This window comes from Megascapheus bottae, chromosome 1, assembly GCF_031878675.1.
Source record: "Megascapheus bottae isolate mThoBot1 chromosome 1, mThoBot2.hap1, whole genome shotgun sequence".
Taxonomy (NCBI): Eukaryota; Metazoa; Chordata; class Mammalia; order Rodentia; family Geomyidae; genus Megascapheus; species Megascapheus bottae.
In genome coordinates, this window is record NC_143509.1 from 57,962,265 (window position 1) to 58,538,980 (window position 576,716).

The window sequence follows — 576,716 nt, forward strand, 5'->3', positions numbered from 1 at the left end:
ACAATTCAGTGGCTTGAGTTCCAGATCTGGTGGTAAGATGAAGCTAAGAACGCCCCTTTCATAAAGATTCTTCAAAAAAATCAAGAAAATAAAATAGTTTAAAAAATACATCTACAAGAGAGACTAAAACATGTTGCAGAATTGGGTAGAACAACAACAAAAAAGTGATTTACTATGGGGTTGGGGGTAGGCAGGGACTTGAGGCATCTCTGTACCAATTCACACCATGGAGAAAATGGAGAAGTTTACTCAGCTTAAAGGCATGGCCCCCTCCACAGCTACACATCTGAGAAGAGAGACCATACCGCCACTTTCCTTAGCTCTACCTTACTACACACACGCAAAGACTGCCTCAACAAAAAAGAACATTCTGAAATCAAAATCTAAACACAAGCCATATGATAAGAATCAACTGATGGGCCTACAAGAGATGCATGAATTCACCAAGGAGGAAATATACTAAAAGTTTTACATACGAATTAAAGAAATCATCATTTACAAGTATATCCAAGCAAAATATATAAAGTAGGATCTCATCCAAACAAATTCATGTGAACACTTGAAATTTCAAAGACACAGAAAGTTCAACCCAGTGAAAAGGGACGGCTTCAGAGAACAACAACAAAAACCCATTCAACTTTATTCAGTCATAACGGCAGAAAACAACAGCACAAAATCTCTAGAGTTTTGAGTTAACATTCTGTACTAGATAAGATGCTGGTTAAGTGTGAAGTCAATGTAAATACTGCCAAGAAGAAAAAAGAAAACAATAACAAGGAAAATATTTCTGTCAAGAAACTCTTTCTAAATAAATTATTTAAAGATGTGTTCTAGAATTTTAAGAAATAACCAAAATTGAAAATCTAACAATGGAGAAATCATGTCTAGAAAAATAATGCTGTCTCAAAGCTAGTTAAAGATATAAAAAGATAAGATTAAACAATTAGTGCAAACCTGTTCAACCCAGAATGCTAAGAAAAGTATTATAAGTAAATTATACATATTATTTTTTTAACAAAACACAAAACATTAGAATATAGCAAATAGTTAACACAAAAAAAGAAAAAGAAACTCAATCTTCAAATTAAAATTATTATAATGTCAGCTATGATAATTTCATCTAGATCTGAACTTTTTTAAGATATAAAGATGTGAAATACATTATATAATTTGAAATTATTACCTAAATGGTATATAAATAAAATAGTATTTATAACATATTAGATATAAAATGAGATATCATAAAAATAAATTTCTATAAATCCCCTTTGTGATAAGTTTAACAGGTGTAGGATCATTTTTAGTTTCTCAGTAATTTGTACACTAATTTTTACTTGTGGTAACATAAGCACTTCTTCATGTTATAAACTTCTTGGCAGGCATTAAACCATGATAATAGTATATCAAGTAGATACTCTAGCAAAATCATCTCCCTAATAGTAAATCTCCTGTTTAGTAAAACTGATTTCCATGTTAGATAATGTATGATTTTTTAGTATTCTAATTACTAGCAATTTTATAATTAGTATATTTTCATATGAGGTACTAATATTCATTTGTTTTCCTTTGCTGTATAACAAATTACCCTAAAACTTAGTTGCCTAAAAGTGCCAATATTTAGGGATTGTTCTTAATATGTTTAGGACATATAAAGAATTTCCAACAGCAGAACTTACTTAAAATGGGACAAGAGTTTGAACAGACATTTCTCCAAAGAAGATATTCTAATAGCCAATACTTGAAAATATGTTACAAAACCACTAGTCCTTAGGGAAATGCAAATTGTAACCACAGCGAACATAAGCAAGATGGCAGAATAGAAAACCCCAGTCCTCCCTTCCTCCCACAGACACCATTCAAGAACAATATATAGAACAATACTCTTAGTGAGAATCCAGCAGCCAGTGAAGAGGCTTCCCCACACTGGGTAAGCACAAAACCAATTACATGAAAGCTATTACGAAATTTTGTCGCTACCACAGTCTCCTCTTGATACTACCCAGCATAATTAGGAAAAAATTCCCAATTCCTGGCTTCTTCCCGAGGAAATTAAAAACTGCACAACAAAACCTAAATGAGAGGTCCCGGAATGTGGCCTAGTGATACAGAGTGATACAGTGCTTGTCTAGCATGCAAGAAGCCTTGGGTTCGATTCCTTGGTACCACATAACCAAAAAAGCTGGAAGCAGTGCTGTGGCTCAAGTGATAGAGTGCTAGCCTTGAGAAAGCTCAAGGACAGTGCCAGGTCATTAGTTCAAGCCCCAGGACTGGTAGAAAAAGAAGAAGGAAGGAAAGAAGGAAGGAAGCAAGGAAAGAGGGAGGGAGGGAGGGAGAAAGAGGGGGAGAGAGAGAGGGAGAGACAGAGACAGATACAGAGATGGAGACAGAGAAACAGAGAGAGACAGAGACAGAGACAGGGGCGGGGGGGGGGGGGTCCTAAACAGACTCATTAGGAGAGTTACATGAGGGACTTGGTTCTGTACAGAACTAATGAGATTTCGCATATGTGTCTGGTGCGGGCCCAGTGATAGGAGGCAAAAAAGAGCTGCCCTAGAGAGCCCTTTGTGTAGTAGGCATGGACAGATACTGTCAGCGGCCTCTCCCTCCAGAAATGGAGAAAACTGGACTGCGCATCCAGCATGACAGCTTTTCCAGGTGGGGAATGCATACCCGAAAAGCTGGTTTCTGAACACACCATACTCCAGATACCTGCAATCACTGAGAAGAAAGAACTAGATGCTATGCCACTCCACAGGACTGTGGCACGGAAGAGGACAATACAACTTGGTGGGTTTTAATATGCAAGTGGAATCATACAAAAGTAGAGCATGTGTCCAACATTCAGCTCTTTAAGGAAGTGCAGTCCAAATGGGGCGCGTGATTAGGCAAAATGTACTCTAAATGAGCAAAGGCTGCTGAGAGAAATTTTAAAAGGACATTTAGCAGAACAGACAGACATCAGAGGGATTATGTTACTCAGGCTTTCTATTGCTGTAACAAATATTGAAGTGAAATAATTTGAAGGGGGGAAGATTTCTTTTGACTCAGTTCCAGAGGTTTTAGTCTAAGATCAACTGGAACCATTGTTTGGGGCCCAGAGTAAGACACAATATCATGGTGACAAGAGCATGTGACAAAGATTGCTCATCTCATGGCCTTTAGAAAAAAAAAAAGATTTACGATTGAGTATTGCTTAGGGTTATAGAGGAAATAATCAAATCAACACTAAAAATGCACAAATTGTCATGCTACGTGCAAGTTGTAAAATCTTAGTTTCTTGTTTGTTTTCTGCACACCTGTGTGCATGGATGTACTGTGCATGCGTGCTCTCTTGTATATTGTTTGGGGTTTTTTTTGCCAGTCCTGGGCTTGAGCTCAGGGCCTGAGCACTGTCCTTGGACTTTCTCAAGGCTAGAGCTCTACCACTTGAGCCTCAGCACCACTTCTGGCTTTTTTTCTATGTATGTGGTACCAAGAAATTGAACCCGGGTCTTCCTGCATGCTAGGCAAGCACTCTACCACTAGACCAAACTCTCGGCCCCTCTCGTATATTGTTTTCATGACAGCAGATTGGCTTATGTGTAAGTGAGCATTCGGTGTAAAGTAAAATGGTTAAATTAGCTCTAATGCTTCTTAGTTCCCTGACAAGTAAATCTTTGACAAACCTTTTAAATTTGCTGGGGTAAGATATTGTTTAAATTGTAACAAAAGTTTGGACCTAGGCTGCTAGCCAATTTACCTGTTAGGTGTTTAAGTTATACAATTCAGTGCTTTCTGTGTTTCAAGTATATCAGCTTTCAGGATTGGTCTGATAATACTGGTTTTCATGGGGAAATCCTTGAAACAACTGCTGAATCAAATGAATTAGGCAAACTTGAGTAAAGTCAGTGTCTAAGTCATGTAATTTAAAGTCGAACAGTTAAATAATAGATATGAGATAAATTCTACAAAAAGGACTATATATGGGCATATTATTAAATATGCCCTGTTGTAGAGCTATTGTTGATATATAGCAAATAATTCAAAATTGCACCTTTCCTGAGTCTTTACTACAAACTGAGGGTACTAGGAATTTGTAATTCTCATTAATCATGCAATTCTATATGCAAAAATATAAAAATATACATTGTGATGTATTTTTAATGAGATAAACCTATAAAGAAGCAATTGAATATATTCTTTTATTGAGAAAAAGTGAGTGACCTTGTCTAAACTAGGGATTTCATTTCTTTATTCCTGTTTTATTTTTATTTTTGAGACATGAACTAACTGTGTAGCCCAGGCTGGTCCTCCTGCATATTAATCTTGTGTATAGATTTCAGATGTGTTCTCTTGGTGACCCTGCTTATTGTGCGACCTGATAATGAAGTCATAATTCCACCAAAAAATGAAATTAAACATTAAAGGTCATTAGACTACTTTATGTAGTATATGGTCCTAGAAAAGTATCAGTTATACATGGCAGGAAGTCAGAGGGGGAAGGGAGACTCAGAATTAGTAAGAGGAAACCACGCAGGTGACATATGTATCCCCTGCTACCTCTCCAAAAAGTTCTTCCTTTCTACTTGGAGGAAGACATAGTGAAAGCAAAACAAGCAGGCTTCCAGAATCTCTGGTCTCACAAGGAGGTAGATGATAAATAAACAAGAAAAAGCCTGGGTGCCAGAAAAAGTGGTACCCAGTTTATTTGGGGGAAAAAACTGTAGAAGTAGCTCCTTGGAATAATAAAGACTTCAAAGTTAAAGGAAATCATAGCTTACCGGAGCTTTGTGTAATCTACCAGAAAATGAATATTCAAATGCGGCTACTTGTAACCCCACTAGAAATGGCAATATAAACCAAAGGCATGCTAGCTAGAGGGGCCTGACCAACAGATTCTACAGTTGTGCAAACCACCCCAGATTTAATTATCTCTTAGTTTTTACAGATTCTTTAACCAAAATAAGCATTCTCTTTCTCTCCATCTCTCCCTCCCTCCCTCCCTCCCTCCCTCCCTCCCTCCCTTCCTTCCTTCCTTCCTTCCTTCCTTCCTTCCTTCCTTCCTTCCTTCCTTCCTTCCTTCCTTCCTGTGCTTTCTGGACTACTCATATTAAGAATGTGGTTAACTGCTAAGTGAAGCAGGCATCTTAAGGGTGGGAGAGGGAGACACTCCTATAACATACCTTCTAAGAGACTTTCCCTTTTGATTTGGATAAAACCTGTCAGAGAACACTGAGCATGCACAGTGGCATTTCTGTTTGCAATTTTAGCCTCCTGAAAATAAGCTTTCTGACCTTGAGCTTATAACATCCCAGCTTATACCTCTCTTCTCTTTGCTTCTTATCCTATGGCTTGAAGTGGAGCTCAGCAATGTACCCATCCCTAAAGCCTTGCTTTGGTAATCACTCCCTTGGTCTCCTTACCTAACGCAAGTACAATTTTTATTGTCAATGTTTGTGTTTGGCTTTGCACTCATTGTGTTCAACTGCTAGTGCAGGAGTTCAAACATTAAATCCTAAAGGAAGGGGGGAAAACAAGATGAGGGGAGGGGGTGGGGGAGGGAAATGGGGACAAAAAAAACATGAGAAGGAGTATCAATGTATGTGAAGTAATGCGCCTTCAATCTGGCAAATATAACTGTAACCCTTCTATTAATTACAATAAAAAAGAACTTAAAAAAAAAACCATGAAATCCTGTAACTCCTTGTCCATCATTGGAGAAATGTGACATGATAATGTAAGCTCCAACAGACTTGAGCATGTATCCTCTCAGCTGAGCCAATGCGACCACTCTCTTGAACGGGCTTTGTTCACTGCCTGAAGCCTTCCTTAGGCACTCTGGGCATGCTCAGAGAAATGTACTGAAAAGAACTCCTGTATTCTTCTTATCTGTAACAAGGTAATAAATCAGTTCCATTTTCCTAGCATCACCAAGGTTCTAGGGTTTCTACTATGTCTTTGGCTTCATTCTCAGAACTTCCTGCATTGCCCTCTCAGGAACTGCCTTCAGGAATCCTAAGGTTCCCACATGTTGCCCGGACTCTTAGGTTTTCCGTTGAAATGTATATAGAAGCTGCCATAGTCTCAAGAACCCTGTCTTCTTTATGCCTGCAAAACCAGTATCACCACATTGTGCCACCTGGTTAAGTAGAAGTCAGGGCCCTTTGAAACATGGCTGCCATAGTTTCTGAGTACCTGGATGGCTAAACATGGGAAACTTTCTATGAGGTAGATAGACCTCTGTAAATGGAGTGTCTGGAAATCCCTCTCTTGAAGCAAAACCTTTGAAATGAGTTAAAAGTCTTTATGCCCTTGAGCTTGTTATGGGTGGGGTCTCTGAGATGCCTTAATGAGTATCTGTCATAGACCTTCCCTATGATCCCACCATACCACTCCTGGGCATCTATCTTGAACATCATAACCCAAGATATGATAAGGACACCTGCTCAGCTATGTTCATCTCTGTACTATTCTCAATAGCCAAGCGATGGAAACAACCCAGATGCCTTACTGCAGATGAATAGATACAAAAAATGTGATATATATATATATATAATGGAATTCTACATAGCCAACAGACAAGATAAAATAATGGCATTCGCAGGGAAGTGGATAAAATCTAGAGCGAATCATGTTGAGTGAGACAAGTCAAGACCAAAGGAACAAAAGGTGCATGGTATCCTTAATATGTGGTTATTAGATCCAAACAGTACAAGAGCGAGGACTCAATATTTGCATACCCAATGCTATGGACATGGTATTGGAAATATAAACACAATTACATAGACATAAAAATTTATGACTCAGTAGACATAATGTTTTATTACATAGATTAATATGTATCTATAACATACAAACCCTCAGCCTAATTTTAATTATGTTCTAAAATCCAAGTGCCAGTGATTGTATATAGAGATGCTCTTCTTGAATACTCGTGTGTTTAATACGTCATTTGTAATATGATGTAAAAATCAATGTTAATAAATTCTTTAATAAAAAAATCTGAAAAAAATTAAGTATTTGTCCTATTATTCCCATGAAAACTACTTGGCTTCTGTTTGTAGGAAGAGTGTATGTGAAAAAGAGTCATTTATTGAAACTTATGTTAATGTAAAAGCACCACTTATTCTACCTAAACATCTGCTTCTTAGGCTTTTTTCATGCTACAATTGTCCCCACATTGAAGCATTAGGAACCCATCTCTTTCTAAAGCAAAATTGCTATTTAGGAAATTTCTAAACAAAGCTCAAAGGTTCTTTTTTGTTAAAATAAAATGGCTAACAGAGTGGTTGAACAAGTTTACACTCCCACCAACAGTATAGTAGCATTCCCTTCTGGGTGTGTCCCCACCAGCATCTGTTGTTATTAGATTTCTTGATAATGGCCATTCTAACTGGAGGTGGAATCTCAAAGTTGTTTTGATTTGCATTTCTTTTATGACCAGAGACATTGAATATTTCTTCATGTGTCTATTGGCCATTCTTATTTCCTCTACAGAGAAATCTCTCTTTAAGTCTTTAGCCCACCTGTTAATAGGATGTTTGTTTCTTTGAGGATTTGTTTTTGAGAGACTCAATTTTTTGAGCTGTAGGTATATTTTAGATATGAGGCCCTTGTCTGGTGTATAGTGAAAATCTTCTCCCACACTGTGGGCTTTCTACTTAACTTGCTAGCTATGTCCTTTACCATGCAGAAGCTCTGCAGTTTAGTGCAGTCCCAGTTGTCCAAACTTTCTTTAATTTGTTGTGTTTTGGGGCCTTCATTAAGAAAGTTTTGGCCTGTGCCAAGGAGTCCTGATGTATCTCCTATTCCTTTCTGTAAAGTTTTCAGGGTCTCTGCTTTTACCTTGAGAGGTCTGATCCATTTAGAATTAATCCTGGTGCAGGGTGACATATGAAGATCCAACTTTAGATTTCTACAGGTGCTTACTTGCCAAGTCTGCCAGCACCATTTGTTGTAGAGGCTGTTTTTCTTCTAGCCAATTTTTTGTCTCCCTTATTGAAGAAGGGTCTGTGGGTTGATTTCTGGGTCTTCTGTTTTATTCCATTGGTCCTCAGTCCTGTTCTTGTGCTAGTACCAATCTGTTTTTCTTTTAAATTACTATAGCTGTGTAATAGAGTCTGACATTTGGTAATGATATTCCTCCAGAACTGTTCTTTCTGCTAAGGATTGTTTTTGCTATATGAAATCTTTTATTATTCCATATGAAATTTTGGATTGCTTCCTCTATTTCATTAAACAGTGATATTGGAATATTGATGGGTATTGCATTGAATTTGTAGTTAATCTTTGGCAGGATTGCCATTTTCACGATGTTAATTCTTCCAATCCAGGAGTATGAGAGGTTTTGCCACTTCCTTAGTTCTGCTTTAATTTCCTTTTTCAGGTTTTTAAAGTTTTCATTAGAGAGGTCCTTTACTTTCTTAGTTAATTCCTAAGTGTTTTATTTTTGAGGGTATATTGCAAAGAGTTTCTTTTCTGATTTCACTCACTCTTCTCATTATTGGCATACAGGAAAGAGTTGGCTTATTTTAAACTGGTATAAGCTCTTCAGAAGCTACCCTTTCCTTGGCCCCTACTTATGTGGACTTTTACTTTTCCTGAGAAAACTGTCAGTTTTTCAAATCTTTTCATTCTACTTTTTTTGTTGTTGCTATTAGTTGTGGGGCTTGAACTCAGGTGTCTGGTACTGTCCCTGACCTCCTTTTGTTCAAGGCTAGTTCTATACCACTTTGAGTCACAGATCCACTTCCAGTTTTCTGGTGGTTAATTGGAGATAAAAGGCTCAAGGACTTTTTTACCCAGGCTGGCTTCAAGTGGCAATTTTCAGATCTCAGCCTCCTGAGTAGCTACGCGAAGCCATCAGGGCCTGGCTTCCACACAACTGTTCACACTTGTTACTGTAAACTAGGCTAAAAGTAATAGCTTTGGGTAGTCCTTTCATTTACAGCCCAGGTGTTGGGCTACTTGAAATCTTCTCTGTCAAATAATTTGATCCTCTTTCAGTTCTAGTACCAGAAAAGAAACAAGAAGCATTATTCCCAATGATGAAGGTTTCATCTTCATAATCTAATCATCTTCTAAATACCTCTATCTCCAAGCATTATCATATTAGCTATTAGGTCTCAATATATGAATTTTGTGAGAACATAAACAGTTTTCAGCAGTTGGCAACTATAACTTTCAGCCTCAGAATGTATACCCTTTATGGTAAGCTTTGGTGTTATTGTCAATCAATTCCTATACAAGTTAGAGTTGTAAAGTGCTGGTACTGGATCATTTGGTTCTGTGATTTTGCAAACCAACAATCTTAGCAGGATGTTAGAACTTCTCAGAACACAATGAAAACCACTGTTCTAGCTAATTATGAAGCACTAAAGTTTTAAGTGGCTGTGTTTAAGGTCATATAGCTAGAGTAAGTTCACTTTGGTTTTGACTAGGCATGGTAAATATTAATATTTTATGTATGGCAAAATTTTAATTCCCAAATAAGCATTCATTACTCAGTTGATGCCAAGAGCTCAATCCTATATTGTTGTCATTTATACTTAAATCATTGAATGATTTTCTGAGTGTTTCTCTCCTTCATAATGTAAAAATAACTCCTTAAAAGCCTTTGGTGGTCAAAAAGCAAGGAAAGACTTAATGTGCTAACTTCAGTGATAAAATGAAAATGCTTTCATTTGTTGAAAGGTAGTATGTCTTCAGTAGAATCTGGGTAGCATTATGGGATAGATCCACAGTATTCACGATAAAGAATATGAAATAAGGTCTGGTTTTTGGTGAGTTATACTAATATATATAACAGACATTTGCAACAGTAATAGAATCCATGAGGTTTCATATTCTAAAGCTCAGAACCTACTATATATCCTCTTTAGATTTTAGAGTCCTAAACTGGACACCCTGAGCATTCATAGTTTTCCCTCAAAGGCCATCTCTTTGGAACCATATACCAAAAATCTATGTCCTTGTTAATAATATTCTGAGATTCCCTCACATCTGAATGTAGAAGGAGGTAAAGGATGCAAGAAAAGAGAAAAGTTACGTATTTCAGGGCTATGATCTATAAAGCAGCAACTCTTTTGCATTGTCAGGATAGGGGATGGCAAAGCAAAGTTAGCAGAGAGTGAGCTGACATAGGAAATGCCATGGAAGGTGCTCTGATTAGGGAATGCCCCAGGGAATGCCCTATTTGGTCACAGATATGTGGGGGCATTCTCTCATTCTGCTCATCCTTTAGCCAGATTTCTCAACTCTGGCTGCATCTTAGAACCACCTGGGAACTTTTTTTCCTTTTTAAGTACACTCTTCTTGGTCTCCCCATAGACTGAACCATCCTCTGTGGGGTGGGCAGGGAGAAGTGGATATTCTGAATCCTATCAAGCTTTGCTTAAACATATATGCATGGAGCTCTTCTTAAGAAAGGAACTTAAACCCTCAGCCTAATTTTGATTATGTTCTAAAATCTAAGTGCCAGTGATTGTATATAGAGATTCCCTTTCCTGAATACCTGCTTGTTAAACATGTCATTTGAAATATGATGTAAAAATCCATGTTAAAAATTCTTTAATTAATTAAAAAAAAAAGAAAGGAACTTAGGTTCAACTAAGTCTGAATCCTGCCAGAGAAGTAAGAAAGAAACATGGTGGGGCGGGGTGGGGGAGGGGGAAGAGATTCCTCTTGTTCCTAGGGCTGAATTCTCCGAGCTCCTGGAAAGAACCAACCTTATCTAAGGTTAGCATTAGTGAGTGGCATGCTTACTGAAAGAATATATATCTACTAGCCATATCGAGCATTGGTCTAAAAGAGGACACAAAGGAGATGGAAACAAGAGCTTTATCTTGTGTGATTGTTGTTCTTAATGTACTATGTCATTTCTCTTGGTTTTTTTTTTTTTTTTGCCCTTATGGTTAATCTCATGTTGTTACTGTACCTGACTTTGTTACCTGGTATATTGTATATTTGTATGTATGTTTATTTGAAATAGGAAAGGGAAAGGGAGGAAACAAGATGACTGGGAGGGGTGGGAGGAGGGATATGGGGACAAAAACATGAGAGGGGTATCACTGTGTGAGAAGTAATGCACCTACTACCTAATGAATGTAACTAACCCCTCTATACCTTATCCCAACAATGAGAGAGAGAGAGGGAGAGAGAGAGGGAGAAAGAGACACAGAGAGAGAGAGACAGAGAGAGAGAGACAGAGAGACAGAGAGACAGAGAGAGACAGAGAGAGACAGAGAGAGAGAGAGAGAGAGAGAGAGAGAGAGAGAGAGAGAGAGAGAGAGAGAGAGAGAGAGAGAGAGAGAGGCCACCCAGGAGCTGAGGTTGACACCTGTAATCCCAGCTACCCAGGAGGGCGAGATCAAAGAATCATGGTTCAAAGACAGTCTGGGCAGGAAAAATCCCTGAGACTCATCTCCAATTATGGACCAAAGCAATGAGAAAAGAAGCTGTGGCTCAAATGGTAGGTCCCTAGTCTTGAGTAAAATAGCTCAGTGACTGTGCCCATGTACTAAGAACCAAAAAAGCATGAATGGCCATTAACTGGGTTATTTGCTTTTGTTTCTTCTTCTTCTTCTTCTTCTTCTTCTTCTTCTTCTTATTATTATTATTATTATTATTATTATTATTAGAATAGTTGGGGTTGAACTCAAGGCCTTGTACTTTATTTTTTGACATTTTTTCCATATATTTTTTATTGTAATTAATAGAAGGGTTACATTGCATTCGCCAGATGGAAGGTGCATTACTTCACATACATTGATACCCTTTCTCATGTCTTGGGTCCCCATTTCTCTCCCCCCACCTTCACCCTCATCTTGTTTTCCCCCCTTTCCTATCCAATTTCAAATAACCAAATAAGCATATATACAATACATCAGATAAAGTGAAATACTATAACAGTATGAGATAACCAAGGGACGGCAAAAAGAGATGAAAGAAAACATAGTACATTAAGGACAACAATCACTCATTATATGGCTTTTGTTTCTATATCCTAGAGGTCCTTTCTTTTAGTGTCATACTATATGGCCTTATGTATCTAGGTTTTGCTCTATTGCAAATCTCTGCTATGAGAGACCAAGGTTTCTACTGATTATGGCAAATGAGGGAAACCATTGAGCCTATGTTCCTTTGAGTCTGGCTTACTTCACTTAATATGATTTTTTCTAAGTCTTTCCATTTCCTAACAAATGGGGCAATGTCATTCTTTCTGACAGCAGCATAGAATTCCATTGTGTACAAATACCACAACTTGTTGATCCACTCATCAACTGAGGGACATCTAGGTTGGTTCCATATCTTTGCTATGGTGAATAGTGCTGCAATGAACATTGTTGTGCTAGTGGATTTAGTATGCCCTTGTTTCTGGATGGTTGGGTAAATGCCAAGTAGTGGAATTGCTGGGTCATAGGGGAGTTCTATGTTTAGCCTTTTGAGGCACTGCCACACTGCTTTCCATAGTGGTTGAACGAGTTTGCACTCCCACCAACAGTGTAGTAGTGATCCCTCCTGGCCACATCCCCTCCAGCGTCTGTTGTTATTAGTTTTCTTGATCCTGGCCATTCTAACTGGAGTGAGGTGGAATCTTAGAGTTGTTTTGATTTGCATTTCTTTTATGACCAGAGATGTTGAGCATTTCTTCATGTGTCTATAGGCCATTCTTATTTCTTCTTCAGAGAAGACTCTCTTTAAGTCTTTGGCCCATCTTTTGATGGGATGGTTGTTTTTTTGGAGATTAGTTTTGGAGTGATTCAATTTTTTGAGCTGTTGATATATTTTAGATATGAGGCCTTTGTCCGTTGTCCCATTCTGTAGGCTTCCTAATTAATTTACTAGCTATGTCCTTTGCCATACAGAAGCTCTGCAGTTTAATGCAGTCCCATTTATCCAGCCTTTCTCTGATTTGTTGTGTTTCTTGGTCCTTATTGAGAAAGTTTCAACCTGTAAGGCCTTGTAGTTTCTGAACAAGCTTTCTAACACTTGAAGCATGTACCCAGTCCTGTTTGCTTTTAGTTAGGTTTTTGAGTAGTGTTCAACATTTCTTTCTTTCTTTCTTTGCCAGTTGTGGGGCTTGAACTCAGGTCCTGAGCACTGTCCTTGGACTTTTTCTCAAGGCTAGAGCTGTACCACTTCATGCATGCTAGGCAAGCACTCTACCTAGCCAAACTCCCAGCCTGAGTGTTTAACATTTTTATCTGGGTCAGCCTTAGACTATGATAGTTCCACCTCTGCTTTCTGAGTAGCTTATTATTGGTGTTTCTCTCCCCCCTCCCCTCTCTCTCTCCTCTACCTCCTCCTCCTCCTCCTCCTCCTCCCTCTCTCCCTCCCTCCCTTCCTTCTTTCCTCCTTCCCCTCTCCCCTTCTCCCCTTGAGTTTTGCTTCCTATTATTTGCTGGCACTGGGGTTTGAACTCAGACCTCATAGTTCCTCAGCTTGCTTGCTGGCTCAGCTAGCACTGTACCATGTGAGTCATGCTTCCAAATCTCTCTCTCTCTCCTCTTTGAACTGCCTGCTGTCTGAGATGAAGACGGCGATCTCTATGCTCTCTGACTTTATTGCTGTCACTTGAGGAATTGGACTTATTCTCTGTGGTTCCAGATCTAGTTTGTTAGGCTTGATGTATTAACTGTAACAAATACCTAAACTAATTTTCAGCTTTTAAAAAGGAAAGATTTTTGACTCACAGTTTTGGAGATTTCAGCCCAGGACTGATGGCCCAATTGCTCTGGGTTTGTGGTGGCACAGATATCAGGAAAGGAGCAGATGACAGAGCAAATCACTTACATACTGGTTGGAGAGAGAAAGCGGAAGCGGCGGGGCTCTGCACCCTCCTTTAGCACACACCCCTGACTGAAGGACTCTATCTTCCCTCATTAAAGCTCACTTCCTAGAGTATCACCACCGCTTCTGATACCTCTACTTGGGGATCAAATCTTTAAAATAGATGAGAAATTTGATGGACAATTAGTATCCAAATTATAGCGCCTCACCTCCCCCACATTTGTTCCTGATTTCTATCTTTCTGAAAAAATGTCGGGGCCTGCTTGCAATGTCAATAGAAAGTTCCTTGCTTCATATGTGGCCTTTGGCAGAATGGGTGGGAGTCTCTATTTAACACGAATGGGTTCCTAGAAGACACAGCTCAGCATGCTCCTTCCCGAGGCAGCATTAGGCCCCATTCAGCAGAGGTAGTAAATAATTAGTCACCAACCCCCTTCGCCTGGTACTATCCCTTGGTGCTGAGCTGTATCCATATAAGGCAGCAAGGTCCCCTACACCTCCTAGGTCCTACAGGTCACCTGAGGGGATGCTCCTTTGACCAGCTGTGACCATATAAAGCAGCAAAATCTCCTAAGTCCCACAGGTTATAAAAGGTACCCAACACAGTAGTTGGCATCCTTCTTCTCTCTTGCAAGGAGAGGTCTTGCTGGTCTCTTTCCTGGAAATAAACCCTTTCTTTGTTCTCTGTATCGGGATGGCTGTGTGGTTTTCTGGCAAAAGCTGCATATTTTCTAACAACATTCCACACCGACACTGTTTCATTTCATTTTGTTTTGGTTGAGATAGGGCCCCACTGTATATAGCCTAGGTGGCCTTGAACTCTGGGTCCTCCAGATCTCCCAACTGCTAGGGCAGGCATTCTCCGCTGTGCCTGGATATGGACATGTCCTAGTTGCACACGGATTCCATTCCTAGCTCTTGCTCTTTTAATGTTCTTAAAAATATTTTAATTGTGATTTATGCCAAAGATATACAATAGTACATAATAGAATGAAGTATCACCCATTTTATACCACTTAACTGAATTTTACACACTGAATATATTTGTTTTTTTTCTTTTTTTTATTGTAATTAGTAAAAGGGTTACATGATATTTGCCAGATAGAAGGTGCATTAATTCACATACATTGATACCCTTTCACATGTCTTGGTACCCATTTCTCTCCCCACCCCCACACCCCCCACCCGTCTTGGTTTTCCCCCCTTCCCTATCAAATTTCAAATATCCAAATACAAATAAATTCAATATATCAGGTAACAAAGTGAGATACTATACCAATATGAGATAACCAAGGGACAGCAAAGGAGATGAGAGACAACATAGTACATTAAGGACAACAATCATTCATTATATGGCTTTTGTTTCAATATCCTGGAGGTCCTTTGAATTAGCTTCACATTATATGGCCTTATGTATCAAGATTTTGCTCTATTGCAAATCTCTGCTATGAGAGACCAAGGTTTCTACTGATTATGACGAATGACGGAAACCATTGAGCCTAAGTTCCTTTGAGTCTGGCTTACTTCACTTAATATGATTTTTTCTAAGTCTTTCCATTTCCTAACAAATGGGGCGATGTCATTCTTTCTGACAGCAGCATAGAATTCCATTGTGTACAAATACCACAACTTGTTGATCCACTCATCAACTGAGGGACATCTAGGTTGGTTCCATATCTTTGCTATGGTGAATAGTGCTGCAATGAACATTGTTGTGCTAGTGGATTTAGTATGCCCTTGTTTCTGGATGGTTGGGTAAATGCCAAGTAGTGGAATTGCTGGGTCATAGGGGAGTTCTATGTTTAGCCTTTTGAGGCACTGCCACACTGCTTTCCATAGTGGTTGAATGAGTCTGCAGTCCCACCAACAGTGTAGTAGTGATCCCTCCTGGCCACATCCCCTCCAGCATCTGTTGTTATTAGTTTTCCTGATCCTGGCCATTCTAACTGGAGTGAGGTGGAATCTTAGAGTTGTTTTGATTTGCATTTCTTTTATGACCAGAGATGTTGAGCATTTCTTCATGTGTCTATAAGCCATTTTTGTTTCTTCTTCAGAGAAGACTCTCTTTAAGTCTTTGGCCCATTTTTTAATGGGATGGTTGTTACTTTGGAGATTAGTTTTGGAGTGATTCAATTTTTTGAGTTGTTGATATATTTTAGATATGAGGCCTTTGTCCGTTGTTTGGTTGGTGAAGATCTTCTCCCACTCTGTAGGCTTCCTAATTAATTTACTAGCTATGTCCTTTGCCATACAAAAGCTCTGCAGTTTAATGCAGTCCCACTTATCCAGCCTTTCTCTGATTTGTTGTGATTCTTGGTCCTTATTAAGAAAGTTTCGACCTGTGCCAAGGAGGCCTAGTGTATCTCCTATTCCATCCTGTAAAGTTTTCAACACACTGAATATATTTGTTTGATAGATTTAAACAAAACTGTTAAAGATTCGGCTAAGCTCTTTTCAACACATTCCTCGTTCTCTCTCCCCCAGGAGTAACAATGATGATTTCACTTCCACTGAATGTTTTCAGACAAGGTCAGCAAGGCAAGGCAGGTGGCAGTCAAGGCTGAATGTAGTATGCCACCTATCACTTCTGTTGTGCTAGACTACGTTAGAGAGCTAGCTGGGGTGATAAAGGGCCTTTTGAAGCCGGATGCTGCGGCTCACGCCTGTAATCCTACCTACTCAGGAGGCTGAGATCTGAAGATCAAGGTTCAAAGCCAGCCTTGGCACTAAAGACAGTGAGACTCATCTCCAATTCACCACTAGAAAACTGGAAGTGGAGCTGTAGCTCTAGCGGTAGGGCGGTAGCCTTGAGCTAAAGAGCTCAGGGACTACTCCCAGGCCCAGAGTTCAAGCTCCACGACAGACCAAAAAAAAAAAAAAAAAAAAAAAAAAAAAAGGTCTTTGACCATTAGGAAAAATCACACCTTCATGCACTAGACAATAGGGAGTCAATCAAGTGTTTTAACTTGAGCCAGAGGCTCCCTGGAATCGAGGTCAGACCTCATGGGCAAGAGATACATGATCTTATCAGGAAAACACTGCCAAGGGAAACTTGGGAGATGCTGTCATTGCTCTTCCCCACAGTTAAAGAGTCTGAAACAAAACAAACAACAACAAAAACTCAACTCTTTGGCCTCTTTCCAAAACCAACTATACCCCTGGCCTCTCTCAATAGGAGGAACAACTGACATTTTCTTGTTGTTGTTATTGTTGAAACTTGTCTGAATGCAGTGAGGGCCAATTCTTCGAGGAGAGGGTTAGCAGTTCTCATAACCAGAGCAGATGTTTGATGATATTGCAGAAGAAGACCACTACCCGACCTTCCCAGCCTGCTGGAGCAGGACTTGTGATTTGGTTCAATTAGCTATCCACTGTACTCTTGAAGCCAGAAATCAGAGTCAGTTTTGAATCCATTCTGTTCTGGTGGTCCACTGTAAACAAAAAAAATGTAGATGAAAAAGTCAGCAGAGGCTTGTTAGTTATACTAGAGACAACATCAAGGAAACAATACAACTGGGTGCCATTTGTTGTTCTAGTTGGAATATGGCATGGGGAAATAGATGGCATGGGGAAAACCTTTTGTCTCCAATAATACTTCCCAGCACAAGGGCTTTACAAGGAAAGACCACTGTGGCAAATGAGCTAACTGAAAACTCAGCAATAGATGACCCTAGTTCGATGCCACATTGGCTTGGAAAATAGAAAGAAGGCATGGTGTCTCTATTTATCTCTTTATCGTTATCTTTAAATGTTTCTGGAGTATTGATTGTGGTTGGTTGCCGTAGTTCTTTTTTAAAAACTAACTGAAACTGCCATCACCAGATACCTGTTATTAAAATAATATCTTCCTATTGGGTACTGCTGAATGGAAAAGTCAATGAATGCTCACTAGATTTCAATAAAAGAGTGCCTTGGCCCATTTCTTTCAGGCTGGCATCCTTATTCCTACATGATACCCCAATATCCCAAGATATTTTCAACATTAGAAAGCACCATCGAAATTTCTGTGATGATAGAAATAGTTCCTGCTTGTGCAGCTCAATCGTCCACTCACTACACTAGTGGCTTTTTCAGTTACAGCGTGAAGGCCAGACATGTGGTTCACGTTTGCAATCTTTGTTCTTCCGGCGGCTGAGATCTAAGGATCTAGGTTCAAAGCCAACCTGGGCAGGAAAGTTGGTGAGACTCTTATCTCCTAATAGCCAGCAAAATGCCAGAAGTGGTTGAAGTGGTAGAGTACCTGGCATTTTTCTTTGGCATTGGCACTCAAGGCTGGAGCTCTACCATGAGAGCCACACCTTCACCTTGGTCTCCTGGCTGGTTAATTAGAGATGGGGGGTGGGGATGGCTTTAAACCTCCATCTTGCATTTCTTAACCACAGGGTTACAGGTGTGAACCAGGAGCACCCAGCTAAGAGACACATATTATTATTACATCCTGGCACTCAGTTATGATGAGACCTACAGTGTTTTGTAAAGTCAGAGGTCAAAACCTTAGGCTTGAGAGGGCTGAGGTGTGTGAGCAGGACTGCTGAGTGGCAATGAAAGATGGGGAGAAAGAATAAAATAATTCCACCATTGACAATGCCTCCCTATGGATGGCAAGAGAGGGATTTGTTGTTCATTGTTTGTTTTTAATTTCCACCACAGTTCTTCTAGAATGAGCATCTGTTACCTTTGCAAATCGTAGGCAGTTAATGTTTCTACTTCACACTCGTTAGCATCTGTTAACTTTCTAAACTGTAGGCAGTTAATGTTTCTAGTTCACACTCCACTTGTTAGAATCATTTCCAGCAAATCCAAACCCGCATTCCGCGTGAACCTCGTTTGTGTGTGTTCAGTAAGGTGGGGTGGATAAAGGATTCCAAGCACATTATGAGGGAACAAAAATACAATGCAAAAAAAAAAACGTTTTGTGGAGTAGGGGGAGTGGGTAAGGGAAAGAGGGAGAGAGGGAGGAGAAGAGAGGGAGGAGAAGAGAGGGAGGAAGGGAGGGAGGACGAGAGAAGGGAGAAGGGAACTTGGAGAGACTGGTAACTGTCCTGGAGCTAGCTTGGGGACCCGCGGGGATGTGGTGTCGGGGCGGGGATGGGGTAGCGGGGCGGAGAAGCCCGGGGCACCGTCACTGGCCGGCCGGGCCGGTGCCCGGGTCCCCGGGGGAGGCGAGGGCGGAGCAGGAAGCCGCGCCCCGCCGCTCAGGGCGCAGGGCGGAGTCGCGGGGAGCGCAGCAGGTGCGCAGGAGCCCGGACGTACCTGCGGGGAGACCCAAGCCGATCTCTCCACGCCCCATAAGGGAAAACCCGGGGACGTACCTGCGGGGAGACCGGAGCCGAACTCTCCACGCCCCTTAAGGGAAAACCCGGGGGTCTCCTTGGAGATGGGCGCCCAGGGGTGGCCATTCATGAAGGCCCACTCCGCGCTCCGGAGCTGAAAGCGGCTGGAGAGGGGTCTCCCCACCCCCGGCATGGGCGCCCAGCTGCCCGCACCTGGGCTGCTGCTCTTCACCTGGCTCCCAGCAGGTGAGCCGTGGGAAATCGCCACCCACCCTGGGCCCAGGAAGACAGGTAGCCATTGTGGCCCGGCCTGGCAGAGCTGGCCACCCGCAGGGCAGCGGAGGCCTGGGCGGTGCTCAGGTGACACCCATGCCAGCAGGCGCAGGGAGGGCGGGGGGGGGGGGTCGGTTTCTCTGCCTGTGGGAACCTGTTGTGTTTCCTCTTCTATTAACCCAGGCCCGTCCACAACGCAGGCGACGGGCAGGAAACTCTCACAATCTTCAGGCAAAGATTTCTAAGGCGGAATGGACAGCAACTGTACTTAAATTTTCCCATTACTTCTTCCTCTAATCGATCCTTTTTCTTTTTTTCCTGCTCTGGGTTATGGCAACAAACATATTGGCTTTTATTTGGCATTTATTTTACAGTCCCCAACATAGGCCAAGTTCAGTGTCAATTTTCTACTTTCTATGCAGGCAGTTGCGTAACTTTACCACTTGCTTAGTAGCTCCCCTTCTGTGCCCACCTCCACCCTTTGAGCCCTCTTCCCCGAGCCCCCGTCTCTATTTTAGAAAGCATGGTTTCGTGTATTTCTTTGGAAATATGTATCTGCGTGAGTGAAACTTTAGCTGGGTGACAGAATGTGCAGATTTGCTCAGCTCTTTCCAAATGAAAGATGTAGGAGTGACTTTGCAAACAAGAATTTTTTATGTTCCCTTGGAAGTTCTGCTGTTTCTTTCCACTTTGGCCCCTCCTCCTCCCTCCACAGGCCAATTTGTGTCTTGTGTGTTTTCTGAGCGAAAAGATGTAATGTGCAAGTAAAGGCAGAATTTCCTTTCTGTAAGTTTAGTGAGAGTTGAGAATTAATCAATAGTAACCAAATCTCAGGCAGTTCTAGCATAACTTGAACTTAATGCTGATAATAAGAGACAGCTTTTTTTTTTTTTTTTTTTTTTGCAGTAAGAACTCTACAAAATTACTACAGCCAAAGCCCTCTGTGGGAAAATTATAAATTGCCCCAAACTAGCAAGACTAGATATCCACAATGCACAAAGACATGGACTAAACTTTTCTAAATTTAAATACTTCAGATCCAGCCAGAACCATCAACAGCTTATACTTTGAATCCTGACTTAGAAAAATCCCACAGCCGGGCCAGAGTTTGGCCTAGTGGTAGAGTGCTTTGCCTAGCATGCACAAAGACCTGGATTCGATTCCTCAGTACCACATATGTAGAAAAAAGCCAGAAGTGGTGCTGAGGCTCAAGTGGTAGAGCTCTAGCCTTGAGAAAGTCCAAGGACAGTGCTCAGAACCTGAGCTCAAGCCCAGGACTGGCCAAAATAAAAAAAGAAAAAAGAAAAATCCCACAGCCTTACATCAGCTTTTCTCCTACCCACTGAGTATAATTTTAAACTGTATGACAGCTAGAGATTTCTGAAGCTGAGCTTTTGTTGTATTAAATAAAGATCTGACCTTCCGTACCACCTCCTTTAAAAAAGGATTTCAGAGGGCCGGGAGTTTGACCTAGTGGTTGAGTGCTTGCCTAGCATGCACAAAGACCTGGGTTCGATTCCTCGGTACCACATACGTAGAAAAAAGCCAGAAGTGGTGCTGAGGCTCAAGTGGTAGCTCTAGCCTTGAGAAAGCTAAGGACAGTGCTCAGGCCCTGAGCTCAAGCCCAGGACTGGCAAAAAAAAAAAAAAAAAAAAAAAAAAAGGATTTCAGAGACAGAGGCCATACGGATAAATAGAGAAAGAAAAGAAGCCTTATAGCTGAAAAGTGCACTAAGGTGTGAATCACAATATTACTGGTAAAAAATTTTATGAAAAAAATATGAATGCTGAGCAGTTTTCAAATACAATGATTGCAACCAAAGTGTATAGTCTTACAGTAAGCAGCTTGAAAGGGGATTTTGGAAACTATGGCTCAAAATCTCTCTGAATCAGTCATATAAAGTTAGTAGTCAGGAACTCCAATTAGGAAGACTGTGTAGATTGTGAGTTTGCTGTGGAAAGCTGCCTGCAGGACATATTTCACAACCAGAATTCTGAGACCTAAAAAGTATTGGGTGATCGTCTAAATTTACCTTCATTTTATAAGTGAGAAACTGATATTTAACTGTTATAATCCAAATCTGAGAGGAAATTACTTGGAAGGGAGAGGCAAGGATTGACCCCTGGTCTTGGAGCGCTCTGGGTGTATATATGACCACTGAGTTATGTCCACAACCCAGAAACCACTACTTTAGCAGATGCTTTCCTTGAAAGTGTGGGAATGTAAACAATACTGCATTTTGGCTGTTTAATGTAGGCATGGATAAACAATGTCTGTGATTCTGGACAATATATTGATCTGTTTAAGGCATTCAGTAAATAAGTATGATAGTAATGTGTATGGGGAAGGCTTAATTAATATCAGCCATGGTGATTTAGAACCAGGTAAGTTTGTTTAAAGCTAACCTTAAATGCACCACCTATTCCTTTCCCGGTGACTAAGACATGGTGAATTTGCAATAAGATAATGGCTTTCCATTACTGTAACAAAATACCTGAGACAACCAGCCTTAGAAACATGGGGGTGGTAGAGGGGATTGGCTCACAAATTTTGCAAGTTTTAGTTCATGGTTGTTTTGAGTTCTACTGACTTTGGGCCTGTGGCAAGGCAGCATATCCAGTTGGAGGTACGTGGAAGATACCATTGCTCGCTTTATGCCAGCCAGGAGGAGAGAGAGAGAGAGAGAGAGAGAGAGAGAGAGAGAGAGAGAGAGAGAGAGAGAGAGAGAGAGAGAGAGAGAGAGAGAGAGAGAGAGGCAGAGAGGCACACAGAGACAGAGAGAGAGACCAGAGACAGAGAGAGACAGAGACAGAGAGAGACAGAGAGAGATAGAGACAGAGACAGAGACAGGAAGGGTCCTTTCAAGGGCAAAATCTCAATGATCTAAAGCCACCCATTTAGTTCCACCTTTTTTCCATCTTTTTATTGTAATTAATAGAAGGGTTACATTATATTCATCAGATAGAAGGTGCATTACTTCACATACATTGATACCCTTTCTCATGTCTTGGTCCCCATTTCCCTCCTCCCACCCCCACCCCTCATTTTGTTTTCCCCCTTCCCTATCTGATTTCAAATAACCAAATACCCATATATCCAATATATCAGATAACCAGGTGAAATACTGTAACAATATGAGATAACCAAGGAACAGCAAAAGAGTCTACCACATCTTAATAGTGCCAAGGTGGGGACAATAGGCCTTTGGGTGATGCTCCAGATCTAGACTACAGCAGTGACTATCAGGTGAGAATTTAGAATCGGCCTCTTAGGAGCCTTGATGTGGGATGAATTGTTTACACTCCTAGAACAGAGGTGCCACCACTACCTTACATATACTCAGCAAGGACAACTTTATGGGGTGTGAATGGTCATCTCTTAGGAAATACTGGGAAAGAGTTCATCTCCACTCCCCCTATCTTCCCCTTTATTTTTAAACCAAACTACTCGACAGATAGATAGATAGATAGATAGATAGATAGATAGATAGATAGATAGATAGATACATAGATACATAGATAGATACATAGATAGATACATAGATACATATATAGAGTTTATATGTATAATATATCTTAATATCAAAGAGAAGATCAGATCCCTTCATTGCCCCTAGTATTTCTCAAAGCAATGCCTTTCAATTTCTGTCAGAACATCCACTAATACAATTTACAAGTGACATATATGCGTCTCTACATCTGTTTATAAACTAGAAACAAAAATCCCATCAAAAGAAATGTTATCACATCAAGGAAGATGATAATTAACATAAAATATTCTTGATGTTTACATGCCCCATTTTAACACTACTCAACAGAAAGTCCAGTAAGCTGATTTTCTGAAGAGCCACTATAGAATGCAGTATACATTTTAGAAAATCCTGTACTTAAATGTGTTCATTTTAGTCTATCACCTTGGTCTCTTATTTTCAAGAAGACCCAACCACTTTCCATGATTAGCATACAAGTCCCACTATTACAAAACATAAGCCAGTAGTAATGGTGAGGCAGGTTTTGTATTTGTTGGTCGATGTGGCTTAGGGCCCCCGCAGAGGATTGTGTGGTAAGGAGGCTTATGATGTTCCCGCAGTCACGCTAACACTGAATAGTCACAAGTGGGGTGTAAGTCTGGGGTTTTTTTCCCTTGCTTTGTTTTGTTTTAATTTTTTTGTTTTAATTCTCAGAATTTTTTTCCTTTAGAAAAATAATTTTTTACCACTCAAATGATACCTGATTGTTTTGCTCCTAAATGTGAACTATTAAGATAAGACTATAAAGTAAGTACTTATAGCTCTTTGCAATATTGGTTTAACTTTAGTTGTTTTTATTCAACCTTGAAGTTTGTTCTTGGAATGAGAACCCCAAAGCCTACAAAAATGTGTATCATTTGTGTTTTGGTGAAAATGTCTTCTTAGCATCATAGCTTTGTTTTCTTACGGAGAGCCACTGGCTGTCAATTTGTATTATCTTTTTTTTTTTTTTGAGAAATCAGAATCCTCAGTGAGAGAGAAAAAAAATATGGAAAGAAAGGGAGTATGAAAGAAAGCAAACCAGTGAATTCCCGTTGATGGGAGGAGTGTAGGTATGGATTGCACTATAGACTTTTGAAGTCCTATGAAGACCTCTGATAGAGCAAGTGTTGAATAGGGACCTTTTGGGTGAGGGAGAATAGCTGATGGACAGGAGACTTCTCATTCCACATCTCCTCTTGAGGGCTCGGGAGTACCTTCCTGAATCCCAGTGTCCTGTTAGTCACAGGGAGAAATCACTCATACGGTCTTCTCCAAGCCATTTTTTACAGATAAGGAAACCTAGTCCTGAGACATCTGGTGTCTCAGGTTAACAGACTGGAATTTGTTTTAGAACTGAAGCAAGAACCTGAAGCAAAAACTTTTGGTCTATTGCTCTTTACCTTATTCCACACAGCTGAGCAGGTTGGTTTGGTTTATTGTATCTGGATATACAGAAACAAACTAGGCAATTTCCTTATCAGTGTCTAACTAAATGTCCATTAGTAAATATCTGGCCACAACAACAATGCCATACAATAAGATATTATCAAGTTTGGTGTACCCAAGTCTCTTTTGGCAAAACATTTTTCAAATTATCTGAAGTCCTTTGGAGGAAAAAAAAAAAAGTCCGTTGCTCATTTTAGTAATTAGAAAGATTCACACCATGTCTTATCTTTCCCCAGTTCCTACTTTACATCACCTAGTTTGCAAATAGGGTAAAGTGGAGTACTATGGGGTCAGAGGTTAGCAGTTTTGATACTTTCCTAATACCACATCCTCAGTTACTTGACAAGGTCTGTTACTTAGCTCCAGTATCTATTCTAAAGGACAGCACTCATTTGGGCCTACTTTGAACACCTAAACTATTTTCTTGCCTCTAGGCATGCTCTATCTATCTGTGTACTTCCAACCATGTTCCACCATTAGGATGATAGGTTAGCCTACTCAGGTGAATCTTTCCCATCATCACTTTAATTCTCTTTACAAGCCTCCCCATAGCTTCTAAGCTCTTTGTTTGTAGTTCGAGATTCATTCATTTCTGGCCTCATTAACTTGGGCAGCTTGTCCCCCTGATGGACATAAAGCTCTAATGGGTCCCATCCCCTCTAACACACACAGTTTTTCCTTAACTTTTGACCATGGTTACAAATGGTTAGCTTTAGCCATATATGTTATGAACTTTGTAAAGAGTACTTAAAACATGTTCCAAGTAATCTTTAGTCTATTGTGCAGAGATTCCTTATTTTGTTCAGCAAATGCTTAATGCATGCTGGGCACTCATAAGGGAAGCCATTGTTTATTCACATAAAAAAACCAGCCATAGCCTTGATGCTATGGTCAAAGCGGGGAGAGGGAATGATACACTGTATCTGTGTTATGGACTGTAAAAGACAGGCTTAAGATTACCACCAGAGCCCATAATGGATGGGCTTTGTCCAATCAGAAGGCCCTCCCTGAAAACAGAATGCTGGAATTAAGAGCTGAGGAATGAGCTTTCCAAACCAAAGGTATAGCCTGTGCAATATCACTCACTGGATAGAAGCCTAGTGAGATAGGGGGAAATATCAGCGTGGGTGAGTAGGGGAGGCCAACCAGACTATGATGCAGACAAAGAATGGTGAGTAGATCCATATGTATGGTATCCTGCCTCATGGTGAGAGGTCCTACGTTTGTCTAAAGGGCAATGCACAGCTGTTAGAATCCATAAAGAATGGGACTGGACTATGTACATATGCCAGTTAAGCTAAGGCACTATGTAGGCCAGAGGTGAGGGTAGCTTGTAGTAAGATGCTGTGGGATGGACAGAAAAAGATTTCAGAAATATTTAGGAGATATATAAACCCAGTCTGATGATAAATTATATGTGAAATCAAAGAAAAAGAACATATCAAAAGTGGTCTCTAGCTTTTGATCTTGTCTATTCTCTAAAATGGGAACATAAAAGAGGTCTAGATTTATGTAGAAGGATAATGATTTCCATTTTTCCCTTGATTTAGAATTTAAGACAACCAGCTATCTGGATGTTGGTGGCTCACGCCTATAATCCTTATTACTCAGATGGTTGAGATCCAAGGATCATGGTTCAAAGCCAGCCCAAGCTTTGAGTCCCTGAGACTCTTGTCTCCAATTAACCACTTAAAAAAAAAACTGCAAGTGGAGCTGTGGCTAAAGTGATAGAGTGTTAGACTTGAGAAATAAAAAAGCTCAGGAAAAGCACTCATGCCCAGAGTTTAAGCCCCCAGTACCTGCACAAAATAAAAAATAAAAAGTAAACAACATGGAGCTCTCTGTCCACTCCCTTACTGTACAGTGATGAGAGCTAATATTCCAAGTTCTAGTGAGTTCTAGTGCTTTCTGAGCAAACTTGTATGGCTCATCTGTGTTATAATTCTGTCTGTGTGTTTGCTTGTTTATTATCAACTCTTCAATTAAGAGTGTAACTTTCAGCAGTTCAGAGACTTTGTCTCTCTTAATTGCTACTGTCACCCTGTCATCTGGGACCTGTCAGGCACAGAGCAGGTACTGAAAAATGAATGCATGTGTGCATTCTGGTGGAACATAAATTTGCATATGTTCTGAGATTAGTGTGCAGGGACATGAGTCACCAACCTGGATGATCAAGTTTGGGAAACTCCAAATATTTGCCCCTCAAAGAGGCAACCAAGGGACTGTCAGATACCACCTGAGTGGCACTTCATTTTTCTCACCTAATAGCTTATCAAGAAAAAATTTTAAAGATGGAAATCTTCCTCTTTTGGAAAGATTATGGAAAGCATGAGACTGTTACATACTGTCCATAGGACTACATACTTCTTTTTTGAAGTGTGTATTAAATAGAAAAAGGTGTATTCCCTTTAACTCAGCAAGCTCACCTTGAAAAAAGATATCCTTAGTAGAAGACTATATGAAGAGATACTTATATAAAAATAAACTTTTGAAAATTAATTCCAGCATTGTTTGAAATAGTGAAAAACCAGAAGAAACCTCAATACTTGTTAGTATGAGAAAGTATATATGTATACTTATATGTATGAGAAAGTATAGTTGACTCATGGATTATATTTTCATGCGGCTGCTATGTCAATTAGATCTGTTTGTACGTACTGATATAGAAAATAGTGTCATTAGATTGAAGAAAACAGAATATTGCAAATCAATGTACATAATATGACTAATTTTAAAGAAGAGTATTAGGAAAAGATGTGCACAAATGTGCAGAAACTGTCAGCAGTGGTCTCTCACAGAGGTGGGAACCGTGGCCCATGACCCGTCTAAGAACGTGATACAAGACGAGACAGACACATGTGCTTCTTGCTGGATTCCTGTGGCATGTCTGCTTGTACTAATAATTTTGTGTGGCTCATTGTGATATTATAAATAGCCAGATAGCCTCTGGCAGAAAGCTCCCTACCCTGCAAACTTTTCTTTGAACATTATCTGTCTGAAGCTCCTTATTTATTTTACATGAACTCCCCCAAAAGGGAGGAAAAAAAAGTACTTTTATATGAAATGGTTAAAATGAATTTGTGAATGTCCCTTATATGTGACTCTGTCTCAAAGGGTTACAGTTCAACCACTTAGACAATTTATCAAGAAGACAAGTTAGCCTAGAGGAAATGGAGGTTTGGGAACTTTAAGAGATCTAAGTTCTTTGTGTTTGGTTTTGTACCAGTACTAGGGGTTAACTCAGGGTCTCTCATTTTCCCTTGGCTTTTTCATTCAAGGCTGGTGCTCTACCACTTGAGCCACAGCTCCACTTCTGGTTTTTTGGTGAATACTTGGAGCTAAGATTCTCATAGACTTTTTTTTTGCCTAGACTGGCTTCAAACCTCAGTCTCTGACTAGCTAGGATTACAGGTGTGAGCCACCAGTGACCAGCAAAGGTTTATGTTTAAATCAAGCTTTACTATTTGCCAGCTGTTCGCCTTGAACAAGTTAGATCATTTCTGAGAGGATTTTCTTCATGATGTAAATGAGAGGAAAAAAAACAAAACTTCTACCTCCTGTGGAAAGGTTGAATAAGGTAATGTATAGCAAGGTACTCAGTATTAAGCCTGATAACATAATCGGTGCTCAGTCTAAACCCTGGGGTCAGTGGTTTAGTGCTCACCTTTTCCTCTCCCAGTCTAGCCCTGTAGAGTGACACACAGCCCTGTAGAATGACAGTCATTGGGTATACAGTACCTGGATGGAATTCCTCCCCTCTCACCTTGCTTTCTTTCCTCATCCCCATTTCTCCTCTCCCACACTTCTGTATCCCTTTCCTCCTGCTCACTACTCATTGCCACTCCCTTTTCCCCTTAATTCCTCTCATATTTGCACTGCTATCTAAGAAAATATAACAAGCACTGATGGTAAATACACTGGAGAAGATAGCTTACACCAACATAAACTCTGATAGGCCTGAACCTGTGTACTTTTGTTAACCTAGAGCCAAGGTACGTATGTATTTGCAAAACACTCTGAAATCGAGAACACTCATCAGTGGTGCACTGGGTCCCTATGTTTCCCAGGAAAGACATGCTCTACCACCCTGTGTTAGTCACTTTTGAGTTACTGTAACAGAATATCTGAGATCATAAGCTTAGAAAAAAGCGAAGGCTTGTTTTGTCTCACAGTTTTGGAAGTAGCAGTGTAGTTGGTTGGCCCTGTTGCTCTGATGCTTATGGTAAGGTAGAAAAGTAGGACAGGTGTGTGTGGTAGAGCCAAGTCATCCATCTCATGGTCTCCAGGAGGCAAAGAAAGAAAGGAAGGGGTTCGTATTTTCTTCTTGTTTGTTTTGTTTTTGTCAGTCATGGTGCTTGAACTCAGGGCCTGGGTGCTGTCTCTGAGCTTTTGTGCTCCAGGCTAGCATGTGAGCCGTAGCACCACTTCTGCTTATTTGATGGCTGATTGGAAAAAAGATTCCCACAGACTTTCTTGCCCAAGCTGGCTTTGGACCATGATCCTTAGATCTCAGCCTCCCAGCAGCTAGGATTATAAGTGTCAGCCGCCAGCATCTGACTTCCACAATTCTCTTTGATGCATAGCTTCAACAGCCTAAAACCTCCATTAGGCACCTCTTGTTTAAAGATTCAACCACCTCCCACTAGGGTCACTGGCTACAGACCAAACCTTAAATACATAGGACTTTGGGGGAACATTGTAGATACAAATTATAGCATACCTGGTATCAATGTAGAATCCTTTGTAAGGGATGGAAGGGATAACACTTTTGAGTCTTCCTCAAAACAATTCTTAATTTGAAAACAAATGAAGTGCCTACATCCTTTTACTATATGGATAATGTTTTCTTGGAATAATAACATCTTGCCTAAGCTGAGACTACACAAGAGAGACAGACTGACTAGAGAAGTGTATCAAGTTACGCCTGGCTTTGGGAATATATGGTACTTAGTTGATGAATTCTGGTGCTTTTGCTTTACTGAAAAATGGTAATCCCCACTTGGCACCGTAGTATAGTCTCAAAAAGTACCTGATGATGAGAAACGGAGAATTCTCTTCCCCATCTTTCCTCCCATGAACTCGCAACATCTTATCTGCAACATTTTCCCTCTCCCTTTATAAGATAGCTCCACTACCAAGTTTCACAAAGAGAAGTCTGTCATGTCTGTTTAGAGGAGGGTATCACTTTAATTCTTCCAAAATGGTTCTTTTTTACAGGCAGACTTCAGTTGATTGCCAAACTCCCCATTTAGATAAAATGAGTAAAACAATGGTTATTTTTTGCTGGTTCTGAGGCTTGAACTCAGGGCTTGAACACTGTCCCTGAGCTTCTTTTCCTCAGTGGTAGCACTCTACCACTTGAACCACAGTGCCACTTCTGGCTTTTTTCTGAATACTTTATTGGAGGTAAGAGTCTCATGGACTTTCCTGCTCATGCTGGCTTCGAAACGTGATCCTTAGCTGTTAGCCTTCTAAATAGCTAGGATAACAGTTGTGAGCCATCAGAACCTTGCTCTAAACAAGAGATTTTTATTATCCTCAATCCAACCCTACAAGGCTGGTATTATCGTCGTCATTCCAGTTTTGCATATAACAATATATTAAAGCTTGACTTACCACATCTTTAACTTGGGGTGAGAAGGCAGGATTGGGATGGAGAGAATCAAGCCCTCTACTTAGTTTTCAAGAGAAAATGATAGAGACAGCTTGAGAGTTACTTGGCAATACACTGGGGAGAAGATAATGGTATGGGATGAAGGGAATTCGAGAATTTAGCAACTTTTGGTGCTGAGTTTGAAAGAGTGAAGGTGCATCAAGGCAGCTGTGATCAGTCCATTTCCTTGCTGAGTTTGCTTATACCATCAAATTCTGCTGGTTTGGGGTCTGTTCTTCAAATCCCTACAGCTGAGTGTTGTAGATTCTCATTGAAAGTAGTTGTATGAAGAGGCCAAAGGTTAAAGGTTAGAGGTTAAAGATTCAAGATGAGACACTTTGCCTTTGAGATGGTCTTCTGCTACTTCCCATGTAGTGGCTGACTTCTTCACTGTTTGGGAAACATTGTGTTGTGGTGTCAGCAAGGTCTGAGTTCAAATCCCGATACCGATGTTTATTATGTATGTGTCGTTGAGCTCATGGAGGCTTGGCTTATTCCCTCTGAACTTTTATCTAGATTTGCAAGCAGAACTGATCCCTACCTAGGAAAGAGAGAATTAGAGGTGTCACCTGCTACACCGTAAATTGAACTGGAGGGCTGGCAACAATAGTAAGAAGAGAGAAGTGCATGTAGGGTAATTAATGCCTTCTTTGGAATTCTTCCCCACTGACTGTGCGTGCATACATCAGGGTAGAGGGAAAGGTGTGATCTGTACAGGATGCAGTGGAGTTGGCAGAGAGGGTGGGAACAAGGGAGCTCAGCATGCTCAGAACATATGAACACCTAGCTCATGCCTTGAAATTCAGGAAAGGATAAAATAGCGAAAGATTTCAGAGTCCCTAGGCAGCAAAAGCCAGCACTGATGTTGGCAAAGATGAATTGGTCACCCCAGGTATAGTTTTCTGACTCCAACCAAAAAGTTCCTCCTCTGAACCTCAGCAAACACCTCCTTTTTCCTCCCAAATGCCCTTTGGGACTCAAAATGATTTGAGTCTTAGAATAAACTGCTCATATCAAATGATTCTTCTATGAAATAAAAAGGATACGTAGACCGCTAGTCATCAGTTATATTTTAAATATTGATTGTGTATCCTGGCCCCAAGCTCCAGTTATTTGTAAACTTATAAATACCAGTTCTTTTTTACTTAAGTAATAGCCAAGCAACACATTCAAGGCCCTTTTCAGGGACAGGGCCTTGAATGACCTAAGAATAAGAATGACCCCAGACAAGTTGCTTAACTTTTGAGGCTTTATTTCCTACCAGGATCACTTTTAGTAATAGAAAGAAAGTACTTGAAGGTGCTATGTGAACTTGAGATTTTGTAGACCCAAATCCAGTGGGTTTTCTATTCCATTTATTCAGTATGTGCCACTGAATAAAGTAAGCTGTGATTGCCAATGACACTTGTTTCATTGTCCAAAATCTTATCTATGGCTGCCTCCTTCATTCGGTTCTAACCTTGATCTGTGAGCACTATTTCAGGCCAGTTCTGAATAGAAGGTAGGAGGGGGTGAGGGAGGAGTATGGATTGAAACAAAATCAGATTGTAAAGTAATCCATGTGAGTAAGGCTTTATGTACTGAGCTTGGCCCTTCCATTTTGCTTGACCTAAGTTCTTAAGAGTCCTATGGTGGATGAAAACAGCAGACATTTTCTCCAAACTCATGAAGGTTAATTTTTACCATCCTGAAAGCACCATTCTCACCCTGTTGTTCTTCAGCAATTATCCAAACCTTGAAGTAGACAATAGAGTGTGATACAGATGCCTCTTCCAGCCCAGCCTTCTACTTGCCTCGGGCAGGCCTTGCCTTATTTACCCTTTGGCCCCTCTTGCAAGTGAGGGCTTTGTTTATGTCTTTTCTTCTTGAAACAGTAAGTTTCCCTGCCATTCTCTGCTTCTCCTGTGTAGTCTGAGGCCAGTCTGAGCCTTGCCATCAATCCATCTTAAATCTCTTCCTCCTTTTCAGTTTTCCTGCTCACTGCTCCCTGTGAACTGTTCAGGGAGTCTCTCTCACACACCTGTCTCTCATGCCACCTGTCCCGGTGGCACGTTCATCATCCCCAGTCCTGGAGACAGGTCAAGTCATCCCTGGAGACTGGAGCAGGTTCTGAACAGCATTCTGCTGTCTCCATAGACATGCAAAAATAATTTAAGAAGGCTGGACCCTGATAGTTCATGCTTAAAATCCTGGCGACTCAGGAGGTTGAGATCTGAGGATTGTGCTTTGAAGCCAGCTCAGGCAGAAAAGCCAATGAAACTCTTTATCTCCAATTAATCACCAAGAAGCTGGATGTAGAGCTGAGGCTCAATGGGTAGAATGCAAAAAAAAAAAAAAAAAACCTAAGAGATTGCTCCTGGAACCTGAGTTCAAGCCCCAGTGCTGGCACCACACCAAAACAAAATTAAGGAAAGTACCCATTATGTGCTTCAGAGAACTGCCTTACAAGGGCTGTGAGCAGAAGTTAAGGCAGGATCGGAGTTATGCTCTTTAAGGAGGGACTCAGTCAAAAATGAATGGGGCCCCGTGCCATTGATGTCACACTAGTAAAGAAAGCTCCAGCTTGAATCCCTTTCTCCTTGGTTCTCATAATAAGGCAAAAAGGGAAAGTGGCCCAGACACTAACTCAGTAGTCATAGTGCATGGCACTATGACAAATACCAGGGGTGGTTTGTCACATTATCTTTTTGCAAGGACCTGGTGAAGTTAGTATGCGCTGAGTCTCTCTTACCCAGAAACATTTCACATCTTTTGGATTCTCAAATTTTGGAATATTTGCAATGATTTTACCACGTGAGTAGCCTTCATCTGAAAATAAAAAATCTGCAAGTTTTCAAGTTCATCTTGATGTGGTTTCTCACCATCTGATTGAGAAACCTTTTTAAGAAGAGACCTGACGGAGGACAAAGAGAATCAAACATGTGTTAACATGGTTTTAGCAATACAACTTCTGTTGCTTTCTTTCATTCTTTCTTTCTTTTTCTCTTACACCAAGGATCTTACTCTTCTATTGTTGTAGGGTGTACTGGGTGTGTGTTCACTGTTGTTGGACAATTGTTAGGTGTGTTAATGAACTAAGAGCTCTTGGTATCCTCTTTCTTCCCTTTACCCTGTCCTCTCCAGGATGCTGAGGCATCTCTCCACCATGCCCTGACCAGCAGGATCTCAGGCTCTGCCTGTGAGAACCAACTAGACCCAAGCAGGAGTACAAGCATGGGTTTTATTCATTTTTTTCATTGCTCATGGGGCTTGGACTCAGTGCCTGGGTGCTCTCCTTGAGCTCTTTTGCTCAAGATTGGTGTTCTACCACTTCTGGTTTTATTACCACAGTGTCACCTTCAACATTACCTCTTGCTCTTATCTTCAGGGTGCCTGTCCTTGCTGGTGACTGTCCAGCACACAGAACGCTATGTCACCCTGTTTGCCTCTGTCACTCTCAAGTGTGATTACACCACCTCTGCTCAGCTCCAGGACGTGGTGGTGACATGGCGTTTCAAGTCCTTCTGCAAAGACCCCATCTTTGACTACTTCTCTGCCTGTGAGTATCCCCCACTTCTTATCCTCTCCAGATCCCAGACATCTCTGTGTTCCACAATTATGGGGGTTTAGGAATTAGTAGTGGTAATAGTAGAAGTAGTGGTGGTGGTAGTAAAGTAGTAGTAGTAGTATTTAGTTGTACAAGGGGGTTTCAATTCAACATATCAAGTTATGAGTATAATACCTCTTGATCAGCATGTCACCCTTGCATCTTTCTCCCTTCCCCCATCGACGCCAATACTACCCATCCCCTCAAGTTACCTGTTTTATCCTCATGAATGTACATGGACTGTATTTACCCATCATTCCCTAGGAGAAATTGTGGCTCACAAACTCTCATAGTCAAGAAGCTACAAAGACCCAATCTCTTCTTTCTCTATTTTATAGAGGAAACTGGTCTACCCATTTCCCTGAAAATGACATTATTCTAGAGAGAGAAAGGACATATGTTTCTCAGATGTAGACACTAGATCTAAATTATAAATCTATTTGTAAACATATATATGGTCATGTGCATATATACACAATCACATATTACTCAAAGTCGGGTATATGCAAAGAAAGATTCCAGTATTATATGCAGGAGAGGATTCCAGCTCGTAGTGTAACTCCTGGAAACTTACTCATTTACAATGAAACCAGATGGATACCAGAAAGCTGAAACATGTGCTGTGGGGATGTGAGGTGAAGGGGATGAGGAATGGATGCCTAGGCAGAGGAAGAGTAGATGAATGCAGTCACAATATTTAATATGAAAATGGAGCCAGGTAGATTGAGGGGATGGGTGGCATTGGGAGAGATGGGGAGAATGATTGAAAGGGGCAACACTGATCAAGATGCATTGCACTCACAACTGCCATTAAACTGAAACCCTTTTGTACACTTACTTAAAGATAATTTTCTTCATGAATACAGAAATGGTCACTTCAAAAAGCTACCAATGGACCTCATTTTAAAGCAGTTTACAAAATGAACAACGTTTTCAAAATGTTGTCATATTCTCCAAAAAGATATACGACAGCTCAGGAAGAGCAAACGAGCAAGGCCCACTTCCTGGTTCCTTCTGGACTGAAGCCAGCTTGTGGAGCTGGTGATGCAAACCTGCCTCTGGGTGTGAATCCTTTGTGGCCTTGGACAGAGCCTCCTGTCACTGGTGTTTGCCCTTCCGTGGTCACCTTTCCTGGTAGATGGTCATTCCTCAACTGACAAAGTGCTCAGTGTCAGGTTGCACCCAGCCCTCAGCCAACCCCATTTGCCATCAGACAGCTCAATGCTATCCAGGCTCCTCTTACGTTCTTTCAAGCCCTGCCTCTCAGTAACAGCTGTCCTGATCATGTCTTCAAGGCTGCCCTGAACCAGAACTCCTTAGCTGCTGTCTCTGCTCTCCTTCTGAGAACAGAGGAGCCCAGAACTGAACAGACAGCTTTAGACAGTGAACCTTTCAGAAATCTTGAGAGTAACACTAGATTTCTATTTGGAGAAAGGAAGTGAGTCCCAAAAATGAGGCAAGAGGATGAGGTATCCACTTGTCCTCTTTTAACCTTTGGGCTAATGTCTCCATGGTAGGATTTGAATCACACGCCCAAATCCATCAGAACATTATTCCGAAAGGACTCCTTCTACATTCCTAGGGATTACTCGGAAAATACATTGGCTAAGGGGGAAGTGGGTAGAGACTAGGATTGTAGGCAAAGTGTACCAGCAGACTGAACATCTCCCAGTCCTTCCACTGTAAGGGTAGATGGATGAACCCTGTAGAAGCAGAGATCAGAGAGCCTGTAACTGAGACAAGAGAAGTTAGCAAAGGAGATGAGGGGACACAGCCAAGAGTGGGAAATGGTTGCAAGTCAAGGAGTCTGGAGTTGCTACTAGTGGAGCTTCTAAGCAGGACTTGTGGCTAAATGGCATCATCTAGGAATTGATTAGGATCCAGAAGGTCCCTTTTCTGGCCAGCAGAATCCAAACATTCTGTGTGACTCAAGTGTGCGCCACCTGTCTCCTCAGCGTACCAAGCAGCCCTGTCCCTGGGCCAAGATCCCTCCAACGACTGCAATGATAACCAGAGGGAAGTTCGCATCGTGGCCCAGCGGCGGGGGCAGAATGAGCCTGTACTGGGGGTGGATTACCGGCAGCGCAAGATCACCATCCAGAACCGTGAGTGTGTGGGAGGCACGGGGAAGGGAGGGTGGAGGAGATGCAGACACAGACCTGGGAGGCTGAATCAGCACGGGGTTTCCCATTTGCTTCTGCTGCCTGATGGTTTCACTTGGTCACTGTCATCGTTTGAGGTAAGTGCCAGATCCTGAGAAAGTGCAGCCATCGGTTGGATGTTACTTCCTTGGAACTTGATTTCAGGGACCAGAAGATATTCTACAGCTTTGGCTAAAGGTCAGGGTGTGAACAGGTTCCTTCCTGGGTTTTCCTGAGACTCCGAGTTAAAATGTGCTCTAGGACCCATGAGCCTTTCTACAAATTGTACTCAGGGCCTACTCAAACTCCAGGTCCTTGAGTTCTGACCTTGGCCATTCTTGTTGCCCAAATGGAAATGGGGATTTGTACCTAGGGGAGCCCTTTGAGATAACTCCATTGTTAGCGGAAAGAGCTGAGAATGAAATGACTATTCACTTAGCTCAGTGAACAGGAAGGAAATTCATTATTTTCCCTGGCTGATGTTTCCTCAGCTGAGAGATAGGCACACTGGTGGCTGTCACCCCACACTGAAGTAGAAAGGTCAAATGCAGAGACTGGGAGCAGTGTCTAAAGCAGTCTGTTCATTAGAAATGGCACAAAGAGCATTAAAATCAATCCCATTTCGCAGTTATAGTCACTCACCAGGAAATGTGAATTTGGCCAGATCCCATCCACTTCTTTGAGCCTTGATTTCTATAAAACTGGACTTTCTGGGCTGGGTATTTAGCCTAGTGGGAGAGTGCTTGCCTAGCATGCAGGAAGACCTGGGTTCGATTCCTTAATACCACATACTTAATAAAAGCCAGCTGTGGTACTGTGGCTCAAGTGGTAGAGCTCTAGGCTTGAGAAAGCCCAAGGACAGTGGTGAAGCCCTGAGTTCAAGCCCCAGGACTGGCAAACAAACAAATAAATACATAAAATAAAACTAGACTTCCCATAGTACTTATCTCACAGAGAGTTGTGGGGGCTCTGGGAGGTAGTGTATAGAAATCACTGGATAAACAATGAGTGTACTGTGAACACTGGTTATGTGTCATGGGATGGGTTAGCCCCTCAAATTCCAGCCAGGATCACTATGATGAGTTAGCTACATAGTTTGGAAACTATTGCAGTGAATTTCACATGCTATGTTGAAAAAAATATACCCAGCGGGCTTCTCGTGGCACTCTGATCTACAGCAGGAGGAAATCAGTGAATATTCTATGACCATTTTTAGGTGGGGCATTTAAAAGACAAACATCCGCCAGACTTCTCACTTTGTAATATTAAAACCCTTTTACATACTCTCTACTTTCCTTATGTCAGCGCATGAATCCTGGCCTAGGGAACAAATGTCTTTTTGGTTCCCAAGTACATCCTCAAAGATTTTAAGGGTCACTTTGTCTAAATCCAGCAGACTTAATTCCAGTCTGACCCTTAAAATGAAATCTTCTTTTAATTGGCAAATGTCCTTTTCTGATTTTAAAGGTTGAAAGCCCTTGTGGATGATTGCTCTTATCTAATTCTGATCTGTACCTTCCATTATCTCCACTCCCACCCAACTATTTTTGGGTAAAACCTTGTCACTTTCTCACTCCTTCAGGAAATCAGCATTTCCCCTTAGAATTTATTTCCACTTTGAGTCTTGTGACTTCCTGAAGCCATTGTTTTCTCATACTTTCATGCATGAGTTGGTGTCATCTGAGACATCCCTGTCCAATCAGATATTAACACACCTGAATATCCACAGTATGTTGACATCCCCAAATGCTCATGAGGCAGATTTATAATACTCATCAAGCTTAATGGGGGACTTTCCCCAAATCATGTTCATCAGTCTTCCAAATCTAGGGTAAGTTTGTTCATGGGAAAGGTGATGGGTTTGGAAAATCATGATAGGAAAAACATCACAAAAATTGACGTAGAGGAGAAAGAAACTGAAGTCAAAGTTTGCTCCAGTGTTGCATGACCTCGCATTTTTGTTTCATTTCCTCAGTAAGTATTTCTTGACAAACAGAAAATAAAGAATTGCAGATATGACCACTGACTAAGCAAGAGCAATTCTATAATGCTAAGGTTCTGAAAAAAACCTGAAGGATTATGCAAAGAATAGTAACAATTGTAATACATTGTCCTTAAAAAAATTGACATATTGAATGACAGCACCTATGTATAACACCATAAAGATAATAGAAAATAAAACTTAAAAATAATCTGGAGATGTCATTTAACATTTACTGAGAGTAAGGTGGTAAATTCTTCCATCACTCGGGAAAATGAGGCTGCCTCTGTTGCCTTTTAAGCCCTTTCTGAACAGAGAAGGTCTTACACCTTTTTAGGTCTTCCTCAGTGTTGGATCCACAAAAGTCAGTTAACAATTGGTAAATGTGAATATATATGTTAAGTGTTCATTCTAGGGTAACAGAGTCTTCAGCACTCATAGGAACTTAATTTTTTTCTTGGGTTATATTTGCTCTTAAAATACTGGCATCTCATCTTTTTAAAATTCATCTCATAATTTACCCCTTTAATAACTAGAAATGTTTGCTTAACTTAGATTGGGAAGAAGTCCAGGCTGTGAAGTTCTCCAGTTTGGGAGATGAGAAGTAGAGCTTAATGTTGAAGAGACATGGGGTTAGGTCTGCCTCTGCTAAACAATTTATGTTATCGGCACAGTTTATTAGCCTCTATGTGTTTAATTTTCCTCACCTGAAATGCAGCTAAATATTCATACTCGCTGTGTCAGTGAGCTTTAAGTTTGATTGTGAGTAAACAAAAGTCCAAAATATTAGTGACTTAATAAGTAAAGAAGTTTGCTCTTGGCCAGAACAGTGGCCTAGTGGTAGAATGCTTGCCTAGCATGCATGAGCCTTAGGTTTGATTCCTCCATACCATATACACAGAAAAAGCTACACGTGGTGCTGTGGCTCAAGTGGCAGAGCACTAGCCTTGAGAAAGCTCACGAACAGTGCTCAGGCCCTGAATTCAAGCCCTAAGACAAGAAGAAGAAGGAGAAGAAGGAAAAGAAAAAGGAAGAGGAGGAGGAGGAGGAGGAGGAGGAGGAGGAAGAAGAGGTGGAGGAAGAGTTCTTCCTTGCATAAAACCAGAGGTAGCATACATTCCAGACCCAGTGTAGCAACCTGATTTCATTAAGTCTTTGGGGACCCAAGAACACTGTAGCCCACCAGAGATGTCCTCTTCTTCCACTGGTTCAAAATGGCAAGAAACTGTCACATTTGCTTTCTATGTATCTTACTTAGTCAATTTTCTGTTGCTTAGCAATTTGTCAAGAAAGAAGTTTGTTCAGCTTATCATTTCAGATGTTGAAAGTCCAACGTGAGATGGCCCATGTTTGGCATCTGGTAAGGGCCCCCTTACTGGGTTACCGCATAGCCAGGTGGCATTATGTCATGAATATGTGCAAGAAGCAAAGATCACATGCTGAGACAGAAAACTAGAGAACATGGAGAGCCAATCTCTTTCTTCTATAATAAGCTACTCTCTCAAGAGTTAACTGGGGAATTATATTGATCCCTTCTGGTATAGTACCTCCAATGACCTCATTATATATTCTAATATCAATCTAATAATTAATAATCATCTAATCGAAGCCCCACTTCTTAAAGGTTTCATGGCCTACCAATATTGCCACACTTTCCAGCATATGAAACTTTGGGGGACACATTAAAACCATAGAACTAAGGGAGAGAGTAGCAGAAATAAGAAAAGGGAAAGAAAAGTATTCACAAGCTAATTTTAAGGAAGTTCCTCGGAGCTATTCCATGACACTTCTGCTGACATTGTTTGTCAAAGTGGATGCACAAGTTCCCAAATTAGTAAGAAAGGAGGTGAAATAGAAACTTTATCTTGTCTTGGTCTATTCGGTCCTGATATAACAGAATACCTGCCACTGGGTGGTTCTTCACAAGCAAAATGCATTGGTAATGCAAAAATGATTTGACTGAGAAGGCTAATGAGGTTTTATTGCTACATCACTCTGTAACAAAAGAAGAGAAAGCAAGAGGGCATGGAACATCCCTTATTTTTTTATATTTTTTATTGTAATTAATAAAAGGGTTACATGATATTTGCCATATAGAAGGTGCATTAATTCACATACATTGATACCCTTTCACATGTCTTGGTACCCTTTACCCTCCCCCCCACCAGCCCCCCATCTTGGTTTTCCCCCCTTCCCTATCAAATTTCAAATAACCAAATACAAATAAATTCAATATATCAGATAACAAAGTGAGGTACTGTAACAATATGAGATAGCCAAGGAACAGCAAAGGAGATGAGAGATAACATAGTACATTAAGGACAACAATCATTCGTTATATGGCTTTTGTTTCAATATCCTGGAGGTCCTTTCAATTAGCTTCATACTATATGGCCTTATGTATCTAGGTTTTGCTCTATTGCAGATCTCTGCTAGTAGAGCCCAAGGTTTCTCCTGATTATGGCAAATGAGGGAAACCATTGAGCCTAAGTTCCTTTGAGTCTGGCTTACTTCACTTAATATGATTTTTTCTAAGTCTTTCCATTTCCTAACAAATGGGTCGATGTCGTTTTTTCTGACAGCAGCATAGAATTCCATTGTGTACAAATACCACAACTTGTTGATCCACTCATCAACTGAGGGACATCTAGGTTGGTTCCATATTTTTGTTATGGTGAATAATGCTGCAATGAACATTGTTGTGTTAGTGGATTTAGTATGCCCTAGATTCTGGCTGGTTGGGTAAATGCCAAGTAGTGGAATTGCTGGGTCATAGGGGAGTTCTATGTTTAGCCTTTTGAGGCACTGCCATACTGCTTTCCATAGTGGTTGAATGAGTTTGCACTCCCACCAACAGTAGTAGTGATCCCTCCTGGCCACATCCCCTCCAGCATCTGTTATTATTTGTTTTCCTGATCCTGGCCATTTGATTTGCATTTCTTTTATGACCAGAGATGTTGAGCATTTCTTCATGTGTCTATAGGCCATTTTTGTTTCTTCTTCAGAGAAGACTCTCTTTAAGTCTTTGGCCCATTTTTTAATGGGATGGTTGTTACTTTGGAGATTAGTTTTGGAGTGATTCAATTTTTTGAGTTGTTGATATATTTTAGATATGAGGCCTCTGTCCGTTGTTTGGTGGAACATCCCTTATGATGTCACCAGTCCCCACCCACAGAGTGGAGTCTTTGTGGTTCAATCATCTTTTAGACGTTCCATCTGTTAGCACTGTTACAGCAGTAACTGAATTTCATTGTGAGTTTTGATATAAACAAACACTTAAATCACAGCAGTTACATACATGGTCAGCAACTCTATGATCATGGAAGACGTGGTTGGAAATGTTACCCGAAAACAACTGTCATTCTGTATCCCACCATTTATAGGGCAGTAATGAGACTTACATGAGGAAATATATTCATAATTCTTATAAAGTACTACATGGGCTTAGATATTTATCCAAAATGTTAGAAGTCAGGATACAGTCAAGACACTTGCACAGCCACGTTTGCTCCTGCCCTATTCACCACAGTCAAGCTGTGGAAACAGTCCCCAGAGACATTACAATGGGCAAATGAATCAAGAAAATGTGAAAATGTGATGTAGATACACACACACACACACACACACACACAGACACACACACACACACACACACACACACACACACACACACACGCTTGCGCGCAGTGGAATTTTACTCATAAATAAAGTACTTGGGCTGCAATGTAGCTCAGTGGCAAAGTAACATCCTGGGTTTGCTCTCCAGTACCAAAACAGAAAATCAAGTGTTTAGTGGAGCTCAGTGAAGAGGTCTGCCATCGTTAAAGTGTTTGAAGAAAGAGGAAAGTCTCAGAAGTAGAAACCTTCTTCCCATTTGCTATGATCCCTCTGAAGATGTGGAAGAATAATGCCAGGGACTTGAGGCAACCTTGGGTCAGAAGCCAATGTCCCGTCCTTTGTCAACAGCCACTTTCTCCTTCCCTCCCTACACAGGAGCTGATCTAGTGATCAACGAAGTGATGTGGTGGGACCATGGAGTGTATTATTGTACCATCGAGGCTCCAGGGGACACATCAGGAGACCCAGATAAGGAGGTGAAACTCATCGTCCTACGTAAGTATGCCTAGAACTTTCTATGTGTTCACCCCACTACTGTAACACTTTTACACAGGGGCGTATCTGTCACTCAATGACAAAAGCAGAAACAGACAAACATATGTTATTGTCCTTGGGCCTTGAATCTCTGAAGTTCTTGTGTAAAAGCCAAATGTCTTTTGCTAGCATGGAGCTTACCTTATTTCTAATCTGTAAGATAAGAGCTGTATTTACTTACCAGACCCTAAAATGTTACAAGTATCTTCTGAGTTGTTTAGTTCACCCCTGCTCAACTTTTCCCTTGCTGCATACAGACTGGCTGACAGTGATGTTCATCATCATGGGAGCCCTCCTCCTCCTGTTGCTGATTGGTGTGTGCTGGTGCCAGTGCTGCCCTCAGTATTGCTGTTGTTACATCCGCTGCCCCTGCTGCCCCACCCGCTGCTGCTGCCCTGAAGCAGGTGAGAGGACAGAACAGCAGTGGGGTGGGCTGGTACAGATGCCCCAGTGCACCAAGCAGATTAGCTCCTTATGCCCTAGGCCCTTCCAAGTGCTCCTCTGAGCCTCTCTTAGCACCAGCTCAGAAGACAGTAGCCTCTGCCCTGCTGCTCAGTGCATGTGTCAAGGAAGCCATAGAGCCACAGGGAAGGCTTTCTCCCTATTCACCTTCCAAGCTGCCTAAAGCCTCTTTCATATAGCCCTGTCTTCTGTGGGCATTTCCTCCATAGCCTGATTTGTGTGTGTGCGTGTTGGTGAAAATAGTTCTTGCTTCTAGCACTGACTTTGCTTGGGTGTAAAGTGGTATGGAAGAGTGATTTGAATGAAGTACTAAGGGAAAGCCATCTGAAAAAAATCACTCAACACTTTTCACACTAAGTATGAGGGGGCTACCCTGCTCCTGGCCTGAGTGAGAGTGAGAGAGGGGGGTGGAAGGGAGAGGGAGAGGGAAAGCGACAGGGAGAGAGAGGGTAGAGAGAGGAAGAGAGAGGAGAGAGAACAAGAAACTAGCAACAAGCCCTCAGGTGGTAGGTTCAGGTCCTACAGGAGAGTCCTCCATGCCAGATGGCAGTGGCAAGCAATAGTTAGTTCCCCTTGCCTCTGACCACTTGGCTATAAACCAGGGAATCCTGTGAAACCCTCCTTGGGCTCCAGTGACTTTCTAAAGTGGCTTATAGAATTTGGGGAAATAAAACGCAATAGTTCCTTTTATATTTATCCATTTGTTTTAAGACATACAAATAGGCCGCTAAATGAAGAGCTACATAAAGGCAAGGTGTATGAGAAGGGCCTTTCATGTCCTCTCCTGGAGCACCATCCGCCGGTACCTATGGACATTCACAAGTCCCTGAATCCAGGCCTTTCAAGATGTTATGGATGCGTCTCTACATGAATGATTGCATCATTCACTTTCGGTCATCAGTTTCAACTGCCAGTCTCTACCTAAAAACCAGTGGGTAGAGCAGAATGTCCAACCCTCCAAGCATGCCTGGGCCTTTCTTTTTCTTTTTCTTTCCTCTCTATTTATATATTTTTTTCATTTTATTTTTTATTGGTAAGGTAATGTAATAGAGGGGTTACAGTTACATTTGCCAGATAGTAGGTGCATTACTTATCACACATTGATACCCCCTCTTATGTTTTTGTCCTCATTTCCCTCATGCCTGGCCCTTTCTCATGATCTGTCTCAATCTTGAAACACTCTATGTCCCCATGTAGTGGTCATCTCTTTTGTACTCATCACTCCAGACATTTCAGTAATTCCTGGAACTATGTCTTAGGAATCGGGAGTAGAAAATAAATATACGTTTCCTATTCTATTACAATATCTTACTAGTCCTTAGAGATGACTTGATAAAACAGAGTAAAAGAGAAAAGTATAAGAACAGGGGAAGGCTTGGTTGAAATAAATTGCTAGGGGCCAGGAGTGTGGCCTAGTGGTAGAATGCTGCTTGGCTGGCAGGCATGAAGCCCTGGGTTCAATTCCTAGGTACCACATACACACAAAAAAAGACAGAAGTGGTGCTATGACTCAAGTGATAGAGTGCTAGTCTTTGGAAAGCTCAAGGACAGTGCCCAGGCCCTGAGTTCAAGGCCCAGGACTAGCAAAAAGAAAATAAATAAAAGAAATTAATTGTGAACCCCAGCTCCAGAGTTTCTGACTCAGTGCAAATGGGGTAAGACTCAAGAATTAGTATTTCTCAAAAGTTTCTATATGATGTGAGGCTGCTCATTTGGGTACCTCATATTTTTTCCCCACTTGTGTTAGGGAAAGGAAAGAGACCAGAAGATATTTCTTTTAATGTGATTTGTCTTTGGACTAAAATCTGATCCTAAAAATTTTGGATACATTAGCAAAGGCTAAATAAATAAATAAAAATGATTCTATAAAGATCTCTTCTTAGTAAATACATGGTGTAGAATGAACTGCTTTTAAATGGAAATTTTTGGTTATTTTTGTTGTTTTTATTATAATATTTCCATTTCCTATTGGCATCATTTAGTACCACATTGTAGGAAAATTTGAGAAATTCAAGGAAATGTAGATCAATCTGAGTACCTAACGACAACTACTCTTCTCATCTTGGGCTATTTGAAAGAAAAACAAAATGTAAAGAAAAAAAATAAGGAATTGACTGTTAAGATAGAAACCAACCCTAAACTACAATTCAAGAAGGTCAGTGGTCTGAGTTGGTTTCAGGCCTGTGTGCTACAGTTGCTGTCTTACAGGAAAAGAGAAATAACTTTTATCAGATGTCTCTTCTGTGTGCGCCCTTTGCATACATTTCCTCAGTGATCCTCACAACTTTCAGAAGGCACACATCACCATCACTTAACAGACAAGGAGGCTGAAGTCAGACGGGTCCCACTGTAGTCAAGTAGCAAGAACAGCAGTGCCATGTTACAAGTCATTCCTCTGACATGTGCGTGAACCACAAAGGGCCTGCCAACTGCCTTCAAGGGTCACTCACTCTGAGATTGGTTGAGATTGCGTGAACTCCCGAAAGAGTAGGAAATGGCATAGGACTCCATAGTAGGCCGTGGGGATCTCTGACTTTAGGGGTCTCGATAGAAGAGTCCAGGAGGAAGTCGCTGTCTGGAAAAGTAATATGTGACATGAGATGAGAAAACCCTGTTAGGATGTCTTCTCAGACTTCTTAGGTCCACAGGACACTAAAAGCAGGCAGGATTAGAGCCAAACTAGGAGAAAAGATACATGCATCCAGACATTTCCCTCCTCTCGCACACTCCTCTGGGACAGTGGTTTCTCTTCTGGGGTTAGAGTTCATTAAAAGAACTGGAAAACAGAGGGAATGTCAGTTACCAAGGAAGATCCTTGGACTTGAACAGCTGTGGTCACTTGCAAGTGAGTGACAGTCTTGAGGAGTCTGATGAGAGGGAGTGTTGTTAAGAAGCTCCCTAATTACCTGGATTTCGTAGACTATGATTGCCCTAAGCATTTTTGTAAGCAGTGAAAGGAAAGGCCAGTAGTGAGGAAATAAAGTGAAGCCTGAACCATCTTTTTTTTTTTTTTTTTTTTTTTTTTTTTTTGCCAGTCCTGGGCTTGAGCTCAGGGCCTGAGCACTGTCCTTGGACTTTCTCAAGGCTAGAGCTCTACCACTTGAGCCTCAGCACCACTTCTGGCTTTTTTCTATGTATGTGGTACCGAGGAATCAAACCTGGGTCTTCATGCATGCTAGGCAAGCACTTTAACCACTAGGCCAAACTCCTGGCCCGAAGCCTGAACTATCTTAAGGGTGGTGATCATTGATATCTAATTGGTGTTCATGGGAGTGACCTCAGCAAAAGATTTAGAAAGAGCTAGGCTCTAGTGGCTCTTGCCTATAATCCTAGCTACTCAGAAAGCTGAGATCTGAGGATTGCTGTCCCAAGCTAGCCCGGGTAGGAAAGTCTGTGAAGATCTTATCTCCAATTAAGCAAGGAAGCAAGGAAGCAAGGAAGGAAAGGAGGGAGGGACCGAGGGAGGGAGAAAGAAAAAGCTAGAACTGGGGTTGTGGCTCAAGTGGGCACTAGCCTTGAGCATAAAAGCTCAAGGACAGTGCTGAGGCCCTGAGTTCAAGCCATAAGACAAAAATTTAAAAAGTGTGAGAGGGAAGGGGAAGAAAGGGGAGAGGAGGGGAGGAGAATGGAGGGGGGAGGGAGGGAAATCAAGGCATCCAGACCTCTGAAGAGAAAGAGGAAGCTACTACTTGTGGAGGAGGAATAAGTACAAGGCAAAAAAGCTCACATCAGCCAGTCTAGATTTCCACAAACCAAAATGCTCGAGCTAGAGTACTTACCTAGTGTACAAAGCCTGAGTTCTATCCCAGCACCATGTACCCCAAATAAATAAAAATACTAGATGCAAGAGGGAACCTGCAGAGGATGCCAGTGACTCAGTCTCCCTCCACTTCCTCTCTAATTTGCTTCTCCCTTCCCCTGAGAGTTAGCAGGGGGGTCAACAGGGAACCAGTGAAAGTGATTCTTATTTTAGTGGCTCTCAGTAATCCACTTAGTCCTGGTAAACAGCACTCAGTATGACTTGTAGATGAAAGTTTGGGGGGTTGGATCTTTTTCTTTCTTCCCTCCTTTCTTTCCCTCCCTCCCTCCCTCCCTCTCTCCCTCCATTCCTTCCTTCCTTCCTTTTCTGTGAGAACTGGACAAATAGCTCTTACTCACTAGTTGGTTATTGGCACTTTTCTCCAGAGCACTCCTGATCACACTCTACAGTGAACCAAGGACCCCACTGAGAATCTCTCTTCCTTCCTCCATACCTCATAGCTGGGAGAAGTAAGGCCTAGAGACAGAACTTGCTGGGTTAGACTTACATCTTTTGCACCATCAACAAAGCTAAGGTCATCAGCTAAAAGTTCATAGAGGAAGACATGGTGATTGCAGGCTACTTAACCTGCTGCTGGAGTAGAGGGAACACTTGTTCACTTGTTCTGTTTGCTCACTGAAAGCCCTATTGGGAATAGAGTTATGTAATGTGGGTTGCTTGATAGGGAGTAGCTACTGATAGTTCCCCAGAGTTTAAAGGGTAGGAGTTGGAAGCAGCCTAGGAAGGAGCCTGAGGAGCTCCTGAAGATGTCACAACTAGCCAATCAAGTCACTGAGAACCTGCCCTTTAGAAAATCTCAGGGACCAAATAACAGTGGGTTAAGAAGAGGGAAAGACACCTTGTGTGTATGTATGTGTGTGCTGGCCTGTAGCTTATCTTTTTTCTTTATAGAAAGCCTATATAATAGTTATTTAGGGTGTTAATGGTAGAGAATTATGTCAGTCAACTACGTATGTATGTATATATGTGCATGTGTGTGTATAATAACTAGTATTTCTTAGCCAAAGGTAACTCTTCTACAGTTGTAAAGTTCCATTATATTCCATTGCCAAAACAGCACTAAGAACTTCATGTAATTATATAAAAAGCAACATATTTTTTAAAGATTTTTAAAGATTTTTTTAAGGATTACGAAGGAGGCATCCTAATTACTGAGTCAACCCTCCAGTTCTATCTGTTCTTTGGCATTTTTTGAGCTAGGGTCTCATTTTTTGCCCAGGCGTGTGCCTGGGCATAAGACACCTACATTAAGCCTACATTAACTAGGATAAGAGGCACTGGGCCCAAGGTCCAATTCTTCCTTGAGAAGGTGTCTTGTAATCCTGACAATCCCAGCCTACCAAACAGCTAGAATTACAAGTGTGAGCCACTGGCTCCTTGACAAAGAATAAACATTGTAAAGTTAACATCAAAGCACAGGGTGGAGGGTGAAGAAGAGGTTTGGTGGGGAGGGGAGAGGCAATGGGAAGAAATGGTAACCAGTCATGAAAAAATAAAGCTAGAGAGATGAGGGGCACGAGGAGAGAGCAGGTACAGGGAAGAAAGGTGTGGTCAGATGTTGGCTGTCACTTTTGTCCCAAAGATAGGGCATGTCTTAAAGAGGATGGCCTGACTTCCTCAGAGGTGAAGATGAATATGCCTTGGAAGGTTTAGCTTTCATGTGTATTTATGTCTCCTGAGTCTAAGAAAGATAATAGAAGAGATTTGTCATAAAAGTCTATTATAGCAGTGAGGGCCACTCTCTGTCATCCATTTGGCATTTTGTATATATTACCTCATTAAATCTAACCCCTAAGCCTTCTGAAAAGGTTGTTATCTCCAGTTTACAGATGAGGAAGAGAATGGGCTCAGAGACTCTGAAAACTCTTGGCCACACAGCTTGTACATGCTAGGGTGAATGTTGAATGAAATCCATTTGAACCTGAGAGCCTATGCTTAAGGAAACCTATCCCTAATGGTCATATTTCTCAGAATGTCATTTAAAATCATCTGCAGTCAGCTGGAAGTCAAATCCTATTGGAAGCAGGGAGCTTGTTGAAGACACTATTTTCTGTCCTTACATTATTCTGAAGGGAAGTCTCTGTGAATGGGATTCAAGGAAGGAGCTAAATGTGGGAATGGAACCAGCTGGAGAAAGCTTGCGTTCAGTTAAAGGGGTCGTTGTGAGCAGAGCTGTTCTAATGGATTCCCCCCAGGCCTTGGGGCAATGCCTGATCTGAAGTGGATTTTAAGTGATGTTGGAGCTGAAGTAGAATTCCAGAGGAAAGTCTTTTGGCTTCATCACAGAGAAGGGAGGAAACGGAGCACATACTTGGATATGACAGAGCATCATGTTCTAGGTTCTGCCTGTCAGTGTGAAACTTTGGTCTGGAAGGCAACCTTTCAAAGTCCAACTTTATGGATTCCCCTTTCCACATTAGAGTATCTTTCAGAGTACTACCTTGTTATATAAAATGTCTGTAGCAAGGAAGGGATTATGTGTGTGACCAGTAGAGGGAGCCAAGGAGCAGCATCTATTAGCAAGCAGAGAAATGGTAAACTTGGTGCCTGTGCATGGATCTTCTGGAGGCTGTAGGTGGGCTTGGAGGTGCAGCAGCTGCAGGAGCTGTTGCAAGTTTGCATCTGATTTCCTATGGGCTGGGCTGTGACTCACCATCAAGACTCGGCTGCAAACATTTCCTGTTGTGCTTGAAGTTTATTTCATGCTTGAGCCACCTGGAAGCTTTCCCACTAACTGGTAGCTTTGCCACTGGCCTCAGTAAACCTCCAGCCCTATGTTCTTGCCTCTGCCACCTCCCAATGTGCCTCAGAGAAGGCTCAGACAGAGCCCTACTGTTTAAGGGGTGGCCACACACAGGCATGGACCAGACAGGGAGAGTCCTGTCATCTTTTGTTTGTAGCCCCAGAGCAACTTGCATGCATGGATAGGCAGGGACCTTGGGAGTCACGTGACCCTCAGCCACAGTCAGCTCAAAATAGAATCTCAAGAGCAAACACAAATACTTTATTTTTGATTTGTACTCATTATAGCTTGTATGCAACAGGCCACCTGCACCTAGAGGAGGGGAGTGGCGTTTTTATAGACTTCTTGTGCTGCTTTTTTATACTATTTTCTTTCCTTTATAAGGGAGTGATATTTCCTTCCTCATTCTCCGCCCTATTTCATCCCTTAGAGAGGATCCCTTACTTAGGGGAATTACTTAACATCTAATAATGTAAGGGACATTTTTTTAAAAAGGAGGGGAACTTCAGCTTTGTACATCTCCTTGCCCGCCTCCCATACTTTCCTCCCACCTAGGGCTGGTGTCTAGCTAGAAACACTCTTCAGCTCTGTGTCCTTGCCCTTTCCTTCCATTCGGAGCAGGTAGCTCTGAACTTGCCTGACTCGAGGTCTCCTGACTCACAGATTCTCTTGAGTCCTTTGGTATTTGGGCCCTATGGGGCCTGAGAGTCCCAAGAAAGGACTCCCTCCACTCCTTGTCAGAGACATAGTTGGTCCCAGGTTCATTCTTTCTCCCATGAAAGAGAGGTGAGAGGGGCCCTGGAGAGAAGCTAGTCTCCTGGGGCGAGACTATCAGGTGGACAGGTGGAAGGTGTGGGGGACTCGCCCTGGCTGAGGGTCTGCATTGTTTGTTTCTTCTTCCCCTATAGCCCTGGCCCGCCATCGCTACATGAAGCAGGCTAAGGCCATAGGTCCTCAGATGATGGAAAAACCCCTGTACTGGGGGGCAGACAGGAGCTCCCAGATTTCATCTTATGCCATGAACCCTCTGCTACAGCAAGGTAAACCTTGCAGAGCCATGGGGGGTGGGGGGGAGGCTAAGGACAGGGATAGGAACTCAGATTGCCTAGGGTCTCTCTGTGCGTGGCCAGGTGGGGCTTCTGTGCTTGAGGATGGGAGGGAGGGCGAGCAGCGCAGCCACGCAGGTGGCACGTCGTGGATCACGTCTGCGCCTTCTGTCCTTGTTTCCACTCAGACCTAGCCTTCCGATCCAGCCTCCCACCCATGTCCACGACCCAGGCTGCAGCTCAGCCTCCGGTGGCCAACGGCGTGCTGGAGTATTTGGAGAAAGAGCTCCGGAATCTCAACCTGGCCCAGCCTCCGGCCCACCCAGCCGCTCCGTGCAGCTTCCTCTCTTCCCTGGGCTCCCAGGTGGTGGAGCGCAGAGTCCTCCACCTGCCCCCGCTCTTCAGAGACCCGGGCTCCTCCAGGACCAGCGTGTCGTCGTCGCACCCGCAGTGGCTCGGCCCGGCTCCCTCCACAGCCTGGGATCCCCGGGAGGGTCGAAGGCCGCCGCGGGAGCTCCACCACTGGGGACCTCAACCCGGGGGCCTGGGGCGCAGGGAGCTGGACCAGCCGTGGAGTGGACGGCACGGCCGCTCCTGGTCAGACAGGGACAGCCTGAGCGAACGGCGCCCCTCGTCCAGCCGGGGGGCTCCCAGGAGCGAGCACCGGCCCCGGGGGAGACCCCGCAGGCCCAGCCCCGGGCAGGACGCGCCGAGGTCGGGGAGACCTGGCCGCCGGCCCCGCAGCGACTCCCCTCCGCAGACCTCGGGCCTCAGCTCCTGGAGCTCCGACGAGGAGAAGGAGGCCACACTCCCAGGCTGGGGACCCCATGGCCGCCACCTCCGGGCCCAGTCCCCCGACCTGCCCGAGGAGAAGCCACCCAGCTACCGCTCGCTCGATGTCACTTCAGGCAAGAATGGCAGGAAAAGAGGGAGTGTGGAGAGGCGCTCGGTGAGCCGGGGCGTCCTGCAGAGGGTCGGGCATGGGCACAAAGGAGTCTCCAGCAGGCCTGGCCACAGGCCGCACGGATGGCCTTCCCCACCAACCCCCCCCCCCCCCTGCCCCCAGGCTGGGCCTCCCCTCTAACAGTGCAGGGCCCCAGGGGGTCGTGTCACCTCAGCACCCCACTAGCCTACCCCAGGGGCTGGTGGGCTCCTGCTGCCTCACAGCTGAGCCACGGAATGGGGCTCAGAATGATGAGGCACCCTGCAAGTGACCAAGCTAGACTTGAATTCAGGTCCTCAGGCCTAAGCTTTCCCGTATATAATCTGTGGCTAATCTTCTTACACAGCCCGACTTAGAACACCACAGCAGCCAGGGCAGTTTTTGATCAGGTCAGCACTCACAGCAGCTGTGGGCATCAGCCTCTCAGACACCCTGGAAAAGGATGAAGCCCAACCTACAGTGGTATCCTAAATACAACGAAAACTGAGAATGCTTGCCATGTATGCAGCCACACAAGCTACCAGCCTGAAAGGGTTGCGGGAGGACTCAGGCCTTTTGGGTCCAAGCCTCTTAATATTTTTAACTATTTTATAATTAACATACCCAAATAATAGAATTTCTTCCATATACTTTGTAGAGGTCTACCTCCATTGCTTATAAAACGTTCACCAACAGCTCTGAGCCAACTTAAAATGACCCAAGACAATCTCTTCTCTTCTGGATTGAAAATCTTTTTCTCTTGCCCTGTTGATGTTCACAGGGAACTGAGAGGCCCTGTGACAGGCAGAGGCCAAGAGAGAAGAGATTTCCCATCTGGAAATGTGGAAGTGTGTTCTGCTGTGATTTTTTTTTCTAATCTTTTGAAAAATCATACAGAGGTAGTTAGTGTGAGCAAGGCCCCACGGGGGCCTTTCTCTTAAGACAAAGCTTGGGGAGAGAGGGATTTTTGAGCAAGACAGTCATTTCTGAAATAAGCGATGGCAGCTATGTCCCATAAAAGACAGAAAGCAGCAGAAGTGAAGGTAATACTCCCTCGAAGGGGATCGGGCTGTGGACATTTCATGTATCTCATCTAATCCACGCAGCAGTCCAGCACTAGAAGGCTGTGTAAAGCATGTATGATTGTCTTCACCTGCCAGCCAATAAACTGTCACTTCTGTGACCCATTCAGAAACTTAAATCCCTCTGAATCCACACACTTTAGTCAAAGCTAGGACAAACTACTTCTACCATTCTAACATTTTCGACATCTGTAATTTCACCAGGAAAAAAAAAAAAACAGACACACAGTAATTTTGAAGAGTTTTTGAGTTGGGAGCTGATAACTCAAGCCTGTAATCTTAGCCATTCAGGAGGCTGAGATCTGGAGGATGAAATTTCCAAGTCAGCTGGGTAGAAGGTGCAAATAGCCAGCACAATGCCCAACTGCTAGCTATAAATGAAAAGAGCTGAGCAGAAGCCCAAAGTCTGGAGAGTAAACCCTGTTGCCAAAACCCCTATTTTCTTCCAAGTTAAGAAAAAAAAACTTGAGCATACTGCTTAAACTCATAACCTTGCCCTCACGAGGCAGGTGGCTTTACCACTTGAGCTCCAGTTCTTTTTGCTTTCGTTATTTTTCAGATGGTCTTGTGGGTTTTGCTGGGGTCAACCTCAGATGGTGATTTTCCTGTCTGTGCCTCCCACATATCTGAGATAACAGGTGTATGTTACCACATCCATTGTTAACATAGCATCTGACTAATTTTTTTTTCCCATGCTGACCTTGACCTGTGAGCCTCCTAATTTCTACGGAGATAGCATGCCAGATGTGAGCCACTGTGCCTGGCACCAAGTTAAAATATTCTTTTCTTTGTTTTAGTTAAATTATGTAGCTTCTTATAAGTGAAAGCAGGGTAAGAAGGCAGCGATCACACTCCAGATGCTGGGCAAACCCTTTCTAGGTACTATTTATGTAATCCACACAACAATTATGTAAGGCTTAGAGAGGTTAGGTAACATGCCTAAAGCTATACAGCCAAGAGAGAGTGAAGCCAAGGTTGAATACAGCCATGTGACTCTCCTTTGCCTCTTCAGTAATTTGTTGCATTCTTAGAGAAGAGAAAATCATTGAGATCAATATTTTTGTAATGACTTTGTCTTCTTAATTTCCCACATATATCATAACTTTTCATTACCAAGACATATATTACATTAGTTCTACAGGGGAACTAAATGAAGATTTTTGTTCAAGATGACTTTAAAAGTCTCCAGTGTCTGGGGATCAGGAGGCTCTTCACATCTATTTCTTGAGACCGTGGTCCTGGTCAATCTTCCACTGGTGTTCTGACAGTGACCAGAGGCTTAGGACCAACGCTTGGTTTGGCAGGTTGGTTGGTGTAAAGGGCACCAGGATTGTTTTATTTATAACTTGAAAGCTGATTGCTCTGTAGTAGGCCAGAAAACTGCAAGGTCAAAGTCTTGCTCTCCCCTTCCCTTGGTGAGGCCAGAGGCCTTCTTGCTCCACATTAAGTTACCCTTCTAGCCTCAAGGTCATCCACATTTGGCTACAAAATTCAAATGGTATAGATACGGTTTGGCCACTAGATGGCGCTCCTCAATTGGGTAACATCTTGACATTTCTATTCATTCCTTGCTTTAATAACATGGATTGTTAAACCAGGCTTTACCAGTGGCAGCTTGACCTAAACCTTTTACAAAATACTTATTTAAAATTCTCAGAGAAATAAGAACCCAAATGAATATTGTTTTGGTTCATGTGGAAACTTCTCTCTCAAGAGTAATGTTTAACAAACATAAACAAGACCTCCTGGGCACATAATTTCATAGGAATCTAAAATAAGTAAGAATAATTCTCTGCAACGTGCTCAGGAGAAAGTGGAAGTTACACTGAGGAATCCTTCACTCAACTCCAGACTCTAGCTGAGCTCTCTATTCAGCCTTTTCATGCCACCAAAATGATAAGCTCGGAAATTTAAGAAGCAGAAACTTCAAACTTTTAGCTCCAGTGACTAGAGACTGAATAGTCCCTGTATTCAAAGGATTATCTTCAAAGGGATTAGCTTTCTTTTTTATCTTACTCCAACAAAAAGGGTTTCCTAAGACATTTTCTAGCTTGTTCCAAAGTTGGCCCATCCTGGTTCTCCCATAGAACACAACTATGTTTATTTTTCTTCTCGGCTAAGTTCAAGCTTTCTGCAAGTAATCTTAGCTTTTTGTTTTCTTTTTGGCCAGATTTTTTTAATTAGGGTATTTAATTCTTCTAAAATATTTACTCTATGTCGAGGTCTTCATTTATCAGGCTCTGGATTTCTTTTTGTTTCCCCCCCCCCCCCCGCCTTTGTATTGTTTTCTGCCGAGTCAGAAAACATTCATCCTAGAAAATTTTTTTTATCATAAAATGCATTCCTTAATAACTTGGAAAGAGATTTTTATAGCAATCTGGATGTTCATACATTATGGTGATTGTAGAACTGTGTGTTCATAGTTTGACATGCACCTCATCCTAGCTTTACTGGAGGGTGAGATTGGTGGAATGGTGGCTCTGAGCCAGCCTGGGCTAAAACATTCACAAAACCCCATGTTAATGAAATAAATGGATGTTATGACATGCATTTGTTATCCCAGCTACTGCAGGAAACAAAAAAAAGCCAGGAGAATCAAAGTCCAAAATGCATACCTAGGTAGGAAGTGAGTTCTCCTCTCAAAAACAGGCACAATAAAAAAGGCTGGAGATGTGATTCAATGGCAGAGCTACTGCCTACCAAGAACAAAGTATAAGCCCAAAAACTGACTCCCCCCCCCCCCAAAAAAAATTGAGGGAACTTATAGGGAGGGAATGAAGGAGAAAGAGATTCCAACAAGAATTGAGACATACTTCAGAGTTCAGATGTTTTGCTGCTGCAGCTACCACTGAAGTAGCATTTGTACTGTATTGTATGCATAGACAACACATTCTGGCTGACTGGAATTTTTTGCTTTCTTCCTCAGGAGAGAGAGAGCTCCCATAGTGGAAGGAGTGTCGTCATTTAGTCACCAGCCACAGGATGAACCCGCTGTGGTAATTCCTTGATTCCTGTTTGTCTCGGCATCACCCAAACATTCAGCTGACTTGAGAAAGACACTGCAACTGTGTACCTGACGTTTCCGGCTTAGATTCTGAGCATCACAGAGCAGACAAGAGCTTTAGCCTGGATTCATGCTCTTTGCATAGTTATATAGTGTTTGACTTGTAATAGAGCCTAACTGGATAAGTGATTAATCTCTCAGGAACTTGATTGTGATAGAGGTGACAGTACTGAAAACCAGAACCATCCTCACAAAGAGAACTCATGAATGTTTAAGAAGAAATCACTCTTGTTCCAGAAACAGGAAATCTACAGAATATCATAAGCAAATTCACAAATATCTTGAGGAGTGTTCTGTTAGGAGTCTGGCCTGCTTCCTGTTTCAGTCCTGAGCATGTCAGAACTGGCATAGAAATCCCACAGCTATGTATCCTTTCGCCCTGTTTATGCTAAGTATAGAAATGACAGGGTAGCGGTTTTACACTGGCCCCTTCCCATCTCTTGTTTTCTTCTTGCTATTTATATTTTCTTATTTATATGTTCATTAGTATCAGTTGAAATGTTTCTGGAGAGTGACACTATATATATTAGAAAAAGACATGACAGGGTGGGCTAAGGATTTTCTTCCAAATAAATATCTGCTTTTCTACATGGGTGTATTTGATTAATTGAAACCTTCTGTCCTACTAAATAAAGCACAGGGGAGAGCCAGGCAAATGTGAGGAGTCCTGGAACAGCCATTCTCCTGGCACTCGTTGGCCTTTCAGAGCTGAGCTGTCTGATGCAGAAGCATCCTGGCAGATCTTGCTACTTCAAGTACCAAGAGGAAAGCATGGTGCCATGTCACCTCCTATGGACTCAGTGGTGGTTTCATGGATCTAGTTACGCTTGATGTAGACACTAGCTCGTACACATGGAAGCAGATGCCCCAAGCAGAGGTCTGTATGTGCATATCTCAACAGTACACTGATTTGTTTGGCTTTGAGCAAAAAAAACAAAACAATACAAAAAAGGGAGCCTGTAGTTTTGGCACACATCATAATTACAAATGGAAAAAATACATTAAATGCCTTCATTGGACAAAGGTTTCTGTGTGTGTGTGTGTGTGTGTGTGTGTGTGTGTGTGTCTGTCTGTCTGTCTGTCTGTCTGTCTGTCTGTCTGTCTGTATATTGGGGCTTGAACTCAGGGCCTGGGCTTTGTCTCTTAGTTCTTTTGCTCAAGGCTGGTACAGTACCACTTAAGCCACAGTTCTACTTTCTCTTTGCAATTTGTTATCCTTATGTAACTGGGTTGAAATTAGCAAAATGGACGGCAACGATGTTGACAGATAATGTGAAATATAAAATTTATTAAATGAGAAAGTCATGACATGCCTTGCTCTGCCACATCCTGCAAAGAAAAACACTGTCAATGTTTGAAATGACATAGAGACAGCCAGACAAAGAAACTGAACTCTCTGAAAGGTACTAAGAAAGTGATGAGAAAGTAGTTTTGAAAACAGCCCAGAGGCAGAGCAACGTGGATTCCTCTGATTGGTAGAGGGTAGTCCAGTGGTTTGCTGCCAAAAGCCCTGATAAAAGCAGTCAACCAGGACAGCCAATCACCTTCACTCCTGGGTTGAGTTTCCTCTTCCCTAAGATATCCAATAGGAGCCAGCAAGAAAGACCCAGTAAAGCAAGTGGCTTAGTCAGGGAAGCCTCCTGACTTAGCAGGTTCAAGACTTTCATCTCTTGCCTAGACACACAAGGATTGACTAATAGAACTATGGGAAGCCCTGTCAGAGCTCACAGCCCTGGAAGGCATTTAGAAAACCAGGAGTCCCTTCTCCTACCCCATCCCAAAGAAGGAAGGCAACTGAGACTGATGGAAACATTATATGCTTGGATTGTGGAAATGGCTGAACAAGTTTGTAAATTTATTAAAAGTTATTAAAGTTATACACTCATAATGGGTGAATTTTCTCATAAATATATATGTAATAGTTTAATAAAAATTAAAATATAAGTTAGATCAACATCTTTCCCAGTATTCTTTTCCACTGCACATAAAGAATGAAAGCAGTAGAACCATTTTCATATGTATCTATATGAGTGCTAATTTTAGTAAAAACAAAAAGGGAAGTGAAACTGGAGAATTGTCAAATTTTCAATCTTCATTTTAAGAAATTTTCCTTTCTCAAAGGATCATGCTTAGATGGTGAAAAAAAGAAGGAAAATAAAAATTAAGGAAAAAAAGAAAATCGCTGAGCATTGGAGTCACTGTGCTGTAAAACCTCAGGTTTCAAATGGACTTTCTGGTGTAAAAATATGAATGCTAGCCCTTTTATAATTCCACTAATATTCTGGCCCCTTACCTCCCAATTTAGTTTTTTTTTCACCAATTTAATTTTGTTGTTAAACAAAAACCTGAAAGAGGTCATTTTTGTTTAAAGATTATTAAAGGTCATTTTCCACTGTCTTCAGAAAGGAAACTGAAAATGTTGACAGTCATCTAAAAGAAAATCTGGTCACAGATTTCACAACTACACTTGTGAAATGTTATGGAGGACAGAATTCATAGAGTTCATTTTAAGTTTAGATGACCAAGACATGAACTGGCCAAGCTCTGCAACTTCTTTTAATTATCTTATGTTTCACAGATTTTGACAAGCAGAATGGTTTGTATTTAAACAAAACCATAAGGCAGTTTGATGACAGAGAGTATTAAGTTCCTCACCTCTTGACTGGAAGGAAAGTGAGCAGAGAAAAAGTACATAAAGACAGATTATAGTCCAGTTTTGTATTACTAGAAACTGTATCTGTGCCTGAATAACTACAGCTTGCTTTACACAGCCAGGCTATAAAGTATACTGTGCTTCCTAGATCTTATATCTAAAGAGTGATTTACAACAGCATCTGAATTTTAAAAATGTATTTTCCTTATGTCATTTATCTTGTTCAGTTTTTTGTTAAGTTGAAATCTTTCCTTCAGAGAAGGTTAAATGTGGTGTGAAATATATTATTCTCTTAACACATATGAGTGTTGTTTTTTTATCAAAGCTGGTTTCACAGTAATGCAACTTCACCGTTCCTGAGGGTTTTGTACAAAAATGTTTCCCTAGAAACATTTTATCTAGGTTTTATTATCAAGGAGCTCTTTCAAAAATCTTTCATCAAGGCAATGTTCTTTGAGTTTCTGCATGTTTATGAAAATTGCCAATGCTCTTAAAATTTCAGACACATCTTGGTATTGTTTTTTCTGTAGAATATAGTAGCAATTACATGATTACCTTTTTTCTGTTTTTATTTTATTTTATTGTCTGGGTTATAGCTACATTCATCAGATAGTGGGTGCATTACTTCTCACACATTGATACCCCTTCTCATGTTTTGTCCCCATTTCCTTTCCCCCACCCCTCCCAATCAACTTGTTTTCTCCCCTTCCCTTCCCTATTTCAAATAAACAAATAAATGTATATACAATATACCAGGTAACAAAATCAGATACAGTAACCACATGAGATTAACCATAAGGGGGAAAAAGAAAAAAGAAATAACATTAAGAAGTACATTAAGAACAACAATCACAAAGATAAATCTCTTGTTTCCATATCCTAGAGTTCATTTTGTTTAGTCTCATCATATATGACCTTATGTGCATAGCTTTTGAGCTATTGTGATCCTCTGCTAGGAAAGTCCTAGATGTGTACTAATTATTGCAAATAAGGGAAACCATTGAGCCTCTGTTCCTTTGGGTCTGGCTTACTTCACTTACTATGATTTCTTCCAAGTCTTTCTATTTCCTTAGGAATGGGGCAATGTCATTCTTTCTGATGGCAGCATACAATTCCATTGTGTATAAGTATTACATCTTCTTGATCCATTCATCTACTGAGGAGCATCTGGGTTGATTCTATATGTTAGCTATGGTAAATAATGCTGCAATGAACATCGTTGTGCTAGTAAGTTTAGTATGCCCTTGTCTCTGGACGGTTGGGTAAATGTCAAGGAGTGGGATTGCTGGGTCATAGGGGAGCTCTGTGTTTAGTCTTTTGAGGAACCTCCATACTGCTTTCCATAGTGGTTGACCGAGTTTACACTCCCACCAACAGTGTAATAGCAATCCCTCCTGGCCACATCTCCACCAGCATCTGTTGTTATTAGATTGTATTCTTTCAATAAAAGAAACATAATAAACTCAATTTTCTCTCATATTACCTAATTCATGCAAAAAATTCCTATTGCCTCATTAGGAATCCACAGACACAGGTAAATTCCCTTTGGAATAAATAAGGATTTTACCACAGGGAAAAAGCTATATGCACATGTAATTGATACACACTAGTATGATATGCACATAGGCATATATACATACACACACATTAATTGGGAGGAATTACAGACACCATCAGACTAAAGCAATTTAAATAAACAAAAAATTATGAAAAGTGAAGTTGAAGCAGATTACCTTATGTAGTAATGCATAAAGGCAAATGTTATTTATTTTGTGATTATCTTTTTATATTGAATGTGCTACGGGGGAAAAAGCTAGGACAGTGTGTAGAGATTCTTTCCTTCCTTCCTTTCCTTCCTTTTTTCTCTCTTTAATCCCCTTCTTCTTTGTATAGCAATGTTTCTTAAAGTCCGGCCAATATCATCTGGGAACTTATTAAAATGCACTTTCCCAAGCCCTACTTTGTAGTGTTTTTTGTTTTGTTTTTGTTTTGCCAATCCTGGGCTTGAGCTCAGGGTCTGAGCACTGTCCTTGGGCTTTCTCAAGGCCAGAGCTCTACCACTTGAGCCTCAGCACCACTTCCAGCTTTTTTCTATGTATGTGGTGCCAAAGAGTCGAACCTGGGTCTTTGTGCATGCAGGCAAGCATTCTACCAATAGGCCAAACTCCTGGCCCTTACTTTGTAGTTTTTAAACTAGGAATTCTAAATATAGTTCCTAGTAACTTATCATCGCAAACCCATTCAGAAGCTTCCTTAACTTGCTAAAATTTGAAACCTAATCAAATATTTACTTTTTCTACCTGAATGTTTGAAGATGTCTTGAAGTTCAATAATCTAGCTCTGGATAAAATTAAGAGCATTCTGCCAAATTTGTGTGGATTTATTATTTCCAAAGGTACATTTTAGCTAGTCAAAGATGTAGAACAAACACGGAAATCACTTTTGACTTAGGACTGAATTACCCAACTGCTTGTGAGAGTTTGAACTTATTTCCTTCATTCTCAGGAGTTTCCTAGTTTTGGTGATAGATTAGATACTCACACTACTTAAGATGGGAGACCAGTGATTTTCAAAATGTCTGTGGCTTGAGACTGGAGTGTGGTTCCTGATAGAGTGTGCACCTAACATGCAATCAAGCATGCTGCCATTAAACCACATTACTAGCCTTCAGGCAAGAGGCCCTGGATTCCAACCTCCACAGGGCAAAAAACAAAAAACAACAACAACAAAAAACCCCACATCTGTAGCTGATTGTGTTAATCAGCTTTCCTCATTCTCATAGAGCATCTAAGTTAAGTTAAGAGAGGTCCATTTGGGCTCAGTTTTAGTTATCAATCCAAGATGAACAAACTCCATCATTCTGAGTCTGAGGCCAGGCAGAATATCAAAATAATGGGAGAAGATGATAGAGGGGGCTATTTGCCTCATAGGAGCAGAGAGAGAGAGAGAGAGAGAGAGAGAGAGAGAGAGAGAGAGAGAGAGAGAGAGAGAGAGAGAGAGAGAGAGAGAGAGAGAGAGAGAGAGAGAGAGACAGAGACAGAGAGAGACAGAGAGAGAGAGAGACAGAGAGAGAGAGAGACAGAGAGAGAGACAGAGAGAGACAGAGAGAGAGAGACAGAGAGACAGAGAGAGGGAGAGACAGAGAGAGAGAGAGAGAGAGAGAGCGCGCCTGAGGACCAGATACAATCTTCAAAGGCAGGCTTCCCCTAACTAGTCTCTATCTCTTAGCCTATCCATCTGTGAGCTGGGTTAATCCACAGGTGAAGTGAACAACTTCAGGATCAGTAACCAGATGGGGGCCCAGCCTTCCACACACAGCTTTTGGAGACATTTTTAATCTAAGCTATACCACAGATCTAGATGTTATCTGGACTCCCTGGAAGATATGGAGGCTATGGAGAATTAGAATAGAGATGCATAGGGTTTGAGATGTACAGATTTTACTGGTTCTCTTCCTTACCCTTTTCCATACATTTGTCTTCCCATTTATTTTTGTCTCTATGACTTTTTCCTCTCACCTAAGCAATGTGCCCTTATGGGCCAGGTCTCCTTTCTTTATGTATTTGTTCCTCTGCACCCTCTGCTGACTCTCCAATGTTTTCTAATTTCATTACAGGCTTCTAACTTTACAACTATATAATATTTGCTTCTACGAAAGTTTCCATGGTGTAAACAGCCACCCCTGGGCCCACAACAACCATATTGAATGTACTACAGCATCACATTGACTCTGTCACTGCGTCTTAATTCAAAACTACAAAGAGAATCCTATGAAGGAATACTACTTGAAACAATGACAATCAGTGGGTGGACCTCCAAAAACAGCAGTGTCATTTAGAACCTAGAAATTCCCCTAGGCTGTGACCTTCTCTAAGAGAAATGCTTGTGTAGGGAGGACCCTGGGAAGAAGGTAAAAGAAATACAATAAGCATAAAGAAATAACAGATTGGTATTTGCCTTTAGGGAACTTAACACTATGTTTAGAGCCTGCTATGCCTCCTTGGAATTCTGGCTCTGTTTGAGTTTCTCTAATGAAATGTATATAATGGCCTTAGCCCAGAGTAGGCTAACAATGAAGTCCTAACTCACTGAAGAGCTGAACTGTCTTCTGTATCCATTAAACTCAATATAGTAGACTATAAAATTTGTGGGATATCTGCTATGTCTCCAATGTTTAACAAATGCCATTTTATTATCTCAGTAACTCTAATAAGGACGTTATTATCTCCCTTTGAGCCAAGGTTTGGAGAAATTAAGGAAGTTTGATAGGTGAGCCATAGTAGTAGACAGATAGTAAAATAGAGATCCAAGCTGTATTTTACAATCGACAGTCCGTGCTCTCTACTAAAATCACAATACTGCCTTCCTGATCAGAGAAATCAAGAGCTTTCCCTTGTTAAGACTAAATCCACTGCATCTTGAGGGCCAGAAGGCATAAGAGCAAGTCAGAAGTGAGCCATAATACAGGTGGAATGGACTGGCTAGCTTAGTTGGTTATGGCCCAACCTAGCAATCAGGCTAAATGTCATTGAAATACAGTCTAGGTATCATTGGACAGGCTCCATAATTTCTCAGACATGGTAAAAGACCCTATAAAATTTCCCCTGCTGTCATATCAAGTGTTAATCTCCTCCCCCTTTAGGATCTTTTCATTATACTTTGTGGAAATAAAAAAAAATAACTATTTAGGAGGCTGTGATCTGAGGATCATGGTTCATTGCCAGCACGGACACAGAAATTCATGAGACTCTTATCTCCAATTAACCACCAAAAAACTGAAAGTGGCACTGCGGCTCAGATGGTAGAACACTAGCCTTGAGCTGAAGAGCTTAGGGAGGCACCCAGAGTTTAAGCCTCACAACTGACAAATAAGTAAATAAATAAAAATAAATTATCATGATAAAATGAAGGAATAAATACTCTGGAAAACTAGGGTTTTTTTTTTTTCTGTTCTGAGACCATAACATAGAAACATTCTGTTGTCTCAGAATATTACCAGTGTCTCTCCTGTAGCTACCAAGAACTCTGCTGTAGTAGCAGAACCAACTGGATGGTTCCTTCACACAGGAGGAATTCTGTACTTTGGGGTTTTGTGGAAAGTTCATTGCAGATTTCATGCTAATAAACAGTGGAGAAATCTAGCAAGGCTTATCTATTCAGATTCTTCTTCATCTTCTTGGGTAGCATTTCTTTCTCAGAGGTATGGGACAGCACCTCTTCCAAAATGAGATTCTTGCTATCTACAATCAGACAAGGTAGAGTTTCTGTGATAAACTTTTTTTTTGGAGGGAGGAATTCTTGTTTCATAGACCTTACCATATGGGAAGGGAGTTATGATCCAGATATCATGTCAGAACTCAACTCTATATAAATATCAAAGAAATAAATTCCCTTTTTAGATATTAGGGCTTGAACTCCAGGCCTGAATACCAGGCCCTCAGTTTTGTTTTGTTTTGTTTTTCTTCACTCAAGGCTAGTGCTCTACCACTTGAGCTGCAGCTTCACTTCAATCTTTCTGGTAGTGAGAGATTAAAGAGTCATGGACTTTTCTGTCTAGATTGCCTTTAAATCAAATCCTCAGATCTCAGCTTCCTGAGTAGCTAGGATTACAGACATGAGTCACTGGTGCCCAATCAGGAGTAAGTTTTTTTTTTTTAATTTAAAATAATCTATTATACTAAGAGTATGAGCAAGGAAAATGAAGCTTGATGGATTTTATTTTATTTTATATTTATTTATTTTTTTGCCAGTCCTGGGCTTGAGCTCAGGGCCTGAGCACTGTCCTTGGACTTTTCTCAAGGCTAGAGCTCTACCACTTGAGCCTCAGCACCACTTCCGGCTTTTTTCTATGTATGTGGTATCGAGGAATCGAACCCGGTCTTCATGCATGCTAGGCAAGCACTTTAACCACTAGGCCAAACTCCTGGCCCCTGGATTTTATTTTTAATGCCCCTGTTAGAATACCTTAGGAATTTTGGTTCTGACTAAGATGCAGTGTGCCAGGCATTCTTGCCCTCCCTGGAGCTAAAATAAAACCCATGGATAGAATATAACAAATACAGGAAGATCTGAAGATGGAAAAATGAAGGTGGACTTTCTGACAATTTTAAGAACTGAAGGTGGTATGATTGGTGACCTCCAGGTTTTCTTTTTGTCTCCTACACAAGGCGGAAGAAGACTGCAGCAAAAGACCACCAAGAGGTACTGACAAAAATGTCCCCGTTTGCATTCTTAACAACCTTTTTTTTGATTTGTTTTTAGACACAATTAAGTTACTTGAGAAAAAAGAGGTGGATCCTTCCAGATCTTACTTGGTAGATCCAGGGAAATGTTCAGTCTAGGACTCAATAGTCCCTACTACTGAGGTACAAACTTCTTTAGTAATGTACTCTACAATTGCTACATTCCCAATCTAATATGCCTAGATGCATTATTCTTTGTCTTGTATGAATTCTAGGCATGGTTTCCTAGTCTGCTGTCAATAGTTCTTTTCATGGTTTGGATACTTCCCTAGAATTCATGCATCTAGTATTCTTCAAACTATTCAAGGATGATCAGATTTCTTGGATTTTTTTTCCCCAGCAGTTCTCCTCATTTTGGAGAACTCTAGCTGCCTTGGTCTTCCTGAACTCCTTCCCTCGGGAAGCTCATTGGATCCTTGAGTTCTCGCTCCTTCTCTTTCATAAGGTAATAAACACAGGCAGTTGTGTGGCTCATTTCACTTTCTCAGAGATGACTTGATTGTCTAGTATCCAGATCCAGTGTCTTTAAAGTTGGGTTTCATAATTATACCACAATGTACAGTAACAAAAGCATCAATGTACCAGCACTAAGACAGACTTGTAAACCAATGGAATAAAATAGAAAAAAAAATTATCTCACTCAGAATAAAATAAGCTTATAGCATCTGATTTCAACAAGGGCACCACAAACATACAGTGGAGAAAAGGTAGCTTTCTTTCACAATGTTGTTAGAAAACAGTCTCAGAATGACTGAGTTCTCTTAGGTAAAATGGAAGTCAGTGGAATTTAAAAAACAAAAACAACAACAATAAAACCACAGGCTGGGAGTTTGGCCTAGTGGCAGACTGCTTGCCCAGCATGCGTGAAGACCCTGGTTCGATTCCTTGGTACCACATACATAGAAAAGCAGGAAGTGGTGCTTTGGCTCAAGCGGTAGAGTGCTAGCCTTGAGGAAAAAGCCCAAGGACAGTGTTCAGGCCCTGAACACTAGGACTGGCAAAACAAACAAACAAACAAAACACAGGTCAAAGAACTGTGAAGCCTTAATGGGTCCTGGGTTTTGACCATGATTGAGAATTACTCCAAAAGTGATGACAGAAATGATTTTTTTTTTCTTTTGCCAGTCCTGACAGGGCCTGAGCACTGTCCTTGGACTTTCTCAAGGCTAGAGCTCTACCGCTTGAGCCTCAGCACCTTTTCTGGCTTTTTTCTATGTATGCGGTACGGAGGAATTGAACCCGGGTCTTTGTGCATGCTAGGCAAGCACTTTAACCACTAGGCCAAACTCCCGACCTGTGTGGAGAGCCAACACAATTTCTTAAGTGGTAGGAAAATTTATTAGGAAAGGAAAACCATTCCAATAATGAGAACACACATTTTGCTGTTTTATTTTGCTTTGGGGCCCTCCCTCTTTCTTCTCCCTCCCTCCCTTCATGCCTCCCTTCCTCTTTTCCTCCCTCCCACCCTTCCTTTCTTCCTTTCTTCCTTCCCTCCTTTTCTTTTCTTCTTTCTTTTCTTTTTAGACAAGCTGATCCTCCTCCCTCCTCCCACCTCCCTCTGTCACAAATGCTCATTTTTCATACATGTCACCACACTGGGCTGGACTACATAATCCATTAAATAAAAATGTGAATATTGAAAAGTTTTAAACTCATTCATAGCAAGAACTCTTTCGTTCAACTTTGTTAGAGCCCATTTGGAACACAGTATTTAGGAAATATTTGTTGACTGAATTGACCCCATTGACCTTCTTTCTTCAGAAATTCATATTCATATTCATTTGCAGGCTATGTTAGACATCATTTCAAATTGAGAGTAGGGAGTGAAAAACTGACCTAAGAACTAGAGACTTGAACAGCCAATTAAAAAGATCAAGATAAAGAACATTCAGGTAGTTAAAGACCCTATTCATGAATAAACATGGTACATCTGAGAAGCAAAGACAGTTAGGACAGATGCTTAATGGGAAAGGAAACAAAGAATGGTGAAAATGAAGTTTGTCAAAAGCCAGACCATTCAAGACCTTAGAGATCAGGTTAAATACCTTAGATTTTGATTGGGATGGGAAATTTTTGTTTGTTTGTCTTGTCAGTCATGGGGCTTGAACTCAGGGTCTGGGCACTGTCCCTGAGCCTTTGTTCAAGGGTAGCACTGTACCACTGTGAAGTCCCAGCACCACTTCCTGGGATGAGAAGTTATAAAAAGTAGAATTTAAGTGATAAGTCAAAATCATGCCTATTTACTTGGATCTGTTATCATATTAATTATCATATTATTAATTACCATGTTTTTAATCTTAACCCTCTCTAGACATCTCCCATTATTACTCTGGACACAAATTAGATTATTTACCACTTCCCAAATTACACACATGGTTTCCTTTCTGTCTCTTAATCTTTGTTTGTGAAATCATTCCAAAGAAGTGATATTTTTTTTGTCTCTTACTTCATGGTCAAATTCTAGTTAACATGAAAATAAAGTCCAATATGCTATCTACTCCATAAATTTTTCCCTAGTTCCAAATGGCCAGTCTCTTCTGTTTGTGAACTTCTACAACATTTAGCACATTGATAGCTCACATTCTATCTTCATTAAGCGGAATTGAAGTTATGCTTGTGAAAAGCAAGCAGCTAACAAATCAAAACTATTCAATTGCTTTTACTTAGGTGGTATTTCAAATTCATATTTTACTTCCTGAAGCCTCTTTATCCCACAATTAGAAAGGTGGAGGAGGAGACGTAGAGGGAGGGAGAGAAAAAGAGAGAGACACTAAAGAGAAGGAGGATGGTTGAGAAAGAAGCACAGAGAGTGGATGAAACAGTTACATTGTAGAGAAAACATGAAATAGGTAAAAACTTGCACAGATAGTAATAAAATCCAGGAACAGTGCTTCTTCCTTGGGGAAGATTATTCTTTCCTATTTGTTTCATCATATTAAAATTAAGAAAGTGTCATTTATATTCAGTCTCATTCAACCTGAGTCACCTGTCTCACTGTCTTTGTTTTGTTCTCCTCTTTCCCTAGAGCTCTAATGTTGAAGGACTTCAGGAGTTTATTCTTTAGCCTAGGAAACCTTATCCAATTTCACAGCTTTAAATGTCATATATATGCAAATCAATCTCAGTGTTATTTTTCTAGCTCTAAACACTAACTTGGAACTTCAGACCCATGTATGAACCTTCCAGCTTATTGTTTCTAGTTGAATACCATTGGCAACTGAAATTCACCCTGCCCAAAATAAAAATGTTAGTTCCTTCACACCCCCAAACCTATTCTTACTCCAGCTTTTCTACTCCCATAAAATTATACTGTGAATCATCCTCATTATTTAAGCAAAAATCTAATAGCATTGAAATCCTTACTTCAAACTTTCTAACCAAATCATATTCAAATAACGTCCTTTCCACCTTAAAGTTTAAAATTTAGCTTAGTTCCAAGTCAAATCATCTCTCCCCAACTCCAATCCTACTCTCTTGGTCATTCTCAGGATCACCTTTTGCGTAGACTGTTGCAAAAATCTCCTAACTATACTTCTTTTCTTCCTACCTGTAGACAGTTCTCCACTCAGCAGCCAGATTGGTCTCAGAGAACCATATTATCTTACACCCATCTTCTAAACCTGCAAGAATGTTGTATCTCCCTTAGAGTAACTTCCAAATATTCTAACATGGTCATAAATCTCCATGTGATCCAATCCCTAGCTTCCTCTAACTGAATCTTCTATCTCTTTGCACCTTACTCTTGTCCTACTGTCATTGCTCTTTGTTACATTCTTACTTCCTCTAGGCTGGTCAACTCCCCAGGGTCTCCAGATAATCAAGATTAGCAAAGCCACCCTGAGGATAGATATGGTAGATTATCTACCTTTTGTTTTGCAACAGCTAACTCAATGGATGACATTTAGTAGAAACCCAAGAGATACTAGGAAGCAAGACTACACTGTGATGCATTTTCTGAAACATCTAATGCCACTTTACCTAATTTAATAGAAGTGCTTTGTTTAGGTGTTAGCTCTTCCAGTCAGACAACTTCTGTCTGGCTCCAAGTATCACTTAGATATATAAGATATAATCTCAATTGCTATACTTCAGCCAAAGGATATATTTTGGAAGAAACAAAGAGCAGAATTTGTGAGGAACTATTATAGGAATTGAGACTCTTTCATTTAATGAATACCAGAAGAATTCATAATACAGAAACACTCTCTCTGAATAGTTAAAATTCTGACACCTGAAAGGGACTCAAGCTCTTTCTACAGAAGAAAGAACTAACAGTAGGAAGTTTCAGAGAGGAAACTTGTAGTACATGTAAGGAAATATTGCCCAATAGTTCTTCGGAAATCTTGTGTTGGGCAAAATATTCCAAGTTCCTTGTGACTTACTATACTCAGTCTTTAATATGCAAATATGATGAAAAGCAGAGAAAGCCTCATTCCCCACACTTACTTGTCCATAGGTACTTTTATTCGTGAACAGTATTAACATCTCTTGAAACAAACTTCATAAAATAGTTTGGGTTAAAAATGAACAGATCATATTTTAAAGGAGTAAGGCCAGGTGAAAACAATGTATCCACAGAAACTCTGTAGTGTTACTACTGCTTGTACACTTTTTGGTCTTTAAACCTTCATCATTAAAAATAAAATATATGAAGCTTAGGGGATGGGAGGGAAGCCAATTCTGTTACCTTTACATTATTAGCAATGTGAGATTTAACAACACTGTCCTAGATTAACAAAGTACAACAAATGGAAATAAGGCTTAACAGTATAGGAAATCTGGGTATTTTTTTTCCCTTAGCAACACACTGCACAATTGTACACAGTTCTGTCCTAATTCCCTCATTACATGCCAAGTACCATCTCCTAACCTTTTTCATTCACACATACAGATATCCCTTAGGCTGTACACATATTTTAATAGGGTCCTAACACAGGATCATGCCACTTTATTGAAAACTACCATTTAGAAACTTAAACCTAGAGCATTAGTAGTAACCTTGTAGAATAAACAAGAAATTTCCAAGTCTAAAGGAAGAAATGGCCTTTTAATACTATGGGAAAAGTAAGCAGGAAAACAATACAAAACAAATCTAGTTTGCAACAAACTGGAAAACTGTACAAAGGAAGCCGAACTCTTGAGAGCATTTTGTATTGAAGAACTGTTGCACTAAGAAAGATAAAAATGTAATAATAATAATAATAATAATAATAAAAGCTGCCTTGGCAATACTGAAAAGGCTGAGTTGCAAAATTATGGTTTCTGTCTTCCAAAGCTGTCCACAAAAGGGTGTACTAGGACAGAAATAGCACAGTTCCTTGCACTGAAGAAAAACAAATGGCTTATCAAGAGTTCTCCAATTTATATTGTTCTTATTCCTGATGACTATGTTTTCGCTCTTTAATTTAGTTTTCAAGATCAGTGTCAAAAGAGGTATTTGGTGAGTAGAAAATAGACTATGTAGGTATTGGGAATGTGGCTTCGCAGTTGAGTGCTTGCCTAGCATGCATGAAACCCTGGGTTCAATTGCTCAGGACCATATAAACAGAAAAGGCCAGAAGTGGTACTGTGGCTCAAGTGGTAGAATGCTAGCCTTGAGCAAAAGAAGCTCAGGGATAGGGCTTAGGACTGGCAAAAATAATAATAATAATAATAATACTGTAGGAATCAGAAGGACATATCTTCTGTGTGTTAATAAAATAGTGTTCTGCCATATACTAAGATCATACCAGACTTAGACTTAGCTGACAAGATATACCGTGGACCAGATCATACCATACATACTATTCTTAAAGTCTTGAGAATAACACAATTATAGTGATAGAAAAGAAACTTGAAATCATGCATCTCTATTATCTTGCCTTTTTGCCTCTAAATCCGTACCTCAAGTGCAATTGTCAGTTCTAAATGGTAAGAACTTGGGCAGTTATCTCCTATAATTTTGCATACTTAATGGCATTTATCTCAATCATGCATTGTGTTTTTGTGGCCATTTGGAGATATCAGGCCAGCTTAGCAACTTTATACAAGGTTTATTGAGTTTATCACTACCCAGGAAAATACAGAATCATGGAGCCTTGTTTAAAGATACACTAGTAAAGCATTTCAGAATTGTCTCTATCATGGAAGAATGATAAAGGCTATCCTACTACCTCTATGCCCTTTCTCCTACTCAGTAGGAGAAAAAATAATGCTTGAAGATAAGTGATAGTTGAGATCAGGGCCAGGAATTGAAGTCAGTCCAGGCAGTCATCAGAGCTTTGTACTTTTGGTCTCTAGGTTGATCAAGTTTCCTTCGCTTTGGGGAATCTGCTTCTCTCCTAGCCCATGAATATCCTCTGACTTTATAGGAATGTAGTAGTAGGCCATGATGGAGAAGATTGAACAGACCACCAGCAGAAGACAAGAAAACAAAACGAATTCAGCCCACTGTAGAGAGAGATAAACACAAGAGAAGATCAGGGAGACACCTGAAACTAAAGAGGTCTTTGAGAATGGGGACTCAGGAATAGGTTGACAGTTCATCTGTGGGGGCACACTTTTCTCACATAAATGTGTGATGATCATTATCACTACCTGTGTATTTTCTGGCTAAGTCTGTGTATCTAGATCCTCCAAGTGTTATTACAACTGAGTTGGGTGAGATGGGAAGCAGAGAGATGAGGAAAGTGAAGAAAAGGAAGTTGGAGGGAACATTTCAAATAGACATGAGCTCAACCTTTGTTTCTCTCAAATCCATACCTGTACCAGACCACTGAACTGTGCCACAACAAGCACAATGATATTCCCGATGGCAACTGTCAACAACCAGGCTGCCTGAAGTACAGACTTCATGCTAGATGGAGCCTAGAAAGAATGCAAGTTTATAAGCAAATAAACCAACTCCCCCCCCACACCACCTCCCCGTGGGTGTTTCCAGGAAACGTCTCTCACAAATTTTTCCAGATTCCAAATTCCACCACTAAATTCAGCTGCCACATTAGTTTAGGTGTTGACAATAATGTTAATGGTAAAAAATGATACAGAGCTCTTAAACAGTTTCATTCACTACACAATGATCACTGTTACAACACTGAGATAGTTCTCCTAGTGTATCTTAAATATAGGAAAAGAAAAGCATTATGAAGACGAAAAACCAGATTTAGAGAAATCATAATTCACTTGCTCAAGGTGACACAGTAGGACATTTGACTCTTAAGTTACACTCCCTTGATAACTATTTGGGGTCATATATAAGGAGGCCCAAATCAATGGAGTACTTTGCCAAAATCACAGGCAATGCAGAATTAAAGCTCACTATTCTTGAAGCAGTGTATAGACTTTTATCTTCTATTTGTAAAATCTTACCTGAGAATAAGAAAACTCAAGTCCTGTGACAGAAAACATGACCTCTGCAGCTGTAACCAGGGCATATTGTGGTAGTTGCCATGCAATGGAAAGTTTATTGGTTGGGAAGTCTTCTGTTTTCCAAACCTCAAAACCCTGACCAGTGACCTTAGTGAGGAAAAGAGAAAATGGACTTCTCAGTAAGTTCCAAGTAAGTACTACTAGCTACAGCATTTCATGATCTCTATCCACTCCTCTTTTCCTTTTCCTTTTTCCCTAACTTTATCTGATTGATCATTTCTACTCATCCCCAGCATTTTTTTTTATAATTTTTTATTTCAATGTATAGAGGGGTTACAGTTATATTCGTCAGATAGAGGGTGCATTACTTCTATCTTACGTTTTTGTCCCCATTCCCCTCCCCCTACCCCCTCCCCTCATTTTTCCACTCCTACTTTAAATAAACAAGTAAACATCTATATAATATACCATGTAATAAAGTGGTATACTGTAACAATATGAGATTAACCAAAGGGTAACACAAGAGAGAAAAGCATAATACATAAAGAATAACAGTCACTTATAATTAAGCTCTTGTTTTTCCATGTCCTGGAAGTCCATTAATTTGGCCTCGTCCTATATGGTCTTATGTATCTAATCTCCAGCATTTCAGAACTGTCTTCGACAACACATGTCACACTGTAGTCAGTTACATTAAAAGTTCCTGAGATTATAATCTTGGTTGTGCAAATACCCTTGATTTTCTCAGTTAAAAGAATTGAAAATAGTGAGGAAAATATCTTACTTTGCTTTAGTTGAAAGGCTTAATAATACCTAATCTGTGTTTTGTCAGCATATGAAAACTATAACCACAGCTTCTAAATCAATCAAGGTCCATACTCCAGTACTGAAAGGCAGGTGACTAAATAAAGCAAAATGGCTGAATGGGAATGATAAGAACTACTAGATAGCACAGGTCCCATCTAAAGGTAAAAAACACTGCAGCACCAGTGACACTGTAACATTTCTTATTGTTTTCTGATTTCAACTCCAAGGTATGCTAATAATCAAAATTCTTTGGCAAATCTCTCTGATTTTAAATACTAGCAGTTGATTCTTTTTATAAATGTTGTCAATGCTACATAAGTCAAACAAGACCAGCCTATGACAGAAATTGAGTTTACAAGCCCCTAATTTATGACTTCTATTCTGGAAGCCTAGTAAATCATGTATTCAGAAGTATCTGTGACCTCTCTCTTAAACGGCTTGTGAGAGATAAAAGAAACTAAAAGTAGAATAATACCAAGGATGCAATTATTATAGATTATAGATTGAATTGTGCCTTTCAAAGTTCATGGATTGACATCCTCACACCCCTTACCTAAGAATGTGGCCTGATTTGGAAGTACAGTTAATATAGATACAACAGTCAAATGAAATGGGATCATTAGGATAAGCCTAATCCAATATGACCGATACGCATATTAAAAAATGGAAAGATCTGGGCCCAGATAAGCTCATAGGGCAAATACCATATCAAGTAAAACCATTCAGCATACTGCATGCCAAGAAATCTTCAATTTCCATCATGGAGGTTTGTGCCTATAATCCCAACTATACAAGCTGTTACTTAGGAGGCTATACAATAATCCCAACTATACAAGCTGTTACTCAGGCTGGCCCTGAGAAAAAACATACAATACCCTATCAAAAAGTATGTCTAAATCCAAAAAGAGCTTGTGGTATGGCTCAAGTGGCAGAGTGCCTTCCAAGCAAGTGAGGCCCTGAATTCAAACCCCAAACTGCATTCCCATCCCATTAAACATCAGAAGCTGAAGAAGATACATAGATCAGATTCTTCCTTATAGCTAGCAGAATGAACTGTCTCTATACATATCTTAATCTCAGACTTCTAGCCTTTTGTAATATAGAATGGATTTATGTTTTGTAAGCCATTCAGTTTATGCTATTTTGTTATACTAACCCTGGAAAATTAGCAAGTTTAGTTTGATTTAATATCTGAAAAACAATTAATGTTATATACCACATCGATAGGATAAAGGACAAAGACACATTTATCTATATAAATGTAGAAAAAGCATTTGATGAAATTCGGTCCTGTTTATCATAAAAACAAACAAGCAACCTAACATTTCAAAATAAACCCAACCTTGGCAAAAAAAAAAACAGAGAGTATCTACACATGTTTTAAAATCCACAGGTCATCTATGTAATGAAAAAGACTGAATATTCCCAGGTGACAGTGGTTCATGCTTGTAATACTAGGTACTCAAGAGCCTGAGACCTGACCTGAGATTGTAATTTGAGGACAGTGGGGCAGAAAATTCATGAAACTCTCATCTCCAATTAATAATTCTTTATCACTTTCAACATTCCCTATAGAGTCAGTGGGATTTCCACAGTCACTATAAACTCTTGTGGTTTGGATATGAATACCAATGCAAGATTCTGAAGAGAGGTTTACAGGAATTTATTGGACTCATAATGGCTCTGACCTACTGAATGGTTTAATCCATTAATAGATTGAAAATCTGAATGAATTATTGGTAAGTGGTAGAAAGTATGAAAAGTGAAGCCTTCCACCGATATGAAGGGTGCGGATTCTGGTGTCCTGTCTTTGAAGGGCATACATTTTCCTCAGCCATTTCCTCTGCTTCTCTTTGTTCCCAACCCACTATGAAGTGAGCAGCTTTCTCCCACCATTCTTTCTACCATGTTGTTTCTGGTTTTAGGTAGAAAAACAATAGAGGCACCTGGATGAACCTCTGTTCACCCCCCAAAATCATGCACCAAAACAAATCTTTCCTCCACTGAAACTGCTTCTCTCAGTACACATAACAATGATAGAAAATCTGACACAAGGCCCTGTCATCTTACTAGAAATGTCTGTGATCTTCTCTTGCCAGTGTCTTCTCTACCTTTGTCATTGTCAAGGGAACCCCACAATGTATATGTGTGTGGGTGTGCATACACACATATGTGTGCATGTGCACACATATGGGATGTGCATATTGTAGTGTGTGTGCATGTGTGAATGTGTGTGTATATGTATGTAAAGAGAAAGAGGAGACAGGTAGAGAGTAAAGGGTAACTGCGAATCACTTACATTTTTAATAACAAAAAGATATGCTGTACCAGGATCCAGAAGACCTAAATCCAGGAAAAAGTCCTTATCTTCTATTTTGCAATGCACTGCAGGGTATCTAGAACAGGATGAGTTTAAGTTAGAATACGCACATGGTTCAGAAAATCACTCCCATCCCCAAAGCATAGTGATCTCAATTCTCTATTGATGGTGAAGAAAGCAATGAAGCCACCATGTTTCCTTAAAGAATTATTTCAAGGCATGAGTCATTTTCATTTCTACCCAGATATGAACTCTTTATCAAGTATTTTTTAAATTCTAAACCTGAATAAAGAAATCTTTCTTTTGTGTGTATGTGAGTCCTGGGGTTTGAACTCAGGGCCCATGTGTTGACCCTGAGCATTTTTGCTCAAGGCTAGCACTCTACCACTTGTGCCACAGCTCCATTTCTGTCTTTTTTTTTTTTAGTAGTTTATTAGTTTTCCTTCCTGGGCTGGTTTCAAACTGCAAACCCCAGATTTGAGCCTCTTGAGTAACAAGGATCCCAGGCAGAAGCCACCAGTACCCAGTTGAATAAAGAAATCTTTATGTGAGTCTTGTGACTAGAGGAACAGCATATAATGGGGAATCTGAAAAGTTAAATTCTAAGTAATGGGGTAGCCAATGGGTGAGACCAAAAGTTAGAATCAATAATAAAATTTGTGAACCTCAGAGAGCTGGGCCAAGTTATCCGCACAGAATGGTCATCACAATTATCATGACCTCAATATATCTGTACAGAAATAAGATGAGACTGAGGGAAGGAAGCCAGAAAATAACCCAGATGTATTTAAATGCTACCCCACAACACACATAGAATAGCATTTGAAAATATGTCAATGGAAGTAAAATATCCGTAGGCAATGGTCTTACTCTCCTCTTGGCACAGTTCTGTAAGCTGACACACCATATTCTTCACCAACAGTGAGAGAAATATCTGTATCCAGGGAGATGTTGACATCTTTATGCAAAGTGTTAATAAACCTGAGGGTAAAGAAAATTATCTACAAGTCAGAAAAACAAAAGGGGGCAAGGAGTATTTTTCTGTGTTATTGTATCTCTAGTGTCTAGTAAAACAATAGTGGCTGCCATGTCAAAGGTACCTGATAAATAGTTAACTGGACAAAGAAGTGAACTTACCTGTACTAAGACATCTGTAGTCTTAGCTTTATTGAACTGAGTTTTTTCTACAGCATTTACTTGTTACCATATCACTAGCTGGGTGGATACCATTATCTGACTTTCTAAACCACCTTAAGCTCATCCAATTTCTTTCCATCTTCATGGTAGACTTAATCAATAAGACTTTACTTTTTTTTTGTCAGTCATGGGGCTTGAATTCTGGGCCTGGATGCTGAGCTTGAGCCCTTCAGCTCAAAGCTACCACCCTAGCCCTGGATCCATAGCCCCACTTCCAGTTTTCTAATGGTTAATTGGAGTTAAGAGTCATGGTCTTTAGTGTGCTGGTCTTTAGTGGGCTGGCTTTGCACCATGATCCTCAGATCTCAGCCTCCTGAGTAGCTAGGATTACAGGGTTGAGCCAGCGCACTCAGCAAGACTTTACTTTTTAAAAAGTAATATGATCATGTATATGTGTAGATATAACTGTATTTACATTAGAATGATAGCTTATTCTTACAAATGAAGTTCAGTTTGACTCATGCAAAAACTAGGTTTCTGGTCCATAGTAGGTTACTACTATTGTTTGAGGATTCAGAAACCTTAGATCATTCCAATCCACTTTTATAGTCTTCTGAATGTCATTATCCCTTCATAATGGGTTTTCTGATACATTTGTGTTTTGACAGTCTATGGCCTAGAGGAGAAGAGGGTAGATTGCTCTAGAGTCCTTTTTTCCTGGGCTTCGGATTATCTCGTACTGACCTAGAAAGATACCTCTTCTGCAGGCCTATGCTTTCCAGCTTTATTCTATTCTGTACTTATCTTGAGCAGTTTGTCTCTTCTGAAGCATGATGCAAATGCAAGTTATTATGGTTATTGTACTCGTCAGCAATTCCAGTACTTTCTGAAAAGTTGTCTTCTAAAATGTTTGTCTCATCAGCAATGGCCTGATGTTTGTGGCTAAGTATAATTATCTGTGTTTTTTTAATATCTGTTTCCTGACACAGAGGGATTTCTTTGGTGCTCCATCTGGGAATATGCCCTTAGCTTTATCTGGACTCAAAATCCAAGTCTTTTAATTCCAAATGTGAACTATGCCATGATGACTCTATAGATTTATAATACAAATTATACTTAGAAGATAGGCATCAACTACCAAGAGAGGAATATTAGATCATTTCTGAATTTCTCTCTGGTAAGAAATATATTCCTGGGAAATATAAGGTCATCTTCAAGCCCTACAGAAGAAATAACACTTATCTAACTCTCACTGTCTTAGAAAATGCCTCCCACATTCTAAGACAGATAATTCCTGTTCAGAGTAAATAGAATGTGAGGCTTCTTTATTTGAAGCCCAAAGATGAGGAAAGACTCAGGATTCAGGGAATAGAGTGGCGTAGGTCTATTTAACATGCCAACCTGATGGCTGTCATCCCATTGGCTGTTGTGTTTGTTATATCCTTTACCTATAAGAAAGAAGTAAAGTATCGATAAGGAGTTGACCAAAAGGAACCAGTAATTAGAATATTTGATCACCAAATCCTAAGACTTTGAGATGAGTACCTGGACTCCTTCAACATACCATCATGCTAGAAATAGTTTTCCCATTTTCATGAATGATCAAAGAATAGCAATTCTTCTCCTCCACAGAAATCTTAGAGTAGACAGACAAATTGTGATATTTCAGGTGGAAGTGGAAATCTTGGCTTTTTGTGTTCAGATGGAGTTTGGAATAATGGGTTGTTTTCTGCAGAAAGAAGAATATGTTATACATACTCACCTTCTATCCTAACTTGAACATCACAATCTTTTAGCATCTCAGGGTAGGTGATCTTAGCAGTTACTAGTAATTTTTTGTCTTCAAATAAATTATAGCAATCTAGGAATTTACCACAGAAAATTGACGTGTGTATACAGATTTATGAGGAAGTATTTTATTATAGGATTGTGTATAATAATTGAAAAATTACGTACCTGTAGAAAATGTATAATATAAAATATTATATACTCATTATCTAAGGACATGGGAAGATGGTTGTAATTAATGTTAAGAAAAAAATTGCAAGATCAGCTCAGCAGGCTTATAACTCACCTGGAAGGGTTTGATGGATTCCATCAATAATGAGTTATTTTTATCTCCTAGCACAGTCACATGTACATCATCTTCTGCCAGGTTCAAGACTTGGAGGAAAACTTCTTGGGAGCCAGGTTGGGGTTGGGTCATTTCCTTAGGACAGATAACATGCATTGGAATCTCCATATATTTACTGGTGATTGTACTCTTCAAGTCCATTGAGAACATATATCTTGGTCCTGTTTCTGACAGGCAGCTCTTCTAGCCAAGAGAACACATCTTCTCTAAGCCAAAAGGACCAGTGCCAGACATCAAACCCCATGCTTTTTGACTGTGTGATGGGCTTTTACTTCATTCCCTTAAGGCAGCCTGTCAATATCAATAGCCAAAAGGAATTTATTTGTGCATTTATAAGACATCATATAAACCTTTGTTTCCTAAAGAGATAACTAAATTCTGGGGCTGGGAGTGTGGCATAGTGGTAGAGTGCTTGCATAGCATCCATGAACACCCCAGTTCGTTTCCTCAGTACCACATATATATATATAGTTCAAGGCCCAGGAATGGTGAGAGAGAGAGGAGAGAGAGAGAGAGAGAGAGAGAGAGAGAGAGAGAGAGAGAGAGAGAGAGAGAGAGAGAGAGAGAGAGAGAGAGAGAGAGAGAGAGAGAGAGAGAGAGAGAACTAAATTCTTTGGATATTGATGCTTGGGAAATCCCTGAAAATAAACTGAATCACTCAGAATCACTTGGATTGCTATTGATTGCTATTCTGTCCTGTATTGCTCACCATTTCCCATGAGTATTTATACTGTGCCTCGTATAAAATGGGTCCTATGCTAGGTCTCAGGAAATAAGATTGAAAATCTCAGAAAAGTAAATAAAATAGATATGGACTTTCCCTCTAGATCTTAACATGTGTTGAACTTACATTTATTTTTATCTCTATAACTGCTGCAACTGCAAATGCCAGGCATGCAAGGATCATACCAACAGCCATTTTCCTCAGTGACCTGTAAAGAAAATGATCCATAGTTACAGCTATCCCTTAGACTCGAAAGCATAAAATCCAGACTTACCATCGAGACCTTTCTTAATTTAGTCTCAGTTATGTTTCAAAGTATTGCAGAGATCTCCCCTTAATGACAACTCCCCCTTGTATATCCTTTTTTCTTCTTTTACTGGAATCATATTGGATAGTCTCTGTAATCTGCTTCCTTTCCCCACTGCTACCTTTGCCTTACACTTAATTTTTTATTGTGATGTGGTTCCAAAAATGGCAGCAATACTACTGGATTTACAAATGGGTGAACATTTATTACCTGGCAGATGCTATGAACATTTGAAATCATTTTCCTATGCAGAAGTTTTGATTGGCTCTAGCAATAGGAAGGACTCTTCTTTCTCTATACTTCTTTGCATTTTAGTCTTCCTCTCCTAGGGCACTTAACATCTGCCACCTGTGTAATGCTTATCTTTGAATGTGTACTAGATCCCTTACCAACTAGTAAACTCCAGGAGACAAATATATGCTTGATTTGCATTGGCACGACACTTAGTCCTGAATCGCCTATTAACTCAACAATGAATGAGTAACTAACAAATGGGTATTTGAATGCAGGAAGTAAAAGTGGCCACCATTTTACCATCACAACTAATTTGCAATTAAATTAAAAAAAGAAAAGAGGTTTGAAATGCTCCCAGGATAGGGAGAATGTAGCAATAGGGAATAATTCTATTCTTAGTCCTCCTGAAGGAGGGGGATCCATTGCCTGTCTTATAGAGAGCAGGAGATTTAAAGGACCAGGACACGGTTTTCATCAAACTGGTATAAGAGCCTAACTAACCATGAAGCTGAGATCAATCTTTTCAGTGTCTTAGATTTAAGAGCACAGCATTGGCTCTGATACTGATTAATCTCCAGGGGTTTTTTTTAATATTAATAGGCATTTAATGTGTAAGAACTTAGTTTTAGATATAGCTTTAAAATAGCCATTTTTTCACTCAACAACTTCCATCATAGCCCTTCCCCAACTCAGGTGATCAGACAGGTTCTGACCTCAGTTGTTAACCCTCCACCGGAAATGTCATGCATATCTAGCCTCAAGCTGCGTCGGCAGAATGCTGTCCATCCAGGCTTGACCACATCTGTTGACCCGTAGCAGCTGCAGAAGTACCCCTACCTCTAATGGCACCAGGATGTGACCTTAGGAAATTGCTTATGATAAGGCTCCTGTCAAATTTCACTTCTGTGAATCAGCTTGCTTTTTGCGAAATTATCTCACTGCCTGAATATGGTTTTTGCATGTAGAAACTTTGCCCTACTAGGGGTCGAGGCTGCTCTTTGTTCTGAGACCCAAAGTCAAGGACAGGACAGTCACTGGCCAGCTAATAAACTCCTTTGTCATCTTTAACTGTGCCTCAGTATACTACTCAGCTGGAAGGTTATTTCAAATCCAGAATTAAAAAAAAAAAAAAGAAAAAGAAAAACAGAAGCAGATAATTGATAAATATAAACCAATCTCCCTTAAACCAAAACAAACAGATATGGACTCTTTATCAAACTGGGCAAAGATTTTTGTCATTTTGCAACAACGTACAGCATATATAGTGCACTTACGAGAAGTTAATTCCACACTTGGAGATCAGACGATAAATGACAAGATCAAACAATGGGATGAAGATAAGAACCAGAAAGGGATTTAGCACCTGTAACACCATAGTAAAAAGAATTAGCTATGTAATCGAGTTTGAAGTTTGATATTGATATTCCTCCAGTGCTATTCTTTTCTTTCCCCAGCACTATTCTTTCTGCTAAGGATTTTTTTTTTTGCATTAGGGATCTTTTATTATTCCATATGAAATTTTGGACTGCTTCCTCTATTTCATTAAAGAATGATGTTGGGGTATTGAAGGATCTTGCATTGAATTTCTAGACTGCCTTGACGGTCTTGCCATTTTGGCGATGTCAGTCCTCCTAATTGGAGCAGGGGAAGTTTTTCCACAAGATGATCAGACAAAAGGCAAAGGCTGAACCAATGTAACAGCCACATTCACAAGACAATATGTTGGAAATGATCCTTACAACTCAGGAGAGGGTGCAAGAGGGAAAGAGCGAGAAAAACATGGGAAGGCGTAACAATGTTTGCTAAGTAATGAATACACTACCTTATGAATGTAACCGTAACACCTCTATACAGCGCCCTCAGTAAAAAATTTTTAAAAAAGAAAAATACCTGTAAATTTAAAAAATAGCAACAAATGTTCTATCACTAATGTCATTTGTTCGCGTGAAATCTCTCTCATATCCATATATACTTTCAAGTACAATGATTTCACATTTCTCCCTCTGTTTTCATGGGACACTAGAACCAGAACTCATTCAAACTCCAAACAGAAAGACAGAAACAAAGCACTTCCCAATCGGCTGGAGATGTGGGCACATAAGTCTACTGTGTAAGATGCATTAGTTAAGGCTTGAGTCCACCTGAGGGGTTCTGTAAGTCTTTATCTCTGCTTATGGTTTTTATTTCATCCATTTGGCATGTTAATCCTCTGTACCTTGTGTCTTTTATGCTTTCAGAGTTTACAAGTTTGAGATTGCCAAACATGAAGTCTCCCTAATTGACACAGATGACTTATGTCCTTTATTTTAGAAGATATTTATTGCTAAAAATCTCATCATTAGGAGATATTTATTTTCCTTTAACAAGGTCTCTTTTTAATCCAAGGATAAGTTTTGTCAGCTGTTTTTCTTGAGCCATTCATCCAACACATATTTATCCAGAGCTCCAGAACATCATTAGTAAAAGAAAACAACATGGTCTGCTCCTGTAGTCTAATGAGGAGTGAGAGACATTCAGTTACCTATGAATACAGTGTTTATTCTTAGCTTCTGTCTCTTAATGTCTCTATGTCAGCCTCTTTTACACTCGAGGCTTCATTTCCCTTGCATAGGACATTAGCTATCCATTATCCCACAGGACTTGCTTCTTTCTTGTTGTTTGTTTGGTTTTTGTTGCTATTTTTGATAATCTATAATCCCTTCTCTTCTATTATAAGAAGGAGAAAAGAAAGAATTTAGGATTTATCAAGGACCTAAAACAAGAACTGGAAGTTACCAGTGAAGAATGATTCTGACTTTATTGCTTGTAGAAGAAATTCTTAAATTTCTTTGATAGTATTTCCATTATAGTACTATGACATAGGAGAATTATATTGTTCATACTTTACCTGTGGGCTCAAACACTGTTCCTAATGTTGGACAGAAGCTATTTATTTAGCAGAGGGTATGATAAAGAGACAGAAGGCTTCAACAGAACGTTTTCACCTGGTCTTTGCCTTCCTTACCATATAAAGAAAAAAAGCATCAGATTTTGCTATTCATCTGAATACTATAGATAGAGTTAAGAAAAAAATATATGTCTCCATGTTTATAGAAAAATCTCCTACCTGCATCTGATCCGGCTGAAGCACAAAAAAACCCTGAAACATTACAATAAATTATAATTAGATCATGGCAGAAGTCAAGGAAAGCCTAGATAAACTAGCTTGATAATTATTAGTATGAAGAACATATAAAAGAAAATTTGCCAGGTGCCAGTAATCCCAGCTACTCAGGAGGCTAAGATCTGAGGGTCCAGGTTCAAAGCCAGCAGGGGCATGAAAATCTGTGAGACTCCTCTGCAACTGGCCACCAGAAAACTGGAAGTGGTTCTGTGGCTCAAAGTGGTAGAGCACTAGCCTTTAACTGAAGATCTCAGGGCCAGTGCCCAGGCCCAGAGTTCAAACCCTATGACCTATCATATGAAGGAAAAAAGAAAAAAAATCCAACAGGCCTTTGGTTTAGGATCTCTCTTTTGCATTAAAGGCATGCGGGCCTGAAATGGTTCTGACTATATTTGCTAAGGACAGATAGACTTGAGAGAAAATACTCTTTTGTATTACAGGCTAAGCATCATTTATTCAAAGTGCTCGAGATTTTGGAACATTTAGATATGTATAATAAGATATCTTGAGGATAAGACCTAAATCTCAATATGAAATTAATTTCTGAATGTATAAGCTATGTGTATGAGATGTATATAAAATGTCATCTTTCTAATAATTTTGTGCAAGAAAAGAGGTTTTGTGCTGTGGATGCCTCTACTTGTAATACTATGTTAATGCACCTCAAAGTTTGAATTTTAGAATGATGAGGATTATAAATTCTCAGTTAAGGGATGATCAACCTATACTACACTTTTCTTGAGAGAGAATGGCTTGGTGTATAGTTATGGGTGGTAATAATGGAAGGGATAAGTCGTCATGGTTGAGGTAAAGACTCCCACTGAAGTATAGTGCTTCCAAAGTTTCTTTTCAAGGGTCAACAAGAGGACCACCATGGCAAGTCCTGAGCAATCAGAGGCAAAAGAAGTTAAATTTGCAGGCTCCAAATACACTAGTTGATATGACTCTGGTATCATTCTGCCCCGTCTTCTTCAAAACCATACTATAATAATCTAGGAAGTAGAACCATTAAGAGCAGAGAGTGGAGCAAAGACTAGAATGAACTGAAAGAAATGAACATTGGGAAAGGAGAGATGAGTGTTTATAGTCTTCTCATTTCTCCATATGTAAAATTAATCCATGTACCAAATATCGCATTTCCCTAAGTCCCTGATTGTGCTCCTGCCTGCCAGACAGGATGAATTATGACGCAGCATCTCCTGGAATGGGCTTAGCTAGAAGATCCCACTGAGGACTGTCTCATATCACTGCACTTTCTATCCTCTCTAGCCCCTTGAGTATATTTAAACATTTCCTATCTACTTATATTCCTATTTTCTAAAGACAATATCCTATTTTTCATTTCTAGCTTTGTTATCTAGCCAGCTTTTGTTATATCTGTGTCTACTCAGTGCTTTTAGATTCTATGTGCAACTTTCTAATAATTTATACTCCATTTTGGGGGGAAAAACCAGAAAGAATGAAGGTTGCCTACTTGCTTGCTTGCTTGCTTGTTTATTTGCTAGCTTGTTCTGGGGCTTGAATTCTGGGCCTGGATGCTTTTATGTTGTAGGGTAGTATTCTACCACTTAAGCCATAGCTTCACTTCTGTTTGTTTGCTTTGTAGCTTTGTGGAGATAGGAGTCTCACAGGGTTTCCTGCTCAGGCTGATTTGAACTGTAATCCTTCCATCTCAGCCTCCTGAGTAGCTTGTATAACAGACATGATCCACTGGTGCCCTGTAGAAATCATTTTTTCTCAACACCAGTGAGGAAGAACATTACAGATTTCTCTGGCAATCTTTTCTACTCACCAAATTCCCATTCATCCTGGTGGCTTGCAAGGTCCATCGTGAGCCCTAGGGTGAACAATAGAGGTGACTATGAAAACTCCCTTCCCTATGAGAGAACAAAGTGGCCAAGGAAAGGTAGATTTCCAAAGACCTAGACTTACCTGTTGATCCAAAAGAGCCCAGAACATGGGTAATGGGATATAAAGAAACAGGACCCTTGTTAGAGCCTTCACATCCATAATGAGCTGTTTCTGCAGGGAAGAAGAGAGATTAGATAAAACTTGCAGCTGTTCCAAATGTGTTTTGTCTTTCTTAAAATAAAAGTGGCCCAAATCAGTAAAACAGAAAAGACCATATGCCCCTGGAGATGATCAGTTTTAATGACTCCATAGAGCTATGAGAAGGTTTGTGGTTTCACTTACTGGGTATTCCTCAGCTGCCCAATCCAGCCAGTGCTGTCGCTTCGGGATGTCCCCAGAACGGTTTTTGAAACGGTTGGAAATAGCAAACTAGTGCAGAACATACACATTAGAGAGAGGTAAAGAGAAAACATCTCCTTGTTTTCTAACTTATTAGAAAGATTTTCTCTAATTCTTCAATATCATGACATTGAATTTCAGAATGTTTAAGATATAATTTTATTTTTCTTATGTCCTGTTATCATCATATGCAATACACTCAGAAGAGGTTTTTTTGGTGTCAGTATTTTGAAAACGATTACATTATTTTTCTACTTCATGATGAAGCAGAAGCATGGAGAATGATCAATGCATTTCAGCTTACCAAAAGACATGCAACTAGAACAGAAATCACTAATAAAATTATGTGCCCAGCTGGGCAATGATGGCTCACACCTACTCAGGAAGCTGGGATGTGAGGATGTGGCTCAAAGCCAGCCTGAGCAGAAAAGTTTGTGAGACTCTTATCTCTAGTTAACCACCAAAAAAAAAAAAAAAGAAAGAAAGAAAGAAAGAAAAAAATTAGCTCAAGTTACAAAGCACTAGCTTTGAGAACAAAACCTCAGAGACAGCACTCAGACTCTGAGTTCAAGCCTCAGGCTTGGCACTGTATATATATATATATACACAATATATATTATGTATATATACATATGTGTATATATACAACTTTATCCATGTTTGAATACTTATACTCAGTATAGTATCTATTTGCTGTTTATTGGAAAAGTAGGTAAACAATTAAAGGACTTACCCAGATACATTTAATAACTTGACTCACTATATTTCCTTCTGGAGGTGGTTTTCTGTACATCTTGCTTCCCATTGCAAACACAGCTGCAAGTGACACAAAAAACAATGCTCTTAGCTCTAAATACATTCAATACATCAGTGCTAAGGCAAACTGTTGATGTGTATGAGAGACTAACAAATCTCATAAAGAAGTACTGATATACTACATGGCTTCATAGGAGTGAAGAAAAGATAAAATGGGCAATTTTAAAGATATATCCATCTCTAATACATGAAGAAATAGAAGATTAAATAAATTAAGCAACTTATACAAAAGTACATGCTAGAAATTGCCATTAACAGTATTTCTGATGTGAAGGTTCTCTGGTTCAGAAATCTATTCTTTTAACCACCAAAGTCTACCTCATTCATATATTTTTCCTCCCCCCTCCCCAATGCTGGGATTCAAATTGAGGGTCTTATGTTCACTTAGCTTCCTTACTTAACTTCTTAGTCAGCTGGTGCTCTTACTTGAGCCATGCATTTAGCCCTGCTTTTTGCTAATCATTTTGGAGATTAAGTCTTACAGACTTCTCTGCCCAGACTGATTTTAAACTATAATCTGGATCTCAGCCTTCTGCATACTGGGATTACAAGCTTGCTTTAAGTTTTAACTGATACTAACATACCATATACTCAAGGTTCAAGATCTGTATCTACAGGTGAAGTACTTCTTGTAAACTCAACCATTAAACTTAGGTAATTCCAGTTTGTATTTGGACTACATTTTGTGAAGACTCCTTGCCATATCTTGTTTTAGATCCAGCTAGTAACTCTTCTGTTCTCTTCTTAGAAATTACAGTACCTGGGGCCAGGAGCATGGCCTAATGGTAAAGTGCTTGTCTAGCATGCACAAAGCCGAAGGTTTGAATCCTCAGTACCACATACATAGAAAAAGTCAGAAGCACTGTGGCTCAAGTGGTAGAGTACTAGTCTTGAGAAAGTCCAAGGACAGTGCTCAGGCCCTGAGTTCAAGCCCCAGGACTGGCAAAAAAAAAATCTGGGCACAGTGGCTCACACCTGTAATCCTAGCTACTCAGGAGGCTAAGATCTGAGGATAGAGGTTCAAGGCCAGCCTGGGCACAAAAGGTCCTGACACTCTTATCTCCAATTATCCTCTAGAAAATGGGAAGTGGGGCTTGGCGCAAGGGTAGGATGGGGCCTTGAGCTGAAAAGCCCAGGGACAACATTTAGGCCCCAGGTAGGGCGGTAGCCTTGAGCTGAAGGGATCAGGGACAGCATCCAGGCAGAGTTCAAACCCTGTGACCCACAAAACACACACACACACACACACACACACACACACACACACACGCACACGCACACCTCACAGTACCTGGAAACTTTGAAGACATGTGTCCAAGCCAAACCACACTCTGATCAACGTGTTGATTTAATCAGGATACACACTTCACCATGAAAGGGACCAATGGTGATGGTCAAAGGGACCAATAACCATACAATTCCACTACCCATCTAATGTCCTATAACTCCCATCTTACAAATGTCTTTAGAAATGCACTTCAGCTGGAAATGAGGCCCAGTGACAGAGTGCCTGTCTAACAAGTACAAAACCCTGAGTTCAATCTTTAGTACTGCCCCCCATCCACAAAAAGGTACTACTCAGATAAGTACTAGTAAGTACTAGTAAGTACTTTCCAAGATAAGTACTAGTGGCTTATAATCTTAGCTATAAATGAAGCTGAGATCTGAAGGGTGTGGTTCAAAGCCAGATTGGGAGAAAGTGAGTATACAAGGCTCTGAGGTCAAGCCCAGGTATCATCACACACACACACACACACACACACACACACACACACACATTCACACCAATTATCCTGTGGCATTTAGTCCTTTTTCTCTGTTGGAACGTGAATCAATGTTGATCTCCTTTCTTACCACTCTCTCACTGAATTATCTCATATTTCATATACTGGCCTAATCCCCCAGATTAAATATTTCTATTGATCCCTAAACCAGTTATTTCCAAATGACTATTTGTTGACTACAATTAGATATTCCAAGAACAACTGTAATGCAACATGTCCAATACAAATATGCCATTTCCCCAACACTGTTTCCCCAACTATCTGAGTTAATGATCCCATTGCAAACCCAGTTGTTCAAATTAGTACCCTGCATTCACTATTGACTTATATGCTCCCTCAATACAAATATTTAAGCATTCCAAAGCTTGTTAATTCTACCCGAGCCAAGACTACGTGAGCTGAGCGAGGTACTCACCTAGAGCATAAAATTGAAGGGAGTGCCAAAATATAGTAATCAAGATAAATATTATCTTTGACTCACCCTAAGCCTTTTGCCATATTGAAGAGACATCATGGAAAAATACAAATGGAATAACTATTTCTCTATTCAAAACTTCTCTACTTTCCTCATGATAAAGTTCTCATCCCTTTAAGGGCCTAAGTTACAATTCATTATCTAATTTCTGATAATGTGTCTTCTTCATCTTTTTCATTTATACCCCAGTTAATCTGAATTTCTTTTAGGCTTTGAACACTTCATATAATCTCTCTCTGTGTCTCACAGCTATCTTGTCTTCTCTTGACAGCACTCACAGTTCCTTCTTTGAGCAATTGTTCCATCCCTTGAAGTCACATGTTAATAGTAGTTTTTGTGGACAAAAACTTCACCAAAGTCTTCATCAGACATCTCTTCTAAGAGTTCCCATAGCTCTATTTGTTCTTTCCATTAAGACATTGGCCTTACTATATTCTAACTTCCTGTTTTGTTTTAGTGTTGCTTTTGTATTTATACTGCTATTATAAATGTGATATACCCAGGAGTTACAGCCACATAAGTCAGGTAAAGAATATACTTATTTTTGGATAATGTCACTTCCTGTTTTTATTTTAGAAATATGTTAGTCAAGAGCATGAACTCTATAGCTTCCTAAACCACCAGTTACTCTGATATCTAGCACAAAACTGATCACATAACAGGCTTTATTACAACTCTAGACATTAAGCAGCTGACTTACAACTAACAGCATTTATTTAACCTTTCATGATGTACATTTTACTTACAGCTCTTTTTAAAGCTTCATATGAACTTTGATTTGTAAATATTATTATTGCTCAATGAACTACAGAAGCAAATATAGCACCAATCAGTAGAAAACCAAGAAAATACTTGAGAAAGTGTCTGCACTCAAAAGGAAGGGAAGCAAAGAGTATATTATCATACCTTTTTTGAAAATATTTCCTTATAATTTAATACTCAGAATATAACTATCAGTCCTTACCCCTTCCCTGGGGAAAATAATCAGACTTAACATGAAGATTCTGGGCCCTTTTCCTCTACTGAGCACTTTCTGGGTTTGGACTGGGTATGTTCCAATGGGGAGGGAATGTCACCTCAGAGGAGAACACGTTTCCAGGCCAATGATTAGAAACAATCACACCCTAGTTTCCCCTTCTTCAACTAAGCAGTCCACACATCCCCCTTCTCTTCCTGGCTAGGGTTCTCAGTTGTAAAAAGACGATGGCACTTGATCTAAATTATATTATTTTCCAACTACTTATCCAGCTCCTCTGTTTCTTCTCTTGTTTTATCTCAAGGGCAAACTTCTTGGGGGTCGTAGAGCAGGATGAAAATAGCTAAACCTAAAAGCTGCTTTTAAAGATAGAGAATTGCAAATGTCTTATATGTTTTGTGCAGGACTGTGGATCTCTACTTGAGTACACATTAGAATCAATGAGATGCTTTAAAAAGTATAGATGCCCAAATGCCTGAACTCCTGATTGGTACTCCATGTGGTTCAAAGATCAGTCACACACAATAGATATAGTATGAGAATAGAAGGGAATAGTCTATCAAAAGTACCTCCAACTTTCCTAATAAAGGCCAGAAACCCAACAAATTAAAGTTTTGGCAAATGGGGCTGCGTTAAACTGCAGAACTTCTGTATGGCAAAGGACATAGCTAGCAAGTTAAATAGAAAGCCCACAGAGTGGGAGAAGATCTTCACTAACCATACAACAGACAAAGGCCTCATATCTAAAAACATACCCATAGCTCAAAAAATTGAATCTCTCATAAACAAACCCTCAAGGAATCAATCATCCCATTAAAATGTGGACTAAAGACTTAGAGACTTCTCTGAAGAGGAAATAACAATGGTCTATAGACACATGAAGAAATGCTCAGCATCTCTGGCCATAAAAGAAATGCAAATTAAAACAACTTCGAGATTCCACCACACTCCAGTTAGAATGGCCCTTATTAAGAAATCTAATAACAACAGATGCTGGTGGGGATGTGGTCAGGAGGGATCACTACTACACTGTTGGTGGGAGTGTAAACTCGTTCAGCTACTATCAAAAACAGTGTGGCAATTCCTCAAAAGACTAAACATAGAGTTCTCCTATGACCTAGCAATTTCACTCTTGGGCATTTACCCAAATGCCCAGAAACAAGGCCATACTAAGGCCACTAGCACAATGATGTTCATTGCAGCATTATTTGCCATAGATAAGATATGGAACCAATCCAGATGCTTCTCAATAGATGAATGGATCAACAAGATGTGGTATTTACACACAATGCCACCATCAGAAAGAATGACATCACCCCATTTGTAAGAAAATGGAAAGACTTGGGAAAAAATCATATTAAGTGAAGTAAGCCAGACCCAAGAAACATAAGCTCCATGCTTTCCCTCATTTGTGCTTAATTACAATTAAGCACACATCTAGGATTCACCTAGCAGAGGATCACAATAGTTCAAAAGCTATGTACATATGGCCATATAGGATGAGACTAAGTGAACTCCAAGATATGGAAACAAGAGTTCTATCACTGTGATTGTTGTTCTTTAATATACTATGTGAAGTTATTTCTTTTCTCCTTTTCCCCTCCTTATGATTGATCTCATGTTGTTACTGTGTCTGATTTTGTTACCTGGTATATTGTGTATACATTTATTTGTTTATTTGAAATAGAGAAGGGAAGGGGAAAAACAAGATGATTGGGAGGGATGGGGGCAGGGAAAAGGGGGACAAAAACATGGTAAGGGTTAACAGTGTTCAAGAGGTAATGTACCTACTACCTGCTGAATGTAACTGTAACCCCTCCATACATTACCCCAACAATAAAATACAAAAACTAAGTACCTCCAGTAAATTTTCCATGAGGCAGGTATCCATGGTTACTAGTTTCCTTTGCACACTCTACTTACCAAGGGCTATTATCATGAGTAATCCTGGAACTCCAAAAGCCAGTGCATAGCAGTCTTCCCCAAAACATTGCACATCACCTGACGAAAATAGGGACATAAAAGAACAACTCTGCATCTATAAGTTCAGAATCTTGATATAAACATAGCCATCATTTTTCTTCTTACCACTAGTCCTTAACCCTTACTTTCATCCAGAAAAAAAAATCAAAACTAAACAAGAAATTTTCACATATTTTCAAACCCTTATAAAAGGAAAAGATGGATTCTAGAGACAACAAACACCACTTTGGCTAGGTAGTATAAGCTTTCTGCCCACAGGCAAGTATCCTAACCTCTTAGCATAGGTGTGATAAAGGTAGAAATCAAACTCCCTGCATTAATGGACAGGTAGAAGACCGAGAAGTATCTGGTCCGTTCTTCTGCCTGAAACAAACAAGATAAATAGATCATCAGTACAATGTGCTTCCTTGTTCCACTTGACTCCATCCCACCTCAAGATACAGAGTCAGACACTGGCTCCATGGTATCTGAATATCATATTAACTATTTAATAAATGTGGAAGGCTGACCCCAAATATTTACTTAAATATGAAACTCCAGTCCAAGCAGATTTAACTTTTCCTGGTAAAATTGATCACATTTTCTCCTCATTGCATATCTATTCTAATGCATTAAATGTTTGTTTCTTTAAATAAGGTGTGACTTCCTTTAGGGTAGAAGTTTTCCTCTTTTCTATAATCCTTAGTACTGAGTACAACATCTGATATATACCAGAAACATAATAAATGTTTACTGACTGTGTCAGTTAAAGGAATGACCACTAAAACATTGTGGAGTGTGTAGTAGGATTAGGACCAGACACAGTATAGTACAGCAAGCTGCTGATCAAGCAGAGGTTTAAACAGTGCTCAAGGGAGATTGCTTGAGAGTACAAAAGGACTGCAGGAGCACTATCTACCATAGCAAAGATACGGAAATGACTCAGATGCCCCTTAGTAGATGATTGGATCACCAAGATGTGGTACTTATACACAACGGAATTCTATGCTGCCATCAGAAAGAAGGACATTACCCCATTTGTAAGGAAATGGAAAGACTTGGAAAAAATCATATTAAGTGAAGTAAGCCAGACCCAAAGGAACATAGGCTCAATGGTTTCCCTCATTTGTAATACTTAGTACAAACCAAGGACTCTCCTAGCAGAGGACTACCATACCTCAAATCCTAGAGATGTAAGGCCATATAGGATGAGGCTGAATGAAAGGATGTTAAGGATGTGGTAACAAGAGCTTTGTATTATGTGATTGTTGTTATCTTCTCTTCTGTTGCCCTTTGGTTAATCTCATATTGTTACAGTATCTGACTTTGTTATGTGTTATATTGTATATATATTTATTTGTTTATTTGAAATAGGAAAGGGAAGGGGGAAAGCAAGATGATTGGGATGTTAGGGGAAGGGAAATGGGGACAAAAACATGAGAGGGGGTGTCAATGTGTGAGAAGTGATGTACCCTCTGTCTGGTGAATGTAACTGTGACCCCTCTATATATTACAATAAAAAATGACTGCAGTGGGCTTAGAAGTACATGACATGAGCTTGGAGGTAGGCTTATCCTATCCATTGAAGCTACTAAATAAAACAACTCTCAAGTAAGGCTTATGTATTGCTCTGCTTCATTCTAATACTTCAGACTTTTTCTTGATACAGCAGAAAATTCCTCCTTCCCCATGTTCAATTTATGATATGCTTTTTTCTTTCTTTTCTGATTACCATTTAAACTTACTCCATTCATCTAATTCACATAGTTCTTGGTACATAGAATCCCCTTGCCAAAAGTAGGTCATTTCAGCAAATAATGATACTTTTAGCCCTTAGACAGAGTACAAGAACAAAATGATCCAAAATGGTCTGAATGGTAAGAGAAAAGAAAGAGACAGAGAGACCGAGACAGAATAGACAGAGTCACCAAGAGATAAACAGAGAGGATGGAGGAGGAAAGTAGGGAGGAGGGACAAAAATACAGAAAGACATGAAGGAAGGGTGAGAAAGAAAGAAAATATGACAATTATAGAGGAAGGAATAGATGCATTAGAACCACAGAGCAAATGAGGAAGGCAGAAGTGTTGGTTAATGTAAAAATAGATACTCCTTTGACTGTGTGATGCTCTTTCTTCATGTGGGTTTAGTTCTACTTTATTCATATTGTTTTATTTTCCCATCAGCAGAGGAAAATAATTGGGAAAGATGGAAAGGATTAAGCCAAGGAAATCTGACAGTAAAAACACAGTTGCTTGTAAAATCTTGCTTCATTCCAACTGGTCATTTTCTCCTTTCACAAAATCTCAAAACTAGGTATGCTTAAATCATCTACATTGATTGATACCACTGATTGATACATCTATACTGATTGATACCTCCTATCCTAAAGTGTTCAGCGCAGTGTCCTCTTGAATATTTCCAAGTAAGCTTACGACTTCCAACTCCAATGAACAACTTACTTCCCATCACTTTTGCTTACTGGCTTCAGGTTTAAACATTGACATATAGGCACTATCTGTAACCAAAATCTCTATTATATAACATTCTCCTTGGTTCCTATTTTGCACAAGCTAAATATCCTCATTTTTAAAAATGCTTCCTCATATGTCATGTCCATCTCCTGCCCTGGTTACTTTCCTTTGAATATGTTCTAGTATTTCTGTTAATATTTAGCTGAGAACAAATCCTGAGATATAATCTCATCTGTGTGTAACTGCAATAGTTGCCTATTTAGTACCCATCTTTGATGCTGGCTCTACATTCTTGGAAATACAGAAATAATAACATTCTTACATGTTTTTCTTCAAATTGGTCTCCACCGAAAGCTGCTACACAAGGTTTGATCCCTCCTGTCCCCAGAGCTATTAGACTCAGTCCGACCAATGACAGAATTCTGAAATAGAGAATGATGCTGACGATGCTGATATTAACACAGATGTAGAGATGGAATACAGGCACATAATAGGGAAAACCTATACAAGAGCAACTGTCCCCTTCTTGTAAAATATGTACAAGAGCAAATCATTCACCATTCACTTCCCTTCTAAGGGATACTCATGGACACATTTATACCCCTTGGAGCCTGAGCTGGAAAGTATACATTGTGACTGGTAGTTCCATTATGTACTTAAATGCAGCAGATAGGAGCAGATACTGAAGGGACTCCAAAGCTATCATATTGGTTCTCAATCTTATTTTAATTAAAGAAACATTTCTGTTGAAGACTCTTATGGTCTCATATCTTTCCTAACCACAAAATAAAATGTTAAGACTCATCATAATCAATAAAATCCATATCAATGATTTTTACGGGATATGAACAAAGAGGTAATACAAGTAGGGTTCATTGAATTTCAAATAAAATTCCTAACTTCTAGGATAATTACATGTATAGGTACATTATAACATAAATACAGATGATTTGTTTTCTAAATAATTATAACCCCATTAACTGAACCAACGGCAGAAGAATCTGTCAATTGTCTCTGACCCCATAAAAATCGATCAATACTTTAAGATGTAACAACCAATGGGAATACACAGAACTACACACAAATGGATGACTTTGGCAAATCCCTGATGAAGTATGGTTGCATGGACATGTGAGGGAATGTGGAAGGCATTAAGGTTTTCCTGGTTTTCCTACACATAAAGAGGATATTGACTAGGCATTCTACCATTTCTCAAACGCTTACTTAATTAAAATGGAACATCTCTGGTAATAAAGTCATCTGTAATGAGTTCCTGAGACATACACCTACGGGATGTAAGCAAAGTAGATCAGTTGGTTCCATGGTTTACTCACGTATGTAACATCTTTCCTCCCAAGATTGGAATGGCACCCAAAGACTTGAACACATGGCCAAGGACATACACCAATGAAAGATAGATGATGGTCCTGTGGAGAGAGTTAAATGAGTCAGCTTATGCGTGCCACAGAAGTTCCTGCTGCTCTCAGTAAACAGAGGAGGAAGAGAAGGGAATGGAGCAAGCAAAGAATTAGCTAAGAAGCACAAAGAGAAACCTGGTGACTGGAATAAATGGATTAGGTAAAAGGTGCAGTTCTTCATTCTGTAGTGTAAACACTTGGAGGGAACAGATATTTCCTTCAAGTGCCCTTCTCATATTTACTCTCACCTCTATTCCACACGTACACAGTGTACCCTTACTTTTCTACAAGATATAACAAGAACTAAGTGGATTTATAGCAAGAATGATATTTTCCATTAGTAGAACCAGTAGAACAAGTTTTTTTTTAACTTGAGCTGGTTTTCTTAAGAAATGATTTCAACAATTTTTAAATGTTATTATTTCGTAGTTGTACAAAGAAGTGGCTATTTAGCAAAGCAATTTATGAATACAGTGCATCGTCATCAAAGTCACCCCAGTCAGCACTTACCCAGTCCACTTTTTCCCTTGCTTTTCTTAATTTGGGGGACATACATTGAGTTCCTGACTGCATTCTTCCCCTATTTCTCCTTTGCTCTAGAAAGCACAAGAAGTCAATGACAAATGCCAAGTAAATAGGTATGGTTAAGAAAAAGGACTTCCTTTGTAAAGAGAATATGTAAAGAGGTGAAAGGCTTCCAGATTCCGCCTGGGTAATTTGGCCATGTGGGTTGTAGTGCCCACTACAGTTTCTTCATGTACAAGTAATGGTAAGAAAAGACCAGGAGCTTGACTGTCCAGAGATTAAAAATCAGGTAATTGATAGACACTTCCTGCTGAGCTATTTCTCCAATGAATTGAGTGGAATGACAAACAGAAAGTAAGAGATTCCAACATGAAACATATATAAAGATATGATTTTTATTGACACACAGCATATCACCACATATTTGCATGTGTAATATGTATTAACACAAACACATCAGCATTCTTTTGGTACATAAGTAGAATGTTAATGCAAAAACAAAACCTTAGAGCCAGGCATGGTGGCTCACACCTATAATCCTAGCTACTTAGGAGGCTGAGATCTGAGGACTGCAGTTCAAAGCCAGCCCAGGTACTAAAATCCATGAGACTCATCTCCAATTAACCACTAGAAAACTGGAAGTGGCACTGTGGTTCAAGCGGTAGGGTGGTAGCCTTGAGCTGAAGAGCTAAGGGACAATGCCCAGGTCCAGAGTTTAAGCCCCACAACCAACCAAAAATAAAAACAAAAAACAAAAAACTCTGGGAATTATAGTGTGCGTATGTGTGTGTGTGTGTGTGTGTGTGTGTGTGTGTGTGTGTGTGTGTGTGTGATTTTATAGTGTTTTGTGTTAATGTGGAATATAAAAATGGAATGAAGTTAGCTTAAGGGTGGGGAAGACCAGAAATCTCAGGTTGTGGATTCTTTATTGTGAATGTCTAATCTTCTCACATTGGCTTTTTAGGAAAGGAGCCTTCAAGGGTAAGGAATAAGAATTGAGTGACTAGTCTAGAAATAATTGCTATCAGGAGAATGGGCGAGCTTTCCCAAAAGGCCTTGTATCATCTTCTAAAGAAAAGTTCTCTTTGTTTGAATGAAAAGAGTAAATAGAGAGGAATAAAAAGAAAAAGTAAAAAAAAAAAAAAGCTATCTGCCTTAAATTCCAAATTACTGGGGAGAAATAAACTAGATTAACGGAGAGAAATAAACTAAATTATCAGAGAGGAATAAGCAAAAGGAGCATGAGCTGGAAAGATTGAGTCTGTGTAGAAATATCAAATCTGTATCCAGTTGCTGGACTGAATGAAAAATAGAAGCATAAAAAGTTAAAGAAGAAACTAGGAACTTCTAGATGAGCAACTCAAAGGGAATAGTGTAGCTATGACAATATAATAACCCAGTAACAGGAATTTTAACAGGAAAAGAAAGAAGTCAGAGGGAAAACACTGCCTTTGAAATAGAATCAGGACTCTTAGCATCCTATCAGCTGTTTTAGGTAGAGCTGAGCTATCTCTCAAATGTACAGATCAAGAAACTGAAATCGTGAGAGGATATATGACATCTTTGTGAGGTGTGTGTGTGTGTGTGTGTGTGTGTGTGTGTGTGTGTGTGTGTCTGTGCATGTGCATGTGCACATGTGCACATATCTATACTGGAGCTTCAGAGTTTTGTTTTGAACTAAGTTCTCTCTTGCCTTTTTCTACTAAAGACTGGCACTCTGCCACTTGAACCACACCTCCACTTCTATCTTTTCACTGGTTAATTTGAGATAGGAGTCTGTCAGACTTACCTGTTAGGATTGGTTTTGAACTGTGATTCTCATCCTCTTATGGGTGTAAATCACAAGTGCCAACATGGCATTCCTTTTTTTTTTTTTTTTGGTATGATATCTTTCAAGTAATCATTTGATTAGTATTGGATTTAGGCTAGAATTTCTTCTCTTTTGCCACTCCTTGGGCTTGAACTCTGGGACTGGGTACTGTCCTTGAGCTTTCTCAAGATTAATGCTCTATCCTTGAACCACAGCACTACTTCTGGCTTTTTCTGTGTAGTACCAAGGATTCAAACCCAGGACCTCATGCATGCTAGGTTAGCACTCTACCACTAGGCCACATTCCTGGCCCTTTTTTCATTTTTTTTGTTGTTGTTGTTTTTTTGTTTTTGATTCTCTTGCCTCAATCTCCTTAGTGCTGAGATTACAGGCATGCACGGTTGTCATCGCTATAATCCAGAAGTCCCCTCCTGGAACTTGTACTTCTATCACAAACAAGTTAATATAAAGGGGAAAAAGTTGCAAAGTTTAGTGGGGTGCAGGGGCTCATGCCTGTAATCTGAGGATCAAGGTTCAGAGCCAGCCCTGGCACAAAAGGACCTGAGACTCTTATCTCCAATTAACCTCTAGAAAATGGGAAGTGGGGCTTGGCTCAAGGGTAGGGTGGTAGCCTTGAGCTGAAGAGCTCAGGGACAATACCCAGGCCCAGGGGTAGGGTGGTAGCCTTGAGCTGAAGAGCTCAGGGACAGCACCCAGGCAGAGTTCAAGCCCCATGACTCACAAAAGCAAACAAACAAACAAACAAAAAGTTACAAAGTGTAGTTCACCATGGTAAACTCAAAAGCTACGGGCATTTTTTTTTTTTATCAAGAGCTTAGGATCTGAGGAACACAAGCAAAGACTAAGATCAGTACATACAGTAATGTTAATGAAAGAGACAGGGCATGAAGGAAAAAGGGTTGGCTCTGATCACACAAGAGGAAAAGCATGGCAAGAACATCAAAAGTATAATAAACACATTCAAGAGAGTGATTCCACATAATGGCCAAAGTCAAGAGCCTAAACTAATAGATAGGCATGTATTGAGACTTTCAAAACAAGGAACTATGACTTAGAAAGTTTTTCCCTCTTAAAAACAACTTAACCCTAAAATAGCATTCTAGCATGTAGCTTGTCTCTCAGTAAATGTTGACAGAAATCACAGCAATCCAATATTCGTGTTAATAATTTGTTTTTCCATTATGTATCTATTAGATAGTCTTTCCTGTGTGTATACAGTCCTATGTGTATGAAGGAAGCCTCATTCTCTCCAGTGTAAAAATTCCCTAGCCAAAGAGTCAGAGATTCCAGGTGCCCATTTCCTCTTAGCATAGCTTTGATTCTGTGAAAGAAAACAGAAAGAGACCTTTTAGCAGTTATTTATGCATTATATATGACTCATACTGTACTACTCTTGGTCTCATTCCTGAAAGCATGTAAAACATTCTTCATAGGTGTTCAGATACCTAAATACCCATGTTTATTACAGCTCTGTTTGCAATAGCCAAATTGCTAAAGTGCTGAGGTGCCGGACAACAAATGAGCGAATTTATATACATGCATACATACATACATGCATGCATACATGCACATGTACATGCATGCATTCATACACACATACATATCACCCACTATGGAGTATTACTCAGCTAGAAAGGAAGACTAAACTACGTCATTTGTAGGAAAATAGATGAAACTGAAGATGATCATTTTGAGCAAGATAAGCCAAGCCCAAATAGCTAAATATCGTATGTTCTCATTCATTTGTAGAATCTAGACCTAAAAGGCTGCTGCTGCTAATGATGATGATGATGATGGGACATGAATGCGAAAAGAGGACTGTCTGGGGACATCACTGGGAAGTGATAGAAAGAAAGGACGAGGAATGAGGGGTAAAGAAGACCAAAATATGATACACACACATGTATTTTATTCTTCAACTGAATAAAAACTGTAGCATATACTTTTTGCTTTCACACAATGCCAATTCTTATCTGGGTGAGCTTGGTGGACTGTTCTTACCTACACAGTGAAAAATATCCCTCGGATGTGACTGGAGCTGGGAGCCCACAGGCCGAGATGCCGCTGCTGCACGATCACGACCGGGAGCATCTGAGTAATACTCATAAAGTCTACAATGAAAAATGGCCTCTAACAAAACTACGTTGCATCATGAAACATAGAGGATGTAGGTAATGGACTCAGCCATTTACTCGTCATTTTCCTCTAAAATCAAGAAACTGTGTGGTACTGTATGTTATCGATAGATTATAGATGTAGGGCTCATTAAACACTTTTAGAGCTCTGTATGTGTGCACTCATGTGAGTGCTAATTCAGACAAATCTATGAGTAACAAACCCACAGAATGGATATCACAGGCTCATCTCTAGCCAGACTATAATGTTATAGAGAATATCTTTTTACATAATACAAATGTATGTGTCTTTTCAAGACACTGAAATGAGATGTGTGTGTGTGTGTGTGTGTGTGTGTGTGTGTGTGTGTGTGTGTGTGTGTGTTCAGTATAGGGGCTTGAAATCGGGGCCTTATGCTCAAGGTTGGTGTTCTACCACTTAAGCCAGACATCCACTTCCTGCTTTTTGCTGGCTAATTGAAAAGAAGAATCTATTTGCCTTTTTTTTTACCTTTGTTGTCTTTGAATCATGATTCTAAGCCTCCTGAGTAGCTAGGATTACAGTGATGGGCCATCAGCACAGGGCTTGCTTGCTTTTCTCTCTTCCTTCCTTCTTTTCTTCCTCCCTTCTTCTCTTTTTTCTTTTTTTTTTCTTTTCTTCCCTGCTCCTTCTTCCCTTCCTTCCTTCCTGTTCTCTTTCTTCTTTTCATCTTTTGGTAGTAGTAATGGGGTTTGAATTCAGGGACTCACTTTCCTGGTCACTTGTTTGCTCACAGCTGGAGCTCTGCCACTTGAGCCATATCTCTAGCCTAGCTTTATTTCTGGGAGATGGTTTCTTTTGGACTTTCTTTGCCAGGCTGGCTTCAAACGATGATCCTTTAGATCTCAGCCTCCTGAGTAGCTAGGATTGCAGGCATGAGCTACCAGTACAAATATTCATTAGATTCTTAAGAATGAAATAACATAGGTTAAGAAGATAAGTAGAGAAAGTAAAATCAGAAAGGAAGAACTCTGGAAAAAAATAGTAAAGAAGTAAGGATGCGTAATTCTGGAGAAGACACAGAGAAAGGATTAAATGAGCACTCAGGTCTTTACAGGTATATATTTTGCCCTAAAGATGCTGGTAGCATCTTTAATATCACTGCTAAAGAAAAGATTTAGTCCACACTACAGACTAGAAGAGTAAAACTAAAGGATAAAAAATAATCCTCTGGCTAGAATAATGTGAAGACATTGGAAAATTGGCAATGGAAGGAAATAAGCTTTCTGGGATGACAGTCTTTGCTGTAAGTCTTAGACTTAGTATGCTCCTTTTTAGTAACAAAAGGTTAGAAGCAATAACTTTCTGCACAATAACTGTGAGGCATCAGAGTACGAGACTTGTCCTTACTTGAATTTTCCCAACCATGAGTCAGCAATGGCTGCTCCAAGGATAGGAGTAAAATAGCAGAGGCTGCTGAAGGCATGGTATACAGATGTGGAGGTGTCTTCATTCCAGTGCAGGAAATACAGGAAGTACAGGGTCAGCACAGCTATGATTTAAAAAAAAATAAACAGATGCATGAATGTCAGGTGATAAAACAAGATGAATGCAGCTATTCATATTATGGAAAGATATATTTAATTTCTGGTCTTTGAAAGGAAATTTGCCCTACAGCACTTTTCAGCAAAGTGCTGGTAACAGTTTGGCAGTAGAGGCAGGGCCTGTGGGAAATATGAGAGTAGGTGGGCCATACTAACAATCAGATCTAATACTCTAACCTTCAGGCTTTGTGTACCATGGCATCATGGGTAACAATGAACTCTCCATGGTGCTTCCAGTACCCGTTTCCTTCCTTCTCAGTAACCATCTAGTGTGGGAATATGAGGAACAAGTGTGAGGAGCAGAGCCTGTATCATGAGAGCTTTCCCACTCACATCCTCACACACCATGTTCTGATTCTGCCAGGCCTTTCTGGTCAGCAGAAGTTCTTAAGTGATGAATTTACTGTCTCAGCCAATGGAAAAGACCAATTTGCACATGGGCAGAAAGAATGGATAGGGAAATAAATAGCATCCAAGGAGACCACAGTACTACAAACGTGGGGGTAGGAGGGCATAGAGAAGACACTAGGACACCCAGTTACCTTTCATGCCATAATAGGAAAAGCGTTCGCAGAATTCATTCACCACAATGAAAGCGATGCTCACTGGGTAGCTGGAGCCGCAGATTTTCTAAGCAACAAAAAGCAGTGATTCAAGCATGAGTTCTTTGGTTGTCACAATCACTCAGAAGCTCCACATGGGAGAATTCATTTAAGTAATCTTTGTCATGTGAGAGGTCTCATTATGCTGCCCAGACTCCAGTTTTTCATTCTCCTGCTTCTGCCTCCCAAGCAACTGGGGTTCCAGGCACACACTACCACACTCAGCTTATTTGTTTGTTTCTTTTAAATATTCAGAACCTTGTACTCACTGGGCAGGTGTTTGACCACTTTTTGCCATACTCTAGCGTCTTTAGGGTCTCTCTCCCCTTCCTCTTCCTCTTTTGGTCCCTCTCTCCCTTCTTCTTTCTCTCCCTCCCTCTCTTCCTCCTTCCCTCCCTCCCTCTCTCCCTCTCTGTCTCTCTGTCTCTTTCTGATCTGGCATTGAACTGCAATCCTCCCAGTGTCTGTCTCATGAATAGCTAGGAGTCCAGGCATGTACCACACCGAGCTCAACTAAAACTCACTTTTTTAAATTCTTTATGGGTAGATGCTAAGGAACTACAGAATCTACTCCTTATGAAACAGTTAATGTGACACTAAAAGGGTTTACATTGCTGATCTAAGAGTAAAAGAAGCTAATCTGCATATTAGGGTGTTCTTCGTTTAACACACAGCTGCTCAGACATTCCTTGATCAGGAACAGCTCATTTGCTCACAAACTTTTAAAGTGAAGCTGGGAGTCCTAAGCAGGAAGATAATAGCACTGGGCTTATTAGAGACAGAAGGGAGAGGTGGCTTATGGGACAATTAGAGATATCCAGGCAATTACAGTAGATTCAGAAATCAGTGTCCTGCTTAGTTCCACAGTAGGGGCTGAGACTTCTTGTCCCCATATGGCTTATTCATCATGCAGGAGACAAGCCCAACAACATTCCTGTACAGAGACTGCTGGAGCAGGCAGAGAGCTCAGGTTGGAGGCAAAAATTCCTAAAGGTAGGTTGACTGAGGATTTTTGGACTTTGGGCAGAGGAGCCCGAAATCCTATAAAATTAAGTGCCCATTTTTTCCTAGTCAAAAGACGCTGTCATATATTAGTGACAATCCTGGATATTAGAAGAACTATACTATTTCATGTATTGCATCAGTCATAAAATAAGGAATGTCACATGTTTTATCTCAAAACTGTGTCCATTACAATGTTGCAACCACCACAGGAGGTGGTTAGAAATAATCTGTCCTTAAGGCAATTAGATCTTATCAGGACATCTGTATTGCCTTTTGATTGTTGTTGGTAGGGGGGCTTGAATTCAGAGTCTGGGCAGTGTTCCTGAACATTTTTGCATAAGGTTAGTGCTCTACCACTCTTAGCCACAACACCACTTCTGGCTTTCTGAGGATAAATTACAGATAAGAGTTTCAGAGACTTGCCTACCCTGGCTGGCTTTGAATTGCAACCCTCAGATCTCAGCCTCCTGAGGAGGTAGGATTATAGGCATGAGCCACTGGTGCCTGGCTATACTGCTTTTTATTTCATAAGCATATGCACCTTTGCAAGCATCCTTAAATTCTCTGAGAGCAGAAGAGGCATCATTAACTAGAGAAATAAATACATTAAATTAAAATGGTCATTCTTTAGCCCACATAGGCATATATATATTAAAAACCTCCTAAAATAAATACATGTTATCATATAATAATTATTTGCCTTAAAGATGTGATGAACTGTGATTCTTACCTTCCCAGCTTACAGCTTGACAAACCATGTAAGCTGCTGTTTAGTTAATATACTGTCCTGAGCTACGTAACAATGTCACTAATGATTAGCCATGTCATTTGGTCTTTGATTGTTAACATAGCCATCTACTCCCATATTTCCCACAAGCCCTGCTTCTACTGCCCAACAGTTACCAGTACTTCACTGAGAAAAGTGCTGGAGGGCAAGTTCCCCCTCAAAGACCTACCTTGATGTCTCAGTTCTATTATTTCAAGGAAATGAGGACAATCATACCTCCAGATCTATGTGAATAACTTAGCAAATATTGGCAATTATTATTCTAACTTCTCACAGGGTTTGGATACGAAGTTTGAATCATAAATTTGGAAGTGCTTTAATTAGTACACACTATAAGTCTTCATTCCTTTTTTTCTCTGTCTCATCTCCTATTCTAAATTGGGGACACTTAGTAACAGAGAATGGATATACTCTGACACCTCCGTTGGTATCCCCAAAGAAGGCTTCATGCACAAGAGCAGAGTTTTCCTAGCAGTAAAGAAGTAACAATCAGACACAGTTCTCCAAACAAGGAATGCTTGCCAAGTTTCCCTGGACATTCAAATTATTCCTCCTGGGAAACTGAGAATCTGCAATCCAATGCAGCAAAGTTGGGAGTCCCATAAAAGAATTTTGATTATCTCTTCCCCACTGCAGCTTCCTCTCCCAAGTAAAAGAAACTTCCATTTCTATTTGATCCTCAGGTGAATTCTAACCTCTCCCCAAAGAATAGTTTTATGGCACATTATAGCTCAGCATGAAGTTCCAGAGGCTGAGGAAAGCCCAAACAACAAGGCTATTACTGTTAGGGATGACCTGAATTTGAGAACTCACCGGAGGTGGCTTCTCTGGAGGACTGGGAGGTCTAGCTGGTGCCTCTTCAGTGCAGACAGGTGAAAAAGAAGTTTGCTTGGATTCATTTTTCTGGAAAGGGTTCATGGCTGACTCCTTTCTCTCTCCTCAAGCATTTGGCTTCAGTAAGCAGTTAGGACAGCTGCCAGCCCACAGTGAAAAGGGGCTGGGGGGAGGAGGGGTTGCTCTAGCAGCTAGGTTTAACCCTGTAGGTTTCAGTTTCAATAGCTGTCTGACTCAGTATACTGGAAGTTGTAGGAAAAGAAAGGGTTGGTGTACTCATTGCAAAGAACTATTGTGTAAAAGGTAAGCCATGGGGGAGTGAGCAGGACACGTGACAAACACGCATGAGTCCCTGAAACACACACACACACACACACACACACACACAATTACGCACACACACACAAATTTCAGCACAGATTTAAAAACTGACTTGATTTCAGGATAACAATAGATATTATTTATTAGTCATCTATTATGTGCCGGGTTAAAATGTACATGAATTACACATATTATATGTATATATAACTTATTTGTAGGGGTGGGGAGGGAAAGTGACAGAAAACCGTGGGAGGGACTAACAATGTTCGAAAAGAAATGTACTCACTACCTTGCTATGCAACTGTAACCTCTCTGTACATCACCCTGGCAATAAAATTAAATAAAAATAAAAAATAATTTGTTTGCTTCTTTTAATTCTTAGTTCAATTTTACAGAAACTAATGTTTCCAAGAGGTTAAGTAATTTATCCAAAGTCACATGGCCAGTAAGTGGACGATCTGGAATTTTTACTATGCTACACAGATAGGAAAGGTAGAGATCGGTTATCAGCACTAAATGTGGCCATTATTCAGGTATGGAAATTCTCTTAAGTGGAAAAGTAGGAATTTCAGGGAAATTGAAGTGCTTCACTAAACTGAATTTGAAAGACAAAACATGCTAATTTGGGGCCAGGAGTTTGGCCTAGTGGTAGAGTGCTTGCCCAGCATGCACAAAGCTCTGGGTTCAATTCCTCTGTACCACATACATAGAAAAAGTCAGAAGTGGTGTTGTGGCTCAAGTGGTAGATGCTAGCCTTGAGAAAGCTCAAGGACAGTGCTCAGGACCTGAATTCAAGCTCCAGGACTAACAAAAAGTAATGTTAATTTTGATTTTCAACATCATGAAGTTCAGCTAGAAAAATCCTATACACAATTTAAAAGTGATGCTAAAGAAAATTGAGAGAAAAGCAGGGCCGTGGTGGCTCACACCTGTAATCCTGGCTATTCAGGAGGTTGAGATCTGAGGGTCTCGCGGTTGAAAGACAGCATGGGCACAAAAGTCTGTGGGGGTGGGAGGGAAATGGAGACAAAAAACATGAGAAGGGGTATCAATGTGTGTGAAGTAATGCTCCTTCTATCTGGTGAATATAACTGTAACTCCTCTATTAATTACGATAAAAACGTTTCTAAAGTCGGTGAGACTCTTATCTCCAATTAAGTACCAGAAAACTGAAAGTGGTCCTGTGGCTCAAAGTGGTGGAGCACTAGCCTTGAGCTGAAGAGCTCAGAGACAGCACCCAGGCCAGAGTTCAAACTCTATGATGAAAGAAAGAAGGAAGGAAGGAAGGAAAGAAAGAAAGAAAGAAAGAAAGAAAGAAAGAAAGAAAGAAAGAAAGAAAGAAAGAAAGAAAGAAAAAATGAGAGAAGAGCTGGTGATGCATATTTGGGAATTATTCATTCTACTTCACTAAAGTCATTCTTTGTGATTTCACTTTAAAAAATCCATTCTTTCATTAAGAATACAATTTAACTCATTCAAAAATGAACCAGTTACTTTCTAGGTACTGCTGCAAACAATATTTTCCTAAATTTTCAATGGAAAGACTGGAAAATATGGTATTTAGTCCTTCTCAAGAGGAGAAAAAAAGAACAAAAATTATTACAATTCATGTGTTTCATACTGTAGTATTTTTAAATTTTTAACTGATGAAAATCAAATATACATAGAATTATGAAATACATGTTTTCATTGCAGTATACAGTTTTTTCTTTTCCTTATATGTATGTGTGTGTATATGTGTGCATACACATGTGCATGTGCTTGCTGGTACTGGGGCTTGAACTCAGAACCTTGAGCTCTTGTTTACTTTGTCCCATCCAGTGGCTGGCACTCTATCACTTCACTGACACTTCCAGCCCAGTTCTTTTGCTGATTTATTGTAAAGTCTCTGCCTGAGATGGCTTTGAAATGCAATCCTCAGATCTCAGCCTTCTGAGGAGCTAGAAATATAAGCATGAGTCATGGATGCCTGGCTCATTGTGACATGTCAATACATGCATATAATGTACTTCGGTTATATTCATTGCCCTCATTCCACTTTCTTATTCCTACTACTGTATCATTTTTGCTTATTAAAAAGGTAAAAGAAGAACAGAAGAGCTTGGTGCCCCACGGTTGTCAGAAGCGAAAGAGGAAAGAATTGTCCAGAACTAAAAAAGAAATTTACTAAGCCAAGAGGTTAATCTATAACAACTGAAGTACAGGAGATCAGGAAATAGCAGAATTTTGTTTTAATTTCAGAACATAAAAGAGTAAATTCTATGGCTCTATTCTTTGCAAAATTTATACATTACCTATTTGAATAACTTAATAAATAAGGACTTTCTTTAAATTTTAACTCAGACTTTGGCCATGTTTTCTCAGTTTCTATTGTATTCTTCACTGGCTCTATCTCACACTATCAACCTTTATCCAAAGAACAATCCAGCTTCATTTCTAACTGTAGCAATAATCATTAATCGGCACTTGTTCTTTTAGAACATTTTGCTTTTCTGAACTAGCTTGGTTAAAACAAATAGTCAAAAGTTACTAGTTAGGAGAAATAGTACAGGTACAGATTCCTCGCAGATCTATGTCAGGGGCTTTCTTGCATTGGCCTTGTACCTCCACAGTGGTATTTGATCTGACAGAGTAGATGGGATAGCACCTATGCACTTACTGTGCACCCACTCACTTGTGCTCACAGGTGCTCAGAAAACAAAACTTTGTGATGTGTATTTTGTTTTCTGGCATTCCTCTGTTTAGATGAAATATGACAGTATTTATATAACCAAATAATATCAGAGATTGAAGAAGGAATCTTTTTTTTATTGTCAGGATAATGTATAGAGGGGTTACAGTTACATTCGTCAGGTAGTAGGTGCAATACTTCTCGCACATTGATACCCCTTCTCTTGTTGGAAGGAATTTTAATTCTAATTCTGTCTTATAGAAACTAATAGAAACTATAGAAATATTTGAAATTTGATAGGGAAGGGGGGAAAACCAAGATGGGTGGGGGGGTGTGGGGGGGGGGATACGGGTACCAAGACATGTGAAAGGGTATCAATGTATGTGAATTAATGCACCTTCTATCTGGCAAATATCATGTAACCCTTTTACTAATTACAATAAAAAAAAGAAATATTTAGGGTAATATTTCTCTTTCTCTCCCTCTCTCCCTTTCTCTCCCTCTATCCCCTCCTCTCTCCCCCCCTTCTCTCTCTCTCTCTCTCTCTCTCTCTCTCTCTCTCTCTCTCTCTCTCTCTCTCTCTCTCTCTCTCTCTCTCTCTCACACACACACACACACACACACACACTGCATTTTTTGTTGTTGGTGGTGGTGGTCATGGGGCTTGAACTCTGGGCCTGGGAGTTGTCACTGAGCTCTTCAGCTCATGGCTAATGCCTACCCCGAAGACACACTGTCATTTCTGATTTTCTAGTGGTTAACTGGAGATGAGTCTCATGGTCTTTTGGTGCCTGGGATGGCTTTGAACTGTGATCCTTGGATCTCAGCCTTCTGAGTAGCTAGGATTACAGGTATGAGCCACTGCACCCAACTTCACATTGCATTTTTTACTTGAAAATTCTGATTTAGTTATCTCACTAGGGACCAAAGAACCTTCATTTGTAACAAGCACGCCTGGTGATTCTTATGCCAGGAGTATGGGGAACACTAGTTTTAGATCTCTCTTTTATTCTATTCTGGAGAGTATTTCATGATTGCTCAAAAGGAACAAAGACTAGAAGAAGCCCGAGCTCCTAAGGCAAAATCTAGAGCCCTTTATCTCATATCAGGATGGCTATTATAAACAATTATTTTTTCTATGTTGTCTTCAGAGGAGGCAAGAGAGAAAAGATCACATCAGGATATAAGCTCTTCAGAAACACAAAAGGATCTAAATCTAAATACTTGAATCAAGTATCCATGAGCAAGAGCTTTGATGATCAGTGATCAAAATAAGGAATATTTATGGTCCCAGTGATTAGGTCAGAGACTTAAGTTTTATGGGCATAAAAGAGATGGACACTCTAAAATGGCAGACACCAATACAGTCAGAAAGAAGGGACAAATAGGAAATTAAAAGAGACTACATATTTAACAATGTCCTTGAATATAAAATCAGCACACATATAAAATTGCACTTAAATATCAGCAAAAAAGAAATAGAAAGGGGAGCTTTAAAATAATACCAGTTCTACTAGCACACTAAATAAACATAATAAAACTTGTATAATATTTAAATGCTAAGAACTGAAAGAAATTAAAAATCTATGCTTATGATTTGGAAGGTTCATTTTGTAAGGAAGTCAATATTCTTAAATCAACCTCTTACAACACATAATTCCAGCAGGTTTTGTGAGCATAGAAAATGTCAATTTTGGAAGTGGCCCTGAGGCTCAAGGGGTAGGTTGATAGCCTTGAGCTGAAGAGCTCAGGAACAAGTCCTAGGCCCAGAGTTCAAGTCTCATGACTGAAAAAAAAATGTCAATGTTCTTTTTAGAAATTCACATGGAAATGCAAAAAGCCAAGAAAAACAAATAATCCTGAAGAACAATTGTAGAGGATTTGCATTATCCAGTCTACAATCCATCATAAAGCTGTAATAATATCAGAATGGAATTGACACTAAAAGAAGATAATCAATAGGACAGAACAGAGATCAGAGTGAGATTCACATATCATCTGTTTATAATACTCAGTGCTGTGGGGAAAAATTATGGTGTTTTCAATAAACAAATATCATCTAAGCATCTACATGGGAAAATTATTTTCCTTCTTATAACACATTTAAAAATCAATTCCCAATAGACTATAAAGTTAAAAAGGTTTTTCAGAATAAAATATAAAAGAATATAACTGTGGAATAAGCCAAAATATCTTAAGATATAAATTAGGGTAACTTAAAAAGAAACAAAACAGTATGTTAGACAATATGAAAAATTTTTGGCCAGGCGCCAGTGGCTCATGTCGCTTATGCTACTCAAGAGGCTGAGATCTGAAGATCTAATTTTGAAACCAGGGCAGGAAAATCTATGAGATGTTCATATCTAGTAAACTGCTCAGAAATGCCAAAAGTGGGGCTGTGGCTCAAGGGATAGTGCCTAGGCCTGAGTTCAAGCCCTCAAACAAACAAACAAAAAAAAGAAACAAGAAAGAATGAAAAGTTATTATACATAGTGAGAGAAACTATTTATACTACATCTATCTGCCAAAGAATTTGATTCCACATTACATTAAAATAATCAATAACCAAGAAGATGGGCAAGCAAATGAAAAATTGTCCAAAGATGTGACTAAATATTTTAGAAAGAGTATTTCAAAACTTTATGATACAAATTTACATCTTTTAAAACTATTCCTCAGTGAATATTCAGGTTTTGCCATTGCTACAGTCAATAGCAGCATGTTAATAATGTTGCATATAGATTAAATATAGTTGTAGGATAAACTCCCCAAGGAGACTGCTGAGCCAAAAGTAAATGCTGTTGTGATTTCTGAAGCTATTTTTCTGACTTGTATCTTTTTCTGTAAATGTGTAACATCGGCTTGATATTATTGATACTAACATTTTTTTTCCAGTGTTGCAAACGCTTCTTATCAATTGTTTGGAAACTTAAAATTACCCATAACTTGTAATACTGTTCATCTTAATGTTACAATTCCATTTATATTTATTGTTTTCACATAACCGCCACCTACATTTTTAAAGCATCAGTACTGGAAGGTCTTTGGAGAATAATAGCCATTACATTCCGATCTGCCATCTTCCAAATAAACACCATTTGGCTTCCAGCCTATAGATTTGTTTTGCTTCTTCTGAATTCCATGTAAATGAATACTGTTTGTATTCCTTGTGTTTGACTTCTATCATACAGTTCTACATGTGTGAAATTCTTTTATGTGTTGTCTGTAAAGGGATTTCCTGTCCCCCATCGCTGGGTAGAATTCACTATCCAAACATGCCACAAATCATTTAACCATTCTACTGTTAATGGGCACAGGCTGTTTCCAGTTTGTGTTGCTATTGTTAAATTAGTCTAAGTTGGAAACTAGGCTTCCAAGATTCACCTTCTCTTGTAACTTTCTAGGCCAGAACTTACATGATAATTTGGAAAGGAGAAATGATATAGCTGGAATTGCTCTGGGTGAGCAAAGATTTTGCAGAATTTGCGTTGACATCTTGACCAGAAAGACTTTATTTACCCTTTGTTGATTAATCCTTATAGACAGTGGAATGTGTTCAAAGATCATGCTGATTTCATGTCTTAGGTTTTATTTTTCATAAGAACCTTTTGAGTGTGATACTTTGATACAACACACACACACACACACACACACACACACACACACACACACACACACACGGTCCCTGGCTTATTTACTCTCATAATCCTTTGTATTTCCTTCCTTCCTTCCTTCCTTCCTTCCTTCCTTCCTTCCTTCCCTCTCTTTCTTTCCCTCCCTCCCCCCATTCCTTCCTTCCTTCCTTTTGCTTTGCTTTTCTTGTTTTCCAGTCCTGGGGCTTGTACTCAGGGCCTGAGCACTGTCCTTTGGTTTTCTCAAGGCTAGACCTCTACCACTTGGGCCACAGCACCACTTCTGGCTTTTTTCTATGTATGTAGTACCCAGGAATTGAACCCTGGTCTTTGTGCATGCTAGGCAAGCACTCTACCACTAGGCCAAACTCCTGGCCCCATCCTTCCTACCTTTCCTCCTCCGTCCTTCCCTTCCTTTCTTTTTGCTTTCCTTTCTGTCCCTTTCCTTTTTTTCTTTCTCTTCTTTCTTTCTCTCTTCTCTTTCTTTCACATGGTAGTGGAGCTTGAACTCAGGGTCTCAGGCTCTTGCTTGTCTTTTTTTTGTTTGTTTAAGCCTAGATCTCTACCACTTCTATTCCTTGTTATTTGAATTTTCTAATATTTTCTTAAGTGCTCAGTAACTTTAGGTCTCAGAAAATAAACCCTTTTGCAATCTCTCCCTCACCCTCACACCTTGTTTCTCATCCACTGCTCTCAAAGCAGACAAGAAAAGTAGGGAAAGTACCCTTTCCCTGCAATACAGAACATAGAAACAAATTTTTTTTGTGAGCTAGACGTTGGTGGCTCATGTCTGAAATACTAACTACTCAAGAGGCTGAGATTTAAGGATCACAATTCATTGAGCCAAGACAGAAAAAAATCCCATGATACTTTTATCTCTAATTAACCACTTATAAACCAAAAGTAGTGCTGTGGCTCAAAACGGTAGAGAACTAGTATTGAGCAAAAGAGCTCAGGGATAGCTCCCACGCCTTGTGTATGTAAGCTGAACACATATGTGCTTTTTTAAAAAATATATATCTTTGAGCAGTTGTACAAAGGAGGTTCCATTTAACAAAGCAGTTTATAAATACAGTGCATCTTGGTCTGTCACCTCCTTCAACATTCTCATCCCCCTTATATGCCTCCTATATCTGGGGCATGTTACTTAATCTCAAGTCTATTTTCTAGTCTATCTAACTTATTGACAGTTACAGGAGGGCAGAATGACAAAAATAATAAATGACAATACTGGTACACAGTAAAAAGAAACACTGAATCAAATTTAATTTCTTTTATCATCAAAAGGTACATAACTTCCCGTCTTAGTTTTTATTCTTAATGCAAATAAATGATCACATGGTTTCTAAACATTCTATTTACAGCTAAATATTGCTTCAGTCATCACTGTCACTTCCTGATTCACTCAGCTGCAAATCATTTCCTAAAATAAAAAATAACAAAACTGCAGCAATTAAATGTGTAAAACATGAAAATATTCATTTTGTACAACATGATATAATGCAAAATGTAATACCTAAGTGATTCTTGTGTAGCTAGCATTTTGCAATAATCAGATGCTTATCTTATAACTCCATAACACATTTAGTAATTAAAATAATAACCCAGAAAGAAAACAACGTAACATCAATTTTCAGAATACTTTCAATATCCCTACCATCTACTTTAGTGTTCTTTCACATACCAGTGTCAATCTTGTGTTTTGTTTTTATACCACTGACTCATTCCAGCAAGAAATGAGAGAATGTACAATTTAGAAGATTAGACTATCAGCCAGGCGCAGTGGCTCACGCTTGTAATTCTAGCTACTCAGGAGGCTGAGATCTGAGTATCAAGGTTCAAAGCCAGCCTGGACACAAAAGGACCTGAGACTCTTATCTCCAATTAACCTCTAGAAAACAGGAAATGGGGCTTGGCTCAACGGTAGGGTGGTAGCATTGAGCTGAAGAGCTCAGGGACAGCGCACAGGCCAAGTTCAAGCCCTATGACCCCCCCACCCCCACCACACACACACAAAAGATCAGACTATAATTCTGGTGAAAAAACTGTTACTTTTTTTTTTTACTTAAAACACAGTTAAAAACATTAAGGAATATATGACAAGAACACCTCATCATTGATTATTTCTGTGCTGATTACTTTAGTAATTCATCTATATACTGACATTATAATGTAAAGACTAAAAAAATATATAACAGAATGCAAAGTAGAGATAAATACTATTAAAAAAAAAGTAGCCAAGGAGACAGTGAGTGGAAAGGACTGTCTTAGTCAGGGTAACTTGTAAGTCTCTCAAAGGACAATAGCTGAACAGAAATCTAAGTGTAGAAAGAAAGTCACTAAAAAATGGGAATGGGATAGAGGATCCAAACTAAGTGCAAATGTGCCAGGGCTGGTTGTGATATACGACTTGCAAGAAGGCCAAACGGACTGAATTGAATGAAGAAGACAATGTTAGGAAATGAGATCAGAAATAAATCCAGAAATGTCACGGTAGAAACTCTGAGTTTTCTTTGAAATATAACAAATATTCATGGAAAAATTTTAAGCAGACAACTGACTTGAACCTGATTGTATATAAATGAATGCACTATAATGGTATGGATAAAACATGGAAGCAAAAAGAAGAGTTTGTTACAGTTTTGATAGACACTAGGGACCAGCAGAGGCTACCATTTCATCTTTGATGCTCTACAGTTAGGCTATGGTGTGTTGAAGTATAGATTTATTCTTATTTATCCAGACTTTTAGCTGGAATAAAGATTTTCTTCAATCTGGAAAATTCTCATGATATTCTATATTTTCCTGTCTATGCTGGAATTCATATCATATAATGTGTCATCTTCTATATCTATTTTCTCTATTGTTGAATGGTACTGTATAACTATCTTTATATCTTGTGCTGTGTTTTGATATAGTTCCTTAGTATTATTTTCCATTTCACTAATTCATTCTTAAAATATTTTTATTCCCACTTGGATGCTCAATCCATTGTAAAACTTGGTAGTAGTTCTTAAGAAAAGTTTCTATCCACTTAGCTTTCCATTCAGTACAACTAAGTTGAGCTGTTAAGGCTCTGTGCTAAAATGAATATACACTGAAAAGATTCAAGCAGGAAAGGTGACAGATTATATTTGATTCATGAAAAAATGTTTGTTCAATGCACATAACAGGTCAAAATGGCCTTGAGTAGATAAGGAGTAAAACAGAAAATCCTGGTGAAGGATTTCTTGCCCTGTAAAGAGAGAGAAAAAACTTATTCAACCCTAGAATGCAATCAGGCTTCTGGTTTGCATAATTTGACAAATGTTGCCTTTCTTTAGGACAAAATATGGTTAGCAAAAGATTAGGAGTTTATGGGGCCAGGAACTTGGCCTAGTGGTTAAAGTGCTTGCCTAGCATGCACGAAGACCCGGGTTCCATTCCTTGGTACCACATATATAGAAAAAGCTGGAAGTGGTGCTGAGGCTCAAGTGGTAGAGCTCTAGCCTTGAGAAAGTCCAAGGACAGTGCTCAGGCCCTGAGCTCAAGCCCAGGACTGGCAAAAAAAAAAAAAAAAAAAAGATTAGGAGTTTATGAAGCTAATTGAAAGGACCTCTAGGATATTGAAACAAAAGCCATATAATGAATGAATGTTGTCCTTAAGGTACTATGTTATCTCTCATCTCTTTTGCTGTCCCTTGGTTATCTCATATTGTTACAGTATCTCACTTTGTTACCTGATATATTGAATATATTTGTATTTGGTTATTTGAAATTTGATAGGGAAGGGGGGAAAACAAGATGGGGGTGGGGGGAGGGTAATGGGGACCAAGACATGTGAAAGGGTATCAATGTATGTGAATTAATGCACCTTCTATCTGGCAAATATCATGTAACCCTCTTATTAATTACAATAAAAATATCAAAAAAGAAAAAAATGAAGATTAGGAGTTTGTTTTAAACAAGGGAATTTCAAATGCCCTTTACTAGCAGATTATAAGGCACATGTAAATATACTTTAAGATTTGCATAAAAGCTATAGATTGGTAAGTGATCTCTATATAAGCACTGATTGCAAGCAAAACATGAAGATTGAGAGAAAAAGGATGAAATAAGAAAAAACAAACCAGTAGCATCTCTTGAGCCACTTGAAGTTTTAAATCTACCAAGGAAAGAGAGGGGAAATACCCAGAGAGATGGGAGAAAAAAAGGCACAGGAAGGCAATGTTATAGAGTCAAAAGAAATGGAAAATTTCAATGAACATGTAAGAGTTAAAACCGTCACATAAATAAAATACAATTAGTTTTTTTTGTGGGTCTCGGCCCGGGCACTGTCCCTGAGCTCTTCACCTCAAGGCTACCACCCTACCCTTGAGCCAAGCCCCACTTCCAGTTTCTTTTTAGAGGTTAGTTCGAGATAAGAGTCTCAGGTCCTTTTGTGTCAGGGCTGGCTTTGAACCTTGACCCTCAGATTTCAGCCTCCTGAGTAGCTAGGATTACAGGGGTGAACTACACACCCTGGCTACAAATCTTTTTCTTTACCCAAATCTTAGATTATAATTAACATGGCTACACTGCAAATTCTAACTTTTCTACTAGTACATGTTTATGTATACTTACGTAAAGTATTCATCAGATGACTACTGTTGTCATAAAATGTATTATGACGAGCATCTATATCAGAAGTCCTGTACTGAGGTATGGTAGACCTGGTAGGATGTTCTGAGATGTAATTCCTTGCATCAGAAGGAGAAGATCTGCCTTCTTCATCTTCAGAATCACTAGAACTATCTTCACTACTTGAAGATGATGAACTTTTGGAATCGGATGAACTATCACAACTACTCATCTGGTCTATTACACTAGCTTCTGCTTTAAGTTCTGAAAACAAAACAGAAATGTATGGGTAGGTTAAATAAATAGTATGAATATATATAATAAAATGGAGATGTACTATTTCTAAGAATCTATCAAAGAATAGATAAGATCAAACACACATATAGTATGGGCCACGGAGTAAGGCCCTATTTCCAAAAACCAAAAACAAGGCAGGCACCAGTGGCTCATTCCTATAATCCTAGCTAGTCAGGAGGTTGAGATCTGAGCATCACTGTCCAAAGCCAACCCAGGCAGGAAAGATGGTTGGATTCTTATCTCCAATTAATCACAAAAAAAAGGTGGAGGTAGTACTGTGGCTCAAGTGGTAGAGAGTTAGCCTTGAGTAAAGGAGCTCAGGGACAATTACCTGTTTTTTTTTTGTAAAAAAAAATATAAATGACTCTTATATCGAAATTGTACATTTATCTACACAATTGTACTTAAATATGCATGTGCCTTAAGTAATTATAAATGAATAATATGAAAAATTAATCAATTTTTGGCAATTGTTTTAATATTCATATTCTCTTAATACATAGAAAGAAAGATGATGTTCATACATATGAATTTCTTCTTTTCCTGGTTGTCCTAAACAATATTTTGCTGATGTGGCCTTATTTAGATTTCTGCCCTATTTCCTGACTGGGGAAAAACTACTTTCTAGTTTATGAAAACCAGATATTGCTATGCTGGTTGTAAATACTTGTAGATAAAAAGAATAATAATGATTGTGTCTTCTTTGGCTTAATGTTTTGCTAATTGTTTTTAAGATTTATAGTCAAAAAGACCTTCAGTTACAATAGATAAACCTCATAATTTTCCCATTGAAGGAACTGAAGTGCAGAAAGAGTAAAAGCTATCATTTTCTTAGAGAATAAAGCCACTTTGTAACTTTCTAGTATATAATGTAAATGTCAGGCAACCGAACAACAATTTTAATCCAAAAACACTGATATTCTTGGTTGCTACATTATCACTTAATATCCTTTTTGTTTGCTTCCTATCTTAAGTGATTGCTTATAGCTTACTTCTCTATTTTCCCAGAGATGGGATATAACAGCATTTTTCTATTGTTGGATTACATCAAATTATCCTAAGATTTTTGCAGTAGGTATTTGCTTTGCTTCATCCCAGATCTTTTTTTTGCTGCTATTTCTTAATACATAATTATATGTACAGTATAACTCAGAGTTATATGAATTTTAGCACGTACATACTTATTCACTTGGCATCAATACCTATTCACATGAATGCTCGCTCACTCTGTGCTTTTCCCCCATCAATACTCACAATGTGACTTCTATTACAAAAATTTTGTCTTGAACTTTATGTACATGGATTCACTCAACATGTACTTTGGTTGTGTGTCTTCTTTGTTTCATCCACAGGTTTTGATAAGCAGCCATTTTTGTACCAATCAAACTCCTTCTTTTCTGCAGTTATGATTCTCCATTATATAAATATAAGTTGGTTGTCCATTTTCTACTTATAGATATTTTGGTTATTTTTCATTATTAGTTATTATAAATAAAGCTATTAACAAAAATTCTTCCCTAAGTTTCTACATGAATATATGAATTCATTTCTCTTGGGCAGAAAGTTAGTAAGTTAAATCTCTGAGTTATAAGGAACCTATAGCTTTCAAAATTCTACTACATTTTTTTAACAGTCACAGATCCTTCATAAAATACTTGGTATAGAAAGCTATTTACCTATAATAATGGCTGTCCAACATCTATAGTTTTCAGTTTTGGTTCTCCTGTAAGTGATGATGTGAAATAGTTTCTCACATGCTCATGGCCACCTGAATATTTTCTTTTGTAGAATATTGCTTCAAACATTCTTCCCTTTTTTAACAATAAAAATTCAGTTGTCTTTTTCTCATTCATTTTTTTTCCCAGTCCTGGGGCTTTAATTCCAGGCCTGAGCACTGTCCTTGGGCTTTCTCAAGGCTAGAGCATTACCTCTTAGGCCACAGCTCCACTTCCAGCTTTTTTTCTATGTATGTGGTACTGAGGAATTGAACCTGGGTCTTTGTGCATGCAAGGCAAGCATTCTACCACTAGGCCAAACTCCCTGCCCTCTCATTTTTAAGCATTATTTACAGCTAGTTCTTATGGCTATGAGTCCTTTGTCAGACATATGCACTGTGAAAACTTTCTTCAAGTTTATTCAAGTCTTTAGAGCTAGGTTTCTACTTAATTTATTAATGACATCTTTGATTAATATTTTATATCTCTGAAAAGATGGCTCTTTCTCAGGTTAGTTGAAATGTAACCTCCTAGAAGGACTCCTTTTCCCCAACCTTCATTGTTCCATTTTCTTTGAGACACTTACTTCATTTGGATATATATTTTCATTTTCACTCTGTGTCTCTCAGCTTCATCCACAATCCCAAATGCAAATAATGTGAGAAGAGAAATTTTATCCTGGTTATGTTATATAACTCTTTCTGTAAAACGTTGGACTGTTACTTTTTCCTTGAAAATTTCTGAGTTTATGTTGATGAGGGATGCTGGACAATATTTTTCTTTTTCTTGTACTTTCTTTATCTAGTTTGTGTATCCAGGCATTGTTAGCCTCATAAATAAGCTTATAATGTTTCCTCCTGCATTAGCTTTCTGCTTCTGTAATAAATACTGAAGTAATCACTTTATGAAATTAAAGGGTTTGTTTTGACTCATAATTTGGCTTATAGTCTATTAGCCATTAATTTTAGACTTCGGGTGGGATAACAGAAAGAAATGGCAGGAAGCCGATGGCTGAGCAAGCTGTTTGCCTCATGGTCTAGGAACTAAAGAGAGGAACAAGAAAGCGGCTGGAAACCTAACATCCTCTTTCAAGGGAAAATCCCCAATGATAGAAAAACCCCACTGAATTCTACCCTTTAAAGATTTTACCCTTCCCTTCAGTGCCATAGTCTGGGCACCAATTTTTTTTTTTTTTTTAACACTCAAGCCTTTGGAAGACACTCATATCTATTTTGCTGTTTTCTAGAAGAGATATGTGTAGAATCAGTAATGATTTTCTTTAAATGTTCAGTAAGCTTTATTAGTAAAACCCATTTAAGCCTGGCTATTTCTTTTTTGGGTGCCTTAAATTGCTAACTTGACTTCATTATGTTTACAGATTTCACATTGTCTACCTCATCTTGATTGCATTTTGGAAGATTTTAGCTTTTGAGAAATTGATTCATTCTTCTAAAATTGTTAAATTTATGAGATTTAATTTTTTTTTGTGGGTCATGGGGCTCATACTCTTGGCCTGGGCACTGTCCCTGAGCTCCTCAGCTCAAGGCTACCGCCCTACCCTTAAGCCAAGTCCCACTTCCGGTGTGAGTCACCGAGCCCGGCTTGAGATTTAAATTATAATCCTTAAATTCAGAATCCTTTTAATGGCTGCTGAGTCCGTAGAGACTTCATTACTCTTCTGATTACTGGACTAGATATTATTCTTTTGATATTAGTGATTTTTATCTTCTGTCATTTTACTTTTTTTTACTAGTAGTTTAGCATTAGCAACAGTATCTTTGTGTGTGTGTGTGTGTGTGTGTGTGTGTGTGTGTCAGTCTTGGAGTTTGAGCTCAGGGCCTGGGCACTATCCCTTAGCTGTTTTGCTCAAGTCTAGCACTCTCCAGTTTGAGCTTCTCTTTCCTGCCCAGGTTGGCTTTAAGACTGATTCTCAAATCTCAGCCTCCTGAGTAGCTAGGGTTACAGGCATAAGCCACTATGCTCAGCCCAAGATCTAATTTTTCTCTTTTCTGAGACTTCAATGCCACTATTGTCACACAAAATTTAGAAAACTATAATCTATTGTATTTAATCTTTCAGTTGTCATTGCTCCTTTCCCAAATTATTCTTTTATTATTCCTTTCCTGTTTGAATAATGCATTCTGTAAGCCAACATTTAGAGGTAGTTACCTAGCAGCAAATTCTAGTTTTGTTTTGTTTCTTTTTCTTCTGGGGAAGGATATTTCCCTTTTATTACTAAAGAATCATTTGAGTAGATATAGAACTCATGGCTGATGCTTCTTTTAGCCTCTGAAAGTATCATACCATCTCCTTCTTTATCCCTTGGATTACAGTTGTGTGTGTGTATAAGTGTGCATATGCACGTCTATGTGCATTGGTAATAGGGTTTCAACTTAGGGCCTTATGCTTTCCCAGCTTTTTCACTCACAACTGGCACTGTAGCATTTGAGCTATGCATTTTCTCTAGTTACATGGTCCAGTGAAATTATCTGTCCAGGCTGGGTTCAAACCTCAATCCTCAGGTTTCAGCCTCATACTGAACTCAGCCTGAACTCAGGGCCTCATACTGGTGAGGCATGTCTTAGGCTGGTGCTCTTCTATTCGAGCCACACCCCCAGTCTAAGGCACAGTGTAGTTTTTTTTAGTTAGTATTTACATGGCATATATGTGTTTTATTCTTTCAACTGAGGCACCTAACTACAGTTGAGAAATTTGATGTTATGTGTAAGGTACTTATCTGTAGGTAATATTTCTCTCTTTCAGAACTTTTGCCTCTGCCTTTAGTTTTCAGAAGCTTGGTTGGATATGTTTTGGCAGTTATTTATATGGATATACCCTATTTTGCATTTGTTAAGCTTTTTGAAATTACATTAAATACAAGATGTTTCTGGGCATTTTTAAAATATTCTTTAATCCTTACTCTCTCTTTTTGGAGACTGCAGTGCTACCAATGTTAAATCTTTGGCCATTCTTCCAAAGATACTTGGAGCTCTGTTCATTTTGTTTCAGTCCACTTTCTGCTTTAGATTGAAGGAATTATATAAATCCTCAAGTTCACTGGTTCTATTTATTTGTAGTAATTGAACCCATCCAGGGAGGTTTTTTTGTTGCTGTGGGAGCTGTTATTTCTAAAATTTCCATTTGAGTCTTATTTTTACTTCTATTTCTTTAATGTGCTTTCTATTTTTACTTGTTTCAAAGAATTTATAATTGTTTTTAAAAGTTGTTTTAAACTTATAAGTCTAGCATCCATAAATCTAAATATTCATTCATGTTGAATTTAGTATCAGTTAACTGATTTTTTTCTCATTCAAATTTTGATTTTCCTAGTTTATGGTTATTATAACTAGTTTCCTGCTATAGCTTAGATAGTTTGGCTTTTTTTTCCCTAATGAAGATCTATTTAAAACGGTGATTTAGCAAGCAGTTTGTTTAGGTTTAGCATGCAGGTCCTTGACTCCTTTGGACTGTGGTTTAACAACGATCTAATTTTCAGTGCTTGTGCCATCCTGCTTTGAATGTCTTAATACGTGTCTAACAGCAAGAGTTCCCAATAGTACCTGCTGCTCAATGGAAGGAATGCAAGTAGGTTACCAGGCAAGAAAAGGGGTGAGAGAGCTCTGGCCTAATTGAATAAAGAGTACTTTTTGTCCAGGTAAAAACCTGTTTACATCCTCTACTAACTACATTTCCTCAGTTCCCTGATGGTTTGCAGGCATCTTAGACATCTTCAGTCTACCTGTACATAAAGAATTTTGAGGAACTGGAAGCAGGGCTCAAGTGGTAGAGTGCCAGCCTTGACTGAAAAAGTCAAGTGAGAGTGCTTATATTAGCACCAAAATAAAAAAAAATTTAATAGGAAGATGTTAGATAAAATTGAATATGAATCATCATGGCTGGCAAAATAAAAAGAAAGCTATTGTTATATACATCTAAATAGTCACTTTTTGTTATATTGAATAAGAAAAATATAAATTTTTACATGATGTAGTCATATTTCTGTAAGACCCTAAATCAAAAGCTATACCTTTGCATTAGAAAAATGTATCAAAAATTATACTGTTACTAAAAGGTTATGATCAGTTTGTCCATTAATTAAAATGAGAACTTTTACTTAGTATATTTCATAGTCATCTCTTATAAAAGGGCATTATACATTTAGACTTTTACCTCTTTCAATGTCATCCATTAGAGATGGTGAGGACACCTTGTCTTCACAGGGAGAATGCTTTACAAGATTGGGAGTTTGAGCTGAATTCCACATTTGCTGCTGCTGCTGCTCTATGCGGTACTGAATTTTACTGCTTCCTTCACCTCTGCAATTAAGAATACCAGAGATCAAAACAAAACAAGCATGATAGCAAGGTAATAATGTCAACTTGCGAAGTTTAACAAACCTGACCATTTATTCTTCTGCTTAGAAATATTGTCAGTGATATTCAAGCATTAAAATGTTAATTTAATAAATTAATAAATAATAAATAGTTACCGCTGCCTTCTAGATGTGTGCCATATACATGGGACTATAGGGGAATATAAATGTGAACCCAAACTAAGCTACTGCTAAAATCAAGCACATAACTTATTCACAAATGACTAGAGTAAAAAGAAAAGGAAAGTACATAAGAATACAGCATAGTCTCAAATTCTTTATTAAAATGAAAGCATTTTCACATTTTACATTCATAATTCCAAGGCAAAATGTTCATAGAGATTCATATACTTTATTTTAGCATCTTTAAGATGCTAAATATTATGCTTGACTTCTGCCATTCCATTCTCAACACCAAATTCTTTCAGTTCTTCCTTCTTAAAGTATTGAGTATCTTTCTTCTCATTTTTTTCTCTTAAAATTCCTGGTTTTCGGGCCGGGAGTTTGGCGTAGTGGTTAAAGTGCTTGCCTAGCATGCACGAAGACCCAGGTTCGATTCCTTGGTACCACATACACACAAAAAAGCCAGAAGTGGTGCTGAGGCTCAATTGGTAGAGCTCTAGCCTTGAGAAAGTCCAAGGACAGTGCTCAGGCCCTGAGCTCAAGCCCAGGACTGGCAAAAAAAAAAAAAAAAAAAAAAATTCCTGGTTTTCACATTTTTCCCATTTCCAACATTGTTTCACTTTATTTCTTTGCTGGATTAATGTTTCAAAAGAAAGATGTAAATGTGCCAATCCCTAGTTAAAAAGATCTTTTAATATGTAACCACTGCAAACAAGGAAATGTCCTAATTTCTTAGTTAATATTCAAGGCATTAACCTTAAGCTACCTTTACAACTTTATTTCGAATTCACTGTTAACATTATCTTCCCCCACCTTTCCAACACTTATATACAAGTTCAAAGAGAAATATCTTCTCTATTCAAATATGCCTTATTCATTAGCCCAGAAAAAAGTCAGATACATTCCTACCTCCAAACCTTGATTATATCCTTGTATCTTTTCTGATCACTTTTAAGTCAGTATTTTCCAAATTTTCCTAGAACCAAAGGAGTTAAGGAGAGAGGAAGGTAATGGGATATTAACAGAGCTTCAAAGTTCCTTCTCTGAGTTAAGGTTGGATTTGGGAATTTCTATTTTTTTGGTATTTTTTATTAAAGAATTTATTAACACTGATTTTTACATCATATTTCAAATGACATGTTTAACAAACAAGTGTTCAAGAAGGGAATCTCTGTATACAATCACTGGCACTTAGTTTTTAGAACATAATCAAAATTAGTCTAAGGGTTTGTATATCATAGATACATATTAATTTATGAAATAAAACATTATGTCTATAGAGTCATAGGTTTTTATGTTTATGTAGTTATGTTTGTATTTCCAATACCACGTCCATGTCAGGAATTTCTATTTTTAACAAATAGTCAAAATAATTTTTAGGAGCTTATCTCTCTAGAAACATCATCAATAAGGCTTCCCTGACTGTTCTATTAAATCATGACTTCTCCCTTGCCTTAATTGCTGCAACAATTTTATGTGCATTATTTGCATAGCTTTTAGAGCATGTAACTTTATATTGCAGAATAAATTAAAAAAATGGTTTAAGATGGCTTGGGTTAAATGATCTTTTAATATGATTTAAAATGTGTCTAGTGGACAGTGTTTATATATATTATATATTTTATTTTTATATATTATTTTGTAGTGCCTTACATTTTTCAGGTGCTCAATAGTATTTAGTAATGAAGATATTTTTGGACAGTATATAATGGCCCCTTTTCAAGTCTATGAAAGAATATATAGTAGTACGAAAGCTATACTTAGACATGTGGAAAGCATTCAGAATCTAAACAAATGTGCACATTATTAGGCAATGTAGTAAGTAAAATCTTTTGGCTAAGGATCTCTACCAAATTTGAAATTTGAAAAAGAGTACAAGATTTTTTTTTTGCCACACACAGAACTAACCTTATATAATAACCTGATTTAATTTGCTAAGTTTCTCCCTGACATTGACTTAAAATAATTTATTTCATTGAAGGACCTACCTTGTTTTTTTTACAGTGATGTTGCTGCTGAGTTTTTCTAGCCGACATTCTCCAGTATCATGATTAATAATCAAAATGCATTCTTTTAAATAAGGTCTCTTTGAACCTTTGAAAACAGTTACTGGTGTAGTTGAACCCTGTTTAAAAAGTTAATTATGATTATCATAGAATTCAGTTGGGATGGACTTTGAATTCTTCTGGTACTGTGCTTCTCAATCCATAGTATACTCCCAAGTAAATTATAAACTACTTAAATTTACTATGAAAAGAGAGTTTAAAAAGGAAAAAAAAGAGGGGCTGAGAGCATGGCCTAGTGGTAGAGTGTTTGCTAGAATGCATAAAGACTTGGGTTTGATTCCTCAGTACCACATACACAGAAAAAGCCATAAGTGGTGCTGTGACTCAAGTAGTAGAGCACTAGCCTTGAGGAATGCCCAAGGACAGTGCTCAGGCCCTGAGTCCAAGCCCCAGAACTGGTAAAAAAAAAAAAAAAGGAGATTTTTTTTTTTTTTAAAGACTGATATCTCCATGCAGCCATCATTGTCTCCATGCAGCCATCATTGTTTAAGGGGAAAAGAGGAAGTTGTGGTGATGGTCTATAATGAGCATTTGGGATTCTATTTAATATAACTAATACATTTGACAGATAAGGAGGAAAAAAACAATGTCTCATATTTCCTTCCACTTCTTTTCATTGTTTTTAAATTTTATTTATTTATTTATATATTCATTCATTTGTTCATTTTTGGTGGTACTAAGGTTTGAACTCAAGGCCTTGAGGCTATCTCTTGAGCCATACATCTTCCCAGGCCTGCTTTTTATTGGTTGTTTTGGAGAAGAAGTCTAAAGGGCTTTTCTTACTGGGTTGGTTTTGAACTGACATCTGTTGGATCTCAGGCTCCTGGTTAGTAAGAATTACTAAGCACAAGCCAACAGTGCTCAGTAAATTTCATTTTTAAACTCTAATATTTTCTTAAAGTGGCTCTTCTCTATGCAGTTTAAGGGGACAAAAAAAATCACTACCAAGGAACACCTGCTACACCAAAGCCTTGATTAATTTTTGTATCACTAAAAGTAAGATAACCAGGGATAATATGCTTTATGGTATGGAATAAGAGAAAGTACACAGGATTGCCCCTACATTATTCCTGTCAACAAACAAAATCCTAAAAGAATAGAACTCTCAGCTGGGTCGTGGTGGTGCACACTTGTAATCCTATCTACTCAAGAGGCTGAGATCTGAGAATCCCATTTCAAAACCAGCTCAGTCAAGAAAGTCTGTGAGCCTCTGATCTCTAATTAACTACCAAAAAGCTGAACTGGAGCTTAACGTGGTAGAGCACTAGCCTTGAGCACAAAAGCTCAAGGGTATAGGTACTGAGCTCAAGCCCCAGGACTGGAAAAGAAAAATCACTCATTAAGCCTTTAGATCTATAATGACCATTTATAGAAATTATGGGTACTACAGAAAACAGTTAAATAGTATAGGACAGAAACTATACTAACCCAGTCTCTCCAATAAAGAGAGACATAATAAGAGTTAAGAAATACAGCTGGGTACTACTGGTGGCTCATGCCAGTAATCCTAGCTACTCAGGAAGCTGAGATCTGAGGATCAAAGTTCAAAGCCAGCACAGGCACTAAAGTCTGAAACTCTTATCATGAATTAATCACCAGAAAAGCAGAAGTGGTGCCGTGGCTCAAGTGGTAAAGTGGTAGCCTTGAGCTGAAGAGCTCTGGAACAGAGTCCAGGCCCAGAGTTCAAGCACCTTAAAAAAAAAAAAAGAGAGAGAGTTAAGAAATACAATCTGCCAAAAAAATTCAAGAATCTTATTTGGATTCTAGTTTCTATTTTAAGGACAAATGTCTATAAAAAGACATTTTATGACTGATGACGTATTTTTACAAATTCTCTTAGGTATGACAATAATGTGGTACTCAAGTAAAATTAAAATATCCTTAAAATATCCTCATATATATAAATATTTATATAAGAAATCACATAATGTCTGGATTATCTTTGAAATAAGCTGAGGAGGCAATGGTAAGGAAAAATTAGTGAGTGATGAGTCATTGTACTATTCTGTCTCTTATAAAACAAGATTAAGGAAACCTAGACCATTTCTAGTAATCTATATCTGCCTATGTGCTCCTCTCTTAAATTTTGTCACTGCTACCCCCATCCAAACCTGAAGGAATTTTAAGTATATCATTCTTTTGCTTTATCCCACCTATATTTACTCTTAAACAGTATATTATGCTTGATTATTTTTGAGCTTTTTAAAATATTAAAATTTTAAAGCATTGGTTATAATTTTTATTAAATACAGTAGTATTAGTCAATCAGGTCAGACATGCTGACTTATTTATTATTATATTTTTATTGCCAGGATAATGTATAGAGGGGTTACAGTTACATTAGTGAGGTAATGGGTGCATTACTTCTTGAACCTTGATACCCCTTCTCATGGTTTAAAAGACTAAAAGTATATCATCTTAAATAAGTTAGCAAAATTAGAGATTTATTGAATGATCAGTAGGAGAAGCATAAGAAAAATTTATTGACTAAGAATGCCATAAAAGGGCAGTGGAGGCTAGGGACTTGTGAAAGATCTGAAGAGGAAATGATGAAAGGGAAAGAAAGATAAGTAAATTTTCCAGGAATCAAGACTGCCCACACACAGATGAAGATGTATGTGATCTGGCTCTAGATGGATCAGATCTGGAGTGCTTAGCAGAAATATATATATATATATATATATGTATATATATATATTTTTTTTTTTTTTTGCCAGTCCTGGGCTTGAGCTCAGGGCCTGAGCACTGTCCTTGGACTTTCTCAAGGCTAGAGCTCTACCACTTGAGCCTCAGCACCACTTCTGGCTTTTTTCTATATATGTGGTACCAGGGAATTGAGTCTTTGTGCATGTTAAACAAGCACTTTACCACTAGGCCAAACTCCCAGCCTAAGTATATTTTTCTTAAAGATTTTTTTAAACTATTGCTTACAGGGAGATATTTTTAAAATTACAATGTATTATTTTATTCTTGAAAGATTGACCCCCCCCCCACCTCCACATACCCTGTTTTCCCAGTGCACACAGATACAGGCAAGCCATCAAGGACTCACCTTCTTTTTCCTAATAATGGAGCTCTTGAAGAACAAGAACTGATCATTATTTTAAAAAAATTCCAGGACTCACAGAGGTACCAAGACTTTCAAATACACAATGAATGTTGAATATGAACAACATAAGCAATTTCTGATTCCACGTCCCAAGTTTTCATAATCTCTACACTTACCTTTTACAATTGAAATGAGTTTTATACATTTAAATGTTGTTCCTTATTAAATTGAGCACTATTTTTACCTTTAAACTTTCTACATATTCCTTTATAGAACATAAGTACTATATAGTAATAAATGCATACATTATCCTTGTTTCTAAGCAATTATTGGAAACATCAAATCACACCTATACTCACTGCTGTTATCCAACTTCAAAACCCTAGATTAACATCATCATCCTTTCTGCTCTCTTTCCAATAGTGTTCCCCATTATGCTGACAGGAAAATGTGGTCACACTTCCATAATTACAATTCCTTATGTATTCAAAATAATTTATGTACTCAGGGAAAAGCTACATTCCATAAATCTGGGTCATGGGTCATTCACAATCTTCTTACCTCTTTTCTCTACCATTCTTAAATTGCCATATACTCTTCCTAAACTATATACAACTACATATGGTTGGTTCTTATATACTATCATTGGATGTGGAACAGCCCAGGTTTTATAGTTAACCTTTTTTTTTTTTTTTGTCCATCATGTGAACTCTGGGCCTTAGTGCTGCCCAAATTTTTTGGGGGAGGGGTGCGGGGGAGTCAGTCCTGGAAATTGAACGCAGGGCCTGGGCACTGTCCTTGAGCTTTCTACCACTTGAGCCACAGCACCACTTCTGTCTTTTTCTATGTATGTGGAACCAAGGAATCGAACTCAGGCCTTTGTGCATATTAGGTAAGCATTCTACCACTAGGCCATGCTCTGGCCCCAAAAAGCCTATATTTTAAAGGTTCCTCTTCCAGAGAGGTCTTATTGGACCTAGTAAAAGGTCTTTAGTAATTGGGGTAAACACGTTAAGGAAGAACTAGAACCTCAGCTTGTGTTTTAGCTCTTTCTCTTTTTCATTCTAGCCACGAGGTGGTTATTTATTTTCTCACCATTTGCAATAGGTGCTGAAAAGCTGCGTTTGCTACTTACTTGGGCCCATGAGTTAACTAAAAACAGGAAAAATGTCTAACATCCTTGCCTCCATTTTGTATTTATTGTGCTCTAAGCCATTCTCTCTGCAACCACTTTGCAATCCCCATGCAATATGAGAAACACTGATTGATAAGATCATTTATGACAAGTGACTGAAACTATCCTTAAGGACAAACAGAGCTTCCTCAGAACCGGATTCTTCCCAGGTGATAATGACTACTTTATCCTGGCTGGTGATGACAATGATAACAAAACTGACTGTAGAATTTTTCCAGCTTGGGCCTTGGTTACATTGTGGTTGTACACATACTCCACCCAAATGTGAGTATATGACCAGAGGCATAAAAAAAATTGGTCAGCATGAGCATGCACTAAAATCTCTGAAACTCTGGCATCAAATAATCTTCTCATAAATCTGATTTGTCAGGGATTTATTACAGTAATAGAAAACTAACTAATAGAAAATTGGCTCTAGAAGTGGGTCATTTCTCTGACTATACCTGACATTGCAGAAAAGCTTTTGGAAATGGTCTATTGGGGTAGTCTAGAAAAGCTTAGATGAAGCTTAATGGTTGACTCTGCTGGGGCTCAGAAGATCAGAATAGTGACAGGAATGTGGACAGTAAATGCATTAATAACTCAGTTTTCAGATGGAAATAAGTAATGATTCCTATAGGGAATTGGACTAGAGACCATTCACATAACGATGCAACAGAGAACTTGGTTACATTTTGTCAATGCCCTGAGAATTTGCATGAGGCTGAGCTTAAAGATGACAGATGAGTTAAGAAAGCTTCAAAGCAGTAGAGTACCTAGATTATGGCATAGGCAGTACTGGCCACTTTTAGTCAAAATTACAATGAGAACTGGAAGCAAAAAGGAGCAGAGCAGAAAGATGCAGAATATTTTCAGTTTGGCTGGAAAAGTAGGGTATTTAAAGGTGCAGTAAAAAACACTGCAGTAAACTCGGCATTGGTGGTTCACACTTGTAATACTAGACATGCAGGAGGCTGAGATCTGTGAAACTCTTATCTCCAATAAACTACTCGGAAAAGGCTGAGAGTGGCACTGTGACTCAAGTAGTAAAGTGATAGCCTTGAGCCAAAGAAGCTCAGGGACTGAGCCCTGGCCCTCAGTTCAAGTCCCATGACTGGCAGAAGAAAAAAATGCAGATAAGAAGGGTGGAAGTCAAAAGTTCTGTACAAGAACAACTGGATGAAGGCTTTGAGGCAACTTAGAAATCCATAGCATAACCATCACAGGCTGAGAAATAAAATAGAAATTTGTTTTGTTTCCAAGACTGTTCAAGTAATCTGTGTGTGTGTGTGTGTGTGTGTGTGTGTGTGTGCGTGTGTGTGTGTGTGTGTGTGTGTGTGTGTGTTGGTCGTGGGGCTTGAACTCAGCCTGTGTGCTATCCCTGAGCTCCTCAGCGTAAGGCGATGACCCTACCCTTGTAGCCACAGCGCTACTTCCAGTTTACTGGTGGTTAATTGGAAATAAGAGTCTCATGGACTTCAGTGCCTAGGCTGGCTTCGAACTGCAATCCTCAGATCTCAGCCTCCTAAGTAGCTAGGATTACAGGTGTGAGCCATCGCGCCCAGCTTGTCCAAGTAATCTTTTAGAAAGAAGGCCCTTGTTGGGACCTCAGACTCACTCAGGACTACCTAAAGTAACAAGGCATTCAAAATTCCCTAGAGTCAAGTAGGCCCAGGTATAGCTTATCCCAGAGGAAGACCTTCGTTTCATCTATGTGAAGCTAGTTTTGCTAACATGCTGAATACAAGGATTATAAGGTCATGTAGGCTTCCACTGAACTTCCAAAGGGAAGCTCAGGAGACCAAGCAGTGCTGTGGCAGGGCCTAAATCCTTGTAAACATCTTAAACAGGGCAATATATGGAGCTAGGAGGATGAAACTGAAGCTATAATGAAGGCACCACCAAGGCAGAGAAGCCATAAACGTGGTAACATCTACCAGCCCAAGAGAGAGACCATATGTACTGAAGCCAACAGGGCTATAAAAGATGGAACCACCTAAGCCCTTGGAAGTCATTATCTTATCACAGTATCATTGGATGCTGGACAAAAATAAAATTTGGTTTTAATTATTTCTTTCTTGCTTTCTATCTTGGGTTTCTGTCTTGCTTTCATCTTATTGGAATTTATCATTTCTCATCTTGTGGGGGCCTGAGGTATAACTGTACTTCCTATGAGACTCTATAGATTCCTGCAGCTGTAACCCAGCTTAGTAGAACCCTAGGTATCCAAGGGATTGTCTACACCACTCATTCTTCACCTCAAGCAGGTCAGAGAACCCGAGTCCACAGAAGAGGCAAAAGAATTGCACTAACTCTAGACAGAGACCTGTACTCTAGTAGGACAGATTTGTGTTTGGCCTGCAAAACTACTAGCTAAGGCACTGGTCCAGATGTAACATAAGATTGTTAGATCCGCTGACTGTGAAACTCAGCTATGATCCAGCGGGGTTCATGTACTGAATTTCCCAATAGTATTTTAACTTGGGTAGCAAAGCATGGCACAAGACATTATTCACCCACCGTAGGACAGAGTAATAAGCACAAACCTGTAACTTCATGCTGGGCTTGTGAGACCCAATACTGGCAGATACTAATGACCCTATCTTCTGGACTGCCTGTGAACAGAGGCTCTAGAATACCCCCAAAGCCAGGAGAAGAAATATAGTCCTAGTCTGTGGCTGATTGAAGTAGACTTAGACTACAATTCCACTTCATCAATAGACTAAACCAGTGTGAACCTTGGTTATGTCTTGTACTGGTGTTTATAATAGAGTGTGGTGTCAGGGTGTGACATAAGCTTGTCAGCATTGGTGTCCACAGGTATAACATAGAAGCCTAGGATTCTTCTATCCACAGTTACTCTTTCCAAAGCCAGCCAGAATCATATAATGTCTGACCACAGATATGACATGTAATGGTAGACAAGTTATCAGGCCTTCTGTAGTCACAGGAAGAGGTATGTGAGGGCAGGTTCGTTTTTCTAGCTACTCTCCGATTTTCTTTCTGAACAATACACATTTGGGACAAATCTAAGCTTATACTACCATCTGAAATAAGGACAGCATATCAATAGCAGATTCTTGGAAATTTGGACTTTGGTGCCATCTAGTGTTAAAATAGTAAAAATGAACACATGCTCACAAAATACTAAACAGCCTGCTTAGAATATCTGGATAAGCATTTTTTTATTTTTTTATTTTTTTGCCAGTCTTGGGCTTGAGCTCAGGGCCTGAGCATTGTCCTTGGACTTTCTCAAGGCTAGAGCACTACCATTTGAGCTACCGCATCACTTCCGGCTTTTTTCTATGTATGTGGTACGGAGGAATGGAACCCGGGTCTTCATGCATGCTAGGCAAGCAGACTACCACTAGGCCAAACTCCAGGCAGGCCCAGCAATTTTTTTTTTTAAAGCCAAATTACAAAGGCTAATAAAAAGGCTTCATACTTCGATTCCCAGATAACATAGCGCACCAACAATCATCTGGCATTTCAGGAGACCCCAATCATTTCTACTACTCAAATTAAGGTGCCAAAAAGTAACGAGACCATCACTAGTATGAGAGAACTCTCAATACAATTTCAAACAGCTGTTTCATGGAAATTCTATGAACTTAAAGAAAGGAGAGAAATGTTCAGATGATAAATTTGAAGTGAAAGACACACACAAAAAATTCATACATAAATCCTTGAACTGAAAAATACATTCAGCAAAACTTAAAATGCTACAAAAGACACAAATGGGATAGATCACATAGAAGAAAGAAATAGTGAAGTCAAAAGTAGATTACACAGTTGGAGGATAAAATAGACAAAAGATTTTTTTAAAGCTATGAAAACTAGGTGGGCAAGTTGGCTTACACCTATAATCCTAGCTACTCAGGAGGCTGAGATCTGAGGACTTCGATTCAAAGCCAGCCTGGGCATTAAAGTCCGTGAGACTTTTATCTCCAATTAATCACCAGAAAACCAGAAATGGCACTGTGGCTCAAGGGGTAGAGTGGTAGCCTTGAGCTGAAGAACTCAGAGATAATGCCCAGGCCCAGAGTTCAAGTCCCACAACAGACAAGATAAAAAAATTTTTTTAAAGAGCTATGAAAAGTTTTGTATAATATTGAAAGAGCACATACTCAGGTTGTTGAGGTGAAAAGGGACTGAGAATCCCATAAAAGTAGGAAATGTATTCAACAAAATAATGAGCTTGACAAGTCTAGAGAAGAGTGCAAATATCCAGATACAGATTTTTTTAAAAAAATCACCGAAGTTAATTCTATTCCAAGATATCTTAGAATCAATTTTCACAAATGAAAGAGATAAGAGAAGGAAAAAATGGAGAAAGATTCTGAGAGCTGCAAAATGATAAGAAACAACAACAAAAAAATATAGATATCCAGGCCAGGTGGCTCACACCTGTAATCCTAGCTATTTGAGATCTGAGGATCGAGGTTCAAAGCCAGCCTGGGCGCAAAAGGACCAGAGACTCTTATCTCCAATTAACCTCCTAGAAAAGGACAAGTGGTGCTCTGCTCAAGGGTAGGGTGGTAGCCTTGAGCTGAAGAGCTCAGGGACAGTGCCCAGACAGAATTCAAGCCCCATGTCCCACAAAACAAACAAACAAGTGGGTTACCCCAACTTGCCCAACAGTAGACTTCTCAGCAGATGCCTTATAAGCAAAAAGAGGATGACATAAGTTTTGCATATTATTGATGGAAGAAAAAAACAACTGTCAACTGAGAATATAGTACCTAGCAAAGCTATACTTTAACCAGGAAGGATAATGACATTCTCAGCAAATAAAATCTGAGAGACTACCTCTCCAGCAGACCTCTTCTACAAGAAATGTTAAAGGAAGTTCTTCAAATTGAAAGTGATGCTAGTAAGTTAAAAAAAAAAGGGGGGGGGAGAGGGAGCACAAACTGGGAAATTTTTTACTAACTATGCATCAAACAATGGCCTCATATCTAAAATATATTTAGAGCTCCAAAAATTAACCCCCACAAAAAATCAAAGAAACAGCAATAGTGGGCTAAAGACTTAAAGAGACACTTCTCAGAAGAATAAGTAAGAATTGCCAATAGACATGTGAAGAAAGGATCAATATCTCTGGCCATAAAAGAAATGCAAATCAAAACATCATTGAGACTTCACCTCACCCCAGTTAGACTAGCCATTATCAAGAAAACTAACAATAACAGATGCTGGCAGGGATGTGGTCCAAAGGAAACTCTATTACACTCGCGGTGGGAATGTAAACTTGTTCAACCACTCCGTATGGAGGTTTCTCTATAGATAAAACATAGAGCTCTATGACTCAGTAATTCCACTTCTGGGCACTTATCTAATAGATCACAAACAAGGCCACACTAAAGCTACCAGCACAACCATGTTCATTGCAGTATTATTTACAATAGCCAAGATATGGAATTAACTCAGATGCCCCTTGGTGGATGAATGGATCAAGAATATTGGGTATATATACACAATGGAACTCTTTGCTTCAATTAGAAAGAATGATATTGTACTATTTATTCATAAGGAAATGGAAGAGGTGACACTGTTCAAAAAGAAATGTACTCATTACCTAACTTATATAACTGTAAACTCTCTGTACATCACCTTTACAATAACAATAAAATAAAATAAAAAAGAAAACAGAAAGATATAAAATTTACTGTTTAATATAATTATACAAACTCAATATGTTCTATTATTATAGGCATGAGAAGTAAACCATTTATATCCTTACTGTGAATACAAAAGGCAAAACAAATTTTAATAATAAGCACACAGAAAAAAAAGGATTAAAAAATGGGTGAAGAGTGTGCCCCAGTGATAGAGTGCTTGCCTAGCATGCACAAAGCCCTGGGTTTGAGTCCTTGGTACCACACACACAGAAAAAGCTGGAAGTGATGCTGTGGCTCAAGTGGTAGATCTCTAGCCTTGAGAAAGTCCAAGGACAGTGCTCAAGCCCAGGACTGGCAAAAAAAAAAAGAAAGAAAGAAAGGAAAGACAGAAAGGAGGAAAGGAAGGAGAAAGGAAAAGACAGGAAAGTAAAGAAGAAAGAAAGGCAAGGAAAAGAAAAGAGAGAAGGAAAGGGGAAGGAAGAAAATGGGAGAGGAAAGGAAAGGGGAAGGGAAGAGAAAAAAGGGAAAGAGGAAGGGAAAAAATGAACAGCAGACAGAGAAGTTCTTACTATCGTTCACTGAGACAAGCCATCCTATTAATTTATGGAAAAGACTGTAGCTGACCTAGCACAAAATCACTTATGCTATAAAATCTAATGTAAGATATTTCAAAAAGCCCACATATTCTTTGTATACTACAGTATAAAGTTATAGCATTACGTTTCCCTGAGAATAGATGAAGTCAGTACTAAAAAAAATGAATGTTAAGAAATTTATAATTCTCATATTGTTATAGTATCTCACTTTGTTATCTGATATATTGAATTTATTTGTATTTGGTTATTTGAAATTTGATAGGGAAGGGGGGAAAACCAAGGCGGTGGGGGGTGTGGGGGGGAGGGTAATGGGTACCAAGACATGGGAAAGGGTATCAATGTATGTGAATTAATGCACCTTCTATGTGGCAAATATCATGTAACCCTTTTACTAATTACAATAAAAAAAAGAAATTTATAATTCTGAGAAAGCCCAGGGACAGTGCTCAGGCCTAGAACTCAATCCCCAGACTGGCAAAAAAACCAAAACCAAAAGAAAACAAAAAACCCAGGAAATTCATAATTCAAGTACTGAGAAAACTAAACCATACAAAAAGTATCTGTATTTTAGTATTTGGTATCTGGTAGTGTAATTTGCTATATCTCAGAACTTTTTTTAAATTGGGAAAACTTTTTTATTATTTTATTTTAGACTTAACATACATTTGTAATATGAGGGGATTTTCATTGTGACATTTCTATACAGTCACATAACAGACAGAAGAAATTCATCCCTTCTACTGTATTTTTTTCTTCCCCTCCTCCATTTTTTCATACAGTATTTAGGGCATTTTATTATGCTGTAGTCATATATGAGTATATAAATTCTGTAGGCATATATATATATTATATGTATATATATATATCACCCTTTGGCATTCTTCACATAAATTAGGAAAACTTTTAATATCTTTCTGACCTACTCATCATCATCATCATCATTATTATTATTATTTGCCAGTCCTGGGCCTTGTGCTCAGGGCCTGAGCACTGTCCTTGGGCTTTCTCAAGGCTAGAGCTCTACCACTTGAGCAACAGCACCACTTCTGACTTTTTTCTATGTATGTGGTACCAAGGAATCAAACCCGGGTGTTTGTGCATGCTAGGCAAGCACTCTACCACTAGGCCAAACTCCTGGCCCAACTCATTATTATTATTTTTTTTTTGCCAGTCCTGGGCTTGAGCTCAGGGCCTGAGCCCTGTCCTTGGACTTTCTCAAGGCTAGAGCTCTACCACTTGAGCCTCAGCACCACTTCCGGCTTTTTTCTATGTATGTGGTACCAAGGAATCGAACCCGGGTCTTCATGCATGCTAGGCAAGCACTTTAACCACTAGGCCAAACTCCCGGCCCCCAACTCATTATTTTTTAACCCATTCCCCAAACTTCAGTTTAAGCATCCCTAAATCAGAAATCCAAAATACCAAATATCCCTAAATGTGACTTTTTGAGCACCAATGTGGTACACAAGTAGAAAATTCTATGCCATGAGACTAGTTTCCTATGTCAAATTATTACAAATTTTGTATAAATATAAGCATAAATATATATGGAAGATAAATTTCAGGTTTTAGAACTGTCTCTAAGACAGATCTATGTTAATATTTTAGTCCTATCTCCAAAATACTTCACTATGTATATATGTATGTATATGCATATATAAACACACACATATATATTCAAACAGCCAAATTAAAATAATTGAAAACTAGGCAAAGAGGTTTAGCCTGTAATCCTAGCTGCTCAAAAGGCAGAGAATGAGAGAATCTCAGTTCCAAGGCCAGCCCAGAAACTCAATTAATGAGACTTTCATCCATCTACTAAGCTGGGAATGGCGGTGTACATCTGTCATCCTAGCTATGGAGGAGTCATGAATAGGAAGACTGTAGTATAGGCAAAAATATGACAGTCTATTAAAAAAAGAATAACTGAAACATACAGGCCTACTGACATGGCTCAAGCATGAGGCTCTGAGTTCCAATCTCAGTATATCAATTTCTCTGCCCCAAATCCAAAAATTTTTAGATAAAAATGCTCAACTAATACTGCTGGAATCCCTCCAAAACCACAAATCTAATCATATTACTTCTCTGCCTAAAATTATAGAAAGAAGTCCAAATTCTAAATTACAAAAAAAATCTTTCATAATCTTATCTTAACCTACATTTCCAGTTTCTATTCCTGCTAATTATTTTCATCATAGTGTGATTTACTACATAAGATCATTTATTCTACACATACCTGTTCTTTTACCATTATAGTCTTTCAAACACTGTTCTGTTTGACTTTTCTATTCTGTCTTTCCTTGTTCTTTAAAGGCTCAGCTCAATTATTTTTTGCTTTCTGAAGCCTTTCAGGATTCTATCAGTGAAGTATTTGGTTCCATTTACATGCTTGCACAGAATTTTGCGTATGCTCTAACTTATAACACTAGACATTTATGTCTGTCTACTATAAAGAATTAGGACTGGATGTCAAGTGACATTCCCTGTTCCAAAATATCATATCTGGTACACAATAGGAATTTAATAAATATTTGGTTAGGCTTCCAACTTCTCAACCATTTGCTAGCCTTTGAAACTATTAAGTTTTTTTGTTTGTTTTGTTGGTCATGGGACTTGAACTCTGGGACTAGGCATTGTCCTTGAGCTCTTCAGTTCAAGTCTAGCGCTCTACAACTTGAGCCACAGTGCTACTTCTGGTTTTCTGGTAATTAATTGAAGATAAGAGTTGTATAGACTTTAGTGCCTGGACTGGCTTTGAACTGTGACCCTCAGATCTCAGCCTCCTGAGAAGCTAGGATTACAGGTGTGAAAATCCAGTGCTCAGCTACTACTATTTTAAAAGTGTTTCTAAAAATAGTTTGAAATAAGATACTTTCATTTTGCTGTACTTTAATCAAACACCACTATGTGAATCATTCAAATATTTTCATATCAACTTAGTGGAAATTCTGCAAAATTACTTTTAATTTTAATATATTGAAATACTTACTTCTATGTTTGGTAGAGTTATAGTCACCTGCTCACCTTTGCCAACCTCCAGATCTCCTTCACAAGAAGTATCAATAGAAGCAGGTTTGAAGTCATCTTCAAAACAAAAAAAAGATACAATTAGTTTCTAAATAAGCCAGAGCATTATTTGCATATTAAAAGCATGAGCATGCTTCTCAGTGACCAAACACTTTCAAAATCTAGCTAGGATTATAGGTGTGAGCCACGGGCACTGGCCAGCCTCTGAATTCTTTTTTGGGGGGCAGGGAGTGCATGTGGGGTTTGAACTCTGAGCCTGGGTGCTGTCCCTGAGCTCTTCAGCTCAAGGCTAGAGCTCTATCCTTGGAGCCACAAGCGCCACTTCTGGTTTTCTAGTAGTTAATTGGAAATAAAAGTCTCACAGAAGTTTGTGCCCAAGCTGGCTTTGAACCTCGACCCTCAGATCTCAGCCTCCTGAGCACCTAGGATTACAAGCATGAGCCACCAGAACCTGGCCAGCCTATTAACTCTTTTTTTTATTCTTTCCAGTCCCGGGGCTTGAACTCAGGGCCTGAGTGCTGTCCTTGGGCTTCCTCAAGGCTAGAGCCACTTGAGCCACAGCACCATCTCCAGCTCTTTTCTATGTATGTGGTACCAGGGAATTGAACCTGTGTATTTGTGCAAGCACTCTACCACTAGGCCAAACTCCCAACCCCCTAGTCTATTAACTCTTAAGAATAAGGAAATGAACCTGTTCTTAGGGATAACTTCACGTTTTATTTAAATAAATCTAAGATGAATCATCATGCTTTCTTCGAAAAGAAAAAAAATAAAAGAATTGAAAATCTTGCACAAGTGTGCATTAAAATCTAGGTTTATTAATTATTGCTATAATTAATGTTTTTATTGTCAATCTTATAAGATTGTCTAATTCTGGGCCTAATGGTAGAGTGCTTGCCTAGCATGCACGAAGACCCAGGTTCGATTCCTCGGTACCACATACATAGAAAAAAGCTGGAAGTGGTGCTGAGGCTCAAGTGGTAGAGCTCTAGCCTTGAGAAAACCCAAGGACAGTTCTCAGGCCCTCAGCTCAAGTCCAAGACTGGCAAAAAGAAAAGATTGTCTAATTCTGACCTTTAAAGATGATTCTGGCATTTTAAGAACTTTCATAGAGCTGGGGATGACACAGTGATTACATATTATGTGTTCAGCCATGGCTTCTATTCTTAGCACCACAAAAGTAAATACATAAATAAAATATAAATAAACCTTTACATGCTAGATGCCAGTGGTTCACCCCTTTAATCTTATCTACTCAGGAGGCTGAGATCTGAGAGGTGGGGTTTGAAGCCAGTGTTGGCAGGAAACTTCTTGAGACTCTTATCTTCATAAACTACTCAAAAAAAAAAAAAGGCAGGAAATGGGACTGTGGCTCAAGTGGTAGAGCGCTGACCTTTAGCAAAAAAGCAGAGAGACAGCACCCAGAAAGCAGGGTGGGGTGAGGGCGGGGAATTCCTTTACTATGAAAAGCTTTTAAGTCTGAAAAGGTACTTTTTGTTGTTGTTTCTAAGTTTAGGTTACCATTTGAAAATTGTATTTAAGAGTATTTATTACAGTGTTTGCCACTGTATTTTACAAGAATCTAATTCTAAAAGGCAAGATACTTTTTTTTTTCTTCGCCATTCCTGGGGCTTGAACTCAGGGCTTGTGCACTGTCCTTGGGCATTCTCAAGGCTCGAGTTCTACCACTTGAGCCACAGCACCACTTCTGGCTTTTTCTGTGTATATGGTACTGAGGAATCAAACCTAGGGCTTCATTCATGCTAGGCAAACACTATACCACTAAGCTATGCTCCTGGCCCCACAAGGTACTTTTTTTTTTTTAAAGAGCTATATTTCATCTATTTAACTTGGAGTTTATGTATGCATTCCTAAGATATAAAATATTATTAAATATATTTTATAATCTTTAAAACTTGAGAAATTAATGCTAAAAAGGCACAGGAAAAGGAGGAGATACTATTTGAGAAAAAAGGCATGGACAAAGCAGATAAGAATGGTGTCTTAATTTTCATAAACAGGACTGAAGAGAAAGATAGTGAAGAGGCTGTGCATCTGTTACTGTCTTATAGTGGTGAGCTTTGGGCGACAGAGAATGGTCATATATGACAAACTAAACAAGAAGAGTTGTTAAAGTTCTCTGGTTGGTACATATCTTCCCCAATTTATTCCACCAAAGATGTTAATTTTGCTTAATAAAATCATTTGCAAGATTTAAATACATCTTTGAGGATTCTAGCTTGGTTATCTACAAGTTAAGTACACTTTTGAAAACTGTGAGTTTTAATTGGATGTTCTGATTGAACCAGAGAGCATTTCAGAAAAAACCATAAAGTCCAATTTGACAGCATATTTCAGAAAGGTGAGATGAGTAGACAGTAAGAAAAGCTGGGCTGAGTTGGAAAAACGGAAGCAAAACTAAAAACCTATTTTAAATATTACCACCAAAAATGAGAGGTTATTGAACAATCTCAAAGTTTCCTTCCTGCTCTAAAATTTTATATAAGCTATTATGCAAAGAAGAACGTCCTACATACAAATTATGTACACTATATGGTTTTCCCTGCCATCTATAACAACCAGCTATTAGTAAAAAAAAAAAAAAGACACTTGTTAATCTGTCTTAGAACTAGTTCCAATGTTCTAAAATCTAAGTGCCAGTGATTGTATACAGAGATTCCCTTCTTGAATACTTGTTTGAAATATGATGTAAAAATCAATGTTAATAAATTCTTTAATTAAAAAAATGCTAGTTCCAGGTAAAATCCAAATGAAAGAAACGCACAGCACCTTTTTCCAATACTTCATTAGTATTCTATGACTGATAGAGAAGGTCGGGGGTCCGTAGGAGATGCAGACTAATTGAAAAAGTTAAGACACTGCAGGAACTTACTAAATAAGAACCTCATGAGCCAAAGGTGAGAGAGACGGTGTCCCATCAGCCTAAGGCATTCCCTTTGCCCTGCGTTTTGACCCTTTATTCTGTCACCCTATCATCTTCATTTCTTCTTCTGTCACCCTGCAGATCTACGCCAAGTTTCCCTTCCCGCCTGCATGTCAGACTTGAGTCTGCCCACAGTTTACCCGCACCTGCTGGGGCGCCGGCTCTTTCTATGGACCCCTAAACCTCCAGCCAGGGGTGGCAGATCACGCTGAACCCCGCATCTTTGGAAGATTGAGAGGGGCTAAGGGACTCGTGGCTCCACATTCCCCCCGCAACTCAGAAGATTCCCTCTTCTTCCCCTCACTCACAGCGCACAGTGTGGAAGGCACAGCGCGGCTGCTTCTCAAAACTCTGGCCTAACTTGAGAACGCGTTCGCGACGGTCCAGGTGAGAAAGTCCGGCCGGTCCATTCATCCTCAGGCTCCAGCTCCGACTTCGCCTTCAGTACCATCTGCCACCTCAGCCTGAAGCAGCTGCACTGGCTAAGGCAGGTGCCCGCCACAGACCCCGCCCCCCCTGTGCCTGACACGCACGCGCGCCAGCTCGCATTCTGATTGGCTGCCTGGAGAAGGACGCTCCGCCCTCTCAGCGCCGAGCTCCCGGCCCCGCCCCTAGGGCTCCTTTCCGCGCGCGTCTCGACGTGCACGCTCCGCGGAGTCCGTCACGCTGAGGTGCGCGGCGGGCGGCAGTGGCGCGGGGGGGGGGGGGGGGGGGGGGGGGGGAGTCTGTGGTGCAAAGGCGAAGGGCAGCTGAGGTAACAGGCCTGTGGTGGTGGCCGCCGGGCAAAGACACCCGGCACCAACTGAAATGGGCCGTGTAGAACCTCTTCACGAGTGACTGGGCCTGCGCCACGCTTTGTCTGTGGAAATGGGAGCGGACACTGAGGCCAGTCCGGGGAACGAGGCCTGAGAGACTTGCTCAAGGCCTGGAAGGCCTCCGAGCCCCGAGCCTCGCCCCTGGACTGGCAGCGCCGTTACCCGGGCAACATCTTTCCGATCTTTGCTTCCTCAATACTAAAGCCAGGCGCTAATGGTGTTGGACTGGCAGAGGGAGGGGAAGGGTGGATGCCCAGCGCATAACCGCGGACAATGAGGATCCGATGTAACCGCGTGGCATTTCATTTCTTTCCATCCTAGTGTGCTTCGCGGAGGCAGTACAGGCCTTGCACAGCCAGGAGAAGTGATTTCCAAAAGATCAAGGCTGAGGCCGGAGCTGGCGACGGGGTAATAGCATTCATAATCTGACGAGTGACTGTCGTCTTTTCTGTCCTTGTTCATGTTAATGAATAGATTGTAAAGGTGAAAAAAAATACTGCATTAGAAGAGAAACTCTCCACAAATTGTTGTTATAAAAGGGGATTGTTTTTAAGGTAATTGTGTATAATCAGACGACTAGAGTGTCTTAACTTGCAAGTCTACACTAGACAAAATTTTCCGTTTATTTTCTATTTTCTTTTTTCTCCCTTGACCTGCTGGTCTTAACTTGTATCCTCCCAAAGTATCATGTGACTATAGTTACAGACTTTCATAGTATTCGTTGGGGTCTAAAGTCCTGCCACCAGGATTTCTGGATCCTGCTTCCTACTTCAATGTAACTGTGCAAATCAATCAAACTATTCAAAAATCACATGTGCTGATTGTTAAAATTGGAGGAAAATGATAACCTTAGAGTTGTGAAAGCAATTAAAAGAGATCAGGTAAAATTAGAACAACTCATAGCAATAGAGCTCTCAATGATTATTGTATTATTACTGTTGGTATCTTTTTTGAGATATTGGGGTCTGAACTTAGGGGTTTCAGCTTTCTAGGCAAGGGCTTTACTTGAGTCATGTCCCCAACCAAGGAACATGAGGATTAAAAATTATCAGGGGCACTGAAGGCACGGCTCAAGATGTAGAATGCCTGCTTTGCAAGCAGAAAATTCAGCTCCCTAAGTTCAAACTCTAATGCACACACACACAAAATTAATGACCAAGGGATATGAACAGAAGATATATTAAACTCAGCACGACTGAGTTCAAACCTCAACACAGGTGTGTCAGCACACACACACATTCACACACACACACACACATTCCAATGAAAATGAAATATGCTTAACATGATTGATACTTAAAGAACCGTAAACCAAAAAATGCTGCCATTATTCATCTAATAAATTAGCAAAATTTAAAAAATTAATGTGTAAGTCAAGGCATAATATATTGAACACTCTAAAATATTATTGGTAGCAAGTTTAAATTAGAACTCTCCAGAGAAAAGTTAGTGCAGTCTAATAAAAAATTGAAATATATATATATAATATATATATATACCCTGTGATTCAGCCATAGTATAATTTATCCTACAGAAATACTCTCGAGCTAATAAGGACTTTGTACATTGATGCCCTTTGCATTATTGCTTATAATAACATACAACTTGAATGATCTCCAGTAAAGGGAATGCTTGAATATATATATATATTTTGAAGCTCTCTTACAAAAGATGCATAGCATAATACAGCCTTTGGAAAGACTAAAATCATATACTCTCTTAGAAAATCTCGTGCCTATTAATGGTAGTTTTAGTGGGTTTTCTTCTAAATATTTTCAGTGAACTTGTCTTTTAATGATTTATATATACTCTGAGAAAGGATGATTTTCATATGACTGTTTTGTAGCCAACTCTTCAACATAAAATATTGCTATACTTATGAAGAATAATAGCTTAAAAATGAGTTAAAAGTAGGCTATTGGGGAATATGTTTTATATACTTACTGTTTTACATGGGGAGAAGTATTAAAAACATTGAAATTTAAAACATCGACTTTATAGCCAACCTGCTCTGATTTGACAGATGTCACCACACATTGGTAGAGCCATTACAAATTTCATAACTTCAAGTTTTGTTTTTCTTACTACAAATGGAGATAATTAGCTAGTGCCCTGTAATCATAGCTACTCAAAGAGGCTAAGATCTGAGGATCAAGGTTCAGAGCCAGCCTGGGCAGGAAAAGTCCTTGAGACTCTTATCCCAGTAACCTACTCAGAAAAATCTGAAGTGATAATGTGGCCCAAGTGGTAGAGTGCTAGCCTTGAGCACAGAAAGAGGCTCACAGACCTGAGTTTAAGCCCCAAGACCAGCAAAAGAAAAATTAAAAAAAAATGGAGATGAATATAGGTACTGCTTCTTCATCTCATTATGGAAATTAAATAGAATACCACATTTAACAATATTTAGAATTTAACTTATAGTATTGATATTATAAGTACTTGTATGATAATTTCATTAAGAAAGATACCTTCTAATGTGATACATTAAATTCAATTTTAATTTTTTATTATTTTTGAGGTTAGGTCTTGTTAATTTGCTGACTCAGAATTCACCCTTAACTCATCTGTAGTTCTAGCACTACAGATGTGCCCGACTTTTGAGTTTCCATTTAAAACTTTTCTTTTTCTGTGTCTGGTAATGGGGTTTTAATACAGAACTTTATGCCTGCTCTGCCACTTGAGGCATGCTGTCAGTTCTTTAGCTTTTAGAGTTGTTTTGTTTTGGAAGGTGAGATTTGAACTCAATGTCTTACTTACTAGGCAGGTACTATACTATTTGAGTCATGCCTTTACCCCTATATTTTTTAGACTGGGTCTTCCATCTTGCTTGATTTCTTGCCCTGGACTACAGCTCAACTACCTACATTGTTCCCTACCATATCTTGGATCACAGGAGTGCCCTGTGTAGGTAGGATTACAAGTATGAGCTGTTATACCAGGCCTCAGATTATTCCTTCCTTCCTTCCTTCCTTCCTTCTTTCCTTTCTTTCTGTCTGTCTGTCTGTCTGTCTGTCTTTCTCTCTCTCTCTCTCTCTCTCTCTCTCTCTCTCTCTCTTTCTTTCTTTCTTTCTTCTGTGTGCTGCTGGGGTTTCAACTCAGGGCCTCAAGCTTTCTAAGCAGGTTCTCTACCCATTGAGCTACTCCTTTTCTGTTTTAGTTGTTTCTTTTCTTTCTTTCTTTTTTTTTTTTTTCCCAGATAAGTTTTCACTCTGTCAGGGCTGTCTTATCATACTCTTCCTACCAATGCCTCTTGCATAGGTGGGATCACAGGCAAGTGCTTGCTTTACTTGTTGGGATGGAGTCTTGCTAGTTTTTCCTCTGGGTTGGCTTGGAGCCATAATCTCTTGATCTCTGCCTCCTAACTAGTTGGGATTACATTTATGAGTCACTGTATACCCAAAACAAAAAAGGCTTAGCAACAAATTTTATTGAGATGTGGACTTTTAAAATTTCAGGATAATTGATTTCATTGGCTATAATATTTATAAATTTATTTTTTAAATAAATTACATAACTTTTTTGTCTATTTCTAAAAGCACATAAGGAAATTTAGGCCTGATTTCCTTGCCTTAAAAAGACATAGGCAGAAAAATTTTAAAGTTTTTTTAAAAAAATTTTATGTAAGGTAACAAGTACATTTCTTTTTGAACATTGTTACCCTCTCCCTTGACATTTTTTTAAAATTTTTTATTGTTGGGGTAATGTATAGAGGGGTTATATTTACATCCGCTAGGTAGTAGGTACATTACTTCTCACACATCGATACCCTTTCTCACGTTTTTGTCTCCTTTCCCTCCCCCCACCCCCCTCCCTTGACATTTTTAAGATTGGTGTGTTTGAAATTCCTAAGACCATACCCACATTCAGTGATTAGCTCATAGGGATCACAGAGTTCCAGATTTGCATAGTCTTATAGCTATGAACTTCCAAACCTAAGAGCTAAATAAACTTATTTTCTTTATGCAGTACTCAGTCTCAGATAATTCATTACAGTAATGGAAATTAGACTAATAAAAGTCATACAAACACCCTCTGCTATGTAAACTAGTATTCTCAGTTTCTGAAAGAAAAGCAGGTGTTCATCATAAACTATTGCTTTTAAAAATAGCTCTTCACATAGAAAATGAAAAGCCTCCTTAAATTCACATTCTGGTTGCTAGCCAAGGGCCAGCTAAGCAGACCTCTGAAAAGATGGCAGTCTTTGGTCTGCCACATTCTTTAGCTCTTTTCTTTCTGCACACACAAGATCTGCTCTGTGACTTCCCTCTTAAACTTGTGTAGACTAAAGCAAGCAAATGTAAAGTTAGTGAGTGTACAATATCTCTTATATCTACCACACAAGGGTATAAGGATCTAGAACTGTTTCAGAACTGCAATTAGAAAAACCAATTTCCTGTAAGTAAAAATTGAAAAAGAAAAAACTTGTCCAAAAAAAAGACAATGAAAGCTCAAATTTTCATTTATTTTGATCTTATATATAAAAATCACTTAGGGAGTTAACATTTTAGAGCCATGTAACCTTTTATTTCTGATTCTTATCACCTAAACTCTAGATAATAAGAAATGAAGCCAACAGGTACAGACCCAAGGATCTTATCTCTAGCTGCTGAAGTTGCAAAAAGTCCTGAACAGAATGTCCCCGTTATACTGTTGAAGTTAAAAGGTAAAAAAAATAATTTTGTGATTTGGTAAGACTTTAATTAAAAAGTTATATATTGGATACAGTTTTAGCAGTTTTTTTATGTTGTGTTTAAAAAAATCTTTACTACAGCAGGGATTTTTTCTTCCTTGATACGTTTTTTCATGATGATTCCATGTATAAAAAATTAGTAGTTTTTGTGTGTTCAGCATAACTATTTTATTTTATTTTCTTTAGAAATAATAAACACACCTTTAGGAAGCTCAGAGTTGAAGAAAGTGAAACAAGACATATATTGTTATGACCTCGTTCAATATTGCCTCTTGGTTCTAAATCAAGATTGTTCTCGAATCCAGGGTGGTTGGACTACAATTTCCCAACTCACACAGATATTAAGGTAAAATGAAGCAACGAGTCAGCTTGTTCTTCAGGACTTTTGTATTTGATTCTCCATTTCAACAACTGATTCATTTTTAGTCATCCTCTTAACACAGTCGGAACTTTTATAATACGGTTTGGCTATACTTTTCTTTCTTACTGTTTGGTATTGTTTTTAACCCAGGGCTGATTTGTTTAAAACTTCCTTCATGCTTCTTTATTTTTCTCTCCACTGAATCTCAAGTTTATTCACACAAAAATATTTGAATAGTGAAAATATTAAGGCATTGACTCTGTATTTAATAACCTTAGAATAGATATTGGATGGCAGTTATGTAAATATATGATACAAGCTAAATGAGACAGGTATCAAAAATAAGCAAAGTACTGTAGAAGAACAGATACATATAAGAGAAACTGTTTTACAGTTTTTAGGGTTCATTTATTGTATCATCCCATGTCAATAAAATTCAGAAACATGTTTACTCCCATGTTTAAAAATAATTTTAAGGTCAAAACCATTTTTAAGGGGAGGCAACAAAAATATTTTTGATGCTGATTCAGTTAAAGCTAAAGTAACCAACAGTGTGCATTTACTAACTTCATTTCTATTTTAGCTTTCTTTCTTTCAACTAGCCTTTTGATTAAAATGAAGTTTCTTTACTACAGGGATCCTAACTTTTTAATCTGCTTTCTGCAGCTCTATTATTAGATAAAGGACAAATTCAAGGTGCATAGTTACAAAGAACACTTAAAAATGTTTATCAATATACTTTCTTAAGAAAGTATATTCTTTTCTTAAGAAGTCCTTATCTTTTTGTTCTAAGTAGATACACTAATGATAGTATTGATTGAGCATAATTCCATTTATGCTACCAAAATAATCTTTAAATAATTGATTTTAGGAATCATACCTGTAATCCTAGCTACTCAGGAGGCTTGAGATCTGAGGATCAATATTCAAAGCCAGCCCAGTCACAAAAGGATCTGAGGCTCTTATCTCCAATTAACCTTTAGAAAATGGGAAGTGGGATTTGGCTCAAGGGTAGGGAGGTAGCCTTGAGCTGAAGAGCTGAGGGATAGTGCCCAGGTCAATTTAAAGTTCAATGACCCACCAAAAAAAAAAAAAGAATCAGAGATAAAATAAAAATTGATTTATGTGAGCATTAGCCAGATAGGCTTTTAGCATGACCAATAAATATATAATTATCAATTGTTCATCAATGTCTGCACATTTTTTAAAAATTCAAGTACTGGTGCTTACTTATTAGACTGCAATCTGTTATTGGGTTGGGGGGCTCTTTGGTATTTATACTTTTGGTATTAGTACACTATATAAATACTTTTAATAAAAAGCGTCTGAATATATTCAACTCATATTTAGGAGTAGCTTTTGTGTTCAAATTCAGAAAGACTTATTTAAATGCTCTTTTCTTTACTGTGTATTATAAGTACTCCTACTAGGGGCTAGGATTTTTGCTATTTTTCTTACTGAATATACAGGCAGATAATTTGCATATGTTTTGTTGTTTATATTCTTCAAGGTTGAGTCTTGCTTTAGGCCCAGGCTGACCTGAGCTGAGCGCTTCCTACTTGTGCTTCTCTGTGTAGCTGAAAATGGCAAGGACATGCACTGCATCCAGCCTTTGTGCTTCCCATGTGACTAACCCCCAGGCACCATGGAGCACAGCTCTTGGTTTGGCTGGAGTCTCTCGAACTTCTTTATATACAGACTGTCTACAAACCATGATTCTCCATCTCTATTTCCAAAGTAGCTGGAATTACAGGCTTGAGTTACCCCAGTAATTTGGATTTGCAGCTCTCAAGAACATCAATTTATTGGGAAGTAGAATTAATACACTAAAAATTAATCTTAGATGTTTTTTCAATTACTAGATGTTTAGTTCATTGGAAACTTGACACATTTCTCCTTACTATGAACCAAAAGTCATTTCCAGCAGGGCTGACATTTGTTTTTTTTAGAACTAAGTATAAAAAAGATCCATACCATAGTTCATTTTTCTAAAAACAGACTAGTTTTCCAAGAAGCTTTTTAATTGGCTTGTCAACGAAACAGTACTGAAGATTCTGATTAAGGCTCAATAGCAATAGAAATGTGAGCATTCAACTGAAAATGTATGATTAACTTGAACTTGTGTTATTATTTCAGCCATTGCTGTGTGGGCTTAGAACCAGGAGAAGATGACGAAGAATTCTACAAGGAATTACTTCCATCAGCTGCAGAAATTTTTCTAGTTTTGGGAAGGCAGTTACAAACATGTTTTATCAATGCAACTAAGGTCAGTGTTTAAGTTTTATTCCCAAATCATTTAATTCTTTTTTTTTTTTTTTTTTGAGATAGGTTCTCACTATGAATCTCAGGCTAGCCTTGAAGTCACTGTTATCTATTGTTTCTTATGTAAATTCAGCTAAATTTAGCTTTCATCCTTATTTCCATTCCTCCCTGTATAATACACTTAAAAAAATCTTTCACTACTTTAAGATATTCTTGTTTTGTTTTTGTTTGTTTTCCGCAGTTTTTCTTGGATCAACCTTTATGTACATTTCATTATGTCTGTATTACTTGGAGTTTGCTGAACTTCTTGTATCAGAATTAATGTATTTTTTTCATAATAAGAACAATTGGAGCTGGGCACCAGTGGCTCACACTAGATACTCATAAGGCTGAGATCTGAGGACTGAGGCTCAAAGTTAGCTCAGGCAGGAAAGTCCATTAGACTCTTACATCCATTTAACCACCAGAAAACTGGAAGTGGCACTGTGGCTCAAAGTAGAAGAGTGCTAGCCTTGAGCAAAAAATGCTCAGGTACAGCACAGGTCTTGAGTTCAAGACCCCTGAAAGACAAAAAAGAAAAGCAAAGAGGAAAATATGGAGCCACTGTTTCTTCAAATATTTTTCCCTATTCTTTTCCATTTGTGACTCCCAAGTTTTTGAGATTATATTCATCTTGTTCTTACTTAGTTCAACTGGATTATTTCTTTTGATCTGTCTTTAAGTTCATGACTGTTTCTTCATGGTTTTACCTAACAATTTTATGGTAGTTTATGTTTTTTCTTGTATTGTTATATGATTTGTTTGCATTTTTAAAAATTGTTTCTTCAGTTTTCATACCCATCTTTTCTTACCATTTCTTTACCAAATTTATGTATTTCTCATTTGTTTGTGGTAAAAACTTTCAAAATCCTTTCTTTGGATATACAGTCAAGCTGGCTGCTTTCATAGAGACAAAAATTGCTGAGAATTACCACCATGTTTTATAATGTTTCATTTTAGGAGCTCAGGACCCGAGCACTATCCCTGAACTTCTTGCTCAAGGGTAGCAGTCTACCACTGGAGCTACAGTGCCATTTCCAGCCTTTTTTATTTATATGATACTGAGAAATAGAACCCAGGACTTCATGCATGCTAGGCAAGCACTCTATCACAAGGCCACATCTCCAGCCCTGATGCATAATTTTTTACTGTTAGCATGCTACAGTAGAAAAACTTAGGATAGGGATATTTCTAATGGTCTGTCTCTACATAAATTCACAAAAGTTACATGGCCAGCAAATGACAGAAAAAGTTGTCAATATACTTTGTGCTTACTTTTCCTTAGCTACATGAATTCTTCACCTTAATTTTCACACAGAAAATAAAAACCAGAAAAAAAATCATCATTTGTTTATGAATGAATATTGATTGAAAATTTGTTGTGGATACTGTTATTTATAGGGATACAGTTATTATGGTTTCTACCCTCATAAAGTCATTGAGAAGTGAATTGAAAGCTCTATTAACAGTGCCTTATATACTGACATCTGTGTTTGCATATTGTAATCCTGACTGCGTAACTTTATGAAAATACAGATGTCTGGTTTTTTCCTCTGTGTATTTGCACTAATACCTGTGTATAGGTATATTTAAAAAGCTATACAGGTGATTCCGATGGATAGACATTGGTGAGAAATCCTAGAGTACTAACTTAACATTCTTATATTATGTATCTTATTTTGTTTTTACCTGGTTAACAACTATATATACTAGATGAAGAGTATTAATAAACATACTGTAGCTATAATCTTCTAGAAAAAGAAACTAAAGGCTCTAAGATCATACACTATTTCATAAATAGCTGCTATATCCTGAACTTGAGTCTTCTGACTTCCCAGAAAAATTCTTTTGAAAAAAATTAGTAAATTACAAAAAAGTAAATTAGATTTGTCTTTTGTATTAAGAGTGAAGAAAAAGGTGAACTACTGCATTTTTTCCAAATTGTGACTGATTCTCTCTTTTGGCTACTGGGAGGCCACGTTCAACTCATACAGAATGGTAAGAAAAATGGTTTTAATGTAACTAGTAGTCATTGTAGAGTCCATTGCTAACAGCTGGATTTTGTTCTTTAAAAATGTCTTATAAATTATATTGATAACTACAGTGAAGTAAAGCTATGTTAAAATAACTTCACAATTTAAAAAATCTATTTGGATATTCCATCTTTAATTAGCATTGACAATATGAGCCTTATTTTAAAGGAAATATTACAAAATAGAACTTTCTTCTTAGATTTTTCTATGTAGTGAATCTGATATAAGTGTTCATAATTTGAACAAGTTAAGACAAATAATTTGTTTCAAAGATTATAACTTGTGTTTCAGATTTCTGTGAAAGTAATCACTGTAGAGTAGATGTCATGCTTATAGCCTAGCCAAATAAGAACAAGCTTTTCTACAGTAATGTACCCTGAACTTTAGGGCTGTTTTTATAAGATATCTGTTTTCAACTTTATAAGTATAGAATAACAATCTCATTGGTCATTATGACACAATTCCTACTTACTTAAAAATTTTATCTCTCTGATTGGATCAAGCAGATGTGGTACTTATACACAATGGAATTCTATGCTGCCATCAAAAAGAATGGCATTGCCCCATTTGTAAGGGAATGGAAAGACTTGGAAAAAATCATATTCAGTGAAGTAAGCAGACCCAAAGGAACATAGGCTCAGTGGTTTCCCTCATTTGTAATGATTAGTTCACATCTAGCAGAGGATCACAATAGCTCAAAACCTAGCTACATAAGGTCTTATAGTATGAGACTAAATGAAAGGATCTCTAGGATATGGAAACAAGAGCTTTATCTTGTGTGATTGTTGTTCTTAATGTACTATGTCATTTCTCTTCTCTTGTTTTGCTCTTTGGTTAATCTCATATTGTTACTGTATCTGACTTTGTTACCTGGTATATTGTATATATGTTTATTTGTTTATTTGAAATAGGAAAGGGAAGGGGAGGAAACAAGATGATTGGGAGGGGGTTGGGGAAGGGAAATGGGGACAAATACATGAGAAAGGGTATCAATGTGTGAGGAATAAGGCACTTACTACCTGGCTAATGTAACTGTAACCCCTTTATACATTACTCCGACAATAAAAAAATATAAAAAATTATCTCACGTATGCAACACTATACTTTTTTCAGGTAATAATACCTGAGCTAAATTTTTAATTCTGTATTTTTCATTCAGAACAATGCATGCACAAAAAAGAGTCAAATATGATAATCTTAGGAAAAATAAAATCCTTGGCCTTCAAGCCATTCATTCCATTTCTCATTTTCCAAAGGCAACTGCTTTTTATTATATCTATATCACTGAGTGACATGCCAAAAACTTTATCTCTAAAGCATTATTTATTAATTTTTTATTTTGTAACATTTTTTAATTAGTTTATTTATTTATTTATTTTTTGTTGGTTGGTCATGGGGCTTGAACTCTGGGCCTGGGCATTGTCCCTGAGCTCTACAGCTCCAACCTACCACCCTACCATTTTGTAACATTTTTATACATTTCTAATTTAAAGAAGTACTTAATAAAAACTGTAAAGCTGTAAGGGCTGTGGATTTAATAGAGCTAGTAAAAGAGAACAAATACTTGAATAATTTTAGAAATATACCATATCCCATTTTGGGAAGAACTAAAACAAATATGATAATATTTTTAGATTTAATCTGTAGGTTTAAGCATTCATAAAATAAATACAAAACCCCAGTTAAGTGATTATAAAATTAATCAGCAAGAAAACAAAAGAACACATTGAAAATGGAATTCCAACAACCTTTTTCTTCCAAAGGGAATTGCTTCCTTGAATAAATGGCTGACTATAAGCCTGGGATAATAAGTACACAAATGTGCTGCTGGGCTCATACTTGGAATCCTTCCTTCTCACGAGGCTGAGATCTGGGGATCCTGGCTTGAAGTCAGCCAGGTAGACAAATTTGCAAGATTCCTGTAGCCAGCAAAAAGACAGGAGTGGGGATGTAGCTCAAGTGGTAGAGCCAATCTTTAATGAAAAAGCCAAGCAAGAGTGTAGTGTCTTGAGTTCAAGTCCCAGTACTGGCACCAAAAAGAAAAAAAATATACAAATAAACCTGAAGTGTCTTAAATAGCAGATATAAAGATAAAAATGTATGATTCTGGAAAAGGACTCAAAATTCAATATAAAGCATCTTCTACTAGTCAAATATAGGAAATTTGAACAGTAATAAGATTAATGATAGCAATAGATTAAAGTATGCTAGGTATCAACAGTGTAGTCAGGAAAATTATTTATTTTGATAATTGTTAAATGAAGAAACCCGTGTTTATCCTGTCTTTTCCTGAATATTGATGAGGGAAAGTTTCTTTATGTGAAAATCTTCTACCTAATCAGGGGAAAAGCTCTTAACTTCTTGTTAACTAACTGGCTTAAGAACTGACCAGTCATGGTAGTCAGCATCTCAAAAGAAGATAAGAAGGCATCAAGTGCCTCCTGATGGAGGCACCATCACAGGTGAAATGTATGGCCAGAACCTCAAACTTGAATAATCTGGATGCTATAGTTCCAACTACCAATTTAGAAAAAGTCATATCACACATTTAAGTAACAAAACTAGACTGTGTGAAATTCAGGACAAATGACACAGTTTCTTCAACAGATAAATTGTAAAGGAAATAAAACAGAAAAATAACTAAAATTGAAAAGAAATTTGAAAGGGAGTCATATTGTATGGATCATATTTAAACCTTTATTGATACGTAAAAGTTCACAAAATAACTATAAGAATTTGATGAACTTAAGAGATAATTTTGTGGCCGGGAGTGTGGCCTAGTGGTAGAGTGCTTGCCTACCATGCGTGAAGCCCTGGATTCGATTCCTTAGTATTATATACATAGAAAAAGCCAGAAGTGGTGCTGTGGCTCAAGTGGCAGAGTACTAGCTTTGAGCAAAAAGTGTACAAAGACAGTGCCCACGCCCTGAATTCAAGCCCCAGCACTGGGGGAAAAAAGAAGTTAATTTTGCTGTGTGAAATAATGCTATATTTTATTATTTAGCAGTTTATATTATGGTAACATATATTGAAATTTTTATGGATAACAAATTCAATGTCTTAGATTTGGTCTATAAAGTGGAAGTGGATTTGGGATATATACAAAATAAATTTGATCTGTGAGTTGATCATTGTTAAGACTGACTAAGTAAATCAAAATACGACTGTTTTTATTATTTAAAAATATTTTAAAAAGGAAATAAGTGAAGAGTTTTTGTTTGGAGGAATGTTGAAGTAAGATAGAATTTACTACTTATAGGACTTAATTGAAAAACAGAATAGGGACTATACATGTAAGTTCTATTTAATGTATCAAGACAGTATAAAAATAAAACAGAATGACTTCAATAAATTAATTTTATATCAATTCTTCTAAGAGGAAAAAAAATTCATACATACAACATCTCATGTTAATTAGTTCAGGTTCATTCCAAATTTATTAATAAGCATTTTTAAGTAGACAGAAGTGGAAAATGACCAGATTCCAGTGGTTCACACTTGGAATTCTAGCTACTTAGGAATAGAGATCTGCAGACAATTAACCAGGAAAAGCCTGGAAGTTGTGATGGCCCAATTGATAGAGTATGATCCATCAGCTAAATAGCTCACCCAGCAAAAGAATAAGAACCTAAGTTTAAGCCTCAGTACCAACATGAATAAAAATGAATGAGAGAGGGAAAAAAAGAAAATATACTTATTCTAGTTAGAGAACTCCTTAATTGAAGTATTAAAAATAACACCAGAAAAGTCAATGAAATAGAATTTTTTTTTCAAATTTGTAAAGACATTTGAAAAAAGAGATGTTATGAAATATGGACTGTGTAAATAGAAATAAAGAACAGGAGCTGGTATGGGAAAGATGTTCTAACAGGAGATAAAATGAGGAAAATAGTAAAGACATTTTACAGAAGTGTGAACAGAGTGTACAGAGCCATCTTGCCAGCATACTTGATGTTACTCTTCTGCTTGGTTGGTAGAAAACAGAATAAGAACTAACATTTACTGGGCACATACTCTTCTAGAACATTGTGGCTCTGTAAAAGCTATTAATTTTGGGGTTCACAGTTGACAGAAATTGAGATTTTTAGATATTAAGCAATTTGAATAAACATCCAATAGCAAGTTTTTATAACTGGCTGCTTGAGGCTAGAGAACTATAAAACAAGACAATGTTTTGTTTTGTTTTAAGTTCAAGACACAGGATTGGCAAAAAAATTTAAAAAAACAAAATCTACTCTGCTTATACCTGAAAGTCTAGCTTCTCAAGAAGTTGAAATTTGAAGGATCTTGGCTCAAAGCCAAAGTAGGCAAAAAATTACATGAGACTTTTTCTCCAAAATAACCAGCAAAAAGCAGGTATAGAGTCATGACTCAGAAGCTGGAGCTCTGGTCAAGCAAGCAAACTGTGTAAGTTCAAGGCCCTGAGTCAAATATCAGAACTGCTAAAGAAAGGCTAAAATCTCACTTGTGTTATTATAGACTATTTGCCTTAATTATTCTTTTTTAATTCTTCTTTTAGTGCTGCAAAGTGATCATTTCTTACCCTTAATGCAAACTGACAATGTTCAAATAGGATCTACAGTCATGAGTCTACTACAGAATATACTACAGATTAACAGGTGACTTAGTTTTAGAAAATATCACTGCTTTTTTATTCTGATAAAAATTTACCAATTTTTTTCAGTTCAAATAATCTGCAAGTGACTTGTCTATGGTAATCACTGTTAAGATTGTTTTAGAAAAAGTTAATGTAAAATACTGTAAAAGATGGGAAACTTGTTATCAAATTGGTATGTCAGAAAGAAGATTGTAGACTAAATCTTGGGCCAAGAAAGGAAAAATTACTATGATATCTTTCAAAAAAAACCAACCAACCAACCAAACACTGAATGTCAGGTGCTGATGGCTCATGCCTCTAATCCTAGCTACTCAGGAGACCAAGATCTGAGCATCTCAGTTCAAAAGCCAGCCTGGGAAAGAAGATCCAAGAGAGTTATCATCTCTAATTAAACAACAAAAACAAAAAAGACAGAAGCTTTTGGTTGTGGCTCAGGTTATAAAGCACTAGCTTTGAACAGAAAAGCTCAGGGACAGCACCCAGTTCAAGTCCCAGTCCTGGCGTGTATACACGTACAAATACCCCATACACACAAACACACATATGGAGATTACAATACAAATGAATAAAATGCTGACTCACATATTTATTTAGCAAACAAATTTAGCACTGTGATAAGTGCTAAGAATATAAAAGGGGCAATATAGTATCCTATCATACAGGCTGTAACATTAAGGCAGAATATATTTTAAAATTCATTATTTTACTTTAGTATGATTTATTAACTACTATGTGTTCAGCAAGAACTGCATCATCATATCTACAAATTTGATTCAAATGTCAACCCGTCTTCAGAGAAATAACAGTAGAGAAAAAGAGACGTATGAACATAAGTATATTATGTTGTTTGGATTGCAGTGTTAAAGTTGTACTCAAGTGCTCCAAAGCCAAACTAACTGGAGGAGGATGTTTCCTAAAGAAAATAATACCTAAAAGGAAACTTTTAAGGATGAGAAATGGACCAGGGAAGGAGGAAAAAGCAGCTAGGAAGAGATAACAACATAGACAAAAGCAGAGAGATTAAAAACTTGATGTTGAGAGTGAAAACGAGAAGCATTCATTGTTGTTGAATTGTAAAGTTTAGTATCAGAGGTAGCTAAGAAGTTCTGCAGAGAAGTCATGAAAAATTGATCTGTGGATAAGAATAGGTGACATTGATTAAGATGCATTTTACTTCCAAACTGACATGGAATTGAAATCCCTTACACAACTATCAAAGGATAATAAATAATACTTTAAAAAGCAAAAAAACAAAAAACAAAAAAAAAAAAAAACAGGGTTGGGAATGTGGCCTAGTGGTAAAGTGCTTGCCTGGCATGCACTAAGCCCTGGGTACCACATACACAAAAAAATGCCAGAAATGACACTGTGGCTCAAGTGACAGATCTCTAGCCTTGAGCAAAGAGTGTCCAAGGACAATGCCCAGGCCCTGAGTTCAAGCTCCAGGACTGACAAAACAAAACAAAACTTTAACTAAGTTAAGGAAAGAAAATTTAACATTATGGTTGACAGTGGTGATTACAGATTTTCTAAGTAGGTGAACATGGTCTGTGTTTCAATTTTTATTATTCTGGTAACTATAGAGTCAGAAATAGACTCACACATATATGGAAAAATGATTTTCAAGAGAAGTGTGAAGATCATTCAGTGAGGAGAGGGGAAACTTTAAATTCTAAAAAGCTGGGTGCTGGTGCTTCGTGCCTGTAAGCCTAGCTATTTCTGAGGCTGAGATCTAAGGATATGGTTCAGAACCAGCCTGGGAAAGAAAGTCTTTGAGATTCTTATCTCCAAATGACAGCAAAAAGCTGTCATTTGTAGAACTATGGCTCAAATGATAGAACATTATCCTTGAGCAAAAAAGCTCAGCGACAGCACCTAGGCCCTGAGTTCGAACCCCAACACTGGCACACACGCACCCAAAATATGATGGGAAAAATTGGCTATCAATAATTAATATGCAAAGACCTACATGTAAAACTTGAACTATAAGTCCACTGTGAAGATACTACATCTGTAATCCTAGTATTCAAGATAATGAGACAGGAAAACCACCTTATGCTATATAATAAGTTCCAGGGCAGCATGGACTAAAGAGTGGGATATCTTGTCTCCCCTACCCCTCCTAAAAGCAACCCAAGAATATAAAACCTATAGTACAAAGCTTGAAGGAAAGTAGAAGAAAATCCTTACAATTTTAAATTGAGCAAAACTTCTCTAAACTCTTGGGTATATCACCCAAAATTAAATTTACAAAGTAATAGCAAGTACAGGGTCATAAATTGAATCCTTAGTGCTGACAAATAAAACCTACAACATAAGAAATTTATTAGATTTTAAACTAGACTTTACCAATTGGTTGCCAGTGAGCCATAGTTGTTATCCTAGCTATTCCATAGTGTCAAATTGCAAACCAGCCAAGGCAGAAAAATCCTTAAGCCTCCATCCTTAAAATAAGCAGCAAATCTTAAACTGGATGTGAGGTTCAGCTGGTAGAGTATACAATTAAATAAGCAAGCTGAGCAAGCACAAGGCTCTGACTTTAAACTCTGGTGAGAGAAAGAGAGAATCATTAACCCATTTTGAAAGTATGTTCTTCACTTATTAAATATTTGTGCCTAAGATATGTAAAGAATTCAAAGTATAATAACAATTTGGAAATGGGAAAAAAGATACTTCATTAAAGGAGATATATGAATTACGTGCACATGAAAAAATGTTTGTTTAGCACCATTAATCAATAAGGAAATACTACACATGAACCTATTAAATAACTAAAATATAACCATTAACCCAAGTGTTGCAAATCATGTGAAAAAAGTGGATCTCTTACTCATTATTTGTGGAATGTAAAGTAGTATAATCAGTGGAAAATAGTTTGGCTATTGATTAGCAAGCTAGAAATTTACATGTCATTTGATCTAGCCTTTCTATAGAGATGGGAGCTAAATAAGAAATATAAGTGGATTAGGAAAATAAGTAGGTTGAAAATTGAATACTGTGAATAAACATTACGGTATATTTTGGGGATGAGAGCCAATGAAAAAAAGCCTGAAAACAAATAGTAAAAAATGTAGGAGTAAAGAGTGAGAAACCCAGGGGAACAATGAAATAATAATATATGGGTTTTTTTTTGTGTGTGTGTGTGAGTCTCATGGAGCTTGAACTTGGCCTGGGGGCTGTCCCTGAGCTCTTCAGCTCAAGGCTAACACCCTACCCTTGAGCCAAGCCCCACTTGTGGTTTTCTAGATTTTAATTGGAGGTAAGAGTCTTTGGTCTGGCTGGCTTTGAACCTTAATACTCAGATCTCAGCCTCCTGAGTAGCTAGGATTATATGCATGAGCCACTGTTGCTGGCATATGTGATTTGATATTTGGCAAATTGTATTGAAGTACACTTTTCAAGTGTACCTTAAAGTGAAGCAAGGAAGAAATTAATGGGAGGTGAAGAAGTAAGATAGGGAAGTTTGGATTAGAAGAAAAGTAGAAAGATGATAGTGACCAGGAAATTAGTCCTTAAAAGTATTTCCAGCTGGGGAGAGAAACGGGGAAAGAACATGAGAAAGGGTATCAATGTGTGAGAAGTAATGCACCTATTATCTGGCAAATGTAACTGAACCCTTCTATACATTACAATTTTTTTTAAGTATTTTCAGCTGGCTGGTGGTAATCCTAGCTACTCAGGAGGCTGAGATCTGAGGATCGAGGTTCAAAGCCAGCTCAGGCACTAAAGTCTATGATGAGACTCTTATCTCCAGTTAATCACTAGAAAATGGGACGTGGGGCTGTGGCTCAAGGGTAGTAGGTAGCCTTGGGCTGAAGAGCTCAGGGACAGCACCCAGGCCCAGGTGTAGGCAGTAGCCTTGAGCTGAAGAGCTCAGAGACAGTGCCCAGGCCAGAGTTCAAACCCCATGACTCAAAAAAAAAATATTTCCACTAATGTATTGCATATGGCATAAACTTTTTATGGGTTATAGAGTTAAGAGGCAATCAGACTGCAGTAGCTTTATCTATAAAGACTTTTTTCCTGCGCTTTTTCTTTTCTTTCTTTCTTTCTTTTTTTTCTATGGGTCATGGGGCTTGAACTCTGGCCCTGGGCTCTGGCCCTGAGCTCTTCAGCTCAAGGCTACTGCCCTACCCCTTGAGCCACAGTCCCATTTCCTGTTTTCTAGTGACTAATTGGAGATTCGAGTCTCACTGTCTTTAGTGCCTGGGCTGGCTTTGAACTGCTATCCTCAGGCTACTCAGCCTCTTGAGTAGCTAGGATTACAGGAGGGAGCCACAGGGCCTGGCTTCTTGAGCTTTTTCATTCGAGGTTAGCACTTTACCACTTTGAGCCACAGTACCACTTCCAGTTTTCTAGTGGTTAATTGGAGGTGAGCCTCACAGACTTTCCTGCCCTGGTTAGCTTCGAACTACAATTTTCAGACCTCAGCCTCCTGAGTAGCTAGGATTACAAGCATGAGCCACCAGCAGCGGACTATAGAGGCCTTTTGAAATGAACTGGTATTTGAATGGTGTATTGAAAAATTATGGAAGGAAAAAGGAAAGAATAGGATAGATAAGAGTCAAGATGGATAAAAACAGGTGTTACCAAGATTCTTCTATATTTTGATTGAATAACCTTTCAAGTCTCTCAATATTGACATTTTTCTGTGTAGACTAGAGTCTCTTTTTTCCCCTTAGAATTTTTTTGGCTTCTGCTAAAATATAATTTTCAAAAAACTAAAATGATGATTAAGAGTAATATAAGATTTAACTGATTGAAAATTTTATTTAACTAATTAGTAAGGAAATTTGTAAGATGTTTGTACAGATTCAAAGAATTTGAGAATGACTTATGGAGTTGGATTTGTCAAAGGAATGTAGAAAATAACTTGCTAAAGTATTGTAATGAATTTACACCAGTAAAATTTTTTCTATTAAGAAAAAAGACCACTGTCTTATAAAATCATAGATAGTAGCTGTTAGAATTGCCTTTTCTATTCAACTAAAATCATTTGCAAGAATGGGAAAGTTTGCATTGCTTTGAAACAAGAATTCTTAGCAGTCTGCTATTTCTACTGTGAAACTTAAAATATCTTACTATTAGTAGTCAAACACAGATATGTACCACTATCTCATATTCCTTAGGGGAGTTAGTAATGTCACTCAATTATTTCTCTTAAGTTTTTCTAAGATTTAGATTATTTGTCATAACATCAAGGTGTATGTTAAAAAAATACTAGGGGAAGAGAATAACTTCACAGTCTCAGTGCATCATTTAGCAATTTTCCCTGCATCATAGTTTTGTTCTTATTGTTGCTTTAAAGCTTTGAATAACACTGACATTTAATATATTACAGAGTTTTCTTTAGTATTTAATTTGATAAGTTCTTTTGAGGAGAGACCTTGCCTGCTTTGCATTTTCTGATGAACCAATCATGGCACAGTAAGAATTGACTTAATATGGGGAGATTGTTGTTGTTGTTGTTAGTTTTGTTGGTTTTTTTTTTTATGTTTTATTTTTCAGAGCTGGGGACCAAAGTCAGGGCCTTGTATTTGCTAAGCAAGTGCTCTTCCACTTAGCTAAATCTCCAATCCTTAATGTATGGTTTTAAAAAGTGGTTATCTTCTAAGATCAGGCTATACAGATATCAAACTACTAAATCTTTTGTCAGTTTTTTGTGCTAACTGCATAAATTGATGGCACTTTTTTATTTTCTTATAGTGGTGATTTACTCAAAATAGGAGGAAAAACACTGCATTCCATTTTGGATGAACTTATTTTCAAGCTTTTATCAACTACTAGTACAGTCATAAGAAGTTCTGCCACAAAGCTCCTACTGTTAATGGCTGAGTCCCATCAGGAAATTTTGATTTTACTGCGACTCAGTTCCTGCCACAAAGGTAGGGCATAACTTTTCTTGGGATTCTCAAAAAGAAAAATTTAGCTGATGGTTTATAAAAAGAAAATACCCGGACTAGGAGTTTGGCCTAGTGGTAGAGTGCTTGCCTAGCATGCACGAAGACCTGGGTTCGATTCCTTGGTACCACATACATAGAAAAAAGCTGGAAATGGTGCTGAGGCTCAAGTAGTAGAGCTGTAGCCTTGAGAAAGTCCAAGGACAGTGCTCAGGCCCTGAGCTGAAGCCCCAGGACTGGCAAAAAAACAAACAACAACAACAAAAAACAACCCACAAATTTCTTTATTTTCAAAAGTTAGTAATAGAACTGAGCAGGTAAATACCCTAGTATAGCAGTTACTATTTCCTAATGTAGTCTTTGTATAATCAAGCTATCTTCGTGTTTCAAAAGATAAACACATATATATTGTTGATAGAATTGTATAAATATTTGTTCCCTCTCTGACAAAAATGCTATATATTGGATATGCCATATAATGTGATAAAGTGATAACCAAAGTGATCAGTGGCCTTATGAAGATGAGCTTTAGTTGAAAGAAATAGAACAGCTTGAGAGACTGATAACCCTTTTGATTTTCATATGTTAATAAATTACTCTTTAGTTCCTTCACTGCATTCACATAAAAACAACAAAATCTTCCTTACCTTCAAAATCAAACACATATACATAAAAAGTTAGAAAATTTCATTCTTTTATGATAGCTTTAATAAAAATGAACATTTACTATATGTAATATACTGTTATTTATACATTACATGATTGTGATATTTATTTGCTATAATAGTCATTCAGGCTACTCTTACATTCATTTTATAGACATAAGAATTAGAGACATTTAAAAATTATTTTTAAAATTATTTTCTGAATATTATTGTATATTATTTACAACTATCAAAGTTGTATTAATTTTATCTTGCCAACCAAAGCCATATGTTTTCAATTCTACAGTTTTCTCTTAGTCCTTTACCCTTATTTGATTAGTATATTTTTTTATTAAGGAATTTATTAACATTGATTTTTACATCATATTTCAAATAATGTGTTTAACAAACAAGTATTCAAGGAGGGAATCTCTATATACAATCACTGGCACTTAGATTTTAGAACATAGTTAAAATTAGGCAGAGGGTTTATATGTCATAGATACTTATTAATCTATGTAATAAAACATTATGTCTATAGAGTCATAAATTTTGATGTTGATGTAGTTGTGTATATGTTTCCAATACCATGTCCATAGCATTGGGTATACAAATATTGAGTCCCCGCTCTTGAACTGTTTGAATCTAATAGCCACATATTAAGGATACCAAAGCTCCTCAATAAAATACTAGCTAACAGAATCTAGAAACAAATTTTAAAATTTATACAGTACGATCAAGTAGGCTTCATCCCACAGATGCAAGGGTGGTTTAACATTTGCAAATAGATTAATGTAATACATCATATCAATAGAGCTAAGGATAAGAGTCATATGATAATTTCTCTGAACACAGAGAAGGCATTTGTCAAAATACAACAACCATTCATATTGAAAACACTAGAAAAAAAGAGGAATAAGAAGTACATTCTTTAAAATAATTAAAGCTATATATGATTGGTATCTTAACATATCCAAGTTCTTGAAGGTATTTTAGTTACCTGCTCTTTTAAACTAAAGATCTTGTTTAGACATCTGGTTGTATCCAATTTCACAAGTGAGCTTGTAAGAATTTTCAAGATAGAGAATTCAATTTGCTAGTCTTCAGGAAAAGAGAACAGAAATATCATGTGATACCAGGTGTGTTATGCAGAAGATCTCTCTTCCAGGGCTAGTTAGGTAGTGAAACCCTGTGTCAAAAACAAAAAAAAAAAAAAGAAAGGAAAGAAAACAACACCATGTGATTGTGAATTTTCAGTTTCAGGCCATAGTTTTTAACTTTAAGTTAAAGCTGATGCGCTAGCAAAATTATATTTTATTAGTAATTGTTGTACATTTTGTTACTCTATTTCAGAACTCAGAAATCTGTTAAACAAACAGGAAAATGGGACAGAATTTAGTCAAGAACTTAGACAGCTCATTGGTCTTTTAAGCCCTAAAGTCTATCAGGAAATAGAAGAGCAGGTATTAAAATTTAAGAATAATTAAATTTTAAAAATTTGTGTTATTTGTTGACTGTCTTGAACCTTAAATATGCTTCGGTTTTGTCTCTTAACACTTTAAGCAAAATTTTTTCAAAGAAAGTAAAAATACTTTTAGATTTTTATTTTCCATTTTACCTATTCATACGCACAATATGTTTCCTTTTTATACCTGTTTATAGATAATTCCACATACATTTTTTCACTCTCCCATGAAATCCTCTAATATTTATCTTCTTTTATCTGTATTAAACATTTGTTTTAGAAGTGTGTCTTTGTGTATGTACTGTATGTGTACACATGCACAAGCACCAATACTAGGACTTGAACTCAAGGCCTCCTGTTCTTTCTTTGAAGTTTTGCTCTAGCTGGTTCATAGAACTTGAGCCACACCTGTACTTATGGCTTTTTTTTTTTTTCAGGTTAATTGGGGTATAAAAGTCTCATAGTTTCCACCCCTCTCCCCCTCAAGGCTAGTGTTCTACCACTTGAGCCACAGTGCCACTTCTGGCTTTTTCTGTTTATGTGACACTGAGGAATTGAACTCAGGGCTTCATGCATGGTAGGCAAACACTCTACCAGTAAGCCACATTCCCAGCCAAGTCTCACATTTTTATCTGCCTGACTTGCTTTGAACCAGGATCCTCAGAACTCAGCCTCTTGACTAGCGAGGATTCTAGGCATGAGATTTTAGTGCTTTTTTCATAGTTTTCTATCAAGAAAAAGCCAAACAAAACCTCTGGTCATAGCAAACTGTATTTATGACCACCTGTAGCTACTTTGTTATTTGATATGTAACTATAATGTATTTCATCTCTATAGAAGAAACTTTTCATTAAAAAAAATTTTTTTGAAGTCTGAGGAAACAAGTTATGGTGGTTTATAGCTCATTCCAATAGAATAATTCTGATTTCCAAGTGACTGGTTAAAGTAAGTGTAGAAAGCAGATGTAAAACAAAAGATGTTTTAGATGTAAAAGGAAATTAATATATTATATATGTAAAAATGCTGAATCCAAAGAAGGTAAAGAAAGCTGGGTGCTGGTGGCATACACCTCTAATCCTAGCAACTCAGGTTTGTGGTCAGCTGGGACAGACAAATCCGAGACTCATATCTCCAATTAACTAGGGGAGAAAAAGCCAGATGTGGAAACATATAGTTCAAGTGTTTGAGTGCCAGCCTGGAGCCAAGTAAAACTATAAGGCCATGAGTTCAAACTTCAGTTTAGCACCCCCCCCCCCAAAAAAAAAGATTAAAAGGTAGGGCTAGGAATGTGGCTTAGTGGTAGTATGCTTGCCTAGGGTGCATGAGGCCCTGGGTTTGATTCCTCAGTACCACATAAACAGAGAAGGCCAGAAGTGGGGCTGTGGCTTAAGTGCTAGCCTAGAGGGCTAGCCTTGAGCAAAAGAATGTCAGGGACAGTTCAAGCCCCAAGATTGGGAAAAAAAAAATTAGTCTCTAAAATGAAACAAGTCCAGTTAAGCAAAAGGATGATGGGGATAACCTAGAAAGAAATAAGCAAAATATCTTCTCAAGTCTTAGACTATGTGTAATATATCAGCATCTTACAGAACTAGACAGTTTCGAACAGTGATCCACAAAAGGTCAGTAGTATATTAACAAGTTTATATTGTTAGCTTAAAACTGATTATGAAGCTAGACAGTAGTATTAAGCCCGAGATGGAAGTGAGATTCAACAGAGAGAAGTTGGAGCTAATTAGATTATCTTTAATATGTTCTAGATATTGCCTAGCAGCCTTACTTCCCTCTTTGGGAGATGAGTTGTAGTATTCCTAGACCTTTCCCATCTTTGGGCTTATGGATTTAATGTTGTCTCCTACATATGTTAAATATGTGAAATCAGAAGATCAAAATGGCTCAAGCCTGTAATTCTACCTACTTTATGGAGGCAGAAATTAGGGGATCATGGTTCAATAAGAACCTAGGCCTGAAGAGACTCCCACTGGGCAGTGGTATGTGTCTCATCCCCTATTAATAAAGGAAAGCAAAAACAGGAGGATTGCAGCACAAGTCAGTCAGGCATAAAGCAAGACCTTACCTTGAAAAATAACCACCACAAAAAGGTCTAGAATCCACCTCATGTGGTAGAGTACCGGCCTAGCAAGGGTAAAACCCTGCTTCAGTACTGTCAAGAGAAAAAAAGTAAAAGAAAGGAGGAATTGCTCTATTTGCTTACACTAATATTTTAAGAGGCATACATTTCCTAGAAATGTCTCTAAATGATTTCTGACATGTAATTTCAGAAAGTACATCAAGCAGCTTGTTTGATTCAAGCTTATTGGAAAGGTTTCCAGACTAGAAAGAGATTAAAGAAGCTTCCATCTGCTGTGGTTGCTTTGCAGAGGAGTTTCAGGTAAAAATAAAAAATTTAAAAATTGGTGCTAGAAATGATGATTGGAGAGTCTTACTAGAGTACAGGTAAGTGGAAAAGTAACTTTTTCTTTTCAGTTTCCTAATACTTTACCTTTATTTCTTGTTTTAATTATGCTTAATATGTTTAAATATGCTTAATATGCTAATGAGTGCCAACAAGCCAGTAGCCAAATGTGTTTTCAAAGAAAAAATACATGTTAAAAGACAAGAATCTGAATTGTTCAAATACACAATCATATTTATTTCAGAATTGTTGTGGGAGCCAATTCATATTATTAAACTCTCAAATCCAATAGTTTCCATAAGTGTTCTTATATATAATTATGATTTAAAAACTGAATATATCAAGATTAAATATGTTGGTCCAATTTTCCTAAATATGACATAAATGGGTAAATGACAATTTGTCATTTATCTATTTCAAGTAGAATGCTATACTTGAGATAGCACTCTCTTTAGGATATGACTAACACATCTGTATTTTTAGAGATTACAGAAAGAACAATGATACTTAGCATTTATGCCAAAAAGCTCTCAAAGGTAATTTCCTCATAGAGCCAAGTTTTACTTTTATAAAATGTAACAGAATAGTAGAGAAGTAAGCTTGTTTAAGAAAACTGAAAATATTCTTTTAGTACTGCCTTATTTCTCAGTTTAAAGCATTTAAAAATATGGCTGGAAGTTTGGCCTAGTGGTAGAGTGTTTGCCTAGCATGCACTAAGACTCAGGTTTGATCCCTCGGTACCACATACATAAAAAAAAGCCAGAAGTGGTGCTGTGGCTCAAGTGGTAGAGTTCTAGCCTTGAGAAAGCCCAGGGATACTGCTCAGGCCCTGAGCTCAAGGCCCAGGATTGGCAAAAAAATAAAAAAATAAAAAAATAGCTATGGGGTTTAAAATAACATTTCTGAAAAATCAATGTCCCAGCAGTATGCTTTTAACGATTACTTATTATTTATTATTACTTATTACTTATTATTGCTTTTAATGTTTCTAATACTAATGACCCATTTGAAGTATCAATAATATAATATTAAACATTAAATTCTATAACCAATTAGAAGTTTGAAACAGGTTGATTTATTTTATTTTATTTTTTATTCTTGGGTTAATGTATAGAGGGTTTACAGTTACATTAGCCAGGTAGTAGGTGCATTACTTCTCACACACTGATACCCCTTCTCATGTTTTTGAAACCATTCCCCTCCCCCAACCCCCTCCCAATCATATTGTTTCCTCCCCTCCCCTTTCCTATTTCAAATAAACATATATACAATATACCAGGTAACAAAGTCAGATACAGTAACAATATGAGATTAACCAAAGGGCAAAACAAGAGAAGAGAAATGACATAGTACATTAAGAACAACAATCACACAAGATAAAGCTCTTGTTTCCATATCCTAGAGATCCTTTCATTTAGTCTCATACTATATGACCTTATGTAGCTAGGTTTTGAGCTATTGTGATCCTCTGCTGGGAGAGTCCTAGATGTGAACTAATCATTACAAATGAGGGAAACCATTGAGCCTATGTTCCTTTGGGTCTGGCTTACTTCACTGAAAATGATTTTTTCCAAGTCTTTCCATTCCCTTACAAATGGGGCAATGCCATTCTTTCTGATGGCAGCATAGAATTCTATTGTGTATAAATACCACATCTTCTTGATCCAATCTTCTACTAAGGGACATCTGAGTTGTTTCTATATCTTTGCTATGTTAGATAGTACTGCAGTGAACATTGTGCTAGTGGCTTTAGTATATCCTTGTTTCTGGATATTTGGGTACATGCCAAGGAGTGGAATTGCTGGGTCATAGGGGAGCTTTATTGAAACAGGTTGATTTGTAAAGTAAATTAGGAAGGATACTCTCATTAAAGCCTGTTCTTCTTTATCTTCCATAAGTAGGTAAAGGACAAAATGTCATAATCTTACATTGCTATATGGCCGAAAAATGATAGTTCTTTAGGAGAAGCAAATCAATGTCAGCTATCATTTGGGAAGGGAAAAGCCCTTACCTACTTCATCTGTAACTTTCTGAAAAAATAATAGATATTTAGAGAAATTCATGTAGTCCTACATCTGTAAAGCTCCTCTTTTGGGGACACATGATACACATAGAAACATACATGCATATATATATATATATATATATACACACACATACACATATAACACATACTTGAAGCCTTTTCTGTAATTGATCAGAGAGATAAGAAAAAATGTCTGAACTGATAAACTCATTTTGGCCTAAATGGAAACCAGAGAAAACTACCATTGTAATTTGCAGAAGTTAAGCAATTATAAGAAGAAAATTACATGTAAAATTTTTCCTTCTCTGCTTCTAAGGTTTCTTTTTAAAGTTATCATTTTCATTAAAATGATTAATCTTGTTACAGCATTTTAAAAGAAATCCCTCTCTAACTATAGCACCCATGAAGCCTGTCTGTTAATACCATCAAGCCAGATACTACAGTTGTCAGTTTCATCTAGGAAAAGGATTTAAAAGATAACATACCTTTAGTTATATAGAACAAGCTGGCCTTGAATTTGCTATGTAGCCCAGGCTATTCTCAAACTCCTGATTTTCCTACCTTTGCCTCCTGAATGCTAGGCTTATAGTCAAGCACCATAACATCCTGCTAAGAGAACTTTTTATTTTTGGATGGTGCTGAAAAGAGAACATTATTCTATAGGTTTTCAAATTCATTGTATAGAAAATAATAATATATTCTGCTTTCCATTTCTTCATATGACCTTGGGATTTTTCCTATGAGTATCTTAAAGTATTTTGAATATATTTACTGTAGACTTGGACTTGTAGTATGGTCTTCTTACATGAAGATGTAGGAAGCAACAATAACTTGGTTGGAATGGGTATGGAGAAATTTTCTAAATAAAAGCAGATTATAGGGACCTGGAGGGTAGCCTAGTGGAGGTTGCTTGCCTAGCATTCACGAAGCCCTGGGTTCAATTCTTCAGAACCACATACACAAAGGCGGGAAGGGGTGCTATGGCTCAACTGGTACAGTACTAGCTTTGAGAAAGTTCAAGGAAAGTACCCAAGCCCTGAGTTCAAGCCCCAGGACTGGCAAGAAAACCCCAGATAAAATAGAGATGATAATAAATAAAGTATAATTTTAAAACAGGTCCTCCTAATAAGAAGATAAAATCAAGTGTAATCACACCATGCAGAAAAAAATCATTATTGAAGTTTTAATTTTTCAAATCATTTGTTTTTCTATGTAAGTGATTGCTATTTTTATTTGTTATTTTCACCTGACAGATTACATAACGTCATTCTTTGAAATATTTATTTTTTCATAGATCATAGAATTCTATCAGATAAGTGAACCAGTATTTATCTAATTCTCTAGTACGAGACATAGTTTGTTTTCAACTTGTTACTATTTTCATACTGTTATTACCAATATTCTTGAACATAAATGTATTTTTCAGACATTTTTCTGGATATTTGTTGCTTGTTTCCAGATATTTCTCCTGGGAAGTTGTAAAACAGAAGCATATGACAATATTTTACCATACTTTTTAAAAACTTTTTGTCTACATTTGTTTGAATCCTTATGAAATCAACAATTTCATCATTTTCTTAGGTGAGCATATGATTTATAGAATTGTCTATTAAGGCACTTACTCTTTCCATTACAGAGCTAAACGAACAAAGATGTTATTAAAAGTGAACAGACAGAAGGAAGAAGAAGACCTCAAATTAAGATCACAGCTTCAAAGACAGAGAGCTATGAGAATTTCCCGAGAATTACGACTGAATATGCTTGAAATAGTTCATCCAGGTGAGTAGCAATATAAACTTTACAAGTTTACATTATAGTTAGTATAAAGTTTATATGGTAATGATAAGAGTACCTTTTACCTGACCTACCTGATCTAACACATACTCTTTCTTTCAAATAAATCTTTTCTTCCTCCTCCTCCTCCTCCTCCTCCTCCTCCTCCTCCTCCTCCTCCTCTCCCTCCTCTTCCTCCTCTCCCTCCTCCTCCTCCTTCTCCTCCTCCTCCTTCTCCTCTTCTTCCTCTTCTTGTTCATTTCTTTCTCTTCTTCCTCCTCTTCCTCCTTTTCTTCCTCTTCCTCCTCCTCCTTCTCCTCCTTCTCTTCCTTCTTTCTTCTCCTCCTCCTCCTTCTCCTCCTCCTCCTCCTTCTCCTCCTTCTTCTCCTCTTCTTCTCCTCCTCTTCTCCTCCTCCTTCTTCTCCTCTCCTCCTCCTCCTCCTCCTCCTCTTCCCTCCTCTCCTTCTCCTTCTTCTTCTTTCTCCTTCTTCTCCTCCTTTCTTCTTCTTCCTCCTCCTTCTCCTCCTCCTCTTCTCTTCTTTCTTCTCCTCCTCCTCTTTCTCCTCCTCCTCCTCCTCCTCCAAGGAGGAGCCTAGCTCAGATTTGTCTGCTTGGAACTGTGATCTTCAGGTCCATTATAAGCATGTGCTATTGGCATCTGGCTTAGATAAACCTTATTGAAGCTTTGATGATAGAACCAGTCTGGTGGCTCACGCCTATAATTCTAGCTACTCAGGAGGCTGAGATCTGAGGATCAAGGTTCAAAGCCAGCCTGGGCACTAAAGTCTATGAGACTCTTATCTCCAAATTAATCTCTAGAAAACGGAAGTGGGGCTGTGGCTCAAGGGTAGGAGGTAACCTTGAGCTGAGGAACTCAGGGACAGTGCCCAGGCCCTGCGGTAGAGCTGAAGAGCTCAGGGACAGCGTCCAGACCAGAGTTCAAGCTCCATGACCCGAAAAAGAAAGAAAGAAGGAAGGAAGGAAGGAAGAAAGGAAGGAAAGCAAGCAAGAAAGCTTCAATAATAGAATGTATCATTACTGATATTTTAACTCCTTTCTAAGAGTATCTGTGTATTTTGAAGTTTATATTTATCTGAAAGGAAAGAAAAACTAATGGAGAAATTGCTTATCATCAACTAGCAAGTCTGAATTCGAAGAAAAACTACTTTTTTTATACTCAAGGGATTTAATAAGTTCTTTCTCTAAAGAAACTTCATAGGGAGCCAAACATGGTGACTCACACCTGTTCTCAGCTATTTGGTAGGGAGTGTACACAGAAAAAGGAGAATTATACTCTAGACCAGACTAAAAGTTAATTGGACTCTACATCCCCAAACAGGCTAAGTGTTGTGGTACATGCTTATCATCCAAAGTATTCTGGAGGCAGAAGTATCAGAGTCCAAAACCAGCCTAGAAAAAAGTACAAGACAGTAAGTCATTACCTGAAAACGAACTAACATAAAAGGAAATAGGGGTATGATGCAGCTGATAAATAGTACTGGTTTTAAATCTCAGTATTTAAAAGAAAAAAAGAAAGAAGCAGCAGCAGTAGTAGCAGCTACATCATCTGGGAGATTTCATTTCTAAATCTTAGAACTATTATTAAACAGTAGAATTGGAAAACTTAGGAACCAATATTAAAAAAAGGGCTGCAAAATTACAGTCTGATTTTAGAACTTAAGCATAACAGTAAGCATGTTATAACATATGTCATATTTTCAGGTCAAGTGGAGAAGTTCTATAAGGAACTTGAAGAGAAGTCAGCACTTATTATCCAGAAACACTGGAGAGGATACAGAGAAAGGAAGAATTTTCACCAACAGAGGCCATCTCTTAGAGAGTATAAAGCAGCTGTTACACTTCAAAGAGCAGTGAGTCTGACGTAGGAGAAAAGTTCTAGATAAGGAAACAAAATCTTGTTCAAATTTGGCTTTACTATTTACTTCACATTGTTTTGGCTAACTCATATCTGCTAAATCTCAAAAAGGATTATAATCCTTTTTTAAGGAAACAAAATCTTGTTCAAATTTGGCCTTACTGTTTACTTCACATTGTTTTGGCTAACTCATATCTGCTAAATCTCAAAAAGGATTATAATCCTTTTTTTTTTTTTTTAGGAGTATGGCCTTGTGGTTCAGTGCTTTCCTAGCATGAACTAAGCCCTGGTACCACATACACAGAAAAAGCTGGAAGTAGTGCTGTGGCTCAAGTGGTAGAGTGCTGGCTTTCAGAAAGCTCAAAGACAGTACCCTGGTCCTGAGTTCAAGCCTCAAGACTGGCAAAAAGAAAAAAGGATTGAGTTTCTTTTGAAGTAAGCACAAGCAAAATATGAGCAAGCAGGGCACAGTGGCACATATCCATAATCCTATCTATCCAGGAGACTAAGCTCTGAAGATTCCAGTTCAAAGTCAGCCCAGGCAGGAAAGTGGGCTACATCCCCAACTACCAAAAAGCCAAAAGTGGAGCTGTGTTACCTAAACAATAGAGGACCAGCCTTGAAATAGGCCTTGAGTTCAAGCCCCAGGACTAGCACACCCACACGTAGACACACCCACACACACACACACACACCAAAGCAAATGTCACAGTGCATCTCACTACTCAACAACAGTGAAGCCAAAGCAAAGCAAAATAGAAAATGAAAATATTACTTTCAAACAAGAAGAAAAACTGGGGGTGAAATTACAATACAAAAGAAAGAAAAAGCATAGAAAACCATAACAGAGCAGTGATCAATAAAGTGAGCACATTTTGCTGTATTTTAAAAATATCATACTGTAGACCTTGTCAAACTCAGTATCTAGTAAGCCTGTGGAGTACATAACATGTAGATAGTCTGAAATGTGTCCAAAGTATAAAATACCTGTTAGATTTTGAATTTTTAGTATTAATATAAAGTACTAGCAGTTACATTGCATGATAAAATGCAGTTTTTGAATGTTAACATAACTGTAGAAATAGTATTTCACAGGATTTTTATTGTTCCTTATGATGCTACTAGAATATAGTGACATTTCTTTTTTTTAAGTTTTTTATTGTAATTAATAGAAGGGTTACAGTAATATTCGCCAGATAGGTGCATTACTTCACATACATTGATACCCCTTCTTTGTTTTTTCCCCATTTCCCTCCTCCTACCCCTTCCCAATCATCTTGTCTTCCCCCTTTCCCTTTCTTATTTCAAATAATCAAATATTGTTCCCTCCCTTACTTTGTAAGATATTTGGTGGTAGTGGGGTTTGAATTCAGGCATTCACACTGGCAAGACTAGCACTTCACTACTTGAGCCACTCCCCTTAGCCCTGTTTGCTTTCAATTGTGTTTTTTTGTTGTTGTTGTTTTGTTGTTGTATTTGTTTTTTTTTTTTTACTGGCTCTGGAACTTTTTTTCCAAAGTACTCTCAGATTTGGACCCTCTTATTACTTTGCTAGGATTACATGCATGAATATAGCTTATTTTGAGATAGGGTTTCACTCATATTTTTGCCTTGGCTTGCCTCTAAGCCATGACCCTCCCCCATCAACACTTCCCACATAGATAGGTTGCAGGCGTGTGTCAGTATGCGCAGCCACATTCTGAATTTCATATGCTTTTATATATCATAATATATTGTTTTAATTTTCTACCCATGTAAAATGTAAAAACACATTTCTACCCCAAAGGCCATATAGAAACTAGCAGCAGGCTATATTTAGTCTGTAGGCCATGATTTATCAACCACTTTTTTTTTTTTTGCCAGTCCTGGGCTTGAGCTCCGGGCCTGAGCACTGTCCTTGGACTTTCTCAAGGCTAGAGCTCTACCACTTGAGCCTCAGCACCACTTCTGGCTTTTTTGTATGTATGTGGTACCAAGGAATCGAACCCGGGTCTTCGTGCATGCTAGGCAAGCACTTTAACCACTAGGCCAAACTCCCGGCCCCAGTTATCAACCACTTTTTAATTTGAATTAAAATAGAGAATGGAGAAGAAAAATGGGAAGAACAGTTTCAAATTGGTTCCAAATAATTACTTTAATACAACTTATTTTACTGGGAGTCTATTCCTAGTGAGTCATATCTCACAATTTTATATTTTCTCACTTATCAGGCTTTTTCTTATTTACTGGCTCTTTGATTTTTACCATCTTACAGGCCGTGTGGAATTAGGATTGCTGTTGTCAATTCATCTAGAAGGTGTCCTATAGAGATCAGGTGACTGGACTTACTCAGAATCAAAAGAATGATACAGAAACTACAACTGAGAATAGAAGTCCATGTTTATTTCCTTTTACTCATCTTCCTTGCTCACTACAGAAATATGTGAATGTAACCTTATGAAAATTAAAGCACTACAGAAGAATATACACATGGTTCCTCCCTTAGCATGATGTGAAAGTGATGTTTCCTTTACCAGAACCCATACTCTACTGTTAGATAATCTATGTGAATTAAACGTATTTGTTACCCAGCAGGATTTTCAACTTAAGAAGTTTTATCAGGACACAGCCTCACCTTAAACTGACGAACACCTGTATAATTTAAAAGTCGTTGTCTATCCTTTACTCATCCCTCTTCAAATAACACACTCAGTGTTAACCACTGATACAGGGATGTCACTAATATATATGATGTAGAGAGAAGATAGCTCTAGTCAGAAGAACATAATCACAAACCTCTACTTTCTTCTCCAGGTTCTTAAATTCCTAGCAAAGCGCCGCAAGAAAAGGAAACTATTTGCTTCCTGGCATAGACTCCAAGAACTTCCTGATGCACGCAGAGTGGAACTAAAGCAACAAGTAGATGACTATGTTAGAAGACATCCAGTATGTAGGCTTCTGTGCCATAATACCCATGTAGCATTTTCCCATTTTATGGTATTCAGCAAAGCAATGCTTCATATGTATATGTGCAGTTATTGTTTGTTCATACAAGGTAATTAGTGGCTTTATCAAGTTTATGGATTTAAAGTCTTTCTCTTTTGTCCAGTCAGGGCCTGGGTGCTGACCCTTAGCATTTTTGCTTAAGGCTAGTGTTCTACAACTTGAACCATAGCTCCACTTTCTTTTTATAGTTATATGGCAAAAGAAGTGTAGTCAGTGGTAAAGGAGGCTTTTCTTCAAATCAGTTATTTCCTATATTATATCAATAGGCATAATCACTGCTCCTTTTACAATAGTACAATATCATTTGGCTACTTTAATGTTCTAAAAAGAGCATTTGTAGTTGAGCTGGAGGTATAGTTCACATGATGGAGTATCACACCATGAACAAGAAAGCCATGTGAGACTTTGAGTTCAACCCTGGTACCAGCACACAAAAAGTGTGTATGTATGTGTGTGGTGTGTGTGTGTGTGTGTGTGTGTACCCAAGTACACTTAAGAACTTATATTTACTAGATTATTCCCAGACCTCAAGGAAACAGTAAGATACAGTATCTTTTGACTTTCTTAGTATAATACTGAAAACACTTTGTTCCTATTGGAAACATGCATATTTCTAACTTCCTGTTACCACAGTACTGAACATCAAGTGGCATTTGCTTCTGTCATGGTTCTTTTTATTGCCAGTTTGGGGACTTGAACTCAGGACCTGGGTGCTGTCCCTGAGCTTCCTTTGCTCAAAGTTAGCACTCTACCACCTGCGCTATAGCTCTACTTCTGGCTTCAATAGTTTATTAAAGATAAGAGTCTCATGGACTTTCCTGCCCAGGCTGTCATTGACCTGCAATCCTCAGATCTTAGCCACTTGAGTAGCTAAGATTACAGGTGTAAGTCTCCAGTGCCTGGCTTTCTCTGTTCTTGACCTTACACACATTCTTATATGCTTGTGAAGACCATTTCTTAAGTGATTTACCAATTCAGTCATTAATTTTAATCGTCTGTACTTTCTTCTTCCAACTTTCACACTTCTTAAATTGGTGTTTTTTGTTTTGTTTTGTTTTTTACCAGTTCTGGGCTTGAGCTCAGGGCCTGGCACTGTCCTTGGACTTTCTCAATGTTAGAGCTCTACCACTTGAGCACCACTTCCGTTTTTTTCCTGTGTATGTGGTACTGAGGAATGAAACCTGGGTCTTCATGCATGCTAGGCAAGCACTCTACCACTAGGCCAAACGCCAGGACCCACACTTCTTAAATTTTATAGTTGCCAGTTTATATACTTCTCACAATCACAATTCTTACCACACTTGAATCAACTATTGTTCATGTATCTTGGTACTATTCATATTTTCCTGTGATTATGATAGATGTTGTTTGTGTCTAAATTACCCCCTTTCCTCCATCCTTTTCTCCCATCTTTCTTCCCTCCTCCACACAGGCATACATACATACATAATTAAAAGTTAAAGACTCTAGATACCTTTTTTTTCCAGGTTTGAACTCAGGGCCTGAGCACGGTCCTTGGGCTCTCTCAAATGTAGAGCTCTACCACTTGAGCCACAGTACCACTTCTGGCTTTTTCTATGTATGTGGTACTGAGGAATTGAACCTGGGTCTTCATGCATGCTAAGCAAGCACTCAACCACTAGACCAAACTCCTGGTCTACTCTAGATGACTAATTTTTGTGGTGTGATATATTTAGATAATCCTGATACTCATCTTTTTATTCATGCAGAACAGCCTCCCCTCCTCTCAGCAAAATAAACAAATAATAGGAGGATTATAAATGTATTAATAGCCCCTTGAAATGAGCAATGATAAAATCTTAATTGGATAGCAAGGTTCAATCCAATGATACAAGTAAGACCTCTTCTTGTATGAAGCTTTATATTTTTCCTCATTACATTCTAAAAGTGAAATGCATTTTATGCAACAAGAACATAAAAACCAGGATGGGAGAAAGAAATATTATATGATTGAAAGTTTTTTACATATTTATATTACTTAGTGTTATATTACTTAAAGGTAAAATAATAAATTAAAAGTGCATACTGAGAACCATAAAGTAACTAATAAAAATTTAAAAAGAAACAGTTATATGTCTAATAATATGCCAAAGGAAATTAAATTGAATCACAAAATATACCTCATTAATCAACTAAATAACTAAAAATAAAAACTAACGAATACACTATATCAAGATGATAGGCAATAAATGTAAATGGTCTGAACATTGCAGACTATATGTTGATTACCAGAAACATTTTAAATATGAAAAAATAAAATGTACAGTGAACTATAATGACTAAGGGGGAATTTAATCAAGAAGACTTAAGAATTCTGCTTATGTATCTAATAATACAAAATATATGCCACCATGGATAAACTTTGAAGACAGGCTAAGTGAAATAAGCCAGACCCAAAGGACAAATATTGTCTGAATTACCTAGAATAATCAAACTGTTAGAAACAAAAAATAGTAGCTTGTCACTCATGGCTCATACTTGTGCTCAGGAAGCTGAGAACCAAAGGATCTCAGTTTGAAGCCAGTCTAGGGACAAAAGTCTTTAAGACTTCATCTCCAAAATCACCAGATAAAAATTTAAGAAAATTATGTCTTCCAAGAGCTAGAAGTTAAGTATCTAATCTAGAAATTAACCCACATATATGACCAATTAATTCTTGGCAGAAGTACATGCGGTTAACGCAGAAAAGAACTAAAGCAATTAGATAGCTATATAATTAAAAAGAAAAATACATGGATCCATATGTCATATCATGTACAAAATTTAACTGAAAACATATCATAAAACTAAATACATATCCTAAAACAATAAAAATTCTGAAAGAAAACATCGGAGAAACATTGTAACTTAAGCAAACATTGTGAATTAGGCAAAGATATAAGTTCCTCTTAAATTAGGTGACTAGTGTAAAGAATATATGATTTTTTAGCTTATTCTGCCCCACTTTCTGTGAAGCAAAAAGCAGTTTTAACATTGTAACTTAGATAGGTTTGGGAGTAGGGATAGATTGCGAAGTAAAGTAGTAATTCAAGTGAGGTCCAGAAAAGAAGGGATGGTCCTTGTTATTACTCTTCCAGTCCAGTATCTTTACCAAACTGTCCCCAGTTTTCGCTATTCCATCCCCTTTATCTCTTCACCTACAATACCACTGCCTAAGTTTCCAAAAGGAAACTTCCTCACCTATGTTTTTATCTAAAGCTGTTTGTAAGAGACAATTTTTTTTTGTTGGTCTTGGGCATTGTCCGTTAGCTCTTCAGCTCAAGGCTACCACCCTACCTACCCTTAAGCCAAGCCCCGCTTCCGTTTTCTAGAGGTTAATTGAATATAAGAGTCTCAGGTCCTTTTGTGCCCAGGCTGGCTTTGAACCTTGATCCTCATATCTCAGCCTCCTGAGTAGCTAGGATTACAGTGGGGAGCCACTGCGCTTGGCTAAGAGACTATTTTTTACTTGCAGTAGAGTATAATATAGATATGTTATCCTAAGATTCTATTGATAAAATGAAGGACTTTTGCTAAGTAGTTGGGTAAAATATACTTAGATATATATGTCCTTCTCATGACAAGTTTTTCTATCTTGTGTTTCCAGGGTTCTCAGATGTCAGATGTGGCCAACAGAGAGCTACATGCTCAAGCTCAAGAACGATTGCAACATTACTTTATGGGTAGAGTTGTGGAAGAAAGATCCCAGCAGCACAGAGATGCTCTCATGGCCCAGATCAGCACCAACATTGAACAGTTGATGAGTACGTGCTCCTTCTTGTTGTCATGAAAGGAAAAGACCAGGCTGGGAGTTTGGCCTAGTGGTAGAGTGCTTGCCTAACACTCACAAAGACCCAGGTCCAATTCCTCAGTACCACATACCTAGAAAAAGCTGGAAGTGGTGCTGCTATGGCTCAAGTGGTAGAGCCCTAGCCTTGAGAAAGCCCAAAGACAGTGCTCAGGCCCCAAGTTCAAGCTCCAGGACTGCCAAAAAAAAGGGAAAAAACCAAGCCAGGTGCTAGTAGATACTCAGGAGACTGAGATGTGAAGATCGCAGTTGGAAGCCAGCCTAGGGAGAAAATTCCCTGTGAGACTCTCATCTCCAATTAATCACTCAAAAACCGGAAGTAGAGCAGTGTCTCCAAGTGGTAGAGTGCTAGCCTTGAGCAAAAAGAAATTAGGGATAGTGCCCAGGCCCTGAGTTCAAGCCCCAAGACCAACAAACAACATAAACATGATATCCAAAATCTTTAGAAAGACTCAGTCATCATCAACGGTCTGTTAGCCCTATCCTCAGAAAGTTTTACATCTAGATTACCCCCAGCACAATATTTTCATCCTTCTAGTAATACATTCATATGTATCAAATCAAATTCTGTAGTTTCTCAGTTGCTGCTTGTTTGGTACAGGACTCTTCCATTCACATTTGTCTTCTGTTTATTACAGAGGCACCAACTCTAAAGGAGGCAGAAGGGAAAGAACCTGAACACTTCCTAAGCAGGTCTGGGCCAGTAGCAGCCAAAGCCAAGCAGGCCCATTTCAACACATTGAAGCACATACAAGCACCCTGGTGGAAGAAGCTTGGGGAAGAACTAGGTGACGAGATTCAACATGATGAGCTTAGTATAGAATTAGGAGCTTTATTCACTGGTGGCACCAAACCCCCTTAGTATTTAACATGAAAACTGACACAAATCCTATATTTCAGGATATTATGCTGATACTACCTCTGATCTGAGGATAGATGAGAATCATCCTAACTCATTTTTTGCCAAAGGATTCTTCCCAAACTAAAGTTGTAGGCACTAAGCAAGGAGTTATCTACCTCTCTTAATGTTCTTTTTATTCCATACACCTATTTCTGGCCTCATAAATAGAATTGTATAGCTTTTCATGTTGGATTAAATTCAGCATAGAATTCTCTTGTTGATGTGAAATGTGAAATTTCTTTGATTCCGTTTTCCAGTTAAAGTTTTTTTTTTCCTAAATATTTTCAACAGTTCTGAAAAGCTTGTCAGGAATATTTCAGCTTTTCACATTTGTTATTAAGAATTCCTGATTGTTGTTATTGTTGTTGGTTGGAGATTGATCCCTAAGTAGGATTTGTTGCCAGATAAATTTCTCCAAATAAGACTATCTTCTTCTTAAAACTATAACCAGCCAGGTGAGTGGCTTCTGCCTGTAATCCTAGCTGAGATCTGAAGGTCAAGGTTCAAAGCCAGCCTGGGCACAAAAGGACCTGAGACTTTTTTCTCCAATTAACCTCTAGAAAACAGGAAGTGGGGCTTGGCTCAAGGGTAGGATGGTAGCCTTGAGCTGAAGAGCTCAGGGACAGTGCCCAGACCAAATTCAAGCCCCATGACCCCCCACCCCCCACACACAAAGAACTATAAAACTATTTGCTTTCTTTTCTATCTCTTTGGGGAATCTCAGAGATAAAGACATTTAATTTTTGTTATGATCATTGGTACTTATGTGATTTGGCTATAATAATTTGTTTTACCTATTTATCCTTAATTGTATTTTAATACCAGAGTCCACCTCAATTTGTTTTTGTAATAGTGTGAAATTTAAGTTAAAACAAGTAAAAAAAAATATGACTACCAAGAACCTAGAATTTTCTCTTTGTGTAAGTGGAAATGCCTGTATTTCTTCATGGGAATACTCAGTCCTATAATGTTATCTATTCTCTGAAAGCTAATTTTAGTAAAATGTCAGTCACTCATAATGAAAAAGAATAAGCAGGTAAGATTTCTGATTTTACTTAGAATATAGAGAAAATTAAAAGTGTTGCCTCAATCTTAAAACAATACCAGGCCAGGAGTTTGGCCTACTGGTAGAGTGCTTGCCTAGAATGCCAAGAAAACCTGAGTTTGTCCTTGGTACCACATACATAGAAAAAGCCGGAAGTGGTTCTGTCTCAAGTGGGAGAGGTTCTAGCCTTGAGAAAACCTAAGGACAGTGTTCATGCCCTGAGTTTAAGCCCCAGGACTGGAAAAAACAAAAAACAAACCAAAAAAATGAAAAAATTAGGCCGGGAGTTTGGCCTAGTGGTTAAAGTGCTTGCCTAGCATGCATGAAGACCCGAGTACCACATATAGAAAAAAGCCGGAAGTGGTGCTAAGGCTTAAGTGGTAGCTCTAGCCTTGAGAAAGTCCAAGGACAGTGCTTAGGCCCTGAGCTCAAGCCCAGGACTGGCAAAAAAAAAAAAAAAAAAAAAAAAATTCTATTAAAAAAATACCAGAAATCTACAGTTTTTTAGTCTATCAGACAACTAAGTCCTCTATCTAGCCAAGTAAACTGAATGACAACTTGGTGTCTGCAAAACAAATTATTTCATCTTTATTAGAGTTCAAGAGAAAAAGGTGACGAGGTAAGAAGGAACCAGCTAAAATTTTTTTTAATTCTTTAAATACCAAATAAGGGCAGCATGATCACTTAAAATATCTGGGATTCCCAGATGTATGCTCACAAAGAAAATTGGGGGCAGGATGTGAAGCGATCTTCCAACCCCCTTTGTGTACACAACTAGACAAACATGGTAGTGTACTGCTGAGTGCCATCCCCAAAGCCCACTTGCCCCCTAGGCCTTTCTCTTAAAAACCATAAACTGCTAAAAGAGAAAAGCACTCTCACCCCTAAGGCAATTGCAGAATTCCATTGCATGTAAGGAAAGGAATGGAGACAGAGAAACACTACCCCTGGACAAAGTCAAATTGATGCATTGTTGCTGAGAAGGTGTATAAGTTTAAAACATTTTTTGATATTGAATGATTTATGAGAAAGTCTAAATACAGTTCAGAATGATTTTGCTTCTTCCTCTCACCTTTCTTTCCTGTCTCCCATTTTTTACTTTTCTTCCCCTTTCCTCCAGAACGCTGTAAATGAAGATTCAGAATTGCCATATGATATATTTGGAAAGGATCCAGCCTCTTTATTAACTGATAATTATCACCATTATCCAGGAACACCTCCTAAAACTTCGTCTTTCTCCCCTTTTCAGTCTCTAGTTTCCCCTTTCAGATTATTTGCACATTTCCCATTATAAACCTGAATCCAGCAGTAATTAACTCTCAACAAGCTCTATTTTGTCAACTTACTCATAAGAATGCACTCTAACTTTTCAATCTATGCCTTTGAAGAAGGCTCAACTTAGCACTGTAACGCCTTCCTTCCATCTTCTTCCTCCATTTTCCTAGAGTTCACTGTAATTCTCACCAAATTCCCAGTCAATGTTCACCCAAGGAAAGAAGGTAGGGCAGACCACCCAACCCACAATAGGCAGACAGTTTTCTAATCTCTTCTTCTATAAGGAAGTACCAGTGTCATAAAACAGAAAGATCAATTCCACAGTTAAGTGTGGAAACAGGTAAGTATACAGAAAGGTAAAGCTTGTGTAAGATAGTGCTCAGTAGGACTCTCAGGTGGTAGTTTGTCTTAAGGGAACATGAGCAGTAAGTATGAGACTGGAACTCTGAGCAAGTTTGAATAAATGTAAGTGAAAGAGCAAGCTGAAGGCCGGGAGTTTGGCCTAGTGGTTAAAGTGCTTGCCTAGCATGCCTGAAGACCCGGGTTCGATTCCTCGGTACCACATAAATAGAAAAAAGTCGGAAGTGGTGCTGAGGCTCAAGTGGTAGAGCTCTATCCTTGAGAAAGTCCAAGGACAGTGCTCAGGCCCTGAGCTCAAGCCCAGGACTGGCAAAAAAAAAAAAAAAAAAAAAAAAAAAAAAAAAAAAGAGCAAGCTGAAGACACACTGGATTTCAGAGGGCCCTGAGAATTTAGTGAGCTTGGAGACTAGTCATCATGACATTGATGCCATAGGTGACACTGACACTGTCCTGATGTCTTCTGCAGCACTCTACATAACAAATGTAATAGTAGAAAAGACTAGTGGTTGGATTTGATCCAGGCTAGGATTTGAAAACATGTCCTGACAAAAGTCCTGCAGCTCTGACATTGCAAAGATACTTGAAATCCTTCCCCTTTAAATCCTTCAGATTTCTATCCCTCATCATCTAACTTCAGCTCCTGAAGTTTATTGTATCACATGTAAAATGAAAATGTTCCTATATACTTTACTGAGTCAACAGATAATAAGCACCCTCCCCTCTTAATATCTATGTGGTTTTGGGACCTGGAGGTATAGCTGAGATCAAGAGACCTATCTAGTGAAGAGAGAGAAAAATAAGATAAATAATTAAATGGTAAAATACTCAGGGGGAGAAAAGAGAAAAAATACGACATAAAGAAGCCTACACTATTTTTTTTTCTCTTTTCAGTCGTGGGGTTTGAACTCAGAGCTTGTTAAGTGTTAATTACCGGAGGGAAATTATGCGGTGTTGAGGAATTGCTAGGGTCTTCGTGCACGCTAAGGCAAGCATTCTACCACTAGGCCAAACTCTAGGTCTGAGAAGTCTGAAAAGACGCAACTGGTATTTGAAGCTCAAAAGATTATGTAATGGGCAAGGATGCATATCTAATGAGCTGACTGAGGGCTTGGTACACAATAGGATTCAATAACTATTAAGCGTCTGAAATGACATAACGGGAGTTGACTGTCGTTCTTTCTTTCCTTGGAAGACCAAAGCGCATCCACGACTTCATTCTCTTGCTCGAGTCCACTGAGTCACACGACCTCCATTATTCACTATTCTCTCACACACACCCGCGACCTCAAGAGACATCACACAGGCACTAGGTTTTCGTCGCTGTTGGTCTTTGGGCAAGACACTTGGTCCGGTTCTGGTTTTTTCATCGCAAAATGAAATGATGGCACCGGGTGGCTTTTTGGCAAAATGCAATGATCTTCCCAGATGACTCACGCTAGGGCTCTATTACAGCTCCACGAGCAAAAACTCCTACAGCCCGCTCCCTTCTCTCAGGTCACTCATCCACGCTTACAGCCGCAACTGCTCACAGTCCGAGGTCTCCAGTCACAGAAAACTCGGCGGAGAAATCGGGGGCAACCGGAACCTACCCCCGCCTCCCCTGGCAAACGCCTGACCCGCCGTGGCACGCCCACCCTCTGCGCATTTCCGGCTTCCTAAAGATGCTCTTCCGGGTCACTCGTTCGCGGGTGATCCCGCCTTTCCATCCGCCTCTCAGAGCCCTTTGGCTGTCTTCGTGAGGAACCGAAGGGCTCGGGGGCCCTGATTGGTTCCCGACATTAGTTACAAACAAGGCGTGTCTGGTCTCCCTGGTAACGCCCCGCAGACGCCGTTGATTGGCTGATGTCATAATCCCACCTTCCGTGCGGACCGCGAGGGGTTGAGTCCCTGGCGGGGTGCGGCGCAGCGGTGGTAGGTGTAGCGCTTGGGATTCCCGAGCTGACGTGGCTTAGATTGGGAAGGGGGCCTCTGGAGCCTCCGGTGGAAGCCGCTTCCAGGTGAGTGGAGGACGCTCCCCGACAGCTCCCTTCCGTGAGGGCGCCAACGGCCGCCCCGCCTCCTCCGCGCTGGCGGGGTCCGCCGGAGCCGCCGCACAGGAGTCGCCCTCCCCGCCCCTCCCGGATCCGGCCCGGGTCCTGTTCTTCTGCCGCCTCCCTTCCCCCTTCAGGCCTCGGTCTCGTCGCCCGCACGCTTGTCTTTCCCGGCCCGAGGGTGCCCCGGCCTCCCTGCTCGGCCTCGGAGCACGTAGGCGCCGTCTGCCTCTGCCCCGGGGCCGTTTCTTCTCCCTCCGAGCGACGTCAAAAGTCGCCCTGGCCCGTCAGTCCCTCTCGCCCGGCCTTGACTCCTGAGCGGCCGACCTGCGTGGAGCCGCCCTCGGTACACAGACAGGGACTCAGGGGAGACCTGTGCTCGGGCCCTAAACAAACTTACTGTCCCAAAGGGTTGGTGGGACCCAAACACATTAAAGGTCCTGAGGGCGGAGATGGAAGGAACACCGGAGATGTTGTTAATGCATACACAGGCCTGTTGATTGATCCGAGTAAATGTTAAATTACGCCTCCTTGCCTCTCCAAATTTCCAACACACAGAAATCTTAGGAATACGAAATGGACACGCAGTTAGGGTATCTTAAAGTGATTTCTAGAGGAAAAAAAATAATTTGGTCTGGTTGTATGGCGTATGTTTACCAAGCATAACAGCCTGTGAGCAAGCGGTTAAGGCCTCTGACCAGTAAGGAATACATTTGTGAGACTTATTTAAAGAGCTCCAGTTGTTCTGTGGAGTCAGGACAATTTTAAGAATCTGGGAGAGAGGTTATTTAAAATCGTGGATAAGTACTTGGACTTTTGGAGATAGTTGGAAGCTCTCCAAGCACTTAAGGAACCTGTTTCTAGTTCCATAGCGCTGGCAGTGATGAGTTCTTTACAAAGGAATGAATTATTAATAAGATTTGGGTGGTTAGCATGACTATGATATATCCTGTTAGATATATTCTGTTAAAAAACGAGAGGATTTGGAATAGGTACAGGAAAAAAATGTACTTTGAAAGAGTACTCAATAATTGCAAAGCCTGGAGATGTAACCCTGTGGTAGAGCCTTGCCTCCTATTCAGAAGGCCTTAGCTTCTATCCCCAACACCACCAGGAAAAACAAAAAAGATATGGTTCATTAACTGCTTCCCAACTTTTACTCCCTCCTCTCTTGCCCTTTGAATGACTGACCTTTTATAAAATTCTTTCGGTTAATTTGTTTGACTATACATACACAGGCTGTTTCATATTGCATATAAAACACAAGTACAAATTTAAAAGAAATAAAAAAAATCTTGTCCATAAAATAGGACACTTCCAACTCAAGATCACATAAAATTGATATTAGAGGATCACGGTTCAAAGCCAGCCAGGGCAGGAAAGTCTGTGAGACTCTTAACTCCAATTAACCTTCTAGAAAACTGCAAGTGGAGCTGTTGGTCAAAGTGGTAGAGCACTAGCCGCAGTGAAAGAGCTCAGGGACAGTGCTAGGCCCTGAGTTCAGTCAGGTCCCATGACCCACCAAAAAAAGAAAGTCACATAAAAGTGCCATCTTGTTTGCTTCAAGAAGGTGTTTGAATCTCTTTAAGAAGAGACAGGGTTGGGGGGATATGGAACCTCCATCTGTGATGACAGCTCTTAGGAAAAATGATCAGATAATTATGATGGGGGTAGGGGAGTTGGAGGTGTGGAACCTCCATTCTTCTGTGATGTAGGCTTTTATGAAAAATGACCAGATTATTTTTTACCTTTATTTAAATCTGTTGGCACTGAGGTTTGAATTCAGGGCCTTCTGCTTTATCTGCTGTTATTGAGATTTGAATTCATGATCTTCTGCTTTATCTACTGGCACTGAAAGAGTCTTCTGCTTTATCTGTTGGCACTGAGGTTTGAATTCAGCGCCTTCTGCTTGCTCAGCTTGCTTGTTTGGAGTGCATCTCCAGCATAGCTTTTATGTATAATTTGGAAATGGAGTCTCCTGGACTTTTCTGCATGAGTTATCTTAGAACCATGATCCTCCAGAGCTACACATCATTGTGTACTAGTCTATTAAGATCTTACATAGAGTGTGTGCTTTTTTTGCAGGGAGGGAGGGGGAGTAGTATATTGGAGATAGGAGGCTTTCAGGTACTTTCCTGCTTGGGTTGGCTTTGAACCTTGATTCCCAGATCTCTCAGCTTCTTGAGATAACAAATGTGAGCCACTAATGCTCACCTTGTATGTGGGGTTTTGTTTTTTTTGTTTTGTTTTGTTTTGTTTTTTGCCAATCCTGGGACTTGAACTGAGGGCCTGGGCACTGTCCTTGGAAACTTTTGCTTAAGGATAGTGCTCTGCCATTTGAGCCAGAGCGCCACTTCCAGCTTTTTATGTGTGTATGGTACTGAGGAATCGAAACCAGGGCTTCCTGCATACTAAGTGAACACTTTACCAACTGGACTACACTCTTGGCCCTGTATGTGCTTTTAGAGAACAGAAAGTTCAATATCAAAGGATAGACTGTTCTTCCATCTCCTGACTTTCTGTTATCTATTTCCCAGAAGTAAGCACTGTAAATAGTTATCCCTAGGAAACGTTCTGGTCACAGGGAAAACATATATAATGTATATATGTGAATAATATACTGCTAATCTTTTTCATGCAGATTGAATTCCTAACAGAAGCTTGAAATGCTCTAAAATTTGAAACTTTCTGACTTCCCACATAATGCCACAGTAGAAAATTCAACACCACAAAACCTTGTTTCATGCAGTATTTTAAAAATTCTATTTTTCTTAAGACTGTGTACAAGGAACATATGAAACATACGTTTGGGCTTGACTTCTGGCCCCAAGACATCTCATTATATCATATGTATTCTTTTATTTTTATACCTCCTACCATAAGAGCAGATTAGTATTTTATAAATAATAATGGTTGATAAGCTTCAAGGCCTTAAAGAAAATCACTTTTCTAAAAATTTAATTCGCAGAGGCACTCTATTTTAACAATGCTAAGATCTTATTGGTAGGATTTGTGGAAGGTGGGGCCAACATGGACTTGGAGAGAAATGTTTTATAGAGGTTTGGCCTTGGTATAAAGCTCACTATTTACTTCATTGCTTTTTACAATTCTGATGCTTTGTAAAATAATAACCATCATTTTATGTAAATGTATTGCTGTGAACATAAACATTTTCATATTTACTGAATTTTATTTGTAGATTTGTCCAGTAATGCTCCTAATAGATTTGGGGGAGGGGAATGCCCATTTTTATTTAAACGTGGCTCTTGGTTCTCATTCCCTTGAGTTCCCAGCCTTTGAACTACTAAAGCTCTTAGCTGTTGGTGAGATGCCTCATAGAATTATGTTAGTAATATTTAGAATGCTCTGTTTTTTAAAAATGATTCTTAATTTTAAAGTGAGAAAATGGACATTCAAGATGTCTCACCTGGTAAAATAAAGCTTCTTTTTGAGCCAGTACAACAAACTCAGTTACCAGGCTCTCTTGGTTTAGTGCTTTTTCCACTGCATTATTCTCATTCCATTAACTTCTCAGATATTTTAATCTTGCCTGATGCCTAGTATCACGTTTTTATTTAAATGCTGTTTTTCCTTAATATATATCCATGTATAATTAATTAAATAGTTGTGAGAAGTGTAATTCACTTTCCACTTAAATAATTTTATGGTTTTCTATTGCTTATTTTTGTTGTTGTTGTTGTTGTGGGTCATGGGGCTTGAACTCAGCCTGTGCACACTGTCCCTGAGCTCTTCAGCTCAAGGCTACTGCCCTACCCCCTTGAGCCAAGCCCCACTTCCCATTTTCCAGAGGTTAATTGGAGATAAGAGTCTCAGGTCCTTTTGTGCCCGGGCTGGCTTTGAACTACTAATACTAAGCTTACAGATGTCAAGATGAGAATGAAATAAATAAATACATTATTAAGGAGATAAAATTATCCAATAATTTTGCCATAATTATTACATTATGCCTCTATGTCTTTTTCATGTGTAAAAATTTTCAGTAGTATGTTGATAGAGACGCACTGTTCTAGGGACTTGTGTTAATGATATGGAGGGAGGAGAGAATATTCAGGATTTTAATTTTATATAAAACTAAGTTTTAATGCAAAAGGAAAAAATAACATTTTCACAAATTACATAAAATATGTTTTATCAGATACTATGATGATATGTAAAAGATTTGATCTAAGCAGTACTAACTTGGGTTAGGTGGTTGTGTGCACACATACTTAGAATATTTTTACATTTCTCTGAAGAGTTTATGGCTTAAAAATAGTCCAGAAATTCTGTCTGAAATATGAGTCCTTTTCTGATTAGACCTAAAAATAGAAGTGGTAGCAATGGGGTCCCGAGCTGCTTAGTATAGAAGGTACATGTGCAAATGTCAGGTTTGCCACAGAAGCGAAGGTTAGCATTAGTTAAGGAATGTGAAGTAAACAAGAGGGAAAGTGACTAACAAGTTAGGGCTACAGTTGGTCTGGGCCTGTGACAAAGCCAGGGGCAACATCTAGAATGAGTGAGCTAATTGTGAATGTGCTAATTATTCTGAGTTGATAGCTACATAGTTAATAACTCCCATACATAAATAAAACATATTAACCTCATAAATTGCATAAATGTTATGTCCATAAAATTTTTAAATTTTTATGAGCACCCTAAATATAATTTCTTAACAACTCTGTTAATTAAAAAGAAAAACCTTACTGTAACACACTATGAGCCTACGGCCAACGACTCATATCTACAAACATAGCTACTTAGGAGGTTGAGATCTGAGAATCACTGTTTGCCATTCCAGCCAGACAGATTACAAGACTCTTATCTCCAGTTAACTTAGGGAAAGCTGGAAGTGAAGGCGTGGCTCAGCACCAGCCATAAGCAAAACTGCCAAGGAAGGGTATGAGAGCCTGAGTTCAAATTCCAATACCAGCACCCAAAGAAACAAACAAACAAAAAAACCCTCTATAAAGTACAGATAGCTTAATGAGTTACTACCAACTTGAACTAGATGCTTGTCATTCCAGAAACCCTCCCATGTGCCTCATCCCACTTACTACCCTGTCCATGTTTCCAAAGACCAACACTTCGTTTTAGTTTCTTTCAGTAGTTTTTAACCCAAATGTGAGTCTTGTCTCCCTCTCCCCCCCACCCTCCACCTATCCTGCACTTGAGCTCAGGGCCTGAGCACTGTCCTTGGACTTTCTCAAGGCTAGAGCTCTACCACTTGGGCCTCAGCACCACTTCCAACTTTTTTCTATGTATGTGGTACTGAGGAGTCAAACCCTGGTCTTTGTGTATGCTAGGCAAGCACTCTACCACTAGGCTAAACTCCTGGCCCCGAATCTTGTCTTTCTAAAACATCGTACAGTAAGTCTTTTTTCTCTCTATTTTGTCTTGAAGATATTAGGCCTTTTCACCTGTGGTGTCAGCCACAGTCTGAAAGTTGAATATTCACTGGGTGGCTCAGCATGTTCTTCTGTCCCTTAGGTTATTTGCAGATGGTAACGGGTTGGAGCTTCATCAGACTGACATTCTATTCCTGTTGGCAAGACTATAGGTAGTAGTATGTTCTTTCATCAGGAAGTTTATGCTGTCTAGCTTGTGCTTTTTATCAGTTATCAGTTGTTGATGCTAGGTGTCTAGATCCCTGAGTTTATTAGAGTTTGCAGCATATCCAAATAGGTGGCTTTATTAGTTAGAATAATTTTGTACGGTGATAAATACCCTTATCTACTCTTTCAGAATGATAAATTTCGAATCTTAAAAGGCCAAGATAATCAAGCCTGGTGGCTCTCACCTGTAATCTTAACTAGTCAGGAAGCTGATACCAGAGGCTAGGTGTGTACCTGTCATTACTGTAATAGGAAAGTTCATTGTCCAGATAGAAAGTTCATAGTCCAAACCTGGGCCTGCAGGGAAAACAAGAGAAAAATGTGAGACCCTATCTCAAAATAACCTGTGCAACAAAGGGCTAGAGTCATGACTCAGTGATTGAGTGCCTGCCTAGCAAGTGTGAACCTCAGAATTCAAACAGTAGTATCACCCCACAGAAAAGACAATTGATTCAGATGGCAACTACTTTTTTATTATAAAGATTATTATATTGAAGTTATATATTATATTGAAGTTATATATTATTATAAAAATTATTATATTGAAGTTAGTGTGTGGGTTTCAGTTGTTGAAATTCTTGTGAACACAGCCTGTAAGGACTTGTTCAGTTTGGCTCCTGCATACTTTTTTTTTTGTTTTGTTTTGCCAGTGTTGAGGTTTGAGATCGGGGCCTGGGCTCTGTCCCTGAGCTCTGTGCTCAAGGTTAGTGCTCTACCATGTGAACCACAGCACCACTCTGGCTTTTTGAGTAGCTTCTTGGAGATAAGAGTTAGACTTTCCTGCCCAGTCTGGCTTAAACCCTGATCTTCAGATCTCAGCCTCCAGAGTAGCTAGGATTAAGATGTGAGCCACTAGCACCTGTCTTCCTGGATACTTTTGGCATGACTTTAGTATTCTTTGATAGCTTCCTTGCTAACTTGTATGACACGATGTTTCAGGCTCATTTTGGACATTTCCTCCTTTAGAAGTAGAATGGCCATTTCTTGAAAAGCCTTCCTGTTATTCCCTCCCTTCCTTCCTGTCTGTCTGTCTGTCTGTCTCCATTTTTTTTTTTTTAAATAATAGGGGAATGGGGCCAGGATCATGGCTGGCCTAGTGCTAGAGTGCTTACCTAGCATGCATGAAGTCCTGGGTTTGATTCCTCGGTGTCACATATGCAGAAAGAGCTGGAAGTAGTGCTGTGGTTCAAGTGGTAGAGCACTAGCCTTGAGGAAAACCCAAGGACAGTGCACAAGTCCTGAGTTCAAGCCCCATGACTGGCAATAATAATAATGATGATGATGATGATGGAATGGTACTTCAAGACCCTGTTTATTGTTAGTAAGCAAGTCTTTTGGGTAGACAGAACTAGTGAAATATGACCAAATATCTTGCAAGCTCATAGTGATATTTTCAATTCAAATTTAAGAACAACTTGAATTTTAGTGTTCTTAATTGCTTCAAAATTACATTTGTATTTTTATACTAGAAATAAGATACAGTTGGTATTACAGTATTCATTTGTTTTTATTCCATATATAATAATTTAGGAATAACAGAGGTAATGCCACCATTGCATTTTATTAGCATATGTTAGTTATGTAGTGAGGGGTCAGCGTGACATTTGCACACTTGTACAGTGTATCCATCAACCTCATCTCCTCTGTCATTCTCCACATCCTATTCCCTATTTTTAAAACAACTTAAACAGGGCTTATTGTTTCATTTTCAAACATATTCATCTTTGATTCTTCTCTTTGTTAAATCTCCCCCCTCTCCCACTCAATTTCTACCCCTTCGTCCATGCCTTATTTTACTTTACTGTTGTTCAGTTTTTACTGTTTTTCCCTTTTCTTTTTTATTATTGTACTGAGTTTTTACTGGTATTTCAGCTGTGCATCCTATGTTTTGCTCAGAATAACTGTCTTTTACCATCACTATTAATTATTAAAAGCAGTTTAAAAGCTTTTTATTTTGTTTATGTTACTTACATTTTCCACAGTTTTTCAGTTTTCTTTTTTCCCCCAGAATATATGCTCTTCCCTTCCCAGTCTTAGTTCCACTATTAATGTAATGTTTGTTCACCAGTCCTTGTAATGATGTTTCTTTTCTTGTTTTAAAGACTTACAACAACCTAAATCTTTGGTTATCTGTGTGCTTTAGGTCTCCACTTAATTTTTGCTAGAAATAAAATTTTTGGCACAGCTTGAACTCAAATCTGTAATTTCTTTTCTGGCAAAAATGTTGCTGTTGAAAAGTCTGATAACCTTGTTTTCATTATCTTACTGGATATATGACCTTTTATCCTTAATCCTAAAGGATTCAAGTCTAGGAGTTTTACTAAGCTGTCTTGTTTGTCATTCTGTTTGATATATTCCCAGGTGGAGTAATAAAGCAGGCATTGAGATGGTTTTACTTCAGACTGGTTCATATTCCACTAATGTCTTTATTAATATTTCTTTTTTCCACTCCAGACACTAATGGAGGATCTCACATTACATTTACCTCATTTTTATCTTCTTTTTTTTTTTTTAACCAGTCCTGGGGCTTGAACTCAGAGCCTGGGCACTGTCCTCGGACACTTTTTGCTCAAGGCTAGTGCTCTGCCACAGCACCACTTGAGCCACAATACTACTTCTGGCTTTTTCTGAGTGTGTGGTACCAAGGAATCAAGACCAGAGCTTCGTGCATGCTAGGCAAGCACTCTGCCATTTGGCTACACTCTCAGCCCCAAGCTTTTATCTTTCTCTTAAAAAAAAGATAATTGTAGTCATGTGCAAAATGTTAAGAATTCAGAGGTCCCTTGTATGCATTGTCTAGTTCCCCCTAGTGGTGACATTTTTTAAGTATTATATAATGATGGCAAACAAGATAGTGAGATAGATACAGCTCCATATAAATTCTATTTTTCTTGGAATTTTGGTAGCATATATGTTTTAAGATTTGCCCCATTTTATCTATTTCAGTGAATTACGGCTGCATGTTTATTTGTGGTGTTTCATTATTTTCTGAATGTGTGTTAGCTAAGTGGTGGTAGGACCGTCCATCCTCTATTCTGTCAATAATTTATGCCTTCTCTGGTTCTTTTTATTCACTAGACTGACTAGACCTTTGTTTTTCCAAAGAGCCACATTTTGCCTTGTTGATTTTATCTTAGTTTTACTGATTTCTTATATTAGCTTCCCCTTTTTCCTGCTTACATTTAATTAAATTTAATAAAATGGCTTTAATTTGCTTTTTCTAATTTCTCATAGAAGAAGCAAAAGTACTAAATTTGGTTCTTTTCCCTCTTCATACATACACAGTTAATACTACAATTTGTGACAAAGATTATATTTAACTTTGTAAGCAAAGCCTTTTGAAAGAATAAAGAGACATATTATGGGGCTGGAATGTGGCCTACTGGTAGATTGCTTGTCTAGCATGCACGAAGTCCTGGGTCTGATTCCTTGGTACCATGTACAATGGAAAAAGCTGCAAGGAGTGCTGTGGCTTAAGCGTCAGAGTGCTAGCTTACATTAAAAGGGACACATAAAAAGAAATTTATTGAATCATATGATCTACAGGCAAGAGTAGCATAAGGAAAAAAGATAGAAAATTCATGTTTAAAGATAATTTGTGCTTAATTCCTGGGTGCTTTTGGCTCTTGCCTGTAATTCTAGCTACTCAGGAGACTGAGATCTGAGGATCGTGATTCAAAGCCAGCCTGGGCAGGAATGTCCATGAGACTTTATCTCCACTTAACAACCAGAAAATTGGAAGTAAAGCTGTCGCTCAAGTGATAGAATGCTAGCCTTAAACAAAAGAGTTCAATGACAGCATCCTGAGTTCAAGCCCCACAACCAACCTCCTCTCCCCCCCAAAAGGTATATACTTAATTATGTACTTATATTTTTAGTATTCTTGTTTTATTTTAAAATGATCTAATCACAATGTGATTACACATTGTGTATTGCCACTTAAGAACAGTGGGCAGCTGTGCTGTACATACTCAGGTAACATCGTCGTCTGCCTACAGTCATGTGCATGATTCCTGTTACTTGCACAGTTTTCTTATAGGTAGTGTAGTTTACCAATATAGGAACCATTTGTGTTCATTTCACTGATTCTTACGTTTTCTTCTCTTTTTCTATAGAAATGCTGAGCCGATTATCAGGATTAGCAAATATTGTTTTACATGAATTATCAGGAGATAACACAGATCACAATATGACTGCTCCTTTAGCTCCTGTGAGTAGTTTTGTTCTGACTTAACAAGATATATATCTGTGTTCTTTAGTGGAAAATAATTTAAGGTAGATGAATGCTAGCAAATTCACTGTACAAAGTAGAGGAAAAGATCAAGAAAAAAATGTTTAAATGTTGTAAATGATTTTAAGACCTACTGAGATGGTTCCTAAGTCCTGAATGAGATTTGAAAGATATTTTTCATTTTTCTCACTGGACCTGTTTAGTATCTGATGGTTTTAAGTCCTCCTCCTTTTCCTAGGTTATACACTATTGACCCATAGGAAAAGGTTAATTGGAAGAAGGGAGAACTTGAGCACCATTTAGGTTTGAGAATATCTATTTGCTCCTGTCTATTCATTTACCATTTCTTACAGCCTGTTTTCTGAGGGTCATAAAGGAATCAAAAGAAGTCTGTTTCCTGAAAGTCAAGCAGTTATGCCTAATGGTTTAAGAGAGTTTTATTTTACTCCCTTACATTTTGGATCCTCCTTCTAAGAGTCTCTGATCTTTATTGCTTTCTTTTATTTTCTCTTTAACAAAATTGGGATAATGCTTTATTTTTTTGGTGGGTCATGGGGCTTGAACTCAGCCTGGGCACGGTTCCTGAGCTCTTCAGCTCAAGGCTACCACCCTACCTTTGACCCAAGCCCTACTTCCCATTTTCTAGAGGTTAATTGGAGATAAGAGTCTCAGTTCCATTTGTGCCTGGACTGGCTTTGAACCTTGATCCTCAGATCTCAGCCTCCTGAGTAGTGGGATAATACTTAAATGAGATGAAATACTCAGTATATAATAATTGAAGCTATGATAACTCTTGATGGCTGAGTTAAAGTCTTCATTTTTCAAATATGAGTTGGGCAAAAAATAAGATACAGTTGTTGGAATGAAGAACTCTTCTGAAGTTATTACCTTTTCCCTTCTCTGTTTAAATACTAGGAACTACCCCAGGAGTCAGACATGGAATTTAATGCTAGAACACAAGAGGATGTTCTGGAGCAGCTGGCTTACACAGAACAGTTGGTGGTGGAACTGAAAAATACTATTAGACAAAAAGATATTGAACTACAGCAAAAGGATGAACTTCTCCAGGTATTATCCCCCCAATTTTTTGCAGAGTATTTGATAAAGACATACACCACTTACTTAGATGTTTTTCTTTACTTAGAGAATCTGATTCTTCTTTCCTCAATACTGTAATATGATGCTTACTGAAAATAAACTTTAGTTATGTGCTAATAACTCAAAATGGTGAATTAAGCATATGTATTTATCATCAGTACTATTCTCTTGCAGGAAGAAAGGAAAGCTGCTGATAACAAAATTAAAAAAATAAAACTTCATGCAAAGGCCAAATTAACTTCTCTAAATAAACACATAGAAGAAATGAAGACACAAGGAGCAACTGCTCTGCCTACAGAGCCTCAGTCAGAGGACTCATTCTCCAAGGTAAAGATATTAAATATTTATCAGAGGTATTTTCTGAATCAAGAAAGGCTCCTAGCATAACAAATCTTTACTAGTTACATACATTTTTGGTGGTATAAATAATACGGCACCAAATGCTGGCCTTTTTTATGGAGCTTGTAGTTTTGCTGAACTTTAGTCCACAGCACAGGGAGGATAAAATAATCTCTTAAGTTTTCTTTATGCTATGAAATTCTTTAATTGATTGACCTAATTCCAAATTTCTATATTATCCTTGGCTACACAGTGGTAGATTTGTGTGTGTGTGTGTGTGTGGATTATATGCTGAGTCATCCAGATTTCCATGGATTTCTTGTAATGGAAGCTTTCTATGTTAATTAATTCCATCACCAAACAGTATCCAGTTAGAAATATAAAGAAGAATACAGAATGCTACCTTTTGAAAGTCGGAGCATTGTTCTGAAACTCTTAATATCTTATTTTGATGATTAAACTCTCATATTCTTTTAAATTTCCCCTTGTATGTTATATTTCCAATAAGCACAACTAGGTTTTCTTACGGATTTAGTAGTTAGAAATTCTGGTTTCTAAGGAATAGTTTCCAGAGGGGAACATTTATGCTATTTAGATATCTGGATTGTCCCTAAGTAGTCTTTTGTAATGTTTTGACTCTTACTTAACATCAGTTGTGATTTTCTGAACTTCTACTTTCAAAGCAGCAAACCTGTGAATAACCTAAAGTTGAATCCTACCTGTCACTGACTGGTTATGTTTCAGACTAAAGCTGTCAGAATGAGACATTTCTTCTAAGTATTGATTTCCCTCCAGTATTGTCCTGCCTTTGGCCACTTTTCAGTGTTTTTACATAGCCATTTGCTATATTATCCAGAGTTTATATCTATTCTCTGTGGGAAGGTAGCTATCACAGGAGCTACTTAGTCATAATAAAACTGGGAGAGCTGGGAGTTTAGCCTAGTGGTAGAGTGATTACCTAGCATTCATGAAGACCTGGGTTTGATTCCTTGGTACCACATACATAGAAAAAAGCCAGAAATGGTACTGTGGCTCTAACCTTGAGAAAGCCCAAGGACAGTGCCCAGGCCCTGAGTTCAAGCCCAGGACTGGCAAAACAAAACAAAACTGGGAAACTTTTTTTGTACTTTTCTTAGTTTTTCCTCATCCCAGCTAAAAATTAAATTTATATATATATACATATATATTAATTCTAGTTCTTTTTTAAATTTTATTGTTGGGATAATGTATACAGGGGTTACAGTTTTATTTGTCAGGTAGTAGGTACATTACTTCTTACACATTGTTACCCCTTCTCATATTTTTGTCCCTGTTTTCCTCCCCTCCCAATCATCTTGTTTTCCCCCCTTCCCTTCCCACTTTCTAATTGTAATTCTTTTAAGCAAGAATCTATTGGTTTATTGCATTTGCAGCATAATAAGAGTTCTCCAGAAGAGGAGATGGAAGTAGAAAAGATAAAACATGACCTTGAGGAGAAGGAGAAACTCATTAGCACTTTGCAAGCCCAACTTACCCACGCACAGTCAGAACAAGTTGCACAGGTAGGAATGCAATATATATGACCAGTGGCTCAATCATTGGTCAGTGATCAATAGATCATTATATGACAAATAGTTTTTTGTAGATATTGCCAAAGATTATCTATCTTTGTATCTGTCTGTCCCTTTTTTGTCATATCTATTCCCTACTAATTCTAAATCTAGTAATTTTATTAGAATATACATTGGTGTTTTTCATTCTTGGTTTGTATTTGTTAATACTGAGTATGTTCTCAGTACTTCTTTTGGTTCTTTCATTTTAGGGTTAGAATAGTTTGAACTCAGGCTTTCTCACTTGCTCAGGTTGCTTACTTGGCCTGGTGCTCCACAACCTGAACCATACCTCCATCCCTGCTATTTTCTGGTTATTTGAGATGGATTCTCATGAACTTTTCTGCATGAGCTGTATACAAACAATGATCTTCCAGAGCTCAGCGTGCAGAGTAGCCATCATTATAGATGTGAGCCACCAATATTTGGCTTTTTAAAAATTTTTATTTTTGGCAGTACTTGAATTTGAACTCAGAATCTTGTACTTGCTAGGCAGACCCTCTTTCAATATATGGTTTACATATTTTTTTTCAGAAGTTTCTTGAGTTATGTAAATGGTATGGTTTTTTTTTAAGTCTTTTCCCTGGCTTTGGTGTTCATCTTTAGGAACATCTTATATTTTTGTATCTCAATCTTGGATTATTGTCAGAATTCATTGTTTTCCTCAGTTGATTTCTTTTTTTTTTGGCCAGTTCTGGACCTGAACTCAGGGGCTGGGCACTGTCCTTGAGCTTTCTCAAGTCTAGCACTCTGCTACTTGAGCCATAGTCCACTTCTGGCTTTTTCTGTGTATGTGGTTCCAAGGAATCGAACCCAGGTCTTCGTCCATGTAAGCCAGCACTCTACCACTAGGTCACACTCCAGGCCCCTCAGTTGATTTTTAATCTTAATTAAATTGTCAAATTTTTTCTTTTTATTTTACTTAAAGCATTCTGTTTTGTGTTACCTTTGTGTTTCTTAGTCTTTATATATAGAATGACTTTTGTTTTGTGTTAAGATCTTATTATGTAGCCCATAGCAACTTATTTTCTGTCTATGCCTTCTGAGTTGCTGGAATTAATAAGTATGCACCAACATTCCCATGCTATACTTTTCTTTCCTTTTCTTCTATATGTATGTGTCTATGTGTGTGTTGGTGGGGGAGGGGTGGAGATGCTAGAGCTGAAACTGAAGGCCTTATGTCCTCAACCATTCTTCATTTTTGTTTTACTCCTGGCAATTTCTTCTGAGTGCATGTCTTTATCCATGCCCTAAAAGAGAGCCCTAATGAATCAGTTTTGAGACATTAGAAAGGCTAGATTGCTTTATTCCCTTTAGTCTTTCTGACAATATTCTTTCAAACAGTATTTCTCAGTATTCTGAATAGGAAAGAACTGATGCTTTCTATTGTTTTCCAGTTGTCCATTCCAACCCATACATTTTGGTAACTTTTGAAATTTCCTATTCTAAAAGCCATTGGCTATTACTCTCTCACTGCCTTCTTCCATAGATTAACAACATGTAAGATCTTAGCCTTCATAGTAGCTAGGATTAGAGGTGTGAGCCACTGGTGCCTGACAATAATGTACTATTACTTGCTTATATGTCAGAATTTGTATGACAATTTCCCCACTTTTATTTGGGTTTGCTGTCTAGTTCTGAATTGGCTCAATTTAAAGAAATTGAAAAAAATTTACATTACTGCTTTAGCCTTCTTTTGACAAATTTTTCTTCAGAATCACAGTAAATCCAATTCCCTTTTGTGGTAAGTGGAAATTAGAAGAAAATATGGTATTTAGGAAAAATGACAAAAAAGTTAAAAACTTTTAAATACTAATCTTTTTACTACAGTAAATATACCTTTTCCTCCTATGCCTTCAGTTTGGTAAGATTGCAGGAGATATGGAAGAATTTGTAATGATGAAGCAGCTGCTCCAGGAGAAGGAGGAACGCATCAGCACTTTGGAAAATCAGCTCAGCCAGACACAGGCAGAGCAAGCTGCACAGGTAGGAGCAAAGGATAATCAAGAAATCCATAGAGTTGATACATGGCAAATCAGCTTAGAGAGTTTTTTTTTTTTTTTAAGCCTAATACATCAAAGCATAGTTTTTTTGTTTTTTTTTTTAAGCCAAATGAGATCAAAGCCAGACTGTTAAAAGTAGAAGTTAAAAGCTAGGATAGTAAATAGAATAAATTAGAAGTGGGAGAGGTATGTATGTTGTGGAACACTAAGAAAGCTTCAGAAAATTTTTATTTGCCATGATATATTTGCCATACCCAAACTGAGTTCTTAATAACATATTAATTCACTGTCTTAGGAATGGGCTCATGCTGAATTCAAAAGATACTGGAAGAGAAACTAAAAGAAATGTAAATAATTAGGACCACTTTCCCACAAATGAAATCTTGATGGAAGATAATTTTGACCAGGTCACCCAGGGATCATCTAATGTAAAAGTGATATCAGGGGCCAGGAGTTTGGCCTAATAGTAGAATGTTTGCCTAGCATGTATGAAGACCCAGGTTCAATTCCTTGGTACCACATGCATAGAAAAAAGCCGGAAGTGGTGCTGAGGCTCAAGTGGTAGAGCTCTGGCCTCGAGAAAGTCCAAGGACAGTGCTCAGGCCCTGAGCTCAAGCCCAAGATTGGCAAAAAAAAAAAAAAAAAGTAATATTAGTTATGTGAGTCCTAGTTAGATAGTACTAATTTGTGTTGCTGTTCATATTTATTTCTACTACCAGAGCTAAACTCAACTCTTTTTCTAAAATTGATGTTAACAACATATCTTTTTTTTGAGAATTCTTTTTGCCTTTTTTTTTTTTTTTGCAAGTCCTAGGGCTTGACCTCAGGGCATAAGCATTGTCCTTGGGCTTTCTCAAGGCTAGAGCTCTACCACTTGAATCACAGCACCACTTCAGCTTTTTATATGTATGTGATACTGACGAATGGAACCCTGTTCTTCATGCAGGCTGGGCAGGCACTCTACCAGTAGGCCAAACGCTCGGCTCCTGAGAATGCTTTTTGATCATGACACATTCTGCCACTGAAGTACCTTTGTAATTATCCATGAAATGTTGTAGTAAGTGGTGCTTTCTGTCATATTAATGGCATATTATTGTGTTTAAAGTTCTATACCCTGAAATCCATAATTTTATCCTATTGGCTTTTATTGTGTCCTTTTTATGTAGCCCAATATGCAATATAAGAGGGAGAAAATGCATATTTTTTAACCTAAAAATTGCTTAAAATATAGAAAAGTTAAGGTTTATAGAAAGGTTTAACAGATCCACCATAACACAAACCACCCCCAAGGAGGTGCCAAAACAAATCATATTAGCTTTTTGTTTGTTTTTTTCAACTCTAAGGCCTGAACTCAGGGCCTTGCACTTGCTTCCACTGAGCTAAATCCCCAGCTCCATAAACCACATTAAAAACAAAGTGGGTTGCTTTGTTTTTTATTTTTATTTTTTTATTGTTGGGATAATGTATAGAGGGGTTACAGTTAAATTCGTCAGGTAGTTAGGTACATTACTTCTCACACACTTATACTCCCTAAAAAACAAAGTGTTTTGAGAGTTGACATACCTCATGGTGACATATGACCAGTAAGGAAGGTAATTGGAGAAGCTGGGATTTAAGTAAAACCATAAGGTATAATAGTAGATAATACTGTAGATGAGCCTGGTGGAAGATATTCTCATTGTGAGGAAGTACATAAGCAAAGTTTCAGAGACGAAAAAGAATATGGTATACTTAAGGGAAAAAGTGTTAGATATATTTGGTTAGGAAAAAGGAGTCCAGTGAGTACGCACACTTAGATGCATGATTCCAAACTTATAGTCAGGTCAGAGTCCAGTTGATCAAAAATGATATGGATTTTTTTTTAATCAACAAGGAAGAGAAACCCAGTCAATTCAAGGTGTCACAAAGTAAGAAATCAGCATTAGCTGAAAATCAGCACAAAATAAGCAAATTAAGAGCTGATAAGTATGTTCTACATAGATCTTAAAGAAATGAATTATCAGATGCCACAATATAAAAACGAAACAAAAAGATTGTACTGACATGATAAATCTATTAAAGGCAATAGTCAATAAACATTTTAAATTAAATAAAACTCATTGTGTCATGCTTTCTATAAATGGCAATTGATCTGTTAAACAAAATATTAAATTTTCATAGTCCCAAGAATGTTCTAGTGATCTGTCATGGGAATAATTTCTGTATGCCATCTTTGTTCTTAATTTAAACAACTTCCATGTTAAATGCAGAATTAAAGATACTTGGTTATATTTTATATTACTTAGGTTGTGCTATTATTCAATGATTCCTGTTACATTACCTGTTTCTTTAAGTTATATAATTAATGGGCATAAGGGTCTGTTAGTACAGAATAAAAAGAATAACCACAAAAAAATGATTGTACCGAACATCTCACCATCCACCCATTTATTTCCATTTCATTCTGCTAAGAACCACTTACAAGGGCATCCTCTAGAAGCCTGCAAGTAGTGACAGCTGAAAATTGATTCCTCGAGAGGTGGTTTGGGTTTGGAAACATATGCAGTTCTTTGGTAAAATTAGCCTTTTGAAAAGAAGACTAGAAATAAAGATTTGTATTTCCATTTGCAGAGAATCTAGAAGCACCCAGGGTTTAACAGAAACATAACATCACTTTGTGTGTTTAATATTCTTAGAAAAAAAGATACCCCTTGTACTTTCTATATTTCTAGTACCACAAAAAAAATAGAATTTGTATTAAAAATTTTAGATGAACTTCTGAATATGAATAGGATTTCTCTTACTTTTGGGAGCTACTGTCAGGCCTGTCTCTCTTCCTTGGCATTCAATTTTGAATTCTCATCCTTGACTTTTAAAATTGAATTCTTAACAAAATAAACGTCTGTTTGTTTTTATCTATCTTTTGGAGAGTAGTCTGTGGAAATTATTTGTGAAATATTCAGAGAATGTAACTTGTATAGTTTTTCTGGTGTGTGTCTTCAGTTGAGTTCCATGCAGCAGGTGGTCCGAGAGAAAGATGCACGCTTTGAAACACAGGTTCGTCTTCATGAAGATGAGCTTCTTCAGTTAGTAACCCAGGCAGATGTGGAGACAGAGTTGCAACAGGTGTGTTGCTCAAATGCAGTAGAATGATTGACATTTTGGTTAACATTTAATCAAGATATCACAGCTATTTTTTAACCAGTACCCTCTTCCACTGTTCTCTACTCATTTTTTTACCATGCTCCTTTTTGGTTTCTTTTTGATGTTGTTGTTTTCTGTTGCATATCATTTTTCTCATCCTTACCTTGCCTCTTACTCTCATCAGGTGTTGGAACTCCATAGCTGAGTTTAACTGGGAATGCATATAGGTGTCTGAAATTTGGTGCTCTTCAGTTTGCTGGTTATAACTACCTTCATGCAATAAGACCCTATCCATATCAATGAAGTCAGTTTTAATCTTTTTAAAAGATTGGCAATGAGAAAAATCATTTTGAATCCATAGTATTTTAAGTCAGTAATGCTTTTTAAAAAATTCATTGAGTAGATTTTGAAAATTGACTTCATTGAGTTCACATGTACTAACACACAGGCATTTGCTTTCACTTAGTATGTCGTGAATAGTGATACTGAAAAGCACTCCATTGGCACTTTGGTATTAGTTTTTGAGTACAAACTTCTTTCAAGTTCTAAGCAGTCCTTCGGAATATACCATGAAGTGGTTTCAGAACACAATACTTCATTTTAAATAGGGTATTGACTGTATGCAGATATGGTTGATTGTTGTATTTGGTGAATGTTTTTCAAGTACCTTACCTATGCATTACAGCAGAAAAAAACTGGCTTTTGCCTGAAAGAGAATGTTCTCATTTATGGGTGAACATATTACCTATATTATTTAGGAACAAGACATGAACTATACAGTTTTCAAAGTGGCTGTATATGGTTTTTCTCTCAATTATTAGAAAGCTTTTTAAGGCAAGACTCACTTACATCTAAGTTTGGTTGTTGTTAGGCATTTTAGAGATTCTTTGTTTCTGCAAGTGGTAAGCATGGCATGCTGGTGTTCATCTTTGGTTCCTTGTTTTCCATATCCCAAAGTTTAACAACATAAATCTACATGACGTTCTGAAAAGTAAGCAAATACTAGTGAGCATTTACTATGCCTGAAACATTTTCTTTCCAGAAATTGAAGGTTCTGCAGAGGAAGCTCGAAGAACATGAAGAAGCCTTGTTAGGCCGGGCTCAGGTTGTGGCCTTGCTGCAACAGGAGCTGACTGTAGCTGAACAGAAAAACCAGGTATTGCCTCTGATCATTCCTGCTTGCTGAAGTGGTCAGTTTATGTAGCAGTGGATTTAAAAGCTATCAAAGAATTGACGTTATTCATTCTTTAAACAAACATCCTGTGCTTATGAGATGGTGATACAGTGAGAACAAATGTAGTTTCTTCTCTCATGGAGCTTATCTTTCCACATCCTAATTGCTTCTGTTTACTGTTGTCATTTTATATCTAGAGTCTGATTTTATTTAGAATATCTTATTTTCTTCTAAGGAGTTGCTTTTTTTAAATATATCATTTTACCTCTCTCTCTTGTTCTTGGGCTTTATATATGATTTTTTTCCCCCCAGTCCTGGGGCGTGAACTTAGGGTGTGAACACTATCCTTGTGCTTTCTCAAGGCTAGAGCTCTACCACTTGAGCCATAGCACAGCACCACTTCCGGCTTTTTCTGTGTATGTGGTACTAAGGAATTGAACCTAGGACTTTGTGCATGCTAGGCAAGCACTCTACCACTAGGCAAAACTCCTGGCCTCCTTTGCCTATTTCTTTCAGTTGACTTCCTGTTGGATTGAAGTAAATCTATTATGTAATATTTCCTTGAATCTAAAGATGAAGAGGGATGTTAATGCTCTAAATATTAAAATTAAAATTCTTCCATTTCTTGATGAAATTGTATGCTGTCATTTCATTTTTCATACAGTCCCAATCTTCATTCTTTTTTAAAAAATGCTAGTACTGGGTGCTGGTACTTGTTTATATGTTTTACTCAAGACTATCACTCTTGAGCTACACTACCACTACTATGATCTTCATTCTTAATCGCTCCTGATCTTCATCGTTCCACTTCATTCCTCTAATTCTTCTGTCTGCATAGACCTGTACTTGACCATGTGAACTCTTCTTACCAGTCCTTGTATTTCCTATCATATCCAAGTAGGTAAATTCTCATGTCCTAGTCCACATTCTCTGGATGTTGTGAGTTGCTAAAGTATGTCAGTTAAGCCTCTTACTTTAAATTTGACTCCTCTTCCTGGTGCAGAATTTCTCTTTAGCATAGTTTCACTTTCTTTCATCCTCACAAAACTCATGACCTACACTCAGGTCCCCTTTCTTGCTTGTCATTAGGTAGTAAGGCTCAAATTCCAGTTGTGTCATTCACTAAGTAGTTACACATAGTTACAGCTCTGTGACTTGGAGAAAATTACCTGTTAGTTATTAGAACTGTGAATCCTCATAACCTTTTACAAAAGATGCAGTTACTATTTCCATTTCCCAGATAAATTTGATGGGTTTCAGATTTTCATCAATAAAATAGGAATAACTATTTAGATCATGTCATGTCATAGAATCACATAAAATAGTATATAAAGAAATATGACCATGTTTGGCATATGCATCACAGTGTGATAGCTAAAATATTGTGACTCCAATATGTTAATGAAAGGCTTCTGAATTTTCAAATATTAGGACATTTTTAAAAAATCTTACTTTACTGGACCTATCTACATTACTTATTTCCTGAAGCTTTCCATTCCCTTGACTACTAGAACATAATACTATGCTGATTCTCGTCCTCCATCTCTGTTTTTTGTTTTTTGCTTTATACTTTAAATTCAGCAAGTGAAAAACAAAACCCATCTTTCCTTATTAAATAAAACTCACTTTTACTTCAAAAAATTATTGCACAATCCCACTAGTAAGTATGTATCTAAAAGAATTGAAATCTTTATGTCAAATAGACATTTGAACTCAAGTTAATGACAGCATTTTTATAGTAGCCAAGATACGTCATCAACATTAAAATCATGGGGTTTTTTTGGAGGGGGAAGGGGTCATGGGGCTTAAACTCTGGCCTGGGCACTGTTACTGAGCTCTTCAGCTCAAGGCTACCACCCTATCCCTGGGCCTGGGTGTTGTCCCTGAGCTCTGCAGCTCAAGGCTACTGCCCTACCCTTGAGCCACAGCCCCACTTCCCATTTTCTAGTGATTAATTGGAGATGACAAGAGTCATCGGCTTTGTATTGCCTGGGCTGGCTTTGAACCTTGATCCTCAGATCTCAGCCTCCTGAGTAGCTAGGATTACAGGTGTGAGCCGCTATGCCCAGCTTTAAAATCATGTTCTGCTGCTTTTACCTTTTAAATAATTTCTTAATCTTCCTTCTCCTCTATATCAAAAGTATTGATACCTTATTCTGACTCAGAACATTATTGCATAGAGAATACTTCCTAATGGGCTTTCTCTGCCTGTCTTCCTCTCACTCCTTAATATATCCTGTATTTAACAAAAGTTAATGTTTTAAAAAATTATACTGTTTCCAATTACTTGAAGGAGCGAATCCCAAATTCCTTAATAATAAAGTACTAAAGATCTTTTCGATTTGGCTTTTGGTTATTTTTCTAGCCTATCTTCTTTTTTTCACTTTCAAAGCTTTACCTCACTGTCAGTTCCAAAGTACATAGGTAACTGTGTTGTCTTCTATGCTTTCTTTACCTGTTTCTCTCCTGAAGTAAAAATTGGCATTAAAATTTGCATATTTACCTGGCTGATTCCTTATTACTGAAACCTCAGATTAGGAAGCTCCCTTTTCAGAAGACCATGCAAATTCCTCCCTTTTCTCTGTTCCTTTGAATACCTTCTGTGTATCCTTCTCATATCTTTCTTCATTGTGTATTATGTGTACTGTGTCACTGAATTCATTAATTTATTCAGTGTTTGTTAAGTATAACTCTGTACTTGAGGAGAAACACAATCTCTTAAGGGATTTATTTCTAATAGGAGAGACAAAAATTGAACATAATGGCACAAATAAATATGTATGAGTACAAAATGACTAAAGCTTCTGTATTTTTGCAATACTAACTGAAGTGAACTTATGGCTTATGAGGTTTAATCTTTTTCATTGTAGATACTTTCTCAGCAGTTAAAGCAGATGGAAGCTGAGCATAATACTTTAAGTAACACTATTGAAGCGGAACGACAGGAGACCAAGATTCTTATGGAAAAGATGGAACTTGAAGTAGCAGAGAGAAAATTATCCTTTCATAATCTACAGGAAGAGATGCATCATCTTTTGGAACAGATTGACCAAGCAGGCCAAACTCAGGCTGAACTGGAGGCTAAGTGCCAGGCTTTAGAACAAAAGCACAAAACAGATATGGAAGAGAAGACCTCTCACATTTTGAGTCTTCAAAAGACTGAAAAAGAGCTATTATCTGCCTGTGAGGTTCTAAAGGATGAAAATTCAAAACATCTGCAAGATAAAAACGAACTGGCAGTTCAGTCAGCCCAGGCCATTCAGCAGCTGGAAGGTCAGTATTGTCGGCTTTTGAAGGCTGTCTCTAGCACCTGACTAGTTCATATTCCTCTTTTCTCTTTTTTTTTAAATTATACTTTTATACTCATTTGATACTATATTGAAAATGAACTATACAACTTGTGGGTGAAGAGGGAAGAGAAAAACTGGTAGAGAGCAAGGGAACAGATGACATTGTCCCAAAGAAATATACTCTATCTAACTTGTAATTGTAACCCCTCTGTTCATCACCCTTATAACAACAACAAAAATTGTTAATTGTATATTTGTTATCTTTAAGTAGTTGTAGTTGTACATTACCATTCAACAAATCAGTTTTTGAATATGATACATTTTTGATCGATATCACCCCTTTCATCATTCTCTCTCCATCTATATCCACTCCTCTACTCAGTTTTCCTAATTTTGTAGGATAAGTATTGAATTTTATGACTATCCCTTCTTCATCCTATTTTCAAGGGTCTATTAAGGATGCCTTTTGAAAAGGGTCTTTTCTGGGTTCTTTGTTATACTTTTATTAATGTTGTATTAAATACTATATATAACTATATAATATATAGTATTATTGATATATTTTTAAATATTATAACTTATAGTTGTAAAACCAGATTACAGATGTGTACCACCATATCTAGCCCTCCTATGGAATATGGATGGAATCATAACACTGAAAGTTAAAAAAAATATATATCCACTCAAGCTATTTCCAAGAGGGAAAGGAAAAAGAAACCTTTTAAAATGCCTAGGCTTGGACTGGGAATGTGGCTTAGTAGTAGAGTTCTTGTCTAACATGCAGAAAGCCCTGGATTCAATTCCTCAGAACCACATAAGCTGTGCCAAAAGTGGCACTGTGGCTCAAGTGAGAGTGCTAGGCTTGAGCAAAAAGTAGCTCAGGGACAGTGCTCATTCCCTGCGTTCAAGCTCCAGGACTGGCAAAAAAATAAGTACATGAAGATAAAATGCCTAGGCTTATTTTTATTGATACATGTAAATTAATATTAATGGGATTCAGTATGATATTTCCAGGCCTGAATACAGCATGCATTGATTATTTCCAGCCATTCTTCCAGTCTTCCTCGTCCCTGTAACATATACCATCATTCATACCCTCTGAGTCTTCACTGGTCATTTGAAAGTAGTTTCAAATGAAACTTCTTCTATCTTAATGAGAGCATATGGTACATGTCTTTCTGTATGTGGCTTATTAACATTGATCTTCAATCCATTTTACTACGAATGAAAAACTTTTCATTTTATTTATGGCAAATAATGCTCTATGTGTTTGTTGTATCTTTGAAGGAAGTCCTTTCTTAGATGCCCTTTAGACCTAGAAAGCACATAACCCATTTTTTAAGTAGTTATCACTGGCATCATGATTTTAAGTACAAAGCTGAACTAGTGTATCCTTGGAATATAATAACCCACTAAGTTTCAGAATTGATAGAGATTCCACTTCTTTTCTTTTCCTTAGATCAACTTCAGCAAAAAGCCAAAGAAATTAGCCAATTTCTAAATAAAACAACCTTGCAAAAATATGAAACAGCATCTCAGACTTCTTTATCAGATGTTAATAATGAGGGCACACAGGTAATTAAATATGAATTTTTTACAAATATGATCTGTCTTTGCTGTGTTCTTGGGGACTCTAAGTAGGACTTATTGGAAAGAGTAGTATAACATTTTTATCTTTTCTTCCTGATAATATGCTTTGTGGAGGGATGATTCTATTTGAAAGGAAATCATGAAAGTCATTCGTGCAGTGTCTCAACAAGAATAATGAGAAAATAATTAAATTTCAAGCACCATGCTATTTGGAGCCTTTCAGTTTTAAGATCTGATTCATTTACTATGAATCATTAGTTTTGCTTATATAATCCATTTCCCCTGTTCAAAAATCAGCTTTGTTTTTAGCAAACTGAGATTTACTGAGGTTTAGTATGCACAAACTTAAAAGCTTATTATCCAAGTCATACTGCTTGCATTAAATGTATACACATTTAATTACCAAATGGCTGCCAGGCTATTTTCTCTTCCCAGTACAGATATTTCTGTAGTGAGACAGACAATAGGCTACTATTCAGCATAAATATTAGAGCAAAAGGAGTTATTTTCACAATCCTACTTGATGAATGCCAGCTGGGATATATGTATGTATCTAATTCTTCCCCAAATGACAGCCTATTAGACAAGAATGTCAAGTTCAAAGGGCCATGCTGTGTACTGATTTAAAAAGAAAAAAAATGTTGTTGGTTTGACTTTATAAGCTTTCCAGTCTCATACTTTTATTTCTAATTTAATTTCATAGTGTCAATAGAATAGTAATGGGTACTTGAAAATTTATCAAAACTTGCCAGATTGTGTTAGCTCACACCTGTAATCCTAGCTACAGAGGAGGCTGAAACTTGAAGATCATGATTTGAGGAAGATCATGATCTGGGCTGAAAAGTTCATGAGATTTTGTTTCAACTGAGAGCTGGCAGGTGGCACATTCCTGTTATCTACAACAGGAAACTTAAAAGAAGTAGATGGGGCCCAGGTATGTCTGGACAGGAAGGAAGACCTTATCTCAAAAGGAACCAGCACGCATGGGACTTGGAGGCACAGCTTGGGGTAGTCTAGGCTATGAGCTCAAATCCTAGTACTGCCCAAAAAAAACCCCTAAATAACAGAAATCCTTGTTTTATGCCTTCTCTTTGATAAACAATTATTAAAAAGATACTCGATGTACTTGACATACAACAATCATACATAAAGTGTGTAATTTGATGGTTTAATATGTATAATCCATGAAGCTATCACCACAAACAAGATGAAAACATCATAAACCATCTCCAGAAGCTTTCTTCTGCCCTCTTTAACTCACACATCTCTCCTTATCCAGAAAACTACTAATCTGATAGCTGTCACAGTTTAACTTTTATTTATTAGAATTTATCCCTTTTTTATATATTGTTCATTCCAGCATACTTATTTTGAGATTCATTCCATTGTATATACCAATAATTCATTCTTCTGTATTTATGGAGTACATTGTACATTAAAAATTTGTTCATTTTCTCATGGATATACAACTAAAATTGTTGCCAGATTTTGCTATTGTAAATAAAGGATCTTTATCTTTTGAGGTGATTCAACAAGTAAGGTACTAATTTTGACCACTATTGCAATTGCCATTTGGGTACTTTTGGGGGGGGAGAAAATCACAGATAAATGGTCACTTATAAATGTTTTAGGTTTCATAAGCCTTATATTTTTTGTTATAACTAGACTAAACAACTCTGCTAATTGTAGTGCCATAGCAGACAGAATAAAAATAAACAAATGGTGAAATACATTTTAGAAGATGTTGTCATTAATTTTTTTTTCTAATTTCTTCCCTGCTTTAGAAACTCTAGTTACAAATAAATGAGGCTACTTGTAGTTCTTCCAGAAGTCACTAATGCTGATTTTAATTTAATTTTTTTTTCCTTTGGTGGTAGTTGTGTTTATGCTGGCCATAGGCTTGAACTGAGAGCCTAGGTGCTTGCTGTCCCTGACCTTTTTTTCTCAAGGCTAGCATTTTTTACCACTTGAGGCACAGATCCACTTCTGGGTTTTTTGGTGCTTAATTGGAGGTAAGAGTTTCACAGACTTTGCTACCTCGCTGGCTTTGAACCACAGTCCTCAGATCTCAGTCTCCTGAGTAGCTGGGATTTTATTTATTTTGTTAGCTTCTCCTTGTTTGCTTTTTTTTCTTTTGTCCATCGTGGGGCTTGAACTCTGGGCCCAGGTGTTGCCCGAGTTCTTCAGCTCAAGGCTACTGCCCTACCCTTTGTGCCACAATGCCACTTCTGATTTTCTAGTGGTTAATTGGAGATAAGAGCCAGGCTGGTCTTGAATCGCAATCCTCAGATCTCAGCCTCCTGAGTAGCTAGGGTTATAGGCCTAGCCACAGGTACCCCCGGCTTTTTGCTCTTTTTAAGTTGAAATCTTTTATTGTACTATGTCTAATCTCTTGTTAGTTGTATTAATGTAGTTTTATCAGCCTCATAATTTTCTTCTCTCATCTTTTTGAGCTTTAAACTTTTCTATGTTTTGACAATATACACGGGTATACATACATATATATAGGCATGCATATATATATGCATATATACATGGTCTTTCTGTATAACCCCCACTGACCTCAAACTCAAAACTGCTCCTACCTTAGCCTCCTAAGTGCTGAGATTAATTGTATGCACCAACCACACCAGCCTTATTTTTTCAATCCTAATGTTTGTCTGATTCAGTTGATTACTTCTCTGAATTCATTGTAGCTTATATTTTTTTCTGAGTTTCATAATCTTTGTTTGCCAAACATCATGGGTATTCAATATCTTTGTATTCATATAATTTTTGTGAAGTTTTGTAAGTATTAAAAATTTTAAATTATTACCTTTAAGTAGTTATACAAAGAAATTGCCATTCGACAAAGCAGTTTATGCAATGTACTTGCTTGTACTCCTGAAGCAAGTTACCTTGCTAAGCATTTTACTTATGCTATATGAAAAACCAGTTTTTCACATTTGGCTATGTAAATTGGTACTTTTTAACCTGGCCTGAATTGTCACCCAGTGTTATGTTCTTTTTTTCATATTTTTTATTGTAATTAATAGAAGGGTTACATTATATTCACCAGATAGAAGGTGCATTACTTCACATGCATTGATACCCTTTCTCATGTCATGGTCCCCATTTCACTCCCCCCCCCCGTGTGGTTTTTTTCCCCCCTTCCCTATCCAATTTCAAATAACCAATCAAGCATATATACAGTATATCAGATAGCAAGGTGAAATACTGTAACAATAGATAACCAAGGGAGAGCAAAAGAGATGAGAGATAACATAGTACATTAAGGACAACAATCACTCATTATATGGCTTTTGTTTCTATGTCCTGGAGATCCTTTTATTTAGCATCACTAAATGGCATTATGTATCTAGGTTTTGTTCTGTTGTAAATCTCTGCTAGGAGAGCCCAAGGTGTTATTTTCTAAGTTCTCCAGATAGTTTGGGTAGTTTAGTTATCCTTGGACGATAGCCTTACATTCCATGCACTGCTCTGTACTGTTAAATACTTGAAGATGTTTCACAGATGTCCTGTGTGGTATTATTCTGTAAACTCCTAGCTTACTCTCCACTGATTCTTAGCTATGGTTTCTCAATTTAGGAAGTTAGACAGGCTCTACTTAGATCCCCCTTAGATCTACTTTCATCCCCCCTTTGGGATGAAACCTATTATACATGGAAAAAACAAAATAGTTTTTCCTGAGTACTATTCTACTCCCCTGGAGCCTTTCTTCATATGCATTCTCCCTCAATAGGGAGCTTGATACTTTGTAGCACCAATCTTATTTACTACAAACTTTGGATTTCCGTTTTTATGATCCAGGCTTCAGTCTTGTATTCAGAAAATAAATGAACTGAAGTTTGTGTGAAATATTTTATTTCTTCTTTTAGCTTCAGATTTAAATTTTTTTCAATGATTATCTGGATGGCATTTTTCAAGTATTCTTATAACTGGATAACTTTTAGAAGACAAAAATGCTAGAGGCCATCGACATTATTAGAATGAGAGGTTTTTCACTAAAGAATCATTAATTTGTTGTCCTTTTACTATTTAGGCAGTCACTGAGGAGAATATTGCCTTTTTGGAGAAGAGAGTGATAGAGCTAGAAAATGAAAAGGAAACCTTGCTCCTTAGTTCTATAGAGCTGGAGAAACTGAGAGCTGAGAATGGTATGTATAAATGGAAAACACAGTTCTGTCTTTTTATCCCTCAAGTACCTCTATTCTTAACACTAAATAATATGCAGATTTTCTGGTTCTCAGATAGTAAAGATATTAATAAAGCAGAAATAGTTATAAAAAATAAGATTAACATACATTAAATAGTAGCATAGTGCGAGTGTTCATGGAAATATAACATTTTGTAACATGAGTTCCATATACTGCAGGATTTCTATGTAATGTGCATTCATCAAAGGTATCTTTTTGAAAGTATGATTGGACTTAGACTTTAATAAGATGATGAATATTTTAATAGGCAAAATGAGAAAAGAAAGCTTTCTTGAGATAACAAATCAAGATAAATAAGTTAAAAGGTAAAATCCATTTTTGTTTTTTTTTCTCATGCTAATAGTTTGCTTGAATCCTTCTGGATTTCCCAGGAGGTTAGCTCTGATCATGGAGTCAATGTGTTTTTGTCCTTCTATAATATTCTTGCATACCTTTAATGTTGATAAAAATGGTCTGTTTATATGTTTGCTCTAGGTTTTGTTTTTTTTTTTTCATTTTATTGTAAAGGTGGTGTACCCAATGAGTAAGGTAAAATGTTCTTTGTTCTTTTTCTTTTTCTTTTTTTTTTGTTTTTAAACTTCCTTTTACCATGAAGAGCACAGTACCAGGCCCTGAGCTCAAGCTACAGGACTGACAAAAAAAAAGTCTCATCTATGATGTTTACTTACAATTTAGCAAAGAGTTCCTATTCTGTTTGTGATGTGGTTTAAAGGGTATTATGTGTGTTCCATTTTCTTTCCTGAAGTGATATTTGGCTGCAAAGTGTTATGGATTGGCTTGTGTCTGATCTCACAGTTTACTTTTGCCTTATTTGTGATTATTCTGTTTGACTCACATTTTTGCATTATTGTTAGTTACTGTGTCCCTTATTCAAATAACTTGTGAGTAAAATGTCTGAACATACTTTACTGTCTTAAATTCATTTGTTTCATGGATATTCTTACCTCCATTCATACAGCAGATATCTTTTGTGTCCTTTCTGTGTTCCAGGCAGTATCCTAGTTGCAGAGAATATAGCTGTAGGGCATCCCCTATTATTGCTATAATGTAAACATACACATTATAAGTAATGTGTATATAAAAACAGAAATTAGGAACAGCTGTTAGGAATCTGAGGCAAGAGGATTAAGAGCTTGATCTAAGTGGGATTTGTCTTTATAGGGATGGGAATGGGGAGAAAAATAAAGTCTTCATTTTAAACATTTTCTATCCCTTGGATAATAGGAAGGCGGTGTTAGAAAGATCTGAGTAGGCCTGTTTGGAAATTTGATACCTAAATAAGGAAAGGAAAATTTGATACCTAAATAAGCTATGCCAATAGGTTAAGAAAAGGCAGGGCAAATGCTTGAAGATAAAAAGAGTTCAGATGTCCTGAGATGTGAGTGAATTTGACTTGTTTGCAGAATAGAATAAAGGCCAGTGTTTGTTTTTAGTAAACAAAGGAGAAGAGGTTAGGTTAGGAAAGTAAATGGAGTCAAAGCATGAGGCTCCTTTTACATCATGCTGAGTAAGACATTTACACATTGTATAAAAACCATACTTTCTTTAGTGTTTTAGTTTAGAAAGAATGTAAGCATTTGGGGGTATTACTATTAGTATTCAATATTTTTATTTTTTGAGCTATTTAGATCTGTTTTAGATATAGACATTGTTAAGTCCTAGCTTGTAATCACAGCTCTCTGGTTGCTAGTTTTATAACCTAGTTATATAATATAATTTTATTTTATTTTCTTTCTTCATTTAGTCATTGAAAAGATTAACTCATTCTTTTAGTGTAATGTTTTTATCAATATGTGAAAGAATATTGAGGATTTTTTTAAATTTTTTATTGTAATTAATAAAAGGGTTACATGATATTTGCCAGATAGAAGGTGCATTAATTCACATACATTGATACCCTTTCACATGTCTTGGTACCCATTACCCTCCCCCCCCCACCCTCCCCACTCTATTGAGGATGTTTTAAATATTATATTCATATAAAGTGTACACTTTGAACACAGTAAAATAATGGATAAGTTTTCTTAGGAGATCCAGATCATGCCACAGAAATAACTGGAATAATCAGGTGCCAAGGAATCTTTCAAGCCTTTCACTGTTCAGTTGTACTACTTTCAGACTCATCATCACCTGCTTCCATTCTATCTTGTCATATCAACTATTTCTTATTTTAACAAAACAAGCTTTTTATGTCTTTCAAACTGCCTATTTCTCTCCTTTAGATTATTTCATGCATTTCAATAGCTTCACATACAATTATGTCGCTCTTCAAATTCTCCACATGTGTTTTCTAAAGATTTTATTTTGTGAATTTCAGAAAAGCTCTCTTCTCGGATTACTCTCCTAGAGGCTCAAAATAGAACTGGAGAAGCAGACAGTGGTGTCTCCGAGGTAAATGATACATTCTTACTTTGATTAGAATGGATGCTAGATTAAGAGGAGGTAGTTTCAAATCTAAGCATCTGTTTAGATTTAAGAGGTCTATTTAAGAATTCGTAATAGTTAGAATTTCTCATTTGGCATTCAAGTGCTATTGTAGCAATTACTTTGTCCATCTCAGGGAAGTTTCTCAATAGAGATTTGATTTAAAAAAAATTTAAATAACTTGTGCTGAACATGGTGGCATATGCTTATAATCTCAGCACTAAGGAGACTGAGGCAGGATGATCACAATTTTGAAGCCAGCCTGGCCTCCCTGTCACTGTCCTCTATTAAATAATACAAGAGCCTTCTGAGCTTCCCACAGCTTATTTGGTACAACTTTACTTAGAATTATATTTTTAAAAAGATCTGTGTAGAAAATGATCCATTTTACAACCTGAAATTTACTAGAAGAAATAAGTGATTGAAGATGACCATCTGTCACTGCCTGCTCATTTCCATGGGCAGCTTCCTTTTGTCTTTCTCTGTGCAATACAATTCTCTTCTGCTAAAAAAAAAAAGAAAGAGAGAGAGAGGAAATATATAGTAGCTTAATAGTCTGTTGACTTAAGTTGGTTGTAGCTGTATTGTGTATAATTAGCTGTGGTATTCGAGACAGTAAATCAGTCGTAGAAACATAAATGATTTTAAGGATGTGTACTTTAAGGAAGTATCTTCTTGTATTACGATTCTCCGAGGATAGAATTGGCTCATGTTGGCCAGTTCAAAATCTACTTGGTAGGCCAGATGATCTGTCTGAAACAGGGAGATTTGAAGTTCCACTCTAAAGTATGAGTCTGCTAAGATTCATTCTTTTTTATTCTTACTGTTTTTTGTCGAGTCCTTCAGATGATTGTATGATACTTGCCAGCATTCAAAAGGATAATCTCATTGTCCTTAATGTATTATGTTATCTGTCATCTCTTTTGCTGTCCCTTGGTTATCTCATATTGTTACAGTATTTCATCTTGTTATCTGATATATTGTATATATGCTTATTTGGTTATTTGAAATAGGATAGGGAAGGGGAGAAAACAAGATGAGGAGTGGGGGTGGGGGAGTGAAATGGGGACCAAGACATGAGAAAGGGTATCAATGTTTGTGAAGTAATGCACCTTCTATCTGGTGAATATAATGTGACCCTTCTATTAATTACAATAAAAATTATGGAAAGGCTGGGAGTTTGGCCTAGTGGTAGAGTGCTTGCCTAGCATGCATGAAGACTTGGGTTCGATTCCTTGGTACCACATACATAGAAAAAAGCTGGGAGTGGTGCTGTGGCTCAAGTGGTAGAGCTCTAGCCTTGAGAAAGTACAAGGACGGTACTCAGGCCCTGAGCTCAAGCCCAGGGCTGGCGGAAAAAACAAAAACAAAACCATGTGTGTATATATATATATATATATATATATATATATACACACACACACACACACACACACACACACACACACACACACACACACATATAGGACTGGCAAAAAATATATATATACATATATGAAAAAAAAAGGATAATCTCCCTTACAGGTGTGATCTAACAGGGCCCAGTTAGAGCAGTAATTTAAATGATTAAACTAGTACTTATGAATAATGATGAGATAACTTTTTATTAGCATCAATTAGTTATACAAAAGGGGTTCATTTTAATGTGTTCTTATGTGCATACAATATACTTAATCAGACACACACACACACACACACAGTCTCATTTGTCTCTGATGTCTCTTCCCCTTGAGATAACCTCTTTTGAGATCATGACTAATTCTAAAACAGTGAGTTTTGTTGTTATTCAATTGGTTATAGAACAACAAGATGAGATGATAGCTAATAGCTATTAAATAATATATGCCATCTGCAAGCAAATGGTAGAACCAAGAAATAAGCCAGTCTGTTTGGTATACAGAATTTGTACTGCCAAGTCATTGAATATTGTTGTGTGGGGCTTTTTTCTTCCCCATCAAGTTAGAATTATTTTTCTGGGGGAAAAAGTACTGGTGTTATTGAACACTGGAAATTTTATTGTGTTTCCTGTTCCCTAATAAATTTAATAAAATGCTGATTGAATTTTTGAGATTCATGATTTTCTTTCCCCAGAAAAAAATTGTAGAGGTAATTTATATTGAGCTTCACACAGTAGTTTTCTAATTATTTGGTTTATATTTGCCAAAGAAGTCTATAATTTCATGCAAATACACCAGTGGCACTCATTTTTGATTATTTGTTGCTGGTAGTTTGTCTGAGTGCATTCATTTGATAATCTACTTGTTTATTAATGGCTAATGATATCTAATATTTGAAACTTTCTTATTTCAGTGACTAAGAAAAAGAATCCCATAAATTCCTTCTTGATATGCTAAAATGAAGGTTTAATTTATTTACTTTTTTTTTTTTTTTTGCCAGTCCTGGGCCTTGATCTCAGGGCCTGAGCATTGTCCTTGGGCTTTTCCTCAAGGCTAGTGCTCTACCACTTGAGCCACAGAACCACTTCTGGCTTTTCTATGTATGTGGTACCACGGAGTTGAATCTGGGTCTTTGTGCATGCTAGGCAGGCACTCTACCACTAGACCAAACTCCCAGCCCTTATTTACTTTTTTAGAGAGGTCAATAATGGGGCTTAAACTCAGGGCCCAGGTCTTGTCTGTGAGTGCTTTCACTCAAGGCTAGTTCTACCACTTTAATCCACAGGGCCACTTCCAGTTTTCTAGCGTTTTACTAGAGATAGGAATCTCATGGACTTTTGTGCTTGGGCTGGCTTTCAACTGTGATTCTCACATCTCAGCCTGCTGAGTAGCTAGAAATACAGGCATAGCCACCAGCACCTGGCTATTTACTAGTTTAGTTATTAGGCAGGTATTTTTGTTTTGTTTTTTGCTGCACTTGGGATGAAACCCAGGCCCTTCTAATGCAAGGCAAGTACTCTACTAGTGAGCTACAGCACCAGCCCTTTCAGCTGTTCTTAGGAGGGAAAAAAATAGCAGTTTTCATATATGGAATATCTACAAAATTAATCCCACATCTCCTTAGATTCTGTGTATTGAAATTGAACTTAGAATGAGATTAACAGAAATTCTGCTAGAAGTTCAGTTTTAGAGATGCAAATAGATTTTTATTTTATAAGAAGAGTTTAATGTTATAAAGAATAATTTTATCAGATAAGTTTCAGGTTTTGGAAAAATGCATGAAATAACAATTTTTAGTTAGGCCTTTTTAATAGTATAAGAAGTGTAACTAAGGCTTTCTTCTTCCTTCTTTTTTTTTTTAATAGATCAGCACAATTGTTTCTACCACACTCAACAAGAACAGCTCTCCTACCAATAACATTGGACAAGATGTAGAATGCACATCTTTTCAGAAACATAAAGAACTATCTGTCTTATTAGTGGAAATGAAAGAAACTCAAGAAGAAATTGCATTTCTTAAATCACAGCTGCAGGGAAAAAGAGCTGAGGAGAACCACGAGAACCTAGACCAGAATGAAATGAAACAGATAGAGAGTGAAGGAATACCTCCAGTACAAATGAAAGTATATCCTGACGATACAACAGTAGATTTTCCCATAATGCAAACTGAAGACAGCAATGTTCCAGCATTTGATAAAGAGGAACAGGAGACCACAAACCACCAACATAGACTGTCCGAGGAAAGACTTCTTAATGACACTAAAAAGAAATTTAGATCAGAGCATGACAGCATTGATAAATCCCCTTCTGCTGTGTTAGATATTGGTCAGTGTAACGAAGATGAATTGCAAAGGCTAAAAAGTCAAATTTTAGAGCTTGAGACAAACTTTCAGAAGTCAGAAGAAATCTATGAGAAAACTTTAGAGGAAAAAGCTAAGGAAATTAGCAGCCTCACCCAGCTGGTTGAGGAATTTAAGAAGAATGCTGAAGACACCAATATTGCATTCACTGCTTTGTCTGAAGAAAGAAACCAGCTTCTTTCTCAGGTGAAGGAACTTAATGTTCTCGCCGAACTAAGGGCCCAGGTAAAAGAACTGGAAATGAACCTTTCAGAAACAGAAAGGCAAAGAAGGATGGACTACGAAAGCCAAACCACTCAGCACAACATGCTCACTGAGCAGGTTCACAGCCTCCACATAGAAGGCAAGTCTAAAGATGTGAAAATCGAGGCCTTACAGAAAGAACTGGATGATGTCCAGCTGCAGTTTTCTGAGCAGGTCACCCTGATGAAAAACCTGCAGTGCCAGCTGCAGACAAAAGAAAATGAAGTGCATGAGGGGGCCAAGCGTGTAAGGGACATCTCAGATAAGGTGGAAGAGCTTTCACAAGTTCTTTCACAGAAGGAATTTGAAATCGCAAAAATGGATCAACTCTTACTAGAGAAAAAGAGAGAAGTAGAGATGCTCCAACAAACAATCGAGGAGAAAGACCAACAAGTGACAGAACTCAGTTTCAGTATGACGGAGAAAATGGTTCAGCTTAATGAAGAGAAGTTTTCTCTTGGGGTTGAAATTAAAACTCTTAAAGAACAGCTGAATTTATTATCTAGGGCTGAAGAAGTGAAAAAAGAACAAGCAGAAGAAGATAATGAAGTTATTTCAGGCCTTAAACACAATTATGAGGAATCAAGCTCAGCAGGGCTGATAAGTAAAGAAGAACTTCAGCATGAATTAGATCGTCTAAAGAAAGAAAGTGAGCAAAGAAAAAGAAAGCTTCAGGCAGCTCTTATTAATAGAAAAGAGCTTCTTCATAGAGTCAGTACATTAGAAGAGGAACTAGCCAAAGTGAGAGATGAATCCAGGAACGAGATTGCACTCAGTGAGAGTGAGAGGAAGAAAACAGAGGAAGATAAAGTAAACAAGGAAGACTCAGAGAAATGTCTGACTACTAAGTGGCAAGAAATAGAAATGTCCTTAAAACAAACGATATCTGAAAAAGAAGCAGAGCTATTACATTTAAGGAAAGATTTGGAAGAAAAGGTGGTAGCAGAAGAACAGTTACAAGTTCTGGTCAAACAGATAAATCAGAACCTGCAAGATAAGACAAATCAAATAGACTTGCTCCAAGCGGAAATTTTTGAAAACCAAGCAGTTATCCAGAAGTTAACCGCAGGTCACAAGGATGCCAGTAATGGAAACTCAGCAGCACTTGTAAAAGAAACAGTAGAGACCAATCCAGCCACTGCTGGTAGTGGAGAGTGCTGGAAAACAGAAATGGAAGAAAAGATACTGAATCTTGAAAAAGAAAAGGAGCAACTTCAAAAAAAACTTCATGAAGCCTTGGCTTCACGTAAGGTGATTCTAAAAAAAGCACAAGAGAGAGAAAGACATCTTAAGGAGGAGCTAAAGCAACAAAAAGATGACTATAATTGCTTGCAAGAACAGTTTGATGAACAAAACAAGGAAAATGAGAACATCGGAGCCCAGCTAAAGCAACTCCAGATTCAGTTAAGGGAGTCCATAGACAGAAAACTCCTAAACACTGACCAACAGGATCCTGGCTCTCCAGCTCAAACTTCAGAAGAGCCTGTATTCAAAAACGCTGAACAGCGTCCTACTCAACTGATGTTAGAGTCAGATGTGTGCCCAGCCTTACCTTCTCATCCTGGAGATGAAAGTGTTCTCCAAGATAATATTTCTGTTGTCCAAATTAAGGCTCTGCTGAAAGAAGTACAGGCTGAGAAGGAAGAATTAGAGCTTAAAGTTAGTTCCACAACAAGTGAGCTTACTAAAAAATCAGAAGAGGTATTTCAGTTACAAGAACAGATAAATAAACAGAATTTAGAAATCCAGAGTCTGAAGGCATCATCCTGTGAAGCTGAGGCCTATGTAGAAAGCCTGAAGCAAAAATTAGAAAGCAGTCAACTAGAAATTGCTAGCATAGAACATCTAAGAACATTGCAGCCTGAGCTAGATAAACTTCAAAAACTCATGAGCCAAAAGGAGGAAGAAGCCAGCTGCCTTTCTGGACAACTTAGTGAGAAAGAAGAAATCCTTAGTAAAGTACAGACAGAAATAACAGAACAAGAGGAGTTGATTAAGGCTCTGCACACACAACTGGAAATGCAAGCCAAAGAGCATGATGAAAAACTGAAGCAGTTGCAGGTGGAACTTTGTGAACTAAAGCAGAAGCCAAAAGAGATTGCAGAAGAAAGTAAAGAAAGTAAACAGATACAGCGGAAACTGCAAGCTGCCCTCATTTCCCGAAAAGAAGCACTCAAAGCAAACAAGAGTCTCCAAGAGGAATTATCTTCAGCCAGAGATACTATTGAACATCTCACCAAGTCTCTGGCCAATGTGGAAAGCCAAGTTTCTGCTCAAAATATAGAAAAGGATGCATTCTTAGGAAGGTTAACTCTTCTTCAGGAGGAAAGAGACAAACTCATTGCAGAAGTGGACAAGTCCTTATTGGAAAATCAAAGTCTTAGTGGCTCTTGTGAAAGTCTGAAACTAGCTCTCGAGGGTCTCACTGAAGACAAGGAAAGCTTAGTAAAGGAAATTGAATCCTTGAGATGTTCAAAGATTGCAGAAAGTACTGAATGGCAAGAGAAGCACAAGGAATTGCAAAAAGAGTATGAAATTCTTTTGCAGTCCTATGAGAATGTTAGTAATGAAGCAGAAAGGATTCAGCATGTGGTAGAAACTGTGAGACAAGAGAAGCAGGAACTATATGGAAAGCTAAGAAGCTCAGAAACAAATAAAAAAGAGACAGAAAAGCAGTTACAGGAAGCTGAACGAGAAATGGATGAAATGAAAGAAAAGATGAGAAAGTTTGCTAAATCTAAGCAACAGAAAATCCTAGAGCTAGAAGAAGAGAATGATCGCCTAAGAGCTGAGGCACACCCCGAGGGAGGTACAGCTCAGGAACGTATTGAAGCACTTCTGTCTTCAAATTCCAGCATGAAGGAAGAACTAGAAAAGGTCACAACAGATTATAAAACCCTTTCAAAGGAATTTGAGGCTTTAGTGGCTGAGAAAGACAGCTTAAGTGAAGAGGTTCGAGATTTAAAGCATCAGGTAGAAAGTAATGTATCCCAACCTGTCAGCTTAGAAGCCAGTGAGCAACCTGATAACCACCTGGATGCTGTTGAAGAAGGTACACAGGTTGTGCCAGATGAGGCTCGAAAGCAAGAATCTTTGAGTGTGAGCACAAAGCCTGATGATGACAATGGTGTTTTGTCGGAGAATAGTGCCAAGCCTGACATGAGTGAGAATTTCAGTTCACATGATGAAATTAATAACTACCTACAGCAGCTCGATCAGCTGAAAGGAAGAATTGCTGACTTAGAAGAGGAGAAGCAGAAAAATAAGGAATTTAGTCAGACTTTAGAAAACGAGAAACAAGCTTTACTGAGTCAAATATCAACAAAGGATAGTGAATTAACAATGCTTCAGGAAGAAGTAACCAAAATAAACCTGTTAAATCAGCAAATGCAAGAAGAACTCTCTAGAGTAACCAAATTAAAAGAGACTGCAGAAGAAGAAAAAGATGATTTAGAAGAGAGGCTGATGAATCAACTAGCAGAACTTAATGGAAGCATTGGGAATTATTATCAGGATGTTACAGATGCCCAAATAAAAAATGAGCAACTTGAATCTGAAATGCAGAACCTTAAAAAGTGTGTGAGTGAATTGGAAGAAGAAAAGCAGCAACTAGTCAAGGAAAAAACCCAGGTGGAATCAGAAATACGAAAAGAATATTTTGAGAAAATACAAGGTGCTCACAAAGAACCGGGCAGTAAAAGCCACGCAAAAGAACTTCAGGAGTTGTTGAAAGAAAAACAACAAGAGGTAAAGCAATTGCAGAAGGACTGCATAAGGTATCAAGAAAAGATTAGTGCTCTGGAAAAAACTGTTAAAGCTCTAGAATTTGTTCAGACCGAATCCCAGAAGGATTTAGAGAAAACCAAAGAAAATTTGGCTCAAGCGATTGAACACCGCAAAAAGGCACAAGCAGAATTAGTTAGTTTTAAAGTAGTACTTGATGACACTCAGAGCGAAGCTGCAAGGGTCTTAGCAGATAATCTTAAACTGAAAAAAGAACTTCAGTCAAATAAAGAATCAGTAAAAAGCCAAATGAAACAAAAGGATGAAGATCTTGAGCGAAGATTGGAACAGGCGGAAGAGAAACACATGAAAGAAAAGAAGAATATGCAAGAGAAACTGGATGCTTTGCATAGAGAAAAGGGCCACTTTGAAGAGATGATGGAAGAGATTCAGGATACCTTGAGCAAGAAAGACAAAGAAATGAAGCAACTGCAGGAGAACTTGGACAGTACTGTGGCCAAGCTTGCAGCCTTCACTAAGAGCATGTCTTCCCTCCAGGATGATCGTGATAGAGTGATAGATGAAGCCAAGAAGTGGGAAAGAAAGTTTGGTGATGCTATTCAAACCAAAGAAGAAGAAATTCGACTCAAAGAAGAGAACTGCAGTGTTTTAAAGGATCAACTTAGACAAATGTCTATCCATGTGGAGGAATTAAAGATCACTATTTCCAGGTAAAGTCATCACTTTTTTTTCTCTTCTAGAGGTAATTGATGGACCCCCCAAAAGAATCTAAACTATTTCCTTTTTCTTTAAGATTATGAGGCTAATTTTGTTTTAAATCCCCTTAGAAGATATATCTTTCCTTTTCTCACTTCTGAGGTCTTTTTTTTCCCAAATAACTTTCAACTTATTGATCTATATATTGATCACATTTAAATATTCTGATCCTTTTTGTTGGTGGTGGTGGTGGTCGTGGGACTTGAACTCTGGACCTGGGTGCTGTACCTCAGCTCTTCAGGTCAAGGCTAGTGCTCTACTACTTGAGCCACAGCACCTCTGGTTTTCTAGTAGTTAATTGGAGATAAGGACTTTCTTGCCCAGGCTGTCTTTGAACCACAATCCTCAAATCACAGCCTTCTGAGTAGCTAGGATTACAGGCTTGAGCTACCGGCACTGGCTATATTCTGTACTTTTTCATCATTATTCTCTTGGGAGATATCTTAGGTTTCCCTTTCTTTTCTTTCCATCCTGAATTTAAGTACCAAACTACCCTTGTTTGGATTCCTACCACAGTTTATTCCCAAAAGATTGTTTTAGTTTCCTAAATGATCTTTTTTCTCTTCTTCATACATCATACTGTATACTGCATATTCCTGTTAGAATTACTTTCCTCAGATTCTAAATTTATAATACCATTTTTAAGCTCAGAAACTAACAAATGATACAAGTATGCTGGTTCATCCCTGTAATCCCCACACATGGAAGGCTGTGGATGATTATGAGTTCAAGATCATTCTGGGATTCCCATAAAGCTCTAGGCCAGCCTGTACTATATAACAACATTCTTCACTTTTCTCTTGGACTTTTTTTTTGGGGGGGTGGGGGTAGCGGGGGAGTTTGAACTCAGAGCATCATACTTTGTCCACTTAAACTATGCCTCAAACCTGCTTTTTTTTTCACTAAAGAATTTATTAACATTGAGTTTTACATCATATTTCAAATGATGTGTTTAAAAAACAAGTATTCAGGAAGGCAATCTTTATATACAATCACTGGCACTTAGATTTTAGAATATAATTAGGCTGAGGGTTTGTATGTCATAGATACATATTAATCTATGTAATAAAACATGTCTATGGAGTCATAAATTTTTATGTCTATGTAGTTGTGTTTATATTTCCAATACTATTTTTGTAACTTTATTGATATCTTCGGTATATAAATAGACATTGTCTTATTACATTTGGTGTGTGTGTCCCATTCAGCTTCTGCTGGCTACAGTTTCTTCTTTTTTTTTAATTAACAATTGTATTTTATTGTCAGGGTAATATATAGAGGGGTTACAGTAACATTCATTAGGTAATGGCTACATTACTTCTTGAACATTGATACTTCTCCCCATGTTTTTCACCCAATTTCCCTCCCCCAACCCCTCCTAATCATCCTGTTTTTCCCTTTTCCTTTCCTATTTCAAATAAACATACATACAATATACCAGGTACCAAAGTCAGATGTAGTAACAACAAAAAAAGGTATAGAATTATGAATATTAATTTATACCTCTTTAAGTACATGTTGTAATTTGTGTTCCTTAGGCATAATGGAATTTTTCTGTGAAATCTATAACTAATGGCTTTTTCTTTTTCCCTTTTTTTCCCCTGCTTTGTTTCATTTTTAGGCTTGAACATGACAAGCAAATTTGGGAGGCCAAGGCCCAGATAGACATCCAGCATCACCAGAAGGTTTGTGATACTCTACAGGGAGAAAACAAAGAACTTTTGTGCCAGCTAGAAGAGACTCGACACCTATACCAAAATTCTCAGAACGAATTGGCTAAATTGGAATCAGAACTTAAGATTCTGAGGGACCAGGCAAATGATTTAAATGATTCTTTAGAAAAATGTAAGGAACATAAAGAAAATCTGGAAGGCATCATAAAGCAGCAAGAGGCTGATATCCAGAATTGTAAATTCAATTGTGAACAACTAGAGACGGATCTCCAGGCCTCCAGAGAGCTCACTGGGAAACTGCATGAAGAACTAAATATGAAAGAGCAGAAGATTATAAGTCTGCTTTCTGACAAGGAAGAAGCAATCCAAATAGCTGTTGCCGAACTCCATCAGCAGCATGATAGAGAAATTAAAGAACTGGAAAACTTGCTATCCCAGGAGGAAGAAGAGAATATTGTCTTAGAAGAGGAAAACAAAAAAGCCTTTGACAGAGTCAATGAGCTTGTGGAAACACTAAGCATGATCAATAAAGAAAACATTCAACTTAAGGGTCAGTTGGATTCTTTTGTTAAGTCTATGTCTTCTCTCCAGGATGACCGAGACCGCATAGTAAGTGACTATCAACAGCTAGAAGAACGACATCTCTCTATAATCCTGGAAAAAGACCAACTCATCCAAGATGCTGCTGCTGAAAATAATAAGCTTAAGGAAGAAATTCGAGGGTTGAGAAGTCACATGGATGATCTCAATTCTGAAAATGCCAAGCTGGATGCAGAACTAATCCAATATAGGGAAGACCTGAACCAAGTAATAGCAATAAAGGACTGTCAGCAAAAGCAACTTCTTGAAGCCCAGCAGCAGCAAAACAAGGAGCTGAAAAATGAATGCATAAAATTAGAAGAAAAGCTGAAGGAGTCTGAGGAAGCAAAGATGGATCTGCAGAGATCTTCAGACATCCTCCAAGAGGAAAAGTTAGGTTTATGTAAAGAGATTGAAAGCTTGAAATCATCCGTGTCCCAAATGAAGAAACAGGTGACAGCCTTGCAAGAAGAAGGTACTTTAGGTGTATACCATGCCCAGTTAAATGTGAAAGAAGAGGAGGTTCAAAGGTTAAATGCAGTACTCTCCTCCTCTCAGAAGAGAATTACAGAACTGGAAGAGGAATTAGTTTCTGTTCAAGAGGAAGCTACCCGGAAGGTAGAGGAAATGGAGGATAAACTGAAGAAGGAATTAAAGCATCTCCATCATGATGCAGGGATAATGAGAAATGAAACGGAAACAGCAGAAGAGAGGGTGGCAGAATTAGCACGAGATCTGGTGGCAGTGGAACAGAAGTTATTCATGGTCACCAATGAAAATAAAGATCTCATGGCCCAAGTTCAGTCTTTTGGAAGGTCTATGGATTCCTTGCAAAACAGTAGAGATCATGCCAATGAAGAACTTGAGGAACTCAAAAGGAAGTATGATGCCAATCTGAAGGAGTTGGCCCAGCTGAGAGAACAAAAGGGGCTCTTAAATACAGAGGGCAATGCCTTTCTTTCTCAGGCTGCCTTTCCCCTGAATACTGCTGAGGACAGCTTTTCTCGTCTTGAGAAACTTAACCAGCAGCTCATATCCAAAGATGAGCAACTGCTTCACTTGTCCTCACAGCTAGAAGATACCTACAACCAAGTGCAGTCCTTTTCCCAGGCCATGGCCAGTCTGCAGAAAGAAAGAGACCATCTATGGAGTGAGCTGGAGAAATTGCGAAAGTCGGAGGATGGGAAACAGAGGTCTGCAGCCCAGCCCACCTCTAGTCCAGCAGAAGTACAGAGTTTGAAGAGAGCTATGTCTTCTCTCCAGAATGACAGAGACCGACTAGTGAGTACCTTTAAAAGGTTCCTCAATCCTAGTCTGTCAAGAGGTTCAATTAAAATGGTATGGCAGTACACACTTGTAATCCCAGCACTTGGTAGGCTTATGTGAGTTCAAGACTAGTCCAGGCTGTACAGGCAGTTCCAGGTCACATTTGAAGCTCTAGAGTCAACTTGGGGCTTTGGGTGCAGTGTATACAGTGGAAAGTACCGGAATGATAACTCCTTGTAGCTTTGATGGAAGCTTTGTAGGTGTCAGTGGACTATTAGCTGCTAATAGTCTGTTGTGGTATCCAACTCACCTAACAGAGGAGCTGCTGATGAATCTAGCTGATTGAAAGAGATGCCATAAATTACTCTTTTACTTTCTGTTTGGTTAAAGCTGAAGGAATTGAAGAATCTGCAGCAGCAGTACTTATTGATTAATCAAGAGATCACTGAGTTACGTCCCTTAAAAACTCAGCTCCAAGAGTATCAAGATAAGATAAAAACATTTCAGATGATGCAAGAAGAGCTCAGGCAGGAAAAGCTCTCTTGGCAGCATGAGCTACATCAGCTCAGGTATGATTATCTCTGTATTTTGACCCTTTTTATTTTCTTTCACTTTTTAAGTTGAAACAATTGTGAATATGTAGATAGGTGTAAAGAATAGTCTGGCCAGTTTCAAGGTATATTTCCTCTAGCTTCTATCAGTAACATCCTACATTACCGTAGTACAGTGTCAAAACTAGGAAATTGGCTGGGTGTGGATGACTCAGGCCTGTAATTCAGAAGACTCATGATCCAAAGGGCTGTGATTGAATTCTAACCTACGCAAAAAATGAGGCCCCATTTCAACAAAAACAAGCTGAGTGTGGTGGTGAACGTCTGTGATCCTAAATATAGGCTGCAAGATAGTGTTCTGAGGCCAGCCTAGGCAAAGCAAGACCTTATATGAAAAATAACCTGAAAGCACAAAGGGCTAAGAGCATGGTTCAAGTTATAGAACACTTGCCTAGCACATGGGAGGCTGAGTTTAAGCCCCAGTACTGCCAAAATACAAAACAGGGAATTTGCGTATTTCCTGTGGAATTTCACAAACTGTACATGCATTTATTTTGTTTGATATGTGTGCATTCATATGTGAAGGACCATGAAGATTTTCACATATATAAATTCTCATCAACACCACTACAACCAAGATACATACCTATTTCATCTTTACAAATCTGTCCCCAGTGCTACATTCTACCTCTACCTACCCCAGCCCATATTCTTCTGGCAGTCACTAGTTACTAATCACTCCTATAGTTTTGTCATTTTGAGACTATTTTATATTTGGAATCTTGAAGTATGTTTTGAAATTAACTTTTTCCCCATGTATATGGTAATGTGTATCAATAATTCATAATGAATACTGTTCCATAGCATGAATGTACCTATTCACTCACTGGAGGACATGTATGTTGTTTCTGATTTTAGATAATAAATAAAGGTGCCATGGACACTTAACACTTAAAGGTTTCTATATGAAAATAACTTTTCTTTTATCTGGGACAGTTGTCCAATAATAATTCCCAATATTAGAATGTAAGTGCTAGAGTGTTTGGTAAATGTATGTTCATCTTTTTTTTTTTGGAAAAGTGTAAAATTGCTAATGGCATTTAATAGTCTCTCCAGCTGTATGAAATTGATCTATTTCTGTACATTCTCACCAGTATTTGGTATTGTAATGTATTTTAGTTGCTTCTACTAGGTATATGATACTATATTGTGTTGTGGTTTTAACTGACAATGTAATGATATTGAACATACTATTTGACATCCTGATATCCTCTTTAATGAAATCTCTGTTCATGTGTTTCGTTCATTTATTAACCTGTGAAGCTTTATTCTTGAATTTTGAGAGTTCTTTTTGTTCCCTGTCACCCCAGTCTCTGGTTTTTTTGAGACAGAAGTTTCACTGTGTTGCCTAAGCTGGCCTCAAATACAAGTTCCTTCTGCCTCTGCTTACTAAGTGCTCAGATTATAGACTTTAAAGAAGATTTATAAGTTATTTCACTTAATATGATTTTTCCTAAGTCTTTCCATTTCCTTACAAATGGGACGATGTCATTCTTTCTGATGGCTGCATAGAATTCCATTGTGTATAAGTACCACATTTTCTTGATCCATTTGTCTACTAAGGGGCATCTGGATTGGTTCCATATCTTTGCTATGGTAAATACTGCTGCAGTGAACATCATTGTGCTAGTGGCTTTAGTATGTTCTTGTTTCTGGACATTTGAGTAAATGCCAAGAAGTAGAATTGCTGGGTCATAGGAGAGCTTTGTGTTTAGTCTTTTGAGGAACCTCCATACAGCATCTGTTACTAGGTTTCTTGAACATGGCCATTCTAATTGGAGTGAAGGTAGAATCTCAAAGTTGTTTTGATTTGCATTTCTTGTATGGTCAGAGATGCCGAGCATTTCTTCATATACCTATAGGCCATTTTTATTTCCTCTTCAGAGAAGTCTCTCTTTAAGTCTTTAGCCCACCTTTTAATGGGATGGCCAGTCCCAAAGGAGCATAGGCTTTATGGCTTCCCTCATTTGTAATAATTAATACACATTTAGGATTCTCCTAACAGAGGACCACAGTAGCTCAAAAGCTGTGTACATAAGGTCATACAGGATGAGACTAAACAGAACGAACTCTAGGTTAATGAGTACATGTGACTTATTATCCCTGCTTGACCAAACCAGAAGTTTATCTTTGTGATTGCTGTTCTTAATGTACTATGTAAAGTTACTCCTTTCTTTTTTTTCTCTTTTATGGTTAATCTCATGAGGTTACTGTATCTGAATTTGTATTCTGGTATACTATATACACACTTACTGGTTTATTTGAAATAGGGAAGGAAAGGGAGAAAACAAGATGACTGAGAAGGAAAGGGGGAGAGAAAGGGAGACAGAAACATGAGAAGGGGTTGGGGTATCAGGTTTTGAGAAGTAATGTACCCACCACCTGACGAATGTAACTGTAACCCCTCTATTCATTATCTCGACAATAAAATACAATAAAAAAGGAAAATGTGGGCCAGGAGATTGGCCTAGTGGTAGAGTGCTTGCCTAACATGCATGCATGAAGACTTGGGTTCAATTCCTCGGTACCACAAACATAAGAGAAAAAAAAAAAACAGAAATGGTGCTGAGGCTCAAGTGGTAGAGCTCTAGCCTTGAGAAAGTCCAAGGACTGTGCTCAGGCCCTGAGCTCAAGCCCAGGACTGGCAAAAAAAAAAAAAAAAGGTTTATGAGTAGGCATACACAGGCTCAATGTCACATACCAGTGATTGTAATGCTCAAGAAGTTGAGGAAAGAGAGTAATTGAGTTTGAGACCTGTCTAGATTACATTGGGAGATGCTGTATTAAAACAGAGAATGTGAGGTGGGTCTAGGCAGACCTCAATTCCTGTACAATTTACAAAGAGTCACTAGCATGGTTACCATCAATTCAGTATGTTCACTGCTATCACATTTGTACAAAGTTTTTAAGGTGCAAATAACAGGTGTACACCTTACTAACAGGATACTGCAAAAAGGTTGCAAAAGTTACAGAGCAAAAAGCTTTTTAGAATTCTGTGATTTTAATTTTAGAGAGTATGATCTAAGTTCATTTTTCTCCATCATCAGTTCTTACATCTCTAAACAGTTTCTTACAACAATTCCAAAATTCACTCATACATTTATATGCCTTTGACTTAGTTTTCCCTGAACTTGAGTACTTTTTCTTTAATGGAAACCTTGCTTATTGTTCAGATTCCAGAGACAATGCCAACTTTGTGAAGTCACTGAATGTCAGGTGTTGTTTCTCTTTCTAATCTTACATCATCATCTTGCTGCATGGTTCTGTTTGTAATATGAATTTTACTCTGATTATGCATTTATTTCTAAGAACTCATAAAATCATTTCAACTTTCAAATTCTTTACTTTGTCTCATAGTATATTTTCATCTGTGCTTATGTCATCTTCTCCCCCCCCCCCCACAGGATGGAGAAGAATTCGTGGGAAATGCATGAGAGGCGAATGAAGGAGCAATACCTTATGGCTATCTCAGATAAAGATCAACAGCTTGCTCATTTGCAGAATCTTATGAGGGAATTGAGGTCTTCTCAGACTCAGACTCTCCAAACACAATACCAAAGACAGGTGAGCAGTGGTCAGTGCCTACAGGTTACCTACAAGTAACCACCCCTCAGAAAGCATCAGCTTCTTAGAAGTTTAGTGCGTATCTGCAAACATTAGGCAAGCCATGTTGTAACTTCTTAAATGGACAGAGCTTCTGTTGGGAAGGAATTAAGTGTAGCAATTATAAGAGGCAATTTTGTCATTGTTTGTATCCTGGCAGGTATCTCCAGACGGTCCACCTTCTTTACCTGGCTCACAGAACCTCGTTTATGAGACAGAACTTCTAAGGACCCAGCTCAATGACAGCTTAAAGGAAATTCACCAAAAAGAATTAAGGATTCAGCAATTAAACAGTAAGGTAAGTGCTTAATGCTAGATTGGAATTCAGTCTCTTCCTTCTATGTCTGGAAATAAGAAAGTAAATAGTTATTCTGCATCATTTTCCACCTATACCATAACTTAGGGTACAAAGGATATACCTTTCTCATAATGTGGGATGCTTATTCCAGAAAACTGGACAAGCCATTTTCTTCTCCTTACTCTTGGAAAATCCCTAAGGAGGATTTAGAGAAATCCATACAGTAAAAATGAAGACATTTTACCTTTGGAAACTGTCTTCCCCTGTGTCAACTCCCTATCCTAAATTGAATCATCATTTTACCCTTTTCTCCCCCCGTCCTGGTTCTTATACTCAGGGCCTGAATGCTGTACCTGATCTTTGTGCTTAAAGCTACTGCTCTACCACTTGAGCCACAGCACCTTTTCTGGCATTTTCTGACTAGTTTATTGGAGATAAGAGTCTCACAGATTTTTTTGCCCAAGCTGGCTTTGAGCCACAAGACTCAGATCTCAGCCTCTCCTGAGTGTTAGGATTATCGGTGTGAGCCACTGGTATCCAGCTTACCCTACTTCTTATTAATCATTATCTTCCTGTTGCTCTTTGACTATTAAAAGTGTCCTCCAGTAATTCCTACCTTAGTCCTCTGCCTTCTTCAAAGAAACCTAGAAGATAGAGCATACTAGAACTAGAAGAGATCCCAGTCAGACTGGGATCCAGAGATGAGCTTTGAGGAGAGTAGTGAATGCCTCACAATTTACACACAGTCATGTGTACATCTATGTATATAAATTTCTCCTCATAAAAACTTACCAGGGATCTATGATCCAAAAATTGTATAAGTCAGTAAGCTGTTTTAAGTGTTAAATAACATGCCTAAGGTATTAGAAGGAGGTCAGTCTGAAGTAAAGCAGTAGTGCTTGCTATTAGATGTTATATTCAACTAATAGACACTAGATATGAAAGGCAAATATTCACTTTGATGGAGAAATTTGGGGTCTTCTAGCAGAGATTTACAATAGAACAAAATCTAGAGACATAAGGCTAAATAGTATGACACTAAATGTAAGGACCTCCAGGATAAGGAAACAAAAGCTATATAATGAGTGATTGTTGTCCTTAATGTACTGTTATCTCATCTCTTTTGCTATCCCTTGGTTATCTCATATTGTTATAATATTTCACCTTGTTATCTGATATATTTTATATGTGCTTAATTAGTTATTTGAAATTGGATATGGAAGGGGGAAATCAAGATGAGCAGGGGGAGAGGGAAAGGAAGTGAGGACCATGTCATGAGAAAGGGTGTCAATGTTTGTGAAGTAATGCACCTTCTATCTGGTGAATATAATGAACTCTTCTATTAATTACAATAAGAAAAGAAAAAAATAACTTAAAAAATGGTCAGATGTAAATTTGTGAAATTTCAGGCCTTTTGCTGGGAAAATTGGGAGTTTTTCAGAGGGACTCAGCAGCTGTTTTCTAGTTCCCCTTTTAGTTAAGTCAGCTGTTTCCAGGAGTTCCACTCTTCATAGCTCAGTAGTCCACCTTTGCTTCCTGTGAGATTCCATCTCATCCCTTGTATTTGTTCTCTGAACATTAGTCTCTGATACCCTCTTAGTACTTGTCTTCCTGAAACAGTGCTTTAAACTGAAATACACAATTATTTGTAAATGATGAAATTATTTTGGTAGACATAAAAACATTACGTTTTATTGAAATAAAACATACAGAAAAATACAAAGAGCCTTCAGTGAGGCATGATCCATTTTCACACAGTGAAAACACTGTCTATAACCAGTGCCTGATCAAACATGCCATGTACCAATCATCCCAGAACTCATTCATTCTTCCTTCTATTCATCCCCATCTTACAATTACCTGTGAACAGAGTCATGTCTTTTCTTTGATGTGGCTTTATTTATTTGGTGAAATTCATCTGTTATTCTGTACTGTATAATTTTTCTACCAGTTTGCTTTATAGTATTGCATTCCAGGCATATTCTATTCTACTGTTGAGGACATTTGGGTTTTCATTTTGGAGTTGTTAAAAATCATACCAACAATGTCTTTTATAAAGATAAAATATATTTTAATATATGTATTACATAGTACAGTATAGATCTTATTGTTCAAATGAATTATATTTATATACTAGGTTGTGGGTCAAAATCACAGCTATAATTTTTTGACAGCTTTATTGAGATAATTCCACTTACACATATGAAAAACACTGCTTAGATCCCTGCTAGGTAAGATATTGTTTTTTCTTTAGAACTTAACTATAAATAAAAAATAGACCTCCTTCCTAATCTCATCCATTCATTACACAAGTAACTATTACTGGCCTTCTGTGAGCCTGGCTACGTGCGTTCTGAGGCTGCATTGGATTCTTTTTTTTTTTTTTCCTAGCTTTCTGTGTGCATCAAATGCCCTTCTCTGAAATGTCTCTAAAAATGCTATGTTCTCTATAAAGCGTAGTTTGATTTAACTTCCTTATTTTCACAGAATTATGAAAAAGACTCTCCAAATAATACTGAGCAAATAATCAGATCTCTCAGTTTCTTCTCACACCTCACCTTGCATGGTATCCAGAGGAGATTTTGGAGAGTCAGCTCTGTGGATATTAATATATCTAGGGGTCAGTCATCACTAAAACTTAAAACTTGACAGCATGCAAGTGAGAAATTAAAAGTCTAGTTCCAAGGGATCCAATTGAAATGGAGGTCAATTTTGCATGCAGCATGAAATAATACTGTTGTGGTTTTTACATGGTGAAAATGGCATGGGTTGCTTTGGCACATAGCACATTGACAGTGACCTTGCTCAAGACAGACTGACTGCTGCTCATGCAACAGAGGGGAGTCCTGCTTCGTGAATGTTTCTGCTCTAGTGCAGTTTCTTACATGTACATTGGAGTAGTCAGATTTATATTCTTCCCACCTAACATGTATTATAATTTTTCATCCCAATGTCTTGGTAATTACGACTCTGTATGGATTCCACACAGATACTGTTATATACAGAATTTTTTTTAGGTGATAGCTCTTTTTCTCTCCAACTGCATGGAACTCTGAGATAACCCATGCCTAGATCTACTTATCATTTACTACTTTGCAGATTTTCAGTTAATTTATTAGGTACCATTTCTGTAGGTTAAAAGTATTCCCTAGTATTCCTCTAGAATTACTTTCCTCTCTTAGCTAAAAAAATGGATATTTTCTCACTTTTGAGAAGGGTGCACATGATGATGCATTAAAAAGTAGGTCCTAAAATCCCCGGACAGTCACAGAGCACTGCTCATAGTGAACTGGTGCTTGGCAGTTAACTTTCCCCTTTGCTTCAGTTCTCTCAGCTACTGGAAGAAAAAAACACCCTGTCCATCCAGCTCTGCAATACCAGCCAGTCTCTCCGGGAAAACCAACAACACTGCAGCAACCTCTTTAACCACTGCACAGCCTTGGAGAAACAGGTGCAGGAGCTGCAGGCGGTGAGTCAGGAGCCAGGAAGAAGATGGGCAAAAGGGCTAGGAAGCATACAGAGAGCAGGGAGGAGGCTTCTGTGAGGGGGTGTAATGGAAGTAGGAGAGAGAGGAGACCATTAATGGAATGAGAAGGACTAAGAACAGTTACAGAGTGAGATATTAAGAGAAGAAAGATCAATGAAATGACAGGAGATAAATCCATGCATGTGGGAAACAGTGATGACAGGTTTTTGAAGCACAGAAACTTGGAAAGTATGGGGTTTGCTTTTTGAAAGAAGACTATAGGAGGATTTGAACCCAAGAGACAAATAGTGCTGTTTTGTGTTTGCCTCTTAGGATGTAGTGTGAGAACTGATGATGATGTCACCAAGGAGGAAAAGGGTGGTTTAGAAGGGATTTTCAAGCAAGGGAAGGAAAAATTCATTCCTCAGTATACTCTGCCCCATGAGGTAAAAATAGTGTCATGGGAAGCTTTCAATTTTTAAGAGGAAAAATTCAACAAAAACATGAGAAGGGGTATTCACGTGTGAGAAGTAATGCATCTACTATCTGATGAATGTAACTGCAACCCCTCTATTACATTATAATAAAAAAAATTTTAAATAAGAGGAAAAATTCCGGCATGAGAATTGAGGGAAAAGCTAATGTAGTCACCTTTGGGTATTCCACGAGAGTAGAGATACTCACTTCTAAATCTGGACTTAAGTCTTTAGTGGAAATTCTCTCCTCTCCATGATTTCTTATTTTCTCTGATGCTAAGCAGATTTATATTTTCTCAGTTTCATCACTGCTGTATTATTAAGCTGCTGCTTCTTTTAGGTGCCACCCGGTATGGATGTTGCTCCAGGAGCTCCCCAGGAAAAGAATGGAGTTTACCGCAAGAATGAGCCCGAGGAAGTGAAAGAACCACAGCAAAGGTAGGAAAACAGGATGCTGCCCAGCATATACCACAGGCTTAGACCGTCAGTGCTTATCTCCAGGGAGCTGAAATGTACCATATGGATTTAATGACTAATTATCTTACTGGCCTCACAAAAGTGAGGGAAGGAAAAATAATAAGCAATAAGTGTGTTTGTGTGTGTGACATATTTGTAAAACAAAAGCCCCAGCACTGGTTGAGAGAATGGCTTAAGTGGAAGAGCACCTCCCTAGCAAGTGCAGGATCCTGGATTCACACTCCAGTACCACTAAAAAATTCATTAGTACTAACACACACGCACACGCCATTAACAAGATATTCAGATGAGAGATACATCTATGCTTTTAAGAAAATACTTGGTCTTTAGGGAAGTGACTTTAAGATTTCCTGCTTTATGACTTTAGGAAGTCTGGTTTTGGTAACTGTGTTCTGCATCTATTGATGCTGTTTGTTTCCCTCTTGAAGCTTTTCTGAAGTCCCACAGCAACTGTGCAATACTAAACAAGAAGTGAATGAATTAAGGAAGCTACTGGAAGAAGAAAGAGACCAAAGAGTGGCTGCTGAGAATGCGCTCTCTGTAGCAGAGGAACAGATCAGGCGGTAAGGCAGGAGGAGGCAACCTCTTCTCAATCTTCTTCACTTCTGAATCTGCTTCGTTTCATCACTTCTGAGTTTACTTCAGGTCTTCATTTCTAATGGAGCTTGTGTATAGATCCATGGTCAAGTCTAGAGTGAAAGGATCTTATTCTATGAGATTGGAGGCTGCAGTGAGTTCAGAGTCCTTGTGTTCATCGCAAAACACACTAGGAAAGCCCATCCTTTCAAAAGCAGTAGTTCTTAGAGATGATGATGGTGATGAAGATGATGTCTGCTGTTCATACAATACAAAATAGAATATGAAAATGCACCCTATTTTATCTAGGCAATAACTATATGAGGTAAGTATTCCGTTCTTTAGAAGACAAGTAAATGATAATCCCACTTCTTATCTGGGAACTGAATCAATGGAAATCCTCAAATTAAATCCTTTGGAAGATTAAAATAGCAGTTTATAACTACACACGCACACATACACAGAGTGAATGATGCCAAGACCTTAAACTTGGGATGTTTCTCCCTTGTTTGGCTTTTTTGTTGGCATTCTACCACTTGCACCATATTTCCACATCCAGCTTTTTTGCTAGTAATTGGAAATTAGTTTTCCAGTTTATCTGCCCAGGTAGGCTCCAAACCTCTCAGTTCTCAGCCTTGTGAGTAGCTAGGATTATAGGTGTGAGCCACCAGCACCAAGGTATAAAGATAATTTTAAAGGAATACAACTTTTGATTTCTTGACAAATATACGTGCTAACATGAACTTCCCTTCCCAGATGCTGCAGTGTTGGGCCAGGAGAATGCCTTACCCTGCAGAAGAGTTGGACTAGGGCAACAGTAATGTTCTTATGGGCAGTTTGCCCTATGTGAGACTTGGAAGGCGAGGGCTACACATCCCCCTTTCCTTATGCCCAGCTCAGCAGTGGAGACAATCACTGTACATGACACAGTAGGGTGGTTACAAGGGCTTCGCTGCTGGGAAGAAATATTAATAGCAGGCACTTCCGTTCCATTTGGGGGAAGCTACCTACATATATTGTCCCTTCCCTCAGAGAATGAATTTCAAGTAGTAACACCTTCTTGTAGAACTTAGGTGACAGGGATGACAGCCCCAGAACGCAGATGGTTTTAGTCATCCCTTCTCCCCTCTATCCAGCATATTTGTTCACACCTTTTTCATCTTCATTGCACATTTGGGTCTTGTACTTTGATGGTGGAGTACAAAATAGCCTGATGATATTTCTTCTTATCCCTGCCAAGCATTTTCAGTTTTCTGCACTTGTGACCAGTTCTGTGCTACTTGCTGTGAATTAGTTTAGACTTGTGAAACCAGGTCCTTGGGGAGCAGAAGTTAATCCCTACAAGTGTCATTAGCCTGGCCTGCACCAGCTGGAGACTGTGAAGGGCAGGGTGACTTAGAGCCTGTGGCTGAGCTGTCTTAAGCCAAGCTTAGCTGCTTCATAATTCTTTCTGGTTGCACAATAGAAATTCCAATAGCTAGCTACTTACGTGCTGTGTACCTTGGCCAGGTACTGTGTTTGCACTGCTCTTGTAGTTTGAATGGAACCAGTACTGTTTGCCTCATCAGTGCCTGCAGACATTTATCTTCCTCAGCCTAACAGATGGGAGCCAAGAGTTTGCCTAGTGGTTGAGTGCTTGCCTAGCATGAACGAAGACCTGGGTTCGATTCCTTGGTATCGCATACATAGAAAAAAAAAGCTGGAAGTGGTGCTAAGGCTCAAGTGGTAGAGCTCTAGCCTTGAGAAAGTCCACGGACAGTGCTCAGGCCCTGAGCTCAAGCCCAGGACTGGCAAAAAAAAAAAAAAAAGCAGCTGTATTATGCAAGCAACCTAGTACTTGAAGGAAAGCTGGTGGGAGAAAGCTAGACTGTGCATGCTCAAGTTCTCTTTCTAGTTTCATGGTCAGATTAAGAGATTCCTTTTCTCCTGGAGAAAAGATAGTGACCAACAAAGAGAAGAAGCCTAGAGATTCAGAGATCCATCCAGGAAGAGTAAATATGAAGAAGAGAGAAGATCTTGGACAGTCCATCCTCTCCACTACAATTAAAAAATACATCCCTGTAGGCAAATACTTGATCAGATATGCCCTTGCCTTATTTCTTATTGTGTTAGAGTCTATTGAAGGAACATTAGAAATGACTGTTTCTTCATTAAATGGAAAGTTTCTAATATGAAATAAGCAAATTAGTAAAAAGTAAAGCATCAGACAACAGGCTGTCAGTTCAGTTTCATTTGAAGAATCCTACAGAAGGGCTGGGAGTGTGGCTTATAGGTAGAGTGCTTGCCTAGCATGCAAGAAGCCCGGGGTTCGATTTCTCAGAGCCACATAAGCACAAAAAAAGCTGGAAATGGTGCTGTGGCTCAAGTGGCAGAGTGCTAGCCTTGAGTAAAAGAACCTTAGGGACAGTCAGTGCCCAGGCGGAGTTCAAGCTCCAGGACAAAAAAAAAAAAATCCTACAGAAACTTTTCTTGTGTGTGTTTTTGCCTATTATCTTCTTTAAAAAAAAAAATAGCACTCAGGTGACTGAGGCATTAGTATCATGGATTTGAGGCCAGCCTAGGCAACAAAAATTTTCTTTCAAAAAACCAGAATAACACTACTATTACTACTAATTAAAATAGTGAATTTCTCTGAGTCATATGTGGTATAGTGGAAAAAAAGATGAGCCATAAAGACAAATGAGATACTAAATTTGGCTCCACTGTTTTCTGATTATACACCCATGCATAAGTCCCTACACCAGCCTCCAAACCTGAAGATTACCTACCTGTGTGTGACACGCCCAAGCCTGTATCTCATAAATACTAGGCAGTTTCTGGCTAAGGCAATGAGTAGATGTCCACTGATCACCACCCCACCCTGCTGGGAACCCATGCTGTGCCTCTCCTCTTTCTCAACACAGGTTGGAGCACGACTGGGACTCTTCCCGAACTCCTCTCATTGGCTCCTGTGGCACTCAGGAGCAGGCACTGTTAATGGATCTGACAAGCAGCAGCTGTCGAAGGGTAAGAGGGGAAAGACACAGAGAAGGTTCTGGGCGTAGAATTAGGTGAAGCATACTACAGAAGCCTGGCCTTAGAGCTGTGATGAATCTTACACTGGGAGGGTGCAGAAGAATGGAAGAACCTGATTGAATTGTGCAGTTGACTCTAGAATCCCCATGAATCCTTTCTTTTACGCTAGTGAAATGAGCTTTGCTTAAATATAGGGTTATCAAGAGGGAAGGGGACACATCCTCATGGGTGAAATGCTGACATCCAGACCTTCCTTTCAGACCCGGAGTGGTGCTGGATGGAAACGAGTCCTGCGTTCTCTCTGCCATTCCCGGACCCGAGTGCCAATGCTGGCGGCCATCTACTTTATAATGGTTCATGTCCTCCTCATTCTGTGTTTCACCGGTCATCTATAAACTTAGCTGTCACCATTTGGACCACACCTCTCAGAACTTGGAATTCCCTTACATCGAATGTCAGAACTGTCGATTCCAGTAGAACAGTCTTCCCATGTACAGGTCATCTTCTCCAGCTTTCCATGGAAAGTGCCTGCAAAAATAAGCTGCTGTGAGGACAGGCTCAAGCTGCCAGGCCTATCAAGTCTGCTGTCTTCTACTGACTGCCCAATCCCTGAACACTTCTGCGAATTTGAGAAGCCTCACAGTTGCTTTGCTGAGCCCAGCATCTGTTCAGATTCTGCAGGTCCTCATCTTTTATGGTCCTGTGTTGGGAGCCAGAGTGGAATCAAACTGTACCTTGACTTGCATCAGACCATGGCTTTATTGTCTTATTGTTTTCTGGCCCTATTCTATGTAAATGACCTGAGAATTACCATATGAATGTAACACCTGGAGGTTCCCGAGGTCTGGAGGACAGACGAAGCGGGAGTGAAAAATAAACGAGGCAGTCTTTGCCTGCACTGCGGACATCCCGGACCCGGTGTGTCTGTCTCTCTTCTTTTTCTTCCTAGTCCTTGTCCCCTATTTCAGGAACCCCAATCTGCGAACCCTGGTTTGCTGCCGGTTGGCCCCATAATAAGTACTCTCCTGCACTAAGGCATGCTCTGAGATAAGAGTCTCACAAACTTTTCTGCTCAGGCAGGCTTTGAGCCACATCCTCACATCCCAGCTTCCTGAATAGATTATAGGTATGAGCCATCATTGCCAAGCTGGGCACATAATTTTATTAGTGATTTCTGTTCTAGTTGCATGTCTTTTGGTAAGCTGAAATGCATTGATCATTGTCCATGCTTCTGCTTCATCATGAAGTGCCGGGGCCAACCGGCAGCAAACCAGGGTTCGCAGATTGGGGTTCCTGAAATAGGGGACAAGGACTAGGAAGAAAAAGAAGAGAGACAGACACACCGGGTCCGGGATGTCCGCAGTGCAGGCAAAGACTGCCGCGTTTATTTTTCACTCCCGCTTCCTCCCTCCTCCAGACCCGGGAACCTCCAGGTGTTACATTCATATGGTAATTCTCAGGTCATTTACATAGAATAGGGCCAGAAAACAATAAGACAATAAAGCCATGGTCTGATGCAAGTCAAGGTACAGTTTGATTCCACTCTGGCTCCCAACAGTCCTGTAAGGTACTGAAACATGTTTCTGCCAAGCCAGGAGGATGGTTCCAATAAATCAACAATCTGAAGTTCAGTATCATTTTGATGAATATACTTTCCTTGCCTCACGGCTTATATTTTCTCCTGCTCCTGAAGGAGGGTAACCAGTTGTGGGGAATGAACACATCACCTCATAGGATGTGTGTCCAGGTTCCTTTCAGAGGATGGGAACTGGATCTCTTTGAGGGTTTAACTGTTGGACCCCAGGGAAGGGTAGAGTGTTGCTTTCTGTTCTTACTGCCCCCAGAGAGTTTTGGGTCTTGGACTGTAAAGACAGGACACCATTGGCATATGCTTTGGACCACAAGGAAGCTAAGTTATTAAGTACCTGGTGCCTGTCCTGTCTCTGAGAAGACAGGAAGAACTAGCTATGGACTGCAGCAGTCAGATTCATGGGTATACCTCCATGTATATTCTGAGTCAGTGACAGAAGCTAGCAGGAGCCAGTCCAGGTGGGGGCATTGACCCTGACTGATCTGATGACCACACTGCAGCTCCTGGCCTGAGGAAGTACTGAGCTACTACACTACTGGCAGTAGTTTATTCTGGCTTCTCACTCCATAGTTCCTACCCTCTGTGGGAGCAGAGGGCTAAGCAAATGGAAGAATTTAGAGAAAACAAATCCAGACCTGAGAGCAAGAGCTGAGAGTAAACTCCACTGTGCCTGTTTTCCATTTCTTCCCCTTGCCAGTTGTTTTTCCATTACACCACCTAAGGATGAGAGAGGACTGGTGGGCTAACTGATCTGCTCTAAATCTTTGGTTTGTGGTGATTAAATCTGTGTTACAGTAACTTTCCTGAACTACTGTAAAATAATAAAGTTATTTTCAGAATGATAAGTTGGGTATATGAATGTGTATAAGTGTGTGATTTTTTTACCTGTGCACAGGTGCTTAAATGTACCTGTGCTTACATAGTGAGGCAAGAGAACGGTTGGGGTTACTGTAGGAGTAGCTGTGAGTAGCCTAGCCTTAGCTGCTGGACCCCCATGGGGATAAAGCATAGTAAAGAAATTCTATCCGGGGGCTGGGAGTTTGGCCTAGTGGTAGAGTACTTCCCTAACATGCACAAAGACCCAGGTTCAATTCCTCAGTACTAAATACATAGAAAAAAACCAGAAGTGGTGCTGATGCTTAAGTGGTAGAGCTCTAGCCTTGAGAAAGTCCAAAGACAGTGCTCAGGCCCTGAGCTCAAGCCCAGGACTGGCAAAAAAAAAAAAAAAAGAAATTCTATCCTAAGGCAGAATTGGTCTTGGGGTACAAAATGAATGCAGGCTTATATATTGCCCTGAGAGAACTTGAGAAAATATTGAGCCCCTAGAGATCCTTTTAGGTAAAAACAGGTTAAAGGAAGTTTAAAAGCATAGAGCAGATTGGGTAAGCATGTCCATATGTTAAAATGTTGCTTGGGAAAAGATAGCCCACATTCTGAAAGCACATGAAGTAACTTTATTGAATCAAATCTATCTGGTTTCAAGCTCTTCACACTGCACTTTACTATCTCAAATAAATGAACTGAGGACACTTGCAAAGGAAAGAGACTTTCTTGGTGTCATCTTTTCAGTTCTGTGATTTCTCCAGAGGACTGCCTTCCTAAATGGTGTGTCACAATATCCATTCTGATGAAATCAGATTTGACACTGTTAGGATTCCCAGTGATCTAAAAGATACTTTCCCCTTTCTGTAAATTTATTGTCCTTTAAAATAGCTTTTGTAGTGTCATGACGATAAATCACTCTAGCCACAGCACCCTTGGGTTTGGAAGTGACCTCAGCCTCTTTCTGTTCCTAATACAGAAGTGTTCTTGTGGTGGGCTGATTCTATCTGGTTCTGCTTGAACCCCTTGAATTTATAACCTGTGAGCAAATGAGTTCAAAATTCTACAGGCAATCAAGATAAGGAGAGACTGAGTCAGATCCAATAACACACATTCTTCCTCTCCCCACAAAACTTCTCATTAGCTAAAACAACAACAGAACATTTTTCAAGGATGCCAAGTCCCTCAAATCATAATTGGAGCCTTTAATTGTAGTAGCATATTTGTCACTTAAGGCTCTAAGCTGCCATTGGAGCCACTGGAGAAGTATAAGGCAGTAAGTCTGCTCACAAAGCTTTCAGTGGTAGGTCATACAGGAGAGAGATGTATTTCACTGACCAAATCGCTTGAGCAAGTTAAAGATGGAAGAGAAGGACAGCAAATTAATAAAGAGCTTACTGGACACCACAAAGAACTATTACTGTCAGCCGATAGCATCTGGTTCTTTCATCATTCTATCTGGAGCCAAATCTTTGCCAGTGAATTCATGGCTCCTAAGCAAGTTAGGAACCTTTCTGCACTTAGAAGTAATGTACAAGTGGTTTTTGTTTTGTTTTTGCTAGTCCTGGGATGAGCTCCTGGCCTGGGCACTGCTCTTGAGCATTCTCAAGGAGAGCTCAGGTTAGCACTTTACCACTTGAGCCACAGCACCATTTCTGGCTTTTTCTGTACGTGGTACCAAGAAATCAAACCCATGGCTTCCTGCATGCTAGGCAAGCACTCTACCACTAAGCCACACTTAGGGCCCAGAAGTGTTTGTTTTTAAGACTTACCTCTCACAGTTATAGGAATCAAGTTTTCCCATCAAGCCTTTTCTTGGTTTTTATAGCCCATAGTAACTGTTCCAAATTCCTTCCTATCACAAATATACACACCTATTTGGGACCTTTGAGTCCCACCCTGGAGCAATCTCTGGGGTGTTTTCTGGTTGGATGTTTGTTGTGATGAAATTACAAACTGAAAGTGATGATTGCCCTAAGACAAAATCTTGCAAAAGACTAGAGCCAAACGCATTTAACCCTTCCGATTTAAGTGCTTGAAGCAGAAGGAACTGACTCAAACTTCCGTAACTGTGAGGAGAGGGTGGCAGGAAATGACAGAAAACCTGAATACGGAACTAAAGCAGCTGCTCAGAGTTTTTTGCTCTGAAGTAACAGCCAGAGAGAGGGTGCTGTTTGTGGACGTGAGGAGCTGAGAACTTCAACGTTCACCTTACCAGAGGTGAGTACTCATGAGTGGGGCAAAATGGGGGACCACCAGGTAAGAGTGGAAGAGGACCTTGTTTGGTGCTTAGTTCTTGAGGGAGGTCATGCTAGTAGGCTCTTTATCTCGTTCAGAAGGCCTGGATGCAGTGGTTGTGAAGGTACTCTAGAGATGGAAAGAGATGGGAAGAACCTGAACCCTGATAGCACAATTAAGTAGCTTCTTGGAACCCGGGCGCAGCAACATGTTACCTGGTTTCTTTTGATAATCCACATGGGCCACCAAGAACTGCTGCTCGTAGGAAGTGGAAGGAGTCCTATAGGAGATGCAGGCCAAGATTTCACTTGACAGTCTAGCAAGGAGACAACCCACAGAGGAAATGTCACAGAGCAGGAAGTAGCCACAAATGCACATGAATGCTGATAACCAAATGCTGATGGGTGAGGGGAGGGTCGGTGCAGCCATGATTGTTTAACTGGGGCTATTTTCTGTGACTGCAATCATAGATCTCAGAGTGTTAGAAATAGAAAGAACTATGGGCTAGTTAACCACTTCATTTAGCATTGAAATCAAAGGCGTGGTGATTTGCCAAATTGTTTCAGTAAAGATTTGTAAACTGACTACAAAGAAGTACACACTCTGCCATTTCCCTTACTGTGATTCCACAGAGTCTTATTAAGTAACAGAGCTGGGTGGTCATGGGGTTTGGGGTGGTTTTTTTTTTTTTTTTCTCCTAGTTTGTGTACTTTACTGGTGCTGTAAGTCAGCCTCATTCTGAGCCCTTGAATGTGCTGGAAACATGCTTCACAGATTATTCTCTAGTTAGCAAAAACTGCCTTCCTGATTTCAAGTCAGTGGAACTTGGCTGTCTCTATGTCAGAAAATGTTCTGCTTATTTTGTTACTAGCTGAGTCAGGGTGAAAGGTGGATGGGAGAGTCAGGTTTGTATCTCAAGGAGGAAAGAAGATAAGGCCATCTTTTTTTAAAGATGAGGCCATTGAGCCTCATTGCTTCCTTATTGCTTGTGAATATATTTTAGACTTCTCCTTCCTGATTTTTCTGTGCAAAGTCCTTTTGCTGTAGAGCAGCTCGGGAGCCAGGACAAGACAGATAGAGGGGCTGTAAGGATACAGACTGCAAGTCTGTTCCTGTCTCAATCCCCTATGCATAGATGTTGCTCAGTGGGAAAGTCAGAGGTGCTCTCATCTGTGGCTTAGTCTGCACCAGGCAAACTTGTTCAATATTTTTGCCAATTTCCCTCTAGCACCCTAGAATTTCCTCTGAGATCATTTTCAATGAATTAGGGAAGAACTGCATTTTCCAAGTAGAAATAGGAACCAGGGATTTAATAGACAATAAATCACCAGGAGTGGTTGTAAAAGAGCCCCTTTGGGAAAAAGGAGCCTAGGGAAATGAGAAAGTAGTACCTGACTCAAGAAATGCAGTGGCACCAGGCAGCTGAGCACTGGTCTGTTATTACCTTCTCACACCAGTGTCCAGGAGCCTACAGAGGCAGAGCAACTGGGCAGCTCTTCCTCGTGCACCCTTGACAGGGCCAGTGGAATCCTGTGTATGCCCCAGAGGAATAACAGCTTGGTACCTTCAAACCAGTTCTCCGAATAGTCCCTTAATGTTTATTTTGTTGATAAAGACAAAATAGTTTCTCATGTACAAAAATAAGGAACAACTCATTTATGCTATTTTTGACTGCTTATCTTCAAGAGAAATGGAGTTGAACTGTTTTTAAGATGCAAGTGATAAATGACTTATTCTCAGCCAATAGTGTGTTCTCGTGAATTGTTACTACAGGAATTTCAGCTAATTGCCCTTGCTGACTGCCATAGGTGCTCACCTTAGAGTGGGTTGTGAGACAGGGCTTCCACTGAGAGTTGAAAGAATTCTCAATATAATTAAACAGATACTAGGTAGGAGAGGAATGTTCATGTTGTCAGGAACTACACCAATAATATGTTTGACAACTTTAAAAATATTCCCATGTAGTCACATGAGTTAAATGCCATCATAATTCTATAGATGTTACAGTATTTCTCACTGACTACACTCAAAAACCATCACCTGGCTTCTGGACACAAGTGTGAGCAGTGTTCTCACCCAAGTCATTTAGCATTACCTCAACCCATGAGGACGTCTCTCCAGACTCAGATAAGAATAGGCCAGATTCATTTTTCTTAAGTGTTAAACTAACTCCTCTTCTAACTGAGCAGAATTAAACATCCTAAACCTATTTGCTCTGTCTCAGCTTCTTTTTTTCTGCCTAGGGAAAAGATAGCAGTAAACTCTAGAATTCATTTCAACTTTCTTACTTTCTTACTACTTGAGTTTGCCGTGTGTGTGTGTCTTCAGTCATTCCTAATGTCTGTCCCTCTCAGATGTGGAAGTCTGTCGTGGGGCATGATGTATCTGTTTCCGTGGAGGCGCAAGGCGATGACTGGGACACAGACCCTGACTTTGTGGTGAGTATGGAAGCAACTGTGTGTAAAGCAAGAAAAGGGCCCACGGAAAGGGCATTTGTCCCTCTCTGTGACCTGTGAAGGGGCTCAATAAAAGACCATAAAGTCTGAGATAGTCATCACGGCAGGATGGGTGCAGAGGACATTTGGAGATCTGAAGTGGGGTATGCATGAGAGCTGGTAATAAAGACCCAGGGGTAGAGGGAACGGGGGTAGATGTGTTTGATAGTATGATTCATGAATGATGAACCATGACAGATTATGCTGAAGTTGAGAAGCTGGTAAACCCTGGATCACCTTTGGCTTATAATCCATGCGTGGGCTGGACAGGTATGACCTAAGTGGACTGAGATGATGCAGACCTGACGGGGTAAGAGGAAAGGCTAAAGAGCAGTGATGGAGATATACAGAGAGAGCTCATCTGTGTAATTCCCACATGGGTTTGGAAGGAGTAAGCATTTAGGACTGAGAGGCATTTGATGCAGGAGTCAGGAAGAATATGCATGCCAATTGTGTGACTCCACCCAATGTGGCATAGCTCTTGCCAACACTTATTGTTGAATGCTGTTTTGGGTTTGTTTGCTTTTTCTCCAGAATGACATCTCTGAGAAGGAGCAGCGATGGGGAGCCAAGACCATTGAAGGTTCTGGGCGTACAGAGCACATCAAGTAGGTCCCAAAAGGCCTAATAGGAGAAAGTGGGTTGAAAACCAAACACAACTCAGGGAGTCAGGAGTATGTGGGAAGAAAAAGGGGTGCTCATATCTGTGCATCTTTGTATTTGTTTCTAAGTGTATTATTATGCATTTCCATTTTATGTGGTACATTCTATCACCTTTTATATCTGACAACTCTATTTCCTCAGGGCAATCTATGTATTATTTCTTTAGTGGGGGGAAGTAGGAATTGAACAGGAAGTGGCTGAGATATTGAGCGTTTCTCTCTCTCTCTCTCTCTCTCTCTCTCTCTCTCTCTCTCTCTCTCTCTCTCTCTCTCTCTCTCTCTCTCTCTGATCTACTCTACCAACTACCTACCTATGATTTACCAATCATCTATATAGTTGTCATTCATCTGTCTCTTCATATATGTATAAACAGATGGACTCACAAGAACTCTTACATAAGTGCTGTAAAGAGGACAAGATCAGCTCCTAATCCCAGATGACTTAAAATATAAATTTTTACTTGGCTAATTGACAGAAGTTGGAAGCTATTATTAAGAAGAAGAAGAGATTTGCAATTTGAACATTTTATTAGTTAAAATATTTTGGAGTTGGGCATCAGTGGTTCATCTCTGTAATGTTGTTAAAGAAGCTGTGAACTGAGGACCATGCTTTGAAGTCAGACTGGGCAAACAAGTCCCTGAGATTCCATCTGCAAAATATCCAGCAAAAGGCAGACTGGAGACATGTCTCAAGTGACAGGCACCACCTGTGCAAACAAGCCCAGAAAGATTATAGCTCAGTATTCATTTTGCCAGAAACCATCTCTCCCTAATACTAGAAGAAAAAACTTGGGGTCATACCCAAGGACCTCTGTGAGAGATATATTTTAATTTTAGGATCTCTTCATCTCTCCTATGGATTATTGAGGATTACCTAATCTTTGCTTTAGACAGTATCATAATGCCAAATATTCATAGCAAAATAAGCACAGCAAATGATATGTAACTAAAGAAACAATTAAAGTATCTATAAACCACATACATGGTGAAATTAATGTTAACAAAACATGTAGCAGAGAACAGCCTTCCTTCTTCTGGGTGATGTTTTACCCAAATGACTGTACTGCACAACTCCACTGTATGTATCACTTTGATGTTCCCTGCCAGTGTATAATGTGGCAGCCCTGCCTATCTTCTTCTTAATCTAACTGGATCTATATCCAGTAAAAATAAATATTGGAGATAAGTGCACAAAAGCTCACTTGGCTCCCATTTACCAAGCCACCAAGGTGTAAAAGCCCGCCTTCTACTGGTTGCAAATCCGGTGACCTTGACAAGTATTCTCTCTGGTCCTCATTGTTTCCATCTGGATCACAAAGATGTTGAGAGGATTTCTAGTGTCTGATCTCTAGTCACCTGGGTTCTCTCCAGCTAGGGCAGATTAAGGTAGCCTTCCTGGTCATGTAGGAATAGTTAAGATGTTGGGAGCAGTGGGGGAAGTTAGAGAAGAGTTGCTGCTGAGCCAAGTTGACTCAAACCGGAATAGGAAGTGACTATGGTTCTCACTAGTCTGACTAGTCTCACTACCTTTTCGACAGCATGGTGCTTCTTTTCAGCTTTGTCACAAATAAATGCAGTGTGGGAGTGACGTGGTGATTCACTGAAGAGCTAAATTGATCTTATTCGTCCCCCCTCAATTGTATAAGGAAATGGTCAAGAGCTGTTGACCCCTCTTCCTCTCTTCTTCTCTACTCCTTCCTACTCATTCTCCCTGGTTTCCTCTCCTGTAACTTATAAAGAGTCCTTATTATTCTCTGACAGTTTTGCTTAAGTTGTCTGTGGAGAAAGACCAGGGTTTGGAGTCATTTTCAACCTATCACACACTACTACTTTCGTAAAATTGAATTGTTGGGAAATACACTTTAACAGGGAAATAGAAAATTTCCCCAGCTTTTATTCTTATTTGATTGCAAGGAGAAACGATGTGGCTCATGGAGTACACTTTTCTTCCCATTGCAGTATTGGCAAGTAAACTCAGGGTCGTGTTCATCCTAGGCAAGAGCTCTGCCACTTTCGTCATGTCCCAGGCCTTCTGTTTCTAGTTTGTTTTTTCAACTAGATTCTCACTTTATTTTTTTCAGATAGCGCGAATTCTGCCAAGACTGGCCTTAGACTAAGATCCTCCCAAATCTCCACTTCCCAAAAGGCTGGAATTATAGACATGAGCCACCAAGACTGTTCCTTGTGGACTAACCTTGGAACAGCACTGTAGTTGATGAAATCTGGCTGGCCTTTTGGTTAGGTTCTCAATGAGTGATAATCATCTGTATCTGTCTTATTTTCTTATACCTTGACAAATGATTTACTACTAAGAGTAATGAAGTCAAACTCTGGAGATCTAGCGACTGGCCCCAGCTCAGGGAACTGAAAACAAATGTCACCACTCAATCTATATGCCTACATTACTAGAAATAATAGAACCAACCCTGTTGGTGGAGCCATGTCTATAACACAAGAACAAAAGCCAATATTTTTTTTTGCCAGTCCTGGGCTTGAGCTCAGGGCCTGAGCACTGTCCTTGGACTTTCTCAAGGCTGGAGCTCTACCACTTGAGCCTCAGCACCATTTCTGGCTTTTTTCTATGTATGTGGTACTGAGGAATCGAACCCGGGTCTTCATGCATGCTAGGCGAGCACTCTACCACTAGGCCAAACTCCCAGCCCAAAAGCCAATATTTAATGTCATGCAATTATCCCTGAATCACAGATAATGTGATAATCTTGATTTCACAGAAATTGAGCAGATATCCACTCTTGATGTTTAACCATTTGTTCGAGGATATATGTGTAATAATTTGAATTCAGCTCAGGCTGCTTCTATGGGTTGAAGTTTTAAGCATTGTATCATTTTGCTTCTGTCTACTAAACATAAACATTTTCATTCTCATGCTGAAATGAAAAGTAAATATTTTCATAAATTAAGATATTAACTATTCCTAAAGCTGCTGTCCTATTTAGGATCAGTAAGTGTCTTATATGGTAGTATTAATAACACACTATATCCATAGCCATAAGCAACAATCTCTGTGAAGGTACATAACTCTTCCCCTTCAATTAATATGTATTATCTTATTTTTAAAAGATCCACATTTTCAAAGTACAATCACTATAAGTAAAAAAATTGAAAGTAATGCCTAGTGAATAATAATACATATGTGTAGCCAGCAACACAATTAAGATATAGATTATTAGATGGATGCTAGTGGTTCATGCCTGTAATTCTTATTATTAGAGAGGCTGATATCTGAGGATTGAAGTTCAAGTCCAGACTGCGAAGGAAAGGCTGTGAGACTCTTGTTTCCAATTAAGCTGGAAGTGGAGCTCTGGCTCAAGTTACTAATGCACTAGCCTTGAGCACTGAAACTCGAGGACAGCAGTCAGGCTCAGGACAGGTGGCACATGGACACACACACACCATACAGAATACTTTCATTGCCAAAGATAGTCTCCTGTTCCTCTTTGTAATTAACAGCCCCCCCTCCATTTTTTGTCAGTCCCATCTCATGGACACACTTTAGTTCATACAATAAGGGCCTTATAGGCAGAGCTACTCACCTTTGCGCTTTTGTATTTATTTATATATTTATTTGTCTGTTAGGGGGCTTGAACTCTGGGCCTGGATGCTGTCCCTGAGCTCTTCAGCTCAAGGCTAGTGCTCTACCATCCTCAGCCACAGCACCACTTCCAGTATTCTAGTGGTTAATTGGAAATAAGAGTCTCACAGAGTTTTCTGGCCAGGCTAGTTTCAAACTGTGATCCACAGATCTCAAGAGTCACCACTGCCTGACACCTTTGTACTTTAATAAAACCCTAACGCCTTGTCCTTCCTTTTAGCTCATCTTCAAGGGACTGGATTTTACTTAATTTACATTAATTGCATTGTTTTATCAATGTAAGTTTAAAGCAGACATTTGGGTTTGGGTGTCAAAGGTTTCTTACATATGACATGTAGCACATTGAACAATTGTGACTTTGGCTTTTCTTCTCTCTTCCATCTGAACACTATCTTCATATTCTATCTTTATTACTGTTGTGTCCTCAGAACTAACACTGTTACACACTCAGAAGTTGTTTTCAATACGTACCAAATACAGGAATCACATATTAAAATTGATTCTGAATGAAATCAACTGTATCCTAAAGAAGTTGGTTGAAATTGGTTTTCTTTACTTTTTCCTTGAAATGATATCAGCCATTAGCATAATACTCTGATGAGCTCTTCTGTCTCAACCACTACGTACACATTCCTGAGAAGCATTTGTCTAATCCTTTCTAAAAGATTCTTTCAAACTCTTAATATTGTTGCAATCCATTTAACACAATGTTGCAAAATTTCCTCAGTTAAAAACAGTTTTTCGCCTATTTTCTTCATTCTGCATCTCCAGCACTGCATTGGGGAAACAGTGGATAGACATTTGTGTGTTCTTAGACCAAGTTGCTTTTGTCACACAGACCATTCTAAAGTGTTGCTGATGTGAACCAGCAACACAGGATCTCTGCTTTCCCAGCTGCCCCAGGGTTCAGAGGAGGGAACAGCGGGTTCTTCCAACACTTAGATTAATTTCACCTGGTTCATAGCCAGTTTTCTAAAATTAACTGTGGCTAAAGCTGAGAAGGCTTTTAAAAAAAGCCAGGCACACACCTGTGGCTGGTGGCGCACACCTGTAATCCTAGCTACTCAGGAGGCTGAAATCTGAGGATCGTAGTTTGAAGCCAGCCTGGGCCAGAAAGTCCATGAGACTCTTCAATAAACTACCCAGAAAAAAACTGGATATGGTGCTGTAGCTCAAGTGGTAGAGTGCTAGCCTTGAGCACAAAGAGGCTCAGGAACAGTGCCAAGGCCTTGAGTTCAAGGTTCAAGCCTCAAGACCAGGAGAGAGAGACAGAGAGAGGTGGGTGGAGGGGGAGAGAGAGGGAGAAAGGAAGGGAGAGAGGGGAAGGGAGAGAGAGAGGCACTTCAGTGGATTATCTTGCAAGGCTGTTAGTAGGATCTGTTCATCCATGAAAGAAGAGAATTGATGCTGTGAGATTGTCTTTCTTACCCATAACCAGTGTGACTGCATGTTCTGCCTAGTGAAGTCCCATGAACATCACTGGTTGTCCTTGCTGCTGAAAAATAAATTTCTGGCCGGGAGTTTGGCCTAGTGGTTAAAGTGCTTGCCTAGCATGCACGAAGGCCTAGGTTTGATTCCTAGTACCACGTACATAGAAAAAAGCCGGAAGTGGTGCTGAGGCTCAAGTGGTAGAGCTTTAGCCTTGAAAAAGTCCAAGGACAGTGCTCAGGCCCTGAGTTCAAGCACAGGACTGGCAAAAAAAAAAAAAGAAAAGAAAATTAAATTTCTTATTTAGGATTCCCTTGCCTGTGTGTGGCTGAGTCCCAAGGGACCCCGTATGTGTCCAAGTATCAGTTCTCACTGTCACTGTTGGCACTGTTGCTGAGCTAGCACTTCATCTCTTCAGCATTGTGGTCACCATGGTAAAGAAGAAAGTAGTCAGACAGTGGTGGCTCCCAGCTGTAATCCTAGCTACATGGAGGGCTGAGAGCAGAGGGATAATTGTTTGAGGCCATCTCTGGCAGAAAAGTGTTTGAAACCTAATCTCAAAAAATAAGCAGCAGCTGGGGACCAGTGGTGAAAGCCTGGAATCCTAGCTATTACGAGGCTGAGATCTGAGTACATGCTGGAAGCCAACCCTAGCAGAAAAGTCCCCATGAGACTCTTATCTTCAATCAACCACTCCCAAACTGTAAGTGGAGCTGTGGATAGCACTGAACAAAAGAGCTCAGGGACAGTATGTGGGCTCTGAGTTCAAGCCCCACAAACCACCCCGCCTCAAAAAAAAAGCAAGAAATAAAGCTGGAGGTATGGCTAAAATCATACAACAGCAGCCCACTAAGTACAAGGCTCTGAGTTCAAACTAGACTAATGAATGAATTAATCAAAAGAAGAAAGGGTAGCAGGGAGAGGATGCCAATTTTGCCTCTTTCGGTGTTGCTTATCTTAGTGATGCGGTGTCCCAAACCAGTTATCTGAACTTAAATTACTATAATACCTAAGGATGAGTGATTTTTTATGACTTTTTTGTTATTGGTTCTCTAAGGCATTATCAGTCTTGGAAGTTAGGGGTCAGAGGATGTTAATTCTTGACTCCCAAAAAAGTACACAAAATTCTCGTAAAGCATGCTGTGCCATCATATGCACCATCACTACCACCGGTACTCTGCAGGGATGGGTAGAGCTGAAAATTGGCCACCAGACCTTAGAATTTACATTCTTCTGGGAGAGTAGTTTCACTGAGCTCCCCGTGCGAGGTGAGATTCAGTCTGTGGTTCCTTCCAGCATCCACCAACTGAGAAGCAAAGTATCTGAGGAGCATGATGTTCTCAAGAAGAAAGAGATGGAATCTGGGCCCAAAGCCTCCCACGGTTATGGAGGTCGGTTTGGAGTAGAAAAAGACAGAATGGATAAGGTTAGTAGAAAGAGAGAAAATAATTGGTTAACTAATTAACTTGGACTGATCTTATGGTTTAAAAGGTGTTCAAAGTACAGTCTTCAGGGTTTGAAATCAGAATGTCCACATGTTTTTTGTATCAGTTTTTTTTTTTCCTGATCTAAACACACAAGATAAAGATGGCAGAAAACAGAATCAAGTAAAAGAAGAGTTGGCTTACTGTTGCCCCGCACATTGACTCCTATAGTAAGGAATCAAGAGCACAAGTGAAGAGGGGGAAAAAAATTAGAATCATTGGGCTGGGAGTTTGGCCTAGTGGTAAGAGTGCTCGCCTAGCATGCACGAAGACCCAGGTTCGATTCCTCAGTACCACATACATAGAAGAAGCTGGAAATGGTGCTGTACAGCTCAAGTGGCTGAGCTCTAGCCTTGAGCAAAAAGGGTCCAAGGACAATGTCTAGGCCCTGAGTTCAAGCCCCAGGACTGGCAAAAAAATCAGAATCATTAGATGTTTTGAAAGATTTTCACACATATGTATACACATAAATGTTATATGTTATATATATGTAGAAAACATTTGTATATTATATATTGTAGAAAAGCTTAGAATTCACTTCTGACATTACATGGCTATAAACAGGACCAAAGATCTAGGAGTAAAACATCTGGCTGACTTAGAGAAAAATTCCCTTCCAATCATGAATCCATCAATCCCCTTTAATTTTTTTGCTATTTTCCGTGACATATGGATACTCCATGCTCTGGTTTGGAATCTCTTTTTGTTTCTGCCCTGTCTGGCCACATTGTTTCTATCCAGGGTGCCAGTGCATTTCTGTGAGAGCTGGAACAGTGGCACCCTAAGAGGATTGTGCTCAGAGGATCAGCAATGAAGGTTCCAGCAAAAGCCATTGTTCTCTTCTACCACATGCTCCTTGGCCATACCTTCAGAGGCTAGAGAGACACAGGATGCGTTTGACTATTTGACAGTCTGTTCCACCCCTGCATCTTTGAGTCTTTTTTTTTTTAACCTTTTGCTTTTCCATCCCTGCTTTTCCTCAGAGCGCCGTGGGCCACGAGTATGTTGCTGAGGTGGAGAAACACTCTTCTCAGACTGATGCTGCCAAAGGCTTTGGGGGCAAATATGGAGTTGAGAGGGACAGAGCAGACAAGGTAAGTGGTGATGTCCCCGCATCATGCTCCTATGTCCTCCCAAGGCTCCTTGGGTGTAAGATGAGGAAGTAGCTGCTGTCAGGACATGCCATATCACCAGGATAGTTGGCATGACTTCCCACAGGACGTTTCTCGTTGGCAGCGCTGGAGACACACAAACAGAGCTCTAAGGCATGGGTGCAGCGTGCAAGGGCTGGGAGATAGTGGACAGTGTGCACAGCCTTGGGTTCATCTGCACTGAAATGAATTCCTTAATTAATTCTAAACAATGAGTTTCATGCACTGTGCTTTTTTTTCTTTTCTTTTTTCTTTGGGTCTGGTACTGGGGCTTGAACTCTGGGTTCTGGCACTGTTGACTTTGTCACTCAAGGTTGATGCTCTACCACTTGAGCCACTGTCCCACTTCCAACTGGTTGCTGGTTAAATGGAGATAAGAGTTTCACTGACTTTTCTGCCTCAGCTAGCTTCAAACCTCAATCCTTAGATCCCAGCCCCTTGAGTAGCTAAGATTACAGGCTTGCCACCATTGGTTTTTATTATAACTTTTTTTCATATATTTTTATTGTAGTTAATAGAAGGGTTACATTCTATTCACTGGATAGAAGGTGCATTACTTCACATACATTGACACCTTTTCTCATGTCTTGGTCCCCATTTCCCTCCCCCCACCCGCCCCTCATTTAGTTATTTGAAATTATTATAACTTTTTGAATGCAGAGCTAAGAGTGATTTTTCCAAAGCTCTCAGTGCACATTTATGAAGTTTTAGCCTAACATTCAAACTTCATAAGTGCCTATGCCTTTTTCAGGAAAACATCATTTTAAATATTGTTATTACTATGGCAATGAAGTCAAATAAAGCAATTAATTAGAGTTACAGTGTTTACAGAAGGTGAATGTTTCTTTTCACAGAAGGTAACAACAATCTCTTGTTATAAAGAATCCTTTGTATGAAAGTAGCTTTGCCTGCATGCTGCTTAACTGAGCACAAGTTCAATCATCTAAACAATCTGGGTGTCATGTAAATCAAGAAAGAGTATACACCAGTTAGCTCTTAAGATGTAAAACATCCACTGGGCTGAGAAACCCACAGTTCCAGGGGCCGGAGTTTGGCCTAGTGGTAGAGTGCTTGCCTAGCATGCACAAAGACCTGGGTTCGATTCCTTGGTACCACATACATAGAAAAAAGCCAGAAGTGGTGTTGAGGCTCAAGTGGTAGAGCTCTGGCCTTGAGAAAGCCCAAGGACAGTGCTTATGCCCTGAGCTCAAGCCCAGGACTGGCAAGCAAAACAACAACAACAACAATAATAACAAAAAAACACAGTTCCTGAGGTGAATGGGATTTGGGCTCCCAGGTAAAGGTGGGTCCCTAACCAGTTAGTTACCTGATCCTGGGATGAGCTGGATTCTCCTTTTGGCTCCAGTCCCATCCAAATCTTCATTTTTGTGCTTTAACTGCTAAATAATGAAATCAAAGAGGCACAGCACAAACAATTTGGAACTAAATTATTTGTATGGAGCCTTCAGTTTATATGGCAATTTTCTACCTGTTATCTTGTTTCAATTTTATGAGAACTATCTGGGAAGGAAAGCACTAATTCACTGAGTGACTCAGTGCTTTGTTCGTTTCATTATTTCTGTTATTTTTCAGTCAGATAGGAAAGGCAACTATGCCTCTCTCCACCTTATATCTGAGGAGACCAGCGCTCAGTAATTTTAAGGAATATGCATAAAGCTCAATAGGAGAGATGGAGGTTTGGAACTAGACTGTCTATGTCCATGCCTATTTCTGGGTAGCACCTGTCAGGATGCTGTTTCCTTATTTCCAGAGCTGGGCTTCTAAATCTACTTCCCGGGCTGAGCTGGGAGTACAGATAAGAGGGGGAGGAGGAACACCCACCATTCTTACTCTGAACTAATTCTCAATCCTCTTTTCTGTAGTCAGCGGTGGGCTTTGATTATAAGGGAGAAGTGGAGAAACACACATCTCAAAAAGGTAAGAACTCTGCCTCAGCCTGAGTATCCTGGCCAACAAACCATTTTTCAGTCCCATAACCCAGCTCCTCACATTTTTGGCATATTCTTTTTTTTTTTTTGTCAGTCCTGGGCTTGCGTCCAGGGCCTGAGCACAATCTTTGGGCTTTCCTTAAGGCTAGAGCTCTAACACTTGAGCCACAGCACCATTTCTGAGTTTTCTGCGTATGTGGTACTGACGAACGGAACCCAAGTCTTCATACATGCTAGGCAAGCACTCTACCACTAGGCCAAATTCCCAGCCCTTCAAGTTTTATTTAATCCCTTAAATTTAATCACTATCTATCTTTTTCTGAACAATATGAGAAATATAGATTTGTTTTTGTTGTTGGGGGCTTGAACTTAGAACCTGGGCACTGTCTCTGAATCTCTTTGTGCTCAAAGCTAACTTGAGCCACAGTGCCCCTACCAGTTTTTGAGTGTTAAATGGAAAACAAAAGTCTCTGGGGGACTTTTCTGGCTGGGCCAGGTTTGAACAGCAATCCTCAGATCTCAGCCCCTTGAGTAGCTAGCATTACAGGTGTGAGCCACCAGCACCTGGCCAGAAATTGAGAAGTTTTAAATTATATTCTTTCTACCTTCCATACTATCACTGGTATTTGGTTATAGTTTAAAACCCTAAAAAAACTAATGAATGTTATCTAATTAATGTTTATTTATATTAACAATTACCAAATACCTAGTTTACCATTGTTTGTTGCAGTTTCTTGATTATTATACTGTATTGTTTATTTTCTTCTTGCTTTGATTTCCTTCTTGCTGACATATATCCTTCGATAATGCGCAGAGTGAGAGTTTATGAAGGAACCCATCATCTTTAAACTATGTGCTTATTTTACAACAATTCTCATATTTTCCTTCAGTCTCATTGAAGATAATTATTTTATTGTTCTCATATTTCTGTTGTCAGTTTAGCACAAAATAAGGATTAAAGGTTTTTGGTCTTTGATATTTTGTGATATTAGGATGCACGTTTTATTATCTGAGACTCACTACTCATCTTCAAACATGATTTTTGTTAGGGAAATTCTTGGGCATTTTCTATCTTGACATTTTTTAATAACATCAGTTAGTTGTACAACTGAGTTACATTTTGGCATGTCCCTATATGGAATTTACCTTGGTTAAATTTATTCCTCCACCCTTGCTCTTTTCACAAACTCATCAAATAGCTTCATTGTTTCATTTCCACATTAAAATATTTTGATGACATTCACCCTCCTGGTTCACCATGGCCACTCCCACTTACTAGCCACCCCCCAACAGGACCTGGTTTACATTCCTGTTATTTTTATTGTATGCTAGTTATTCAGAGGCATTTCAACTGTGGTATTTGACACACACACACACACACACACACACACACACACACACACACACACATATATATATATATGTACTTTAACCAGATTGCCCCATCCTTTCCTCTCCTTTTCCTCAGCCCCATCATCCTCAATTATTCAAGGCTTTCAGTGAGTTTGATTTTGCCATCTTCATTCATGGATATACTATGGTATGTTTACTCTATGAATTTGCTTTTCTTACTCAGACAGTCCCACAATTAAACACTTCTCTATAGGTAATGAATTTCTATATGTTTACATATATGTATATCTTTTTGGTCTAGCTTACACATGAGGGGAAAATGTGACCTTTGTCCTCTGAACCTGCCTTAACTTCATTTCACATGACATTCTCCAGTTCCACTTATTTTTTCCCAAAATGATATAATTTCATTCTTTGTGGCTGAATAATAATCCACTATGTAAGTATACCACATAATTAGTTGATCTAATAATTAGATGTAGGACATTTGGGCTATTTCCATAGGTTGGCTATCGTGAATTGTGCTGCAGTGAACATCAGATTGTCAGTACCTAAGTTAATCCTGACTTACATTCTTCACTATATGTCCAGGAGTCACAGCACTGGATCACATTCTTTTATTACATGTCTAGGAGTCACATCATTGGTCACAGGTAGTTCTTTTTTTTTTTTTTTTGCCAGTCCTGGGCTTGAGCTCAGGGCCTGAGCACTGTCCTTGGACTTTCTCAAGGCTAGAGCTCTACCACTTGAGCCTCAGCACCACTCCCGGCTTTTTTCTATGTATGTGGTACTAAGGAATCGAACCCGGGTCTTCATGCATGCTAGGAAAGCACTTTAACCACTAGGCCAAACTTCCGGCCCCAGATCACAGGTAGTTCTATCTGTAGTTATTTGAGGAGCCTCCTTACTGATTTCCACAGTAGTTACACTGGTTTACATTTCTACCAACAGTGTGTAAGATCTCCCTCCTTCATCATCATCACTATTTGTTGTTTGTGTTCTTGGTGATGGTTAGTATCATTGAAGTAAGGTATCATTTTCATCTGTATTTCCTTTTTGGCCTGGGATACTGTGCTTTCCTTTGTGTATTTATTGACCATTTGTACTTCTTTCAAGAATTGTCTATTTGGTTCATTTGCCCATTTATTATTTGGATTGTCAATTCTTTGAGGGTTGAGGGGTTTTTTTTGTTCCCTGAATATTCTGGTTATTAATCCCTTGCCACATATGTAAGTAGCAAATATTTTATTTCATTCTACAGGCTATCTCTTCAGCCTAGTGATTATTTACTTTGCTAATAGCTTTTCATTTTTGGTGCAATCCTATATTCCAATACACTCTAGTGTTTTTTTCCTATTTTTTCCTATAGTAGTTTCAAACGTTCAGGTCTTCCATTAAGATCTCTGACAGGGCAAGGGACTTCTGCATTGTTTTCCTAGCACCATTTGTTGAAGAAGCTGTCTGTTCTCCTTTGGGCTCCTTTATCAAAAGTCTGATATCTGTAGCTATGATAATTTATATCTTCTGGGTCTTCTATTCTGTTTATTGGTTTGCATTTGTCTGTTTTGTGCTATTACCCAGCTGTTTGTGGTACTATAACTCTGTAGTATAATTTGTGATACTTTTTGCATTTTTTTGTTGTTGTTCAAGATCACTTAATCTATGTGGGTCTTTGTGGTTCCATATGAATTTTAAGGATGAATTTTTAAAAATATTTCTATGAGAAATGACATTTGCACGCTGATGGGGATTGAACGAAATCTGTAGATTACTTTCGGTAATATAGCTGTTTTGAAGACATTGATTCTGCCAAACTTGTGTGCGTGAGCCACAGCAAGATCTTTTGTTTTCTGAAGTAGTCCTCAGGGAATTATGGACAGGGCTGCCTAAATTAAGGGCCAAAGGAGGACCTTCATCAAGATCCTACTCAATTTCTCTCTTTGATGGTAGCCTGCTTCCTTGGCACAGGCTGGGTATCTTAGCCCTTCCATCACCAAACACTGGTTATTTTCCAGCCAGTCCCAAAGCCTGCCTGGACTCAGGCTGCCTGCCAGCAATCAATGCAAACTGATTCCTCTGTAATCAGAACTCCCTACCAGCAGAACCTAGGTCTTCCTTTTCTTAAATAGCTGTGAAACTGTTCTCATTAAATAGAGAAGTGGACTCTCTCTTTCCACATCTACCTCTGAGGACAGTGCATCACTTGGGCCCTGGCAGGGTGCTACAGATGCCACTGATGACCAATTGTTTCTTTGTCTCAGTGCCAGGGCTTGGCTGGCAGAAGGCGATTTGCAAGCAGCTAATGTAATCTAATATTCAGAATCCCTTAGTCTCAAAATGGAAGCCCCTCTCACAAGATGTTGCCTTGCTGCTACTGGCTGACATATGGGGGAATAAAAAGCTGTGTTCTCTCATGCTGACCTATCAAGCTAAGAAGTCACATACCTGTAAATCTTTGTACATAGATTTGATGCTTACAGGATTTATTCCACAGCTATGTCTTCTGGCTAGTCAGAAACAGAGATCACCTGGATTGCCTTGTGATAGGGGTACCTCAAGATCCTCACCCCCTCTAGGTGAGAGAGAATCTAAGCTGCAGAACTAGTCTGCTCGAGTAACTTTTCATGTTTCTGTTTCACCACACTTTTCAGCTGTCTTGTTCCTCCTCTTGTGGTTCTTGATATTCTTTCTCAGCTTTGTTCTTCCAAATATGGTATCTATTTCATTTCTCAGACTCAGCTGTGGAATCTGTCAGAAAAAGCTGTGCTCTGCTATCTGGCAGTTATGCTCATACATACTAGTTTTGATTCTTCTCTTTCTCAAGCTAAGATTTATTTCTTTCATCCTGTCTTCTGATCTTTATTACTTTAAAAAATACATATGTTATAAGCCACAGCTTACAATGGCTCACATCTGTAATTGTAGCTATTCAGGAGGCTGAGATCTGAGAGTCACAGTTCTAAGCCAACCTGAGCAGGAAAGGCTGACAAAACTCTTATCTCCAATTAGAGATACTCAGAAACAGTGGTAGAGTGCTAGCCTTGAGCACAAAGAGGCTCAGGGACAAAGCCTAGGCCCTGAGTTCAAGCCCCAAGAGACCTAGCAAAAAACAAACCTAAAAAGGGGATATATATTAGCTGACATTTCTATGTGTTATCTGGGAGTAGGAAAGGTATACATTTCACATGTATTTGCTGTGTGTGTGTGTGTGTGTGTGTGTGTGTGTGTGTGTGTGTGTGTGTTTGTGTATGTGTGTGTGTGTGTGTGTGAATAATCTTCTCATCTTGAAATGGAAGTGAGGAGGGAGAGGAAAAGAGTGAACAGATTCACCTCTAATAGCCTTTCGCTACTGGCAGGCCCTGTCACTCTGCATCCATTTTTCTGACTCCTCTTTTCAACACTTTCCTGTGGGCAGAGGCTGGGCACTCATGACCACGCTTCTACCATAGATTACTCTCGTGGCTTCGGTGGCCGTTATGGAGTGGAGAAGGATAAACGAGACAAGGCAGCTCTGGGATATGACTACAAGGGAGAGACAGAGAAACATGAGTCTCAGAGAGGTAAGTTGGGGATGGGAGGAAGGTGGTCACAGGGCCCTTCCTTCCTTTCTGGGGGCAACCCAAAGCCCCCCAGAGGGGTATAGAGGTATGTAGTGAATGGGGCAAGGGGAGGTAAGGATAGGGAGTGGGTGGGTGAAAGGAGACAGCAAGGTGGAAACAAGATCAAGATCAGGGCAGGGAAGGGAAGTCAAGCAGATGAGGACATGGAGGAGGGGTAGAAGCAGGCTAGCCATGACCACACAGTGGAGATTGCTAGGACTCTTCCTGTTGCTCTCTCAGTCTCTCTCTCTCCCTGTCTCTGTCTCTTTTAATATTTCTTTTTTTTTACTTCATTTCTTTTGTTTCCCTCTTTCTCTCTTTCCTCCATTTTCTCCTAAATTTTCTCTCCCATTCCTTTCCCTTCCTTCTAATCCATGCCTCTCAGTATCTTTCAACTCTCCCATTTCCTTCTTAATCTCTGAGATCTTCCACATTCCTGTCTTCTGGTCCTACCCACAGCTCCTACTCTCCATTCCTTCCCAGCATTATGATCTCCTGCTTTGACTTCGGGAATTTCCTGTCTTGCAGATTATGCCAAAGGTTTTGGCGGCCAGTATGGAATCCAGAAAGACCGAGTAGATAAGGTAAAAGTAGAAGCTTTGGGAAGTTTCCCTGAGGGCAGTAAAGTGCTCAGGGGATGCTGAGGATGGGACTGAAGCTGGGTCCCATGCCTGTCTTTCTGGGGTCTGCTTATCCCATGGGCTTGTATTCCACAGACAGAGCTTCAACTGAGAGAGGAGAGACACAGAGAAAGAGGGAGGGAGGGGAAAGAGGGAGAGGAAGAAAAAGGAGGAAAAGGACAGAGGAAGAGAAAGGGAGAGGAGGAGGCAGAGGAGGAAGAGGGAAGCTGAAGATGAGGAACAGATTCCCAGGGAAAGGTGATGATAGCCGTGAAATTTCATCAATTGCTTGGTATTGCCTAGCCCTATCTTTAGTCTCCTCCTGGTCCATGTCACCAAGTTCCCATATACTAACTCATCATACCACATTAGCCTGGGTCCCCTTACATTCTACACAGCTGGGTTTAGAGACACATGAAGTACATTGAGATTTCCAAAAGGGAAACTGAGCCCTCAAGTTTCTTTATGCACTTTACTACCACAAAACAATACTGGAGGATACTCTTTGACTGCTGAGCACTAATGTGGTAAGAGTAGCCCCAACCCTAACACTGCTTTCGGGCTCTCTACTTCCTCCCGGCCCACAACTCCACACACCATTTTCCTACCTGCAGAGTGCTGTGGGCTTCAGTGACATGGAGGCTCCAACCTCAGCTTATAAGAAGACGACACCAATAGAGGCTGGTGAGTCTGTTTCACTCTACTGTGATCTTTTGCCTCCTTTCTCTTTTGATTCTTCCTCCTCTATAATTTATGGTCTCCTGAATGACTTTTAACTACTTTGATTATCTGAGAAAGATTTGATCCCTCATGCCCCCAGATGCTAACTCCTGGAAAATGACAAACCCAGTGGAAGAGAGATGGCGTGGCATGGGGGATGGATGTAGAGGAAGAGAGGAAGAAAACACAGGGAGGGAAGGAGAGGAACTACTTGGAAAGGACAGCTGGGAAAGATAGGCAAAGCATGGTGGCAGCTAGAGGCATACAGAGTTATGGATTGTAAACAGAAGGGGACTCTGGTGAGAACACAGCTGATCATTTGAAAAGGACAAAGGCTGCGGTCCTAGGTTTTAGGGCCAAAATGTCTTCCCTATGACATCTCTTGTGCTTCTACTACTACTTCCTTACCTTTCTCTCACATAACCTCCTCACCTCTTTTTCTTCCCTATTTAACAGATTCTTCCGTTTTCCTACACCACCACCCCTCCTCACTTCCTACCACAAACAATCCTATTCTCCTCTCCTATGTCTGCAGCTTCCAGTGGTGCCCGGGGGCTGAAGGCCAAATTTGAGTCCATGGCTGAGGACAAAAGGAAGCGAGAAGAAGACGAGAAGGCCCAACAGATGGCCAGGCAGCAACAGGAACGGAAGGTGGTGGTGAAGATGAGCCGTGAGGCTCAGCAGTTGGAGATGCCTGTGGAAGAACCAGTGGCACCCGCCCCATCGCCCAAGAAAATCTCCTCAGAGGTAAATTCCTGGACCTTCGGGTCCATATCCAGAAATTCTTGTCCAGACAGGAACCTCAGAGACCCAAATGATTGGCAAAGGAGTAACACAAATACCGTCCCTATAGTAAGCAGAGTATGTTGCACCTATTGGAAGAACTATTCAGTCTGTGGGTCTCATAATATCACCAAAAAGACAACATAAAAACAAGGTTAAATGGTGCAACAGATAGGTAGTAGATCAGCAGCCATTATAGCTAGTCAGTGACAGGTTAGGATCTATCCATTTTAGATAGAATTCCATTTTAGATTGACAGAGAGAAAGATGAGGTGTTCCTGGGAGCATAGGAATGAAGATGAGGAGTGTTCACTATAGTGATGCTTTGCCCCTCAGGTCTGGCCCCCAGTCAAGAGTCACCCACTGCCGGAACCTGAGCCTGTCAGAACTAGCAAGGAATGCCCAGTGCCTTCCCTGCCCATCCAGCAGGGGCCCCCAGAGGTGAGTAGAGCTCCAGAAATTCTCCTCCCCCGCCCCACTGCCTCATTCATTCTGAAGCTGGGTGCAGTGACTCACACCTGTAATCCTAGCTACTCAGGAGGCTGAACTCTGAGGATTAAGGTTCAAAGCCAGCCTGGGCACAAAAGAACCGAGACTCTTATCTCCAATTAACATCTAGAAAATGGGAAGTGGGACGTGGCTTAAGGGTGGGGTGGTAACCTTGAGCTGAAGAGCTCAGGGACAGAGCCCAGGCTGAATTCAAGCCCCATGACCCACAAAAAAAAAAAAAAAAAGTTCCGCATTCTGGAAATGCTGCAGTCCTAGAAAAACTAAGGCAGCTTGCTTTCTTAGATGGGGAATGCCCAAAACATACACTAGCTTTGGTATTTTCCTGGTCTTCCACTTCCCTCCCCTCATCCCTATTACAGTTCCCTCGTCATTTCAGGGCGGAAGTGTGTGGGTGGGTTGTAGACTGAACCTGGACACCAGGCGGAGTCTCTGAAGAGTCGATTACCTGGACAGTGGAGTAGGGTGATGAAAAGTGGGGTCGTAGCAGTTTCATCAAGTCTCCTTAAGGAAGTTATCTTGCTCTCCCCTGTCTTTTCTCAGGATACTGAAGAGCCCCCAGCACTGCCCCCCAGGACACCCGAAGTCTTCCAGCTGGAAGAAGAGCCAGTGTATGAAGTAGCACCAGATCTGGAGCCTGAGCCTGAGAATGACTATGAGGATGTGGAGGAGGTACGGAGGCAGGAGCCAGATGATGAAGCAGAGGGTGACTATGAGGACGTGCTGGAACCTGAGAACTTTTCTTTCCCCACTACCCAGGCAGGTGAGTACCAGGAGGGAAGCAGCTCCTGAATTCAGTCAAGTTTAAGGGGATAAAAGAAGAGGAAGATCTCCCACATCCCACCAGGCTCTGTTTGCCTTCGGCATGTACAGAAGACCCTGTTCCTGTTTCTCATTCTGCAGGATCATCAGGCAATCCTGCTGGACCTGGTGTCAGTGGGACTTCAGCTGTGGCCCTTTATGACTACCAAGGAGGTATGTTCGAAACAGACCGAATGAATGGGCCTTGATACACTGGAAAGGGAGCAGGGAGGGCCTGGACTTGGCATCAATGACACCAGGTCTTTTTCCTTCCCTGAGGCTGAGAGTGGGCACAGGGAGGGACAGAGGTATCCTTGTCTGTCCATTCATCCTAATATCCCCTTTCCTTCCTCCCCAGAGGGAAGTGATGAGCTTTCCTTTGATCCGGATGACATCATCACTGACATCGAGATGGTGGACGAGGGCTGGTGGCGGGGACATTGCCGTGGTCACTTTGGACTCTTCCCTGCAAATTATGTCAAGCTTCTCTAGTGTCTGGCTCTCCCTGGCTACCATAACAGTGACTTCTGGACAGGTGACAGTAGCTCAGTCACCATCCCTTCCCATTCCTACTGCAAAAATGGCTTTGGGTGGAGATAGCATGAGGAAGAGGGTGTCTTTCCCCTCAGTGTCTTCTCTACCCAGCATTAGTTCATGGATGTCTATCTGTGGTCTTGCCACTTTCCTTAGGAATCTATCCTCTAACACCCCAAGTCTCTTTTCCTCCCTCATGAGCTCTGGACTCCAATTGTGCTTATCTTGAAAGGTAGGTCTAGATTGTCTGGCTTGCCTACTTGTGCTTTGTCCATTTTTTCTTCCCTGGAGAGATATCTCTGAACTCTATTCAGTCCTAAAATTGAAAATAAAATGGAAGTATGGTTCATCCCTGAGCTGCAGTAAATAATATTTGGTATATAGCCCTTAGAGGCCCTAACTCCTATGTCTTTAAATCTCCTTCTCTCTCCCAGTCTCATGACAAAGTCCTCCTCTTGTCTCCATCCTGGAGTTCTAGTGCTTGAGATGCAGCACTCTCAGAAGGCTCCCACTAATGACTGTCCATCCTTCTGTACCCTTGAGGTTAACACCAAGTTCTTTTCATTAGGCTGAACCGTAAACCTAGTCCACAAACAACATATGAAGCTAGAGATAGTGACCTCTGCTTAGAGGTCTCTGCTGAGGCTTTCTTGTAGCTAGATGGCTGAAATCAATGTCCAGAAAAGAGGGCAAAGCTGCTGTCTGGCCCATAGTTGAGGCAGGGAAGAAAAGAGATGAGGACTTCTGAAAAGCTAGCTATGGGCAAAAGGTGAACCATCAAGCACAATACGGGGATAAGAAGGAACAAGAAATCTAATTGGTGTATCCCAGACCCAGGCTACTATGCTCTGCCTCAGTAATGCCAGGGAGGGTAGATCTTCAGGCACAATTGAAGTACAACTGAGGGACTTGGTGTGAAGTATCTTTGGTTGATAATACACAGTACTGAAGCTGGGTTCACCTTTTAAAGATAAAGCACTGGGATCCAAGACCCGTCATTGCTCCAGAGCTTCATAGATGCGGAGCTGCTCATAGGCACAGAGTGCTGTGTATTGCAGGCTGTTCCTGAGTTTCTCGTGAAGACACACTCTCCTTGACTCAACCATAACTTTTCTATCAGTGAGTCACAAGTCATGTCTTGATCTAATGCACAACATTCACCAAATTAGCTTTTTAGAACAAAGCAGCTTTTATTTCTCCTTATAGAAGAGACATTGGTATTTCTGGGTATTCAGAGTTAAGTTACCATAGCTATTCACACAACCTCCTTCATTTCAGTTTGATCTGACATCCTGCAAAAATTAGGCTTTTATAATTGTGTTCATCTGCAGTTCTCTCCTTGCTTTTCACTTGTAAGACAGAAACTGCCTTTCTAGATCCTTATGCTAAGGCCACGGGCCCTTTCTGCCTTAGTTGTACAAACTTCACCCTCCACACCTGACCGCTTTCGCTGGTGGTGGCACAGGTACTCATCAAGGTCTCTGCTCATGGACATCTCCTATGTGTACAGGCTGTACACTGTGACATAACCCTCCTCACACCCCCTCTTCCACCTGGCAACCTTCCTCTACCAGATGATGCTCTCCGCTTATGCTGCTTACTGCAACTTCCCCCACGAAGCAAATCATCTTCCCAACTCAGAGAAGGCCTGCTGTTGCCCCACCTGACTGTTCCCCAAAAGATGTGCTTGTTTCCAGGGAACAGTGGATACCTGTAGTATTCTAGGTCCTTGCAACATAAGCAATTAGATATCTTAGTGGATGTGTGTAATGGTGTGCATCAACTTCGTACTGTTCTTTTTTTTTTTTTTTTTGCCAGTCACGGGCTTGATCTCAGGGCCTGAGCACTGTCCTTGGACTTTCTCAAGGCTACAGCTCTACCACTTGAGCCTCAGCACCACTTCCGGCTTTTTTCTATGTATGTGGTACCGAGGAATCGAACCCAGGTCTTCATGCATGCTAGGCAAGCACTTTAACCACTAGGCCAAACTCCCGGCCCCAACTTCGTACTGTTCTAAAGGCAGCAATGGGGAGAGAAGAGTCGACTGGAAGAGTGTACCCACAGAGCATATACATCAGGATGTCCTGATTGCTTTCCTAGACTGGGCTGCACCTGCTTGCCCAGTTTGTGCAGGGAAAGCACACTGTCCCTCTCTTATCTCTCTATGGCACCTCATTCTTGATCCATCTCACTAGAATCACTAGTATTGATCTATTGTTCCCTTTTTTCTCACTTTCTAATAAGAAACCCCAAGTGGACTTTGGGAACTCTGTGTGCGAAGGACCAGATTCAAAATACATAGAACGCTCCTCCTTCTTTCCCACTTCTGTTTTTAGTTGTCTTCACTGGAAAAAGCCTTAGATCACACTCTAGTTAGACTTTTAGAAAATGATAACTTATATACAAATGTGAAATATAAGCCAAACAAAAAAAGTTAGGAAAGATAGAATTACGTAACTAAGAAGTACTACTAAGTAGTACTTTATAATGAAAGATGAACAAACTTCTGGTGTGAGACTCACTCTGTTGTCTCCTTGACTGTTCTGAAAGGCACCAACTTAGCCACTCCTAGCTCTGACCTAGCTCCTTGTTTTGTTGGCTGAATTACTTTTGTCATCTGCTTCCCAACGTTGCTTGGTCTCTTTCCTATTTCTTACTTGCTTGGGATCTGCTAAGACTGTTGAAAATGGTACCAATTAAGGTACAAGGATATAAATATAAGACAAATACAAATCTTTTCTGGATTCAGGTGTATCAGAGTTTGCCCACATGTTCTTTGCAATGTGGCCCCAGGAAATGAAGCCACATCAAGTAAACCAGTTTGATCTAGTTCCCAACTTAAAGTCACCATATGTCTAAAACCTATTTAGAAAATTAAGTACTAAATTAAATCACAGCCACTGTAGACAGCCAAATGAGATAAGGTTTTGATGAATTAAAAGACAAGCATGTCCTAACATTATTTCTGGTAAGACAACCTTCAGAATAGTGATTCTCAACCAGGAACTACTTTTCTATATCTGACTCATTTTTGGTTGTTCACTGTTGGTATACTGCTGACATTTCGTGAATAGAGGCCAATGATGCTGCTAAATAACTGTAGCATAGTTCAATAAAACAGAATTATCTAGTTCAAAATATTAACAGTTCCACAGTAAGGAAATCTTGCCTTACAGCATGCCAGTTTCTATTGAGTAATTTTTTTCTTTTATTTCTATTGTTCTAAATATTCATTTTGTTGCCCAGTTACCATTTTTGACAGGCATGACCAGCAATTGGTAGGAACAATTTCAGGGAACCATTATATCCACATGTCTTCCTCTCTAAGACCCCCAGTAGAGTCCCCAAGTGGTATTCAGTGGCAAGTGGTGCCATAGGAATTGCAGTGGGCTTTGTCTAGACTTTGCCAAATGTATAGTCTCCTTGCGCTACCCTATGCTTTATCAGGATTGTAAAAGTACCTTTTGGCCTTTGTCCTTATTTTCTACATGAACATAGTGCCGCCTTTGGATTCTATTTCCTTTCTCACAGCTTTCCTTTCTCTGTTGCCAAGATTCTACACAACACACGCTGCATACACTGTCAGAATTGCCTTACTGAATGTCTGTCATGCTCTGCTAGGGAGCTGGAGTTGGCCTGAGCTGAGGCCACTTGGACTTAGAGGAAGTAGTGATAGAAAGAAGTATTGGACTTGACTTGCAAGAGCAATCCAATTCTAGAACCCTTAAGTTAGGTAATCTCCACCCAGAAGGCCTGGAGAATTAACTTTTATGGATCCTGTTCCAGTATTGCTTTCCTCATGAATCTGAAAATGCTTTGTAAATGAAAAGCCCTGTGTGGAATCATAGTCCTGTATTAGTGATAGAATTTAATCCCCCCTCCTTTTAAGGATATGGGTTCAGTTTTCAAATGGCCTCAAGTTACTTATTTCTCCTCAGACTGATCTATTAAAAAAGGGGCAGGGCAGGGGGAAGGAAGCAGGAAGCGTAGAGGAGAAGGGCAAGGAGAAGAGAGGAATGATGAGGAAGGGAAGGAAGGGAAGCCATTAGTGTCATCCTATAAGCCATAGCTTAGGAAATTCTTAGGGCTAGTTCATCTTCTAGGTTTAAAGGGCATTGCACATTCCTGTACACTAGAGAAGCAGATCTGAGGTTGACAGAGGAGCTCTCAAACCTCACTGCCCTACTTTCAGTAACTCCAAAAAGAAGTTCCGGAGTGGCGACCTGTGGATCTTTAGGTGTGTCTTCCTCGTGGTCTGGCCCTAAAAGTGGATACTAGGCTCTCCCGAGCCTGCTCATGGGGCTGGCACATGCTGGTCAAACGGATCGGGTCAGTCTTATGCTCTATGATGTTGAAAGGACAGGCCTTCAGGTGCTCAGACATGGAGGTGACTTCATTGAACTCCCAGCTCTTGATTTTGGAGAAGAGGCTGCTGAACTGCCAGATCTGTTGGGAAAGAGGGAAAGTGCAAAGATAAACAGTTGGGCCATTCCCCCTAGGTAGCAGGGACTTCAACAGTGTAAGGAAATGACTCTTCCTTCTTTCTTTGCTTAGTTACAAGGGCATTTAGTGGTTGCCACAAGCATTTTTTAGTTTCTTTCCCAGTATTCAAAATCCAGTTCTCCCTCCCAGTTAAGTCTTCCCAGACTGCCTTATAGTTTTGGGGAACGACTGACAACAATCAGTATACAAACATGTGCCCTTTCCAACCCACTATGTCCCTCCCAATAAATGTGTGTTCCATTGGGCCTTTACTCCAAAACTTATGATTGAAATACAGAAAAACAGCTTCTTTTTCTTTCTGAACTTGAATTGGGAAGCTACAGTCCTATCAACTGCCAGTAGCCACTGGAATACCAAACAAGAATCATCTTAGAACACAGCCGGTATTGAAGAATCAGAGCTAAATAAATAGAAAGGGAAAAAGGTTATTTGAGGCATTCTTGAGCTGTTAGATCAACTCTTACTTAAAGTCATTGCCTTTGGACTTTTTACTTTTGTAGGCTAATAAATTGTCTTCCTTGTTTAGGACACTTTAGGTTGGTTTTCTCTTGCTTGAAATTGAAAGTACCCTAATTAATAAAGGTCTCACTAGAATAGGATCTCTAAGGAAGATTATGAGTCTGGTACTTAATAAGGAAATCTTTGGTCTTTTCACCTGGGCTGTAGTAAAAGTCACTAGTTTTAAAATCTGGTTATGAGGCTAGACACACTGATTTCAACATGACAGTTTTGCCCTCTTTTTTTTTCTTCATTTTTTTGTCTTGTTACTGCATAGAAAACCTATTTCCTGGGATTGTGGAATAATTTTTTTCTCTTTGCCCCCCATCTTATCTTCTTCCCTCTCTTTCTCTCTCTCCCCATAAGTAATTTTAATATGAGTATTATTATGCTCCAACTACATCATCATGATGAATGAGAAATCTCATTTCTCAAGAAGTTATAAGCCAATTAAGCCAACATGAACTGATTGAGAAAAAGGAACAAGATTTTACTGAAAGAAAAGATTCTTTGATTTATACAGCAGTGATTTATAAAGTCAATACACATTTGAATCAGGGGTAATTGTTAGAACAAATTCATGTAGACTTTAAAAATGTGTTGACATGAGACTGAGAAAGAATTTCTGGTCTATGTATTATCATACAGAATCCAATGGGAAACCGAAGGCATACTTAAATCAGACAACTGAAGAGAATTTTTAAAATGAATGATTTACAAATATGTACAAGGACAGGGTGTAAAAAGAGCTTGAAGATGTAGTAATAGTATACAGTACACAATCATTTATGGAAGGACATAAACACTTTACAGTGTCATCAACGGAAGGAAATATTTGGGGAAGATTCCAGAAGAATATATCCTTCACCCCCGTTCCTCCTCCTACCTCCTGCTCATACACCCCTCCGTTGGACCAGCCTTACTGGAAACAAAGCTAAAAAAAGCATAAAAGCTAGTTGAGGTAATCTGCACAAATCAGGGCTGGAAAGTAGGAGACGTGAGCAAGCAGAAGACATTCAGGACACAGATAAATGGAGGCAGCTGTCCATATTGCAGGGTATGTGTTTATACTAGATCAGTCTTACTAGATCAATCTGCTGGAGTCAAGTCTTATTACCAACAACTGTTCCAGGACCTAGTGCAGTGTTCACCACATAGGTATCTCTCAGTAAATTTTTGATGACTAAATGAAGGAACATGTACTTGCCTGTCCGTGGACTTTCCAGGAAGTGCCTCCATGGGAATACCTCTTCTTCTTCCATTGCAAGAGGACCATCCCTCTCTCTTGTAATAGAGTGGCACAGATATTCTTCATCAGCACGGAAACCTGGGAGAGCTGGGACAGGCTGATGCTGTCCAAGAACCCCGCAATGTACTGCAAGACCTCCAGAGGCAGGCTTGTTAGAGAATTCTGGTCTTTTCCTCCATGGCCTAAGAGATGGTTATTCCTTCTCTCACTTAGCTCAGGGGCAACCTCTGGCTTGATGGCAAAGGTCTTGAGCTCCTGACTGTAGATAACTTTTGCCTTTTGCCCTGGAGGACGGAAATGGTTTTGAACAAATGTACACCCTAAGTAAGCTAGGGGGCATCGGTGTTGGAACCAGCCATTGAGACACGACTGAATGTCTGTATGGACATTCTTGAAATGCAGGGGAAATTCATCCCTTCGGAAGAACTTACTGCAGGTAAATGTAAAGGCAGAGCTGCTCTTGTTGTGTCTCCTAGTCACACACTCGCTGTGCAGCTCCACGTGGAGTCCCCCGGGGTTGCCAGTGTTTAGAAGGTCAGCCAGTACTGTCCCTGAGGAAAACTGTTCCGGTTCAAAGTTGTATGTCTGGGTGGCAAAATCCATGAACAACCCGTCAATGCTCCTGGACTCAGAAATGACATGGCCTTTGAGTTCTCTTTCCAAAGCACACTGAAGGGTAGTCTTGATGAGATCTGATTTTGGAAGGTCCTCCAGAGGGACCCCTAAATCTGATGTATCCACGGCCTTGTGTTCACTTGGCCTACATTTCAGCATGGCATCTCCAAGGCGGGCTCGCTTTCCACAGTAGCTCACAGGTACCTTGAAGGTGTAAACGGTCTTAACTTCTTGAGCCTCGAGATTGCCATAAACAAAGTCTCTCTCCTTAGGGGTGCACGCAGGCATCTGCCCGAAGTGAATGAGCATCCGACCATTGTGCACCAGGTACATGTTATAGTCTTTTGGGTCTACAGCTGTTTTCAGTCTTTCCAGAACACCATCCTGCCAGGGGGCAAGCCCTGTCATTTCCACGGCTGCAGAAAATTCCTGCTGCCTCTGGTCTTCCTGTGGTGCTGTCTCTCTAGCAGCATACTTTGTAGCATCAGCAGAGTCATCACCACTGGAATGCTGGTCTTTCTGTTCTCCATTCCTTCTCTTGTTTTCACACATCCCTGTTGAGCCTGTTAAAGCAGAGGCTGCGTGCTCTTTGCTGAATATATTTTCCCACTTGCCAAACTTAGCCAGATCCATTCCTTCTTTTGTTTTGGCTAACAACTCCCGTTCTTCTTGACTTAACTCTATCATCTCCCCATTCATTACCGACAGACAGCCATGGGGTACCGAATTGACATCCACTCCCCCCACTGCACCTCCCAGCTCCTCCCAACTGCCTTCACTATTCACGGGTTCCTCCTCAGTGGTGTCTCTAGTTTCTGGGAAAAGTTCTACCATTTGCAAGGATTGGAAGAGAACTTTCTGGTCCTGGAGGGCCAGGGCTGTGTCCAGACACTCCTCGGTGGGGTTTTCTTTCATAATGTTTTCATGAAGGATGGTTTCTGAGTCTATATTTGGCCAGCGGTTCCATTCCATGGAGCAGCAGACCACGCTAGCAGGGCACACTTGCAGATGCTTGGCCAGCTTGTGGCGGGACATGGAGAGAGGGCAGCCATATTCGGAATTGAGACATGGAACCTGCTCTAAAGGGCAGAGGAGCTGGTGCTCTGCCTCTTTACACATGTGGAAGGTAGCACCACAGAGCAGGCGACAACTTATCACGGGGCAGGAGATGCTGGGCTCCACAGGAACATGGCAGTGGCGGTTGACGCATCCTTCGCAATGCCTGTGCTGCCCAGGCGGGGGCCTGTGTGCCCTGCCCTGGACACACCAAGGGCAGGGGCAAAAGAAAACAGAGGAATGCTGGGAGAGAAACTCAGTGCAGCAGGTCTGTGAGTGTTTTCAGGCAACAGATTTCTTGACTCTATGTAATTTTTGTGGGAACTTTGTAATAAAATCAGAGAGAAGAAAGCAAAAGAAAAATCCTTCAATCCATAACTATCAGTACTCCCTTACAGTTTTTCTCAGCTTTTAAAAGTAAATAGCAGTTGTATTTAGAACAGTAAAAAGCTGGGCTTAATGGACTACAGTGCTGAGAATCATTATTTTTGACTTGTGGATTATGGGTGATTTGTACCACAGTTAGCACCAGGAGTACACTTTTGCATCTTGCCTTTTAATTGACTTATATTTTTTAATATTAAGATTGTATATTTATTTAAAAATTATGATTATTTTATGTGGCACTGAAGAATTGAATCCAGGGCCTTATGCATGCTAGGGAAGTCACATTCTCAGCCCGAGATTAGATTTTCAATGTAAGTTTTCTTTGCCTTCTTTCTTTACAGTGGCAGAAAATTCCAGCATATGGGTATACTGTCATTTATTCAACCAGTTACCTCCACAGGGCATACCTGAGGAACAGGGACTGAAGAAAACATGGTTTCTCTCACATTTGAGTCCCGACCATCTTCTGTACTGCTTGGATGTTTATAGGTACTCAACAATCGATGCTGAGTGAGGGGAGGGCTAGCCATTTTAGATAACTGCTGACTTTCTAACATTTTGTTTTCATCCTTAAATTTTTTTCATGCCCATAGTATTTGTACATAGATATGAGGTACAATATGGTTATCCAGCATATGGGTATTACAGCATATAATTATCAAGTCAGGATGATTAACATTTCCATCTCCTCAAACACTGATCATTTCTATATATTGGGAAACTATTTTTAATGAAGGTCCAATAAACACCCGATACTTACCATAGCTTCCCACGTCCTTGTCCTTCTTGTTTCTTAACTCTAGGAGAAATTATGAATTAGCAAGAAAAGCATTATGGTTATTTATATGAACAAAGAGATGACACATACTCTCTCATTTAACTCCTCTCCCCACTTTAAGGTGTTGGCCCACTCCCACCCCCCTGTGACAGTCAAGGAAATGGAAGTATGAAGAAAGTGAGTAATTTGCCTAATGGCTCACATGGCTGCTAAGTGGTGGAGTCAGGATTCCAAGCCAGGTCATGCTAGTCACACTCTTTTCACTGACCCACACTGCCCTCTGAGGGGGCATGGGACCTGTCAACCATGGAAGGGTAACTTCTGCTTCTTCTAACTTTTCTCCATTGTTTGCTGACAATTACCCTGACATTTGTTTACCCTAAATCTGGCCTGTGTTATCCTCCGTCTCTCCCACTGGGGCTGCATATCTGCTGAGAGGTTCAGTCTACTATCTAGCTGGTATAGGACAGGGATTCAGTGCCTGGACCATAACAAACGTGTGCCATGTCTTAGTGTCTACAGCAGCTGGAATGAATAAGAACATATGGCTCCAGAATCAAGCTAACTATAGGCACTATGGCAGGTGGAAGAGATGCTGCTTAGCCTTCCAGGGAGCCAGCTGCCTAGTTCTGGTTGGTTGGTTTCACGGGGGAATGCATTGCCAAATCTTGTTTGTTGCTTTTTACAGATAAAGTGGTGATGAAGATCTCTGTGAGTGGTGGGACTGGTAGATAGCTTAGATCTTCACCCTGGGCACACAGGGGAGTGCTTAGGATACTTAGTTACTTAACCCTTTTGTTTGCCAGTTTCCCCATCTGTAAAGGTGAATGATGACAGTACCTACTCATAGTGTTGCTGTGAAGAATACATGAGCATATAGGTAACAATGCTTGTCTCAGAGGATGGGACTTACATGTTTCCTCTTAGAAAATAAGTACTTTCTTTCTCTCTCTCTCTCTCTCTCTCTCTCTCTCTCTCTCTCTCTCTCTCTCTCTCTCTCTCTCTCTCTCTCTCTCTTTCTATTTGTCAGTTGTGCGGCTTGGACTCTGGGCCTGGGCACTGTCCCTGAGCTCTTCAGCTCAAGGCTACTGGCCTACCCCTGGGCCTGGGCATTGTCCCTGAGCTCTTCAGCTCAAGGCTACTATCCTATCCCTTAAGCCAAAGCACCACTTTTGATTTTCTAGTGGTTAACTGGAGATAAGAGTCTCATGTTCTTTAGTCCTGGGGCTGACTTTGAATGGAGATTCTCAGATCTCAGCCTTCTGAGTAGCTAGGATTACTGGCATAAGCCACCATGCCTGGCTAGCACTTTATATTTCATCATTCTGTAAAATATTTAGTTACATAATAAACATATCAAGATAAAAATCCTCAGAAATCCAAATCTGGCAATCAAGTTAATTTAAAATAACTATAAGCATACAGTGAGTAAAGAAAAGAAAGCTCACAAGTGTAGGCTAGATAGGATCTGGAGGTCACTAGGTGGTATGCCTGGTCTGGACCAGCTGCAGCCTAGTCTCCACACTGTACAGAAGAGAAGGGAATGGGAAGGTTAGCACTCCAAAGTCGGAAGGCTCAGAACGGCATATTTCATGTAAATTTAGTATTTTTCAATCCATTATGGGTAATTTTTCTACTGATTTTTTGGAAAAGTTTCAAATATTTAGGAAAAGTAAAATACATATAATGAACAGCTAAACAGACTACTAGATTCAAATCATTGTTAACATTTTGTTCTTTTGTGCCTGTTGCACCTTTTTCATCCTCCTTTTTCTTCCTTCTTGTCCCTTAACCACCTCTTCTCTTCCTTTCTTCCTTCTTTCTTCCTTTCTTCTTTCTCCTTCCTTTTTTCTTTCTTTTCCCTCTCTCCCTCCCTTCCTTTCTCTGTTCTTTCCTTTTTTCTTTTGTCCTTCTTTCCTTCCTTCCTTTTCTTTCTTCCCTTCCTTTCCCTTTTTTTCTTCTTTTCTTCTCTTTCCCCTTCTGTTTCTCTATTTTTCCCTTCCTCCTTCCTTCCCTCCCTCACATTCTTGACTGAACCACTTAAAAATGTAATTATAATAACATCTTACCCAAGAAAACTAAAAAATAATTTTCCATCATCATGCAACACAATGTTTATTTTCATATTTTCCCAGTTATTCCCAAATTCCCAAAATATCTTCCATAGCCTTTCTATGTTTTTAATTTTTCAAATTTGAACAAAGAGCCTTTCAAGGTCAATTTGTTGCACTTAGATAAGCTATTATATTATCTTTAGTTAAGAATAGTCTCCAGGTTTTCTTTTTTTCAGAAGAGATAGGCTTAAGTGGAAATCTTAATCTAGTTTAATTTTTATTCTTTTGTTTATCTGGTCTTCCATTCTCATCCATCTATTCAGAAAACATTTGTTGATTAGCTATCATGTTCCAGTAAGGAGTACAAGCTACCTAGATTGCTTGGCTAAGTGAGTCTTTTCATTACAATCAACTGTGACTCTAGTTAATCTATAGATCTGTTCTGTTCCATGTAGCAATCAGCTATCTGTGCTATTTAATTAATATTAAATAAAATGAATAATTCAGTTCCTCAGTCATACTAGTCATATTTCTAGTACTCAATTGTCACATCTGGCTATGGTGAAGTGCTTTTGGACAGGTTATTTACCCTCTCCAAGGCTAGTTTATCTCAATATATATTAAGCAATGTATAATAATGTTGGTGTATCTTAATACTTTGGCTTAATGTATACTGGTTTAGTAATTTTTAAATCCTATCTTTTTGTCTGTCATGAGGCTGGAACTCATGACCTGGGTGCTATCCTTGACTTCTTTTGTTCAAGTCTAGTGCTCTAACACTTTGAGCCACAGCACCATGTCTGGTTTTCTGGTGTTTAATTGGCCACTTCTGGTTTCCTGGTGGTTAACTGGAGATAAAAGTCTCAGGGATTTATCTGCCCATGCTGGTTTCTAACTATAATCCTTAGATCTCAGCTGTCTCAACAGCTAGGATTACAGGCTTGATCTACCACTGCCTGGCTTTAAATCCTATTTTTAAAAAACTATTGCCTTTTACCAATTGTCCAGAAACAAGGACATACTAAATTCACTAGCACAACAATGTTCATTGCAGCACTATTTACCATAGCAAAGATATGGAACCAACCCAGATGTCCCTCAGTTGATGAGTGGATCAACAAGATGTGGTATTTATACACAATGGAATTCTATGCTGCCATCAGAAAGAACAACATCTCCCCATTTGTAAGGAAATGGAAAGACTTGTAAAAAATCATATTAAGTGAAGTAACCCAGACCCAAAGGAGCATAGGCTCAATGGTTTCCCTAATTTGTAATAATTAGTATAAAACTTGGACTCTCCTAGTAGAGGATTACAATAAGCTCAAAACCTAAATTCATAAGGCCATATAGGATGAGGCTAAATGAAAGGACCTCCAGGATATGGAAACAAGAGCTATATAATGAGTGAATGCTTTTCTTAATGTTCTATGTCATTTCTCATCTCTTTTGTTGTCCCTTGGTCATTCTCATATTGTTATAGTATCTTACCTTGTTATCTGGTATATTGTTATATACATTTACTTGTTTATTTGAAATAGGAAAGGGAAAATTAGATGAGGGGAGGGGCTTGGGGGTAGGGAAGTAGGGACAAAAACATAAGAAGGGGTATCAATGTTTGTGAAGTAATGCACCTTGTATCTGGCGAATATAACTGTAATCCTTCTATTAATTACAATAAAAAACCCCCAAAACTATTGTCTTACTCTTTAAGAATGAAATACCCTAACTGTCTCCTGTAGAGCTCATCTAATCAAACACAAAACATTCCTTAAGTATTTAGGAATTTAGATAATATGTTCAGCCAGGCACTTTATTTTCACAAATACACACTACCAACAGAAAACCAGATTCTGTTTTAGATGTCACAAAGACAACTTGAAAGCATATTTCTATCCTGGGCTTATGTTTATAATTGTTACTATTTACCTACATGATTTTTTCATTAAGACAAAAAAAACACCATTGAAACTGGGATTTTGTTGTTTCTTTCCATTGGCTGAGTACACAGAACTAGTGGAAGTAGCTGGGGGGAGAGTGAGAGAGGTTCATGTGGGCAGCAATGAAGCAAGCACTGCAACTGGTAACTGCAACCAGGCAGTGAAAAGAGGTTTAAATTGAATATCTCTCTTCCTTAATATATATATAGCAAACCCTGAAAAAGGAAATTAAAGCAGAACTGAGGAAATGGAAAAACCTCCCATGCTCCTGGATTGGAAGAATCAACATTGTGAAAATGACAATCTTGCCAAGGGCTATCTACAAATTCAACGCAATACCCATCAATATCCCAATGGCATTCTTTAAAGAAATAGAAGAGGCAATTCAAAATTTCATATGGAATAATAAAAGACCCCGTATAGCAAAAACACTTCTTAGCAGAAAGAACAGCGCAGGAGGAATTTCAATACCAAACTTTAGACTCTATTACAGAGCTATAATTATCAAAACAGCTTGGTACTGGCACAAGAACAGGCCTGAAGACTAATGGAATAGAACTGAGGACCCAGATATTAAACCCACAGAACTATGGCCTAATCTTTGACCTAATCTTTGACAAGGGAGCCAAAAAAATAGAATGGAAGAAAGACAGCCTCTTCAACAAGTTGTGCTGGCAGAATTGGTTAAGCACCTGCAGAAAACTAAAGGTGGATCCTTCTTTGTCACCCTGCACTAGAATTAACTCCAAATGGATCAAAGACCTGGAGATAAAAGCAGACACACTGACTGGGCAATCTTTTTTAATGCTTAAATGATGTTTTGATGGTACTGGGTTTTAAACTCAGGACCTTAGGCTTGCTAGGCAGGAACTTTTCCATTTTAAGCTATGCATCCAGCTCCAACTGATCACCTATGTGTGTATGTGCTTGTGTGTATATATGTGTATGTGTGTGTATTGGTATCAGAGCTAGGACTTGAACTGCAGTTCAAGCTTTTGTGTGGCTGTTCTGCTCAAGGTTGGCACTTTACCAGTTAAGCCATACTTCTATTTCTTTTTTGCTGGTTAACTGGAGATGAGAGTCTCAAGATTTGTTTACTCAAACTGGCTTCAAACTGTTATCCTCAGATCTCAGAGATTGTGAGTAGGTAGGATTACATGTATAAACTACCAGTGCCTGGCTACCTCTTCATATTTTAAGCTATGAAACAGAAGAGTAACAAAAGAGAAGTAGAATGTCCTGCTTGTGTACCTAGACTCTCTGGTTCTAAACACAGGCTCTTTTCCTACTGAATTGTGATGTTCTATTGAAGCTGCAGGAAATAACTACCCACACTGCTACCTGCACATGAGGTCCCAAAGGTGTGTCAATAGCTGAGCTAGTACCAAGGAGAGAGTAGGGCAGAGTCTGGAGGAATGAAGAGATGATGAGCAACTGTCTCTAGCTAAAATAAAGTCACAATAATACATAAAGCAGGTCTATTTGAAACACACACATACAAAATAAGAATCTCAGTTCAGGCAACAGAGAATGGGATTATAATTTTAACATTTTTTTTTGCCAGTCCTGGGGCTTGAACTCAGAGCCTGAGCACTGTTCTTGGGCTTTCTCAAGGCTAGAGCTCTACCACTTGAGCCACAGCACCATTTCCAGGTTTTTCTACCAATGAGGCACTGAGGAATCAAACCCTGGTGTTCGTGGATGCTAGGCAAGAACTCTATTACTAGGTCAAACTCCCTGCCCAGTTTTAACATTCTTTACTATAATTTTAAAGCTAGTGGCAAACGGGGTCAAGGTATTTTTAGGCCAAGGCCCTCTCAGCACCCCATACATGACGCCAGGGACTAGCTATTCTGCTTCCTCACATGGCTGGCCCTCGCAATAATGGTTTATTTATGAACTTCAGCTTCAGTGAAAGTGACAAGGCTGAACACTAGAGGTCAAAGAATATTCTTTAATATTTAAGCCATTAACCAGCATTTTAAACTACGTACTGTTAACCTGCTTTCCTGTTAGGCAGATATTAAATTTATCATTAAAGTAATCCCTTTTGCCTCTTGAGATATTAGCAGTTGGCTGAGGTGAGTTCTCACATAGTCTCAGGCTTCCAGGCTGTGTTTGTAGGGCATTAGCTACTCCACTGTGCACTCAAATCCAGCTCTCTCGGGATCTATTCACCTCCTCACTCTACTGTTTGCCCTCTACTCTAGATATTACTCTACCTTTTAATCTTTTGCTTAATTAGTTAGCAGTTAATTCTCATACCTCATATTTTATTGCCAGTTTTTTTTTTGCCAGTCCTGGGTTTGAGCTTAGGGCATGAACCCAGTCCTTGGACTTTCTCAAGGCTAGAGCCTCAGCACCACTTCAGGCTTTTTTTTTTTAATGTATGTGGTACCAAGGAATTGAACCCAGGTCTTCGTGCATGCTAGGCAAGCACTCTACCACTAGGCCAAACTCCTGGCCCCTAGTGCCAGTATTTTTAAATTGCTATAGTATTAGCCAAGAATGTAATGAACCTTGGGGTGGCTTTGGGTCAGCCTGCCAGCTTGATTATTTTCAGGCCAACATACTCTAGTCTTGAGAGCACATATTTTAGAGGCTCAATGCCATGGAAACAATAGTAAAATTTCATGAAGCTAGGCAATCATGTAATGAGTTTGATGGTACCCAGCTAACAAGCATAATTATAAATATGCCTGGTAGAGACATGGGCACATCTGCAGGTTAAAGAGGCTGACAAGAGGGGGCCAAAAATTAGAAACTAGAGTGTTTATGCACAGTGTTGTGTCTTCCCTCCCTTCCTCTCCTTCCCCTCCCACTCTGTCACCCTCCCCCCTTTTTGTTGTTGTTGGTCATGGGGCTTGAACTCTGGGCGTAGGCACAGTCTCTGAGTTCTTCAGCTCAAGGCTACTGCCCTACTTCTTGAGCCACAGTACCACTTCTGGTTTTCTGGTGGTTAACTGGAGGTAAGTCTCATAGTCTTTAGTGCCGGGACTGGCTTTGATCTGTGATCCTCAGATTTCAGCCTCCTGAGTAGCTAGGATTACAGGTGTGAGCCACTGCACCTGGCTTCACTCTGTCTCTTTACTGTGCCCTTCTTGGGGCTTAAACATAGGGCCCAGTACCTGCCCTTGTTACTCAAGGCTAGTGCTCTACCACTTGAGCATAGCTCCACTTTTTATTTTATTTTACTTTTTTGGAGATACAAGTTTTATGGACTTTCCTGCCTGGGCTGGTTTTGAACTTGAATCCTCAGATCTCAGCCTCCTGAGCAGCTAGGATGACAGGAGTGAGACACCTGTGTGGGATCTTTTAGGTGTTCTTTTACTTGGCTTTAACCTGACCATTTTGTGTTTCTTTTAGTTACATAGTCCACTTCCCACAATGTCCTTAGTTGAACTTTGAACCACATAAAGCAAATAAACAGCTCTTTGCCAGTCTTATTTTGTTTGTGTATGTGTGTGTGTGTGTGTGTGTATGCAATACTATATACCTGTTCTAGAAAGTATAACTAATCTATATTTTATAACTTTCAATACCTCAATTATCATTACTCAGTTTCTTTTTGTTCTTCAGGATGTGGAGGTTTTCCTGTTCAATTTAGGTGAGGACACCTTGTAAAATAGCTCCACTTGTCCTGTCCATGTATTTTGCTAGGCTGGAACACTGCTACTTGGGCCATCTCTATACCCTCATAGATGCAGTTTGGTTTTAAGAGAGTTGAAGAGAAAAGAGCTGCATTTAGGAAATACTACTGGAGAAAAAGAAGTTTTTAAACTGTAAGAGGAGTTCAGATAATGTGTACAGTTCAGCACAGTTACGTTGCTTTACCCAGAGGTACAGTACAATGGAGAGAATTGAAGTCACACAAGAATGACTTGCAGATATTACAGAAAATGTTAGCAGGAGGAAGGATTGCATTTGGACTTGAGAATTCTGGGTTCTGAGTCTTTCCATTATTTCCTCTCCCCCTGCCTTCTGCACTCTAGTCATCACTCCCCGTGTATATGGTGCAACTTTAAAGGCATCACATAACTACTCAGGTGTATCAGAGGAGAAAGAATGCAAGCTACCAGAAAGCAGCATAGATTCAAGTGCTCTGAACATTTAAGTGTGAAACAAGAGTTCATACATATTCTTTGTCAACATCGCCAAATAGCCCCTATCCCTGTACATACGAGTTGGCTGAATAACCCACATCCTCAGGGCACAAAGGTGGTGCACAGCAAACTTCCATCATACATTCATCACCTGCTCATATTTGAAAAGCTTACCTTTCTGGCACAGGCTGTCCCCATCAGCTGCTCCTGTCCCTTGATGGTGAACAAACTGTTACAGGAAAGTGGCTGTGGACAAATCAACTGCAGCAGTACACAGAGTTCTGCTGGGAACGCAAGAAAAGGGAGAAAACTTCAACCGAAATAGTTCAAGTGTTTTGAGGTTAAAAATAAAACTCTATCACAAGGGGCAATGTGACCAGGCTCAGCTTACGATTTTTCTCTTCTCTACATATGCATCAACGCTTGTCTCTACTGGAGTGGCACTTAGCAGGGGCCAGTGGATAGGAAGTGGGGTTTTATATCAATCAGTGGGTTTTGTCTCCCCAGAGGAAGGAGAAAATCCCTTTGAAGAAGGATCATGACAAGGCTGGAACAGCTTCTGCGTCCCATGTGTGCCGTCAGGTCCAGCTGCACACAGGAGGTGGGAGCAGCACTTAGCTGGGCTGCAGCTCTAATTATAACCTCGCTACTCACCTAAGCCACTGGCTGAAGCAGCAACTTCTGCAAGTGACATGCTGTTTTCTTTCTGCTTCTCCTATTTCTTATTAGGACAAGACAGCCTCTGTCCTATTCTGGCCCTTGCTTTTTCAGAATGGCTAGGAAGGGAGAGTTCATCATTCACAATCCACGCAGAAAGCAGGCAGCACTTGCTCACACCTATAATCCTAGCTAATAAGGAGGCTGAGATCTGAGAATCAGTTTAAAACCAGCCCTGGCAGGAAAATCTCTTATCTCTAATCAGCTACTGTAAAGCCCGAAGCAGAGCTGATTAGAGCACCAGCCTTAAATGAAAGTTAAAAGGCAGCAACTAGGCCCTCAACTCAAGCTGCTCATGCACATACATACATACATACATACATACATACCATAAACATACAAATTGGGCAGAAAGCAAGTCAAGTGGAGAGAATCAAAGGGGACAGGAGGCTTGGCTATCATTTAATCTAATGCCTTTTTATAGATGGGGAGAGAAGAGGGTCAGAGAAAATAAATTACACATCCATGATCACATAAGTCACTATTTGAACAAGAAGAAATGCACAATTCTATTGCCCCCTCTATTATTATTCTTTATGATATCCTTTTCAAATCAAACTATTAATTAATTAATTAATTAATTAATTTGGGATAGTAGTGTTTGAACTCAGAGATTTACACTCAGCTTGCTTATTTGGCTAGGCTGCTCTACCACTTACAGCAATGCCTCCAGCTCTGTTTTTTGCTGGTTATTTTAGATATAGAGTCTTGCAGATTTTTCTGCCCAACGTGCCTTAAAAATACCAGCCTCTGGCAGGAACCCTACTGCACCGCTGGTGGGATTGTAAGCTAGTTCAGCCACTTTGGAAAGCATTGTGGAGGTTTCTTAAAGAACTGAAAATTGACCTTCCCTATGATCCCACTTCTGGGCATCTACCCTGAACATCATAACCAAAGATATGATAAGGACACCTGCTCAGCTATGTTCATCTCTGCACTATTCACAATAGCCAGGAGATGGAAACAATCCAGATGCCCTACTGCAGATGAATGGATACAAAAAAATGTAGTATATATATATATATATATATATATATATATATATACACACACACACACACACACAATGGAATTCTACATAGCCAACAGACAAGATAAAATAATGGTATTTGCAGGGAAGTGGATGAATCTAGAGTGAATCATGTTGAGTGAGACAAGTCAAGACCAAAGGAACAAAAGGTGCATGGCATCCTTCATATGTGGCTATTAGATCCAAACAGTACAAGAGCGAGGACTCAATATTTGCATACCCAATGCTATGGACATGGTATTGCAAATATAAACACAACTACATCAACATCAAAATTTATGACTCTATAGACATAATGTTTTATTACATAGATTTATATGTATCTATGACATCCAAACCCTCAGCCTAATTTTAATTATGTTCTAAAATCTAAGTTCCAGTGATTACATATAGAGATTCCCTTCTTGAATACTTGTTTGTCATTTGAAATATGATGTAAAAATCAATGTTAATAAATTCTCTAATAAAAAAGAAAAAAATTAAAAATATCAAGCCTCTAGATCTTAAGTCTCTTGAGTAGCTAGAAATGTAGACATGAGCTATTGACATCCACTTCTCATTCAGCTACCTTCTAAGGAAAGAAAATAATCCTGGTTTTGCTATTTCTGGGTATGTGGCTTTGATTAAACTACTTAACCACCACTTCCCACCTCAAGTTTGCCACTTGTGAAATGGGGCACATTATTTGGTATCACCATGTGTAAATAACACCTTTCAAGCAAATGAGTAATGTTAAGCACATACAAAATGCTCAACAATGCATTTGAGTATATCTGAATGTATTTTGACTAAAACCATGTGTAATATCTGCTGCAATTAACAGTCACCCTTCTCACTGTATTCTTTCATGCAGGTATGTTCATATATAGTAAGCTGAGACAAGTGCACAAGTAGTGCATGAGAATTCTAAAACAAAAACATGAGAATAGGTATCAATGTGTGAGAAGAAAGGTACCTACTATCCAGCGAATGTAACTATAACTCCCCTTTATACATTACCCCGACAATAAAAAAATAATTCTAAAACAAAATTTTATGTGGATCTTTGTATTCTGAAAGTTTACTGAATTAATTTTGTAGTTTTTTCTGAATTCCTTAGAGTTTAAAAAAAATATAACACCATATGAAATATAAGTTTGGGGGGATTTTTTAGATGGTATTAGAGTTTGAACTGAAGGCTGTATACTTGCTAGGCAGGTACCACTTGTTTTATACTCCCAGTCCTTATTGATTGATTGATACTCCCCAGGCCCCAAACCCCCGTCCTGCTTCATCTTCATTTTTTACTCCCTCTCTTCCTTCCCTTCCTTCCTTTACTCCCTCCCTTCCTTCTTTTCTCTTTCCCTCTCTCTCTCCCTCCTTCCCTCCCTCCCTCCCTTCCTGTATTGGATTAAACCCAGAGGTATATGCTGGCTAGGCAGGCACTCTACTTCTGTGGCACATTTCTAGCCCTTTGATTTTAATTTACAAGCAGAAGTAGTGGTTTTCTTAAAAAGCTATTGTGATCAAGGAAGATTTTCTGCCATGATTCACATTACTTTGTTAACCGGTTCTGAGATCTAGTATATGCTGGTAAAGAATGTATATTCCCTACTGGTTGGATGTAGACATCTACACACTTCCTTTAGATCAAGCTTATTAACTGTAGTTAAAATGTGCTGCCTGTACTCCTGGGCCTGGGCATAAGCCAAGCCCCACTTCCCATTTTCTAGAGGTTAATTGGAGATAAGAGTCCCAGGTCCTTTTGTGCCTGGGCTGGGTTTGAACCTTGATCCTCAGATCTCAGCCTCCCAACTAGGATTAGAGGCATGAGCCACCACGCCTGGTTATACTAAATTTTTTTATCTATTTATCAATTTTGAATGTTGTGTGAAAATTTTCTCTTATGTCAGTGTATCTGTCAGGATTTTTCCAAAAGGAAAAGATAAGGAAGAGAAAGCCCCTAACTGTGAGTTTCCCACACTTTCCTTCCAATGACCTTGGATCTAGAAGATAGACTCCAGGCCTGGACTCTGAGTGGCTGAGCCCTATGAGACACTGCTCTACTCTGCATTTTCTGCAGTTTATTTGGCCCTGGCAGGAAATGGGTCACCTCTCTAATCTTCTTGCTCTGTCTACTCTAGAATCTGGTCCCTCTGCTTTCAGTTTGTCTTACACTGAAAGCAGCTCAGTTTTTACCTAATTCTTTTTCTGGTACTCAATTCTTTTGCCTTATATAACCTCAGGCTGTGGTCAGTGCTTCCTTCTTCTAATTCCTTTTTCATACTTTGTTTCTTAAAAAACAAAACAAACAAAAAAACACTGATGGAAAATGGCTTAAACCTCTCCTCGTGACTGCCATACCTTAGAACTGAGTCATCTCCCCTCCCCTATCCCCTAAAATAAATGCACCCAGTGGTCTTGGAAGAGAGCCTGAGGCCAAGGCCATGTCTGATGCTGACACTGCTGAAGGACACAGATACTATTGAAAGCTTGAAACTTCTTAGTCAAAATAACATTATTCTCCCAGCACACCTCCATCTTACCACACATTCATCTGTCCCACCTGACTTCACTTTTTGCCTAGTATCTGAAAGGACCCTAGTTATAAAGGTGGGGGAGGGATGGGGGGGGTGTATCATTTTCCCTTCAGCTAGGACTTGTGGCTGCCCTTCCTAAGATTTCCTCTAGAATAAAACCAGTTGGACTGTTGAGATCCTCCTTTTTGCACTTTTTCTTTTTTTACCACCACCAACAACAACCTAAGAAGAAGCCTCCAGTCATCATGGACCCAAGGCTAGCATAGTCTTAAATGAGGTTCCTCCTTTCATGTTTTGTTCCTCTCTTTGCTTTTGTAGTCAGAAACTCAGCCTTTCTATTGCTCCCTAGAACTATTCTGGTCAATTCAGTAGCCACTGCTCCAAATCACTATTAGTTATTTGACTCTGAAGCAAGTAACTATGTGGTCAGCTTCACTGATATACTGAATTTCTAACTTTAGTGTATCTTAATTTAAACAATGATACTCAGTCCAGTTATTGGGAAACATTTTAGTATACTTGAGTATTGCATCTACTTTTTCAACTATAAATTTTATGAAACACAGTATTTAGTGCCAGTCCTGGGGCTTGAACTCAGGGCTTGGGTACTTGTTCCTAAGCTCTTTTGTTTAAGGCTAGTATCCTACCTCTGGAGCCACAGTTCTGTTTCTAGCTTTTTGATGGTTAACTGGAGATAGGAATCTTATATATGTTCCTACCTGGGCTGGCTTCTTTATTTTTGGCAGTCCTGGGGACTGAACTCAGGACCTGAGTACTGTCCTTGGGCTTTTCCTCAGGGCTAGTGCTCTACCACTTAAGCCATACCACCACTTCCAGATTTTTTTTTCCCCCATGGATATGGTACCAAGGAATCAAACCCAGGTCTCTGTGCATGCTAGGCAAGCACTCTAACCACTAGGCAAAACTAGGCCCCTGGACTAGCTTTTAACTGTGACTATCAGATCTCAGCTTCCTAGGTAGCCAGGATTACAGGAAATGAGATACCAATGCCGAGTCTGTAACTCATATACTTAAAAAAAAATTGTTTAGTTTTCACTAAAGTAGCCCCGGCTGGCCTTGAGATCCTCTTACTTCAGTCTCCCCAGGGCTGGGATTATAGGCCTGCTCCAGCCTACCATCATGCCTGGGTGAAACCTCAAATTACTATTTTTTTAATTTTAATTTTTTTTTGTGGGTTATTAGGCTTGAACTCTGGGCCTGGGTGCTGCCCCCGAGCTCTTCAGCTCAAGGTTACAGCCCTACCTCTTGAGCCACAGTCCCACTTCCCATTTTCTAGTGATTAACTGGAGATAAGAGTCTCATGTTCTTTAGTGCCTGGGCTGGCTTTGAACCAGGATCCTCAGATCTCAGCCTCCTGAGTAGCTAGGGTTCCAGGCATAAGCCACCATACCCGACTAACTTCAAATAATTTTATGAAAACATTTCTGATGATTTAGCATTTTCTCTAGATTAAGATAGACCCATAAGTGAAGTCTTTGGATTTCAAGCATCAATGTCAACAGAAGAAAATAAACTATCTCATTGGACTACATTTAATTTGTCTCATGAAACTGTTATAGTGCATTACTTTGTTAAATTCAACATTATACATACACGATCTACTTATGTACTAAAATAAAGATAAAATTTCAAAATTTTAATCTATGTTTAAGTAGGATATAAAAGCAAGTTAACTAAACACAAACATCATACAGGATAAAAGGAAGGAAATGATAGATCTTTTGTGTGTGTTCTTGGCTATTTAGATACTTTTGAATATTTCTAGCTTCCTTCTGTGTTCATTTGAAATATCACCCCTTTAAATAAGTCTGTAATAGTGATTTTATACCTAAGTTTTTGTTTGTATCTTGGTGTAAAAAGTCTTTTTCAAGAATTCCTCTTTTTTTGTGTTTCTCAAATGGATTCTGAAGCAGTTGGTTGGTCGTGACTTCTCACTCACTCATCTAGGCAAAGATGAGAGGAAGTGGCATGGCCTCTGGGATTATTAATGGGCGGAGAACCCACAAACACCACAAGTCACACTGGGAACTTTTTCACCACAGGTCACAATGGCAAGTTCAGCCAACTATTCTGAGAAACAGATGAAACTACTAACACTTTGGACTATGACTTATGAATGTGTGCACAGAAACTAGGCAGGCCTAAGATCTGTGCATGTTTGGGACATCTACACATACCAGGATCCTAGGAAAGTAAGAAAGGAAATCTAAGGAGCTATACTAGGGGACAAACCCTGCACCAGGAGACAGGTATTTAAATTCTACTAGAAGGGATCATTGAACACAAAACACAAAAGAAATGGAAGGTTAGGTCAAAGGAGTATTTGAGGAGACAGACCTCTGATTATTTCAAAAAGCAACAAAAAAGGAACTCTAGAGCTGAATATTTTTTTAGCCTACTCTCTTTACCTAGGAACGCACGGAAAGTTCATTTCATTCAAGAATGTACAATAGAAAGAAGAACAGCTATTAAAAGGGAAAAAGGGACGAAAATAAAAGTCCCTCATTCACACAACTGTTAGGCCACAGCACATACAAAAACATTACTCTAAATATCAAAATAAGGTAAGTGAATGAAATTCAGAAAATGACAGAAAGTATTTATAAAACAACATAAGCAAGAGGTGTGTGTGTGCGTGCGCGTGCACACGCATGCGCTCACATGGACATGCACACGCACATGCATACCAGCATTAGGACTTGAACTTAGGGTCAACTGGGTATTTCACTCAAGGCTGGCACTCTACCACTTGAGCCATGCCATCAGTTCTAGCCTTTTGCTTATTAATTAGAGATTAGAGTCTCACAGATTTTTCTTTTTGGACTGACTTTAACTATGATTCTTGGATTTTAATCTCCTGAGTATCTAGAATTATAGGTGTGAGCCACTGGTGCCTGGCTACAAATACAGGAACAAAGAATTATTTGGAGAAAAAGACAATGTTTATGAAATTCTCATTGCAGAGTTCAAAAAAGGAAAATCATTTTGGGAATGACTAAAATGAACTAAATGATTAAACCTAAGTTGATTAAAAATATAAAAAGAAAACAAACAAACAAACAAAAAAAAACAATGAAACCAGGTGTTGGTAGCTCCTGCCTATAATCCTAGCTACTCAGGAGGCTGAGATCTGAGGATCATGGTTCAAAGCCATCCCAGGCACTAAAATCCATGAGACTCATCTCCAATTAACCACCAGAAAAGTGGAAGTGGCACTGTGGCTCAAGTGGTAGAATGCTAGCCTTGAGCTTAAGAGCTCAGAGACAGCACCTAGGCCCAGAGTTCAAGCCTCATGATAAAAAAAAAAAAAACAAAACCCAAAACAAAGCAAAACAAAACAAAAAAAAAAAAACCCACAATGAAACACAGAAATGATGGCTAGACAACAATCACTCATTATATGGCTTTTGTTTCTATATTTTGGACGTCTTTTCATTTAGCATCATACTATATAGCCTTATGTATCTAGGTTTTGCTCTATTGTAAATCTTGGCTAGGAAAGCCCAGGGTTTCTATTCTCATCTCATTTGCTGTCCCTTGGTTATCTCATATTGTTACAGTATTTTACCTTGTTATCTGATATATTGTATATATGCTTATTTGAGTTATTTGAAATAGGATAGGGAAGGGGGAAAACAAGATGAGGGGTGGGGGTGGGGGAGGGAAATGGGGACCAAGACATGAGAAAGGGTATCAATGTTTGTGAAGTAATGCACCTTCTATCTGGTGAATATATGTAACCCTTCTAATAATTACAATAAAAATATATGAAAAAAAGAAATGAGGGCTAGAAAAGGAAAAAGTAGAAGACATCTTCAAATTATAAAGCAATGAAGGAAAGAGAAAGCTCAAAAGAAATTAATAATAAAATCGCCCAGTATACATATGATAAGAAAAAAAGCCAAATCATGGTACAGAATAAAAACTAAAACTTGATTAAGAAATATCTCTTAAAAATATCTTTGAACTACCTATCAATGGAGTTTTGTCTTAGTTTAGACCTTAATAGAGAAATTTAAACCAAAGCACTTTATTTGGGAAGTACACAGGATATTGAGAAGGGAAGCTTGAAGAGGAGACAGCCAATCCTGTTCTTTGTAACATCATTGCCCACCAGAGCTCAGTCCTGCAGGGTGGTTGCAGCACTCCCAGAAAGATAGCTAGAAATATATCCCTGAAATTAATGCAACAAATGTCAATTTAGAATTTTACACTTGGTCCAAATGTGTTTCAAAAACAAAGCCAAACAAAAATGCTTCCAGATGCACAGTTGAAAGAATCCATCCCTAGCAGACCTACTCTGTAGAATGCATTAAAGAATACCCTGCATGCAAAAGATGAATAGCATGTCACTAAAGTTGCCTCTGAACTAGCTAACAGACTCTAAAAACCCAGAAAAAAAAGAAAACATCTCACTTAAAAATAGGCAAAAAAATGGAATAAACATTTCACCAAAGAGTACTATTAATGGATCTGTGGGAGACCTGGGGATTCTGGAATCCTCAGTATATTGTTGGTGGGAATGCAAATGTATAGTAGCCACTTGGGGAAGAATCTGACAGTATTTTTCAAACCTTTGATATAAACTTGACACATGACTCAGCAATTCCACCCTTTGGGATCTCCCCCAAAGAAATGAGCGCATGTATCCATGAAAAGATATGTACACACTATTCATAGCAGCAATACTCAGGAGCCAAAGGAGATGACAATGCACATGCCCTTGCCGTGTAATGGGGACACACAATGCAGTATAGCCATACAATCAAATGTTGCCCAGCAATAAAAGAGACAAATTGCCAATTTTATATCACCAGTGAAACTTTTATAACATGTGAAATGAAAAACATACTTGGTAAGACTAGGCAAAAGACTCAGATTATTTCACTGTTATTGTTTCTGTGTTCTTGATGTATTTTTTTCAGTGATAGTAAAGCAGTTTATTAAGAAAATAACATACTTTTTAAAATAGTGACTTGTTTTTCTTTTTATTTCCAATAGTTCTGTAATAAAATGCTATCATTAGAAACTTTCTTATTTTTTCAAAGACTGGAATACCCGCCCTGAGCTAGAACTGTTAGTAGAAACTTTTTCACCAAACTGTGTGGCTGGAATTTGTGGAGAGAGGCTTTAGCATGCTCGTGTCTCCAGAACTACCAGAATCTACAAAAGAGCAACACAGTCTACAGTTGGGCACACCATGTATAGTCTTAATGTTTCAAACTGATAATTGGATATAGGTGTTTCAAGAAGTGCTTGTTTTTTTTGTTTTAACTAGTGAGTTTTAAAGATGAGGTTAAAAAAATCCAAATTGATTATATCATCATCTCGGAAGGCAAAGATCATGAGAAACATTGCTGGAGGAAGGAATCTACTATACTATACTATACTATACTATACTATACTATACTATAGTATGAGTGAGCCTAGAATGTATATGGGATGCCCTTTCTCACTAAAGTCCTCATTCCATTCCAGTAAAAACCATCTTGACTAAATCAATACACAGCTGGCATATTTTCTTGAACTTTGCAACCACTCTTCCTATAAATGAGACAGGTTATTTAGAAACTCAATTTATTCCTAATGGAAATCTGAACATTATGAATCGAAGGCAATTGCTAAGCCAAAAATGAGTTCTGGGGCCAGGAGTTTGGTCTAGTGGTAGAGTGCTTGCTTAGCATGCACGAAAACCTGGATCTGATTCCTTTGTACCACCTACATAGAAAAATCTGGAAGTGTTGCTGTGGCTTCAGTGGTAGGGCTCTAGCCTTGAAAAAGCCCAAGGACAGTGGTCAGGGCCTGAGCTCAAGCCCAGGACTGGAAAAATAAATAAATAAAGAAAGAAAGAAAGAAAGAAAGAAAGAAAGAAAGAAAGAAAATTTTAAAAAAAGAAAGAAAAAAAGTTCTGCATACAAAAAACAAATACTTAATGGAAAAAACTTAGAAAGTTTTTCTATCAAGGTATACAGATGGCAAAAGCTGTTCTGTATTATAGGTGCTATGCAGCATTATGTACTTGTTAGGGATACCTAACAATGTAATTAAATATAACTGAAAAACAGCAGAATAGCTAGGAGTCAAAGGTGTTCTTACTTACAGAAGATAAGCAAGGTTCATCTTGAACAATTTGCTGAAAGAATGTTACATAACACAGTGCACACAGCTCACATGTGGGCATGGAGTCCATGCCTACAATCCCAGCACTTGGGAATCTCATGCCAAAGGAGTTCAAGTTCCAGACAAGCCAGGCTATAAATCAATACCCTGTTTCAAAAAGAAAAACAAGACATGAAGAAGCCCAGCTCAACGCACTGGGAAAATGTAAGATTAGGATGTATTTGTTGTTGGGCACTGAGATGAGGATTGTAGTTCAGAGGAAAGTCTATGGGACTCTTTATCTTCAGTCATCCATCAAATGGCTTGAAATGGAGCTGTGGTTCAAGTGACAGAACATTAGCTTTGAGAAAGGAAAGAAAGAAAGAGGGAGAAAGGAAGGAAGGAAGGAAGCAGAGAGAGAGGGGGGGAGGAAGAAAAGCTCAGTGTAGTGATAGCATCTAGCCCCTGAGTTCAAGGCTTGGACTGGCTCCACCACCATCACCACCATGAGTTACATTCTGAAAGATCAAATGCACAATAACCCCAAGTAAATAAATATTTGAGAATACATCTAAATGAAATATGCACAATCTATATGAAATAATCTCTAAAACAGAGCTGATGAACAAACATTAACTTATTCTTGAAACAAATGGCTGCATATCAGAAAACTATCTGATTGGACTGAATTCTAACCAACATCTCATCAGAAACTTTTATGGATCTCAATGAGCTGAATAGCATAATTAGGAAGAGAAATTAAGAACAACTGAGAAATTCCTTTCCTCTTCTTTTATAAATTTAAAAATATATTTTGATCTTACACCCATGTGTCTCTGACCTGTGCCTGCTGGTTCTCATATATGAGGTGGCTTGCTTTTCTGGCTATTCTGAGGTTTGAACTAGGCCCATGTGCTCTATCAGGACCTCAACTGTTCCTCCTCTTCCTCTACACACTTCTGCCCTTTTGCTTTTATTTTTCAGATGAAGTCATACATTCTCTCTAGGATACTTTGGGACCCAACATCTCCCATACATGCGTCCCAATAGGTGGGGTCTTCCACTACTCATTTGTTGAGATGGGATCTTGCTAACTCTTCGCTCTGCTCTGGCTGGCGTCCAGTCATTTGCCTCCAGAGTAGCTGGAATTGCAGGAGTGAGCCATTATGCCCAGCCTAGTTTGCTTTAGAGTCTGGGCTAGCCTTTAGCCAGATTCCCCTTCCCTCCTGAGCACTCCCCTCCCCTTCTTTTACTTCCTCCAGGGCTTCATTCATGTTGGGCAAAGTGGTGTTCTACTACTGAGCTATGCCCACATACCCCTTAAAAATTATTTGTCAACCTGAAAAAAGGAAATTAAAGCAGAACTGAGGAAGTGGAAAAAACTCCCATGCTCCTGGACTGAAAGAATTAACATCGTGAAAATGGCAATCTTAGCAAAGGCTACCTACAAATTCAATGCAATATCCATCAATATTCCAATGTCATTCTTTAAGGAAATAGAAGCAGTCCAAAATTTCATATGGACTAATACAAGACCCCCTCTAGCAAAAACAATCCTTAGCAGAAAGAAGAGCGCTGAAGGAATATCAATACTAATCTTCAGACTGTATTACAGAGCTATAGTAACCCAAACAGCTTGGTACTGGCACAAGAACAGGCCTGAGGACTAATGGAATAGAACTGAAGACCCAGAAATCAACCCACTGACCTAGGGCTACCTAATCTTTGATAAGGGCGCCAAAAAAATAGAATAGAAGAAAGACAGCCTCTTCAACAAAGGGTGCCAGCAGAATTGGTTAAGCACCTGAAGAAAACTAAACTTGGATCCTTCTATGTCACCCTGAACCAGGATTAATTCCAAATGGATCAAAGACCTTGAGGTAAGATAACATGAAAAGTTTACAAGAAGGAATAGGAGATATATTAGGTATCCTTGGCACAGGTAGAAACTTTCTTAATAAAGGTCCTGAAACAAATTAAAGAAAGTTTGGACAACTGGGATTGCATTAAACTGCAGACCTTCTGTATGGCAAAGGACATAGCTACCAAGCTAAATAAAAAGCCCACAGAGTGAGAGAAGATCTTCATTAGCCATACAATATCTAAAATTTATCTACAGATAAAAAATTGAATCTCTCCAAAACAAATCTACACAAAAAACCCCAACCATCCCATTAAAAGATGGGCTAAAGACTTAAAGAGAGATTTCTCTGAAGAGGAAATAAGAATGGCCAATAGATACATGAAGAAATGCTCAACATCTCTGGCCATAAAAGAAATGCAAATCAAAACAACTTTGAGATTGCATCTCACTCCAGTCAGAATGGCCATTATCAAGAAATCTAATAACAACAGATGCTGGTGGGGATGTGGCCAGGAGGGATCCCTATTGCACTGTTGGTGGGAGTTTAAACTTGTTCAACCAGTGTGGAAATCAATATGATGACTCCTCAAAAGATTTAACACAGAGCTCTCCTATGACCCAGCAATTCCACTCCTTGGCATTTACTCAAATGTCCAGAAACAAGGACATACTAAATCCACTAGCACAATGATGTTCACTGCAGCACTATTTACCATAGCAAAGATATGGGACCAACCCAGATGCCCCTCAGCAGACGAATGGATCAACAAGATGTGGTACTTATACATAACGGAATTCTATACAGCCATCAGAAAGAATGACATCGCCCCATTTGTAAGGAAATGGAAAGAAGTGGAAAAAAATCATACTAAGTAAGCCAGACCATAGGCTCAATGGTTTCCCTCATTCGTAATTAGCACACATGTAGGATTCTCCTAGCAGAGGATTACAATAGCTCAAAACCTAGGTACATGAGGTCATATAGGATGAGATTAAATGAAATGAACTCTAAGATATGGAAACAAGAGCTTTATCTTGTGTCATTTTTGTTCTTAATGTACTATGCTATTTCTCTTTTTTGCCTGTTGGCTAATCTCATATTGTTACTGTATCTGACTTTGTTACCTGGTATATTGTATATATATTTATTTGAAATAGGAAAGGGAAGGGGGGAAACAAGATGATTGGGAGGGGGAAGGAGAAGGGAAATGGGGACAAAAACATGAGAAGGGGTATTAATGTGTGAGAAGTAATGCACCTACTATCTGGCAAATGTAACTGTAACCCCTCTATACATTACCCCAACAATAAAAAATAAAAAAAATATTTGACAGTTCAAAATCCAGTACTTTCAAAAATATTTAAAACAGTCTATCTTTGGAGGATTTATAAGTGTTTTATTAATTAAACCTTCTACAATGTATTGTGATGTTCTTAATACATCAAGTGAGGTACAGTATATTTGAGTTTAACTTTACTGTGAAAGATGGCAAAAGCAAAGAGAATATGCATTTGAGTTTGGAAATAGAACATACTCCAGCCATTTGATCATCTGGCTGCTGTAATCTTAGAGAACTCATATTTTTATTTATTAGATGTTTGGAAACATGGAAATGTCTGTTCATAGAGACTTAGTTTTTACATTTATAAAATGAAAAAGAAAACACCAAAGCAGCTTTACCTTGTGGAGTTGTTTTGTAGCTCATCCTCTGAGACCTGGTTTTTCTCTTTCTGTCCTCTTTGTCCTACTTTCATGTCAAGCCTTGAGCCAGAGAGAATGACAGCCAAAGTGCCCGATGCCAGCTTCCAGAGGCCCTGTAAGCTCCTGTAATCTCCTGCTGTCTCTCTCGAAACCCAGTCCAGCTGTTGAGGCACAACAGACAAGATAGAGAGGAGCTCACATTCCCCAACCAAAGCTATTTAAACAAGTTCAACAGTCAGCCAATCCTCAAACATGCAGGAGAACCTGACCAAGGCCCAAATGACCCAGCTGGCTGGTTGATTCAGGAATAGAGGATACTTTTTGTCTTAAAACTACTGAGATGTACTAACCAGCAATGGCTGACTGGCAGAGACATTCAATGTTCACCACACATATGCCTGTTCTTGACTTCCTTGTGTTTACTCAGTTCTTGGTATATTCCTCTGGTGGCTAACAGTCCTGTGTTATAACTTCTGAGAGCTTTCTGAAAACTTTCTAGACATGAACATTGTGAGGTGTAGTGCTAAACAGTTTTTTTTTTTCCTTTTAAGTATGTTGCAGTCTTTCACATCTCCTAAGTCTTCCTAGGAAGGGCTTGTCATCTCTTTTTTTTTTTTTTTTTTTTTTTTTTTTGCCAGTCCTGGGCTTGAGCTCAGGGCCTGAGCACTGTCCTTGGACTTTCTCAAGGCTAGAGCTCTACCACTTGAGCCTCAGCACCACTTCCAGCTTTTTTTCTATGTATGTGGTACCGAGGAATCGAACCCGGGTCTTCATGCATGCTAGGCAAGCACTTTAACCACTAGGCCAAACTCCCGGCCCCTTGTCATCTCTTTTTAATAACTATCTGGTGACTAACCACAATATACATGGTACTGTACTAACTTCTACAGCAGATAACAAGATGAGTAAAATAGCATGCTGGGATAGCATCAGGCATCATATTGTCATATTGCTGTACATACTGGTAACTGTGTTTAAGAAAAGAAAATAAAAAGAAGGCTGGTGTGGTACTGCGTGCCTTTATCTTTTTCATTTAAAAACTACCTTCAAATCCTTGCACAATAAGGCTTCAGTTAATATGTATATTTATGTGTGCAATGCATCTTGATCAGTCACTCCTTCCATCATCCCCCACCCCCTCCTGTTTCCTACTTCCATTTCCACACATGTGCATTTTATATTCTGTTTTCATCCACCATTACTTTCCATTTGTCCACAGTCACTCCTTTCCCTCCCTCCCTCAAGATAAGTTTCAAATTCTTGATATTCATTTTGTTAAACTGGTAGTTGTTCAAAGGGGTTACACCAGTCTCACTCCTCTGCATACACCATACTTTAGTCATATATATTCACATAAAAGACATATAAATGTGTATATGTATATGTACACACACACACACACATATGGTTCTGTGTACATTTACCTATGCTTGACTTTTAGGTCTATCATTCACAAGAGAGAAAAACAGGTGTCCCTCTGCTTTTTTAAGCCTGGTTTACTTCACTCAGTATGATTTTTTCCTGGTCATCTATCTGTTTCCCTACACATGATATATTATTCTTCCTGCTAGATGAATAAAAATCTATTATATGTGTGTCTTTATATAGAGTGTATATATATTATATATAATTATTTTCTTGATCCATTAATTCTATATGTTGGCTATGAATAGAATTGTGCAGTATTTGTTCTTTCCTGATGGGTTTCACTTAGCATTATGTCCTAAAGGTTCATCAGTGCTGTTACCAGTGTCAGCAATGTTCTCTTTCCTTTTGTTATCCCTTCATCCACTGGCAAATGCTGGATTTGCCTCCATCTTTTTTCTGCTGTGAGCAGTTCTGCTCTCAACATGGATGTCTAAGTATCTCTGAGACCTTGCTTTACATTTTTTTTTTTTGGTATAATATCAGGAGTGGAACTGCTATGTCATGTGGACATTGTGTTTTCTGGAGAGGAAGTTTTGGGTATCAAGTCCAGGGCTCTATCCTGTTAACCTTCTCTAATCCTAATTATATGCCTATTAGAGGCCGAACCTCTAAATACCATTCAACACCCATGAACTTAGATTCTAAATTTCTAACACATAAATTTGGAAAACATAAAGAAACAATAAAACAGCTTAGGGCCCGAGAGTGTTTTTTAGTGGTAGAGTGCTTACCTAGTAAACATGAGGCCTTAGCATGATTACCAACATTGCAGAAAACCAACAAACCAAATATAAAATGCTGATATTTTAGCCAGGTTGTTACCCCAGCAATGGGAGGTGGAGGCAGGATCCTGTGTTTAGGACAGTCTGGTTTACATAGTAGAACACTGTCTCAAAACAGAATAACCACTAGCTCCCAGAACCCAACAAAACCAAACCACAACAAAAAGAACAGAAATTCCTAAGCAGAAACCCTCTGAAATAGAAGCAGACAGAAAAAAGAGCTTTAGGAAAAAAAAAAAAGGCTGGAAAAGTGAAAGGCAAAAGTTACAAAGGCAGAAAGGCAGAGTTGAGAGAGATGGAGAGAGACAAGAAGATCTAGCAGTAAGAGGGGAAAGCAATGGTGAAATGAGATGAGACTGGAGAAATGAAGAGGTAGTCACAGAATAACAAAGGAAGGGAAAAGATGAAAATCAAGGACTACCCTTCCCCTAAAGCACAAAACTGAAGTCAGACATAAGTAACTTTGTAGTGCTTTCTGCAAAGTTGGTGGATAGGGATGCAGGATTCTGCTGAGTGGGAGAGGTTACAAATTTTGTGCACATGGAATGAGTGTAAATCTGGTGATTTCTTTACTTGTTTCTTTCTATGGTCGTGGGGCTTGAACTCTGGGCCTAAGGCTACCACTCTACCATTTGAGCCACAGTGCCACTTCCTGTTTTCGGTGGTTAATTGGAGATAAAAGTCTCACAGGGGCTGAGAGTTTCGCCTAGTGGTAGAGTGCTTGCCTAGCATGCATTAAGGCCTAGGTTCGATTCCTTGGTACCACATACATAGAAAAAAGCTGGAAATGGTTCTGAGGCTCAAGTGGTAGAGAAAGTCCAAAGTCCAAGGACAGTGTTCAGGCCCTGAGCTCAAATCCAGGACTGCCCCCTCACCCCCCACAAAAAAAGTCTCACAGACTTTAGTGCCTGGGCTGGCTTTGAATCACCATCATCAGATCTCAGCCTCCTGAGTAACTAGGATTATAGGCGTGAGCCACTGATACCCAGCTAAATGTGTTTTTTATTTTTTTTGTTTTTTACTTTATATCAGCCACTTTCTAATCATCTGGCTTGTAAAGTGAAGAAACAGAGCAGTGAGTGGAAAGCTATGGACTCACTCCATCGATCTCTAAGGGAAATTGCTGCAATACTACACAACACATGCTTGAGTTACTTCCTGGTTTCTTTCCCTGCATTTTTCCCTTCCCAGGATGTCCTCTTTGTGCATTTATCTTTTTTCTCTGCATTCAACAGTTACCTTTTAGCTGTTGTTTTCATGACCACAATCTAAGTTAGGATTTCCTTTATTATTCTGATAAATCTATTCATGTCTCTCTGAGCAAGAGTTACGTTTTAAAACTGTTAATTTATTTGTTCAGTATGTTTCCTTTAAGCTCTTTCGCTTTCAGAGCAGGAACAACCTCACTATCATATGCCCCAGTACCTAGTACATAGAAGCTGTTGAGTGAAATAGATACAGAAGGACAAGGGTTTCTTTTCTGGAGTAATGTCGCCATCGGGTGGACATTTCGAGTATTGTCTTTCGTTTCTTTTCCTTTTCATCTTTCAGTGGTCTAGACTAGGTCAAGTCTCTTCAGGCCAGGGACGGGTCACTCACCAGGCTTACTCGGTGAAACGAATTTTGTATTAACAGGCAGGTAGCAATGAAGCCCATAAAGCCCTTTAGCTTCTGACCAAAAGGCAGAGCACAACTGCATCAGCAGGGTCTTGGCTGAGAAGGATCCTTCAGGCAAGGCATCCTTCCTTACAGCTGTCCATAGGGGTCTACAATCCCTGACCTCTCCCACCCATCCCAACTCACCAGTAGTTGGGGGACAGAGGTCGCTCCCGACCTACCATCATCATACACAATTAGGAGCGAAGACAGGGCAAATGAGGCTCCATCGTAACTCTGAAGTTATAATTATTATTTTTTGGTGGGCTGTGGGGCGTGAACTCCGGGCACCCCGCACCTCTCTGGGAGCCAGGCTGCAGCTCTAGCCCGTGACCGCAGCGCCACTTCCCGCTTTCTGAGTGGTTCAGTGGAGAGGAGTCTCCGGGGACTTGTCTGCCCCGGCTGGCTTCGTTCGAACCGCGTCCCGGGAGACGCCGGCGCCCGGCCTGTATCATGTGTTTGCACATACAACCTGGAGGAACTCCTGAAACAAAAGAAACCACGCACTCACCGACAGATTAAGAGCGACTTCGCTCCCCTACCCCTGACGGGTTAGGACAACTTTCCTGTTCGCACCCTACGTGGCTGAACAGGCAGGCTCCCTTTCGGCCGACCGGGCGAGAGGCGCGTTCCGAGGCCCCTTCCACTTACCGCTAACCAGCCCCGGGGGCGGGACGCCGGAAGTCAGGCGGCGGCGCGAGCCGCTCCTCCCCCGGGGAGCAGTGGCTTCCGGTCACTCTGGCCTCCGGGAACTCTGTGGTTCCGGGGCGGGCTGGGAGGACTGGGTTTGAAACCTGTGGCGGGAAGATGGCGGCTACACCTGTCACCCAGCCGGTCTTCTCCGCCCTGGGACGGTGCTGGCACGGCACTGTCGCGTCGTGAACCACGAAGAAGGGCTTGTGTGCCATGGATCCTCCGCGCCGGAGTGGGAAACGGCGGCGTTCCGAATCCAGCTCCGACTCGTGGTCGGCCAGCGGCGGCGACCGCAGTGTCAGCCCTCCGCGTCTGTCCCGCTCGGTGCTGAGTCCGCCCCCCGGCCTGGCGCGCAGCCTGAAGGCCGCGGGCTCCCCAGGTGCGGTGTTGGGGGCCCCGCGGGAGGTCAGGGGGCGCCCCCGGGCGCTTCGGCCGGATCTGCGGCCTGGTGCGGCGGCTGGCGCTCGGGGCGGGCCGGGTAACCTCACCGCGCCGGGTGGGCCGCACCTTCTCCCCCGAACCACCTCCCAGCCGGCCGGAGCCCAGCGCCCACGGGAGCCGCCTCGTGCTGCCCAGCACTCCTCGTGACAGGGCGCGGGGAGGTGTGCAGTACGTGAGCCACAGCTCCACGCGCAGCAGCTTTTTGAAAAGTCCCGTGGACTTTCCTGGCTCCAAGCCTCAGTCCTCAGAGCCCAGTCTCCCAAGTAGCTAGGATTACAGATGTAAACCGCTGGCGCTCTGCTGGAAAGATTCCCGGGCAGGATTGCTGAGTCTGGCCGTTTGCAATTCTTGGATAGAAATTGCAGTGTTTTCTAAGATAAGTTAGGCGTCCCTGTGAATGTTAGCCCAGTTAACGGTGGGTAAACATTTAGTTATACGATAATTCATTGCTCAGTCATCCTGATAGTAACCACAACTTAAATGGAAACCTCCCTAACTTAGCTTTGTAACGCTGATTTACTGTCCAGGAAATTCTCCTCACTCCCTATAATTCTTATACTTCTTATCCATTGTGTATAGCACAAGTTTTTTTTTTTTTTTTTCGGTGTGTATGTGGGGGAATAGGACTTTTTAAGCTTCTGATTATAGTCAATAAATACCAGCTCACGTCTCACCAGCTTCTTAAAGTCTCTTTTGAACAGCTTCTTTCCAACAACACAGGAGAAATATGACAAAAGTTATGCTAGACCTAACTCTTGTTTCTTCTTTCTTTCCTGATAGGGCTATGCAAGCAAACAGTACCTGATGACCAAATAGACAAACTGTTGTTGGCAAATTGGGGGCTTCCTAAAGAAGTTTTGGAGAAATACCACAGTTTTGGTGTAAAAAAGATGTTTGAATGGCAGGCAGAATGCCTTTTGCTTGGACAAGTCTTAGAGGGAAAGAATTTAGTTTATTCAGGTATTCAAATTTATGCAAACTAACTTCTCTACTATTTAAAAGATAATATCAGTGTAAGGGTACTCTAATGGGTGTGATTTATAGGGGTATGATTTTTTTTTCTTAATGTGGATGAGACATTGCTCTATCTGGAGAAAGTCTTAAATATATTTTACAAGAGGAGTCACGTTTGCATACTTACGTTATAGAAGTTCAATTATATGGTGGATGTGTGGAGCAAGAAATATCACAATTTATAGACTCAGGAATTGTTTGTTCTACAAATGTGTGTCCCAGGATGAAAGGGTGATGTGATGGGAGATGCCAGTCTGTTCTTCCTACATGAATAATCTCAGCTGCTTTTCAGGCTGTGGTCATTGCACATTGTATTTTTTCAATGGATCTATTTCTATAGGGTTTGTATGTACACACATCCAACGTAATGTCCCTTATGTGGTTTTTCGGGGCATGTTTCACACATATTGTACAATGTTTAACCTGTGATTATGATACTAATTTAAGAGTCTATTGATTTTATATGATGGCAATTCCTTTGTGTCAGTTTTCTCTGAACTTCTGAGTCAGATTTTTTTCATTATGGCTGTGAATGGAAATTATAGAATTAATTTTTCAATAACTATAAGTTCAGGCCATGTAGTTTGACTTGTTGGTTTTAAAAACTATCGCTTTCTAGCTTTGTGACTTTGTAAAGGAGAGGGAGGAGTTGGGGAAGACTGACTTAACTGTATTTAGAATTAAATTATTTCATTTGTATAAGAGGTTAGGACAATTTTTGACATATAGAAAATCTTCTTAAATGCCAGCTAGAAATAGTAGCAAATTAGCCAAGCTCTATTAACTTAGACATTTCTTGATTCTTACTTCATTGTGCTTATAGGCTCATTGTAATTGTATAATCCTTATGGGTTATACAATACTCTTGTATCCTGTCTCTCTTTTTCTTGGGTTTTGCCTTGTTTCTGCAGCCAAAGCAATCTTTTTTTTTTTTTTTTTTTTTTTTGCCAGTCCTGGGCTTGAGCTCAGGGCCAGAGCACTGTCCTTGGACTTTCTCAAGGCTAGAGCACTACCACTTCAGCCACAGCACCACTTCTGGATTTTTTTCTATGTATATGGTACCGAAGAATCAACCTGAGTCTCCATGCATGCTGGACAAGCACTCTACCACTAGGCCAAACTCCCTGCCCCAGAACAATCTTGTTAAAGGCACAAATATGACCTTGTCATTCTCTTTCTAAGAACTCATCAGTCATTTCTGATTTTGCTTTTAGGATTTTCTAAACTCTTTCCAGGATTGGATCCTATGACTTTTTTGGGGACATGGGGCTTGAACTCTGGGCCTCCGCATTGTTCCTGAGCTCTTCAGCTCAAGGCTGCCACCCTACCCCTGAGCCTGGGTGCTGTCTGGGAGTTCTTCAGCTCAAGGCTACCTCCCTACTCTTGAGCCACAGCCCCACTTCCCATTTTCTAGAGATTAATTGGAGATAAGAGTCTCAAGTCCTTTTGTGCCTGGGCTGGCTTTGAACCTTGATTGTCAGATCTCACCCTCATGAGTTGCTAGGGTTACAGGCATGAACCACTGCGACCGGCCTTATGACTCTTTTTATGTGGCATTTTCATCTGTCTTCTATTCTGAAGGACATTTACTCCAGGCTTACTGAATTACTCACTGTCATTTGAATGCACAGGCTTTCCTCCAGCTCTGTGCATATGCTTTTTATGCTTGGTGTTACTTTTCTTTCTTCTTCCTCATTGTAAATTCCCTCCTTTCCCCTCTCCCTACCCTCCCAATTCTTCCCCTCTCTTCTCCCTCCCTTTTCCCTCTACCTCTAACATAACTCCTGGCACATGAATTACTCATAATCTCTTCCTTAAAGCAATGCTTTCAAGCACTTAAAGGAATAAATCTTTAGGCATTAGTATGCTAGGTTTCATTATTATTTATCACTTTTGCTGATTTAAGTATTATTAAATCTATTAAAGTTAGGCATTTCCGAGTATAAAGATTTCAAATGCTAAATATAAGGTAACCCTTCTATTAATTACAATAAAAATACATGAAAAAGAAAAGATTTCATATGCTAGCTGAGGCCTTAATGACAGGATAGCTGTAGGCTTGGTAATACCGGAGACAGTTTAAAGTATTTATTAATGCATGTACCAGGCATTACTTCTTTTTGTTGTAACTTTGTGGAATAATCATATTTTAGCTCCTACGAGTGCTGGAAAGACCCTTGTTGCTGAATTACTTATTCTGAAGCGGGTTTTGGAAATGCAGAAGAAAGCTTTATTTATCCTTCCCTTTGTTTCTGTGGCTAAAGAGAAGAAATACTATCTTCAGGTAATGTTTTTTGTACTATGCTTGATATTCTGGCAGGTTTGACTTTACTTATTTCAAATAGAATTGTAAAAGCAAGTGAGAACAGTTTCATTTATTGCATTCCATCTAGCTTTTAAAAGTTGATCATTGGACTGAGAGTTGGGCCTAGTGGTAGAGTGCTTGCTTAGCATACACGAAGACCTGGGTTCTATTCCTTGGTACTGCATACACAGGAAAAAGCTGGAAGTGGTACTGTGACTTAAGTGGAAGAGCTCCAGCTTTGAGAAAACCCAAGGACAGTGTTTAGGCCCTGAGTTCCAGCCCCCTGACTGGCAAAAAAAAAAAAGTTGATCATTAAAAGTACTGAAAGTTTAAGAAAGGATTTTTTTCCTTCCTGGCCCAGGAAGGAAATTTTTTTTTTTTTTGCCAGTCCTGGGCTTGAGCTCAGGGCCTGAGCACTGTCCTTGGACTTTTTCAAGGCTAGAGCTCTACCACTTGAGCCTCAGCACCACTTCTGGCTTTTTTTCTATGTATGTGGTACTGAGGAATCGAACCCGGGTCTTCATGCATGCTAGGCAAGCACTTTAACCACTAGGCCAAACTCCCGGCCCCCAGGAAGGAAATTTTTTAAAATGCTGCTATATAAAGGGGAGTGGGCTATCAAATCCATTAGTTTGGTAAGCATCATGTAAAAGTTGGTAAACATTTTCTTAGGAAGTAAACAATTTACTTCAGTTCACATGTAACTGCAAATGAAGAAATAGTGTTTAAGGAATAGGACTAGAGTGAAGTGTGGATGGAAAGAACCTTTAGGGAAGCTTATCCTGTAGTGATTGAGAGCTGCTGGCCACACTTAGGGGATGATGCACAGTATCCATTAGTGCTTAGTAAAACTCCATGTCTGTGATGGTTTTCCTGCAAAAATGAGTAATATTTTACATTGGTATGATACTGGCTAGTTTTTAAGGCATTTTCACGAATAGAATGTTCCATTAAATCAAATAAATGTGCTGGTGCTGGTGTCTTAGCCTCAGGCTGAAATCTGAGCATCATTGTTTGAAGCCAGCACAAGCAGGAAGGTACCTGTGACTCTTCTCTCGAATTAACTACAAAAAAGTTAGGTAGAGGTGTGATTCAGGTGGTAGTATGTGGCAACCTTGAGTGAGAAAGCTCAGGGACAGAGCCCATGTCCCAAATTCAAGCCCCAGTACTGGTACAAAACAGCAACAAAACAACAACACAAAAAAAGAATAACTGTGTCCCTGTGATTTCCAACAACACATTAAAACTGTGGTGTTGGAATAGAAATATCACTGTACAGATAGGCCAAAATAAGTCTAGGTCCTAGTCTTAGTTTTGCTACTATCTCAGCCCAGACACGCACCATGCTGTTCCATAGCTTGCACTGGAAAATGACACTGTTAACATATATTGTTAATCCTTAACTCGGTGGACTAATCCAATAATACTCAGAAGAAATTCACTGAATGAATAGTTCTGAAGTTCTATGGTTCTATGAATCTTTTCAACAGTTGTTTCACAGGCTAAATAGCTAACAAAATTCATCCTACATAGTAATATCCTTTCAACTTAGACCCCAAGTAACAGAATGATGAAGGATCCTTTTTTTGAGGAGGTATGTGAGTTAAAAGTTAAAAAACAAACAAATACTATCAAGGTTCCATTGAATTTAACTTTTCAAAACTTTTCTTCCATTATATAAAAAAAAATCTTTAGTACAATAATAATGTTTTCCTTATGGAGTATAAGTTTGTTCCTTAAAATGTTGATTAAGGCTGGTATGGTAGTACATACCTCTGGTCCTATACTTAGAAGGATAGAAGGGGTAAGAGATTATGAGTTCCATGCCAGCCTAGACTATAAAGAGAGACCCTGTTTTAAAAAAAAAAACAAAAAAGAGAAAAAAACTAAAACATGTGTGGTGCTGGAAGTGACTCATGCCTGTAACCCTAGCTACTCAGGAGGCTAAGATTTGAGGATTGTGGTTTGAAGCCAACCTGGGCAGAAAAGTCTGTGAGACTCTTATCTCCTATAAACAACTCAAAAAAAGATGGAAGTGGCACTGTGGCTCAAGTGGTAGAGCGCTAACCTTGAACACAAAGAGCCTCAGGGACAGCATCTATACCCTAAGTTCAAGTCTCAGGACTGGCAAAAAAAATCCCCTAACAATAACAACAATCTCTCCCAAACATCTTCTCCCAAACAAACACCCCAATGCTCCTTTATTTAACACCAACACATTAGTTTTTAAATTTGGGGTAGTTTTTCTTGTTATTTAAAAAAATGTCAGTTCCTAAGATAAATTTTCTACAGTTGTAATGTCTATAAATAAGACTTAGATGATGAAATAGTATCATGGAAATGGCCAATTAAAGACTGAGTTTTGTCCATTCTAAATTTCTAATTTCTAACAACCAGTGTGTCATGGCCAGAGCAAGTTGATAGTGACCCGATAAAGATCTTTAGATGCTTATGCCCGTGTTCTGGGATAGAAACCATTCATAAGCCATGAACTGTTAACTTTTTCACTGATACTATTTCTTTTTTACTCAATCCAGAGTCTGTTTCAGGAAGTAGGAATAAAAGTAGATGGTTATATGGGCAGCACCTCTCCAACAAGGCATTTCTCTTCCTTGGATATTGCTGTCTGCACAATTGAGAGAGCCAACGGTCTGATTAATCGCCTCATAGAAGAAAATAAGATGGATTTGTTAGGTAAGAAACATTAGAAAATGAGGCAAAGACTTCCTATTGCTGTTTCTGATAGAGTAGAATGGTGCTGTTGAGATTTTCTGTCCTTTGTTCTCTAGTTTTTTATCTACTTCTGGAAGCAAGAATTGTGCATCTGTAATGCTGGGAATTTCCTGTGTGAAAAAGTATAAGTTTTATTCCTGCTGCTGTTGCTCCATCCACTGGTGTGCTTCTACTTTACAAACCATAGAGGTTGTCTTTAAACCTCTGTCATTTCTCCCTGAAATTGTCTAGTTTTTTACCAAAAATAGAAGCCATAGTTGGATCTGCCATCTTCACAATTAGTGTATATGTGTCTACATTGTCATAGTCTATGAAACCTGTACTCAGAAGCTCCTGTTCAGGAGAGAAATGATAGAGAACCCCAGTAACTATCTTTGTATTTGAGATGCTGGGAGGATGTTCTAACTTAATGTGTTTTGTTTAATCACCTAGGTAAAGCTACTATGTTGAGGCAGCAACAGAAATAGAATGGTTATGTCAATGAAAGAAGTGGCAAGAATAGCAGTTTATTGAGAACTAGAACATGGAAGATTGTGGTTCCAGACGTGTCTAGGCAGAAAGGTCCTTGAGATTACAGCTCAAAAACAAAACAAAAAACTAGCAAAAAAGCTGGGCTGGGGACATGGCTCAAGTGATAGTGTCAGCCGAACAAGCTGGCAAGCTGAACAAACACAATGGAGTTCAAACTCTAGTACTGGTGAATGAATGAATGAATGAATGAATGAAGCAAGTATGTAAAAATAAATAATGGAAAGTTTAGTATGATAGAGATGGAGGATGGCAAAGATTAGTAAGACATGGATTCTGCTTTGAAACTTGTGGAAGGAAATCACAGTTTGTATCAGAGTTGTGTTATTGGTTGTGAGTGATATGACACATCTCCTATTTTAGCTATTCAGGAGGCTGAAATAGGAGAATTTCAGTTCAAGTCTGGCTCACACAAAAAGTTAATTGTGTCCCTATCTCAGAAACAAACTGGGTCTGATGGTACATTCCTGTAATCCCAGCACTTGGGAAATGGAGGTAGGAAGATTAGGGTCTGAGGTAGACTAGGCAAAAAATGAGACCTTATCTGAAAAAAGCAAATTAAAGCAAAAAGTATGGGGGGTATAGCTTAAGTGGTAGTGTATTTGCCTAGCTACTGTAGGCCCTATTCGAACTATAGTACCACCAAAAACAAAAGCGTTATCTTATTTCTTGGGACTTATTGTATTTTAGTTATTGTGAGGAGAAGTTTTATTATTACATCCAGTATACCTAGCTTAGTACTTGGCAGTTTTGGATGAATGAATAAATGCTGAAATAACTCATGTAATATGGTTTAGAGGTAATATATGATAAGGAAAAAGAGCATCTTATGTCATTGGGAAATCATCTGATGGTCTTGATTTTAGTAGGACAATTGGTTGAGGGGACTTAGTGAATGTAGAAACATTGGGGTTATAAAGATTTAAAAAAAAAAATAAAGGTATTGGTTGTTATTTTTTCCAGAAATTCTTGAGAGCTGTATTCCAGTTATGCCTAAACTGGAAAAGGATGTTATGTTCATACATAAGTTTTGCAGTAGAGTGACATTAGACTATCATATTTAAAAGAATAATCCCTTAAAATTATCTTTTTTTTTTCTGTTAGTGGTGGGACTTGAACTCTGGGCCTGGGCACTGTCCCTGAGCTCTTCAGCTCAAGGCTACTGCCTTGAGTGCCACTTCTTGTTTACTAGTGGTTAATTAGAGGTAAGAATCTCACTGACTTTAGTGCCTGGGGTGGCTTTGAACCACGATCCTCTAGGATTATAGGCATAAGCCACCACACCCTACAAAATTATCTTTTTTTTGTTGACTCAGGTCTGATTTTTCTAAACAATGTAAGTATGGTTGTTTCCTTATAGAAAAAGTTAACAACTGAAATAATACATTACACATTATATATTATATTCTTTTATGTAATCATTTGTAAATTTGTATCTATAAGATTAATTGGTAATATTTAGAAGTGTCTCAGTAATGAGACACAGTTTTCCTTGGGTTTGATTAAGTCTGAGTAAGCTAATCACTGACTTTTAAGATGCAGAGTACATTGTAGTAGGAAGGAGTGCTTATGATACCTAAAACTTCTTGGAAAAGAATTGAGTGGCATGCAGAGACTCGGTTTTGTTTCATACTTGGTTTATGGTTTGAAATTAGCATCATTTGAAGTATATTGTAAAGCAGCTTCTTATTGTATGATATATGTTACTGAGTCTTAAATTTCTACTTGGAATTGTGATATTCTATAAAACATAGTATCTGGAAAAATTCTTCTAGGAATGGTGGTTGTGGATGAGTTACACATGCTAGGAGACTCTCACCGAGGGTATCTGCTGGAACTTTTGTTGACCAAGATTTGTTACATTACCCAGAAATCAGCGTCATGGTAAGTATCTGAAGCAACTAAATTTCTCAGATTTCAAACCATGTTGAGAAGGTTGCAAAGCTACAAAAGTATATGTTAAGCAAAGAAATGTATTTTTTTCCTATTAGTCGTGGGGCTTGAACTCAGCCTTTGTACTGTCCCTGAACTTTTGTGCTCAAGGCTAGCACTCTGCTACTTTGAGCCACAGTGCTACTTCCAGTTTTTTGATGGTTAATTGGAGAGCAGAGTCTCCTAACTGGCTTTGGACTGAGATCTCAGGTCTCAACCTTCTGAGTAGCGAGGGTTACAGATGTGAGCCACAGGCCTCTCACTGTAGTCCTTACTTAGAACAAATACGTGTACAGCAGTTTGTTATTGCTCAAAGAAGTAATTGAGACTGAAATGTATAAGCTCGTAGTGATGCATGCCTGTATTCCTGTCTACTCTGGAGGCAGAAATCAGAAGGACCTTAGGTTCAAGGCGTCATCTCAACCAATAAAAAATAAACTAGGTGCAGTGGTATGTGTCTGTCATCCCATATTCTTGGCAAGTCTAGGAGGATCATTGTTCTGACTGGCCTGCGCAGAAGCACAAGACCTTACATGAAATATAACTAAAGCAAAAATGTCTGAAGATGTGGTCAAGTGATTGCCTACCTAGCAAGTTCAAGGCCCTGAGTACAAAACCCATTACTTTGTGTGTGTAACAAGGACACTACTGTTATCAGCTCTACTAGTTAGTGTACTCCTTGTCTTTTCATGTGTTTCCATTTGGTCTTCACAGCCAACCACTGTCACCAAGGCCTTTCTCTAATGCTGTACAGATTGTTGGCATGAGTGCTACTCTTCCTAATTTGGAGCTTGTGGCTTCTTGGTTGAATGCTGAACTCTACCATACTGACTTTCGTCCTGTACCACTTTTGGAGTTAGTAAAAATTGGAAATTCTATGTATGATTCATCAATGAAGCTTGTGAGGGAATTTCAACCCATGCTACAAGTGAAGGTAAATCATTATTCTGGCAGCACCACTATTAGTATCCATTTATTTTCTAGCAAGCTGTTATCAGTTTTTTGAAATACATAGGGGTTGCAAAATACTTGTTTGTACATTAGAATTAATATCAAAGTAATAAATTAGTTTCACCTTGAGGAACTAACGGTAGTGAGAGGAAATGTAGTTGTACCTTTAATGTAAATGATACTCATTTTTCTGATATGCTTTTTGAGAGGCAGAGTTTCATAATATAACCACTCAGCACACCACCCAAAGATTTAAATACAACCGATGGCTGGGCAGAGAGCTTCTCCCCATCTACTGAGCTGAGTAAAATACACTGGAAAATTAAACTTTTTAAAAACAAATTTCTTTTGCTTATTTATTTGACTGTACTTGGTCAAAATAATGTGTAATAAATCTGTGAATAAGGTGGACTTGCTGTACTTTAAATATTGTCCTCCTTTTGTTATTTATCTCTTATTGAAATAGAAATATGAGGACTAAACTTTTTTTTGTGCTCTTTTTTTCTCAATCCCCATAAATTGTTTAATGATCAAATTAAAGGAAGAATAAACTGATTGTATTCATTGACATTCTCCCAGTAAGGAGAACTTGCCGACTGCTGCAGGATAGTCATCTGTGGTTTCTGTTCTAAGTGAAAAAGTATCACTTATCATGAAGATATTTTATGCCTTTCCTCCTTCATGCCTCCACTAAATGATTTTCTTGGGAAAACCTTTCAGATCAGTCTCTTAATTTCTGTCAAACATGAAGCCGTAAACCATTGTAAAGCTCTCATTCAATGCATGTTATAGTTGTACTTCACATTTGTTTAGCACTTAGTTGTGTCTCATTGAGACTATAAACCCCTTAAAGATTAGGCACTTCACTTCCATTTGCTTACTACTGTGTCTTCTCTATCTGAGGCCTGGAGCTCCATGGATGTTAGTTGAATACATAGCAAATACCCTCTTCTGACATTACTTCATATGGAGACTTACTTCTTTTCTTGGGTTTTAATTTTTATATTGTTACTGACTGTGTACTTGATTTTCATTGTGTACTTGGGTATTAAAGCCTTCCTCATGAAGCAAAATGAGTGATTTTAAACTTGTGTGAAAATGCTTTGAAAGTATTGCTGATGTAGCCATTTTTTTTTTAGGGCGATGAGGACCATATTGTTAGTTTATGTTATGAGACCATCTGTGATAACCATTCAGTGTTGATTTTTTGTCCATCAAAAAAATGGTGTGAGAAGCTGGCAGATATCATTGCCCGGGAGTTTTATAATCTTCACCGTCAAACTGAAGGTGAGTTACAGGTATAAATTAAAGCCTCCATACTCAGTATATTTGCTTGACAGTAATGTTAAAATTAACAATGAATAATTCTTTTCCATCATTGCTACTGCCTGTCCACTACATACTTTTTTTTTTTTTTTTTTACAAAACTGTTGCTTTTGTGATTCTAATCTTTTCCTGTCTTCACCTACTGGGTATACACAGTCAGACTCATCATCTATAGATTTTTAGGGTACTAGGTTTATATAGTATACTTAGGTTTTTCATTTGGGTTCCACAGCTTTTTAGGGGGGCTCTGGAACCTCCTACATTATATGGAAAAATACTTAGGCACATTTTTCTCTCTTGGAAAAGAGAATATATCTTTTTTATAGTTCTAAAAATGTGACTACACATTATCAAGCACATATATACAGGTATAAATATGTAATACATAGTATATATATATTACACATATACAAATATATGTACATATATATTTTAAAATCAGCTTTCTTGTGAAAAAGGTGTATATAATAAACTATCCATTTTAAGTATATAATTTGATGAATTTTAATGAACATGTGTATTTGCTTAAGCACTACTGTAATTGATGTATAGGATATTTCCATCAGTGCAGTTCTTTTCTGCACTGCTGTGGTCAAGCTCCTCCCTTTGTCCTCAGCTCCACCTCACATGTATGGCTGCTTTCACTCATGTTTTAAGGTCTGTTCAGGTCCAGTTTTGTTCCTTTTTGATTGCTGAATGATGATCTAGTGTACTGCTGTAACCATTAGTATGTGTAGTTTACCAATTAGAATGAAAACTGTTACCTTGGGGTTCAAGATAAATAAGGAAAATAGAGACCATGTTTAGGCTTAGGACATTAGGATATTATATTGCTTCATTATGTCATTGGCATGGAGAGGTGGTAGCCAGCTCAAGCCCTACTCCAGCAAATAAACTTGGCTTGAAGTATGCATTGATAGGACTCTGATGCAGCAGTATATTAACTGGTATAGTTCCTTCTTGTTATTTTCTCTGTAGTCTTATATTCCTTATACTGCACTATGACAACTATACTATTTAATAGCAAGAATAATTTGTTTTTCATGAGACTGTATTATTGTAATTTCTGGCCCAAACACTAGCGTTTGGAGTGGGCTCTGAAGGATCTATGAAAGGTTTCATGTTTAGGCTTTGAGTGACAGTCATCAGCAGTTCTCTCTTAACCTTGGTGGAGAACTTTGTTGCTCTTCCCCGCCCCCCCAAACTAAGGACTTTGTGTCACCTAATGCAGAGTTTCCTAAACTTTGGCAAACATTAGAATTGCCTAGCAAGACATAAAAATTCTTTAGGTCTAGGCCACACCCCTGCTACTAGTTATATCATAGTGTCCAGGGATTGGTATTTCTAAAAGATCCCCAGGTGATGGTAGCATTCTGTTGTGAATTAGGTAGATAATGCTTAAGGAATGAATCATATTGAGGGGTTGGTAATTTCTTTTGTGTGTATGTGTATGTAACAGGATTGGGGAAACCACCTGAATGCCCACCAGTGGTTCTGGAACAAAAGAGTCTCCTGGAAGTGATGGATCAGTTAAAACGCTCCCCTTCAGGACTGGACTCTGTGTTACAAAATACTGTACCATGGGGAGTAGCATTTCATCATGCAGGTATTCTGTCTTCCAAAAACTGTTACAATATTTTTATTTTCGTATGTATATATATATTTATTTCTTCTTAACTACACTTAACAGTCTTAGATTTTAAGAAATGGTATGGTTTATGTAAAAAGAGTAAAACACCCCCCCAAGTATGAGTTATCTATCTGTGTAGTATATAAACATTAGGTAAAGTCTTTTTTGAGACATTGAGGAAGTGAATTCTAAAAACATTCCCATTTCTGTACCTTGTTTCCTAAAAATGTAGAGTTGTACTTGTTATTCTAATTTTAATCCATTTTGAATGTCTTTGTCTTAAGTGATTATTGAAACTCAGATTTATGAAAATTATATTACGTTGGAGAAAACTGTCAAATAAGGGACCAGGAGTTTGGCCTAATGATAGAGTGTTTGCCTAGCATGCAGGAAAACCCAGGTTTGATTCCTTGGTACCACCTACATAGATAAAAGCCAGAAGTGGTGCTGTGGCTCAAGTGGTAGAGCTCTAGCCTTTAGAAAATCCATGGACAGTGCTCAGGTCCCAAGCCCAAGCCCAGAACTGACCAAAAAAAAAAAAGAAAGGAAAAAAATAGTTAAATAAAACATTATGAAAATGGGGCTGGGAGTTTGGCCTAGTGGTAGAGTGCTTGCCTAGCATGCAAGAAGACCCAGGTTTGATTCCTTGGTACCACATACATAGAAAAAAGCTGGAAGTGGTGCTGTGGCTCAAGTGGTAGAGCTCTAGCCTTGATAAAGTCCAAGGATAGTGCTCAGGCCCTGAGTTCAAGCCCACAACTGGCAAAAAAACCAAATCAAACCAAAACATTATGTGTCAAGATCACAACAATGATTGGAAAGAGGGACTTTTTTTTTTTTTTTTCTTCAGGAAGTGACCTTATCCAGTTGTATGTACTAAGGATGTGATGAATATGTTAATATGTTGCTTTTTCTGTGTGTGTGTGGGGGGGGGGTCATGGGCCTCGAACTTGGCCTGAGTCCTGTCCCTGAGCTCTTCAGCTCAGGGCTGCCACCCTACCCCTGGGCCTGGGCATTATCCCTGAGCTCTTCAGCCCAAGGCTACCCTGAAGCCAAGGCCTGCTTTCCATTTTCTAAAGGTTAATTGGAGATAAGGGTCTCTTTTGTGCCTGGGCTAGTTTTGAATCTTGATCCTCAGATCTCAGCCTCCTAAGTAGCTAGGATTACAGACGTGAGCCACCACACCTGGCAAAGATTAAGAATTTAACCCTGTCAACTTATTTTACATTTTGTTATATATATATATATATATATATATATACATTCTCTTTATCATAATGTGTCATAATGTTTTAAAATAAATTAATAAAATGCATGTGAGTTATAAACACAGAATGAGTTAGCAAACAGTAATATACTGGTCAAATTTCACTCCCCGTCTTTTTTTCTAAATGCTGATTTTGTAAATTGTGTCTTATCAGAACATGATCATACCCATTTGTTGTATTTGAAATAGGGACCATCTATTCACATAAAATAATATGTGCATAAATTATAGGAATAGTTTGTTGACACTGCATCTAGATGATGAGATATATTAGAAGTGGAGGTTGTACTCCTGTTTTTCTCTTCCTCTTTTTGGGAATACTGGGATTTGCATTTAGGGCCTCATGATTGCTAACTAGGTGCTCTACCACTGAGCCTTTTTGTAGATGGTTATTTTTAAGCTAGAGTTTCACTTCCTGTTCAGTTGTGGCATGATTCACCTAGTTTCGGCTTCCTGTGATGGCTGGGCTAACAAGTGTGTGCCACAATGCCCAGCTTTTGTCCACTGAGATGGGAATGTCAAACTTCTCTGTCTGTCCTCCCAGTCTCAGCCTCAAGTAGCTGTGATGACAAACATGCATCATCATCACAAGCTGGTGGTTGAGAAAAGGTCTCTGGGGTATTCCTGGGCTGCCTTTGAACTGCAGTCCTATCTCAGCCTCCCAAGCAATTAGGAAAACACTAGCAGCATATTAACTCTTGCCTGGGTAGGCTAGGACTTCTTCGTTTAGAGTTAAAACAATGTAAATACATCTCTAGAAGCTTGAAATATATATCTATTTGTAAGAGATATTTTAATTGTATATTAATAAATACCTGCTTTGAAACCCTGCTATTAATTTTTTTAGGTCTTACTTTTGAGGAAAGGGATATCATTGAAGGAGCCTTCCGCCAAGGTCTCATTCGGGTCTTGGCAGCAACGTCTACTCTTTCTTCTGGGGTTAATTTACCTGCACGTCGTGTGATTATTCGGACTCCAATTTTCAGTGGTCACCCTCTAGATATTCTTACTTACAAGCAGATGGTTGGTCGTGCTGGCAGAAAAGGAGTAGACACAATGGGTGAGTCTGACTTTAATCGCAGCAATGAACATTAGTCCACTTGGAATTTGACTCAACTTAAAATTTGCTTCACTGGCAGCCTGTTTCCTATTATATACCATAGTTCTTTATTTTCCAGTATTCTAATGTTACCCTCTGTGATTATCTTAATATCTGTAGTGTTATGTTATAGTTTTCATTTATTGTTAACCAGTGATTTTCTACCAAGGTAGCACTGATTTTCTTTTTTTCTTTTTTATTTTTTTTGATAATTTTTATTTTATTTTATTTTTTATTGTTGGGGTAATGTATAGAGGGATTACAGTTACATTTGCCAGGTAGTAGGGGCATTACTTCTCACACATTGATACCCCTTCTCATGTTTTTATCCCCATTTTGCTCCCCCTACCCCCTCCCAATTATCTTGTCTTCCCCCCTTTCCTTTCCTATTTCAAATAAATAAACATATATTGATTTTCTTTTGTATTATATATAATAAAATGATTTTGGTGTTATGCAAGTCAAAGATTTTTTAATTTCATTAGCCAAGGGATGGTTTTTAATTTCCATTTGTACTTGTTAATGGTAACTTCTGTGGACATTCTGCTTAGGTGACTGTTCTCTGAAGGAAAAAAGGAATGCTAATTGCTAACTGATTAGCACTCTCACACTTTGGGAGCAGGATCTTATATACCAGTTTTTCCAGTATCAAATTGGTGGCTCTGAAATCACCACTTCACTTTCTTACCTTGCACCAGCAAGTAGATAATACATTACTACCAATCCGAACAAAAATTTTGACTTAAATAATGAAGAATTTGAAATGTTTGAATGTTTGAATTGGATACTGAAACAGATGCTAATATTATTTGCAGTTTTCTCTGTGCGTGTATGCACAAATGTACATATACATATGCTATATCATTATTATTTTTAATTTGTTTCTGTATATGGTTTCTTCCTCTGTTACTGTCTTCCTTTGTGGTCAGATAGTTTTTTATAGCGGTATATCATGCTTACTAGATAGGCACTGTCACTTGAGCCACACTCCAAGCCATTTTTTGCTTTCAGTTTTTTTCACATAGTGTCTGCAGTTTTAGCTTGGGGCTGGCCAGGACCTTGATCTTCCCATTTAGGCCTCTTGTACAACCGAGACCACTAGTGTGCACTAGACACCTAGCTTGTTAGTTGAAATGTGCTCTTGTTCTTTTGCCTGGACTGGGTTTAAATTGACTTCTTGGCCTCTTCCTCCTGATTAGTAAGCATAGAAATAGCTGAATATTGTTTAAACCATTGGGTATAGCAAAATGAATCCCTACTCTTTGTAAAACTGTACTGTACTGGTTGTCTCTTTTCCTGGGCAGGGACCTAGGTGGACTTTGAGAGTCATTCTGAGGCTGGCTTTCCTGGAATCCAGCTAGGTAGAGCTTCTTACCACTTCTGATCTGAGAGTGATGCTATTGGCTGGTTCTTCTGACTGGGCAACAACTGATGGGTACCATACTGAACTTCTACCAAGATCCACATGCTGCCACTGTAAACTCTGCCTCTTTTGTGTGTTCATTTGTTTCTGTTTACTACTACGTGATTTAGCTGTGCTTGTTCCCCTTTATTTGTTATGAGATGAGGCGAGAGTGGGCTTATTGGAAAATGTCTCAGACTACTAAGGAAGTTGGTAATCTGCTTATGGTTCTCCTTTCTCAATTCAGAGACCACCTGCCTGGGGGTTCCTCTTCCTGTGGCACTGTGCAGACTCTGGGGAGAGTAAGGAATAAAAACAAAATGAAGCCATTCTTTAGCTTCTCTGTGGTTTGATTAGGGTTGTTTGTTTGTTTGTTTTTTTGCTTACATGTCTCAGGTTTATTTTCAAATTTTGAGGTTTTCCCAATCTTATCCTGGAAGGAACAGTGGTAGTGAAACAATGAAGCCTGGGAGCTTCTAGTCTAGCAGCTTGTGAACTTCTTTTTACTGACACCTATTTTTTTATAATGATGCTTTGGATAAATGGCCAATAATTATCTGCTGATAGTTCCTTTAGTTTATTGTCTCTTGGTTTTCATTTTAGAAAGAAATTTTAGAAAGGCATCCTCTATACTTTGGGTTGGTCTAGATTCTCCCTCCACTACAACGGGATATATGTATGTATGCATGTGTATATATATCTCCCACACAAATATACTTCATTGTGCTTTTTCATCATCTTACTGAATAATTTCCTTTCCTCTATTATTGGATTCAGTTTTTTTTTGAAAAACTATGATTTTTTTCTAGTCTTAATTGTAGTAATAGTTCTGATTTGTTTAAATTGCATATTTGTATACATTTTTCATTTACAAGTGCTTTCATGCTTTTTTGTTTGATTCTTGCAGTAAGCTAACTTTTTTTTTTTTTTTTTTTTTTTTGCCAGTCTAGGGCTTGAGCTCAGGGCCTGAGCCCTGTCCTTGGGTTTCTCAAGGGTAGAGCTCTACCACTTGAGCCTCAGCACCACTTCTGGCTTTTTTCTATGTATGTGGTACCGAGGAATCCAACCTGGGTTGTCGTGCATGCTAGGCAAGCACTCTACCACTAGGCCAAACTCCCGGCCCCCTAAATATTTATATTTAGTAATAACTGATTCTTTTAAGGTATTTATAAATATTTTAAAATTTATTTTATCTGTAGCTAGCAATTTACAATTCCATTTTACTTTATATATACATATATATTAAATACCTTTGTAAACTACCTACCAATTTATTTAATTACAGTGGTTAATTCCAAAGGGAAAAGAAAAAAGGCTTTTCTACTAGTTTCTTAGGTGTACATTTGAGCTTTCTAAATAAGTTGGTAAAAGACAAGGAAAAAATCATATAAATTTTATTTGAGGATGATATTTAATTTTTCTGTGCATAGAAACCTTCATAGAAAAGAGGGGACACTTCCAAAGCTGTTACATGTAATTTTAACAAAGGTGAATTAATTTCTGAGAGAGACAGTCACAGGTAATTGGTCTTGTAGGAGTAGTAAACCATGAGAAGGTTTATCTGTAGGAGGAGCCAGTGGAAAAGAAGGCTGATTTTAGTAAGTTGGTTTGTTCACACCTTCTGTGCTGACATTGTCTCTCAAGTGATGCTGTTCTCTTATGGGAGAAAGGAGTAGGAAACATCCTTACAAAGGAAAATATATGTCTTGATTTTAGGCAAACAGGGACAATTGACAAAGAGCTCTTGCTGTGTTTGCTGCTTTCTAGTAGCCTTCAGTTCAAAATAATCCCTATGCCAGTGTAACATAATTTTGGTAGTATATTCTGATTTCCTTCTATCCAAACTTCAGAACATTAAAACATTAACTATTTCTATGACTGTAAAACTGCTAGTATTTCTTATCTCTTTTTAAAATAACTGAGACAGAAAATCTTGGCTGTAGCCTGGGAGTTTGACCTAGTGGTAGAGTGCTTGCCTAGCTTGCATGAAGACCTGGGTTCAATTCCTAAGGCTGGAAGTGGGGCTGTCGCTCAAGTAGTAGAGCATTAGCCTTGAGAAAGCCCAAAGACAGTGCCCAGGCCCTGAGATAAAACTTCAGGACTGGCCAAAAAAAAAAAAAAAAAGAAATGTGCTTGGATTTTGAAATTTTTTTTATTTGTAGGTGAGAGTATCTTAGTCTGTAAGAACTCTGAGAAGTCAAAAGGCATAGCTCTACTTCAGGGATCTCTAAAACCGGTTCGTAGCTGTCTGCAAAAAAGAGAAGGAGATGGAGTCACTGCCAGCATGGTACGAGCTATTCTGGAGGTGAGAGAAACTTCAATCAATTGCCATGTCCCCATGTCCCCATGTACCCATGTTAAACTTCAGAATGTCTAGCTGAGTTGGTCTAGATCTTCCCTCCACTACAATGTGTATTTGTATCCTTCCCAAGTCTTCTAAGTCCATACTTTATTGCATGTGTTCCCCCTTCTGTCTTTCTCTTTTCTTTTTACCTTCCCCTTTTTCTCTTTCTCTTTCTTCTTTTTTCCAATTATATAACTACATGTAACGATATATATTACATGTGAAATGATAGTTATTTCCTGGAATTTACTAAAACTCCAGTAATATCATAGTACTGTATCAACCCATTTCAAAACTGATTAAACTCCAAATGCAGAAAAAGGATGATTTGGTTCATGACTGTGACCACTACATTCATTATATTTGCTGTTAGCTCTGAAGTTTCAGGTGGATAAGGAAGGATCCATTTATTTTTTTTGTTTATAAGGAAATATATCTCCTTTTAATGATGAGCTTTTCATGTGTTGTCTCCTTTTACCATGAGTGATAATGCAAGTTAGTGTCTTGATATTAAGATTCTGAGACTATTTTTAAAGCATACAGCCATGTCTTTGACACTATGAGATCCTGCATGTTTGGTAAAAAATTAAAAATACAGAAATCTTCAAACATTTTCCATCAGATAATAGTTGGGGGAGTGGCAAGTACATCACAAGATATGCAGACTTATGCATCTTGTACATTTTTGGCTGCGAGTATGAAAGAAGAGAAGCAGGGAATTCAGAGAAATCAAGATTCTGTTCATCTGGGAGCAATCGAAGCCTGTGTGTTGTGGCTGCTAGAAAATGAATTCATCCAGACTGCAGGAGCCAGTGATGGATCAGAAGGTAAATATGAGATCAAGATCTCTGACAGTTTGCCCTTTTTCCTTTTTGCTCATGAATTTCTACACATTGGATAAGATTTTGATTATAAAACTCATCAGAGAGAGTTAATCTTCAGTACAGAGAGATAGTATTTGTTTTATTTGTTTTGATTTTAACATTTGTTCCTAAACTACGCATTCTTAAACCAGGAAAGGTGTATCGTCCAACACATCTTGGTTCAGCTACTCTTTCGTCTTCACTTTCTCCAACTGATACCTTAGATATTTTTGCTGACCTCCAAAGAGCAATGAAGGGTTTTGTGTTAGAGAATGACCTTCATATCGTTTATCTGGTAAGTTCTGGGTTTGCTTATTATTTTTTTTAACTTTTAGTTTTTATTTTTTAAGATAGTATCTCACTAGATAGGCAGGCTGGCCTTGAACTTCTGGTCTTCCTACCTCCGATCCCTGAGTGCTATGGTTATTGGTTATAGATGTGTGCAGCCATACTTGACTTCCAATAACGGATTTTAAAAGTTTGGTTAAATTAGATCATCATCCATGAATATAATAAAGATTTTGATAAGGAATAAAATAGCTGGGGACTTTGCTTTATGCTTGTAATCCTAGATAGTTCTTGTATGTCTCATTGTTTTTATCTTAGCTCTCAAATCTTTTAAATAATATATCAATTCTGAATATTGATTCTTTCTTTCTTTCTATTTTATGTATTCTTTCCTGGCTGTTACACAATGTACTTAAGACTATAGCTAGAGTCATAATATTGAAGTTGAACATTTCTATGATAAAGACATACATATGATTTCATGAATAGAATAATGACATCTATTAAAATTTCTTATAAAGGTAAGAATGACAAAAGAATAAAGGAAGTAAGTAAATTATATGCTGGTATGGAAATATTACAGTGAAACCTGTACAATTAATATATACTAATTGTGTGTATATATATATAGAGAGAGAGAGGGAGAGAGAGAGAGAGAGAGAGACAGAGACAGAGACAGAGAGAGAGAGAAAGAGAGAGAGAGAGAGAGACTTGGAATCTAGAGAATTCAGTTTACAGGTGTACTGTCTCTTTTTTTTGTTCTAGCAGTTACTTTTGTGAATAAATGTTTTTACTTAAATGACATATCCGAGACATTAAAATAAAATCCTGAGCCCTTTGCAATACCTGTATTTATCATTTTCTTCCTCTTATAATGTAATAGTTTTATTGTTGTTTCTAGGCAAATGGTATGGGATTGAGTTATATCTCCAGCCCAGTGAAATGCAATCATTGTAATTAATGAGTGATACTTCTCTTTAGGTTACACCGATGTTTGAGGATTGGACTACTGTAGATTGGTATAGGTTTTTCTGTTTATGGGAGAAGTTGCCAACTTCTATGAAAAGAGTGGCAGAACTAGTAGGAGTTGAGGAAGCATTCTTGGCTCGATGTGTGAAAGGAAAAGTAGTAGCCAGAACTGAGAGACAGCACCGACAAATGGCCGTTCATAAAAGGTAAATATCAAGGGGCCTGGACTTTTCAATATTGAATGCAGTGTCTGGCATACAGTAAATATCCAGTGTCTTATAGTCACTTTCACTGTCAAGAAGAAAGTCAGTATTTACTAATAAACAAATTTACTAACAGAAATATATTTACTAATAAAGAAATTTACTAATAGTATTTACTAATAAATTTACTAATATAGTAGTCAGTATTTACTAATTCATATTTAATGTCTTACTATAACTTGTAGTTTAGTAGCAATTACACAGGAAGATCTTTTAAAGTAGAATAATTATTTCCCTTTCTTGTTTCTTATTTCCATCATAAAATTTAATCAACACGTCAAATTTAGATATACAAATGCGACATTCCCTGAAAAAAGTATTTCCACTTTAGTCATAAAATGGCAGTACTAGGACATCTACTGCTTTATTAATTTAAAAAAAAAAAAAAACCTAAATAATGTGCTTGACTATTGGAGTGATTTTTTTTCTTTCACTCAAAGACTTTGAAACTTTTTACTATAGTCCACTTAAAAAAGTTCTAATTAGTAAATGCTTCCTGTGGTTTTTTAAAAAAATTCTTCTTTATGATTGGATGTCTTCTTTTAAAATTTTTGTGCTATCACATTTTTTTGAGTAAAGTCTTGTAATTAGCAGTATTGAAACATGGGGAGGGGCTTTTTTGTTTGTGCTAATGTTAGTGTGCTAATGCATGTTATAAACTTGGATCTCTCTCTGTCCTCAACCCTATCTCTTATTAGAAATCCTCCCAGAGTATATAAGTGCTCTGTTATCTTTTTTCATGTTAGTTATTTTACAACACATACAATATTTTCAGAGCTGATATCAGTGATCTCTTACCTCACTTTTGGTGATTTATTTTTAGGTTTTTCACCAGTCTTGTGCTACTAGATTTAATCAACGAAGTTTCCTTAAAGGAAATCAATCAGAAGTATGGATGTAATCGTGGACAGATTCAGTCTTTACAACAGTCAGCTGCTGTTTATGCAGGTCAGTTAAACGACGTGTTTTATGTTAACTTAAGAATCTGTGGTTTCAGATTTTAAGATTACTTTTTTTTTTTAAATTACATTTTATCATAAGCTTCCCTAAAATTTCCATAATGTTACATAGTCTTTGTCGTCAAGATCTGAAAGTATGAATCCTTTGGACTCAGTATCTGATAGATAACTGGCAACAAGCTAAGTATTTACACTTAATATTTCCTTATCATTCTTTAGCAACTTCCTTCTGACTGTTCCTCTCTCTTCTGTTCTTTTCCCTCTAGTTTTTCTTCTTCAATGCTTTACCTTTTGTTGGGGGTATTAACTAATACATAACTTGCTGGGAAGAACATATGAAGGGCAATTCTAGACTTGTAGGTTTATTCCAAATATTTTGTTTCTCCACAGTCAATGGTGTTCCTTAACATATGAAATCCATGTACCCTAAGCTAGGCAAACAGAAATTGGGTGTCTGGTTTAATTAAAGAATCTTTGCAAGCTCTTAGGAAGGAGACTTTGAGATATTGTGTATAAGAAGTATTTTTGAAGGTGTATGCTTTTGAGTATATGCTGAATGAAAGATTGGGCAGGTGGCAGAAAGAGAGGGACTCACTGTTCAAGCCACTGGTATCAAAGATCCAAAATTGCCTTTAGGGTTTAAGTAGTCATGGGAAGTGACTTGTTCATTAATGTGATTTTAGTCATTTTCTCGTTGTGTTTTATTGCCCTTTTGGGTAGATTGTTAACATTTGTCTGCTCCTATTAAATTATCCTTTGGACTCAAACCTTAAAATGCTACCAAAAAAATCAAAAGAAGCCTTAAAAGTATGCTTAAAATTTAGTCTAAAGAAAAATTTTAATTCACAATATTTGGTGAATGTTCTAGGGATGATTACAGTATTTTCTAATCGTCTGGGTTGGCACAACATGGAACTACTCCTTTCCCAGTTTCAGAAGCGCCTTACATTTGGCATCCAGCGGGAACTGTGTGACCTGGTCAGAGTATCCTTACTCAATGCACAGCGAGCCAGGTTCCTGTATTCTTCTGGCTTTCTTACTGTGGCAGATCTTGCTAGAGCAAATATTGCTGAGGTGGAGGTGGTTCTGAAAAATGCTGTGCCTTTCAAAAGGTAAGAGACTCCTAAATGACAAACTGTATCGATGTTTAAGAACTACAGAGTATATTAAAATATTTTCTTCTGAAATAATCTTATGGCATGAGTGTAATTCTCTATTTCTCACTTCTTATTTTACAAATACTGTAAATAGTTTGCTGAATACTGATCGCATTGAATACCCTGTGCATCTATGTTTTTATATTGCTGGAAAATTTTCAGCAAGATAGATTTTTGGTCATGGAATTTCAAAAGTACACAAATAGCTTTATGATACAGGCTATATTACTCTGCAGAAGGGTCTGATAAAATTTTGTTTTCTCTTAACCTTTCTTCTTCCTAATTCTCTCTTATTCCTGGATGGTAAATTGCCCTAAAGTCTCACCAACAGAACCAGTTCATTGGTAGGAATTTTTTTTATTTTTACCAATCTGATAGGTGATACATTATATCTCAGTGTAGTTTTCATTTGCATTTCTTTAATTATCAGCGATAGGTGAATATCCTTAGATATGAGTCAGGGTTAGTTAGTTTTGTTACTTTCTTCCCCCCCCCCCCCAGTTATGGGCCTTGAATTCAGGGCCTGAGCACTGTCTTGGGCTTTCTCAAAAGGCTAGAGCTCTACCTTTTGAGCCACAGCACCACTTTCAGCTTTTTCTGTGTACGTAGTACCAAGAAATCAAACCTAGGTCTTTGTGCATGCTAGGCAAGCACTCTTAACACTAGGCCAAACTCCTGGCCTCTTTGCGAGTTATCAGATTTTTTTCTTTTCTTTTTTTTTTGTGCTCCTGGGGCTTGAACTCTGGGCACTATCTCTGAGCTCTTCAGCTCAAGGCTAACATTCTACCACTTGAGCCATAGCACCAGCACCACTTCTAGTTTTCTGGTGGTTAATTGGAGATAAGAGTCTCACAGACATTTGTGTCCAGGCTGGCTTTGAACTGAGATCCTCAGATCTCAGCCTTCTGAGTTGCTAGGATTACAGACATGAGCCACTGGCATCTGGCTCAGATCTTTTTCTTGTACTTCTGCTGATTTGGATTTATTTTCTCTCTTAAAGTTTTTTTTTTCAAATTGATTAGTATTTTTGTTCCCTTACTTGATACATATATTCCAATATTTTCAAACCATTTGTCAATTGTCTTTTATTTGTTGTTGGTTTTGTTCTGTTTTTGCACTGGATTTTGAATATAGGTCCTCTTTATCTTGATTCATGCCTCTAGTCTTGACTTTTTGTCATTTTTTCTTGTGTGTGTGGGGAGGTCATAGCGCTTGAACTTGGCTGGGCTGCTGTCCCTGAATGCTTCAACTCAAGGCTACCACCCTACCCCTGGACCTGGGTATTGTCCCTGACTCTTCAGCTCAAGGCTGCCACCCTACCCTTGAGCCAAGCCCTACTTCCCATTTTCTAGAGGTTAATTGGAGATGAGTCTCAGGTCCTTTTGTGCCCGGGCTAGCTATGAACCTTGATCTTCAGATCTCAGCCTCCTGAGTAGCTAGAATTACAGGCATGGGTCACTGCACCAGCTTTTGTCATGTTTTCGATAGGCAAGTTTTTTTTTTTTCCTTTTCCTTTTCCCCCTCTTCTCCTCTTCCTCTTTCTTCCTGTTTCTTCTTCTTCTTGGTTGGCAGTACTGAGGATCAAAAATAACTCCTTAGATCTATATCTAGACTATTGTAAACTGTTCTTTTTGTCAGTCCATGAATCAGTACCCATACTCTCAATTGTTAATTGTAAAAGCCTTATACAAAGCATGTTTCAATATTGGGTAAGGCAAATTCTCTTTTAAAAACTTTTGTTGATTCTTATATATTTGCTCACTTGAAATTTATACCATGTGATAATTACTACTTGTGTGCTTTAAAACTTAGGGAGAACTGACATGTTTATAATGTCGAATCAGCCTATCCCAAAGTAGGTGGTGTTTCATCTTTGATTTTGGTTTTGTGTTTTGCATGAGTTTCAAAGAGTTTTTCTCATATTGATCTTCATGGGTACCACTGAAAAGCCTCTTTTTTAATTTTTTAATATATGCTGGTACTGGGGCTTGAACTCAGGGCCTTACAGTCTCACTTGACTTTTTCACTCAAGGCTGGTGCTGTCCCACTTGAGCTATACCTCTAGGGTGTTTGGTGGTTAATTGGACTTTTCTTCCCCAACTGGCTTTGAAGTGCTACCTTCAAATTTCAGCTTCCTGAGTAAAAAGGATTATAGGATTATAAAATTGGATTCTGACTTTTTTTTCCCCCAGTCCTGGGGCTTGAACTCAGGGCCTTTGTCAAGGCTCCACCACTTGAGCCACAGCGCCACTTCCAGCTTTTTCTATATATCTGGTACCAAGTATTAGAACCCTGGTCTTCAAGCATGCTAGGCCAGCACTGTACCACTAGGCCAAACTCCTGGCCGGATCATGATTTTTTTTTTTAAGTTATACCAAGGGTTTATTTCAGTATAATGGATTAAAATAGGGAGAAATAGAAAAAAATAAGGAGATAAAAAAAAAAACCACCAACTGCTATCATTGAAGAGGTGAGGAATGAACTAAAAATGGTGATGAGGGACCAAGTCATTTTGCCTGCTTATTTCAGTGCTTCTAGATCCTGTCCAACAGATTACCTCCTGGTGTAGGGGAGGCAGTGGAATTCACATGATTTCCAGGGTCTAGGCATGAGCCTGAGCATTATCCCCGACATGACAGAGAACACTATAGGGTATAGTACTTGGAGGTTTCCTCAGTAGTTCACCTCTACTGTAGATATCATGGTATTAAGAAGGCCTAGTTTGGGGGCTCATAGACCTGCAAACACTGGGATTCAGTTCCTGGATGTAGGTTTTTTAGTGCTTTGAAATCTCCTAGAAATTCACCTCCCTGTGGAGGCTTCTCTGAGACAGGAATTGGTCATGCTTGTCTAAGTGTTTCTGGCTCAAGGTTTCTCATGAAGTTACCATGTGGGTTAGGGTTCTGGTCATATAAGAACTTGATTTGCCCAGAGACATCTGGGAAGAGATTGTGGAAATCATGTGATATTCCAAGCCTGAGCTTGGGTCGTTTATCTGCACCACACAGCAAATGCATGCTAGGGTACACTTGTTGGAAGTGGGATTTAGAAAGTCAGGGTTAGGGGTTCTTAGATCCACCTGGCAGGCAATGCATATAGCCAAGAGGTAGGTTCTGGAGGCTTAGTACCAAGCCAACCACCACTTTGATGCTGTATACTGGCAATGTCTCCTGGAAGACCAGTCCTCTGACCACATTACTCTTTACTTCTGGAACTCTTCTCCCTTTGAGCAGCTCTGGGTCCTTGTCAAATCCTTTTTCTCTCCATGAACATTTTTAGTGGCTATCTTCTGCTCAGGTACTTGACAAAGTGTCCCAAAATTCCCTGAGCTGTGATTATGCCTTGTTTCTAATCCTCCAGATTAACTCAGTCTCCAGTAATAGATACTCTCTCAAGATTATCCCTTGCTGTGATCCTGAGGGATGGAACAAAAAGAATGTCTTTCTTTAGCAAAGCTATTTTTCTACTATGTTGGAACTAGAAAGCTACTGTCCTACCAAATCCATACAGAAGTTTGCAGGCTTTGTGGAATTGTTTTGTATCTATAATTGGCAATCTGTTGCCAGGGCCATCTGATGTATCTTCTGGTTATATCTTTGTCCCTCATCCCCAAAGATTGGGGGCTTGGGCTTGGGCCTGTTTTCTGTTTTACTTTTATCAGTTGACATATAAAAAAGTTTTTATATAAACAAACGTTTATTTCCCTATTTCCCCATATAGAACATAAACCTCATGAGAACACATATGTATATATGTGTATATGTATATATATAATACATATATGCTCCCTGTGTGTACATGCGTATATGTATATCTACATATATATACATACAGTGTATGCATGTATGTACACATACAGTGCAAGTAAGTCAGTTCATTAATTTCCTTCTTATCTTCTTGTATAGTGCCCGAAAGGCAGTGGATGAGGAAGAGGAAGCAGTTGAAGAACGTCGGAATCTGCGGACGATTTGGGTGACTGGTAGAAAAGATTTAACTGCAAAGGAAGCAGCAGCCCTGATAGTGGAGGAAGCTAAAGTTATTCTGCAGCAGGACTTAGTTGACATGGGAGTGCCATGTGATCCATATTCCCCTTTGATTACTGGGACACATTCACTGAACAGCAGTGATTCAGAAGTAAACACATACAAGTTTGTTCCTCAAACTGTGAGTTCTCATCAAAGAGAAGCATCCAAGAAGAAAAGTAATACAAGATTTAGTGATTCTCATGTTATACACTCATCAAATACAGTGCAAGATTTAGATAAAAGTAGTGAGCATACAAATTTGTTTCACTGTACATTCCAGGAAAGGAAACAAGAGCATCAGAGAAATTCCATTTTAAGAGCAAGAAAACAGGCATCTTTGAGTATAAAAAAAAAGAAGCCCACAACCTCTCTGAATGAGGGGAAAACATGCAATAAGAAAGTTGTTTGGACTTCCTCTTTGGAAAAACATAAAAAAGCAGCTTTGAATTTCAGTTCAGAAGAGCTGAACACAAGTTTTCAATCTCAGAAACACAGAAAGTATCGAAAAAAATCCAAGGACAGTAGCCCTGTGAAAGACTCAGGGATATGTAGAATTGATTTACAAGGACACACTGTATCTAGACCTCTTCTTTTTGAGGATCCCCTTACTTTAGATAAGAAGAATATGGGATTTAGAAGTTCAGAACCTTTTACCAAAGATGTATCTTTTTATGCTGAGGAAAAACATAGCAAAACATTTCTGTTACAAGCAAAGCAGAGTTGTTTAAGAGAAAGAACAAAAATGAATGATATTCTTGTGGAACATCTTGAAATGAGGTCAGAAAGTAAAAATGTGATTTGTCAATCCTCTGGTCTAGCTAGTAACCATGGAAGAGGATTAGATGTAGGTGAGACAGAAAAAATAAATGGTGTACTGATACAGAATGATGTGAAAAATCAGAATATTTTTGTAAAAAACCATGACAAAGATCAAGTTGGCCAGTGTGTAGGAAAACAATGTGATGAACAGACAAACACTTGTACCAAACAGAAAAGTGAAATAGAGACACAAATGTTCTGTGAGGCAGTAAGTAATATGCAAAAAGAATCCAATGCTGCTGCAATGAAATGTGAAGCTATAAAGCCTAATAATGAGGAAAGTAAACCAAACCATTTTCAGGCATTAGGAGATAAAATGAGGAAAACTGAGGTACCTAGTAGAATACTTCAATCAGCTAGACTATTTGGCAAAACAGGAAACCAGCATGAGAATTTTCTAAATCCAACTGAAATACAAGATAAAACAGATGCATATTCAACAAACAAAACTAAAAATAATCCTGCTTCTGACTTAAGTATAATTCTCTCTGATTTTGAAGATAGTTTCTGTCTGGATACTCAATCAGAGAAAATAATGCAACAGATAGTAATTGGAAATGTCACACAAGGAATACAGGACAGCAGCTTGGCTGCAGGGGTAGTGCAGAGGAGCTTAGACAGACAGAACTGTTTTCAGAACGAGTGTCATGTTACTTCTTCCAGTGATCAGCTTTCTTCAAGAATGACCAACACGGACCATTTGGATCTGAAGACTATCAATGCTGAATATGGGAATGACAAAGTGACACTAAAAAGCCTTACTTTTCATTCTCCCGTACTATTGGAGGAAAATGGCCCTTGCTTTAAAAGGAATGAACTTTCTGTTACTGACTCCCAGCTAAACAGTTTTCTTCAAGCTTATCAAACACAAGAAACAATGAAACCAGGCAAACCTCTGGCTTCTCAAGAGAAATTCCCCACTAGTAGAGATAGAGAATGTCTGCCAGGTCCAGAAACAAGTTTGAATATGAGTGACAGTTTATTATTTGACAGTTTCAGTGAAGACTTCCTAGAAGAACAACCACCTGATATAGAAGCCAAAGAACCCCACCCTTCTGAAATAATATCAAACCATTTCAGTGATTCCCAGTGTCCACAGGAGGAGCCAGTTCATAAAGCAAATACAAGCGAGCCTCTAGGTGCTCAACAGCAGTTGACTTCTTTCAATGATGAGTCTATTATATTTTCAGAAATGGATTCTGTTCAGATAGTGGAAGCTTTGGACAATGTAGCAATATTGGTCCAAGAGAAGTCTAGCACTACAATACCTCTTAGAGCATTAGAACTAAGTGACTCGGCAATTACAGGTAATAGTCTCCCCCAAGGTGAAGTAACTAGAAGAAATCAAGATGAAACAGCTCAACAATCCAGATTAATTGAGGCAAGGCCAAATAATTCATTCATATGGTCAGGAGCCTCATTTGATTTAAGTTCAGGACTGCAAAGGATTTTAGATGAAGTATACAGTCCTATGGAAAATGAAAAGCCAGAATTGACAACTGTAAACTTACTTCATTTGAGAGAGAAAAACACAGAGTTAAATGAGAGACAGGAAGTAATTTCAAATTTGGAGACATTCCAAGTACAGGGAATTTCATTTTTTCCTAATGAGGTAAAAAGAAAGGTGGACAAGTCACAAGAGAACTCTGCCTGTCACAGTGAAAACACATCCCCCTTGCCTTCTAAAGAAAGCTCTCTAGGTGATGATAATAGTCTCATTCCTCCTACACCCAGTCCAGCATCTACTTCTAAGGTGACATTTCCAGAGACCCTTGGAACATCTGTAAAACTCCAGGGTACTAGTAGTGTTTTACAGCCTGGGGAAAGTTTTACATTTGACTCACCTTCAGATATTAAAAACCATGATTTAAGTCCAGAGAGTAGAAACAGCTTGCAAGATGGCAGTCCTTTGAGAGACAGAAGTTTTTCACTGCAGTTGTCACTGAATGAATTGCAGTTAACTCCATCCTCATGTAGTTCAGAAACTTTGGCGATAATTGATGTAGCAAGTGATCAAACTCTCTTTCAAACCTTCATTAACGAGTGGCAGTGTAAAAAAAGATTTTCCATTTCATTGGCTTGTGAAAAGATCAGAAGCTTGACATCTTCAAAAACTGCTACTATTGGTAGTAGGTTCAGGCAAGGTAAGATTCTCTTTTAAAATGTTTACATTTTTATCTATCTTTAGTTCATGGACTAAGATACCATTTGGACTTTTCAGCATTAAATATTAGATGTAATTTCAACATTTAAAAAGTATATCCTCAAAGGAATCATGCTAGGCAAGCACTCTACCACTAGGCCACACTCTTGGCCCCATTATTGATGCTGGCCAATCTTACTGGGATGAGACGGAATCTCATGGCTATTTTAACTTTGATTTGCTTTATGGCTAGTGATATTGCACATTACCTTTTGGAGATTTATTTTGACTTCACTTCATTAAAACTGTGTATTATAAAACTGCAAATGAGCTGGCTTATTTAAACATTTGTATCTCTTCTCATTTTCATGTATCAGGCATAACATTGAGCTCATTTTTAATACCAGGCTTTATGCTAGAAGGATAAAATATTTACTTAAACTTAACAATTATGTAGCAAGTTTTTGTGTGCCAGATGTTTTCCTGAAATGAGAAATAATTACAAATAAAACAGTTTTGTTCTTGACTTTTGTGAAATTACATGGTTTTAGAAAAGAATATTGAATGCAGATACAAAAATCATGCTATTTCACTAAAATATAGGACTCAGTAAAATTTTTTAGTTAGGAATTGCTGAATTTGATATAGTTTCTATGCAAGTTTGTTTCTGTTTGAGTGATAGAAATTTGAAATGTAGCTATTTTAGAAAATTGAGTTACTTCCCCTTTAGTCATTATTATGGGTCTGTTTTATGAAATCAGTAGACTTTTTTTCAAGATGATGGGTATCTTAATTGATAGCATGTCTAGATAGGTCTTATATCTGTACAAATAATGCATATTGAATATCTGAGGATTTTACCAGTTGCATAGCTTAAATTTTCATTGTTTTAACCATTTGCTTATGTCTTCTCTTTTTTATTTTTATTTATTTTTATTTTTTTTTTTGCCAGTCCTGGTGCTTGGACTCCAGACCTGAGCACTATCCTTGGGCATTCCTCAAGACTTGTGCTCTACCAGTTGAGCCACAGCGCCACTTTTGGCTTTTTTCTGTGTATTTGGTACTAAGGAATGGAACGCAGGTCTTTATGCATGCTAGGCAAGCACTCTACCACTAGGCCATGCTCTCAACCTTTTGTGTTCTATTTTTAAAAGTCTGTCTGTCTGTCTGTCTTTTTTTCTTTCTTTCTTTTTTTTTTTTTTTTTGTGGGTCATGGGGCTTGAACTTGGCCTGGGTGTTGTCCCTGAGTTCTTCAGCTCAAGGATGCCACCCTACCCCTGGGCCTGGGTGTTGTCCCTGAGCTCTTTAGTTCAAGGCTACCAAGCCCCACTACCCATTTTCTAGAGGTTAATTGGAGAGATAAGAGTCTCTGGTTCTTTTATGCCGGGCTGGCTTTGAACCTTAATCCTCAGATCTCAGCATCCTGAGTAGCTAGGATTACAAGCCTGAGCCATCAGGCTCTGCTTGACTTCTTTTTTCTGTCAGTTGTGGGGCTTGAACTCTAGGCCTGGGCACTGTTCCTGAGTGCTTTAACTCACCACTTGAGCCACAGTGCCACTTTCTATTTTTTTGGTGGTTAGTTGGGGATACGAGTCTCACAGACTTTCATACCTGGGCTAGCTTTGAACCATGATCTTCAAATCTCAGCCTCTTGAGTAGCTTGAGTGATAGGCATGAGCCACTGGCACCTGGCGAAAAGTATTTATTTTGAATTTCACTTTTACTTCTGCTAGTCAGTTTACCTCGGGAAACCCCTACTACAGATGCTGGATTTCTTGTTCAAGGCTCGGATGACATCTGTGTGGTTGGACTGGCAGTTTGCTGGGGTGGAAGGGATGCTTACTATTTTTCCTTGCAAAAGGAACAAACACATTCTGGTAAGTAATCTGCTCGTGACTAAGTCAGTATAATTAATGAAACATAATAGGTAGCAATCTTGCTTGTCAAGAGTAATTTACTTATTTTTAGAGTTAAAAAGTAATGTGTTATTATTTGGAAATTAGCTAACATATACATAAATACAATGTTAACTAGAATGAATGTTTATTTGCTAGCCAAGTGTTTCTATCTATACCCTCAGATTGAATGATGAATGTTTTGAAAACATTTCCATTAATCCTTATTTCCTGCCGCATAAGACTATTGTTGATGATGGACTTTAGAATTTCTTCTCAGTCTTTCTTGGGAGCTCATCTGTTGAGCTGTAGTACCTTATTTACCAGCTTCTGGAGGAACCTGTAGAATTGAAACAATGTAAGCTGGAAATGAATTGTAGTTACTGGATATATTCAGCTTTTGGTTGGTTTTGGACAGGAGAAAGTAGCAATGCCATGTAGTTCCTCAGCCAGATGAAATATTTTCATTGGCTTTGTAGGAAAATACATTGGGCTTAGTAGTTTCTTGAGTTTTTTTTCATTTTGGATACAACATTATATGGCTATCTTCTTTAAAATAATTTAAAAATCTCTTATCTAAGTCCTGAAAATTGTTAATTTTGTTTTTAGAAGTCAATATTTAGATTTTTCTCCCACATAAAATAAAGCATTTTAAATCTTCTAGCCCAACCACAATTTATAGATTATTAATTATTTCATCTACGTAGTTGATATGATTTGGAAAAAGCATGCTGAAGCAGTCACTTAGAACCAGATTATTAGATTTCTTAAGTATTTTTGAGCCTTGTCACTAGAGATTACTGCTTTAAATGAATGCATATAATTTTTGCATTTTTTTCCAAGAAATTAGTGCTAGTTTGGCCCCACCTTCTTTGGATCCAAGCTTGACTGTGAAAGACAGGATGTGGCATCTTCAGTCCTGTTTGCAAAAGCAAAGTGATAACGAACGTTCTGTAATCATCTATGACTTCATCAAGAGCTATAAAATTCTTCTTCTGTCTTGTGGCATCTCCCTGGAACAAAATTATGAAGATCCAAAGGTTCTCTGTTATTTAATTTTTTATATACTTGGTTTTCATTTAGTTTTAGCAATGCAACTTGAAGTCTTTTAGAAAAGTCACTTTTCTGTCCAGTAATCTCACCAACTAAGAATAAAATCTTCATGTACTGAATACTTCTGTGTAAATGAAGTCTTATCATAGAAATTTATTTATTTATTTTATTTTTACTTTTTGTTGTGACTGGTTTGAACTAATGGCCTAGCAATCAAGGTATTATGTTTGCTAAGCAGACTGTATTTTACCACTTGAACCAAGCAGTAAGAAATCTAAAAGAAGAAAAAGTTAAAAATTTGATCATAAGCTTCAAGTCTCTTTCTTTTTTTTTTTTTTTTTTTTGGTCGGTTATGGGGCTTGAACTTTGGGCCTGAGCATTGTCCCCGAGCTTTTCACCTGAAGGCTACTGCCCTATTCCCTTGAGACACAGCATCACTTCCCATTTTTCAGTGGTTAATTGGAGATAGGAGTCCCATGGACTTTCATGCCCAGGCTGGTTTTTGAATCACAATCCTCAGATCTCAGCTACCTGAGTAGTTAGGATTCCAGGCATGAGCCACTGGAGTCCAGCTTACAAGTATCAAGTTTCTTGTCCCATAGTAAATTGCAATGATTGTTAGATTTTTCAAATATTGATGAGAATGATTGCAGAAAATAGGAAAGTTATGAATTAAGGTGATGGGGCAAACCATATAGATAGTCCCTGAAAGCTATTCTATGCAATTAAAAACAATGACATTCTTTGTAATAATGACTTTGAGTTTTCAAGGAAGGAATGTTATTTTATTGTGATATGCATTTTTTTTTAGCATATCACATTTTCAGAAGACGTTTATCTTATGCCCTGTTTTTCTGTGCTGGTACTGGAATTTGAACTTAGGGACTTGGGCTTGTAAGTTTGCTTGCTCTTGTGCTCTACCACTTGAATCATGCCTCTGGCTGGAAAAAAAAACCCCATTTGTTTATAATCTCCAAAGATACATCTTTTTTTCCCCCAACATGTTAAAATATGAAAGTTATTACAGTTGATAGTTTTTAGTAATATATGGTCAACAACCAATAGGATGCTTTAGTTTCTTAATTTCTTTTTATAAGAAATATGAGGAGCTTGTGTACACTAAACAAGTATTCTCTTACTGAGCTACTACATCACCAGCCCAGTTTCGTAGTTCCTTTAGTTTTTCTTTTTCAAGGGGCCAAGATATTAACCTGTCCTCTGAATATAAAAGGTTGTAAGTTAATTTTGATGTTCTATGTTCTATAGTCCCAAACAATATGAATTTTATAATCTCTCTCATTCTTGGTGTGTGTAGTACCTTCTTAAACTTCTGGAAATAATCTCTGCTTTTATGACTCAAAACCCTTTTGATTGTTTTATTGAAGGTATTGTTAATATCTTCCTGCTCTGTGGTTACATGTGTACACCATCATGCCTGGCATTAATTACATTTTTGATTTAAGAAAATAAATTAAAAATATAATTTTATATTAAATAGTATATAACTTTTCCTCAGTCTCTCATTGAATGCTCTTTTGCAACGTCATTTGTAACCAACAAGCAGTAAATGAATCATGCATGGATAGTAAACACTGGTTATCTGTGTTCCAAGGAGACCATTACTGAGTAAAAACCGCAGATGCTTAATATGCATAGAGTTTTATACTCGAAACCTGTATCATATGAATGCCATAATATGTGGCTGTGAGATTACATAGTTAAACCACATAGAGTTGGTAAGCTACATATTACTATTAGAAAAATTGTTGTTTTACACATTAATATTGCTCACCAGAAACTAGATCTTATCTCATGCTCTTTTTGCCCATACTTGATTCATTTTTTTTCCCCTATAATGCTCTGCAACTTCTGTTAAAGACATGTCGGGGGCTGGGAGTTTGGCCTAGTGGTAGAGTGCTTGTCCAGCATGCATAAAGACCTGGGTTCGATTCCTCAATATTACATACATAGAAAAGCTGGAAGTGGTGCTGTGACAAGTGGTAGAGCAGTAGCCTTGAGAAAAGCCCAAGGACAGTGGTCGAGCCCTGAGTTCAAGCCCCAGGACTGGCCCCCCCCCACCAAAAAAAGACATGTTAGATTAAAACAGATCTAAAATTTTTACTTTGTAACTTGCAGGTCCTTTTGGCTTGCTGGGATTCCTGTAACTTTTACCTTGCTTTTTGAATATCGTTTGCTTTTTTGCAGTCATATTTTCACAAAATCAAAGACAGGGAAACTCAGGAGATCACACAATGATTTGAACATAAGCAACAGTAATGTGGGACTGACTGAAATCTATAATGGAGGAATTTTAAACGTGTTTTTCCAAGATTAGTTAAAATGTGTCTAATAAATCTGCATATAAGGCAGGCTTACTGTAATGACTTCCAAAAGTATAGTTGATCTGCTAGATCAACTATTAGAAACTATAGGTCTTGTGGACAAGCTAAACACAAAAAGCAAATGACCAGTTAGGTGATTGTGATGACGATCCCCTATCTGAAAGGAAAAATCTAGAGGGTTTCTGAAAAAGAAATGACAAAATATTTATGCTTCACATTTTATTAGAAGAAATAAGTAAACTTAAAGCTATACTACATACATCATATATGTGTGTGTGTGTATACAAATTATCCCAAATTAAGATCAATGAATATGAAATAAAAATGAATGTGATTTTCTACTTTTAAGGATACAGAAATGTCTTTATTAAAATAAAGAAAATATTCTGATTGTTTTCCCATTTAGGTGGCATCTTGGTTACTTGACCCAGATTCTAAGGAGCCAACTCTTCATAGTGTGGTTACCAACTTTATTCCCCATGATCTCCCACTCCTAGAAGGAATGGAAACAGGCCAAGGAATTCAAAGCCTGGGGCTGAATGTCAGCACTGAGCATTCTGGACGGTACAGGGCATCTGTAGAGTCTGTTCTCATCTTCAACTCCATGAATCAACTCAACTCTCTGTTGCAGAAAGAAAACCTTCTTGGTAAAACAAAGTTCCTGGCATCTTTATGTTACAGACTAGAGATATACATGTATTACATAGATACATACATACATAGAGTTTGAGGGCAAACTATACATTTAATGTAATTCTTAACCTCTGGATTGCCTAAGGGTCAACAAACTTTTTTCTATTAAGCATTTTGAGCTGGGCATGGTGGCTCCTGCCTATAATCCTAGCTACTCAGGAGGCTGAGATCTGAGGATCAAGGTTCAAAGCCAGCCTGAGCACAAAAGGACCTGAGACTCTTATCTCCAGTTAGTCTCTAGAAAAGGGACATGGGGCTTGGTTCAAGGGTATGGCGGTAGCCTTGAGCTGAAGAGCTTAGAGATAGTGTCCAGGCCAAGTTCAAGCCCCATGACCCACAAAAAAAGTATTTTGGCTTGTAGACCAGATGGTCTCTATCACAAATACTCAGCTGCACCTGTTATAGACAATCTCAAAACAATGGCTTAGGCTGTTTTCCAATCATTGTTTTAATGGAAACATGAATCTAGTGATACTTGGGTTATAGCTTGCTAACCTATAATAAGTAGGAATAGTGACATTTTATTCGGTGCTGTCATTTATATTTAAACTTTATCCAGTGATTCTCATTCATGCTTACAAGGCATATTTCATGGGTTTAATAATGGAGTTTTTTCAGAGGTTTTTACAGTTGCTTCTTCAGTAAAGAATATGTATTCTCTTTTATCTCTTGACAAATATTATCAGCTTGTTGGGAAGTCTGCTAGTCCAGAAAGATGGTGGAGGAAAAAAGTTGACCTTGTCAAGAGGAGATTGTGTCAGGAATGTATTGACTGATGAGTAAATATGAAAAGCAGCAGACATGACTTGTTTACACAGAATGTGGTTTGGCTTTGGGCTTTCACCTGCTAACTGAATGGCCCATGGCAAATGGTTGGTGTTATCTGTGTCTGCTTCTTCTAAACTGTTTAGAAGATTAAATGGAAAGACTAAGTGCTTATTGATGCATTAGTTAATTATCGATTATTTTTACCGTTATCACAGGCTCTCTGTTCTTTTCAGTATTATGGGGGTAGTATAGCAAAGACTCAACTGACTTGTTCATGGAAGGCATTTTTTTCTCATTAGCAGCTCCTGTTCAGTATCTATAGTATTTTACTGTCAGCCTCTCTAAGCCTGTGTAGGCAGATCAAGGAGTGAGAATTGGCCCCAGGCTTCAGGACTGCTTTCACCTGTGTGTTACACAATGGTGGGTCATAGCTAACATCCTCTCAGTCTGTGTAGTCTGCCTAAAAGGTTCATGTCCTGGGAAGTCTGTGTAGTTCCCAAGATACTGACTGCTGAAGAGGCTGATACAAGTTGGTCTATAATTTTTTAGAGATGTCTGTTATTATCAGAATGATAAGATAGGTGTAGTGGTATACATCTGTACTGTTAAGTACTTGGGAGGCAGAAGTAGGAGGATCATTAGTTTGAGGCCATCCTGACTACATGGTGACTTAAGCTAAGTCACTAAGCTACACCTTGAAGCCCTATCTTAGAAATCCAAAATCCTAGAGATTTAATTCAGTGGTAGAGTACTTGCCTAACGTGTGTGAGCTGTGTGAGGTCCTGGGTTTAATCCACAGCACAGTCTGAGAAAGGACTATTCCGGACTTAACATAGTTTTTAAGTATCTTTTTAAAGGAGGATTATAGTTTTCTTTTCTAGAACTCAGGGCCTGGGCTTTGTCTTTGAGCCTCATTGTGCTCAAATCTAGTGCACTACCACTTCAGCCATAGCATCACTTCCAGTTTTGTTTATATGGCACTGAGGAATTGAACCCAGTGCTTCATGCATGTTAGACAAGCATTCTACCACTAAGTGACATTCCCAGCACACTCATTTTTTATTTTCATAATTTTGAAGTACTTTGAAAGTGTCTTTTTTTCTGAAAACTTAACAAAACTGAGCATTTGGTGTCAAATGCACTTTTGTAGTGTTAGGTTTCTTTTTTTTTTTTTTTTTTTTGCCAGTCCTGGGCTTGAGCTCAGGGCTTGAGCACTGTCCTTGGACTTTCTCAAGACTAGAGCTGTACCACTTGAGCCTCAGCACCACTTCCGGCTTTTTTCTATGTATGTGGTACCAAGGAATCGAACCGGGGTCTTCATGCATGCTAGGCAAGCACTTTAACCACTAGGCCAAAGTCCCGGCCCCAAGTGTTAGGTTTCTTAATCATAGATATAGAGCATAACTGAGGTGTACTGAGAAAAGGGACTTTTTGAAGAAAATATAGAGTGTGGGTAAATGTTTGAAAAAAATTATTTTAGAGTATGCTTGTTTTTTTTTAATGACTTCCAGATCTTTTTCTCTTTTCATCTTCTTGTTTTCTAGTAGATATTAATTTGGATATGGCCATGTCTCTACTTCATGTGGTTTAAGACAAAATATCCTTATTCTCCTCATGTGATCAAGTAGGTCATTTCTAGATGGTTTTAACATACATGAGATAAATCTCATATATGGGAGAAATGTAAATCTCTTCTAGTCCCCATTATTCACAGGATTGCTTGCTCTTCCACACCGTGCAGTTGGTAGTCTAGTGCTTAAATGATCTGTTCTTTGCTATCTTCTACTTTTGATTTCAGAGCCTATTCAGGAAAACCCGATTCTGAAGGACAGCTTGGGTAACATCTCTGGCTTTCCCTGGACCAATTCTATGTTATTTTCTTTCTTTTAGATATTTTCTGTAATGTGGAAATGCCCTCTCAGTACTGTCTGGCCTTGCTGGAACTAAATGGAATCGGCTTTAGTACTACAGAATGTGAAAATCAGAAGCACATCTTGCAAGCCAAGCTGGATGCCATTGAGACTCAGGCCTATCTGTTAGCCGGGCACAGCTTTTCCTTCACCAGTTCAGATGACATTGCAGAGGTGGTACTGTGGGAGTAGGGATGAGAAAGTGACTTTTAGAGTTAAAATAATGTGAATTTCCAAATCTCTTTTAATACCAAAGATCATTAAAACAAAATAATTGATCAGCATGTATTAGTAATATCTCCTAGCTGTAGGTTCATAAGTTATGCCTATAGTCCATAGGTAGTAAAGAAGACTTTTTGAATGTAGCCTCCAGGAGAGGTTTGCCCAGATCAGATATACATTTGTATTTTTTTCTTCTGAAAAGTACCCATTCAATTCACTTGCCCATTTTTTAATAGGATTATTTGATGTTTGGCTAATTTTTTTTAACTCTGTTTATTCTGGATGTTAATTTATTGAGTAGCTGGTAGAGTTTTTCTCCTACAGGTCATCTATTGGTTCTGGTAATTGTTTCTTTTGCTAGGCAGGAACTTTTTAATGTGATCTAATCCCAGTTGCTAATTCTTATGCTTGTTTTCAAGGCAATTAAATAGTCTCTTGTTCAGAAAATAGTTACCTGTGCCCATAACTTTCAGTGTTTTTCTGTGATAATTAGTTTTTACTCTGAGTTCCTTAAATCATTTGAAGTTGTTTTTTGTTCAGGCTGAGAGATAGGTGTCCTATCTGTGCTACCAGTTTTCTCAGCATCATTTGTTAAAAAGACTTTTTTTTTTTCTCCAGTGATGGCTATGGGATTTTATTTCTGAGTCTTCCATATTTTTTTATTAGTCTTTGGATCTATTTTTGTTATTATGTCTTTATAGTATAATTGGATATTCAGTGTATGTCTGCCACTGTTGTTTTTCTTTCTGCCATTGCTTTTTTGCTTTTCTTTCTCTGATATAGGGGTTTGAACTCAAGTCTTTGTGTTTGCTTGACTGGGACTTGAGCCATGCCTCTAGCACTGCCAATCCAGTGTGGCAATAATGACCCTTTTTGTACTAAACACTTCTAAGACTCAGATGGTGGGACTAAATAATAGTTTTTCAGACCTTTCCTGGTAGTATTTTCTGATTTTGATTTTGTGATCATACAATAGCCCACATTTACTTCCTAGGAGGATAAATGACTGAGCAGCCATTTTGGTTATCACTTGAAGAAGTATTTGAGAGAACTCACAATCTTCAGTGTCAATTGCTATTTGCCAGTTGCATGTTCCTATTCCTATTTAGAAGCCTTGCACTAGTATTATCTGATAGGGCCCAGATTAGTGTGTGACAGCTTACCTACTGCAAAAGTTTTCATTGCCATCATTTGTTAAAAATATTGCTTATGGGCCAGGAGTTTGGCCTCGTGGTAGAGTGCTTGCCTAGCATGCACGAAGACCTGGGTTCGATTCCTCAGTACCACATATATAAAATAAAGCCAGAAATGGTGCTGTGGCTCAAGTGGTAGAGCTCTAGCTTTGAGAAAGCCCAAGGACAGTGCCCAGTCCCTGAGTTCAAGGCCCAGGACTAGCCAAAAAACCAACCAACCAAACAAAAAAACAAAAAAAAAAAAAACCATGATTGGTTACAATTGTCCAAAGATATTCTTCCAACCAAATATAAATTGTAGAGACTGTTTTCTCAAATGACTTTCCTGAGCCTTCTGGATGACAGTACTTTTAACTTAATTCCTGCCTAAAGATATGTGAATTTCTTGCAGGTTTTATTTTTGGAATTGAAGTTACCACCAAATGGAGAGCTGAAAATCCAAAGCAACAAGAAAACTTTGGGTTCTACTAGAAGAGGGAATGGCACTGGATGCAGGTCAAGGCTGGGGCAACGGTTCAGCACTAATAAGGTAATCACTGGGGAAAGTCACAGGGCAGAATCGGAGCTGCTGCTAGTGTATTGTAACAATGTTTAATATAGCCCACCATTTAAATTTATCCAGATGCGAGCAAATAAATATATTTGTGTTTTGGTACAAATCTTAGCAGACATTCCAGCATAGAAAATCAGGACCATACTCTTGAGTTAGCAGTATACTATTTTTTTTTTTTTTTTGGCCACTCCTGGGGCTTGTTTTAGGGCCTCAACCCTGTCCTTGGGCTTTCTCAAGGCTAGAGTTCTACCACTTGAGCCACAGCACCATTTCTGGCTTTTTCTGTGTATATGTATACCAAGGAATTGAACCCAGGTCTGCTAGGCAAACACTCTACCACTGGGCCAAACTCCTGGCTAGCAGTGTACTCTTCTTATCCTTAAACCAATGTAGAGGCTTATGATTTCAGACCTACTAACATTATTTATTTCCCTCTACTACTCTTGAACTTGTACTATAATTTTTAGTTACATAGACAGATAATTGTATAGAATGGTTTTTTTAAGTTTCAGGGAAAAATAAGTTTTGTACAAATTTAAGATTTTTTTCCACTTTTATTTTTTATTTCTCTCTATTTTATTGTATAGGTGTACAGGAGGGTTACAGTTATATAAGTAAGATAATGAGCACATTTCTTGAGCAGTGTTATCCCCTCCATCATTTTTTCCCATTTTCCCCTCCCCCCCATGGCCCCTAGCTAATGTGTTTCTGTGTTACACTGGTTTGTCCTTTGTCCCACCATTTCTGTGATTATATAATAATTATATAATAATTTGTATAGTTGCATAAACAATTGTGTAGAAGAATTTTTTTTTACATTTCAGATTTTTCACATTTAAGATTTTAGTTTGTTATTTTTCAAAGGAAGTTTACTAATGATAACGAATGGAAATCATATGCATTAGGAAAGAAAAGAAAGATTTAATCTTACATTTTTACTGAAGTTGGTTGAAAAGTAAAGATAGAAAATGAAGTTCCACAGCTGTGGAGAGCTATGAGTTTAAGTTGTCATTCTGTGGAGTTTTGGTCCGTACACTGTCATCCGTGACTTCTCTGCCCTTGGGAAGTGTCCATACCTCTATTGTCTAGCACTTTGATTTTTTTGGTGTTCAAGTGGTCTTCTACACTTGAGCCATGTCTTGCCTACTGCTGATTAATGAGAGATGAAATCTTAGACTTTTATGTGTGTGTGTGTGCACGCGTGTGCATGTGCGTGTGTGTGCCAGTACTGGATCTTGAACACAGGGCCTGGGTACAATTTCTTTGCTCTTTGCTCAAGGCTGGCATTCTACCATTTGAACCACAGCTCCACTGATGCTTTATTGGGTGATTAATTGGAGATAAGAGTCTCATGGACTTTTTAGCCTCACCTGGCTATGAACGACGATCCTCTAGATTTCAGCCTGCTGAATTTCTGGGATTATATGCAGGAATCATGAGTATTCAGTTTTCTAGTATACTTTCTATCATTCTAACTGGCCCTGGAAGAGCCAGTTAGAGATTCACAAGAATCTCTTCCTTAATAATTTATTCAAAGTCCATGGCATGGAAACACAAAAGTTTTAAAAATAAATGTCTTCAGACATTTTTGAAACAGATACCATCTAAGTCTCAGGGCAGGAAGGAAGACAATAAGGAGACTTCTCATCACTGTACAAATGGAGAGGAAACGCATAATGCAAAGAGATTATGTAAATTTCTTGGTAGGTTTTAGGGGACAAATACTTGATACAATTGATATTAACAGTGATTTAAAAAAATAGCTCCGAGTTGATGGTGTTCAATGTATCATTTGTATTTCATAAACTACTTATAATGGTTTGTTGTTATGATAATTTCTAAAAAAAAAACCTAAATCATGATTTTGTGTCATGGACTTAGTTGTTATCGAACTAAATGTTGGGACAGTATTATTTACCTAGTAGATATTCTAATTTGCTACAAAAATTTTAAATTATCTTAATTGTTATATTTTTTTGGCAGGATGTTTTAAATAAATTAAAGGAATTACATCCTTTACCAGGTTTGATACTGGAGTGGAGAAGAATCAACAGTGCTATCACCAAAGTGGTTTTCTCCTTGCAGCGGGAAAAACGTTTGAATCCTTTCCTGGGAATGGAAAGAATCTATCCCATATCACAGCCACACACAGCTACAGGTGAAAAATGTTGTAGATGAATACTGCCTGGTTTTGAAGGAAAAAGATTTTGATATGCATACAATATTTGCTTCTAGTGGTCAAGAAATTCAGTTGTCCATCATTGGACTCAGTGAAGTCCCACAACATGTAGAAAGCTCAAAAGATAGCCAAATATCCCCTGCAATTTAAGATGAATTTTAGTGAGATACGCTACCTTATCTAAGATCCTCTTCCAGTTGAGTGTCAGCAGGCCTTTGGGCCCTCTGTATGATAAGCAACTTATTTTACCCAAGCAGAGAAGAAATCTGTACAGTCTTTGGATGTGTGTCTCATGGCCTTAGGATGCATTTGAGTGTAATCTGGTAAAGAAAAATAGTACTTTTTTTCTCTGTGTATGTTGTACCAAGCAATCGAACTCAGGGCTTTGTGCATGCTAGGCAGGCACTCTACCACTAGGCCATGCTCTAGGCAGCACAAAACTTAAGTATTTGCTAAACTCAATATGCATGGGGGGAAAAGGACAGTGTATAATTCATTCATAGAAGTAACCAGTTTGGGTTTGGAAATCAGAAATCTAGCTTTGAATCCGATGGCTGTGAGCCTCCAGTTACTTTGACTAAATAGCATTCTGTATGTGGAGGGCTTAGAATAGCATGCGGTTCCTAAAAAGCACCCAGTGCCAGTTGTATGGGGTTTTAAAACATTCACTTAAATTTTTTGTAAATGAACATAAATTAAATGAGTTCAGTGTGATATTTGAATACAGGCATACGGCATGCACTAATGAAATCTTTATCTATGCCTCCCACCAGTGTGCATTCAGGCTCACTCTTCTTTAGCTTCCATATATAGGAGAGAACATGTGGTATTTGCCTTTCTGCGTCTGACTTATTTCACTTACATAAGGTCTGTAAGTTGCTGAGCTGTTACAGTGGAAGCTGCTTATTCTCTGCTCTTTATTCTCTGTTTAAATAACTTGCTACCTCTTTTCTTTTGTCATTTAGCTGACTTCTTGGTTCTTCATAATCATCTCTTGCCCTGTTGGTATTTAAGTTTCATTTTAGAATATTTACTAACATTGTAGATTTGTATAAAGTCAAATACTTCATGATAAACACAACCTAGAGTTTTCAATTGTTTTTTGATATTTGTTGCCTATAAAGCAGAGTAATCATTCTGTTTCCATTATTTATTTTAGAAAAATTATTTTAATAATGTTGTATAATTGTTATAGAAATATAAGCTTAAGCATGATAAAGCTGCTTCATGATTAGAATTGATTTCAGTCAAGCTATAGTCATATTTTATGACTTAATTTTTTATCATCTTTTCTTGTCTGCCAGTGTTAGCTCATTAAATGCAACAAATAGACCAGGGCAGTGTGGTTATGGAAAAGAAGACAGTGTGCTGAGGTAGGAAGAGCCTTGGATGCCTTCCTCTGTTATTTGTTAGTTTGTAACACTGAATGGACCATTTAATGATCCTTATATTAGAAGTCAGCAATTAGTGAACAATTATTGTGTGCTATAAGTTTAAATAAGATGGATAAGGGATCAGGAAGTAATTTAAAAAACCATATCTAAGGCATTTAAGATGGCAGATCCACCAACAGAAGACAGAATTACATATAGCAGGTAAGAGCGCATTACAGTGAAAAAGGTGTTATAAAACAGGATTTAAACAATGAGCAGATAGTTTAACAAAGTGATTATCAGTAAGCTGAAATAGATCTTGCATGGAGGTGGACAGGAGGAGGATGGTGGACGAACACAAAAGGGAAGAGAACAGAGGATAGCTAATGCAATCATAACACTCCATGTATGGATGTGAGACGCAGTAGGAAACCATGACTGCTGGGGAAGGGAGAGTTGAGGGGAGAATGATGGAAGGAGTCACTGATGATGTTCACTGTGCACATACGTGGCAGTGTTAAATTGTAACCACATGTACAACTATTTATAGATTAAAAAGCAGTGCATTTTAATGCTGCTTTATGTTACCTATATGGCAACAATTATTCTCTTTTTAAAAAATACTTGTTTTTTTCCAAAGAAGTCTTACCACTGAGTTAATAAATAAAATGTAAAATATTTTGGGAAAAATAAAGGCTTTATAAACATTGTTAAAAATAGCTTCAAAAGCTGAGTGCCAGTAGCTGAGTGCCACCTGCAATCCTAGTCAGCAGATTGATTGCAAGTCAAAGCTAGATCATGTAAACACATAGGAGAAACTGATCCTTAATTTACCACCAAATGCTCAAAGTGGAGGTACGGTTCAAGTGGCAGAGAGCTGTAGCCTTGAGTGAAAAAGCAAAGTGAGTACATGAAGCCCTGAGTTCAAGCCCCAGTACCAGCACCAAAACAACAAAAAAACAAAACAAACAAAATAAAAACGAAAAAAGCTTAAGCTTCTCTCCAGGTGTGGTGACACACATCTGTTACACTGGCTACTTCAGAGGCTGAGATAGGAAGATTACCAATTCCAGACTAGCCAGCTTAAAGTTAGGGAGACTATCAGAAACAAAAAGGCAAAAACAAGAGGGGCAGAGAAGTACGGCCTAGGAGATAGAGCAATTGCTTGCATGCCTAAAACCTGGGTTCACACATGCACAAAAAAATGCCCCTTTCTATTTTATGAAGCTATCCACCAGCTCATTTTAGCCATTTTAGTGCCGTCTTGTTCTCTGGAATTACAGTGCTGATTGGAAAAAGCAGCCAGGTGGTATCTGAAAGTGAGATCCATTTGCTCCCTCTCATGTTAGAATTGTCCTCTTGCGCCTTCACTGCCTTGCTCCAGACACACACTCCATTCCAGCTCCTGTCCTGTGTACCCTCAGATTAATGGCTTCAACATTCATTTCTTTTGAGGACCATTTGATTGGTTATTGGTGTTTTTTCACTTTGACTGCTAACCCATTATAATACCTCAGACTTCTAAGAAGTTTGCTTCTTATAGGATTGCTTTCTAGAGAGCTAAGTTAATGTACAGCATATATTATAGCTGATTCATATGTTCATTTATTGTAGGTTGGTCTTAGGCTTATCATTATTATGAATGTGAACATGATGAAGATAATGAGTTAAATATACATTTAACATCAATAGAACACATTTATAAAGACCCAAATACTGTTAAATGTGAGATTTTATTTTCTAATTTTATTTCTTTATTCTGTTTGATTTTAGGACGAATAAGTTTTACAGAACCAAATATCCAGAATGTGCCAAGAGATTTTGAGATCAAAATGCCAACACTAATAGGGAAAAGCTTACCTTCCCAAGTTCTAGGCAAAGGCCAGCTACCCAGGGGCAGGTAGACTCTATTTCTCTGTACTTGTATAAGTGTGCCTTTGTGGATGTGAATGATTAAAAAATAACCAAGTATATAAGATAATGAAATTCTCCATTTCAATCCCTGAATGTCTAGAACAAAGCTACTTGGCAGTGAGATGCTGCATACTTACCAGCTCTCTGCTTCCTTAAGCCAACATTGAGAGAAAGGCTAGCACGGTCAGGGGTGTCTTGTGCACATGGCAGGGGTCAGCAACACAGGTACTATGTATCAGATTTCCTCAGAGGGTTGTAGAGTGAATGACAGAATTTTCTCAGAAGCAGCTTGTGGGAAAGGCGATTGCAGAAATGGTCTCATGTTTAACTGAATGTTTATTAGAAGAGGTCTAGCATGTCATGCATTAGAGCGACTTTCAGGCTGGATTGTTCCATATAGTTGAGTCGATTCATATGCAGCTGATGATGGTTTTTTTACACCACAGAGAACCCTGTAAGAAGAGTCACAGCCTGTACCCTGAGCACCCGGTGCCAATAAATGAGCAGGCCCTGGCCCAAGATGTGCCCTGTTCTGTGAGCATGAGGCATGCCTTCGTGCCTTTCCCAGGTGAGGTCCCTGAAGGTTTGGGAGGTAATGTTTTCCAAAGCCTAGAGAAACAGAGTTCTGGGCCGTCTGGAGGTGTTGTATCGGTTCTTCATTTTTCCTCTATGTGGTGAACCTGTCTTCTCCAAGGTCCACCATTTAGCACAGTTTATCACCGTTGTCACCCTCTGCCCTTTGTGAACCCCCGTGGTGTCTCTCAGCACCAGTTGTTTGCCAAGACCACATTTTAAAAGGCCATTGTAATTTCTGCAAAATCAATATTTTTAGTCCTCATTCTCTTTCACTTCTCCATAGTGTTTGTCACAGTCAATGAATTTCCTTCTTCCTCACTCAACTTTGAATACCAAAGAGCACTTTTTGGTCACTCAGTGGTTTGCTCCTGTGTTTCCTTTCTCCTGCCCGCTGAGGCTTCCTGTTGCATGAGGTGGCACAACCCAGGCTGCCCTTGAGCTTGACCTCTCCTCAGTCTCCAGGCAAACACCTGCTTGTCATCCAAACATTTGGAAATTGTGCTCTAACTCCCTGTTCGTATGACTATATCTCTTGCCAGGGTCAAGTCAAGTGAGTGAGATGAACATCTGAATTTATTTTAAATTCTGTCACAAACTTAAAATTCCAAAGATGAATCAAGGTCAATAAGGTAATTTTTGTTTGGCTTTTAGATAACTACTATCACCAGAGATAAGTCAAAACTTATCCAAGGGAATTTCTAGAAGGTCTTTGTGGTATTTGGTGAGTTGTAGTCCAGATGGCCTGGATAGGATGGCTTCAAAAGAAACACATCTGTTTAAAGATGTTTGTTGAAATTAAGCACTTTCAGTAACTTTTACACTAACTCATTATTATATTACAAGTTAAAGAACGTAATCAAAAGCAACTAAATTTATCAACAGTTTTGCTGTTCTGTATACCATTCTTTTTGTGAATAGCCACCTTAAATACCTTGCTTATTAGTGTGACATTGAATTGGGAATTAGGACAACTATTGTTGTAATAGTTAAACAAAGTTAGATAGCACAAATACTTTTACACCATCCCTGCATCTAAACATTTCCTTTTTTTGACGGGGGTGGGGGATGTTACCAGTCCTAGGGCTTGAACTCAGGGCCTGGGAACCGTCCCCCAGTTTTTGTGCTCAAGCCACAGCTCCACTTCCAGCTTTTTGATGGTTAATTGGAAATAAGAGTACTGCTGAATTTTCTGCCTGGGCTCGCATTGAGCCGAGAGCCACAGATTTCATTATCCTGAGTAGCTAGGACTGCAGGCCACTCATGCCCAGCAAATACTTATTTTAATTAATTATTTATTTATTTAGTCGCTCACAGGGCTCCATGGTGGAGCTTAAGGCCAAAGAAAAAGTGGGCGCCTTCTACAGTGTTTCAGTGAAAATTTTTTCCCTTTAAAAATGAACATACTTGGTCAATTTTTAGTTTTCTGCATGTGGCTATCTAGTTTTGCCAATAATTGAATACACTGTGTTTGTTCCACTGTATATCTTTGGCTCCTTTGTCAAATACAAGTTGCCTATAGGTATGTGGTTCTATTTCTGGGTCTTCTATTCTGTTCCACTGATCTTCTGGTCTGTTTTTGTGCCAATACCAAGCGGTTTTTGTTCTTATGGCTCTATAGTAGAGTTTGAAATCTGGTATTGTAATATCACCAACATTGCTCTTTTTACCTAGAATTGTTTTGGCTATTCTAGGTCTTTTCTTGTTCCATATGAATCTTTGGATTATATCTTTTATTTCAGTAAAGAATGTCTTTGGGATTTTGATGGGGATTGCATTGAATTTGTATATCAATTTTGGCAGTATAGCCATTTTCACTATGTTGGTTCTCCCTAGCCATGAGCATGGGAGGTCTTTCCATTTCCTATTGTCCTCTTTAATTTCTTTCATTAGGCTTTTATAGTTTTCGTTGAATAATTCCTTTACATCTTTGGTTAAGTTTATTCCTATTTTAACTAGTTCAGCCACTCTGGAAAGCAGTGTGGAGGTTTCTTAAAGAACTGAAAATAGACCTTCCCTACGATCCCACCATACCACTTCTGGGCATCTACCCTGAACATCATAACCCAAGATATGATAAGGACACCTGCTCAGCTGTGTTCATCTCTGCACTATTCACAATAGCCAGGAGATGGAAACAATCCAGATGCCCTAGTGCAGATGAATGGATACAGAAAATGTGGTGTATTTATATACAATGGAATTCTACATAGCCAACAGACAAGATAAAATAATGGCATTCGCAGGGAAGTGGATGAATCTAGAGTGAATCATGTTGAATGAGACAAGTCAAGACCTAAGGAACAAAAGGCGCATGGTATCCTTAATATGTGGCTATTAAATCTAAAGAGTACAAGAGCGAGGACTCAATATTTGCATACCCAATGCTATGGACGTGGTAATGGAAATATAAACATAACTATATAGACATAAAAACCTATGACTATAGACATAAGGTTTTATTTCATAAACTAATATGTTTCTATGACATACAAACCCTTAGCCTAATTTGGATTAAGTTCTAAAAACTAAGTCCCAGTGATTATATATAGATATTCCCTTCTTGTACACTTGTTTGTTAAACTTGTCATTTGAAATATGATGTAAAAATCAATGTTAATAAATTCTTTAATAAAAAAATGAACACACTTGGTATCCACAGATTTATGGTTTCAAGGAGACTGCCATTGAGGAAAACTAGGTTGGAGGTTCTTTGGCATTGATTTCAGTATAGTGTAGCAGGTGCTTAATTGATTTTCCCCATAATACTGTAATAATTAAAGAGATGCCTTTTAACACATCTAAATGTTCACTGTTAGGGTCCTTGATCAAAGGAATGAGACTGACAGAGGGCAGGAATTCAGCAAAGCTTTATTTCGTGTCAAGTATTGAGAATTACACTGACGGGTTAGCGTCCCCTCCCAGCCTCACAGGCTAACTTTTTTGTTTTTTTTTTTTTGCCAGTCCTGGGCTTGAGCTCAGGGCCTGAGCACTGTCCTTGGACTTTCTCAAGGCTAGAGCTCTACCACTTGAGCCTCAGCACCACTTCCGGCTTTTTTCTATGTATGTGGTACCGAGGAATTGAACCAGGGTCTTCATGCATGCTAGGCAAGCACATTAACCACTAGGCCAAACTCCCGGCCCTCACAGGCTAACTTTTATAGGGTAAAACCACAAACTACAAGTTTACCAAACTTATGTAGCTGCTAAAGGCTGATTGGTTACAAAATATAGTTATATCTGTGCTTCTATTGATTGGATATCTCCACCTGGCCTGCCCCAACCTTGTTACTGAGCCTTGTTATTGAAAACTGACTGGTTTTTGGAACTGTTTTGTAAGTAATGTTTAGTCCCTTCATGGTCAAGTTGGTTTGAACTTAAATAACAAGTTTTATTTTGGTTTTCTTTTTCAGGCAAGGTCAGTTTGTACTTTTACATACATAACAGAATGCCTGTTCAAATAAGATGGAGTTCCTCAGGTTAAGATGGAGTTCCTTGGGCTAAAAACTGGTCCCTACATTCACTTTAACATTTAAACAGAGTATGTGCCCTTTTGGGCTTGCAAGGGTTATTACAATTTATCCCCACCCTTTGGGAGGTGGATTTTCATTCTACTTAGCAGATCACACAATGTAAGCATCACTGCTGAAAAACACGCATCTGTCTGAGAGCTTCTTTGAGTCATCTGAGCTGATAATGTGTGTATGAATTTAGAGTTTTTGGTTTTGAAATTTTTTTGCATGTCAAAATGCACATTTATATATTTTTTAACATTGATTTTTTTTTTTTTTTTTTTTGCCAGTCCTGGGCGTGGGCGCAGGGCCCGAGCACTGTCCTTGGACTTTCTCAAGGCTAGCACTCTACCACTTGAACCTCAGCACCACTTCTGGCTTTTTGCTATGTATGTGGGGTACCGAGGAACCGAACCCGGGTCTTCGTGCATGCTAGGCAAGCACTCTACCACTAGGCCAAACTCCCAGCCCCCTTAACATTGATTTTTACATCGTATTTCAAATGTCATGTTTAGCAAATGAGTATTCAAGAAGGGAATCTATACAGTCACTGACACTTAGATTTCAAAGCATAATTAAAATTAAGCTGAGTGTATGTCATAGGTACATATTAATATACGTTATAAAACATTATATCTGTAGAATATACAGCCCATCATAGATTTATGTCTATGTAGTTATGTTTATATCCCCAGGTCCATAACATTGGGTACCCAAATATTGAGTCATTGCTCATGTACTGTTTGGATCTAATATCCACATACTAAGGATACCATGCACCTTTTGTTCCTTTAGTCCTGACTTATCTCACTCAACATGATTTGCTCTAGCTGGTTTTGAAATATTTTTTCATTTTTATAATTTTATTATGTTTTCCTGTGCTTAGTTAAATTCATGCTTAATCCATGAATAAGGTGGGCGTACTGTATGGATTTTATTATGACATTTTCGTACAAGTATTTCATCTATTTTGATCATACTTTTCCCTCCTATTACCCTGCCTTGTCCTTCCTCCCTTTCTTCCCAAAGTCATTCCTTTTCTATTTTCATGTCTTAGGGGGAAAAAAGAGATCTAGATTTCACTTATGAGAGAAGTCTTATAACATTTATCTTTCTATCTGGCTTATTTTGTTTAACATGATGGCCTTCAGTTCTGTCCCCCCCTTTTTTTTTTGGTAAATGCATAACTTTGTTCACTCTTTATTTATCCATTCATGTATTCAGCCAATGGGCAAATAGGCTGACTATAACTGTAATTCTATATTGTGAATATCCTGCAGCCACATGGGTGTTCAGGTATCCCTGTTGTGTGCTGAACTTGATTCATTTGGATATGTAGGAATGGGAATAGCTGACAGTTCTATTTTTTAGTTTTTCAAGGAACCTCTATACTGATTTCCATAATGGCTACATTAATTTCACATCCATAAGCCTTTCCCAACTCACCAACATTTATCATTTTTATTATTGAAGCTAATCATTTTTACTGAGATATTGGAATATCGTAATTGTAGTTTGATTTACATTTTTCCTGATAGCTAAAGATATTCAATGTTTTTCATATGTTTTTTGGCCATTTTTCCTTTTCCTTGTTGAGAACTGCTTAACTGCCCATTTATTGATACTTAAAAAAAATGTATTCTAGACCAATCTCTTGAATGAATTGCTAACAAAGATTTTCTCCTATTCTGTAGGCTGTCCTTTCACTGCTAATTGTTTCCTTAAATTCTCAGAAGCTTTTATAATATAAATTTTATGATTTGCATATATTTATGAGAGGGTTTCATTGTCATAGATAAGTATAGTGTAGGAAAAATTCGCTCCAATTGAATTAGTCTTCTTTTGGGGGCCAGGGTAGTAATGTCTTAAATCCAAGGCCTTGGTTTTCCAGGCAGGTACTTTTATCACTCAGTGAGGCCTCCAGATTTGTTTTTTGTTTGTTTGTTTGTTTTGCTGGCAAACACTTTTTACTTTTTTTTTATTAGCAGTGTTTTATTATAATTACATAATTACCTTTCCTTGAATGTATATAATGTATTCTGATCCATCTTACCCTTTCTATCACTCACTCTACTCCTTTCCCACCTCCCAAATAACTTAAACTTTCATTGTTCTATTTCATACATGCAGACCAAACTATTTGGAACATATGTATCCTCATTTACTCCTTTGGGTTTTTTTTTTTTTTTGCCAGTCCTGGGCTTGAGCTCAGGGCCTGAGCACTGTCCTTGGACTTTCTCAAGGCTAGAGCTCTACCACTTGAGCCTCTGCACCACTTCTGGCTTTTTTCCATGTATGTGGTACTGAGGAATCGAACCCGGGTCTTCATGCATGCTAGGCAAGCACTTTAACCACTAGGCCAAACTCCCGGCCTCCTTTGGTTATTTTTGAGATAAGGTCTTAGTTCCTGTGTGGGCGCATGCCTGGACACATCCCTCCTATGTTAGGCTTCCTAACCTAGCCAAGATAACAAGGGAGTGCCACTGTGTCCAGCTTTCTGGTGAGAAAGGATTTTATAAACTTTCCTTCCCAGGTTGGCCTCAAAATTGGAATCCTCATTTCAGTTTCCCAAGTAGATTGGTGATATCCTATGTCCAATGTACATGCTCTGAAATTACACTATTATATGCTAATGTGATATGACAGTTACAATACGGTTTAGTCTTTAAAACATAATTAAATATAGGCATAATTAAATATAACCATTTCTAGTGCTATTACATTCATTAAGCAGATTTGCATTTACTGTGCAACCTTCATCATTCTCCATCTCCATCCCCAGGACATTTTCATGTTCCCTAGTGAAACACAGCATCCTTCATACATTAATTCCCAATTCACCTAGCCCTGTCAGTACTCATTCTGCTTTCTATCTATGACTCTGGCTATTGTTGGTATTTTAAATATGTGGAATCATACATTTGTACATCAGAGATTGCATTATATTATGTAGAACTTGGTACTACATAATTCTAAATTCATTTGTACTTCAGGTGGCTTGATATTGGCTGCTGATTACTCTCAGCTTGAACTGAGGATCTTGGCTCATTTATCTCAGGATCATCGTCTCATTCAAGTATTAAACACAGGCACTGATGTTTTCAGGAGCATTGCAGCAGAATGGAAAATGATTGAGCCTGAGTCTGTTGGGGATGATCTGAGGCAACAAGCAAAGCAGGTGATCTCAGAGGACACACTTGGTGTAATTGAGAAGAATGGGTGGATCTAAACAATGTCATTTGTTTGCAGTTGAGGAATAATTTCTGTCTTCAGATTCTTCAAACTGTATCCATTTCAATCTGTCTCATGATATGCATTATTTTCTTTGTGGAAGCAATAGAAAGAACCACATAGACTATGCAGAAGCTCCTTGGTATCAGGAAAGCAGACCATAAAGTAGCCAGTCTCTTCTCAGTAGATGCTTATTTAAAAACAATAAAGGCCATGGTGGTGGCAGAGGTTATTATTTGTGTGGTGTGTGTATACATGTTTATATGTATTTTAGATCTAAACACATTGTATAGAACATAGTCTACACATTTGCTGAAAAAACTGAGTTGCAATTACAATGAATTTTAGCTTTGGAAGCCTGTGGAAGTTCATGCTATTCTAATGCCTTGAAAATGAATGTGTTAGTTCCTCCTAGAGGCTATAGACAGAGACAGACAAAGATCACACACATTTCCTTATATAAAGGTGCTGTGCCCACTCTGAGCTTCTGCATTATTGATTTTACTTTTGTACTTCAAGCTGCTTAATTCATTGACTTGTTGGCATGAAGTACTTTCTTTCACTACTTCCAACCAGTGTTTCTACATTGTCTTAAAAGCTAGCTGTGTTCTGTCTTGTTAATTCACCCTGGGGCCTTGCATGGAACAACAACGAAGAATTAGGTAAAATATTTCCATATTGAATTCTCATAGCAAACTCTTGTAAGTATTATTTCTTTTATCTCTGTTTTATAGAGGAGAAAACATATAATAATTTGCTTATAGCCATACAGCTTTATGTTATATATTCAGAATATTCAGAGTATTAGGACTTAGGCATTCTGAATCTAATCTACATAATTATCTATGGAGATGGCAGTCTCTATTTTAGCATTCATATAGAGCTTACTTTATGTCAGGTAATTTCCTAGGACTTACAAGTAATAACTCTTTTATTCTTAACAGTTTTATATTGTATTGCTATTTCTGTTTTGTGGAAAAAGGATTTCAAAGATATTAGGTGACAAGGGCAAAATCATATACATCATGTGAATGGTGGAACTAGGTTTGAACCCAGGCAGTACTTATTTAATCAGAGTTTCATTAGTGGCCTGTCTAGACCATTTCCTCACACTGCTTCCAAAGTTTCCTCAAGAGTTTTTGGTTAGCTGGGTACAGTAGATCACACTTGTAATTCTGGCTACTTGGGAGGCAAAGACAGGAATGGCAGTCCCAGGGCAGCTCAAGGCCAGCCTGGCAAAGAGTTTGTGCGCTTCCATTTCAGTCTCTGGGTAAGGCTACGCCTGCCTGTTTACCAGCTACAGGGGAAACAGTACTGGACACACTGCACGCTTGTCATATTCAGCCACATGGGAAGCACAGCTAGGATGATTATAGCCCAGGCCAGCCTGGGCATAAAGTGAGGCTCTGCTTTGAAAATAATCAGAGCAGAAAGGGCTGGAGATAATGGCTCAAGTATAAGGCCTTGAGTTCAGTCCCTAATACCACACATACATGCAAATACATTTTGTTTGTATTTAATCAGATGAATTTGGTGTTTGTGGGATTTCAAGTGGATGTTATTTGAATATATTTTATTTCCAATGAGACCTTCCCTCTGTTGTCAAATAGTTGATTCCTGATTTTTGCCCGTGTTTGTTACATTTTCTTCCCAGATGCTTTTTAAAGTAAAAGTGAATGAGTTACTCTGAGTATAAAAAGCACTGTTCTAATAGTCACTGATGGATAAATGACAAATAGAAATAAATCTTTCCTCTTAAATCACTGGAATTCTTTTTCTTTCCCTCCCTCCACCTTGCCCTCCTTCCCTCTCCCCTGCCCCTCCCTCTTCCTTCCTTCTGCAGATCTCCCTCTCTGCATACTACCCTTCTTCCCTTCTTTAGCTTGCTAGCTAGCTTTTGAACTATGTAAATACTGGAAGTTGAACTCTGGGGCATTGTGCTAGTTAAGCAGATACGCTTCCCCTTGAGCCATTGCCCTGGCTCTTCACTGGGATTCTTTTCTTAAGACCTTGCATACACATTCCACACTCATACTTTGTGCCCACCTCTTTCTGTTTCTCTTTGTCTCTCCGTGTGCAGTCTGTTTCTTGCAAACTGTATTTCTGAAATGCAGAACAGATGTTCACTGAGGATCAGCCTCTAAGGCTCCAACCCCACCAAAGCAGACATTCTCATTTTTTTGACGCGTTATACAATGAGTGTTTACCAAAATTTCAATTCTAATGAATTTTATCTTCACGTCCAATGTGGTTCTGAGCTATAATTTACTTAGTGCGATGACTCTTTTCAGATTTGCTATGGAATTGTTTATGGGATTGGAGCTAAATCTTTAGGAGAGCAGATGGGTGTTAAAGAAAACGATGCTGCATGCTATATTGACTCCTTCAAGTCCAGATACACAGGTGAGATGCTTCTACATGACATTTCTGTTTAACCTAACTTTTCACCACAATAGGTTAACTTGAAAGTTTATGTTGCAGAATTTTCTATTAAAATCACTATTAATCAAAGTTTCACTCGACATTGTTAGGGCAAGTAACCTTAGCCTTGTCATGATTTCTTACCAAGATTCTCTTTTAAGATAAAGATAGGAATAGAGATATAATCTTAAAATATGCTTTGTTATACATGTTACTGTATCATTGTGAATATATCCTAAAATAGAAGAATCTGACTTGAGCTTTGGGTTTAGACAGCTTTAGTTTGAAACAGTAAACCACTGATTAATTGTACAAGGAATTCTGAGAAAGTTACATTTCTATTATCTTAAATTGTCTCTCCTTGTGATAGTTTGTTGAAGTGTAATTTATATACAATTAAAGTTACCTTAAGAGAAATTTCATTTGTGTAGTTCATTTGTGCAGATTTTGGACAAGCATAGATGGTCATAAAATCAATATCACAACCAAGGTATAGAATTGGTCATTCTATCACCTCAGAAAGTTCATTATTATTATTATTTTATAATTAACCCTAGCCCTGTTCCCTTGGTACTGAAATAACCAATGCTGCAAGAGTAAAAAAAAAAAAACGTGTGCCAGGTGCCAGTGGCTTACACCTTAATCACAGCTCCTGAGGAGGCTGAGATCTGAGGATTGAGTTTTAAAGCCAGCCTAAGCAGGCAAGTCTGTGAAACACTTATCTCCAATTAACCACCAGAAAATTGGAAGTAGAGCTTTGGCTCAAAGTAGTAAAATACACTAGACTAGGTTGGAGCAAACGAGCTCAGGAATCGCCCTCAGGCCCTGAGTTCAAGCTCGGGACCAGTACTAAAAAAAAGATTTGAAAGGAATAATTGCCTTTTCTACATGTGATGTGATTGTATGCAACGAAGCATGTATATAAATTCTACAAAAACAACTAGTAGGAAAAAATGAAGTAAGATCTCACTATGTAGATTCTGTGTATAAAACTGTATATAGGGCCAGGAGTTTGGCTGAGTAGTAGAGTGCTTGCCTAAAGTGCTTGCACAAAGACCAGGGTTCCATTCTTCAGTCCCACATGATTCCTTGGTACCACATACATAGAAAAAGTCAGAAGTGGTGCTGTGGCTCAAGTGGTAGAGCTCTAGCCTTGAGAAAGCTCAAGGACAGTGCTCAGGCACTGAGTTCAAGCTCCAGGACTGGCAAAAAACCAAAAACCCATACTGATTACATAAATATGCATTACATAAATATTGGATTTATACAACTAGTTACATACATATTAGATTAATGAATATAATCTAATGCTTATGTAGTAATTGCAAAAAGTCTCAAGTGGTAGAGTGCTAGTTTGAGCAAAAAAGCCAAGGGACAGTGTCCAGGCCTTGGGTTTAAGCCCCAGAAACAAAAACCATAAAAAAGTAAAAGCAAGCATAGTGTATATTTACATTATTTATTAGCCAACAAAGAAATTGTATCCATAATATGTACAAAAAACATACATAATGTTCTAATAGTCTAGTAAGATAAAAGTTAAAATTGGATAGTTTTACACCAAAATATGAATGAGTACATTAAATGTTGTTATTAATCACAGAGAAAAACTAGAGACATGACATTAAAGAAATACTAAACTGGCTAAAATTAAAAACAAACAAGAATTACCATTGTATATCTTTTATTATAAAATAGTAAAAGCACTTCAGAAAACTATATGGCTCTTTTGGCAAAGTTAAGCTTACACTTAATCATATGACCCTGATATTGTACTATCAGTTAGTTGCCCAAGAAAATGCTAGTTAATTGGTGATAAGAGTCTCACAGATTCGTCTTCTCAGGTTGGTTTGAATCTTGATCCTCAGACCTCATCTTCCTAAGTATTTATGATTACAGGCATGTAATAATATAAAGTACCCAGATATTATTGGAATGTTAAATGTTTCAAAATGTTAAGAGGAAGGTCAGCTTGTATTAAGCCAAGGGCTAGGAATGTATTTTAGTGGTAGACGGCTTAGTTCATGCAATTCTCAGGTTTTGTCCCCAGCACTGCAGGATAAAGGAGGGACGAGATCATGTTGTATTAAAGTTCTTTTTGTTTCCTTTTTTCATATATTTTTATTGTAAATATTAGAAGGGTTACATTATATTCACCAGATAGAAGGTGCATTACTTCACAAACATTCATACCCTTTCTCATGTCTTGGTCCCCATTTCCCTTTCCCTATCCCTGCCCCTCATCTTGTTTCCCCCCTTCCCTATCCGATTTTCTTTTTGTTTCTAATTATCTGATTCTACAGAAAATGAACAATATGTACTGTTTCAGTGATGTGATATGAATATTAAGAATCATGAGAGGATTTTTGTATATTTTGATATGTAGATTGGAAGCAGTAAATGAAATGAACAGTGGACTTTGATTTTAATGAAGTATTTCTGTATTTTCTTTGTAGGGATCAGTCATTTCATGAAAGAGACTGTGAAGAATTGTAGAAGAGATGGGTTTGTTCAGACCATTTTGGGAAGACGTAGATATTTGCCAGGAATCAAAAACAACAACCCTTATCACAAAGCTCATGTATGTTGAAATTTCTCTAGATTTTTAACATTTTAGTGATGTAAGTTTCTTCAACAAAAAATTTTAAAGTCCATTTAGTGTGTGTGTGTGTGTGTGTGTGTGTGTGTGTGTGTGTGTGTGTACATATTAACCATTGGCTTTATTAAACACTTCTGAAGTGATGACAGATTTTAGGAGGACACCAAGTGTTTATTAGTTTTATAACAAGTTGTAGGTAAAGTTAATTCTTAACATTGCTGATTGTATGATGATTTTCCATATTATATTAGAGATTGCTAACATTCCTTAGAGATTAGCCTGGTATTCAATGTGATTTTTTAATAATATTTTTTATTGTAATTAATAAAAGGGTTACATGATATTTGCCAGATAGAAGGTGCATTAATTCACATACATTGATACCCTTTCACATGTCTTGGTCCCCATTACCCTCCCCCCCATCTTGATTTTCCCCCCTTCCCTATCCAATTTCAAATAACCAAATACAAATATATCCAATATATCAGATAACAAAGTGAGATTCAATGTGATTTTTATGTTCTGTTTGCATCAATGCCTAGTACAAGGGGAAAAATGTTAATATCAAAACCAAAAATGATTCCTCATTAAAGATTATTGAGATACCCAAAAAACTAGATAAGGCTATTTTTAACATCATTTTAAATAATATTGATAATACTTATTCAAATTTTGGCTAAAATTATTTCCTGATATCATTGTGATTTGCAAAAGTATTACATATATAAGCTTCTGTTACCCACATTTTCCTATTTTTTTTTTTTTTTTTTTTGCCAGTCCTGGGCTTGAGCTCAGGGCCTGAGCACTGTCCTTGGACTTTCTCAAGGCTAGAGCTCTACTACTTGAGCCTTAGCACCACTTACAGTTTTTTTCTATGTATGTGGTGAGGAATTGAACCCAGGTCTTCATGCATGCTAGGCAAGCACTCTACCACTAGGCCAAACTCCCAGCCCTAACTGTATATATTTTGTCCTTTCTCCATAGTTTCAGTATCCACTGAGCAGCTACTGCCACTCAAAGCCTTCCAAGCACTAATGTTTTTGGGGGTCCTAGAAGAACAGTTGGCTTTCTATTACTTCTTCAGTGTTCAACATCCTATCTGTCTGTCCACTGACAACAGTTATTTATCAGGTTGTTACCACTTAAGCCCAAGTGATAAGACAAACAAAAAATTATTTAAAAAAAAAATCTGTTTCTGTTCTTAATTACTTCAACTTCAAGGAGGAACGAGGTCTTAAACAGGTTCTTGAAGCCTATTAAAAGTTTTCAGCCAGTGCCCAGCAAGGTGGCTTACACATGTAATTCTGAGGCTAAGATCTGAGGATTGAAGTTCAAAGCCAGCCCGGGCTCTAAAGAACCTGAGACTCTTATCTCCAATTAATCATTAGAAAATGGGAAGTGGGGTTGTGGCTCTAGGGATACAGTAGTAGCCTTGAGCTAAAGAGCTCAAGGTCAGGGGCCCAGGATTTTGGCCTAGTGGTAGAGTGCTTGCCTAGCATGCATGAAGGCCTGGGTTTGATTCCTCGGTACCACATATGTAGAAAAAAGCTGGAAGTGGTGTTGTGGCTCACATGGTAGAGCTCTAGCCTTGAGAAAGTCCAAGAACAGGGCTCAGGCCCTGAGTTCAAACCTAATGATTGGCAAAAACAAAACAAAGCAAAACAAAACAAAAAATTGCTCGGAACAATGCCCAGGCCCTGGGATAGGGTAGCAGGTTTGAGCTGAAGAGCTCAGGGACAGCACCCAGGCCCAGAGTTCTAGCCTTATGACCCACAAAAAAAAAAAAAAAAAAGAAAGAAAGAAAGAAAAAAAGAAGAGTTTTTAGCCAGTGCTAGTGGCTCATGTCTGTAATCCTAGCTACTCAGGAGGCTAAAATCTGGAGATTATGACTCAAAGCCAGCCTGGGCAGAAAATACATGAGTGTCCAGTAAACTACTCAGAATATGCTAGACTGCTTCTGTGGCTCAAGTGATTAAGCACTAGCCTTAAACACAAAGAGGCCCAGGACTGCACAGGCCCTGAGTTCAAACCCTAGAACCTGGAAAAAAAATTGCAAGGAGTGAAAAAAAGACTATCACAAGTGGATAACTGAGTGAAGATGACCTAGAAGCCATGCTTCTAGAAGGAATAGAAACTTTGAGTAGTCACTTAGGGTATTTTTCTACTTGTTAGGTGAAGGCTGCTACATGCTGTATTTTTGAGGTTTTCTTCTGCTTATTGGGCCTAGAACCCAGATGGCTTGCTGTCAGGCCCCTCCGGACTCAAGGTCTGTCTATTTACTCAGTTTCTCTGTTGCTTTTCCTGAAATCTGTTGGTTTCCTGAATGAAATGGTAGCCTACGAGGCCAGGACCATTTTCTTTAATTTCTCCTCTTTCTTAACTCTCTAATTTTTAAAATTTGCTTCTTTTTTTTAGCTGCGTGATTCATTCAGATAGGCTTTCTCTGACAACCTTTTTCAGTTAAAATACTGTCAGTGGCAGGCTTGCTTCCAGTGAGCTATTTTTTCATTACAAGAAGCCTATATATTTATGTCAATTTAAAAAGTCCTATTGATTATGGTGGGATATAAAGTCAAGTCTATTTTCTTAATTTGGAATATGTTGTGGTTTGGATATAAAATATTCCTCTAAACCTCCTAGGCTGAAGGCTTGGGGGCTTTGGGAAAGTGAAAAGATCAAGAGCTTCAGCCTAATCATGGGTTCATCTATTGACAGATTCATAATTGGATGGCATTATTAAGAGGAAGTGGACATGGGTTAGGGGGGCGTGTCCCTGAAGGACTGTGGACTTTCTTCTCTGCCTCTTGGCTGGTGTGAGGTGGAACGCTTTGCTGTGCTACACCTCCTGCCACCATGTGCTGCCTTACCACAAGCCTTTGGCAGTTGAGCCATCTAACTGTGGCCAGAAATCTTTGAAACCAGGAGCCCAAACAAATCTTTCATCCTTTAGCTTGTTTATGTTAGAAATTTTGTTACCATGATAAAAAGAAAGGCCACAGAGAAGAGGATCAGAGAAGCACAATGTGAGATGAAGCATGCACTAATTGTGGTGCTTGTTTACATCACAGCGATTTTGACTCCCCAATTTCAGTGGCTTATTGTAAGAAACTTCTTCATTATTGTTATAGTTTGGTCCTCGTCTAGCTATGGCTAGGCTAGAATTAAAAGCAATTTGAAGAGCAAATCTTTTAGAATGAAGTTTAGAACATGTAGGACATTGATGGTGTAAAACAGAATGGAGTTACTCGATATATTCTAAGTGCATTGTGGTTTGGGGGTCAAAGTTTTTGAAACTTAAGTAACCTATCCTTCTTATACTTAATCTTTCCTCACTTGGCCAGCCTGGAATATTGAGCTATGTGTCATTATAGTTCTTTTTAGGATTCAGGCTAAAGGCTAACTACATTAAAATAAAAAGTCCTCAGTATGAAAAACTACTATTATCAATATGAAATCTTGGAAGACATTGGGCAGTCTAAACTGGGCGGCCTAGACATGCCAGACAATACAGCAGAAGTCATCGGAGCCTGAGTTAGCAGGTGAAAGCACGAGGCCTCACAACATGCTCAGCTCTTCAGCACATATCACTGCAGGCCCTCAGGAGCAGAATAGCCAGCCTCAGTTCCAGACAGAACCATAGGGATGTCAGGGACCACACTTCTTTGTTTCCCACAGATTTCTCTCAACTTAGAAACCAGTCTTGCAAAGAAGAAGGAGGAGGAAAATTTCTACATGTTAATTTTCTTCAACAACTGAGTGTTGAAGTTTTCTAAGCTGCAGCATTCTGACCTTCTAGTTCATCTATCCTCATCTGGACATCCTGCACTGTTGGGTTGTAGGTCATTGTAGTTGTTATTCTTAGTTTAGTACCTAATGGTTGATGTCCTGGATCATATTTCAGTACCAGTGTGAATTCTGGCAACAAATGTGATCATGAATCTGCAAACACTGAGGGCAACTATGAAGCTGCATAGTCGGCACATCTGACATACACCTGTTTGTGTCTTTTGTAGGCTGAGCGTCAGGCTATCAACACCACAGTCCAAGGATCAGCAGCTGATATAGTCAAAGTAGCCACAGTTAACATCCAGAAGCAATTAGAGACCTTTCACTCCATCTTCAAATCACATGGGCATCGGGAGGGGATGCTCCAAAGAGACAGAGCAGGTTTGTCTTGTGCTGAGGTCCCTTGCTTTAACCTTTGGTGTTTTCCAAAGTTAAGGGATGTACTTTGAGGCAGTCTCCTTATCACATGTGACTCTAAGCTGATGGCGCCATCTCTTCTTGTTCTTTTAAAGTTTTTTTGTTATTATTGCTTGAATTATTTCTCTTCTAACCAGTACATAGAATTTCTTCCTTGTGGCCAGGAATTTGGCCTAGTGGTTAAAGTGCTTGCCTAGCATGCACGAAGACCCGGGTTCGATTCCTTGGTACCACATATATAGAAAAAGCTGGAAGTGGTGCTGAAGCTCAAGTGGTAGAGCTCTAGCCTTGAGAAAGTCCAAGGACAGTGCTCAGGCCCTGAGCTCAAGCCCAGGACTGGCAAAAATAAAAATAAAAAAAAACAAAAAGAATTTCTTCCTTGTCACATGTCCAACCTTTGCTTTAAATTAAATATCATTACACTGTCACTGAAACTGCTAAATCATGATGGCAGTTATGTTTGAGTTTTTTGTTTTGAGGGGCAAACATAGTTTGGGGCAGGCATGCAGGGGAAGAATAGACTGCCCAAGATAGGTAGAAAAGATCCAGAGGAACAGGCAAGGATGGAATATTCTGCTTCTAGTACAAGAATATGTATGTGTGTAAGTTATAGAGAATGATACAGCCCGTTACATACAGATATGAGATGTAGAAGTTAACCCTTTTTTTTTTTTCTTTTGGTCTGTTGATTTTGGGGCTTGAATTCTGGGCCTGGGCACTGTCCCTGAGCTCTTCAGCTGACGGCACCACCCTACCTCTTGGGCCACAGTGCCATTTCCGGTTTTCTAGTGGTTAATTGGAGATAAGAGTCTCATGGTCTTTAGCGCCCAGGCTGGCTCTGAACCGTGATCCTCAGATCTCAGCCTCCTGTGTAGCTAGGATTACAAGCGTGAGCCACCATGCTTGGCAAGTTAACGACTTTTTAAATTTAACAATCAAAAGGAAAGAATATATAATACCTGAGTGAAATACCTAACGCCTCACCTCGAGTAATGAGTGATAAATGAGAACTTAGGCAATGTTATTTGTGAGTGAGCAATGCAGGACTGTCACTGAAGATGATGTGTCAGGCTAGGAGACAGGAAGCACAGGTGAGTGACATCAAAGCAAGGTAAGCCCAAGAAAGCAGGTTACACAAGAAACGGAGGGTCACAGCGTTCTGAGTGAGGGGAAATTAAGGGGACAAAGGTGATCAGGAGAAATGCTTGCAACAATCAGTGGTGTGTAGTAAGCGGGGCCCAGTGGTGCTGATTAGATCTTAGTCAGACTGACAAGCAGGCACACAACTTTGCAATGGACTCAGTTAGCTCTAATCTCCTCCTACCTCCCAAGAGCTACATCCGAGCAAAAGCAGGCTGCAGACAGTAACAGTTAGATGTGAAAGGAGGTAAAACCAGTTATGCAAAAGTATTCGTGTTGAGCCTGAGTTTAGTGATCAAAGAGACATGTCTGTACTAAGGGACCCCTCTAGATAGGAAGTGGTATATAGGTAAGCTCATTATGGGTCAAGCCATGGTTGTTTTATTTTTTTTCGAGTGGGGGTATTTTTTGTGCCTTAGGACTTGAACTTGGGGCGTTTTGCACTCAAAGCTGGCACTCAAGCACTTCATCTATACCTCTACTTCTGGCTTTTTGCTGGATCGTTGAAGGTGAGCCTTCCTAGGCTGGCTTTGAAATGTGATCCTGAGATCTTAGCCTTCTTTGTAGCCGGGATTACAGGTGGGAGCCAGTGGCATTGGCTTGCAGTGGTTACTTCTGAGATAGAGTCTGACAGTCTGCCGTGTTAGCTGGGATAACAGGCATGCACCATAACGCTCCACTTCCCTCTATTGAGATTGGGGCTCATGGACTTGTATGGCTAAGCTTGCTTCTTCCTAATCTCAGGCTCCCTTGTAACTTAGAATGAAGGCATTCATATACCACTGTGCTCAATTATGGGTTGGGAAGGAGTCTTGAACTTTTTGCTCAGCTTTCCTTGAGTCACCCTGCTCCTGTTCTCAGCCTCCCAAACACTTAGGATTGCAGGTGTTAGGTGCTGGTACCCAGCCAGAAATACTCACAAGTGCAACTTCAGGGCATGCACCAACACTGATGTCTGAGAATTGCGTGTCTAGAATGCAGGGTCTATTTGGGGAAGCACCGATTCTCCAGTGTTTCATGTAACCTTAAGTAATCCTTTTTCAAACACTGCCCAGCATTGAACTCTCATTTCCTGGAGCCGGAATTAGGCCCCAGTCCACATGGTGCCACATTCATATGGTTGTAAGAACTCTGTGAAAAGAGAAAGTGTTGTCTGTTTCTGAGAAATCAGGCCCATGGGAAGCAGCATTCTCTGCATCCTGTTTGCTGACTTCTTTGGTTGACTCTTGTCTCGAAGGAAGTTGTTGGGGATTTAGATGTACCTAATGAGCAGGTTAGCTAGTTACTTTCCTGACATTTCCCGGGCTTTCTCAGAATCTCAGAACAACAACAACAACAACAAAACAACTTTTCTCCTATGGCTCAGTGACGTGCTGCTCAGCCTTACTCTTTTTCCTGTGATAGGACTGTTGCCAAAAGGAAGACTGCCAGGAATCTTCTGCCCAATCAGAGGAGGCTTCTTCATCCTTCAACTCCATGACGAACTTGTATATGAAGTGGCAGAAGAAGATGTGGTGCAGGTATGTGTGCAATCCATTCTCCAGGAAGCTGAGATCGTGTAGCATCCCCACTTTTCCCCACACCTGAGACACTGGAAATTTACCAGGGTGCAGAGGCAGTAAATGTGGAGTCCTTACAGGTGGAGCAAAGAAGGCTTAGAAATGTAAAGTCTTTTCAAAAAAATCAGAGAGCTTTGAAGCTCTGAATACGTGGTCAGAGCTTTTGCTCAGTCATGAAAGACAGCTTGAGATGCCTGGTTCTTTTCTGGTTGGCTTTCAGTAGCTTTAAACAAACGTCCGTTCTAGCTTATCATCTCAGTGGGTGAGTTGGGAAACATCCTTTGATCAGGCAGAGATTATTAACCCTTTTCCCCACTTTGGTAGGTAGCTCAGATTGTCAAGAATGAAATGGAAAACGCAATAAAACTTTCTGTGAAACTGAAAGTGAGAGTGAAGCTTGGTGCCAGCTGGGGGGACCTAAAGGACTTCGATGTGTGACAGGAGGCCTGGTGCGGATAGTCACCCCGAAGAACAGAGGTTGCCCTTGTACCTGCTTCATCCACACCAACTGGTGCGTCTCAAACTTAAGGCACTCATTCTGTAGTGAGTTTCAAAGTATTTATCTGGGTCTGCTCCCTGAAGTGAACACAATGGACTTTGCAGGGAGGATGAGAAGTGCCCTGATAAGTTTAATGATTATACTCAAAGAGTACCTATGAACTTAGTTTTCCTAATTAATTTATTATAGCGTTACCAAGGTTTGAAATGTATACTTGAAATAGGCACTCAGCACTTTTGGGTCTTCGTCCATGTGGTTAAACATGAAGGAACTGGAGCTGCTGCCTTAGAGGCCTTTTCTTCATATCCATAACTTAAGCACTCATGGCAGAGACCATAGGAGCCACACGTGCAAGCACTGGGTTCACATACAACACCTTTGTGCAATGTGATGTTTCCTCTCTTACTGACACTTGAGTGTATTATAAGGTAGTATTGACTAAGAAATTTGAATTTTATACAATAAGGCTTAGTATATAGAGGAATGAATTTTTATTAAATGTTGAATTTTCATGAAATGCTGTTTTTTTTCCCTTATTCTTCTCCAATTCATACAATGAAAATATTTGGAATCCTTATATATTGTGAGATAGATGTAGGGAAAACACACCCTTTAGCCTTTTAGTACCTCTGCCTATGTGTGATTTGAAAATACTCATGCTATGAAGACTGAACTTTGGTAGTCACCATCAAAAGTATAGAACTGACCCCCGTTGCTGTTGAAATAACATGAACTTAAGAGAAACTTTATATCAACACTTTGGTATTAAACAAATTCTGTTTTATCTAAAAATGTTAGAAACCTATGTCCCTTATTTCCTTTTTCATGGCTTATTCAACAGTGAGCACAGAAGGAGTGTTTATTAATCAACTATTAAAAGAGCTCTTTATGCTTATTGGTCAGCATAAAGAAAAATGATACTTCTTTTCCCTAAAGTACAAAAGCAATAGTTAGGTATTAATATACAAGAGACTATATTGGGTACTGATGTGTGTCTCTTTTTTCAGTGGGGGAATTGGGGCAAAGATGGGGGAGATATGGGGAAACTATACTGTTTCTTGAGAAATGTATTCATTTTTCAAAAACAGAATCTCTATGTATTGCACAAGTGGGCTTGAACTAAGACCCTAGCCTTCTGAGTGCTGGGATTGTTGGTATATATGACGACAACACTTGGCTGTATTTCATGGTATCCCTTGATACCATATTTCTCAAAAAAAAAAAAAAAAAAAAGCTGTCTTGCTGTTAGTTTCCCTGTGGCCTTGAAATACAGTACAAGCAAAAGTCAAATCTTTTTACTTGTCTTTTTTAGAAATGAGGGCAAACAAGTCAACTGTGCTTTATTTTCTACAGTCCTGGCCCTGTAAGCGTAGTCACATGTATTTTCTCATCCTTTCCAATTTATTTGCTGGCTTTAACAGGCATTCTTCAATTTGTAAGATTCAGATATGCACAAATTCTAGTTACTATGATTTACTTAAAAAACATAAATCCCCATAGAACATAATTCCTATGTCAATGAGAGTGTATTAACTATAAATGCAGAAAATTCCAAATTTACTGGTAACTGCAGAGCACAAATCACTTTGTAAATAACAGATATTCAGTATTAGGCAGGGTAATGGCCTTGGTTTATGAAATAAGAGGATATTTTAAAAATATAAACAGACCAGTATTAAGAACATTCTTAAGAAAAAAGTTTCCCAACAAGAAACAGCTTAGGACCATATGACTTTGCCATTGACTTTTATCAAACTGTTCTCCAGAATTGAAAGGGAAAAATGCCTTTCAAACTCATTCTAGGAGGGCAGCAGTGCTTTGGACATAACAAAAAAGAAAATTCAAAAGTCTAACAAAATGAATACCAGGAAATTGGCCCTTGAACAATAAGGGGGAAGGTCAAGGGATAGAGGATAAACAGAGAGTGGAAGAAGGAAGAATGTAGTCATAACATTTAATAACTAGCCAATGAAACTAAAAAAACAGGGAAGGGCTGGCAGGGATGGGGAGAATGATCAAAGGGGTTGAGATGCATTGTATTGATAAGCTGATTTATTGAATGATAACTCCTTTGTACAACTAGATAATAGAATGTTTAAAAAAAAAACCTATGGACCAATATCCACAAGGAGCAGATGCAAAAGTCCTCAATAAAATTGTAATATATTGATTTCAAGAGTTTTTCAAAAGATCATAGGCCAATAATATCAAATTGGTTTAATTCCCAGGATACAATAATATCTCAGTACACACAAATCAACAAATGTAATAGGTCACATGAAGAAAATGAAGTGTAAAAACTGATAGTCATCTCAATAAATGAAGAAAAATCATTTGATACAATTTTAATATTTTTTCATGATAAAAGCTTTGAACATATACTTTAATATGATAAATATGCTCTAGCTTTATCATACAATGAATATATTGAATGGGCAGAAATCAAAAGCATTCCTTCTGAGATCATGAGCAAGATGTCTACTCCCACTCTTACTCAGTGCCTTGGTTTTTTTAGTACTGTGGATTTTACCCAGGGCCTCATGCACTGAAGCTACATTTACCTCTAGACCTCAATGTAGTTTGAGCCAGGACAACTAGGCAAGCAATTGAAATAGAGGGTAAAAAATAAAAGTAGGACAAGGAAAAAGAAATTATCTGGCCAGGAGTTTGGCCTAGTGGTAGAGTGCATGCCTAGCATGCACGAAGACCGGGTTCGAGTCCTTGGTACCACATACATAGAAAAAAGCTGGAAGTGGTGCTGGGGCTCAAGTGGTAGAGCTCTAGCCTTGAGAAAGTCCAAGGACAGTGCTCAGGCCCTGAGCTCAAGCCTAGGACTGGGCCAAAAGAAAAAAAAAAAAAAAAAAAGAAAGAAATTATCCACTCGCAGATAATTCTAGATATTTAAAAAAAAAGCCAAGAGACTATCAGAGCAGATAAATACAATAAAGTAGCAGGATAGAAAATGAATGCATAAAATTATAACTTTTCTATATACAAATATTGAATTTGCTGAGGAAATGTAGAAGCAGTCCTATTTTTTTTTTGTCCCATTTCCTTCCCCCAGTTGTATTCTTTGAACATACACACAAATACGACTTCCCACGAAGAAATAAACTAAGGGAGTAAAAGACTCCTATAATGAAAATCAGAAATCATTAAAGAAAGTACTAAAAGATACAAAGTCCTTCTTTGTTTTTGTTGTTTCTGTTTTGTGCTGGTAAAGGGGCTTGAACTTAGGGCCTTGAGCTCTCACTTGACGTTTTCGTTCAAGGCAAGTTTCATTGCAGATTTGTTTTCATCTCCCTTCTGCTCCTTTATCACAATAACCTGAGGAGAAACCTGGGCACTCCCTTCTTGAATGTCAGCAGAATCTGAAACCACACTAGCCCCTTCTTACAAGCCCTGTAGCACCATCTCACCATCTCATTAACACAATGGAAACCTTCGGTAAGCCATTTTTTAAAAATTTTTTTATTTTATTTTATTTTTGTAGGTCATAAAGCTTAACTCAGCCTGGGCGCTGTCCCTGAGCTCTTCAGCTCAAGGCTACCACTCTACCCATGAGCCTCACCACCACTTCTCGTTTTCTATAGGTTAATTAGAGATAAGTCTCAGGTCCTTGTGTGCCCGGGATGGCTTTGATCCTTGATCCTCAGATCTCAGCCTCCTGAGTAGGTAGGATTATAGGTGTGAGCCACTGTGCATGGCTTTAGTAAGCCTTTTACTGCCCCCTTGTTCTCTCACGCTGCTCTGCTCTCTAGAAAGCCTCTCTCCTAGTGATAATACTTCCCATATCCTCCTCAATTCTGTGTGGTGTAATCAATCTTAATATCCCAAACCAAACTTCATAGGAGGGGTGAGAGTGGCTCTGTAGAAGAGCTATATAACATAAATATGTAGAAAAAAGTTGTAAAAACTATTTATAGACAAAGATAAGGAAATATAGCTCTCTACATAAATCATAAAAAGATGTTATAAACCACTTATAATCAGAAAGTTCCAACTAAAGTAACAAGACATTTTCAAGTTTTGTGTTGTGAAAACAAAAATAGATTACAATTTGAAAATAGGCAAAGATGAAAGAAACAGTAACTCTTTATCTTTTTTTTTTTTTTTTTTTTTGCCAGTCCTGGGCTTGAGCTCAGGGCCTGAGCACTGTCCTTGGACTTTCTCAAGGCTAGAGCTCTATCACTTGAGCCTCAGCACCACTTCCGGCTTTTTTCTATATGTGGAACCGAGGAATCGAACCCGGATCTTCATGCAAGCTAGGCAAGCACTTTAACCACTAGGCCAAACTCCCGGCCCCGAAACAGCCACTCTTATCCTCTACTGGGACAGCAGGAAGTTCAACTGTTGGCATCTATTTTAAAGTTAGAATCAGCAGCCGGGCGCAGTGGCTCACGCCTGTAATCCTAACTACTCAGGAGGCTGAGATCTGAGGATCAAGGTTCAAAGCCAGCCTGGGTACAACAGGAAGTGGGGCTTGGCTCGAGGGTAGGGCAGTAGCCTTGAGCTAAAGAGCTCAGGGGACAGCGCCCAGGCCAAGTTCAAGTCCTGTGACCCACAAAAAGATAAAAAAAAGTTAGAATAAAGTATGATCTTGTATCAGCAATTCCACTTCACTAGTTCTCTAAAAAATAACTACATAAGTCTAAACATACTTGCAATGTTTTTGTTTGTCATGTTAAAAGATTAGATAATATTCACTGATAAAGGAATGGTAACAAAAATTATGGCTCATTGATGCTATAGAATCATACAAGTAAGTTAATGAATCAAAAATAACAAGAGCATATCTAGAATACAAACAAGCATGTTATATCACCAAAAATGTTTGAAAGAAAATGGTGAGCTATAGCACTGCAGGAAGATAGGAGGTGGCAAAGGAAAATATTCACTTTACCTTGGCAACATTTAGTAGGTGACAACTACAGATATGTACTCATGGTTAGTTGTATATTTAGCACATATTAAAAATATTGAAACAATGGCTGAATTTCCAAGCCACACACAATACCCATTCTTTCATCCATAAAGCACTGTCCACTGCTACAAAGGGCAAAAGACAAGACCATGGTAGTATAAGTGATAGAACATAGAAAGGTTTATTTTCATCATTTTATTTTTGAACAATTTCAGACCTATACAAGTTTCAAGAATAGTACAAAGAAGCAGATTCAAGTGGGAAATCACACTAAAGTTTTGTTATTTGCTCCATTTAGTCATTGGTAGCAAAACACTTCAGTCTAAGATCATAAGTTACAACAGTTCTCATGTTTCTCATCTTCCTAGATCTAAAAAGCCATCTTTCATAACAATAAGAATTATGAATACAGGGCATCCATTTTATAGAATGTCATTCAGTTTAGTTTTGTCAATTATTTCCTCAGGAGTAGACCTAGATTGTGCATTTTTTGCAAGAATCTCTTGGAGGTGATACTGCATTTTTCTCACAGGTGCCATATGACACTGATAGTAGAATATTGGCCATTCAATTAAAATGAAATCTCTCCCTCCCTCCCTTCTTTTCTTCCTTCCGTCTCTCTCTCTCTCTCTCTCTCTCTCTCTCTCTCTCTCTCTCTCTCTCTCTCTCTCTCTCTCTCTCTCTCTCTTTTTCTTTATTCTTTCTTTTCTTTTCTTTCTTCCTTGCCAGTCCTGTGGCTTGAACTCAGTGCCTGGGCACTGTCCTTGAGCTTTCTCAAGGCTAGCCCTCTACTACTTGAGCCACAGCAATACTTCCTGTTTTTTCTGTGTATGTGGTGCCCAAGACTTTATGCATGCTAGGCAAGCATTCTACACTAGGCTACCCTCCCAGCTTTCTGATTTCTATAACATGTTTTCTTTATGATTAACAAATTCCTTTGGAAGATACTTGGAGACTATTAAAAGTTATTCTACTCCTTCACTCCACTTTCCCCTACAACCTTTAGCATTGACTGCCCATTATTGCTCAATTTATTATTATAGGATTACCAACTGGTGATTTTTTTTAATCCCATTCACATTTATTGGTTGACACTATTGTATATTGGATAGAAGATTATTCTCTTCTAGTTACCGGAGTGTGGACTCGATGGTTCTATGATGACTTGGGCTGTGTGGTTCCTTTCAAGCAGACTTCTTTGTCCTTTTGACATGTCCCCCATCTTAATGTGAATACTTTATTTCCGATACAAAAGTGTGTTCCTATGTTAAAATTAGCCATTTATTTCTTCAGCGAGCTCCACCCCTTTAGCAGGGAAGAGTATTTGGAAATTAAAATCCTGCTTCAAGGAAGAGATACTTTCTTGTCTCAGTGTTCAGAATCATGAGATATATACATACAGCACACACACACCATTACATCACTATATGTGGACTATGTAGATATCTGTGTATACATATATATTTCACATTGATCACTCCAATTTTATTCTAACACTACAGTTTATGCTTTTTAAATGTGTTTTTTAATTGACAAATATATATATATATTGACAAGGTATAATGTATTGAGTCATGTATGCCTTATAGACTGATAAAACTAGGGTAATTCGGTCAGTCAAACCATTCTTTGTGGTAAAAATATTTATCCATGAGCTGAGCCATTTTGAAATATTATTATTAACTTTCATCACTTTGTGCTTTCCCTGTTAATCTTCCTTCTCTGTTCTCCATCAGTGAGAAACCTGGGTTCCCACCGCTCAGTATGGTTACTTAATTGATAAATTCCTTGTCTAAAGACCCTATGACTCTCCTGACCCCAGTGGGTTACCTTCTGCCCTGTCCCAATGAAGATATCATACTACACCATACTACCACCTCATATTATCCCTGTGTCCTGATGGACTGCCATTCTCTTTCTGACCTAGTGAAATTAGTATCTTACTGGGCTACCATTGGCAGTCTACTCAGGGGTGGTTACGGTTACCTTTGATAGAAGGAAACAAAAATAATAGGGAAGAGAAGAAGGCAGCAGGAGGTTTAACAAAAAGGAAGAGTGAATGGGAGTAAGGTAAAAATGAAGGAAGGGAATAAGAAAGGAAGGAAGGAAAGAGAAGAGAGGGAAGGAGGAAGTAAAAATTGTTGAATGCATATCTGTGAGGCTTGAGTAACTAAAAAGAGGTAAATCAATCTTTCTGAGAGAATTCTGAAAGATTGGCATTTGTATTTTATTTTTATTTTATTTTATTTTTCGCCAGTCCTGGGCTTGAGTTCAGGGTCTGAGCATTGTCCTTGACTTTCTCAAGGCTAGAGCTCTACCACTTGAGCCTTAGCACCATTCTTGCTTTTCTGTATGTATGTGGTACCGAGGAATCGAACCCGGGCCTTTGTGCATGCTAGGCAAGCACTCTACCACTAGGCCAAACTCCCGGCCCCAGCATTTGTATTTTAAAGGATCTCTTCCTTTTTTTTCATTACCTCAGATAAATATATCCTTCCATTCTCTTCCTGATTTAAAAAAAAGAAAACGTTTATTCCTGGGAAAGCCATGGTTTATAGTAGTTGCATCAAAGGTCTCACTCCTGCCCATAGCTAATCTCGGTAAAAAACAAACAAACAAACAAACACAACTGTTAGTAGTGCAGGACATCATGACATAAGAGAGCATCTATATACAAACATATACAATTTTATTGAGATCTCTACAGACTACAAGAATTTTAAGTATAGTCACAATTGCTGAGTGCAACAGAAAAATAGTAATTTGTCATTTTCTGAAAAGATGCAAAAATTCTGAAGATGAAAGAAAGATACATCAATGGTGTCATCTGTTTCTTATTTCCTAGAATAAGACATCACATAGTTAAGTACTAAAAATTATAGGTTATTAGAGATTTTGCTATTGTATACAATTGTCCAGAACCACCACCTAGTTTATTTTCTGGCTTTGTAGTTTAGAAGGGTGGGCCAGACCAGAGGGGAGAGAAGCAGTGGAAGAGGCCCTAGCTGTTGACTTTGTTCTATTACTGCCTTTTCTAGGCTGATTCTTCCTAGAGGTATAAGCACACTTTCAGAGCACTAGTGATCAGATAGTAATTTAGAGGCCTTCTTTTCCTTTTAAGCTCATTCCAGTAACTAATAAATACATAAATAAATCCAAGTGACCCTAGGAGCTTCTGAGACAATGGAAAAGGAAAAGTAACTCCCTTTTTTGCTAATAAGCTTAAGTCCAGTGCAATATACCCATGGAAAGACAGCTAATCTGGTACCCAGGTCTAATCCAAAAGAAGAATAACACATTTGGACCTGATTTAGTAAATGATTTTTTGAGAATTTCTAATGTCCAAATATGGTTTCTCACTTAGCTATGTGTGCTGTTGAACTTAATGTGGAATTTCTGGCGTCTCGTGATGTGACATGTCCATCACAAATGACTTGTTTGTTTTACTTGGGATAATTAATGGGAGAGTCACAGATGAGAATATTACAAAGTTACTGAGAGTTAATGGGGGATGCTTCTTGGACAGAAAACCATACATAGTTTTGTTCTGTGAAAAATCACAGAATAAATACCAGTGAAGCCAATGCTGACTCTTTATATCATGCCATACCGTCAAGGTGGGGCTGAGATACAAACCAAGGTAGATGAACATGTCTTTCTAAGTTGGCCATCACACAGCAGCCAGCAATTTTGGCTGGACACTGGAAACACCTTGGAGGACATCAAAAATCGTGACTCCATTCTGAGGAATTCTGATGTAGCTGAGAACTAAATATCTTCTCAAGTGATTGTTATGTACATAGTTGATGATCACCTCTAGATAAAAATTAAACATCTGTCAGTGTTTCTGGTTCCTTAGTGAGGTGTCTTGATGGCTCTCATGTCCCTCTCACCCCAGCAGTCTTACAACACATTGCCACTTGCTCTCCATTTCCCAAGACCTTACCTCTTCTGTATTTTGTTTAGTCGGGGCACTGTGGCCTGTAGACACACACTAAAATTATGCAAACTACTGTGCTCCTCAGAATTGAGTATGAATGATAATGCTGAGCCCAAGTGGCAAGTATTCTGGTACTTTGAATAATGTGCACATGAAATGTTATCCAGCCTAAAATGGAGCACAAGACAGGAGAAGAGACTGAGAACACTGCTGCATTTCTCCTAACAGACAGCAAGGCCCAACAGGACGTGTTAGCTCTCTCTCCACTATAGTGCTATTTTTCCCCTCAAGTAAGCCCATGACATACTGACAGACATCTGGGTTGCATTGAGGATCCCAAACCAAGGAGATTTTTAGTTTAGTTTTTCATACCAGCTACTTTTTCCCCTATATCCCCAGTTACCCCAAGAACCTACCTTAATCTTCATCCAGTCTTAGGTCTAAACTTATTCCTTGTTTTCTTTCAAAGGAATGCAGAGAATGGGTAGATGGTGTTTTTTAAACTTTCTATCTGGGTCATATAAAAAGAGAACTTCCTTTAAAAGCTTTGAGGGAGAAAAGCCTGGATTTTGATTTTATTAAGATTCAATTCCAAGAGATTTGAACAATGAAATTAATTGCTGGAAAACATTTCAGTTAGTTCTGTTATTGTATATCCAAAGTTGCAGTCAGACAGTGACACTAAGTTGGGGGCTCAGTGAACTCTAGAGAGCAAATTCAGAAGCACAGCTTTTGTACAGGATTAAAGTAAATTATAAGTCAAACATCCTCCCTCAAACTTGATGATAAATGAATTCATTGTAAATATTATTGCTCACATTATTAGAATAAAAAAAACTTCTGTTTTCTCACTGGTGGGTAGAAAGGCCAGTTTTCTGCTGGAATTTTAAAAAAGACTTAGCTCTTGATGGGGTAGAGAGAAGTAAAATTGACTTATGCACATTTTGGTTTGCCAGTCTTATCTTTTAGTGCCATCCTAACAGATGTAATGTAAATTTTGATGACAATGAAGAATCAGGGTCATCATCTATGTCATTGTTAAAGTTACTGCTTTCCTAATGTTTTTATGATGAGAAAAGATGTGAAGGTACAGTGGATTACATTGATAATAGCACTCACTGCCCCAAGATGATGATGATGATGATGATGATAAAATGGTGGTAGTGGCAATTGTGACTGTGTATGTATGAGTGTGTATGTGAATAAAATCAGTGTAACTGAAGAGGTCAAAGCAAAAAAATCGTATCTATGTTATACTCATGTTATTGCTATCTCTGAAATACAAAAATAATCTGATACAGTAAAACCTCATTAATTTTGATTTCACAAATCAGGAGCTTGTGGGATAAAATTACTTTTACATTAAGAAAGTGCTTATAAGAACAACCTTTAAAGCACATTTAAACTTTAAGCTCATAGAAGGACCTGTTCCTTTCGAGTATTTCAGAAGCACCTATTTACTTCCGGTGATGTGATGATTATAAGCTTTCAATTTACCTATATTGATCACTTCTATTATAAAATGCTCTTACATCCCTTCTGATAGTTTCTGTGTGCTTTGAAATATTCTATTACTGTTTTTCACTGATTCATAGAAACTTTCTCCAAAATAATTGTTTATTGCATGTGAACCACACATGTAATTCCGGGCATAATTATTTATCTTGCTATGACAATTGTATACTTATTATGTACAGTTTTATACAGAGCATTTGTTACATATTCATAATCTGTTTCTTCACATGGTGTAGACAGTTATTCTCAACTGGGAGCAATTTTGGCAACAGCAAGAGACATTTTTTTGGATTTTATTACTACTGGATCTTACTGGCATCTAGTGGGAAGGCCAAGGATGTGCTAACAATACATAAGACATTTTCCATCATTATGAATTTTGGTGTGCAATAGTGCTGTTATTGAGAAATCTTGCTATACAAGTTTTATTTTTTGTTTTGTTTTTGTTTTTTGATGGTGTTGGTGATTGAACACACTACCTTGCACAGCACAAACAGGAAGTCTACTACTGAGCTATGTCTCTAGCTCAGAACAACTTGTATCTTACTGTGAGCTTCAGAGATATTCATTGAATTTAATGCTACTTTGGTCTGAAAATATTTTGAAAGTAAATTCCTTTATTTTTTAAATGTAGAAATGACAAAGTACCTAGAAAAATCAAGAACAAATATCTTTCAAAAATGATGGTACAAATAGTGCTATTTGCCAATGTTTTCTAGGTCTTGATTTCAAATTTCCTAATTTTATGTGTCATATCTGTATTTCTAAACCAGATTCTGTTACCTTAGACTATCAGATGAGTTTGAGATATTCATGGAGAAATACTATTAAGAAATGTAGGGTCAGGAGTTAAGCCTAGTGATAGAGTGCTTGCCTAGCATGCACAAAGACGGGGGTTTGATTCCTTGGTACTACCTACATAGAAAAGGCCAGAAATGGTGCTGTGGCTCAAGTGGTAGAGCTCTAGCCTTGAGAAAGCCCAAGGACAGTGTTTAGGCCCTGAGTTCAAGCCCCAGGACTGGCAAAAAAAAAAAAAAAATGGGCTGGGTGATTGGCCTAGTGGTAGAGTACTTGCCTAGCATGCACAAAGACCCAGGTTTGATTCCTCAGTATTATATAGAAAAGCCAGAAGTGGTGCTGTGCTCAAGTGGCGAGCTCTAGCCTTGAGGAAAGCTCCAGGACAGTGCCCAGGACCTGAATTCAGTACCCAGGATGGACCAAAAAAAAAAAAAAAGGAAAGAAAGAAAAATCTAGGAATGTTATGCTGTCATACATTTTCTGGCTCTTCTAAAACATTTTCTTTCTTTGAAATTAACAAGAAAATTTTAAAGCAAGCACCATTTCAAATAAATAAACAAAAAATCTTCAATGGCTATTAAAATAACCTGGCTCCGAGAAAATGATGATTTCTTAAGAATCACAAGTATAAATCTAGTTAAGTAAGTCCTGAACTAATCAAGAAGATTCAATAAACCAAGCCCATAATTAAGGGGAAAATTATTTTAAAGGAACGAAGTCAGATGGGTGTGTGTGTGTATATTATGATTGATTATTGGCTCTCAGAATAGAAGCTTTCATTTTGTTTTTTCTCTAGTGTTCTCTGTGGGACTGTGAAAGATGATTTTTTAAATCATACTAAGGGTATTTTTCATTTTTGAACTATTTTTAATAAGAAATAGGTATTTGAATTATTCCTGTGGCTTATATTTGTTAACATAATTACTGGCCAAATTGTTAATTTTGTATTATTAAATTATCTGTGTATTTATATTGTCCATAGGATGACTGGACAAGGTTGCTAAAATTCCAGTACATTTTATAAAGAGTTACATTAGTAAATATTGAACCAAAAGAATTTTCTAATGAAAGCCCTTATTAATCGTAAATGTATTAAATCAAAATTCCTTTCCCAAAACATTAACAGAGGTTTTACTGAATGTCACTACAGAAAATGACCAGTTTGGTCTGTGAATGTCAAGCTGCAAAAGCACCTTGGGATTATAGATCCTATCCAGTATGAACAGTAATATACTGTGTAATCAGCAGACAGAGATACAAATGGAGTTCAAAAATAGATTATTTTAGAAACTGAAATTGGGATGTGTGAAATTTTACTGTGTAAAATCAGTTCTCCAAGCAAAAGTCACTGCTTCTATAGACTAGTTTCCCCAAAAACTGTCAGTTCCTCTAATGAGCACAAGCCAAGCTGAAAAATGTGTTAAAGTGACTCAACCCTGCACAATTTGTGGCTAAAAGTAGCAACCCATTCTGAAGGTGATAGAAATGGAAATAATTGTGTTGGGCATGATTTGCTATCCTGACAATACTCGATTGTGAATGAGAACTGTGAATGAAGTAGCATACTATGGAGAGAGAAGTATATTAATTAGATTGTTGGCATAAGAATTCATTAATGTCCTAGTATAATGAAAGTTACAGATGAGAAGAAAACTTTTTTTTGTTTTGCTTTCTTTTTCAGTTGAATATGGCAAATATACTTGAAATGCATTGATATTTTCTAATCCGGACTTTTTGTTGGGTGTGGCCCAAATTATAAAAATAGTTTACCATAATCATTTTTCTTCTGTCACAACATGCTTTTTTTCTTTTCCTCTTAAGATGTTAATTTATCATGCAAAGATTTTTTTACTAAGTGCGTTAATGCTTTTGTTTGTACAGGAAATTTCAAATCAAAAGGACTTCCCCATAGTTTCTATGTAAATCCTTAGCAAATTACATGCCAAGATGATAGCTCCATTCCACAATTGGTAAAGGCAAATTCAGCCACTATCTTGAGATTTTAACCAGGGTTCCAGTCTTTTGGTTGAATAGTGTCTTTGATGAGTTTCTTTTGCAATAACTGGACTGTAATGGAATATTCTGTAGAAGAAACTGGCTTTTAGCAGTTGAATAGTGATGCTGGGAATAAATTTGTTTTCCCTGAATAATGGTTTCTCAAAGCAGTCACAGCTTCCTTAGAAGTTTAGAATTGGTACCATTTCTTATCTTTATACTTCAGCATTAACTGTAAAAAGAAAAACAGTAATCATAAGCTGCTAAAATATTTTAAGTGGTTTAGAAGCAAGTCTATATTGATATAATCATGATTCTCTTAAGTCTCAAAACACAATGATTTCTTGTTATGTTGAACAAAGTACATACAAGAAAGATTTAAAATACAAGCTCTCACTCAATCAAGCTGTACAAACTCAGCTGATAAGAAGTATTTTTTCATGGCCGAGACAAAATAATGTGAACCTACTACTTCTTACACCTTGTGGGACTCACATAATCTACCTGTGTACCTTTCAAGCAGGTAATACATAATACAGATGTACTATACGAGAACCAGTGGATATTTTTCGTTATCTTCAGTGGTAATAAAATACTAATATAGTAGAGTATTGTAAAAAATTAACTCCCCAAGCTGGGTACTGATGGCTCATGCCTATAATCCTAACTACACAGGAGGTTTAGATCTGAGGATCATGGCTCAAAGCCAGCCTGAGCAGGATAGTCTGTGAGACTCTTGTCCCCAATTAACTATCAAAACAGCTGGAAGTTGAGTTGTGGTTCAAGTAAAGTGTTAGCCTTGAGCAAAGGAGTTTAGGACAGGTCCCAGGCTCTGAGTTCAAGTCACAGGACTGACATACACACATCACAAATTATCTCCTCCTAGTAACTGGAATTGTAAGATTTGTAAGAGACCCTAATTCATATGGTGTCTCCTTTTAGCTTGTGACAACTTTAAATGCTTGAAGTGACACCTGTATGGCAATGTGTATTTACTTAGCACCTTACCTCATGTGCGTGTTTGGAAAATGCTTCTGCGCTGGTCATCATGCCCGCTGTCTTCTCTTCCAGCTCCCCCAGCCTCTGTCCTCTTTCATCAAGAGCAATCCGGGCGCGGGTCAGCTCTCCCATGACCCCCCCGGCAGCACCTTTCATCCCCTCGATGCTGCCCGGTCCAGGGATGTGCTGTGCAAGGCTGCGGGAGGCTTTTCCAGCTGAAGCTTCCCCAACTGCAAATTTAAGGCATCACAATTTAAAGATGTTGTCATTAATTCAAATAGCCAATGTCACCAAAACAAAATACTTAGGCTTATAAAAGTGTACAATTCACTGGTCCTGCAACTACCACTATACCTAACATGACAATGTTTTCATTATGCCAGAAAGAAACTTTCTGCTCATTCTGAGTCATTCCTAGATTCTCCTGGCCCATCCCCAGGCACCAGTGATCTATCTTTTTATTTTATTTTATTTTTTTATTATCAAGTTGATGGACAGAGGGTTACAGTTACATATATAAGGTAGTGACTATATTTCTTGCTGTTTCCCTTCCCTTCCCTAATTCAGCTACCTGTATATACAATACACAGGGTACCAAAATCAAATACATTGACAACAGGGGATAAAGCATAGGGGAGAAAATGAAAGAAAAAGAAATAATGCCACAAAGTACATTACAAACAACAACCACAAAGAAAAACCTCAAGTTACTATGGATTTGCCTGTTCTGAATATTTCATACAAATGAAATTATATACATATAGCCTTTTCTGATTTATTATGATTTGAAGTCACTTGAAATTCATCTGTTGTGCATTGGAAGCCATCCATATCGATATGTAGCATGTATCAATATTTTGTTCCTTTTTATATCCTAATGATAAATGATGGCACCTAGATCTTTTTGCAGAGTTAAAAGTGCAAGAGAAAGAGTTTTAGTTCTTCATGTCTTCATGATACAGTTTGAAACAAATATTTTTATTGTCTCTCATAAAATGTTTCCTAATATTTTCCTACTTTTTTTTTGCCAGTCTGGAGGCTTGAACTCAGGGCCTGAACACTGTCCTTGCGTTTTCTCAAGGCTAGAGCTCTACCACTTGAGCCACAGCACCATTTCCGGCTTTTTCTATGTGTGCGGTACCAAGGAATTGAATCCTCGTCTTCGTGCTTGCTAGGCAAGCACTTTAACCACTAGGCCACACTCCCTGCCTCCCTACTGTTTTTTTGGTTATTATTTGTCAGTCCCCTTGGTTGTTTTCTTTAGTGTAGTTTATTCTATGGCATTGATAAATTTACATTCTGAATAGAGAATATGTTTCTCAGCAATAATAATAGGAAGGCAGGCTAAATATTTTAGGCTTAATTAATGAATGCCCTCATTAATTATATATATTAGTATATATACTCTATCAGTAAATGAGACCTTTATTGCATATAATTTATTTGAATTCTATATACCATTTTATTAAAATTCATTTCCCAATACAAAGTGACTACTTTTATTTATGTTTGGGAACCAAATCATCTTAGTACAGAAGGAAATGAATATTAAAACTTGAAGACAAAAGGAAAACATCTATTTTAGAATTTCACATCACATATCACACTAAGTTACACATAAACACAAACATATACAGTCAGAAACACAAAAACAAGTCAACAATTTTGTGATAAATTGTGTCATCAGGAATTTACTTACAAAGTTCTTCTCTGTCAAATGTTTGTCCACTTCCACCAAACAATCCCTTTAGAAAGCCTCTATTTTGAGCTTCTGGCGTCTCAATGGGAGTAAACAAATCTCCAAGCATGTCCTGTATCAAATTCAAAGAGAATAAGAGCATAAGAATAACTAAGAATAAATTAATAGACTACAAACTAACACTGTGGTTAGAGTAAGAATAAATTAATAAATAAAAACCAACACAGTATGCCTGGTGCTGGTGCCTTATGCCTGTAAGCGTAACTACTCAAGAGGCTGAGATCTGAGAATGGTGGTTCAAAGCCAGCCCGGGCACTAAAGTCCGTGAGACTTATCTCCAATTAACTGTGGCTCAAGTGGTAAGTGAGAACCTTGAGCTGTAGAGCTCAGGGACAATACCCAAGCCCAGAGTTCAAGCCCCCTGACTGAAAAAAACACACACACACACACAAAAAAAAAACCCCAAAAAACTTGGTTAACTATATCATGACTAGACAGTCTGATCGTCAAGGTTTACAGATCTCTTAGTGACATCTCCTTTTTCTTTTTCTTTTCATCCTTTCCCTTCCCCAGAAATCAAGTTAATATATTCACCCTAGGAAAATTTCCATTTCTGATCAATAATGACCCATTTAGATTCCTGAATCTTTTCCAATTACCACAGATTTTTTTCCTATCTTGTAAATCCCTTCCCTGAATCAAATGGGAACTTTCCTAGGAAATAAGAATCTTTTGTGAGTGTATGGAAGATGGGCTTACTTTTATTTCAAGTACAAAATTACAGTGCACTTCAAGATCATTTCAATAAGTCAAATTTTGATTCATCCCATAGTTGTGTCCTCAACATTTAATAAATATAATAATACCTTGGGAAATTCTTGTTACAAATGCAGCTGTTCAGGTTGCATTGCATAAACATTAAATCAGAACTTACATAGCTCGTCATGGTTATTTGCATTTTTAAATTTTATTGCTGGAGTGATATACAGAGGTTACAGTTACATTCATCAGGTAGTGGGTACATTACTTCTTGAACATTGTTACCCTTTACATTTTTTAAAAAACAATTCTGGTTTTCAAGGATTTTACAAAACAGTCCCATGTCCAAGTGTCATCAGTATGGAGGAAGGAACCAAGACTCAGAAGATAGGGATTTGCCATTTAACTTCCAGTGTGATTTTAACTTCATCATCTTCCCACATGTCTTCTCACCTGACACGTGACTTCCCTCTTTATAAATGACAGCCCTGCATATTTATTCACCAACATCTATTCTCCTCCAAGAAAGAAAAAAATCCTTCCCTTTTCTCTCATTATAATGTTTAATAATTCTCAGAATGAATGGATTTCACTTTATAGCTATCCAATCTGGTAACTTCTTTCCATTCTCACTGCTTGTTTACTTATTTCAAGCCAGGTGTGTGGTGTGTGTGTGTGTGTGCGCGCGCGTGTGTGTGTTTCATTTTGTTTTGTTTTACTTTATTGTTAAAAGCTTCCTCATTGTTTCCCCCATCTTCAGTATTTCATCCTCAGAACCAATGGCTCTTCCTAACGTACAAAATGAAGGTATGCAATCAGTTAAATCTCTAAGGAGTTCTTTAAAAAAAAAAAAAAAGGCCATTCTTACTTATGTAAAGTTAGATAATTTTTATGCCTATCCTATTTTTAGGTGGTTTATTGCTATTATCAAAGACAAATGGCCAATTTTAACTGTAAGACACAGTTATCTGTGCTACTCTTAGTCAAAATCTAGGCTTCTGCAGAAACTCAAAACTTCTCCTGAACTCAAAACTTCTTTAAAAAGACCCTAAACTGCTGAAATAAGATGCATTTTTTGTTATTGTGTCCATACATATTTCTGACTTTAGGAAGATAGCTTATAATCTTCATTGGTTCTTCATGAGTAAAAGTAGAAATCAAAACCAAACAAAGCACAACAAATGAGAAGATGAACAAATGGACTGGAGGTGCAATTCAGTACGATCTTTACATCCACAGAACTGTAGTAGAGAAGCCAAAATAACATTAAAGCCACGTTCTAGAAAAGACATTTGTTTTCCAATCCAATTTCATTTTTACACTTGTCTCCCATTCCATTTTAACAACCATACCAATTTTAAAAATGTATTTGACTTACCTGCAGATTATCACACATTTCTTGGCTGTACGTTAACCGCTGAATTTCAGTAGGAGAGACAAGGTATAATGCTTGTCCTTCATTGGTAAAACAAAATGTCCGTGCTATCCTCATGTCTGTCAGTGGCAGGTAATTAACATCCAACATTGGACGAAGACTAGGTAGGCTAAATAGAAAAAAAAAATAAGTCTGAATTTCATAGTTAAGCTGATAAAAACATTTCTTTTCATAAAATGGTAATTTTTAATATTTTATTTATTGTCTTGAAGATTTAATAGTAATAAACAGACTTTCACACAAAATTATAAGCACGTAAAGATCATGGGCAAAGTTCTATCTTTTTTCACAATTTAATATTTATTATATGCATTTTATATACACTATTTTTCAACAGCTGTACGTTTGCTTTGTGGTACAATCTTAAAAATTTACTGATTCATAGTTTGTAAAACAAAAACCTTACAAAACTCATCAAAACAAAGTTCTATCTTAATCCACACAGATGCTTAGTAAATATTCATGAAGAATTAAATGAAACCTCAGAGATATTTTTTGTGTCACTTTTTGTTTTCTATAATTAGAGCCTGTGGCTATAGTAGATAGAAAATAGCTCAAAAGAATCTGATTGCAAAATCAGTCTTGTCTTTAAGATAGAACCCTTAGGTTTGAGGAGAGATAGCAACTGTAGAGACATAGAATGAGGTTAGTTTGTTGTGCCTGGAAATAGAATGGCATTGTTCCTTTATAGAGAAAATGAAAATTACCTAAAACTTACATTAATACTTACTATCCACATGTTATATATTACTAAAATGGTCAAATATTTTGAAATGTTCTCAGAAACACTGAAAAATTTGTTACAATGCAATATCAAAATAAAACCTAGCATGCAAAACAGCTTTTATAAAGGAAGACTGGAATATCATTTTTCTCAAAGTTTAAAATTTTTATCAGTTGTTTAAAAACTGTCTCTCTTTTTTTTATTTCTCAAGGAATCCTTTGCCTCATAAATGGGGATGGTAGCACATTTTCATTTAAATAGAAGTTACTTTTGGAAACACATACTATTTGAAAAACTAAAAAGTAGTAAAATTTTATGATTTTTATCAGTTAAATTCCACTTTTGACAAAGTACCTGAATGTTAATTTAGAATATGGAAAGCTATGTGTCTATATGACACTCACAAATAAATAAACTTTTTTTTCAAAATTGACCCATTTCTAATGGTTAAATCATCATTTGTAACAAAAAAAATAGAATGATCTTCATTGGAAATCCTTCAAAAATAACAGACTTAGACAGAAAAAATCTTGGAAACATAAGAATAACATCATAGGAGTGGTTTTTTTCAAAATTTTTTTTCTTGGTAACTTGACTTACGGCAATGTTCATTCTCCCCAATCAAAAATAAAATTAAAAAAAAAAACTACTGTGGCTGCGCTAGTGGGTCATGCCTGTAATCCAGCTACTTGGGAGGCTGAGATCTGAAGATTGCAGTTCAAAGCCAGCCTGGGCACAAACAAAAGTCCATGAGACTCTTATCTCCAATTAAACACCAGAAAGGAAAAAAAAGCACCAGGAAAACTTAGTTTTACTGACCCTCCCACCCCCTTTCTCACAAGTCTTGTGGCATGAACTCAGGGCCTGGGCACTGTCTTCGGGCTTTCTCAAGGCAAGTGCTCTACCACTTGGGCCACAGCACCACTTCTGGCCTTTTCTGTGTATGTGGAGTATCAAGGAATCAAACCTAGGATTTCATGCATGCTAGGCAAGCACTCTACCATAAGGCCACACTCTCACCCCCCCACACCCTCTCATTAAACACAAAATTAATGCATACTGGGGGTAAGGGAATAGATAGTGAATGTGTCGAGCTTTATGGACTATATTGTTTCAGTTATGTATTGAAGTGCTTGTTTATTCTACTCACCCAGTGCTAAGCACAGCATTTGATCACATTTACTTAAAAAATGTTTGTTAACTTCCTGTTTGATGACTGGGAAATCCTTTTTCTTAAATTCCTTGTATCAATTAAAAAGAATTTCATTCATAGTATCAGTTATTTTTAAAAGCAAAACAAAAACTTCTACCAAAAATCCTCAAGAAATCTAAACTGTTCCCAAGAAATCTAAACTGTTCAACAATAAAACATTCACAAACACAGTGAAACAATGTTTCTCAGGTCGCTTCTTGATAACATCTATTGCTCTGGATTGTGATTACCGGATAACTGATAAAGAAGTAAATACCTCATTATCATGATATGCCCATTAGCACAAAAGCATGCCAGACAGGCGCTGTTACACATCACCACCACATTTGCTTGCAGGATGAAAGATGTCTCAGTGATATTATGAACATAAAGGCAAGTTTGAGAAGGCAGTGAGAAGACTTTGGCTTGTTTTTCTGAGCAGATTATTGTATACTGATGATCTCCTGTTTCTTGGGATGAAGAGGAGTTCATGACCAATTTCCTTCTTCCAATTTTCTCATTTTCATCCATGTTATTTGGGTCCCTCCAGACTTCATATGGTGGTTGCATTAATGCACCAGTTCGATCCATACAAGAAAATGTTAGCACAGCTCCTTTCAATGAGAGGAATGTACCTATAAAAACAATTTCACATCACTGGCATGTGAAATTCTTTCTGTAACTTTTGTTCTTCTATGGTCAGTAAATGCTTTACATTATGATAACTTATACCTATAATATCATATATATTGCCCTAATATTCAGAAATTAAGATATCTGTGTTAATCCATTGCAGTATCTTAGAAGTATAAAATATTATGTGTGAAGAAAACAATATAGGCCAACAACTTGTCAAATGTTTTGATTACATGAATGACCTGGGCCAGGTCATAATTTAACCTGGATTAGGACTCAGATTTCATTATCCTATATATCCCCTTAAAATCCATTTTTAAAAATCAGATTTTGGAAAAGGTACTCTCAATTATTCAAATATAGTCATTTAAAAAAATAAGCTTTCATTCTGATTCTATATTTTTTGTTTCATAGGCCATTTGTTAGCAAATACTTTCCCTGTTATTTAAAAAATTGGATACTCAATAGATTTCATAAAGTTTCAATATTTAGAGTTTATGTCGGCAAATTAGAAATAATTAAAATTTAATTTTACAAAAACATATACCTTTAATAATAACTTTCATGTCTTAGGCAAGCTTTTCCTTCTTCGTTCAGAAAATAGTTTACTCACCTGGATTTGCCAAGGTTAAATATCGATGCAAGATCAATACCTATGGGTAATTTTTTACTAGTGTCATAGGACAGTATGCTAATGGCTCATGGTGTATATGCTACAGGGTCACTGCTCTAGCTAAGCACATCCTAAAGGGTGTTAAGGTTGGAAACAAGGAGAACAATGAAGTGATCCAGATGAGAAACAGATAGAGGCTTATTTGAACCAGGTGATGATAGCAGAGCTGGTAAGAAATATTAAGAATTTCAGTGTATTATAAAAGTCAAGCAAACAAACTTTAGTAATTATATTGAAGCTGTGAAAATTTAGAGGTCAGGATGATTCTAAAACTTTCTGGAACCTTAAAAATGAAATCATGATTCAGAATGATGGGAAAGATTGAGGAAGAAAGGAAAGGAATATCATGATAAAGGGCATGTTAAATTTAAGATGCTCTTTAGACATATAAGTGAAGGTCAAATAGCTTGATGCCTGTGCCAGCCATTTGGTTATGTCTAAACTATTAACAAATATATAACCCATCAGCTTATCATTTAATATACACAGAAAAATAGTCTAAGAAGTCAGTCACAATATTCTGATTCTTGTCTGCCTGTGCATGTGTATGCACACCAATATTGAGGCACCAGGGCTTCAAGCTCACACTCAACTCATAACTGGTTCTGTCACATGTGACCCACATCCTCAATCTAGCTTTTCTTGCTGCATAGTTGGAGGTAGAATCTCTTAGATTTTTCTGCCTGGGTTGCTCCAAACCTCAGTGTTTAGATTTCAGCCTCCTGTAAAGCTAAGAATACAGGTAGGAGACATCAACACTAGTGCCCCACTTCAGTGTAGTTTTGATTTGCATTTCAATGATAGCTTTAGATGTCAAACTGTTTTCATGTGTTTATTGTCATGTGTTCATTCGAGAAGTATGGTTCAGTTCCTGTATCAAATTATTTTATTACTAATAGAAGCATATAATATTTAGTCTAATAAAAGCACATCATTTTTGGTGCTTGTACTGGTGCTTGAACTCAGTGCATAGGTATTGTCCCTGAGCTACATTGCTCAAGGCTAGCAGTCTAGCCTTTGAACCAAAGCTCTACTTCCAGGTTTTTGATAATTGAACATAAAAGTCTCAAGGGCTTTTCTGTTCTAACTGGCTTCAAACTGAGTAGCTAGGGTTACATACTTAAGCCACTGGTGCCTGGCCTGCAGTTTGGATTTTAATCTGTTGGGTGACTAGGTGGCTAAGATTTCTCCCATTTTGTAGGCTATGAATTACTATTTTTAGTTTATCAAAGAAAACATATGCAAAGTGGACACAAGTATATGTAAAGAAGCTCAATGCAACTAATAATCAAAATCCTGATGAGATAAAACTTCACATGTAGGGCTGAAGATGGGGGCTCAAGTGGTAGAGTACTAGCCAAGTAAGAGTAAGGTAGTGAGACCCTGAGTTCAAACCTAAGTACTATTAAACCAACCAGCAAGCAACTTTTAGTTTTATAAAAGATAAAAATTCTGCAATGTTCAACATCATGGATAAGCCTGAAGAACAGTATGTTAAATGAGGTAAGACAGACCAGAAGAACAAATACTGCATGATTTTGCTGATATAAGACATTTAAAATATTCAAACTCATAGAAACACAGAGTACAATGATGTTTCCAGAGACTAGAAGAGGAAATGGGGAATTGACAATCAACTAATACAACACTGCAGTTATGAAAGAAGTTCTAAGGATCTGCTGTACAACATTGGGCTTACAGATAATAAACAGATGGCAGTACATTTAAGGGTTCCCATAGCTGAGGTAGGACTATCAGGAATAAAATGGAGAGCATGATTTGCAAAAAGAGTATGGACTGGGACAACTATTACAGTGAGTCAGTAAGTATGCTGTAAAGGAGAGCAGAATCTTCTATTTTACATTTGAACTGGCTTTCTATCTCTATTTTTTCCAGATGAAACTTCAATATCTTTATTCTTCTTATTGCTATAATTTATGAATTCCAGCTAGGCTTTCTTTCAATGGTCAATTATAGAACACAGATTTAGGCCCAGGTGATAGATTTCTCCTTTAAACTAACACTTTATTTATAGCTCTATCAGAGTTAGAGAAGGTCGAACAGATGATGAAGAGCTTCCATCTCTCTCATTTCTCCTATATTAACATCCTGTAAATATGACAGTTGTTATAGTTGAAGAACTGATATCCACATGTTATGACTAAAACGTTGAAGAAACAGAAAAATGCTCATATGGAAACTTAGCCTCGGAGACACCTTCTATATCTCATTTATTGCATGTGAAGAAAGTTTTTAAATACCAAACAGAGGCCAAAAGTTAAATTTAATGCCAAAGTCAATATGTATTTTGTCATCATTCTTGGCATTAGTTTGTTTGCTAAGAATGGCAAAACAATTTCCCTATAAAACCGAGATTCTATATTATTTATTTTTCTATTCTGTGACTTAGAAATCATATTTACTAGAAGATATATTATTAAATCATGGGTTTAAGTTTATGGAACACAGAAATTTTAACTTTCAAACTTGTTATAAATGCTTATATCATATGTATATTGATTCATTTGTTGATATAAAGAAATAGTAATTCATTATTATTTCACTGAGCTTGCTCCACTTCAATTAGAATGAAAAAGATGCATATCTCCTTAAGATTAAAAGTAAAGTAAAACATACTTTTCCACTGTGAAATATATTGTTCTTAACAGGTTAAAGCACAATGGATTTATCTGAATTGGCTGCACTGCTAATAGAGAGCTGACTATTCTGTCTCTCGTCTACCTGAAAGAATTTAGTACATAACACAGGACACAACTCTAACTTGTCATACTAAATGTACTTTTAAAATTTTAATCAACTTTCTGAACTAAATCTATAGTTTTCTTTTCCCTTTTTATGCTAGTCCTGGGCTTGAACTTGGTGTCTTGGCACTGTTCCTATTTTGTTTTGTGGCTTCTGTTTGTTTGTTTTTTGTTTTTGCCAGACCTGGGGTTGAACTCAGGGCCTGAGCATTGTCCTTGAGCTATTTCCTCAAGGCTAGAACTCTACCACTTGTGCCACAGCACCACGTCTATGTATGTGGTACTGAGGAGTCAAACCCCTGTCTTTGTGCATGCTAGGCAAGCACTCTACCACTAGGCTAAACCCCTGGCCCTCATATGTACCTTTTTTTTTTTTTTGCCAGTCCTGGGCTTGAGCTCAGAGCCTGAGCACTGTCCTTGGACTTTCTCAAGGCTAGAGCTCTACCACTTGAGCCTCAGCGCCACTTCCGGCTTTTTTCTATGTATGTGGTACCGAGGAATCGAACCTGGGTCTTCCTGCATGCTAGGCAAGCACTTTAACCACTAGGCCAAACTCCCGGCCCATATGTACCTTTTTTTAAAGAGGACTGAGGAACATTTTTTTTTTGCCAAAGGATATTTGAATATTTATAACCACACAGAACCATACAGAATTACCAGCTTAAAAAATTAGCTCTCTCATTTGTCATAATCAGTAGAAACCTTGGGCTCTACTAGCAGAGATTTACAATAGAACAAAATCTAGAGACATTAGGGCAAATAGTATGACACTAAATGTAAGGACCTCCAGGATAAGGAAACAAAAGCCATATAATGAATGACTGTTGTCCTTAATGTACTATGTTATTTCTCATCTCTTTTGCCATTCCTTGGTTATCTCATATTGTTACAATATATTTTATATGTGCTTAATTGGTTATTTGAAATTGGATAGGGAAGGGGAGAAATCAAGATAAGCAGGGGGGAGGGTGGGAGGGAAATGGGGACCATGTCATGAGAAAGAGTATCAATGTTTGTGAAATTATGCACCTTTTATCTGGTGAATATAATGTAACCCTTCTATTAATCACAATAAAAAAGAAGGGAAAAAATTAGCTCTCTATATTTGACCAAACATTAACTCATCCCTTAGATGATGGCTGGAACTGAATCTCTCTGATGAGATGTGTGATGTTTGCTGTTACTGATTTTGCTACTAACAAGTGCTTTTTGAGATTTGTGTCTGTCAGCCTGGAGTTGGAGTCACTCTTTGAAACAGAAAGTTTTGAAATGAACTGCTTTAGCAATAAGTTGTTCCAAACACAGATGCATATTTCAGTGTGTACGTCCTCACGGTAGGCAATTTTGAATTCAAACATGTTTCTTCGACTCTTTGCCACCTCCCTTCTTACTTCAAAGTCATAAACCATTTCACCACATTCAGAGTCAAGAGTTTAGTGATTTTAAACTGGCAGGTGTTAAATCCTCTGCTTTTGACAAATTTTACACTTACCATTACTGTTGACATCACATTGTTGAATTGCAAAGACTGTGTACAGAGACTTCCTTGGTATACGCAGTAGTATTAATTAAATCACTTGGATCAGTTTTTTCCTTAACAAATGCAACTATCCCTTTTTGTTAGCCAGTGATGGCTGGAGCTTCATCTCTAGTAAGGCCACATTTTTTTTTTAACGTTAGCTCAATTTTTTCTTTGATAACATAAGTCTTCAAGTAAGTCCTCACTTCCTGTAGTGTTATACATGGCTTCCTGACCCCCATTCCTCTCACGTGTTCATATCTTATGACCAAAACAGCCAGCTGGGTATTTGTTATGTCCACTCGTTTATCACAAGCCAGAGAAAAAATCTGGAAATCTCATGCAGAATCCTTCCATGTTTTGACAGAGTACCTGAGATGATTCTCCACAACAAACTAACACTCTGAAATACTTAGTTTTCTGGTACTAGCAATTCTGTAGTGACTACCATGCCCTCCTGTCACTAATTCCCTGTGCCCGGGCTCCAGATAACATCATCTGTCACAACCCAGCCTAATGAAAGGAGCAAGCTGTGATTCCAAACTGCTGAAGAGCACCACTTTTATTCAGATGAATTTGGTTTCTAATTCATTGAATTTATCTTGTTGTGAGCTGTAATTATGCTCTGGGTTGGCTACTTTTATTACTGCTGCTGCCACTGCTACTGTTATCATTACAAAGTAGGTGCAAAGATTTCCCTCTGATTTCAACTAAAAAATGGTATGCACATTTTTTTTGGTAATGTGTATCTCTGTGCATCAAGTTTCTTTTCTTTGTAGACACCATTTATGCATTGATAACTATCATGTGTGAATGTGTTGCCAGGGATAAGATTATTTTGCTTTGATATTGTAATCTGTAGCTTGGAGTGGGAATGCATCCAATGTTCATATAATTGACCCTTGAGGGTTTTTTGTGTACTGTAATTTCATTAATTTTCATCTGAAATTCAGATTTGAAGAGGGAATTTTGGAAGTGTAGATAAAAGTTGGATGGAGTTAAATATATTCAATGTTGACAAAGAAGTAACTTGATTGGAGGCAAGGTCACACTTCATCTTGCCTTATCATGACCCTGGGGGAAGGGTGAGGGCACAGTTTCCTACCACAGTGTGTTATCACCTCAGCAATGTGTATACACCCAACCTACCTGGCACTGGTTGTCCTCTGAGGAACTACAATACAGACAAGAGGGCAGAGGGCAACTGATGAGAAGCATATGCGTCTGCCCCATCAGACATTCATAACTGTTTTGTCTTGTAATGGAGTTTTTGTCCCTCAAAATTTGTTATGATTCACTTGATATTTTTAAGAAGCTCTCCTAGATTTCCTGAATTTGGTGTCCTGCCTGCAACTGCCTTGGCAAAGCCAGACTAAATGATTTTGTGGGCTGAACATTCCCTACTTTATTTTAAATAAAACTCCTTATCCTACATATTAATGACATTCTTTTTAAAAAAGAATCTAAAGCATTTCTTTTATATAGGAAAAAAGTAAAATCCATGTTAGGAGAATGTTAAAAATCCTCCAAGGAAAAAAAAGGGGAATGACAGTATCTCTTCTGTGAAGGGATACTCGAGTAATTTTACTGGTTGAATTCTCTAGGTATTAGGAGAGAAAAAAAACTATGTGGCATGCTTTTGAAACAAGATGACAAGACTGTGAAAAACTTGAAATCCACTATAGGTCAGGCATTTTCTCTCGTGATTTCTTCAAGAATGATGTAAATGCACTCATAGGCTCTGATCTGGCATAGAATTTGGGAGAAAAGCTTCAATGTATTTAAAACAAATTTAACGTTCGCATTAAGGTTTACCTGAGTGCTTTCCAGAAACTATTTGTGAAGGCATTTTAGGTTAACAGTTTGAGCTTTCCATCACAGAAATAACTACATTTTCCCCTGAAGGACAGGTAAGTGCCAATCTGACAAATATTACAACAATATTGATTTATGAAATTCTCAATAGTTCCTGTTACACAGAAGACTTATAACCTTTACCTTGTATCAGTACAAATTCCTAATGTTACATATAAAATTGAAAAAAGGAGCAAGAGGGAATGGACAGATAAATCTCTTACCACTTGGCAATACTATGACTGGCTCTGTAATCCTCTGTTCATCTTCGGATGGGATGTTTAGGGAGATGACTAACACCATCCCCAAACTGGTTCCAACAAACAAACAAGGGGAGGTGGCAGAGTCATTCTTCCGTGCAAAGGATTCCATGAAGTACAATGCTGTAATTGCTTCCTTAGAATCTTTGTCGATACTGGAGATGCTAGAGCTTCTAGAACGATTATAAGAATTCTCTCGGTTTTCTATGAAAATTCAAAAAGCAAAAGTTGAGTACTAGTTCATTTCCAAAATAAAACCAGTCAGATTTAATACATTGAAATAAAATTTATGAGCAAAGAGAAGAAATTTCTTCTTTGCTAATTACATGAAAGATAGTTTATTTAGTTTACTGACTTATTTTGAGAAACAAGAATCTAAAACCCAGAAGTATAAATAATAAAGTTAGGTAGAATTAAAGGTATAAATGGAGTCTCCTAAATTTCAGCATACAATTTTTCATTCTCTACATTTCCTGACATATCAAATAAACCTCCTTAATGTGGAAAAAGATTTAATCTAAACAGAGTTACAAGTTTATGATAATATTTTAATTGTTTCCTTCCTAACTCTAGGTTGTTGAAAATCTTTCTGATTTTTGGCAGTCCCCATTTATATTGCAGCTATGGCCATGAAAGATGCATTTGGATCATAAATATTCTGGGATAGGTACATTGATATCTGGGATAATTACAGGTGTGAAAACTGAAGCTTTTTTTTTTGCTTTATTTTTTTTATTGTAATTAGTAAAAGGGTTACATGATATTTGCCAGATAGAAGGTGCATTAATTCACATACATTGATACCCTTTCACATGTCTTGGTACCCGTTTCCCTCCCCCCACACACCCCCCACCCGTCTTGGTTTTCCCCCCTTCCCTATCAAATTTCAAATATCCAAATACAAATAAATTCAATATATCAGATAACAAAGTGAGATACTATACCAATATGAGATAACCAAGGGACAGCAAAGGAGATGAGAGACAACATAGTACATTAAGGACAACAATCATTCATTATATGGCTTTTGTTTCACTATCCTGGAGGTCCTTTCAATTAGCTTCACATTATATGTCCTTATGTATCAAGATTTTGCTCTATTGCAGATCTCTGCTAGTAGAGCCCAAGGTTTCTACTGATTATGACGAATGAGGGAAACCATTGAGCCTAAGTTCCTTTAAGTCTGGCTTACTTCACTTAATATGATTTTTTCTAAGTCTTTCCATTTCCTAACAAGTATAGCAAAAACACTTCTTAGCAGAAAGAACAGCGCCGGAGGAATTTCAATTTCAAACTTTAGACTCTATTACAGAGCTATAATTATCAAAACAGCTTGGTACTGGCACAGGAACAGGCCTGAAGACCAATGGAATAGAACTGAGGACCCAGATATTAAACCACAGACCTATGGCCACCTAATCTTTGACAAGGGAGCCAAAAAAATAGAATGGAAGAAAGACAGCCTCTTCAACAAGTTGTGCTGGCAGAACTGGTTAAGCACCTGCAGAAAACTAAAGCTGGATCCTGCTTTGTCACCTTGCACTAGAATTAACTCCAAATGGATCAAAGACCTGGAGGTAAAAGCTGACACACTGAAAACTCTACAGGAAGGAATAGGAGATACACTAGGCCTTCTTGGCACAGGTCAAAACTTTCTTAATAAGGACCAAGAATCACAACAAATCAGAGAAAGGCTGGATAAGTGGGACTGCATTAAACTGCAGAGCTTTTGTATGGCAAAGGACATAGCTAGTAAACTAATCAGGAAGCCTACAGAGTGGGAGAAGATCTTCACCAACCAAACAACGGACAAAGGCCTCATATCTAAAATATATCAACAACTCAAAAAATTGAATCACTCCAAAACTAACCTCCAAAGTAACAACCATCCCATTAAAAAATGGGCCAAAGACTTAAAGAGAGTCTTCTCTGAAGAAGAAACAAAAATGGCCTATAGACACATGAAGAAATGCTCAACATCTCTGGTCATAAAAGAAATGCAAATCAAAACAACTCTAAGATTCCACCTCACTCCAGCTAGAATGGCCAGGATTAGGAAAACGAATGACAACAGATGCTGGAGGGGATGTGGCCAGGAGGGATCACTACTACACTGTTGGTGGGAGTGCAAACTCGTTCAACCACTATGGAAAGCAGTGTGGCAGTGCCTCAAAAGGCTAAACATAGAACTCCCCTGTGACCCAGCAATTCCACTACTTGGCATTTACCCAACCACCCAGAAACAAGGACATACTAAACCCACTAGCACAACAATGTTCATTGCAGCACGATTCACCATAGCAAAGATATGGAACCAACCTAGATGTCCCTCAGTTGATGAGTGGATCAACAAGTTGTGGTATTTGTACACAACGGAAAACTGAAGCTTTTACCAAGGCTTAAATGCAAATGTTCTCTATTTGGACTGTTTTAGGCTGCTTATGGCAACTCTGACTGCAGCACTAATTTTGTTATGTGCTCAGAAGGAGCTGTAGACTATGCCATCCTATTGACAGGGCATTTCTTATCTGAGAGGGCTTCAGCCACTTCAAGAAAATGTGAGAGTTTCATATTCTCTTGCTTATCAACACTTGCAAATCTGCCCCCTTCTAAGAATCAACTTAATCACCTCAGTTAAATATTAATATGATTATATCTTTAATTTCTCCAGACTATAAATTGTTTATGCTTTCTACTGACTTTGCTTTCCTTTCCAAGTGTACCACAATTACTTTTATAGTAAAATACTTTATTTGTCAGTCCTGGGCTTGAGCTCAGGGTCTGAGCACTGTCTTTAAGACTTTTTCAAGGCTAGAGCTCTACCCCTTGAGCCTCAACACCACTTCTGGCTTTTTTTTTTTTTTACTTTTTATTATTTTTTTCTCATATATTTTTATTGTAATTAATAGAAGGGTTACATTATATTCACCAGATAGAAGGTGCATTACTTCACATACATTGATACCCTTTCTCATGTCCCCATTTCCCTCCCCCACCCCCACTCCTCATCTTGTTTTCCTCCCTTCCCTATCCAACTTCAAATAACCAAATACGCATATATACAATATATCAGGTACCCAGGTGAAATACTGTAACAATATGAGATAACCAAGGGACAGCAAAAGAGATGAGAGATAGCATAGTACATTAAAAACAACCATCACTCATTATATGGCTTTTGTTTCTATATCTTGGAGGTCCTTTCATTTAGCATCATTCTATATCCTTAAGTATCTAGGTTTTGTTCTCTTGTAAATCTTTGCTAGGAGAGCCCAAGGTTGCTACTGATTATGACAAATGAGGGAAACCATTGAGCCTATGTTCCTTTGAGTCTGGCTTATTTCACTTAATGTGATTTTTTCTGTCTTTCCATTTCCTTACAAATGGGGCGATGTCATTTTTTCTGACAGCAGCATAGAATTCCATTGTGTATAACTACCACATCTTGTTGATCCACTCATCAAATAAGGGGCATCTGGGTTGGTTCCATATCTTTGCTATGGTAAAGTGGTATAGTGCTGCAATGAACATCGTTGTGCTAGGGGATTTAGTATGTCCTTGTTTCTGGACAATTGGGTAAATGCACTTCTGGCTTTTTTCTATGTATGTGGTACTGAGGAATCGACCCTGGTCTTTGTGTATGCAAGGCAAGCACTCTACCACTAGGCCAAACTCCCGGCCCCAGTAAAATACTTTATAGTGAAATCCTTAGACTATATTTTTCAAAATACAAGATTACTTTTTTCTCCCCTATATGTCTATTAAAACTTTAAAATTAATTGTTTCTACATAACATTTAGAGATGAGGGGAACTTGAAGGTAATCTATATACTTTACAGAGTTGAAGACAGACTTGGAGCTTGGTAATTTTCCCAGAATCCACAGAAACTAGGAGTGAAACTACAATTTAAAATTTACAACACTTATTCCAGAGACAGTTCTTTCTTTTATAACCAACTCAAACATACTCTCTTTCTTTCTTTCTTTCTTTCTTTCTTTCTTTCTTTCTTTCTTTTCTTTTCTTTTCTTTTCTTTTCTTTCTTCTTTTTGTGGGTCATGGGGCTGGAACTTGGCTGGCCTGGATGTTGTCCCTGAGCTCTTTCAGCTCAAGGCTACTACCCTATCCTTGAGCCAAGCCCCACTTCCCATTTTCTAGAGGTTACTTGGAGATAAGGGTCTTAGGTCCTTTTGTGCCCAGGATGGCTTTGAACCTTGATCCTCATATCTCAGCTTCCTGAGTAGCTAGGATTATAGGTGTGAGCCACTATGCCCAGCTATATATATTGTTTCTATTACATTCTTAGCTAACATGTCTCCAAATCAAGTACCAATTCATACTTCTTGGACCAGATTTAACTTAGCATAATATTAATGAAATAAAAATTAAATAATATACTTTATTTCTAAAAAATTTGTCAATATAGATCATTATAAAAAATCTGAAAAGTTAGTAACAGATTACTTTTTAAGCAACGAATGACTATAAATAAATCTTCCTAGTCATTTTTTGCTATGTCTCTCCCAAACGTTCTTAATAACCAAGAGAGTAGCAGGAAATTTATAGGACTTTATTTTCTTTTCCTCTTAATACTTCTGGCTTTTAAATTCTTTTTTTTTTTTTTTGCCAGTTCTGGGCTTTGAACTCAGGGCCTGGGCACTGTCCTTGGACTTTCTCAAGGCGAGAGCTCTACCACTTGAGCCTCAGCACTATTTCTGTCTTTTTTCTATGTGTGTGGTACAAAGGAATCGAACCCGTGTCTTAGTGCATGCTAGGCAAGCACTCCACCACTAGGCTAAATTCCCAGCCCTGGCTTTTAAATTCTTTTATGCGTCTCTGTTCCTTCATATTCAATCACTGAATAAACAATCAGTCCTTTTTTAAAAATAATAAATGAAGACTCTAAATGTCAGAACTTTTCTTTTTTATTTGGTCATATTTAAGGACATTAAAATGGAAAGATATTCAATATGTACACACTGCGACACTAAAAGATACCACTACTGGAAAAATAAGAAATCGATTGGAGCACATGTCTTCTTCAACAGAGGAGGTGGAGCCTACCCATAAGTGGAGTCAGTGCAGTTGTGGAGTTCAGGAAGGAGGTGAAGTGGGGGATAGGTCTGGAGTCATGGCTGTAGCCTCATAGGCTCTCAATATTCATTGTCAAGTACCATTTTGGATTCCAATCTGTAATCCTAGTTACTTGGGATAAGGAGATTGAGAGGACTAAAGTTCAAGGCCAGCTCAGGCACCGAGTTTGTAAGACCTTCATCTTACAGTGGTACATACCTACCATCCCAGCTATGATGAAAACATTAATAGGAGAATTGGTCCAGTTCAGCTCAGGCAAAAAAAAATCCTATCTCAAAAATAACCATAGCAAAAGGCTAGAAACATAGCTCAGAAAGTAGAGTTAGCTACTTACCAAGTATGAAGTCCAGAGTTCAAAATTACTGTGCCACAAAACAATAACAACCACCACAAAAACAGGTCTTCCATTTCATCTCCCACTAGCTGCTACCATGGTAACCACAAAAGCTGGTATGTTTAACCTACCTTCTGTTGTAACTGGTAAAGAAATCTCCATGCAAGCAGCAGACTGTGCCTTTCGAAATGGTGGTCTTCCAGGACCCCAGCGGTTTACTTTTGAAACATCAGCACTGGAAAGACGTTTTCCTGAACTGCAACTCTGAGATGTTGGACTTGTGCAATGCCCATTTACATGGTCTGTGTATCAAAAGGAGGATGGCAGAATAAATACTATACCTTTCATATAAGGGAGTCCAAAGGTATAGGTTAACAAAGAGTAATAATTCCTTTTATTCCTCAAACTAAACGGATATGATGAAGTCCTGATTTATTAAGGTTTAGTCACAATTTCAGATTTAGCCAAAATTTTCAAGGTATTTATTAAGTATGATACAGTTTCCAAAATATTCCCTTTATATATTCTATCATTTAATAACAATATAAAATAGACTATAGCATTACTCTGTTGTCAACTTGTATAAGATTTGGAAGTACTTTTTTTTTCTTTTTTCTTTTCTTTTTTTTTTGAGAAATAACATAGTACATTAAGAACAACAATCACACATTATATGGCTCTTGTTTCCATAGAAGTATTTTCATAGTTGAACTTTAAATAAGCATAAAAGGAGCACCACACTATGAGGATGAGAATGAAACTTAATGGTACTTAAGGTACAGATTGTAGAACCAAGTTGTCACTAGCATATTCTAGTTTTTTTTTTTTGCCAGTTATGGGCTTGAGCTCAGGGCCTGAGCACTGTCCTTGGACTTTCTCAAGGTCAGAGTTCTACCACTTGAGCCTCAGCACCACTTCAGGCTTTTTTCTATGTATGTGGTACCGAGGAATCGAACCCGGATCTTCATGCATGCTAGGCAAGCACTTTAACCACTAGGCCAAACTCCCGGCCCTATTCTAGTTTTTTTACTTACTAATTGTTTGGATTTCTGAAATATTCATGTTTTAGATTTTATTGTGTGTGTAGGGGTCCTGAGGCTTGAACTCTTGGCCTGGACACTTTCCCTGAGTTCTTCCAGGCTACCTCCCTACTCCTTGAGCCACAGCCCCACTTGCCCTTTTCTAGTGATTAATTGAAAGTAAGAGTCTTTTGGTCTTTAATGCCCAGGCTGGCTTTGAACCGCAATCCTCAGATTTCAACCTCCCGAGTAGGATTACAGGTGTGTGCCACTGTGCCCAGCCTCATGCCTTAGTTTTTTCTTATGCAGCTCTGGAAAGTCAATAACCGGTCTCAAGTAGACAAAAAATGAATGCAATTTTATTATCATCACATTTGATCATTAATATTTCCTTCTGTCTCTATGGACCTTGGTGAACCCTGAGACTGTATTTATGGTTATGAGACTACAACATAAGCCAGCTAAGTATCTGTGTAGTTCTCCCAAACTAGCTCAATCTCAGCAGCACAGGGTGGTAGGAGCCCATTTGCTGGAGAGTGGCCAGCATCATAGCCAAAAGTTTTTCCTGGGGACTTAATGCTGGTTGCTAGGTTAATGCTCAGGAGATGCTCTTAGTCAGCATCCCCAGAGTTCCTCCAGCTAGGTCCTTTGGAATGGCTCTAGTGCCAAGGAAATCTATGTTGCACCCTCTACTAGATTTTTCTTCCAGGTAGAACACCTATGATTGCTTGTCAGTGGCTGTCCACAAGTCTAACTCAGCAAGAGACAGCAAATAGCAATGTGGGTTTTGATCCTAATTCAGTGTTATGCTGGTCCACGCAGGCTGTGGACTCAGAGTACTACACAGCTTTGCAGCATTTGTGGCCACATGTACGACAAGAACCTGGCCTCAGGCTGGTAACTATAGCTCTGGATTTATCCTGACCACAGGGAGTTTATGAGGATAGACTACTCTTCCTAGGTAATTTCCTTTTTCTCCCCAAACAACATGTCTCAAAGTATTTGGGACAGATGTGGATGTGATTCTCCTCCAGAGATGAATCAGTGGTGTCACACCACCAGCAGACTACTAGAAAATACAGATTTGGAGATACTCCATGCTGAAATAGGGAAAATGGTATAAGGCTCAGAGAAAATAAAAAGCCTGCCTAAAATTTTTACAATATGCATCCAGAGTTTTCATAAAACCATGGCTTCACCTAATAAAAAGTGCCAGAAGCAGACTGGATAGTAGTAAGCATGAGGAAGGCAGTGCATTAAAAACAGCTATTTAGAAGAAACCCAATTGAACATAAAGAAAACACAGAGAAATGAATCAATACTCTTTCAGAGAAACTTAACAAAAAAATAGAAGCAATTAAAAAGACCAAAAATTCTTGAGCTGAGTGCACTCAGCAAAATTCAAGTTTCTATAGAAGGTATCAATAGATGGATCAACCCAATTAATGACAGGCTATATGAAAAGAAATAAATGGGAAAGCAAACAGTAAAAAAGGACCGAAGAGACTATATGGGAACTTTGGGACAACATTTGAAAAATAGAGTGGGGTTCAAGGAGTTGAAAATGTCAGAGTAGAAAGCTTATTTGAAAATAATTTTTTAAAGTTTCTAAAGTTTAGAGAAAATACAAATTAAACTATTAAATGTAACTCAAGTATAATCCAATATATTCTATAACTAACCTGTCAGAGGGAAAAAGCAAGGAGGAGACTGTCATAACTTAAAAAATCCAACTAACGGGGCCGGGATTTTGGCCTAGTGGTAAAGTGCTTACCTAGCATGCACGAAGATGCAGGTTCGATTCCTGAGTAGCACATAAATAGAAAAAAGCCGGAAGTGGTACTGAGGCTCAAGTGATAGAGCTCTGGCCTTGAGAAAGTCCAAGGACAGTGTTCAGGCACTGAGCTCAAACCCAGTACTGGGAAAAATAATCCAACTAAATTATAAACATAACCTGATTCATTTGCTAGAAAACTTTTTTGTAGAAACTTTACAGGCCAGGACAGAATGTCATTAGATTTTATATTGCTGAAGGGAAAAAAACACCCCTAATAACTGAGAGTACTAGGTAGCCAGGAAATATACCCTTAGAAACAAAGGATGATAAAAAAAATTTCCAGATGTTTTAAAAAAGCATGGGGAATGTATATCTATCAAACCTGCTTTACAATAAATGCTAAAGGAAGTTCTTCAATCTGAAGTAATATGGTCATAAATAAGACAAAAACAAAATGGTATAAATGTCTCTGGTAAGAATAATTATATGGAATAAAGGCTGTGTATGACAGACCAACAGCTAGCATTATATTTAATGGCAAAAAGCTAAAGCCATTTCCTCTAAAATCAGGAATGATACAAGGATGCCCACTTTCTCCACTCCTCTTTAATATAGTATTAGAATTCCTAACCAGAGCAATAAGGCAAGAAGAAGCATAAAGGGGATCCAAATAGGGAAAGAGGAAGTGAAACTCTCCCTCTTTGCAGATGATATGATTCTATATTTAAAGAACCCTGTAGACTCCACTTCCAAGATACTTGAGCTGATTCAAAACTTTGGCAAGGTAGCAGGACATAAAATTAACCCTCAAAAATGAACGGCCTTCCTATATGCCAACAATGAGAGGAACAAGACAATAATCAGGAAAGCAACTCCTTCTGCAATAACCTCAAAGAAAATAAAGTACCTAGGAATTAACTAAGAGTGTAAGGGACTGATTTCATGAAAACTTTAAAACCCTGAAATAGGAAATTAAAACAGAACTGAGGAAATGGAAAAACCTCCCATGCTCCTGGATTGGAAGAATTAACATCGTGAAAATGGCAATCTTGCCAAGGGCTATCTACAAATTCAACACAATACCCACCAATATCCCAATGTCATTCTTTAAAGAAATAGAAGAGGCAATCCAAAATTTCATATGGAATAATAAAAGACCCTGTATAGCAAAAACACTTCTTAGCAGAAAGAACAGCGCCGGAGGAATTTCAATTCCAAACTTTAGACTCTATTACAGAGATATAATTATCAAAACAGCTTGGTACTGGCACAGGAACAGGCCTGAAAACCAATGGAATAGAACTGAGGACCCAGATATTAAACCACAGACCTATGGCCACCTAATCTTTGATAAGGGAGCCAAAAAAACAGAATGGAAGAAAGACAGCCTCTTCAACAAGTGGTGCTGGCAGAACTGGTTAAGCATCTGCAGAAAACTAAAGTTGGATCCTTCTTTGTTACCCTGCACCAAGATTAACTCCAAATGGATCAAAGACCTTGAGGTAAAAGCAGATACACTGAAAACTTTACAAGAAGGAATAGGAGATACACTAGACCTCCTTGGCGCAGGGCGAACCTTTCTTAATAAGGACCCAGAAACACAACAAATCAGAGAAAGTGTCGGTAAGTGGGACTGCATTAAACTACAGAGCTTCTGTATGGCAAAGAACATAGCTAGCAAATTAACTAGAAAGCCCACAGAGTGGGAGAAGATCTTCACTAACCATACAATGGACAAAGGCCTCATATCTAAAATATATCAATAGCTCAAAAAATTGAATCACTCCAAAACTAATCTCCAAAGAAACAACCATCCCATTAAAAGATGGGCCAAAGATTTAGAGAGTCTTCTCTGAAGAAGAAATAAGAATGGCCTATAGACACCTGAAGAAATGCTCAACATCTCTGGTCATAAAATAAATGCAAATCAAAACAACTCTAAGATTCCACCTCACTCCAGTTAGAATGGCCAGAATCAAGAAATCTAATAACAGTAGATGCTGGCAAGGATATGGCCAGGAGGGATCACTACTACACTGTTGGTGGGACTGCAAACTCATTCAACCACTGTGGAAAGCAGTATGGCCATTCCTCAAAAGACTAAACATAGAGCTCCCCTATGACCCAGCAATTCCACTACTTGGCATTTATCCAATCGTCTAGAAACAAGGACAAACTAAATCAACTAGCACAACGATGTTCATTGCAGCACTATTTACCATAGCAAAGATGTGGAATCAACCCAGATGCCCCTTATTTGATGGGTGTATCAACATGATGTGGTATTTATACACAGTGGAATTCTATGGTGCTGTCAGAAAGAATGACATCGCCCCATTTGTAAGGAAATGGAAAGACTTAGAAAAAATCATATTAAGTGAAGTAAGCCAGACTCAAAGGAATATAGGCTCAATGGTTTCCCTCATTTGAAATCATCAGTAGCAACCTTGGGCTCTCCTCTCAAAGAGTTACAATAGAACAAAACCTAAGGCCATGCTAAATGAAAGGACCTCTAGGATATAGAAACAAAAGCCATATAATGAGTGATTGTTGTTTTTAATATACTATGTTATCTCTCATCTCCTTTGCTGTCCCTTGGTTATCTCATATTGTTAAAATATTTCACCTTGTTATCTGATACACTGTATATATGCCTATTTGGTTATTTGAAATGGGATAGGGAAGGGGGAAAACAAGATGAGGGCCGGGGGTAGGAGGAGGGAAATGGGGATCAAGGCATGAGAAAGGATATCAATGTTTATGAAGTAATACACCCTCTATCTGGTGAATATAACGTAACCCTTCTATTAATTACAGTAAAAAATATATGCAATAGGATATAGAAACATAAGCCATATAATGAATGATTGTTGTTCTTAAGGTACTATGTTATCTCTCATCTCTTTTGCTGTCCCTTGGTTATCTCATATTGTTACAGTATCTCACTTTGTTGCCTGATATATCGGACATATTTGTATTTGGTTATTTGAAATTGGATAGGGAAGGGGGGAAAACAAGTTGAAAGGTGGGGGTGGGGGGGAGGGAAATGGGGACCAAGACATGTGAAAGGGTATCAATGTATAGGAATTAATGCACCATCTATCTGGCAAATATCATATAACCCTTCTATTAATTACAATAAAAATATATGAAAAAAATAAAATAAAATGTGTTTGTGATGTTAGCTAAGTATAATCAGGCCCCAGTACTGTGAAATATGTGTTACTTAATCTCAATAAAGGAATCTTTAAAGTTAAAAAATATTGAATTTTCTTGCCATTTAACTAAATGTATATATGCAATGCATCTTGATGTGTCTGACCAACAAAATTTCCAGACATTATAGAACATGCCTAGAGTCCTTACTACTTGGGAAACTGAGGCAGAAAGATTACTTGAGCAATGGGTTCAAGTCACCCTGGGCAAAACATAGTGAGATTCTGTTTCTCAAATTAAAAGTAGTACTAACAAGAAGCTATGCCAATGCCCACAGAATGATCTTAATAAGCAATACCCACATCAAATAAGTAGAAATATTCAACAAACTCTTGTTGTGTCTTTAGGTACGAGAAAAGCAAGAACAAACCAATTTCCAAATTAGTAGGAAAAAAAGTAATGAATACCATAAAAATAAATAATATGACTATTAAAATATAAGGGAATGGATGGGTGAGAATGTTGAAAATGGTGATTTTAATCAAGATACATTGTATTCATAAACTGCTTTATTAAATGGCACCTCCTTTGTAAAACTACTTAAAGATAATTCAAGGGACTGGGAGTTTGGCCTAGTGGTTAAAGTGCTTGCCTAGCATGCATGAAGACCCAGGTTCGATTCCTCGGTACCACATACATAGAAAAAAGCCGGAAGTGGTGCTGAGGCTCAAGTGGTAGAGCTCTAGCCTTGAGAAAGTCCAAGGACAGTGCTCAGGCCCTGAGCTCAAGCCCAGGACTGGCAAAAAAAAAAAGATAATTCAAAAAATATCTAAAATGTTGTCAATACAATGAGCTGGCTCTTTGAAAAGAAAAGGAATAAAAATTTTCCCTTATAAGATTTTATGATTTGATACCTTAAACTGAAATGAGAATGGCAATGCAAAAAAAGATTAATTTTAAAAGAGAAATTTTAATAAATAATATCAAAGGTAAAAATACACCACAATTAGAATCAGTTACAAAATATCATTAGAAATTACTATGAACCTCTACATGTTAACAAATTTGGGAAATGGGGACCAAAACATGAGAAAGGGATCAATGTTTGTGAAGTAATTCACCTTCTATCTGGCAAATACAATGTAACCCTTCTATTAATTACAATAAAAATATATGAAAAAAAGAATGAGAAAACTTGTAAACACATACATCTTACCAAGACTAAATCTTGAAGAAAGAGAAAACCTGAAAGACTAGTAACAAGTAATGAGACTGAAACAATAATAAAAGCATCCCTTCAAAGAAAAGCTCAAGATAAAATAGTTTTACTGTTGAATTCTACTTAAGGAAGAATTAATTTTCCTTAAATCCTTCCAAAAAACAGAATAGAAAGGAATTCTTCTACCCACAATCTATGATGCTAAGGATTATCACACTAAAGTAACCTGATAGAGATACAACAACAAATAACAGCTACAGATCAACATCTTTGATGAACATAGATACATTAATTCTGGAAAAAAATACCAGCAAGATTGATGCAATAGCAAATTAAAGAATAGAATATTTCAATACCAACTGCAAAGTGCATAGGAAACATATATAATAAAGCGTATCAACATGAACTCCAAGAATTGGAAACAAGAGGTTCTTATATCTTGTATGCAGTTATTTATTTCCTTTTTTTGTTTTAGTTTTCTGTACCCTTTGTCTTGTGTATTCGTTTGTCCAATCTGTGGAAGGGAAAGAGAATCACAGAAACAGCAAGACAAAGGATGAACTAATGCAACAATGATGACACGACACTATGTTGGAAATGAACTATACAACTTGGAGGGGAGCAATAAAAAGGGGTAAGTGGGAGAAAATGAGGGAGGGAGTAACTGTTTTAAAAGAAATGTACTCCTTGCCTTACTTATATAACTATAACCCCCCATTCATCACAGTTACAATAAAGATATTAAAAATATTATATTATATTATTTACCATAATCAAGTAAAATTTATTCCAGGGACCTCAAGATGGCTTAGCATATTCAAATCAACAATATAAGACACCAACAGAATGTACAAAAACCAACTGAAGGAGAAAAGATAGGCGATAAAATTTTATGCCAGGGCCAGACATGTGGCCTAGTGGTAGTGTACTTGCCTAGCAGGCACAAAGCCCTGGGTTCGATTCCCTGGAACCACATGCATAGAAAACGCCAGAAATGATGCTGTGGCTCAAGTAGTAGAACATGAGCCTTGAGCAAAAAGTGTCCAAGGACAGTGCTCAGGCCATGAGTTCAAGCCCCAGGACTGGCAAAAAAAATTATGCCAATTTATAATATAAAAGCTGGTCCAATTAGCTACAGAAGGAACATATTTCCACATAATAAAGGCCATTTAGAATGAGATAATAGTAAATACCACAATATGTACAGAACTTTCTAATATGGAATAACCCAAGGATGCCTACCTTCACCACTTTTATTCAACATAGAAAATCAGGCCAGAGAAACAAATGGCCCAATTATGAAAAAAGTCAAACTGTCATTGTTTTTAGATGACATAATCTTGTTTATAGAATCCCCTCCAAAATTCACCATAAAACTAGCCAAACTAGCATCTAGCAACTTTTTAGGATACAAAGTCAGCCTATAAAAATCAGGAACATTACTATATGCCAACAATAAATTATAAATAATAGAAATCAATGAAATAATCCCATTTATAATAGCTACAAAATAAATATCTAGGATTATATTTAATCAAAGAAATATAAGATCTCTATAATGAAAATTATAAAACACATAAAATAAATAGAAGACACACACAAATGGAAAGGCATCTCATGTTAATGGGATAGAAGAATAAATATGGTTAAAATGCCTATACTATACAATGTGATTTACAGAGTAAATTTAATACTTACTAAAATACCAATGATATTCATCACAGAAGAAGAAAACAATTTACATGGAACTACAAAATACCCTTGTACAACCTAAGTCAGGTTAATCACAAAGAAGAAAGCAGAAAGCATTCACTATCTGATTTTAACACATACTACAAGTCTAGTAATGAAAACAGTATGAGATGAAAATTGTCATTAAAACAATTGTTCTCTGAAAAAGGGACAGAGTGGAGTAATGTGTTCATTGATAGCCAGTTAAGTTAAGAACATGCATTGGAGAAATGTCAATCTTTTCAAGAAATGATGCTGGGAAAACTGGATATTCAAATGCAGAAGAATGAAACCAGATCTCCCTTTCACCAGTTTAAAAATAAAGATCAACTCGAAACAGATTAGTGATGAAATTTTAAGACTGAAAACTACTAGGTGAAAACAAGGGGAGATCTCTCAGGATGTCAGAATGGTAGGCTGTTTTGCACAAGAGCATAAAGGCAGAGGGAACTAAAACATAAAAATGTTTAAAAATAACAAAATACAATTTTAGTTATTTAATGGCATACAATATGATTTTCTTTCTTTATGCAGTTCTGGGATTTGAATTCAGGACCATGTGCTTGGCAGGCATAAACTCTGTCACTGGGAGCCTTGTCCTGAACCTCTTCGGATTTGGCCATTTTTGTCAGATCACATCTTGCCCAGGTTGATCTCAGATGATTAGCTTCCTACCTATGCTTTCTGTGTAGCTGGGATTAGAGTTGTAAAGCACCACTGCCTGCCTGAGATGGATGTCTTGATAACATTTTTCCTGGGCCATCCTTGGACTATAATCCACCTGATCTCTGACTCTTGACTCTCTGAGATTACAGTCACGAGGCCCTACACTCAGGCCTAAATTATTTTGCCATTTGTCAAAATAGACTGTAAAATGATCAATAATGCTAAGTTAACAAGCTTTGCAGTCATATAGACTAGATTTAAATTTGTTTTGCAACAGTTAGGTGGTTTTACGTAAGTCTGACTTTTCATAGCATTAACTTATTCACGTTAATATGAAAGCAACATTACCCACCTTACTTTAGATGACATAAATATGACTATGTGACATAGTTCCTGATATATAGGAAGAATTCCACAAATTCAACTATATGTTGGTTCTTCTGTCATAATTTTACTTCATAGCAGTTTCACTAATGATAATATTGAACTAAATACCTATATAGCTAATATTAGTAATTTACATTTAAAAATAATGATTATCTCCTTTAACTAAATTCAAATAAGAGTTTAGTCCATCAGCATCTTCAGGTTCTAGAATCCCCACAGATAACAGAATCCTTGGATGCTTCAGTCCTTACATATAAACACTGTAGTAGTGTTTCGTATAACCTCTTCATATCCTCCTTAATAATTTATTTTCAGGTCATTGTTATTGTTCAGAAAATAGAGATTTTCATAGCTATATAAATTATATGTGCTGTAAAAGCCACTTACTTTAGAGACAACAAAATGAGACATGTGGATATTTAGCATAAAGTTCAGGAATCACGTTTTGTAGCTTAGGTTTAAATATTAACTATAGCATGTAGTACCTAATGTCAGTTTATTCTTTGGGAGAAAAAAAGATTGAGTATAGTGGCACTGATCTTCAAGTGTTACAAAGGAAATAAAATCAAATTGCATAAAATGGTTTTTAACATCTGAAGAATACGAAGATGATACATTTTAGTATTTGAGCCTTAACCTTAGTGGGAGTTAATGCGATGGCTTTCAATCAGTTTTAAGGAAATGGAAACTCCAAATTCTATTCCCTTCAAGACTAAAGTTCTGGGAGAAAACTTTATGAATGCCTACTTAATAAAAATATATTTCAGAAGAATAAAAATGAATAAAATTTTCTGCTACCTTCCTACAAATAAAAATGGTCAGCGTTTCATTGCTCTATGCATCAGACCTTTTTTATGTTCAATAGCTAATTCTAAATACCGATGTACACAACAGGAAAAATAGCTGCAATAAACTGTTCTCACTTACATAATTATAGCCACCAAAGACCTATATGCATGGCAACTGTTTCAAAATTTTCCATGATAAAAAGAAAACAAACAAAATATTACTCTACAAATCTTGCTGTACAATGATTTATAAGATATATGTTTGTATAATGATTATTAACAAACAACACATTGAATGCTGCCAACAGAACTGTATGGTGATTTTTAAGAAAGCCTTTTGGAAAACTATCAAATACTGCCAAGTAGGAAACTTGTGTTATTCATGGATTGGTTGATAGAAATGTTCAGCCAAATGAATGTAAGAAAACTTAAAATTGCTGGCTTTTGCCTACCGTACCAAGATCAGCCTTAAGATCTGTTGGCAGACTTAACTTTCTTGATCCTTTAACTGAAACAACAGAAAAAGGAAAAAGGCAGTTGTTAATTATTTAAAATGAAGGTGGAATTGGGGGAAAGAGGTGTTTTGTAATTATTAATTAGTTTTTTGGTGGTGGTGATAGGGATTGAATTAAGGGCCTATACTTCTTAGGCAAGTACTCTACCACTTGAAACACATCCTAGTCCTTTTGCATTTAGTTTGTGAATCAGTTTTTTTTGTTGTTGTTGGTCATGGGACTTGAACTCTGGGCGTGGGCACTGGCCCCGAGCTCTTCAGCTCATGGCTATCGCCTTGGATTGAGATCTTCTAGTCTCTGCCTCCTGAGTAACTTCAATTACAGATGTGCTACTTACGACGGGCCCTAGTTATTAATATCTTGATGAATATTATGCTTAGTGAGCTTGTTATGGGTACAGAAGTAGTATTCTTACAGTAATATGCAAATATTTACATAGTTCCAACATATATGTTGAATGCAGTAATTTTATATTTCATTTGGAAAGCATCAAGAATTAATTCCAGAGCTATCTAACAGATAAAATAAACACTACAATAAAGGAACAAGATTATATGGAAAATAACATTGTTATGAAGTTGAAAGAAGAAAATTCTACTACATATGATGTGATCAATGAAATCTCCATATGTGTATGTTAGATGAAATAATGACATCAATATTGTCATCTGATTTAAGTAAAAAAGGCTCAACAATACAAAATATTGAAAATGAACTTAATTATATTATTATAAATCTAGTTTTCTAGGAAAGTCTATCTAAATCAAGGAAACTAGAATTCTTTAAAAGACTTCCTTTTTATCTGTTAATAAAAATTTTACATTTAACATTTCACAAAATATTGACCATTATATATGATATCAAAGAAGAAATTAGGGAAAGTTACATTATAAAATATTTCATAGTACTATATTAGCACTCCAACTATCAGTTAGTACATTCTAATAAGTGATTTTATTTACAACCAGAAAATTAAAAATGGAAAATGATGTAACAGAATAAAACAATTTTGGATCAGAAAATAAGACCAAATGTGGTGATGCACATAGGCAATCTCAGCTACAAGGCAGAGATAAGGCAACTCATGTTTCAAGGTAAGCCTAGGATAAAAATCAGTGAGAGTTCCATCTCAATCAATAAGTTGTACATGGTGAACATTCCTGCAATCTTATCTTCACAGTAGAACCAGACAGAAAGATCTCAGTCAAAGGCCAGCCTCAAACAAAAATATAAAACCCTATCTGAAAAATAAAGTTTAAAAAGAGCAAAGGATGGGCTCAGATGGTATATACTATATGCCTCACAAGCACAGAGCCCTGAGATCAGACCTCCCAAATCAGAAAACATGCCTCAGAAAGTTCTGAACTGTGTTTGTTACTACCTAGGTATACCACTGCAGAAAATTTCCTTCATTTATCTGTTCTGTAATTTCTTACCTGTAAAACAATATTGTTGATATTACCTAGGATGGTTCAACCTTAATATGCTTTGTAATGTGTATACTAGCCCTTGTTTTCTGATTTTAAACTGAGTATTATTTCTGTCATCTAACTCTCCATTTATTTTCAAATAGTGTTTAAAATTAAAAATAAAATTGCTTGGGGCTGGGAGTTTGGCCTAGTGGTAGGATGCTTGCCTAGCATGCACAAAGACCCAGGTTTGATTCCTCAATATCACATACATAGAAAAAAAGCCAGAAGTGGTGCTGTGGCTCCAGTGGTAGAGCTCTAGCCTTGAGAAAGCCCAAGGACAGTGCTCAGGCCCTGAGTTCAAGCCCCAGGACTGGCAAAAAATAAAAAAATAAAATTGCTCATTAGAAAGTATTGATAATCAGTTTGAGTCATAGAAAGTATTTGCAAAACATTTCAAATGTAAAATAGTAAAAATATTTTATAAAAGCTTAAATATAAACTTTAGCATACTCCTCACGTGTCATGGCTTTTGACTTTATGGCTTTAGCATACTCCTCACGTGTATGGCTTTTGACTTTACTCCAACTACTTAAAAATTCATTCTTAATTCACAGGTCATATAGAAACAGGTTGCAAATTGTATTTGGTTCCAAACTTATAAACTGACTAAATTCACCATGCTAAACAACTTACTAAAGCATACATAAATATTATCACTCTAATAAAACAATAGCAGCAAACTAATTTCCCTATGGATACATTTTTTGAAATACTTATAAAGGTTAAGAGAAAATCAAATCAGATTTCAATAATTTGGGTTAGGTTTATAATTACCAGCACTAAAAGTTATTTTTTTCAATATATGAGAACAAAAATATGTCAGTGTTTGAGAAGTAATATACCCAGTACCTGATGAATGTGATCGTAACCCCTCTATACATTATCCCAACAATAAAATACAATAAAAAACAACTAAGCTAACAAAGAAACTAACAAAAAACAAAGATATATACAATAATCATACTATGTTTTATATATACCTAATATATATATTTTTTTTGGGGGGGGAGGGCAGTCCTGGGACTTGTTCTCAGGGATTTAGCACTGTCCTTGGCTTTCTCAAGGCTCTACCACCTGAGCCACAGCTTTTTCCTCTGTATGTGGTAACAAGGAATGGAACCCAGGTCTTTGTGCAAACGAGGCAAGTATTCTAATACTAGGGCAAACTCTATGTTATATTTTTACCAGAAACTTACCTATTTTAATATAAATTGCTGTTTCCTATTTTTTACTTTATATTTTTAAAATAACATTGTCAGGGTGATATATTGTCAGGTGATATATTATCAGGTTTACAGTTACATTCATAGGGTAATGAGTATATTACTTCCTTTCCTTTTTTTTTTTTTGTTGGTTGTGGGCTTTGAACTCTTGGCCTAGACATTTTCCCTGAGCTCTTCAGTCAAGACTACTGCCCTACTCCTTGAGCCACAGTGCCACTTCTGGTTTTCTGGTAGTTAATTGGAGATAGGAGTCTCAGACTTTAATGCCCAGTCTGGCTTTGAACCGTGATCCATAGATCTCAGCCTCCTGAGTAGCTTGGCTTGCAGGCGTGAGCCACCGCATCCAGCTAAGTACATTACTTCTTGAACATTGCTACCTTTTCCCACATTTTTCTCCCTTGTTTCTTAATTTATCTTCAAAAGGTGCTATATTATTTTTATATAGGATCTTTAATACACCTAATACATATTAACTACCACTAATGCATGATAAAGATTCTTTCAGAAAGAAAGAAGACTAACCTGGTCTTATCCTCGAAACCTCCAGATTCTGCAGAAAAAATGGACTACAATAGCAGCATCATATTATTATTCATAGCTCTTTTGGATGAGACTATTATATATTCCAGTAGCTATCCTTGGCTCTCAAATATGATCCAGTATTTAGATCTCCTTACCCTCTTCTAGCTTATTATCTACTCTTTCTATTCCTAACCTACAGAGCTCATTTTTAGGTGCATACCTGGGGGAAGGAAAGAGAGACTTCCTTTCCTAAATACTGGATCATACCTTTTTCTGTTACAACCACAGATAGTTAACTTGGAATTTTACCTCGATTTACTTAATACTCCGAGCTTTAGATTTCTTATCAGAAAAAAGTATATTCCAAGAGCATTGTAGTAAGAAAAAAAAATGAAATATTGTTTGGGAAACTGTTACTTTTATCCTTCTTGATTGTTGACCTTACTTGAGATCTATAACATTAACAATATGTTGCAGTTACAATGTGGTTATCACCACATTTCAATGTGTTTGAGTCTATTTTGATTACATAAGCATCAACAGTTGTTGCTTGCATAAAATGGAAATTATAAAGCCTTTCAAAGGGATATTTCTTCAGTAGAGTTTCCATGATCATCATAGTTATTGTTAACCATAGACAAATATTTCACAATGTTAGGAAGAAATATGGAGAATTTTATTCATTATCACTACTTTGGGGCTTATAAGGTTTCTCTGATTTATTTGTTAATCCTTACTTACTTGCTTACAGGCTTGAAACTATTGATATTTATAATAAGCAAAACACTATCAAAATTCTGTGAAACTTCAAAATCTTTTACAAAAGCCTTTTTATAGAAATTCCTACTTTATATATCAAGAAACCAATGGTTTTAATAATGGCTTCAGGGAAATTTTCTTTATTTACCATGAGACCTGTTTCAGCATAGAGAATAATGGGGTGTGTGTGCTGGTACTGGGGCTTGAACTCAAGTTCTCTTAGCTCTTTTAGTCAAGGTTAAGACTCTACATCTTGAGCTACAACTCTACTTCTGTTTTTTTTGCTTTTTTAATTGCAAATAAAAGTTTCATCATTTTCCTTTCAGGGCTAGCTTCAAACCTTGATCATTAGAACTCAGTCTCCTGAATAGCTAGACTACAACTGTGAGCCACGAGCACCTAGCTCTGAGAATAGTCTTGAGATAAATTGTGAAGTCTAAAAGTTATGGAGAAATTTGCATTTTGCTTATTTATAGAAAAGATTTTCACCTTCACCTGGTATGTGATGGACTTGATTCCTTTGTCTGACAGGTGGTATTTCATTCCTATAAAAGCCTGGTGCTGCCTCGGGAGTTCTGGTAGCGAGTCCTAAAGCAAAGAAATAGAAAACTATTGCCATATAATTTCCCTTTCCCTTTCCCTTTCCCTTCCCTTCCCTTCTCCAACCTTTCTTCCTTCCTTCCTTCCTCCCTTCCTCCCTCCCTTCCTTCCTTCCTTCCTTCCGTCCTTCCTTCCTTCCTTCCTTCCTTCCTTCCTTCCTTCCTTCCTTCCTTCCTTCCTTCCTTCCTTCCTTCCTTCCTCCTTAACTTTAAGCTAAATAGTTATTTCACTTAAAAGAAATTACAGGGCAAGTATTGGTAACTCATACCTGAAAACCTCTCAGGAGGCTGAGATCCAGAGAATTGGAATTTGAAGTCAACAAGAGCAAAAAGTATATAAGACTCCATCACTAAAACAGTAAAAGGCTACTTCGGTTATTTTGGAGATGGTGTGGAGCATCTGCCAATCAAGATATCTGAGTGAAGGTAAGGTCCTGAGCTCAAACTAGTAAAACCCTGAGTAATTGAATTCTGAGCTCCAACGCCAAAAATGAAGGAAAGAAAGAAAGAAGGGGAAGAGGGGGAAGGGGAAGAGAGGGAGAGAAGAGGGAGGGAGGGAAGGAAGGAGCATTTTCTTTAGGAAATTGAAGTTTTATGCCAGGCAAGTTAACATTCTGTAAGAGTTAGTGTTGGCATAAACATTTAATGTTAGCCTTTTCTTTTTGTCCTTCCCTCCCCTCTTTCCTTGCTTCCTTCCTTCCTTGCTTCCTTCCTTCCTTCCTTCCTTCCTTCCTTCCTTCCTTCTTTTTTGTCATCGATCTTGGGGCTTGAAGCTAGGCCTGGGCACTGACCCTGAGCTCTTCAGACAAGACTAGCATCTTACTCCTTGAGCCACTAACACTTTTCTGGTGATTGGTAGGAGATAAGAATCTCACAGACTTTGGTGCCCAGGATGGCTTTGAACCGTGATCCTTAGATCTCAGCCTCTGTAGCTAAGATTACAGGCATGAGCCACCGCACCTGGCAATGTTAGCCTTTTGAAATGTACATTTGAGCAAATTATAAATTGCACAACCCTACCTGCTGTGTACAAAAAAGACAGTAATTTGGAATATATACATATTTAACCTCTGCAATACAGTAATGATACATTGTTACAGGTTTAGTGATTATAATATAAACAATGGAAGAGCTATGAAGAGCTATGAAAGCCCAAAATGTGGTCTTTGAGCTCCCTAAAACCTAAAAGGCAGTCTGGTCCATGATAGATATTTAATAAATATTTGTTGAATGATATAGAAAAAAAGATAGTTTTTTTAAAAAAAGCATCAACAATTCGTATGGTTTTTAGCATATTGCTTGCATTTCTGTGCTTAAAATATTTAACAAAGGATAAGATTTCCTCAATAGATATTATCATGGGGAAAATTGTAAACTATTTCACAGGGCAATTTTGTTAGTTCTCTTTTCTCTCTCTTTCTATGCCTCTCTCTTGTTTGAATGGAGGTCCTTTCACAACTAGGTAAATGCTTTACAACTGGCTATGTTCTCAGCAGGGTAGTGCTTCTCCAGTGGCTTGGAGACTAGAAGCATTAATATCAGTAGGGATTTTGCTAGAAATGTTAACAAAAATATTAGACACCAAGCCAGATTTAATGATTAGAATCTTTGGCACCTCACAATTAGTTTTTAAGTACTCTTCACCTGATTCTGATGCAGGCTTTAGTTACAAATGCCACACCAGAGAGAAAATTGAAATAGAAGTAGAAAGGCAAGTAACATGATTCAGAAGTAGTCAGAACTTTCCTGCTTTGAAGTAATCTACTTGATTTGTATGTCAAGTCCTCTGAGGGCTGCAGGAGTGATGGAGCGACTGACTCTGATCATGATACACCTTTATGGTCATGTCAAAAATGAAACTCCTTTCTCCAACTAATTGATGCTAAAAAAAATAGTGGAAAAACATTTTAAAATTGCTGGTCCAGAGAAAATGTAGTTCTGTATAGTTTCTACTTCCCACCAATTCAGCTCTGGACATAAGATAAAAAAAAGGTTCTGTATTATAGTACCAAAATTTATTTGGGGGTACTTAAGCATGCTTAATGTAGCTGCAAAACTATCTTTATTTCAAAGCATCAGATTCATACTTCTGTTGTTAATATTATTTAGGGCCAAGAGTTGCTTATGGTAAGTTGCTTACAGGTTAAGTTTCAGAACCGGAAGCTGCTAAAATGAAAAAAATCATGAATTTTATAATACAAAAATTAAAATAAAGTAATAGTTTGATACAGTGAATTACCAGAAGTTTTATAAAGTATCACTCATCCTTTACCTGAAGTGGGAGACTTGCAGCGCTCAAGTTCTGGGGGGACTGGACTGTCATTCAGCTCAGTTAAGCCTGAAAATACGATAACAAAATGAGTGGGGGGTAAGGGGACAAGAAGAAATCCACCCTTCTAGTACTTTGTAAGTAATTCCTTTTTCTTAATGTGTCTTCAAGTTTAAAATATCTCCTTTAACTGTGGAAACAATTTTATCATGCCTATACTACATGACTTATTCCAAAAACTTGTTTAAATAAGTGATACAGGGAAAAATCAGGAACAAAAACTGACCAATAGAGGACAATCTAAAAGAAATGGTGGAAAGGTAAAATTTCTTTATTATTTTCATATGAACTATCTAATTTAACAACAGATACAATTTTTAAAAAAGTTATATTTATTTATTTTACTATAATGTCTTAATTGCACAGAGGTTTCATTGTGATATATATGTACACATACTCATATAATGCACTTTGATCAATTTCACCCTCTCTTATTCATTTTTTATTCCCCCAGCCCTAGTTTTTTTTCTTTCATATATTTTTTATTGTAATTAATAGAAGGGTTACATTATATTCGCCAGACAGAAGGTGCATTAATTCACATACATTGATACCGTTTTTCATGTCTTGGTCCCCATTTGCCTCCCCCAAGCCCCACCCCTCATCTTGTTTTCCCCCCTTCCCTATCCAATTTCAAATAACCAAATACAAATATATCCAATATATCAGATAACAAAGTGAGATACTGTAACAATATGAGATAACCAAGGGACAGCAAAAAAGATGAGAGATAACATAGTACATTAAGGACAACAATCACTCATTATATGGCTTTTGTTTCTATATCCTAGAGGTCCTTTCATTTAGTGTCATACTATATGGCCTTATGTATCTAGGTTTTGCTCTATTGTAAATCTCTGCTAGGAGAGACCAAGGTTGCTCCTGATTATGACAAATGAGGGAAACCATTGAGCCTATGTTCCTTTGAGTCTGGCTTACTTCACTTAATATTATTTTTTTCTAAGTCTTTACATTTACTAACAAATGGGGCGATGTCATTCTTTCTGACAGCAGCATAGAATTCCATTGTGTACAAATACCACATCGTGTTGATCCACTCATCAACTGAGGGACATCTGAGTTGGTTCCATATCTTTGCTATGGTAAATAGTGCTGCAATGAACATCGTTGTGCTAGTGGATTTAGTATGTCCTTGTTAACAGATACAATTTTTAAAAAGACAAAATCTTCAAGAGAAAAGGTTGTAGCTTTTAAAAGATTTTTAGTTATTATAGTGCAATTTACATTTATATTACATATTAATCAGTTTGTTAAATAACATTCAATTGTTGTAAAAATACATCCCTTTATATCTAATATTTAAAAAATTTTCTAACCTCTTGCTTTTCCGACAAATATATTGGTAGGCACAATAGATTCATTAATCTGTAGCTTTCATTATCTGAAAGTCTTCATTCCAATGATATTTGTAAGCGATCCTTTTCATAGTTTTCTATACTTGATAGACTCATATTCTTTTTTTGTATAAATAAATATTCAAAATTAGCACTTCAATATGTGTCTCCATACCCAGAAAACATTAGGGAGCTATAGTAAATGATTAAAACTATCTTCGCTTTATTCTTTTTCACTAATAAATACACAAACAATCACAGAATTTTGGCACTGCAGTTTGGCACTGTGATAGTTTAGAAACCTCCCAGTATTTTATAGATGAGAAATAAAAGCACAAAATCACGCCAGTGACAGCTTAAATAATACCCAGAATTCACAATACATGCACAAGTTGCTTACTGACTGGAATGTGTCCTGAGAAATGTGTTATCAGTTGATTTTGCCATTGTATGAACTACATGGAGTGTATATACTGGCACTAATCTAGATGGAACAGCCTTACCTAGGCTGTAAAGGCCATGCTCCTTAGCTCCACCCATACAGCATGTTTACTGTACCACTGGGAATTGTAACACAGGGGCAAGTCTTTGGGTTTCTACGCATATGTAAACAGGAAAGGTTAGTAAAAGTATGAGGTGTGAGGAACTTTTCAGCTCCATTATAACATGTGGGACTATTGCTGTATATGTGATACCACACAACCTGAGTGTTACATACTGTATTAGTTCATTCATAGAGCTCCGAGTTCAAATTTCAGTTCAGGTTACCTGCTCTATTTCTTATTTCATTTAGAGTTTGGTGAACTATTAATGCTCATTCCATATTTAATTTTTTATTTATAATTATAATTTACTTATAATTTTTGCTGATATAATTATTACTATTAATCTAGACCTAGACATTCATCAACTCAAAACTATTGCAAACATGCTCTTTATCCAAGAGATACAAATAAAACAGAAAAGGTTTATTAAGTAAATAAGCAACAAGTATTAATCTATAGAGCAACTCAAATACCAGTCTACTCAATACAAAAAATTATATGCATGAACCAGAGGCCCAGCTCATATTTTTTTATTTATATACTATTGTCTGAATTTGTTTTCCCTTATTCTTTCTCATTTCAACTGATTCTTGCTCAACAAAGTCAGTAATAGTAAAACAACTTCCATGTGTCAAAATACACGCGTCCTAACCTTAAATATCTTACAGTAATCATTACTTAGTCTTATATTTATTCAGAACAATCACTATTTCAAAATATACATTTTTCTGACTACAGAAAGAATGCTTGGAAAAATAGGAATACATAAGATAAAAAATCATATCTTTTTTCTTCCTTTCTTCTGTGATTATTTTCAATCTACAAAACAGTTGCATGCTCCCCTTTTCTATTAATGTCTATTTTAAAAGTAATTTCCCCATCTCATTGGAATTCATAAAATCATTATAAGAAAATATTTTCATGATAATGTGTTTGTACTGTGAAATATTTAGTCCTTTCCTTATTTAGTATAGTAAATGTTAAAGTTTTTGGCTTTTTTGTGATTTGAGTATTTTTTTCTATAGCCTTTTTTAAAATCTTTCTAGTGGGGTCTGACTGGGACTCTATATTTTTATTCGACTGAAATTTCCCCATAGCAACTGATAGATGCTTTTCATTTGCTTATTGCTTTTTGTGATGTTCATATTCAAGTTTGACTAATTTTTTAAACAATCAAACTTTCTGTTATGCAGGAGTTTTAACAAATGTCTCAAGCAAGAATCTTTTTTTTTCTTTACTGGTCCTGGGCCAGCTGTCTCTGAGCTCCTTTCACTCAAGGCTAGTGCTCTACGACTTGAGCTAAAGTGCTACTTCCAGCTATTTCTACTATTAATTGGGTACAAGTGTCAGAACTTTTCAGATTGGGGGTTGAACCATGATTCTCAGATCTTAGCTAGGATTACAGGCGTGAGCCACTGGCGCCCAGTCAGGCAAGAACCTTTTGTCAGAAGTAGGTATTATGAATGTTTTCTTCCAGCATGTGATTTTCTTTTTTCTTAATGATTTGTCCTTTTTTTATGACACTGGGGTTTGAACTAAGGACTTTATGTTTGCTAGGCAGGTACTCGATCATTTGAACCTTGACAATAATTGTTTGCTTTATTTTTCAGATAGGATAGCCCATTATTATTATCATCATTATTATTATTATTAGTAGTAGTAGTAGTAGTATTTGCAGGCCAGCTTTGGACCATTATCCTCCTACCTATGTTTCTCAATAAGCTGATAGTAACCATCATGCTTAAGTTGCTTTTTAGATTTTAGGTTTCATTTTTAGGCTTTAAAATTCATCCCAGTATTATCTTTTATTATAATCCATGTCAATTAAATATTTGGATGACTAATGAGGTAGAGATTAAAGCCCATTTTAATGCCTACCTACTTGCTTCTTGTTTGGTTTTATTTAAAATGTTCCCTTCTTGCCAAGCACAGGTGGCTCAATCTATAATCCTAGCTACTCAGGAGGCTGCAGTCTGAAGGATCAAGGACAGTGCCCATGTCCAGAGTTCAAGCCCTAGGACTGGCAAACACAAACACACACACACACACACACACACACACACACACACACACACACACACATTCAATTTAAGGGGCTTATCCCTTTCTTTAAGAAGGTTTCCCCTTCCTTCATTTTGCAATTGTCTATAATCTCTCAATACATCATTGTGATGGTAACATTTCTTTTCTTCCCATTTTAAGGCATATTTTAAAAGATTATTTAAATCTGTGTCTTAAAAACTGTTTCCTGATTTATTTACTTTTTTCTTTGGTTTGGATTTAAGTTTGATTTTGATCATTTTAAGCAGGAAGTTAAATCTAGTTCTTCTGGCTCTTATTTGGAAGTAGCTTGAAAGCTTTGACTGGCTCCTCTTAATTATTTTGTTCTGTACAAAAGTATATGTGTAGCTGGGAGTGTGGTCTAGTGGTAGAGTGCTTGCCTAGCACACATGAGGCCCTGGGTTTGATTTCTCAGTGCCAAATACACAGAAAAAGCCAGAAGTGGTGTTGTGGCTCAAGTGGTAGAGCACTAGCCTTGAGCTGAAGAAAACATCAGAAGAAAAACCCCAAATGATTAAATGTCTAAATAATTAATAAGATGAAAAAGTAGAAGTAGTTCTCAATCTTCTGAACATATATCTGCTAGGTTTCTTTTCAAAGCATTCCACTGCTTCTACAAACAATGATGTGTAAAATATGGAAAATAAAGTGTCTTGGAAAAAATCTAAGAAGATTTAAATTAAGATCTTTCTCCTAAATGAAAACTTTTAGGTTCAAAATAGAATGTGACAAAAATTAAATTTCTGTTATTTTATTTAACAGAATAAAAGTATAATATAAAAATTTTTCAGAGATATAAGAACCTTTAGAACACTGTCTATTATCATTTTAAACATATATGAAATATATGTTTCATACTGGTTCAGTTTTAATGTTATTTCATTGATATTGGATAAACATTTGGAGAACAGGAAAAAGTGATTTCTGATTACAGAAATCAGCAAAATAAAATAAAATTGGTAAAAAAAATGTTCTAGAAAATTTTCTATTTCTATGTGTATACCCACAGCCAACACAAACATATATACAATGCAGAGGGGTTCCAGCTTAAGAAAAATAACCTGGAATTCAAGAATGGTTGTCTATACAAAGTGGTTACATGGTTATAGAGGATAGAATATGACAGAGCAAAGATTAGCAAACTTTTTGTGTGAAAACCAAGATAATAAATATTTTTGGCCTTGTGAATCAAGGTTTGTTGTAACACCCAATTCTGTCCCTATAATATGAAGGCAGTCATTGAAAACATGTACTTGAATTTGTATGGCTGTATCCCAATAAAACTATCATAGAAAATGAAATTATATGTAACATTTGAATATTAATAACTATCTTACTAATACATTTTAGGAGCAGCAGAAGTCAAGATAGATATCTCATACAGGTACTCAGAAGAGAGATGGTGGTAAGTATTACAAAAATGAGACACTGCTAGAGTAGAAAGCTATGGAATATAAGCTAAGTTACCCACTGGTAGTTCCCAGAAAGAAGTGTTAAGGATTTCACAGGAACTGACTTTCTTTAAGCTATAGGCACAAACCAGTAAACTTTTAGGTTTTATAACTGACATGATTGTATTAGTATCTATAAGCTAGCAAGTCTGAAGAAACACAGGTCACAAGCAATACACATATATAGCTATTTATACATATATACATATACATGTACATTTTACATAACTATAAGGCCATTTTATATATAGGGAAGGGTTCTGAATTTTATAGATTTAACATAAATATATATATTTAAATGTAAAAAAAACATTTACCCATTTTAACACTAATATCATCTGCACTTCTAGTCACAGACATGCTTATTCCCCACATTTTCTGCACCAGCTTTTAGAATTGTCTTTTCCACCTATCTTCAACTCTGTATTTGCTACCAAAGGAAGTATTACTTAGCATTATTTCACAAAAATAAGTACCTAAAATCACTAAATATAGAAATATGTTTAGGTGTTCTGTTTTGATAATTTGAATATTTTGAATATTTGAATATTTTGTTGTCTTCAAAAAATATAAGCAAATGGTGTGGTTCTTGTAACATCAGTGCTATAAAACGGCCAAAAGTACAAGGCTCTCCCAATATGCAAACACGAAAGTACTGATACAGTAAACTTTAATTGTTTGCAAGGACACCACAAAGCTTCTTCCTTAAAATAAAAGACAGTGATTCTTGGACTAATTGAACCTAGTCAGTATGGTTTAAAATAAATATTGAAACAAAGGATATGTGTGAATGAGTACATGACAATAATGATTTGAAATATGCATGTAAATTTTAAATTAAAATTATCAGGTTGCACTTCCATAAGAAAACAAAAATGTGCATGCATGCTGAATGTGTTTTAAGAAAAACACATTGTAGAGCACTGATGTACAGACTTAACTCAAGCACTATGACTCAGAAAGCTATTAGCCTAACCTTTATAGAACTTACTCTGATAGGAAGTACGGATCCGTTTCGTTAAATCAGGATAAAAGTTAGACAGGCCACGCATGCAAAAGTTGTCTTTGGAACATGCCAGAACATCAGCAGCAGCAGCAGGCATAAGAAAGAGAGAAAAATAATCTAAAGTGAAAGGAAGTGATATCATACCAGAATCTAGAACAGCCAAAATGAATAGCAGCAAAATCAGTAACCAACTTAGAGGAAATATTAAAAATAAATCAACTAGAAAGTAAAAGGTGGGAGATGGATGATGAGAATGCAGTAGCAGTTTTATTTAATCAAATATATCAAGTATATAAATTGATGGCATATTTTTCTTACATATAGTTTACTTATTTATAATAATAATAATAGGCAAATTACTTTGTTGATATAAAATAATTGTCTTTAATCCTTCAGAAATTAAAAAGAAAGGTTGGGACATTCGTGTTTAATTTTTTGTAATATTGGGATATTAGTGTTTAGTTTTTCATGATACAAAGTATATGCTCCTTACAGTTAATTTGTATACAAAAATAGAAATTTTATCCCTATTTTAAATTCATCAAGATTCCAAGCTGTAGATTACATATTCTGGTTTATACCTGTGATTCTAGCCACTTCAGAGATAGAAATTGGGAAGATCTCCATTTGTGGCTAGCCTGAGCTTAAAAGTTAGGCCGGGCACAGTGGCTCATACCTGTAATCCTTGCTACTCAAGAGGCTGAGATCTGAGGATTGAGGTTTTAAGCCAGCCTAGGCACTAAAGTCTGTGAGACTCTTATCTCCAATTAACCACCAGAAAACTGGAAGTGGCACTGTGGCTCAAGGGGTAGGGCAGTAGGCTTGAGCCAAAGAGCTCAGGGACAACACCCAGGCCAGAGTTCAAGCCCCACAACCAACACCAACAACAAAAAGTTAGTTAGAAACTCATCTGAAAATGTGAATTGGAATGGTGGTGCATTTCCGTATTCCCAGATGTGCAGATTGTTCCACATAGGTGGAAGGACTACAGTCTAAGGCTGTCTTCAGGCAGAAGTGAGAAACCTTGCAAGGACTGGTGACAGGTCTGATGGGATGGAGTGCTTATCTAGCAACCACAAGCCCTTAACTTCAAACCCCAATACTGAAAAACATTTAAGTTGTGTTGGAAGTAGTACTATGGCTCAAAGTGGTAGAGCACTAGCCTTGAGCTGAAGAGCTCGGGGATATCACACAGGCCGAGTTCAAGCCCTGCGACTGATAGAAAAACAACAGCAACAAAAAATTAAGTTGTGGTTGTGATTGCTAAGGATCACCAACTTAGATCAAAGGTTTTATGTTTTGAAATATTCACTTTCACTAGCTAGTAACTTAGATGCTATCGGAAGACATACTACTTTTCTGATCAAGAAATTCTTTCAGCACTATAATTTCTTCCTATTGTAGAAGCTGTGGACTTTCAAAATTCAATTTTATTTTGTCTGAGTCATGAGGGAATACTATAGAATATGCATTTACAATCCTTTTATTCTAATTTTCTCTCAAAAGCTAGTAGTAGTAGAGGCAGAACAATTTCCAGTACTCCTAAAACATTGTTAAAAATCTACATGCCCTATAAAAACTCCACAAGTTCCAGAGAAGAAACTTTGTGTCCCTGAAAAGACTCTAAACAAGCAATTTAGAAAATATGTCAAATTTTATTACTCCAAAATGAAAATTCATTCATTTTCATTTTAATGTTAAATTGGACACACTATTTGGAAATTAGTTATTATTATTATAAAACATTCTGTTCAAGAATATATCCAGTGAAGGTTTCACTACCCAGTTGACTATTTTAAATGAAACAAAGTGAAAATTTACAACAATCATATAAAGTAACACATTAGTCTATAGAAGCATCTATAAAACCCTTTGCTGATTTTTTTTAATCAACTAGACTATCAGTGGACAAAAATAAAAAATCTTAGTGGTGTTTATTTATTTATTTTTATTTCTTAGAAAATTTTGGTTTATTATACTCATCAAATTTGTTCCAGAATCACATGCAATATCAACTATTTAGTGAATGAAAAACAAATAAAAAACTTTAACAATTGTATATATATTACAATTATAGTAAAATTTTGGATAATCCAGCATATCAAAATTTGGTATAATATATTAAGTAATTTAAAGCTAATTTTCTTTTATAAGGTAAATAAAATTAACTGTCCTGCCAAAAAAACAAATCTTCATAGTATTTAAATATGTTAATAAATACTTCTTACTGTGTTTGTAAAAATACTTCTAAAAATGTCACCAACCATGAAGAAAAAGTGACAACTACAATGTAAAATTAATTAAAATATTGAAAGTAGGGCTGGGAGTTTGGCCTAGTGGTAGAGTGCTTGCCTTGCATGCACAAAGACCCAGGTTTGATTCCTCGGTACCACATATACAGAAAAAGCCAGAAGTAGTGCTGTGGCTCAAGTGGTAGAGCTCTAGCCTGGAGAAAATCCAACGACAGTGCTGAAACCCTGAGTTCAAGCCCAGTACTAGCAAAAAAATATCAAAATTAGTAAAGACTTTAAAAAATTATTTTTAACTGGGCAAGATATATTAGAATAAAGTTAAATTTCTTAACACAAGCATTTTAAGCAGACTTTTCAATCAGAAAACCCTAATTTCCATGGCATTTAAAAATGTTTAGTAGTTTCTCTTTTTCTGTTATTTCTTTAGAATTCAGCTGAAGAAATCTGAGATGGTTTCCTAATTTCAACAGTTCCTTCAATGGCATTAAAGATTTTCAGTTTCTACCCAATTCAATTTACTTATAATTCATTGACTTATAATTCAGTTTACACATATTAATGTAAATCATGCAGAGTTAATATTACCATGCATTCAAATAACATCAAAGAAAAATGGTAAATCTGAATGTGAGAAAAACAGATGAAGAAGTTTGTCTATAGTCCATTTTCTCCTACCTGCAATGAACTGCTTGTTCTTTCGAGGAGACCTTGGTTGCCGCTGGTAGAGGTCACTTGATCTGTACAGGTCAAGGGTTCCCATGCTTAACAATACTGTCTTCTGTATAAAATCCACCACAACCAACCCATTGCAGTTTCCAAAGGCAACTCTGAGAGAAAAATCCACAACTAGAATGTGTCAAAAGTTTTATTATTTTTTATTGTTAAATATGAGACAACTAGAAATATTATCTTGGATTGGAAGGTCTGGCAGTGAATGATATTTTTAAGAAAAGAATCCTACATATCGGATTCCTTCCCAAATAACTATTTCTAATTGAGGAAATCTTTCCCAGCAAGATATCCAGAGGCTGCTACAGGCATGGTTTAGGATGACAATGGTAACAGTGTTAGCGACATGATGATAGTTTTGAAGGTAAGCACAACTCAGAAGTTATGAAAGCTTTCACCCTCAAATTTTCCAGTCAATATGAGACTCCAGGTATTGTATGACAGCATCTGTGTCACTGAAACTAGCTTCCAACAGGTTCATGACAGTGTGAAACTGGAACTGAAGCTTCAATGGAGACCCAAGAAAAAGAAAGATGCTAAGAGTATGAAATTACCGCTATGGGAGGCTGAGGTCAGAACACTAGGCCAGCATGACACAATGGCTATGTAAAAAGTAAACAGACAGTCAAAAAGGTTGCCCAACGCTTTCAGAGTCCAATATTCTCCAGTGTGGCAAACATAAAATTCTGGAATTTACTATTTTCTTACTAGATTTAGTCTCATTCAGATTCTATTCTTCTTTATTATGCCTTATTATTCATTTTTTGAATGAGAATGATTATTGTGTGTTATTGTATTTTGGACATATTTGTATCTTGTCATATGTCCAATGGTCTCACAGCTGAGTCTTGAAAGAAACTCTGGGCTTGGGATTTTCCTTTTTCTTTTTTTTCTCTTTTTGCTAGTTGGGGCTTGAACTCAGAACCTGGGCATTGTTCCTTAGCCTCTTTGTGCTTAAGGCTGGAACTCTGCCACTTGAGCCACAGTGCCACTTCCAGCTTTTTCTGAGTAGTTTATTGGACGTTCATGGATTTTCTGCACAGGCTGGCTTAGGACCATGATCTTCAGATTTCAGCCTCCAGAGTGGCTAGAATTACAGGTATGAGCCACCAGCCTCTGGCTAAGGATTGGACTTTTAAGCCATCATGGAGCAGTGTGAGATGAATGCAAGCCATTGTGGTACATGGAAAAAGACACTGTAGACTGGATCCAGAAGGCTCCTTCACAGTTCCCCAATTTGTTGCTATTGGGTGTTGGTGGGAACTTCAAGAGTGGGGTGTCACTGGAGGTTTTAGGTCACTGAGGGTGTGCCTATGAAGGCACTACTAGTAGCAGGATACTACCCTCTTTCTCTTTTTCATTTCTTGGTCATTATGAGGTGAGGGGCTTAGCTCCACCTTGTGCTCATTGCTACACTTCATGCCCAATTGGTTGAAACAAGTAGCTATAAACTGAAACCTTTAAAACTACAGACCAAAAAATATTCTTCCATTGAGTATTCCATTGAGCTTTCATTGAGCTATTCAGTAACCATGAAAAATGAAAACCCAATTAACTCACATATATGTCATAAATTGAGTGTTACTGGAGTAGAAGCAACAAACATTGTTTAGTTGATTATTCATACAGCTTTTCAAGAACAAATACCATGAGTAGTCTCTTCATTAGTTGTCAACACATTAGCATCTCACATAATGAAAGAAAAACAAAAACTTCATTGTACAGAATGAACAACTCTAAGACTGTGGACCCAGGGGCCTACTTCTTCCAGCTGGCAGCAGACCTTGGTGCCATCCACATGAGGCTGGTTTTGTAGGAATGATGAATGCAGGAGATTCAAGGTCATGATGACACTCACATTTCAAAAGCCATCCTGAGAAGCCAGGCAATAGGTAGCAGATTTAGAATCCCTATATGGAGCCTGTGTTATAGGTTCTTAGTTCCATATAGATTGAAGTACAGTTCAGAACAGGTGAAAGAAAAAGCAAGGCTCAATAGGAATGGCCACCATGCCTTAATGATAAGTTTTCTGTCCACAGGCTCAGCAGCAGCACAGCACTTTGTCTAGCCATACTCCCATTAGGCAAAAGTGGACTCTGGTCAAACATGGCCTCAAGATTATCTGAGGTAGTGCATGTATACATAATTCAAGGGTACATGAATATGTTGAGCCATAGTCCGCAGGGCCCTCCAGAATTCACGATGAGGGAGGCTGGCTTACCTAATTTCCCTACAGCGCTCTTGAGAAAATGATATATGAAACTATGGAAATGAAGCAGAAGATTTAGTGGATACAGAAAGTTAAAGATGCCAAGAATTTGGGATATTGGATAAGAGATGCTTACTATAGCTGGTTACTGGTTGCTGAGAGTTGGAGGACCACAGCTTGAAGCCAGCCAAGACAGAAAGTTCATGAGATCCTTCTCAACCCATAGCTGGGTCCACTGGCATGTACTTATTATTTAGAGCTACACAAGAGGCTAAGATTGTGAGAATCAAAGTACCAGTCCAGTCTATACAGAAGAATCCATGAGACCCCCATGTCCACAGAAAAACACTGGACATGGTAACACACACCTGTGGTCCCAGCAACAATCAAAAGTCTAAAAGTAAAAGATCTGGTCTCAGGCATGCTTCTGGGCAGGAAATGAGATTCTATCCTAAAAATAATCAGTATAAAATAGGGTTGGAGGCATGGCTCAGTGGTAGAGTGCCAGTTTAGTAAGCTTGAAATCCTAAATTCAAACCTCATTAATGGCTCCCTCCTCCCCCCAAAACTCATTAAATACCTGATGAAACAGAAATACTGTTTATGGATGTAACATCAAGTAGAACCTCAAATTGAAATGTTAATGTCTTAATTTTAAAAAATACAGCAAAGTAATAGAGAATACTGGCATGTATAGACACAATTCAATGTAACAAAATATCTAAGGATATTCAGGACTATAGTCAATATGTTCAAGGAAATAAAAAACAAGTATAATTTTAGAAGAGAATAAGAATCTTTTAAAGGACTAAAGAGAAGATACAGAATCTATACATAAAATTAAAATTGAACTTCAGAGATGAATTTATAATCAGATTAGATAAAGCAGAATAGTGAACTCTGAAGGACAGAAAATGCAAAACCAAATGTGAAAGTCAAAGCACAAAAGTATTCTTACACCTTTCTAATCATATCTGAATAGCATCACAATCAAAAGTTTAACATATGAAAAAAGAAATGATTGTGGTAGAAATTTAATATTTTTATACTATGTTCAATTTGCTAAAATCCAGGCATGAACTTCTTTTGGCTTTTAACATGAACAAATATTTCAAAGAAATATCTAAAAATATAAAAAATAATACAAATCATAAAGAAAAGTTAAATGCTTACATTCCATATGCTGAGCTTACAGCAAGACTGGTAATCTGTTGAGGAGGCTCACCATCTACCCACACCAACTGAATAACAAGATCTGCCTGATAGCCTGGAGGCATCCGCACAGGTCGTGTCTTAACACTAAAACAGGAGGAAAAATTATTCTCTTTCACATACTATGCAAATAAACTACCATTCTAGTTAAAGGCACAAAATGAAAATAAACGTCAATTTAAATTTAAATTCAAGTATAGAACAATAGCTTTAAAGTATGAACTTAGCCGGGAGTTTGGCCTAGTGGTAGAGTGCTTGACTAGCATGCACAAAGACCCGGGTTCGATTCCTTGGTACCACATACATAGAAGAAAAAAAAAAGCCAGAAATGGTGCTGAGGCTCAAGTGGTAGAGCTCTAGCCTTGAGAAAGTCCAAGGACAGTGCTCAGGCTCTGAGCTCAAGCCCACGACTGGCAAAAAATAAAATAAAATAAAGTATGACCTTAGAGTATTAACTTTAAAGCATAAACTTAAAAGTATGCTCAATGAAGTGACAGGGATGAAATGATGATACAAATTTTTACTGTATATATAATATTTAAATTGAAATGGACATCTAGGCTTTGCTAAAATGAACAGTCCATCCCTTAATGTCATCTACAATTAAAGCCTCCTTACTGATCTCATAGCTCTACCTATCCCTGTATCCTTGTTTTTTTTTTTTTCTTTTTGTTTTTGTGCTGGTCCTGGAGCTTGAATTCAAAAGCTGGGTGCTGTCTCTATGCTTCTTTTGCTCAAAGCTAGCACTCCTCAGCTTGAGCCATACCTGTACTTCTGGCTTTTTTTTTTTTTTGGTAGTTTTTTGGTAGTGGAGATAAGAGTCTTACAGACTCTACCAGGATGGCTTTGATCCACTATCCTCACATCTCAGTCTCCCTAACTAGCTAGACTTACAGGCGAGAGCCACAGGTCCCTAGCTGACTCCTGGATTTCTTTTTAACACAGCAATTAAAGTGGTCTACCAGTCATGCCATTTTCTGTCCAAAACTCTTTAATGGATCCCCTTTCTCCATTTGGAATAAAAGACAAGATTCTTATTTCTTATAATGCTCTATATTTGGACCTATTACCTATGTAACTTCATCTCCTAGACTTCTCTCTTACTTCTAGCAATAATGACTAATTTTCCTAAACATGCTAGGCACTTTTAAGATTCAGCTCTAGATGTTCCTTCTATCTGGAACATTCTTTTTACCAGATATTCTTTCATTATTTCTCTCACTTCCTTCCAGCTTTTCTTTAAAAATCCTATATTGGGGGCCACGAGTTTGGCCTAGTGGTAGAGTGCTGTGCTTGCCTAGCATGCAGCAAGACCTGGGTTCGATTCCTCCATACCACATATATAGAAAAAGCCGGAAGAGGTGCTGTGGCTCAAGTGGTAGAGCTCCAGCCTTGAGAAAGTGAGAAAGTCCAAAGACAGTGCTCAGGCACTGAGTTCAAACCCCAGGACTGGCAAAAAAAAAATCCTATTATGACTATTTAACAGATAAACATAGACACAAAGGGAAAATAAACATTGAATAATTGAACAAACGTGTCATTGCTAAGAGCTGTAACTGCTAAAAACGAAGAGTTGGCTAATTAAAATGCTTATTCACTAGCAAATGTAGATATAGAAGTATCTGGAAATGAAAATGATTTAAAGATGAATTCTGAAATACAATTTAGCAAAGCATTATATGTAACTGAAGAACCACTTATAATATAGTTAATAGAATAGTGATTTAAGTATGGATCAGTTTTGCTATATGGTGTCTGGGCACCAACTATAGAACATACTGATGTTTCCCACCTTGGTTCTTAATTATCCCTAAGTATTTTCATTAAGTTTTTTAAAGCAATCCTTCTACTGCATTGCAAAACCAGTATTTGCTTCTTTCAGCTTCACTACCAGACTGAATCTCCTGTATTTTCCTAGTTTTATTTCCCTATCTTTTTTTCTTACATTTCATAGAAAAAAAATACTTAGATAATTTGATGATCTACGCCACAATGATAAGTCTTTGCTAAAGGAAACTAATTTGATTATGAGGCTACCTTCTGTTGCAATACATTGAGTGAACACAGAAGTAACAGTAGTTTTATTCCTAGGAAATTTCCTATTGTTTGAATATACCAAACTGGTGGACAAGTTTTTGCCTTGCCACACTTCTCATTCTGTCAAAACCATGTTTCCTTTGGCTCTTTATGGGAAAGAATAAAATTATATAAATATAAATAAGTGAATGAAAGATGAAAATATTTTCCACCCTTCAGATTTACATAATAATGCACATTATTTTAGAATTAGGTAGTAAGCCTTACTTGAGGCATGGGATACTGTCCTTTGTTACTCCTTCACTAGCCACAGTGTTAGTACTCCCGGAAAGACTCCTTGAAGAGGGAAGTTGGGATGAGAGATCTGGAAACGGAGGACTTGTTTCTGGCTCCGGGGTAATAATATCTTCAACATCATACTGAAGGCGTACCTCTAATGACTTAAAAAATCAAGTTTTAATTTAATCTGGGTTATAGTAACTACATTAATACATTTTATAATTTTAGCAATTATTCACAATTTTCAGATCAATAACTTCAATTTAAATTTATACTGTAGTTGAGAGCAGAAATAATGAATCATATAGATTATTTAATGGCAATCACACAAAACAAATTTTTAATTCTTTAGGATTATAAGAAAAATACCTACCACTAGACATAAATTTTTATACTATAAGCATTTCTTAGGATAGCTTGAAATTACAATTTTCTTTGTAGTAAAATAAAGGAGAAAATGATTGCGGGTATTTCAAAGAAAGAAGCTAAACTGGACGTATGAGTTTATGTGGTTATATTATTTGTACAAACCCTTTTAGTTAAAAAAACTTTTCATTTCATTTTTACTTGGTACTAATTCAGTTAACTTTTTTACCAAGAGAAATTCCACACTGAATGTGTAGAACCCCAGCCATAGTCCCAGCATTCTGGAACAGGAGGCACAAGGATCTGTAGATTAGGGCAGCTTGGGCAACACAGGTAGACACTTACAAAAAGAAGCAAAAATAAACCAAAACGAAATCTCACAATTTGGGTTTTTGTTACCATAGCTTTCATTGCTTAATTTTGTAAGCATTGCCAGGATTAATTAATAATGATACTGTTGATATTATAATTTATATAAGAATAAAAAAGATGATCCCAAAATATTTCTTGAAACTAAACATATTTAAGTAATCATTTATGATTGTGTTAAATACTTTAATTAAAACTCCTTTATGGGTTGCATGTGGTGGTGCATGTCTATAATCTCAGTTATTTGAGAAATGAAGTCTGGAAAGACCACAAATTAAGAGCCACTCAGAGGGCAGGAACAGTATGAAACCAGATTAACTGGCTGTTGTGGTATATACCTAATCCTAGCACGTGCAAAGCACATGTGAGAACATGGTAGTCTGACTCAAAGCAAAAAAATATAAAACTATATAAAAATAAGTAAAAAAAAAAAAAGCACTGAAATTGTGGCTCAAATGGCAAAAAAAAAACCTGCATAAAAAAAATAAGGCATTGAGTTCAGAACTTAATCCAGCAACAGAAATCACATTAAAAAATAACAGAACTGATTCTGTACTAAACATTTGCTGTAAAATGTAAAAGGTACATTTCAACATTCTAAAAAAGTTTCTTATTTTTTGAGACTTAAAAAGTTTATAAAAATGCTGGTAAATATAGAAAAATGACAAAATGGTTATCAGTTACTTTAAAATAATATGCCAGGGCCAGGAGTTTGGCCTAGTGGTAGAGTGCTTGCCTAGCATATACAAAGACAGTTATCAACTATTGAGTGTTTACTAAGGAACTGCTTTTAACGTATTTATATAATCATTACAAGACTCCATGGAGTTGTTAGTTTCCAGATTATTTTTATTATCAATGTTTCCATTTTATTCACAAAGGAAATTAAGTATATGATATAATGAAATGTACCCTCTATCATTTATTAGGAGCCTTGTGAGATGCTATTCAGTGGCCAAGATGGAATAAAATTTGGGTTTGGCTGGCTTCAAGTCTGAGCTTTCAGAATATTATAAAAATTAATTTTAGCTGTTAATGTAGAGGCACATACAGACTTTTATAAGGTATATTTTCTGGTAAAAATGGTAAAAAATATACACAGTAAATATAGGCATCTTATCTGAATTCAATTTATCCTAAGAGAATCATTATTTTTGAATAATCAGAGCATTTCATCATTGTCTTCAATATTAAGATGAGGTAAGTTAGCACCATAATTATTTTTACCCTATAAAATATTACTATAAAGAAAATCATGATAAATAATCTATTGTAGTTGACAAATATCTGTGAAAATTAGTTGACAAAAAACACAAATTAAATTTTTAAAATTATTGAACAAAACTGGCACTAAAAAATTAAAATTGTATATAGCTTAAATGTTATAAACATTTGTGTTTAGTAATATATACAGGCATACATTCTATATTTTAGAACATAACTTGTATATCACATTCCTCTATAATGTGCCTTATCAATAAAAGTATTTAAAAGCTGGGAATGCGGCCTAGTCGTAGCGTTCGTGCCTAACATGCAAGAAACCCTGTGTTTGATTTCTTGGAGCCACATACACAGAAAAAGCTGGAAGTGGCGGTATGGCTCAAGTGGCAGAACGCTAGCCTTGAGCAAAAAGTGTCCAAGGCCCAGAGCCCAGGCCCTGAGTTCAAGCCCTAGGACTGGCAAAAAAAAAATCAACAATAGACTAAAATTCTAATAGCAGAAATTAATATTTAGAAGGAATTGATTCATTTTGGCTAGGTTTATCTAACAACAAAGCAATACAAAGGTATAATGTAACATCAAAGAGAAAAAATTAGAAAAAATATGCACTTAATTTATGGGAAGATTAGCTTAAAGCACCATTCATTCATTCATTCATTCATTCATTTTTGGTTGATTGTTGGGCTTGAACTAAGGGCCTTGGAATTGTCCTGGAGTTCATTCACTCAAGGCTAGTGCTCTACCACTTAGAGCCACAGTGTCACTTTTGGTTTCTTGGTGGTTAATTGTAGATAAGAGTCTCATGAACATCCCTGTCTGGGCTGGTTTTGAACCATGATCCTCAGATCTCAGACTCTTGAGTAGCTAGGATTACAGATATCAGCCACCAGCCTCTGCATCTTCTTTTATTTTTAATTAAATGAACATACTAAGTTTTGTCATTTTATTTATTTTATTTTTTTGTCATTTTAAACAACCATTTTGTGATATGTTGGGTAAAATAACAACAATTTAAAATGTCATGAGTTATACTCTCAGTCTCATAGTACTCTTGATGGCTTAAAATTATACAAATAGTTTCTCAAATCTACAATAGTTACTTTAAGAAACTGTAAGTATACAAGTTAAAATTTAAGAAACTTACCACTATTTCTGTTGTAACTTCATGTCTGCTGAATTTATAAATTATGACATATGCAGAGACTCCTGATACACAAAATATTCTGCTCTCTGGACACCAGTAAATCATCTGAATGGCAAATGGGTCCTCCTCTACAATTTCACATGTTTGTTTGCCTTCTCCTACCTTCTGTTTTTCAAATACTTTTGAAGTTTTTAGCTTGTACAGCATCTGCAGAGTAACTATAAAATACTGAAAGTCATCTTCTAATTTAAATTTAATTTGTAAATGTTGTTAAAACTTTTTTCAGTAGTTTTTTTAGATCACAAAATTAAAGCCCAAACAAGGAAAACTTCATTTAATTAGTAACCACTCAGTGTCTTGCTCTCATTTCAATATTACCAAAGGTAAAATACAGGGAAAACCCAAACATTTAAAGAACATATAGCCAAATAATACTTGCTTTCTCAAGTGATTCTGAGAAAAGTCCTATAAAATGGATATGTTCATCCTTGTATATAGAAGAAAACATCATAACTCAGAAAGTTATGATGGCAATATAGAATCTATTTTTCCTCCCAGCAGAGAATCCTCAGTCTTTTTCCTCAGTTTTCCCTTTGACTACTAGATAATAGATTGATACTATCTTTAGAGGGTTTACTTTTTTTCAAAGAAATTTTATATGGTGAAAGCTTAAAATCTTAATATTGGAGAAGCAGAAGCAGTATACAGAGTACAGCCCAGTTTGGCCTGCATATTGAGATTCTGTCTCAATAAATTTTTAAACATATTCCTTCAAATGAAAAATTATCATTTATCAGCTAGTAATATTAGACATTTAAGAATCAGTTAATCTTTTTAGAAAGACATCATCTGGCCTATATCAAGAAAGGGTTAGATATAATCTCATGAAGCTCATGCTTTTTAAATTATTTTGGTAATATTTATTTGGAGGAATATTTTCAATTTGAGATCATGATGACAAAAAGTCTCTATATTAAAAAGCTGGCTGCTGATGGCTCACACCTGTAATTCTAGCTACTCAGGAGGCTGAGATCTGAGGATTGTGGTTCAAAGCCAGCCCGGGCACTGAAGTCCCAGAGTCTCTTATCTCCAATTAACCACCAGAAAAACAGAAATGGCACTGCAGCTCAGGCCCTGGAGTTCAAGCCCCACAACAGAAAACAAAACATAACAAAACAATTTATTCTACAAATAACCTTCAAGAAAAGTTAAAAAAAATCAGAATTTCTGGCTAAAACAGGCAGTCTGAACTCATTAACAAGAATAATAGAACCAAAATGAAGAAAATTCTATAACAAAACTAGCCTGAATGTGTTAAAAGGCTTGAAATTATTCCAGATTTTAGAAAATTCAAGATTTTATGAATAAATGCAACAAATGATCATTGATATTCTTTTGTTATTATAAGATATTTTTGAAACAATTGACAAAATCAGAAATAGATTTGATAAGTCAGATAGTTGTTTGGTATGCCCTTCAATGTAGAGTAGAATGCTTTACTTATTCCTTGAATTACCTGAAAGAATTAACTCTCAAGAATTTACAAATAATATTCAATGTTATCAAATAACTTCTTTTGACCTTAACTGGACTTGGAGATAATTGAAAAAGAAATTCAAGACTAAAGAAATAAAAGAGCATGCCCTAAGATAAATGGTGCTAAAAGGAAATTCTGGAACAGTTAATCTGGCATGGTACTATACCTCTCGTACATAAGACTGTTGACAGAGTGATCTAGTTGTGGTGTTTGTTCTATATTATAGAAGTAGAAATACTTTAAAGTGATTTAAGGATATAGGAAATAAAGAATCAATTTTTTTCTTATTTTTACTTTATTTCCACATTTTATTAGCATTAATTAGCTGTATGAGGAGGTTTCATTTTGACATATTTATGTAGGCATATAATATACTTCCATCAGACTCATCCTTTCCATCACTCTCCCTCATTTCCCTACATACTTCAAAAGTGAATCCCAACAAGCTTCATTGTTCTACTGAAACACAGCCATAAACTTATGCTAAAATTTGAAATGTTAATTGTCTGAACAAAAAAATGGTGGGTGGTCATAAGTAAGTATTAAATTAATATTAAATATAAGCTTAAAACTTACCTGCAGAAGCATCCCAAAATTTTATTGATCCATCTGCATGACTAAATAAAAATAAATTTGTATTAATAAAAACATCAAAAACAGTCACTCAAAATACATGAAAACTGAGTTATTATTTTTAAGATTATGATTTAAAAATAACATTCTAATGAACAATTATGTATGCTAACTTATTTGTAAGCTCAAAACTTGGCTCAAGTGGTAGACCATTGGTCTTGAGCAAAAGAAAATCAGAGACAAAGCCACGCCCTGAGTTCAAGCCCCAGAACTGGCGGATGAGTTTACTGTTCTGTGTCCTTTTAAATGAGAAATTCTTAGGATTTATTCACTCTTATCTTTTAAGTTTTATATATAAATTAAAATTATTTACAGCTTCTTAGAGATGGAGATTAGGTATAAAAATCACAGTTTAAATCCCACTTGGGTAAAAGTTTAATAACACCCAATTTCAATCACTAACCTGGCATGGTAATCAATAGGTGCAGCTACTCTACCTGAGAAATAAAGTAAAAAGGGCTGGAGTGGCAGCTCAAATGGTCAACAAGTTGAAGACTGAAAATTTCGTCATTAAGTATAATGGTTTGGTTTTATACATGAGGTGTCTTTTTTCAATCTTTTCATTAGTGTTCAGTGTTCAGAAGTCTAACCACAATTGTATCCTGATGTGGATTTCTTCAGTTTTGCTCATCTTCTGGACTCTGTAGGTTTACATCTTGTGCTAAATTTTTGGTAAACCTTTAGCCATTATGTTTTTGAATGCTTTCTTAAGCCTGTTCTTATTCTTTCCTGCCTGATTTCTCATTACAAGTGGTGATTTGTCATTACAAGTAGGCAGTGGCAAGAATCTTGGGTCCTTATATGGTTCCAACTGAGTTTTTGACAGCTAAAAAAATTTCAGCTCCCTATTTTTCTGTCTTCAACACTCTGTATAAGGTGAAAGACCTCATGACAACCAAATAAAAGGGAAAGTTTAAGTTACCAAGTTGGCCTTTGCAATATAGTATATTGGGTTGGTGTTATGGTTTTGCATGTATGTATATGTTGTTTAACTCAAATGGAAAGATTATTTTGTGAAAGTTCTGTCTTAGTAGTACGGTTTCTTCTTAATCCTTTGGCTAAAGAGTCAGCTTTTCTTTGGTTTATGACTGGGACCATTCATAGTTTCAGTTTAACATCGTCTTCAGTTCTGTATCTGGCGTACGTCAAACAGAAAGAAAACCTAAGGAACTCACTACCCACTTAGGACTCAGAATTCTAACAGTCTGATATACCTCTTGGGCTTTCCCAGTCATCCTTTGTCTGTCTTATACACCATATTCAGGGTTTCAGTTTTAATTCATGGAAAGACTAGGGAATAGTATATTTACTTATAGTACATCATCCCATTAACCGGACTGCTTATCTTTTAGATTTCATGTCTACCTTTAGCTGTATCTTTTTTGAAGTTCACTTTAAATAACCATTTGGTTATCAGTAAGGCAAAATATTTGACATAAACTTTTGAACAAAAAGGTTATTTTGCTTGCAGTTTCAGAGTTTCCATCTGTCAAAGCAGGGAGGCCATGGTAGAGCAGGGTAGCTCACAAATCATGGCCATAAGAACATGTGGCAGAAGTTATTCACCTCATGTTGCATAGGAAAGAAAAAGGAGGAAACAGAACTGCATAACATCTTCAAAGCATGCAACTAGAGATCTCCTTTCTCCAGTTAGGTCTGACTACAGAAAGTCTCTACCATCTCCCAAAGTATTACCACCAGCTAGGAACAATTCAACACATAAATTAATAGGAGACATTTCATCTTCAAATAATAACAATAGAGATACAAATAAATGTTACTCCTAAACCTAGAAGGAATCATGAGTTAGCAAAGGCCTTCCTAAAGTTAATATTTTATGATTTCTACAAGAAGTCTTTCCTCTCATAGTCACCAGATAGTCTTGAGTCCTCTGTGACTACCTTCTGCAGATATAATCCTCAGAATTGTTTCTTTAATGTCTTTTATCAAGGTTAAAATTGGGGGTACAACTTGTTTCTGGCATTTTTGCTCTTAAACTGTTAGTCACAATAGAACACAATATAGAAAAATATCAATACTTAATTTTGTTTATAAATTTGACATATGCATCTCACTTACCCAGTAATAATAATTTCTGGATATGTTTGTGCTCCAAGATTCCAAGCTCCCCCACTGATTGGCCACTCCTAATAGATTAATCAAGGAAGATTATATATATATCTTATTATATTTTTCTTATTAGAATAACTCAGAGTGAAAATATTTTAATATATGATAAAAATTTCCTTAAAAGTAAGTTACTATAAAATAGTCAAGGATGAGTGAGTTAGCTTTTAAAAATCTTCCATTAAACAAATACCTCTGAAAATGCAAAATTCTGTTCCCATTACAGTTTTAACCATTTTCATCAAATCCCATTAACTGTTTAAAGAAGTGTTAACTGTACAAATACAATGTATAAAAGTAATATGTGACATAATCAGTATGCCACCAAATTATCATGGTAGTATTTATCAAAGACATAAATTGTGGTTCTTAATAGCATTGGCAAATAACAGAAATAAAAATAGATTGCCTATATTAATTATAAATATTTGAACCTCAGAAATACTTTTTAAAAGACATTTTACAATTTTCTTAATAGTTGACCTATTATTCTATCTTCTAAACCATGAATAAATGAAAAAGCACAAAAAAAACTGACTCTTGAATTTCTTAACATATCACCCTTCATCTAAAACAAAGGTTACATTTTATGATTCAAATACATTCAACCATACAGGTTACACACAAATAAACATGACAGGTAATGATATCCAAGTATATAATTATACACGTAGTGCATAAGAAATATATATTCTTGCAGACTTAAAGATTTTTTTGTTGTTGTTGCTGTTGTTGGTTGTGGAGCTTGAACTCTGGGCTAGGGTGCTCTCCCTGAGCTCTTCAGCTCAAGGCTAGAGCTCTACCACTTGTGCCACAGTGCTACTTCTGGTTTTCTGGTAGTTAATTGGAGATAAGAATCTCATGTGCCCGGGCTGGCTTTGAACCACAATCCTCTGATCTCCTAAATAGCTAGGATTATAGGCGTGTGAGCCAACAGTACCTGGCAGATTTAAAATTTTATAACATTTAGGAAATTCTGAATTTCTTGTTATATATTTAATTGATACCAGATTATGAATCAAGAGAAATTTAGTGCAAACCCTTTATATGGAAAGTCATAAAAACAAAATAATGGGAAAAGTATGACAACATATTTTATATACGAATATTAGAATAGCTATATTTATTTCTTACTCTTACCTTATTACTATATCCTTGTTTTTTATGTTTGACTCCTATAGAATAGAGTACTAGAATCAAATCTGGAGGGCAATCAGCAAAATATGCTGTGCATGTAACTGGTGATTCATGAATGTCCATGGGATATGGATTTTCAAATATTGGAAAACTAATAGATGAAAACAATATATTAGTGTCATCTTAAAAAGATTAAAAACATTAATTATCATAAAGAAAGAACTAGAATATTTCTACATAAAAACTTCATCTGATTATTTCTTCAGTACCATAAAATAAGAATCACTTGAATGGAATATTCTTTGTAATATTATTACCCATAAAATGTTATCTATAGTATGAACATTGAATAGAATGTTCTTTTCAATATTATCTAAAGACTGCTATCCTTATAATATTGTTATCTGTAGAATCTATTAATTCTTCCATTAATAATGGAGGAAATTTCCTCAAAAAAATTCATTTTCTTTACAGACTTCTAACCCACAATGCTAATCATATGAATGGGTTTCATGTGCATTATTAAAACACATGTGGCCCATGTGTATTCACATCACTTAACTAATACAAATACATTATTTTAAATTAAATATGACATACATTCAGTTTACTAAAAATTATATCAAGTAGTTATTATAATTTAAATTTGTAAATTATTATAAATATTAAATTTGATATATTTTCCAAAGGAAGGTATTATATAGATAAATTTCTAAACTTTTTTGCAGGAATAATAATACTATGTAAGGTGTGAATGCATTATTTATTATTTACAGATTGCCTTTATGTAAACTAGAGGACATAGTTGGCATGAAGGCTATCGATGCAATTAATTTCTTTTATTTAGTCTACTATAAATTTTAAAACCATGAACACAGAATCAAATAAACAATTAATAGTCATATTGAAAAACTCTATGTATCAGGTATATAGGGAAATTAATATTTTAGGGCACCTCTGTTTCAAGTCTGTATGATCACATTACTTCTGATACAGTGATTTTTTTAATTGTAAGAAGGGCGCAATTGTCACAAATAATTTTCTCAGGATATCACTAGGAGCTTAATCAGGAATTCAAGTCCATTTGCTAAAGAATATGGTTATATGGAGGATTTGGAGCATCCTTGACAACAGTTTGCTTTCTACCAATCTGAAATGCTATACAGGATATGGTATCCTAATTAAGGAGAGTTGTGTATGCAAAATTAAATGGGTAAAAGCAAGTAACATTTCTGAGATCAAAGAGTAAGGAGTAAAATTAACCAATAACTTTAAGGGTCAGATCTACATCTTGGAATTTGATAACAGCAAGATGTAACAATGATAGGCACATGAGAAGGTAAATGTAATGGAAATATTTGGGAAAAATCAGAGGAATGGCATTAAAGATTTGTTTCCTATTTTTTTTTTTTCCAGTTCTGGGGCTTGAACTCTGGGCCTGGGCACTGTCCTTGGACACTTTTTTTTTTTTTTTTTGCTCAAAGCTAACATTCTGCCACTCGAGCTACAGAACCATTCCTGGCTTTTTCTGTGTATGTGGTTCCAGGGAATCAAACCCAGGGCTTCACGCATGCTAGGTGAGCAAGCTACCACTAGGCCACGTTTCCAGCCTTTTTTCCCGTTTTTAAAAAATTATCTTGAAGGTGTTGTACAAAGTTGTCATTTAACAAAGCAGTTTATGAATATAAACATATCTTGATCAAAGTCATTCCCTTCAATATTCTCACCCATGCCTCCTCTCCCCACTCTTCTCGCAGTCTTATTAATTTTGTAAAATATGCATTCGATTATTGTATGAATTTTCCTTCTTTTTCTTCATCTATCTCTATTCCACACTTTCCAGTAACCAGTTCCTGGTATTTTATTTTGCTGCACTTTGTCTTAGCTTTCTAAGAAACTACACTATTTCAGATCTCCTTGGAATCTATTGTATTTTAGTTAATATAGCTATATATAGACTTGCATACTACCCAATGTATTTACTTACTGTTTGTAAACTAAATTCAGCTTCTACTTATGAGAAAACACATATAATTTGTCTCTCTAGGCCTGACTTAAGATAATTTTTTCTGTCTTTCCATTTTGTTCTTTCTTTCTCTTTTTTTTTTGTGGGTCATGGGACTTGAACTTGGTGAACTTGTCCCTGAGTTCTTTAGCTCAAAGCTACTGCCTTACCCCTGGGCCTGGGTGTTGTCTTGAGCTCTTCAGCTCAAGGGTACTGCCCTACGTTTGAGACCAGCCCCACTTCCCATTTTCTAGAGGTTAATTGGAGACAGGAGTCTCAGGTCCTTCTGTGCCTGGCCTGACTTTGAACCTTGATCCTCAGATCTCAGCCTCCAGAGTAGCTAGGATTACAGGCATGAGCCACTGCACCAGACTCATCTTTCCATTTCTTTACAAATGATACAATATCATTTTAATGGATGTGTAAAATTCCATTGTGTATATATCTATATATCTGAATATATATCACATATATATCATATATCACTGTGTCTATTGAGAGGTCTTTGGGCTCATTGTGTTATATATTGTATATATAATATATATTTATAACTAATATGATAACATATATAATTATGTAATATATAAGTTGTAATATATATTATGTGCTTTGGCTATAATGTTCTAATAAACAAGATTGTGCTGGTGGCTTTACTGCATCTTGGTTTGTAACCTTTTGGGTAAATGCCCAGGAATGTAACTGCTATATGATAGGGTGTTCTATGTTTAATTTTTTTTTTTGCCAGTCTTGGGCTTGAGCTCAGGGCCTGAGCACTGTCCTTGGATTTTCTCAAGGCTAGAGCTCTACCACTTGAGCCTCAGCACTACTTCCGGCTTTTTTCTATGTATGTGGTGCGGAGGAATTGAACCCGGGTCTTCGTGCATGCTAGGCAAGCACTCTACCACTAGGCCAAACTCCCAGCCTATGTTTACATTTTTGAGGAACCTCTACATTGCTTTCTGGAGTGGTGAACAAGTATATAGTTTTACTAACAGTGTATTAAGGTTCCCCTTGGCCACATCCTCACCAACATCTGTTGTTTGTTTTCTTAATAATGGCCATTCTAACACAGTGAGCTGGAATCTCAATGCTGTTTTGATTTTTATTTTCTTTATAGACAGAGATATTGAGCATTTCTTCATGAAGTTACTGGACATTTTTACCTCTAAGATTTTCTTTAGTTCATTAACCTATTTATTGTTGTTGTTTTGAGCATCTAGTTTTTTAAATTCTCTATATATTCCGAACTTAACCAAAAATGTGCAGAACCTCTACAGTGAAAATTCTAAAACTTTAAAGAAAATGGGCTGGGAGTGGCCTACTGGTAGAGGGCTTGCCTAGCCCTGGGTTCTATTTCTTGGTACCACATACACAGAAAAAGCCAGAAGTGGTGCTATGGCTAAAGTGTCAGTGCACTTGCCTTGAACAAAAAGTGTCCCAGGACAGTGCCCAGGCCCTGAGTTCAAGCCCCAGGACTACCAAAAATATTTTTTTGAAGAATGCAATTGAAAAAGACTTAAGAAAATAGAAAAACCTTCCATGCTATTTAATTGGAAGAATTAACATCATGAAAATGGCAATAGCGCCCAAAGCAATATACAAATTCAATGCAATACTTATCAAAATACCAATGTCATTCTTTAATGAGATAGAGAAGGCAATCCAAAAATTCATATGGAACAACAAAACACTCTAAATAGCAAAAACAATCCTTAATAGGAGAACACCAAACTTCAAAATCTTTTACAATGATAATAATTAAAACACCTTGGTACTAGCACAAAAATAGGCCTGAAGACCAATGAAAATGAATAGAAGACCCAGAAATAAACCCATAGACCTACAACCATTTAATATTCAATAATGGAGCTGAAAACACAGGCTAGAAGAAAGACACACATAGTGCTGGGAAAACTAGACATCTACATGTGGAAAACTGGGACTCAATCCCTAAATATCACTTTGCATCCACATCAATTCAAAATGGACTAAAGACCTCAAAATAAGACCGGAAACTATGAAACTTACAGGAAAGAGTAGGGGAAACATTAGTTCCTAGGACATAAGTAGGAACTTTCTCAGTAAAGATCCAGAAGCACAGCAAATCATAGAAAGACTTGATAAATGGGACTGCAGAAACTAAAATTTTTCTGGAAGGCAAAGAACTTAGCCAACAATTTCAAAAGACAGCATACAGAATGGGAGTGTATATTTACCAACTACACATCAGACAATGGCCTAAAAATTTTGAAGGGGTAGGGGAAACCATAGGGACTCAGCCTAGCTCTCTCCCACAAAAAGAGAGAAATGGAGAATCCCAGAAGCCAACTAGCTTAAGAAATCAACAACTACAAATTTAAGAAGCAACAGAGAAATATACAAACAGGAAAAGAAACACAGATAAAGCTTATATCCAATGCTCTCAACGAATTAGAAACACAAGAACTCCCTAACCCTCACCATGGAGCCTCCAAGCCACAGACAGCAGCTGAGACCAGAGGGGAAGAAAAAGACCCTCTAACACCATGGAACAGCTCAGAGCAAAGCTCCTGATGAATAAGTAGCCCACGGGGATTCCCCTCAATCCCCTGGTGAAAGCACAGCTTGTGGCGAGCTACAGAACTTAACCCAGACCTGTCTCACTCCCATCCAAGAAAAATTGGCAAGCATGAGATGGTGGGGACAAGTAACTCAGAATCCTGCCCATTCCCCCAAAATCCCCCTCCCCTAAGCCATTGAGACTGGATAGTAACAGGTTGGGTGCTAAGACCAGCACCCTAACAGTGGGTGTGGGGGTGTCCCTGCTTGCCCCTGCCACACAGCCCCCTCCCAGGCCACTGAAACTGGAGACTGAGGGGCACTAAGACCCAGCATCCCAACAAAACGTGTGTGTGTGTGCATGTGTACGCGCCCAAGAGAGCCAAATCCTAGTGGGGGCGCCCTACTGCTGGGCGCCTCTTGCAAGCGAGTACCAGAGGGTCCCCTTGAGACACACAAAGACAGCACAGCTAAAAATGGCCCTGTATTTCCAGCATAAATCAGGTGTGTTCTCTGTCCTAGTACTGAAAAACGGAAAGAGCAGGGATAGCAACCCCAAAACACAGTGGGGAACTGGAGGGCAGACCAGTAAGGGCTGAGCTCACACTCTGAGAACCAGAAAGGTGCTTCACTGCCCTGCTGTGGAAACTCCCAGAGCATGCATCCTTAGCTGGGCCCGGCCCCTGGGAACAGGGCAGGCAAACTAGCACTGCTTAGGCTAGCTGAGACTTAGGTGTGCAGCTGCACACAGCCTTTGGGAACTTATAGGCACATGAACAAAGGCTGCATGCTCAGACCCAGAATCAGAAGTAAACTCCATTACAGCAGTGCTATCTAAGTTGTAAGCACGGGCACAGCCAGCAATAGCCACTTACTCCTATTGGAAATTGAGAACACACCCACCTAAGGGCAGAGAAACCAAAAGAGAACACTTACAGCTAGCCCCTCTGCTGGTCACTAGGTTGTACAAGACAACCACAGCTGTGCTACCCAGCTGAGTCCAAGCACACACTCAAAAAGCAAGTGCCATTCACCATTCTGAACAGGCAGGTGTGCCAACAACAACTACCCAACCACACCAGGAATCAGCTGTGTGCCCTGCCGCAATAGAACCAAAGGTTCATATCAACAGCTAGTCCCTACTGCTGAGGACCTGGTGGACAAATCATAGTAAAAACATTAGACCTGAATAGTAAAGAGCTGATCCTTAATGCTGCAAAAATGAAGAAAGAACTATACTACAATCGAAAAAAAGTAGAATCACTGTAGACCTCTCCTTGCCTAAATGCAAGAAAAACCTGGAATAATATTATCCATGCCAACAACTGCCAACCCAGACTGATATATCCAGTGAAACTAGCATTTACATTTGAGGGAGAGACAAGAATATTTCATTCTAAAGAGAAGCTATATGAATTTACACACACTAAACCAGCATTACAATAAATATTAAATAATCAAGAACAAAGAGCAGAACAGCAAGAATTCCCATCAAGAAGCTATCACCTGTAAGTCAGTAAGCAAAAAGAGGGAAAAAAGAGAGAGAAGGAAAAATAATGGCGAAGGACACTAACCACTTCTCCATAATTTCCCTAAATGTGAATGGACTGAACAATCCAATCAAGACACAGAACAGCAGACTGACTTAAGAAACAAGACCAATCAATTTGTTGTCTCCAAGAAACCCACCTCATTGCCAAAGACAGAAACAAATTCCAAGTGAAAGGATGGAAAATAATTTTCCACTCCAATGCTTCATGCAAAAAAGGAGTAGCAATCTTAATTTCTGACAAAGTTAACTTCTTGGTAAAATCAGTACATAAAGATGGCCATTACATATTAGTAAAGGGGTCAATTCATAACCAGAATATTACAGTTATAAACATTTTTGCTCCCAACATGAGAGCACCTAAGTATGTCAAGCAAACTCTCTTAGAGTTACAGAACAAGATAGACTCAAACACAGTCATAGTGGGAGACTTCAGTATCGTCATTCTCACCAAAAGACAGATCAGGTCAACAAAAGATAAGCAAAAAAGCCAGATGTGGTGGCTCAAGCCTGTAATACTAGTTACTTAGGAGGCTGAGATCTGACATCAAGGTTCAAAGCCAGCCCTGGCACAAAAGGACCTGAGACTCTTATTCCCAATTAACCTCTAGAAAATGGGAAGTGGGGTTTGGCTCAAGGGTAGGGTGGTGGCCTTGAGTTGAAGAGCTTAGGGACAGTGCCCAGGCCCAGGGGTAGAGCAGTAACCTTGAGCTAAAGAGCTCAGGGACAGAGCCCAGGCTGAGTACAAGCCCCATGACCCCATGACCCACAAATATATATATATATATGTATATATATGCATATATATATATATGCAAAGACACCTCTGAGTTAAATGACACCATAGTCCAGCTGGGCTTAACACACATGCACAGAGTCTTCCACCCAATGGCAAAACACTATATATTTTTCCAGCAGCACATGGAACATACTCCAAAATAGATCATATAATAGTTCACACAAAGAACTTAAGCAGATACAAGAGGACTGATATAATCCCCTGCATTCTATCTGATCACTGTGGAATCAGACTATAGTGCTATAATTACAAAAAGCAGCATGGTATTGGCACAAAATAGACCAGAAAATCAATGGAACCAAATAGATCCAGAAATAAAACTACATACCTATAGTCAATTTATATTCAATAAAGGAACCAGAGATACACAGTGAAACAAATACAGCCTGTTCAACTGTTGGTGCTGGGAAAACTGGGCAACTACATGCAGAAAACTAAAAATTGACCCAAGCCTATTGTCATGCATAAGCATTAACTCAAAATGGAGCAAAGACCTCAATGTCAGACCTGAAATGCTACATGATAGAGTAGGATAGACACTGGAACTCATAGGCACAGGCAAAAACGTCCTGAACAGAGTCCCAGGCTGACAACAGATTGGAATGAGACTCAACAAATGTGACTACCTAAAAATAAAAATTTTCCGCACAGAAAAAGACATAGCTACTGAAGTAGAAAGACAGCCAACCAAACGGGGAAAAGATATTTACCAATAATACATCAGACAAATGCTTAATATTCAATATCTACAGGGAACTCAAGAAACGAATCCCACCAAATCACTAAATGGGCAAGGGAACTAAAGAGAGACTTATCAAAAGAAGAGGTTGAAATGGCAAAAAAAAAATGAGAAAATGTTCATCATCCATGGTTATAAAAGAAATGCAAATAAAAACAACCCTAAGATACCACCTTACTCAATTAGAATGGCCAATATTCTAAATTCAGACAACAAATGCTGGTGGGGTTGTGAAGTGCTGGTGGAAATGTACACTAGTATAGCCACTCTGGAAGGTAGTTTGGAGGTTTCTTAAAAAACTGAAAATAGACCTTCCCTACAATCCTGCCATATGGCTCTTAGGCATCTAGCTGAGCGTCATAACCCAAGGTATGATAAGGACATCTGCTCAGACATGTTCATCTCTGCACTGTTCACAATAGCCAAGTGATGGAAACAACCCAGACACCCTACTAAAGATGAATGGATACAAAAAATGTGGTTCATATATACAATGGAATTCTACCTAGCTAACAGACAAGATAAAATAATGGCATTCGCTGGGAAGTAGATAAAACTAGAGCAAATCATGTTAAATGAAATAAGTCAAGACCAAAAGGCACATGGTCTCCTTGATATGTGGTTATTAAATCTAAATAGTACAAGAGCGATAACTCAATGTTCGGATACCCAAAGATATGGATGTAGTCTTGGAGATATAAACATAACTATATAGTCATAAAATTTATGATGGAAAAAATCTATGATGGGATATATACTATATAGAAATAATGTTATATAGACTGATACGTATTTATGACATACAAACCCTCAGGTTAATTTTAGTTATGTTCTAAAATCTATGTGCCAATGATTGCATATAGAGATTATCTTCTTGAGTATTTGTTTGTTAAACATGACATTTGAAATACGATGCAAAAATCAGTGTTAATAAAATCTTTCAAAAATTTTTGAATGAAATTAATTAAAAATTACAATATTGCTAACTCATTGCTATGGAAGTAGAAATGAATTCAAGAAACCAAGAAGAATAAATAATTGTATATGCCAAACGTTGCTGCACATTGAGGAGTAAAGGAAAGAAAGGAAGACAAGAAAGATATTTGAAAAGGTCTCCATAAATACAACTTGCATAACATTCAACAATACTGAGAAATAACTATTTGTAGGAAAAGAGAATATATTTGCAATTTTGTCATGCTAAATTTCAAATAACATTAATGAAGAGGGAATGTCATGTAAAAATGTAAATATTAAGGGAAGCAATAAGTTCTGTCTGGTGAATGTAACTGTAACCTGTCTATACAATAAAAAGAAAAGCAATAAGAAAAAGTTATATAATCAACATAGGATAATTCAAAACATAAGAATAAATGCATAATATATTAAATTATGTTTCACCCAATTTAACTGAATATATAAATGTACATCGAAGAAATTGGACCTTGGAAAACAATTGACAATTAGATAAGAGAACCAAAAATAAATGATGCATAAGAATAAATATCAATCAAGTTTAATATTATTAAGGACAACTAGGTAGAATTCAGTTATGATAAGTAAAAAACCTATGTTGACATTTAAAAAGCTACCAGTTGGTGAAAAATAAAGAACCATGGGTCTTACATTTATAAATGATGTAAAAATTAGAAATCAGACTGTAGGGGTTAGGAATGAGGCTTTGTAGTAGAGTGTTTGCCAACCATTCTTGAAGTCCTGGGTTCAATTCCTCAGTACCACATAAACATAAAAAGCCAGAAGTGGTGCTGCGGGTCAGGTGGTAGAATGCTAACCTTAAACAAAAGAAGCTTGGGGACAGTGCCCAGGCCCTGAGTTCAAGCCCCCAGGACTGGCCAAAAAAGTCAGGCTATAATTTATTTAATAAATATTTATTGAGGGCCTAACTCCATGTGAAGAAACAGCTTTCCTTTTGTGGAGCATATAGTTTTATAGGTAGGCAATAACACCAAAAACAAAAATGTATGCAATATAGTAAGAGATATGGAAGATATAAGAGCTCTTAACAGGTATTTAACCAAATTATAAAGGTAATAAAAGGTTTCTTTTTTAATAAGACACTGATCACTAGTTTGAGGTAAACTGTTAATTAGGACGGAAAAGAAGAGAAAATTCAACAGGAAGAAGAGACAGAATATACATATGAAATTCTACTGAAAACAATCCATAACATATAATGAAGGAAATTAGTTTCATTTCTATCACTATAATGAAAATTTGTAACTGGGAAACAAGAAACAATTTCACTTTTAAAGTACCACAGTTGCAGCATATTTTTTCAAATGTCTATATCATAATGCAAAGAAAGAAGAAGAAGAAGAAGAAATCAAAGAAGGCCTCAGTTAAGATCTGGGGAAATTTAGTTCAAGGCAGCCTGAACAGAAAAGCTCACTATACTCCATTTCCCAAATCACAACAAAGAAAAACAGGATGCAGGTGGTAGGGTGCTCAAGTGGTAGAATGCCAACCTAACAAGTAAGAAATCCTGGTTTCAAACCACAAGAAGAAGGCTTTAATCTCTATCCCTAAAAAGTCTTCTATATTTATTTGCAAAGTAGCCTAATAACTTGTTTATCTGATACCATTTTCATTTAGTCAATTTTCCTTTGGTCATTCTAAGCTATAATGTAAGTTATAACAAGTACTTTTGCTTCAAGAAATGGCAGAAATGTGATGCAGATAGTGTTCCTTTTCTCAAATGCTTCTGTCTAACATCAAGTGCTACTTTACAATTTTCTCAATGTTATCAAAATATTCCTACTTTAGGTTATCATCATTTAAACCCAACCTTATTTCTGTAATTCTAGCAAAACAAATTTTACATAAAGAATACTTACTATCTAAAGAATATTTGTAACAATTAGATAAAACTGTGGTCCTGCATTTTAATTGTAACAAGTAGTATAAATAACTAGTGTTAATCTATATGTAAATAACTTACTTGCTTTGTGTAAGATCAACTACAATGAGATCTTTTTCCAGAAGTACTGCAACAGCATAAGGTTCTTGAAATTCTGCAAGTAAAAACAAGAAATCAGAAAGTTTTACATTGTATATTTCACAAATATTACAAAACAGCATTTTCTTTATTTCCTATAAAATTTATTTATATGACTTGAGAAAACCAGATTATAAACCAAAGTAACAACAGTTGTTTAATAAAATGTATGTTGTGTTTATCAAATTTAATGTAAGAAATGCTAGAGAAAAAACAAGAAAAAAGTAGCATTATATAATGTTAAGTGCATCTTAATACTCATGAAGTGATGGTAATAGATTATTTGAACAGGCTGAGGCTGTGACCTATTTTTCCATGAATATTCAAGGTCTAATTTCATGCCTATAATGAGATGCACTAATAAAATAATAGCTCTGCTTCTCTAGAACATGATACATATTTGCCTCTGTAGAAAAATAAGACCACTTAGATTTGTTTGGAGAAGGGAGAGGCACAAATTCAGTTGAAGTCAAGGAAAAGACTGCTTTCTATTTATAAAGGAATAATAAGGGAAAACTATAATGTGTTATTCTCAAGGGAAAGATAGTTATAAACATATTTTATGTATATGGTATTAGCTTAGGTACTTATTCTGCTTTTCTGGTTTGTAAAGTACACTGAGGTCCAAAAAGAGATGGACGCACATCACCAAGTAGTCAGCGATTAAACTTAAACTGTAACCTAAACCATCAACTTTAAATTCTATCTCCTTTTCATTATATAGCAGTTTGTACTGGCTACTTTGTGGAGCATTGAAAGCAAATCAATAACTACCTGGTAAGAGTTTTGTTCAGAAGATCAAGTTTTAGATGGGATGCTGAAATACTAAAATAGACAACCTGTACAGCTTTCAGATCTGAGAAGCTCTGGAGCTATTCAAGTTTATGTTTACAACTTACATAGATATGAAGGAAAAAGCAGCATATAAAAAAACAAAAAGCTGTGGAAATAAGCCAGGCACAGTGACTCATGCCTGTAATCCTAGCTACTCAGGAGGCTGAGTTCTGAGGATCACAGTTCAAAGCCAGTTTGGACAGTAAAGACTGAAACTCTTATCTCCAATTAACCACTAGAAAAGCAGCTCAAGGGCAGGACGGTAGCCTTGAGCTGAAGAGCTCAGGGACAGAGCCTAGGCCCAGAGTTCAAATCCCACAAACAACAGCAACTAAAATAGCTGAGAAAAGAACTGTCAGGAATTGTTGACAATGTGTTGCATTTATCTATGTGACAGAATGCAGTTGTCATAATTTTGCTATTCAAATTGTTCTCAAACTAAAATTTTCCTATTATCTTTAGTTTTGCTCTCAATATTGTTTTTAAGATATTTTCTAAAATTATATAATTATGAGCTATATATTTGAACATAATTATGATTCAAAGATTTTGCTCATTTCACTGTAACAACTAATAGCAAAATGAACATAAGACTAAGAAAAATTTATGTGAACAGTTAATAACAGTCATTTTCTACCATCGAAGTTTTTCATGTCATTAGCATATATTGGTTGTACAAAGGGGTTTCAATACGTGCACGCAATATTTGGATGAATTTTATTTTCCAGTGGGAAGAACAATGTGTTTGATATGACTAGCTGTTTTTTCTTTGCTATCTCTGTTTGGGAACATCAATGGTTAAGATGTAAACAATATAAAAATTAAAACAGCTAGAACTGGTAAGCTAAAGAAATTTTATTTTTAGTCAACATATATTGTATTCATAAACTTATCTGTTGAATGGAAACTCCTTTGTACAACTACTTAAAGATAATAAAAATGTAACTAAAAAAGATAAATTTTAGAAAATTGCATGTATTTTATTGTTCTTTAACAAATAAAAATGGCAGCATACATTTCACTTTTATAGAAGTACCTAAGTGTTGTGATTACCAGTAAATAAGTTTTCCTTAGAAGTATCTTTCTATTATGTGTCTATTTACTAAAAGTTTGGTATTATGCAAATTAGTTTAGCTGTTTGGACCTTTACCCATTGAAATAGCACCATAATCACAATCTGAGTTGTCAGAAAGATTAGATGGAACAATTTATATGAAGATGTTTATACCCAATAGATGATAAATTTATAGTAATATTGTTAGCCTCTACAAGGACAGTATGAAACTCTTTTGTTATGTACTGCCGTGTATTGTAGGCTTTCTCTTCTACTGTTTTTGATGTATTGTTTTGGAAGTTAAAACACATTTAAATAGTTAATATGACTCATTGGTATTTCACTGAATCAAATTAAACTACTTCTCTTAATCTATGACAAATGAACACTTCAATCTTCCCTTATCAGTTTTTACCAAAACAGAGACTTATTAATTCACTTACAGAAGTGAATAGGCATGCTGAATGTATTCATAGATTATTAAATACCACTAGAAATTGTCCTAATGGTTTATTGATGTTTAGAAATTTATGAACCACAGGCATATGTTTGATCTCTGTAACCATATATTTTTAGTTTCCATTGCTGGTAAATTTTCTTTCAAAAGGCTCTTAAAGGGAGAAATTTTTCTATTTTCAGCTTTTATCTTTTATTTCTGTTCTTATTTTTTCCTATTTCCTTGACAGTCATTCCTAATGTTTTTTATATTATTTTACCATTCAGACTCATAATTCCAGAAAATATTAATATTCTGATGATTCATGAACAAGTAATTGTGAAATATGTTCTCTCTTTGTGCTTTCTAAATACTCAATTCAATCATACCTTTCTCTCCAAAAATTATTACTGTACATGATACTTTCAGAAACCATCTGGTTTGAGGCCTTGACTGTTTTAAGCATATGTTACTTCTAACTGGAATCTGAAATTTCAATATGTCTTCAAACTTGTATGCTACTTTTAGGAAATTTTTACTAAAAGTAGTAAGTGCTTTCATCTCAGTAGTTCCTTGGAATTTCTCCTTAGCTACTTATTTCTAAGCATCTTCAAAATCCTTTCAAGTTTTTCTAAATATCACCCTAGAAAAATCCTTACCCAATTTGTTTCTAAATGTTTGCCGAAATCTTATTTGTCTATGGAGTTTTGCATGCTATTTCAGTTATGAACTATTTAGTCTATAAGATGGTATATTATTTATACCATCTATACTATTTAAAGCATTTGAGATCCTACTTCAACCAACATAGGTGTAATTGCTCACTGATCTGGTTAGGTCTCATGCAATTTGGCATTAGAGATCAGTTCATCTGCATATGCAGAAAGTCCTTGGAATACTAAGACCATAGAAGCATTCAGGAAATACATTTTGATTAACAAAATGGATAATCTGTCTGTAGTAACTGAAAATGTTACCATATCATTATTAGTTTCATTTTAAATATGGAACTAAATGATTTCAAAGAAATAAATACACCCATAGTAAAATTTACAATTGCTACATTGTCATAGTTGATAAAGGCTTTCATGTAGCCTTCTAATAATCATGAGAACAGAGTTATTATCCTTTTTCTATAATAAGTAGAACTCATTAGGTATTACTGAATATCACATAGTTAGAAAGTGACATAACTAAATTATAAACTCAAATATTGTGTTAGCAAGTTTTGTGCCCTCCCTCCACATCCATGTTCCCTGTGAACATGTAACACACATACGTGTTGTTTTAATTATAAACTTGTTTTTCCTTCTGTTTTCATTTTTCGATTTTATTAAAATATTGTATCACCATTATTTTTTAATATACAGCTTCTCTGAGTTTAGATTCGTTCTTAGGTTTATAATAAATCTTTACACTCAAGATGAGAAAAATATAAGCATGCACTCGCCTCCCGAAGGACCTCTGTCTATTCTCAAAATCGAAATAAATCACTAACCATACATCAGCAATCCTAAAGTAATCAGCGGTACTGCAGTTGCATATGAAGCAAAGGCAGATGTGAAACAGATACAGTACCACCAGAGTTACAGATCACTGATATCAGGTAAGTGCTTTAACTTTGATTGGCATTGGGATGGGATGGGTGGAGCTGGTCTAGGAGAGACTATTAGGAGACCTCAGTTTCCCCAAGTGATTTCACCCTGGACCCCTATCGGACCCTCCCAGCTCAGCTTCCACCATCCTTATCAAAGTTTAAAGCACTTACCTGATATTAGAACCTGAAACGCCAGCACTGCTGCACTACATCTGTCTTACTTCCAGTTTGTCAGGTACAACTGCAGAACCTGCTCCAGCACCTGTAGCTCAGTGTTGTATGTACCACAGTGGATGTCTGCTGCCAAAACTGAAAACATTTAACCTTAATTTCATCAGGAACTTGTCATTTTAAAAACGATTTTTCAACATTAATAGGCTCATTTTAATTACTTACCATTTGGATAGGGTGTTTCACATAAAGTTAGAAATTCAACAATAGGATGATCCATTTCAAGTACTGTAATTGCTTTTCCATGCATAATAGTTAAACTTGGTCTTCTGCATGCTTTGTCATAGGACAGCCCACCAGAGAATATTATGAATGGTTCACTACGTAGGAAGAAAAAAGTTAATGAGATGGAGACGTCCATTAAGATAATATGAAATCAAAGAACAAAGCATTTAAATAATCATTTCAGGGGCTGGGAGTTCGGCCTAGTGGTAGAGTGCATGCACAGAGACATGAATTCAAATCCTTGGTACCACATAGAAAAAAGCAGGAAGTGGCTAAAGTGGTAGGGCTCTAGCCTTGAGACAGTCCAAGGACAGTGTTCAAGTCCTGAGTTCTAGTCCCAGGACTGGCAAAAAAAAAAAAGAATAAGTTCAGTGGGGATTATGCACAATGCAATTTGACAGTTAGCAAAAGACTTTCAAGCTCTAAATTTCTCACCCAACAGCCTACTATTTTAACAGTTCTTCTTTTCTGTATATGAATTCCAACTATAAGAATAACTAATAGTTAAACCTAATGATATAAGAGTAGAGCTGAAGAAAGGAAGTAAGATTGGAACAAGAGAAGTGGAATTGCTCCACTGGCTTTCAACAAGACAGTTAGTTTGTTCCCCAATTTCATATCATGATAATTAGTTTATATTACAATAGTCATTTAACTAGTTGTCTTGTGGAGCCCAAGAAACATCCCCAAGAAAGATAAAAAATGTGAAATCCACAAGAAAAAAATGAAATGAAATGTGACAGAATAAAGCTTAGAATATTGGGTGAAAACAGGAAAATTCTAGGTGATAGAGTTTCTGAAAAAGAAGAGATATAGCAGGGGGGAAATTGGGAGAATGCAGGCAAGAATTCCTTGTATATATCACAGAATTGAGACAAATAAGGGCAGGGGTAGGTCAAAGTGAGGTGAGGATGTTGAAGGGATGACATAGATCAAGCTGAATTGTATAAGTAAATGACTTTGTTAAATGTCAAGAAAAATCAATATATAACCTAAAATTAAGAAAAGTGAGAGAAGCAGTGGGTTTAGAGGGGTGAGTGAGATTGTTGGAAGAGGCGATGTTGATCAAGATGCATCGCATTCATAAACTGCTTTTGTGAAGGGCAACTCCTCTGTATAACTGATTAAAGACAAATATTTTTAAAAAGAGATATAACAAGATAGACAAAGACCTGAGCAAAGTTTAAGTTATAAATATTATTTTAAAACAGAAGATAACAATTTGTTTCTGCTCATATTAAAACAAGTAAATATTTTAATATTTTATTTATATTATGTAAAGCATTCATTATTTTTACTAGTAATATTAGATTAGGCTAAGGAGATACTAATATATACTTAAAATAAATGCTTAAAGCTTGCTATAATTTCTTTTTCTTTTCTTTTTTTGGTCACTTTTTGGGCTTGAAGTCTGGGCCTGGGCATTGCCCCTGAGCTCTTCAGCTCAAGAGTACCACTTGTGGCTCTACCACTTGAGCCACAGTACCACTTCCAGTTTTCTGGTGATTAATTAAAGAGTCTCACAGACTTTTGTTCTCTGGGCTGGCTTTGAGCCATGATCCTCAGATCTTAGCCTCCTGAGTAGCTGGGATTACAACCACCGGTGCCTGGCTTAAAATTTACTATAATTTCTATGAACATTTTAGAAAACTAATTAGATATAAACATAAATGTATCTATGATACAAACAAAACTTTCTAACATAAGCATATAATATAGAAATATCTAATGTACAGTTAAAACAATATTTAGACAGAATTTGTGGTAATCATAGATGAAAGAACTTATACTACTGGTTCTAGTGAATAAACATTGGAGAAGTATAGGATATGATGCTAAAATACAAAATAAAATTTGGTTAAATCGTAGGCTTTTTGTCTTCTACACCTTAAAGTTTAGTATTTTTAAATCAAGCCAATATTCCTAGATTTATCTTTCCAACTAAATGTAATCATTCCATTTCCAGAATGAAGATCCTTAGGTATAGAGATCTCTTATATAATTCTCTGTTTTATAAGCAACATTAATAAGTACATAGCTTCTGTTTAAGGAATACAGTTCCTTATATTATGCATGGCCAAAAGGTCTTCCATTTTCTTTGAGGGAAAAGGGTAGTACTTAGGTTTAAACTCATGGCCTCATATTTTCTAGGCAAGTGCTTTCCTACTTAGACACACCCTCATCGCATTTTTGCTTTAGTTTGAATGGAGTCTTATATTTTAATTCAGGCTGTCCTAACATTGGGATCCTCCTAACAGTTGCCTCAGGAATAGTTTAGATGACAAGCATTTACCAACACTCTGTCTTTAATTGTTAAAAAGATATGCATAGTAAACAGCAATTAAGTCAGTTTTTATTAATGTGGAGGATCCAGCCAGTTAATATATTTACAACTATAGTTTTAATATATTAACTTTTCTGCTTTGTCTCTGTTCTTTATGTATATTCCATATTCCCCAAAGTAAAAATACATACCTGTTCTTGCAGGTTTTATATTCTACTTTAAGAATTGGTTTACAAGATTCAGATTTTCTTCCTTCTCTTTGACTTTTTCCTAAAAGAAGGAAAAGATTTCATGTAATCTGATTAATTTGGACCTGAAATTTTTGAAAATGGAAGAAATGGTGATATAATTGTTTGCAAAAAGTAAACAAGTCTATAGCTCCTAATGTTTTCCGGATGAACATGTAAAAAAATCAGAGTTGTAACTATATAATCAATGCTTATTTAAAATTATCCATCCTTTACTGCTTCACATTACTAAATATAAATATATATTTCTTATAAATCTATTTAGTTATTTCTGATTAAGAATAAAATAAGCACAAATTTGAAATGAAAGATGTAAATATATGTACTTATTAATATGCATAATGTAATGTGTTGTTATGAACAATTCCTACTAGGATCACAATTTTACATATATCAGAAGCAAGCTTCATATTACACAAAGATGTAAATTATATGAAGGTGCTTCAAATAAATTCCATTTTGATTTAATTCTTTTAAAGCTACTTCTGTTACACAATAAGAATAATACATTCCATGACTTCAAAATAATTTCAATGACAATCTATTTGTATCAATCATAAATTAGAGGGCTTCTTTTTATAGAGGGGATGATTATGTTGTCTAGATTTCATGTGGTTTTGAGCAAAGGTAAAAAAGAGAAAGACATGAAAAGAAAACTGCATGTGGTGTATTTCTCTTTAAATTTATGCTTCTAATGTAATTCTATACTTCACTTTGATAATATTAAGACCTTTTATTTATCCTGGTATTGTCCTAATTTGTAGACATATATAAAGATGTTTACATGCATATATGTTTAAATTTTCATAATAAAGTATGAAACAAATTCAATTAAGTTGACAAGGCAGTTTTAATTTATTTAAAAGACAAGATATGGGCCTGGGAGTTTGGCCTAGTGGTTAAAGTGCTCGCCTAGCATGCATGAAGACCCGGGTTCGATTCCTCGGTACCACATACATAGAAAAAAGCCAGAAGTGGTGCTGAGGCTCAAGTGGTAGAGTGCTAGCCTTGAAAGAGTCCAAGGACAGTGCTCAGGCCCTGAGCTCAAGCCCAGGACTGGCAAAAAATTAAAAAAAATAAAAGACAAGATATCAGTATACAACAAATCATGATCTGCCCCATAGAAATTCTTTTTATTCTTATATATTTTTTATTGTAATTAATAGAAGGGTTACATTATATTTGCCAGATAGAAGGTGCATTAACTCACATTCATTGATACCATTTCTCATGTCTTGGTCCCCATTTCCCTCCCCCCCATCTCCACCCCTTATCTTGTTTTCCCCCCTTCCATATCCAATTTCAAATAACCAAATACAAATATATCCAATATATCAGATAACAAAATGAGATACTGTAACAATATGAGATAACCAAGGGACAGCAAAAGAGATGAGAGATAACATAGTACATTAAGGACAACAATCACTCATTATATGGCTTTTGTTTCTATATCCTAGAGGTCCTTTCATTTACTGTCATACTACCTGGCCTTATGTATCTAGGTTTTGTCCTATTGCAAATCTTTGCTAGGAGAGCCCAAGGTTGCTACTGATTATGACAAATGAGGGAAACCATTGAGCCTAAGTTCCTTTGAGTCTGGCTGACTTCACTTAATAGGATTTTTTTCTAAGTCTTTCCATTTCCTAACAAATGGGGCAATGTCATTCTTTCTGACAGCAGCATAGAATTTCATTGTGTACAAATACCACACCATGTTGATCCACTCATCAACTAAGGGATATCTAGGTTGGTTCCATATCTTTGCTATGGTAAATAGTGCTGCAATGAACATTGTTGTGCTAGTGGATTTAGTATGTCCTTGTTTCTGGACAATTGATTAAATGCCAAGTAGTGGAATTGCTGGGTCATAGGGGAGCTCTATGTTTAGTCTTTTGAAGAACTGCCATACTGCTTTCCATACTGGTTGAATGAGTTTGCTCTCCCACCAACAGTGTAGTAGTGATCCCTCCTGGCCACATCCCCTCCAGCATCTGTTGTTATTAGTTTTCTTGATCCTGGCCATTCTAACTGGAATGAGGTGGAATCTTAGAGTTGTTTTGATTTGCATTTCTTTTATGGCTAGAGGTGTCAAGCATTTTTTCATGTGTCTATAGGCCATTTTTGTTTCTTCTTCAGAGAAGACTCTCTTTAAGTCTTTGCCCCTTTTTTTTATGGGATGGTTGTTGCTTTGGAGATTAGTTTTGGAGTGATTCAATTTTTTGAGCTGTTGATATATTTTAGAAATGAGGCCTTTGTCCGTTGTATGGTTGGTGAAAATCTTCTCCCATTCTGTAGGCTTCCTAATTAATTTACTAGCTATGTCCTTTGCCATACAAAAGCTCTGCAGTTTAATGCAGTCCCACTTATCTAGCCTTTCTCTGATTTGTTGTGTTTCTTGGTCCTTATTAAGAAAGTTTCGACTTGTGCCAAGAAGACCAAGTGTATCTCCTATTCCTTCTTGTAAAGTTTTCAGTGTATCTGCTTTTGCCTCGATGTCTTTGATCCATTTGGAGTTAATTCTAGTGCAAGGTGACAAAGAAGGATCCAACTTTAGTTTTCTGCAGGTGCTTAACCAGTTCTGCCAGCACCACTTGTTGAAGAGGCTGTCTTTCTTCCATTCTGTTTTTTGGCTCCCTTGTCAAAGATTAGGTGGCCATAGGTCTGTGGTTTAATATCTGGGTACTCAGTTCTATTCCATTGGTCTTCAGGCCTGTTCCTGTGCCAGTACCAAGCTGTTTTGATAATTATATCTCTGTAATAGAGTCTAAAGTTTGGTATTGAAATTCTTCCTGCACAGTTGTTTCTGCTAAGAAGTGTTTTTGCTATACGGGGTATTTTATTATTCCATATGAAATTTTGTATTGCCTCTCCTATTTCTTTAAAGAATGACACTGGGATATTGATGGGTATTGTGTTGAATTTGTAGATAGCCCTTGGCAAGATTGTCATTTTCACGATGTTGATTCTTCCAATCCAGGAGCATGGGAGGTTTTTCCATTTCCTCAGTTCTGCTTTAATTTCCTTTTTCAGGGTTTTAAAGTTTTCATCAAAAAGGTCCTTCACATTCTTAGTTAAGATAATTCATAGGTACTTTATTTTCATTGAGTCTATTGCAAAAGGAGTTGTTTTCCTGATTGTTGCCTCATTCCTCTCACTGTTGGCAGAGAGGAAGGCAGTTGATTTTTGAGGGTTAATTTTATACCCTGCTACCCTTCCAAAGTTTTGAATCAGCTCAAGAAGCTTGGGAATGGAGTCTATAGGATCCTTTAAATACAGAATCATGTCATCTGCAAAGAGGGAAAGTTTTACTTCCTCTTTCCCTATTTGGATCCCCTTTATGCTTGCTTTTTGTCTTATTGCACTGGCTAGGAATTCTAATACTATGTTAAAGAGGAGTGGAGAGAGTGGGCATCCTTGTCTCGTTCCTGATTTTAGAGGGAATGGCTTTAGCTTTTCGCCATTAAGTATAATACTAGCGTTTGTCATACACAGCCTTTATTATACTGAGGAATGTTCCATGGTTCCTAGTTTCTCCAGAGCTTTTAACATAAAGGGGTGTTGGATCTTGTCAAATGCCTTTTCTGCATCTATTGAGACAATCATGTGATTTTTGTCCTTGCTCCTTTGATGTGTTGAATTATATTAATTGATTTGCATATGTTGAACCAGCTTTGCCTCCCTGTGATGAATCCTGTTTGATCATAGTGTATAATTTTTTTGATGAGTTGTTGTAGACGGTTGGCCAGTATTTGGTTGAGAAGTTTTGCATCGATGTTCATCAAAGAAATAGGTCTATAGTTCACTTTCTTTGATGAATCTGTCTGGTTTGGGGATGAGGGTTATACTGGCTTCATAGATTGTGCTTGGTAAAGAACCTTCATTTTCAATTTTATTGAAGAGCTTGAGGAGTATTGGTGTGAGCTGTGCTTTGAAGACCTTATAGAATTCAGCTGTGAATCCATCTGCCCCTGGGCTTTTCTTAGGTGGAAGGGCTCTTATTGTCATTTCAGTACTTGAAATAGGCCTGTTTAGTTGGGTTAGTTCTTCTTGGTTCAGTGTGGGCATGTTAATATTGGCTAGGAATTCATCCATTTCTTCTAGATTCTCAAATTTGTTGGCGTAAAGGTTTGAGAAGTATTCCCTCATGATGCTCAGGATCTTGGTAATTTCTGTCATGATATTACCATTTTCTTCTGTGATTTTGTTTATTTCGGTATGCTCCCTTCTTTTTTTGGTAAGATTTGCAAAGGGTCTATCAATTTTGTTAATTTTTTCAAAGAACCAACTCCTTGTTTTGTTGATTCTTTCTATAGATTTTTTGGACTCCAATTCATTTAATTCTGCTTTGATTTTAATAATTTGCTTCCTTCTATTGTTATTAGGGGTGGTTTGTTGTTCTTTTTCCAGGAGCTTAAGGTGACACATTAAATTGTTGGTTTGCGATTTTTCCAATTTGTTATTGTAGGCACTCAGAGCTATAAATTTTCCTCTGAGTACTGCCTTTGCCATATCCCAACGGAGCTGGTAGTTTGTGTGCTCCTTTTTGTTAAATTTCATAAACTGTTGGATTTCTGTTCTGATCTCTTCGATGACCCATTGGTGATTCAACAATGTGTTGTTCAATCTCCATGAGTTACAGGGTTTTCGTTGGTGGAGATGGGTGTTCAGTTCTAATTTGATGCCCTTGTGGTCTGAGAGAGTGCAGGGAATAATTTCAGTGTTTCTGAATCTGCCCAGGTTTGTTTTATGCCCTAAAATGTGGTCTATTTTGTAAAATGTTCCATGTGCTGCTGAAAAAAACGTATATTGTGTTGTTGCTGGGTGGAATAATCTGCAGATGTCTGTTAGATCTAGTTGGTCTACACAGTTGTTCAATTCTAAGGTTTCTCTGTTGAGTTCATGGCTGGTTGATCTGTCCATAGGTGAAGCCCCATAGAAATTCTAAACTTGCCTTTTTTCTTTCACTTTTGTCAACAAAATATTGATATTAAATTGGTCATAAAATTCTCACTGTAGAAATAATGTTTCACATATAAAAGTGCTTTGCGTATATTATATGCAGATAGTGCAATAAAGAGATAGACTTGGTCAAAGATTTACTCTAAATAGTGATTTTAAGATTAAGACTGGAGCCGCAGTGGCTCACACCCATAATCCTAGCTATTCAGGAGGCTGAGATCTGAGGATCAAGGTTCAAAGCCAGTCCCTACACAAAAGGGCCTGAGATTCCTATCTTCATTTAACCTCTAGAAAACAGAGAAGAGGGGCTTGGCTTAAGGGCAGGGAGGTAGCCTTGAGCTAAAGAGCTCAGGTTCAGCGCCCAGGCCAAATTCAAGCCCCATGACCCACAAAACAAAAAAAAAAACAACAAAAAGCAGCAACAAAAAAAGATTGAGATTGGATTTAATGATTTTGATAATGAAGGGGAACGGAGAAAAATAAAAACAAGACACAACCAGAAGTTAGATCTTCTCTTATCACTTTATGTGGATTTTGTTTTCACCTACTACTTACCTAAATTACCAAGCCATTATTTTAACAATATTATTATTACTAAAAATATTGTACATTTATGGAAGCAAGTATTCTCCAATTAATAAATATAATCGTCATGAGCTAACTCCTGTAGAAGTGAATAATTAGTTGAATGATGTTTTATTTCAAATTACAATTACAATTTTTGCGTGTGTGGGGGAGGTCATGGGGCTTGAACTCAGCCTGGTGTGGTCCCTGAGTTTTTCAGCTCAAGGCTACTGCCCAACCTTTGAGCCAAGCCTCATTTCCTGTTTTCTAGAGGTTAGTTGGAGATAAGAGTCTCAGGTTCTTTTGTGCCTCAGATCTCAGCCTCCTGAGTAGCTAGGGTTACAGGTATGAGCCACCACACTCGGCTAAACAATTTGTATTATATTCATTGCATGTCAGTAATTAAAACATAGATGCCATATCATTGAAAAGAACATTTTGTTATCATTCCTTTTTTGAAAGGCATTATATTAAGGGATAAAGTATAAAGAAATAACTAAATTTCAAAATATCTGAGCCCACCAGATTATACAAAACAAACATAAAATTTTACAGGATGATGTAACAGAAACAAATGACTGACATAAAATGTAGAAGCTGAAGTTTAAACAAAGATTTTATGGCTTGCCAATTTGTTTAGATAAAAAGATCTAGTGTAGGGCACGGAGCCTTGCCAAGTGGGAGAGTGCTTGTCTAGTAGGCACAAATCCCTGGGTTCTGGTTGGATTCCTCAGTACTACATACACAGGAAAAGCTGGAAATGGCACTGTGGCTCAAGTGGCAGAGTGCTAGCCTTGAGCAAAAAAGTGTCCAAGGACAGTGCCCAGGCCCTGAATTCAAGCCCCACAACTGGAAAAAAAAATCTGTAAAGGAACAGAAGAAATAATACTTTGATTCAAAATAACATATCAATACAACTGATTCTTTAAACAATGGAAGATTTTGAGGTGGGTAATAAAACAATGTTTCAGGACATATTTAAAACTTGTTTTTTTGTAAGTATTTTTTGTAAGTTATTGAAGTCAGGGCCTTACACTTGACAGACAGGTTTTCTGTCTCTCGAGTCAAGATAGCTCTGTTTTGCCCTTTTGTTTTTGTTTTTTGTTTTTTAAGGTACAGTTTTACTTCATATTCCAGCAGGCCTGGTTTCTGTCCTTGTACATGTCATTGTACTCAGCCCTTGTGCTTGCCCCAGGACATTCACTACCATGGCCAGCCATTGTTGAGATGGAGCCTCAAACTGTAATCTCCCAATCTGTGCCTCCCAAGGAGCTAATATTATAGGGTCCAGCCACTGTGTCAGGTTAATATGGCTTACTTTAGAAAAACAGTTTTGAAGAGTGAATGCTTGTGCTTGGAGTTTGGCCTAGTGGTAGAGTGATTGCCTAGCATGCACCAAGGCCCGGGTTTGATTCCTTGGTACCACATACACAGAAAAAAACTGGAAGTGGTGCTGTGGTTCAAGTGGTAGAACTCTTGAGAAAAAGTCCAAGGACAGTGCTCAGGCCCTACATTCAAGCCCCATGACTGGTTAAAAAAAAAAAAAAGGAAGAAAAGAAAAAAAAAAAAAGAAAAGAAAAGAATGCTGCCAGGCATGGTGGCTCATGCCTGTAAACCTAGCTACTCAGAAAGCTGAGATTTGAGAATTGAGGTTCAAAGGCAGCCCATGCACTAAAGTCTGTGAGCCTTTTATCTCTAATTGACTACCAGAAAACAGAATTGGTGCTGTGGCTTAAGGGGTAGGGTGGTAGCCTTTAGCTGAATAGTTCAGGAATAGCACGCAGGCCCACAATTCAAGTCCCATGACCTACAGAAAACAAAAAAAACATAGAAAGAAAAAGAAAGAAAGAATGCTAGAAACACAAGAAGAGTAATTTGAAACAGCATAGGAAAAGCAAAGATAAAAACTAAATATGAAAAAGGTCTCAAGGAAGTATAGAATACCATTGTGAATAGAAATTTATCAAGCTTAGAGTAGATTTAGAATTCAAACTGATAAAACAAATATATATGTAGCAAACCTGTATGCATAACAAATGCTTGGACCTAGTAAAACTTGTATTTTAATAATATAAACAAGTAAATATAAAATTTATCAAGGAATTATAATATAAAAGGTATGAGGAGTTGGGTGGATAGGAGTGAAGAGAATAAGAAATAATTATCACAGAGGCAAGTAATCCTGGGTTACATATCTATCTAAGTATCCATAAGGGCAACTCAAGTAAAGCATTTTTTAAAATGCATCTATATTTCATTTCCAATAAAAACATCAAGTGTTCATAATTAAATACTTTTTACTTGTAATATATTACTATGGCATAAAAATGGCATACAAACAAAACATGACATAGTGTGATTTGTTGACCACCTATTGCAGGAAACATTATTTTCTAAATAATATGCTATAACAAATGTGCAAAATAAAAAACTTAATGTGTAACTTAAGTTTTGACTTCTATGCTTACAAATATTGAATGTTGTAAGGTAACCATAAATTTCAGTGCATTTCCAAGACTATATGAAGTAATTTGGTCATTTAAGTTATAGATATTCATATATTTGATTTTGTACAATTCTACTCACATATATAGATGCAAGAAAATTCTTTATTTAAGATTAAAATCCTCTTTTTACTATGTAAGATAATAAATAAGACCTATAATTAGGCCAGTTGCCAATGGCTTATGATTGTAACCTTAGCTGAGATTAGGAAATCACAGCTCAAAGCCAGACGCAGTTGACTCTGCCTCTAATTAACAGCAAAATGTCCAAATGTAGCTCAAGCAGTAGGGTGTCCTTGTGAGCAAAGAGTGCAAAATCCTGAGTTCAATTTCTTGTACTACCAAAATGAATGAATAAATGAATGAAGTCTTTCAATTATAGTCGCAATCTTCATATTTAGTGGAATCATACAGAAGGAGTATAAGAACTAGGACGAAAGTCAGCTATTATATATGCCCATACAGATTATCATACTAACTATATTGTATCTTTTACCTCAAATATATCAACCATTATCCATTACCCATTTTTGTTGGTACAGCTTTTATGTAAGTATTCCATACAAAATAGGGAGTGGAGTATTGGTAATAAGAGAAGCAAAGTTGAGGCATAATGTGGAGATCTGTAGCAACTACAGATAAACAATGTTCTACCAAACCTACTAAAGCCACCACTCTTACTTTAAGTCCAAGTGTTGAGTCTCCAGTTTTTCCCTGAAAGATCTTACCATGTGGAATGGTGATCTGGAAAGGGCGACTTGGGCTTTTCAGGTTCCATAAAGTCAAGCTGCCATCTGAATGGCTGCACATGAATTGTCTGCCCTCATGATGCCAATCAATTGAATGAATAGCCTAATAAAATAACAATTAAAAAGAGGTAGGGGGAGGTAGATATGTTATATCATTAGATATAGTCCCAAGGAAAAATATTCCGACAAAAGTATTTTACTAGTAACATTTTTTTCCATACCAGATCAGACTATCTTTGATCTCCATCTCCTATAGACCTCTATAGGTTAATATATATCATTTCCTAAAAGAAAAGTTAAGTATATTTCCTAGTAGCAGTGTTTTTCTCAATGAATGTTTTGATTTAATTTCCAGTCCCTTCCTATATCCTATCTCATTTTTGCTTGCCAAATTATTTATATAAAAGTAAAAGAAAAGCACATGGTGTTTCTTGCCTGTAATTCTAACTATTCAGGAGGATGAGATCTGAGGATTGCAGTTCGAGGCCAACATAGGCAGGAAAAGCTGTGAGATGCTTCTATCTAACAGACTACTCAGAAAACACCAAAAGTAGTGCTGTGGCTCAAGTGGTAGAGAGCTAACTTTGAAAAAAAATAGAAGCTCAGGGAAAGCATCCAGGTCCTGAGTTCAAGCTCCAAGGCCAGCAGAGTGGTGGAGTGAAAGAAGGTTATAAAAGTAAAGGAAGGGGCTGGGAGCAATAGAGGGCTTGCCTAGCATGCACAAAGCCCTGGGTTTGATTCCTCAATACCACATACACAGAAGAAGCTGGAAGTGGTTCTGTGGCTCAAGTGGTAGAGTACTAGCTTTGAGAAAGCCAAGAATAGTGCTCAGGCCCTGAGTTCAAGCCCTCAGTTCATCAGATGATGAGAAATAATTTGGTCATTTAAATCATAGATATCATACATTTGAATTTGTATAATTCTACTCACATATTTAGATGCAAGAAAATTACTTACTGAAGATTTAAATCCTCTTTTTAATATGTAAGATAATAAATAAGACCTATAATTAGGCCATGCACCAATGGCTCATGCTTGGAGTTCAAGCTCCAAAATTGGCCAAAAAGAAAAAAAAAAAGGAAAGGAAGGTTACCGTATAAGATGGAAGCTATGGGAGCATAACCTAGTGGGAGAGTGTTTATCCAGCATGCATGAAGCCCTGGGTTCGATTCCTCTGTACCACATACACAGAAAAAAGCCAAACATGGAGCTATGGTTAAAGTGGCAGAGACCTAGCCTTGGGCAAGAAAGTGTCCAAGGACAGTGCCCAGGCCCCAGGACTGGCAAAAAAAAGAGATGGAATCCTGTTAATACTTAGAATAGCCAATTTTTAAAAATTAAGAACTACCAACTGAAGACATAATGTGTGCCTATGGTAAGCATTTTATATGCATTATCTTATCTAATCATATAAAATTTATATTTTCTTTATAATTTATAGATGGGAAATGCCTACACTGAGATACTTGTTCAAGTCAAAGATCCTACTAACTACAAAACCCATATTCTCAAATAAGATGCACAAGCAAAAAAAAGTTTTGTTTCTTTTTTAAAATTTTTAGGCCTACACCGTAGTTTCAAGTTAGATAATATTCAAAAGTAGTTATTTAATTTTCTAACTGTTATATTCTCAGTGTTAGGATAGTGTCTTGCATAAAGTAAGTTTTCAAGAAGTATATAAAAATAAGTAAGAAATTAATGTCATGCACATTTCTAAAGCTGTGATATTCTATCTAAATCAAGTCTGAGTATTATAAGTACAAAATATAGGGCAGGGTCATACAACATCTTTTCTTTAAAGAAAAATAAAAGGGGGGCTGGGTATGTGGCCTCGTGGTAGAGTGCTTGCCTAGCAAGCACAAAACCCTGGGTTCATTCCTCAGTACCACATATACAGAAAAAGCAGGAAGTGGTGCTGTGACTCAAGTGGTAGAGTGCTGGCCTTGAGGAAGATCAAGGACAGAGCTCAGGCTCTGAGTTCAAGCCCTAGGGCTGGCAAAAAAGAAAAGAAAAAGAAAAGGAAGATTAGTATAAGTGAATATTAGTAATAATCATTGTTTGGAACTCTGAACACAAATATATACAAGTAATATAGATATATCCATCTATGTCTGCATATATTATTATAACATTATTAAAACTAATAACTGATATCTAGCATAATCATTAAACATATTAAAAATGAAGTAAGATATGAACTGTGCCTCAAAAAATAAGGCATGATTAAATGGAAAGTCAACATGAAATTCTGGACTGAAGTGTTTTCTCACCCTGAAATTTATTGCTATGAAGAGACTTGTGGGCCACTCTCTAGCAAGTACAATTAAACAGGAAACACTCTGCTTGACTTCTCTGTTGTTTATTTTATTTCCCCTATATGAGTGTTCACCTTACATGTCAACTCTAATGAACCTCAATTTAAAGTTCTCTCAGACTGCTCTGCCAACAAAGGCAGAGATAGAGAAGTCATCCTTAGACCGAAGCCTTCATTCTATGCTAATGAATTTCTGTCTATGGGACAGGGCAGATATAAAAATTATAGCCAAAAGTACTATAAATTAAATACATAGGTATGGAAGATCAACTTTTTTTTGAAATTGTTTTTATTTTTTCCCATAGATTTTTATTGTAATTAATAGAAAGGTTACATTATATTCACCAGATAGAAGGTGCATTACTTCACAAATATTTATACCTTTTCTCATGTCTTGGTTCCCATTTCCCTCCCACACCCTTACCCCTCATCTTGTTTTCCCCCCTTCCCTATCCTATTTCAAATAACCAAATATGCATATTAGATATAAAAATATAAAAGAGTGTAAAGGAGTAGCTGGTATTTGAACTAATTAGAAATATACACAGTTTTTATATACAATAATGGCTTACTAAGAACAATATATATACATATATAACTAATTCAAGATAAAAGTACTAAAAACAGAATTTAAAATAAAGAACTCTGGTCATAATTTGTTTAATCAGTAGCTGTAACTCCTTCTGAAAATGGAGATGAAAGGAAAGTCAAGAAGCTAAATAATGATTGAACAGAAGCAAATATAGCAATCTTTCAAGCACTTGAAAGAGTTTTCTCATGCTAAATATGGAAAGATTTCTCTGTGAGAGATCATTTAAGAAATATTGATGTAATTTAACAAAAATTTCACAACTAATATGGAGGTCATATTTCAGAATTTTTTCTGAAAATAATCTTGGATTTCCAAAAGCATTCAATTCATCAAGGAATATTTATTGAGGGGTTGGTTAGCTAGTCCAAATAGCACTATAGCATCAGAGAAACAAATAGGACTTTAGCACACATAGCGTTTGGTGATATGAAACAAATGGTATGATTATGAGATATCAAGAAATATGTCTGAAAGGTGGAGCATATATAGAAGGATACAATAAGTTAGACTAAAGGAAAAAAGCACTATGCCAGGGAATATGGGGTTTGTTTACAATTTAAAAAACATTTCAAAGACTCTGAGGTAGAAAATAAAATGATTTGTTTTAAAATAATCTTGTTACTGGCGCTGGAGGAATTTCAATTCCAAACTTTAGACTCTATTACAGAGCTATAATTCTCAAAACAGCTTGGTACTGGCACAGGAACAGGCCTGAAGACCAATGGAATAGAATTGAGTACCCAGATATTAAACCACAGACCTATGGCCACCTAATCTTTGACAAGGGAGCCAAAAAAACAGAATGGAAGAAAGACAGCCTCTTCAACAAGTGGTGCTGGCAGAACTGGTTAAGCACCTGCAGAAAACTAAAGTTGGATCCTTCTTTGTCACCTTGCACTAGAATTAACTCCAAATGGATCAAAGACATCGAGGCAAAAGCAGATACACTGAAAACTTTACAAGAAGGAATAGGAGATACACTTGGTCTTCTTGGCACAAGTCGAAACTTTCTTAATAAGGACCAAGAAACACAACAAATCAGAGAAAGGCTAGATAAGTGGGACTGCATTAAACTGCAGAGCTTTTGTATGGCAAAGGACATAGCTAGTAAATTAATTAGGAAGCCTACAGAATGGGAGAAGATTTTCACCAACCATACAACGGACAAAGGCCTCATTTCTAAAATATATCAACAGCTCAAAAAATTGAATCACTCCAAAACTAATCTCCAAAGTAACAACCATCCCATTAAAAAATGGGCCAAAGACTTAAAGAGAGTCTTCTCTGAAGAAGAAACAAAAATGGCCTATAGACACATGAAGAAATGCTCAACATCTCTGGTCATAAAAGAAATGCAAATCAAAACAACTCTAAGATTCCACCTCACTCCAGTTAGAATGGCCAGGATCAGGAAAACGAATGACAACAGATGCTGGAGGGGATGTGGCCAGGAGGGATCACTACTACACTGTTGGTGGGAGTGCAAACTCGTTCAACCACTATGGAAAGCAGTGTGGCAGTGCCTCAAAAGGCTAAACACAGAATTTCCCTATGACCCAGCAATTCCACGACTTGGCATTTACCCAACCATCTAGAAACAAGGACATACTAAACCCACTAGCACAACAATGTTCATTGCAGCACTATTCACCATAGCAAAGATATGGAACCAACCTAGATGTCCCTCAGTTGATGAGTGGATCAACAAGTTGTGGTATTTGTACACAATGGAATTCTATGCTGCTGTCAGAAAGAATGACATCGCCCCATTTGTTAGGAAATGGAAAGACTTAGAAAAAATCCTATTAAGTGAAGTCAGCCAGACTCAAAGGAACTTAGGCTCAATGGTTTCCCTCATTCGTCATAATCAGTAGAAACCTTGGGCTCTACTAGCAGAGATTTGCAATAGAGCAAAATCTTGATACATAAGGCCATTTAATGTGAAGCTAATTGAAAGGACCTCCAGGATATTGAAACAAAAGCCATATAATGAATGATTGTTGTCCTTAATGTACTATGTTGTCTCTCATCTCCTTTGCTGTCCCTTGGTTATCTCATATTGGTATAGTATCTCACTTTGTTATCTGATATATTGAATTTATTTGTATTTGGATATTTGAAATTTGATAGGGAAGGGGGGAAAACCAAGACAGGTGGGAGGTGTGGGGGGGGGGAGGGAAATGGGTACCAAGACATGTGAAAGGGTATCAATGTATGTGAATTAATGCACCTTCTATCTGGCAAATATCATGTAACCCTTTTACTAATTACAATAAAAAAATTTAATTAAAAAATAAAATAATCTTGTTACTGAAAGGTACACTAAAAGATAAGGTATTAGAAGATGATTAATTAAAAGACTTCCATATTCATATAGGCAAAAATAAACTAAGTTTATGAATGTGTAAATGAGAAAGAGAGGTAATAAATGGGAAGTAATATAGAGATAGTATCAAAAGCCTACAAAAACTAATTGTATTTGATATATAATGAAGAATCAAGTTAATTAGAACTTAGAAACTAAGTTTAGATATTTAATATAAAACAAGGCTGATGGGCTACTGGTCAGGGTCAATTATAGAGATCAGGAGTACAGTAAAGGCTACGGGTATATGAAAGTATTAAATTTATTAGTTTCAAGATAATATGATAAATTATGAAAAACAAGAATGCAAATTATAAACTGGAGAAAAGAGGAAAAGAAAATAAAGAGACTTTTTTTGGCATTCTTGGACTTGAGCTCAGGGCCTGAGAAGGATCCCTGGACTTTTTCAAGGCTAGAGCTCTACCACCTGAGCCTTAGCACCACTTCGGCTTTTTTCTATGTATGTGGTACCAGGTTTTGTGCATGCTAGGCAAGCACTATACCACTAGGCTAAACTCCTGGTCCTAGACTTATTTTTGAGATGGAACCTCATTATATTGACCAGGCTAGATTCAAAATCCTTATTCCAAGTGATCTTCCAATCTCAGCTTCCAAAATACTTAGAACTTTTGTTAACCTTTATTTAAAAATGAGCTATGAAATTATTTTACTCACTGTTTTTGAGTTGAGAAAAAGTCTTCCATACTTTCTCAGGAATTAACTCATTCTCCTAGGTTTCCTCCTGGCTTAGTACATCAAGCCATTTCACTGGCTAAAATTTCAGATGGTATTTGGCTTATTAGCTAGCAGTTGGTCTTGAGTGGGGGAACAGTACCCACACTCATCTTTTATTTTGTGTTCAGCCAATAGCAAAACCCTAGTTTAGCTTCATAGCAACACTTTTTCCTTAAAATTAAGAACACATGAAAAACATACTTGTATTGCACAGGTCATTTTTATCCAATTATAATCCAGTTACCCAGGTGCTATATAATTTACTTCTGAACTTTATACCACTATAATTGTCATACTATAAATATCTTGGTTTGGGAGAACTAAGCAATACTAAGTAATATATTGTGGAATTTATGAAGTAGGTGAAGTCTATCCTTGAGTACCAAAATATAAATAATTTAACGTTTTAGGAGATGGGACAGAAGATATAAAGTATATTAATGTGGCAATGGTTTCATTAGTTAACATTTTTTATTCCTCTGATAAAATTGGGAGCAGGAAGAATACGGTGGCAGTTCCTTTTCTATTTATTTCAGCATTACCTTAAATTATTAGTCTGTGTTTCCTTATTTTGTCAGTCTTCCCATGTAAGAATGAACATTACTAAACAGACTTTTTAAACTTCTATTTTCCTTTCTATCTCTCCCCACTCCTACAACTTTTCAAATTAATTAATTTGAAATTATATTATTATTTATAATAATAATCACAGCTACAAGAAGTAATTCTCTTTTACATTTTACCCTCGAATTAACCAGAAATCGATCACTAAAAATGTCAACTAGGAAGTTATTATTCCTTGACAAATGGAGTTAATTTTTTCTATTAAATAGAAACCTCACCAAGGCACCACTGTACCAATCAAAATTAAGCTTTTATTTATTTTTCATTTATTGAGTGTTACTATCCCCCAAATCTGTCTTTAAGAAGGCAGGAATTTGAACATAAGGTATTTCAAGCTATCTTAAACTGAAACAAATGAAAATTTTCTAAGGAAGACATGAATAGTGTCTTTAGAGAACTTAAAAACAATTAGGCAAACTACAGGTATGAAAGAAAGAAAAGAAGACAAAAGTGGGAATAAAGCATAGTTTACAGAACCAAAATATGAAAGATGACAAAAGAGGGAGGCAAAAACTAGCATTCAAGATGGAATTCCTACTCAGAAAAATTAACCCAGAACTGAAACTTGTACAAATAGTAAAAGAGTGTGTGACACTATTTTAGATAAAAGTATTTGTAATGTACAAAGCTTAGGAGTAAAAAAGTGACACAAAGTCATAAAACAACCACTTACCTCATCATAATAAACTCTCAATTCTGCTCTTTTAGATTTCAAATCCCAGAACACTACCGTGCCATTTTCATAACCTATTAACAGCTGAAAAACATAAAATAATTATATTTTCAATTCTGATATTAATTTTAATTAGGATAAAATAGAGTAATGTTAATATAATAATGAAACATTTTACACATAACAAAACTTCCATATATATATAACAAAACTTCCACACAACATCAAATCTTATATAATTTGAAAATAACTTTAATAGTGTAAAATATCATAAATTTTTCATGTCAAGTAAACTATTTTAAATAATAAATTAATTTTCTTTACTGTAAATATTTAGCAAGGAAATGAAGTAACATTTTAATATTTATGACCCAATATAAAAATTAGTGAAATATGGAAACAAGGTTTATCTTATTATTAATGCACTGTTATTTCTCTTTTCTTTTTTCCATACATTTTTTATTGGAATTAATAGAAGGGTTACATTATATTCACCAGATAGAGGGTACATTACTTCACATACATTGATACCCTTTCTCGTGTCTTGGTCCCCATTTCCCTCCCCTAACCCCCATGCCTCATCTTGTTTTCCCCCCTTCCCTAACCGATTTCAAATAACCAAATACACATATATCCAATATACCAGACAACAAAGTGAAATACTGTAACAATATGAGATAACCAAGGGACAGCAAAAGGATGAGAGATAGCATAGTACACTAAGGACAACAATCACTCATTATATGGCTTTTGTTTCTATACCCTGGAGGGCCTTTCATTTAGTGTCATTCTATAGTGCCTTAAAATAAAGTACCTAGGAATTAACTTAACTAAGAATGTAAAGGACCTTTTTGTTGAAAACTTTAAAACCCTGAAAAAGGAAATTAAAGCAGAACTGAGGAAATGGAAAAACCTCCCATGCTCCTGGATTGGAAGAATTAACTTCATGAAAATGGCAATCTTGCCAAGGGCTATCTACAAATTCAACGCAATACCCATCAATATCCCAATGTCATTCTTTAAAGAAATAGAAGAGGCAATCCAAACTTTCATATGGAATAATAAAATACCCCGTATAGCAAAAACACTTCTTAGCAGAAACAACAGTGCAGGAAGAATTTCAATACCAAACTTTAGACTCAATTACAGGGTTATAGTGACCAAAACAGCTTGGTACTGGCACAAGAAGAGGCCTGAAGACCAATGGAATAGAACTGAGGACCCAGATAATAACCCACGGACCTTTGACAAGGGAACCAAAAAAATAGAATGGAAGAAAGACAGCCTCTTCAACAAGTGGTGCTGGCAGAACTGGTTACGCACCTGCAGAAAACTAAAGTTGGATCCTCCTTTGTCACCATGCATCAGGATTAACTCCAAATGGATCAAAGACCTCGAGGTAAAAGCAAATACACTGAAAACTTTCCAAGAAGGAATAGGAGATACACTAGGTCTCCTTGGTACAAGTTGAAACTTTCTTAATAAAGACTGAGAAATACAACAAATTAAAGAAAGATTCGAGAAATGGGACTGCCTTAAACTTCAGAGCTTCTGTATGGCAAAGGACATAGATAGCAAGAGTGGGAGAAGATGTTCACTAACCATACAATGGGCAAAGGCCTCATATCAAAAATATATCAACAGCTCAAAAAATTGAATCACTCCAAAAGTAATCTCCAAAGCAACAATCATCCCATTAAAAGATGGGCCAAAGACTTAAAGAGAGTCTTCTCTGAAGAAGAAACAAAAATGGCCTAAAGACTCATGAAAAAATGCTCAACACCTCTGGCCATAAAAGAAATGCAAATCAAGACAACTCTAAGATTCCACCTCACTTCAGTTAGAATGGCCATGATGAAGAAGTCTATTAACAACAGATGCTGGAGGGGATGTGGCCAGGAGGGATCACTACTACACTGTTGGTGGGAGTGCAAACTTGTTCAACCACTCTGGAAAGCAGTATGGCAGTTACTCAAAAGAGTAAACAGAGAGCTCTCCTATGACCCAGCAATTCCACTACTTGGCATTTATCCAATTGTCCAGAATCAAGGCCATACTAAAGCCACTAGCACAATGATGTTCATTGCAGCACTATTTACCATAGCAAAGATATGGAACCAACCCAGATGCCCCTCAGTTGATAAGTGGATCAACAAGATGTGGTATTTGTAAACAATGAAATTCTATGCTGCTATCAGAAAGAATGGCATTGCCTCATTTGTAGGGAAATGGAAAGACTTAGAAAAAATCCTATTAAGTGAAGTAAGCCAGACTCAAAGGAACATAGGCTCAATGGTTTCCCTCATTTGCCATAATCAGTAGAAACCTTGGGCTCTCCTAGCAGAGATCTCTTCTCTTTTTTTGACCTTATGATTAATCTCATGTTGTTACTGTGTCTGACTGTGTTACTTGATATATAGTGTATATGTTCATTTATTTGAAATGGGGAAGGGAAGGGGAAAAAAACAAGATGATTGGGGGGAGGGAAATGGAGACAAAAACATAAGAAGGTGTATCAATGTGGAAGAAGTAATGCACCTAGTATCTGATAAATGTAACTACTGTAACCCCTCTATAAATTATCATGACAATAAAATTTTTTAAAAAAATCTAAAAACAAAGTGAAAATTGGGCAAGAAAAAAAGTGAGTTAGAAAATGAAAGTAAAATATAAAATGGATGATGCTGGTCAAGATGCATTGTACACATAAATTGAGATGTTGAAGCAAAACTTATGTCAAGTGTTTAAAAATATTAAAAATAGGAGCTGGGAATTTAGCCTAGTGGTAGAGTGCTTGCCTAGCATGCAAGGAGACCTGGGTTCAATTCCTCATTACCAAATACACAGAAAAAAAGTCAGAAATGGTGCTGTGGCTCAAGCAGTAAAGCTCCAGTCTGGAGAAAGCCCAAGGTGCTGTGGCTCAAGCAGTAAAGCTCCAGCCTGGAGAAAGCCCAACATCAGTGCCCAGGCCCTGAGATCAAGGCCCAGGACTGGCAAAAAAAAATTGTAAAAATTGCCTTTCTTTTAAAATAGAAGAATCTTAAATAGGTAAAAATGTAAACATTAGGTCATTAAAGAAATGTATACTTATTTTCAGGTGATAACATATACTTAGTGTTTGTTAAACTATCTACAATTTTTAAATTATTTGACACAAATCTTGATATGATGATCAAATAAATGATTTACTAAAACTAGAAATATCAAAATTGAATACATTAGATAATGTTCCATAAAATAAATTTTTTGTCATACTACTGTACAAAGATATATTTAAGTTCAAATCATTCATACTAGAGAAAATTATGAACAATAAAATGAATTTCTATTGAGTGAATGAGATTATGGAAGAGGTTTATAAGTCTTAAAAAACTGGAAATTATCAATTTAACAAGAACATGAGTGTTGTAATCCTTTCAGATTTGAGCCACAGAATATAAGCCAGGAGCATTAGCTCATACTGTAATCCTAGCTACTCAGGAGGTTGAGATCTGAGGATCAAGGTTCAAAGCAAGCCCAGGCACAAAAGGACCTGAGACTCTTATCTCCAATTAACATATAGAAAATGGGAAGTGGAGCTTGGCTCAAGGGTAGATTGGTAGCCTTGAGCTGAAGAGCTCAGGGATAGGTCCCAGGCTGAGTATAAGTTCCATGACCTCCCCACACACAAAAATACTATCATAGCTGCTCTCTGGTGGTTCATGCCTGTAATCCTCTCTGTTCAGGAGGCTGAGATCTGAAGATTGTGGTTCAAGGCCAGCCCAATCAATAAGGCAGTGAGACTTTATGTGTATATGTATCATGCATGTATGTGTATGTATATCTCCATCTATATTAATTATAGACATACAACTGTATATATATCCATGCATACATATTATATATACACATGCTGCATCTATATGTATATACACACACAAATATTATGCATATACATACCTATAGAGATGGATATATTTGTGTGGATTTTTAAAAAATGTCTCTCGCAGTAGAATGTAAGCATCATACAAGTAGGGCAACTTTATATTAAGATATCCTTATCTGAACTTATGTTTAAAGAAAACAGATCTCTGGTAGGCTAGAGACATGGCTCTAGCACCTTGCAACTGCCTAGTTCATTCAGGACCCTGAATTCAAACAGCAATAGCACTCAGAGAAAGAGAGAGACAGAGACAGCGACAGATACAGAGACAGAGGCAAAGACAGAATTTTAAATAACTATTTCATAAATAGTGTTAAATTCCTAATAACAAAAATTGCCAAAATAAAAGTTGGCAAAAACATTTTTTGGAAATAAACAACATATTTCTAATAGGCAAAAAACAGTAAGAAAAAGAAATTAAACAAAAATGAAAGAACTAAAACAAATGCCTCATACTGAAACATGTGGAGCACAATGAATCTAAACTGAGAGAGATTTTTAGAAGTAAATATAAAAAGAAAAAATTGAAAATGTTTCATGATTTAAGCATTTGATTTTTAAAAGTCAAGAAAGAAGTAACTTCAGAAGAAAGAAAATTATGAGATATCAAATCTAAGCGTAAAAGATGCTTTTCACTTATTCAATTACATTTTTAATTCTTAAAGAATGCAACTTCCAAAGCTTTTCATATACTGTCTTGCTAGCATTATAACTATTATTCTTATATCCTTTCTTAAAGGATATAGTTTCTATAGATGAATTTTGGTATGTAATTTTTATTTGTATTCATTTGAATACTGATTTTTTATGCCTTTCAAGTATGGTATCAGATAATATCAAATCAATAATATCTTACAATCACACAAGATAGAGCTCTTGTTTCCATCTCCTAGAGTTCATTTCATTTAGTCTCATCCTACATGACTTTATGTACCTAGTTTTTGAGCTATTATAATCCTCTGCTAGAAAAGTCCTAGATGTGTACTAATCATTGCAAATGAGGGAAACCATTGAGCCTATGCTCCTTTGGGACTGGCTTACTTCACTTAATAAGATTTTTTTCCAAGTCTTTCTATTTCCTTATAAATGGGGTAATGTCATTCTTTCTGATGCCAGCATAGAATTCCATTGTGTAAGTACCACATCTTCTTAATCTAATCATCTACTGAGGGGCATATCTTCACTATGGTAAATAATGCTGCAATGAACATCACTGTGCTAGTGGCTTTAGTATGTCCTTGTTTCTGGACATTTGAGTAAATGCCAAGGAGTGGAACTGCTGGGTCATAGGGGAGCTCTATGTTTATTAGTCTTTTGAGGAATTGTCATACTGCTTTCCATTGTGGCTGAATGAGTTTACACTCCCACCAACAGTGTAGTAGCTATCCCTACTGGCCACATCCCCACCAGCATGTGTTGTTATTAGATTTCTTTTTTTTCACACCAGAAGATTCAAATTTATTTCAGCAGAAATTCATAAGAAGGTATAATAATTTGGACAAACATTCTCAGTTGAGACTCTCATCCATGATTTCCAATATGAAAACCATGATATAGATAAGTGACCCTTGAGAAGAAAATACAGTGTTTAATTTCTTCATTCTATTCAGTACAGAAATTAAAATAAATTATGAAAAAGAATTATGAATTGTAATGCAAGAAATATTCTGTTGTGAAAGACATGAGATTTGTGAGCAGTATGCTTACAACAACTTCAAAAGAGAAAATACATTATTGAAGGCTTCAGAACTCTAAGCAGGCACGATCCTAGAAGGAACTCGTCTAGACACATTAGACCCTGATACTAAGGAGCTGATCTTAAATGCTGCAAAAACAAAGAAAGAGCTACAATAAATGGGGAAAAATTTAGAATAACTGCAGACCATTCCACGTAAACCCTAAAGGCAAGAAAAGCTTGGAAAAACATCATTCATGTCTTGAAGACCAACAACTGCCAACCAAGACTGATATATCCAGCAAAACTAGCGTTTACATTTGAGGGAGAAACAAGAATATTTCATTCCAAAGAGAAGCTATATGAATACATACACACTAAACCAGTATGACAAAAATATTAAATAATCAAGAACAAATTGCAGAATAGCAATAACCCCCATCAAGAAGCAATCACCTATAAATCAGTAAACACAAAGGGGGAAAAAAGAGAGAGAAAGAAACTCAGAAATAAAAATCAATAATGACAAAGGACACAAACCACTTCTTCACAATTTCCCTAAATGTGAATGGTCTGATCAATCCAATCAAAATACACAGAGTAGCAGACTGGATTAAGAAACAAGACCCATCCATATGTTCCTCCAAGAGACCCACCTCACTGCCAAAGACAGAAAACAAACTCCAAGTGAAAGGATGGAAAAGAATGTTCCACTCCAATGCACTGGGGAAAAAAAAGCAGGAGTAGAAATCTTAATCTCTGACAAAATTAACTTCTCAGTAAAATCAGTACATAAAGATAAAGGTGGCCACTACATATTAGTAAATGGGACAATTCATAACCAGAATATTACAGTTATAAACATTTACTCCCCTAACATGGAAGCACCTAAATTTGTCAAGCAAACTCTCTTAGAGTTTTAGAACAAGATAGACCCAGACACAGTCATAGTGGGAGACTTAAATATGCCACTCTCACCAAATGACAGATCAACCCAATAAAAGATAAGCAAAGATACCACCAACTCAAATGACATCTTAGCCCAGCTGGGCTTAACTGATATACACAGAGTGTTGGGAGCCAGAGTGGAATCAAACTGTACCTTGATTTGCATCAGACAATGGCTTTATTGTCTTATTGTTTTCTGGCCTTATTCTGTTTAAATGACCTGAGATTTACCATATGAATGTAACACCTGGAAGTTCCTTGGGTCTGGAGAAGGGAAGAAGGGGAGTAGAAAATAGACGGCAGTCTTTACCTGGACTGCGGACATCCCGGACCCGGTGTGTCTGTCTCTCTTCTATTTCTTCCTAGTCCTTGCCCCCTATTTCAGGAACCCCAATCTGTGAACCCTGGTTTGCTGCCGGTTGGCCCCGGCAACAGAGACTTCTATCCAATGGTGAAACTTTCACATTTTTCTCAGTAGCACATGTAACACTCCAAAATAGGTCATGTAATAGTTCATACAGAAAACTTAAGCAGATACAAGAGGACTGATATAATCCCACGCATTCTATCTGATTACAGTGGAATCAGATTAGTTCTGAACAACATAGTAAAGGGTAAAAAACATTCAAACACATGGAAGCTGAACAACACACTTCTGAATAACTCCTGGGTTACTGATCAGATCGAAGAAGAAATTCAAAACTTTCTTGAATGTAATGACAATCAAGATACATCACAAAGGAACTTATGGGACACAGCAAAGGCAATTCTAAGGGGCAAATTTATCACACTAGGAACCCATATTAAAAAGACAGAAGAAGATCATATAAATAACCTAAAGAAGAAATTGAAGCACCTAAAGAAACAAGAAAAAGTCAATTCTAAAACAACTAGAAGGACGGAAATAACAAAAATAAAATCAGAAATATCAGAGATCTATCATACACAAAATTAATAAATCAAAAAACTGGCTCTTTGAAAGAGTCAACAAAATTGACAGACCTCTGGCAAGATTAATCAAAAAAAGGAGAGGGAAAACTCAAATAAACAAGATTAGAGACCCTATGGGAACAATCACAATTGGCATCCAAAAAATTCAGTCCATTATGAATAAGTACTACCAGGGCCTATATTCAAAGAAATAGGAAAAATCTAGCAGAAATGGATGATTTCTTAAATAAATATAAGATATCCATATTGAACCAAGAAGGGGTAAGCAAACAAACCAATTTCATACAATGAAATAGTGGAAGCAACCAGGAAAATGCTAAACAAAAAGATCCCAGGTCCAGATGGTTTCATTGCGGGATTCTACAAGATTTTTAAAGATGAAGCAATACCTGTACTCTTGAAACTCTTCTGAGAAATAGAAGCAGAAGTAACAATTCCAAACTTATTTTATGGCGTTAATATTACACTCATCCCCAAACCAGGGAAAGACCCAACAAAAAAAGAGTACTACAGACCTATCTCTCTAATGAACACAGATGCAAACTCCTCAATAAAATACTAGCCAACAGAAGCCAGAAACAAATTTTAAAAATTATACACTATGATCAAGTAGGCTTCATCCCACAGATGCAAGGCTGGTTTAACATTCACAAATCAATCAATGTAATACATCATATCAATAGAGTTAAGGATAAGAATCATATGATAATTTCTCTGGACGCAGAGAAGGCATTTGACAAAGTGTAACATCCATTCATGTTGAAAGCACTAGAAAATAGGAATAAGAGGTACATTCCTTAAAATAATTAAAGCCATATATAACAAATCTACAACCAGTATTAAACTAAATGGAGAAAGACTGGAACCATTTACCTTAAAATCAGGAACTAGACAGGGATGCCCACTCTCTCCACTTCTCTTCAATATAGTGCTGGAGCCATTAGCCAGAACAATAAGGCAAGAGAAGGACATCAAAAGAATCCACATAGGGAAAGAAGAAATTAAACTATCCCTATTCGCAGGTGACATGATCCTCTACCTGAGTGACCCAATAAGCTCTACTCCCAAACTCCTAGAATTAATAAACCACTTTAGCAAACTGGCAGGATATAAAATGAACCTGCAAAAGTCAATTGCCTTCTTGTACACCAACAATACACAAACAGAAGGCCAAATCAAGAAAATTATCCCATTTGAAATAGCTCCAAAAAGAATAAAATTCTTAGGAATTAACTTAGCCAAAGGTGTAAAGGAACTATATAATGAAAACTATAAAAGCCTAACGAAAGAAATTAAAGAGGACACTAGGAAATGGAAAGACATCCCATGTTCATGGGTAGTGCAAATATAGTGAAAATGGTCATACTGCCAAAATTGATATACAAATTCAATGCAATCCCCATCAAAATCCCAAAGACATTCTTTACTGAAATAGAAGATATAATCCAAAGGTTCATATGGAAGAAGAACAGACCTAGAATAGCCAAAACAATTCTAGGCAAAAAGAGCAAAGCAGAGGTATTACAATACCAGACTTCAAACTCTACTATAGAGCCATAATAACAAAAACAGCATGATATGGGCATAAAAATAGACCAGAAGATCAATGGAACAGAACAGAAGATCCAGAAATAGAACCACATACCTATAGTCAACTTGTATTTGACAAAGAAGCCAAAGATATACAGTGGAACAAACACAGCCTAGTTAATTATTGGTGTTGGCAAAACTGGGCAGACTCATGCAGAAAACTAAAAATTGACCCTAGCCTTTTGCCATGCACAAGCATTACTCAAAATGGATAAAAAACCTCAATGTCAGACCAGAAACCTTGAAACTGCTACACGATAGAGATGGAGAGACAGTGGAACTCATAGGCACAGGCAAAAAATTCCTGAACAGAATCCCAGGGTCACAACAGATTGTCTCTCCAATCTCAATAAATGACACTACCTAAAAATAAAAAGTTTCTGCACAGATAAAAGCATAGCTACTAAAGCAGAAAGACAACCAACCAACTGGGAAAAGATATTTACCAATAATACATCAGACAAATGCTTAATATCCAGTATATACAGGGAATTCAAGAAACTAAACCCTCCCAAATCCAACAAAGTAATCACTAAATGGGCAAGGGAATTAAAGAAAGACTTATCAAAAGAAGAGGTTAAAATGGCAGAAAAGCATATGAGAAAATGCTCATCATCCATGGCCATAATAGAAATGTAAATAAAAACAACCATAAGATATCACCTTACCCCAACTAGAATGGCCAAGATTTTGAACTCAGACAATGATGCTGGCGAGGTTGTGGAGAAAAAGGAACCCTACTATTCTGCTGATGGGACTGTAAGCAAGTTCAGCCACTCTGGAAAGCAGTGTGGAAGTTTCTTAAAGAACTGAAAATAGACCTTCCCTAAGATCCCACCATATCACTCTTGGGCATCTATCCTGAACATCATAACCCAGGATATGATAAGGACACCTGCTCAGTTATGTTCATCTCTGCACTAATCACAATAGCCAGGAGATGGAAGCAATCCAGATGCCCTATAGCAGATGATATGGATACAAAAAAATGTGGCATATATATATATATATATATATATATACACAATGGAATTCTACATAGCCAACAGACAAGATAAAACAGTGACATTTGCAGGGAAGTGGATGAATCTAGAGTGAATCATGTTGAGTGAGACAAGTCAAGACCAAAGGAACAAAAGGCACAGGGTATTCTTAATATGTGGCTATTTATCCAAACAGTACAAGAGTAAGGACTCAATATTTGCGTACCCAATGCTATGGACATGGTATTGGAAATATAAACACAACTACATAGACATAAAATTTTGTGACTCTATAGACATAATGTTTTAATACATAGCTTAAATGTATCTATGACATACAAATCCTAAGTCTAATTTCAATTATATTCTAAAATCTAAATGCCAGTGATTATCTAGAGAGAGTTCCTTCTTCAATGCTTATTTATTAAATATGTCATTTGAAATACGATGTAAAAATCAATGTTAATAAATTCTTTTAAAAATGATTATAGAAGGCATCTATCTTCAGTATAATCATTAGGGTTTCTCAAAGAAGAGAACCTGTTTTTCCTCAGAAATGGTAAAATTGCTAGTCTGGGGGGTTCAAAAAAGTTGTGGAAATTCTAAGGATTATTTACATAAATTTCTCTAGCACAGTTGCAGTCACTGAAGAATATTTTTTAAATCATGTCTGGTTAGAAAGTCAGAAAGTAACCTGGTTTGAAAACAGGATCTTTATAGTTATAATTATTTTCAAATAGTGAGATGAAATTATCCTTGATTTAGAGTGAATCCAAAGCTAAATTCAATGACTGCTTTCCTTATTAGAAAAGAAACTAGAGAGGATAGTCTCAGAGTAAAGATGGTTATATATGAAGGCAAGGACTGGGGCTCTATGTCTACAAGTCAAAAAATCTGAAGTGGAAGAAAAAACGATTTTCTCCTAGCCTTCAGTAAAAGCAGGAATCAATCAACGTCTTGATTTAAAAATTCTGCCTCCAGAACTGTGGAAGCAGCTCCTTCCATATCGGCATGCCCTAGCTATTGGCTTGAGATGAGACCTTATCAACATTTTGCCAGGGATGGCCTGAAACTATGATTCTTATGATTTCTTCTATTCAAGTAGCTAGGATTCCACTGGTTCCTGGCCTTAAGAATTCTTTTAAAGGTATCTTAAAAAGGCCCTAGGGTGATTAATGGGCATTACTTATTGAGGTTAATGCAGGCAGAATGTTTTTAAAATATTACAAAGAGACTGCAAAGACAAATTAAAAGTGGGCTTTGGAAATGGGGAAAAGAAACTACAAATTAAGCATATGTGAAGAAATATCATGTAACACTTTTATTAATTACAATAAAAAATATTAATAAAAAAAGAATATGTGAAGACTCTGAAACAAGAAATCATATTTTTTTTCTAGTTACCTTAAGGAATGTAATCCTATCAATACCTTGCTTTTAGCCTAATGAGACCTGGGTTTGACTTCTGGCATATTATATTAATGAATAAAAAAGGTGGTGTTCTAATAAATCATTTAAAATAAAGATGTGATAGGCCATATTTGGCTCATGGGCTGTCTCTGATCTAGACCAGTCATGATTATTATCTTAACCAGAGTCTGGCTGATAAAAGACAGAGGCAAGTGGCTAGGAGCATGCATGAAGCCCTGGGTTCAATTCCAGAAAAACTAGAAGTGGTGCTGTGGTTCAAGTGGTAGTCTTTCAAAAGCCCAAGGTCAGTGCCCAGGCTCTGAGTTCAAGCCCCAGGACTCGAAAAACAAAACAAAAACAACAACGACCGAAGCAAGGCTTACATGCTAATGTTTCATAGAAAAGTAAAATTTCAAGGTTGCAACATTAAAAGAAAAGTGAGGTAAAGCTAAGAAATAAAAAGAAAAAAGAGTCATTATCATGCTGACCATTAATTTATGAGCAGTCATATGCTACAGTCATGTAGCACATATTTCATCAGTTTGTAGTATATTTCTAGCAGTTTATGTAGATAAAAACATGACTCAGAATATCCCAATGGGAGGAACAGAGGAAGAACTTATTTCTTATCTCCTGTCTGACATGGATTTAAGTCTTCTCTCCTTATTTTAGTCTCATTACTTGACTCCTCTGGCAACTGTTAGAGAAGCCAGATTGTGCACCTTATGTTGTGGCATACCTTCAAAATCAGGAATTAATGAGGAGCTGAGCATAGGCTAGTCAACTGCAGAAGGATGTACTATATGAAATTAATTAACCCTGACATACCAGAGATGCTGGGCACAGCTAGTCAACTTCAGAAGCTGTAGTATATGAAATCAATTAACACTGAGACACCTGAGATTTTTAAAAAGCTTAAAGTAGGGGCCAAGGTTTTGGCCCAGTGGTAGAGTGCTTTGCCTAGCATGCACAAAGACCCGGGTTTGATTCCTTGGTACTACATATGTAGAAAAAGCCAGAAGTGATGCAGTGGCTCAAGTGGTAAAGTGTTAGCCTTGAGAAAGCCCACGGACAGTGCTCAGGCTCTGAATTCAAGCCCTAGGACTGGCAAAAAATGCTTAAAGTAAAATTTAAGACTTAAAACTAAAAATGAAAGCTGAAAACTATTGGTCATTATTAGCATTAGTAAATCATTAATTCATTCATTGCTCCTTCATATAGTCAACAAATATTAATTTTTAGATAACATTAAATGTTATGAACTAAATGTTATATGTAAAACAATAGTAAGATACAACCTGCCTAGGAATAGTGAAAATAAAAGCAAGAATAATAGTATTATAATACTCACTTTCCCTTCATCCCTTGGGCTATCACTTAAATGTACAACTGGACCTGGATGAGTTTTAGTTGACCTGTTAAGTCAATTTAAAATAGTAATTAAAAACTAAGCACTAAAATACCTTACGCACAGAAATGAAATGATATTAGAGTAAAGTCCCAATATTCCAAACTTAAGCTTTCATTCATTTGATTTCTGAGTTTTCTTTTTGAAGTACAGGACAACTGCTACTCAGACTTAGTTTGTAGCTGCTTTGCAAAATGGCTACAGTAGGATGATTTCATCATATATTATCCAAATTGGAATAGAAAAATCAAGTTTTATTTCAGTTCTACCCAATTTTTCATGTTGTAATTTAATAAAAAATTCAAAATAAATTTAAAGACATAGATGATTAAAAGAACAACTGTGAATCAAAATTGATGGTAGTTTCTTACCTCATTTGCAAACATTCTTCATGAACAATTTAATCAACTCTCATGGTTTCAACAACCATGAAAATTCTGATCTCTCTTACTAACTTCAGGTTCATATATTCTACATCCTCCCATTTTCCCCTATCAAAATAACAGAATGTCATAAATATATATAACTAAAAATTCCAAAATATTGGAACTCATTTCTTTTACTCCAGACCTACTCAAATTCTTGGTTTATTTCACTAATTTCCATCACTATAAAGAGTTTCTAAGACAAATTCCTAAAGGTCATTATTAAATTTTCCCAATTTGATTTTTTTATGTGCTAGCACTGGGACTTAAGATTTTTCAACTTAAAGCTGGAGGCCCACCAATTGAGTAACACCTTCATTTCTAGCTTTTTGGTGATTACCTGGACAAAAGAGTCTCATGAACTTTTCTGCTTGAACTGGCTTTGAACCAAAATCTTTGACCTTAGCCTACTGAGTAGATAGGATAACAGGCATGAGCCACCAGCATCTAGCCTAGTTTTCTCTCTTTTTTATTATATAATTTTCTCTTTTTAAAAAATAAAAGCCAGGTGTGGTGGCTCATGCCTATTATCCCAGCTACGCAGGAGGCTGAGATCTGAGGATCAAGGTTCGAAGCCAGTCAGGACACAAAAGGACCTGAGACTCTATCTCCAATTAACCTAAAGAAAATGGGAAGTGGGACTTGGCTCAAGGGGTAGGGCAGTAGCCTTGAGTTGAAGAGCTCAGGGACAATGCCCAGGTCCAGGGGTAGGGCGGTAGACTTGAGCTGAAGAGCTCAGAGACAGCGCCCAGGCCCAGAGTAACCCGCCCCAATAAAATAAAATAGAATATTAATTGTAAAAAGGAATGTTCATATGGTAGTTTTTATATGCATGTATATACTTTGGTCATAATCATTCCATCTATTATTAATCTTTAATTCCCTTCCATCATCCATCTTGAAAAAATATTTTAATGGGTTTCATTATGACCCTCTCTCCTCCAGACACTATGGGAAAGTGTTCTCAGTTTTAAGACTTCCTACTATTCCTTGTTTTCATGTCCACAGAGTAGATCAGTTTCAAGCAACAAGCTCTCTTTCAAGATGGCATTGAATATTCGCAAAATTTAACATTTCACATGTATAAAAAACTTAAATATTAGTGCAAAAACCAAAGCAATAATCAGCTTCAAGCACACATCCAAAAAAAGAGATTAATATATGAAAGAGATTAATAAATTCCTTCTCTTTAAATCCAGAACAGCATTTTAGCAAGAGGGAAAAAAACCTATGAAAAAAAGCATATGTAATAGTCATGATTTTTATATTAAAAAAACATCCAATCCCAGGGCTACTCAGAAGACTGAGATCAGAAAGAAGATCGTGGTTCAAAGCCAGCCCAGGTAGGAAAGTTTATGAGACTCTTATTTCCATCTTAATCACCAAAGAGCCAAGCAATAGAGTACTAGCCATGAGCAAAAATACCTCAGGAACACACTAAGGACTTATTTCAAACCTCAGGACCAGCACAGAATAAATAAATAATAAATCCTATCCCACTAACATTGATGATACTAAGGTTGATCATAAATGGTGAAATAACTTGCATAATTATCTAATTTTATTATCTGAGTTTCTATAAACTCTAATTATTTGCAGAAATAGAAATCTAAAATAAACATAATATTTGTGTTATATCTATTTTTAAAAATATTTATGGTTTTCTTTTAGCCTAATATCATCAAATTAATTGTCAGTTCCAACAGAGAAATTCAGTACATGTTACATAACTACATAAAATATTTAAGCTAGTAAAATGGTTTATAAGTTCAAACTTACAGTTCAATTGCCTTGTTCCACATGATAACGTATCCAGAAAGAATGAAAGATTCAATATTTACAATATGAGTATTTCCTCTTTCTGTTCCAACATAGAGCCATTTACTCTGGAAAGGTAGATGACAGTAAGTAATTCTGAAAGAAAAAAAATTACAATGAAAATATCTAAATTTTCCATCTGCTCAAAATATTTTCCTTATACTTAAAACTGAGATGCAGTGATAGATATACAAAAAATAGACTTATTACATGCTAATTTAACATTTAGTTATTAATAAGAAGGTAAACATTAAGAATAATGATAATCATTATTAAATAGGTGTGCATTTTATGAATCAAGTTAAATATATTTATCTCCTCTAATATTGATCAATTACATATAATAAAAGCTTTCTGAATCCTTTCATGTACCTTATTGTAATCTACCCTGCACTACTGTTATTTGTTTTCAGTTAACCACCAGAAAACAGGAAGTGAAACTATGGCTCAAAGTAGCAGTGTGCTAGCCTTGAACACAAAAGTTCAGGTCCTCAGTTTAAGTCCCATGACCAATAAAAACTGAAAAAGAAGTTTGCCGTTAATATTTTTTCAGAACTGATCATAATTATATTTCTTAGAATCTACTTACAAGAGGAGTTAAGAGCTAAACAAAATGACATGATGAGGACAAAGTAAATTTTAAGAATATAAATAAATTTACAACATGATTGTACTTTGTAACTTCCATAAAAATAAAACATATATAAAAATGCAAATTAAACAAGTGCCAGCTCATGAGGCTCCATCTCCAAAACAACTAGCAAACAGCCAGAATAGAGGCATGGCTCAAGTGTTAGAATGCCAGCCAAGGAAGCAAGTCCAGTAAGCACAAATTCCAGTAACAGAAAAGAAAAATGTATCTTTTTATTTTGTTTTTTGATAGAACTAGGATTTGAAACTATCACTAGCCATACCCATAAGCCTCTTTTTATGTCTTCTTTTTTAGAGAAGGCATTAAACAAGGACAAAAGCCTTGCACCACAGTCCTCCTACCAACATCTCTAATGTAGGTGTGATTACATTTATGTGTCACCATTCCCAGCTTGTTTTCTGAGATGTTGTATCTGTTAACACTCTGAAGGTGGGCCTCAAACTGCATTCCTCCCAAGCTGCATATTTAGCATTATTTACAATAGCTAAGATATGGAACCAACTCAGATGCCCCTCAGTAGATGAATGGATCAAGAAAGCTTGTGGTGGCTTATGCCGCTAATTCTAGCTATGCAGGAGGAGATCTGAGGATCACAGCCCAAAGCCAGCCCAGGCATGAAAGTCAGTGAGACTTCTGTCTTCAATTAAACAGCCAGAAAACTGGAAGTAGTGCTGCAGCTCTAGTGGTAGAGTACTAACCTTAGCTAAATAGCTCAGGGATAATGCTCAGGCCCAGGAGTTCAAGTCCCCCTCAAAAGAAATGAAAACTTGGTATAGATGGATAGATAGATAGATAGATAGATAGATAGATAGATAGATAGATAGATAGATAGATAGATAGATATTGGAATTCTATGGTTCCATCAGAAAGAATGGCATTGCCTCATTCGTAAGGAAATGGAAAGACTTGGAAAAAAAATCATATTTAGTGAAGTAAGCCAGACTCAAAGAAACATAGACTCCACAGTTTCCCATAATTTGCAATAATCAGTATGTGTTTGGAATAGTCATAGAAAAGGATCACAATAGCTCAGTAGCTATGTACATATGATCATATGAGATGATGCTTAGCAAAAATGAACTCCAAAATATGGAAGCCAGAGGTTTTTCTTAGTTGTTGTTTTAAATGTATTGTGTGAAGTTATTTCATTTTCCTTTTTTCCCCCTTTACTTTATCATGTTGTCACTGTATTAGATTTTTGTACCTGTGTATTGTATATACATTTATCTGAAATGGGGAAAGGAAGTAGAACAACAAAATGGTGAGATGCAGCGATGATACTCACAAGACACTATATTGAAAATGAGCTTTACAACTTGGGGTGTAGGGGATTAGGAGGGAGGGAAAGGGGGAGGAAAACAAGGGAGGGGGTAACAAGGTTTGGCAAGAAATGTAACCTCTCTGTACATTACCTCAACAATAAAATTTTAAAATAACTAATATCAGGTCTACCATATGATCTACTTATACTTCCCTGAGAACTATAGCTGAAGGAATATAAATCAGAATACACCAAGATAAACTCACATACATAACATCACTGTTCATCATAGCCAAATATGGAATCAGCGTAAGTGCCTATCAACTGATGAATGGATTTAAAAAAAAAATGTTAGTATGTGATTACGAGTGGCTCACACTGATTGTTGTCTATACAAATAAATATCACGTGGTAGAAATGTAAAAAAAAATATTCAGGAGGTAGTGCTGTGGCTCAAGGGGTAGGAAGGTAGCCTTGAGCTGAAGAGCTCAAACAAAACAAAACAAAACAAAAAAAGAATTGCTGTCCCTAAGTGATATTGAGTAATGTTTCACGGGAAATAACTTGATAATCATGTTTCCAAACAAGGAAGGATGGATTTCCAGTTCAATCTAAGTAATTAGTGATATGAAATTGAGGGATAATCTCATTTATTAGCAATAATCTCATTTATTAGCAATAACCTTTTTTGGAAGACAGATTAGATATTTTCTACAATTACAGACAATAAAAGTACATCAGTGGATAAAGAAGTTACAAAGAAGCAAATTTGGATAAATAAGAATAAAATTTCATGAGGCTAAGCAAAATGAACTTCAGGATATGGAAACAAGGGATTTATCTTTGTGGTTGTTGTTCTTAATGTACTATGTGAAGCTATTTCTTTTCTCTCCTTTTCCCCTTATGGCTTCTTTTATTTATTTTATTTTATTTTATTTTATTTATGGTTTTATTTATTGTTATAGCATTGGAATGTAGTACCTGGTATATTGAATATACGTTTATTCAAAAAAGGGAAAGTAAGGGAAAAACAAGATGAGAATAGGGGGGAGGGAAAATTGGAGAAAAACATGGGAAAGGATAACAATGTTTAAGAAGTAATATACCCACAGCCTGGTGAATGTATCTGTAATACTGTAATCCCTCTGTACACCATCCCAACAAGAAAAATTTTTTGAAGGACTATAGTTCTTTAAAATTAAGTTATTCAAACTTGTAAGATACTTTTACCCATTTTTTTTTTGCCAGTCCTGGGCTTGAGCTCAGGGCCTGAGCACTGTCTTTGGACTTTCTTAAAGCTAGAGCTCTACTACTTGAGCTTCAGCACCACTTCCGGCTTTTGTCTATATATGTAGTACCGAGGAATGAACCCAGGTCTTCATGCACGCTAGGCAAGCACTCTACCACTAGGCCAAACTCCCAGCCCCTACTTTTACCCATGTTTTACATGAGTATTTTCAATAAATGATTTCCAGATTCTTCCTAATTCTCAGATTCAGAGATTCTACAGTTTACAGAAAACATCAGCAGCATCTGAAGCACTGAGGTCTAGTAGGAGAAATTGTACATAAGCAAAAAGATTATTAGTACAAAAGAGCATTTTTCACTTCCTTTTGTGTATGACCTTTTTAAGGCTTGAAATTTACAAATAATTAGACAAAATATGTTCTTGTCATCTCTAGAGTAAAAAGTATAATATATAATAGTTTCTAGTAGTATGCAGAGAAATTTACTTTCTTTTTTTACTATAAAAATAGAAATAACAAGGGGCCGGGAGTTTGGCCTAGTGGTTAAAGTGCTTGCCTAGCATGCATGAAGACCCTGGTTCGATTCCTCGGTACCACATACATAGAAAAAAGCCAGAAGTGGTGCTGAGGCTCAGGTGGTAGAGCTCTAGCCTTGAGAAAGTCCAAGGACAGTGCTCAGGCCCTGAGCTCAAGCCCAGGACTGGCAAAAAAAAAAAAAAATACAAATAACATTTTCTAACTTCATTTAAATGTCTAGAATACTTCAATTTTCTCAGTGAGAGAACTGGTCACTGAGGTCAAGTAAGGAGCAGTAATAAAGTATTCCTGTGACTTTTGATAAGGGTAGTAAACACATAGGACTATGGGAAGCCACAAATCCCACCCCACTTAGTAATGAAGAGTGTCTGTCCTTTTTCAGATGTCATTGAGTCCAACTGAGGAATTATAACTTCAAACACAAATATCAGTAGGAAGCAATATTTGCTCTTTTGTCAGTAAAATGTCAAATATCACTAAAGACTTATTTCAATATGACCCAGAATCTCATTAACAAAATACTCTAAAACGCTCAGCCTGATTTAGATGCAAAAATAAAGATAAAATGTCACAATCTGAAAAAAGGAGTCAAATAATATCCAAAGTCTCATTTAAATTGACAAAAGATATGAGCTAAAAGATGTAAAACACTGAGCAAAATGAAACAGAATATACTCAAAAAATAATAAGACATAAAAGGAACAAAAGGCATGCATGGTATCCTTAATATGTGGCTATTAGATCCAAACAGTACAAGAGCGAGGACTCAATATTTGCAAACCCAATGCTATAAACATGGTATTAGAAATATAAACACAACTACATAGACATAAAAATCTATGACTCTATAGACATAATGTTTTATTACATAGATGCATTTGTATCTATGACCTACAAACCCTCAGCCTAATTTTAATTATGTTCTGAAATCTAAGTGCCAGTGATTGTATATAGGGATTCCCTTCTTGAATACTTGTTTGTTAAACATGTCATTTGAAATATGATGTAAAAATTAATGTTAATAAATTCTTTAATAAAAAATAAGACATATTATGAAAAATCTTGAAAAAAGTCTAAAAAGTAAAACAAAAAAATACCTTCTAGTGGGGTGGGAGGAAAATAAATTCTCAACAGAACAGAAGTAACTAAGGTGCTATTCAAGAGCTTAAGGAAAAATATCTGTGAACTCCCAATCTTATATGTAGCAAAAATATCCTTCATGTCTGAGGGTATATTGTTCCAAGGATACTACCAATGAGGAAACCCACAAATCCTCAGGAAAGAGACTTCATTATCGTACTGTTCATGAATTATTTTTCCTGTAACAGCACCCAACTTCTACCATTCTGCTTTTCAACAAATCTAAAATTTTTACTTTATCACTTAAATTAAGCCGTTCACTTTTACCATGCTTTTTAAGTACCAAGTGCTTTTCAGGAGGCATATTTTTACAAAATTAAAGGCAGGAAAACACTCAGCAAAACACATAATGATTTTAACATAACTGAAGGTAATGCAGGACTGAAAGCTTCTCTGAATCAAATGAGCTGCATAATGCATATTCAGGAATTTAAATTTTTGCTTTGGAAATTTCTTTTGATTTTTTTCAACTTAGTTTTCATTGAACTTGGTCAAAAAAATCACATCATAAATTTGCAAAAAAAAAGTCAGGCTTACTGTAAAGGAGAAACTATGATATGATTAGGCAAAGGAAAGTTAACAATTTGTCATTAAAATATCAATCTCCAGAGAATGGTCAACAAGATCGATAAGAAATTGTGGGAAGAAAAATAAAGAAAAAACAAGAGGGTAAAATATGGGCTAACAAAATATATATTCCTCCTCCTTTTGAAGTTCCTAAATTGTGTTTAAAAGTTACAGCTAAAATATCAAGCCTGATATAAATCTAAAGATACAGAGGAGGAAGGGATGTAAATAAAGGTATCTATTTCATTCAAACTGGTAACACAACAGTAGATGGTTATAAATTATTCACATATAATAAAATGTCTACAGCAAGTGTTTAAAGGTTATACAAACAATACAAAAAAGATACAAAGCTGAAAAAAATCGATAAATCAAAATGGAATTCTAGAGGTTGCAAAATTAAGCCACAGAAAGGGCTCTAAATTTTGCAGAGTCGTACTGACCCAAGAGATGGGTACATGTCACAAAATATATTAGTAAAAATAAAACACAGGCCATGGCTCACACCTGTAATCCTAGCTACTCAGGAGGCTGAGATCTGAGGGTCATGATTCAAAGCCAGCCGGGGAACTGAAGTCACTAAAGTCTGTGAGCCTCTTATCTCCAATTAACCACTAGAAAACGGGAAGTGGCGCTGTGGCTCAATGGCTCAGGGACAGCGCCCAGGCCCAGAGTTCAAGCCCTATGACACAAGGTTCATTGCAAATCCATCCTCACTTTTTGTCTCGTTTATTCCTTTATGTCTTTGGGAGAGTAAAGGGAAGGGGCATAAAAGAAGGGACAAAAGGTGAACAAATGCAGCAGTGGTATTCACTATACACTATATTGATAATGAACTATACAATTTGTTAGTGGGGATGTAAGGGAAAAATTAGGAAAGAACAAAAGAAGTGGTGACATTATAATAACTTCATAACTGTAGCCCCCCTGTACATCACCTTTACAATAACAATTAAAAAATTTTAACCAAAATATATGTAAGTCCATTGCAAATTCATTGTCACTATAGAAAACATTAGTCTTTTCTCAAGATATATGAGAAAAGGAGAGGGTATATAAGGAATCGAATTTTAAGTAAATTATACTTATAAACTGTAATTATGGATAAAAGTTTCATGCATGTCAAAATAAAAACAAGTCCAAGTATTGGTGGCCTTGTAATCATACCTGCTTAGGAGGTAAATTTAGGTGGGATGTGGCTTTAAATTAGCTGGGCTTGGGCCGGGAGTTTGGCCTAGTGGTTAAAGTGCTTGCCTAGCATGCACGAAGCCCTGGGTTCGATTCCTTGGTTCCACATATATAGAAAAAGCCGGAAGTGGTGCTGAGGCTCAAGTGGTAGAGTTCTAGCCTTGAGAAAGTCCAAGGACAGTGCTCAGGCCCTGAGCTCAAACCCAGGACTGGACAAAAAAAAAAATAGCTGGGCTAAAAAGTTGGTGAGATCTCATTTCAACCACAAGACAGGCATAATGGTGGTTTGAGATATTGAGAAGTATATGGAGAAGGATTGTATTCTGAGAAAAATTGCATTCTAAAAAAGTAACTAAAATTAAAAAGCTGGAGGAATGGCACAAATAGCAGAGTACCTGCCAAGCAAATGTGAGATTGAGTTCAAGCTTCAGTAACCTACAAAAAAGATTATAATGAAGGGTGAATATTAATTAATGTATGAAATCTTTTTTTATTATTTTTGCAAGTCCTGGGGCTTGAACTCAGGGCCTGGGCACTATCCTGGGACACTCTTTTGCTCAAGGCTAGTGCTCTGACACTTGAGCCACAGTGCCACTTCCAGCATTTTCTGTGTATGTGGAACCAAGAAATAGAACCCAGGGCTTTGTGCTTGCTAGGCGAGCACTCTACCACTAAGCCAAACTCCTGGCCCAGTGTATGCAATCTTTTAAAAAATGATTTATAAGTGGAGTATTCAAGTGGAGGCAGAATGTTGTAAGATAATTTAAGTCTATTACAAATTATAAAGTACCTTCACTGAAAGGGATAATACAAAAATGTAGGGACATAAATTATTTTGGATATAACAGTCTAATATTAAAAACGAATAGATTTCATATAAACACCACACTCTAGTAATTTCTCATTAGTATATGAATCAACAATTCTGATTCTGAAATATTAATGTGAGAGTTGAACAATTAAGCAAATGGATGATAGATGGCAGTGGGCAGATTTCTTTTCTTTTTCTTTTTTGTCATTTGTAGGGCTTGACCTCTGGGCTTGGACACTGTCCCTGAGCTCTTTAGCTCAAGACTATCACTCTACTCCTTGAGCCACAGTGCCAATTCTGGTTTTCTGGTGGTTAATTGGAGATAAAAGTCTCATAGATTTCCATGCCCAGGCTCGCTTTGAACCATGATTCTGAGTTGCTAGGATTACAGACGTGAGCCACCAGCGCCCGGCAGCAGTTTTCTTTCTTTCTTTCTCTTTCTTTCTTTCTTTCTCTTTCTTTCTTTCTTTCTTTCTTTCTTTCTTTCTTTCTTTCTTTCTTTCTTCTTTCTTTCTTTCTTCTTTCTTTCTTTCTTCCTTCCTTTCTTCCTTTCTTCCCTTCTTTCCTTCTTTCTTTCTTTCTTTTTTTCTTTCTTTCTTTCCTTCCTTCCTTCGCCAGTCCTGGGGCTTGAACTCAGGGCCTGAGCACTTTCCTTGGGCTTTCTCAAGGCTAGAGCTCTACTACTTGAGCTACAGCACCACTTCTGGCTTTTTCTATATAAGTGGTACTGAGGAATCAAACCCCAGAATTGGTGCATGCAAGCACTTTACCATTAAAACAAACTCCAGGCTGCAGGTTTCTTTTTGTTGGAATGAAAATTTACAGACAAGTGAAAATGATATAAGTGATGATATATTCAGGGGGCATTGGGATGTACTCATATCCAGCTTACTATAAATACAAAATGCTACATAGGTAAACATTCACAGATAAATACGGATCTTTGCTGTGGTAAATGAGTGGGTATAAAGGCAATTATAGCAATAAAGACTTGGCTCTATCAGTGTTTCTAATATAATGAAAATAGAAAACTTGCTGGTTTCAGGCTTGGAACAGGAAATACCTAAGATGAGCCTGGAGTATGTTATATTTAAAAGGAGGGCCGGGAGTTTGGCCTGGTGGTTAAAGTGCTTGCCTAGCATGCATGAAGATCCGGGTTTGAGTCCTCGGTACCACATATAGAAAAAAGACGGAAGTGGTGCTGAGGCTCAAGTGGTAGAGCTCTAGCCTTGAGAAAGTCCAAGGACAGTGCTCAGGCCCTGAGCTCAAGCCCAGGACTGGCCAAACAAACAACAAACAAAAAAACCCAAGAGGATGCTGTTGAGGGGGAAAAAGGCTATACTGGTGAATGTATGTTAAAGGGATAAATAGCCATCTGATAGCAGAGTTCCCAAGAGCAAAATTAGAACAATGAATCTGATAAATGAGTAAATTTAACTGGCTGTCTGGGTGGTACCCAAATTTATCAGTGAGGATACTGTAGGATTTTACGGAATCCACCACAGAAGGGTACAGACAGGACAATTTGCTCCTTTCCCAGGATCCCGATGAGCAGAAGTGCCTACCCCAAAATGCAGAGAAAATAGAAATCCCATGAGGCAGGGAGCATGGCCTAGCGTTAGAGTGCTTGTCTAGCTTGCATGAAGCCCTGGGTTCAAGTCCTTGGTACCACATACACAGAAAAAGCCATAAAGGGCACTGACGAACGCAGTGTCTCCTGCCTTGGGTACCTTACCTTTCCTAATGGGGTGGACATATCCCAATCTTTGAAGACTTAAACAGAACACAAGGTGAAAGAAGGTGGAATTCGGCACTCTGCTTTCTATCTGCCTCAATAATGATACATCTCATTTCATCTTTCCAGCTTCCAAACTTAGGTTTCATTCATTCATTCATTCCATCAAATGAAATAATGAATCTTCTTTTATATTTGTGGTCATAAACCAAATCTAGTTTATCTTATTGCTAACGGTATTAGAGTGATCTAAAGAAACAGAGCTAGAAATGTGCATAAAATGTCTTGATAGTACTTGTGATGGTTTGATTTATAATTGATTTATAATTTTTCTACTGTATATGAATCCCTTTAGACTTGGAGTTAGTTATACCACTAGCTTCTTTGAATTTTCCTTTTACAGAGAATAGATAATCAGATCTCTCAGACTCATAATTATTCCTAGTAAATTTCTATACTTTCCGTGTGTGTGTGTGTTTCTGTGTGAATGGGGAATCTAGGTATATGTGCATCTACTAATGCTCCTTGGCATATGATTGAGTTACATCTCAACAAACCCATTATAAGTTGAAAATATCAATAAGTCAAAAATGTATTTAATCAGTGTTTACCCTCATGATCATATGGCTGACTGGAAGCTGTAGCTCGCTGCTGCTGCCCAGCATCACAAGAGAGTATCGCTAGCCTGGGAAAAGATCAAAATTAAAAATTTGAAGTTCAGCTTTCACTGACTGTGCATTGCTTTTGCACCATTGTAAAGTCAAAAAATTGTAAGTCCAACTATTATAAATTGGGAGCTGTCTATATGTTCATGTAAATATCTCTTACTAGTACTTTTACTGAAGGAACTTTGTTAGTACAATGCACACAATTAACTAGAAATGGACTATAACTCAATACATAAAATAAGATTTTGCGATTCCATACCAATTAAATAATGAATAAATAAACAAAAGGAAAAGAGACAAATATTCATTGCAAAAAATTCAAGAATTTCATGAACATAATCTGCTCTTAAAGAGGTGGTATGTAAATCTCCACTCTAAACAGAAATGTGCATAGTAATTTCCCTTCAAAATAAACTTCATGAGAAGATGGAAGAAAGAGTAATTTTATAGTGGAATAAACTGAAAAAAATACTATTTCTGCCAGTGTTATAATCAGTATAAAATGTTATAAAAAAAAAGTACTAATAGTGTATACACTTGCAACAATGTGTGGAAAATAATTTCTGGCTACTGGATTTTAAACTCGGAACTTTGTACTTATTAGGTAAATTCTCCACAACTTAAGCCATGCTACAGCCCCCAAAATGACATCTTATCTTACTGATCATCCTAAGAACTATAATCCCAGTTCAATTATGACAAAACCATCAAATTTCAGTGCCACAAATTGGTGCTTCATTTTCACAAAGCGGTATCAACTTGGGGTAGGGGAGATTTTGAAGGAAAAAAAAAGCTAAATTTAGACCTTACCCAGAACTTCATGCTACAACTAAAACAGAGAGATCTTTCTAACAATGTACCCAACCATTCTAGGATATAACCAAATATTACTATTATACCAACAATAAAAGAACCTATTTTATAATTTCCAGGGAAAAGATTTTTAAGCAGCAACCAGAAACATGCTTTTCTGAGCTATTGTAAACCACACAAAGAAAAAAATGCCAGCAAAAAGAATGAATGTTGTAGGAACTGAAAAAAGCATTATAAAAACACTCAACCAATTATGGAATAGGATAATATCCCATGTAAAGTTAACCAGGGAACTCTAAGACTCAATACTCAGGTAGGTACTCAAGGTCATTGACATGAACTTGTTTTTGGAGATATAAATATAACTATATAGACATATAAATCTATGATGGAATATATATTCTATAAACATATTGATATTATATAGATATATATCTATACAAAGTCTCAGCTTAAGTTTAATTTTGTTCTTTAATTTATGTGCCACTGTTTGCATATAGAGATTTCATTCTTGAATACTTGTTTGTTAAACTTGACATTTGAAATATGATGCAAAAAAATCAGTGTTAATAAAATCTTTTAATTAAAGCACACATATACAAACTAGAAAAATTTTCTATTTGCAGATGAAATATTTATTTACATGCAAAATTCCAAGAAGGCTATAAAAATTAGACAGTGAGGCCTACTGCAAAATAAAAGCTCAGGGATTCTAGCTGAATATGCATTGCTCAAGTCTATAATCCAACCTACTCAGGAGGCTGATATCTGAGAATTATGGTTGGAAGCCAGTGCGCACAAGAAAAGTCCATTAGACTGTTATCTCCAATTAACCACCCAGAAGCCAAAAATGGGACTGTGATTCAAGTGAGAGAGCACTAGCCTTAAGCACAAATGCTCAAGAAGAACTTCAGGCCCAGGAGCACAATGACAAAACCTTTTTTCAGGGCCTCTTATTCAAACTTCAGGAAAATATGACATAAATGGAAGTTTCTCTAATGACTTTGCATGTTTCTCTAAATAAAGAGAATTGAATAATTTAAATTTAATAGTTTAAACCATTAAATTTTCAAAATGAATTTTTACACTCATTGTACATTATTCATTTTAAATTCAAATTCAGACAGAGAGTGCCCAAGCATAGTAGTACACATTTGTAATCTCAGGTGCTTGAGAAGAAGAAGAGACTTTGAGTATAGCAGACGGAAGTCAAGGTGGCAACCAACAAGCTAAACTTGATGGTTTGTGCCAGATGGGAAGAATAAATAGAAGGATCTCGATCCAGGATGGTTTGGGGAAAACAATGTGAGACCCTATTTGAAAAACAGGGCTGGGGACATAGCTTAAGTGGCAGAGAACCTCCCTAGCAAGCATACATCTGCAGTTCAAATTTCAGCACTGCCAAAACATAAAAATTAAAAATAACACCAAGAAAACATAACTCATCTGCCAAATCACCACAACACACAATTTATATTTACAACTCATTTATGCACATTAATAATTCTTACCTGAAAAGTGTGTCTCAAAGGTAAACCATACTTTTATTTCACTATCGGACATACAGAGGCTAACTTTACCCTCAACATTTGGTTTATTTATGAGGAGGTAAGGACTGAATAGAAAAGGAACTACAGGTAACCATGTCATTTCTTCTTCTTGTACTATTACAGCCAAAATGGTAATAATGCTTATCATTAGTTAATAGAGAAAAATAACATCAATATGATAGGGTGAGATGGAATTCCTTGGTCATTTCTGGCTCTTAGAATGACAATGACTTATACATTTGAAGAAAGTCATTGATCCTATTTAAAGTACAGACTTTTGGAACTGTCAATATTTCTGTTTCCTCAACAATACATCTAATATATTTACCTTTTGCTTATTTTTTATCTCATTAAGTTAAGATTTCTGGTTTTATAATTCTGCCTCATGAGAAATAATAAACATTATTGGTAAAAAAGTATCAAGAAATTATATATATATACATATCTATCATAATTATGAACATATTTCACATTCTTATTAAATTTCACTTATAAAACACATATTCAAAAGCCAAATCAGTAAAAACTTTCAAATATATGAATTAAGGTATTTTTTATTTTTGTTTTATTTTTTTCAGTGTATAAAGGGGTTACAGTTATATTTGCCAGATAAAGGGTAAATTACTTCTCACACATTGGTATCCCTTCTTATGTTTTTGTCCCACTGAAGCAGCATATTTAAACACAAGTACTTCTGAGCACAAAACTCAAAATTACAAAGCTGGAAGTTTGGCTTAGTGGTAGAGTGCTTGCCTAGCATGAACGAAGACCTGGGTTCGATTCCTCCGCACCCCACATGCATACGAAAAGCTGGAAGTGGTGCTATGGTTCAAGTGGTAGAGTGCTAGCCTTTAGAAAGCCCAAGGACAGTGCTTAGGCCCTGAGCTCAAGCCCCTGTACTGGCAAAAAAAAGTGTTTTATGGAAATTTCATGACAAGCATTGAAAGTGTAGTATGACATGACATTTGTGTTAGCTAAAATGTACCTATAAATCTATAAGTGAACACACACACAGGGGCATGATAAATTTTATAACTCTTTAGACATTCACACACTGAAGTCAAAGGAGGATAAGCCTACGAGTGGATCACAAACGCTCAATAGCTATGTGAATAGGATCATATAAAATAACATCTTATGAAAATGAACTCCAAGAAAAGGAAACAAACAATATTTTTAAGTTGCTGTTGCTTCTGCTTTGTTTTCTGTTTCTTTTGTTTTGTTTGTCCTAGGGAGGGAAAGGAGAGGTAGGTACAGAAAAGGGGAAACCAAGAATTGCATCATACCAAATCCAACGCTCGTATTCATTAGATTCTACGTGGAAAATGAACTCTACATACTGTAGGTGAGAACAGGAGGGAAAAACTAGGAGAGAGCAAGGGAAGGGGAGACATGGTTAAAAAATATTGTGCTCCTTACCTGATTCATATAACTGTAGCCCCTTTGTATATCATCGCTACAACAACAAATTTTGTTTTAAGTGCAGTATGAGAATGGGTAAGAATAAACTGGCAGAAGATATGCATACTTTATCACTGTTCCACAATGCTCCATTGTCATACCAAGACAGCTGGTAAGGGCAAAGCATAGAATCAAGCACTGACCAATCTGAACACAAGCCACTGTCTGACTATATAGTACGAAGAGCTGGTTCTGATGAAAACTTTTTAGTGAATTTAGCAAAGTTGCAGGGTAAAAAATCAACGTTCTTGAAAGTGGAGACGTGTCTCAAGTGGCAGAATGAGTCTTTTGAGTAAAAAGCCAAGCAAGACTACAAAGCTCTCAGTTCAAGCTCCACCACTGGCACAAAGTCAACGTACAAAACTTAATTGTATCTCATTTCTGGTGTCTCATGCCTGTCATCCTAACCACTAAGGAGGCTGGGATCTAAAGATCAAAGTTCAAGGCAAGAATAGGCAGGAAAAAAAAATCTATGAAACACTTATATCTTATTAACTACTATAAACTCAGAAGTAGAGCTGTGACACAAATGTCAGAGTGCCAGCCTTGAGTAGAAAAGGCTAAGGGACAGTTTATAGACCCTGAGTTCAAGCCTCAGTACTTTATAGAAATATAAGAACTATAATAAGCCAGGCATGGTGGCTTGTGCCTGTAATCCTAGCCACTCAGGAGGCTGAGATCTAAGAATCAAGGTTCAATGCCAGCCTGGGCACAAAAAGACCCCAGACTCCTATCTCCAGTTAACCTCTAGAAAACGGGAAGTCGGGCTTGGCTCAAGGGTAAGGCAGTAGCCTTGAGTTGAAGAGCTCAGGGACAACACCTAAGCCCAGGAGTAGGGTGGTAGCCTTGAGCTGAAGAGCTCAGGGACAGCGCACAGGCTGAGTTCAAGCCCCATGACCCAGAAAATAAAAATAAAAATAAAACCTATACTACTACAATTTATACGGAGAAGAAAACATCATTCTAAAAGAAAAAGGTAGAAGGACTTATTAAACTCAATTTTTTAAAAAAAAACATACTTTTTTGTTACAGTATTCAAAAATGTGTTACTGGCACTATAATAGAAAGAAACATCAAGGGGAAAAGTAATAGGGAACCCTTGAAAGAGACCCACATAATACATCTAAAATTTTGACAAAACTGGAGGAAACACAGACTTCAATGACACTACTTCAGTAATTGGACATGCACAGATTGAAAAAATCATTTTCCTAAATCTAATGCTTGAAGAAAAAATGAATTGAGAATTTAAGAATACCTCTGAGACCTAAGAAACCTACAAATGATTCAGGCATGCATCAAAATATTCACAGAAGAAAACATTCATAATTGGATTTTAATGAAATTAAATATTTTCCCTGTAAAAGTTCTTGTTAAGAACAAGAGACAAGTTATAAACTGGAGGAAATATTTTTAAATCACATTCCTACTAAATGATAATTTAGCATATATAGAGACATGTGCAAGAAAGTAGTTAACAACAATCCCATAGAGAAAAACCTAGGCCTACATTGATGTTTTGGTGAATGTTTCCAGATTTCAACAAAGAACACCAGTCTTTCATAAGTACTTGTACAGTATTGAAAAGAGGCATTCATTCACACCTATCAATTCATTTTATAAGGTCAAAAACATCACCTGAGAACTGAGAGAGAATCATGAAAAACAAATTTACAGAATAAGCTTTTGTGAATAGATATAAAAAATCTCAAACAATTGGTTAGCAAAATCTTAGTTAATTTAGCATTTATTATGCTTTATTAGAATTCATTGAAGACCCTGATTTCAAGCTTCAGTACTTTATAGAAATATAAGAACTATAATAAGCCAGGCATGGTGGCTCAGGCCTGTAATCGTAGCTACTCAGGAGGTTTAATGCCCAGCTTGGGTAAAGTCTGAGAGACTTATCTCCAATTAACCACTAGAAAAACGGAAGTGGTGGTGCTGTGGCTTTGGGGTAGGGTGGTAGCTTTGAGCTGAAGTGCTCAGGGCCAGCACCCTGATCAGAGTTCAAGTCCCACAACCAAAAAAAAAAAAAGAATTGATTGAACATTTACCAAAGGATCAGTAGATGTAGTTCAGTATGTTCATGGTTTTTGTTAAAGAATTTATTAACATTGATTTTTACATCATATTTCAAATGACGTATTTAACAAACAAGTATTCAAGAAGGGAATCTCTATATATAATCACAGACACTTAGTTTTTAGAACATAATCAAAATTAGACTAAGGGTTTGTATAGCATAGATATGTATTAATCAATGTAATAAAACATTATGTCTATAGAGTCATAAGTTTTTATGTCTATGTAGTTGTGTTTATATTTCCTATACCATGTCCATATCATTGGGTATGTAAATATTGAGTCCTCGCTCTTGCACTGTTTGGATCTAATAGATGTTCATGGCTTTTACAAAGAAATTTTATATGCTTATTTCAATAAATGCATAATAACTGATAACATTTAATACTCAGTAATGATGTATATATACAATGTCATCTCATTTGATCATCTCTAAGGTAGATAGCATCTAGTTCATTCACTTTTTCCTGTAGATATGCTCTGTTAAAGAAATTAGCTATTCCTTAGCAGCTCTATCATTGTCAGTTTTCTCATCCTGTGACTCCTGTGAGTCTATATTTGGTACTTCCATCAGTTTAAAGTGCAAGGAAGTTTTGGTCATTGGTTGTCACCTTCAGCTGGAACCTTTTATAACTTCTAAGCGTTGTTCTTCAAGGTCTGTAAACAGCTTCATATTGCTTGATGGAGACTCCTTTCTTCTTTCTACATTCTTAAAAACTTAATTTGATGGTTCATCAGATATTTTTCTATGTGGCTCATCATTTATGTCTGAATGTTCTATAAAGGATGTGTTATGGTCCTTAACTGTTTCTTCAAGTATTTGATATTTTGTTGCAGCTGTTCTTGACAGCTTTGAATTTTTCTTCAAGTGCTATCTTCCTTGGTGCCTCCACTGTCTTCCTTATTAATTTATCTTTCAATTTGGGCAGTTTTGTTGGTTGCATCATTTTTGTCTCTAATATTTGGTGATTATGTGTGAATTCTGGGGCATTCAGGAAGCATGTCCTCCAAATCCACATATTCACATAACTTTGCTCTCAGCATTTTGAGAGCTCATAGTTTTGGTGTTGTTTTGTTTTCATTTTTGTTGGTTGGTATGGTATTTAAAAATTTTAAACTGTGTCTATCTGTTAAAGTATTTAGGGTAGTAGGCATTAAGAAAGCACTGCATTGTTTTACTTTTTTTTCCTTTTTTTTCCCTGTAGAATTAAATTGAACTGTGAATTCAGCATAGTTGCTCCAAGTGGGCAACTCTTTGCCATTTATGGTAAAGAATGCCCTGGAGCAGCTTAGTGTCCTCTGCCGTCGACTTGAGCCTGGTAGCAGAGGATTCAGTAGCTTTTGGGGGACTCAAGTTGAACTGCATAGTCTTGCTAACCATTGATGGTACCTTGCCATTGCCTGTTTAGTCTCTTAAACTGCTTACCATTTCCTGGCAGCCAAGCTCTGCCTTTAATTAAATGGCCACTGAAAGTATTTGTGATAATTTTGATACACAAGATAGGCCTGTGTAATTAAATTCATCAACAGTAGATTTGGCCTTGGCAGACTGGAGTTGAGTTGATAAGCCTCTTTCATGACAGAGATGGGAGGCCCAGCCATTGAGTGTCCTGGGATCCTTCTTTCTGCTTGGCACCCTACAGTACATAAATACTCAAGGCCCTGCACCAGTTGACTTCCTGAATGTCAATAGAAATTGCCTCTGCAGATGCCTGGCTGGTGGTGGCTTGGTCTTCTGCTCTCTGCCCTTTGGACTCCTTTGTCCTGCCCCTCCCCATCAGGGGCCCAGAGTCATGTTCTTCCTACGTCCTACTCTTTAAGTTGACCTCTAGCTACAAAAGCATTTCCAAATTAGCAGCTTCCAAATCCTGGAACTGAGCTGTAGTGTGTGTTGTGGCTCTTGCTCCTCAGTCTAGTGAAAACTGCTTCTTTGTCTCCAAAACAACTTTTAATTTTACTTCTCAGACAGTTCAGAAAGAGTGTCCAGATATCCAAACAAGGGAAGTAGCCCTCGTAAATAGGCTTTCATCACAAGTTTCTCCAGCCTACTCTTCACCATGCATTCATTGTCATTCTGTAAGAGGTAGAAGGTCTGCTGGAACATATGCAGCAAATCATTTTAAACTCCAGAGGCATGAGGTTCTGGGGCATGAGTTCACTGAAGCAGGATATGGCCAGTACTCCAAGCTGGACGTACTCCTGTCACAAGACATGCTTTTCGCTGCTGTCATTCACTAATGCTATTTTTCTGGCTTATGTGTCACAGCCCAAGTGTGAAAAGTGGAAAATGGTGATGAGGAGGGACAAGGTGATGTGAGCAGGCAAAGGAATCCAACTGGACCGATGGGCCAGCCATTCCAAGGCAAGGAAAAAGACATAATTACACTTTGCATTGATAGAGTTAGGCTGATTCTAAACTTTGAGCTAGGACTTTGCAACAGGTTGGTTACTTAGCAAGTCACCTCAAAAACCATTAAAGTATACATCATTACATAGTCATTCCTAATGCTGGAGAGAAAATATAAGCTGAATCTACAGGATCCTTCTGGCTGGGCAAAATTAAGAAGCTCCTCTGTCTCACATTTTCTTTCACTAGAGTGTGACAATCCTGAAAAACTTCTGACATCAGACTTTCCAGTGCCTTGAGGGAGACTTCTTCCCATGCCAAGACTCATTTTGGATTCATTCTCTTACACAAACAAAAGAGGTGACCATCACTGAAGATCAGGAGTCAGGAATAAGATGACTCCCTGGAGTCTGCCACGAAGTTTAGCACATGCTGCCTGGGCTGGGATGGAGGCTCAAGTGAGCTGGCTCTCAGCTTCCAAAGTCTTGCTCCTATAGTTCAGGTCATGGTCCCAGCAGGCTAGGGGGGTGACTTTTCTTCCCCACCTCAGCCACAGGGACCTCTAAAAAGAGTACAGACCTTGGTCTCCCTCACTGGGGTCCCACTGAATACTTCCTAAGGAAATTCAAAAGTAGGAAATAGAATTTGGAGGCCAGAGAAAAGAGTGATGGATCCAGGCTCCTGTGCAGCCAGAACCCCAATGGGGTGACCTTGGTCTCAAGCAGGGGCTTTGGGGGCTTCTGGGGCTCAGAAGACAAGAGACAAAGGCAACCTGATGCAAAGACTCAAGGAGCAGAAGACAAAGGGGCCTTAGTGGATACAGGCAGGTGGCAGCCTAAGGAGACCAGCCCATAGGCAAGCAATGTCCTCTCTACCTCAGTTTCTGCCCCTGCTGCTACTGAATCTGCCTGTTCAGATTGTGCAGGCTGAGTGGTCAGGCAGCTGCACTTATGACTTGCTTTTAAGAAACAAGTTATGAGATGTCTTGTCTATAGCTATGTTACATTATGCTTATAACCTCTGTCTTATGTGAAGTCACAACCTTATTGGTGTTGAAGAAGTAAATTTCTCTGCTGTTAGATCACATAGAGAGGGTCATAAGGTAAACAACTGAGCATGGACACTGGCCAACAGTAAACAATAAGTATAGACTCTCCTCAGAACAATTTTTGAGAAAGCTAAGTTATACCATCATGCTTCACATAGCAGCCAGATAAGTCAAAGTGTAAATTGTGAGACTCTGAAACATAAAATTCAGCTAAGCCTATTAGGTACAAGAATATCAAGACAACATCTTGAAAAATAAGAATAAAGTGAATTGAATTTCCATATTCTAATGAACTATATCTATAAAATATCTTTAAAATAGTATTTAGGGCTGGGAGTTTGGCCTAGTGGTAGAGTGCTTGCCTAGCATGCATGAAGACCCAGGTTTGATTCCTCAGTACCATATACATAGAAAAAATCCACAAGTGGTACTGTGGCTCAAGTGGTAGAGCTCTAGCGTTTAAAAACCCAAGGACAGTGCTTAGGCCCTGAGTCTAAGCCCAGGACTGGAAAAAAATTAAATAAATAAAATATTTACCATAGCATTAAAATATCAAGTATTAAAGACAGTCTAACAAAAATGTGGGATCTCTATAAACAAATTGTTATGTAAAGAACTCAAAAAAATCTAAAGTAAATAGAGAGAGGGATACAATAAATCCTGGGATTAGCCAGTGGCTCACACCTGTAATCCTACCTACTAAGGAGCTGACATCTGAGGATTAGGGTTCAAAGCCAGCCTAGACAGGAAAGTCCCTATGAGACCCTTATCTCCAATTAATCCACTCCCCCCAAAAACACGGAAGTGGAGTTGTGGCTCAAAGTGGTAGAATGCCAGCCTTGAGCAATAAACACCTAGTCCCTGAGTTCAAGCCTCACTACCTACAATCAATCAATCAATAAATAATAAGCAAGCAAATCAGTGAATAAGTAGGTAAATAAATAAATTCAGGGATAAAATAATTAGTATTGTCATTGTCAAAGACAAAGATGAAATCTTTGTCAGAAATGAATCTCTGGATAGGATAGACACTGATAATACCATTTGCTTATATTCAGGTAATTCAAAGGCATGCATATCAGAGTCAACAATTTTACTTAAAAGCCATGAAAATCAAATGCTATGTTTTCTACAACATTATACAAATTTAAATTAGTAAGGTCTACCAATATAGCTCACTTTATTCATTATTTAGATCACACATGACAGAAATCAAGTTCTTTTCCCATATTTTGGATCAAAATGTGTTTGATGAGTATCCAAGGATTATATGCCAGAAGCAAACAGAATATCTAAGCTCAACAATCTAAGTCTGGTTGTCACCTTCCAAGATTTTAAGGCTTTAAGATTATAAGATGAAAAACTACAATTTATGATATAAGCTACAAAAACTTAATTATACAACATAATCCTAAAATCATAAAAATTACACATGATTATTACAGGCTGTAACTTTTTATAAAGAGTCCCAGGGGCACAACAGATAGACCTGAATGGGGGCCTGGAGTTTAGTCTATTGGTAGAGTGCTTGCCTAACATGCATGAAAATCTGCGTTCGATTCCTCAGTACCACATTCACAGAAAAAAACAGAAGTACTGCCATGGCTCAAGTGGTTCTAGCCTTGAGTAAGCCCAAGGACAGTGCTCAGGCCCTGAATTCAAGCCCCAGGACTGGCAAATAAAAGTGGGAGGAGTGAAAGGGAGGGAATTAAAAAAAAATAACAAAAAGTCTCTGAACAGTAAAGGACATAGTTAATAAACTAGAAAGACATCCAACAGACCAGGAGAATATCTTTACCAGCAATACATCTGACATAGGTGTAATATCCAAAAGATATTAGGAACATAAGAAATTAACCCCTGGCAAAGCTAATATACCAATCATCACTTAGAAAAAGGAGATAAAGAGAGACTTCTTAGAAGAGATAATAATTGCAAAGAAACAGCTGAGGAAATACTCAACATCAACAGCTATAAAGGAAATGGAAATCAAACTTTTTTTTTTTTTTTTTGTCAGTTGTGGGGCCTGAACTCTGGGCCTGAGCCCAGCTCAAACCTAATCCCCTGAGTCACAGAGTCACTTCCGGTTTTCTACTGGTTAATTAGAAATAGATACGGGTCTCATGTTCTTTAGTGCCCAGGCTGGCTTTTTACCCTGATCCTCAGATCTCAGCCTCCTGAATAGCTAGGATTACAGACGTGAGCCACTGCACCCAGCAATCAATTTTGCAATTTCATTTAACCCAGTTAGAAGAAAGCACCATGAATTCCAACAATATTGGCAGGGAAAAGGAACCCTATTGCACTGTTAGTGAGAATGTAAACTAGTACAAGCTCCCAGAACCCGGTCTGCTTGTTTCTCAAAAAACTAAACTTTGATCTTCCCTATGACTCAGGTATACCATCCTGGGTATCTACTCAGAGCATCCCAAGCCAAGATACTGTAAAGATATTTGCACGTCCACGTTCATTGCTGTATTATTTAAAATAGCCAAATTATGGAAACAGCCCAGATGCCCTACAATAGATGAATGGATAAAAAAATGTGGTACCTATATACAATGAAATTTTACACAACCATTGGGAAGAATGATATTACGTCATCAGCAGGGAGATGTATAAAGCAAATCATGTTAAGTGAGGTAAACCAAGCTCAAAGAAGCAAATGTTACATAATTTTCTCTCACATATGGAAGCTAGATATAAAATACATGATAAATTATACAGGTCTCTAGGCATTCAGTCATAGTCAGATTATAGGAGGACATTTTTAGGGGAAAACCACAAATGTACAGAACTTCTGTGCTTCTGATGATATAAAATAATATTTATTGAAATGAATGAAATGGAAACAATGGGCTTCTTTTTGTCTTATTTGGGTGTCTGTTTTTGGGAGGGCAGAGACAAGGAGAGACAAGGGGAACAAATGAAGCAGAGGTATTCAGTAGACATTACATTGAAAATAAACTATACAAGTTATAGTCAGGGATAGGAGGGAAAAACTGGATGACATTGTCCAAAAGAAATGTACTTTACCTGATTAATGAAACTGTAGCACCTCTCTATACCACCTTTTTTTTGCCATTCCTGTGGCTTGAACTCAGGACCTGAGTACTGTCCTTGGGCTTTTATCAAAGCTAGTACTCTACCACCTGAGCCACAATACCACTTCTGGCCTTTTCTGTTTATGTGGTACCTAGGAATCAAACCCAGGTCTTTGTGCATGCTAGGTAAGCACTCTACCACTAGGAGAAACTCGCAGCCCTATACATCACCTTTTATACAAACAATTAAAATATATATTATAATTGAAAAATTATACATGATTAAATAGATAGCTAATGTCAGGCCTGGAGGGTATTTCAAAAAATGCTTGGCTACTTTCATTAATCTCATATTGTTACTGTATCTGACTTTGTTACCTGGTATATTATGTATATATATATATTTGAAATAGGAAAGGGAAGAGGGAAACAAGATGACTGGGAGGAGGGAGGCAAATGGGGACAAAAACACGAGAGGGGTATCAATGTGTGAGAAGTAATGCACCTATTACCTGGCAAATGTAACTGTAACCCCTCTATACATTACCCTCACAATAAAAAAATACTTGGCTAAATTCTTCTTTATAAACCTGAACCAGAACCTCCCATTCTTCATATATTTCTTTTCCAAAATAAAGTATGACATTATTCTCAAGTCACATCTTCCTCAAAAAAGATAAATGTCACACATTTTATGAGCCTTAAAGAAATGTTTTCAGACCTGGAGGTAAAAGCTGACACACTGAAAACTTTACAGGAAGGAACAGGAGATACACTAGGCCTCCTTGGCACAGGTAGAAACTTTCTTAATAAGGACCAAGAATCACAACAAATCAGAGAAAGGCTGGATAAGTGGGACTGCATTAAACTGCCGAGCTTTTGTATGGCAAAGGACATAGCTAGTAAATTAAATAGGAAGCCTACAGACTGGGCAACGGACAAAGGCCTCATATCTAAAATATATCAACAACTCAAAAAATTGAATCACTCCAAAACTAACCTCCAAAGTAACAACTATCCCATTAAAAAATGGGCCAAAGACTTGAGGAGAGTCTTCTCAAAGAAGAAACAAAAATGGCCTATAGACACATGAAGAAATGCTCAACATCTCTGGTCATAAAACAAATGCAAATCAAAACAACTCTAAGATTCCACCTCACTCCAGTTAGAATGGCCAGGATCAGGAAAACGAATAATAACAGATGCTGGAGGGGATGTGGCCAGGAGGGATCACTACTACACTGTTGGTGGGAGTGCAAACTCGTTCAACCACTATGGAAAGCAGTATGGCAGTTCCTCAAAAGGCTAAACATAGAACTCCCCTATGACCCAGCAATTCCACTACTTGGCATTTACCCAACCTCCAGAAACAAGGGCATACTAAATCCACTAGCACAACCATGTTCATTGCAGCACTATTCACCATAGCAAAGATATGGAACCAACCTAGATGTCCCTCAGTTGATGAGTGGATCAACAAGTTGTGGTATTTGTACACAATGGAATTCTATGCTGCTGTCAGAAAGAATGACATTGCCCCATTTGTTAGGAAATGGAAAGACTTAGAAAAAATCATATTAAGTGAAGTAAGCCAGACTCAAAGGAACTTAGGCTCAATGGTTTCCCTCATTCGTCATAATCAGCAGAAACCTTGGGCTCTACTAGCAGAGATCTGCAATAGAGCAAAATCTTGATACATAAGGCCATATAGTATGAAGCTAATTGAAAGGACCTCCAGGACATTGAAACAAAAGCCATATAATGAATGATTGTTGTCCTTAATGTACTATGTTGTCTCTCATCTCCTTTGCTGTCCCTTGGTTATCTCATATTGTTATAGTATCTCACTTTATTATCTGATATATTGAATTTATTTGTATTTGGTTATTTGAAATTTGATAGGAAAGGGGGGAAAACCAAGACGGGTGGGGGATGTGGGGGGAGGGTAATGGGTACCAAGACATGTGAAAGGGTATCAATGTATGTGAATTAATGCACCTTCTATCTGGCAAATATCATGTAACCCTTTCACTAATTACAATAAAAAATAAATTAATTAATTAAAAAAAGAAAAAAAAGAAATGTTTTCATTCTAGTGAGGTGGGATATACAGAAGAGGTGACTAAAAATAACAAATATTACAAGGGCCAAATTTTAAAATGTAAATGACCAGAAAAAAATAGAGCTGCAAAGTCTCTACTCATCACTGTTTCCTTTTAGGCGTCAAGTTACAAAAATAGGAAAACATCTGTTTTCTCCTTTGAAATGTTAAACAATGCAAACTTTATGAATGGGTAGAGAAACAGAAAATTAAAATGTATAAAAAATAGAAGTCCTGAAACTCACCTAATGTCCCAGTGTTTTGGATAATACCAAATATCTTTTCATATAGTAAACAGCATCCATAATGGCCATGTTTTGGATAACAGGGCCATCAAACCATACTGTTTCTAATGATCAGGGGCTTCTGGAGAACATGACCACACGTGACCACTTGTGGTCTCCCAGCTCGAAAAGTCTAATGGACCCAGGTAAGAACCATAATTTTAAATCTTCATTCCCATTGCTTACATGGGAAGCTGAAAATATATCCACCCTCTCTTTTTTTGTCTATTTTTTTTGTATCCTGTTTTACTAAGACAAATCCTTGCTAATTTTTTTCCTTTCTCTGAGTAATGAGATGTAGCAGTTAGCCATGAATGATAGTAGAAATGCAAACTTAAAATGAAGATAAAATTTCAAGGTCTCTGAGAGAAAATATTGTAACTAATAATTCCTTGTTCACAAATGACATTAGTCCTAGGTGACTGGACTGAGGACTAGGAATTTCTCACAACCTCAATAGGTACTCAGACCCCAAAAGCAAATGCTGTATTTCAAACAGTAGAGACAATCTACTTTCAGTCTATTGAAAGTGTATTTATAAATATACTCAAATTAACTGCCACAAATTAACTAAAGGCAAGAAACAGCCTCCATATGTGTTTGTCATTATCTTAATCAGTTTTGTTGACCTCTTAGAATCCAGAACTAATCAACTTTATGAGAAGAGACTGAAACTATCCATAAGAAACAGCATATCCTTATGGGACAGATTGCTCCAAAAGAGGAGTTTATGCCACAGGCCAGAGAACTTTTTTCCTGGGAATTAGATTATTCCTCTCAACTTATGACAAAGATAACTTTTCCAAACAAGGAAGAACCAGCACTAAGATAATGACCAGCTATAATCACAACTCATCAACTATGTATGCCTTTTCCCCCTGCCTAAAATTCTGAACAGTGAAGATGGCTAAAGATGAATTGAAGTATTTTTTCCAGTTTTCTGCCATGTATACTTCCTAATAAACTCCCCCAATTACTTTTCCTACCTTTCAAGTGATGCTGAATTCTCTTGCAGAATGCAAAGGACTGAAGAAGATAGCTATACTGACCTTCAGGTAGCAGGATACGATAGGAAATAAAATTTCCCCCTTGAAATGCTTCTAACTATATCCTAAATTCCCATGTTGCATGGAAACTGGGAAGCTAAGGGAATCTTCCCTTCCTTATCTCTGCTAATGATAGGAGTTAGTGAAAAAAATCAGGCAGTTAGGGAATTGATACATACACATACACACATACATATGTATGTATATATGTACACATATGCATACATATACACACAGAGAGAAACTTATAGATTGCAGGATAAGTCCATAAACCAAAATTGCCTGACAACAAGAATGGGATCAAAGAATGAGAAAGACACCTATCAAGGACAAAAGAATGAGGAAATAGGATGAAATACGAAATCTTTGGCATCTCAACCTTATAATGAATAGGAGATCCACCCCCTTCAAGGACCCTAATTCTCCCTAATTAGCCCAAAGCAGGACAAGAGATGGCCTCTTCCCATGGCATGTCTCTACTACATGTTTTTTTCTCTGCCACATTTCTTTTCTAATACAACTGGCCAAATTCTTCTCTTGCCTGTCATAAGGACCCAAGTCAACTTAGCTGCCCTAAATTTCTGATAACAGTAACACTAGCATTTAAACATGTCTCAAATCTGTGAAGTAACTCTTTCATGTTTCTACCAATTTATTCAGCTCAATTGAAATTATACAACTACAGAAAATCAAGACCACCATTTCCACCTGTCCTAAAGGGATATCCAAGGGGCTAGAATATTCCTTTCAATATTCAAACTGTGAGGGGAAATAAAAGTCCCTACACTGTCTATTCACAAATAAATCTTCTCAAAGCCTTAAAACAATCAAACAAAAATCTTACCAGCAGATAAGAGATAAAATCAATATGGAAAACTGAATAAGTAATATTTTTAGTAATAAGGAAAAAGAAGCAACATAACAACCCTGGACTGATCTTAAATTTTTTCAATATCCTGAAATTTCCACTACATTAAATTTAAAATAAAATAAAAATTTCATCTAATATAATAAAGTACCATCTAGTTTTAGAAAATACCTGAAATATACATTTCCTTTCTTATAAAAATTTTAAATGTAAAAAGTTTTTAATAATCATAAAATAATGAGATATGACACTTATGAATATTACTCAGATTCCTTAAGATTAATATATTATATATAAATATGAGTAAAAAGAATGCAACTATAAAAATGATGTCCTTTGTTGTTGGGGGCCGAGTAACGCCATGTCTAATAACTTTCTGCTGAGACCTGTAGTAGGGGTAAACAAGTGGACCTCTTTATCCTGCCCACCTGTTGTGCTGATAGGCTCCCGCACCCAATATAAGGAGGAGGGGGCTTATTGGAGAGAGAGATTTTCCTGCCTTGATGAAGCTGCATGGTATCTCTGCTCGTGCTCCGGGGAAGGAAGGCTGAGTACGGGAGGACAGGGGGCCCTCTCCTCTCGTGGCTTGTCTTGGTCGGGGTGTGTTTTTCCCTATCCCTCCTACTAGTCAAGAGGGACCAGGGACGAAGGACCCCAACATACTGGTGCCCAATATGGGGCACGAAATAGGGCACGAAAGAGGCACAACTGCAAGTTGAGCCAAGCGAGAGAAGGGACTGAAGTGCCAGGGAAACCTGAAGGGGAAAATGCAGGCTGAAGTTGCTCACAGGGAAAGAGAAAAAGGAAGACAAAGACAAACACAGGGAGAAAGACAAAACTCCTCAAAGACTGAAAAACCAGTGAATGTGTGTGTGAAAGAGATATTATTCCCAAATCACCTCCAAAGCGCAGGTCACTTTGGGCATGGTAGGGAGGAGCCTCGCGGAGGGCGAGGCAATGATTATTCCCACATTACCTCTGAAGCTCAGGTCACTTTGGGCATGGTAGGGAGGAGCCTCGCGGGAGTCTCTGGCCAGAGCAATGTATGGGCGAGGATATTTTATAATAGAACCGAATGGGTTCAAACCGGAATGACCGTGATGTGTGTATGAAAGGGAATGGATGTGTGTAAAGAGATTTTAGAATAGAACCAAATGGGTTCAGACCGGAACGACCACAAATGTGTGTGTGAAAGGTAAATCTAAGTCTATATGGGAATAAACAGTTTAAGAACAGGTGAAAAGCTCAGACTTGAGAAAAAGTAGTGATTTAAAAAGCCTGTGCTTGGGTGCAGAATAGTTGAAAACAGGCTAAGGCTTTTTAAAGTCCCTGACAAAATATAGAGACGATGCCCCTGAGTCAGCTTGAAGTTACAGAAAATGGATTTTCGCCCACAACCCCCTTAAAATGAAGGGACCAGAGTCATTTTTGGACTGTAGTTTAATACAAAAAGAGAGAGACTGGAAGACTCCTCTAATTCTTCCACTGCCCTGCTATTCCCTATGGCTTGTGTGAATGTTGTTCTCTTAGTATTGGAATGTTTCCTTGTTTTCTCTGGCTGTTGTAGTCAGAGCCACTCAGTATATACTAGTGCCTGTACAGGCGGAGGAGAATGCTTTCCCGCTCATCAGTAAAAGAGACTTTGGTGTTTTCCTGCCGTTACTGCTGCGAGTATTGTCCTTGCCACTGTGGTTCCTACCTAGAATGATTTGAATGTGAGGACTGGAATTGTTATGTGCACAAATGACAATATTCTAATATGTCTATATTGCCTGCCTACAAAGTCAACACAAAGTGCTAATGCGACAGGCATCTGCTCCCATGGAAATAGGTGCATCCCCTCAGATCTGATTTGCTTAAATGGACGGCTGGTAATCAAAGACGGGCAAGTCCCAGCTGTTAGCCTATCAACCTAAGACAGGAGCCAAGTAAAAAGGACTTGGTGATCCCATGATGGGTAAGAAGACTAGTGAGCTTGGAGGCACCTAAGACAGGCACAGTCGATCTGATATGATGGTAGCCCCACATATCCTAGGTTTTTTCTTAAAATATAGATGGGGGAGATGTTGGGGGCCCAGTAACACCATGTCTAATAACTTTCTGCTGAGACCTGTAGTAGGGGTAAACAAGTAGACCTCTTTATCCTGCCCACCTGTTGTGCTGATAGGCTCCCGCACTCAATATAAGGAGGAGGGGGGTTTATTGGAGAGCGAGATTTTCCTGCCTTGATGAAGCTGCATGGCATCTCTGTTCGTGCTCCAGGGAAGGAAGGCTGAGTGCGGGAGGACAGTGGGCCCTTTCCTCTCGTGGCTTGTCTTGGTCGGGGCGTGTTTTTCCCTATCCCTCCTAGTCAAGAGGGACCAGGGACGAAGGACCCCCACACTTTGTATTAATAGCCTTTGTTTTCACCTTATCTATAAAAATGGTTATTTCATTAACCTCTATCTGGAGAGTTCTAAATACTTATCAGATATTACCAGTCAAAAGGAAATGAGGTGGGCACTGGTGATTCATGTCTATAATTCTAGTAACTTAGAAGGCTGAGGTCTGAAGATCATGGTTCAAAGCTAGTCCAGGCAGGAAAGTTCTTGAAACTTTCTCCAATTAATCACCAAAAAGTTAAAAATAGAACTGTGGTACAAGTGGCAGGGTGCTAGCGCTGAGGGGTAAAAGCTAAGGGACAGTTCCCAGGCCCTGAGTTCAAACTGGCACAAAACATTAAATGAGGACTATTTATGCTCTAAGCCAATAGACTGTTCACCTTCCTTAATTTGGATGACATTTGATCATCTGTGTAAATGTATTTCTCTGAGCTTTCTCTTCTCAACTGAAATTTCACCATGATCTTCCTTTCCATTTATGACATAGACTGTTTTCCAAGTAATAATTAGGTTATTTCATACATTTATAAAATCCTTATTTCTTAATCTATACTGGAATATCAAGTGCATGTGCCTATATATTCTAAGTCTGACTATGCAACATTAGAAACATTAAAATGAGATACCATTTATTATATATAAGATTAATAATTTTCTTATGCATTCCAATAATTTTTGATATTTAATATTTAACTCAATAGGGGTCTGATCAAATGAGGGTCAATAGGCATATGAGGATGAAGAGAAATTATATTAAATATGAATAGTGTCAGACTTAGACATTGGAACCAAAAAGTAAACTGAAGAAAAGAGCAGTTCCCTTCCATCTCTTTTTAGATGTTAAATTACAAAAATAGGAAAATATACAGAGGCTAGTTTGGAAATGTTCTCTCCTTTGAGATTAGGTTACAAGGCTCCTTTCGGTATAAAGAGAGAGATGAGAGGCAAGTTGAGGGGAAAAAGAAACCCAGTGTTCACCTGTTGTCTCTGCTTCTGATAGGCCTAAAACATGGGTGTATTTAACACTAATAAACATGTTGGTCACTACAAGTATTGGCTAATCATAAACTATTGTTAGACTTCCAATATGCTGTATATTTCTCCAGCCCAGAGCATATAAAAATCACAAAAGGGCCGCCATTTTTTAACTTGTGATTTTGAACTCCATTGTACTTCTAGCATGAAGTGATTTTTCTCTACTTTATACAAAACAAACTCCTTGCTAAATCTCTACCTTATAAGACATTTTGAAATGCTTTTTTCCACATGGATCTCAAGTACATGAATTTTCACTGAAACCCAGAAACCAAAGGAATCCTTTAATCCTCATCTGGTAACATGACCAATGACATTGCTCATTTTGGGTGGTTGATTGTTTCTCAATAGTTGAAAGTATTTGTACTACACATTTAAAAAACCAGTTTTGCTTAGGATATTGTTAACTGTTTAAAAAAAGTAACAACTATGAGTGTGACTCAGTGGCTTTACACTTTCCTATAAGTATAGATTCCTGAGTTCAAACTCAAGCATTGCAAATTCAAATAACAAAAAAAGAATTGTTCCAGCAAAAACATTAGGGTATAGGAGGTAACTATCATGATCAAAAGGTGTATATTCACTGGAGGTGGCTGCTCATGGCTGTAGTCCTAACTACATAGAAGGCTGAATCAGAGGATCTTGGCTCAAAGCCAGTGGAGATAGAAAAGTCCATGAGATTCTTTTCTCCAAGTAACCACATAAAAGACTTATGGAAATGTGGCTCAAGTAGTAGAGTATCATCCTTGAGCAAAATACCAAGCAAGAATGTAACGCTCTGAGTTCAAACCCCAGTACCAGCACCGAAAAAAGTGTATATTACTTCCAAATTTTAGATCTAGGTTTTCAGTACCATAGTCTAAGGGAAAGAACATGATATTGTTCAAATGACAGTTGTACTGAAGAATAAAAAGTTTAGGTGTTTTCCATTAGTAGATAAATTAACTTTTATCAATAGGATTTTTCTATGAAAAAAACATTCTAAAAGCAGCTATAAATATTGAGTTTTGTTGAGCACTGGTGGCTCATGCCTATTATGCTAGCTACTCAGGAGGCTGAAATTTAGGGATCACAATTCAAACCCAACCCAGGCAGGAAAATTCATGAGACTCTTATCTCCAGTTAACTACCAGAAAATCAGAAGTGGCGCTGTGGCTCAAAATAGTAAAGCACTAGCTTTGTGCAAAAGAGTTCAAGGACAGTGCCTAGACCTAGAGTTGAAGCCCCACGACCAACAAAAAAATATTTTAGTTTTTTCTACTTATTGAGATAATAGAAAAATTCTTCCAAGTAATGTAAAACTTGCTAACATTTTATTTTACATTAACTATTGTTTAACTCATATTCTTACCGTTCTCGGTTAAATTTAAGAGAATGAAGAATAGCTGGCCTTTTTTGCCTAAGATTCCACAAATGAAGTGTATCATCTGAACTGGCACTGACCAAAGCACCCTGTAACAAAAAAAAGACAAAGTGTGTGCTACATAGATGTTGAGGTATGTAAATATCCGCAGAAACAGAATAAAAGATAATCATTAAGAAACAAAGGATTTTTTTTATTTCAAGTCACTGAGTTCAATCTTCAAAGTGCTTGAATTTGGCATGGTACAAATATTTAAAACATAGTCTCAGGGGCTGGCTCATTTCACATAAAAGAGCTCTTTAGAACTTCAGCATCCACTATAAACATGAGTTGGGTTTTGTAATATTCTGTTTTTTTGGAGTTAAGCTGACCCTAAGCAGTCTTCAACTAAATGGAAAATCCACATCCTTTCTGAGCTTCATAAACACATACTTGGTTTTGAGAAAGCCTCTCATTACCATAGTTCTATAAAAAGATATAGAATAGATAGCTAATTGCCATAATAGCTATGGATAATAAATTCAGATGTATTCCAAAGCCAACAAATGAATATGGAAATAAAAGGATAAATACACAGATCAAATATGTGTATATCCAGAAAAATAACAGCATTCATTTAAAAGCAAATTATGAAAGAATCATAGAAGAGTTGGTTAAAGGAAAGTGAATAGAAGGAAAGTTTAATAGTAAGTGAAGCAACTAAATTTACATTTTAAAGAATATTAACTACTCTGAATCTATTTTTTAAATTTAATACACTGACATACACAGGAGTATAAATGTGGCTATAAAACACATAAATATAGATGATAGATACATCGTTAAGCATTTACAATGATAATGTTAAAAAGTCTGCATCAACTTCAATACCAAGTTGAGGATCCTTAATCCAAAGTTTGAAATGACAAATGCTTCAAAATCAGACATTTTTGCATGTATCACAAACATATTACAAGAAGATGTCAAGGCAGCTGAGGCAACAGCAAGGACAACAAGGTTAACGTTAGGCACTTAATATGCACTCAATACTTAGTAAAATCAGACATTTTTTGAGTGCAAAAATGGTGCTACACATAGAGAATTTCATACCTGACTTTATCAAGTTATATTCCAGGGAGCATTAAAAATATCACATAAAACTCTTCTAAGAATATAAATCTAAATCCATTGGATGTTTAGAAATAAGTCCTATTTATCTATCCATCTACCTACCTAAAAAAAATTGGTTACACACAGTTCTGAAAAGAATATTCAATGATATTCAATGTATAATACCGTGTGTGTGTGTGTGTGTGTGAAATAGTCAAAAAGTTCTTACCTCATTGATCAAGAATTGGAGCTGCAAAACAGCTGCACCACTTTCATGTTGACAATAACAATCAACACCAGGTCTCCCGAGTCTAAGATGATAAAAGTCAAGGAGTCTAACATTTCAGTCATCACAATATTAAAGAGTAAAGAAGTTAATTTTTAGCAGTTAATGATTTGCTTTCTTATTCTTAAACACAAGTGTTGAAAAAAACCTTAGTTTATGCAAATTAATCACACACCAGAGTGAAAAAAAATATTAATTTTTTTTGTAGCTCATGGGGCTTGAACTCTGGACCTGGGCAATGTCCCTGAGCCCTTCAGCTCAAGGCTACCATTCTCCCTTGAGCCAAGTCCCACTTCCTGTTTTCTAGAGGTTAACTGGAGACAAGACTCTCAAGTCCTTTTGTGACAGGGCTGGCTTTGAACGAAGATCCTCAGAGCTCAGCCTCTTTGTTGCTAGGATTACAGGTGTGAACCACGCACCCGGCTTATTAATAAAAACTTCAAAAGGAGTAGTTTCTTTATAAAAATAAAACAAGAATTGGGAATCCAGGCATTTCATTAACTTTAAATCCTTAAAGCACTTTCTTTCTTGGAATAAGTTCAAAATGATTAAAGATTTTAATATAACAAATGAAAGAAAACAATTTGTAATGGTTTTAGGTAAATATCTTGATATATACAAAAACCCAAGTATAACTTAAAATCCATAGGTCATAAAGAAATAGGTTATATGACATATAAAATCTTTATATGAAAAATTATAAGACTAAAAGACAAAGTAATACATTACTATTTACTGTTATTTCACTTTCATTATTATGTAAATATAATAAAGTTAACATAAAAAGCCAGAGATAGAAAAGGAAGAAATAAAAGAAGATGGAGAAAAAATTATGAAACAAAAATTTAGTTGCATATTGTATACCTAAATTAAAAATACAGTCAAAATGTATGTAACATTAGAGTTGTATAGAGTTGAAGATTGTTGGGAATTCCTAAAAAATCAAAACCATGCAAGTGACTTTTGACTACTAGACAGACTTTATCAAGTTGAAACCCAGGGATAAAAACCCAGTACTAATCTAGCAGGCTCAGAACAGAACCAGGTAGTAAGAAAGATGTAAAGTTCTCAAGACAAGAAGAAATAGGAAAGATGGGCTGGACACAGAGCCTAATGGAAGAGTGATCACCTAGCATGCAGAAAGCCCTGAGTTCTATTCTTTGATTCCACATACACTGAAAAAGCCAGAAGTGGTGCTGTGGTTCAAGTCTTGAGCAGAAAGTGTCGAAGGACAATACCCAGGCTCTGAGTCCAAATCCCAGGACTGGCAAATAAATAAAGAAAAGGCTATAAAAGAGCTATACAGGGAACACCTTAAATTTTTGGCAAACTACTGATCAGGGAACAGGTTTTTGAAGAAACTGAACCAGAAACAAGTATAGGGTATCTGACTGCAAAGGCAACAAGATCGACTCTAAGCACTATTTCTGGGTTTTAGTGGTGTTTTGGAGATAAGCATACCATGGGGACTTTTCTGCCCAGGCTGGCTTCATAGTATGATCCTTAGATCACAGCCTCCTGAGTAGCTAGGATTACATGCTTAGCCACCAGCACCTAGCTGAACTACATTCTTTAAAACAAACAAATGAAACCATGCAACTGCCAAGATTACTCCCAAGCTGTACTCTTGGGTATTTATACTAGAGAAATGTGACCTACATCATTCCATTTATGTGGCATTTTTGAGGTAGAAAGCTATGAAAATGAAAAAAATCAGTTTCTGTTAAGTGATGGAACATCATTATAATTAGACAAAATGAGGGAATCCTTATGACCAAAATGTATTTTGACTCTATCTTCAATGTGTCAATGTTAACATTCTGCTTATATTGGTAAGATGTTACATCTAGAGGAAATTGAGTAATGATAGAGTACATGGATTTCTTTGTATTATTTCTTACACATACCTATAAATCCACAATTAGCTCAGAATAAAAAGGTTCATTTGAAAAGCCAGAATAACATTAAAGCAGCTAAGAGGACATTTATGGAACTAGACTCAAATATTATGAAAAAAAGAAAGTTCTCAATACTACTTCAATCTTTAAGGAACTGGAAAAAATTAATAAGCAAAACACTCAACACAGAAATTAATGAAGATATACGAGAACAATATACGAAAGCAATGAATCTAAAAGTTGATTATTTGTAAAAGTCAGTAGAATTGATAAACTTCTAGCCAGATTCAGAAAAAAAACACAGCTAGACACCTGTGGAAAGTACCTATAATCCTACCTACATGAAAAGCTAAGATCGAAGGATCATATTTTGAAATTAGACTGCTAAGGGACAGAGCCCATGTCCTGCATTTAAGCCCCAATATCAGAAAGAAAAAAGCAACCAAGGCCACCAATAATAATTAAGAAGAGACATCAGTACTGATAGCAAAGATATTTAAAAATATGCCAGTAATCAAAGCAGCAGGATACAAAAATCAGTAGCCTTTCTATATACTAATAATGTACAAGTTGAGAGGGAAATTAGGAAAAAAGCCCCATTTGCAATAGCCTCAAAAGGAATAGAGTATCTGTGAACAAACCTAACATATGAACTATAAAAATTTGGAAGAACTAAAAAAATTTGAAGGAAGGAATCAAAGAAAACATCAGGAAATGCAAAGACTTTCCATGTTCATGTTTATGGAATATTGTGAAAATGGCTATTCTGCCAAAGATGATATACAAATTTAATACAATTCCATCAAAATCCCAATGATTTTCCTTACTGAGAGAAACCAATCCAAAAATTCATATGTAACAACAAAAGGCCCTGAACAGCCAAACAATTCTAGCAACAAAGGCAATGGTTAACAGTATCAAAATCCAGACTTCAAGCTCTACTACAGAGCTATATTAACAAAAACAGCTTACTATTGGCACAAAAATAAACCCAAACATAAGAGCAAATCAGAGACCTGGAAATAAAACCGTACACTTAAAATTAGCTGTTATTTGATAACAGCTGTATATAAAGAAAAAAAGATGGATCCTTCGATAATTGGTGTTGGGAAAATTGGACATCCATATGCAGAAAACAAAAAGTGAAGCCCAGTTTGTCACCACGCACTAATATCAATTCAAAATGGATCAAAGACCTCAATGTCCAACCTGAAACTTTGAAATTACTGCAAGAGGGAGTAGAAGAAACAGTGGGACTCATAGGCATAGGCAGAAACTTTTTGGAAAGTATCCCAGGGGCACAGAATATAGGAGAGAGACTTGACAAATAGGATTACATCAAGCTAAAAAGTTTCTGCACAGCAACTAAATTAGAAAGACAGTCAACAGACTGGAAGATCTTGACCAGCAATATATCCAACAAAGGCCTAATATCCAAAATACACAAGGAGATCAAGAAACTAACCCCTCCCAAAGCTAATAAACCAATCACTAAATGGCAAAAGAACTAAGGAGAGCCATCTCAGAAGTAAGAATGGCAAAGAAATACATGAGGAAATGCTCACCATCTCAGGTCGTAAAGGAAATGTGAATCAAATCAATGCTGAAATTCCATCTCACTCCAGTTAGCTTGGCCAATGTGAATTTGAACAACAAGAAATGTTGGCAGGGATGTTGGGGGAAAGGAACTTTGTTGTACTATTGATGGAATGTAAAATAGTATAGCTATTTGGGACAGTAACAGCAGTGTGAAGGTTCATCAAAAAACTAAACATAGTTGTGCTAGTGGATTTAGTATGCCCTAGTTTCTGGATGGTTGGGTAAATGCCAAGTAGTGGAATTGCTGGGTCATAGGGGAGCTCTATGTTTAGCCTTTTGAGACTCTGCCATACTGCTTTCCATAGTGGTTGAACGAGTTTGCACTCCCACCAACAGTGTAGTAGTGATCCCTCCTGGCCACATCCCCTCCAGCATCTGTTATTAGTTTTCCTGATCCTGGCCATTCTAACTGGAATGAGGTGGAATCTTAGAGTTGTTTTGATTTGCATTTCTTTTATGACCAGAGATGTTGAGCATTTCTTCATGTATCTATAGGCCATTTTTGTTTCTTCTTCAGAGAAGACTCTCTTTAAGTCTTTGGCCCATTTTTTAATGGGATGGTTGTTACTTTGGAGATTAGTTTTGGAGTGATTCAATTTTTTGAGCTGTTGATATATTTTAGATATGAGGTCTTTGTCTACTGTATGGTTGGTGAAGATCTTCTCCCACTCTGTAGGCTTCCTAATTAATTTGCTAACTATGTCCTTTGCCATACAAAAGCTCTGCAGTTTAATGCAGTCCCACTTATCCAGCCTTTCTCCGATTTGTTGTGATTCTTGGTCCTTATTAAGAAAGTTTCGACCCATGCCAAGGAGGCCTAGTGTATCTCCTATTCCTTCTTGTAAAGTTTTCAGTGTGTCAGCTTTTACCTCCAGGTAAAACTCCATTTGCAGTTAATTCTAGTGCAGGGTGACAAAGAAGGATCCAACTTTAGTTTTCTGCAGGTGCTTAACCAGATCTGCCAGCACAACTTGTGGAAGAGGCTATCTTTCTTCCATTCTATTTTTTTGGCTCCCTTGTCATTGCAGCATTATTCACCATAGCAAAGATAGGGAACCAACCTAGATGTCCCTCAGTTGATGAGTGGATCAACAAGATGTGGTATTTGTATACAATGAATTTCTATGCTGCTATCAGAAAAAACAACATCGACCCATTTGTTAGGAAATGGAAAGACTTAGAAAAAATCCTATTAAGTGAAGTAAGCCAGACTCAAAGGAACTTAGGCTCAATGGTTTCCCTCGTTTGTCATAATCAGTAGAAACCTTGGGCTCTCCTAGCAGAGATTTGCAATAGAGCAAAACCTTGATACATAAGGCCATATAGTATGAAGCTAATTGAAAGGACCTCCAGGATATTGAAACAAAAGCCATATAATGAATGATTGTTGTCCTTAATGTACTATGTTATCTCTCATCTCTTTTGCTTCCCTTGGTTATATCACATTGTTACAGTATCTCACTTTGTTATCTGATATATTGGATATATTTGTATTTGGTTATTTGAAATTGGATGGAGAAGGGGGGAAAACCAAGATGGGGGGTGGGGAGGAGGGTAATGGGGACCAAGACATGTGAAAGGGTATCAATGTATGTGAATTAATGCACCTTCTATCTGGCAAATATCATGTAACCCTTTTATTAATTACAATAAAAATATTATTTAAAAAACTTACCAAAAAACTTAAAAAAAAAAACTAAACATAGGGGCCAGGAGTTCGGCCTAGTGATAGAGTGCTTGCCTAGCATGTATAAAGACCCAGATTCAATTTCTTAGTACTACATACATAGAAAAAGCCAGAAGTGGTGCTGTGGCTCAAGTGGTAGAGCTCTAGCCTTGAGAAAGCCCAAGGACAGTGCTCAGACTCTGAGCTCAAGACCAGAACTGGCAAAGAAAAAAAAAAAACTAAACATAGATCTTTCCTGTGACCCAGCCTGCCATTCCTGGACATCTGCCCAGAACATCATGAGTTGGGATACCATAAAGACACCTGCATGGCCATGTTCACTGTTGCTCTATTCACAAACGAGGTGTGGAAACAGCCTTGATACACTACCATAGATGAGTGGATCCAAAACTGGTATCTATACACAATGGAATTTACATAGCCATTAGAAAGAACATTATGTGATTTGCAGGGAAATGGATGGACTTAGAATAAATCATGTTAAGTGAGGTAAGCTAAGCTCAGAGACAAAAATAATGCATGCTTTCTCTCATATGCAGAAACTAGATCTAAAGCACAGAGACATAAATTTACAGGACTCTAGGCATTCCCACACATGAGACCAAAAAAGGATATTCTTAGGAGAGGAACACAAAGGGGCCTCTGTGCTTATGATCAAATAAAATATTTATTGCAATGGGCTCTGGGAAACAAGATTTTTTCCTTTTTTTCCTGGTGACGAATACAATTGTATTGATTTTTTTCTCTTTTCATATATTCAAAATAAAAACAGCACACAAAGCCAATGCCTTATCCCAAGGTTTAGAATATTTTTCTTTGTTGCTGTTTTTTTTTGTCTTGTTTATTACATTGTCTTTGGAAGGGTAAGTATGGGACACAGAAATGGAGGGAAAAAGGGTGAATAAATGCAGCAATCGTGTTTACTAGACACAATGTTGAAAATGAACTATACAACTTGTGAGTGGGAATGGGAGGGAAGAGCTAGGAGAAAGTGAGGGAAGGGTTACATTGTCAAAAATGTTCTCTTTATCTAACCCATCTGTATATCAGCTGTATAATAATTTTGACAGTGTAGATATTTACAATTTTCATTTCTAAAGAAGGAATAAACTGGGGCTGGGAGCAGGGCCTAGTGGTAGAGTGCATGCCTAGCATGCACGATTTCGATTCCTGGGTACCACATACACAGAAAAGGTCAGGAGTGGCTCAAGTGATAGAATGCTAGCCTTGAGAAAAGCAAGGACAATGCTCATGTCCTGAGTTCCAGCCAGAGGACTAGCAAAAGAAAAAAGTGCTAAACTTTATTTAGTCAGTGTCTTACCTAAAATATTCAGAAGTGTTTAAGGAAATTTAGTCAACACTTATATAGAGAATAATGAGCCAACAATTAAGGATACATTCGTATAGCACCTGTTCTTGTCCCAATAGCTAAGATTTTCTGAACTGGATCAAAGGCCATTGCTGTGGGCTGATAAGGAAAACCATGCCGAACTGTCTGAAAGAGAACAAATAGTACAAAGTCAGTCATCATGGAACTAATAATGAAAATGAAGACACTATATCATTATATAGTCACCAGAATGATTATTTAAAAAAATATTCTCAAATGCTTATGATGATCAATAGCCTAAAATGTCACATTGATGGTAATATTTTACAACTACTTTAGAAAAATATATCTTGGCTTCTTATAAAATGAAATACTTATCCAATGACTTAGTAATTTATCTAGATATACACCTAGGAAAATTAAAAGGATATGTCCACAAATGATTGGTTTAATTGTGCCTCTAGCAAGCTTAAATTGGAAACAGTACAGGTGTCCATCATAAGAATTTTTAAAACCCTACAGCATAGTTTTGAAATAAAATACCACTAAGCAACTGAAAGATATAAACTACTGATATATTTTAAATTTCAGCACTATGGATGATACTCAGAAACATTATATTAAATAAAATAAGGTATAAGCAAAAAGAGTTTATATTGTATTAAGAATTTAAATTTGTACTAAGCTTTGAATAAGCATAACTAATCAAAGGTAAAAACTCAGAATATTAGTTATCTTCAGGAGAACTAACTAGGAAATAGTATAAAATAACTGCTGAAAGTAGTGTTCTATATTTTTGGTAAAGGTTAATACTACAAAAAGAATAATAAAGTTTATTTTTGTATTATTTTTATTATTATTATTTTGCCAGTCCTGGGCTTGAGCTCAGGGCCTGAGCTCTGTCCTTGGATTTTCTCTAGGCTAGAGCTCTACCACTAGAGCCTCAGCACCACTTCCGGCTTTTTTCCTTTCTATGTATGTGGTATCGAGAAATCGAACCCAGGTCTTCATGCATGCTAGACAAGCACTCTACCACTAGGCCAAACTCCTGGCCCTAAAATTATTATAAATACTAAATTCTAATCACTGATATACATTCTGAAATGCTAAAGTATACAACTGTAACTTAACAATATACCCCAAAGTAATATGCATAGATGGAGGACAGAAGAACAGACAGATATATAATAAAGACAGATAAGACCATTATCAAATTATTAGGTGGCAAAACCATACACGTAAATTAGGTTCTTTCAATTTCTGTGTGGTTGAAAGCTTTCATATTTATATAATGGAAAACAAAAAAAGATGTAAAACTTTCCATTGAAGAGATAGAATTGATATATGAAAAGGAAAATACAATGTTAGAAATTAATTAATTTCAAAATTGAATATGCTATAACTTTTCAAAAGAGGACTCAGAGATCAGAAAAAGGTTACAATACCTCCAGTTTATCCAATAATTTAGTGCACCACAAACTATTTTCAGTATTCTACAATACTGTATTTGGAAGTACTAAGAGACAAACCAGAACATATATTTATTCTAAAATTTTCATTAAGAGTTTGGTCACCCCTCAAAGATGATATTTCACATTATGTTTAACAACTTGTTAAGTGAATGTGTTTCAAACAAGTATATCTCCATTAAATTCCTGAAAGTTTCTTTTCTTTTTCTTTTTTTTTTGTCGGTCCTGGGCTTGAGCTCAGGGCCTGAGCACTGTCCTTGGACTTTCTCAAGGTTAGAGATCTACCACTTGAGCCTCAGCACCACTTCCAGCTTTTTTCTATGTATGTGGTACCGAGGAATCGAACGTGGGTCTTCGTGCATGCTAGGCAAGCACTCTACCACTAGGCCAAACTCCCAGCCTAAATTCCTGAAAGTTTCTTAAAGACTATGTGGAAAATAATGCTTAAATTATTCACACAATTTATTGACCAAAGATATTACTTATTCACGGGAGAACAGGGTACTTTATATGGTTTCATAATTAAGCATTCCATCAGAGCCAAGAAAAACAGTATTTTCCTCAGATTTACAGAATTTTGAGTTGCCATTCATTCAAATTTTTTATAAAGACAAATTACTTGATCTCTCATGAGAAAAAAGAATCAGGACTTTCCATTAGGCTGTATCGAATTTTTTATGAAGAGTTCAAATAAAAATGGAGAAAAACAAGAATAACTCAGATCCCAAATAAGCAGACAGACATAATGAATTAGAAAATAAAACAATACGAAGATTCATGAAACAAAAAGTTGGTTCTTTGAAAAGACAAAGAATTGGGTGTGGGTATGCAAACTTGTATTGCAACTATTCTGTAGAAAAATACAGCATTATCTACAATAGCCAAGATACTGAATCTTTGCCCAGGTGCTCATTAAACGGATAAAGAAAATATTGTCTATTTATGCTTTACGGAGTATAATTTAGCCATAAAGAATGAAGTTATGTCATTTGCCAGATAATTAAACCAGAGCATCATATTATTGTGTATTCTCTCTCAAATAAAGATTGTAGATTTTCTTGTAAAGATGAAGGCTATTTGGGGAAATTGGTGATCTAAGAAAAAGCACAAAAGAAGGTTATGAGTGATGCAGATGAATGCATTACATAATATGCAACTTTTAAAATATTGTAAACAGCCAGGCAATGGTGGCTCATGACTGTAATACTGGCTATTCAGGAGGCTGAGAGCTGAGAATCACAATTCAAAGCCAGCCTTAGCAGAAAAGCCCATAAAACTCTAATCTCCAGTAAATTACTCAGAAAAAAAGCAGGAAGTGGTACTCTGGCTCAAGTGGTAGAGCACTAGCATCAAGCACAAAGAGGCTCAGGGACAGCATCGAGGCCCTAAGTTTAAGCCCAGGACTGGAAAGATACTAAATCTATTATTTTAATAATAATAATAAAGCAAGGTGCTGGCAGTGGCTCACATTTATAATCCTATCTACTCAGGAGACAAAGATCTGAGTACCATGTTTCAAAGCCAGCCCAGGCAGGAGACTCTTATCTCCAAACCACTGGAAAACTGGAAGTGGTGGTATGTCTCAAAGTGGCTAGTCTTGAGTAAAGAAAGCTCAGGGACAGCACCCAAGCCTTTAGTTCAAGCCCTATAACCAACAAAAATAATGAATAAATAATCACAAAAATAGTTTAATCCAACTTTGGTTTATAGATTAATTCTAATGCAGTAAGACAAGAAATCAAAATAGTATACATAAATACAGGAAAGTAAGCAATTAAATTCACTGGGAGAAAGTGAGGAGTGACATTGTCCAGAAAGAAATGTATGCTTTTTTCATTTGCCAGTCCTGGGGCAGTCCTGCAATCAGGTCTAGGCACTGTCTTTGAGCTTTTTCAAGGCTAGTTCTCTACCACTTGAGCCAAAGCACCACTTCTGACTTTCTGTATATGTGATACCAAGAAATCACCAGGGCTTCATGCATGCTAGGCAAGCATATAGGTCATACTCCTAGCCCAAGAAATGTGTTCTTTACTTGACTTATGTTACTGCAAACTTTCTGCATATTACCTTTATAGTAACAATAAAAATTTTAAATATCTAAAAGCATAGATTTTATTTAGCATTATTGAATAATATGTTTTCTAGTACATAATGTTGCTGGAGAAAAGTATTTTTGTTACATGGAAGCAATATGAATTCATAATCTTCACAAACAGCAAAATATTATTTGTATAATTCAGTGTTTCTACAATACAATGAAAGTTACCATTCAACTGTTAGTATTCTATTAAGAAAACAAAACTGATGTCATTAGTTTCTATTGTAGCTATGACAACAAAATCCCATCAGAATTTAGTACTCAAGAAGTAATTATTTGTTTATATGCCTCAAGAACTTATTATTGTTCTGGGAGGGAAGCTATTAAAACATTTAATTTCTAAACATCTTTTATAAAATAATGGAAAAAGTTATTTACACAGTGACAACCAAGTTCCTAATGAAGTTAGTATTTAAAAAAAAGTAATATGTTCATCTACTTGTCTTTCAAATCTTAGGTCAAGGCCACACTACTACCCGAAATAATTGCTTAGTCTAAACTAACATTACAGTTTAGCTGTGATTCAAAACTAGTAAGAGTTGGATTCTAATAGTTCACTCCTGGGATACTGAAGTTGAGGGGGTATTGGTTTAAGGCCAGTCTGGTATGAGAAAACATCCCAGAGACTTACTTTCAAGGAAGATTTGGATGCAGTGGCATGTTCCTGTTATCCCAGCTACATAGTGGGTCAAGATAAGGTTGTGTGTCCAGGGAAGAACTGGACATACTGGAAAAATAACAACTCAGGGCTAGCATATCATTCCTCAGCAACTACCTAGAACATCACAAGCCAGGATACCATAAAGACACGTGTATTTCCACATTCATTGCTGCACTACTCACAATAGCCAAGCTACGGAAATAGCCCAGATACATTACAACAGATGAGTGGATCCAAAAAAGTAGTACCTATACACAATGGAATTTACACAGCCATTAGACAGAACATTATGTTATTCGCAGGGAAATGGATGGACCTAGACCAAATCATGTTAAGTGAGGTATGCCAAGGTAAGCCACACTCATAGAGACAAACTGCATGCGTTTTCTCTCATACGCAGAAGCTAGATATAAAATACACCAGGATATAATAAAGGTATCTAGGCATTTACACATAGTAATTCCAAAGGAAGATACCCTTGAGATAGGAAAGGCACAATTCCTATGTGCATCTGATCACAAATAATATTTATCTAAATGAACTCCAGGAAATGAAAACAAGAGGTTTTTTTCTTTTTTGCTGTTTTTGTTTTCTTTTCTTTTTGGTCTGCTTGTTCATTTATGTCTTTGGGGAGTGTAAGGCACAGAAATGGAGGGACAAAGAGAAAACAAGTGTAGCAAGGGTAGTCACTGGACACTATGTTTAAAATGAACTATACAACCTGTGGGTAGAGATATGAGGGAAAAAGTAGGAGAGTACCAGGAAAAGGGTGACGTGGCCCATAAAAGAAATGCATTATTTACCTGACTTAGTAACTGTAACCTCTCTATATATTACCTCATTTTCCTTTTTTAATTTTATTGCCAGGGTGATATATGGAAGGGTCAAAGTTACATATGTAAATAATGAGTACATTTCTTGTTGTCCCCTTTATATTTTTCTCCCACTTTGTCTCTCCTGCAATTCCCCATCCCCCAGCCAAATTGTAAAGTTCATGTCCAACATATTGTCTTGTGAGTATCATTGTTACATTGGTTCACACTTTGTCCTTTGTTTCACCATTTTGTTTTTATAATAATAATTTTTAATCAGGTCAAAATGTGTATGGCTCAGCTAAGAAACTGAGGCTCCAAGTTGAAACCACAGTACCATCCAAAAGAGTCTAGTGAAGAATGACTATGATAGTTTTGTCACCCAATAAACCAAAGCTTTTCTTTTAGCAGTTGCTAAGCAAGCAGCTTCACCACTTACACAGTATCTCTAGCCCTTTTTGTTTTAATTATTTTTCAGATAGAGTCTCAAATTTTTGCTTTGGCCACTCTTTGACTACATTGGCCCTACATCTACTTCCTGTCTGGCTGGGGTTACAGGCTTGTGTCATCATGCAAGATGGGATCTTAATACCTTGTTTTTGCCTCACCTATATCATATAGGCACATGTTAATACAATACATACCTTCAAAGAAACTCTTGGTACTGAAAAGTATATGTACATAAAAATATATATTAACAGAATATATATATATAAATCAGCATGAGCTACCCATGCATATACTCCTAAGGCATATTCAATTCTAACATTTTTGTTATTCAATAAAGCACACAAAATATATATTACCTAATATGGCCATATAGTTTTGTTTCATAGCCACTCTTACATTTCTTTCCATCTTAGATGAGCTTAACATTAATATATTTATATGTATATAATCTCTACTGGTTCTGTTAACAACTTTGGTGTCCTTAATATTGTTGCTTCAATTTACCACACCCCTTGACTACATCATTCATTTCTCTCTCCCAACTTAGTAAATCATCTCCAATTGATATCCTGTCATCATTCTATTTTTCCTCCTATGCCAGTACTTCCTCTTCAACAAAAAACTCAAAACCATAGCTACTATGGTGACTGTCTTTAAATCTTTTATTTTCTTCTTGACACATTAGCCTCTTCAGACTACTTAATAACTCAACAGATTTCAACTTAATTTATATGCTTGAAGAGAATAAATATACTCTTTTAAGCAATCAAATTTCTTTGAATTTAAAGATATTTCACAATGTTATCCAAATTTAAAGTTACTCCTAGATAAAATATTTTGACCCTGGAGTAACAAAAAACATTTTTAAAAGAAAATAAAAATGATGGGAAACTATTAGAATAATTTGGAAGAAAATTGTGCTAGGAGTTAAGAAACCAAGTTCAAGTCCTAGCTCTCTATCATTGAATAACTTAGTCATTACTTAACCTCTCAGTTTCTTAATCTACAAAATCAAAGTGTAAACCTAATTCATTTTAAGCTATATGCAGGAAGTCATGGTAAACTTTCAGATAGATGATTATAATAGGTAATTCTTTGTTTTTATTTTCTAAAAAGTAAAAAGAGGTATATATCAATGTTATGATTCAAAAGGAGTGATTTTGTGCCTTGCTATGGTGTTATACTACTAAAACTGAATTGCTGTTGATTTAGTTTGATTCCTTCATGAGCTATACATTTGTATTTGAAGCAGTCTACTGAGATATCTGATACCCTTATTTCTGTAAGTATAAATAGTCTTTAAGCAATTAATTGATAGCAATTTCCCTTCCTTAGATCTCAGTAATTGGGAAACGATATTTTGAACCTCCAATAAAAATACAGCAAGATCTAAAATTATACTTTTGGAGATTCACCCTGAGGTAGAATCAAGATGAGCCATTGAGTTAAAGTAACCACTGGAAATAACCAAACACTTCTACTTCCAAATTCACTGATGACTCATACTTCAATTTTTTTTAAAAAAAAAAGTAGTAAGACTAAGAAAAAAGGAGAAGTAGCAGTTATTTCTGATCTTTTTACCAAAAATAAGATATTTTAGATTTTGACCGGCAATAAATTATTTTAGATAAGAGAAATGCTCAGCTCCACTTTCCCAGGGTCATCCTGAAATAAGCTCCAGTCATGTAGAAACTGTGGCCTCTACTACTCATTGCCATTCTTAAGACTTTAAAACACAAAGTACTTGTAGAACTACAAAGCATTAGTTTATTAATTTTTTCCTAGAACATATAAAAACAATTCATGCCAGGTGTGGTGGCTCACACCTGTAATCCTAGCTACTCAGGACGCTGAGATCTAAGGATTGCAGTTCAGAGCCAGCCTGGGCACTAAAAAGTCCATGAGACTCTTATCTCCAGAAAGTGGCACTGTGGCTCAAGGGGTACGACTTGAGCTGTAGAGCCAGAGTCCAAGTCCCATGCCAAAAATCAAACAAACGAACAAAAAAACACAAAGCACAGCTTATGGTAAAAGAGGGGATGATCCAGGGTGCAATAAGACATAAGAGGAAGGAAAATACTTATAACTTCTAATCTTCCCATTGAAATTGCAGCCTTCTTGGTAGGGACAAAAGCCTGAAAATAACACATGATGATCACAGTTCCAGACCAGAACCTCGCTAAAAACTTGAGTTTATTTAGTAGGTTGTGGGACTTGAACTCAGGACCTGAGCACTGTGCCTGAGCTCTTTTGCTCAAGGCCAGCAGTCTACCATTTTGAGCCACATTACCACTTTGATTTTCTGTTGGTTAATTGGACATAAGAGTCTGCAGACTTTTCTGCCCTAGCTGGTTTCACACCATGATCCTTAGATCTCAGCCTTCTGAGTAGCTAGGATTACAGACATGAACACCAGCACCCAGCTAAAAATGTGAGCTCTAAACTAAGATTGTTAGAATGTTTGCCATGCCCATACCTTCTCCCCACATCAACAATGCTCTTTATAGTAATACCAGAGGAAAACAACTTTCTGTTTCAGATTTTTTTGAGCAAAGTCTCTTAGGAAATCCAAAGACAGAAAAGAGAAAGGCAAGGATGCCCTGACTTTGTTACCTGATACATTGTATATACATTTATTTGAAATAGGGAAGAGAAGGGGGGAAACAAGATGATTGGGAGGGGGTAGGAAGAGGGAAACAGACAAAAACATGAGAAGGGGTATCAATGTGTGAGAAGTAATGCACTTACTACCCAATGAATGTAACTGTAACCCCTCTCTATACATTACCCTGAAAATAAAATTAAAACTAAAGAAATTAACTTATGATGCCTACTGCTCCAACAAATGAATTTCTAGCCATAGAAACATAACTTTACACTAAAAGCCTATTTACTTCAGTTCCATTTAACAAGTGCATCATTTCTGGCATTCAATAGCAATAAGATAAGACACAGTATACTTTTATACACATACAGACACATGTATTTTTCTTTTTTGAAAAAACAGTTACTATCAGATCCTATGTCAGGTGTGATAGAGACTTTAGAATTGTCAGTGTAGGAATTACCAACAACTGTGATTAACACCCTAAAGTTCTAATGGAAAAAGTGGACTGTCATGTAAAAAATAGATGAGAAACTTAAGCAGAGAGATGGAAACACCAAGAATCTAAGGAAATGCAAGAAATTAAAAGCACTATGCCAGAAATCGTTCCATTAAGCCTGCATATACAGACCAGAACAACTAGGAAAAGAATGAGTAAGCTGGAAGAAATCTTAACTTCCCAAACTAAAAGTGAAAAGGAGAAACAGTGAACAAGAATATAATATCCCAGAATTAACCAAGGGCTAGGTACAAATGGCTCACACTTGTGATCCTAGCTAATCAGACTGATATCTGATTGAGGTTTGAAACCAGACCAGGCAGATAAAGCCTCAGAGATTTCTATATTCAATTAGCTGTCAAAAAAGCTGAAACTGGAGGTTTGGTTCAAGTATAGAGCACCATTCACAAGTAAAAAAGCCAATCAAGAGTTGAAGTCCCTGATTTCAAGCCCTAAAAATGGCAAACACAATATAAAAAGCCAATTTTTGATAAATTACAAAAGGTGTAACTTGTATGCAATAGGCATATCAGAAAATCTAAAGAGAGAAAAGAGTATATTTGAATCAATAATAATTGGAACACTAAAAGAATTCTTTTAAAAAAAGGATATGATATACATCAAAAATACAAAGAAAGGAAGAATGTAAGAAAAACAGTAAAATAAAATCTTTTATTTTTCTCATACTTGACTAATCTAACATAAGTGGCATAAAATAATAGCAATATTTAGTAATCATAACTTGGAATAAATGACACAATATTATAAAACATAGGAAGGAGGAATTGAATACCTTTTTATAACAAACTTGTATTGTTGCAATGTTCTTTAAAAGTAAACTTGAATTAGCTATAAATGCATATTGAAACCTCAAGGGCAACTATTAAAAAGTATCTTAAAAGAGTAGTTGAGCTGAAGTGGAGCTTTGGCTCAAAGTGGTAGAACACTAGCCTTGAGTAAAAGAGCCAAGAGACATACCCAGGCCCTGAGTTCAAGCTCCAGTACCAGAACAAAAAGAAAAGAAGAGCATATTGAATCCTATAAAATGTTCAATTGAAACCAGACAAGGACTAGATGAAACTCATACTTGTAATCTCAGAAATCAGGAGACTGAGGCAGGAGGATCACAAATTCAAGGCCTACCACCAGAAATCATTCAAAATGTTAAACCTGAGGCTGAATATTAGCTACCATAAACAGTTTAGAAAGTACAGCTGGGCACTAGTGGCTCACACCTGTGATCCTAGCTACAAAAAAGGCTGAAAATCTAGGAGAAAAAATGAATTATATAAAAAAGGAATAACAACTGCTTCTTGGAGATAACTTGGACAGAGAGAATAAAAAGAACAAAAAATGCCCCAAATTTTTATACTGTGAAGTTATAAGAAAATAATTGATGGTGTCACCAAAATGAAACGGGTCATCAAACTCTAACCATTCATTCATTCTAATGCATTCACTAGATTAAAACATTAGTAAAACCTTGGTCAATAGTTTGATAGTGAATTAATTTTGCAACTAATGCTCAACTTTAATCCTGATTCTTCAAGATCAACCCAAGTACCTGGATTCCTCACCAATACCATAACTCCCTCAGCATCACTCTTAGTCACCGAGTATTTATCATGAATATTAATCTCCACCTATATTTGATTTCACAAAACAACTTGCTTTCTGTGATTATGTCCAGTGCAAGTTCTTCCCTGACTCTCCACCAGACCCAAAAAGTTTCTGAATATGAGTCACTTAGCACCTGGCTCTCCCTCGACTGAATATAATCATTACCTCAAAATAAAGAATTGTTAGAAAAATAGAAATGAGACCAGCAGTGTACAATGTTTGCAGCAAGATAGGTCAAATAGGTCTTTAACTGGTGTTTTGTTTTTGTGCCAGTACTGGGACTTTACCATTTTCACTCACTGCTAACACTCTACTATTTGAGCCATAGCTCTATTTCCAGGGTTTTTTTTTGTTTTTGTTTTTTTTTTTGTTTTTACAGATATTTAAGTTTATTGTAAAGGTGATGTACAGAGGGGTCACAGTTACATAAGGTAATGAATACATTTCCTTTTGAACAGTGTTAACCACTCCCTTCTTTCCCCCACCAACTCTTCTCCTCTCCCCAGTTGTAAAGTTGATTTTCAATATAGTGTTTAGTAACTTAAAGATAATTTTTAAAAATAAAAATAAAGCCGTCGGGGTGGCTTACACCTGTAATTCTAGCTACTCAGGATCTTGAGAACTGAGGGTCCTGGTTCAAAGCCAGTCCAGACACTAAAGTCTGAGAGACTCTTCAATTAACCACCAGAAAACCAGAAGTGGTGCTGTGGCACAAGGGGTAGGATGGTAGCCTTGAGCTGAAGAGTTCAAGTCCTACCACAGAAGAAAAAGAAAGAAAGAAAGAAAGAAAGAAAGAAAGAAAGAAAGAAAGAAAGAAAGAAAGAAAGAAAGAAAAAGAAAAAGAAAAAGAAAGAAAGAAAGAATCCTACAGTTTCTCTGAGCAAAGGAAAGAGAAAGCCATACCTCTTGAGGTCACCAGACCATGAGACAGAATCCTGGGGAGGCTTCCTGGATAAGTAATGGGGAGACACTCGGATTTTTGTTGTTGCTTATTTCCAGGTTTTTTGATGATTAACTGGTGGTTAAGAGTCTCTGGGCCTTTACTGCCAATACTGTCTTCAAAAGACAACTCTTAAATCTAAGACTCCTGAAAGCTAAGGTTCCAAACATGAGCCACCAACACCCAGCAGGCTAACTGATTTAGATGAAATATACAATTCAAGTGAATAATCAGAGATCTGTAGGCAGATTTTCTCATGCAGGTTAATATACATAACATGGCTTTTTGGTAGGATTTTTGAAATTTCATTTTATTTCTGTTCAATGTTCAGGGTTTAGAACTTCATTCTTTTTATATTTATATTTTGTCTTAAAAAACTTTTAAATTTATAGCTTTCCTCAGATCAGGACACATGGGCAGTGTGAAAAAAAATGTTCAATTGAACTGAAATTACCGTAAATATATAACATTCCTTTTTATACAACCAGATATTAAAGTGTTATGAAACAATTAAGCAGGATTTAAAGATCACTTTTTGATTATACAAAGAACAAAATTAACTATTTGTCAATCCTTACAAGAAGAGCTTGGTGAATAAAACAGAAACTGTGACTGAAAGTGTTACTTTAGCATGTTAATAGTTTTAGTAAGAGTATTAGACTTGTTAAGAGAGTGAAATTGTGACAAAAGAAATGTTTTAAATAATTTCCAGGCTCTTTCATTCCAGGTTCTTTCACCTAAAAATAAAGGAATTTTAGCAAAGGAAATATAAATTTAAATTCATGGGATCTAAAGACAAAAAAAGTAGAAAGTGATTCAAAACAGTAGAAATATAAAGAAAGGAACAAGAAGCAAAAAACTTGATCCATTTTTAAGATAAGAAAAGCTTCATAAAATTATAAAAATTCATGAAGGTAGATTACATAAATTATATTAATCACAAAACAAAGTTTATATATAGTACTATATAGAGTGTTAGAGCACTGCTTGTCTTAAAAGCTCATTCTTAAAATATGATAGTCAACTTCAAATGTCTCTAGTCTAAGAGGCTTATCTTTCATCCTGAAGAGAAATCAACTCAAAATAGAATAAAGACCTTAATTTAACACCCAAAACCTTAAAACTTCTAAAAAAAAACAAAAAAAAAACAGTGGAGTAACACTTAAAGGTACAGGCATAGATAACAAATTCCTTTATAAAACATCAATAGCTTAGAAATAAATAGTAAAAGCTGACAAATAGGATCACATCAAATGGCAAAGGCACTGTACAGCAAAGGAAATAAGCAAGTAAAAGTAGGAGACGATCTCCAGCAATTCTTCCAACAGAGTTAAGAGCCAAAATATATAAAGATCTAAAAAAAACAACACAAAAGAAGCTGATGAGAGTGGCTCATGTTTGTAATCCTCCTTTCTCAGGAGGCAGAGATTGGGAAGGCTATAGGTCACTCTAAGATTCCACCTCACTCCAGTTAGAATGGCCATGATGAAGAAGTCTAATAACAACAGATGCTGGAGGGGATGTGGCCAGGAGGGATCACTACTACACTGCTGGTGGGAGTGCAAACTCATTTAACCACTATGGAAAGCAGTATGGCAGTTCTTCAAAAGACTAAACATAGAGCTCCCCTATGACCCAGCAATTCCACTACTTGGCATTTACCCAATCATCCAGAAACAAAGACATACTAAATCCACCAGCACAACAATGTTCATTGCAGCACTATTTACCATAGCAAAGATATGGAACCAACCTAGATGTCCCTCAGTTGATGACTGGATCAACAAGATATGGTATTTATACACAATGGAATTCTATGCTGCTGTCAGAAAGAACGACATCTCCCCATTGTAAGGAAATGGAAAGACTTAGAAAAAATCATATTAAGTGAAATAAGCCAGACTCAAAGGAACATAGGCTCAATGGTTTCCCTCATTTGTCATAATCAGTAGAAACCTTGGGATCTCCTTGCAGAGATTTACAATAGAGCAAAACCTAGATACATAAGGCCATATAGTATGACGCTAAAGGAAAGGACCTTCAGGATATAGAAACAAAAGCCAGATAATGAGTGATTGGTGTCCTAATGTACTATGTTTTATCTCTCATCTCTTTTTTCCATATATTTTTTATTATAATTAATAGAAGTGTTACATGATATTTGCCAGATAGAAGGTGCATTATTTTATATACATTGATACCCTTTCACATGTCTTGGTCCCCATTTCCCTCTCCCTACCCCCGCCCCTCATCTTGTTTTCCCCCCTTCCTTATCTGATTTCAAATAACCAAATACAAATATATCCGATATATCAGGTAACAAAGTGAGATACTGTAACAATATGAGATAACCAAGGGACAGCAAAATTTTCCTCTAGGATATAGAAACAAAAGCCATATAATGAGTGATTGTTGTCCTTAATGTACTATGTTATCTCTCATCTCTTTTGCTATCCTTGGTTATATATATAGAGAGAGATAGATATATCTACATAGATACAAATATAAGTATCTTACATGTCTCATATAGATACATATCTTATATCATACATTTGTGTATATATATATATGTATGGCATTACTGAGAAATAATGGAGGTGAAACTTAGTTTCTGGATAGAGGCAAGGGTAGGGGAATAGTCAGAATTCTGGAGGTTAAAGTCATAGAAAATTACTGCTTTGTCAAAGTTAACTTTTTTTTTTTGCCAATCATGGGGCTTGAACTCTGGGCCTGGGTGCTGTCCCTGATCTCTTCAGCTCAAGGCCAGTGCTCTACCTGTTGAGCCACGGGGCCACTTTCAATATTAACTGTTTAAATTGTCTAGGATTATATTATAAAACAGATCTTAAAAACTGTTTACATAATAAGTGGCATTACCAAATTTGTCTAGGTAGCTATTACAAAACACAAGAAAATTGAATTTTACTTCATACACACACACACACACACACACACACACACACACACACACACAGAACTTAGGTAAGATGGAACTGGAAACAATAAAATACTTCCTGAATGTTCTGAGTTGTGTAAGTATTTGATAAACATAACATATAGATTATTTATATATGGAATTCAATAAATCAAATTATGTTCCTTATCAATGTTTTCATCAACCATTCAACCATGTATCGTTTTAAGTCAGTAAGCTGACTATGTCTATCTTATTGTCTATTGTCTTTATTAAGTAATTGTACAAAGGGGTTTCAGTTCCATTTGTCAGGTCATAAGTACAATGAATCTTCATTAGACATTTCCCCTCATTCTGCATTTCATGCTTTTTATGTCTTGGTTAGTCGATTAATTAGACAAGATCTAAGTGTCAAAAAGACTTTAACCAATTCATTTTCATCTTCTAATGTGTAATTTTAAGTACTACAGAATATTTGTCAAATATTCTCTTAATTCACTTAAATATATAACATGTTTCATATTTTTCTGTTATCTAACATTCTCAGCAAAGCCTTCCCCACAGTAGCATCACACAAAACAAGAATTGCTCGGGATGATTTTTAAAAATTCTTTTTCCGCCTTCTCAAATGATGTTTCCATATCTAGAAAACAACTTTCAAATGTCAACTGAACAACCCACACACTTCGCATATAGCCTTCCAATGCAGAAGGAATCGGTTTTGTTTTCATTAACATACACAAAAAAGCAGGTTAACTAAATTTGTCAAATAAATTCTTTGTCTTCACACAAACTAAAGATAACTTCAAGGTAAGTGAAAATGCAATGTGGACTTTGGATCCTAGTCTTAACTCCAAAAAGATATTACATAGGACAACTGAGAAAATTTAAACCCCAACTACATATTAGATTATACAAAGAAATTTTAATGTTTTTAGATGTTACAATGGTATTTAATAGTCTTTTTTTGTGGGTCATGGAGCTTGAACTCCCCTGAGCTCTTTAGCTCAAGGCTACTACCCTACCCCTGGGCCTGGGCACTGTCCCTGAGCACTTCAGCTCAAGGCTACTGCCCTGCTCTTGAACCAAACCCCACTTCTCATTTTCTACAAGTTAGAGATAAGAGTCTCAGGTTCTTTTGTGCCCAGGCTGGCTTTGAAACTTGATCCTCGATCTCAGCCTTCTGAGAAGCTAGGATTACAGGCATCAGCCACCACTGGCTTTTAATAGTCTTTAAGATTATATCTTATCTGGTTTCTGAAGCTTTTACAGAGTAACTCCTAAGATGTGCAAAATGAAATGACAAAGCAGATGATAGAAGTCTAAATACCAGGGCTGAGAGCCTGGCCTAGTGTTAAGAGTGCTTGCCTTGCGTGCATGAAGCCCTGAATTCAATTCCTTGGTACCCCATACACAGAAAAAGCTGTAAGTGGTGCTGTGGCTCACGTGGTAGAATGCCCAAGGAGAGGGCCCAGGCCCTGAGTTCAAGACCCAAAGGAAAGAAGTCTAAATATAAGCAAATTTGCCAAAATTAATCAGTGTTAAAGCTGTAGATCCTCAATATACTAGTCACTATGTTTTACATTGTTACATAAAATAACTAAAAAGAACAAAAATAGGTGAAGGTGATAAACATGATTGTGATACACTGCTCTGTTAAAAACCTTAATATAGCAAAGAGAAATTAAAGTTACAGAAGAAATAAAGGTTGCTAATCAGCCAACTTTGCAATGTAAGATTAACCTGGACTATCTGAGTGAACCCTATGGAATCATAAGTATCCTTAACCATGCAAGAGAAAAGCAAAGAAGACCGTGTCAAAATAGGGATATGAGAAAAACCAACCGTCACTGCTGGTTTTAAGGATGGAAGATGGCCACCTGATGAGGAATCCTGACCAGATTCTAGAAGCCGGATGACAAAATTGCCTCAAAAGCCTCCAGAAAAGAATGTAGCCCTGTTATCAGCCTGATTTTAGCTCAGTTAACAACCATTTCAAATTTCTTACCTCCTAATCTGTAAGATAATAAATCTGCCTTGTTTTAAGCCACTAAATTTTCAGTAATTGCTGAAACAGCTAGAAAATTACTAACATTTTAGAAAATTTTTATTTATCTGAAAGGAGATAAAGCACAGATTTTGCTGAGAACTCACATAAAGTATATATACTCATCAAAGTAAAAAAAATCCAAATAAGATATACTTACTAATATAAAAGCAATGTTTCTAGTCCCCTCTCTATCCTTCTTTCCAGTAGTCTCAATTGCTCTTTTCTAGTTTAGATGCATTACCACCCCCCAAATTATAAGAATGGATCAGAATACACCATCCCTGCTACTTTCACAGCACTTTTATATAAGATCAAATTCTTACACATTTACTTTGTAAGTATTGACAATGTCAAATGGAGTACTCTATTATGGCGTGAACTTAATTCTATCCATCACCTTCTTGAAATTTGTTTATCTTAAATTCCTCTTGGTCTAATTTAGTTGTCTTTGACAATTTGTGTGTGTGTGTGTGTGTTTACCACCTTTGATCTCTTTGTTGCATGCTAAGAATGCCTGAATTTCTCTCTTAAATATTTTTAAAGAAAGTTTCAGGTTATCTGTTTCTATATTTGTTTCCCTCTTCTCATTCTGTTTAATTATCCTATGCCTCTTTTGCTAGACATTCGTCAATGTTTGTATACTATAAGCATTTCACCGAGACTCAATATGACTTCTTAACTTACTATATTTCTAATGAATTACAAACTTTTTCAGTTTGTAGATTTATACAATTTTGGTTCAATTTACAACAAATCAGACTGAACATTAAACAATCCAATAAATTTTCTTAGCAGTAAACTAATTTTATTGCACTTATCTGGGAAAACATTAGGTTTCTAATGGCATTGAAACTTGTAACAGCAGTAAAGCAGAAAAAGCACAGATATGTTCTTTTTTCCCCTCAACTCTTATAGTCTTTAATTTCCAATTCTTACTTTCTAAATCCAGCTATTAAATCTGTAATAGTACTACCATTGCAAAATGTTCATTTTATTTATAATGAAATACAGACATATTATAAGTAGAGGTTGATTTTATGGCATTATTAATTCAGTAACAGTTATGAACACTTGACTGAAACCAAACATTAAATACTATGTTTTAAATTTCAAATCATATTAATCTATCCAATCATTAAATGTTTTTACAAAAATCGTCTTATATATCATCAGTTTCAACTGGTAATTCAGAATCTTCAATATAACTGAAATCATACTCTTCTTTCCAGTATCTCAGGTAAGTCCAGAAAATACCATTGGTAATTTCTGCTGATAAAACAATCAAAATAATCATATCTTTCATTGTAGTTGATTGGCTGAAAGTGGTTTTCATCCTCATGACTTTTAAAGTTGTACTTATAAAGAAAATATCTTAACAGTAGGCAGGTCAAAATACCTGTTTATCCCCAAACTTCTTCAATGACAACAAATCTTTCATTTAACTAATCCTTAACCCAGCTATCACAAAGGCCTACACTGTACTTTTTGGAAGTCTTCCATTATTTACAACTACTTTCACTAAATCCTTTAAAAGCAACTTCTAGGCCGGGAGTTTGGCCTAGCAGTTAAAGTGCTTGCCTAGCATGCACGAGGACCCGGGTTCGATTCCATCGTACCACATACATAGAAAAAAGCCGGAAGTGGTGCTGAGGCTCAAGTGGTAGAGCTCTAGCCTTGAGAAAGTCCAAGGATAGTGCTCAAGCCCTGAGCTCAAGCCTAAGACTGGCAAAAATAAAAAAAAATAAAAGCAACTTCTATTTGACCTTCTAAAATTTATTCAGTGATTTTCTATACAACCTTATAAATTTTACCATTTCCTAGAAAATTAGATATTATTCACCAATATACATTTCTAAAAAATTCATTTTTTCATGATTCATAATTGTCTTTTCTTTTGTCATCCTTGAGGCTTGAACTCTGGGCCTGAACAACTGGCCCTGAGTTCTTCAGCTCAGGGCTAGTGCTTTACCCGTTAAGCCATAGTGTCACTTCTGGTTTTCTGGTGGTTAATTGGAGAGAAGAGTATAAGAGATATTCTGCTCTGGCTAGCTTCCAATTTCAATCCTTAGATCTCAGCCTCCTGAGTAGTAGGATTACAGGCATGAGCTACCAGTGCCTGGCTCATAATTATTTTTAATAATTCATTTTTAATGAAATGTTATAACATTATATACTTTGAAAGATATTCCTTTATATATTAAACAATGAATTAATTAATGAATGAATTAACCACCAAAAAGCCAGAAGTAGAGGTGACTCTGAAGTGGTAGAGTGTGATCCATGAGCACAAGAGCTTAGGGATAGCCCAAGCCCTAAATTCACATCCTAGCCCCAAGACAAAATAAGCAGAAAAAAAACAATTAAGGAAAGCTAGCCTTTTAAAAAAAATTAAAAAGTCACTACAAAGAAAAGCTTTTATAAATACCATTATTTTGATGGTTAGGTGGGAACAAAAAAATGCTATATTAAATGAGTCCAACAACCCAATTAAACCCAATAGCATCAAAGGACATTTTGTGGGAAAATCGGATTGCTCTCTATAGTAACTTTTAAAATATTTATGTATACTTCCTACATGTCTATAATCTCTTACTGCAGTATATCTTTATGATCTCAGGATAAGCAAACCAAGAGCTTGGAAAACTCTGGCTCTTTTCTTTTTAATTCTTTAATTGCTTTTGATTTTCTTCAAAATCATGTAAGTTCTAAGTGACTTTAAATAAAAATTTGTTAATAAGTCATGAAAGATAAATCCATACAGAACTCCTAGAACTTCATTCAGAGAACAAATACTCAACAACAAGAAGATCCCTGGTCAGTCAAGTGATTTGCATGTGATAAGTGTGTATGTGTGTGTGTGTGTGTGCATGATATATCATTATATATGTATAAGATATATATTAATACATATATCATTAACAGCTTGATATATTAATATATTCATAGCTTGATCCTTTAATCTCTTTTCAATTAATCAACCAAGCATATATATGCTACTTCATTCATTTAAAGAGTACTTCAACCTATCAATACTATTTATTTGAATTTCCTGTGAGCTCTTGTTTAAAATAGAAGTGCTGAGGCCCTGTCCCTAGATACTGATTCTCTGAAACTACAATAAAACTACAAATCATTCTTGGACAACCAGAGATGAGGATCAATGGTCTACTAAGTAGTGAACATCTAATAATAAGAAAATAAAACCAAAGCAACATATTTGTTTTCCATAGAGTTCATAGTACAATGTTAGTAATGGATTTTTAAAGCAATCACAAGAGGTGCTAAACTCACAATATAGTATATGTCACGTACTATAGGAAAACTAAGAAGAAAAAAAAAATAACCCTGTTAGATAAAGAAATAACCAGAGCTAATCCAACAACGTGGTGATTCAATTATCACCACTTTTTTCTTACAGTAGATAAAGGATTCTTTGAGTTCTTCAACTATATTAAAGTGAAAGAGGGGGCTGTGAGTTTCGCCTAGGGATAGAGTGCTTGCCTAGCATGCACGAAGACCCAGGTTCGATTCCTCAGTACCACATACATAGAAAAAAGCCAGAAATGGTGCTGAGGCTCAAGTGGTAGAGCTCTAGCCTTGAGAAAGCCCAAGGACAGTGCTCAGGCCCTGAGTTCAAGCCGGGACTGGCCAAAAAAAAAAAAAAAAGACTTTGGGCCAGGAGTTTGGCCTAGTGGTTAAAGTGCTTGCCTAGCATGCACAAAGACCTGGGTTCGATTCCTTGGTACCACATATATACAAAAAAGCCGGAAGTGGTGCTGAGGCTCAAGTGGTAGAGCTCTAGCCTTGAGAAAGTCCAAGGACAGCGCTCAGGCCCTGAGCTTAAGCGCAGGACTGGCAAAAATAAATAAATAAATAAATAAATAAATAAATAAATAAATAAAGTGAAAGAGATGATATAGTCAGAAACAATAGAATCACAAAAGAACATTGAAATACGTGGCAATATGTTACTTTTAGGGAACACAAAATGCCTAGGGAACCAAGGAAATAAAGATAAGGAAGGTAAACAAGAACCCCTTCTGAAAAGAATTATATACTTATCAAGCCAGGCAGTTTGAAATTTATTATATAGAGCAGTGGTTCAAAATTGTGTTTCATTAAATTCATGTTCAGGAAAGCTGGGTCAAGTGTCACACAAATATCTGAACAACACAGGGTTCAAGTGCACCTATATTAAAGTTAAAACAGTTTATTTTTCAGAAAAGCAAAATGAAGTGTAATAAGTGAAATAGTGATTGCAAGAGAATAATCAAGAAAATATAATAGAAATAACAACTACTGGAGATGGTAATAAATGCATAGAAATGGAAATATTAAAGAAACACAATAGATGATTTGATGACTCATCAGATAATGGGGGTGATGATTAAAAGAACAGTCTAGATTTATACTTTTACTTGGACCATGTTGAAAAGATGAAAGTATCCAGAAAATTACAACTTCATACTAAACAATATAGAATGTTCTTTGTACATTTAGTCAATGAGTGTGTGTGTGTGCATGTGTGTTTGTGTATATTTAGTTGTAGTGGTAGTGGGTATCAAATCCAAGGTCTTGCACATGCAGTGCATACACTCTATCACTAAAGCTACCCTATTATCTCTTCCTGTTTAAATAACATTCTTAAATTTAAAATTTAACTCATTTATATGTATTTTATTGTAGGCCAGTTAACCTATAAGACAGTTATATAATCACTTTTTACAATTATATCTGACTCATATTTATTTCCCTAAATGAGCTCAATTTAAGTACCATTATTAAACCGCTAATATGGTACCTATTTTGATAATTTATTTTAAAATTTTTACCAAATATTATTATGAGTATATATAATGGTTATACTCAACAAATACAATCATTTTTAAACCTTAATAATACATGTACTGCCTTCATCTATTGTCTCCTCTGCTCTGCTGATAGCCCTTTATCAGAATGGAGAGCAGAAAAACTTATTCCCATACTACAAATGTGGAAACCAGGGCTCAAAGGATATAAATCACATAGTCAAGAATGGCTGGCAAATAGCCAGTGTTCTTCCTACTCTACCTCATTTATTTGAAGCAGTACATACATCTCCAATAGCAATCTCCTTCTGAATAAATACGTACATGACTGCATTTTGTCATATACTCAAAATTTACCTGAAGCCTTTTATCCCTACTAAAATTCTCTTATATCACTATCATAGCCATGAATTGATGTAATTTAGTTCTTTAGTCTTTGGTATATAGCTATTTCCTTTCCTATAAAATATAAAAAATATTAAAAATCCAAAGCAGTATTCTACATAGCAGTTCAAATATGGCCTCTGGGTCTCTTTTACACATTTGTCTTATGAATACTATTAACCCATTCCTTAATCTCACAAAATATCTATTATTTCATAGTGAGGGAATATTACTATTGTATGCAGGTTTTAGACTTGCTTAAGTCTGTTTAATTCTAAAGAAACTTGTCTTTTAAGTAAACTAAGAACTATAGATTTCCTGCTTTTGTAAGAATTGCTTGGAATAGAGGCTAAGGCAAGGATTGAAACTTATCTCCTTATAAACCACTTGTTTACTATAAAAAAATGCCAGTATTTTAAAATATTTTAAAAGTCATCAAAATGCTTGGCACTTAATTTCTGTGATTTCCAAAGTTTACTGTTTTTTATTCAAATATATTTGTAAAACTATATGCACTTATATTATGGTTTATATCATGTCAAAAGCACATTCAATGATAACCCCAAAAGTGGACAATAAAGATTAGTCATTGTATGCCATAAAGTGACATTGTAGCTATATATTAACAGAATCCTTATGCTATAAATACTCATCTTTCCCCTTTGTCACTAATCTTTCTTTGGTTTAGTGAGAAAACATTTTAGGCAGTACACTTTGGTTTATTCATTATAAATGTATTCATAAAGTATTGTACTACTTTCAAATGCTTAGAAGTATTAGAAGTTTCATTTTACATGCATTAAACCTATGGCATATATTTAGGAAAAGCCTAAGAATCTGGAGATGTTTTAATATTTAGAATTTTATGGCAACTCCACTGAACCCCTTACTACAGATATATTTTTCCTAACTAGTATCTGCTTAATTCTAGCAATGTGTTAGTGGTCAAATTTATTTTATGCTGGCCAGTGAAACCGAGTAACAGTTTCTTTAAATGACAACACAGGAAACCTACTATTTTCTCCTTAGGTTTACTACTTACACACAGACATACTTTGTCCTCTATCGAGCCTTTAAAATTACTTTGCAAATTTTCCTTTACCTTTGTGCTTACTCTCCAACTAAAGTACCATTGCTTTTCAAGTTGATGTCTGAAGTCACGTTAATACTGGCATCTTGACAAATTCCAGTCATGTGCCTGTATGTATGGGTTTGTTTCCTTCCTTCACAACAGGGGACAAATAATCGGCTTTAAGTCGATTCAAAACATACCTTGCAAATCTGGAAATACTCTGAAGTTAGGGTTTCCTGAATTTCGTCTCTGAGAACCCCTGCAGCCCCTCCTGGGTGCGCAGAACCACTTCCAGCCCCGCCACCACTGTTACTGCCACCGCTGCTACCGCTGCCAGGGGAGGAGGCAGTTAAGCCATCCAAAACTTTTCGGAAATTAAACTTCTTCATTTTTCAATACTGTTGAGAAATTCAAAGGAGAGGAGAACCGAGTGGATTACATGGACCGACACGAGGGTTAAAAAAAAAAAAAAGCCTTTTCCTTTTCATTAATCAAGGCACTAAGTAGCCAGTCCCCCATTTTATGAACATTGAAGGGAACTGAGTGGAGGGAAGAAGTAGTCGGATTAGGTTTTGTCAAATTTTAATTCTAAATCTAATATCTGTATAAAAGAAATGAAATGAAACGCAACTCCAAGAGCAACAGTATTCCCTCTTCACACATCAGATTTTTCGAGAGCTTTATCCCCAGCTGTAGCTACGCTTTATCAGCACTGGGGTAAAAATAAAAGGCAGTGTCATCATCGTCATTAGCATTATATCATCATTATTATACAATCAAACCATAGTCCAAGGACTAGGACCCTCGGTGACTCCTTTGAGGCGGGCTTTTTTTTTTTTTTCCTGATGGCTCAGCTCAGAATATTTAATTTTCGGAAAAACGACGTTGCAGAGGCACCAAGATTGTCTCTGCCGTCATCTTCCGCGCTCTGCTCCCCATTGCCTTCTATGCTCCCCCCCCCCCGTGTTTTCAATAGTAAATTGGCTAAGAGGGGTGAAGGGGGGAGAAGAGAGGGTCGGCTTTGGCTATGTCCTATCCCCAAAAACCTGGACCTAAAAAAAATATATATATATACCTGTAATTAAATAAGCATCTGCGGGTGACCCACAGCCACAGCCGACGGGAGGGGCAAGCGGCGACGCTGGCTACCTCCACTCGCCCCCCTCCCCGCGTCCCCCCGCCTCCCCCGCCCCCCTCTTTCCGCGTCTCGTCACCCATCTCCCTCCCCCACCCCCCCGCGTCCCGAGCCCCGCCGGGTCCTCAGCCCGCAGCCGCCGCCGCGCTCGCCCGCCCGCGGTCCGCTCTCCCCACAGCCCCGCGGCGGCTCTCGAGGGACGCGAGGCGGCGGCGGTGGCGGCGACGGCTGCGGCCCGAGTCCCGCTTCAGCTTGCTGGGCGCGCAGAGCCCCGCGGCTCCGGCTCCCCGAGGCCGAGCACCCAGGCTTGGGGCTCCACACCTGCTCCCCCCACGCCGCACGGACCGCCCGCCGCGCGCCCGGCTGCCACACACACACAAACACCCTCACGGACACTCGCGCGGACGCTGACGCGCGCACACTCACACACACACACTCACACTCGCACACGCACAGACAGGTGTGAGCGAGCTGCGCCTGGACGGCGGCGACTCCCCGGGACCACTGACAGACCCCGCACTTAGGCACCTTCCTCAGACGCCACCAGCCACTGGCCAGCTCGAGAAAGCCAAGGACGCGGAAGGCGGCAGACTAGCAGTCGTCGGTCAGGCCGGGCTCCCGCCGCCTCTCCAGTCCCTCTGGTCGCTCGGCGCCTGGCGCTCTCCGTGGTCCTAACCGAGCGGGGCGGGCTGCACCGCAGGCTCCTCCCCCCCGCCGTGGGAGGCAGGCCCCGCCCCCAGCCGGCCCGCACCCCCACACCTCCCGTCTGGGCCGCCGCTCGAGATGGAGAAGGGGCGGGGCTCGAATGACGTAAGAGGGCGGGAGCAGCCTCTCCTCCAATCCTAGGCTCCATAGAGCCCAGTGCTGTGGTTTCAAGGCGCGGAAGAAATTTGGAGATAGGCTGAAAGAGAAACCAACGACAGGGGGAGGGGAGTATTTAGAAAAGTAGATTTGGTATTTGATTGACTGCGATATTGGCCAGTATACCCAAGCTGGATGCTTTGGGGGCTGTAATTGGCGCTACCTGTTGAAGGACGTAAGTGGGAGTCAATAGAATGCCAACATCCTTGTGCACTTCTGTACCTGGAGCCTCAGGACTGTAGGAAGGGTTACCTCGGGTTTGGTGCAGGTGTTTTACAGTTTTTCACCTCTGAATTTCTCCCTACACTCCACGTACATCTATTGGGCTCCCCTCTCTGCCTAGCTACCTGCAAGACAACTTGTATGGGTAATTAACCTTTGCTAAACAGTTATCTTTGCCAGAACTAATTGAATTTCAATGGGGTTCTGTAATATAAAGCCTTCCAGGTTCTAAGAATAGATTCCTCACCTTCTCCACTACGTGAAATTACTTCTTGCATTCCATCTTCACATACACTGAGATGCGTATTTAATTTTTTTAAGAAGCATTTTTTCTCATAAGATGTGTCAATACATTTTAAGCTTTTTCTGTGAGTCACAATGATCGTTTTGGAAAATCTACTCTTCCATGTAGGGAAGTAAAACACTGCATCAAAATGGGAAGATGTGCTTCTAAAACCTTGAATTATTCCTATAATTGAACTGGGGGAATCAAGGACTTAGATTTGTTCGTTTATTAAAAGGAAAGAGAGCTCATCAGTTGCCAATCCAAATATTTTTTGTCTTACTTATTATTACAGACCTGGAATGACCCTAGTCCTTTTTCCTTCTGCGCCCTCCACCCCCACCCCTCAACACGGTTAAAAGGAGACTAGACTTATGAATTGCCCAAGCATGTAGCAAAGACATAGTGGAGATGAAATCGAATTCAGCTTTTCCTACCCTCAGCTCAACGCTTAACTCTCATTCCGAATTTTTCTGTACTTAATATCGGTTTTATTCCTCTCTCTGACTCCTTCATTGTAACAGATAGATAGTAACTTTTCTAAAGTAGGCTTGGACTTGTGTAGTTCTCCGAGCTTGTTTATAACCTCATGTAATATTTACATGAGGTTAGCACTTAAAAGAGTTTGGGACCGTTTATTCATTAGCTAGTTACTAAGTAAAGATTTATGAGATGATACCCAATTACATCATGTTCTGGAGGGGTACAAAATACTGTGCTTAGGATAACAGATACCATGTCTGATGTCAACTAGATCTTAGTAGGGTTCCATATTCTATAGTGGATTCCTAACAACTTGTACTCAGCTAGCAATGGCTCTGGGAAAGAGTAATTTCAACCACTCTGCTGCAAAGGGAAAGAATAACTCACAGGGAGAGCTCACCTAGGTAGAATTTCTAAATAGACCATGACTTCTTCTGGAAGAAAAATAATCTAAGCTTAATCCTTGGAACAAAATCATTTAGCCATTAAAGAAATACAATACATTAGAAGGACCCCTTAAGGATGTTTATTGAAATATTACAATTCACTTTAAGGGGTTGTGATCTTGGATTTAAGACAATAAAGAGATTGATAAAAGCAGGGCTGAAATGTGGCTTATGGTAGTAGATTTGCCTAGAATGCATGAAGCCCTGGGTTAGAATCCTCAGTACCATGAAGACAGAAAAAGCAAAATGAAGTGTAATAAGGAAAAAAAAAAAGATGGTTCATAAAAGTGTTTTTTCTAACAAGGTGATGAGACAAAGGACAAAGGGTGAACCAGTATAGCAGCAATATTCACGGGACAATATGTTGGAAATGAACTTTACAATTTGGGAGGGGGTGGGGGGAAGGAGGGAGAGTGGGAGAACAACATAGGAAGGTGTAACAGTGTTCAAGAGGTAATATACTACCTTATGAGTGTAACTATAACCCCTCTCTACAGCAATCTAACAATAAAAAAAAAACATTTTAAAAAGCAGTTTTTCTATCCTCTCACCCCAAAACAATCCAATAATTGAGGAAAGTTTGAATATGTGTTGCACTTCATAAAGGCAATTGACTTTGGCGAAAACTAAGCCAGATAGATAGATAGATAGATAGATAGATAGATAGATAGATAGATAGATCGATCTAGATCTATATTAGTTAGCACCAACATACCAAATACAGTGTACTATGAATTTTATAAACATCCCTTTTAATTTGATCTTTTTTATAAATGTATGACATAGGTATTGACCCTGTTTTATAGATGAGGAAATTTGAAGCTCAGAAATATTGAAATTGGAATAGGTAAAATGTTGACTGGTCAGATTTTCTCAAATAATATATATATATATATAGTGTATGTGCATTGTATTGCTCTGATTACCATAATAAAATAGTACCAATTGGGTGGTTTAAACTACAATAAACATTGTAACCCCTTCCCACATTTTTCTCCCACTTTCTTCTCTTGGTCTTTGGCCATATATGCAATTTCTCTGTGTTCAAATTTCCTTCTCATTAACGAAGACAAGTTACATTGTATTAAGGCTCATCTTAATTGCTTTGTTTTAACTAAATCATCTCTCCAAAAATTATATCTCTGAATACAATTCTTTCTCCGGTGAAGGTCAGGGGTTCAAAATATGAATTTTGAGGGATGTAATTAAACCCATAACAATGTTATCAAATTCAACATTTTAGCAGAGTATATATTATGAGTTAAAGCTGTATACAATGTTTATATTTATATTCTCATTTAATATTCACAACAACCATTTATGGTAGCTTTTTATAACTCCATTTTATAGATGATAAAATTGAACTAAAGAAAGATTAAATAATAATCCCAATAGCATATGTCTAGTGGGTTTTTGAAATCAGAATTTGGACTCATATCAATCATATCCCAACCTTTTGTTCAATATTAGAAAAGTTCTGACCAAACTGAAGTATGAGAATAAAATAGAACCAAAGAAAATATTTGATGAATTTGCATACTAGAACTTAAAAGACATTTGGGAGTTGAGGACAGTGAGACCAAAAAACACCAAAAACAAACAAAACTGACAATAACAACCAAAAAGGATTCTGGGGAGAACAAGTTAGTCTGAGGTTCTTATCTCACAAGAAATATTAGTATAATTAAAACATATTACTAGAGACACAAGGGAATGCTGCACTAAAAAAGAAGTAAATCAGCTATTCAATAACTAAGACATAAGAAGGCAATGCTAATCTTCTCAGAGAGACTGGACTGTCAGTAAATTTCAGAACAGCTGGAGAGAATGTGGGTGGAGAGAGAATGATAATGATAAAGCAAGACTATCAACTGTTTCCATTAACAAATGAGAACATCTCCAATCCATTTGTTGAGAGATACTGAGTTTGAGATGTGGCAACATATCACTAATCTGATTTCTTAAGGTGTAGTAGCATCATCTTTACCATTTGCTGGCCTAGAAGTTAGAATTTTATTAAGAGAAGAGATCTGGAAAACCAGGCCCTACTTATATCCTTTCTACAAAAGCTTTAAAGATAATAATTAGTTTTCCTTCCCAAATCTTCATTTGACATTTTTCTGACCCCATTATACATCCATCAGGAGGCACACTCACAGGTAATGATCAATCTTTATCATATGGGAAGAAAGAACAGCCAGCATTAAAATCCTTTAATTCACCTTGTGATTTCTTTCTTTTGAATTACACTGAATAATTAGATAATGTCACTGCTCACGTTAGTTTCAGATAAGCAGGTAAGGATCATTAGGATAGAACCAAAACATACAAAGTATGGCTCAGCATACAATCGATACAGAATTGCAAACAGAGTTCATGACTCTCATGCCTTCTAGGACAAAACTCAAATATTTGTAATTAAACATGATCTAAACTTAAATTGAGGTAATAACAAGCAGCCTCTGAGCCTCAATCTTTATTAAAAAAAACAAATATAAGCACTCACAAAAAAAGATATGGGATTAAGCATTAAAAGTAATCTGTATAGCTGAGAACTGATGGCTCACAATTGTAATCCTAGCTCCTTGGGAAGCTGAGAAGGGGCGGTGACAGTGCCAGGACAGCCCAGGCAGAAAAGTCTTACTAGAACTCATCTCCAAAATAAGCAGCAAAAGGCAGAAAAAGGAGAGTGGCTCAAGTGGTGGAGTGCCACCTAAATAAGTACAAGGCCCTAAGTTCAAACACCTCTATGCTAGGGGGATCGGGGGAAAGATTTGTAAAATAGAACTGTACTGGGCCAGGAGTTTGACCTAGTGGTAGAATGCTTGCCTAGCATTCATGAAGCCCTGGGTTTGATTCCTGGTACCACACACATAGAAAAAGCTAGAAGTGGCAGTGTAGCTCAAGTGGCAGAGCACTAGCCATGAGCAAAATAAAGTCCAAGGATAGTGCCCAGGCCCTGAGTTCAGGCCCCAGGACTGGCAAAAAAAAAAAAAAAAGAATAGAACTGTATTATTGCCATTACTATTTTACTTTCTTTTTTGAAGGAGGTTGTAGGAATTGGTTTTGAGCTTGAATTTGTTTTCTCTTTTCTATTAATCTGTTTCTGGCATCTTGGCTAAAATTAAAGAGGAGAAAGAGGCATTGGACTTGTTGACCTGTACGTTGTTTCCATTCTATAGTTCTGGCTATGATTTGTTTAGTCAAAATTCACTACACTCTCTCCCTAACAACTATAAAGCCATATTGAAAAGGTAATTTAAATGGTATGCACAAAGGCATTTGTCAAAGAAGATGTCTATAATAGATGGAAAGCAGACAATTTCTCAATAGAATTTTCTACCAGGTAGAATATCCAGTATTTACTATTTTGATGTAATTGAAGCATTCTGTTGTGAGCATTCCCCATTGCACTAAATATTCTTTAGACACATCAATTTGAATGTCAATGTATTCCATCATATGGCTATCCCACTATTTGATTCTTTCTATAGACTTGGCTATTTTATTTCTAACTGAAGTGTAAAATTTACTACCATAAATCAAGTTTAATATCATGTATGTCAAAATGTATGAAATACTTTAAAATTTTTATTGTTATTATAAACAATGTACAGAGGGGTTACAGTAACATAAGTCAGCAAAAAGGACATTTCTTTTAGGACAATGTCAATCCTTTCTTTGCTCTCCCTTCCCACCCACAAGTTATATAGTTCACTTTCAACAGAGTTATAGAATATTTTTATACTAAACATTTAACAAAGCTTCGGTTTTAAGGGTTATTTCTAAACCAGGGTAATATATCCTCATATTTAAATCTAAATCTTATTTTTTTTGCCAGGCCTGAGGCTTGAACTCAGGGCCAGGGCACTATCCTTGGACACGTTTTACTTAAAGCTAGTGCTATGCTACTTGAAGCACAGTGCCACTACTGGCTTTTTTTGTGTATGTGGTACTGAGGAATTGAAGCCAGGGCTTTGTGCATGCTAGGCAAGCACTCTACCACTAGGCTATTCTCCCAACCCCCTAAATCTTATTTTTAAAAGGCCTCACATATTAGGATCCTCATAAAAAGCTTAAGTGGAGAGAAAATAGTAAAATTCACTTTTGTGAAATGAAACCTCATCCCACCTGCACTGGTGTTTTGTTGTTTTGGTTTGGATGTTGAACAATATCTAAATAAGATGATAAATAAGCCTGCATATTCAATTGAATAGAACTTTAGAATGTGACATAGTAAAGCACGACTGCTTATTGTTTTAATTTAGAGGAAACAATTTTTCCATGAGCTTTTATGTTAGAAATAGTAATCCATCTGTTCATTTTTATCTAAAAAATGACAGCATAAACTTTCATCCTTTTTTTTTTTCTGCCAGCCATGGGGCTTAAATTCAGGGACTGGGCCCTGTCCCTGAGCTTTTTTAGCTCAACAATAGCACTCTACCACTTTGAGCCACATTGTCACTTTCTACTTTCTAGTGGTTGATTGGAGATAAGAGTTTCATGGACTTTCCTTCCCAGGCTGACTTTGAACTGTGATCCTCAAATCTCAGCCTCCTAAATAGCTAGGATTACACGTGTGAGGCACTGGCACCCAGCCTCCATTCAATTTTATTAGAAAATTAAAAACACAGTATTTCTGAATGTGACTTGAGAGGGAAGTGCAAAAACAAGAACACGGAGATGTGAAAAGGTTTCCAAAAAATATCTATATCTACAGAGAGAATTTCAAAGGAAAACAAGCAGTAAAAGAATGTGAGAAACTTTTAAACACTGCTTGAAATTTTGCAGCTATAAAGTAAGTAGAGATGTGGATTTGGAAATTTAGACTGAAATTAGGAACATGATTCAGACAATAGATCATAGGGATTTCTTTGTTTGGTTTTGGGGTTTTGGCTAGTCCTGCAGCTTGAGGTTTTCTGCTTAAGGGTAGCTGTGAGCTCTTAAGCCCCAGTTCCACTTCTGCCTTTTTGGTACTTAATTTGAGATAAGAGTCTCACTGATCTTCATGCCTCAGCTGGCTTTGAACCTGATTCTCAGATCTCAGTCTCCTTATTAGCTAGAATAACTGGCATGCACCCCCAATTCTTTAACCTTGAATTAAATGATAGAAACTACAAAGGAGGACAATTTTGTTCCAGTTTAAAATACAGAGTCAGATGGAAACAATCCTTTTTAGGATCAGCCTTTGATAGTTTCTCTTTGATAGTTTCTGATGCTTTAATATATTATGGCTCATGAAGATTGCACCAGCTCAAGTAGGGATAAATCATCTGTTTAGTGATGGTAAAAACAAATTTAGTAATAGCATTATCAAATTAATTTTTCATGATGTTTAACAAGAGGTTAAGAAGTTAAAAATTCTTAATATACATATCTGCTAAAATAGACAAGCTAGGATACCAGCAACAAGACTGTTGTGTCATAAACAAAAATGACTCTGTCTCTGCCCAAATGAAAACTGTAAAGCAAGAAAACCCTTTGAATGAATCCTCTCTGTCCTAATCAGCTCCTCTTATATCTTGGGCTGACAAAACATTATTTTTCTCTTAACCTTTGCCAAGCTGAAGAATTTTACAAGTTTTTACTAACAGCCAGAGTGATTTATGGGTTTTTCTCCCTCTAGCTCTCCTCAGTTAGAAAAACATTTTATTTTCAGCTTCATTTCTTCCTCCCATTATTCCCAGATCTTTACTGCCTTAAACTATAGTCTTCCTCTAATTTATGCAAGTTTGCACAAATTTTGAAGTGTGTTAATGTCTAATGACCTTTGCTTACGGAAATCAAACATGTTGAATTTTCTGCAACTATTCCTATTTAAAATATTCTATGCCATTATTCTTCTAAATCATCAAAAAATCCAATACATCACTAAACGCAATTCTTTTTCCTTAATGTTGTTTTAAATATGAGGACAAAATCTATAGAGACAGGGCTTCATGGCAGAATTGTGTGTGTGTGTGTGTGTGTGTGTGTGTGTGTGTGTGTGTGCCTGTGCTCGCACACTAGTCCTGAGGCTTAAACTCAGGGCCTGGACACTTGTCTGTGAGCTTTTTTTCTTTAAGTTCGCACTCTACCACTTGAGCCACAGCTCCACTTCCAGCTTTTTGGTGACTTATTGGAGATAGAAGTTTCACAGACTTTCCTACTGGTGCTAGTTTTAAACTGTGATCCTTAGATCTCAGCCTCCTCTGTAGCTAGAATGAATAATTTTTAGAAACAGATCTCTTATTTCAAACAAACCCAGAGTTGTGACATTCTTATTCGGTGTTTGGTATTGGGCAAGTTACTTAACTTCTGTGTGATTTTAATTTTCTTATTTCTTAAGGGAATTTAAAAATCACCAACCTTACTGCATTGTGAAGATTAATGAGAAAAATCCTTGCTGGCTGGCATATACAGACCATTCATAAATATAGGAACTGCAAGAAAAAATTAATTTTACCTCACAATGTTAAATAATTTAGGAGGCATATTTCCTGCTGTCTTAGGTGTGTGTTCCAGATCAATCCCTCTAGTGTCTCAAAGTCTTTAATTCATCTTATTAATTTTTTTCACTATCTATACCTTTGTATTTTTCCTTTCTGATTCTTCCCTCAGCATTTAAATATGCTGTAATATCATTCATCTCAATACAAAACAAATGATGTATCTGGGCTCTGATATCTCTTTTCAGCTTCTTGTCTCTCTCTTCTTCCCCTTACACCAAATGGCTACAAGTTATTTAAATTTTCTCAGTTCTCTTTTATTATCTAATTCACACTAATCTTTTTTCCATTCTCATTGCTATAATCAAATGCTCTTACTAGTACCCAATAGTTTTAAATACAGTGGACCATGGGACCTGACTGAAGTGAGTAGTACAGTATCAAATGTGAGGAGAGAAAAAAAAAAAACTAAGATAGCAAGGCATTGAGTTCAAGCCCCAGGGCTGGCACAAAGATAGATGATAGATAGATAGATAGATAGATAGATACTAATCAATCAATAGATAGATGGATACTTTTCAATTTCTTTCATACCTTATTTTTCAAAGGTTTGCGGCAAATTGACAATATTTATTTTAAATAATTCTTGGCTTTTCTGCATCACCCTCCTGGGTGTCTTACTCATCTGGACAGCCTTTATCTGGATTCCCCTCTCAACACTGCCTCAAGACCTTGTTCTAGATCCTCTTTGTTTGTATTCTATGCTCTAATTCCTAGATATTATAATTCATCTAGTCCGCTGGCTTTAAATAACATTCATAGGCTAATGACTTACAAATTGAGAACTCACCTCTAATCTCTGAGCTCAATCTATATGTTTGATTTGATATCCCTATTTTGGATATTTCTCAAAAACTCTGGCCTAGGAGTCTGTACTCCTGTTTCTCATTTTGGTGAGTGGTATTTCAATCAACCAGATTGTTCCTTACTAAAAACACAGCAATTACTCTCGATCCCTTTCAACTTCCCTCACTTGGTGAAATTCAACCTATGACCAATTTTCATTTTGGATAACTCTAAATCCCATACCTCTTTTTAGATATTATTGAACATTGGAGAAAAAGAATACATTTACTTTCTGAGTCTCATAGAGTAAGCTATTAAAAATAGGAATGTTTGCAGATCTGAGCTAAAAAGGTAGTTGATATATTGCATAATAATATTTACAATAAAATGATGGCTTTGAAAATGTTATCTCCCCAGCCTTCTAACAGCCCTAAACAGTCCATATAAGCACACTTTCCCACATCTATAAAATTTCACCTATGTCTATTTTTGTTTATCAGTATAGCAATTTAAAATTACTAGGAACCTGCTCAACTTCTGTATATACAACATTATAAGCATTTACACCGACTTTGTAAATTATGGTTGGATTTAAGGACAAAAAAATATCTAAAGTCAGAAGTGAACTTTAGATAATTTTTTCACCCTATCATAGAAATGGGGAAGCTATAATGAAGGAATGATTTTCTTCCTTTTGCGTTTATTGAGTGAGAAGGAAGAACTAGAAGAGTCGGTAGCATGGTTACAAGTTTTCATTTTGGTCCAATAAGAATGATTAACAATTTCCTCAGCATATCATTTTCTAAATCATTTATATTTCTTCTTTACCAATAAGCCAAACTCACGGCTCCCCAGATATTTTTAGAGTGCTTGCCTAACATGCATGAAGACCGGGTTTTGATTCCTCGGTACTGCATACATAGAAAAAGCCAGAAGTGGTGCTGTGGCTCAAGTGATAGAGCTCAAGCCTCAAGAAAGTCCAAGGACAGCGCTCACCTCGAGAAAGTCCAAGGACAATGCTCAGGCCCTGAGCCTAAGCCCAGGACTGGCAAAAAAAAAAAAAAAAATCCTGGGGTGAGATGAAAATTCACTTCTTTATTTGCAGAATTTTGATTATCAGATAGAAATAAACAGAAGCCAAGTATTCTTGTCACTTTGGCATTTAGATATTTTAATTCAATAAAAAGCAAGCCTGGCTTCTAAGTGTAAGGAGAGCTTCTAGCTCTAAGACTCAATCAATCAAGAAGGGCAATTGGGTGGAATTGTGAAAAATTGCCAGTCTGACCTTGAAAAAAGAGAAGTATTTGACATTAGAGGCAATGAACACTCATATCCCATGTGCTCCTGTCTCTTCTACATATTTAACTTTAAATTTCTGTTCCCTATCATCTACTTTCATACATTTATGTCTACTATTAAAATCATAATGTATATTGAAGAATCTTCACCGTTGGTCAAAGAAACTTGCAGCAGACTACTTTAATTTTGACTCAGTGATGCTGTGTAATGTGACCTAATAAAATCATGTCATGTGCATTGAAAAGCAGTCAGCATAGCATAGTAGCTTATTCCAACAAAACTACAGCAACTAGAATCACAACATTAGCAAAAAGCATCCTGATGTACACAACTCGATAGAATCTGTGTCCTTGCAGGTATTTCTTAGAATCTGTATGTGTACATTGATGTAGGCAGATAAAAAGTGAGAGGATCTTGGGGCCAGGAGTTTGGCCTGGTGGTAGAGTGCTTGCCTACCACACACGACACTCTGAGTTCAATTCCTCGGTACCGTATACACTGAAAATAGCCAGAAGTGGTTCTGTGGCTCAAGTGGTAGAGCACTGGCCTTGAGGAAAGCCCAAGACAATGCTCAGGCCCTGAGGTCAAACCCCAGGACTGGCAAAAAAAAAAAAAGAAGTGACAGCATCTCAAGGTTGGGGAAGATACCAAGACTCCCTATTCCAGTCCACTGTTTAATGTTTAGATGATTTCAACAACATCTGTCCTAAGTGGTTATACAACACATACCTGAATACTGCTCCTATGTCTTACCCTCTGAAAAAAGAGAAAACTATCTACTTGAAAAAAAATGGGCCAAGTAATTAATCAATAATTTTTAACATGTTCTAACAAAACAAATAAAGATTAAATAAATGACAGTTCATACAAGGACAATGAGAAGAATGTAATTGCCTGACTGTCAGAGGAAGACTTAGGAAGGAGAAAGTTATAGATTAAGGGCAGATCAGAAGGACGTTTTGGGCCTGTTAAAATTAATCTCCTGTCAGTTGAGAGCTGGACATTGAAATCAGACATTCAAAGCAGAGAGCCAAAGTATAAGTATTAAAAATATATAAGTTTATGAGTCATTAGTATTTAGATGGTATTTAATGGTATGATACTGGAATAGACCACCAAAGGAATAATTAGAGATAGAAAAAAAGAGTAAAAATATTGAGCCTTAAGACATTCCAATATAAAGTAATAGCCAGAAAGAGAATAAAAAGGAGCAGTCAATGAGGCAGTTGCAAAACTAATTGACTGTGTAGTATATGTCTGTTGAAGGGAAATAGTGCTCAAGTATGTCAAATGTTGCTGAAAGTCTAATAAGACAAGGACTTGAGGTTATGGATTTTATTGACAGGAGTGATTATGGTGGAGAGGCAAGGTTAAAAGCTGATTTGCAGCATGTCCACAAAAGAGCAGAAAGAAGACAGCAGACCCAGTGTATAACTATCTTTCTTAGGGCTATGTGTGAAGGAAAGGGAAATTGCATATGAGCTGTTTTGGTTTTTGACAAAGAAAATAAAAACCATCAAGTTTGTTTACTACTGAAGGAAATCCATAGAAAGAAATCAATGGAGCATAAACAGTATGGAGAACGCTTGGATGACATCTTGTAGGGAAAGCATAATTTGGGGGTCTGGCTTTATCTGCCACTACTTAGTTTTGTTTTGTTTTACAGGAACAGAAAAGAAGTCAGAGTATATAGATACAGATGTGTTAGGGAAGAGAGAAAAAGATGCTGTTGTTCTTGGAAATTTTTGATTACTTCTGTTTTTTTAAGGAAAGAAACAGAAAGAAAGATTATAGTTAAGAGTAGAGATTGAGGAAGACAGTTTTGAATGTTGAAGAAGAAAAGGGAAAAAAACACTTAAGTCTAACAGAGTAGGAACATAATTTCAAGGTAAAATTAAGGGCCCACTCAAGGTTAATGACCATGAATATAAAGTGAAACCAGTCAGCAGGGCTCTGAGCTGTGCTCTAGTCATGTCAACTACAAAATTAAAGGCATGCAATTGGCATAATATTGTATTCAATGGGTACTGAAGATAAACAATAATATATTGAGAGGAAAGAGGCTGAAGGCATAGAAAAGGAAGTTTGTTTTTAGCTTGAATTCTCTATTCAATCATTATACAAAGGGGATGAAAACATGAGCAATTAGATGCTATTATCCAATAGATAGATATTTTATTACTCTAGGTGGATTCAAACTATTGATGGAATTGAGGTAGTAAAATGAATGAACTGAAAAGATTTGAGGAAGTAGTAGTCAGACTGGAAAGCTTGAAATTGAGAGTATGCAGGGTTCTACTAATTAACACGGTGTGTATAAAGTATGATCTATAGTGTGCCTGAGGAAAAAGTGGAAGACAAGGTCACTGAAAAGAAGGAAATAAACTGAAATATCATACATGAAATACCATCTATGTGTATAGAGACATCCACAAATCAAGACAGCTGTATTATTGGAAAGAGTGACAGAAATGAGGAGTCAGCACATGACTGAAAAAAGAAGGAGTACTGGATGGATTAAGATATCTGATAGCATAAAAAAAATCAAACCTGGGACAGAAGGTGGATTGGATGTTGTTTTTTGTATATTTTTTGTTCAAAACACTTGTCTTTAATTTCTTTTATTTTTATAAACTCAATCTAAATTAAAAAATAAAACAACACAGAATATGTTAAGACACATATAGCAGCATAAGCTGGAGACAAAAACAAGAGTTCTGAATGGGGTATTAGGGGCTCAGTCCTGTAGTACTAACTACTCAGGAGGCAGAGATCTGAGAATCACAGTTCAAACCAGCCCAGGAGGAATGTTCCATGAGATTCTTAGCTCCAATAAACTACTCAACAACAACAACAACAAAAGCCTGAAGTGGAGCTGTGACTCAAGTGATAGAGTGCTACTTGAGCAAAAGAAATTCAGGAACAGTACCTAGGCCCTGAGTTCAAGCTCCAGAAGCAAACACACACACACACACACACACACACACACACACACACACACACACACACACACACACAGAGCTATGAGCCTTGCCTCCGGAAACATTACTCTAGGTTGATACTGACATATTGTTTAGTGCTTGCTCATAAACATCCTACTAATCAAATTCAGTAGCATGTCCATTTATGAGCATGTTTAGCATTAAGAAACATGCTTTAGATTACTGAAAATTTGGTTCATTTTATCAAATGCCATATCTTTCATACAAAGTAATATAATTGCTGGTAGTTCCCATACTCTTGGAGACCAGAAAGCTCTTCTCAAAGCTTCTCAGTAATAAGATTATTCTAGTCTTTCATTTAATGTTAATATTACTCTTCAAGTCTTTCATTTAATGTTAATATTACTCTTCAAAGTCAATGCATCCATATTCAATATAATTTTGCAAACTTTGTATAACAGAGAGCTGCTACAATATTCCTGCTGCTGGGGGTTTTTATTTATCCTTGCATTGGTGCTAAGCAATTAGTTTGTCAAAAAAATTAAAGACAGAGGCTGTCTTAGTACTTAAGTGATGTAGACACACCAAAAGCAGGTCAAATGACATCACTCTATAAGTGATGATTCTGCAGTGTTTCAAATAAAGAAAAGACATGGGTGACCTGAATCATCACATGGCATGTGGTAGAATTGGAAGACCAAACGAATGGAAACCAGGATCACATACACACTGTTAATGGTTTTCTTCCATCTAAACAACACCAATTATAATTAATGTGAAATTAATAGGATAAATTTTAAATGTTGGTTTATATAAGCATCATCAGAATTCATATTGGATAACCTTGGTTTGAGGCTTTATTTCTAATCATCATTAAAGTGAAAAAATAACACGCAGTTTGCCAAGCTTCTTTCCTGTACTAACATTCCTTAAATCAGAGAAATACCAGACTTTTCCATTTCCCTTGATTTTTAAAAGGTGAGAGAAAAATATTCTACATGTGTCGACCCTTAAAATTGTGTACTAACAACTAGAAATAACGATTCATTTTTCTATATCCACTGGATTCAGTCTTCTATTAGTGTAAAGAGGCCCCTAATCCTTCACCCCAACCAAACCTGAAGTACTTAATATAGCCAAAGTTTATATCAGTCTCATACTATATGTGATATAGTATATCAGAGGAGCTCGATTCACTACAGTGACTCAGACACTCATGTTTAATAGACTTTCTAATCACAGAAAGGTAGCAAATTGCACACTGACTTTCAAGATTCCTACCTAGAAAGGCAACAGAGCACATTCCAAACACATTTTATTAGCTAGCAAAAATCACATGGCCATATTTAACTTCAAGAAGAACTCTAGAGAATAGTTGTACCCCATAATTGGCAATATTGAAAGGATTTGATTGATAATACTATGTATTGTCCATTCCCCCGAAATCTCACAGCTTATCACATTGTCCAATTTAGAATTAATATTCTCAAATCAGCTAGGCTTTGTGTTGGGCAAATCAAAGAAACAAACAAAGAAGCCACAAAAACCGACTCAAGTCAACTTGCAATAAAAGGAATTCATTAAAAAGAACATTGAATAACCACACTTAGAAAGATCAACCATCAGGGGCCAGGAGTTTGTGCATGCTAGGCAAGCACTCTACCACTAGACCAAAGACCCGGGTTCAATTCCTCGGTACCACATACATAGAAAAAGCCAGAAATGGTGTTATGGCTCAAGTGGCAGAGTACTAGCCTTGAGGAAAAAGCCCAAGGACAGTGCTCAGGCCCTGAATTCAAGCCTCAGGACTGGCAAAAAAAAAAAATCAACCATCAGGGCAGTTCTGGATATCTATATAAATAATCCAGTCTTAAGTGTCTCTCTCAGGGTAAATAAACACCTACACAAATTCAATTGTTCTGATTCTTGTGCAGGGAGAATTGATTAGTTCTATTAAGTCATATGTTCATGTGTAACTAAGGGACATCTAACAGATACTCCCACTTACATGGGTGAAAAGGTAACTTCTAAAAAAAAATTAATGTTGTTGTGTAACAAAGGAAAGAGGGACAACGTGTTGGCAAAATGAAATCTTGTTTCTTTTTCAAATATTTGAACTTCATTACACCATCTCTTAGCATTTCTTTTATTTTTTATTTCCCCAAAGTCTATTATTTTCATTTTCAAAGCATTGGAAACCAAAAAGATCCTGCTTCCCACAAAGATCCTGCCTTAGGACATGTTGCCTAGCTGAAATCTTTCAACATTATAGCCATTGTTTTATCTCCAAAAAGGCTTAACACTAAGCAGTTGTTCTAAAACAATTCTGTTTATGAGATTACTTGGCTAAAATTTGCCAGAGCAAGACCTTGTGGGAAAGAAATGAAGGACGTGAGGACAATTGCTTGTCTCTCTGGGTACCAGTGGCTCATGCCTGTAATCCTAACTACTTAGGAAACTAAGATCTGATGATCATGGTTGAAAGCCAGCCCTGGCAGGAAAGTCTATGTGACTCCTGCCTCAATTAACCATCAAAAAAAGCCAGAAATGGAGCTGTGGTTCCTCTGATAGAGCACTAGCCTTGAACAAAAAAGCTCAGGGACAGCATCCAGGCCCTGAGTTCAAATCATAGAATCGCACACAAAGACTGGTTTGGGGAACTTCTTGGAAAATGGATAGGGGTTGGGAATATGGCTTTAGAGAGAAACCCTGGACAGTCTTAAAATGAGTACTGTGATTGGAGAACGGAATTCATTTATGCAATGAAGATTATGAACACGAAATGCTCTCATTTCACACTTGCAGCATCTGACCTTTGAAATTTGGCTACTATTGAGCTCTTCATGAGTACCACCTGTTTTTCCTACTTTGGAGAATCAGTTATAAATAAAATGAGTTATTAATATTTGGCAATGCAGCTTTAAACACTGAATAGAAAGTTTTGCTGACTGCTCTGCCGAGTCCTTGAAGACAGATGGACCAAGCATGTGTGCATCATTTGACAAGGCAGCAGTTTGCAAGGGAGAGACAAAATCTCATTTGGTCCATCGCACTGTTCCTCCCACCACCAGCTACATACACTGCTTCTACAGGTTGAGATCTTGGATTAGCCTAGAGGCCTCTGTACATACAAGGAAGAGATGATAGCATGTGTCTGGGGTTGCTCTGAATGATATATGCTTATCCATTTAAATTCTTTTAAAAAAGATTGATGCCAAAGTGTCTTTGAATAATGCAAGTGTCACTTGTAATATAAAGCACTTTATAATAAACAAGATTCTCTAAGTATGTATCTCACTGGGTACGAATTAAACAAGCTAGATGCTGTGTTTACTTTTAGAGCAGAAGTGACTACCACTTGGTAGAATAGCCCAAATGCAGAAACAAGATACATTTTAAAAAGGCAGGCGGGGGGGGGGGGGGGGGGGGGAGAGTGGTTTCCAGGCCATCTTGTTCATAAATTGACATTTCAATGAATGAGTTTCCACTGACTTGAGAGCTGACAGAGATTCCAAACTCCCATCAAACTTATAGACAAGAGCTTAGAGGTTAGTGTAAAAACTGACAAGTAATTTCATTTTCAACACAGTCAAGATGAAATGAAGAAAACTCTGGTGTAAATATGCATTCCTTAGGCTGAGGGCTAGTCAAAGTTGTTTGGAAGGAATATCAGAAAGTGAACCTTACAGTTTAAGGGTTCATTTTAAGAATGGTCTTGGAAAGTACATAGAATAAGGCTGGGAGTTTGGCCTAGTGAAAGAGTGCTTGCCTAGTATGCACGAAGACCAGTGTTTAATGCCTCGGTACCTCGTATATAGAAAGAAAATGCTCGAAGTGGTGTGGTGGCTCAATTGGTAGAGCTCTAGCTTTGAGAAAGTCCAAAGACAGTGCTCAGGCCCTGAGTTCAAGCCCCAGGACTGGCAAAAAACAAAAACAAAATCCTAGCTTGGTGGCTGTAATCCTAGCTACTCAAGAGGCTGAGATCTGAGGATCAAAGCCTTGCGCTGAAGAGCTCAGTGATAATGCCCAGGAGCAGAGTTCGAGTACCATGACTGACAAAAAAAAAAAGAAAATTCATAGAATGTCACTAGTGTAATAGATTAAGTCGCCTATTTACTAGAGTGTCCTCTCCAGGGGAAGCTACACCTATGTAGGGTTTCAAGAAACCAGGTTAAGATCTAAATCTAATCATATCAGTATTCTGACTAAAATGCTCCAGGGCTTCCCACAATGAAGACTTGGAGAATTTCCCACTATGATATCACAATGAAATCAAAGGATTGTGACACTCATGACACCATCCAGTTTACTCTAGAGTTTACCTGCCACTCCAGCTCATGCTAATATGCTCTAGCTACATGGGCCTCCTTTAATTTTTTTCCAGTATCTTAAACTTTTTCTTACTTTAGGTTCCTAACAGATTACTGGTCACTTCCACTCATTCTCTACTTAAGTGGCCAACCCCTACCTTTTAGACCCCAAATTAGCCTAATTTCATCTTCTCTAACTCAGTAAGGAAATTAAGCCTCCTTATTGCACTTTTTATTTCTTTTTTGTCAGTCATGGGGCTTGAACTCTGGACGTGGACACTGTCCCTGAGCCTCTTTGTGCTCGAGGCTAACACTTTACCACTTGAGCTACAGTGCCACTTTCTACTTTTTCTGAGTACTTTATTAGAGATAAGAGTATCACAGGCTGGGAGTTTGGCCTAGTGGTAGAGTGCTTGCCGGGGCCAGCCGGCAGCAAACCAGGGTTCGCGGATCGGGATTCCTGAAATAGGGGCAAGGACTAGGAAAAAATAGAAGAGAGACAAACAGATGGAGTTCGGGAGGACTACAGCCCAAGTCAGCAGTCCAAGAAGACTGTGAGCTCCAGACTGCCGCCTAAGACTGTCCTGTTTAAGTTCCGACCTTAAATACTCTTCTTAAAACTAGGGAACTGCCAGAGGCTACATTCATACAAAATAGTAAACAAGTCACATATAGGATAAATGAGAAAGGATTAACATTGCTTAAAGTCATCCTGATAAGAACTGATTGACATTGCTTAAAGTTATCCTGATAAGAACTGATTGACATTGCTTAAAGTTATCCTGATAAGAGTTACTTCCTTGTGTATACAGTTGTGCAGGTCCAAGGTCAGTTCCAAGGTCATTGACCCCACAGTCGGTCCCCAACAGCCTAGCATGCACAAAGACCAGGGTTCAATTCCTCGGTACCACATACATAGAAAAAAGCCGGAAGTGGTGCTGAGGCTAACGTGGTAGAGTGCTAGCCTTGAGAAAGTCCAAGGACAGTGCTCAGACCCTGAGCCCAAGCCCAGGACTGGCAAAAAAAAAAAAAAAAGAGTATCACAGACTTTTGTGCCAGGGCTGGCTTCAAATCAGGATCATCAGACCTAAGCCACCAGTGCCCAGCAATTATACATTTTTATTTGTATTGTTCCTTTATAGGATTCAACAGAGTGACAACTGATTATTGGTGTGATCAACTGCTTGATATCTGTTGCATTTACCAGACTACAAATTTCAAGATGGCAGTTTCTCAGCGAATGACCAGTAATTTACAATAATGACACAGGAATGATATTCTAAAAATTCAGAAACAGGTAGCTTATAAAAGTTTATTTGTAAATATATTTTGAAGTGCAGAATAGGTTCTTTAGTTGTATTTGAAGTCTTAAGCTAATTCAAAGTGAACAGTTCAAAAACCATGCTGAAGTCTATACTCTTAGTTACATGGAAGGTAGAGAATCAGGGGTTTTGGTTCAAGGCTAGCCTTGGGGAAATAAAAGTTTGACGATCACGAGTGACTGCATTCAGTAGCATACACCTGTCATTTCAGCTTTGAGAGAAGCACACTGGCTTTCTGTAGTGGTATAAACTATCACTCACTGAAGGGGAAGTACAATGCTGGCATGGTCGTACACACATGTCATCTGAGCAATGCAGAGAAGCACACATTTTACTCTGGCCCAGGTACATAAAGTGAGACCATGTCACAAAAGTAAACAACACACTGGGGCTGTAGGTATGGCTCATGTGGTAGCAGGCAGGTGCGAAGTGGCAAATTTAGTCAGTACTGTATTGACTACATATACCCCCTGTTTATGTTACTTCTATATCAAAAGGTATTCTTAATTCTATATAAAGATGTCAAGCCTCTTAACCTGTCTCAGCAGCTTTTCCCTTGACATTGCCCCTTCCATAACAGGTAAATCAGAGGAACCAACAGAAGAAGTGAGGTGAGGAAGTCTGCTGTTAGAATTAATACACACGTCACTTCTCATGTGACAACAGATGATCCAATAGCAGAGGCATCACATATAGGAAGAGTAATGTATGATGGATGTCTGTCATTCAGAGAGCATACTCCCAAGTTACTAGTTATTTGTAAATCACATCTTCATAGGTCAACTGGTTAAGACAGTAAACCTACCATAATAATTATGTTCATATAATAACAAAGCCTGAGAAAAGTTATTTCTATAATTTATGTAAAGTCAGATGATACATACCTACTGTGTTCATACAACACCTTGCTAGTAGTTGAAATTCTTGTCTTTGTCTGTAGGGCAAACACACATAAAGTCTTTTTTCCTTAGATGCTGACAGCTAAAGACTAACAATTTCTTCACTTTATCCCTCTACCTTTTTAATATTCCCTATTAGTCTACCAGGTGCTTCTGTTGTTGCAGCCTTTCCTCACAATGTAATTTCCAAGGTTAGAGTTCAGACTTCTTCATCACATTTTTCAATTGACGTGAGATGAGATATTGAGAATGCAGGCATCTTAATCTCCAACAACACTTCTATAAATCATTTTAAATTTATATTTAAAATGTATCTCCTCTGTGGAATTATTTTGCAAATAATTCTAAGATGTGTGCATTTAAACTCTCACTCTTCAATTCAAAGTTACAGTTAATGTTGTGTGTCTTTTGACTTCTATTCTCTTTCTGAATTTCTTCTTCCTCCTTCTTTTCCTCCTCTTCTTCCTCCCTCTTCTAAATTTTCTTTCTTCTTTTTTTTTAATGTGCTGGTATCAAAGCTTGGACTGAGTCTTGTCGTATCATTCAGCTTTTGCTATCACAGCTGGCCCTCTATTACTTGACCCACATCTGCAGTCCAGCTTTCTCACTGGCTAATTGAAGATAGTATTTTTTCTGCCCAGAATGGCTTTGAACTGTGATCCTCCAGGACTCACCCTCCTGAGTAGCTAAAGATTACAGTGTAAGCCATCAACATCTAGCTCATTTTTTTTCTTGTTTTCCAAGTCGTTGTCATGAGTCAGACAAGAGAAGAGGCTGAAGGGTGGCAGCAATCTGACTGAAATGAGAACTAGGGGATTCTCTTACCATTATGATTAGGAAGTGAACCCAATTTTGCTCTGTGCTTATTTAAGAATGGCTTCAGAATAGGTTTAGCTCCTTTAATTAATTAATGTTTTTGAGTCACCTCTTTTGGTAATTGATATGGATAGAGGGAAAAAAAACTCATCTATCTTCCATAAGAAGCACCAGCAGACCTACTATGATAATCAAATGGTAACTGGCATTGGTCTTCATCTCAGGGAGGAAAAAACGGCATATAGAAATATGGTAAAGTGGAAGCCAGGTGAGGTGGCTCATGCCTGTAATCCTAGCTACTCAGAAGGCTGAGATCTGAGGATGGCAGTTCAAAGTCAGCCCGAGCACTAAAGTCCGTGAGACTCTTATCTCCAATTAACCACTAGAAAACTGAAAGTGGTACTGTGGCTCCAGGGGTAGGGAGGTAGCCTTGAGCTGAAATGCTCAGGGACAGTGCCCAGGCCCAGAGGTCAAGCCCCACGACCAACCAAAAAAAAAAAAAAAAAGAAAGAAAGAAAGATTAAGAAAGAGAAAAAGAAAAAAGTACAGGGGCTGGGAGTTTGGCCTAGTGGTAGAGTGCTTGCCTAGCATGCATGGAGATTCGGGTTCAATTCCTCGGTACCACATACATAGAAAAAAGCCAGAAGTGGTGCTGAGGCTCAAGTGGTAGAGCTCTAGCCTTGAGAAAGTCCAAGGACAGTGCTCAGACCCTGGGCCCAAGCCCAGGACTGGCAAAAAAAAAAAAAAAAAACCAGAAAGAAAGAAAGTACAGTGAAATGGAGAGTACCATCTGAAGGAGGATTAATGCCAGGTAGAAATGTGGGTATGGTGTAATCAGTGTTTTCATTTTCTTTTTCAAAGAAGCTAGGAATTGAGACTTTTAAGTGAGCTCTCCTGGTTTATTTTTAAACTAGTGATTTTGGTGACTTTACAAGACATAATGGCATGCATCTTTTTTTGTTTTTTAAGCAGACATTGACATCCGTTCTATTTTCATTGACTCACTTGGTGAGAACAAGAAGTCTACATGCTAATGCAAATAGAGAGGGGGAGAATAGGTGCAGGAAGAATGGAGGAGTGGAGGAGACATTCTGCAATATACAGAGATAGTAAGTATCAATGTCCTATTTATTACCAAAAAGAAGTACATTCCTTCCCACTGAATTCTCTATATGCAACAAACATGTATGATTGTAAGGTATATACCATTTTAGAAGGAAAAGCAGCAGGGAAGGAGAAAGAATATTGGAATGTAGAACTACAAAACATCTAGCAAGATCTAATCTTTTAAAGAACTGATGCTGACTTTTAGCAAAAATACAGAGAAATTACAATGGATGACAAACCAGAGATTTCAAGATACTGCTTACCTGGAATGCAGTTGAAAGGGTTACCAGAAGGCTTTAATCACATGGTCAGTCTTTCTTTTTTTTTTTTTTTGTGGGACTTGAACTCTGGGCCTGGGTGTTGTCCCTTAGCTCTTCAGCTTAAGGCTACCATTTGAGCCACAGCACTACTTCCTGTTTGCTGGTGGTTAACTGGAGATAAGAGTCTCACGGACTTTTTAAGTGCATGGGCTGGCTTTGAGCCGTGAGCCTCAGATCTCAGCCTTCTGAGTAGCTAGGATTACAGGCATGAGCCACCTCGCCTGGCTTCTTCTTTTCTTTTTTTAAACAATGGATGCAAAGTATGTAAATATTCATCATAAATTGTTATAATTTAGAACAATTTTGTAAGTACATTTTAAAAGAATGTTGGGCTTCTGTCAGACCTGTGAATGTTGGTTTTTCTGACAAATACTTGCATTTTCTTTACAAGGTCAAAAAGACAAAAGGTTTTTAGGCATTTATACCTGCACTAAAAATTTCTCAGTCTCTGCTGGAAAAAAATGACAGAAATCTGTGAACTGGAAAGTATATCTCAGGTTGGCAGGAACATTGAGGGGTTACTGAAATGTGCCAGCTAATAACATTGTCATGATTCTAGCAATCAGACCCTACATTTCTGTTTGTTCCTTGTATCTAGCCAAGGAATATTGGGATATAGCAGTGTTTATAGAAGGACAGTGCTCAGAGTGTCTGGTGTGATATCTAGAAGGAAATAATTAGGAGGAATTAGTAATTTCTGAGTAATACTAGACACCATATTAGATATATGAATTACTATCGTCATCATCATTACCTTGGCAATTAACATTCATATAATGTTTAACAGTATACAAAATACTTCAGACATTAGTTATCTTATCTCTGTTTCCCTCCATGGAAGGACCAAAAGGAAAGCATTCTTATAGTCTCTGTGCAGTTGAGGAAACTGGAGATCCATGAGACTTTTCTCCAGAACAAAGAGATGTTAAGATCAGATTGTTTTTACATAATATCAATCTTCCTGATGGTTGAGTAAAATTCATAGAGAGATATGTGATATAATATATAAATATAAATCCATGTATATATCACATTTGTATTATCTTTTTGTCCATTGAAAGACATCTAGACTATCTCATGAACTGAGTATGCAAACATCTTTACAGTATCCTGAATTAAAATCTGTATAAATACTCAGGGGTAACCGTGCTGGGTGATAGGATAATTTGTAGTGTTAATCTAAAACCCAAGTTTTCTGATAGTAAACATTTACTATTGTTTTTGTATTCCCTGGCTCAGCTCAATGGTTTACTCAGACCAACTTCTA

The 576,716-nt window shown here is 37.7% G+C and overlaps 9 protein-coding genes across 16 annotated transcripts; 5 read left to right on the top strand and 4 right to left on the bottom strand.

Moving 5' to 3' along the window:
- Window positions 1-19,093: 19,093 nt before the first annotated feature.
- Ildr1 (immunoglobulin like domain containing receptor 1) lies at window positions 19,094-57,852 on the top strand. 2 transcript variants are annotated; one of them, XM_090345499.1, is made up of 8 exons: window positions 19,094-19,289; window positions 33,294-33,464; window positions 35,468-35,617; window positions 41,628-41,747; window positions 42,044-42,190; window positions 49,720-49,851; window positions 50,046-50,806; window positions 54,788-57,852. In XM_090345499.1, the coding sequence occupies exons 1-8, from the start codon at window positions 19,235-19,237 to the stop codon at window positions 54,827-54,829; spliced, it is 1,578 nt and encodes a 525-aa protein (XP_090201625.1). In that variant the 5' UTR covers window positions 19,094-19,234; the 3' UTR covers window positions 54,830-57,852. The 2 variants fall into 2 exon arrangements, with proteins under 2 accessions (XP_090201625.1, XP_090201626.1); XM_090345500.1 differs by having other exon boundaries at window positions 50,046-50,765.
- Window positions 57,853-68,939: 11,087 nt separating this feature from the next.
- Slc15a2 (solute carrier family 15 member 2) lies at window positions 68,940-103,576 on the bottom strand. The gene is made up of 22 exons (XM_090345502.1): window positions 103,408-103,576; window positions 100,743-100,830; window positions 100,007-100,148; window positions 94,063-94,155; window positions 93,051-93,150; window positions 90,550-90,640; window positions 90,218-90,295; window positions 84,977-85,059; window positions 84,187-84,273; window positions 83,926-84,015; window positions 83,786-83,830; window positions 81,937-81,969; window positions 80,105-80,193; window positions 78,416-78,497; window positions 77,506-77,640; window positions 76,996-77,160; window positions 76,833-76,879; window positions 75,165-75,275; window positions 74,274-74,370; window positions 71,168-71,314; window positions 70,562-70,666; window positions 68,940-70,249 (listed from the first exon to the last, which is right to left on the bottom strand). The coding sequence occupies exons 1-22, from the start codon at window positions 103,510-103,512 to the stop codon at window positions 70,073-70,075; spliced, it is 2,190 nt and encodes a 729-aa protein (XP_090201628.1). The 5' UTR covers window positions 103,513-103,576; the 3' UTR covers window positions 68,940-70,072.
- A 7,710-nt stretch (window positions 103,577-111,286) lies between these two features.
- Eaf2 (ELL associated factor 2) lies at window positions 111,287-140,117 on the bottom strand. 2 transcript variants are annotated; one of them, XM_090332214.1, is made up of 6 exons: window positions 139,947-140,117; window positions 136,657-136,751; window positions 123,147-123,283; window positions 120,834-120,979; window positions 114,655-114,915; window positions 111,287-111,475 (listed from the first exon to the last, which is right to left on the bottom strand). In XM_090332214.1, exons 1-6 carry the CDS (start codon window positions 140,050-140,052, stop codon window positions 111,429-111,431), a joined length of 792 nt encoding a protein of 263 aa, XP_090188340.1. In that variant the 5' UTR covers window positions 140,053-140,117; the 3' UTR covers window positions 111,287-111,428. The 2 variants fall into 2 exon arrangements, with proteins under 2 accessions (XP_090188340.1, XP_090188342.1); XM_090332216.1 differs by having other exon boundaries at window positions 136,692-136,751; window positions 139,947-140,034.
- Window positions 140,118-140,340: 223 nt separating this feature from the next.
- Iqcb1 (IQ motif containing B1) lies at window positions 140,341-178,460 on the top strand. The gene is made up of 15 exons (XM_090345503.1): window positions 140,341-140,392; window positions 140,775-140,861; window positions 145,007-145,116; window positions 145,330-145,489; window positions 147,641-147,770; window positions 149,710-149,803; window positions 154,358-154,457; window positions 160,163-160,341; window positions 162,354-162,463; window positions 164,745-164,854; window positions 168,541-168,683; window positions 170,400-170,548; window positions 173,347-173,478; window positions 177,146-177,302; window positions 177,985-178,460. Exons 3-15 carry the CDS (start codon window positions 145,017-145,019, stop codon window positions 178,206-178,208), a joined length of 1,788 nt encoding a protein of 595 aa, XP_090201629.1. The 5' UTR covers window positions 140,341-140,392; window positions 140,775-140,861; window positions 145,007-145,016; the 3' UTR covers window positions 178,209-178,460.
- Window positions 178,461-182,908: 4,448 nt separating this feature from the next.
- Window positions 182,909-239,143, top strand: Golgb1 (golgin B1). Its single transcript, XM_090345504.1, has 22 exons — window positions 182,909-182,924; window positions 192,685-192,779; window positions 193,716-193,868; window positions 194,073-194,225; window positions 195,650-195,778; window positions 197,687-197,812; window positions 200,812-200,934; window positions 201,995-202,108; window positions 204,997-205,399; window positions 206,876-206,991; window positions 211,049-211,163; window positions 213,541-213,614; window positions 216,910-222,101; window positions 223,769-225,680; window positions 226,056-226,234; window positions 229,681-229,840; window positions 230,040-230,177; window positions 233,503-233,646; window positions 234,460-234,557; window positions 235,025-235,159; window positions 238,076-238,178; window positions 238,448-239,143. Exons 2-22 carry the CDS (start codon window positions 192,687-192,689, stop codon window positions 238,580-238,582), a joined length of 9,795 nt encoding a protein of 3,264 aa, XP_090201630.1. The 5' UTR covers window positions 182,909-182,924; window positions 192,685-192,686; the 3' UTR covers window positions 238,583-239,143.
- A 3,481-nt stretch (window positions 239,144-242,624) lies between these two features.
- Hcls1 (hematopoietic cell-specific Lyn substrate 1) lies at window positions 242,625-264,893 on the top strand. The gene is made up of 14 exons (XM_090345525.1): window positions 242,625-242,820; window positions 245,193-245,276; window positions 245,868-245,941; window positions 252,333-252,462; window positions 253,504-253,614; window positions 255,555-255,609; window positions 260,423-260,533; window positions 261,101-261,156; window positions 261,807-261,876; window positions 262,448-262,659; window positions 263,032-263,136; window positions 263,746-263,965; window positions 264,106-264,177; window positions 264,362-264,893. Exons 2-14 carry the CDS (start codon window positions 245,193-245,195, stop codon window positions 264,493-264,495), a joined length of 1,434 nt encoding a protein of 477 aa, XP_090201651.1. The 5' UTR covers window positions 242,625-242,820; the 3' UTR covers window positions 264,496-264,893.
- Window positions 264,894-265,707: 814 nt separating this feature from the next.
- Window positions 265,708-300,243, bottom strand: Fbxo40 (F-box protein 40). 4 transcript variants are annotated; one of them, XM_090345509.1, is made up of 6 exons: window positions 300,190-300,222; window positions 299,686-300,022; window positions 295,652-295,833; window positions 275,072-275,147; window positions 273,606-273,644; window positions 270,716-272,659 (listed from the first exon to the last, which is right to left on the bottom strand). In XM_090345509.1, the coding sequence occupies exons 5-6, from the start codon at window positions 273,606-273,608 to the stop codon at window positions 270,722-270,724; spliced, it is 1,941 nt and encodes a 646-aa protein (XP_090201635.1). In that variant the 5' UTR covers window positions 273,609-273,644; window positions 275,072-275,147; window positions 295,652-295,833; window positions 299,686-300,022; window positions 300,190-300,222; the 3' UTR covers window positions 270,716-270,721. The 4 variants fall into 4 exon arrangements, with proteins under 4 accessions (XP_090201645.1, XP_090201635.1, XP_090201641.1 ...); XM_090345515.1 differs by lacking the exon at window positions 299,686-300,022 and having other exon boundaries at window positions 300,190-300,243; XM_090345505.1 differs by lacking the exons at window positions 299,686-300,022; window positions 300,190-300,222 and adding an exon at window positions 300,050-300,183.
- A 27-nt stretch (window positions 300,244-300,270) lies between these two features.
- Polq (DNA polymerase theta) lies at window positions 300,271-367,318 on the top strand. The gene is made up of 30 exons (XM_090345530.1): window positions 300,271-300,610; window positions 301,453-301,632; window positions 303,840-303,970; window positions 306,529-306,685; window positions 309,028-309,136; window positions 309,899-310,118; window positions 311,275-311,422; window positions 312,921-313,067; window positions 315,206-315,418; window positions 319,022-319,164; window positions 319,826-320,030; window positions 320,219-320,361; window positions 321,336-321,529; window positions 322,410-322,534; window positions 323,414-323,657; window positions 327,608-330,690; window positions 332,423-332,566; window positions 333,428-333,624; window positions 336,386-336,626; window positions 339,331-339,524; window positions 341,157-341,294; window positions 343,302-343,476; window positions 346,644-346,770; window positions 347,231-347,352; window positions 353,863-354,047; window positions 356,392-356,503; window positions 358,975-359,099; window positions 363,131-363,284; window positions 365,865-365,980; window positions 366,344-367,318. The coding sequence occupies exons 1-30, from the start codon at window positions 300,445-300,447 to the stop codon at window positions 366,455-366,457; spliced, it is 7,752 nt and encodes a 2,583-aa protein (XP_090201656.1). The 5' UTR covers window positions 300,271-300,444; the 3' UTR covers window positions 366,458-367,318.
- An 11,122-nt stretch (window positions 367,319-378,440) lies between these two features.
- Window positions 378,441-553,490, bottom strand: Stxbp5l (syntaxin binding protein 5L). 3 transcript variants are annotated; one of them, XM_090345543.1, is made up of 30 exons: window positions 553,394-553,490; window positions 551,931-552,128; window positions 529,416-529,513; window positions 522,778-522,859; window positions 521,448-521,548; window positions 490,189-490,323; window positions 487,928-487,991; window positions 475,098-475,181; window positions 467,774-467,897; window positions 458,959-459,037; window positions 456,424-456,578; window positions 452,050-452,122; window positions 441,464-441,611; window positions 440,276-440,343; window positions 438,140-438,180; window positions 436,027-436,244; window positions 432,915-433,087; window positions 430,572-430,697; window positions 427,136-427,287; window positions 424,194-424,265; window positions 417,734-417,799; window positions 415,358-415,450; window positions 410,829-410,879; window positions 399,760-399,930; window positions 394,167-394,406; window positions 386,776-387,133; window positions 384,526-384,691; window positions 382,389-382,500; window positions 380,699-380,919; window positions 378,441-379,922 (listed from the first exon to the last, which is right to left on the bottom strand). In XM_090345543.1, exons 2-30 carry the CDS (start codon window positions 552,117-552,119, stop codon window positions 379,881-379,883), a joined length of 3,702 nt encoding a protein of 1,233 aa, XP_090201669.1. In that variant the 5' UTR covers window positions 552,120-552,128; window positions 553,394-553,490; the 3' UTR covers window positions 378,441-379,880. The 3 variants fall into 3 exon arrangements, with proteins under 3 accessions (XP_090201669.1, XP_090201662.1, XP_090201664.1); XM_090345536.1 differs by lacking the exon at window positions 410,829-410,879; XM_090345538.1 differs by lacking the exons at window positions 410,829-410,879; window positions 424,194-424,265.
- Between the last annotated feature and the right edge of the window lie 23,226 nt (window positions 553,491-576,716).

Bases quoted from the DNA above. Each gene is read 5' to 3' on its own strand.
- Ildr1 (XM_090345499.1), top strand. From the start codon at position 19,235: ATGGGCGCCCAGCTGCCCGCACCTGGGCTGCTGCTCTTCACCTGGCTC. The intron at 41,748-42,043 runs GTAAGTATGCCT...TGCTGCATACAG, and splicing joins GGTGAAACTCATCGTCCTAC to ACTGGCTGACAGTGATGTTC. The intron at 50,807-54,787 runs GTGAGCCGGGGC...TTTCTTCCTCAG, and splicing joins GGAGTGTGGAGAGGCGCTCG to GAGAGAGAGAGCTCCCATAG.
- Slc15a2 (XM_090345502.1), bottom strand. From the start codon at position 103,512: ATGAACCCTTTCCAGAAAAATGAATCCAAGCAAACTTCTTTTTCACCT. The intron at 100,831-103,407 runs GTGAGTTCTCAA...TTTGTTGCTTAG, and splicing joins CTCCAGAGAAGCCACCTCCG to AAAATCTGCGGCTCCAGCTA. The intron at 74,371-75,164 runs GTAAGACCATTG...ATCCTGTTCTAG, and splicing joins AGAACTGTGCCAAGAGGAGA to ATACCCTGCAGTGCATTGCA.
- Eaf2 (XM_090332214.1), bottom strand. From the start codon at position 140,052: ATGAATGGACCGGCCGGACTTTCTCACCTGGACCGTCGCGAACGCGTT. The intron at 123,284-136,656 runs GTAAGTATTTCA...CTTTTTAAACAG, and splicing joins TAACTCTACCAAACATAGAA to GGTTCAACTACACCAGTAAC. The intron at 111,476-114,654 runs GTAAGTATACAT...TTTTTATTTTAG, and splicing joins TCATCTGATGAATACTTTAC to GAAATGATTTGCAGCTGAGT.
- Iqcb1 (XM_090345503.1), top strand. From the start codon at position 145,017: ATGAAGCCAACAGGTACAGACCCAAGGATCTTATCTCTAGCTGCTGAA. The intron at 160,342-162,353 runs GTAGGGCATAAC...ACTCTATTTCAG, and splicing joins ACTCAGTTCCTGCCACAAAG to AACTCAGAAATCTGTTAAAC. The intron at 177,303-177,984 runs GTACGTGCTCCT...TGTTTATTACAG, and splicing joins CAACATTGAACAGTTGATGA to AGGCACCAACTCTAAAGGAG.
- Golgb1 (XM_090345504.1), top strand. From the start codon at position 192,687: ATGCTGAGCCGATTATCAGGATTAGCAAATATTGTTTTACATGAATTA. The intron at 195,779-197,686 runs GTAGGAATGCAA...CTATGCCTTCAG, and splicing joins AGTCAGAACAAGTTGCACAG to TTTGGTAAGATTGCAGGAGA. The intron at 225,681-226,055 runs GTGAGTACCTTT...GTTTGGTTAAAG, and splicing joins AGAATGACAGAGACCGACTA to CTGAAGGAATTGAAGAATCT.
- Hcls1 (XM_090345525.1), top strand. From the start codon at position 245,193: ATGTGGAAGTCTGTCGTGGGGCATGATGTATCTGTTTCCGTGGAGGCG. The intron at 255,610-260,422 runs GTAAGAACTCTG...CTTCTACCATAG, and splicing joins GAAACACACATCTCAAAAAG to ATTACTCTCGTGGCTTCGGT. The intron at 260,534-261,100 runs GTAAGTTGGGGA...CCTGTCTTGCAG, and splicing joins GAAACATGAGTCTCAGAGAG to ATTATGCCAAAGGTTTTGGC.
- Fbxo40 (XM_090345519.1), bottom strand. The intron at 268,984-270,745 runs GCAAGTACATGT...CTTTCCCAACAG, and splicing joins CCTGGAAAGTCCACGGACAG to ATCTGGCAGTTCAGCAGCCT.
- Polq (XM_090345530.1), top strand. From the start codon at position 300,445: ATGGATCCTCCGCGCCGGAGTGGGAAACGGCGGCGTTCCGAATCCAGC. The intron at 303,971-306,528 runs GTAATGTTTTTT...TACTCAATCCAG, and splicing joins AGAAGAAATACTATCTTCAG to AGTCTGTTTCAGGAAGTAGG. The intron at 309,137-309,898 runs GTAAGTATCTGA...TGGTCTTCACAG, and splicing joins ACCCAGAAATCAGCGTCATG to CCAACCACTGTCACCAAGGC.
- Stxbp5l (XM_090345543.1), bottom strand. From the start codon at position 552,119: ATGAAGAAGTTTAATTTCCGAAAAGTTTTGGATGGCTTAACTGCCTCC. The intron at 456,579-458,958 runs GTATGTATTTTT...CTTCCTACGTAG, and splicing joins TATAAAACCTGCAAGAACAG to TGAACCATTCATAATATTCT. The intron at 438,181-440,275 runs GTAAGTGAGATG...ATTTTTATTTAG, and splicing joins CCAGAAATTATTATTACTGG to TCATGCAGATGGATCAATAA.